At 48.0% G+C, this 576716-nt stretch overlaps 2 protein-coding genes across 3 annotated transcripts in view; both read left to right on the plus strand.

Moving 5' to 3' along the window:
* The window catches only part of LOC138580873 (uncharacterized), a 570368-nt gene extending 457569 nt beyond the window's left edge, over positions 1-112799 (plus strand). Inside the window, exons 9-10 of the mRNA XM_069651760.1 lie at positions 29818-29901; positions 108548-112799. Coding sequence (XP_069507861.1) covers positions 29818-29901; positions 108548-108663 — 200 coding nt within the window. The 3' untranslated portion in view covers positions 108664-112799. The remainder of the gene's footprint in view (positions 1-29817; positions 29902-108547) is intronic.
* A 43829-nt stretch (positions 112800-156628) lies between these two features.
* LOC138580874 (dnaJ homolog subfamily A member 4-like) lies at positions 156629-481652 on the plus strand. 2 transcript variants are annotated; one of them, XM_069651762.1, is made up of 8 exons: positions 156629-156849; positions 289494-289633; positions 330144-330324; positions 402306-402410; positions 433341-433568; positions 451657-451887; positions 480891-480991; positions 481256-481652. In XM_069651762.1, the coding sequence occupies exons 2-8, from the start codon at positions 289502-289504 to the stop codon at positions 481466-481468; spliced, it is 1191 nt and encodes a 396-aa protein (XP_069507863.1). In that variant the 5' UTR covers positions 156629-156849; positions 289494-289501; the 3' UTR covers positions 481469-481652. The 2 variants fall into 2 exon arrangements, with proteins under 2 accessions (XP_069507863.1, XP_069507864.1); XM_069651763.1 differs by lacking the exons at positions 156629-156849; positions 289494-289633 and adding an exon at positions 327151-327342.
* The last annotated feature ends 95064 nt before the right edge of the window (positions 481653-576716 follow it).

Raw genomic sequence — 576716 nt, forward strand, 5'->3', positions numbered from 1 at the left:
CTATGAAGTGGAACCCTACTTGACTCCCTGGTTCATCTTGTGACCTGGCATTCATGAATGGAGTGGGGCTGTCATGAGCCTCGCATACCCTTCCTTGCCCACTTGTCTCTGAATCTGCAGGTCCCCTAGAGGCCACCATTATTGTCCCCTTACTCCGCGCGTCGTTAGGGTGGTTCCTATGTGTCCGGGCGCCATGTGCATGATTCTCACCTTGCGTGTGCTTGGGGGACTCATCGCTTCTCTGGTGACTTTCCCATCCTGAACATGTATTTCCACTGAACCTTTTCAGTAGCCTTGCGCCTCGTGTGTAAGTGACCTTTCTCTGGTCTCGCCACTTTTTGTGAATTCTATCACTTGCTGTAATATGTTGTGTCCTTCGAGTTCTCTGTGCTATTCTAGAAAGGTGACGGCTCTGCCTTGATGACCTCCTCTTTCCGGTAGTTCTTCCACTATGTACTCTGCTTGCAGGTATGTAGCGTTGGCGTCTTTCTTCATAGGTAACCTTGAGAAGAAGTCTGCAGGTGGTTCTGCCATCCTGGTATGTGTTCTGAAATAAAATGGTATTATTGCATCTGTGATGCAAGTCTTGCCAATCTGGGGGTTTGGTTTCCAGTGGTTCCTCGCCCCCAATATTTTCACTAATGGTATTTTATTGTCAGCCCAGAGCGGGCATTTTCTTCCCCACACAGATGTTATAAAATGATTGACAGCCTACTCGCATGCTAGCATTTCTCTTTTGATACTTTGATAATGCAGCTCCATCTCTGTTACTTGCTTTGCTGGAAATGTAGCTTCTACATTCATTCTTTCGCTGTTTTCCCAGTTGCTCCTGTCCCGTAGGTGCTGCCTTCAATGCAGTTGTGGAGTCGTGATTTGTGTTGAAAGGCTTCAAACGTGGTGCATTGGCCATTTCCCTTCTGATTTTGTTGAAGGCCTCTTTTCACTGGTCTGCCCTCTCATATAGTGCACTTTTTCCAAAAAGCTTTTAGACATTGGCCCTCATTACGACCCTGGCGGAAAGTAACTGACATGACCGCCATAGCGTAAATAGCGTTTCCGCCATTGCACGATGGAGCAAAGTGCGGCCAATTCCGACCCATCGGGCACGAGCACCACGCCATGGCGGAAGTGCAAAGTCCGCGATGGCGGAAATGACCCCAAAACGGCCCATTCCGCCGTCGTACGGCGCCCTAGGTGCAATTCCGCCACCCATCTTAGCAGTCACCGTAATGAGCGGTCAGCGCAAATTACGGTCACCGTAAATATACGGAAACGGAAGTAAAAACATGGGGCCGGAACGGGAAACAGCACGCCGTACACCTATAAAATCAGAATCCCAACACAACCATAAAAAACCGACCCTGAGACACATCCCAACCCGTTAGCCACCCCATAATAAAAAAGAAAAATGGGAAAAGTTGCTAAAAAAGCGTGGATCGCAAGCGGCAGGTCCACTTCTCCCATGAGGAACTCACCGTGCTCACAGAGACCCTCCAGGAGAACGCTGCCGTCGTCTTCTCGACGCAAATGACCAGGACGGCACTTGCGAACAAGAAGGACATATGGGCCCTGGTGGCACAGCGGGTAAGTGCGGTGGGGACCGCACTCCGCAACCCACAGCAATGCAGGAAGCGATGGGACGACTTGCGGATACGCGTCCGGAGCATACTTTCAGCCAACCGCAACATTGCCACAGCTACCGGGGAAGGATCTGATTCACCCATCAAGTTGACCCCCTGGGAAGAAATCTGTGCCTCCACCATTGGAATGGAGAGCATACAGGGAGTCGGAGGGATGGAGAAAGGAGTGCAGACATCCGAAGAATCAGGTAGGTGGGCCAAATTAAACAACGCTAAATCCACAAAGTCCAATCATGTGAAGCACCATGTGTCCCCATAGTGCAATAGAAACACATGTCCAGGAGAACGTCCACATACATTGCCATGATAGCGCCCTGTAAAAGTCAGATTAAATACATAAATAAGTAAAAATCCTAAAAACACCCTCTGCATGTGCAGCATGCACACCCTAACTGCAGGCTGCAAAATAACTGCACCCTCAATCCACACGAAAATGAGACCTCCCCCAAGGGCCTCACCCAAATCACCCTCAGGTACCACCCCAATGCATGTGATACATTGCCATTCCAATTACAACAGACCCATAAATAACGCTTGCCCTCCTTTACTCCACCACAGGGTCCGAATCAAACGACGAGCTACAGGACACCCCTACCAGCACACCTGCAAAGAGGGCCAAGACCAACGGCCAAAGACCCTCCACCTCAGCTGCACGGATCAAGACACCTCAGCAGCACGAATCGAGTGGCAGCACACTGGAGGGGACATCAACAGGCACCCCAGCAGCCAGCATGTCCACAACAGCAGCACCACAGGTCCCCCCAATGGATGCCACAGAAGGCACTGCTTCTGGTGGCAGCAGCACCATAGGTGACACTGCTTTCATGCCAGCATGCTCCGACACAGAAAACGGTGCTGTAGATGTAGGATCCATCCATGACCTGTCCCAATCCCCCTGTATGTTCCATCCCGTACACCATGAGGACACCACGCAGGGGCACCCACAAGACGACGACTGGCCAACCCCCACAAGGCCTGTGGCAAGGCAACATGAGGTGATCAGCCCCTCTGTGACACCACCGGAAATGGGCATGGCCCAGCAGAGGCAACAGTCCCTCGAGCAGATGATAGTGCAACAGCAGCAACTGGCCACGCTCCTCAAGGAGCATGCTGATGAATGTGGGGGTTCTAAGGCAGCCATTGAAACATCTACTGAGACACTTAGGGCAGAAATGGAGCGAAGTACAGAGACACTAAAGGCACAAATTGAGGGAAGCACCGAGAGCCTGAGGGGACAAATGGAGAGAAGCACCAAGAGCCTGAGGGGACAAATGGAGAGAAGCACCGAGAGCCTGAGGGGGGAACTGCATGCGATGTCCAAAGATGTATGTGTTGAACTTGCCGATGTGCGCCGTGTGCTCACTGAGCTCTCACAAACCCTTAGGGACATGCATGGACGTGAGCAGGCAGAGACATCATCCGTTGCAAGTTCCGTCCAGGGCAGCCCCCAACGCAGATCTGGGAGGAACTTGCGCTCCACAGGCAGGGGTGCCCCTGATACCCGGAGAGGGGGCTTGCAATAGCGTCTGACCAATGACAATGAGCATCTCTGGACACTGGTGTTCTGGGGGGAGGTAGGAGGGTGGAGGGGGTGTGTAGGGTTCTTCCGGGTGGCGGGTCGATTGGGTGTGTAATACCATTTCACATTTGCAATACATATATACACATTAATCCAATGAGATGTGTGGACATTGATCTTTGTGTACGAGGCCTTTCTTGGCGTACAGGCCACATTGTGCATGTTCCCGACACACACAGTGCCACAAGTCCCGTGTCCATGTAACAGCCACCAGGCGTGAGTACTAGAAGCATGCATCTATGATATTCTGACGAATCTCACGGGCCTCCTGTGCCTCGCGGACTCCTTGAGGTGCTGCCACATCCCCACCCTCATCATGACCATCTTCAGGTGCTTGCAGTTCTGCGTCAGGGGGCATGGCCACATTTCTACGTACGCACATGTTGTGTAGCATGACACATGCCATGACCATCTTTGCAACCTTCTCATGGCGGTACAGGAGTGCCCCGCCAGACCTGCTGAGGCAGCGGAAACGAGCCTTCAGTAGGCCGAATGCCTGTTCTATGACTACACGGGTACATGAGTGGGCATGGTTGTAGTCCTCCTCATGCTGGTTCTGTGGGTTCCGGATTGGTGTAAGGAGCCATCTCTTCAGTGGATACCCGGCATCACCTGTATGTGGACAAAGAAGGATGTTTGTGGAATAACATTGCTACGTACGCATCCCCCCCCTTCCTGCCACGTCATTGACGCATCACCTACCCCACATTCACATGCATTAAATGAGACTCACTGAGTAGCCAGGATCGGTGCCCTGCGTGTCGCTCCATGTAGCGTGGTACTGTAGAGTTCCTCAAGACCATAGAGTCATGGGTTGATCCTGGAAATCGGGCACAACAATGTGTAAAGATCCTGTTGGAGTCACACACCATTTGTACATTGATAGAATGATATTGTTTCCGGTTGCGGTACTGGACCTCCATGGCATGTGGGACAACCAATTCCACATGGGTGCAGTCGATGGCACCAATGCAACCCGGTATGCCGCCAAGTGCATGGAATCCCACTTTTGCGTTTGTGAGCTCCTGCTCCGAGCGTGGTAAACAGATGTAGTCGTCTGCGTGCTTCAGGAGGGCATCAAGCACTTGGAATAGTGTCCGTGACAATAGTGGCTGTGAAATGCCATGCAACTGTCCGACTGTGTGCTGGTAGGTGCCTGTGGCCAGGAAGTGGAGTACAGACACCACCTTCAGTAGGGGTGGGATGGCGGTTGGGCTATCTATCATGCTGACAAGGTCAGCGTGTGTCATGTCAACAATGGCGGTTATGGTGTCCCGGTCCAAACGGTAGAGGGTGTGGATCTGCTCAGCAGTGAGGTTGAACGGATTGGCACGGAGGCGTGGGATTGCGGGCTGCCTGCGTGGTGGTAGGGGCTGTGCTGGTGGGCCTTGCTGCCCCTGCCTTGCCCTCCTCCTCCTCCTCCTCCTGCGTCCCCTCTGTGCGGCCGGTTGTTGCAGTCGTTGGTGTTCGTCTTCTTCTTGAAGTTGGAGTACTTGCAGTGCTATCAGGTCCCCCAGGCCCAACATCGCTAGTCCTGTCGGTAGCATTTGGGAGTGGGTGTGGTTGTGGGAGGGGTTTGGGTATGCAATTTATGTGTTTTCAGGCTGTATAGCCTCCACCTGTGGTGATTCATTTCACCTGTGCCAGCTGCAATTACTTTTGGGCGAGCACGTCCCGCACACAACGCTGCTATTTGACGCATGGCATCTTGCAATTACAATCATGTATGTGATCCCGATGGCAGTGAAATATTGGTTAATATGTTGATTCTGCTATGGTCCCATTGTTTCACATACTATTTTTGCAGTCGCGGACAAACTTGTGAAGGGTCAGTGGAATGTAGTACTCGATCAACGGTGGACCCTCATGCAGCACTGTACCGACGTTCACCGACGGGCGGGGAGTCCCATTAGTGATTGAAGCCAGTTGCCATTTCCACACACAGCCACACTACATAGATGTATTTGTGAATCCAAGCGTTCACAGATGCATTTTCGACGTGATGTTGCAAATGAGGAATTCGAAGGACAGCGCTTTTGCTTTTCAACTAGCGGCGAGGAGACGCCCACAGGTCTGACTGGAAATGTAACGTTCTATTGTTGAATGTCCTTGGGACAGGGCCCATGACGAGAATGCAATGATTGATGTGAATTGAATGGGATGCGCAATAGCGTAGTGGACGATGAGGCAGGACGTCCCCAAATACATGTTACTTCACTACACTAGTGAACCGGGCAGGAGCACAGTGGATTTTGCAGACTGCATTACGCACAGACTCAATGGAAATTTCAAATGTAATGTGAGTAAATATTCAGGCGTTTCTATTCCGGGATGAGGGAATGATGAATGTATGCATGGACAGATGATTTCATTGAGAGTTTGTCATGTGCATGGCTTTTTGATATCTATCCCCTTCCCCTGCGCTATGTGATGCAAAGCTGCCATAGTGGGTCCATCATCTGTCTGCCCTTGTTGAACCCTCCCTGTCTCGACGCGCCTTCAAACACTTGTGTCTGTGCACGTTACTAATCACATCTAATGGATTCTGTTTTGACAGACGCATGCACACATACACTCGTTAGTAATAGTGTATTGAGCTCGATTTATGTTGTTATGATTCGCAAGTGATTTTTGGGTGACATTAATCCTTTTGAGTGTGCTAGCATGCATATGGTTGTATATTTAGTGTGTTGAATGAACTGAGTAATTCATATGAAGTTCGGATGCCCATGCTATTATTTTTTTCTTTTGGGTGACAGGTATCTTTTGGGTGACAGGTATCTCCTCCCCTTTTGCCGCTGCCATCTGTACGCCACTCCTGCAGATGGGTTTTACACTCGACACCTGCAGCTTCGAGTTAATCAGTGGAGCACCATTACGATCTTATGGGACGATCGCCAATGGGCCACATGCCCTTACGCAGTACTAGTGGCTAGGAGCAACATATGTACCTTTCAGCTGGACTAGTGCCTACTTCATGGGACTGCCCTGCGGTTCTAGGCGCTTCCGTGTTGCCTTTTTGGTCGTAAATGTAGGCCCTGTGTACCATGAAGGAACAGGGCGTCACACAAGTAGAAGCTGGTCATTCATTGCGGATGCAACCCACAGTGATGGAAATCATTTTGGAGTTAGTTTGCGAATAGCTGTATGGGCTTGGTGATTTGGATGTGCATTAAAATTATGTTCAGATATTGACCGTGTGGCCTTATTCTTTACTAGTGATGTTGCATATTCCGATTTGTGGCGCGATGTATTGTGAGATGATCTGCATTGGGTTCCGGCTTCTGAGTGGAGTTGTGTGGTACTGTACTGGCCGCGTTTGCCTACGAGGAGTTGTGCAATGTGGGCAGGGAGTGGAGTACAGGCACTCAGTAGGGCCATGTACGGTTGGTTCGCGATGCCGTAATTCTCACCATGGCGGAAAGGTACTTTCCGCCATGCTTGATGGCGTTGAGTACATGTCCGCTAGGGTCAGAATTCGCGTACCGTTGCGCCATGGCGGAAATTACGGTTTTGCAAGGCGCGCGTGCGCGTGCTTGGTGCAGTTAGCGTTGGCGTTCACTACGGTGTCGCTAATGGCATCGTACTTTACGGTGACGGGTCATGATCGCAACGAGCGGTATTCGATGGCGGTATTTCATTTCCGCCTTCGTTTTTGGAATTCCGCCAGGGTCGTAATGAGGGCCATTGTGTTTTGGTTAGAGAAAACAATCACATCTTGGCATGATCTCCCGCCATGCCAATGAGCGAGTTCAGTTGTTCTTTATTCACAGGTTCAGATGCCCCTTCCATGTCCTGCACTGGGCTCTCTTTGGGCTCAATTCCATTTGCACTCCGTAATGCATCTGTACTGTTGTATAGCTCTGTAAAGCACTCTGACATGCATCTATACTGTTGTTTACCTCTGTAGAGCACTCTGTTATACATCTGTACTGTTGTATACCTCTGTAAAGCGCTCTGTTAAGTATCTGTACTGCTGTATACCTCTGTAGAGCACTCCGTTATGCATCTGTGCTGTTGTATACCTCTGTAAAGCGCTCCATAATACATCTGTACTGTTATATATCTCTGTACAGTGCTCCGTAATGCCTCTGTACTGTTGTATACCTCTGTAAAGTGCTCTGTTAGGTATCAGTACTGTTTTATACCTCTGTAAAGTGCTCCGTAATGCATCTGTACTGTTGTATACCTTTGTAAAGTGCTCCGTTAATTATCTGTACTGCTTTATACCTGTGTAGAGCGCTCCGTTATGCATCTGTACTGTTTTATACCTCTGTAAAGCATCTGCACTGTTGTATACCTCTGTAAAGTGCTCCGTAGTGCATCTGTACTTTTGTATACCTCTGTAAAGCACTTCGTAATGTATCTGTACTCTTGTATACCTCTGTAAAGCGCTCCATAATACATCCGTACTGTTATATATCTCTGTAGAGCGCTCCGTAATGCCGCTGTACTGTTGTATACCTCTGTAAAGTGCTCTGTTAATTATCTGTACTGCTTTATACCTCTGTAGAGCGCTCCATTATGCATCTGTGCTGTTGTATACCTCGGTAGAGCGCTCTGTTATGCATTTGTACTGTTTTATACCTCTGTAAAGCATCTGCACTGTTGTATACCTCTGTAAAGTGCTCCGTAGTGCATCTGTACTTTTGTATACCTCTGTAAAGCGCTCCGTAATGCCTCTGTACTGTTGTATACCTCTGTAAAGTGCTCTGTTGCTTCTCAAAGCCACGTCCGTGCTCAATAAATACCATAATAATAATAATCATTTGCTGAAATGAAATATCCTAGGACCCTCGCTAGTTCAAAAAGGTCCTGTGTGAACTCACCTTTCCTGTTCTTTGAATGAAATCCCGTTTAATCTCATCAGTAATTTGTCCAAAACCGCATTACGTTCTTCATTAGATGTTCCATGTATCAGAATGTCGCCTTGAAAGTATTTGACCTTCTTGGTTCCTTGCAAAGTTTGAGTCATTATTCCCTGTGGCAGCTGAGCACAGTCCTTGTGGCATGCTGTTATATTGATTGATATGTGCCAAAGGGCATGGTCAAGGCTCTTGGTTTGTCCGATCGAGGGTGCAACTTCACCTGTGGAATTTGATGATATTATCTAGCTTTCAAAATACTTTGGCGTCTCGAAGTCAGAGCATCACCCCGATTTAGAGCTCTGAGCTCTACGCGCATCCTTAATTTGATCGATCACCCTCCACTCAGCACGGGTATCTGGCTTTGCCATTCAAAAGCCTCTGCGGCCTGGATAAGTGCTCTGTCAGGGGCTGGAACCCCTCACTAGCTTCCGTAGGAACTGGCCCGACTCTGCCTGACTGTTATCGCTCCTTTTATTTGATTTCGGGCATGAATCTTGCAATAGGATTTGCTCCTTTGTGTCGTCTTCTGTTTCCTTGACTTCCCACTCAGTATCCTCACTGGCATTCGATCTTCTTCCTTTTCGAATCACTGTTTCTGTCGCCTTCTACTGGTATGTATTTCCCTGTTGTAGTCTTCCATGATTTACATTTGGCACATCTTTTCCCCACGGTGGGCCATTCCTTGCTGTTTGCCACGTGGTTTTGCACGCAACATCTAAAGCATTCTGCCCTTTGCTAGAGCTCCCCTAGACAGGTCCCTCCTTCTCTGTCTTGCTCTTCTGCCCCCTTGCACATTGCAACTCTTCCTGCAGGTTTCCCTTTTACTTTGTTTACCCTAGTCGTCTCTCTTTCACTTATCTGCTTCGGCTCGCTCGGTATTGTGTATTGTACTCGCTTATATGTGCTGTCACTAGTATTGCTTCTAGAATGGGATTCCTGCAAGGTAGCATTTATTCTTTCATTTACACACTCTGGCATCCCACACATAATGGTTCTCTTAGCACTATAACCAAGGCTCCTCATCAGTGGTCAAAGCATACGAACAGAAGTAGTGGAACTATGTTCCCTGTTGGCCTGCCGCCGCTGCCCACAAATCCCATCACCACGGCCCCTCCCACGCGCAATGCAAACCCCCAAACAAATGCACCTACTGTTTAAGGCAATGTTCGGGGGAAAGTGAACTTCTTCCTACATGTTTATTTTAAAACAAAATCTTTCTGGAACGGTTTCCTTTGTAAATAAAAGTATAGGAAGGGTACAACCTAATGAAAAAAAGTAGAGGAGCACCGCTCCCGACCGCTCCGCCCACTTCGACCACTGCTTCTCGGAACCATCAGTTCTGCTCTAATTCTCTTAATATGGTGGAAAAAACATCTATGGTTCATGGGGCCCTTGTTTTCACTGATCGTAGCGTAATCTTCCATAGTCGTAAACACCTGGAGAGCCGCAGGTTGCCGATCCCTATGGCATAGGGGCTATCTAAAATGCACCATCATTTTCTTTCACAACTGGCAGTGTTTGAAATGATCCTTGTCCTTCTATCCCTGAGCTATTCAACAGCACTGCTGCGTTTATTTTCTCACTAGACTCTTGTAGTCCAGAGGCCTCCATGTATACATTCAAATGTTCCAGCCACTGCTGCTACAGTATATTGCGGGTACCTGGATTTGAGAGGAATGTCGGGGGTGCTGTCACTTGCTGTGCCTTTTTGTTTATTTTATCTTCTTTCCTTTATAAGAGTTGTACTTTCTCTCTTTGATGTTACTTTGTCTAAGACTGTGACATGACGTAGTTGGAGATGCCTTCCTCTGTTGCCACAATGTAGCAGAATCTTGCATTCAATAAATGAATTCACAACAGCCTGTAATCTATATATTTAAAATGCTTAGGTATGTTTCTGTACTCAGATGCAATTTGTCAGTGTTAGGTTGCCCTCTGCTGTCCAAATGTCAAACTGCACCTCTGTGTGCCCTTCCACTTCAAGAAGAGCTGTCATTTTAACAAGCAGAATGGGCACGGTTCCACGCAGTCACTTTCCACCATCGTAAACATTCAGAATACTTTTCAAGTTACTTCACTTCACATAGGGCACGGTGGTTCCATTGTCAATGAACAGTTAATTGCCAGCTCAATGTTTCAGTCTCTAAAGAGTGAAATGCTGCAGGACGAATGCCTCCTCACGAGGTAAAACTAAAAGTAGATGCTTTAGTTATGCTACAAGGCTATCTTATGCCATCACGACGACTCTGCAATGGCCGCTCTGCAATGGAACAAGGTTGACAATTGCACATCTGCAAAGACACATCATAGAGGCCCATGTAATTGATGGATTGAAATAAGATATGGATCTTATACCGCGCATACCTCTCATTCCATATGATACAATTATGTCTTTCAATTTCAAAAGAAGCCAGTTTCCTAAACCTTTAGCCTTTTCAGTGACCATTTATAAGTCACAGGGACAGACGTTTGAGAGAATCTGCCTATGACTTCCAAAACCTGTATTCAGTCATGGGCAACTATATGTTGCTCTCTCAATAGGTCAATCATTCTGCTCATTACATGGTGTATCTGAGAAGAACACTATTATTAATTGTGTTTACAATGAAATATATAAGTAAATTAATAAATAAAAGTACGATGATATTTACTTAATAACCTTTAAGATATGCTTGAACGGCATACGTTACGCCAGGTACAGCTAGTGTATGTGGTTTTATTTCTTGTTCCACAGGCAATAGTTCTATATTATAAAAGGGATGTAGGACATCCATGCTGCTTCCTTAAGTTTCTCCTCTCCGGAATCCAGGCGTATCGCACCTCTCCCTTTCAGGCCCTGCACACAACTTGTACGTGCAACGCATGACGTCACTACAAATGTCAAACTGGCTTCACGTATGGTCACCAGGCTCACCTTATCAAGCCCAGGTTTTTGTTTTTGTTCATCCAAAAGCACTTTGCTTGTTTTCCAGCCTCGCCCTTGAGAGCCGAACTGACAGAAAACAGCTACGAATCGCAGAATTCAAAGTGGTGTGGCTGAAAATTCAGGACTGCCGACATCTTTTCCAGGTGGCAGGTGGCAAGTCAGCTACGAAAGTACAGTCAAAGCTGCTATTGTAGAGGAGTGCCTGCTGCAGACATCTGGAACCTGGAGAACTCTTATTCCAACCCTTGAGGGCGTACACAAAGTTGTATAAATCCAAGTTGGATCAAATGAGCCCCGCGTCTGTTAGGCAGTAGTGCCTCTGGATGCCAGCAGTGCAATAATAACATCACTGTGATATTGTTAGCATTACCAATGTAATAGTACTCAGTATATCGACCCCAGAAGTAGGAATGCTTGAATAGACCCGTCCAGGATTCTGACCTGTCCCCTGCGGGCAGGACACAGGTGTCTCTGCTGCTGTATTCCACGCTCTTGAACCACCCTCGAACATTAGGAAGGAGCATTGGGCTGCACACGTACTGACTGTTTTTGTCATTTTCTTATTACATCCAATAAAAACAGATTTTCAGCAGACCCTCATTCAGAGAATCATCATGCTGAACATTTTTACAAAATATCACACCAATGCAGGACATGGCAACATGCATATTTGTTTGTTAATCATCTATGAGAGGTGTTTGTCCCTGATTGACAATATCGCATATATATATATATATATATATATATATATATATATATGCCATTATTATGGTTGTGCTCAGTAAACTCTAGTAGTTGTTTATTCTCATGGCCAATTCAAAATCCAGACGTGGACCCCTTGCTCACTATTCTTAGAGAGGCACAGCTCCACCCTACTGATGAGGTCCAACCAGACCGAAACAAGTGTCTGGGGTTGCTGTTGGTTCTCTTGTTCAGAGGAGAATTGCCTAGCATTTCAGTGCTGGACTGCTCCAGGGCAGGACAAAAACTGATATGTTTGGGATATTTCTTCTCTGTGAAAGATAGTGAGCTAAAGACTCTGGGTAAGTCTCTCATAACCAGGACTAATGTCTGGCAGAGGGACTCCCAGGACCCCCTTGTTATTTGCAATTCAAAAGCCAGACACCCATTTTCTGAGCTCGACGACATCGGCAACCAGTCTAGATGGTGAGATATGAAATGTCCTCTCTTGCTTTTCTGGAGTCTCTGCTGAGTTTTCACTGTATTTGGATGATTCGGGTTTAGCTGGACTTTTAAGTGATTCGGGCAACAGCGTCAGGTGAAATTTATAAAAATGTATGCTGATGAGGTTGGGTTGAAGAGGTCAGACGTTTTCCTGCTAGCACATGTTCAAAGCAAACAAACGAGCAAGTTAATGGAAGAGGTCAGCTGTTTAAAAGCGCTCTTCTTTTTTTGCAAAGGGTCTATTATTTATTTATTTAATCGTTTTTTTTATAAGGCACATAATACTGTACCTGAGTTCGGTTTCTAAGCGCATATCTGGGCTTTGAACCTCTGTTGCTCTGCATGGTCTTGCTTCTAAATGACTAATGGATTGCACACCTGGCTGCTTCTTTAATACATAAGTCAAAATTAACTCCTTCTTTGTGACAACCTTATCAATAATTCATGTGAAGAAGTCAATAAGTTTTCAGTTTTTATTGCAAATCAACATACAACACAAGGCAATTGGTGCTCCAAGTCTAAGGATGGACCCTGTACCATGCCCTGAACCTTGAAAGGGTATCCCACTTCTCTAATCCAGTCTCCCTATCCAAAAAGACTTGTTACAAGATGTGTTCCCTACTGCCAAAGTACCTCTACTGTGTCTGCTGACCCTTTTCTTGGGAGGCCTGGGTGCCATGGCCTTAACTCTCCAGTTCCCTCACTGGCTTCCTAGGTGACCAAAACTGGTATAGCCCGATGAGCTTGTCAAAACCTTCCTCTTGTGACAGCCTTTCACTCTTTCCTGACACTGCTCTACTCCACCGCTGCCTCTCGCTCTGCCTCTCACTACACTTCCATACCCTCCTTGAACCTCCTGGTCTTGTTGCTCCTCTCACTTCTCCTGTTTCTATTCTCAGCCACCGGCCTGATCTTATTCCTCCTCCCACTCCACGTCCCACTCCTCATTCCCCCTACTGGTCCTATTACCTGTCTTCACTATATTTCTAACTCTGCCTCGCACTCTCCTAACTCCACTCCCTCCTAACTCCCTTTCTCTCATGTTCTTTCTCTCTCTCGATCACCTGCATCATACAGCAAAATTGGTACCACTCTCTCAATCACAACACTTTACCATAATTCTGTCCAAACACACCAAAACCTCCCAACAAGTCTTCCTCCACCAGCTGCGCCCTCTTCTCTGGTCTCTTGGTCCTCCTTTGTTTCCTCCAACCTAACGTAAATATCATTCACTGCAAACTGACTCTCCTGGGTTTATAGAGCCCTTCCCTTGCTCTCTAAAAGTTCCTTGAGCCTCCATTAGGTACTTGGGCCAGCTGATTCCCTGAGTCAATCTCTATCTTGTCTGTTCCTAGCTCCTCCCGAGTCCTCCTTTTGTGGGCAGGAGTTTATCCTGAGATACTTCATAAGTGCCTTCAGCCCCACCCTCTTTCCCGCCTCCATTTCCTTCCAGCATTCAATGCAGACTCGGGCATTGTTTGTCCTCGGTTTGTCTCCTTTATTCGGTAAGTCGCTGTCCATGGGAATCTTGGGGAATGTTCCCTGGTCTCCCCCAATGCTGCGTCACTTCCTGATGGCACTGCTGCTCCTTTGCTGCGCTGTAGTGAATTTGGGGACCCTCTGGCAGGTATTGGTTCACCCATTCGGCTCAAGGAAGGGCGAGGAAAGTCAATTTTCCTCAATGCAACCACTTGTTTCCCTCTAGTCTAGGTCAGGTTTTTTGCTGTAGATGCCATGTGCACTGTGGTACTTGTGGTCCTTGTTTGTTGGTTTCTGGAAGGTGCTGTCTCCCGAGAGACATTAGTCTTTGCAGAGGTATGAGAAGTGTGGTGCATGCTGGTAGCTGTAGTCTTTCATGTCAGTGTACCATGCTGTTCGAATCGCATGCTGCCAGGGAATCACCTGACGGATTAGAAAGAGAGACCTGGCCAGGACAGAGATGGGTGGGCATCGGGACAGGGACAATGATAACCTGTGCTTCTTCTCGTTCCCACTCGTTCTCACTATTCGCTCCAAAACATTGGAATTCTCTGTTTTTGTGTCTGCAATCTCTCTTCTCTCTGCCGCTTTTTAAATCCCGGCTTAAGGACCACCTTCTTTCTGCTTAACTTTGCCTTTTTGTTTTGTTTTTCATTTACCTCAAAGATTGTAGCTTGTTTCAGTCCCTTGTACAGTGCTTAGATGTTAGGCGCTGTATAAATCAAAATAAATTGCAAAATACCAAGGTGAATACATGCTTCCGAGGAAACGGGGACTGCGGTCCCCATGAACTCTCTCACACCGCCTCTGAGGTAGGTCTGGCTCTGACATTGCTCTAGTGGGCTACCTACCCCACGTCGAATCGGTCTTTGGGCCCCCGACATGGCCATACGCATGACCTTGGAGCAAAAAACGGAGTGTATCCACTCAGTTGGCCAGGCGCTCACACAAGTGCTCCTGTAGAAAACTGCAATATCTGCATTGTTGTTTTCAAGTGATTGATAAATCATGAGATCAGTGCATGAATGCTTTTCATAAAATGCCCAAATACTTATTCATTCATTCAGAAGGATGTAACTCACACCATTACACTTACAGATAGACAGAGCCACCTGTTAAGGTACTTTCTAGCATTCATTCCCTCCTGATTATCACTATCACATATACAATTTACCTTACCACTGATATCATTTCTTATTTCTGTTTTTCTATTATTCTATGTGTCTGTTTTGCTCCAATTGCCCATATTGCGGTATGCATATTGTTTTACATTGCATCACGCATGTTATCATCCTCGTTTACGCATAATTCATGTACTGGCTGCTAGCTCAGCCCTAAAGATGGAATCACATTGACATGTATTGGCTCATGAGCTTACATGGCTGAAAATGCCTTTTGCCTCCTCAAATAATGAATAAATAAGTATTTGGGCATTTTATGAAAAGCATTCATGCACTGATCTCATGATTTATCAATCACTTGAAAACTAACAATGCAGATATTGCAGCCTTCTACAGGAGCACTTGTGTGAGCGCCTGGCCAACTGAGTGGATACTCTCCATTTTTTGCTCCTCCGTGACTTGATCCCTGTTTCACCAGATCTTATACACCAGGCAGCTCCTTGAAGCAAACACTACTATACCTTGGCGCATTTTCTGAACTAATCAAATCTAGTATCTACAATTGGTTTTGCCCACCTTCCATTCGCATACGCATGACCTTGTCACAGTTTGCAGCTGACAAGAAATTGTCCTCTTAAAAATTACACTTAGTGCAAAACACACACAAATAATGTAAATGAATGCGCAGAGGGTGCATTTTTTATTTCTATTACATGTGCATGTCACTTTCAATACAAAGCTGGCCTTCACATGTCCAGGGGGCTGTGCTACAGCGCAAATGATTAACTGACCAGCCCCCTTGCATACATCAGTTTTTGGAGCATGTATGGTGCTCCATGCACCCATAGACCTCTTGCTCTAGATATATTATATGTTCTTCCAGGTACATAGGTCATACCACTGCAATCCTATCTAACTAAATGGTATTCGAGTAAGGAATGTCAGAGTCTGCATCATGGGTGCCTGACATGTGAGTCACTCTGCATTTCTTAAGTCATTGACCTTCAACCAAGCACTCTCCCTATTGTTGAAAAATAACATCTGTGCCCTCATGGAAGTCAATTCAGGAAGATGAATCTTCCTGCAAACCTAAGGCATGAGTGACTCTTCCCCAACCCTAAAGGCTTTTCAGGGCTCCAAGTTTGTTACAAATTCCCTATCTTGTCATATTATATACCTCAATAATACACACTGTGTCAAACTCTGAATGTTAAAAAGAAGACAGCGGCATGCCTGATATGTGATTGCCTCTTCTGTTCTGACATGCAATTATGCAATCACATATTTCAACTTTACTAATTTGTTCACCTTCAGAATGATGAACGGCTGTGTTCTTTGTACCCAGATTCAAATCCAGGATCTGCATCTTACAGATAGATCCCTCCACTATCTGCATTCATATAATGTGCTGTCCTGCTTGGATAACATTCATAGATGCATAGGACTCAATTGCCTCTTGTTAACCCCCACCAGCCTCACTCAATCCAACCTTTCTCTCTCTTCCTGAAGCCTTTTAAGTTATTTTGCATGCGTGTTTTTCGTACGAATCAGCCCAAACCTGCCCGAACGCCTCCTGAACTTGCCTGTAGATGAATGTCTATTTAAGGAGGTTCGAGCAGATTTGTGATGAATAGAAAATACACAGGAACCCACCGACCTGCTCACATCTCATTCAGAGATTCACGGTGCCATGTGGATGCAGGTCAGAAATGTAGGTTCAGAGTGTTGAAGTGTTGCCTCATGTGCAATGTGAGGTTGAAGGCAATGTGTGAGCGTGTTTGTGTGGTGTGAGCCTGTATGAGGAGTGTGAGGATGTAAGCAGAGTGTGTGGGTGCATGCACAGCGTGTAGATGTATGTGCAGTGGTTTGTGTGTCTATGTGTTTTCAAAATGTAAGGGTGCATGCCAATTGTGTGGGTTTATGGACTTTGTGTAGATGTGTCTGTGCAGAGTGTGTATGTGTGTGCGTGCATTTAGGTGGTGTTCAGAGACATGTCCAGCATGAGGGCACATGTTAGTGAGATGTTGCATGTGTGTTGTGCTAGGGTGAGTGTATGTGCAGTGCATGGTGTCTATACACTTTGGAGATGCTCCACTGGATTCTTTCCCTGATCCCTGTCCAAAGCCTTCCTGGGATATCAGTGACTGAATTACTATCAGTACTTTCTTCACATGACATCAGGCCAGCGTCGTCTTCAGGACAGATTTCGATTCTATCAACGGTGTTCACTGCCCAGATTTGGTCCAAGTCATGATGGCCCATTACTTTATCAAGAACGTTATGGGGTTGGCATACTTTGTCTAAGCCCTGTTAATGCCACTCATGGACATTGATCAACAGACAATATTAAGCCTTGTGTATGGTTTGAAGGCGCTGTATTCTTCTCATTAACAATCGCTGTACAGAAACATACAAATAGTTCAGTAACTTGAAAAGAACTCCCACCAAATGTCCCCTCTCCTAAGGCCATATGGTCATGTTAGGCTTGTCCTGATTTGCCTTTTCCAAAAGAGCCTCAAACACGCTGTTTTAAAATGATTAATAGAACCCCCTCAAAAGAATATGTCATCCCTGGAATGGTGAGGAGGGTTTCTACGTCCCTACTTTATGGCAATCTAGCAAACATGGGACATTCTTTCTCGCTCCCTAGAGCGCCTTCTGACAGTTAGTTCCCAAGTTCTAGTTCAAGGTTTTCACTCTCAAGGTTCTCTGTATGGGATTCACAAGATTTCAGGGCTCCTCCCCATCACACTCTCCAAGAGTTCCAAGCTGTTTTTATGGTTAATGGTGGGATATCACCACCTCAACCGCTTTGCAGTTTCTGTATACATTGCTGTGTCTCTGTTACAAGTTGCAGATACCTGTGGATTAACTCTTGCACTTCATGACAGAACCAACTGGGCTTCCTTGTCCAGTTTCCACAGAGATTCTAAAGAGGCCCTTATCCCTCCATGTCTAGAGTCCTGCTCTCTAGCCTCTGCAGCACTTCTCTAGTCCTCCTCTGGCCCTAATCCATGACCCACCACCTACTGATGTCCTCCACCCGTCACCTCCAGTATTCCTCCCACAGGTATTGCATGTATGTGTCACAGGAAGACATATGGCAGTGGATATGGTCAAGGAAATGTGCACAAGATGACACAGTAATCCGTATCAAACAACATGCACTCAGGAACCAAGAAACCTGCACGCTAACCCCAGGATGTGGAACACAATACAACTACACAAAAAGGGATGTGGGGAAAGTACTTGGAAGCTCCTTATGATTTCAAAGAAAGTCAGCAAGATCCTCACCCACAATTGCTGTTACATGTGCTGTCGGAGCTAAGCCGCATACAGGACAAGCAATGACAGGATCTGTGAACTAACACCAGTGATGGTATTGTATAAGGTAACTTAAAGGCAATACTCACAAGGACGAGAAACACCACCTGGAATGTCAGCGAAGCCCAAGAAACTCAGCTGATCAAACAGGCACCCAGAAAGGCTATAACAACAAAGGGAGGATAACTTAATACATAAGACCCCTGAAAAGGGACAAGTAGGAATAGTGCATTCAGAATAGTGAGGAAAACATAGGTATTCACACAGGAGCTGGACACAACACCACACCTAACAACCAATAGGGAACAACTGGAGAAGTGCAAGGGAAAACCTGGAGCAGATTCCAAGAGAAAGTAAAGGAACTGGAGCAGGGAAAACGAAATTACCAGGGCAGCCACCCCTCCCCCAACCCAGGGATGGAAAAGAAAAGAGTACACAATAGTAAATATATCAGTGAGGGGTGTCTAAAGGATCAAGGTTACACTACAAAACAGGGCAAACTCAAAGGAATAAAGAGGACAGACAAACTGGGCTGTACTTGAAAAATCAGGCGGAGTGGACGAAGAGTGGCAGTCTTGCAGGAGAGTCTGTTGCCCAGTTCTACTCTTTTCAGCGTGGGGGAGGACCCTCACATATAAACCCTTTCTATCCGCGGAGCGGACGCGGAGTGGACGAAGAGTGGCAGTCTTGCAGGAGAGTCTGTTGCCCAGTTCTACTCTTTTCAGCGTGGGGGAGGACCCTCACATATAAACCCTTTCTATCCGCGGAGCGGACGCGGAGTGGACGAAGAGTGGCAGTCTTGCAGGAGAGTCTGTTGCCCAGTTCTACTCTTTTCAGCGTGGGGGAGGACCCTCACATATAAACCCTTTCTATCCGCGGAGCGGACGCGGAGTGGACGAAGAGTGGCAGTCTTGCAGGAGAGTCTGTTGCCCAGTTCTACTCTTTTCAGCGTGGGGGAGGACCCTCACATATAAACCCTTTCTATCCGCGGAGCGGACGCGGAGTGGACGAAGAGTGGCAGTCTTGCAGGAGAGTCTGTTGCCCAGTTCTACTCTTTTCAGCGTGGGGGAGGACCCTCACATATAAACCCTTTCTATCCGCGGAGCGGACGCGGAGTGGACGAAGAGTGGCAGTCTTGCAGGAGAGTCTGTTGCCCAGTTCTACTCTTTTCAGCGTGGGGGAGGACCCTCACATATAAACCCTTTCTATCCGCGGAGCGGACGCGGAGTGGACGAAGAGTGGCAGTCTTGCAGTCATGTCAGCCAGGGCTGCAAGGGCAAACAGAGAAATGCGGGAAACTGCCATGAACCCAGAGCAAAATGAGCCTCTAAGAGAGCCTCCAAGAGAGGAAGAAATGGAAGAAGAGGGCAGACGCCTGAGGAGCGCCAAACTAAACCAGAAACAGCTGAGTCATAAACAACAACAACAAACACCAACATTTATGGATTCCCCAGAGACATTACCTCAAATGGGCTCCCCAAAACCGACGCCCCAGCAAGCGCCAGCGAACACCATAAAGGTATATCCAACCAAAAGCAAAGTCTTCCGGCCTCCAGTCTCAGAAGATCCCAAAGCAGCCCAGCATGACCCCCAGGAACGATCAGCCTTAACTGGAGGAGCAACTGATGACAAATGGGCAAAGAGCCTGGAAATCAAGACAGCTGAGGCCATGGCTGGCCGGAAAGACACCCGGCCGCCACTCCTAGCCGCCGCGGTTGAGCGGGACCCCGCGGAAGCGGCCCTCGAAGGAGGACCGCGGTCCGCGTGGGACGGCGGGGAGGGGCGGACGGGGCAGGAAGACACGGCCAAGGCGGACAGAGCCGCCGGGAGAGCGAGCCTCGGAGTGGGAACTAGGCCTGCCGGTCTGGCGCAGCACCCAATACCTCCCTCCCCCGGAGCCCAGCTGAGCGCTCCTCGCCCCACGGCGGGAGCCCTCGGAGGAGGGCTGCCAGACGTGGAAGCTGCTGAAGGAGGGGGGGGAAAAGAGACAGATGGCACGACGGCCCCAGGAGAGGCAGAACCGGAGGAGGTGGCGGGCACCCCACCCGAAGAGAACGGGCAGGGGAAGCCCGACGGAGAGCTGCACATCAACGGAGTACCGTCGACGTGTTCACTGGCGGAAAGGAAAGTGAAAGTGGTGGCTCTCATTCACAAAGAGGCGGAGGAAAGTGCAGAGACCAGTTGGGTCCCAGAAAAAATCAATGTACAAGGGCCATCAAACCCCAATAAAAAGAAAAGACAGAGAACAAGTTCCCTGCCTCTCAAGAAACTCAAGAACCGTATAACAACGAAAAACAAGTTTAGCAGCAGAACGAAAAAAGGGCCCCAGAAGCCCGAACAGCAACAAAAAACACCTGACCAATTGTTGATCAATACAAACGAAAACGACCCACCGCGAGGAGAAGGAGGGGTACTTAAAAACTCAATAAAAGATTATTTCTACGCAAACAGCAGACATAAAGCAACAAAAGAGTACCCGCAGAGGGAACTTACAGATCTTGAAATACTCGAAGCTTTAAACGACTGCCTGCCGGTAGCAAAACTACGCAGAGTTGAGCAATACGTTAGCGACAACCGGCCGCACAGTAAAAGACGGCCCTCAGGAGAAAGCAACAAGCCACAAGGGCAGTGGATTGACAAAGTGGGGCCTGAGGGGGAACCACCGTGCCCGACACTAGCCCAAAAGATTTCCACGAACTCACCAAGAGGCCAGCAAAATTTGAAACCGACAAAAGTCACAGAGAAGGGGGAATTGAAGAGAAACTCGGGCAAAGACCTAGAAATGGGGACTGTCACGTCTGAGTACATAGAAAACCCCCACACCATCCAAGAGGAGAGCCTCATTACAGTTGACCCAAATGACCCAATGGACTTAACAACAGAAATAAAGGAAGGCTCCTGCAACTTCAATCAGGCAACACCCTCACTGCCCGAGGGTATCACCTTGAACGTTGATAACTCCACAGGAACATACAGAGATAAAGTAAATAAGACACCAAATAAAATGCTGGGTCCAGAAAACCTCAACCAAGCGGGGCTCTGCAAAGTCCAAAACGAAAACACGACAAAAGGTAGGCCACCCATAGCAGACCCAGACGAATCTAATCAAGAAAACCTTACGAGACCCCATATCAACCAAAACTTGAATATGGGGGGAAATGACATTCGAAGTCCCCACATCGACAAAAACCGAAAAGGAAGAGCCTCACTAGAAACAACAAGGCCAAGTCGAGGCAGCTGGTCAAATCAGACAACAATCTTAACTGAATCCCCCTTAAGAAGAACTCCGTTACAGCACTCGACCAGCCCGACGGATTCCTCAAATAAAAAAAAAATGGACTTACTGTCAATTATGTCATCAGTGAACATTGCACTGGCACCATTTATGAAACTTTACGAAACTATCGCTGACTCCTTGAAAGACCACACAAGCATCCAAGCGATGATCCACAGTAAAGTTATCTTCTTGGAAGCTTACGTTATGGCCTTGGAAGCCAGAAAATCAAGCACAGCTACAATAAACGACGAGGGTTCGCCTCCACGACAAAAAGAGCAGTACGAAGACAAAGAACAAAGGCCGGTGAACAAAACGAGGGGGACTCAAACCACAGCTACTATAGGCCATACAACAAATAATCCACCAACAAAGGGAGTAAACAAAGAGGTGAATCTAAAACAAACTGAGACCCAACCAACAAAGAGACCACCATCTAGACAACCCCCAACTGGAAACCAAACTGCAGAAGGTATTTTTCAACTTTTCACACGACCAGTAAAACACAAGGAAAAACCACAAATGAAGGACAAAGAAATAGAGCCGAGGCAAACAAAAAATCCTGAAATTTCAGAAAAAAGAATCACCAGTTTATCACCGCCAATAACTGAAACGCCAAAAAAAAGAACCTTTACCCTATCCCCATCAACAATTGAACGCATCGAAGATGAAGAATTGATGAATCTGAGCCAACATCTGGCAGAGAATTCGCCCATGAGTCCAGTTGCACATTGCTCCAGTGAAGCACCAACATCACAATCACACAAAGGAAAGGAAAATACAGAATTCATAAGAAGTAACGAAGAAGCGACTAGAGGAAAAGCAGCAAAAAATTATAGGGAAAACGTGAAGAATGCAATAAACAAGGGCGCCAGTCCGATTGACGCAGAAAGACAGACAACGCCAAAAAGGATGCAGAAAGAAACAAAAAAAGAAAACGGAAGGTCGAAATCGAGACCCAGAGACAATCTGACCTCAGGAAACTGGAAAAAAGAACAAAGATACAACTCCTCAAGACAGAAAGGGGGTGAACGCGGTAAATCAAGAAGGAGATCGGCAGGTAGACGGAACGATCACAAACACATAAGAAAGCCGTCTAGAAACATAACACCGGGTAGACCGCGTTCCCAATCCACGAACGCCCATAACAAACCCAATACTGAAAAACGACTCAGCTCGTCACGAGACAAAGGAGAAACGATCTTTCGGTACAGATCCAGAACACAGAAATACAACCTAAAACCGAAAAAAGTGGACAAAGCTAAATGGCGTATAAAGATCACACAAGTGAAAGAAAACAGAGACGAAATAATCTTGAACCGAAACTCAGTGTTAACACTGTTTAAATACATTCGAAAGCTGAATAAAATAAAATCAGAAGATCTGCTTGTAGTAGAGCCAAGCCACGAAAATACAAAAGCAAAAACGGTACTCTATGTAACATCAACAACGTTGAAAAACCTGATCCTCGACTGTAGTGAAGAGCTGGACGAAATGGGCTACGAAGTTAAAGTGCAATCAAACAAAAGTGAAGAAGACAATAAAAGGGAGGCTGAAAACACAAGGCGTACTAATCCCAGTAAAAAGGAAGCAGACAGACACCCAATAAGTGCCTTAGGAAGAATGGGTCGCAATAAGTCGTCTGAAAAAAACAAGGACAGAGCAAGAGTCCGGGGAGCTGAAGAGAAACTGAGGGAAAAGCGACAAGCCTCGAAAGAAAACAAAAATCACGAAAGTCTTATAAAAACCAAAGACACAAAAAAACTTAATAAGGCCAAGGAAATTTCAGAAATAACAGCCAAACTCCCAACAGAAAAACCTCCCCAAAAAAGATGTGAACCCACGAAAGACATATGGTCCTGGTTGCCCAAAATTCTGAGGGGAAAAAAGCAAACATAGCAACCAGCGAGAGACGAGCACAGTCTACATGACAGACGTCGCGCGACCCCCTCAAAGTGCGAACTAAAAATGTGCTCGTGGAACACGAGAGGACATACCCACTTATTGTCTCCAAAAGACATGGACCTGGGATTATACGATCTTCTATGCCTCCAAGAAACCTGGCTGACTGAACCCCCTGCAATAGGGGGGTTCGAAGTCATCCTTGCACCAGCCAAACAAGGAAGTCGAGGAAGACCTTCGTCGGGATTACTGATCGCAACCAAAAAAGACTCAGGGATCAAACTAGAAGAAACATTGATCAGCAACCAAATGATCCTGATGGTTAAGGCGGCATGGAGACGGTGGAGCACCGTTAAAAACGCCTACGAGAAAGTCACCTTAATCGTAGTAAATACCTACTGGAACCCCGCAAGTATAGAGCCTACCGCCTACATAGAAAAAATGGAGGACGCGATAGATGAGGCACTATCGGAACATCTGGTAACATACTTCCTCATATGCGGTGACCTGAACGCTACGTGTATGAGCTCGGAAGAAAGAGTGGCGCACCTAGGCCACAACTCAACAGGCAAACAACGCGGCAACCTATGGGTCAAATTGATGAATTCAAGAAACCTTCACAATTTGCACGAAGCATTCCCAGACCCAAATCGCCCGCCATCATGGGAAATGAAGGAACTGGCAGGTACAATAGACTACATCTACGTCACTGAACCATTACTGGCAATAACGAAAGATTTTGAAATTACAAGAGTCACAGCCAGCGACCACAACCCCCTGTCAACAACCTGGATGTCAATAAGGCCACAGAACGAGTATGTTGAGCACCAAGTCATAGCCAACACGAAGGGAAATCGTCTATACCTTACAACTGAGGCCATCAAGGAAATAGAAAAAGGATTCAGCTCAATGCTAAATCACTTGGGCAAAAATACTACAGATTATACGCCATTCCTGACGAAGTTTAAGAAGACTCGTAAAACAAAAACAAACAGTGAAAATCCCCCAAGACATGTGTACGACCTAACACTGGTGGAGAAACGTCGGGCACTGCGAAAAATACAGCGCAAAGCAAAATCTTCAGGATCTCCAGGGGCTGTGAGAGCGGCAGAAGCGGAAACCAAACTATACAAAGCATGGGTTAAAGGCCACAGACTGTCTCTCTACCAACAAGATGCTGAAATCATTCTAAAAGCGATAAGTGGCAAGAACACAAAAGAATTCTGGAAAATCTTGAGAGCGGCTAACGAAACCCAAGAAAATACAATCATAAACGAGATTGGGGAAACTACTTGGACAAAACACTTCACTACTATGTACCAGGCACCAAGTTCCAACTTAAAATTACAGGTCGGAATGTCTACGGAGCCATGGATAATCATTGACGACCCACATGAAATCCAAATGAAAATCAGAGGCTTAAAAAACTCTCACGCCCCAGGACCCGACGGGATCACAAACTCCGATCTAAAAACACTTGAAAATGAGTGGCCAAGCCTGCTAAGCAAAATCTTTGGCAGAAGTTGCAACTTAAAAACGATACCACCCTCATGGAAACAAGCAACAATCGTTCCAATATTCAAGAAAGGAGACAAAAAAGACCCGAAAAATTACAGACCGATTGCGCTCCTGGACGTCATCGGCAAAGTGTTTGGTTCAATGCTTCTCGATCGCTTCAAGATCTGGATGGAGGAATCACCCTGTAACGACCCACTCCAAACAGGATTCAAAAGAAACCTGGGCACGACAGCCAACATCCTAATACTAAACGTGCTGAAAAACAGAGTACTGGAAGGAGGAACGAGAATTTTTGTGGCATTCATCGATCTGACACAAGCATTCGATCGGATAGACAGGGCCCGCCTATGGTCCAAACTGGAGACCTGGGAATGTCCACCGTCTATATTAAACCCGATCAAAGCACTATACACCGACACCTCAATACGCATCCGACTTGACCAAAACGGCCTGCTATCAGCACCCATCCCAACAGCGAGAGGAGTGAAGCAGGGGTGCCCGCTGGCCCCGGCCCTGTTTTTGGCATTCATTGGAGACATCCAAAACGAGGACCCAACAATTAGAGCATTTCCCCCAAAAATATGCAAAACCCCGATAACACGTTTGCTTTATGCAGACGACCTGGTCCTAATGGATCATACACCGATTGGTCTGCAGCGTCAACTGACAAAGCTCCAAGGGTATATGCAAGAAAACAAACTGGAAATAAACGTAAAGAAAACAAAATTCTTAGTACTGGAAAAAGCGACCAGGAAAACAGAAAAATTGAAACTAACTTTGGAAGGATCACTGATCGAGCGAGTGTTTAACTTCAAATACCTAGGAGTAACCCTAGACTCCTCTTCGCAAGACAAAGCCATGCAATCGGTCCTGATGTCCAAAGCCAACAAATTGGCAGCCCAAGCCAGGGCCATAGACAAAAAGTTTGGAAGATTCTCACTTATCCCTGTGCTAGAATACTACAAGAAAAAGGTGATGCCGACACTAACATATGGGGGAGATGCTATGATGAACTTACCACGATCCATTTGGACAAAAATTGAGGCAAAGTTCTGGCGAAAAGTCCTCAGTCTCCCAAACTCGACCCCAATAGCCTCAATTCGACGAGAGCTCAGTTTACCCTCTCTCAGAAGTTCAGTCTCACAATCGTCTCTAAGACTGTTCAGGAAATGCCGGATGGCTGAACCACCATCAATATACTTTCTCATCAACCTCGAAATAGAAAGGAATACAAGCAAAACCCTCAAAAAATGGAAAGAAGAAAACTTCAGCTTGCTAGAACAGGTCAATGCAGACGAAGAACAACTAATAAAGTACCCAAAGAGAACCTTCACCAAAATCAAAGAACTCGACTGGATAAGCACCCTGGAGACAGCAGGAAAAAACAAACTAACCTTACACCTGCCGTCAACCACGAAAAAACTCAATGAACTCCAGGAATATATAAAGAAGTTCCCATCCAGGAAAGGGAGAGACATGCTGATGAGAGCCCGTCTAAATGTCTTGCAGACAAACGAGATCCTGACAATTAGAGGCCAGTCGGAGAACAATAATTGTCGATTTTGTGAGACACAAGAAAAGGAAACAATCCGCCACTTGCTCCTAAAATGTGCCTCAAACCAACATATAAGAAGAAGATACTTAAAAGCAACCTTCTCAGATTTCATCATAGAGGACGAAGAAACATGTTGGTCTCGTTTGATTGGAGGCGACAAAACATCATGGCAAATAGCATCCTACAAAATCTTGGAAGCCATAAACTGGCCGATAAAGGCACATTTTTAGAGAGCTGTTCTCATTTTATCATCTTCTTTCCTTTTTATCTTCGCCACGCTTACAGACACAGACAGAAACCTCAAACTTTGTAAAAATCTTTTGATTAAATACAAATAAAAAAAAAAAAAAAAAAAAAAAAAAAAAAAATCAGGCACTAGGAAGTGCTGACTGCAAAATAGAGGAAGGCATAACGGGAATCCAGGAAGCTGAAAATACTAATAAGCACACTAAATTAGAAATCCACGGATCCAGGAACAAGAAATAAAAGACTAGGAACTAGACACTAAGAATAAGAACAAGGGACTGGTCACAAACAGGAACAATGATCAGTGCTGGAATGAAGCAAAGAGGGGCTTTTAAAGCTGCCTAACGAGTACACGCCGTAGGGTGCTGTTTGCTAGCACCTACCAGCCACAGGTGCTGCTTATCCTCCATCCAATCGTGTCTTGCAAGAGTGGAGATAAAGCAGTTGGCCAGACATTCCTAGTCTTTTGATTAAAGCAGCATACTGGCTGCCAAAAACCTGGAATGGATCCAGATAGGAAGTGAAAAGGGAAATATGGATGTAAAGCTCCCAAACCACCACAGAACTGTCTAGTAAGGTTTGGAAGGAAATTCCAGTAGGCAATGAACCCCAAATCAGGCCCCCAAGTGGGAGGAAGGTAAGCAAAGGGAGTGAATCTTGACAATATGTTAGGATGTAATCTGAGCAGCAGCTGTACCTCAGAATTAAGCAGCCACTATGCATTCTTCAAATTCCTGTCTGTGTAACTCTGTGCATGTGCACAGTTGTACATGGACCACAGCAGAGGTGTATCAGTAGTGAGCCCAATGGTAGCTGTTGTCAGTGCCTTGGAGTGGTTTATGATAGTTTCTGCGTAGGTCAGGCCTGCATTTTGTTGAGCCTGAGTTGCAGATGGGATGTCCTGCGTGAAGTTAGGGGTATCCTGGCAAGGCCCTCAAAAGGAACAATAACAATGTTGTCTATCATGTGACGTTCCCCTGCCCAGTGGTGGGAGGCTAAGTAAGGATCACAAGGTGATCCTCTGCATACCAACCCCGGGGCCATCATCCTCTAGCTCGGGGAGGACGCCCCTCTGATCCCCCCACTAGATGTGCTAAGGAAAAAAATAGTGCCCTTTTTCACCGCACCAAATAGGTAATGGGCAGCTCACAGAAAATAAGAATAAGTGAAATGTAAGCAGATGCACCATTGGCACTCTGACCTCAGTAGGGCTTTCCAATTGGAGCCGCCTTCATTGTTGTTGTGCTACTGTGTGTATAAAAAACAGAGGCTATGCTAGGCAATCCTGGTTGCGGTGCACTGTGGATTGGGTGTTGTCCAACTTGTGCTCAATCATTTTATATAAGTAAAAGATGACAATTATTAGACAGTCCATTTGGAGACAGAGGGCCTCAGTACAAGTGAGGCGGTAATGGGTTAACGGCGCTGGTAAAGGTGCCGGTGTTGTTAAGCCCGTACGGCCTCATTACGAGGTCCCCTTGCAGGACCCGCTCTGGACGTCTGGTCAGACCAGATGTCCTTTGCGGGTCCCGCAAGGGGACCAGCATGCTAACAACGGGCCCGTCATTAATGGGCCCGTTGTTAGCATGCTCCCCATTCCCATTGAGCCCTATCGGGCTCGAATGGGAACGGGGATGGTCTGGGTCCGGGTTCCCTGAATGGGGAAATACTGGGCCCTCCAAACTCGGAATGGCCCGGTATTTCCCCATTCAGGGACCACAGACCCGGACCCGAGTTTGGAGGCGGACATGGCTACCTCCGAACTCTTAATGAGGCCCAGAGTCAGTGTTTTCACATTTGTATTTGTACATCATTTGTTGTGCTTCGATCAAGACCCTTTTCAAGCACGAGTAGGCTCACTCTTGGTCAACAGCTATAGGCGTGATACAGATTAGTCATTTTGGAGTGTTTTCTCGATCCTAGTGTTGATGTCAGACCGTGCTGGACTCTGGTAACAAAAGAGGAACTCCTCGAAACCCTGTAGTACACTACTAGAATGATAAAATCCAGGATTATGGATATTCCTACACGTGAATCAGAGCACCAAGGACATAATACAACACAATTGTGTTACTCATTTGAGGCAGGTGTACACACCATCTGGACTGAATTAACCCGAATATGAGCAAACAGTGCAACATTGTGTTAAATCAAAAAAGGGAATGCAGACTATACACAGGGGAGCGGCATTGGTAAAACCACATTCAAAATCAAGTGCACACTTTCCATCATATCAAAATAGATTAAATGAAAATCTGGAATCTGAGCCGCCTGAGAGCATAAGTGCCTGTCAAATGTAAAGCATCAATCAAATCAGTCTGTGAAACATGTAGGAGGATCAAGGGCACTTTATTATAGGCGGGAACAAGGGCACTTTATTATAGGGGGATCAAGGACACTTTATTATAGGGGAAAAAGGGCACTTTATTATAGGGGAAAAAGGGCACTTTATTATAGGGGGATCAAGTGCACTTTATTATAGGGGGAAAAAGGGCCCTTTATTATAGGGGGATCAAGGGCACTTTATTATAGGGGGGAACAAGGGCACTTTATTATAGGGAGATCAAGGGCACTTTATTATAGGGGGATCAAGGACACTTTATTATAGGGGGATCAAGTGCACTTTATTATAGGGGGAAAAAGGGCACTTTATTATAGGGGGATCAAGGGCACTTTATTATAGGGGGGAAAGGGCACTTTATTATAGGGGGCTCAAGGACACTTTATTATAGGGGGAAAAGGGCACTTTATTATAGGGGGATCAAGGGCACTTTATTATAGGGGGAAAAATGGCACTTTATTATAGGGGATCAAGGGCACTTTATTATAGGGGGAACAAGGGCACTTTGTTATAGGGGGGAACAAGGGCACTTTATTAAAATTCTCTTCAATACAATGCCTCTATTTACTATTAAGAGGAAAAGGACTCATTAATAAAGGCGCCAGGAATATTTTTTGTAAAGTGATTATGTCAGGCAATTATCATTTGTCAAGCAACTTTTTGAACAATATATTTGTTCCTATTATAATGTTTAATGAAATTGTTATTATTAAAGACTGCTGCTTCACATTTTTGCCAAAACATTCTCAATAAAAGTCCACTTAGATATAAAGCAACACGATCTATTCTGTTTAATTACTTTATGCTACTAGAGACAGGTGTTCCTTCACAGTTGCTTGACTGAATGTTTATTTTACAGGTTATTCTGACAGAGCAGAACTGGAGTCAATACAAGATCACCCAGTGATGCAGAAGTTCAGATCCTCCCCGCTGTGCTCCCCAGGTGAGTAGTGGTGGGTTGGCGTCCCACCTGAGCAGCTGTAGTGTGGTGAGCCAGGCGAGTGGCTGCAGCATGCGGTGACTGCATTAAGGACCTCTCATCTCAAGGTCCTCGCATTCGGTGGAGCAGTGCCTATTTATTTATTTATTTTATTTATTTATAACGCGCTGGGACAGTTGCCCATGGGCATAGCAGCACGGACAGACGAACACCAAATAACAAAAGCAATTATTGAAGCCCTAACAGCAACTATCCAATATGATGAGTGCTAAAACTCCAGTCCTTGCACCAGTAGACGTCCCCTTTCCATGTAGTCGCATCTCCTTGTCTCAGCTCTCAGTCCTCATTGTATAATCGGTCATGTTGGTGCTTGCCTAACTTTATTGAGTGACCTATACAATTCGTGAACCCCCTGTTAAAGGAAGGACGGCCTTCATTCTGCTGGTTCCTGAGATAAGGGGATGGTCCTGTCCGTGTTGCTTCAAGTATCGCAGCGATTGGTATTTTGTTTGCCCATTGATTGGTTGGGCTGGAAGGATGGCTCGGCCACTAAGGAGCTCTCTGCAGAGATCTGGGACCAGCCTGCAGTGCACAGGTTTGGTTCTCGATAAGGTCCACTCAGCTCTTCATCCTTCTTAGGTAAATTGAGTGCCATTAGATCTGGAATTGAAAAGACATTCCAACATGCCCCATTACTTTGGGAGATGGTAGCGCAGTCCTGTTTTTCTTTGGATTCTGGGACTTGCAGTCCTGGATACTCTCATTTTAAATAAGGACTACAATTCCCAGAAAGCCGGCGCACCCAAGACTGGATTACCATCTGCCACATTCAATGGGAAATGTTGACATGTCCCAAGCACACCTGTTATTGCAGGAATCCCGCGTGAAGCCCAATCTGAAAGTGTTCTACTACTATTATTGCACTTATTCTCCTGGGAAATTTGGCATTCCTCCAAAAGCTACATTTTGTAAATTTCCCAGACGTCATTCTGATTAGTAATGAAAGATGTACATCCTTTTCAAGCAATCAAACAAGGTCTCTAACATGTGTTAGCAGCAATGTTCTGGCACTAGCCCATCAACGCTGGTAAAAAGGGATGGGTTTGTGCAGGTTGCGGGCCTTTCTGCCTAATTTGGCAATCCTTCTGTGCATGCTGATTGCCTGCAATGTACTGGAGAATGCAAAGCGGCACCTGCCGTATTCCATGACCGGCATACCTTGGCATAAGAGGCTGTTCTGAGCCATTTGTGTACCTCTCACCGCCTCCTGCACCCCAGAATCCTAACGATCCTAGGAAAATCGTGGGGCCACCAGGAAGTTTAGGAACACAAGAAAGGGTTGGCAAGAACCACGTATGGTCCAGCGCTGGGCCTTAAATGTCGTGACCAGTTAGGTTGTGTGTCAGAAGCGAGCAAATGAAAAGTCTTTTCGCTATAGTTTAGAATTGTGAGTGTGCTTTATTGGCATATAATTGCACACAGGGGGCACTCTGTATGCGATTGGGCACGCTATGTGCTAACAGATCAGGGCAATTATATGCCAATAAAGCAGCCTTCAACATTCTAAACTGAAGTGACAAGACTTTACATTTAGGAGAGGTGAGCGTGCACAACCTAATTTAATATGTATTTGGGTTTGTAACACAATGTTTAATAATGCTGCATGGGGTGCAAACCCTCTAATAAGGTGCCTCCGTGAAATGGCACCCTGAATTGAAGAACAAACAAGGCCTTGGCCGTGAAGCCGGCGGCGTGGGATGCACTCCCAACTACTCTTAACTATTCGAGAAAGTACTGAGGCGTAATAATGAGGTTTGAAGAATGGATGGAAAATGCCTTTATTTTCTGAAGTATTCATTCATATGTTTGCATTTAGCCATCGCTCTCCTGCAGATGCATCAACACAAGATGCTAAGCATTGGCCTGTGCATTTCGGATGATCATGTCCTTCCTCAGGGCCACTTCATTCTGGTCTATATCAATATATATTCAAGTGTCCCACATTCCAGAACATGTCAATTAGATAATAACATAGGAAGTAAACACATAAAACCATTCAATTATACCCAAGGCGGTAAAAATACCATGTCCACATGTCCATCATAAAGTGACCATTACAAAAAGTATTCGCAGTTCATAATTACCGCAAAATTCCGGAATTCATAATTCGGAAAAACTTTTCATTTACTCGCTTCTGACACACAACCTAACTGGTCGCGACATATAAGGTCCGGCGCCAGAAAATACGTGGTTTCTTACCAACCCGCAGAACCGGCAGCCGGACACACACACACACACGATATATGCCATGATCAGGGCAGTGATCTATCTTTCCTAATGCTCTCATCCTCACCCCAAGTTGAGGAACACCTCTGCACTGACACAATGCATGGTCCACAGCTTCTTCATTCTGTAGACCCACTGCATCATTCTTCTACTCTTCGGTGGGAACCACCAGCCAGTGTAGGAATACATTCTGGCAAGCATGTTTGACATACAAGGCAACAGATGATCACTTTGGACCATGGCCCACGCAAGTCACCTTTAGCGTTGAGAAGTGTGTGATCATGCGCCAAGCCGTCATATAGCTGGGGTAGCGGGAGCTAGCGATTGCAAATGCACTTCAGCCCTTGATGACGTGGGTGTGTCATTGAGAAGAGGGGTGGGGAGGTAAGGGCATGGCAGGGAATCTAAGCACTGTAGTAAACAAATCTCAGTGTGGACCACGCTTTGCCATTAGTTGGCTACTGGACACAAGTGAGCACCAGTTTTTGTGAAGTTTCAGATTTTCTACTCTTTGACAGATTTCCATCTGCTAGAATGCCCCTCCCCCCTGTTTTTTTTCAAAAATGTCAGGAGCTCAATTGAAATGATTCGGCATGAAAGACACTGGGGTGTGTAACTGCATCACTAACATGCGTTTATAAGATGGCTACCTATACTTGCCGATGTGCACTATTCATTTGGCATACCAGCAGCGGTGAGGCAAACAGGTACCAACCAGGGACGGTGCCAACAGTGAGAACATGAAGGCTTTAAGCAACATTCATGTAACCATCCTTTAAAACGCCTACTGCCTCTGGCATGAGATGCTTACAATATGCATGTGCCCATTAACAACCCTGGCGTGGTAGCACCGTAGCTGCTATGCAGGTAGAGTATATTTTACTCGTAAGCCCCAAACTGTGCTTAGAGAAATGGGGGTTATCTCCCCAATTCTCAAGGGGCGGCTGCATGAGTGCAGGTTAGATGCGCTCATTCAGATGCCCTTTTCACCCCACTCATGCATTTGTGAAAATAAGGGGGTGTTTCTGCACATTTAAACATTCACTGTGAATTCACAAATGGGATGCGCTTTTAAATGCGCAGAAATAAGGGTGTTCCGCCTGCGCCTGTTCAGAACCGGAGTTGAGGGAGGTGAACATCATGGCAGGACCATTTCCGACCCTGTCATGATTTGTTTTTGGAGTGTGACGGCCGCAGGTTAAACGGCGGCCGTCACACTAGCACTTCCACCCCCCAAACAGGGATGGAAATGCTTTTTAAAGTTAATGTTAATGGTATTTGTCAGCGCACCGTCACCAACGGAATTGGTCCCCAGGTGCTCAGGCGGATCTGTAAACAAGAAGGTCGGGGGTGGGGGGGGGGTTAGTCGGGTGGAGAGGAAGGAGACAAATCTTTAATCATTTCACAACTCTGTGCCATGCACTCACGTGGTTGCGGGGAGCCTGTCATACATTTTCTAATGCATGCAACGGTGCTGGACAGCGCATCTTTGCACCACTGTCCAGCCCCTCCCGACGAGCATTTCAGTAGGGGCTGGACAGTAGTGCAAAGATGCACTGTCCAGCTAAGGTGACCTGGGCATTTCAGAAAGTAGCACAAATATAACGACGCATTCTCTGCGCTCCTGTCTGAGAATCTGGCCGACTGTCTTGCTTGGCATGCCGGCTCGCAGAATGGCAGCCTCAAATTGGACTTAAAATGCTTTCCTGCTAGGGATTCTTCTGTATATTGTATAAAAACAAATGTATGGGCAATTTCACATTTACCTTTTTAAAAATGAATAAATGTGTAATTAAAAAGCTAAAGCTGTTTTTCAAGTTCAGTTCTTTTAAAAGCCTACATGCATTCTATATCCATGCCTAGTGGCACCTCTCACTTTCATTAAAGTAGATGGTGTAAAGGAAGCACGAGCATGACATTATTGCATATGGTCTAAAAAGGTTACAATTTACCTAATCAGCAATGTGGCTGTGTTTAAAAATAATATCTATGACCTTTACCGTCCATCTTATTTATTTCCTTCCCCTCCAACAAGTATATTTTCATAGGGAGAATTAATGGGTGTGTACAGAGAATCTAGTAAATGATTTGTCATTGTGTGTTGTCGAGGGCTTCGTTACCAATCAGTTTGCCTTTAGTAAAATCTAATACAATGGTTGTAAAACGTACTACGGCCCAGGTTAATTCTTTTTGGCTTTTTCAAACCCGGATTCCTATTAATTGGAGGCTGGATTAATCAAAGATAAAATAATACTTCTCAGAATCATCAGGTCATGGCCGCCTCAGATCGACAACGTTGCCTGTACACTGAACCAATGGAACATGGGCAGTCTGCACTTTTATGCCACATATGGTGGACAGGCTGTTATTCCGGCCCTTAATGTTTATGAAGCTAAAGTGCGGGTGTTTCACTTTATGCTGCTGGACTGGTGGCTGTTAGTGCCCTTGACCAGATTGCACTTACTGAGAGAAAGTTTCTTAAATCTATTTTGGCAATTTCTCCAGAGGAATTATTATATTACAAGACTAATCCTACCCCAATCTTAACTTCCTTTTGCATCAGCACGTTTATGGGTTTCAATATGGAGTACTGAACATAAGATTTTAAATAAGTTGCTTTTAATGGATGTCCTGAGTTTAGAGAGAGCTCAGACAATTCCTTGGCTGCTCTATGTATAAAGTAATAAAATCTTACTGAGGGGCCTTTCTTGTTAGGGTTCCCCTACAGATGGACCTCAGCGCCCTTTTGTATAGCTGTTAGTTAACCTTTCACGGTCGCATGGGATTGTGACAACGGAGTTCTGGCTCCTCTACTCCGTTTTGACTTCAACACAAAAAATCTTTTGGTTACTTTGAATTTCTCTCATGCGCCCCTGTTGTCCAAGAAGGAGAAAACAAATGACCCTCATTCTCTTTGTTTTTTTAAAAGATTGGTATCTTTTATTTGAACATTTTGTTGTGCTCTTTACAATGCCCTTTGTGATAACATGTGTTTCAACGAATACATTGTCTTTTTCAAGTCAGGGCTAATCATTCAACATTTGCAAAATAATAAATTACATTTTCAAAGATGAACCCAATTTTGTTATTGATTGTATAAATAATTTCATATGAAATTCATATATTCATTTCATTAAGCATTCATTGGGTTGGCCATTAAGGGAGGGTAAAGGGTAGGACTGTGAGGGATAATTCAAAAAACACAAACATAAAGAAAAGAGGAAAAATGACAAAAACAATGTTAATATTTACTATCACATTGATCATTAAGTGTTGATTTGTTTTCACCTTCTTGGACAACAGGGGCGGATGAGAGAAATTCAAAGTAACCAAAAGATTTTCTATGTATAAAGTCCTTCGACAAATATTGGCCTGTCCCATCTGTTTTTAGAACCGCATTTAATCTCGAATAGCTCTAAGCATGTGTTGGGTAAGACCACGGGGCCTCATTACAAGTTTGCCGGTCCGGAAACAACGATGCCGGTAAGCTTTCCGGCACCGTTGTTTCCGGACCAGCAAACTAGGAGTCTGCTGGTGGGTTCCGTTTTGCCGGCCAGGTCAGACCCTGGTGGGCAGAACGGCACCTGCCAGCACCGGCACTGATGCACACAGCGCCGGTGTGTCCGTCCTCCCCAATTCGCATTGAGCCCTATGGGACTCGAATGAGAATGGGAAGTAACAATTGCCTCCACCTGACTTACCGGACCACCAGGGCTGTAATGCCCCGATTATTCCAGCAAGTCAGGCAGCAGTAATTCATCACGAGTCTGGCGTCAGCCTGCTGGTTTTACCGGCACAACTACCGCCAGACTCATATTGAGGCCCATGTCTATATTTATAAAAGTGAACATTTGTGGATTTTTGACTTGGTGAAGCGTTGTTCCTTATACAAATCCACACCGTTTCACCAATCTGCACCAAATGTTCCATAGTTACCTGTTATAACCCTCCGGACATTACTGGCTTCATGGCGTTTGGACACACCACCCATTTCCCCCGGATTCCAGCAAAACTCTAAATTTGTTTGTGGGTTTGTGGCTTGATGAACCGTTGTTCCTCATACTAGTCGACACTGTTTCACCAATCTTTACCTGTTAGGACCCTCCTGACATTACTGGCTACATAACATTTGGGCACCCCACCCCTTTCACTGGATTTCAGCACCATCACCCATGAGCCGGTTGCCTGAAATCGGCAAAACATCAATGTGGTCATAGAAGGGCCGGTCATCAACCCAAGAATGCACGGTTTCTGGGGCATTTGCACCGCAATGCACCGCAACAAACTGCACCACGCCAGGGTGAGGCAACAGGCGGGTGGAGAACACAGAAGGTCCCAGTATGCAGCAGCACACCAACTCTCGCCTCCCCCCTACGTCTGCTCCGTGGTATGTCAGCCAGCCACATGCCCATTCTCAGTGCAGTTTACTTCAGAGTGTAAGGCACATCAAGCGATAAGCGAATCGGAACAGCTACAGAATCATTGATTTTCAGCAATTGATTAGAGTGTTGTCATGTCTGTACAAAGAACATGTTCGGAGAACGATACTTTTTGCCAGTCCTCAATGAAACATCAGATTTTTGCAGATTCAAAGGATCAAAAATCAAACTTAAAGCTTATCTAAATCTTGAGTTAAATTTGATAACTATCTGTCACTCGCATTTAATAGTTATTCCAGGGAATGAATAAGCAAACTCAGCTTTCACCAGCTTCCGCTTGCCCACCAATGCACAGGCTTGGAATAAGCTATAAACAAATGTTTGCACATGCAACAATACATCTATGCAGTCTAATATGCACATGTTATGCTTGTGGTGCAAATGCTTTCTGATAACCTATTTAATATTGTTGAATTTAAGAGATTGTCATGCTGCTTATTTTAATATTATTACAATACAAGATATCCGTGCGTGTATTGCGTTGGAAAGTTTTATTTAATGAATATGATGTATATTAGGAAATTGAACTAGTCCTTGGTATAGTATTATGTGTATAATATTTACACTATAATGTCAATGTGCACATATTATATATATGCCGGTATTCAATGTGATACTGTTTTTATTCATGTGTTCCGTAGGTTTTATGAATTATACATTCAACAGAAACAAATAAACCCTCAATACCCTAAAAAATATGGATATTGCTCAATGCAGAGAATTGAAGTCACAGCCAATGTCGAATTTGTTCTGTTAGGTTTTGTCTTACACAGCGGCTGACCAGAGTCAAGAGACACATGCGGAATTAACCCCCTAGTTCTCAGAACTGCAAAGCAACTGTCTCAACTGCACTCAGGAAGCCCTCTGTGTCTCCAAGTGAGAATGTAACACCTCTACCCCCTGTGGAGGACTGGTTTACTTCGAATGGCTGAGCCATATACACTTAACAGGAAGCTTGCTAGCAGATGAGGGTGAGCAAAAGTTAGTAAAATACAGAGGAGACTCTTATCTACAGGAGATGAGAACTAGGGGTGGCTGCAGAGGAGAAATTTGCACAGAAAGCAGTATCCAGCCTTTTTCAATTAACTCTTTGCACCCGTAAAGACCTGCTCGCTAATCTTGACTCTGATTCTCCTGTTGCTTTCATTCTCCTTGATCTCTCCTCGGCCTTTGACACAGTCAACCATTCTATCCTTATAAAATGGCTCCAAGATATCCTCGGCATCATGGACAGGGTACTGGTTTGGCTGGCCTCCTTCTTAACTAATCGTCCTTCCCAGGTGCACCTGGGCCCGTTCTCCTCCTCCACCTCTCTCTCTACCTGTAATGTACCCCAGGACTCTATACTTTCACCTTGGCTGTTCAACATTGCCTTGCCCCTCTTGCCCACCTGATCGCCTCCTTCTCTTCTCACTTCCAGTGTTATGCTGTTACACACAACTCTCCTCCAAGCTCCCGACTAAAACCACCTCTTCCTCCCCTCTCATCCTGATTGCCTTTCTGCTATTCAAATATGGAGTGCTTCCAACTGTCTCTGTCTTTATGCCAGTAAGACCGAGATTCATCTTATTGGGACACCTGCAGCCAGTTTCCTGCCAGCTCTCTGGCCACCCTCCTTGTGCCCTCCCCCTTCTCCTTCTACTGAGGCCAAAAATCTTGGGGTCATTTTCGACTCCTCTCTTTCCTTCAACTCTCACACCTTGGACCTTGCCAAGAAGGCCCACTTTCAGCTTCACCCAGAAGCTCAATATGTCCAGAGCTCTGGTACTCTCCAGGCCGGACTACTGCAACAGCCTCTTCCTCAGTATGCCCCTCTCCTCCTTTCATCCCCTTCAACTAATCCAGAATAGGGTTGCAAGAACTATCCTTGGTCTCAAGCCCAGGGTCCGTATCTCTCCAGCCATAAAAGCTCTCCATTGGCTCCCGATGGCTATGAGGGTCAAATTCAAGACGCTCTGTATCATCCTCAAGGCTTTCTGGGGCCTTAGACCACACTATCTCCAACTTTCTCTCACTAAATACTCTCCTGCTAGAACTCTTTGTTCTTATAGCTCCAACTCTCTGTTGATCAAACGTTTCTCCAAGCAGAGAGTTGGGGGCAGATATCTCTCCTCAGCTGGTGCCACCCTTTGGAACAACGTTCCTCCCCCTCTCCAACTTGAACCTGACCACCTCAAGTTCCGGAAACATCTAACAACTTGTCTTTTCTCTTACCTCTTTCCCTCTCTCCCTCCCCTGCTAACCTCCCCAGTGCAGCTGAGACTGGCGGCCTGGTCCCTCATGAGTCTTATAGGTTACCAGGCCCTCTGCTCAGTTGACACCAGCACCCCCCCTGCCTTGCCCTCTGGGCCCCCCATTTGACTACCAGGCAACAGGCATCCCCACTCCTGGGACACCTCTCCCTGGAACTTAACCAGTGGCCTCCTCCTCTGGAACCCTATGGCACATCCCCTCATGGGCTCCTACTACCACTTGCCCAGCCCTGATCCCCACCCCTCCCGTCTCTCCTGCACTTCCCGCCACTGCATTTCCACATTCTGAATGTCACAAGGCCTGTAGGACTGTTTATTGTTTATTTATCGTTATTGCTACTGTTTATTTAGTCCCCTGATCCCTTCCCTTTTTGCCTTGTGGTGCCTGGAAACACAACTTGTTGTATAGGCGCCTTACAAATACCCAATAAATAAGTAACATCAATGAATACATTGCTTCCTCTACCTCACATGACTTCCTGCTGACTCAGGCCTCTAGCTATGACAGCAAAACAGGAGAAGACATGTTATTAAAAGATACTAATGATAAGCTTGTGGCAGAGGACATGAAATGGCACATATAGCCTGCTAGGATTCCACTAGGTTTGGCATTCCTAGCCATCTCTCTGGGGAAACAGCTGACAGTTCAGATGACCTTGGTTAGGGCTGAAGGTGGGTTTCCAGTAGAGATTCAATGACGCTTTCTTCAGTGGCCTCTTAGCGACTGAGCAATCACCTGCTGGAAAACCAAATGCTTGATTGCAGCTAGCAAACGGGTAACCAGGTCAATCCACATCTTAACTTTAGGAGCCACGTGCCCTACAAATGATTTTGAAAAATGTCCCTGACTTAGCAAGAGCAAAAGGGAGCCCCAATTCTGGATGGAAGCACGTCTTCAAACCCCCAGCCTCTAAAATCTAAGGGCATTAGGCCAGACATTTACTGCTGTTAGACTTTTGAACATTTCATCAAGAAAAATGGCGGCCTGTTTTGAGAGAGCAAGCTGCCTAAATCTGCAGATGGATGCATGTGTGAGGCATCTGCTGCTTGACCAGAACGGCTGCCTTCTGAGCTTCTAGTCTCCTACCAGATCAAAATGGCGGCACCAGATCTTCTGCTTCTGCTGCAAAGAGAAGCACCACAAAGGCTGCTTGATGCATGTGGTCCTGCTTAACAGACGATAGTAGAGAACCTGTGGGCTAAGCGTCCTTTGCCAGGCACTCTAAATTTATGTGACACCAGGCCTCACCATGACCCTATAGGCGAGCTAAGGTTCTGTTTCTTACTGTACCCAAAGGCTTTTGAAAGAACGTCAGAGTAACTATTTTCAGTTTTAGTTTCCTTTTTTTCATTCATTTGGCTATGTTGGCTTCCCATCCTGCAGTACAATCCACAGTTTGCCTGGCTACCTAGTGCATCTTTTCAGCCTGCATGTATGTGAGTCTACGTTTTTGTGAGGACTGCTATTTTTATAAAGCTTTTCTTGAACATTACTTTTATTTTTGGTAATTCTTGCCATAATCCACATCTCTGAATATGTAGCCCGGCTCAGCCCAATGCCAACAATCTCGAGGTGCAGGAGGTATACAATATGGTGTTAACCCCCCGTTACCAAGGGCTGGAACAGGGAGTAATGGCCCAACAGCCCAATTTATGGTCAGTTTGTACAGTGCAGTGGGTCCCATAGAGGTAGAGCCTCGGCATCCTTAGGGCCCACACAACAGAGAAACATTCTTTGTCCACCGCAGACCAGCCAAGCTCTCCGTCCTTAAACTGGTGACTGATGAATCCAATCAGGTGTTCCATGCCTTTCTCATCTATCTGTGATAGTACAGCACCTATACCAGTGTCAGAGGCATCTGTCTGCATAATAAAAGCGTGTTTGTAGTCAGGGGCCTTGAGGACAGGGACCTGGCACAGGGAGTCTTTTAAGCCATTGAAGGCCTTCTTACACCCCTCCGACCACAAGTCCTTCTTAGGCTTCTCTGGAGTAGTGAGAGCAGTCAGACGGGCAGCTATGGTGCCACAGTCTGCCATGAAGTTTTGGTAGTACCCTGAGAATCCTAAGAAGGCTCTCACTCGGGGTTGTGTAGTGGGGGTAGGGCATTTCCTGTTCTGCTTGTATTTTACTGGGTAGAGTCTGAATCCTCCCTCCACCACTTTGTGGCCAAGGTAGACCACTGATCCTTGATCAATCTGGCACTTGCTGGCCTTTATGGTTAAATGGCCTTCTGAAAAACCTCCAACACAATTCTGAAGTTCTCTACATGTTCCTCCCAGGTGGCACTGAAGACTGCTATATCATCCAGATATGCTAAGCAGACATCATCCATCTCATTTAGAACATGATTCACAAGCCTCTGAAAAGTGGCAGCTGCAATCTTCAACCCAAATGGCATTACCCTGAACTGGTAAAGGCCTTCTGGAGTTGAGAATGCTGTCTTTTCCTTGGCATGCTCTGCTAAGGCTCTTTGGCAATAGCCAGCAGTGAGATCAAATGTGTTGAGGTTCTTGGAGGCACAGAAGGTATCCACCGCCTCATCAGTTCTAGGTAGGGGTGAGCATCTGTCCTGGTGACAGCATTCAGAGTCCTATAATCCACACAGAACCTAAGTTCAAAGGTACCACCCTTTTCTCACTAAGGCCACAGGGCTGGACTAGGGACTACTGGCAGGCTCAATCACTCCAAGATCCAACATCTTGTTAACCTCAGCCTTGATGTAGGACTTAACCTTGTCTGACATTCTGTATGCCCTTCTTTTGGGAGGTACACTATCCCCAGTGTCAATCTTGTGTTTTCACCAAGGTGTCAAACCTGGAGTCAGTGAAAACAAGGAGGAGAACTACTTCCCCTTGTTGGTCAGAAGCACAACGATGTCATGTTTGATGTCATGGTTGTTAGTCTTAGCAGGGCACAGTGGTGGCGTGAGTTATGGTTGCTTAGGTTACCATAGCTGGCGAATTTCTGTTTTTTTTTGTTTTACTTGTAACCATAATATGGATAGGTTGTTATTCGTGCAAAGTAAGTGTGATGTTCCTTTCAAGTATTTATTGCACTGAATTTGATAGGTTTTTCTTAAGGCAACTGAAACATATCATCCCTTTAACAACCTTTTTTTTCAGTGAATGTCATTGCTTTTTAGTAGTGCAACTTACCCATAACGTCCCTTTAGCAATGTTTTTGTGAGTGAATTGCATATGTTTTTACTAGTGCAACTTAATCATAACGTCCCTTTAACAACGTTTTTTGTCAGTGAATTTCATAGGTTTTTACTAGTGCAACTCAATAATAATGTTCCTTCAGCAATGTTTTTTTTCCAGTGAATTGCATAGGTTTTTAGCAGGATACCCTTATTTTTGGAAAATGTACTGTACAACATACTGAACCTGTGGGCACCATGTTAATGCACACAGCAGTCTTGGAGTATACGTCTGATCACCGACATCTGGTGGCATCCAACCTGCTCAGAAAGGGAGGGGCTCTCTTACATAGTGGTACCATTCTGCAAACACAAGGAACATATGCAACCAGCAGCACGTACATCAATTGCAATGTAAAATAGAGTAGGTCTGCAAACTGTGTACTTATGAAGCAAACAGCATAAAGGCATAGGGCATACATCATAACGGAATGCAGCAACTACAGAAGTGATGTCTCCCTTCAACAATCTTACCTCATTGCTACTGTGCATGGGGACAAAGAACGAATGGCCAGAGTAAGGATGGGAAAGTACTAAGACCAGAATATCACTGCAATGTAGCAAGCACAATACAGTTTGTCTATAATTGCGCAGGTGGTGCAGTATACAATAGTACAGAAGCATAAGGGGTTTTGTGTGTACGTAGCAATGGCAAGTGAGCCCGTCAAGTGGCTCAGAGAGTAGAGCGCTCGCTTTGACATCTGTGCAGAGCTTGCTAACTCAGGTTCGAATCCCGGCAGGGCCAAACTCGGCCTTTCATCCTTTCCGAGGTCGATAAATGAGCACCACACACCGTGGGTAACAATAAGCAGCGCTCAAATACCTGAGGGTTCGTAGCGCTATATAAATGCGAAATTATTATTATTATTATTATTATTATGAATCACCTTACAGTAGCTGGAAGAAAAATTCCCTCATGATGCAATGGCTTACGATACTATCCCCATTGGTACTCACAGTAGTGTGGAATGTAAATTATGTAATATAATTGCTTCATGTACACCTAACACATTTTGTATTCTGTACGAGAACATATTAGAAAGGAAAGCAAGGCAGCACTTGCGGCACCCCTTCCACAACAGCTTACGGGCATAGGAAAGGAAAGCAACTCTGTAAATATCAAAATGGACAGTCTGGAAGCCGAGATGGAAGAATTGGTGAACAATTGTGCCGCCTTAAAAGATTGCGTACAAGGGCATATTATGGACACAATAAAACAGCACTGCCAGACTTGCACGTGTACCCCTTCCCCATGTCACAGCCCGCCATCCCTTCAAAATCTGTGTAATGGCAGACGTGACAATGATACCTCAATCCCTTCCTCCCCTCACGACCAACTTGTGCAAATCCCCAATTCCCCACAATAAGTATCTACTTGTGCTACCCCTTCCTATTGGTGTGTATCAATGTGTTCAAGTAAATGTTGATATTTAAATTGTTGCACACTGTACATGTGGTATTGTTTTTTTTTAAATGGTGTTATGGCTGAGCAGCGCACAGTCCTCGTAGGAGTGAGTGCAATCAAGCAAAAGGTAGGTGTCCTACGGACACTGCACCTGCACGGCCTATCCGCATTGACAATGGAGGCATCCGAATGACGCCAGCATGACCCGCATTTCCGCATGTTGTGCACCATCTATAATTACGGGTGGGAGCGGACGTTTGTTCGTTGTGCAAGTACACGCATGTGTATCTGTTCCTCTGTGTCCTGGTAACACCGCCACTGTGCGGCATATGCGAACAAACTTTACTTAGTTCAATCCACCCACACACATCCTACAGGTAGCTATACAGATAAACATCCCACCTGCTAGAACCTATAAACACCCAGCGTCTCACAAAATGGCCGGCACACGTGTGTTGCACTATTGCTCAGTAGCGAAGTGGCAACGGTGTGCATAGGACGCCTATGCACATGCGTACACTGTATTCCGCCCAAAATGCGTCCTGGGGACAGCTGTCCCAAGGGAGAACAGTGGCGACGTCACCATGCGACTGCACCCACGGTGCGCGTGGCCCTTATTTCGGCGACACGATCCGGACCCTCGGACATCAGAAAAGTACAGTGTTGTGCAATGTACGTAGTGTTTTTCAGAAAGTACATGCTTACAAACACAGCACAATGTGCCATTGCGCATGTATATATGCAATGTAGGCCTGTTTTCCGGGTGCAAATTCTCCACAGCAGCCCTACAAAAGGCCACACCCCAGAGCTGCTCTGCAATCTGTTTGTGCCTTTTCAGAACACAGTGGCAGGCCACATTGGATTGCCCTGTAAGTGAGGTTGCACCGAATCTGCTGTGCTACATTGCCTTTGCAAGTAATGGCAACCATGTCAGCCCGGCTCAGTACGCACAGTAATGGAGAAGAGCATTAACGGCCCTTCCTGTGACCCACACCCTCAGTTGCGATAGTCCCTACTGTCCCATTCCCATGGGTAGCATGCTGAAAACGGTAGTATGTGGCACATGCGTTTCCTGATGTACGGCGAGGGCCGTACCCCAATAAAGTACAAATAGTCCTTCTTCCCTTTCCACTTTCTTCTTTCCAGCAAGCCGTCATTAGGTACTGGTAAAATGCTCTACATGCATCCACCAATCACATTGAAGAGCTCTCCATGTAACAGTATCAGTTCTGTACAATAGTCTTCTGTGTACACACCACATCCAGAAACGTTATTGCACAATACCTCAGCCTCCACAGTCCCATTTCCATGGCCATCCTCAAAATCGCGCATGTGGATTTTGTGCTGCGTGCGGGCGTGGGGGAATAAATTGCAACCAGGGTAGGGGAGTTTGTTTTTAGTGGCGGCTCTGAAAAGAGCCTTTATTTTTATTTTTTTAAGATGCTTCTAGAGAAACACCTTTTTCGGTTTTTATTTGATTTTGTGTGTTCTTGTGCTCACATTGTTACAGTAAACTCTTCAACGCATCCGGTAGATGGGCAAACAAAACAGCATTACCAATGGGCGACAATGAAATGCCATTTGCATGGAAAAACTCTGCATTTCCACGACTAATTAGGTAATTTTTGCAGAAAAACATCCCATCAGCGGACAAAAAAATCACACATGCTCCTGTTAATGAGACACCTTCCAACATCTGGCTCGGAACAACATACATTAGCATTATCCCATACTCTTCTTGGTGTTATGGATGAGAAAAGCACCTGGGCAGTGGTAAAAAGCCTCTTCACTACATTCAGCAACCTCTTCAGTCAACGGAACAAACTTAAACAAGCCACGTAACCCAAATGCATGCCCCGGTAGTGCACAACATCAACAAGAGCCGAAGTGGCCAGGCCTCTGCAGAGTGCATGCATATCGGCGAAACTGCAGTCATAGACAGTGCTCCACAATGTGTCCACTCCTTCCAAACCGAAATTGCCATCAAAGTGCATTTCCAGGGCATACTTGTGCAAATCTATCACAGAGGCATCACCCAAAGTCACCACAATGCGTTTCTCCATGTCAGCCAGCCTCACTACGCAGAGTAATGTAAAACAGTATGACCACCCTTCCTGTGAACCACACCCTCATTACCTGATTGGCTAATACCCACAGTCCCATTTCCATTAGCCAGCATGGTGAGAAGGGCAGAATGTGGCATGTGCGCTTCCCAAAGTACCGCGAGGGCCACGCCCCAGTAAATCAGAAGCAGTCCTTCTTCCTTCTCCCCTATTTTTTGTCCACCAATACCTCATTGGGTATGGGTAAATAGCCACACACGCATCCACCAATGCCATCCAAGACGTTTGCATCTAACACTGTCAGTTCTGCACAACACTTCATATGTACCGTTACAAATTCAGCCTGCAAGTGTCCCTCCATTGCAAGACGCGTCCAGTAGAAAGTTCAGTAAAAGATTGCATGATTTGTGCATCCACATTCATCCACATGAGCACCAATCACCACAAAATGGAGGTATGAATACTTTTTCTGCAGTATGTTTACAACTCTGTTATAAGTGCCTCTGTGCATGTTATCTGACACTGAGCGTGCATTACATTCTTAAAAAGCATACTGTTTTTTCTCCCATTCCCTACCATCTAGTGGCACTTCAATGGTATGTGCTTGCAACATTTTCATTTACCCATGTCATACACTGTTATATCGAAACAGGAACTCTCTTCTTTCCTTCCGACAATGCTACGAATTGTTTTGCCCACTAACCCATCTCCTGCATAAATGGTAAAAATATGACACCTAAACCAGCACTGAATGTATCTTACCAACCTAAAGCAAGTTCCCAAAAGGTCACTATCTGCACAGCTGTGGTTCTCTCTAGGCTCGACTATTGCAACAGCCTCTTTTTAAATCTGCCCGCTTCTACTCTCTGACTTCTGCAATTCATCCTGAAGAGGACTGCACAACTTGTCCGTGGCCTCAAGCCCACTCTACATCATATCTCTCCTGGACTTAAATGTCTGCAATAGCTCCCAGTGGCTGCGAGGAATAAGATGAACACCATCTGCATTATGCAAAAGGCCTTCTGGGCCCTGGGACCTCAATACCCTCAACTCTAACTTCCTATATATCTCCCTGCTCGAGCTCTTCCCTCATCCACCTCCAACTCCCTCAGGGTCAGTTCCTTCTGCAAGCAACCAGTTGGTGGGAGATCTCTTCTTTTGGATGGGGCCTCTCTCTGCAACAGCCTCCCTGCTACTTGAGGAGAACCATCACCGGTTCCGGAAGCACCTCAAAGCCTTTCTCTTTGCGTCTGCTTTTTCTCCTCCTCTCCCCGGCTGACTTCCTGGCTGAAACTGATTCTGCACTGGTTACCTGGCCACTCTCTGATGTTGGGCCCAGGCCACCTCCCCCCGCCAGTCGCACCCCTGCACTGCCTTTCTGGCAAACCCTGCACTTGGGTATTGTTTTCTCTATCCCTAACAGTTCCACCACCACCTGATGTCTGCACTTATCCTGCACTTGGCACAATTGTGCCATATTTTTACTTATTGTCATTTGTTCTTCTTCCCATGTACTGCACTTTCCTCTCCCCCTAACCATGCAGTTGGGCGACCTGAGTGACAGCTGGCCTAGTAGGTTTGTTGTCTCTGTTCCCCCTCCCTTGCCTCATTGCGCCCTGCAAAACGTGTGTATACGCGCATTATAAATGCAATATCATACAATTTCACATCATGATATGATATCATACACACATTGCATTCATTACAACAGGATGCCTGCCACTTACCTTGTACACTTCACAGGTTTTATTTTTCCGAAGTACCCCACTTACTACAAACTTAACGCACGAAAGCAGCACTGAATGCATATTACCAACTTCGAACAAGTACATACAGTGCATGCATACAAACAGGATGCCTTATCTTGCACACTTCCACCATAAGCTTCTGCACTTCTTTGTACAAAGAGACCTTCTGGCACAGTTTTTGCGTACACACCACAACCACAAACCTTATTGAGCACCGCCTTACCTCCACTATCTCATTCGCATGGCTCCCATCCTGAAAATGGCCGAATGTGGGACGTATAATCCTGAAATGACTGCAGAATCCGCAGACTTTTCGTGCTAGGAAGGGGGGGGGGGTGAAACAGAGTAGGGGATTGGGTCTTTAGTGGTCCATCTGAAAAGTATTTTTCATTTTCTGGGTTTTTTTCTTGTTTTTTTAACGTGCTTGCAAACAACCTTTTTCGTTTTTTCTCTTTCTATGAGTTTCTGTTTGCTTCTCCTCCTTCAATTTTTAACGATTTATGGTCAGCGCTTCTTGCACAGTGTAAAAGGAAATAGTATTTCCAATGGCGTTCAAAGAAATGCCTGGAAGCAGTGTATATTTTGCAACCTCATGCTCTCATAGTGTGTGGAGAACATCCCATTAGTGCACATAAATGCAGATCGGTTTCTGTTTATAAGACACCTTCCGAGCTCTGGCTGGGGACAAATTACACTGGCATAGTCCCATACTCCTCTTGGTGGAATGGTTGAGAAAACGGCCTCCGCACTGGGAATAAATCTGCATCACTGCATTCATCAACTTCTTCAGGTGACGGAGCAAATGTCCACACGACATGTAACCCAAATGTAGACCTCCATAATGCACCACGACAACTTCAACAGTAACGGTAGATGCCACATATCTGCAAAGGCGAACCATCCCGTCAAAACTGCACGCATAGAGACTGGCCCACAAAGTGTCCACTCCTTCCAACCCGAAATTAGCAGCTACGCCTCTTTGCATGGCAAACCTGTGCAGATCTTGTACAAAGGTATGACCCACAATGAGCACTGCGTCTCTCCATCTCTACCAACCACATTAAACAGAGAGTATTGGGAAAAAGTAGTACCGCCCCTTCCTGTGAACCACACCTTTGACACCTGATTCCACAATCCTCACTGTTCCATTCGCATGCCCACCATGCTCATAATGACAAGATATGGCATGTGCGCTTTCCCAGCTACAGCAAGGGCTACAACCTAGTAAAGCTGGGACAGTCATTCTCCCCTCTCCACTGTTCTTCTTCCAGCACTCCCTCATTGATTAATGTGAAATATTCCGCATGCATGCAGCAATCAAAGCCAAGAACGCTGCATCCAAAAGTATAATTTCTCTACAGCACTCCATATTTACTGTTGAACACTGCAAGTACACGTCGCGTGTGCTTCCAAATCATCTTTAGTAGAAAGTTCTGGGAAATAATCCACGATTTCAGCATCCAAAATTATCCAGAGCGGCACCCATCACACCACACTGTAGGATGTGCTACCAAACACCACACCCATGGAATGAACAATGTATGCAATGCTGACGAACCACACACAAAAGGCAACAATTTCAAACCTAATTGCTACCACGGCACATAGTTGGCAGTGCAGGGTCTCCATCCATGCATCGAATGGACTACCGGCATACCACATGCAACACACCGGAGTACACGCTATTTTACAATGTGCATGTCATGTGCAATGCACTCCCCTTCTGCAATTGAGCTCCCACCAGTCACCACGGAAAGAGGTCTCTGTACCAGCTATCGTGCCGTAACGAAGCCTGCCTGCATTCAGCACACATGGTAGTTGCTTGTGCAGAGACCCACGAATTGGCGCTGTACACACAGATACTTCCGGAACATCAACGTCTTCGTCCACCTATTGAAATATATCATATGAACCACTTTTCTCTCCCCCACCCTCTCGATCCCTTCTTCCAACCACCACATGGGGTAATGAATGTTTTGCAATGCACTCTGATTTTGAAAATCAGCTCCCACCAGTCACCACGGTAAGAGGTCGCAACAACAGCTATCGTGCCATAACGAAGGCTGCCTGCAATCACCACACATGGGGGGTCATTACGAGGTTGGAGGTAAGTACCGGCCATTACCGGCATGGAGCAAATACTGTGTCCGTGCTGGTAATAGACCGCTAAAAGCGGCCTATTACAACTTGGCGGGCACAAGCTTTGCGCCATGCCGGTAACGACCTAACCGCCATACCGGTAAAGGTCGAAAAATCGCCCTTACCGGCATTGCGCAAAGCGTAGATGGTTCCACCACCATTAGCGGTCACCGCTAATGAGTGAAACCGGAACTAGCGTCATCGCACAGGAACGGGAAAGAGCACGGCGGCCATCTTTAAAAACACAATCCATTGCCATCCTCCATAACCAGGACCCCAATCCCGACCACACTCTTTCACACCTGTACTATAACCTGCAGCATCTAAGAATACCAACATCTCTCAAAAAAAGCGCAGACCGCCTGCGCACGGAGTGCTTCTCAAAGGAGGAGCTAAACATGCTCGCCGAGACGCTGCAGGAACATGCAGAGGTGGTTATCTCTACCAACATGTCCCGACCCGCATTGCTGCGCAAGAAGGCCATATGGGCGGAGGTGGCGCAGAAGGTGTGTGCCGTTGGCACCACCCCGCGCACACCAAAAGACGTCCGGAAGCGATGGGACGACCTGCGCTTACGTGTGCGCAACATCCTCGCGGTCAACCGGAAACAGGGGATGGCTACCGGTGGTGGTGCGGACTCCCCCATCAAGTTGCAACCATGGGAGGAAATCTGCGCAAACTCTATAGGGATGGAGTCCATAGAAGGAGTGGGGGACATGGAGTGAGGAGCCCCGTCTTCGGCAGATGCAGGTAGGTGTCACAAAACAAACACTCTAAAGTACTAAACGATGATGTCCCCCTGAACTGACAGTGCAATGATGGAAGGCAGGGTCCACCAGACACATTTTTGCAAGACTGCCTACAGGCAGTGCACAGCACCAACTCGTCTACATGCATGATGCACCCATATATGTCTCTTCCCAGACGCATCCCTTCTTTACCCACCCTAAAGCCAAGCAACCCGTATGTCAATACCCCGATGGCAATCTCCTGCCATTCCATAGAGAAACAGCAAACCCAATGCATGCCTGATGCATGTTGACCCATCACTAATGCCCTCCCTCTCTTGCTCCCCCACAGGCACGCAATCAGACACTGATGAGCAGGACACCAGGGAGGATGCCGCAACGCCCCACAAGAAGGCCAGGGCATGGAGGGACCAGAATGCCCCTCCACATCAAGGGGAAGAGGGCAAGCTGCAGTTTTGCGCAAGTCAAGACAACCCCAGTACCTCCACCACCGATTTCCATTACTGCCAACACCACAGCACCCACACCAGCCACCAACACCCAGGAGCCAGTGGCTGACGGCACTGTTTCGGGTTCCAGCAGTATTGTTGGGGAGACAGCTGCCACAGAAGCCGTGTCCGACGATGAGGCTGAAAGTCTCACACAAGGCACAACTGCCGCTACTGCACCACTGCATTCGCCACAACTCTCAACAACCAGCATTGACAACATCAACAGGCAAGAGCTGTCTTCTGGGGAGTCATGGGCCGCCTGTTTCAGCCCCTCACAAAGCCTGCCTGAGGAACCAACGGGGGAGTTGAGGGGGGAGGGGGGAGTGGGTGTGTGGGGGAGTTGAGGGGGAGGGTGGAGAGGGTGTGTGGGGTGGAGGGCTTGTGCACTTTGTTATGTTTATTTAATACACCTATTGGAAAATCATAATTCACATGTGTGGACATTGCTTATTGTGTATGTGTGCTTTATTGGTGAACAGTCTACAGTGTACGTGTCCCTGACACACCCAGTGCCTTGGGTGCCACCTCCATGTCACACCCTCCATCCATGTGTGTTAGAAACATTGGTTAATCAGAGTCAGGCGCATGTCACGTCCCTCCTATGCATCGCTGCCTCCCTGAAGTGCAGCCCCATCTCCACCCTCCTCATCCTCATCATCAGGTTCTGGCAGTTCAGCGTCAAGGGGCAGAGGCATATTACGTCTGATGCACATATTGTGTAGCATGACACATGCCATGAAGATCTTGCCCACCTTCTCATGGCGGTACAGGAGTGCCCCACCAGACCTGCTGAGGCAGCGAAACCGTGCCTTCAAGAGGCCAAATGTCTGCTCAATCAACACACGGGTACATGTATGCGCACGATTGTATTCCTCCTCGTGCCTGTTCTGCGGGTTCCGGACTGGGGTAAGGAGCCACCTCTTCAAGGGATAGCCTGCATCACCTGCATGTGGGCAACAATGTATATGTGTAAGTCATCACATCATATGGGACCTGTATCAATGACACCATAGCATGCATTTATTTCCTGTTTGCTACCACAAATCCATGCATGAATAGAGATACACGATGTGGCTGCTATGTGTGTATTCCTCCTATGGACAGGTGTGCGTGCCATCGTCTAGTGGGACGCAGGGGGGTCCTATTCCTTGTGAGTGATCATGCACTGTGTCAGTCCATGCTGGTGCTGGTTGTTCCCATGATCTGGCTGATGTGCAGTCATTTCTATGCTTACCTCCTGTCACTGTTGATGGCAGCCTCATGATGTTCTCACTATGCACGACAAATGGTGACATGCAGTTTTGGTGGACCTCTGTGTTAGTGTAGTGGTGTTTTAATGTATTTGGCCCTCATGTGACTCCTTTGAACGCAGTAATGGAGGACTGTCCTTTCTGTTGATGGTATTTGGTCCTGTGCATTGGCCATACTAATTGCATGTAGCTGCATTGTGTTGCAGGTGATACGGTCTGATTATGTACAGTACACATGTTGATGGCTATGGGATGGTTGTAACACTGCATCATTTTCATGGCAGGGCAGCTTACGTCCTGCATTTTGGGGTCAGGTGTCAGGTCCACTCTGGCCTGCTTTGGGTTATGAGCATGGTCCATTCTCTCAGGCAGGTGAAGTATGCATCTCCCCCCCCCATCTCAGCCAGGTGAAGTATGCATCTCCCCCCCTCCTTCTCAGCCAGGTGAAGTATGCATTTACCCCCCCCGCCATCTCAGGCAGGTGAAGAATGCATCTCTCCCCCCATCTCAGCCAGGTGAAGCATGCATCTCTCCCCCCATCTCAGCCAGGTGAAGTATGCATCTCCCCCCCATCTCAGCCAGGTGAAGTATGCATCTCCGCCAGGTGAAGTATGCATCTCCCCCCCCCCATCTCAGCCAGATGAAGTATGCATTTCTACCCCAATTATCTACCCACATCACATTTCCATGAGCCTAACATGCAACTCACCGAGGAGCCAGGATCTCTGCCCTGCATGTCGCTTCATGTAGCGTTGTATCGTGGAGTTCTGCATGACCATTGAATCATGGGTTGATCCGGGGAATCTGGCACAACAATGTATGATGATCTTGTTTGAGTCACATACCATTTGCACGTTGATGGAGTGGTACAACTTACGGTTGCGGTACACTACCTCCATGGCATGTGGGACCACCAATTCCACATGGGTGCAGTCGATGGCGCCAATGCAACCAGGGATGCCGGCCAGTGAATGGAAACCAACTTTGGTGTTGGAGATCTCCTGGGCTGTCCGTGGTAGGTAAATGTGGTCGCCTGTGTGCTTCAGGAGGGCATCAAGCACTTGGTTCAGCATACGTGACAATAATGGTTGTGATATGCCATGCATGTGCCCCATGTGTGCTGGTAGGTGCCTGTGGCCAGGAAGTGGAGCACATACACTACCTTCAGTAGGGGTGGGATGGCGGTGCGTATTTCTATCAGGCTGACAATGTCGTCATGTATCATGTCCACAATGGTGGGGATGGTGTCCTGGTCCAGATGGTACAGGTTGTGGATCTGCTCAGGGGTTAGGTTGAATGGACTGGCTCTGATGCGAGGGATTGGGGGCTGCCTGCGTGGTACCATTGGCTGCACTGGTGGGGCATGCTGGGCCTGCCTCACCCTCCTTCTCCTTCTGCGTCTCCTCTGTGCTGCCTGTTGTTGTTGTTGTTGTTGTTGTTGTTGTTGTTGCAGCAGTTCCACAGCAATCATGTTCTCCAGACCCAGCATTGCTAGTAGTATTGGAATCATTTTGGTGTGTGACTGGGTGTGGGAAGGGGTGGGGTGTGCTCCTTTTGTGCTGGCCCAGTCTATATTGCCTACACCGGCGCTGATTGTGTGCACCTGTGGCAGTTGGGAACACTGTACCTGGCCGTTTATGGGTGGTCCGCGATGCTGGTATTTGCTCCATGTCTGTAAGGTACTTTTCGGGCTTCAGTAGGCCGTTATTTGCATGTCCGCCTGACTTGTGATGTTCCCCTGTTTACGCCATGCCGGTATTGCCGGCATGAAGGGTGGCGTGCCCGCGCCCCTGCCACTATTAGTGGCACCATTAATTACGGTGCCGCTAATAGCGGGTTGGCGTGTCATAATCGTGCGGAGCGGTAAGCGATGCCGGTAATCCATTACCGGCATCTTTTTCCCCTTACCTCCAACCTCGTAATGACCCCCATGGTAGTCGGCTGTGCAGGGACCAGTGAATTGCTGCAGTACGCACAGATACTGCAGGCATACCACCGTCTTCATCCACCTAATAATCACACATCTCAGATGAACCACTTCTCTCCCCACCACCCTTTCCATCCCTTCTTCCCACCACCACATGCCATACATTGTGTTTGTCAGTCCCTTTCGGCACCGCACTGTCCTCCGATACACCATGGCGGCGTGTTTCCCAAAAACATTGACGCACAGAACGCTTCCCTCCACCCAACCATCAGCCGCATCCAATGTTCGCCGACATCATGGCAAACTGCAAGCCAATGGGACTTTAGTCCACGGAGCAAAAAGAGAAATGGGTCCGTGGAGCGGAGTCAGATATCAAACATTTTTTGTGACATACATTTCAGTTCTTTGCACTGGTCGGACTTCCACCAAACACACAAAAGCACGCTTTCAGAACCAAGCCCCCGCTCCTGCCACAAATTTGGTTAAAATCCGTCCCCCTATAACTTTGCCCCCAACGCACACACACACACACACACACACGAAACCTCACCCAACATACTTCTTTGGCAAAGTTTGGTGAAGATTCGTCCACGGGGAGCAAAGTTATAATCCTCTGAAAAAGTAGGCTTCCTATGGGTTTAGCAACTTAACCATAACTACACGGCCGCTACCATGGGCCGTATATATATATATATATATATATGCACACAAGCAGTCGCACCCCCATACAGCTTCTATCAATCATTCAGTAATTCAGAGATGCTGTTTGGAAGCATGAGTGCTTGTGTGCTTGTGTTCATGCATAAATGAATTTGTCTATTTTATTTATTTATTTATTTCATTTTTAAAGTGCTCAGACAGCCTGTGGGTATGGAGACACTGCTACAAACCAGTTACCTGCAGACAAACTGAAGAGCAATAGACAGTGTTATGTGTGAATGAAGTGTTCTGGAGAGTGCCATGTGTGTGATTGAGAGAGGCTGCATGGGTGCATGACTACTTGCGTGTATGTGTCTATATGAAAGTGTGTATCTGAGTGAGTGAAATGTTCGGCTGGGCGCTGTGTGAATGAATCATTCACATGGTGCCCATCAGAGAACTTACTCAAGAAGATGCATATATTCATATTTACACGCACACAAGCCTCACACGCCCCACACAGCTTCTCTAAAATGTCCAATGATGTAAAGCAGCTTTATAGGGGCAAGACTGCTTGCGTCATTGTGTATAGCTTCCTGAGAGAAGTAATCTGCAAAGTGCCGTGTGAATAATTGAGAGAGGCTGTTTGGGTGCCTGACTGCTTGTGTGCATGTATCTATAAATGTTTGCACCTGCGTGAATGAAGGCTTCTGGTGAGCGCTGTGTGTGTGATGGAGAGAGGCTGTATGGATATGTGACTGCGCACTTGCACATGTGTAATTGAGTGTGTGTGTGTGTGTGTGGGTTCAGGTTTGAAGGGGGCACATGACAATACCAAGGCAAGAAACATGTTCTTGCTGACTGTGCGGAAGAACATGATTTCTTGCCATGGTATTGACCTGCATGAATGCCCACTCAGAGCCAATACACACATATATCCATACACACATTCACATGCACACACGCAGTCACGCACCCGTACATCTTTGTCAATCATTCGCGCAACACCCCCCAGAACGCTTTACTCACGCGGATACAGGCACTCACCTATCTGCGCGAGTGAAGTGTTCCGGTGGATTCCATGTGAATTTTTGAGAGAGGCGGTACGGGTGTGTGAAGGCGTGTGTGCGTGTGCATGTGAATGTCTGAGAGAGGCGGTACGGGTGTGTGAAGGCGTGTGTGCGTGTGCATGTGAATGCCTGAGAGAGGCGGTACGGGTGTGTGAAGGCGTGTGTGCGTGTGCATGTGAATGTCTGAGAGAGGCGGTACGGGTGTGTGAAGGCGTGTGTGCGTGTGCATGTGAATGTCTGAGAGAGGCGGTACGGGTGTGTGAAGGCGTGTGTGCGTGTGCATGTGAATGTCTGAGGGAGGCGGTACGGGTGTGTGAAGGCGTGTGTGCGTGTGCATGTGAATGTCTGAGCGAGCGGCATTGGTGCTGTGCAACACCATGGTAAGAAAACATGCTCTTGATGTTTCTTATTGTGGCATGGTATATTTTACACAACATCTATGATAAAGTAAGCTTGAGGAGTGCTATTACGTGTCTAGACCTGCATATTTCAGTGCAGCCGGCCTAGATAATCTTTCCTACTGTGGCATGGCACTTTTGAATGGGCATCACTGATAAAGCAAGCATTGTAAATGTTGTTACATGAATAAACTGGCTTACATTGTTGAAGCCAATTTGGAATTTTTATTTTTTTATTTCAGGATGGCATTTATAATGGCAAGCCAACAGGAATGTGTTGGTACAAGGGGATTCTGGCATTATGCACGAAGCAAACGTGTGTGCTCTTATATGCGCACACTGGCAGCGTGCAAGGAATTGCATTGGCACAGCCATCGTGAAACTGTTTATTATACTGACATATATTGTGGGGGACGGCATCATGAAAATGCATTGGGAAATGCTCCCATGCACTGCTGGTGACTTGCATCTATGGGATTTTCCCATGACCGACCCTACACAGCTGATTGCAAGCTGTCTATCTTTTTTTTACCCAGTTTTTCACCGAGTGTGCTGTATAATGCACGATTTTAACCCCTTATTAAAAAAAAAAATCTCGACCCTTTTCATTGATTAGGACTCCTTCACGGCGCTTGGTCGCTCACGCATATTCGTGGGAAATTTTTACGCCCCTTAAATCAAAGAATTCACTAGTGACGTTGCTGTAAAGAGAGTTTCGTCTTCAGACCATGAATGGTGCGTAGATTCATCGAAGACAGCATTCAAAAGTGCAAACTGTAGACATCGCAATGGGGGCACATTGATGTTCCTGCCTCAGTTGCCAAAGAATGAAGGAGACAGGTGCCTCCTTTGTCCCACATCTCCTCTACTCTCACAGCACTGCCTAAAGGACTGACTGTCCTTAGGAATGAATGACGGCAGCAGGCAGGTAAAGCCAAGCACATCCCGGGACGGCCACAGATCCTGTCAGCACAAAGTGATTCGCCAGTCTCTCATTTCCATAGCAACCAAAGCCGCTGAGCAAATTGATCTCTTAGGAATTATCCCAATTACACAAGTGCACCACGTGGCACAGCCATCTTCCCGCCCAATACAAATGCATGCCCATAAAATGGGTGTCATAGAAGAAACAAGCTCAGGGGCGAACGCCTTCATTTGAATCTCGATGATGCTGCACCATTGCCAACCCCTCGAGCGCTTATGTTGTTGCCCCTCAAGTCCTGCTCTCAAGCTAGTACTAATGCTGCCCAATTTAAGCAGACCATTGGCCTAATTTACAAAGCATTGTTCAATGGGATTGCATCATTGTAAAACGCTTTTGTAAATGAGTCGCCATATGAGTGCCTGATCGTCTGGCTCCTGAGGTGCGTCTGGGATTGTACTTTCTACTTATTTGTAACTGAGGATTCGCAAGTCACTGTTTTAAGCTCTTGAACGCCTGGGGCACATCCAGAGTCTAGTATGCGTGGCACTTAAATCATGCCTGTTCAATTAAACATCTTAGAAGTATTGTATGCGTTATTATTTTGAAACCAATAAAGAAACACTGGTTCTGGTTTTTTGCCTCCGCATATCCAGTCTTAAAGTTTCAGCAGCACTACAAATTTCATTTTTAGTCCAGGGTCAGCAGGCTGGCTGTCCACCTGTGTTCAGTGGCGTCACTAGAAATCAGCATTGTAGGGGAGCAAACCGGGAGGTGGGTGGGGGGCATGGGAGTGGAACGCACATCAAATAAGGGTCAACAGGCCAAACTGGTTTAAGTATAACCTATATTTTACCAAGCTGGTTAAAAAACGTGACATTAAGCATGTTTAGAGTAGGTGTAAGACAAGAAAAATGTTGCATCAAGTTAATATACATCTTAAAATGTCAACTCATGTTCCACAGTTGCAAAAATGCCCTATGCACTCAGCAAGAGACTGCATTCTTTTAACTCATGCTGACATCACTCCCCCCACAGCTTCAAATAATGTGTAGTTAGAGTTGATATTTAGCAGAAGAGACATCACTCACACCTCAGTCTCAAATAATAGTCAAGGACATTCTCTTTAATAGATGAAATATCACCTAAAGCCGCAGAATTCAGGCGAGAAAAGAAGCCAGCTGCTCCCTTGGTTATTTGGTTCTCTAGCAATGATTGCAGGAATCTCACTTTGCCCACATAGGGGCAACCTTTTCAAAAAAACGGAAAAGGGATTAACCTTTTCAGTTTCTGGCTGTACAACCCGGTGGTGGCTGGTGAATCTTTGTAATTGGAGGGGTGTAAATATTTCCTCCACTTGTGGTAGCGTGGCTGAGCATAGCGAGGGAGCCTGACCCAATCAAGAGGGGTCTGGGGGAGGGCTGAATCCCTCCCGAGAACATTTTGAAAATATTGCCGTAAAATAGGGCATTTATAGCACACATAAAAAAAATGGGTAAAAAGCCGAACAGTTTGCAATTGGTTTTGTAAGATAACTCATGAAAAGAAGCCAATGGATGCAAGTCACCGACAGTGCACAGAAGCATTTCCCCAATTCATTTTCATGATGCCTTTGTTCACAATATATGCCAGTATAACAATATTTTCATGCTGGCTGTACCCATACATTTCCATGCTGGCTGCACCAATGCATGCAAGTTTTCCTATATAAGAACATACTCATATTTACTTTGCACATAATGCCAGTAATAATACTCATCATCTTATGCGTTCTTTTGGTTGCAAATCCATAATAGGAACAAACAAAACACAATAATAAAACACAAACAATATATGATAAAAACATATCCATACAATAATAAAATCATGTTATAATGGATTTACAACAGTTTATTTTGTTTATAAAAAAAAGTCAAATGCCCCAAATGGTTCTATGTGTAATTAGTCCTGCAATAGTCTTCATTCAAATTAAATTAAATGCATATATACATTTATTTGCTTTGCTGCCTATAAAACTATATTAAAATCGATCAAAATACTTCATTAACCACTGGTAATACTGCTGTGTTTTTGAGGCCCTGTGGCATGTTTTTGTCTTTTTCCAGAAATTCTGTATTTAGTGAAAAGCCATAAAAATACCATAAAATACATAAACACTACAAATATGTTTCAGCAACCAGCAAACATTAAAAATAAGATTAAGATAGTCAGTATACAAACAAAAATTGGTACTAAGACAAGTGCATTTTCCTGACCTTAGTAGATTGCTTGAGAAGAGCTAACAATGCCCAAGCAATAGAGTGTGAATATGCCTTCAATAAAAGAAATACAGCAGACGGTGACACGGAATAAAGAAAATATGCCTAAGAACAGGTATAAGCGTCTGCCTTTGAATTGTGCTATAAACTGGGCAAAAAAAGATCAAATGAAACAGATCTTCCCTCGGCTTTAAATTGCCCATTTGACAGTTCTGTTCCTGAGCAGCACGTGTCCAATAGAAACTGTGTTTCCCTTTGACAACGGAGGGAGCCCTCAGTGTTTACACACGACTGGCTCCCCAGATCCTACATAATAGGCGAGAGTGCCGGTGGGTCAGCACCTCCTCGTCCATTATGGACGAGCCACCACTGGTACATCTTCCATGAATCTATGCACAGGGTCAGTGTGACTGGAGATTAAATACTGTTGACCTTGAAGCCATGTAAATGAACTGCACTGTTGGTAATTCAGCGATTCTGAGGACATTAAGGGGTCCATAGACAGTAGATGGCTACCAGGATAGCTCAGGAGGTTGAATGACTGTTGCTGAGATGTTATATATTTAAAACTGGCTGTAAATCTTATGACTTTTTGCAATTCCTTATAAAAAAAACAAGTGCTAGAAAAAAAGCTCAGCCAGGGGATGGGTTGGGCAGGTTGCTTGCTTATATTCAGGACGGCGGTATGGGGAATTTCTGCCTCCAAAATAAAAATCAAAAGTTGACACCCACGAACACAGAATATAGTTTCCTAATAAGTGCTGACAACACAATAGAAGCATTTATTTGTGCTTAAGCAATTAGACAGCCATGTAACATCTTTAGAAATATATCCTGTGATAACACACAAAGGAAGGGGCAAAAAAATCAAAGTATATATGTGTGGCAGGTCAACCAGGAAAAACACATTTTAAAGAAAACTAGTGAATGCAAGTTTAAGAAGCATACTTCAAAAGCATTTGTATTTATTTATGATTAAGCAATTTGCCAACCATATAACATCTTTAGAAATATATCCTGTGATAACGCACAATGAAAGGGGCACAATTAGAAAAGGATATTTATGGGGTGGTCTGACAAAAAAATCAAACACATTTTAAAGACAACTAGTGGATGTAAGTTTAAGAAGCAGGTTTCATTTTGGAAATGTCTTTTTTGTTTCTTTCTGTGAAAGTGTAATCTGCACATTTGGAAAACAATCGTATCTTCAGCAGGTAGGAAATCTGCTTTTAACAATGATGGCCCCCACCCCAGTGATATTCATGGCCCATTGATTCCTGTGGTGTCCCTTTCATGCCAGAAGAAAAAAGACAGGCTAAGCAGAGAGCCAGTAAACACACTCAAATGACGGCTGGTTGAAGGAGCTCATTTAAGACTCCTGGAAAGAGATCTTTGCCAGAGGGGTGCAGGCCACCAATAAGTGGGTGTGGGGAGGGGGTCAAGGCACAAATAGGGTGGGGGGAAATTGCCCAGATTTGCCCCCCTCTAGGGACGCCTATGCCTGTGTCTAACCGTGCATGATGTAAGGAAGGAATGATATCAAACAGTAAGACCGTCACAAGTGATCACAGTTCAAGGGTGTTTATTGAACTTCAATTGGTTGAAAAATGCCTATCTAATCCTAAATCTAAAGATGGGAGAAGGCTACAACCACCAAATACTAATAACGCAGTCCTAGTCGAGTCTCTGCCAAAATAAAAGGGCCTATACTAATAAACCCTTTGCCCATCCTTACTTCTAAATACATATAGTGTGGGAAACAATGGTATGCAAAAGAAAAGTGTTCAAGAAATGATATGTCAGGATATTGAAGCCATTGGCTTCCCTTCAACACGTTTTCAGCACGGGACAAAGCAGCATACTCATGCTTAGCACAGCCTGTGGCTTCTCTAGCAGGAGGATGCAGTTCAAAACTTCAAAATCATGGCCTTCTGTGCCAAACTCTCTTTGCCATTCAAAGTCTCTTATTTCAGAGGGCCTGATGCAACACGACAAACAACAAAGTTCTTTTAATCTTAGGATTTCACATGTACACATTCTCAGGTGATTTTCTGTTCACCCCGGGTCCCCCTCTGCCGGGCTCAGACCCACTTTAACACAAAACCTACTGGGGTGATTTTTGCTTCACCCCGGGTCCCACTCTGCCGGGCTCAGACCCACTCTAACAAAAAGCTTTCAATTGATCTCCCTCTGCCGGGCTCAGACCAACTTGATCTACTTTGCCAAGCTTACTTTACTTCATAAACCAAAGACTTTCGACTGTGAGCAGAATTTTGCTCAACCCGTCACAGGACCACTTCGATTCACAATTCTTTACAACTTGTTAACTTTCACTTCTGTCACTTCTCATCTGGATGACTTATAGAGACCTTTGATTGAGCACACAGCTGGTGCAGGACCACTCTGTCAAAGGTATCATATCTTGGTTTCAAAGTTCAATCACTCATCAGCAGTTCAACTTTGTGTCTTTTTATCAAACACATTTTAACAATGTTCATTGCAGCACTCACCATACAATGTTGCTGCTTGCAACCTTGGCTTCAACACAGACCACTCTTGTATCAGTCTCCCCAACTCACCGGCTGTGTTGATTTCACTGATGTTGCTCTGTTCTTGGAGCCAAGGATCGTACCACAGCGGCTGGTTCTTCTCCCTGCCTTGATTATTGATGCGGGGGGACCCCAGGTATCACGCTTTCTAATCTTCAGGTTTCTTGAAAGTAATGGTTCCTTGTCAGAAGGGTCAAGGGAACTTCCCTCCTTGCAATCGCCTCCTGTTTTTGCCGTCTTTTATTTCTGGTTGAGCTGCTGTCTTGAAACTGCTGTTTCCTTTTGTGATTTGTCTCACTGAGAGTGTGCTCTCGTGCTCCACCTGTTATCCATTTGGGGACGCTTAATGGAAGTCAGGTGTGTGTGATGGTCATTAATTGCGTGACCTTGCCTGACCATTGTATTGGGACACGTCAGGTATAAGGCTCGGGTGTTAGTCCGTTTTCTCTCATAGCAGGCTGTCCGTGTAAAAAGGGGGGGGGTAGAGTTCCTAAATATCCTACCTGGTAGGCTGGGATAAAGGTGTTATAGGGAAGCGGATACAGCGTCTCACCATCCGGTGTCCCACTTGCACTCCCCGAAGACCCCTCCCCCAGGTGAACCTCCCGCACTGCTCCACCCCCAGGAACTGGATTCAAAAGCGATGGCTGTGTCCTGGCCACCTGGATGACAGATCCCTAGGGACTAGTGGGTGAGAGACTTTCTGGTTTCTCACAACGGTAAAGACAGTGGACAGGGGGTGGGTGATTGTGCTGCAGCCTCGGATTAAAGACAGGGAGGATCAGGACTTGCAAGGGCCAGGCCAATACTGCGAGTACTGGAAGTGGTGCACTCATTCTGACAAGTCAGAGAAGGAGACGGAGAGTGTTACAGGTGTGTGTGGGTGGGTGTGTGTGATATGATATGATAGTTTATTTGTATAGCGCCTATAAGAAAAAGAGGTAGAGCATGGGAGTTGTGTATATGTGCATGCATTCCATCAGACAGTCAGAAAAAGACACACAGAGAGAATGTGGGAGGTGTGTGTCTGTGTGCGTGCATTCCCCTAGACAGTCAGAGAAAAAGATAGAGTGCAGGAGTTGTGTGTATGTGTGCGCATTTCATCAAACAGCCAGAAAAAGACACAGGGCCTCATTACGAGGTGGGCGGAATGGGATTAACTGCACCGGTAATGGTGCCGGCGTCGGTAATCCCATTCCGCCCTATTACGAGGTTCCCTCATGGGACACGCTATGGACGTCTGGTTTTACCAGACGTCCAGAGTGGGTCCCCCGAGGGGACCAGGGAGCTAACAACTGGTCCGTTATTAACGGGTCCGTTGTTAGCTCCCTCCCCATTCCCATTGAGCCCTATGGGGGCTCGAATGGGAATGGGGAAGGACCGGGTCCGGCTTCCCTGAAGGCGAAAATACCGGGCCCTCCAAAGTCGGAATGGCCCGGTATTTCCCCATTCAGGGAACCGGACACAATTTTGGAGGCAGCCATGCCCTGTACTTAGCAACCTTTGGGAATGAAGACTCTAGCCAATCCCATCAAACCATCTCAGCAGTTATGTAACAAACTAGTATGTTTTTTCTCAACAAAATCCGTAACATCCGAAAAAACATGTCCCAACCCTATAGCCATCCACCCAAGGATTTCTCAATACACCCACAGCCTGACGCCATTCACTCCTGTTAAATAGGAATCATTTTACAATGTATTCTACAAGTGCAAGCCAACTGACTGGCTAAAGACTCATGTCTACCTAAAATAACAAACTTTCTTAGTCACCTTATTGAGGAGGATCTCTACAAATTAGTTAATGTGTCATTCCTCGTGTGATGGGGTCACTTGCATGCAAACAGGGTGCACTCCTCCCTCTTCTAAAAAAGCATCACTTGACCCAAAAGACCCAGGAAATGACTGCTCTATCACATTGCCCCCTTTCCCAAGCAGATCACTCAAGAAAGCTGCAATTGCTCAATTACAGCCGTTGATTGACGATAACAACCTTCCTCATTGCCACAAAGCTGGCTTTTGCCCTCACAGGGGAACCACATCTGCTTTCTTCCTGTAACAGATGGCATCGGGAGGTTATCTGACTCTATGGGTACCAGAACCATGACCCTTTTTGTCATTTCAGCCACTTTTCACATAGTTGACCATACATTTCTATTGGGTGATCTCCACCATTTCAGTATTTGGAACCTACCACTAGCATGGATAAAATCCTTCCTGATTGATTGCACGTAACCAGAAGCCCTTGCCCCATTTCAATCAAAAGAATGTATGGACCCCAACTTGTGGAGTAACACAGGGATCCATACTAGCATCACTTTTCCCTGACATTTTTGTCCAAACCATTGACTGACCTCATCAGTTCATACAACCTCTGCTTCTACACATACACAGATGACAATTAAATACATTAAAAAGATTAAAAGGTGACTTTTAACAGTTTATTGAGAAACCACCCTCAACACAGGGAGTCCCTTCCCTCCCCACGCAAGTGGTTATTCAACAAACTGTTTAACAGATTCTTTTTTAGCACTATCTCAGACATATATCATGCCCCTTGGATCTCTCTCCCCTGAGCTAACACTGAGCCAAGAACCAGGTGGGTGTACAGGAAATATATTGGTATTAATTTATATTAACAGTAATAGAAATTGGGACAAAAATATCAAAAACACCACTTTATCCGTGGCACGACACAATCAACTTCACACAACACAAATAAATCACAAAAGTGAGTTAAAACGAACACAGATACAATTCTTCCCTTTCTGTGAATCTCACTTCACAAAATAATTTGTGACGAATCCAGGAGGCTGGCGCTTGTGAAATTCATGGAGGCACCACCTCCATTGAAGTTTGCGTCACATTCTTCGCCCCACTTTCTACGCGTTCTAGTTGACAACCCCAACATGGCCACCACTGGGAGGTTCTTATTCTTCCTCCTCCCGGCGGCCGGCGCGTTGCAACCCGTTGCACTTCTCCTTTGGGACTGTCACGCTTGTATTATTTCCCCTTAGTGGTGCTCTGCTTTTCTGCTGCCCAGCTTTGTTTCTCTCCCTGCTCCCAGGGGCTTCCCTCCTAGCCTTTGATCCTCTGCGGCCGTCTCCTCTATGCCAGTGGCTCTCTCTCTCTCTCTTGGTGTCTCTTTGTCCTCTTTAGCCTCCCTCTGTATCTCTCTTTCCATCTGTGGCTCTCCCTCCGCCGCTTCCTCTCTCTCGCCCGCTTTCTGTTCTCCTCCGCTGCTTCCACCTGCCGGTGCTCCCCTGTCAGGATCTCTGGTACCTGTTCTCCCGGGACTCTCTCTCTCTCGTTCCTCTTTGGAATGGTTCTTTTGGCGTTTCCTCTCACCTCTCCATCATTGGCACATCCGCTCTCACAGCCAGCCCTCCTGATCTGCTTCTTGGCCTCCCATTGCTGCTTACCAGACCTGGATTCAGCTACTTCGTCTCGCCCTACCCTTTCAAGAACCTTATCCACGGTGGACTCACCATTGCAGCTTGGATCATGATCAATAAGGGTTTTTTTTGTGCCTAGAGGCTTTTTCCCCTGATTTATGGCTATCATGGAAGCGGGGTCACTGGCCTGCTGAAATCTCGCGCCAGCAGTGGCTTCCTTCCATGGTAGGCCTTATTTACACCAAAAAAAAGACTTCCGAGCCAAGGGAAGGAAGAAGGTTCCATTTCCAGAGACCATCACTTCAGGTGAGGAGGAAGAGGGGGACTTTGAGACCGAATCTGACCACTCAGAGGTAGACCAAATTGACATAATTACACTGATAAATAATATAATTTCACCCCAAACTTTTGGTTTAAAATAAACAGAGGGTGATGGATCGCTTTGTTTTTCAGACCCCCCTCCTTGCTTTGGTCTATGTTGGGAAGTCAGAAAGAAAAATTTGAATGTTTTGGGGAATTTTGGATTTCAGACCCCCCTTACTGAAAGGCCTGTGTTGGGGAAGCTGCATAAAAAAGGTTGGACTGATTTAAGAACAAAGACACCCCTCTTCCTTATAGAAGTCGGGGGCAGTTGGACACCAAGGATTACCCAATTAAATTATAGGCTATAGTTTTCAGCGCACACTGGGAAGTGAGCTTTGTAAATTTCAAATTTTAACAAAATTCACCTGTAGTGTTCCACCAAATGGGGAATGAATTAAATGTATATGTTTGCTTAAATAGGCTAAGGATCTACACAGTTTTGCCCCCCACCCACCCACTGTAAAGGGAAAGGATTCAGGGCAGGCAGACATCCCCGCCTTTTGGTTTTCCAGAGCTTAGTTCTACTTACATAGCAAGCCTCTGTTTAAGGTTCAGGAAAACCAGCTGCATCTCAGGACACTCTGGAAAGATAGGGCAGGGATATAGTCACTCCACTCTCAAAGATGGCCTCCCGCTCTCCACCACAAGACCCACTCAGCATTGAGGCCTTCCTAGAAATGGACAGCTCCAGCCAGATGCACTCTCACCCATCTCCTCTGGTGTCTCCTTACAGCTGTCAGATGGTAATTTTCAATAGCCTTCTTGTCTTTCTCCTTTTTCTGTCTTTCACATTTGTGTGTGTGTGTTAAGCCGACCACTAAATCCGTACGATGTAGTATGGCCATGTGGCACATTTCTGTCGTGTCCATAAAAAGCACAACAGTTATGAAGATGTAAGTTATTAAGCATATCCCTAATTTCATTTTTCACCTTTTTACCAACTCTTACATTTGGAACCAGTTCAGACCGCCCAGAAACCTAGTCTAACTGGCCATTATAGTTCCCAGAGTCACAGGTAGATGCATTTTATATCCCCCAAATCCCCCCCAAAATGAAATCAATCCACAGTATGATTGCTGTGAAAAAGGCCTAATGGACAATAGTCCCTTTAAATTAATTGTGAATGTTCATGATAAGCAAATGGGAGATTCGCTTCATCCAGCACAGCCATCTGTCTCCCTGGGCCAGCCTGTGACCAAAGGTTTTTTTTATGAGTCTCTTTGAAGCTGGTAGTTTGCTCTTTGAAGTGGGTGCCTCCATTTTCACACATGTTAGTCATGCTCCAGCCAAGCGTGAATTTCCTTGAAGCCCCTGCTTCCAGATCCAGCAAGTCTGGAGGACACTGGGCTTTCAACGCCTTCAGCAGCAAATATTATTGAGGGGGATTATTAGATGGGAGATGTGACATCCAGGCTGGAAGTGGGAGTTTTTCTTTGTGAAGTTTTGACCACAACCAGAAACAGGTTTCCCATGAGGAGAAAGTGGCTCTTCAAATGTCTTTGGAGTTTTGTAGGTGAAAAATAATATACATTGCTTTTGTCAACCCACACATCATGTTTTGTTGTCCTGACATTTTTCTGAGAGCAGTGATATTTTTTTCCACTTTGTCTTTTTAAAGCTGTTTTTATGTGCAGATATGTGCAGGCCGTTTTTGCTTTCAATGTTTACAAATACTGTTTTCTATGTCACAGTGATCTTTGATTCCTCCTTATTTTGTAAATTACACTTCTGCTTGTCCGTCGGTAATGACAGGAAGGCCCCTTTCCACATGGCTCTTTAACTTTACTTGAAAAACAAAAGCAAAAGCCAGGCCATTTTTGTTTCAGTGTTTAAATGCCTGCCATTCCTGTGAAAGGGACTTCTGTTTGGGGCCTTTAAATGCACCCCACATGCCCCCCTATTCTTCCATGACTCTTTTTTGGGGAAGAGCAGGGCAAAGTGGGGTTTCCTTAGGTGTAATTTTCCTTCATCAGGGAGTGGCCACTCCAGCCTCCCCTTCCATTTTTGGGTTGGAGGGTGTGGCAAGACACCCCCTTTCCTCCTTCCTTACCAGTTCCCTGGGGTTCTCACCGGACTCCGCTCTCACCTCCAGGCTGGAAGTTTAAGGAGGTTAGTTCTCTAATAAAATATAGAAAAAGAGTTTCAGTACTTTTTACTCACATTTTTCCCCGAGAAGATTTACATAGAATTTACAACATACCATTATAACATGACATTTCTGTTTCACAAAACACATTTTTATTTTTATTTTCTTTCATTTGTACAATAACACCAAATAAATCACTCCCAGATATATATATATATATATATATTTAAGGAAAGAAAAATCCTAAAAGAGCTGCAAGAACTTGACCATGAGATCATAAAAGCTTCAGACAAAGGTAGCAAACATAGTAATCCTTAATAGAGAAGACTATGTAAAGGAAGCACAATGATAACTTAGTGACAATTACTGCTACGAAAAGCTTAAAGAAAACCCATAGGAATCCATAAAAAAGAAGGATGAGTGCTTTCTGCACAAATGGAAGGAATTGAACATTCTTGATGAGGACGACTCAAAATACCTATTCAACAAAACACCTATCGTCCCCACAATATACTTCCTACCGAAGATCCACAAAAATCCTACCTGTCCCCCCTGGAAGACCTATTGTAACTATAAACGGTGCATCCCTGGAAAGCATGTCAAAGTATGTTGATCAAACACTACTGCCTCTAGTATTCACGTTACCTTCCTATCTACGTGATACGAAAGACTTTCTCAGTAAAATTGAAGGAATCACCTGGGAAAGAGACTTCATGTTTGCAATATTGAAAGTAGTATCGCTCCACACCTCCATCCAACATAACGACAGAAAAAAAGCATGCAAATACTTTCTTGACAGTAGGTCGTAAAATTATTTGAGTCATGGACAAATGATTATGGAGATGATAGACTTATGCTTAACTAACAACGTCTTTCTCTTTGACAACATTTACTATAACCAACTGCGCGGAACAGCGATGGGAACACGTTTTGCACCACTTATGCAAATTTGACAATGGGTTGGTGGGAAAAATTCATTGTCTGCACTGACACCAATACCAAGTATACTAATCAAGTAGTCCTCTGGTTACGGTTTATTGACGACCTATTCATCCTATGGAATGGAAACGAAAAGGACTGGCTTGACTTTGTAACTATATTGAATGTCAACAATTTGAATCTCAAATTTACAGAGACTCACAGCCATGAATCCCTAATTTTCTTAGATGTACTGGTGAAAACTGATCAAAAAGAAATCAGTACTGAACTTCATCGTAAACCAACAAGTTCAGACATGCCTTTATTTGCGAGTAGCAATCACCCGACCCCCATCACCCGACCCCATTAAAATGGAGTATACCATATGGAGAGTTCGTCAGGATTCGACGCAATTGCAGCAAACTAGATTGTTTTGATAGAGAGTGCAAGATCACTGCTCGGAACTTTGCCAAACGAAGATACTGCAAGGCAATCATCGAAAGAGCATACACTAAAACACAAAATCTAGATCGAACAGTACTACTTTCTAACAATCGAATACCTGAAAAGACATTGGAATTTAAGATTGATACTCACATATGGCTCACATGCAAAAACAATAAGGAAAATACTACATAAGCATTGGCATGTCTTAAAAACTGATGAAGCCTTATTTCCATTCATGGGGGAACGGGTCAACATAACCTATAGAAAGGCTATCTCCATCAAAGATACATTAGTCAACAGCTTCATGTCCCCGAAAACAGAAACTCAAGCTGCACCCACATGGTTGGACACAAAGAACGTTGGCTTTTTGAAATGCACTAAGTGCAAAGCTTGTCAATTTGCTCTGAATAAAACGAGTTACATACATCCAATATTAGGCTACAATGTTGAGGTGAAAACCAAAATAACATGCAATACTGAATTTGTTGTGTATGTACTAATTTGCTCATGCAATCTTTGGTATGTGGGAAGTACCATCGGCAAGTTGAAATTGAGAATTTTACAACATATGCGCGCCATAGAAAATGTAAATGCTTCCTACCCCATGGAAGTACACCTCAGAGACCAACATCAGAGAAAATTAGACAGCTTTAGATTCTTCGGAATGCACCACATCAAACTCAATCCACGTGGAGGGAACCGTGAGCTGGAATTACGTCAGATGGAGACACGATTTATTTTAGACTTCTAAGAAACCAGGAGGACATAACGTAGATGAAGAATTGTATACATTCCTTAGGACATGAATTTCCTCATCCCTTTGTCTTGACAATTCTCTGTAGTTAGTAACATAAGTATAGATTTTGCTGATTTTGATAGTTGAGTTTGTTTTAACAATGTGTATAATATATGTTTGTTGACTTTTTATGTAATAGTGAGAACTGCACAGCTTTTTTAGCCCTGATTTTATTCTCCTCCTCCTTTTATACACTCTCGTTTATACTTCCCAAATCCTGGTTTTATACTGTATATTGAATACTGACTGTTCGTATTTATGTATGTTTAAAGCACTAAGCACTTTATTAATCTTTTATTTCGCTGCAACAGAGGATAACTAAATCATAAAAGATATCATTTATAAAAACTAATTGATAATATGTAAGGAACAATGTTCAAGATATTAACAAAGCACTTTGCACTATGCACTTTAGGAGCTTTTTTGAAGGTGAATTGTTTGAGAGTTATGTTTACAGCACTAAGCACTTTATAATCTTTAACCTGAAAATGATCAAAGGAGTAGAACATTATGCCTCCCCACCTGTATATATTTGACAATTAGGATAATATTACCTGTTAATTGGTGGCAGTGTAATATTGTTTTAAGTGGCAAGTACTCACTGGCTAATCCAGGCTCTTATTGGGAACAGCGTGCACGTGCATAGTAATGCTGGTTTTATTTCATGCATTCAGCATTAGAGTGGTAACAAACCCAAATTGCCATTAAAATAAAACCTGCTATTATGCACAACACTCAAAGTGGCAGCTACAAATGTACCTAGAGTGGAAATAAACATATTCCAATATGGCCGCAGGTATTTGACAATAGAGTGTCCACAAGGACGTAGAAGAGGAGAAAGAAAAAAGGGAAAAAATGTGTCGGGTAGAACCATAGAGTCTAAGCCCTTCTGCATTTAAAAGCATTGTGCAATGTACTCATGTTTTATATGTGAACAAGCAACGGGAGCATTGCGAAACGCATCGTAGGTTGCAATGCCTTCAATAAAGCTGGATATGGCACAAGAACATTGGCAGATGGTGGATTGATGTATTTTGGAGATTTTTGCTGGCGTCCTGACCGCTTTGAGTGCCGTCCCCGTGTGGAAAAGTGTATTTACTTTTCCCTTCTTTTCAAAATGTATATATATATATCTTTCCATCCGATTTTTCATCCTTCCTTTTCATTCTTCAAATGGTTCCTCTGCTCGATTTTCATTTGGCTTCTCAATCAGTCGCAAAGCGTGTCCGGGATGACAGCTTTTCAACTGATTAATGTGGACCCATTTTTTTTCTATCAGTTCTCCTTTTGGGATACGGATCTTGTAAGCACAGGTGATATTTTATCTACAATTTCAAAGGCACTACTCCAAGAAGGGAATAATTTCCGCTCCTTGGCCTGATTCCTTTGAAAATTGTACAGGTAAACCGTGTCACCTATTTCCTACTCCTTCTTGGTGGTCTTTAGATCATAGTAGGTCTTCATTCCCTCAGCAGACTTTTCTTAATTGTGCTGAGCATAAGCAAAAGCATGCTGTAGGTGCTTCCTTAAATGTTCAATGTACTCATGAGTAGTGGATGCATTTATCAGGGCCTGCTCCTGAGTCCTATAGAGCAGATGCTGTGGTAACACAATGTTTTGTCCAGTCATGAACTCAAATGGAGACATCTTTGTTGCAGAAGATGGTGTAGACCTAATAGCCATCAGGACAAGTGGCAATCAGTTGTCCCAACTGGGTCCCGAGTCTGCCACAAACTTCTTTAAGATACTCACAATTGTTTTGTTGTTTCTCTGCACCCGAAAGCTTGAGACCGGGCGGTAGGCAATGTGGAGTTTTCTTTTCACCCCTAGAATCTCCCACATCTTTGCCATCACCTCACTGGTACAATGGCTTCCTCAGTCTGACTCGATCCTTTGCAGGAGGCCAAAACGAGAGAAGATGTAGTTGATCATTAGGGCAGCAACTGTCTCTGCTTTACAATTCAGGGCTGGTAGACATTCTTCCCACTTTGTGAACAAGCATGTCACAGTCAACATGTACTTGTTTCCTCTAGAGGAGCGAATCACTGGCCCGATGAAATCGACCTGCAAATCTGACCAAGGCAGTGTCATTCTATTTTTTTGAAGGGGAGCTCAGTGTGTGAGTGAACTGGGTTGGAATTGACCACACACAAGACACCCCTTTAGGTAAGTGTTTAGGTCCTGGCCCATGTGTTGCCAGTAGGCAAACTCGCACAAGATTTCCAATGTCATATGAAACCCTATAACCGGCAGTGGCCGCGTCATGGGCATGGTTCAACATCAGGCTTCGGAATGAGGTAGGTAGCACCCACTGGTCACAGCTGGATAGGGCTCTTCTTACCAACAACCCATCTTGAATCTGGAACATCTTGGAATACTTCATCAACACCCAGAGATCCTCTTTACCAGCATAATCCGACTATGTTAGAGGAAAGCTTACAGGGTCTTCAATGTATCAATAACATTTCCCAATGATCGGGTCCTCTTTCTGTGCAGTGATAAAATCAGCATCTGGGGTATCTTTACTCCACTGGGCTGTTGACAGTTCGCTGTCAGCCTGAGTTTGTGATCTGGTGACAGCTGTAACTTGGATTTCATCCAGCAGGGATTCCATTTCTATGAAATCTCCCTGAAGAGCTCTGGTTTTAGCCAGCTGGTCCACCAGGTCATTCCCAGTCTTATCTGGCCCCTCTATCTTGGAATGACCTCTTATCTTCTTCCAATAGATGGTTCTCTCATTGGAAGTCACCAGATCATCGATTGGCTGGATACATTTGGCATGCTTTAGGGGTTTGTTGTTGGCACCAAGCATGCCTCGATTTTTCCAGTAAATCAGGTGCTCCACAAACCCATTCCTGACATAAGCAGAGTCAGTGATTATGGCCAGTTCAAGGAGTTGGTGGTGCACTGCAGTGAGGATGGCTTGATAAACAGCCATCAACTCTTCAACCTGACGACTTTGGGGTCCTATTTTATAACCAGCAGAGGGATCCGGGGTATCATTCACCCAGGCATTACCATTACCATTGCCAGCCACCAGTTATTTTTCCCCGTTGCTATCAACATGGTAGGTGCACCCATCCACATAAACTGTGGGTATCCCCTGAAATGTATATTCTTCAAGGACCTTGTGTGGGGTAGTTAAGTACACCTCCATGTTGTTGTTGGCCATTAGACTTTCGTCCTCAAGACAGTTTTCTTGAGCACAATCATGCAAGTCTGCCAACCCTTGCGCCAGGGGACTCTTCTTGTTTTGGCCATATCTGACCTCCACTGGAAAGCCTTGCATGGACAGAATCCAGGAAGTAAATCTGGAATTACTAACATTCCCCACCCAGATTCTGTCACATTGTAGATACTGCAAGGGTTGGTGAGGAGTCTCAACAATAATGTGCTCACCCTGTATGAATGAGCAGTCATTTTTTAGTGCCCACACTGTTGCCAGTGATTGAATTTTTCCTCCACAGAGGACAAAGTCTTGGTCGCGTACGAGATGAGTTTGTTGACCTTGTCATGTTTTTGGTACAATACCGCTGTTAGGCAAGTATCTAAGAACCCCGTCTCCAAGAAGAACTTTATGGGGTAAGCCAAACAAGGAGCCTGGGAAAGGCTTCTTTTCAATTGTTTAACTGCCTCAGATTGTTCTGGACCCCACTCACACTTGACTCTGGCCTTTAATAAATGGACCAAGGGACGAGTGACCTCTGCGTAGTCTTCAATTAACTTTTGACTATAATTAGTAAGTCCAAGAAGGCTTCTTAATTCTCGCAGAGTGGTAGGGTCTTTTAATTTTAATAAGGCTTCCACCTTCTTCGCCTTGGGATTAAGACCCTCAGGTGTGATCTTGTGCCCTAAGACATTCACTCTGGTCTTACAAGTCTCTGCCTTCTGAAAGGACAGATTTGCTCCGGGCTTCTGAAACTGGGTAAGAACATAGCAGATTTCTGCTATGTGTTCCTCCACAGTTGACCTCTTGATCAAAACATCATCCACACAGGCCAGGTTTCCTCTTTCGCCCAAATAGGGCATGGCCTTATATAGGAAAATGTTGAACTCATTGCCAGATATGTATCCAAAGGGGGTTCGGGTCCACGTGTACTGCTGCCACTGGAAGGTAAAGGCAAGCTTGTACTGATCTTCCCTACTCACAGGTACTGTCCAGTAACCATTGGCCAGGTCAATGGCAGTGTACACCTTTGACCCTTGGATCTGGGCCAGTCCCTAATCGATGTAGGGAAAAGGCCATCTTGACTCGTGGACCCATTTATTCAACTCCCTCATGTCTGCACTTAGTCTCCATTGGCTGTTTGATTTGAGGATCCCCAGTACCGGGTTGTTGAAGGTACTGTGGATCGGACAAATTATCCCACAGGATTCTCAATTCTTAATAATCTCTGTGAGTGACTCCATGGATGCGAGAGGTAACCGGTATTGTTTCACAAATACAAGAGCCATCTCAGGGTCCGTGGGAATGGTGGTTGAATGAATGGATGTGCGTCCACAGTCATATGAGTCCACTGAAAAGATATCTTGGAATTCCAGGAAGACCTGTTTTAGCTTTTGTCTTTGCTCCTCGGTCTCACAGGCAACAGGCAGATTGATCCTTTCCTCAACCATCTGCTTGAAACCTGGAAAGACCTCAGGCTTGGCAATTTCAGCAGTGTCCTCCAGTGGGTGGAGAGATCTCTTTTGATGGTTTTGACCTGGACAGGGGATTCAAGGTAGTGGTCCTTGACTCTGAACACTACCTCCTCCCTCCTAATGTCATAGGTCACCTCTTCCACACCGCAGGGGAAGGAAGAGTACACCAGGAAATTCCCCCCATGCCTGCTAAACATCTTTCTGGAGGAATACCGTCGCTGATGTCGAAACACTCGTTTGGGATTGGTCCCATGATTACATTACCTATATCAATAGAATAATGTTGGCCATCAACCGCCATTCCAATAAAGGTGTCTGCACACAACGTGATACTTCGAGGGTCACTGTTATCCACCAATATTCAAATGGTGTTGTGTTCTAGGTCTACTAGAGGTGTCAGATTTAAATATAAACCTTGTTGTTGCAGATGGGAATTTTGATTTATATATGCGTCCTGATGTTTGAGGATCTGTCCTCGCTTAATTTTAAGGGGAAGAGTAAATTGTCGCACCTGTCCTAGGATGGTAACCTCTTCTCGGACTTGAACTTCAACCGCATAAGGCAGCAATTGAGCTGACCAGAATGCTTTTTCAATGGTGTCAAAGCCTGTGGGGTTACTCCCCAGTCAGGACCAGGCTTTATTATTAATTATATCCAAATTGATTTCAAATCGGTTGAAAATGTAATTTCCCAGCTAAAAGGCGGAAGGGACATCTCTCACAACCCAACAATTATGGTCTATACTTTTGGTGCCAATGGAAATCTTTAGCATACACCTGCTAAGCAGGAGATGTTTGGAATTTGGGGTTTCCAGACCTACTTCCCATTTGTCAATCAATTTAAATTTGGGAATTGTCTGATCTTTTGGGAGTTATCTGAATAATTCTTTGCTGATGAAGCTCCTTCCATTATTCAGGCATACTCTGGTTCCCCCCTCATTTAACTGAATGGGGAAAAACAACTGGTCGCCCTTTTTCTGAATGTCGGTCAGACTTTGAGCAGATTCTTCCTTGTCTGGTTTTCACGGGACTCAGGGTTTCTTCTGATTGTGGATTGGTGTAAAATGTTAGGGTGTTCCCTTCCAGTGTGGATTGCCACTTAAAACTGAGAGAAAGGTTGATTCGAGGGGATTGGGTCCTCCGACGTATTCCATATCTATGACAGGTAATCACCACAGCTGTGCTGCTTTGGAAACTTTTTTCGGCGTCTGCTTCCTGCGTCGATGACGTCGATGCGCCGTCGTCGAGGACCTCCTCCGACGTCCGACGTCATCCGATGTGATAAGTAGGACGCACGACGCCCGTAGCCTCAGTTCCGTTTTTTCCGCGAACGTGTTACTTCGTGAATCTCGGTTATGCCTCGACTCTTTGGAGTTCTATTCTTCTCGGTTCTTCAAACCTGTTCGTTTTTGTGAGAAAATCCTTCGTAAGAAGATGTCTTCTACTTCGTCTTCGACCCCGTGTCCGGGCTTCAAGAACTGCGGGGAGTGTGGGTCCAAGATGTCGGTGACGGACTCGCACGACGCCTGCCTCTGGTGCCTCGGGGAGGCCCACGACACGGATGACTGTATCGACTGCCAGCCGCTCACGTCCAAAGCCTTACGGGAATGTAAGAAGAAGTTGTCGGTAGGTCGGGTGTCCAAGCCACGGAAGTCGAAGTCTGCGGGGCTTTCGATGGATGGTTCGAGAGGTGACTCTCTGCGTCGTCGTCGGAAGTCTTGTGGGTCTCCTTCTAGGAGTCGGTCTCGCCACTCCTCGGCCTCTTCGAGGCATTCTCGGAAGCGCCGACAGCGGTCATCTTCCAGGTCCTCTTCTGAGGATTCTGCCCGGCACGTCGCTTACCCCACCAGCCATGCGACGCCGGAGGAATGGGCTTCCTTCGGGAAGAAAATGCTGGCGATTCTCGAGTCGCAGGGTACTAAGCCGTCCGCGCGCTCGAGTGGGGTCGGCCGTGAGAGGTCGAGAGACACCGCTCGCAAGAGTGGTCGGCACAAGTCACGGGAGAGGTCCCGTTCGGACAAGGGTCCTCGACGCGTTCGAGACCTTGTGCACCTGTGATGTCTTCGAGGAAGACATCGACGCCTGAGGTGTCGAGGGCATCGACAGGCTTTCTCGAGGCTCCAGCTCCGAGGAAGTCGTCGAAGGACACGCTCGGATGCTCCGGCTTCGAGGACTGTGTCGACGCCGTCGATGCTGGCGGCGCTGCATCTGACGTCAACGCCGATTTACTCGACGTCGACACCGATCCTCTCGGCGCCGATGCCTGTTCTCTCGATGCCGGCGCCGATTCACTCGACGCCCTCGACGCCTTTCGAGGCCGGGGTGTCGGAGGTACCCCGTGGCATGGGGGAACCCCCTAGAAAGGCTCTGGTTAAGAGCAAGCACTCTCGGGTACCTTCTTTTCACCACCTGGAATATATTTCGGAGGTGGATGAGGATTCTGATGGCCTGGTTCCTAGTCAGGTTCCAGATGAGATGGTCTCAGGCCATAGCCAATTTGATGATTTGAGGCAGTCACTGCATGATGCCAGTGGACTGGACACCTCCGGAGGTGGAGTTTTGTAGGCCTGAGCCTGGCTCTCATGCCGATTCCTCGTACCGGCGCCTTATGGCTAGGGTCTCTGAGTACTTGGGATGGTCTGCTCCCCCAGGGGAGTTTGTGCAGGATGATCTCACGGACATCCTTGATGTTGGTCCCCCAACTGACCCGGTACTGCCGTTTCACATGGCTCTACAGAGAAGGGTGGCGGCGGCTTGGACTGCTCCAGAGAGTCTCCCGGCGGTGTGCAGGTTCTTGTCGCAAAAATACCGTCCAGCCAGTAGCAACCCCTGCTACTTGACCAGGCACCCCACTCCGGAGAGTTTGGTGCAGGCGGCCACGGCCCCGGCAAAGCAGGCGTCGTACCCTACCATCCCTCTTGATAGGGACGACAAACGTTTTGATGGCTGGGCGAAGAAAGTGTTTTCTTCGGGTGGTATGGCGCTTCAGGCAGCCAACTCCATATGTGCCTTGTTTCGTTTCACACACACTCTGTGGAACTGTGTTGCGCTAGTGGCTGAACATATTCCCGAAGGGGACGAACGGGATGGTTTCCTTGCTATGGTCCAGGATGATAAGGATGCCATGTGTGAGTCCGTTCAGTCGGGTTTGGACATGGCTGAATGCGTCAGCAGGTCCATGGTGGCGAGCACCGTGATACGCAGGTTTGCGTGGTTGCGGAAGTCGGGGTTTGCTCCTGATGTGCAGTCCCGCCTCCTCAACATGCCCTTTGACGGTGAACACCTTTTTGGCAGCAAGGCTGACGAGATCCTTGAGAGGTTGCAGACCTCCAAAGCTAAGCTACAGCGAAGTAGTTGGGCGCTGCAGTTCGCCAACCTCCGCCTTTTCGTCCTAGGGGACAGCAATGGAGGGGTGGTTCCTTTCGCTATTACTCGTCCTTCAGTAAAGCGAGAGGAGCTAGCAGTCAAAGAGGCCAATGCAGGGGTACCAGAGGTGGACGACAGGGTACCTGTGGTGCCAAGGCTGCTCGGGCAGTTGCCTCTTTGCCCTCAGGTAACGCCGCAGCCGCTACCACTCAGTCATGAGGCCATGTCCCATGGTTCGCCGGTTGGGGGAAGGCTGGCGCAGCATCTTGTAGAGTGGCGTGCCATTACTTCAGATGTGTGGGTTCTGGAGTTCATAACCCGCTGCTACTGTCTTCCCTTTCGGCAGAGGCCTCACGACAATCCACCAGGGAACCTCTCTTTGAAGAGTCCGGATCCGCTCCTTGCGCAGGAAATTCAAGCCCTGCTGGAGAAAGGCGCCATAGAACTGGTGCCTGTAGCGAAGAGGAACAAGGGATGGTATTCCCCTTATTTTTTGATTTCGAATAAAGACGGGGAATTGAAACCCATCTTGGACTTGCGCGGTTTGAACAAACTCCTCAGGAAGGACACGTTCAAGATGGTTACTCTCTCTCAAGTCCTCCAGGCCTTTCAGCTTCAGGACTGGTTGGTGTCTCTCGACCTCAAGGATGCTTACTTCCATGTGCCGATCCATCCCAAGCACAAGAAGTACCTGAGGTTCGCGGTTGGTGACTTGCACTTTCAGTTTCGGGTCCTGCTGTCCGGATTGACCTCCGCCCCGAGGGTTTTCACCAAGCTCATGGTGGTGGTGGCAGCGCATCTCAGGAAAGGGGGGATTCACGTCTACCCCTACCTGGACGATTGGTTGATCAGGAGGAGCTCGCCCGAGCAAGTCCTGGATCATCTGTCCGTCACCTGCCACTCCCTTCACAGGCTGGGCTTCTCCCTCAATTTAAAGAAGTCCCATTTGACACCAACACAGCGGCTCCAGTACATCGGAGCAGTGCTCGACACTTCCCTGGGGCAGTGTTTTCCTCCCCAGGTGAGGGCTCTTCACATTCAGCAGATGGTGCACAAGTTTCAGCATGCCCAGACGCTCCCAGCGTTCGAGTTCTTGAGGTTGCTCGGCCTCATGGCATCCTGCATTCTTCTGGTGCCAGAGGCTCGCCTGCGGATGAGATCTTTGCAGTGGGCACTCAAGATGCAATGGTCGCAGTCCTCAGGCAGGATGTCGGACCCGGTTCAGGTGCCGCCCTCGGCCGCCCAGGACCTTCTGTGGTGGGCCGTCAAAGGCAACTTGATGAAGGGGGCTCTGTTTTGGCTTCCCTGGCTGGAGGTGACGATCGTGACGGATGCATCCCTCACGGGATGGGGAGCTCATGCCAACGAGCTGACAGTCAGTGGTCGTTGGTCTCCGTCGGAGTCCAGACTCCATATCAATCTGTTGGAGCTGAGGGCCGTCAGGCTAGCCCTGAAGGCTTTTCTGCCGACTGTGCGAGGAAAGAATGTCCTGATCCTGACGGACAACACAGTGGCTATGCACTACCTCAACAAAAAAGGGGGGGCAGGGTCACTTCCTCTGTGCAGGGAGGCGATGCAGCTCGAGTTCTGGGCCATCCAGCAGGAAGTTTCGATCTCGGCAGTTCATCTGGCCGGAGACGAAAACGTGACGGCGGACGCTCTGAGCAGGCAGAGCACAATCTCTCACGAGTGGGAGTTGGCTCAGGAGATTCTCCTGGAGATCTTCGCCCTTTGGGGGAGCCCTCAAGAGGATCTCTTCACCTCCAGTGTCAACCGGAAGTGCGAGAGGTTCTGCTCGTGGGAATTTCCTCCAAAAGGAGCCTTAGGAGACGCGTTTGTTGTGGATTGGTCATTCCCACTGCTGTACGCATTTCCTCCAGTCCCCGTCATCCCGCAAGTGCTGCGGAGGTTACGGAAGTTCGGTTCCCAGATGATCCTCATTGCTCCGGCGTGGGCTCGGAGGACATGGTACCCGGACCTTCTCGACTGGTCCATCTGTCCTCCACGTCGTCTTCCCTACCGAGACGATCTGCTCTCACAGGAGGGGGGTCAGGTTCTCCATCCAGAGGTCAGATCCATCAACCTTCACGTTTGGCTTCTGAAAGGTTGAGGTATAAGGATTGGGACCTCCCTGAAGACGTGTTGGAGGTGTTGCTCTCGGCCCGACGGCCAGCAACAAAGTCTCTGTACCGTTGCCGTTGGTGTAAGTTCTGCGACTGGTGCAGAGTTCAGAATGTGGATCCTTTTGCATGTGACATTCCCATGATTCTGTCCTTTTTTACTTTCTTTGGCCCACAGGGGCGTGCAAGTGGGTACCATTAAAGGTTACCTGGCGGCGCTGTCCATCTTTAAACGCTCGTCTGAAGAGTGTTCCTACTTTAAAATCCCTTTAATTTCACAGTTTCTGAAAGGGCTCACTAATGTGTTCCCTCCGGCACCTTTCCTGGTGCCCGGTTGGGATTTAAACCTTGTTCTTAAGTTTCTTATGGTTGCTCCGTTTGAGCCTTTACATTCTTGCCCTTTGAGGCTGTTAACTCTGAAAACTGTGTTTTTAGTTGCAGTTACTTCCGCTCGCAGAGTGAGTGAGTTACAGGCACTTTCAGTTAAGCCACCCTTCACTGTTTTCCATAAGGACAGGGTTGTCCCGCCTCCTCAACATGCCCTTTGACGGTGAACACCTTTTTGGCAGCAAGGCTGACGAGATCCTTGAGAGGTTGCAGACCTCCAAAGCTAAGCTACAGCGAAGTCGTTGGGCGCTGCAGTTCGCCAACCTCCGCCTTTTCGTCCTAGGGGACAGCAATGGAGGGGTGGTTCCTTTCGCTATTACTCGTCCTTCAGTAAAGTGAGAGGAGCTAGCAGTCAAAGAAGCCAATGCAGGGGTACCAGAGGTGGACGACAGGGTACCCGTGGTGCCAAGGCTGCTCGGGCAGTTGCCTCTTTGCCCTCAGGTAACGCCGCAGCCGCTACCACTCAGTCATGAGGCCATGTCCCATGGTTCGCCGGTTGGGGGAAGGCTGGCGCAGCATCTTGTAGAGTGGCGTGCCATTACTTCAGATGTGTGGGTTCTGGAGATCATAACCCGCGGCTACTGTCTTCCCTTTCGGCAGAGGCCTCACGACAATCCACCAGGGAACCTCTCTTTGAAGAGTCCGGATCCGCTCCTTGCGCAGGAAATTCAAGCCCTGCTGGAGAAAGGCGCCATAGAACTGGTGCCTGTAGCGGAGAGGAACAAGGGATGGTATTCCCCTTATTTTTTGATTTCGAATAAAGACGGGGAATTGAAACCCATCTTGGACTTGCGCGGTTTGAACAAACTCCTCAGGAAGGACAAGTTCAAGATGGTTACTCTCTCTCAAGTCCTCCAGGCCTTTCAGCTTCAGGACTGGTTGGTGTCTCTCGACCTCAAGGATGCTTACTTCCATGTGCCGATCCATCCGAAGCACAAGAAGTACCTGAGGTTCGCGGTTGGCGACTCGCACTTTCAGTTTCGGGTCCTGCTGTTCGGATTGACCTCCGCCCCGAGGGTTTTCATCAAGCTCATGGTGGTGGTGGCAGCGCATCTCAGGAAAGGGGGGATTCACGTCTACCCCTACCTGGACGATTGGTTGATCAGGAGGAGCTCGCCCGAGCAAGTCCTGGATCATCTGTCCGTCACCTGCCACTCCCTTCACAGGCTGGGCTTCTCCCTCAATTTAAAGAAGTCCCATTTGACACCAAAACAGCGGCTCCAGTACATCGGAGCAGTGCTCGACACTTCCCTGGGGCAGTGTTTTCCTCCCCAGGTGAGGGCTCTTCACATTCAGCAGATGGTGCACAAGTTTCAGCATGCCCAGACGCTCCCAGCGTTCGAGTTCTTGAGGTTGCTCGGCCTCATGGCATCCTGCATTCTTCTGGTGCCAGAGGCTCGTCTGCGGATGAGATCTTTGCAGTGGGCACTCAAGATGCAATGGTCGCAGTCCTCAGGCAGGATGTCGGACCCAGTTCAGGTGCCGCCCTCGGCCGCCCAGGACCTTCTGTGGTGGGCCGTCAAAGGCAACTTGATGAAGGGGGCTCCGTTTTGGCTTCCCTGGCTGGAGGTGACGATCGTGACGGATGCATCCCTCACGGGATGGGGAGCTCATGCCAACGAGCTGACAGTCAGCGGTCGTTGGTCTCCGTCGGAGTCCAGACTCCATATCAATCTGTTGGAGCTGAGGGCCGTCAGGCTAGCCCTGCAGGCTTTTCTGCCGACTGTGCGAGGAAAGAATGTCCTGATCCTGACGGACAACACAGTGGCCATGCAGTACCTCAACAAAAAGGGGGGGGCAGGGTCACTTCCTCTGTGCAGGGAGGCGATGCAGCTCGAGTTCTGGGCCATCCAGCAGGAAGTTTCGATCTCGGCAGTTCATCTGGCCGGAGACGAAAACGTGACGGCGGACGCTCTGAGCAGGCAGAGCACGATCTCTCACGAGTGGGAGTTGGCTCAGGAGATTCTCCTGGAGATCTTCGCCCTTTGGGGGAGCCCTCAAGTGGATCTCTTCACCTCCAGTGTCAACTGGAAGTGCGAGAGGTTCTGCTCGTGGGAATTTCCTCCAAAAGGAGCCTTAGGAGACGCGTTCGTGGTGGATTGGTCATTCCCACTGCTGTACGCATTTCCTCCAGTCCCCGTCATCCCGCAAGTGCTGCGGAGGTTACGGAAGTTCGGTTCCCAGATGATCCTCATTGCTCCGGCGTGGGCTCGGAGGACATGGTACCCGGACCTTCTCGACTTGTCCATCTGTCCTCCACGTCGTCTTCCCTACCGAGACGATCTGCTCTCACAGGAGGGGGGTCAGGTTCTCCATCCAGAGGTCAGATCCCTCAACCTTCACGTTTGGCTTCTGAAAGGTTGAGGTATAAGGATTGGGACCTCCCTGAAGACGTGTTGGAGGTGTTGCTCTCGGCCCGACGGCCAGCAACAAAGTCTCTGTACCGTTGCCGTTGGTGTAAGTTCTGCGACTGGTGCAGAGTTCAGAATGTGGATCCTTTTGCATGTGACATTCCCATGATTCTGTCCTTTTTACTTTCTTTGGCCCACAGGGGCGTGCAAGTGGGTACTATTAAAGGTTACCTGGCGGCGCTGTCCATCTTTAAACGCTCGTCTGAAGAGTGTTCCTACTTTAAAATCCCTTTAATTTCACAGTTTCTGAAAGGGCTCACTAATGTGTTCCCTCCGTCACCTTTCCTGGTGCCCGGTTGGGATTTAAACCTTGTTCTTAAGTTTCTTATGGTTGCTCCGTTTGAGCCTTTACATTCTTGCCCTTTGAGGCTGTTAACTCTGAAAACTGTGTTTTTAGTTGCAGTTACTTCCGCTCGCAGAGTGAGTGAGTTACAGGCACTTTCAGTTAAGCCACCCTTCACTGTTTTCCATAAGGACAGCGTTGTCCTTAGAGCCCGTCCTTCTTTTCTTCCGAAGGTAGAGACGGAATTTCATTTGGCCCAGAACGTTGTTCTTCCGGCATTCTATCCTCCTCCGCATCCTGGTAAGGAAGAGGAGAGGCTCCATAGGCTTGATCCTAGGAGAGCTTTAAGCTTTTATGTTTCACGCATGTCCCGGCTCAGAGTGGACGATCAACTCTTTATTGGTTACGCTGGAAAGCGTTTGGGACAAGCTATGAAGAAACAGACTTTGTCTCGATGGATTATTTTGGCCATCTCGGAGTGTTACCGATTGGCGGGTAAGGACCCACCGGCTGGCTTGCGGGCCCATTCTACCAGGGGTATGGCTGCATCTACTGCCCTGCAGAGGGGTGTTCCTTTTCGCAACATCTGTGATGCAGCCACCTGGGCTTCAGTACATACATTTGTACGTCACTATTCCCTCGATTCCATCCGAGGACAGGATCTGGCCTTTGGCAAGGCGGTCCTGTGCTCTGCGATTTGATTGGTAATTCTAAATTTTGATTCTAAATTCTTTCCCTCCTCCTTGCTCTGGTACTGCTTTGGGAGTCTGTCATAGATATGGAATACGTCGGAGGACCCAATCCCCTCGAAGAACAAGTTACTTTCTTACCTGGTAACGTTCTTTCGATGGGATGGTCCGACTACGTATTCCATATCGCTCCATCCCTACCTTCCCCACTGCAGAATTTCTTTTGCGATTGCAGCTTACGTTCCGCAAGGCTTTGTGTCTGACTGGGCAGTAGACTAATGTCACACGTACTGGGGGAAAAAACTACAACTGAGGCTACGGGCGTAGTGCGTCCTACTTATCACATCGGATGACGTTGGATGTCGGAGGAGGTCCTCGACGACAGTGCATCGACGTCATCTACGCAGGACGCAGATGCCGAAAAAAGTTTCCGAAGCAGCACAGCTGTGGTGATTACCTGTCATAGATATGGAATACGTCGTCGGACCATCCCATCGAAAGAACGTTACCAGGTAAGAAAGTAACTTGTTCTTTTCAAGTATGAAGAAGGGTGCCCATCACCAGTTGGTTCTCCTGTTGTGTATGTACTACTTTGCTCATGCAATCTTTGATGTCTGGGACTTGGTTATTTTTTAAATGGAACTCTACATTCTCAGAGCATTGATCAATTACGTGACAAGTACCATTCAGACTTACATAATTGGTACTAATTTTTTATTTGATGGGGCGGACCTTGTTTACACAGTCGATCTGGAGTCACAGCGATCACCGGATGTTTCAACTGATGCCGTCCAATTTTATGTCCAGATCTACAGTCCCTTCGATGGAAATATCATTCCCGTCTAAATTTTGTGAAGTTGTCCAGGAAGTGCTGTGAGTGGAATTTGGTGGCCCTCCCCCCGTCCTGAGTTTAGTTGGTCAAAGACCCTTTTTGACAGGAGGGTGGCTTGAAATCCAGTTTCCAGCAGAGCTGATAATTCACACTGACCTTGCACCTTAACTGGTGCATAACATCTGCCTTCTTTCTCCTCCAATGTGCAAAGAAAGTGGGAGTTATTTGACAGCCCGGTGGTCATTTTCTTAATATTGAACTCCGACACAGTGTGATCTTGGGCAGTTTTCTGCATCAGAGTTCGGGAATCTGTAAACACAAACTTTGCAAGTCGCAATGGGAGGTGTTGGGGAACCCTCCTTTTCCCCATCTCCTTGGCTGTCCTCCGTTACCTGGCAACAGTTCTCAGAACCTCTGTTTCACTTCTGTTTGGCTCACCTGTTTGGGGTTGAATAGTTTCTAGAACCATTTTACTTTGTGAGGTCTACCCCCATTTTTGAAAGAGGTCTGCTTACCTGAATATTCCAGGGATTTTTCTCTTTCAAATGGGATAATGCAGATTTCCTCCACAAAGTGGGTTCTTCTTTGGCCTCTCCTACTTACCCTTTGCTCTTTGGGTTCTAACATGCTGGGGGTAGAAGAGACTCTTTCAGGCAGAGAGGTTTTTAGGGGTTCTGTTTGAGTGAGAAAGGAAGCTTCCTCAAGGTCTTGGCATCTCTCCTCCACCCAGGCCCCCTCCTTCGGAACCATTATTTGTCGAAGGTTTCCTGCTGTAGTTTCCCCGCTGGAGCATCAGACCTAGGTGTTGGGGAATGCTGGGAAGCAGGGTTAGGTTGAGAGTTGGACTGAGCCCTCAGCATTCGCCTCAGTTCATTGGTCAGTTGCTGAACCTGTATCTTCAGCTGCAAGACCTTGTCTGGGTGATAGAAGTTCTCAAGGCATACCTCTGCTGCTCCTGAAAGGGGTAACTGTCCCTTCTCCCAGAGTAGTTTGGGTACTGGAAATTCCCCCCATAATTTTCCATCCTGAATCTCCCTTCTCCTGGGTTCAGGGATCTGTTGTCCTGGAACCAGGGAGAGAGAGGAGGATTGTTTTTGAAGTTCTGGTTTGGGAGATATCGGGGAAAAACAGACAGATTGGGAGGTGGAGTGATACTTTGTTTTGAGGGAGGTTTCCCAGGCAGTATTTACCTGGTTAGTTCCCCCCCCTTGGGCCGGGGAGAGTATAAATACCCCAGGATTGGTTTAGTACCCTTGTATCTAGGACCTATATAGGTGGCAGGGTCAGAGGGATCATTGTTCTGGGCACCCGCCTGACTACTATTCGATTGGGCCGGGTTGGGGTTCCCTTCTGCTTTCCATTTTGCTTGTTGAAAGGAGGGTTAGTTTTAGGGCCCCCCCATCTCCAGTTCCAAAGGAGGGGTAGTTTTTATCTCTGCCACCTTCGGAGCAGCAGGAATGTTAGATGGTTTGGGGATTTTGGGGGTATTTCTATTCTCAGCAGGCTTTTGTACCTCATAAATCCTGGTGGCCTGTTCAATCACCCAATCCAGGGTCCTATGCTTGTGAAAGTCACGTACCAACTGAGTCAAATGTGCACTTTAGCTCCTGCACAAACTCCCTCGGCGCCTGATCTTCCTCACACTGCAAGTTATATGCAGCCTTACGGGCCTCTTGAGGGTTCCTATGTGTGGAAAAATGTTTCAACACGGCTGCCTTATAAGTGGACCATTTATGATGATCCTGGTCCTCCAGTCCTGCAAAGAAGCTGCAGTACTCAGGTGAGAACGTCCATTTAGCAAATGCTATACAATTCACATCATTCCTGATCTGGAATGATGCCATCATCTGCTCATAAAGTTCCAGGTGCTCCCATACCGAATCCTTGGCATTCTTGTGGTATGGGGTCAGGAAGCTCTTTATGGCATTGATTTGTCTTATTGGGTCTTTCACAAAACCCTTGCTCTGCTTTTCTGTCTTTGCAACTGAGTCCATTCACCTTCTGACTCAGAACTGCTACCGGTACTCCCTTCCCTGTCTTCTAGGCGCTCCCTATTTATGAGACTGGGAATATCTCCCAGTACCACGGAGTCTGGACTCCTCCCCCCTGGACCAAAGTGAATACTCAGGGTCACTCACCCTGGAGTTCCTTTCAGTCCCAGGATAGAACCCAGTTCCCTCATCCATGCTACCAGGGAGTCTGGGGAATTTCTCCATTCCCCTGAATATACAGAGGTTTTTAGAATGCCCTGCCTAGGCTGAGGGTCTGGCTTTTCTCCTTCAGCAAAGTGGGCAAGGTTGTCTCTTTGTAGTTGCATCTTCAGCCAATCCAACTCCCTCACTTTCTCCACATAAGAGTTTTCATGGTCTGAAGTACTTACGGTATTATTCCTTACTTCCCAGGACACACTGGTCTGGCCACTTTCCCCTTTGTGTGGTAGAGATGAATACTCATCAATATCAGACAGGGACTAGCCTTCCTGATCAGTTGGACTAGACCTGGGTAAGTCGAACTGCCTCATGTCGCCCTGTTCTGGATAGGTGGCATGCATGAGGTCAGTTCCCATTTGTGCATGAGAGGATATAAATGACTGGCATGGGGCCCCTGTTGGGTGGTGCACCACACCTTGATCAGTGGGCCTTGTCCCATATCCTGATTGGTCAGGGTGCCTCAGTCCTTTTTATAATTTCCAATTTCCTTGGTGAGGCTCTCACACCTGTGTCTCTATTTCTTTGCTGTTGGTAGTCAGAGAGCTTGCTTTTTAATTCTGACACTAAGGCCTGATTAATCTCATGCACCCTGCTCTGAGCTACCAACCGATCCTTTGTTTTCTGCACCTCCTGCTGAAGTGATTAATTCTCTCTCTGTGAGCCTTGTAAGCTGCGTTTATATTGAATGTTTTTTCCTTCAGAAGACTAATCTCTTTCTCTTGTTCATCCCTACATTTTGCTGCCTCTAATAGTTCAGCTTCTATTTGCCTCACTTGCTCTACAAGCTCATTCCTTTCTTCTCTAATTCTGGTCAGTTCCTGAGACCCTGACTGTTCCTTTTCTACCTCCATTTCCAACTGATTTATCCTCTGTAACAGGACGCTGTTATCCTAATTCAAGAGGACTTTTTCCTGAATCATCTGAGTCCTCTGTTGTTTCAGAGAGAGTACTTACCTCCTAATGTATCTGATGAAAGTCATTTTGGGAATCAACACCTTTGATAATTAATTGACTATTTTCAGTTTTCAATTGTTTTATTTCTGATTGGAATGTGAAATAATCCTCCAAAAAGACTCTATTAAGAGCAGACTGGTCATTTAGATTGTCTTGCAGTGTGCTCAGATTTTCTACACACTCTTTTTGTGCATTTTTCAGTGGAAAAAACGGGGTTACACACTCTGTGCTCTCTTGCTGCAGTGTTTCTAACTCAGCTTTGAGTTACAGAACAAGATCCTGGGCCTGTGGCAGGTCTCCAGCCTGATTCATCCTACTAGCCTCACTATTTTACCAACGCTTTTCTACTAAAAGCAAATGAAAATATAACTGAGCAGTTAGCGGAGCCATTTATATTTGTTCATCATGAGCAGTTGTGGTCATATAAAAGGCCTCAAGTGCTTTGTGCAATATTCCAGCTTCAAGCCAAATATAATTCCTTACTGAGGTAACCTCCCACACAATGCTGGTTTGCCAGTTTCCTGCATCATCCTCAACCCATTCTCCATTGAGAAATAATTTAGTTAGGAGATGCTCCCTGGCTTTCCCAATTTGTACACTATTCCTTTTCACAATTGGATTTTTGCACTTTAATAAAACATTCTTTATGCAGGGGCAAACTCACCCTATTCCTGCTAGATTCCCTCACTCAAATACATTCTTGCACACTCTAAACGTTCTACATATGCACCTCCCTGGAACTCAGGATTCAAGTCCTAGCAGCACTTTAACAAAACAAAGATTACTTTCCCTCCACCTTAATGCAATTGCATCAAAATGAATAGACTGTCACAATGTACTTATCATGGGTCAGGAATAAGAGCTAAATCCAGGTGACGAGTCCCCACTATGTAATGGTTTATTGAGAAGCCACCCTGCAGAGAGGGAGTCCCTTCTTTCCCCACTCAAGTGGTTATTCAACAAACTGTTTAACAGATTTTTTTTTTAGCTCTATCTCAGACACATATCATGCCCCTTTTATCCCTCTCCCCTGAGCTAACACTGAGCCAAGAACCAGGCCGGTGTATGGGAAATATATTGGTATTTATTTAAATTAACATTAATAGAAACTAGAACGAAAATATCGAAAACAACACTTTATCCATGGCACACACATTCAACTTCACTCAGCACTAATAAATCAAATAAGTGAGTTAATAAGAATAAAGACGCAATTCTTCCCTTTCTGCAAATCTCACTTTTAAAAATAATTATCCGATCAATAAGATTATTTCACCCCAAACATTTGGCTTAAAATTAACACAGGGTGATTTATCACTTTGTTTTTCAGACCCCCTCTTGCTTTGGTCTATGTTGGAAAGTCAGACAGAAAGATGTGAATGCTTTGGGGAATTTTGGATTTCAAACCACCCCTTACTGAAAGGCCTGTGTTGGGGAAGCTGGATATAAAAAGGTTAGAATGAGACTGATTTAACAAAAAAGACACCCCTCTTCCTTATAGAAGTCAGGGTCAGCTGGGCAACAAGAATTACACAATTAAATTATAGGCTATAATTTTCAGCGCACACTGAGAAGTCAGCTTTGTTAATTTTGAATTTTAACAAAATTCACCCATAGTGTTCTACCAAATGGGGAATTAATTACATTTATATTTTTGGTTAAATAGGCTAAGGATCTAAACAGTGTTGCCCCCCCGTCCCGCACCCACTATAAAAGGAAATTATTCAGGGCAGGCAGACACCCCCCACCTTTTGATTTTCCAGAGCTTTGTTCTACTTACATAGCAAGCCTCTGTTTAAGGTTCAGGAAAGCCAGCTGCATCTCAGGACACTTCCTCCTGCTCTCCACCAATCAGCTTTGAGGCCTTCCTAGAAATAGACAGCTCCACCTAAATGCACTCTCAGCAATCTCCTCTGGTGTCTCCTTACAGCTGTCAGATGTTCTGTTTCAGCAGCCTTCCTGTCCTTCTCGTTTTTCTGTCACCTGGTTTTTTGTGTGTGTCTGTTGTCCTAGTGCAGTCGCCCTTATACAATTTTACAATCTTGGGGAAGTACGCTGCAATAATCCCTGTCACTAGGATTGGACAGTTACTCCTTTCTCTCCTCCCAGCCCCGCCTCCAAGTCAGGATTGGTTTAGGGAGTTGGAGCAACGTATGGCAATAGCTACTTGTAATCGCCCCTTTATTCTTCTTTCAACTTTTTGGCAAAAACTAGTTATATATCACAACTTCATACTTTTACTAGCAACTGTCATACCAAACATATTTTCTGTTTTAGCTGATCATGGAGAATTAGATAAGCCGACCACCAAATCCGTATGATGTAGCATGGTCACGTGGCACATTTCTGTCATTTCTATAAAAAGCACAACAGTTATGAAGATGTAAGTTATTAAGCATATCCCTAATTTCATTTTCCACTTTTTCACCGAACTCTTACATTTGGAACATGTTCAGACCAGCCAGAAACCTAGTCTAACTGGCCATTACAGTTCCCAGAGTCACAGGTAGATGCATTTTATATCCCCAAAATCGCCTGGAAATTACATAAAAAATTGTACAAAAATGAAATCAATCCACAGTATGGTTGCTGTGAAAAAGGCCTAAATGAGAATAGTCCCTTTACATTTATTGTGAATGTTCATGTTCAGCAAATGGGAGATTGGCTTCATCCAGCCCAGCCATCTGTCTCCCTGGGGCAGCCCGTGACCAGAGTTTTTTTTATGAGTCTCTTTGAAGTTGGTAGTTTGCTCTTTGAAGTGGGTGCCCCCATTTTCACACATATTAGTCGTGCTCCAGACAAGGGTGAATTTCCTTGAAGCCCATGCTTTCAGAGCCAGCAAGTATGGAGGACACTGGGCTTTCAACACCTTCATCAGCAAATTGTATTGTGGGTGGGGGGGTTACTATATGGGAGATTTGACATCCAGGCTGGAAGTGTGAATTTTTCTTTGTGAAGTTTTGACCACAACCAGAAACAGGTTTTCCATGAACACAAAGTGGCTGTTCAGGTGTCACTGGAGTTTTGTAGGTGAAACATAATATACATTGCTTTGTCAACCCACAAATCATGTTTTGTTTTCCTGAACTTTTTCTGAGAGCAGTGATATTTTTTTCCACTTTGGCTTTTTAAAGCCGTTTTTATTTGCACACACATGTGCAGGACGTTTTTGCTTTGAATGTTTAAAAATCCTGTTTTCTATGTCACAGGGATCTTTGATTCCTCCTTCTTTTGTAAATTTAACAGTGGCTTGTCCATCAGTAATGACAGGTAGGCCCTTTTCCACATGGCTCGTTAACTTTACTTGAAAAACAAAAGCAAACGCCAGGCCGTTTTTTGTTTCAGTGTTTAAATGCCTGCCATTTCTGTGAAAGGGACTTCTGTTTGGGGCCTTTAAATACACCACACAGACTTTACATAGTGGCTAACAAACCTCCTCCACTGTATAACAAAGGTCACTGAATGGATAAATGCAGACAGGCTCATACTTAACCCTATCAAAACCAAGAACGTTATATTCAACTCTGGCCCGTCACCCTATAACCCAAATATGTGGCCTTAAACTCTAGACGCCGTCCCCGTCCCTGTACCAAAGGTTAGAAACCTGGGAATCGTCATCAATTGAACACTCTCATTTGATATTCAAATCAACTTGCTGATCAAACATTTCTTCATCCTAAGGTCACTATGTTGCATCATAGATTTCTTCAGAGTTTACAACAAAATATAAATTGTCAGTATACTTCTCGACTACAGCCACAGAATCTAGGTCATTCTTTCCAAAGTCCAAATCCGTATCCTTCAGTTCATCCAAAAAGCAGCAACCCACCTCATTTGCAGACTACAACATCCGAATCACATCTCGCCAAAAAAGAAACCTCCACTTACTTCTTATTCTCCAGGGTTCCAAGCTTTAAGAAACATCCATTAGGCATTCCATGTATATGGTCCTAGTTTGATCCACAAAAAAAAAAAATCAAAGACACACACCAAACATAACACTAAAATCAGCTAAGACTATTAGAGGGGGTGGGGGGACTACTGGTTTCGCTACACAAGGAAAGGTGGTCAGGCATTCTCAATTCAGACCAGCAATCACTGGAACTCCATTCTTGCACACATCTGACTTGGCCGATCACCTACCCTTTTGAAATGTTTTTAAAAGCTACTTTTTCCATCCACTGTCTACAGGCATTTTTCCAGCATCCCAAAAACACTAAAACAGGCTGCATTCCCTAAACACCACTTGTTTTAGCACTCTCCCTTTACATGTCAGATAGCAAGTACCACCTGTGGTATTCAAGAAGCCCAAACCCCAACACTAACGTATAGGCAGGCCTACTCCCAACCCCTGCTTACCTACGTGGATGGCGGAGGAGGCAAGGCGGGGTTCCCAGGAAGAATTAGGTGCATTCAGCAGTCCACCACTGCACCAACTGAGAAGACCACTGAGGAGAAGACGTAGCAGCCAGGATCAGTGACACCAGCACCAGGGAGATCGTGGCCATGGGGAGAAAAACCGTCACCAAAATAACACCCTCCACAAGGGAAGAGGCTGTCACAGAGGCTCCGTGAGTCAACACAACGTCCGAGAGCAGAACGGAGCTCCAGCAGACACCATCTGCTGGAGCCTGCATATAGCAGCAACCTATACACCACCAGGGATGATAATGATAAAGGAAGGCCTCTGTGGCATCAGTAATCCACAACATCGCCAGGGATGAATATTAATAAAAAGCCTCCATGCAGGCCATGGAGATTGTGGCCCCACTAAACCACCGGGATTATCATTGTGGAAAAAGGCCAACAGATAGGACAGACAAGTAGGGAACAGCAGTTCCCTGTGGACCCTTGAACAATTCATGTTAGAAACGCAGTGATATCACATGGAGAAGGGAGTGTGGCTTACAAGCCCTTATAAGCCCTCCCTTGGCCCTTGCCCTGTCACAGCCCCTGGAGTCAGGGCAAGTTGACCAATCTTGGGAGGGGGTGGGATATTTAAGGTGTAGTGAGGGAACAGTCTAGTGTGGGTTAGGTGGGGGAGGACAGGAGGTAGAGGAGGATATCTGAGAGACCAGAGAAGGAGAGCATAGAAGTAGTGTGGAGGGTTTTGGAGAGAGGGGTTTTGTGGGATGTTTCTGTGTGAGGGTAAAGAGGGAGTATAGTACGCGTAGATCAGGAGTAGAGGACAAAGTAGTTCTGGTATTGGGAGTAGCAGAGTAGCGGTAAGAGGGAGAGCTAGGCATAGTAGTAAGAATTAGTGAGAGTAACGGCTGTAAAGAGTAGATTAGAGTGAGAAAAGAGATAGTAAAGTAGAAGTAGAGTAGTAGTAGCAAAGGCAGAGTAGTGGTAGCGAGGAGTTATAATGGTAGTAGAGAGGCAGTAGTAAGAAGTGGTAGAGAAGTAAGAGTAGTCGTAAGGGCAATGAGGTAGCAATGGAGAGGTAGTAGTAGCAAGGAGACAGAGTAGTAGAAAGGAGGGAGGATAAAACTAATAGTGGAGAGAGTAGCAGGGTGGTAGTTGGATGTAGTTGCGAGAGAAGGAGTCGATCAGATAAGTTTGTTTGTTTGTTTGTTTATTGAATTTATAAGGCGCAACAGACCCGGGAGTAGCAGGGCGCAGCAAGGATATGCAACGCTTACATATGTTACATAATCTACAGGCAATATACGAATAGTCACAAAACACAAGAAATAATAAAATATACAGTATACAAAACAAGTTGCATAAAGAGGCAGAGTTATTCACATCTTAGTACGTAAGGATGTACAAGATTTACAATCTATCCGCAAATCGTACTAACGTACCAAAGTTTCAAAGGAGACTAATTCTCAGTCAGATTAAGGTGGGTGATGAGGTTCTTTCTGAAGAAGGAGTAGGGGAGGTCAGCCCTTAACTGGTGTGGCAGGGAGTTCCAAAGTTTAGCGGCCTTCACAGGGAAACTGTTGCCGCCAATCTTAGAGGTTTTAAATCTGGCTACTACCAAGCAATTAGTGTTGATGGTTCTAGACGGTCTGCTGGAAGTTCTTCTAGCTATTCTGTCAATTAGGTAGCTCAGTGTGACATTGTGTACTGCTTTATGTGTCAGGGAGGCGATTTTAGTTGTATTTTGTTGTGGGTAGATAACCATTTGTGATGGCGTCTGATTGCGGAGACGTGCACTCTTTTGTTAATGCCTAGTGCAGCTCTAATGGCATTATTTTGTAATATTTGGAGTTTTTGGATAATGGTTTTGTTAGCACTACTATAGAGGGTGTTGCAGTAGTCTAGTATTGATAGAATTAATGCTCTAGTCAATATAAGGCAGCTGTAATTAGAAAGGAAGGGCCTACCTGCTCTAATCAGCTTACATGTATAGGCTGTGGTAGAGGTGAGTATAGTCCTCTTCAATTATCGAGAGCCAATTTCCACAGTGGTGCACGAGTATACAATACAGGTAGGTAGTGACATAGAACTTGTGCAGGGTGTGACCCAGGACTGTAGTAGGTCCGGGGGTATTCAACAAAATAGTGTACACAACACTATCCATCAACACATATATACAAAGGTTGTGCCACAAAACATCGACACAGAGGTGTTTCGGCCAAACAGGGCTGGGGAAGGGCCTGTGGTGGTGGTGGCCTTCATCAGGATGATCACTGGTAGTGGTGCTGTCCGTATAGGTAATCGTCTGCAGTGGTGCAGCGGGGACGCTGTGCTTGGAGTCCTGTTATGGGTACTTGACTCTGGGAACCATGTCTGCAGTGAGCATGGAATCCAGAGACACAAGGAGTGCAGATGCCATTTTTTGCATTTGCTCCTAGAGGCCTAAGGCTGTATTTATTGGCCAAGGAGACCCGAACCTTACGAGTCTTCCCATGCTCACTGCAGACATGGTTCCTAGAGTCAAGTACCCATAACAGGACTCCAAGCACAGCGTCCCCGCTGCACCACTGCAGACGATTACCTATACGGACAGCACCACTACCAGTGATCATCCTGATGAAGGCCACCACCACCAAGGGGCCTTACCCAGCCCTGTTTGGCCGAAACACCTCTGTGTCGATGTTTTGTGGCACACCCTTTGTATATATGTGTTGATGGATAGTGTTGTGTACACTATTTTGTTGAATACCCCCGGACCTACTACAGTCCTGGGTCACACCCTGCACAAGTTCTATGTCACTACCTACCTGTATTGTATACTCGTGCACCACTGTGGAAATTGTCTCTCGATAATTGAAGAGGACTATACTCACCTGTATTTCCCTTAAGAAAAAACTTCTGTCCATACTTTCGTGCTTATCGAAAGTCCTGTAAATGTTTAATTCGATGTATCTGTGCAAAATCGTTTTTAAGGCAAAATAAAATAGCTTCAAAACAAGACAGCTGTCTACGGATCTCCCATCCTGATTTCTAGCATTTTACATACAGGTACCCTCCTGGGCATATCAGGACTCCGCCAGGCGCCCTTTATTGAATCTCGGCTGTGGTAGAGGCCAGAGAATTTAGTTGTTTAGTAAAGGACATAGTTTCATCAAGGTAGAAACCAAGTGTTTTTACCTCCTTGGAGACACTAGTGTTGTTGCCGTCAATGTTGAAGGAGGCATATTCATGGCTTAGTTTGGAAATGTTGGCGGGGAGTCAAGGATTATCAACTCTGTCTTGTAGTCATTCAGGCATAGGCCGTGAGTGGCCATCCATGCCTGAATGATGAGATAGATTCAATTCACCAACGCCAGGTCCTTACCATGATTCCCAGTAAAATCAAAGGGTGGAAGTAGGAAAGCGATTGTAAGATCAAAGGAACATAAGTGTGGTGGGAGGAGAACATCTTTGGGACCCAGTGTAGGAGACGGTCAAGTGTGATTGTGTGTGGTGGACGAGTCAGTGGAACTTGGCAGAAAGGGCAACATCACTAACCTCCTTAGTGTACTAAGCAGGCATCGGAGGGGGAAAGTTAGAAGGCACCTAGGGAGATAGGAAGCCATCGGCGGGAGATAGGTAGCCATCGGCTCAGAGAACACACCATTAGTCTCAGCCAGAAACAGGCAGTCAGGTCTGTCTGATAGAACTAACATCCATTATGGTCACCTGGGTCACGGAGGACGGAAAGACCAGGGAATACTGGAGAGAGAGAAGGATGGCCCTAGCACCTAAACTCCAAGTCCCAGAAAGCCCTAGAATCACCAGTGAATCCCTCAGCCAAACTAGTTGTGTTATAGGTTCAATAAGCACCCTTGGACTGACAGATGTAGATGGAGTGGGTAAATGTGGAGGACACCCATCACAAAGGGAATACTGACGGATTGCAAGGTGCAAAATCCAACAATTCCTACCTCAACACTAGCAGTGAGGATAAACATTGTTAAATGTCCAAAGAAATGATTAAAATATATTTCCTGTACATCAATGAAGCACAAGAGTTTCCCTTCAATATAGGGGATAAACAGATTTCATGATGGGTGTTGAAGCGGGCATTCCTGATCTCATCACTTTCCTGCTGTGGTGAGTTGACACAACAAGCCATTTTTGAACGTGAGGGGGCGTGCCGCAAAGGACTGTGTTGGTCCAGCTGCTACACAATATGCCTTGCAGAAAGTTTTTATATTGTGTTATAGACAGGGGCTGGACATTTGAAATAGGATTTGTGATCTCCTCTGTTGGCCAAAACTTGGAACCGTTTGTGTTTTAGCTTCGGGTTAGCCAGGAGGGTAAGGACTTGTTAAGATTAGGTTTTGGATCTTTCTATTCGCTATCGCCTTTTGACATTGTATAGTAAAAAAGTGTTTCCCTGGATGCAGAAGGACGTTTAAGACTAGGTTACAAACTTTATCATTGGAGAAGCACCACTGGAGGTGTTGGACACTCAAAGAATACCCCACGTTGGGCCTCATACCGACTTTGCCAGTAATTCAGTGGTAACTCCACTGGCCCTTGGTCCCATGGGCGGTGTAATTGCCCATTTGTGGAATCTTATTTTGGCAGATTTTGCGCCGGTGGAATTACTGTGTGGTAAATCCACCTATTCTTGGCGGCAAAGTGGAGGATTTACCTTCAGCAACAAGCGGGAGGGGAATCTGCAACTTTTCCTCCAACAATCGGTGGAGTTACCGTGCAGTAATTCCACAGATAGTAAACTTAATTTCATTGTGTTGTTTATTTGTATAGCGCCTATACACAGGCAAGTGTTTCAAAGCGCTCAAGGTGGGTGGGAACATGGGGAAAAAATAACAGTCGCTCAGATCCCTTGAAATTCTGAAACGATAATAGTGTGCACGGGAGAGTAAGTGCGTAAAACATACAATTAACAGTATGGAATCCAGCAAAAAGGCCTGATGGCGATTCTACAGTTTTAACAGTGCAATTAAGGGGTGGAGACAAGGCAGAACAGACAGTTGATCTTCTGCATGGTGCATACGGATAAAGCAAGTGCACAGAGGGTCACAGGGGGGAGGATCAAGTGCACCCAGGCGGTTGAGACTGGGGTAAGTGCAGAGAGAGCCACGCTCTTGGGTTAATTTCTCAGTGCATTGAGTGTGGGTGTGGTGTAGGGCCCTGAGGCAAGTGCGAGAGAGCATTGGTGGGGATGCCGGGGCCCAGTGAAACTCTGAGGTACACCAGGCAGCCAGTCAGCATTCTTTAAGGAAGAGGAGGGAGAGAGGGATAGAAAAGAGAACTAAGTTAGCAGGGTAGAGGGAGAGAGAAGGAAGAGGAGAAGAGGAAGGTCATGAGGAGTTTCCGGAATTTAGGGAGATCTGACTCAAGATGGAGGGCGGTCGGGAGGCTATACCAGAAGGAGGCACCTTCTGAGGATAAGGATCTCCCTCCAAATCTCTGCTTGGAGAACCGGCTCACTCGCAGAAGGTTGGAGGAAGATGAGCGCAGGGCTTGTGAGGGACAGTATTTAGGTAGGCAGTGTTGCAGGTAGGTAGGTCCCAGGTCCCGGAAAGCCTTGTGAACAATGCAAAGGGTCTTGACTATGATCCTTGCAGCCACGGGAGGCATTGAAGGGATTTCAGCCCTGGAGAGGTGGAGACCCTGGGCTTGAGGCCAAGGATAAGTCTTGCGGTTCTGTTCTGGATGAGTTACAGAGGGCGCAGGGTAGAAGAACGGAGGTTGAGGAAGAGGCTGTTTGCAGTAGTCCAGCCTGGAGAGAGCCAGGGCTCTGGAGACAGTGAGCCTCTGGGGGAAAGTGAGAATAGGTAGAGTACCTCTGAGGAGGTCTAGCTGATAGACTTTTTAGAGACGTCTGGAATGTGAGCGGAGAAGGAGAGAGTGGAGTCAAAGAATACCTGAGGTTTCTTGCTTTGCAGGTAGGTGCGGGCCAAGGGAAACAGGCCAGAGTGAAAGTGGTAAAGCGGGAACCAATGTGAACGATCTCAGTCTTAGTGGTGTTGAGGCAGAGGTCGTTTGCAGCACACCATGAGTGAATAGCAGACAGACAGTCAGATATGAGCGAGAAGAAGGATGCTGCTGAGGGTAGCCTGAAGGATAGTTGCGTGTCATCCACGTAGCACTGGAAGTTAGAGGTGAAAGTGACAATCACCCATGCCAGGGCCTCCATATAGATGTTGAAGAACCAGGGGGATAGGTTAGATCCCTGGGGAATGCCACAGGTTGAGAGAGTAATAGTCGATGGGAAAGGCTCTGAGTTCCACCTGGGAGGGGCGGTCAGAGAGGAAGGAGGTTAACCACACCAGAGACGGACCTGTGATTCCCAGGCTGTCATGGAGATGTGTGATCAAGATGTTGTGGTTAACTGTGTCGAAGGCAGAGGAGAGGTCATGGAGAATGAGGATGGATGGTGAGTTAGTGTTAAGATTTGAAAGCAGGTCTTCACGGGAATTCAGAAGAGCAGTTTCCGTGCCTCTGGATGCTCTAAAGCCAGATTGATTGTCATAGAAGCAACCAATAGATTCAGTGTGGAGGGTCAGCTGAGAGGTAGACAGTTTCTCCAGTAGTTTGCCCAGGAAAGGAGTGATGGACATAGGGCAGTAGTTTGTCGGAATGAGGGTTTCTTGAGCAGAGGGTGCACAAGGGAGTGCTTCATTGCAGTTGGGAAAGCTCCAGTGGAAAAGGAGAGATTGCAGAGATCAGCCAAGGCTAGGGCAAGGGAGTTGATATTGTCTTTAATGGTTTCATCCAAAACGTATAATTTGGCGGTGCAGGAAAAACAGTGGTAATTCTGTTACAACAAAAAGAGTGGCAGTAAAGGAATTACCGCCACTTGTAATGAGGCCCTTTGTTTTGTTCCATACCTGACACTTTTTTTCATTAGGAACGTCATAAACATTTTTAGAGCTTGCCACAACTCCTGTAGTCATTTGGTCCAACACCTTACCTAACTTAAAACAGAATAAACGTATTGTTGAAACAAACTTAAGTTGTGTCATGTGTATCATATCTGGATCTGCCCACACTGTGTAAAGCAGAAAAACTGCATTGAGACTTGTGCTTTACCTTTTTTACAATGGTGGTATGACTCACTGCTGTTCTTTATCGATTTCTGCCCTCAAAATGGGGCTGAAAATGGATAGAATAAAACATTAAAAAATATTGCAAGTGTATTTTGCGAAGTGCGCCCAGCATGATTTCAGAAAATCTCCTGGTACTTTGGTATTCCTATAATCAGTTTGATTTTTCGGATTACCGCTGCACTAATTGTAATGACAGCTACCGCTGTAGAGGATATGTCTTAAAAATCCAAACAAGCTGTAATGGGGCCCCAACTCTTTGACCCAAACCTCTTTGGTGTCTCCTCAGATTCAAGATATCTTAGGGTAAACAATGCCCTTACACATTTTAAATGCATGAAATTAAATAAATACACGAAAAACAAGAGAAGTTTCCCAAAAACATCACAGTATGTGCTAAATAAGCTCACATTTACCAAACCTTATTAGTACATTTTAATTTTAATTTTACTACCGGGGGGGGGGAATATGCCTAGTTTGGCCAAGCACTACGACTTTTTAAGTTCTTTGCACTCCTCAAACTAGTACTACTAACATAAGTATGAGTGGTAAGCACGGATTGCAGCTGCGCTACAACATGACTTCACTCTGCCCTTGGGTTCTCACGCCGCTTCATCATAAAAATAACCTGCATATATCATATGATGGGCAACCTTTACAATGAAATAGGTTTTGTTGTGCTGAAAACATTTACAGAGTTTGAACATATATGTTCTTCTAAAAAATTGGAATGGGTTAAATCATTTTACACATGATCCCTTATTTCGATGAACCAAAGCTGAGCCAACAGCGTTTTCAGGAGCTTGTTGCCCTGATGCTTCTTAGGGGCCTGTTTTAAATAAAAATCATCAGTCACCTAGCCCACGAAAACTCTTCAGGTACACGCAAGGGCTCTGTCGCCATATCCTTAAAAGAACGATTAATGTATACTATTAAGAGAAAGAGCCCTGAGGATCGCGTTGCCATAAGCGTGATACATGTGTCAGCTCAGCCTTGGTCGCCCTAATTAAGAATAAATGTGTGAATGTATTCAATACATCAAACTATACTTTCAGAACAGAGGTGTGTGATTCTGTAAATGTATTCAACACAGGTGTGATAATGGAGATGAGAGTTGCACCAGGTCTAGCCACGCCCCCAGTTGTTCCCAATCATGAACGAAAATACAAGCTGGGAAATGTACAGTAAAGCTCCAATGGTCTTGCAGCCCCCATGAAGAGAAGAATAGGTTGTGCGATACAAGTAAGGCAAGTAGTAGTTGCATTCACAGTAGTAGGTACAGGTTGCAGAATACCCAGACAGGGTCACACAAGTAGCATAGAGATGGGCAAGCAGGGAGAGGTTGCAGCATACACGAGCAGGAAATAATGAACAGCGGCCTGCAAAAGACACGAAGAACACTAACATGGCGAATGAGGAAACCAGGCCTCAATTCTGAAATACTGCATACTGACATAAAATTACTTTAAACAAAAATCCAGGGCTCCAAGTGCAGTGTGCCAAGAAGAATTCTGCTTTGATGCTGAAACCGCACCAGATAAAGTTTCCCAGGACACATAGCTTGCAATTATTACAGTTAATTAGATCAGTTGGTAGCAGTTAGAAATAGATATATCCTTGAATGCCGGGTGCAATTGATCCCATAATGAATTAATATACGGTGCCCCAAGTGGCCGCCAAAGGAAATCACCGGCACTTTAGAATAGCAGAAAATCTAATTAATAAATGAAATGGAGCTCTGTACAGTGGTCATCTATCACTTGGCCGAAATAATGGTCATTTATTCCAGGCCCAGTTAGATCGTGCATCTGCCACTTCCTTAGTACATCCAGACACAGAAATGACATGCCAAGGCAATGAATAGACTAGCAGATAAGGTCTCAGGCCTGTGAACGAGAATGGAGTAACTTCTTTAAACTGGGTCATAGCAGTTCACCCACCTCTCTCCTTCCCCACCACATACCTTGGCAAGGCAAAAAAGTGCCATAGGCTGGATGAGCAAATAGCCGACCAAACAAATGCTGTTCCTTGTATCGACTAGTGTAGTAGAGTGCCAACCAATAGATTGTTATATTAAAATGTATAATTTGTAGAAGGATGAACCAAGGACTTATTAGTTCTAAAATAACAAATAGTAAAAGTTTTACCTATAGATAACGAGGGAATTGGGTCCTCCGACGTATTCCATATCTATGACAGATAATGTCCACAGCTGTGCTGCTTTGGAAAATCTTCAGCGTCTGCGTCCTGCGTCGATGACGTTGATGCGCCGTCCCCGAGGACCTCCTCCGACAGCCGACGTCACCCGATGTGATAAGTAGGACGCACGACGCCCATAGCCTCAGTTCTGTTTTTTCCGCGAACTTGTTTGCTTCGTGAATCTCGGTACACCTTGACTCTTTGGAGTTTGCTGTTTTCAATTCTCGGTTCGTTGAACCTGTTCGGTTTTTTGTGAAGACCTGTTCGTGGCGATGTCTACTTCGTCTTCAACCCCGCGTCCGGGCTTCAAGAAATGCGGGGACTGTGGGTCCAAGATGTCGGTCACGGACTCGCACGATGCCTGCCTCTGATGCCTCGTGGAGGCCCACGATATGGACGACTGTGTCGACTGCCAGTCGCTCACAGCAAAGGCCTTGCGGGACCGCAAGAAGAAGCTGTCGGTAGGTCGGGTGTCTAAGCCCCAGAAGTCGAGGTCTGCGGGGCTTTCGACGGATGACTCGAGGGGCGACTCTATGCGTCATTGTCAGAAGTCCATTGGGTCTCCTTCCAGGAGTCGGTCTCACCACTCCTCCGCCTCTTTGTGGCATTCCCGGAAGCGCCGGCATCAGTCGCCTTCCCCGTCCTCTTCCGAGGACTCCGGCCATCGGCGGGTTGCTTCTCCCTCCATGCAAGCGACACCGGAGGAATGGGCTTCCTTCGGGAAGCAGATGCTAGCGATTCTTGAATCGCAGGGCACCGGTCCATCCGCACCTCCGAGTGGGGTCAGTCGGCACCGGTCGAGAGACATCGCTCGTACACCTTTGGGCTCGGGTGGTTGGCACGGCTCGCGGGAGAGGTCCTGCTCGGACAAGGGTAGCTGTTCTCGCCATGCCCGTTCCAGGTCCCGGTCCTCGATGCGCTAGAGACCATGTGATCCTGTGCCGTCTTCGAAGAAGACGTTGACGCCTGTGGCGCCGAGGTCGTCGACGATTTATCTCGATGCTCCACCTCCGAGGGGGTCGTCGATGCCGTCGGCGCCTAGGTTGTCGAGAGACACGCTCCGAGCTCCGGCTTCGAGGCCTGTGTCGACGCCGTCAATGCTGGCGCCGCTGCAGCTGGCGTCGATGCCGATTCGCTCGACGTCGACGCCTTTTCTGTCGATGCCAGCGCCGACTCGTTTGGCGCCCTCGACGCCTTTCGAGGCGGTGGTGTTGGAGGGGCCCCGTGGCATGGGGTTAGCCCCTAGAAAGGCTCTGGCTAAGGTCAGGCACTGCTTTGGCCCCCAGAGGTCTTCCTCTCCCCGCCTGGAGTACATTTCAGAGGGTGATGAAGGCTCTGATGACGGCTTGGTTCTGGTTCCGGTTCCAGATGAGCTTATCTCGGGCCATAGCCAGTTTGATGACCTGAGGCAGTAACTGCATGATGCCAGTGGACTGGACACCTCTCCGGAGGTGGAGTTTTGTAGGCCGGAGCCTGGCACTCATGCTGATTCTTCATATCGGCGCCTTATGTCTCAGGTCACCGAGTACTTGGGTTGGTCAGCTCCCCCAGGGGAGTTCATTCAGGATGATCTCACAGTCATCCTTGATCTTGGTCCGCCCACTGACCCAGTTTTGCCGTTTCATATGGCTCTGCAGCGAAGGGTGGCGGCGGCTTGGACTGCTCTGGGGAGTCTCCCGGCAGTGGGCAAGTCTTTGTCGCGAAAATACCGCCCAGCCAGTAGCGACCCCTGCTACTTCTCCAGGCACCCCACTCCGGAGAGTTTGGTGGTGCAGGCGGCTACAGCCCCGGCAAAGCAGGCGTTGTATCCTACCATCTGTCCGGATAGGGACGACAAACGTTTTGACAGGGTTGCCCTTAGAGTTCGTGCTTCTTTTCTTCTGAAGGTGGTTTCGGAATTTCATTTGAGCCAGAAGGTTGTTCTTCTGGCGTTCTATCCTCCTCCACATCCTGGTAAGAAAGAGGAGAGGCTCCATAGGCTTGATCCTAGGAGAGCGTTGAGTTTTTATATTTCGCGCATGTCCCGGGTCAGAGTGGAAGATCAACTTTTCATTGGTTACGCTGGAAAGCGTTTGGGACAAGCTGTGACGAAACAGACTTTGTCTCGTTGGATTATTTTAGCTATCTCCGAGTGTTACCGCTTGGCGGGAAAGGACCCTCCGGCTGGCTTGCGGGCCCATTCTACCAGTGGAGTGGCTGCGTCTACTGCCCTGCAGAGGGGTGTTCCTATTCGTCACATCTGTGATGCAGCCACCTGGGCTTCAGTACATACTTTTGTACGTCACTACTCCCTCGATTCCATCAGAGGGCAGGATCTGGCCTTTGGCAAGGCAGTCCTATATTCCGCAATTTGATTGGGCATGCTAAATTTGTGTTCTAAATTCTTTTCCCACCTCCTTGCTTGGTACTGCTTTGGGAGTCTGTCATAGATATGGAATACGTCGGAGGACCCAATCCCCTTGAAGAACAAATTACTTTCTTACCTGGTAACGTTCTTTCGATGGGACGGTCCGACGACGTATTCCAAATCGCTCCCTCCCTACCTTCCCCGCTGCAGAATTTCTTTTGTGATTGCAGCTTGCGTGCCGCAAGGCCTTGTGTGTCTGACTGGCAGAATACTGGTGGCACAAGTTCTGGGAAAAAACTATAACTGAGGCTATGGGCGTCGTGCGTCCTACTTATCACATCGGGTGACGTCGGAGGAGGTCCTCGGGGACGGCTCATCGACGTCATCGATGCAGGGCGCAGACGCCGAAGATTTTCCGAAGCAGCACAGCTGTGGACATTACCTGTCATAGATATGGATTACGTCGTCGGACCATCCCATCGAAAGAACGTTACCAGGTAAGAAATTAACTTGTTCTTCTATATTCCACTAACCAATCAAGTGAGGAATCAGACGTTTTTTATGATTACTAACTATGACATCAGCTATGATATTCTCTGCGTTTAAAACCTTGTTGCTCCTAACACCATTTTGAGATTGTCCTTTGTACGTTATCCCAGCGGCCGTTTGTATCTGAATTAAGCTGGGTTTTTGAATGCCCTTGGAGTAACTCTGTTATTGAGTTTATTCTCTTATTGGTGTTTTTCGGTCTAGCTATCTTACTCTAAAGATTGCCCACCATATAAAATATATCACCAACTTAAATCGTATTATATGAAGGACAGTGTGATATATATTGCCTTAATAATCCCCTCATTACCTCACATTTCTTCCCATATGTATTGCTTTCTTCTTTACTCCAGATTTAAAATGTTCCTCACTCAGTTTGGGTTGGTGGTCTGACTATGACTATCACAAGTATTTCTTTGCTTTTACTCTCACAGCATTTGTATCCTCTTTTTTTCCTACCTTTTTTCCTATTTTTTTAAAGAGACGTGTTTTATCCATGCAGCAAATGGAATTTCGTTAATATTAAATGTGTGACATGCATGAAATAATATACATTAATTGACTTCACTTAATGCAATACCGTTGGAGCTTAAAACCATTTTGCTTCTCATCGCAGTGCTTCGACCATCTCTCGGTATAAGTGCATGGTCATTGCGCTCTGTGGCTCCGGAACTGCCAGGCTAACTCTAGCCGTATGGACCTGCACATGATCACACCATTTTGTTTTGTGGTAAATTCCAGAAAACAACAGTTCCATGTTACAAATAAACTGAACAATGTAGACCAGCTTGGGTTTGATGTAATTTGATGGTTAACCGAGGGAAAGTCTTTTGTGTGGGTGTGGGTGAGGAAGTAGTGTCACAGATGGCCTCAAAAATACATCAACGCTCAAATATGGTTCAATGGATTTTATTATGGATTTAATGAGGGTCCCTTTCTCTCAACTTCCATAGACCTTAAAGGGTCTCCCTAAACCCCAGTGCAGAATTGCCTAGCCCCCAATTTGGTCAATTGTGATTGGTAACACCTACTATCTAGTGGCTGGCTATTGGTGAAGGCCTAAAGGCAACCCTCTTTATCAGACTTACTCCCTCTGGGGTTCTTTAAGTGGATGCTAACCTTGGGATCCCACAAGAATAAGGTTAACAGGAGTATGTGCCTTACAACTACCCTGGTTTCAATCAACCTTTTCATCTCACACCCTTGCACTCAACCTGAAATTATTTCCTTCCTTTCCCTTCCTTCTACTCTCCTCCCTCTTCTTCCTCTGAATATTTTCTTTCTATCCCTCTCTTTCTCTCTCGTTCTTTCCGATATCATTCCACCTCATGTCTACTCCTACACTCACTCTCCATTCTACTACTCCCCACCTCCCCACTCCACTCTGCACTACCCTCCACTATTGTCCCCTTTCCCTCTCCAGTGCTCTTCACTTTTCTCCTCAACACCTCTCCATTTCCACTTCTCTCCACTCCCACTACTCTCCACTCTACACTCCACCCCTCCTTCTCACAGTCACTCTCCTTTTACTCAATCAGGCTCACTCCTCTACACTCCCACTTTGTCTCACTCACTAATTTTACTTACAATACATGCATTCTCACACGTCGGATGATTCGCAGGGTATTGTCACTGCTTCTATGGGAAAAACCCCTTCCCATAGAGCCAGAGAGGTGAGGGCCCTAACCGAAATCACCCCTGGGGGTGGTACTCAGCGGGCGGATCTCATGGGTAGGGAAACCCTTAATGAGACCAGTGACGATGGCTCTGCGAGAATGCGGTATTCATGTAACCCTTTGTAGTCTGTACTTGAAGGCTCTGTCTTCTCTGGACCCTCATACCTCTATTTATTATAGTAGAGAAGAGGGTCTCATTAAAAATACTGAAACGAGGAAGACTGAGATTTACCCAAGCTTAATACAACATACCACTGAGGCGAAGAAAATGGAACAAGGAGGCAAAAGCCCACTGGGGAAACAACACACGCAGTACAGCTTTCAAGAGGCAGCCCCAATCAAAAAAAGAGAGAAGGACTGAATGAAGCGTCAAGCAAGCCCTGGAGGAGCATGGAACAAGACGCCCGTTCCGTGGTAGGAGGCACAAAGTCTGTAAACCAGGACACAGGACAAGTCACTTTCCAAGTGGTCCAAGGCGAGGCAGACCTGGCTGGTAGCAGAGAGAAAAGAAGCCTGACTGGGGAAAGCAGACCGAGAACAGGGACACGAGCAGCCAGACACGTGGGAGACAGTCTAGAGATGCAGGGCTGCGAAAGACAGAACGCAGAGTGCAGCAGCAACACAGAAGCTCTGCTCCAACTCCAGAATAGACCGGAGACCGCCCAACACTTTCCAAAGGTGGGGTCAGACAGGTTATTGGGGCACTGAGGAAGCTGAAGAAATTGAAAAGCCTCGAAAATATATCGCAAAGAGCAAAAGGGAGTGACAGAGGAATTATACAATTTGATACAAACTTTGTAAATCAGAAAAATCAATCTCAAAGAGAAAAAGGGGATAAAAGAGGAATTTTACAACTTGATACGAACTTTGTAAATCACATAAACACATCGCGAACAGCAAAAGGGAATAACACAAAATTATACAAGTTCATACGAATGTTGGAAATAAACCTATGTGGGAGAGTACACGGCAGGAGACTATACCAGGTCTGTCCAAGTGGACAATAAGTGAAGCAGGGACAGGGATCCCGCAGAAGCAGACGAACAGGGTCTGGGACCCATATGAAAGGGGGAAGCCCCACCAGTAAACAACAGGGTCCAGGACCCAAATGGAAATGGGCAGGGCCCATTGGTAAAGTATAAAAGAGTCAAAGACCCACATCAGCGCGAAGATACCTATAACCAGTGGGCTGGAGGCCAGAGGAAGTCGGGGAAACTCTGAGTAGGTATAAAAGTTAAAAGGAGGCAAAGTGATATCATCAAGTCTGGCAGGCCAGTGAACCAGACTTGATACGAGACTGGAGAGCTATATTTTTTTTCACAGATGGAGGAATAGTATTCCTCCATATGAGTTCATTGTTTATGAGTTGAAGCAAGAACCAAGGAAGAGGTTCTCTCCAGGACATTTGAACTATATATTAATTCGCAAGCACTATGCCTTGGAGTCTACATCCAGAATTAGAGGGACCTCCTTCTTGATTCATGAGACATCCAGTTTTCCTTATTAAGGTGTAAGGGACGGATATTGGTTTAGACACAGGATGACGGGCACTTTACATTATGGACATCCTGACCGGGCCCTTAGTATTTTGTTGCGGTAGGCCAACCCCTCATAGTAAGGCAAGGTAGGCTTTTCTTTTACTTTTGTGGTTATACATAAAAGTCTACACCAACCACAATGCCACCTCTGTGTCAGACTCGTACTTCTGCACCCTTAAACACCCAAAACAAAAACCACTTTCTCTCAACAACCACCAATACCTTCCCTTGCACAGGCTTTCTGTAAGTCTTCCACACTCCGCTCCACTGCCCGTCCTCTGCTTGGTTGCTCAGTCCACCATTTCCTCCCTTAACCCCACCTGAACAACCTACACTCACTTTCTCCACCGTCCCCTTTTTTTTATAATACCTCCTTCTTGCTGTTGCCCTTTCTTCCCCCTCCATTGGCTGCTGCTCTGACCTGCCCCAGTGAGCCAACCACTGACAGCCTTTTCCCTATGAGTCGGGTTGTGCAACAAAAATTGCATAAAATCTCTTTCTAGTCCGCCCCCTTTTCCAGTACTGATTTGCAGGGACTCCATGCTGTCGGCATGGCACCAGGCTTGCCAGTCACAGCATCCCTGCCAAACCACGACAAAGTGTTATTGCCTCTGATGTGGTTTAAGTGGGACATTTAATTTTCTTTTCTCATTCCTCCCTGGTGTAGTTCGGTGCATGTTTGGTTCACTGCTGAGACTCCTGGTAGCTGGAGTTCTTGTAGCGGCTCGCTCTCTCATGGACTGTATCGCTTCAGGCTTGCTGTGAGGGGTATGAAATAAAGCAGAGAGAACACTGACCAGCATATTGTAGGGCAAGCGTGGGATGATAAAAGGTGGCACTTTCTTCTTGGATACAGGCACATGTGGAGGGAAGTAGGGGTTAGGGACTTCCCAACCCCCCCCCCCCACCACTCTGGGACAGGACTGGCTCTGGCAAACACACTGGTCAGCATTGCGCCACAGGTTTAGAGTGGTCCCTATCCCCCCTAGATACAGTGAGGTTCCTGACCCTGTCACGGTAGGTAGACAAGCAATATGGTCCTACGCTAAGAGGCCCAGTTTGGCGAGAGCCACTGACTCGTATTGTCCATACCTACAGCACCATGATTCCCCCAGACATGTCTTTGATGAAGTGATACCTCAACCAATGTTCTGTGTTTACCCATGTGAGAATCATGACTCCACTGTTCTATTTTTTCTGCAGGGACACTTCCTAATGGAGCGGCTCTGGCACTGACATCTCAACAACAACCCGTCCTCTGGTTGCTGGCATTGGGACTCCTGCCATGGCTTCAACTGGTGGCAACATCTGCTTTCTGAAGACGAGCACATTTTGAATATAATTGTTAGGTTTATTCTCATTGTGCTATATGTTTTCATGCCTGTAGTTTACGTCAATGTTGTTTCCCTGCTATTTTGTATAGATAAGTGTATTTAATTTAGAGTTCAGGGCAAAATCATTGTTTTTAGAACCATTTTATTTTACAATGGCCTTAAAAAAACAAATTTGCAAATGCAGATCAAATGCGTTTCACAGAGAAAATTCGAAGGACCTGATTCATGGAATGTATTGCGTTGTAAATAGAAATCATCTGTGCATTACTTTTCTGTACTTTGCATGGACTTCGCGCATGCTCGGCGCGGCTGTGCGGTCGGCCGAGTGCCTTGTGCGAGAATCCATGCAGGGGGTGGGCGTGGCCTGCGCAAGGACCGGACTAGGGGCGGAACATGCAATGAGAAAGAACAAGGGAAAAAGTGGGTGTTACGAGGGACGGGCTGCAGGCAGTCCATAGCATACCCACAAATGCGCACGGCAAAGCGTATTCATGGATGTGATCCTGCAACATCTCGCCTGCAAAATGCCCATGCATAGCCCCCGATCTTTCCGCCACACAAAGGCAGGAGTACCTACACTTGCGCATTGGATTTGCAGGGCGGAGGTGAGTTTGCATGTTGGATTTAGGGGTGCATGCATGCAGGCATGTTCTGATCGAACTCAGGGGTGCACATACGCAGCGTAGCAGGGTGCAGTGGCGTTTTATAGGGATTTGCACACAGTTTGAACAAAACATGACATGAGTTAAGGGAACCGGTACGCATGTTCTCGGGGTACCGGTTGCAATTACAGGGGACCCCGTGCAGTGTCACCAAGGTGCAGGCTTGGTTGTGGGGGATCCCACACAGTTTTCATGGGGTGCATGTGTTCGGGACCAGGGAGGACGCAAAGGTAGGTGAATGTGACTGTTTTGATTTTGCGTGGGGGTATGTCTGGGGCGTTCCTGCCGCGACTTGCGGAAAGGCCTACTTTGCGGGAACCACTTCATGAATATGCGCAGCGCAAAGCAAAGATTCTGCAGGCAGGCTCACGCAGAGGCATTCTCGGCGCACAGCCTTTGCAGGATCTCTGCGCACTTTTCCATGAATCGGTCCTTAAATGTCTAGATTCTAGTGAGCAAAATGCTGTAGCAATTGATTCCACACAAAAAAGTAAGTACTGTTGCCAATGCCATACCTGCTAATGTTTAAAGTTGCCAAGCGGCACGATTTGTTGATGAGAGAGTGCTTACATGCAAGTGGATAGGGGGGCACGTGTCTGATGGAGGCTAGCTTAATTTCACCGCTGATTGGCTGCCTACACCACAAAACACAGTTTGTATGCAAATCGTATGACAAAGAATATTCGTAGATTTAAAATTAATTTGAAATATGGTCAAATGAATGATGAGCTCAGTCCACGAACGTACATTGCTTTGACACTTTGTGAAACATACGTGGCGTAAAGCAAAACAAGGAGCGCTGAACAGTGTGACGAAGCCTGTTGAGAAGTGGCATCAGAGGGACCCTTGGGGCAGGGGGAGGCACCCGTTCTTTTAAGCCAACCCAGCAGGAATTGCCGAATTCTGTTCTTTTGCCTGCCACAGGAAGCAGACCAGAGATTGGATAATGGCTGTTGTCAGGTGTAAAGCACGTTTGCATTTTATTCCCGTGAGAAGATGCACACAGAGGGAAGTGGCGTATGCGGGCGGGTGGCCCACAGACCTGGAGCTCCATGTTAAACCACATGTGCACAAGAAGGGGCAGTCATTCAGGCCACTTACACCAGGGAACCCTAAGAGAGATGAGCATACCCGTGAGATGGCAGGAACCATGTTGAAATCAGGCAGCCGCCATAACAGGGCTGCCTGGTTACAAGACTGCAACTGAATGCTACAGGCCAAACCCAAGGTCAGAGCAAGAGACATACATACAGGTGTCACCAATCAGTTCCTCGGCACTGCAATCCCACAAGTGACCAGACTGTAAAAAGGGGCAGCCTTTGGGAACGTATGGGATTTTGGATGTGAGTTGGCATTGTGATAGGGGAGCAGGAGCTCGAGCAAGTAAGAGGAAGTTGACAAGAGAAGGTGCAGGAAGAAGTTGGAAGGGGCAAGACCGGGAAGATTAGGAAGCAGGCAAGTAGAGGAGGACAACAATGTTGGAGGAAGTAGGAAGGGAATAGGCGTAACCGTAAAAACATTGCCTTTGGCAGGGGCATATATAATGACCATGACAAATGGCAAGAAAATGACTATCGGTGTCCAGCCAGCGACTACTCCCAGGAGGATTAGGCTTGCCAAGAGACTTTGTTTGCTTGAGGATCACAGGAATTTAGACCGAGAGAACTTATATAGGTATGTATTTTAAAGGTTTTAGGAGACTAGACCTGAGAACACCAAGAGACTTTGTTTGTTTGAGGGCCTCAGGGACCAAGGCCCAAAGAACTCTGAACGATTCCCTAATTTGTAGGTGAAACCCATCTTGATGACAAACTGCTGTGGAACCTTTGTGGACCCAGACCTGACCTCCATAGGGACCGACACTCTGACTCTGCACTGTTCCACTCTCCAGGTGCCCTTACTCTGTATTACAGAGCAAGCATCCATCTTGATTTCATCTTTACTGCAACCATGAGCCCTAGTCACAGTAAGGCTTGTTATTTTACACTGATATTCTGTCTCTCACCATCTACTGATCCACCATCACACAACAGTTGACTCCCATTTTTGGTGTACAAGGTACATTTCCACTTTTACAAGTGGACTTGGATGGTGTTTTACTATTACCAAAATGGGTGTACTTTATCTGGCGTATTAAATGCCTTTGCCATTAAATGGTTCGGCACACATGTTATCTCACTCATCCAATGTTTAAAGTATTAAAGACATAAGTCAAGTATATGACAACAAAATAGACTGTTTTGTTTTTGTTTTGCTTAAGTCACCCCGAGTGGGATGGGTTTGCCGAGCCGTGGGTCCCGAGCCTGCTGGGCCTAGAGACCCAAGGTACTCCTCACTGATGACGACCAACAAGGCCGAAACATATCTGGGGATGCTTGTGGTCTTGTGCAGAAGGGATGTGACCTAGCAATTCGGGCTGGACTGCCCCTTTGGGGGTGGGACAAAGCGTGATTTGGTTATGGTCTTTCCCCTTCTGTAATGGCTTGGCAGGCTGAAAAACAATGGTCTGGAGGGTTGCCCAGAACAATGCCCGTGGTTATGATTCATCCAAAACCTTCCAGAAATCACCTTTTTGTTTTAACAAAATAAACAAGCCATGGTGAATTGATGCTTTTCCCTTGGAACGCTTCACTGATAAGTGTCGCCTGTGTTCCTCAATTTGACCCGCATCATGCAGGTGTCACTGTCAGCTTTCAATTGGTTTCATTTCACTTAAACCGGGTGGGCCAGATTCCCAAAACTGTTGTTGGCGCAAGTGATGAGATGCGCTAACCCATCTCGTCACTTTCGCCCCAAAAAATGGCTGCCCTATTCACAAAGGGCATCTGAATCAGCACTTCTTTGACGCGCACATTCAGATGCCCTATTTTCCCCATTTGTGCTGAAAAGGGGGTGTTTCTGAGCATTTTAAAGCACATCATGTATTCTCAAATCGGATGCACTTTAAAATGCGCAGAAATGGTGAACATCCCTCTGCGCCTTTTAAAACAGGCAGGGGGTGGGGGCCAAATCATGGCCGTGTAATGATTTGTTTTTAAACTGCAGCTGTCAAACCAGCATTTCTATCCCATAATGCTTTTTTGTCATTTCACTGAGATGGGCCCTTTAACAGCTCTGTGAAATGCGCTCCCAGCAACCGCGTGGATACTGCAAGCCTGTTACACATTAGTGTTGTGAATGTATGCAAAGGTGCTGTACAGCACATCTTTCTGGCACTGTCCAGCCCCTCCTGAAATGCGCTGGGCAGCTTTGAGAATATGGTGGCCTGTGCATTTCTAAAAATAGCGCAAATGAAAGTGGTGCCTTCTCTGCTTTTTGGGAATCTGCCCTAGTGACATTCTCATCTCTGGACTGAGCTGCAGCAAGGGCACTCACTGTGTAAATGATGGATTCATGTCTTTCACATGTAATGCTTTCAAACTGTGTATTTTGGATAATTAAAGCTGCTCTAAAATTTCAGGCAGTTTTGTTTCAAATCTGTAAGTTGTCAACAGAAATATTGTTGACATCATTATAAATGCATTTATCTTAGCCTGTTATCAAATTCCATAATGTGCCCAAATTATGTATGAATACCCTAAAGAGTGGTCTGTTTTTTGTCATAAGGCATTTATATACATAGTAACTTGGCGGGAAAAGAGTGGGCTCTACATCCTGTGCCCTCCCCACCATCAAGGCGCAGGTGGGGGTGGTTGTAGGCATTCAAAGGGTTACATGCACTTACACTTGAGGATGCTATTGATAGCACTCAGTGGCCTAAAAAGGCATCATTCAAAAAACTATGAATGCATCAATTCTATTTTGCAAGGCAAAGATTACGGAGTTAAAGAAAGCAGCACACATTTGTGCTTCAGATAAATTGGGATTAAAGATTTTACTGCCAATCTCCTCTATGGTGAGAAATTGCCACATGGTGTGATGCTGGAAATGCATCGGAGGGACAGGGCCGCCGCATTCTTGTCCTTTACTACCTTTTATCGTGTGTCCTGACGTGTTTTCCATGCAGGAGTTCATGTGGGACTCCTGGCGGTGCAGCTCTCTCTTTTGGTTTTGGTGAACAGACCCGTGGGATACCCTTATGGCACCCATGGGTGTGGGTACAACCCTGTGCCCCTAGTGTATGATTTTGGGCACCTGTGTGTGGCACACAGAGCAGGGTACGGGCTGGTGGCAGCTCCGTGCTGAATTGACTGGTGCCCTGAGCATCCTCCATTTTGGGATGCCCAGGCCCTGTCATTGGAATCGGTAGAATCCTGATGGAAACAAGATGGCCCCCATGGCCTCTTGCCTTCCATCGCCTGTTACCTTGATCTTCCCGAAGTCCCGGGAAGCCCTGACTCTGTCCCTTCCCCCTGACTGGCTGTTGGGTGGAAGTTGCATATATGGTTGTGTGGGGAAGTGCTGACCAGACTGGCTGGAGCCTTGCCAACGACCATCTGTTGTGGGTACGCCTGTGGGTGGGACCTGGGTGAATGGAGTGTGTGCCGAATACGCATTCTGTGTTGTGGGTGTCTAGTATCTGGTGTTTGACACAATGACTGAGACAGCCCTGTCCGAAACTGGTATGAATGCAGTGTGGAGTGTTGAATGGCTGGGTACTTGTCCCAATACACATAACTTGTTGTGAGTGTCTGGAGAGAAGTGAATGGCCTGAATGCACCATGTGCCTGATTGGCTGCCTGCCTGCATGAATGCCCTTCACCGTGATTGGATGCTTGAGTATGACCCAGCGGAATGAATGGGAGATCGACAGTATATCTGGGGACCTCTCACTGCTAGGAATCGTGTTCAGAAGCTGAAGTCCACTACGACGAGTAACTGGAGTGAAACGAAAGCTTGACCTTGAAGCCCTGCTGGAAGAGAAGAATTGCTGTTGCTCTCCTTCATGAGCTGAAAGCTGCTGTGTCTCCAAGGACTGACCCAGAGAGGACCTGATAAGGCACCGTCTTCCGGAGCTACGAGGGACCGTCGTGCACCAGCTGATCTTTGCTAAAGCTCCCTGGTAGACAGACCTTCGACCGGCTGCCAACCCGAGACGGGGACTGCCGCGGAATCCCAAGGAGAAGTGCCCGGACTGTTGTCCATCACTGTCGACGCCTGCCGTCACCGACTGGAGCCGCCGTGCTTCCGTTTGCCTAAGAACTTTCAGATCCAAGGACGCTCTCATCTGCTTCGCCGCCGCTTTATCCCGCTGAAGAAGGCCTGACCATCGACGCACCGAGGAGCATCCGCTGGTGGGTTTCCCGCCACCCGAAGACCACAGAGACACTGATGACTTGGCGCCCTTACTGAGCCACAGTTCTTCAAACTCTTTGCGGTCCAGAACTATCGACACCGAGGTGCCCCCCAAGCCTCTTCCTTGCAGGACGTTTACGTTTCCCCGTCAATGAGCACCGCTAGGAAAGAAGCTGCCACTTCACCGTCGTAGCTCACCATGTTATCCGTCGGACGTTCGACAACCCGTGACTCCTGCCTTAAAGGGAGGACACTCAAGAAGGGCCGTAGATCCCCGCCGAGTAACTCTACAGCGCCATGTACTTTGGGGTTGCAGAACTATTGGGAAGTCTCTTGTGAACAATATATGGACTGGGCTTGTGATATATCTTTATTCTACAGGTTGCCCAGGTGGGGGGATCCCCACACAGAACTATGTCTCGGTAGCAGGGCCAGTATTCTGCCAATTGTTCTCACCAACTGCTTTCCTCTTACCTCTATTGTTGGTTTCCATTACAAACTGATTTGTGTGCCATTTAACCGTACCGTTGATGCACTTTAAAGAGATCTAATAGTAATTGTGGTACCACGTAGAACTGTATATTTGCCATTACAGATAACTGAGTAAAAAGTGAGTTATCGTGATATTGTACCTAACTTTGAATATTAATTATATAAATACTGTGTTTGAACTAATACAGTGTGCGGACATTCCTTTTTGGGTGCTTAGGGACAGCACTGTACTTAAGAACCAGCCTGCATCACCTCCTGAGAAGCTAGGCCTTGATTGCTCAACCACGTACCAATAATAGAGAATCTTGGCTGGGGTCCTCTCTGCCTCTCCTCTACCATATAGAGAGCAGAAGTACAGACACCCCCCCTCCGGTCTTCACACATGGGTAAAAACTCTACAGCATAAACCCTGGAAGTGGAATCTAAGGCAAAAAGTAAAATGAGATAGGAGCATTATAATGGGCCACCACAATAGTAGAACGAGCATATGAGCAAAAAAAACATGAAGAAATATCAAAACGTAAATATACAAACCCAAAAATGATCAAAATGTAAATTCTAAGCATGCTTTTTTATGTTACTAGTCACAATTAACTAATTTCACCTTCTCGACAAATACATGCAGGAGACATATGTGTCAATCAAAACATACCTGTTAGATCAAATACACCCAGCCAAGAAAAATATTCTAATTTGTTTTAATGGTATGATATTAAAAATAGTGGGTTTACACCACAGGACAATGAAGTTAACACATGTGCGTGCTTGATGTTCATACAGGCTATTTGTACAACCGCAATGGACTGGGTGGCAGTATACACTGACATATTGCCAGACTTGGTCACAGAACCCAGAATATGTGAGAGCCAAATTAGAGCTGACATAAAAGATTACAAACAAGAATGAACATAAGGCAATCGCAGTTAAAATGAAGGGCACTGAAAATGCTCTCTTTTCACTGCTGGATTTTATAACCCCTGCATTTTGTAACAGAGAAAAGTCCTTTGGTGTATCATCTACAATATTCTTCCTAAGCATGTATGTCATATATACATGCATTTCCTATAGCAAAACCCTACCAATCCCCAATGTAATCCCTGTGACCTTTGCTATAGCAGTCACCAGCTTACCTGTAGAGTAATAGCCCTCATTGTATCCATTATGTTCATTGTAACCCTTAAGGTACCATAGTTATGTACTTTCTACTGTACATCAGCAAAGGGCTTATCGAATTGGATGGATGTACAGCACCAATACAATCAGCATATACTCGCTATCATTACATAAATCCATAGTGTCCTTGCCGTGGTTGATTTCCATGAGGTTTGTGAGAATGCTAGCAAAGGCACAGAACTAGGCCAGCCTCCTGTGCACAGGTAATCAAGGAAGTTTAACAGCTTGGATCTGAATCAACTTTTTTAGCAAAGTCACATCAAGTCCAAGATCACACGAGGAATGGGAGCACAAGCAATGTAAAGTAGTAATTGCAGTCTCAGAACCAGGATTTAAGAACCTTCAGGAAAAACTGTGGTGGACAGGCGAGTTCCAATAAGATTGAAATGAAATGATAAAATGAAATGATTGAAGCAAGATATGCCATGCACCTTGAGCCTCATTTTGAAATCTCCTGGGGGGGGCATAAAACAGGCATGAAAGGTATATGCATTGTTTAAAATGTCATACTTCCCATCAAGTGGCATTTCTCTCTGTCTCTTCCGCCATGCTGTTGTTGACCATGCGAAAGTCTGTTATGAGGGTCCATATCCTCCTTTATTTAGCTTTTACAGCAGTGGGTGTTGTGTATAAAACCTCAAGGGACCACAAAACCTAGGCTCCTTCCACTTCCGTACGACGTTATGGATGAAAATTGTATCCCCTGGATAAAGGAGCTGTGCTGGAGGAAAGTCCTCCTTTCTGTGGGAGCTTATCTCTTCTTCAATGTTGGTCAGCAGACATGTTGAACGCTGAACCTGGCGGGAGATGTATTTCATGACATTGGTCATTTCAGTCAAGTACATTTTCATTTCTGCTCTGAAAACCTCTGCTCTTGTATTAGCATCTGAAATTGAATGTGCAGGAGGGACTGGTGCATGCATCGTCCCACTAGTTACAATCATGCAGAGTCAAGTCGTAATCCGCAACGAGTGAGGTGTGAAGAACAAAAAGCGCTAATGGGAGGCAATGAAGCCAATTTTGGCACAATGAGGATGTTAGCTTTGCTACATGTTCTTTAAGCAAGCGGTTTAGTCTCTCAACAATTCCGTTTGCCTGCGGCTGCTACACTGTGCATAGCCTGTGTTTTATTCCCAGGAGGTTCGTTAATTCCTTAAAATGTTTTTGGCAAAATTCTGCACACTGTCCGAACTTATCTCATCACATACCCCCCACTTTTGGAACACCTCCCTTACTAGGAACTTTGGGGCTGACTTTGCGCCATTTTTTGCCTAGGGCCCGTCTCAAGCCAGCATGGGAATGGACAGATGACAATGATCATGTACTTGAAAGAGGCACATCTCTTTTGCATAGCAACTTAGTCAATATGCAAGTGTCGGAAGAGCCCTTTCTGTGGTGGTAATGTTCCCTTTACTGTCCATAAAGTATGACCAGACAAAAAATGTTGACAGACAATGCAATTTTCCATAAATTCTGGCACTCACTCCTGTAAATTTGACTCATACAACCCTTCATTTATTTCTGTTGCTAAAATCTTTTTGGATATGTGGGTGGGAAAATGTAGTTGCTCTAGTGCTACTCAGAACAGTTTTCTGGGCATTACAGGCTTCCCCGTGCTATTCTGACCTCTTTGTTCCCTAAAGATATTGGGTCCTGCTCATCTGTATGGGTATCTGTAAAGGCATTTTTTGATTATCGCCACCTCCACTGGGAGTTTCAATGCTTCAATTAATTGCCCGAGCAGTTATGCATGTTTACTGGGGAAAAGTCACTTTTACTGAACCCCCTTCTCTCCCACTGCGCCAATCCTGAACGTATTGTAGATGTTACATAGTGTCAAGAACCGAGGCTTCCTCCCCCAACTCCTCACCTGATTCTTCTGGGAAGGATTCTTTAGGGTTGGCCTCTGGCTTCTTCTGATCCCTTCTCCTGGAGGGAGTTTTGTCCTTTGGAGTTCGGACCTTCTTATCGTGTAGGTAGGGTCTGGCCCCTCCGGAGGCCTCCTTGGCAGAGATGTAACCCTGACCTCGGGGATCCCCAGAGGGCCAGTCCTAATTTCCAGGGAAAAAGCACAAATGCAGAAAAAACCCTGTTTCTGAATGGGCTCAGATGGGGGACAGTCGATTCCTCTCAATCGACAACAAAGGCATTGTTTGCTCCACAACAAAAAGGAATGCTGGTTGAATAGATGTCTGATTCCACAATTGTCCAGACTGTAGGGAGTATAAATGGAAGAGAACACCAGATGTTCTCCAAATAGAATGCTGAGGTGAGTAAAGATTATAAGGAGAAAAGGCAACACCACGTGATAAGTGACAGAAGATGGAAATAAATGGGATTAGGACGAAAAGAATATCCTGAGCAGGTTGTGAAAGGCGGACTGAAAGGAAATAGAAATGTATACGGATATAATCCAATAATGCAAGTGAAAAAGGTTCCCAGGGTGTAGTCTGAGCAACAGGGACCCAACAAGAGAAAGGCAAAGGCAGCGCCGGTGGAAGTATGGAATACCGGCGCCGAAATAATAAAGGAAAGGCAGAGTAGCGAATGGAACGGGAGCTAAGAAAGACAAAATAAGGGCAAAGGCACAGAACCAGGTGGCGCCGAGACACCGTGAGTAGAAGGAAAAAGAAGATAAGGCGGAGAGCAAAACGGAACAAACAGACAAAAGAGGCACGGGCAGGAAGGAGGAGGGAGACTAAGGTAGGATTCAAGGTGGTCAGTAAGTTAACTGTAGGCACGGAAGGATCCACAGAAGAAACTCCACCACACAAACCGAGCGTTGACTAACAGATACAACGCATCGGCTTGTGGGAGGAGCCAGCCTCTTAAAGGTACGGCGGCCATCTTGGGTGAGGACTGGAGCGCGCGCTGATCATAGCCTCCAGCGCTTCCACAATCTCCAGTTCCTGACAGTATACCCCTTCTTTCTCAGGGCACCCCCAGGTTTGCCCGGATGAAGTCGATGGAACTTCTGCACCAGACGTGGGGCATGTATATGGCTCACAGGTTCCCATGTCCTCTCTTCTACTGGATAGTTCTTCCAATGAACCAAGTAGTATAACCGCCCTTTGCGGTAACGGTAATCCACCAAATGAGACACTTCATATTCTTTGGGTGTCGGGGTCACTTGGGCACGTGAGTGGTTAACACGTCTCTTGAAGGGATCCTCCTTATATTCTTTGAGAAGGGATACGTGAAAGACCGGATGCACCTTCCTAAGATAGTCTGGTAGCTGGAGCTTATATGCAACCGGATTGATTTGTTGCAAAATGGAAAAAGGTCCAAGAAAGCGAGAGGAGAACTTCCCCCTATGAACCCATCTAGGTAGAAACCTGGTGGATAACCAGAACAATTGTCCGACCTTCCAGCTGGGATGGGCGCGACAACCCTTGTCAGCCCACCTCTTCTGCGCTAGTTGGCTCGCTTGTTGTGCTTCCTTAGCGAGCTTGTGCACCTTCTGTAGGTCTTGTAAAATCGAATCTAGAGCCGGGATCTTGGTAGAAGGAGGACTGAGCCAGGGTAGGTGTTGAGGATGGTATCCGTACGTACAATAGAAAGGGCTCATCTGGATCAAGGTATGAAGGGAATTGTTGTAAGCGAATTCCGCTTGTGGGAGTAAGCGATACCACTCTTCCTGTTGTGGACTGCAGAAACACCTAAGATATTGTTCTAAGGTGGCATTAAGTCTTTCCGTTTGGCCGTTGCTCTGTGGATGATATCCTGAGGAAAGAGCCTTGTGAATCCCGAGAGCTTGGCAAAGGGAGGACCAAATCTTCGAGGTGAATTGGGGTCCCCTGTCAGAAACAATGGTCTTAGGTAAACCATGAAGACGAACAATGTCCTGGAGAAAAGTTGCGGCCATCTCAGAGGCTGAAGGGATTTGCTTGAAGGCAAAGAAATGCGCTAGCTTGCTAAAGGAGTCAATGGTCACCATGATTGTGGTCATACCATATGACGGAGGGAGATCCACGATAAAATCTGTGGATATATGTTCCCAAGGGCGGTCTGATAGGGAGTGTTGTTGCAACAACCCCAGCGGCCTTCCTGTTCGGTTCTTGTTGGAAGCGCATACCGAACAAGCAGACACGTACTGGTCTACATCTCTTCTTAAGGTAGGCCACCAGAATCCTCTCTGGATAAGATCAAAGGTCTTCCTAATACCGGAATGTCCGGATAGGGGTGTGTCATGACTCCAAGAAAGTATCAGCCTTTGCAACTCCTTAGTAGGAATGTAGAGAGCTCCTTCATGATAGAACAATCCATCCTTATCCTGGTTAACAGATAACGGAAGTTCGGAACACCTCTGATACTGTGGGATTAGGTCTTGAAGGAACAAAACTGTAGAAGCTAGGACTGTGAGACGCGGAAAAACCAGTTTGTGTTCCTTATAGGAACTAGATGACTCTCCTAGGCTTCTGGACAAGGCGTCCGCCTTCCCGTTTTCTGCGCCAGGTATGTAAGTAATCATAAAGTCGTATTGTAAGAAAGAATACGCCCATCTGGCGTGTCTGGCGTTAGAACATTCCAACTGTTGCAAAACCCGAAGGTTACGGTGGTCTGTTCTAATGGTGAATTGATGTGTGGCTCCCTGTAGGAGATGTCTCCATTCTTGGAAGGCCAATTTTATGGCCAACAGCTCCTTTTCGATTACAGAGTAGTTGCACTCACTACTAGTCAGTGTCTTGGAGTAGTAAGCCACCGGATGTTCATAGCCGTCTTCAGTCCTTTGGAGTAAGACTGCCCCTACAGCCCCTGCAGAAGCATTCATTTCCAGAATGAATGGCTTGGCCTGATCCGGTTGGACTAGGATGGGTGCTGTAGAAAAACATTCCTTTAGGAAACTGAAAGCTTTTTGGGGTTCATCTCCGAATATGAAACTCACGCCCTTCTTCAATAAGGAGGTCAGAGGGAGTACCTTTTTGGAGAAGTTGGGAATAAACCTCCTGTAAAAGTTAGCCAATCCTAGAAAACCTTGCAGTTCCTTGACATTGGTAGGTTCCTTCCAATCCCTAATGGCCTTTACCTTATTAGCATCCATCTCAATACCATCCTTGGACAGTATGAAACCAAAGTAGGACACAGTTGTGGATTCATATGAACACTTCTCTGGCTTTACTAGTAAATGATGGGACTGCAGACGCTGTAGAACTAGTCTGACCAATGATCGGTGCTCAGATAAAGACTTGGATAAGATTAGGATGTCGTCCAGGTACACTACTACCGACAAAAACAACATGTCGGCGAATACCTTGTCCATGTACCTCTGGAAGATGGCTGGTGCGTTTACGAGACCGAAGGGCATCACACAGTATTCAAAGAGTCCGAAGGGGGTGTGGAACGCTGTCTTCCACTCGTCACCTTGCCTGATTTTCAAGAGGTGATAGGCACCTCTTAGGTCAAGCTTAGTAAAGTACACCGCCCCCTGTACTGCCTCCAAGATATCCCGGATAAGGGGCATGGGATATCTATCACGGATGGTAATCTTGTTTAGACCCCTGTAGTCGATACAAGGGCGAAGCTCTGTCGAGTCCTTCTTTGGAATGAAGAATAAAGAAGCCCCACAGGCGGACTTGGACTCTTGGATTAAGCCATTCTGTAAATTAGCGTTGAGGTACTCTCTTAAAGCCTTCCTCTCTGGTAGCGACAAGGGGTACATTCTTCCAAAGGGTACTACCACCTCCAGGATTAAGTCAATAAGTCCATAAACACCTCTGAGAAGTCTTGATAATGTACGGGAACTGAGGCCACAGTGACAGGTTCCTGAACCCCACGCCGGCTGTGTTCTAGGGTGTTAGGAGACGCAGACAGGTTCATACAGTGGGACTCACAGAAGGTCGAATTGAAAAAGACCCTGTTGGCATTCCAATCAATGTGAGGGTTGTGTCTCCTTAACCAAGGAATCCATATAACCAACAGAAAATGAGCAGCACAGATCTGGTCAAACACCAAAAACTCTTCATGTTGGCCTAGCCTCATCCTTAATGGAATGGTCTCCAGCGTTATGGGTCCGGACGACAGGGGCCTACCATCGACCCCTTCTACTGGAACGGGGAGGCCTTGGGTATAGTGGAGATTAGATGCTCTGTCGCCCACTTAGAGTCAATGAAATTTCCAGCAGCTCCGCAATCTAGCATGGCGAACACCTCTGTGGGGGAATCCTCGGTCAACCACAGGTTGACCCGAAACACCATTAGGCTATTATCTTCCGGGGTGCTCACTGCTCTTGTGTAGTAGCAAGGGTGCTTGTTACTTCCCCCGAAACCTCCCTTGCTACGGATCGGGGGTGGAAGTTTCCCTGTCGTCGAGGTGGGACTTCAGGACAGTCTCTCAATAAATGTTTCGAGGAGCCGCAGTACATACATAATCCTGCCTCTCTCCTTCTTCTTCTTTCTTCTTGCGTCAAGGGACCGCGAGCCGCCCCAATCTGCATAGGTTCATCCGGACCAGGGTTAGCTCGAGGTGGAGGAGCAGGGGATGGTTGACTGGACTGTTGCGGGAAGCCTCTGGTTCTTCTTTCGGACCTTCTTTCTTGGAGACGGAACTCGATCCGAAGTGATAAAGTCACCAATTCCTGAAAGGACGCCGGACGAGCCACTCTGGCTAGCTCGTCCTTGATTTCTTCACGAAGACCCCGTCTGTAGATTGTTTGCTGAGCGGAATCAGGCCAATCTGCCTTGGCTGCCAGCCTCTGGAAATGGGAGAGATAGGTCTGTATGTCCGTGTTTCCCTGTTGGACATCAAGTATTGCTTCCAGAGAAGAATAGAATACTTCTGGTCTATCAAATCTTTCACCAAAAACTTCTGTAAAACGATCATAGTGGCTCAAAATGGGATTGTCTCTGGTAACCAAGGGTGTGGCCCATGCGAGGGCGTTTCCGATGAAATTGGCTATGATGAACCCCACCTTAGATCTGGCAGTCTCATAGGCGTGAGGTCGGAAGGTGAAATACACCCTGCAGGCATCCAGAAATTCCTTCAGACCTCCCGGGTGACCATCATATTTGCCAAAGGAAAGGGGCATAGTAGGCAGGTCTCCACGATCATCCCGATGTAACACTACCTGCTGTCGGAGGGCTACGTTCTCTGTCCGTAAAGCCTGCACCTCCAAAGTAAGGTTCTGTAAAGCAGCTACCAACTCCTGATACTGCTCTAGTGAGGCCATGATGGTTATTGGGCTTTGTATGCTGTCAAGAACCGAGGCTTCCTCCCCCAACTCCTCACCTGATTCTTCTGAGAAGGATTCTTTACGGTTGGCCTCTGGCTTCTTCTGATCCCTTCTCCTGGAGGGAGTTTTGTCCTTTGGAGTTCGGACCTTCTTATCGTGTAGGTAGGGTCTGGCCCCTCCAGAGGCCACCTTGGCAGAGATGTAACCCTGACCTCGGGGATCCCCAGAGGGCCAGTCCTAATTTCCAGGGAAAAAGCACGAATGCAGAAAAAACCCTGTTTCTGAATGGGCTCAGATGGGGGACAGTCGATTCCTCTCAATCGACAACGAAGGTGTTGTTTGCTCCACAACAAAAAGGAATGCTGGTTGAATAGATGTCTGATTCCACAATTGTCCAGACTGTAGGGAGTATAAATGGAAGAGAACACCAGAAGTTCTCCAAATAGAATGCTGAGATGAGTAAAGGATTATAAGGAGAAAAGGCAACACCACGTGATAAGTGACAGAAGATGGAAATAAATGGGATTAGGACGAAAAGAATATCCTGAGCAGGTTGTGAAAGGCGGACTGAAAGGAAATAGAAATGTATACGGATATAGTCCAATAATGCAAGTGAAAAAGGTTCCCAGGGTGTAGTCTGAGCAACAGGGACCCAACAAGAGAAAGGCAAAGGCAGCGCCGGTGGAAGTATGGAATACCGGTGCCGAAATAATATAGGAAAGGCAGAGTAGCGAATGGAACGGGAGCTAAGAAAGACAAAATAAGGGCAAAGGCACAGAACCAGGTGGCACCGAGACACCGTGAGTAGAAGGAAAAAGAAGATAAGGCGGAGAGCAAAACGGAACAAACAGACAAAAGAGGCACGGCAGGAAGGAGGAGGGAGACTAAGGTAGGATTCAAGGTGGTCAGTAAGTTAACTGTAGGCACGGAAGTATCCACAGAAGAAACTCCACCACACAAACCGAGCGTTGACTAACAGATACAACACATCGGCTTGTGGGAGGAGCCAGCCTCTTAAAAGTACGGCGGCCATCTTGGGTGAGGACTGGAGCGCGCGCTGATCATAGCCTCCAGCGCTTCCACAATCTCCAGTTCCTGACACATAGGCCGAATCGGAAAATATGTTAACTGCATGCCTTCCATCATGTTTACTGCACTGATCATTGCTACTAACTCTGCTGCTGTGCTGAATAATGCGCTGGTAATCGCTGCTGGGGCGCTATTACATACTGCCCGTTCCTGTCGCAAACTATTGAAGCTCCAGTACGTCTCCTTCCAATGACGGGGTCTACACTTGACGACCCGTCAATATAAACCATGTCTGCTCCTTCTATTTCTTCCTCTTTGATCTTTATGTTCCCTTCCATTCTGTCCATAAGTGCTGCATGGTCATGCACATTCTTCTGCTGGTGTTTTGATTTTCGAGTCACATGCAGGGGCCTCGGATTTCTGCACCCTCTTACCCCGACCAAAAGCAAAACATTGGACTCAGGGAGGCAATAAAACACACATAGACTGCTGGTTAGAAAGATAAAATAAATGGCTCGTTATAGGCCCTTTATTCACACCCAATAAACATACATATAACTAACGCATAGAACATATAAAGAATTAGATATAAACTGGAATAAAGAACATCACCGTAGCAGTGGTTGTAGAAGACACCTTCATCTCAGCCTCCTCAACACTGCTTAATCCCAAAAGCAGGTAGGCAGAGAGATCAGTCGTTCTAACGGGGGCTGGAGCGGAGCGTCCTCCCTCCCAGCGAGACTTTATCACCCGGAGTCCAGTTCTATCTCCCCTCTCTGAGGAATAACTCAGCTCTTTATTGGGATAAATCCCTGCCCCTTGATGGTTGCATCTGGCCTCGGCCAAAGAGCAGACAGCAAGCAATTGGGAGCATAGACTGGAAACATCCAGATAGAAGTGGAAAAGCCCAGCTTCTCTCTCTCATCTCCTTTCCCAGCAGCACTTATCGCTGCACCTGCAGAGCCCCACTCCCTGCTCGGCTCGTCCTTCAGTGGACGAGACAACAAGCATTCCTTCCCGCTAGCTCATCTGGGATCATCCTAACCTTTCAACCATTTGCAGAATTTACGTTTACTTACTGGGCCCACGAAAACATAGGCTTTCATTGTGGTGATGGAAGTGAATGTCCAAAATGGCTGCGCACCAGCACCATGTTGTTTAGGTCAATTTTTGCACATGCACTACAGCTGGTTTGGCAATGAATGCTGCCGGATTTACCACTTGACACCTCACTACCTCGATGGCTGTGTTTGTCAGTATCACCTTATACCCCGATGCCCTTTGTTTCGTCAGTGTGCTTTTTAATTTCCAAGACGGCAAATAATGAGTGCTCCATGTACAGTACTATGGGGCACCCCATGGTGATTGTCGCTGCATTCTCTACCGTAAACGTTGTAGCTGCGAGCACTTGTTCACAGGAGAACTATACTTGCATCACTGGGTCAAAGATCCCACTGTAGCAAGCCAATGGCTTGTTTCCCAGGGGCTTCTTTTGCGTAATGACCGCCGTCATCAATGAGCCATTGGAGTGGAAGAGCAAGTAAGATTTTTCTTTATAGTTAGGGGTGGCCAACACTGGCGCATGGGCTAATGCATCTTTTAATTCTGTGAAACTTTCTTCCATTTCTAATGTCCATTTTAACTCTTTCTTCTCCTTCTGTGCTTCCTTAAGAGCCTGCAGTAAGGGTTTTGTGTATGCTTAGTAGTCAAAATCCCACACCCTGTAGTCATTGCATAACCCCAAAAACATTTGCATATCCTTCACTGTGCATGGGCATGCTGTTAAGTGAATTGCCTCTACCCTCTCTTGTGTTAACCTGAGCCCTCCAATGGATATTATTTGTCCCAGGTACACAACCTCGTCCTGGCAGTATTGTAGTTTTGCCTTGTCCACCTTGTACTCCTTCTCTGCTAGTAGTGTTAAGATATCTACCAAATCATCCCTACACTCTTCCTCAGTCTCACTGCCTATCAGCAAATCGTCAACATACTGGATCACTGTGCTTGTCATTTGTAAATTGCTCCAGTCCATTTGAAACACTAGGTGACTCACAGTACCCCTGGGGGAGTCTTGTGTGTTCGAATCTGGTTCCCTGATACCTAAACACTGTCAGGTATCTTGAGTCAGGGTGCAATGGAATGGAGAAGAAGGCATTCTTCAAGTAGATGACCGTGAAGTACTTTGTCTTAGCTGGGATGTTGCACAGTATTGTAGCGGGGTTCGGTACCACAGGAAATTCTTCCTCAACTACATTGTTTAGAAGGCGTAAATTATGTACAAATCTCCATGAGCCACCCCCTTTGAATTTTCTATTGGGTATATAGCTGTGTTGCATGGAGAGGAGGATGCCTTTCTGATGCCCTACTGCCATAGTGCGTGTAGGGTTGAGTATATTCCATCATCCGCTTCTCTGTACAATGGGTATTGTTTTTCTGCAGGTAACAGTTCCCCTTCCTTCAATTTTATCCTCACTCCCCCCACTCCTTTCAGTACCTCTACATCATGGGACCCTTTGGTCCATCATTTCTCTGGGACCCTTTTGAGATCATCTGTGTGTTTGCTCCCTCTTCGCATCAGTTGTGTCAGTATTGGCACCAGCTTTTCGACTACCTTTATTGGGCAGGGTATATGCAGCTCGAATACCATCTCTCCCTCTTCCTCCTCATTGGAGAACAGTAGTTCATCCATTACTCCTGTTACAGTAATTTTTGGGGCAATGCATAGCACTGAGTGACATTCCATGTTATCATAGTCTGTCCCACATAGGATCACTATCTGTGCTTATCACTATCTCCTCTAGCTGCAGTATGAGTGTGATTCCTTTTATGTCATCCTTCTGGCACTATGGCCTGAACAGGAATTCTAATGCCAGTCAGAACACCTTCCCTCGTATTCCCGGGACCCATCCCAGTAGTATCTCAACCCTGTATAAAAACATGCTCGGGTACATGGGTTGGCCTCGTAGTGTGCTCTGAGCGTGTACCGCTAGAAGGAGCGTGGCTACTGGTGTTTAGTAAATGCCTGGTGTTGTGCACACTATCCCTTTCTCCTGAATTAAATTATTGTCACGGAATTCCCCCTTTCTCACCTGAGAGCAATCCTTGCAGGATTTCTTGGGCGGTGTCTTCTTATGCACGGACGTGGTCTTGTATAAGCCCGCGCGAGCCTCTTCTGGCTCCAGCGTGCGTTCAGAGTTCCGGGATTCAGATACTCCGTGGATCCAGGAAACGAAGAAGGTGCATAAGTACGGCACATGGGTCCAGGAAGCAAGGAAGAAGGAAGAGGGGTAAGGGAATAGTATTAGAAGGTCCAGGAACCAGGATAACAGTTCAGCGAACTACAGAGCACACGTCTAGTCGCTACTTGCAATAGCATTGAGACGTGCGGGGTGCGGTCTATTTGTAGATTACGCTACGTCCGACGTGAAGACCGAGGAAGGCGTTTCACGTTAGACGGCCATGTTGGAAGTACCAAGGAGTGCAAGCCCCGTTGTGATAAGGACCATGAAGTCCAAAAGGGGTGCGTTCTGTGGGTCATGACAGCATGCATCCTCCGAAAACCTATTCCACCAGGTTTGCCTGGGTGTATGAGATGGTATCTTCTGAGCAATCGAGGGGTATTCAGATTAGAAATTGGTTCCCAGGTTCTTTCACTGGGAGGATATCCTTTCCATTCAACCAAGTATTGAAGCTGACCCCTTTTATACCTGGAGTCACATATTCGGGACACTTCATATTCCAGTTGGTCGTGCACCACCACAGGAGTGGGTCTGCAGGATTTCCGGGAAGATCGGATGTAGGGTTTTAATAAAGAAGTGTGAAAAACGGGTGAAGTTGCTTCCAGGAGTCTGGTAGCTTGAGTCGGTATGAGACTGGATTTATGATTTCCTTGATGGAAAATGGACCATAGTACCGGGGGGGCCAATTTGTTTGGCCGTAAATGTCGGGGTGGTAGTTTCGAGGACAACCAGACTTGATCACCAACTGCATAAGAAGGCCCTGGTCTTCTTTTGGTATCCGCATATCGCTTAATATGTATTCTGGCCTTCTCCAAGTGTTCTTTGGCTTCCTTGTGTATGTTGATGAGTGTTTCAATCCAGGAGTCGACGGTAGGTACTGGTGTGGGATGTGGAAGAACAGAGGGTAAAACTGATGGATGGAATCCTTGACTGCAATAAAAGGGGCTGGCCTTAACTGCTGAGTGATCGGAATTGTTGTAGGCGAATTCAGCCATGGGTATTAGGAGCGACCAGTCATCCTGCACCTTGGTGGTGAAACAACAAAGGTATTGTTCCAGGGTCTGGTTTACACGTTCCGTAGCTCCGTTGGTTTGTGGATGATAACCTGATGAGAGAGCGTGTTGGATTCCTAGAATGCGACAGAGATGTTCCCAGAATTGTGAGACGTATTGGGGTCCTCGGTCTGATATAATCTTGGAAGGCCGTCCATGAAGGTGGAAAATGTGTTCCAGGAAGATTCCAGCTAGTTCTGATGAGGATGGTAGTTTATACAGGGGTGTAAAATGAGCCATATAAGTGAACAAGTCAATGGTGACCATGATAGTTGTGTATCCCCTGGAAGGTGGCAATTCCACAATGAAGTCTGTAGCGATGAATTCCCATGGCCTTGTTGGTAGTGTAGGTTGCAGTAGGAGACCCGCCGGTCTCTTGTTATCATGTTTGTTTTGACTACAGATAGAACAGGCTTGTTTGTACAGTTGTACGTCAGTCTTCATTCTAGGCCACCAAAATTGTCTTTGTATAAGACAGAGGGTGTTGGTGATGCCACGATGTCCGGAGTGAAGGGTATCGTGGCAGAGGTTTATTATCCTTTGTTGTAATTTCTGTGTGGGGATGACTAGAGCATTATCCTTGAACAAATATCCGTCCTTGGTTCTCAGATTCCATTGATTCTTCCTTGAAATATCCTTCCAGAGCTCAGAGGATTGGGTTTGCATCCAAACTTCTTCCAGAAGACTGACTGCTTGAGCTAAAAAAATCGTGTGGGGAAACATCTTAGGATAGGCCCGATCTTCAATAGTTTCGTAGTCAGGACGTCGAGATAAGGCATCAGCAATTATGTTTTGTGATCCAGGGACATGACTGATGTGGAACTGGTACTGGGCAAAGAAGAAGGCCCAACGGGCCTGACGACTGTTCCTACACTCCCAGGATTGTAGAACTTGAAGATTTCAATGGTCCGTGCGGACCTGGACTGGATGTCTAGCTTCGAGGAGTAGATGTCGCCATTCTGTGAAGGCTTGGCGGATGGCTAACAGTTCCTTTTCGAAGATGGAATAATGTGTCTCACTGGGAGTCAGAGTTCGTGAAAGGTAAGCAATGGGGTGTTCCAATTAGTCCTCAAATTCTTGCTTCAACACTGCTCCTATTGCGTAGTTAGAGGCATCCGTCTCCACTAGGAATGGCCGATTAATGTCGGGTTGGGCCAGGATGGGGGCTTGAGTAAACTCTGTCTTTATACGTTGGAATGCCTTGTCTTGAGGTGCACACCAAAGAAAGGGAGTGTCTTTCTTCAATAGAGCAATGATTGGTTGAACAATCTCAGAAAAGGTGGCTATGAACTTCCGGTAGAAATTGGCAAGCCCCAGGAAGGATTGAACTTGTTTCACGGAAGTGGGAGCCGGCCAAAATAGTATGGCCTTTTCCTTCGAATGATCCATACAAATTCCTTCTGGGCTAAGGACAAATCCTAGGTAATGAACAGAAGTAACAGTAGTATTGAGTAGTATCTCAACCCTGTATAAAAACATGCTCGGGTACATGGGTTGGCCTCGTAGTGTGCTCTGAGCGTGTACCGCTAGAAGGAGCGTGGCTACTGGTGTTTAGTAAATGCCTGGTGTTGTGCACACTATCCCTTTCTCCTGAATTAAATTATTGTCACGGAATTCCCCCTTTCTCACCTGAGAGCAATCCTTGCAGGATTTCTTGGGCGGTGTCTTCTTATGCACGGACGTGGTCTTGTATAAGCCCGCGCGAGCCTCTTCTGGCTCCAGCGTGCGTTCAGAGTTCCGGGATTCAGATACTCCGTGGATCCAGGAAACGAAGAAGGTGCGCAAGTACGGCACATGGGTCCAGGAAGCAAGGAAGAAGGAAGAGGGGTAAGGGAATAGTATTAGAAGGTCCAGGAACCAGGATAACAGTTCAGCGAACTACAGAGCACACGTCTAGTCGCTACTTGCAATAGCATTGAGACGTGCGGGGTGCGGTCTATTTGTAGATTACGCTACGTCCGACGTGAAGACCGAGGAAGGCGTTTCACGTTAGACGGCCATGTTGGAAGTACCAAGGAGTGCAAGCCCCGTTGTGATAAGGACCATGAAGTCCAAAAGGGGTGCGTTCTGTGGGTCATGACAGCATGCATCCTCCGAAAACCTATTCCACCAGGTTTGCCTGGGTGTATGAGATGGTATCTTCTGAGCAATCGAGGGGTATTCAGATTAGAAATTGGTTCCCAGGTTCTTTCACTGGGAGGATATCCTTTCCATTCAACCAAGTATTGAAGCTGACCCCTTTTATACCTGGAGTCACATATTCGGGACACTTCATATTCCAGTTGGTCGTGCACCACCACAGGAGTGGGTCTGCAGGATTTCCGGGAAGATCGGATGTAGGGTTTTAATAAAGAAGTGTGAAAAACGGGTGAAGTTGCTTCCAGGAGTCTGGTAGCTTGAGTCGGTATGAGACTGGATTTATGATTTCCTTGATGGAAAATGGACCATAGTACCGGGGGGGCCAATTTGTTTGGCCGTAAATGTCGGGGTGGTAGTTTCGAGGACAACCAGACTTGATCACCAACTGCATAAGAAGGCCCTGGTCTTCTTTTGGTATCCGCATATCGCTTAATATGTATTCTGGCCTTCTCCAAGTGTTCTTTGGCTTCCTTGTGTATGTTGATGAGTGTTTCAATCCAGGAGTCGACGGTAGGTACTGGTGTGGGATGTGGAAGAACAGAGGGTAAAACTGATGGATGGAATCCTTGACTGCAATAAAAGGGGCTGGCCTTAACTGCTGAGTGATCGGAATTGTTGTAGGCGAATTCAGCCATGGGTATTAGGAGCGACCAGTCATCCTGCACCTTGGTGGTGAAACAACAAAGGTATTGTTCCAGGGTCTGGTTTACACGTTCCGTAGCTCCGTTGGTTTGTGGATGATAACCTGATGAGAGAGCGTGTTGGATTCCTAGAATGCGACAGAGATGTTCCCAGAATTGTGAGACGTATTGGGGTCCTCGGTCTGATATAATCTTGGAAGGCCGTCCATGAAGGTGGAAAATGTGTTCCAGGAAGATTCCAGCTAGTTCTGATGAGGATGGTAGTTTATACAGGGGTGTAAAATGAGCCATATAAGTGAACAAGTCAATGGTGACCATGATAGTTGTGTATCCCCTGGAAGGTGGCAATTCCACAATGAAGTCTGTAGCGATGAATTCCCATGGCCTTGTTGGTAGTGTAGGTTGCAGTAGGAGACCCGCCGGTCTCTTGTTATCATGTTTGTTTTGACTACAGATAGAACAGGCTTGTTTGTACAGTTGTACGTCAGTCTTCATTCTAGGCCACCAAAATTGTCTTTGTATAAGACAGAGGGTGTTGGTGATGCCACGATGTCCGGAGTGAAGGGTATCGTGGCAGAGGTTTATTATCCTTTGTTGTAATTTCTGTGTGGGGATGACTAGAGCATTATCCTTGAACAAATATCCGTCCTTGGTTCTCAGATTCCATTGATTCTTCCTTGAAATATCCTTCCAGAGCTCAGAGGATTGGGTTTGCATCCAAACTTCTTCCAGAAGACTGACTGCTTGAGCTAAAAAAATCGTGTGGGGAAACATCTTAGGATAGGCCCGATCTTCAATAGTTTCGTAGTCAGGACGTCGAGATAAGGCATCAGCAATTATGTTTTGTGATCCAGGGACATGACTGATGTGGAACTGGTACTGGGCAAAGAAGAAGGCCCAACGGGCCTGACGACTGTTCCTACACTCCCAGGATTGTAGAACTTGAAGATTTCAATGGTCCGTGCGGACCTGGACTGGATGTCTAGCTTCGAGGAGTAGATGTCGCCATTCTGTGAAGGCTTGGCGGATGGCTAACAGTTCCTTTTCGAAGATGGAATAATGTGTCTCACTGGGAGTCAGAGTTCGTGAAAGGTAAGCAATGGGGTGTTCCAATTAGTCCTCAAATTCTTGCTTCAACACTGCTCCTATTGCGTAGTTAGAGGCATCCGTCTCCACTAGGAATGGCCGATTAATGTCGGGTTGGGCCAGGATGGGGGCTTGAGTAAACTCTGTCTTTATACGTTGGAATGCCTTGTCTTGAGGTGCACACCAAAGAAAGGGAGTGTCTTTCTTCAATAGAGCAATGATTGGTTGAACAATCTCAGAAAAGGTGGCTATGAACTTCCGGTAGAAATTGGCAAGCCCCAGGAAGGATTGAACTTGTTTCACGGAAGTGGGAGCCGGCCAAAATAGTATGGCCTTTACCTTCGAATGATCCATACAAATTCCTTCTGGGCTAAGGACAAATCCTAGGTAATGAACAGAAGTAACGTGAAACAGGCATTTCTCGGGTTTGGCTAGGAGTCTGTGTTCACGTAGTCATTGTAAGACTGCCTTTACATGCTCTTCATGCTTTAGAAGGTCCTTGGAGTAGATCAAGATATTGTCCAGGTAGACAATGACGAAGAGGAACAGCATGTCAGAGAACACCCTATCCATGAAACGTTGAAAGACTGCGGGGGCATTAGCAAGTCCAAAGGGCATGACCAGATATTCAAAGTGTCCAAAGGGTGTTTAAAAGGCTGTTTTCCATTCGTCTCCTTCCCTGATACGAATCAGATGATAGGCACCCCTGAGATCCAGTTTCGTGAAGATTACAGCTCCTCTCACCGCTTCCAGGATATCCGAGATCAAGGGTAAGGGGTAACGGTCCTTGATGGTGCATTGATTTAATCCACGATAATCGAGGCAAGGTCTAAGTTCCTTGGTGTCCTTCTTGGGAACAAAGAACAACGAGGCTCCAGCTGGGGATTTTGATGGTCTTATGGTGCCATTTTCAAGGTTGGTATCCAAGTATTCTCGGAGGGCCTTTTTTTCAGGTTCGAATAGGATGAACATCCTCCCAAAGGGAATCACTTCTGGAGGCTCTGTGTCTATGGCGCAGTCTTCAGGTCTGTGAGCGGGTAGAGCCTGAACTATGGTAGTTGAAAACACATCAGCATAACCCTGATAGGCCTTTGGGACCTGTATGATATTGGAATCCCTGAGTAGTACTTGCTGATCTATTGATGGTTCTTTGGAAGGTGTCAAGGAGGAATCCAGGAATAGACAGTGAGACATACAAAACTCAGAGCCGAGAAACAAGGATCCTGCTGCCCAGTTGATATAAGGATTATGTTTCTGTAACCAGGGCATACCCAGTACCATGGGGTAATGAGCCGACTTAATGATGTCAAATCTGATCACCTCTTGGTGATGGTTTATTGAAAGCTGGATCTCTTTAGTCTGCAGGCTTAGGTCCTGAACTGGGGGGTCTTCCATCGATCGCTTCCACCGGTTGCATGGTACTTTGTGCCTCGTATGGAATGTGGTGACTAAAAACCCAATCTTGATCAATGAATACTCCCATAGCTCCGCAGTCTACCAGGGCCAAAATGCAGTAGGTCTTATTCTTGGATGGCGATAGGAAGGCCTGTAGAATCACTAGGCTGTTTTGTCCAGGAGAGTTCAAGGATGGAATAGACGTGTAGCAAACATCTCTCTCCCGAAGCCTTGCTCCATCTAGGATCGGGAGCTAGCGTTTCCCGAACACCGAGGAGGGGCTAGAGGACATTCTCTAACCAGGTATTTATCCAAGGCACAATACATGCATAACCCCGCATGAATCCTTCTCATCCTCTCTTGCGGGGATATGGGTCCATGGAAGGCTGCTATCTGCATAGGTTCTGGTTCAGTAACTGACCCTGGGCTTGTGTCAGTTTTGAAGGTAATCTCAAAGGACACCTTTGGGGGGGTTACTTTGGATTTTTTCTTCTCTGCCTTCTTTTCCTGGATAGAAAAATCTATTTGCATGGCAAGGTCCATAAGAGCCTGGAATGAGCTTGGGCGAGCCACTCTGGCCAACTCATCTTTCATCTCCTCATTCAGTCCTCTTCTGAAAAGAGTAAAACTTGCTTCAGGAGACCAGTCGGCTTCCTTGGCCAATTGCTTGAATCGATCCCTGCTGAAAGTCTAGCAGGCGTTCCTGGGCACTATAGACCTGCTCTGGGTGGTCAAACATGGTTTTAAGGGCCTGTATGAAACCGTCATAGTCATCCAGGAGGGCATCTCCAGAATTGACTAAGGGCGTAGCCCAGGTTAGAGCATTTCCGGAAAGGTGTGAAATTATGAAGCCCACCTTAGCCCTCGGAGTTGAAAAGTAGTAGGGCTTAAAAGTAAAGTGAACCAAACAAGAATCAAGGAATCCACGAAGGGTTTTTGCCGACCCATCGTATATGTCAACAATGCCACCCAGCAATACACTTTCCTTTGTGGCAGAATCACGGGATAGAATTAATTGTTTGAGAGCGGCATTTTCCGCTTTTAAATTCTGTACCTCGGTTGTTAGTTCTTGCATGCCACGCATGGGATCCTGAACGGCCACTTCCATGTCGACTTCGGTCGTTTGGCTTCTCAAACTGTCACGGAATTCCCCCTTTCTCACCTGAGAGCGATCCTTGCAGCATTTCTTGGGTGGTGTCTTCTTACGCACGAACCTGGTCTTGTATAAGCCCGCGCTAGCCTCTTCTGGCTCCAGCGTGCGTTCAGAGTTCTGGGATTGAGATACTCCGGGGATCCAGGAAACGAAGAAGGTGCGCAAGTACGGCACACGGGTCCAGGAAGCAAGGAAGAAGGAAGAGGGGTAAGGGAATAGTATTAGAAGGTCCAGGAACCAGGATAACAGTTCAACGAACTACGGAGCAAACGTCTAGTCGCTACTTGCAATAGCATTGAGACGCGCGGGGCCGCAGATGCACGGTCTATTTGTAGATTACGCTACATCCGACGTGAAGACCGAGGAAGGCTTTTCTCGTTAGACGCCCATGTTGGAAGTACCAAGGATTGCAAGCCCCGTTGTGATAAGGAACATGAAGTCCAAAAGGGGCGCGTTCTGTGGGTCATGACAATTATGGCATTCAACTTGCTGAGCAAGTCCCTCCACAGTATATTGAAAGGAGTGCCATTGGAATACAGTAGTGGGGCTATGATGTGCTGCTTCCCTACTGTTAGTGGCAAATCTTTTGTTACTGGAACCGTCCCACCGCCCCATAGAAGCACTGCGTATCCGTCACCTTGTTTGACAGCGGGAATCCCCTTCCCTGTATGCAGGATTTGGTTGCTCCTGTATCTATGAGAAATGAGATTTCGCTTGGTCCTATTTCTACTGCTAGCTCAGGTTCCTCTTCGGGCCGTCAGTTGCTACTAAGACTGTACACACTCGTAATTTCTGTGGGCCCCCTATTGTTGTGGGCTGTCCTGTGGAAAAGGAAAAGGATTTCCCCAGAGAACACTGACCCCGGTGTAGTGGGGCACCACATTCTGTCCTAACAACATTGTATTTCCAGCAGCTACTGTTGGTGTTTGCATCACAGTTGGGGATGCTATTCCACCATCCGTTGGCCATCCGTGCACTTGTGGCAGTCCCTGCTCTAGGGGTGTCTGTCCCTGTATCAGCTGGGCTGGCAGAGGCTGCATCTGCTGCCACTGTGGCTGTGATGTGGCAAACCCTTGTTGATGTATTATTTTACTGCCTGTGCCTGAGCTTGCTGCACAAAAGGACAGGTGTCTGTGAGGTGCCCCATGTTCTGGCATATGAAGCATGGCCAAAGACCCAATATCCTGCCCCTCTATATCCTCCTCCTCTTCCTCATTGCTGGAACACTCTCCCCATTGGAAAAGAAAGCCATGCATGTAACTCCCCTGCTGGTGGGATCCCTACTGCAGCATATACTGCGGCTTCAGATAACCCCTTTACTGTGGAATGTTCCCCACGGGAAACCCTCCCTGTTGGGCGGGTGCCACTACTGCAGCCTCGAGAACAAGCATTGCCCCTTCCATTGTATACTTTTCCAGTTTCTTTTGTACCAGTTTGTTTTCAGGTTTTGCAGCATTTTCGGCCACCTGCCTCTCGCTCTCCTGTTTTCGTTTACAGTAGTGTACTATTGTTGCCTGTATCTCTACCCGCCCTTTCGGTTCTATTTCTGCAATCTTGTCTAATGATGCCTGGACATCTGTCATCAGCCCCTTGACCAATATGTGGTAGAACAAGGGTATGCACTTGTTCCAGTACCTTCGTGTTTCCTGTGTCTAGAGATCCTGCACCTGTTTTATATAGTTTGCGGGGTCATCATCCTTGTTCATTTTATGAGCCATCACTATCCACAGGTTGTAGCTATCGGGATACATGCTTCTCAGAATCTCTCATACGTGGGCTTGACAGTTATTTAAAAGAGCACCATCATGGGCATTAATGCTTAATTTAACTCCCTTATGCCCCTCCTGCTTCCATATTGTGTCCCCTTGTTCTCCTATTATGGTCGCAAATAAACTTTTCATGTCCCCTATGGCCAGTGTCACCCCTGCCGTCTTTTTCCCTAGCGCCTGTATCCATTTGCTGGCCCCTGCCACAAGTGATGCCAGGCTGCATATTATATTGTCCCGGTACATTCTCTGCCATGGTACGTAATGTGCGTATCTTCTCCCTTTCTGTAGCAGAAGCATTTGCCTCTTCCTGGGTCCTATTCCCCCTACCCTTTAGTGGCCTGGGTCATACCCATTTTTATCTTTCCCTTTCTACTGTGGAGGAAAGTTGACCAGTTCCTTCCGCCATAGTCGCTGTCCTGTTATCTTCTTTGTTTCCTCCCCTTCCTCCTGTATTTATCAGGTGTCCACTGATCCCCTTCTCCATCACTCCACTCTCCCCCAACTGCTCCCTCATCTGAGGCAGCACTAGCTTCTTCGCCTCCTTCTATCCCCTACTCTTCCCCTTCTTCCTCATCATCGTCCAGTCTGAATTTTATCCTCCCTGATAGCATTTCCCTTTCCCACCTTATTTTTTCTCTGCACTTCTTCTTCTATCACCATCTCCACTTCCTTGAATAATGCATTTTGTACTCCGTGGAAGGAGCAGGAGCTCCCCACCTACACTGCAGGAGCAGTGCTACAGCCAGGAATATGCCCTCTGCACGAGGCTGATGCAAGGTAAGCCGGATGGCTTATTTCCCCGAAACTTGCAAAATTTAGATTCATTTTTCTGCTGACACCGGGATCTCTCTAAGTTTAACTGCCGCTTTACCAGTAGCAACGGCAACCCTATATCAGAGCGCCTGCATCCAGGAATGTCCACATAACCAGTAATCCACCATTTGTCACCATGAGGCTTGCACCTTTAAAGATGGCCGTCCGCAGAACTGGATGACCGTCAGCAGCATCCTTCCTGCTTCCACCATACCAGCGTGGCTCCCGATTGGCTGCTGGCCCGTTATCTTTGCCCAATTCAAACCGGCAGGCGAGAGCCGTCCCTCCCCCACGAAGGCACTACCCACAAAGGCTTTCCCTGTCCGAGCCTGTCAGAGCGAAAGAACCTGGAGCCACAGAACGCTGCCCGCACCCTGCCTGAAGTAAGCGCCTGCTCACCGAGCCCCCACACTCCCTGACTTTGCCGAGGTAACAACTCTGACGTACACTTCAAGCGTGTGAAGTAGAGCTTCATGACTTTTTACTCTGCACACCCTATCCCCGCCAATTGGTTTCACACATATACTGCATTGTTTGTAATCATGTATCGTGTAATCAATGTTTGTAATCATCTATAAACCTAGCACACCTCAGTCCACACTGAATGAGCACATCTGCCTGCACACCGCGGCCCATTATTCTCTGTCAGCCTAACTCTCTAGCCACTAATACAAATGCCTTAACCCCTGACCACACCAGTCTATCCTATGGCATGCACAATTGAACATAGTTGATTTCACCACCTATTTGAAAACCACATAGCTTACTACTATTCCAGCTGTTTGCCACTGTTTAGCATACGTTATCTTTGCTGTCTATGATCACTGCTAAAAGTGTTTGATATTGCTTATACTGTCTCCAATCGTAAGTCTAAAATGTTCTGGCCCTGCACATACTAGCCACTTTGCCTCTGTCAAGCACATTACGCCATAGCCAACCTGATCTCTTACCTCTGCTATATCTTTCAGAACAGCCTAGCTGTCGTTGAACCAATGCGTTCTAAACTAACCATATTGCAAACTTCACTTTTCTCGGTATGCGCACTGGCCAGTCCTGCACATTGAACTGTATGCCGCCCACTGTTGATAGCTGCTGCCCACTTTTGAAACGTATGTGACCCATTTAGTAATGCTCACATATGGCCACCTATTTATCAATTGTTGCCCTTATTGAATGCATGCCGCCCACTGCTGAAATGTATATTGCTAGCCATCGTCTAACAGCTATCACCCATTTCAAATGTATGCTGCCCTCACTTAACCACCTAGTGCTTACCTCGTGCTAAGCCCCAGTCGAGTTGAACAGTTGAACACAGTCCTAGTTACTAACCACCTCAGTCCACTCAGTAGCACCCACGCGAACCATGCCCCCCACACTCACACTCCCACTCTCCCACATGTACCACCCGCACCCTTCCTACCAGCACTACATATAGCCACTCGGACACTAGAATATACTCCTGCACCCCAAATTCCCAAGCAGACTCACAGCAACACGTCACTCAAGACTCACTACAGCTCACAAGTTAAATCTCATCCCATGGAGCTTCACATGAGAAATCAAAGGCTAGGCTCCAGATCTGCCCATTGCTCAACCACCTCCAAAATAAACCCAGTAAAACAACCCCACAACCCGCCATTAACGACAGCTGCCCCTATGCCCAGCACCTCCAAAACGTGCACTCTTACTAGCATCCCCACAAACAAATAAGGTAACTCTATTCCAATGTGCACTTATCAATGCACGCTCCCTACCAGCACATGTCACAGAGATCCATGACCTCCTCACCGATTTAGATCTAGACATCCTAGCATTCATTGAGACTTGGCTACACGATGCTTCTGGTCCGGCCATCTGCCAAACCCTACCATCAGGATACGTCATCATGCGCCAAGACAGAACCTCCAGCAAAGGTGGAGGGATAGCAGTAAACCTCAGGGAATCTATTAATGGCAGGCAACTAAAAACCACTGAGTCAGACAACTTGGTCCTGCTTTCAGTAAAAATATCACCCTTGCCAAAGGACACCATAACACTCCACGTTGTTTACCGTCCTCCAGGCCCAACCGACAATTTCCAACACAAAATCACCCGTATCTTAGGAGACAACCTAAAAGTGAACACAAGAGCTATTCTCTTAGGTGACCTTAACTTGGGCTTCCAAGACCCCAAAGACAAGAAAGGCAAAGCCCTCGCCAAAGCTCTCCTAGACTTAGGCTTTACCCAACTAATCAACGACCGACCCACACCAAAGGTCGTATACTAGATTGGATCGCGGACCACAACTGTGCCGTTGACCTCAGCTCCAACACCCCACGGCCATGGACTGACCACCACTTACTACACTTCTTCTTACCCTCTAAGCCAATATTAAACCCAAACCCACCCACACCAGCCACACCAGCAACCTTGGCCAAACACGAGAAGTCACTCACTGCAGAAAGAATCCTCCCCCTCATTGAAACCTCTGCGCTCATCCTACCCTACATCCAGTGATCCCACGGAACTAGTCAAAATCTATAACACCACTCTCAAAAAGATACTAGACACCATCGCTCCACTGGAAAAGAAAAAACCCAAGTACATTCTTCATGCAAACTCATGCTTCACTCAAGGACTCCTTGCCCAAACCGCCAAAAGAGCAGCACTAACCTCTTGGCATAATAACCCTTCCACTACTACAAGAGACTCCTACCGCATAGCCGCCAGACTTTACAAGCATGCCATCTCCAAAGCCAAAGCAGCCACGTACAACTCTAGAATTGAGAAAGCAAATTCCCAATCTAAAGAGCTATTTGCCATCTATAACGAGCTGACCATCCCCCCTACCTCCACACAACCTACTGAGAAAAATGAAACCTGGTGTAACAATATTCAACACGCCATGCTAAACAAAATCAAAACACTCCAGACCAAAATTAAGACCCAATTTGACAATCTACCCAAAGCTATTCCACCCACCCATAAGCCCTTTCCCACCCCATCAGCTACAGACCGTCAACAGGGCACTAACAAACCCACACCCTTTACATTCAGGGAAGTAACCATCCCAGAAGTCCTACTAATCATGAAACGCACCAAACCGTCGCTATGTAAAGGGGACACATGCCCAGCCAACTTAGTCAAAGACTGTGCCACAGCCTTGGCCCCATTTGTCACCACCTTTATCAACGCCTCCTTCAACAATAGTACCGTCCCACTCGCCCTCAAGGAAGCTTAGGTTTGCCCACTACTAAAGAACCCTATCCTTGACCCTGACTCCCCCACCAACTACCGTCCAATTACCACAGTGCCCTTCCTGTTGAAAATCCTGGATAAGGCTGCTTACTTACAGATTCAGTCTTACCTGGAAACCCACAATATCCTAGGAAAAAGACAATCCGGTTTTCGCCCTCGTCATGACACAGAATCAGCCCTCCTGGACCTCAAGAATTAATTACTCAAAGCCATGGACAAAGGCAAATCCTCACTCCTCCTACTCTTGGATCTCTCTGTGGCCTTTGACTTGGTTGACCACAAGATCCTGTGCAAACATCTCATTGACACCCACTTCTCCCAAGAAACCACCGCCTGGATAACCTCCTTCTTGGAAGGCCGAGCGATGAGGGTTTTCTATGATCACGCCTCAGCCACTCCATCCCCCATTGAGTGTGGAGTGCCACAAGGATCCTGTACCTCCCCCAATCTATACAATCTCTTCACCCTCCTACTGTTCAGCGACCTAGAAGAATTCGGCATAGCCTTCACCAACTATGCCAACGACACACAAATTCTTCTGCCCCTTATGGGGAACTATGAACAATACCTCAACACACTCCAGAAGACATATGCACGCATCCAGGCATGGATGGCAGCCAATGGTCTCTGCCTAAACGGGGGAAAAAACGAAATCCTACTGATAGGCCCCAAATTGTCCCTAAAAAAACTGGACGACAAGTGCAGTTCCTTCAATATTGAGAATACGGTTATCACAGCTTCCACTGCAGTGAAAACCCTTTTGGTATACCTTGACGCCACCTTATCAATTGACAGGCAAGTCAGCGCCATCTCATCTTTAGCTGCACTCACAACAAACAAAAATCATAAACGCAGTAAAACCTCACCTATCACCAACCAATTGCCTGAACATCGCCAGAGCCATTATTGGTGCAAAACTTGACTACTGCAACATCTTGCTCCTAGGCACCTCCGCTGAAAACATTAACAAACTGCAAACCGCACAAAACAGCACCCTCAGAGCTGCCCTCAGGATCCCTAGGAGAGAACACATTTCACAGGCGAGAAAAGATGCCCACTGGCTCCCTATCAAAGAACGCATAACATTCAAAGCCCTCACGATCACTCACAAATGCATGGCCCAGACAGCCCCTGCCTACCTGACTGAAAGAATACACCTTGCTCCAGGCAACAGACCAAGACGGGACCAATACTCCCACCTACTATCAGTTTCAGTATTCAATAGAGCCAAAGCGGGCGGCACGAGTTTTGACACACTAGCCCCTAAAGCCTGGAACGCACTCCCGCCCAGCCTACGCCACGAAGAATCCCTCACAGCTTTCAGAAAGGTGCTAAAAACTAATCTATTTAACGAACCACTCCTACAATGCCTGACCTTTACCACTGCCTCTGTAAAGATTTTTCCCAAATCTGTATGACTGCTATGTAAATTTACCTGTAGTAAGTTCAATATGCTGTAACAGCGCCACAATTCCGGGCCGCTGGGCGCTTTATAAATTCAAATCAATAAATAAATAAAATCCACCTGCTGTTGTGTATTCTTTTCAATGTCTGTATTTCCTCCCCCCCTTTTGGGTATCTCCTCCTTCCGTATGTCTCTGTCCTTCTTTTCTTCTATTGTCTCTTTGTCCTCTCCTGCATTTTCCCACTGTGGGTTTGTATACCTCGCCGCAGGCCGCAATGTCGGATAGACAACGTAGGGCGGGGGAAGAAAGCTTGGACCACTCCCTTCCTCTGTCACCTCTCCCTCTTTCTTCACTTGTTCACCTTCTGTTTCTTTGTACAATTTCCAGAGCCCCAATATATTTTGCCTACTTTTCAACTTGGAGCCCTTGTATTTTGAGTACATGTTTTCTATTATTTTACTATCGAAAGTTCTTTCTCCAGGCATGCATGGGGGGCACTGTCCTGCAGTCTCCTGGGCCCACTGAGAATTGTACTTTAATATTTTATCGCTATACTGAGGTAATTTTCTGCACATGTGATCGAGGGAGCTATCTAGATATGACATTATCTCCCACCCTTTGGTTTCCCTTCCTTTGTGTCCCAACTACCCTAGGCACCATTCCCACTTCTCTTTGTATCCCCTTTCCCCTGCAACACCCACAATCACTCCAGATCACACACCTCCCCCTTCGTTCACTCAGGCCTTCTCCGCAGGCACACCCATGCACTCTCACTCGTCACACCGTCTTCTCAGACCCGTCCACCACCACATGTTAGTAGCCAATGGCCCTCACTACGGGATCACCTTCTCCCTATGTTAGTAAAGACAAGCATTGAGTCACCTCTACTTCTTTCGCTTGCTTACTGCTAAAATGACAAGTGCACTATTATACACAAGATACCTCTTGGTATTGATCTATCCACCATGAGTCAACACCAAGTGACAGTATGAGCAACACTACCTACCACACACATGTCCCTTTCTACATCCCCGAAACAAAAATAAAATGATGCACGTCTTCCCCAAATGACGCAACTATACAATCGCCGGTGCTACGCGCAACTCCAGTCTCATGGAGTCTGCCTCTTACTACATACCCATCCTGCTCAAACGCAGATGTGCCCACTCCCCGGGCTCACTCCCTAGAGGGTGGCACGTGCTAAAATCTAATACTACTATGGCCGATCGTCATCCCACCTAGAAGATGTGTCCCATACACCATAAAGCCGGTCAAGTGGCACAGCGAGTAGAGCGCCCGCTTTGACACCCGTGCAGAGGTTGTTAACGCAGGTTCGAATCCCGGCGGGGCCAAACTCAGCCTTTCATCCTTCCGAGGTCGATAAATGAGCACCACACACCGTGGGTAATAATAAGCAGCGCTCAGATACCTGAGGGTTTGTAGCGCTATTTAAAAGCCTAATTAATTATTATAAAAGTCTGTCCCACCCCTGCCATGGGCATACAATCATGATGCAGCGCTTTCTTGCAGGGTTACACTCACGTCCTATAGATCCTCAAGTCCACTCAGCACCAAGCCTCCCGTATGGGCTCACCTCTCTCCCTGAACACGTGCAACGCTTGGGACCAGGCAGACCTTTGTGAACTCTGCGTCTTCAGGGCCTCTGCGGGTGATGAGCGTGAATCTGGTCTGCAGTTGCCGGGCCCGCGCCCCCAGGGAGGCCGGTCAGAATACTTTCAGTTGACTGAGAGAACTGAGAATCTCGCTGGGGCATCCAAAAATGTATCAGGGCCCTCCAAAAGTTGCTAATAAATCGTTTATTCAAACAAAAAAAGAGAGATAAAGGGGTATACATCACCAGCATACCCTCAAAATAAAGGGATCGGCCCTTAACAATTTGAAACACAAAGCTAGTGATTATAGTTGCTACCTTCTCTGGGTGAATCCTATTCCAGTACCATATTAACTTATGGTGATGGGGAAAACCACTACTTAGACACACGTTTATAAAAAAATACACATATTTTATTATTCAAATACACACAAATGTTAAGAACACCGTCCGGTGTGCTATTGAAGTGCTTCTTTAGTCTCCTGCAATTAAAGTCAAGAAGACACGTTCACAGTGATATATGCATGAACTTAACCCCTTCAATTGGTAAATCAGTTAGTTCAATTGTTTAGCCGTTAAAGTGTACTGTGTTGTGTTGATTTTCACACTGGGCCATACCTCACTTAGTACATCTCACTCAATCTCATTCCATTCACTCTATTCTTCATTCATTGTCACAATCTCATTCCACAACCACAACTAGTGCCCGACATGTTTCTTTCCGATTTAAGTGTCTTGTAACCAATACTCGGAAATTCTTCAGGGGCTTGTGTGAGGGGTTAGTAAGACATGCATAACATATCCGTGAACGTAACAACCTAAAACCAAAAGTTATCTACTAAAAGCATTTCCTTTACAAAAATTCTTGTTGGAGTTCTAGTTGTGTTTTCTCTCCAAGGGTTTGTAGTGCCCTTTCTGTCAGTCTACCCGGAAGAGAATCTCCACCCTTTTATATGATGTTTATCCACTGCCTTAAAGGTCTTAATACTGTGTGAGGATAAACGGAAAGGGAAGTGGCCATCTCACTTCTGTGGGGCGTACAATCTCAGTTGGCCAATTAGGCGGGTTCCAATTCCGAAATCTTCAACTGGTCATCAAGTTTCAATTACTTTTCGCTTGTGTTCCTGTTTCCTTCTTGTCCAACCGGGTTAGGCCCCTGTGTCATTTATCAGCCTTGCCTCCATACGTATTGCATCCATTGCTTTTCCTTTCCAGGCCGAATGGTTAATTTCACCGCTGTGTAATTCCAGTCATGTTAGTTGTTTTGGGGATTCCCATCTGTACCCCTGGAACCTTTCCCGCTGTTCCTGATCGTTTAGCAGGAGTGCTTTCTCGTTGGTATTGCGTAAGGGTTCTGCGTTCGTTCCGCGTTCGTCCGTGGCTTGTTCGTCCGCGTCCTATCCAACGTGAATCACTTCTGGGGTAGCTTCCTAATAAATAGTTACCACAAAGGAGCACACACACGGGCAAGAAGTAACACTGTTTATTACAGCTGGGCGAGAACAAATCAAACAGAACAGTGGGACACAACTGGTTGATGAGAGCTGATAAACTGCCACATAGCGAAAATCATTTTTATACCGCTAATACAATGTTCATGGTGTTGGAAACAGCTGCACTTCAAACTTCGCTGTTCCCACAGAGCTTATTGGTTAAAATACGTCAGACCCCGGTAGCTAGACATCCATTAATCAAACATGATTGGAGCAAACATATCCCTCCTCTGCCAGCTCATCTCCTCCTCATGTGGTGCCACATTGCTTCCCACTCCTCCTGCAAACAGTTTGCAATTAATAAGAAAATATGTGTGCTGACCTCCGGTTTCATTAAAATAGATCTATTGAAATGATTTGCTGCAAGATCCAAATAATATGTTACAGACAAATAATTAAAAGATTGGAAGCTGTTCGAGCAGTTATACAATGATTTCTCTTGAAAATATGCTTGGAATTTTTCATTAACTATAACTTTGGAGTTCTTGTTATCCTATAAAGTGGCTTCCTCAAAACTATCCAAAAGTAGTCATACTCTTTCAGTGACTATGGGGGTCATTCCAACCCTGGCGGTAGGCGGTTAACGGCACCGGTAAGGAAGCTGGTGCCGTTAACCCCCTACCGCCGTATTAAGAGGTCCCTTAGCGGGTCCCACCAGGGACCACACACCCGTTAAGGGACCATGGAGCTAATAACGGGCCCGCAATTTGCGGGCCTGTTATTAGCTCCTTCCCCATTCGCATTGAGCCATATGGGGGGCTCATATGGGAATGGGGAATGGTTTTCGAAATGGGGATTTACCGGGTCCGCATAGGTCGGAATGTCCCGGTAAATCCCCATTCCGACGGACCCGGGCCCGAGTTTGGAGGCAGCCATGGTGCTAATAGCACCATGGGTACCTCCAAACTGGGAATGACCCCCTATGTCTGACATACCTGAAAAAAGGGTGCCTTCTCATGGCATGTTTTATTTTCGAACGTTGCAGTAATTGCCAGCGGCACCTGGGAAAACACTTGTAAAAAAAGTCCTAAATAGCCCTACACATTATTATTCCAGTCTTGTCCTGGGCCTGCCATCTTTCCTGATACCTACCATGGTGCTATGGCTTCTCTCATTAAGCATCAATAATAGACTTATCTCCTAACTGTGAGAGCATTTCTACCGGAATGATAGCCATTGGCTCCTGTTACGATTTATCAAAAAACGTTCTTGTCTATTGGAATTTTAATTGGAAGATGGAAAAGGGGACAGCAAGAAAGATGGAATGAATGAAAGAGGGAAGGAAATGTGGATGGAAAGAAAGAGAGGTCAAGAGTGAGGCAAGGAATCAAGAAAGGATGGAAAGATACAATGATGGAAAGCATGAAAGATTATAAGGCAGAAAGAAGAGAACCAAAGAAAGATGTAATGAAGAAACTTAGGGAAAAGGGAATTCAATGATTATGGAAAGAAAAATGGAAAAAAGCAAGACAGTACATAGATAGAAGACATGGAAGAATGGAGAAGAAAAAATGAAGCAGGATTAAAAGATTGAAAGGAAGGAGGAACAAGGAAGGAAGGAAGAACATTTAGAGATGGAATCAGAAAGAGAAATAAAGAAAAACGACAAAGAGAAAGATAGATGCATTGAAGGCACGAAGGATAAGAATATTAGAAAAGAATGAACATAGTCATGTACAAGAAATAAGGAAAGTACAATAGAAAAAGGTAGGGGTGAAAAAGAATGGATAGAAAAGAGCAAAGACAGGTTGAAATAGAGTCAATATACTAGGGGTTGACAACAGGAAGCGAGGTAAATATGATACTCTTTGCAATATCTTTGACAAACTGATGCAATTTCATGCCTTTCAAGGACATGGCCCGCCGCCACCTCGTACATTTTTCAGGAACTCCCACCTCTCTGTCTTTACAATCTACAAGTTGATATCTACCCCACTTGATGAGTCTACCTTTCTCTCTTAGAAGGTGAATTAGGAAACGGATCTGGGAGCCTCAATCTCTCAGCCATCTTGGAAAAGAATATGTGCTGGTCAGCTGGGCCAGTTTGACTTAACCCCAGTGCAGGGAATGGGCCAGTACAAAACAGAGCGCCCTCTGGAAAAACATTTCTTGCCAGAGCTCCCCACAGACCCAGGTGCCAGCATATCCTGCGCCTCAAAGAGCAGGCGTGGAGCGCTGCCTAGTTTTCTGAAAGCAGTCTGCTCGTTGAGAAGCACATGTTGCTCACATTGCACTCACGAACAACCACTTCTGCAACGGGTTTTCTGAAGAGACTGGACTGCAGGCAGAAATTGCCAAAACATCACACACAGTGTGCAGCTGGCCCACCCAGTGTATATGTCATAAAATGTACAGACCTCTCTTTATTATGGAGAATATTGTGACCAATCAAAACAGAAGAGTCCATTGGTCGCTTAAAAGGGGTTCGTACTAATCACTATAAGACATGTTTGACATTTAAAATTGTGGACATTACGATGTTCCCATAATGCTCTTTCCTTTTATGAAAATCGATCAGATTGGGTTCTATGAAGAGATACCGTGTTGTGCAACACACACACCCTCCTTCCTACAGCCGCGCCCCTACAAAGAGGTGACAGATACCCCAGCAATTCCTTTACATTTCCAGCACTGCTTATCCCTATAGTTTACTGAGAAGGGAATTACTTTCCCTAAACATAGGTCCCACTTCAAGATGTTTGAAGACGCTCTGATTGAAACCTTTACTTACTGGACTTGTCATGGAGAGGATGAACCCATGTGTCACATGCTTTGGCATTGTGCTAAACTCTTCTCCTTCTTGGGCAATGTGTTTGACAAAGCAAACATTGGTGATATCTTCCTAAGTCCCCAGGGAGCCGCTATTCATCCTACTTTGCCTTTTACACAATCCAGCTCCTCTCTATCCTACTCCTTGAATCAGTGGTTCTACAGAGCAATCTCTATTTCAAATAAGAAATTACTGTGTCACTGGAAGGGCACCGCTAGGCAGTTGGTGGAGAATTGTCTTCCGGACATTTTGTCCTACCAGTGGACAGTGACTGGTGATTTTTTTTTAATTAGGGGGGTGTAAATGTTTTCTGTGAATAGGCAGGACTGACTCAGCGTCACCAAGAAGCACAAACCAAACAAGGATCCAGTCTGGGTCCCGCACAATAAAAGATTTTTAAAATAAAGGATTAAAATGGTGCATTTTACAGCACACGTTTTGTGAAAAAATTGGGCAAAAATCCACAGTTTGCTATCGGTTATGTAGGGTAACACATGAAAAATCGAATAGGTCCAAGTCATCAAATGTATACAGGAACTTTTTTCTAATGCTTTTTCATGATGCTTTTGCCCATAATATATGCCTGTATTAAAACATTTTCATTCTGGCTCTGCCCATAAATGCCCATACAGGCTGCACCAATGTATGGCAGTGTTACGATAGAAGAACATGCTTCTGTTATCTGAACTAGCATAAAATGAAATACAACAGTACAAAAACACGTACATACTGGTTGCACCAACGCAGGCCACGATGGCTATGTGAGAACACTCATATTTTGGGTGTACCCTTGATGCCAGTAAAAAGGCCATGCCGCAGTAAGTAAATATGTTCATACGGCTGTCTGCTACATAAATGTAACCTTCACAACCAGAGGACCACTCCCTGGCCTGCACGCAAGTGCACACATTCATACAGCATTAGTATCCATTCACCCATGCACCCAAACAGCATTCATACACCCTATTTCAACCATGCACCTATACAACATAAACTCTTTCATTCACACACACCCAAACAACATACGTTCGCTCATTCGCACCCACTTACAGACACAAACCCTACCATGCACGCATACACACATGCACACATTTTCTTTCCTTACCTCCAGCCCTGGTTCAGACTCTGCCTCTGACTCAATGACGCAGGCTCCCACGCTAGCCCTGCAACTTCTGCACACCATGCAATAGGAACCAGGAAGCTCTCTCTGTGCATGCACGGATGAGCTGGAGTACTCCCAGCTCAGCATCCTTGTCCCTATGAATGTGCGGAGAGGAGCCAGAGCACCCCACCATATATGTTCAACCTGCAGTTCCCCAGCCTGCATCCCCAGTGGGACATACAAAGCCCGAGAAGCAAAATGCTCACACCCTTGCATGCTGTAGGCCCAGGAGGCATGCATACTGGGGTGCTGAAAACTGTCAAATGGGAAACAAAGTCTCCCTTTGACAGTTAACGGTTTAAGTTTGACAGTTAAAGCTAGCCCAGGAACGTTGTGCTTTGAGCTAGCTATGCAGAGGTTCTCCTGAATGAGTGTAATGGTGGTGGTCCACCTGTCTTGTTACTGTTATTGTTGCTGTGCTGCTGGTAACATTATTGTATACTAGGTGTTATGTTCCCCTTCCTAGCCTATCATCCACACGGCACTTAAACCGGAATGATGTGGTGTAAGTGAATGGAGACTATTCCCACGCTAGGAAAATCGTGCCCCTGCCACTGTCTTATTTTTGTTTAGTTGTTTGCTATGCTCTGCATGTTTTACTGTACATTCCGCTTGTGTGGTGTTTACACGATATAGAAACACAAAATAAAACGGTACTTCCTGGGGAATTTAGGCTAAGCCCTAGAATGTCACAGTTCTAGCTGCTGCAGCAGAGGTTTGGTGGTGAATATAATGCATAGCTCCACCAGGCTTTTCCGCCTTATGCAGAACAATGGAGAAGCAATCTTCCAAGGTTAAAACAAGGACAACATGCAAATATAGAGGGCCATTTATTCTGAGAGATTAGAATGTTTAGAAACACTGACTGGGCAGAATAGCCCAGTGAGCTAACCTATTGCTGCAGAGACCTTTGACATGGGTTTGATATCTGGAAGGGCTTAATTTTCCGAGATCAATACATTGGGAAATGGACATTACTGTTCAACAAAATGGCAAAACTAGTGTTAACAAATGCCACACGAAAACAGTTACTTAACACCAGGTCGTACAGTGGTTCCTGAAAGCCATGTATCTTGAAGTATGATACGCTTGGTAATGGCAGCTCAAATAGGCTCAAGCAACGTTCACACGTCAGTGGGAAACTGAAGGAGGCTGAAGTCTGATGGTGTTCTTCTTTTGAATAGAAGCTGCTCCAAATATCCCCGGCTGTGGGACCAGCCATCCTACATTCTCGGTTTCAAGCAAGAGCCTGTGTGTCTCATCCATAAATGCCAACACTTTGCAGCAGCTTTGGGGGAGAAGCAATCGGGTGAGTTGAATTTAAAAAAGTAAAAAATAGCAACATTTTTGCTAACAAAATCAGGACTCTCCAGCCTAAATTGGGAGGGCAGTCATGGATGTGGATACGGCCTGAATAGACAACTGGCAACGCATATATACGCACAAGGGCTGAAGGCATGGTCAAAAGTACAGAAAGGAGGCTAGAGACTGCTGCCAGCAGCATCAGAGCTCTGAGAGGGAGCAGGGAAGGTAAACAGAGCTGGACCAGCGAGCACATTCACCCCACCAACACCAACACATTTTCCAACCGCTTAACAAACGTTTAAAAAAAGTATTCCTCAGTCCCAGCTCAGCAGTCTCACTTGTATGAATTTAAAAGTACACAGAGCTCCCAAGTAAGAAGGTCACCTAGTCCCGTGTTTTCCCTTTTGACTCTGGGCTTGTTTTTATTTCCCATTTGAAATTTAAAAAAACACAAGTCCTAGAATTCCATGCAAAACAAAGCCCCCCACTCTGAACCACCATCCATCCGATCCCTCTTTCTCCACTCAACCCTACCCCTTCTCTCTTTACCCCCACCATGCACCGTACCCCTTCTATTTGGCTCCACCTACCTTACACCCTTTATTCCCCCACAACTTACCCCGCTCTATTCCTCCATCTAAATTACCCCTCTCTCCAGCCCTTTTCATCCTGGCTCTCCCACTTGTGATGGTGTCCCCCGTGCCTCGGGCCGCCCCGTATTAGCATCCGCACGCATGCACACCCAGACAACAGTGAACACATGTCCGTTCATTCCAAGGTCCCAGCGGCATCTCCCGCACGGAACGTCTTTATTTCAAATGCACAGGCGTGGCCATAACGAGGCTCGCGCATGCGCACACCCAGTTAAAGACGTAACATCCCTTTTTTTCTTTAAACAAAATAGTGCAATAACTCGCAACTTGAACAGGCTCAAATAACAAACATTAACTTTTCTTAACAGCAGTTTATTGGCCTCGGGCAGTCACCTGTTCAGTCTCCTGAGTCCAGGACGTAGTCCTTGAGCCGAACCGGTAAGTTGCGTCCTTGTCGTGCAGGGTACCGCCGCTCCACTCTCGGACATGGTGGCGGGGTCCCGACTGCCCATGGCGGATCCACGGACGGGTCCTCTTCAGGGAGCTCAGCACCGTTCTCGTGTCGTGAGGACCCCACCGGCTCAGCATCTCCGGGCCGGATGTTGATCTTCTTGAAAAATGGTTGGTTGCGGGTGATAGTTCCTCTTTCGCTCACCGTGGTAGCCATGGACCCCTTGACATGAGTGACAGCCCACGGTTGTGGCTCATAAGGCAAAGACAACTTTCCTTCGGGCCTGCGTTTCCATACTAGCACTGAGTCTCCCACCACTATCTCCTTGTCTTGCAGCCTTCTCCTTCCGCTCTCCTTCTCATTGTGGGCCTCAAGCTCTTTTCTCACTCTGTCATTGTCTATAACCCCCGGCTCACGCCCTTCCTCTTCCAGGAGGAGCCCTCTCGGACATCGCCCAAACAGAGCCTCTCCTGCGGCCACTCTGGTGGACTGGTGAGGGGTCACCCTGTACTCTCTGAGAAACTCAAAAGGATTCCTCTTCAGTGCCCCTCCACTGTTTGCTACAATGAGAAACACCTTGTTTAGCATTCTCATGAGCCTTTCGGCCTCTCCATTCGCCCGGGGCCAGAGTGGCGACACCTGCTGCTGTATACCCCTTTCTCTCAGATACTGCCCAAATTGGTTTCCAGTAAATGCTGGTCCATTGTCCGTGCAGAGAACTTCCGGGAGGCCATGCGTGGCAAACATTTTTTCTAATGCCAGGATAGTATGGTCACTGGCCGTTGAATCCACGAGCTCCACTTCCGGATATCTCGACCACTGGTCCACTACCACTAAGAAGTACATGCCCCTTCCGGTCGATCCAAAGTCAGCATGGACCGTACCCCATGGCTTCTCACTCCGCTCCATGGAGTTGATCGGTGGCGCTCTTTCCAGGGGGCTTGCTGCTTGGCACGGCAAACATCCTTTCACGTACACCTCAACAAGGCCCTCCAGATCTGGAAACCATACTTTTGGCCGCAGTCTCGCCTTCGTCTTTGCCACACCCTGGTGTCCAGAGTGGGCCAGCTCCAGGATTCGAGCCCTCAGGGACCGTGGAACGACAATTTTCCTCCCTCTTAGCAGCATCTCTCAGAGATGGAGAGTTCATCACAAATTTTCCATAATGCCTGGAGGTCCCTCTGGGCTCTGTCTTCCCTCCTTGTGTTGTTCTGTAGGATATCTCTCCATTCCCCACTCCTAATCGCAGCTTGGATGCTTGAATACCTCGTCGTTTGCAGACTCCTGTGCCACAAAATTTCTGTCCTGCGCCACCGGCATGGCACACTCCACAATGTTGTGGATGAATTCTTGGCACTCCACCACTTCCCCATGTCCATCTTCCCTTTCCTTGTTGGGGTGGCAGGACAGGTAGTCTGTCGGATTGTTCGTCCCCGGGCGGTATACCAATTTGACCCAATATTCGATAAGGGCGAGCATCCACCGCTCTATCCGGGGAGGTGGCTTTGAAGATGCGCCCGCTAGGATGGGCAGAAGTAGCTTGTGATCTGTTATAACAGTCACGGGTTTCCCAAGAATGTACAACCTAAAGTGTCTGCAGCCCCACAGTATAGCTAGGGCCTCCCTCTCAATCTGAGAGTAGCGTCTCTCTGTCTCCGTGAGGGCTTTACTCGAATATGCAATGGGTAGCATTTCACCTCTCGCATCCGCTTGCATTAGGACTGCCCCCAGGCCCACCGGGCTTGCATCCACCACAATCTCGGATTCGGCCATGGGGTCAAAGTATGCAACCGTGTCCTGGTCGGACAGCGCCCTCTTGATCGCAAGAAATGCCTCTTGTTCTCTTTTGTCCCACATCCAGACAGCGTTGTTCTTTGTCAGGGCCCGGAGGGGTTCAGAGAGGGATGCCAGCCCCTTGATGAATCGGCTGCAATAATTAACCATCCCCAGAAAACTGCAGACTTCTGTCGGCGACTGGGGGGCGACAGCTTCGCGGATATCCCTGACTTTTTCCGGATCTGGGGACACCTCGTTCTCGTGAAACACGAAACCAAAGAACCCAATATGGTCCTTGAAGAATTCGCATTTCTGACGATGTAAAGTGAGGCCAAGGTCTTTCAGTCTTTGCAGGGTTGCCTCTAAACGTTTCATGTGCTCGGCATGCGATGTGGCGAAGACTAAAATATCGTCACTCATATTTATCACTCCCTTGAGGCCTGCCAGAGTGCCCCTGATGGCATTTTGAAAGACCTCCGTGGCGGAGGATATCCCGAAGCTAAGGCGCTTGAATTGGTACAGACCTTTGTGTGTGGTAAAGGTGGTAATGTACCTCGAGTCTGCGTGCAGCTCCAGTTGGTGGTATCCTGCCCTCAGATCCAGCTTGGAGAATATCCTGGCTCCCTGCAGTTCGCCGATAATGTCATCTAGTGTGGGCGTTAGGTGGCATTCACGCTTAATGGCTGCATTGGGCAACCGCATGTCCATGCAGATGCGTACCTTGCCTGGTTGTTTGCGCTTCGGCGCCACAACTATCGGCGAGACCCATGGGGTCGGCCCCTCCACCCTTTTGATGATGTCCATGCTGATAAGTGCTTCGAGCTCATCTTCGACCTGGGAAAGAAGGTGGAACGGAATACGTCGGTGCTTCAGCGCTGTCGGGTGAATGGTTTTGTCTATATGCAGTCGCACTGGCTCTGCTTTCAGTCTGCCAATCCCTTGGAAGGTATCCGCAAATCTCTCCAAAAGTGAAGTAATGTCCCCTTGGTAGACCGCAAGTGCAAAATGAACAAGGTCCAACGCTTCCGAGGCCGCACAACTCAACAGGGACCGTGGGCTGACATCTGTGACAAAAAACCTTGCTTTAATCGCCTTGTCTTCTCGGGATACGGGAGCCACAAACACCCCTTTTATGGGCAAGGGAGTGTCACCCCCGAACGTGAACATTTTGTCCCTTGACTTGTCCAGTGGAGGAGGACCTGGGATGTCCTAATAATGTTCAGTGGCCAGCGCACACACCGAGGCCCCAGTGTCAATTAGCACCTGTGTAGGAACCCCTTGAATGTCCACAACGCATGTCGGTTGTCTGTGTTTCTTGGTCCCTGTCGGCAAATTCGAGATGAAGATGACTTCTTCATCCTCCTCCTCTGCGATGTTGAGCCTCTGGGTCAAATATCCACTGCAGCGATATTGCGTTGTCTCCTAAACCCACCGCTTAGCCGGGCGGGCCCTCTCTGCGTGACAACTGGGGCATCAGCTCTATACATCCTGGCATGGTGCCCTGGTGTGTTGCATCTCCCGCAGACCCTTGACTTAGCTGGACAGCCTTCTGAATGCGGCAAGTCATACCCACAATATTGACAAATATGATATGATATGATATGATAAGGCATTTGTAACGCGCCTATACACAAGTGTTTCAAGGCGCGACGAGGCGGGGGGAACAAGGGGAGACAGACAACGATCTTACTAGGCCAGGTGTCATTCAGATCGCCCAAGTGCAAGGGTAGAGGGGAAGGGAAAAGTGCATGGGGGAAAGGGAGAGGGGAAAGTGCAGTACAGGGTTATTAGCATACAGCATACAGGATAGATAACAAGGGCCAGCTGGTGGCAAGTGCGAGGTAAGTGCAGACAAGTGCTGTATTAGCAACAGCAATATTTTTCACTGAAAAATCAGGATTCTCCTGCCTAAATCGGGAGGGTTGGCATGTATGCATCTCCCGCACGGACCGTCTTTATTTCAAACGCGCATGTGTGACCATAACGAGGCTCGCGCATGCACACACCCAGTTAAAGACGTAACACCACTCTCTATTTCCTACCCACTCACTCTGACCCATTCTCGCTCATATTTCCTCTTGCTCATCACCAATGGCACCCTCAATCAATGGCTTCCTCCCTTGCTCCATTCTCCTTCTCAATCTGCACAATTTATGGCATCCTCCTTTAAAACTTTGCACTCTCCTCCTTGTACACAGGTGTCCATAAATGCAAAATGCAAAGAACATCAGTTAATGGCAATTCTATTGGCATTGCCAATGCCTGTTTCATTAGAGATTGTGGATAATTGGAGGTTTGTATTTCACCAATACTGAGTACAGGGAAGGAAAAACAAAGTGGTAACGGTTCCTGTGCCGATTGCAACTGAAAAGTAAGCGCTGAGTCGTGGAAAGGGATCCGTAGATAGCTGTTTTTGTTTGTCCATAGCTCTCAACTCTCACGCTTTTGGCGGGTGTCACCCGCCTTGTAAACAGCTGACTCACCCGCCAATCCTCCAGCACGCCCATTCATTTCAATGGGCGACTCACCCGCCAAAACTAAAATCGGGTGTTTTCACCCGCCTTCGCGACCCAAATGGTTGAGAGCTATGGTTTGTCTGACTGGGAGCACCCAATTCTTCTTGGGAAATGTAGGCTTTTTTTAAGGTTATCTGAGTTTGGTATATTTACGTCTCGTGGAAAGTAAAAATAATTAAAGCGGAATATGTGTACACAGCTCACCATATTTCTAATGCATGTATATTTAAATCTCACATTTTTTATTTTTAAAAATTGCACAGAAACGCAACGTTGTCTGAGGCAAGCATATGCCTCTGGGTCAGGAAGCAATCATTTGGCTCTCGAGCTTATTTACTGTCACTGCCAGTATAGGCATATAATAATTATTTTACATGAGCAATACTTCCGTGACACTTGAATATGGCTATTCAGTTCTTACGTGTACATGTTCATCGGCCATGTTGGAACAGTCGATGGTCTCATTGTCTCATTTCTATTTCTCCTCCCAGTTGCCTTAGCGACCATGCCGTTCAGCTGTCATTTAGCTAGAGATTTCTGGAAGGAACCAGCGGCGCGAGAGAATTTTCTGGGCACCGACGTCACACAAGTCCAGAACCTTCTTCCGCCCGGCTCCGTATATAGTAGTTCCCTGCAGTAGGGTTTGGGAGTTCATCTTGGGAGGAAAGGACGGTCGATAACCTCGAAAGGGCACAGAGGGTTGCTAGAGGCCGGCACGCACAGCCAAACGAGTGGCTCCGTTTGTGATTTAAGTCTTGATTTAGGGAAGCGTGCGGGGACGCCTTGTACCTCCAATTTAAGAAGGTAGGAGCTTATCTCCGGCGGTGGTTAGAAAGAGCAAAGGTGGCTTCTTTAGGTGGCGAGGTTCACGCAAACCTGTATACATCGCTTTGTTAAAACGGTATTTGACGTATTTTGATCGCAAGAGTTTCAGACGACGGCACTCATTTTGAAGATTGTAATAATGGCAATTCGTTTAGTGCCTTTCTCCTGCGGTAATAATTAATGGCCGTGTCTAAATTTCGATATACAGAACGTTATTAACACCGGTGTATTTGATATTTGCTGTGCACTCGTGTAATAATAATAATAGCAAACCGCTGCTCGTGCTGAATTGCATGCAGTTTCATTTGGGCGTTTGTCTCGAAGAGTATCTGATTTCAGAAGATATACAGCCGTGCCTCCGCGTGCTCCTTATAGACTCAATAGGGGAATTTGTACGAAACTTTAATTCAAGGTGTAAAGTAAAAGTCAATAAAAACACCATCTGGCATATCCTGATTACATGTAAAGTTTTAAAGCTGGGTATAGACACTGGTGTTATAAGGCAGAGAGTTGTTAACCTGGAGAACATTTTTCGTAAGGGCTGCGCACCTTCAGATCACGTTTGATATAAATGGGGGTTCATGTGAGGCTGGGTCGTTGCTTGGGGTGCAGGTGAGTCGAGAGTATAGGAACCACTTTACACAGCCTTCATGACTTCCGAGCTTAGACTCAAAGTGCTCTAATGTGGGTTTTTGTTTTCAAGGACATCAGTATGAATGATACTGACCAGTAAGGGAAGCCTATTCTGTAACACGGTACTAACCTTTGCGTGGTGTTACTGACCACAATTTAATGAATTGGGTTAAAATTAGCCAGCTCTGTGCATGACAAGCTTTGAAGTCCAATGTTGCACGCTTTATATTTGAAGAGAACTGCAGAGTACATACAACGTTCCCTTTTTATTAAAGTGCATTCATTATCCCAATTAACTTGTTCGACTATTTAGCTCCTACGTTGTGGCACAATACATATGAATGTAATGTCCATCAAACTACGTGGGTTTTTATTTTATTCATTTGTGTGAAATTAATGCTCAAACGCTCTAAGTGGGTATTTTGGCGATTGATTTGCCTTGCAAACAGTCCTTCAATGCTATTTGTGTCCACTGTTATGTACCGGTGCTCTGGAGGCCCCGCACGTGGGGCTGGCACCGGTCCAGGAGGCCGCGCGGCCCGGGGCGCGGCATCGGCAGGAGCGCAGATAAAAGACACCCACACGCTGTGCTGGGTTTGCCCGGAACTGCCTCCCACTGTCGGGGGTGGGGTTTTTATTAAGCGGCCCTACGTCACCGCGCTGCGGGACGTAGGGCGGATATAACATTCCTCCTTTATTTCAAATAAACTTAACATTAACACAATCAACATACTCAACTTCAAATGCCTGACACAGTTCTCTTTTCACACTGTACCAGCTCCCCCTTGTGTGGGATGCTTGGCGACGGTGTCTGCTCAGCATACATAGTCATTCAGCCTCGCGGGCGGCCTCGTGTTGGCTCTCAGACTGTACCGCTTCACCTGGGGGCTGTCCCCGCTCGGCTCGTGAATCTGCTCACCTTCACTGCAGGCGTCCCCACTGCCGGCCAGGCTCTCTGGTTGCCAGCTGCGGTCCCATGCGGCTTCTTCCTCTGGGTCTTGCGCCAGCTCTTCGCTGTCTTGTTGTAAGTTGTCGTCTTGAGGGCCCTCGCAGTCCGTCCAGAGAGTGCAGGGCACGGGCTTGAACCAGGAGGCATTCCTTGTCACTTTCCGACGCCCCCGGGTCATTGTTATCATGGTCCTGCGCCGGTTGCTGACAGTCCATGGCAGTTTCTTGTACCTGGTGTCTAGCTTGCACTTCGTGGGGTTTCATAACATGATGACTTGGTCACCCACCCGATGGTCGGACGGCCTTGCTCTTCGTTTCATTGGCACGTGTTCTCCTCATCTCCATGCGGGCATTGTCGACGTCATCGGGGGTCCTGCTTGGGTGATGGGGAATCGACGATTTGATGATGGTTCCAAACATGAGGTCAGCAGGTGGTATGCCCGTGGTGCTGTGTGGGGTGACCCGATAGTTCCGCAGGAAGCGGTATAGATCGACCTTCCACGGGCTGGCGTTTGCCCTTGACACTCGGAGCACCTTATTGATGGTCCTCATAAACCGCTGGACGTCCCCATTGGCTTGTGGCCACCTCGGCATGATGTGGTGGTATTTGATGCCCAGTTCCTGTAAATATTGCTTGAACTCTTCCCCTGTGAACGGGGGTCCATTGTCACTCTTAATGGTTGTGGGCAGACCATGAGTGGCAAACATCTTTTCTATCACCGGGATGACCACTTCCGCGGCGGTGGACTCCAGTATCTCGACCTCTGGATAGCGTGAGTGATCGTCAATTGCCACCAGTAGATGTAGACCCTCTCTGATTTTGCAAAAATCAATACTGATCGCTTCCCATCTAGCCCGGCCGCGCTCGGCCGACAGAATCGGTTCTGAATCTGGGGGCCCACCCGCTATTTGGCAGGGTAAACAGGTGTTCACTAAGCCTTCGACCCGATCATCGATGTGCGGGAACCACACACTGTGTCTGACCCGGGCCTTTGTTCTTGCGAGACCCTGGTGTCCCTCATGCGCTAGGGCTACTATCCTGTCTTGCAAATTTGGGGGTATGATGATACGATCACCCCTCAGCAGGAGCCCTCCTTCGGTGATTGAGAGGTCTTGTCGAACCGTGAACATGCCGGCCAGGAACTCCCTAGCCCCCTCGGTTCTGTTGCGGGTATGCGTCATGAATTCCTTCCAGTTGCCTGACATGATGGCATCTTTTACCAGGTCGCAACAGGGGTAATTTAGGGTTTCTGTTGCAATGTCCTCAATGTTTACCGCTTTGGGCCTCATGGTGCGAACCACTTGACAAATGTGTTCCTCCGTTTCTTCGGCGATCAGAACTTCCTGCTGAGTGGCTGGACGTGGGTGTCTCGAAAGGAAGTCCGCCGGGTTGCCACTGCCCCGCTGGTAGACGAGTTCGTAATCATATTGCTGGAGGTGTAGCAGTCACTTGGTGATTCTGGCTGGTCGGTGCGCCGATGACCCGGTGAAAATTGGTAGTAGGGGCTTGTGGTCAGTGATTGCCGTGAACTTGCGCCCATACAGGTACATGTGGAAGTGTTGACACCCCCATAGTACGGCAATGGCCTCCTTCTCTATGTGGGAGTACCTTTGTTCCGTAGCTGTGAGTGCCCTGGATGCATATGCGATCGGTCTTTTTTCGCCCTCCTTCGTGACTTGCATCAGGATTGCTCCAAGTCCTACTGGGCTGGCATCCACAAATAGTTCTGTCGGTAGGTCCGTGTCATAGTAGGCCATCTTGGTATCAGTCGACAGGGAGTCTTTAATGCTCTCGAAAGCTTCCTGGCATTCCTGCCCCCAGACCCACTTGGTGCTGACCTTTGTAAGTTCCCGTAGCGGTTCAGAAAGGGTTGCTAGGTTTCGAATGAATCTGCCACAGTAGGTGGCCATTCCCAGAAAACTGCGTACTTCGGTGGGGGTCGCTGGGGGACTAGCAGCTTGGATGTCCGCCACTTTTTGGGGATCAGGTGAGATGCCGGTGCGGTCAAACTTGTACCAGAAGGTGGTTATTTCCGATTTTAGGAACTCGCACTTCTCTCGATGGATTGTGAGTCCGGCTTCTTCCAACCTGCCCAGGAGTGTCTTCAGTCTCGTGATGTGTTCCTTGGTGTCAGGTGCATGTATTAGGATATCATCGCTCATGTTCAATACCCCTGGTATGCCTCTGATGACCTCCTGTATGGTCTGTTGGAAGACTTCCGTGGCCGAGGAGATGCCGAAACTCAGGCGCTTGTACTTCCTCAGACCTAGGTGGGTTGAGAAAGTGGTAATGTAGCACGACTCTCTGTGGAGCTTAAGTTGGTGGTACCCCGCTTTTAAGTCTACCTTCGAGAACACACATGACCCAGTGAGGTCGGTGATGATTTCATCGATTGTTGGTGTTATGTGTCGTTCCCTTTTTATGGACGCATTGGGCAAGCGCATGTCAATACAGATCCGGACTTTTCCGGGCTGTTTGGGCTTCCTGGTGACCACCATCGGGGAGACCCACGGCGTTGGTCCCGTGACTTCTTCAATGATTCCGGCAGCTTCCAGTGACTTTAACTCTTTCTCTACCTGTTCCCTCACGTGGAACGGTGTCCTCCGGTGTCTCACCGCACGTGGTTGCACTGATTGATCAATGTGTAGTTTGATAGTCTTTCCCTTGAGACAGCCTATCCCCTTCTGTAGCTTGGGGTGTTGCCTGAGAAAGTTCTCGACTTCGGCTGCGTAGTCATTGTGGCAGATGAATTTGACCACGCCCAAGTCTTCAGCCGCATCTCCGCTCAGTAGGCTTTCGATCCCCGCCTTCACAACATATATCTTTGACCACACCTTCTGTTCGCCATGTTCAAGAGTGGTGCGGAACCTCCCGATGACTGGCAGGGGTCTCCAGCTGCCGTAGGCAAATAGACGAGTGTCTGTAGATGTGAGCTCAGGTGGTGGTGTAAGAGTTTGGAAGACACTGGTTGGCATGACGTTTACCGAGGCTCCCGTGTCAATGGTCATCTGTACGTACTGGCCTTGGATGGAGACCGTGCATTTTCGTCGTCTGGCGGTTCTTTTCGGCGGTACTGGCCCCTGATTCAGTGCGGATACCAGGTATACCTTTCGGCCCTTTCCTTCGCTCTCCATGCCTGCCGTTTGCCGTAGGGCTGAGAGACATCCCCTTCCTCTTCCGTCGAGGAGTTGACTACTGCGACCCTCCTTGCGCTGGCTTGCTTTTTTTTTCTGGGACCCCTTTTCCTGAGTGCCTTGTGGGGGCTGCAGTGGTGTGTTCGCTGATCTGCACACTTTCGCGTAGTGATCCTTCCTGCCGCACGCTCCGCACGTGGTGCCTTGCGCCGGGCAGTTTCGCCTTCTGTGTCTTTGACCACCACACCACCCACATTCCGTGGGTCCTGGTACTCGAGGTTGCCACCTGTTCTGGGTGTGGTTGCTGCCGCTTTCACCTCTCGTAAATGGTCTGTCGGAGATCTGGGCGACCATCGCTGTTGAGAGGGACGGCTGCAGTTTCTGTAGTGTCGCTTCCATGTTGGCGGCCCTGGAGTGGGCAAGCTCCCTCTGTCGACCCAGTTCCAGGATGCGTTGTAGAGGGATGCCTTTCTCACTGAGTACGAGACGCCTCAGCTTCTCCGAATGTATGCCATTTTTGATTTGTCGTCTGATCTCCCTCTCCGTGTTCGTGAACTCGCACGACATGGCCAGTTTCCTCAGCCTCGTGTGGTAGGCGTCTAGAGTCTCATCAGTGGCCTGGATAGTCGTGCAAAAAATGAAAGTCTCATAGTCTGGATTTAGTTGCGGGCGGAAATGTGCCGTTAAGGCGTCCTTCGCACTCAGGTACGCGCCTTGGCCATCATCAACATTCAGGGAGTTGAAGATGCGTAGCACCTCGTCGCCCACACTGAGGAGCAGATGAGCTTTCATCTTTCTGGATGGCGTGATGTCCTTGCATTCCATGGCCATCTCGAACTTTTGTAGCCATAACTGCCATCTGGGTCCACTGGACGATGGGTCGGTGAATGGGTCGAAGGGTTGAACCAACGTCGACGAACTGCCCAGCGTGCGGGGTGGTGGCGACGCCATCGATAGGTTTGCCGCGATCCTGGACGGCGTGGAAGGTCCAAGAGTTGATGACCCAGCCGCCATGGTGTCACCTACCCTCGGTTTGTTGATTATGCCGTCGTGCTGGCCTGATGTTGTCCTGCCTCATGGGTTCGTCCGCACATTGCATTGAGGAGTGTTCTTTCGCGGTGAATGTGCCCACTGGCACTTGTGCGCCGACCGATGGGCGCCTTGTAGCATGTGCGCCATGCAGGAGGAAAAGCAAACGAAGAGAGAAAAAAAGAAATTCTCGACCCCTTTTGGATAGGGAATGACCGAGAGAGAAAAGAAATTTTTTTTTTTTTTGGGGTGGGGGTCACGTGGTCTCGGTGGCCCCCCACCGGGTGTCCAAAAATTTGTGCAGGACGTCCGCGTGTGAGGTGATGTAGAGCGCGTGGTTGCTCGCTCACTTCCTCGTCGCCATTGTAATGTACCGGTGCTCTGGAGGCCCCGCACGTGGGGCTGGCACCGGTCCAGGAGGCCGCGTGGCCTGGGGCGCGGCATCGGCAGGAGCGCAGATAAGACACCCACACGCTGTGCTGGGTTTGCCCGGAACTGCCTCCCCCTGTCGGGGGCGGGGCTTTTATTAAGCGGCGCTGCGGGACGTAGGCCGGATATAACATCCACTACTTTTTGTAGAATCTGCAAACTTAACAGCACCTTCTTTGCGTCCTCTCCCAACATTCTTTGGAAACCTGTCAAATGCAGCCAAAAGTAAAACAAAACAATGTTTGCTGCCGGAATGACCTTTTTTTAAATTTCCGTGTGGTGCTTTATGCACCAGTGTGGTGAATATTACTGTATCACGGCTACTGCAGTTTGCGTGGTATTGATCACGCAATGAACAGAAAAGATAGATGGCAAAACGTGAACTGCTACCATTTTTTGTTTATTGAGAATTTGTTGGGTGCCTATACAACAAAATGGTGTTTGGAGGCGCCACAAGGCAAGGGGGAAGGAGCAAGGGGAGAAAATAATGGCATAAAAGTACAGTACCATACAGTCGTGATTCTACTAGACCTTTGTGACATTTGGACGGCCAGAGACGAGAAGTGCAGGGTATAGGGGAGGGAGCAATGTAAGGCAAACGCTGGTGAGCAATGCACTTAAAATGGTAGGCGCTTAATGGTTTGATGACTGACTGGAGTGGATCATAGTCTTTGATTTGTCTTAGTACAGCTACACAATGTGACATTTCCTTTGGTTCTCATTACATTGCATATAGGTTCTTGTCTGATTTTCAGGATGGGGACAATAAAGCAACAGCCAACATGGTAGAGGTACTGCTGTTAAAGTTGGTTTGTCAGGTTTCATTTGTTTACTTTGCAGGTCATTCCATGAAATGCAGCATTATTTTAGCTCTTGAAATCCAAACGTATTCACTCCAGGTCCCTCTTCTTTCGGTACCTACTCTTCTAGCACCAGGCTGGATGTTAGGAACATTTCTAAACATGTTACATTTTCTGCCCTTCCCTAATGAATGGGCACTGAATGGAATTTTGGGGGCTCTGGACCCCTAAAGGTGTGGGCTCTATTCTGTGAGTCTTAACTAAATGGGTGCATTTGAAACCTTTTTTCAGTCGCTATTGTGAGGTTTTATTTGCAACAGCAAAATGTTTTCATTTTGTAAACTTGGACTAACATTAATGGCATATGGTAGCTAATTTTATTTTATTAATCACCACAATAATCAATGTTAAAAGGTTGGCATTTAGTGGGTGCCCCAGATCAAGTGTCATGCCAAGACCAAATTCATTAAGTTCTGTGCTTTTATTAGGTTTATGTACATGGTTGGCTTAACAGAAAACCAAAAGAGGATGGCATTAGTCCAGTGTCTCTTCAGCATCAGTGGTTACGGCCTCAGGCTTATGTTGCAAAATGTCCAGTCCCTAGTTTTTCCCAGACAGATTTTAGTTCTAGAGCAATGGTCTTCAAACTTTGCCTGCAACCCCCCCACCTGCCCCCCCCCCCTGAGCAAAGTTTGGGCAGGCCGGGCCCCCCCAAAAATGCTGAATGGACAGTATGTACAAATAGCTGAACTATTGCGTGCCGTCACTGCACCCTACTCCCAGTATAGTCCTGGGCTCCCCCACCTGCTCCCATCACATTCGCTGGGCTCCCTCATCCCACTCCTACCCAGTCCCTGGGCTCTCCCCACCCTGCTCCCACCACAGTCCCTAGGCTCCCCCCACCTGTTCCCAACAGTCCCAGGGCCAGTGGGAGCTGATGAATTGTTTAGTGGAGGGGCATAAATATTTCCCACAAAAATACCAAAGGCAACCGAGCGCAGTGAGGGAGCTTGAACCATGGGTTAAAATGTATTTTAGAGCATACTTGAAAAAGATATGGGTAAAAAGCCAAACAGTTTGCAATTGGCACAGGGAGGCCAACGGGGGAAAGCACAGTATTTTTGACTGGCCATCTAGGATAGATATCCAGTTAAAAAAAAAACAGCCCTGTCCCCTGGGCTCCACAGCGCCGAAGGAGAGTTGAATTTGGCAGGTGGGCAGGGTAATTGTGCAACAAAGGCATTTCTAAAATGCGTTGGTTGTACAACCCTAGTTTCCCCTCTACCCCCTACTCGCCAAAATCAGCTCAACAGACCAAAAAAAAAACACACACACACACACACCCCCACCCCCCCACCCACTCTTGTCATTCACACAAGCACCCATCACCACTCCTAACACAGGCATACATACATATATTTAAATAAAAAAATAAATTAACAAAAACGTACCTTCTGCAGGGGCCTGCGTGTGGGTGCTGAAATGCTCCAGGTTGCTCTGTCCGTATGTGCGAGGAGGCACAGGCGCTTCCCCTCACACATACACACATGCAGTGCCCCAGCCAGCATTTACAATGAGCTATGCAAGGCTGGCAAAGCAAAACACCCCCAGCCTTGCATGGCTCATTGAGCTTGTGCGGATGGGGAACTGAACTGTCAAACGGTGTTTCCCTTTGGGAGTTCAGACAGTTCAGGAGCATTCCCTCACCTGGAAAAAGCAGCTGAGGGAGTGTTAGTGTTTCACTGGGCTGGTTCCTCGGCTCCTCCATAATGGGTGAGGGGGCCGCTGGGTAGACGTCCCCTTGCCTATTATGGATGAGCTGCCAGGCCTGGACTGGCCTATAGGGTAATGGGGCAATGCCAGTACCGACAATGCAAAATGCTAGTGTAGGCAAGTGAAAATGGGCCTCTTTTCTGGCCATGTGGGCTAGAGTTTGAGGAGTTACTTCACTATGGAGCTAGTACTTTTGACCACTGTTGCTGAATACATTTCCTTTAAATATGACAATTTGCTTACATTTTAACAAACCCCCCCCCCCCCCCCACACCACTACTACTCAAACAGTCTGTGACTAATGGAATGAATATCCATTTGCAATTGCTGGACACTTTTTCATTGGTGCCCGAGATAGTTTTATGGTCCAGTCCGACCATGTGAGCTGCCCTTGCCCATATCCTCCAATTCATGCTGGGCTCTCCCCCCTGGGACGCAGCTGTGCCCCCCTTGGGGGACGTGCCCCACAGTTTGAAGACCTCTGTTCTAGAGGGTTTATCACTCATCCTCTGTGGGCTGAAGTGTGACCCGAACCCTTTCTGCTCCAACTGCCTACATGCAAGCTTTCCCCAAGTCCTGTACCCCACAACTAACGAAGACTGATTTCCACCACTGCTGTCCAGCCATCCTCGAAGATGGCATAGGGGTCAACTGGGAGAGACAGAAGGGTCACTCCCTATTGCTTCTAGAGAACGTCTTATTCCCTCCTGGTCCCCCTCTGAGGTAACACTAATTTCAGCGCTAACAATGCACTGCACATTACTTGACGCCTCTTTTAAAGTCTATTTGCATGTATACAGCCACATTCTTTCCTGAAGAGATTGATGTCTAACATATATAAGGCTTTACCTTTTTAATTAGACCAGCACTATCTTTTTCAAGAGTCTCAAACTCAAAACGGCGAGGTGCACAGGATTTTCATCAACTATACATCTCAAGCTCCATTGATCCTCTTATTTAGGATACATTGCTCATTCATCTCTGCACCCTATTTTAATGCTCTATATGTTTTTGTGACTGACCTTTCCACTTGAAGAAAAAAGTTGAATCATGCAGCAGGCAAACAAATCTTGAGCCCTGTTGAAGCAACAGTCCGGACTTGAGCAAAAGAATACAAATACATCATTTAGAATGTAAGCAAAAGAGTTCAAATCCATGATTTAGAATGTGTATGTATATAGAAGTATAGTGTGTCCTCTCCTTTGATACCTCCCTCATGGCCCCCCACGCATTCATCTTTACATGCCCTGATCTCCCGTTCAACTGGTTTGGCAAACACAGCCACAATGAGTTTCTTTCAAAGAAATCTGGTGAAAGCTTCCACGTTAGAAGGACCCGCTTGAGACAACACCATCTCTTACCAGCCATCACCTGGTTTAGATATGTAAACCAGCATCCGCATTTTCTCAAGAACTCAAACCCGCATTCCTACTAACACAACCATATCACCTCTTCCCTCATTACATGTGTTTTTACCATACTATAGTGGCTTGTCTACCTTCATATCTCCTTTCTTAACCCCCCCCCCCTTCACTATCAACAGGCTAAGCTCTTGGACACCTGGGTAGGGTCCCGCTACGCCAAACTTAAGGACAAGGTTTAGGTGCCCTAAGAGGGATATGATATGGCATTTCTAACTCTCCTGTACGCAAGTATTTCTAGATGCGACAAGACAAGGGGGAAACAAAGGGAGGACAAAATAACAATCTTACTAGGCTTTGTGTCATTCAGATTGCGCAAATGCGGGGAAGGAGGAAGTGCAGTAACTCAAGTGCAGCCAGCGGGTGGCTCATAAGTGCAGAGAGAAGGGACTGGAGGGTTGCAGATACAGACCCTTAAGTGCTGGGGAGCCCTGAGGCAGTGCGAGGGCAACCGGACATGCAGGAGGCTGGTCCAGAGTTCAAAGGAGGACCAGTGCATGGAGAAGTTTGGTGCATCAGCAGGGGAGAGAAAGCGGAAGCGAAAAGGAAGGTCTTGAGTTGCTTCTGGAATCAGAGGTGGCTATGTTCAAGTTTGAGAGGGGCAGGGAGGCTGTTGTAGAAGGAGGCCCCAGCCGAGGAGACAGATCTGCCCCCGACTCTAATGTGTGGAGAAGCTTCTGATCCTTGGAGAGTTGGAGGTGGATGAGCAGAGAGCTCTAGAAGGAAGATGTTTTGAAGAGAAAGTGAGATAGAGCGGTCCCAGGCCCCAGAAAGCTTTGTGGACGATGCAGAGGGTCTTAAACTTGATTCTTGCGGCCACAGGGAGCCAGTAAAGAGATTTCAGAGCAAGAGAGATATGATCCCTGGGCTTGATGCCAAGGACTAGTCCCTCAGTCCTGTTCTGGATGAGTTGTAAAGGTCAGAGTAGAGGCAGGAAGCTTTAGAAAGGGGCTGTTGAGCAATAGTCCATCTTAGAGCGCATCAGAGCTCTGGAGACAGTGAGCTCTGGTGGAAAGTGAGACAAGGAAGAATACCTGTGAGGAGGTGCATCTGCTAGTTTGACTTCTTAGAGATGTCAGAGATGTGAGGAGAGAAGTGAGGGTGGAGTCGAAGATGACACCAAGGTTCTTAGCCTCATAGGAAGGAGCAGGAAGAGGGCCCAGAGTGGGCAGCCCGAGAGAGGGAGAGGAAAGGAGGGAGTGCGTGTCCCAATGAGGAGGATCTCAGTCTTAGTGGCATTAAGGCAGAGATCATTGGCGGTAGGGATGTAACGGTATACCGTTAAAGATACCGTGAACCACTTAATTGAACAACAATAACTGTCACATTGTTTATACCGTTAAGTGTGCTTTTCAATCTGATTTCGAAAGGCTGCAGTAAGCAAGTGCTGCGCAGTCTTGGTCTTGCATTGTTGGATGTGCCATCTTGCAAGCAGTATCAGTTGGAGCAGTTTTTTATGCCATTCCATAAACCACACGTGCCTGACACAAAATCAGTATGTTAGCAATAGGAAGAATAAATACAGTGCCAAGAGGGAAAAGGGTTTACTTTGGGTTGGCAGCTGTGGGGTTTAAATATTTATAATGGATAATGTTTGCTAAACATATGACAATGGGGGATTTCCGTGGTTCTATCATTGAATTTACATATAATTCACACTGCGAAGTTCACTCATCTGTGGGTATTCCCTGCTGCCATACCAAAGGGTAAGATGTCCGTGATTACTGAACACCTTTTGGCCCTCAAGTAAACTAAAGGCTGTATCGTATAGAGTGTGTGTGTGCGCGCACAAGCGTATACTACCATCAGCCTCCATTGATCTGTGGCATGCAGGTTATAAAGATGGCAACATGTTCATCTTCACCATTAGCCAGTGGGGGAGCTAAAAGCCTAAATGACCACTTAAGAAAAGCTATTCAGTTTGCTTTGCCAGCGCAGCAGGCCTCCCCTCCTCCTCCTCCTCCTCTCCACATGTGTTTGTGTTTGGTGGAAGCAAGGGGTGGCATTTCAGTGGAAAGTAGGTTGAAAAGCCCAATTCTGGCCCTGGGTGCCTGGTTTTGTTTGCGATGATAAATCTGACAATTTATGACCTTTTTAGAAAATATTTGTTAAGATTGGTTAACGCCACCTGCTATACCGCGATAACCATGATATACCATCATTTGGCAAGAAGGTTATCGTACCATCATAAAACTAATACCGTGACACCCCTAATTGGCGGTACCATTCCTGAATTGCGGCCAGACAGTCTGGTATGAGAGACGTAGAGGTGGCTGTGCGTAGCCTGAAAGAGGGTGGTGAAGGGTGCAGTATAAATGCTGGATAACATGTGTGGTGATACCTCTGCCTACTAGACCTTGCCCACTGAAGCCATCCAGTTTTCTCTTCCAAATTCTCTCCAGCCAACTGTTTCTCTGCTGTCCAGTTTCCAGCCTTCACCAAACTCCAGCCTCTTGCTCCTGCAAGCTACAGTCGGCATCAAGGGGCTTGTTTTTATATATTGTGGCCCCCTCCCCATACTGATTCTGATTTGTATGGAATGTCTGCACCTAGGAGAGGGGACTGAGTTGCGGGCTGGGTTGGCTTTTTTGAATGCATCTAGGATTCATTTTGGATTGGATCAAACCTATATTTGGACTATTGGCCATACATGAGTTTTGAGAAATTCCTCTGCCCCCCCTACCTTGGGATGAGCGCTTCTGTTTAACCATGTGAAGCTGGGTGGGCGGGAAAAGCTTTTTAAATGTAACTATTCTTTGGAGTGGATTTCTCTGCAAAACGTCTTGCAACTGTTTGCTCTCATACAATTTCCCCCATAAGGGCAGCCGCGGGATTGCAACACAGTAGCTCCAAGGGTCCGTGACTCCTTGTATCTCGTTGAAGTGGTGGTATAAATGACTTGGTGCATACCACTCGCCCGCCGCACAACCAGTGTTAACAATGTTGCCCTAAATACCAACAATGTCTGGTGACGGGAAGTGGGGTTTCCTTTCTCTATGCTGGAAGTCTGGAAAGGGATGAAGACTTTTGTGGTTGGGGAGGAGCTGCCTTCTCATTACTCTGCACGGTTTCCCCAGTTGGTTGGCAAGGTGCTGAGCTTTTAGGATTGAGCTGTTTATGCATTGGGGAAGAACTGGCACCTGCAAAGGGACGAACGCTCTGCGTGAGTGACTGCGCTTCCCTCCCCCAACGGCCCATGTTCGGTGGCACCCAGCCCCTGAACTGCTCTCAAAGCAATTTGCAGAGCCAAGCATTTGATTTTGTCATAAGTCTAGAACAATAACCTGGAAGATTGATTTTTGATTTGGGATCTGGTAATTAAAATGGTATACAAATGTTTTGTGTGTACATGTGAATGCCTAGTTTCTTTTAGATTCCCCACTCCTGCCACCAGCCAATGTAAGTGGATATTTGGCGTATAGAACTTGAAGACCTGTTTGTTTTTCAACTCTTATTTATGCTTCCCAGTCTTCTTTCGGACAGTGCCAAATTACTACCTAAATCGCCAATCACAAAACATGCATACAATATCTGAAATTATGCTACAGAGTGCTTATTTGCTAGCAAGTTGCACTACCAACGTGCTGTTGACCATAACTATCGACAAGGCTTCTGTCGGGTTTAACACATATATAAACGCTTGAAGCATTTATTCGAAAACAGTTGTCTGTTACCTAAGCTTTCATTTTTTCAGTTGTCTTTACAGCTGTGCATTTTTTCAAGGTGGGACAGCAGATCTGTCCCGCTTGAGCCGGGTACAATTATTGGCAGAGCCTATATTTTTGGCTCTTGTATCCAGACATTTTGTTACATGACCGCTTGTTGCCTTCTTTTGAGGTTCTGGCCTGAGTTGGGAAGGTTGGAGATATTGGGGTAAGTTAGGATTGGTGTGCATTCGTGGGGTGATATAGGCTCGGTAGTGGGGGTCTTGCAGGGGTGAGCAAAATTTTGAGGTAGGCAGGGTAGCTTTGATGAGTTAGGATGGTGGGCTTGCTGGAAAAGCTGGGGTTCGTGGGTGATAATTGGGTGTGGCAGGGTGCCATCAAGAGTGCATACATCTATTAATATTGAACCCACACATTGAACTATTGGCGATTGAATTTTATATATACAGGTGTGGCTATCCCACTAGGGGGTATTTGACATACCCAGTGGCCCAGACCTAAACGTATGTCTTATGCTTTCAGCTACACTACTGCACGACATGACACTAATCGTCTTTTCTGAATGCTATTAGGACATTGGCTAGACTGGTTATAATGCAGCTCTGAGCTCTGGGTGACTTTTCCCAGCCCCTAATGAGTATTAATAAGTTGGGACAGTTTTCAATCGAAACCACTAAAACTGCCTAATTGAAGACGCATTTATAAGGTGGATGCCTGGATTTCATATCCTTACGTTCCACAGACCTTCTGGTAAAGCTGTCCAAAGGAACATTTCTCTATTGAGTATTCTTAAAAAGTAATAGACTGAGCAATGATTTTTCAAACCTACTTTTCCATAGGAAAGTTTGTCTAAGCTGTGTGTAATGCTTTAAAATATGTAATTGCACCAGACCCATCATTTAGTTTAGTGGGCTTATTCTCCTAAGGCATTGCCTTACTGGCACTAATAAGCATAGCCTAGTCCGAGCTTGCACAACACAATGCAGGGCCGCATAGAGTGCAAGGGGTTCTCCCGTATAGACCTTAAGTAAAACACTACAATCCAAACCCAAATAAGAGCCCTGAACTGTCTTTGCTCCATGAATCGAACCATTCAAGTATGTGTCCATTAACATTACCAGTTCACAAATAACGCAATGTAAAGTAATCTTCTGTTTAAATATTACATAGAAGTGCTAGGGCAGTAAAACCTGTTGCCGTAATTGACTTATCTGTGGGGTAAATAGCCTTATAGGTTCCAGCATAACTTTAAACCGTGTGATTTCACCTATTTGTACAGTACATACATTAAGTAATGTTTTGGGATATGTAGCACAAGGACCGATTTGCCACATTAAAAAAGAGGAAAGAGGTGGATATTCGATTCAACTGCATGAACAAGTTCACCCATTTGAGTATTTTCGGCTTGCTTGATTAAATGCTAGTCTTTCTACACTTCTCATTGCTGTAAGTTTCCAAAACTTTGAAAAACTGCTTCGTAGTCGAGTGTTCTGTTGTTTTCTGTGTTTCAGTGGGTCTGTGGGGCGTATGCTGTGTAATCGACCACCTTTATTCAACTTTGTTTCCCACATATTGCTGCGCCCAATTGTAACGTAATACTGGGCCCTTGTTAGCCAACGTTTATTGTATTGGAGCCTCAATCCAGGGGGAAGTCCACTAAGTGCACTAATTGTATACATTAATTCTTCTGAATCTCAAACTTGATCTTTTGTTGGTTGCAGCGGTGGTGGTGACAACTATACGCCTGTGAACCAGCGGGCAAACATTGAATACGTAGCAACTAATTATTCAAGGTGTCCGTGTTGGCTTGCACGGTAGCAGTGCTCTTCCCCTCTTTAGTGCAAAATCTTTAAACTGTCACTGCAAATTGCTAACTACTGCATGCGCCGCCAAGTTTGGCACGCAAGTATCATCTACTATCAAATTACGGTAGTAGAATTGCATAGCAAGCATACAAAAAGTATGGAACTGAACAGCTCGCAAGACTACAGTTGTGAAAAGCAGATCTGTTATCCTCAACTCATCTGCAATCTGGTAACAAAAAAACAAAGCAAACAAAAATCACATTGCAGATAAATTGGTTGACAATGTACTCTTATCAGGACTGAAAGGAACTCTGCCAAATACACCCACACTCATTCTCAGGCAATTGAAGCTTCAACCAGAGAGGCTCGATGCGCTGGGGTGCAAGCGTTTAGCAGCTGCATTCGATGCTCAGGGGTCATTGACTGGGGGCCTGGACCGGGTTGCTGAGTTGTACCATAATGACCCCAGAGTGACTACCATCATTACATCTGTGATGGTGCATGCAGTTGAGGCCTCTAACTTTAGGGAATGTTTTGAGGTGCCAGCTCTTCTGTATCTTGCTCATTGATTACGGCTCATATGGACCTTGAAGACTCAGATTATTTTGAATTAATTTTAAGATTATGCAGAGACATGGGAGACCATACTGAAATTTGAAGGAGTGGGGGGCGGTGCATACAAAAACCATTGTACCGATTGTGGCCCCCAAAAACACTACAAATAACTGGCAGCAGTTGAGATTTACCACAAAGACCAGGTATTAAAAATGTAATGAATCTCAAGCGTTCTTCTTTACACCACAGAGAATATACAAAACGGGCGGGACTCTATTTTACCGAATGCAGAGTCTCTGTATCTGGCCTCGATTTCTGCTCTACATTTGGTGCTTGAGTCTCTAATTCGGTTCTGACAACTTAAAGGGTAATTGTGCACGACAACTCGCTCCAAATAACAGGAATTGACAAAAGAAATCCAAAAACTGAACCGCACAGACAGCAAACAAAACAAGCATTGGCAATGCCAACAAACTGGGCATCTAACAAAAGTGCCTGCGAAATGCCTTTATACACATGGTCAATCAATGGGTGGGCAAATAACCAAACACCTAGAAGCTTTGTGTCGTCTCTAACATACTTGTACTTGCACAATCCGAAGAGGTGCACCAAGACGGAATTGCCCGCCACTTCAAGTAATCAGTTCTGGGCTCTGTTTGCTGCTGAGCTTACAAGAAAAACCTAGGTTTCTGCTCTGGACTACAAAAAAGAAAAAACAAATCCTGAAATGTGATTGTCCTAATTCTGGTCAATCACGGATGGATGAAATCCTGATTCCACCTCAATGGGATTCAAACGTGTGACCTAGAGATTGCATCCTGTGCTCAGTCAATAGCATTCGCTCAACAAGCGACAAAGCCGATAGTGAAGGCTGTGTGCAAAGGCCAGCCTCCCTCTCTGCAGCTCTCCGCTGCTTTAAGATCGAGACAGAGAACCTAACTTTGGCGATTCGCAACATACCCAGCCCGCAAGGTAAGCCCATCAGACCACCATGCACCAATGGTGCTTATGTCTTTGTCAGTAATGGGCTCCTAAGTTTATACTGCCCATGACATTCACCCCCTTCCTACCCGCTTATCCGGCATTCAACGCATCGCTTTGTTACTGCCTCACTCGCACCAGACTGGCAATAGCTATCACTCAGGCACTGCCAATACTGCCAAGATGGTTGGCGCCCTGATCCCACGCTACTCGAGTAAGCTGCAGCAAGGTGCTGACAGCCCCCCCCCTGTTAACACTAGCACCCTCACCACGTGCTCTTCTCTACAATTCCAACACATACACCTGCTGGACCCAAACCACCCTGCCTTACCGCTTGCAACATGCTCATCAGCTGCCCTGAAGGCTCAGCACCTAGATGCACTTTGAACCCCCCCCCACACCTCCCGAGTCGCCAACCTTACCATCAACCATAATCATTTCCCTAGCTACGCTGGCTCACATCCTACTTCACAACCTTGCTTTACTTCAAAACACACCACCATCAGCCACCTCACCCACTTGCGTACATCCTGCATACCCCCTGACTGCGCAAGCCTCTGTAGACTCCTCAGTTACAGCTGCCTTCAGAAAAGCCTTTTTACACCTCAGAACCTCAGTAGCCTGCTCGCAATGCCTCCCCGCCACCACCATAACCCGCAAGGCTCAACTCAGAGCTAGAAGAATGACACTAAACCCACACCTCACTACCCTCAAAATCCAAACATCTGTCCAGCTGCCCTAGCAAACAACCTGCCCCACCAATCAACCGAGAGCCAAACTAACCCTGCCTGCGTGGCAGAGACTGTAAGCTTCACTTTACATACATTCTCCTTACCCAGCCCACATGGCCCTCATTACCTAAGGAAAATGCCTCCCACGCATCACAGGGTAAGACTCACTACGAATCTAACGCCATCCATGCTCAGGAATACACACACCACCCAGATAAACAAAGCCACAAACATACACATAGCTGCCCACAAGGCTCAACTACTCCATGCAGCCCACATTAATGCCAGATCACTTCCCGCGCATGCATTAGACATGAATAACCTTATCGCATCCCAGGAATTAGACCTAGCCATCTCAGAAACCCGGATCCACTCTGCCTCAGGGCCTGCACTCTCACTAGCTCTACTAGAGGGATTCACCATACTTGGACAGGACAGAACGTAATCCAGAGGCGGAGGCGTTGCTCTCATCCAAAAAGACTCCCTCAAACTCCCCCAACCCCCAGTGGTAAATAATTGTGAATTGCTTTTGCTCAAACTCCTAGCCGCCCCATCGGATGCATCACCATCCACATTATATACAGACCACTCGGCCCACCTATCCCCTTCAAAGAAGACCTATATTCTATTGGAATCAATCTCAAACCTAATTCTACAATCATACTCCCAGGTGACTTCGACCTAGACTGTCTTGATACCCACGATTCAACTGCAGCCACACTGGCAAAGAATCTATCAGACCTCTGTTGCATGCACAGTCTGCGTACCCACCCACATCAAAGGGAGATCTGTGGACTGGATATCAGACCTCACTGGGCAAATCTCCATCATGGCCAACACTCCCTGCCCCTGCTCAGACCACCATGTCATATGCTTCTCTCTCCCACTAATAAAACACTCAATTCCCAATAGCTAGAACCTAGAAACATCATCAAAGACTCCATTGTGCCCCTGCTTACCCCGTTTACCTCAGAGCACACTGACTCTACCGACCCAGAACTCCTGGCCAACCTCTACATCACCACCTTCACTGATGCATTAAATACAGTTGCCCCTCTCCTCCCGAGAAAAGCCAAACCTAGAAGTCACATCAACTGCTGGTTCTCCTCAGACCTATCGGCCATACGTGCTGGAACAGAGATCAGCAGAAAGTGACTGGAAAAAAAACCTTCCCCTACCACCAAATCCACCTTCACTAGACTAGCTAATGATTACAAGCAAGCTATCATAGAGGCCAAAGCTTCAGCCTACGTTTCAAGGATTTAAAACGGCAAGTCCAACTCGCAGGAGCTCTTCAAAATACTTAAGGAACTTGAGACCCTCTATGCTCCACCTAGCACCCTTGTTAAGGATCAAACTTGGTGCAGCAATATCCAGGATGGGATACACACCAAAATGATGTCTCCAACTTAAAATTGCCAAGAAACAAGCAGCTACCCCCACCCCCCCCAAAGCTGCCCTCTCCTAGAAGATCACATCACTCCTTTCCCACATTCAATTTCAGAAATGTCACAGATGAGGAATCTGCCAAGATTCTCAAAACCCTCAAGGTGCAAAGGGGATGCCTGCCCAGCCAAGATCATCAAAGAATGCACAGATACTATTGTCCCTTTCCTAACAAGATTCATCAATGCATCCTTTGCCTCAAACCTAGTCCCAAATGGCTTATAAAATCTTGGGTACTCCCACTGCCAAAGAAACCCTCCCTCAATCCTCTATTCCCGAACAACTATTGCCTGATTACCACTGTACCATTTCTCCTCAAGATCCTTGATAGGGCAGCATACATACAAAATGCACGCTTACCTGGAAGACCATCATCCTAGGAATACGCCTGTCAGGCTTCCGCCCTGGACACGGCACACAGTCGGCCCTCCTTGACCTAAAAATACAACTTCACGCACTCAAAGAAGAAGGGACACCAGCCCTCATTCTTCTCCTAGACTTATCAGCAGCCTTTGATCTGGTTGACCATGACACGCTCTGCCACCACCTCGCCTCCTCCGCCAACTTCCCACCAAAAGCCACATCCTGGATCAACTTCCTAACCAACAGATCCATGAGTCTTCTCTGATATGGACAGCGCAGCCCCATACAGTGCGGGGTCCCCCAAGGGTCCTGTGTCTCCCCCTCCTTATACAACATCTTCACTGAGCCCTTGTTTGACCTGCTTGGACTCCTTTGGTGTCTCGTACACTATGTGGATGACGCTCAAATCCCCCCCCCCAATCCGGACCCTACACAATCGACTCCCTGACCATCAACAAAATGTACTCTACGATTCAAACTTGGATGGTAATCAACCACCTATGCTTGAATGACGAGAAGACAGATTCTGCTGGTAGTTTCACCCTCCTTGCTCGAAAAACTTAACAGGGATTTCAACGCCTGCCTCATAGATGGCCTCTATAGATGGCCTATGGATACCAATATCCATGTCTGTGAAAACACTATAGGAGTTCACCTCAATGCTACCCTGTCCTTCACTAAGCAAGTGAATGCCTCCTCTGACTAGACTATTGTAATGTCCTTCTCGCTGGAACTTCATAGCACAACTTGAACAAACTCCAGGTCATCCAAAACAATGCCGTCCGAGCAGCCCTGAACCTATCGAAGAGCCCATATCTCAGACACCAGGAAAAAAGTCCACTGGCTACCTGTTCAGGAAAGCATAATTTTCAAAACCCTTTCCATCGCACACAAATACCTTTCTGACCTGGCTCCACCTTACTTATGCCAGAAGATTTAAAGATCCACCAGACCAGTAAGAGCAGGTTATGCTAACCAACTAAAAATGCCCAAGACAAAAAAGGTCTAGACAAGCAGGCTCCAGCTTCCCGTCTGTGGCAGCTAAACATGGAACTCCCTACCACCTGAGCAGGGGCATCCTACTGGCCTTTCTGAAAGGCCCTCCAAACATGGATATTTGCCTAATATAGACCTCCCTACACCCAACCGGGATCACCAATCACATAATTTCACCTCAAGTGTAACCGGTTGCAACAGCACCCTGATGCCCCTGGGCTTGGGCACTTTCTAAATGTAAAAAATAAACAAACCCAGCCTTCTATCCTAGCTAGTAAAGCTAACATGTTTTTCTCGCCTCTAACCTGCCTCTGTCCCTCACTTCCTCTGCCTCCACTCTAGCACTTCACCCATCATGGTCGCATCTTAAGTGCAGCTGGCCGTACTTCCTACCTGCACTTAAAAATATGCAGTGTTGGTTGTCCTTTATCTATGTCCACTTATCGGGGTGCAGCCTTGGAGCAGCAGCAAAGGTACAGAAATAGTGTGGGGCCATTCCTTCTTCTTGTTAGGGTGACTCCTGAAGCCAGCGATTTCCATCTAGTGAGATAATGATCTGCAAAATAAGCACCATCCACCTCCACTAGATCTCATCCCACTTCCCCGTCTCCCAAACAAACTGAAGCAGGAACCTACACTGTTCATCCACCACCCCTCGTTTCCAACTGAACTGATCAGATAACCCCTGTACAACCACCCCAATGCCTCTCATCCTGACTCTTTCCTGTCCAAGTGGGTTCAACATGTGCCTAAAACACTTGCAAGCTTCCAGATGTGTCAGTGATGCCTGCTGACTGGAACAAAAGCATCCCTGAGATTGAGTGTTCTCTTACCAAAGAGAAAACAAGATGCATGTAGCACCTGTGTCCCTTCCAGGAAAGCACTACACCAGAGACCAATGCTGCACAAGCAAGCTAATAAGATCGTGGGGGTGGGGGAGCATTGGGAGATGCACATATTTGTTAGTGCAGGCAACTGGCAGAAAGCCTGACTTCATCACAGAATGGCCAAGTAACCACCTTTGGTTGACCTGGAAATAACTTCCGGGAGCTGAGCCCACACACATAAGGGCATTCAGTTCTGCTGTCCCGTGGAGGGTATTGGAGGAGCGTTCAAGTCTCCTGTGCCTTCACGTGAAGACACAAAGAGTTCAACCTCATGTCTTTATCAGGTTTTCAGTCACTTTATCAGGTGACTGAAGGTTTTCAGTCACCTGGGGGGGACAAGCCTTGCTCACCGGGTTGCGTGGGGAAGATTAATATTTAAGCTCTATGTTTCAATCAAGGAGGTGGCTGCACAAATTCAAGCGTAACTTGCAAACGTGTCCCAGGGGCTGCCCTGGTTTCAATACTCGCCAGCCACACCTTGCATCTCTGTTATGTGGTTTTTGCGCTTCAGAACAGGTGAAAGACCGACCTAGCCTACAGACTCGCTTGCTGAGAAAAGCAGAGCCACCCAGCAAGGTCAAAATTGCTCTAAACCAACAAATGCTTGCTTACCATTTCTCAAGCAGGTGGAATGTTTAAATGACCGTTACCAAACGGTGCTACAAGCAGTTAATTTATTCTGAATGCATGGATATTGATTTTATCCACTAGGCCCATAATGTTTACTAACAGATAGCATTGCCACAAAGTTTTTGTTTTTGTGTCTTTATGATTTGACTGAAAAACTCTGCATAGAAATATTAATATTTGTTAGTATTTGACCTCATTTAATATACTTGTATTCTTCCATTCCAAATCGGTAAAACCAAGTTACTGTCATACTCTTTTTGGTTCACGTAAGTATTTATTTGTCATTTTAGTTTACAATGTGATTTGTGTCCAAAATCCCACCAAAACAAACGAGGACGGTGCTCAAAATCTGTGAGCACTGTCCTTAGAGTGTTTTGCTCGCACTCTGGTTTTTCTAGCTTCCCGCTGTCGGCAACGCGGCGCATGCCTCCAGCGCGAAGCTAGAAATCCTGAATGCAAACAAAATCCAACTAACACACACAGTGCTCACGTTGGAGAGGATCTAAGGCTAAAGACCCTGAGATCCTCTCTGATGTGTGCACTGTGGGATTTCGGGTCTTATTGCAAGTTTCTTATTTGAACAGTTTACAGTTGGTTTAAAAGCGGCGGGAAGGAAAACAACGGAAAGGGAATGTATCGAAGGACAAAAATAGAGGTGCGGTGAGCCAGACAATTTGTGTGTGAAGCCAAGCACAAGTCTGATTGTGGGACCATGCTGGGCAAGCATCTGCATGACCCTTCTCAGCTAATGGGGGCTAACATTGAGCCAGTTGGGGATCGAGCACTAAATAACATGTATAAAAACATTGTTGATTTTGAATTGTAGGACATTGATGCACATCAAAATAGATTTTCAAAAGGCTGAGCAACAGCTGTAGCTATATTACAAATTTAAATAAAAAAAAACAAGGCAATGAAACGCAGACAAGACAAATAATTGCTGCTGTCAAGTAGTGTAAATTACATTAGCAATTAAAAAAAAATATACTCTGAGTCAATGTTTCATTTTATTTGGAAGATGCATGGTATCTTTCCTATTGAAAGATGGACGCTTGTTTCCAGAGCTTCCTTGGAGACAGTCATCCAAGATGGCTGCCTCCATGTAAGAGCTCATAGATTCGACATGGGCAGGGAATGGGAGGGATTCAATAACCTCTCAACTGTGTATCCCTCCTCAAATGTCATCTCCATTCGAAAAGCATTACAGACCCTCATCCAAAGCCTGCATTTGAAGCTCTTCTACTAAAGCTGTTATTTTAATGGCAATAGTTTTGGCTTAAATCTCTGCTATATCTGATACTCTTGATATCCTTGCCCCTGTCATGAGAGTCCGCCTGAGCCCAAAGCCAAATGTAACTCCTGGTATGACTCGGATCTCGTCACCCTTAAACGCAAGTGCAGGGTGGCAGAGAGGAAATGGCGTGCCTCATGTTCATCCTCTGACAAACTGGCCTGCCGCTTGCTCCAAAGGCAATACCGTCTCTCCGTTCTCACCAAGAAGAGAGCCCTTATCCAAGCCCGCATCTCTGTGGCATCTAACAACTCGGCCGAACTCTTTAAAATCATCTGCAAGGAGCTTGCCAACCCTGCTGCTGTCTCTACCTCTCCTGTCCCCTCCCAGCCCCTCTGCACTGCACTGGCCTCTCACTTTATCTCTAAAACTCAGGACATCCTGTCCTCACTCTCCTCCTATCACCTCCCTCCCTTCCCGCCTCTTCCTCTGGCCCTTCTGCAGCCACCCCTCCTCCTTCCTTCTCTGCCTTTCCCCTTTTTTCTGCTGACGAGGTTTCCAGACAAGTCCGATCTATGAAAGTCTCGTCTAAACAGGTTCACCCCTGTTCCTCCAAAACTATCAAGGACCACATCGACTCCCTGGCTCCGGCCCTGGCTGACTTTTGCAACCACTCCTTCGCCTCTGGAGTCTTCCCATCCCCCCTTAAGCACTCCCTTGTGCACCCTCTTCTTAAGAAACCCTCTTCCGACCCCTCCTGCCCGGCTAACTATCGCCCAATCTCCATCACTCCCTTCCTGGGCAAGCTCCTGGAGAAACTGGCCATCTCCCAGCTTAACCTCCATGCTGAATCTGTTGGAAGTCTTCATGACCATCAATCTGGCTTCAGAGATGCCAGAAGCATGGAAACTGCTCTCCTGAACATCCGTGAGGACCTGCTCTTGAATCTCGACTCCAACACTCCGTGTGTTCTCATCCTGCTCGATCTCTCCTCTGCCTTTGACACTGTCAACCATGCCATCCTGCTCAACCGTCTCCGTGATAATCTGGGTATCACTGGTCAGGCTCTGGCGTGGCTGACCTCTTTCCTCTCCAATCGACCCTCCCAGGTCCAACTGGGGTCCTTCCTCTCCGACATCTTTTTCTCAACCTGTGGTGTCCCCCAGGGATCTAATCTTTCCCCCTGGCTGTTCAACCAGTATCTGGCACTCCTTGCCCACCGCATCGCCGCTCTCTGCAACAACTTTCAGTGCTATGTGGACGATACCCAGCTCATTTTCAGGCTACCCTCGGCCTCCTCCTCTCCTTCCCTCATCTCTGACTGTCTGTCTGCTATCCAGGAATGGTGTGCCGCCAATGACCTCTGCCTTAATGCCAGTAAGACTGAGATTCTACTCATCGGCACACCCACCCCCTCCTTCCCTGCAGCTCTCTGGCCGGCCTCTCTTGGCCCTCTTCCTGTTCCTACCTGCAAGGCAAAAAACCTCGGGGTTATCTTCGACTCCACACTCTCCTTCTCTCCGCATATATCTGACGTCTCTAAGAAGTCACACTACCAGCTGCACCTCCTCAGAGGTATTCTTCCCTTCCTCTCCTTCCCCCAGAAGCTCACTGTCTCCCGAGCCCTGGTTCTCTCGAAGCTGGACTACTGTAACAGCCTCTATCTTAATCTGCCTGCCTCCACTATCCGCCCTCTGCAACTCATCCAGAACAGAACTGCGAGACTTGTCCTTGGCCTCAAGCCCAGGGACCGTATCTCTCCAGGACTGAAATCTCTACAATGGCTCCCAGTGGCTGCGAGGATAAAGTTCAAAACCCTCTGCATTGTCCACAAGGCCTTCTGGGGCCTGGGGCCTAAATACCTTCAACTCTCTCTTCCTAAATATCTTCCTTCCCGATCCCTTCGCTCATCTGTCTCCAACTCCCTCAGGGTCAGCCGCTTCTCGAAGCAACGTGCTGGGGGTCGATCTCTCTCCGCGGCAGGGGCCTCCCTCTGGAACAGCCTTCCTGCCTCCCTGAAACTTGAGGAGAACCATCTCCGGTTCAGGAAGCACCTCAAAACCTTCCTCTTTGCTTCTGCTTTCTCTCTCCCTCTCCCCTGCTAATTCTTCGCTGAAACTGCACTGAATCTGCAACTGGGCCACTCTCCCCGACCCTGGGCCCAGCCACTCTCCACTTGCACTGCCTCCCTGGCATCCCCTGCACTGCGGGACTGTCTCTGTATCCCTCCAGCCCCCCTTCCCAGCACTTACCTGCACTTACCTTGCACTTGCCACCAGCTGGCCCTCCTTATTTATTTATTTATTATTTATTTTATTCTACTTACCTTGTACTGCACTTCCCCCTCCCCCCTTGCAATTTCCTCCTCCCCCCCTTGCACTTCTTCCCTTCCCCCTACCCCTGCACTTGCGCGATCTGAATGACACCTGGCCTAGTAGGATCGTTGTCTGTCTTCCCCCTGTTCCCCCCTCCCTGCCTCGTCGCGCCTTGAAACACTTGTGTATAGGCGTGTTACAAATGCCATATCATATCATTAAAGGTAGCAGTTTTGGTGCCACCTAATAGCCCTACTAAAAAAGAAGAGGGGCAAGTGCAGTCAGATCGAAGTCATCGATTTATGATGGCCTGACCATAGTGACAGGCACAGATTTATGTTTGGACCAAGAAGTGGTGTGTTTGACACCCAGCATCCCTTCTCCTCTTATTGACTGCCACCTGGGGAGCAGTCTGATGTTGACATCGTACAATGCTCCAAGGTGTTTTAACCGTATTGGATAATACTTCCTCTTTGATCTCTTTGGAGATCATGCAGAATCCAAAAAACTGAAAGAGAAACGGCAACAACAAAAAAGACCAAGAACATGGTGCACAAAACCTAAATGGAAGGAAATATTCCCCAAGTACTTGATCGTTGCCGATGGTGGAGGAATCCAATAATGTAACTAGGATGTATACGAATTGTTCGTTTGACAATTGCTCGAATTACAATTGACCTTTTCACAATTGACCGAATTTTGAAGGTCAATTATAACATATATGTGGGGGGAAACCCCCCACAACCCCCCACCTAACGCCAAGCCCCCCAAAACCCCTATATAAATATATATTACCAAACAGATATATATATATATACGGTCAATTGTTCATTCGAACAATTGTAAACGAACAAATTGGGTAATACCTGTAACTACACAGGAAACCCAGGGCTCCTCCTTATCTATGTTGACTGACCAACTATTACAAGTAGACCACCCAGTAGTCCTTGTAATGGGGGGAAATAAAGCAAACCAACAAAAAATACTACTTTGCCAACACCATCCTGTCGGGGGTACTGAAATCCGCAATTCCCTGGTCGCTGTCAAATCCACGACCGTTTGTCAGAAAACGTTCTGTGACAACAATAAGTGCACAAGTCGCTGTTGCAGATCAAAACGTCCATGTCTTACTGAATGACCATTGACGTTGAAAGATACTGGTCCTCCTACAAACCTAAAAATATCAACTGAGAATACAAAATCAATCAAACAGATCAGTGACGGAATCAATTGGATGGGTAACCTGAACCCAAATCGACGGTGTTCTGGTCCTGAACAGGAGTAAAATCCTGGAACAGTTTCAAATGATCCCAGCTTTGTGGTTGCTATGTTCTAGTGACATAGACTCTGTGGAGTTTTCTGAAACACAGCCATCACTAGGATGTGTACAGGTGCATTATAAATGACATGTGTTTCTAGGTGTGACGAGACCAGCGAAGGAAGAAAGAGGGATGACAAGACAAACTATCTTGGTGGGCCTTGGGTCACTCAGATCATGCGACAATTTAAAAGTGCAGGGGGAATGGAAGACTGGGAGTGCCAGGGAAGGGGGAAAGTGCAATCAGGGCTGCATTGCTCTGAGTAAGTGCAGTGTCTCTGGGTAACTGCAAGGAGGCAGTAGACTGTGTCCAGTAACAGCCCTTAAGTGTGCTGTAGGCCCGGAGGTTGTGCATGGGAGACTGGTCATGGAGGAACCTGGTACCCAGTAGACTTTGAGGGAAGTCGGGCAACCGGTCCGCACAGGAGAACAGGGAGGCCAGCAGGGTGGGGAGAGGGAAAGTAGAGGGGCAGCAAGGCCATTCCAGAGGGAGGCCCTTGCAGAGGAGAGAGATCTACCCCATTCCTTGCCTGGAGAAGCATCTTGACCATCAGATCCCTGGTCCCAGAAAGCCTTGTGGATGATGCAGAGGGTCTTGAAGTTGATCGTTGCAGCCACCAGGAGCCAGTGTAGAGATTTCAGGGTTGGGAGGGATACGGTCCCTGGGCTTGAGGCCACAGGCAAGTCTCGCTGTGACTGGGGTTGGGGACAGAATTAGGACCACCCCCATTACACCCCCATTACAGAACTCATTAGGGGAAGAAAGAAATATGAAGGCCTATTACAAATCAAATGCAGCGGCTGTCTGAAGCAGCCCAGCCCAGCCTGGGCAAACTCCACCTCCTCCGGGCTCTCTGAAGAAGCCCAGCCTGGGCACTGGCAAAATCCACCTCCGACAACTTCCAATTGCATTCATTGAAGTGCACTGTACACACAGTACAAGTACAAAACAAAAACATCAATTGAATCGGTTTACCGTTACAAACAAGGTAACGGTTATTTAAGCAAAATGAAACTGACCACAGTGTTTATACCGGTATACAATTACAACCCTAGAAGGTAGGTGGCAGTCCTGGGGTAGGCTTAGCCTGAGGGACAGAGTTTCAAGTAAAAGCAGAAAATGGTCAATCCAAGAGAGAGGAGTGGTGAGGGGGTTGGAGAGGGGGATGTCTGAAGAGATGAAAACATCCTGGGTGTGACCGGCAGAGTGTGTTGGATCAGAGGGTAGAATGGGAAACGTTTGCAGAAGGGCCCAGAGGAGGGATTAGAAGCATCCAGGTGGATGTTGAGGTCTCTGAGAAGAAGTTGAGAGGTAGAAGAAACAGAATAGCGGTCGGCCCACTCTGAGAGGAAGATGTGCAACCTGGCCAGGTGGCTGGTAGATGGTGGCCCAGACAGAGAGGCAGGAGAGGGAGCCTGCAGACCAGGCTTTCAAAGGAGGAGTAGGCCTACGTAGGAATGACAGAAGCAGGGACCCACTCCGGAAAGATCAGGGCTACTTCACCTCTGGGCCAGTTGTTTCGGGGTACGGAGAGGATCTTGTAGGCATCAGGGATGTGTGTGTCAAAACATGTGTCAGCTGGCGGTGATCCATGGCTCGGGGAGAGAGCGGATATCCAGGTCAAGTTCTTCGAGGAGGTGACCGATGTCAGAGAAGTGTTTGAAGCAGAGCAAGTTAAGAGTAGCGCCGTGGACCAGGTTGCTACATTTGAAATACTTCAAGGGTGGGCTACACCCAGGAGGTGGAGGGGCCTGAGGGTGGGGGTTGGGGAGAGGTGGAAGCAGGAGGAGGCATATGAGCCAGAAAGGAGGAGGAAGGTACCAGAGGTGTGGCAGAAGGAGGGGACAGAGGTGCCTGAGAGGTGCTAGGGGGGGAGTAGCAGGAGAAGGAAGGAATTTGATAAGAAGCGGGAGACTTTTATTCAAAAGGAGGAGATTTGACTGATGGCCTTGGATCAAGACTGTGCTATTCAAATGGACATTAATGATGATCTTGGAGGAGTGGAAGGAGGCCAAGAGGGCTTCCCACCATTAATGGAGGTGGAAGAGCCAAGACCATATGAGGGGTCACATAGGTCCGGAGAAGGAACGGCAGAGTATGTTGGTGTGAGTCTGTCTGGAGGAAGTGCTGATGTAGTAGGTATCGGCGATAGGGAGGCCTGGGTTGGAGACCAAGATGTCACTCTTGAACATCTTCCTTCCAGACTTTGACAGGAACTGGTGAAATGGTCTTATTTTGTTGAAAGCTTCAATTTTCTTTCTTTTCCTGGAGAAGTGGTTGAAAGATCATGAAAGCTTGCAAATAAATGGTCATGAGATAAATACACACACACTTATGCAAAGACTATGCTTCTTATACATGTATCGAACATTATTGTATACACTGGAAAACCAATGATAATTCCACGCTTTAAAAAAAAAAGAAAAGTCCCTTTTATTCCATCCAGGCCACTAAATTGGTTTTTGAAGAGCGAGCCACCTTAAGCGCTCTGGGTTTTGACATATATGAAGTTAACAATATAGAAGAAAATGACGTTTATATCAGCACCCAATAAGAGGATAATGTTAACGATCAAAACCAACTGCAAGACACAACTGTGTTTGCAGCTTCTCAGAGTGTTAAATCAACAATGGCCCCCTAACATTGAATCGGGTCAGGTCGGGATTGGTCATTGCTAGACGCTGCCCTTAAGATGTTCGAGCTAAAGACCAGCCCAACAACATCTTTAACCGCCGTACTCTACCCACAAATATTCCAGCAATTTATTAGGAGAGCAGTTTAGACAAGGCCATTAATCAAACTAACTTCCTTCATGACAAACATGTTCTACTTTTCCAAGAAACCATGGCTGTGCCTCATTTTGAACTAGACGGGTTTCATGCTTTCACCAAACAAGCTACTAGAGGCCTGAAGGGTCATCCATCAAGAGACCTTGCTATCGCTATTGACCTCGGTCTAAAGGCCAAATACAAGAAAACATTTACTAACCTTGATGGTCTATTTGGTTATTAACCTTTATTGTAACCCTCAGATTTCTAGAAATTCATTGCAAGAAGGGTTGCCAACTTAATTACCAAGAGGCTGGACTTGGGCTATCCTCCAAACAACGTCATAGCCAGAAATTTTGACACCAGCTGTGCGGAGGGGCCAGAGTAAACAACACATAAGTGACTTATATGGGCCCTGCAGCAGGTATCCGCACACATGGTCAACCAAGGGAACGCTTCATGCAAAATTGGAGTTTACAGTTGGCCTTACCCTGGAAAACTGAGGAAGGGATGGTGACTACATGGAGCAGAGGCACTTTGGCCTCTGGATCGATCATTTACATGTCCAACCATCTATATTCACAATTTGGATCCCTTGTTATTCTTAGGTTAGGATACAGTGATCACGTGTCCATCAAGGTACACACCACCTCGCTTTTCCTGGCTCCACTTTCCGTGGACAGGGGTGGGCTAACTGATGTGGAACATTACGACCTATTGGGAGTATTTAACAATTCAGACCAAAGCAATGAGTTTAATGGACCAACAAGGAGGCAATAGCCTGAGTCTCTTTTAAAAATGATAGATTTAACAGCACATTTTTACAGCACTTAAAATTCCTAATAGACCGGGGCAAGCTAGGACGTTTAAAGTTACCCTTGCATATTCATGATACCCGAATTGCTGAGGCTAAAAAACATAAGCAAAGATACTTAAAGGAACTGCAGAAAGCTCATCTGAAGATGGAACTCTATAGATCGAGTTATTCAAGGATATTAGGACATGGTGAAGAATTTAAAGATTCAACTCCACATTAAGGACAACCAAATCTTTTTGGAGACGCTAAAGCATTCAAACACTTCACAATTTTGTGCAATGGTGGGGACCAATTCAGGTTTAGCCAAATCTAATCTCTTGTACATTATCAAAAAGCACTTGGCTAAACTCTTGCGCAATCAAATTTACTTTTCCTGAAAGGGTGGTCGGAGAAGAGTCTCATTGGACAGGACCCGATCTGCTTTGGGCCATTTCGAATGCCAAGGCAGCCTGGCTTCTGGGACCCAATGGCCTTGCACCTGTCTTGCAGAAAAGTAATCCAGGCTTGGGTCTGTCCATTGGGGCAATTGTTTTCATCTATCTTTTCTACTCTCCTTTTTCCTCCTTCCTGGTATGAATCAATCATAATTCCTTAAAACTGATCCGAGCAACTATAGGCCAATAGCGCTCCTAGATGCAGTCATATATTCTCTTTGCTTCTTCGTGACCTTTACCACGCGCTGACGCATCTGGGAGTGCTTAATCGTTTTCAGGTGGCTTTAGAACGGGCATCGGAATGCCCCTAAATGACAGTTATGGGACATCTTTTGAAAAAGAGGGGTACTGGTACTATCTACATGGCCTTGCTCGATATGAGCAGTGCATTTACATATAATCCTATTATGGAACACATTACTAGACTGGTCAGTTCCCCTTAAACTGGTTAAACTAATAGCTAATTTACATAGAAATGCGACAATCTGGGTCAGGTTGACGAAGAGGGTAGTGTGTCCTGACCAGTACAGACCTTTGTGGGCCTCAGATGGGGCTTTTTCCTGGCCCCTACCCTTTTTAATCTCTATATTTGCGATCTGGAAAAATTGTGGTCAGAGGCTACAACATTCCCTGTTAACCTAGGCCATGTAAAGTAAAATTCCTTGACCTTTGCCAATTTTTTTTTTTTATGTATTTTTTTAAATTTTTATATATATATATATATATATATATATATATATTCAAAACCCCTCTGGGCCTCCCGAGAAAAAGAAATACATGTTTCCATTATTCTGTTGAGAACAATCTCCTCATTAATGGGAGAAGTACAAGGTCGTTGTGTGTTTTTTTTTTGGTTTTTTTTTAAACCAAACTTAGTGATGCTTTTGGAAGGTGGGGGGAATCCCTTTAGAGGGGGCATGATGGCTTCACCATCTAGGCTATAACATAATGAATACCTGTCTTTTGGCAGTTTATAAGACCAATTTCAAGAGAGAAATCTAGACCGTCGAGTCTAAGCTCTGTAAATGTTCCCTTCTCCCCTTAAAAATGATCTAGCGAAGTGGAGCCTTCTATTCTTTATGGTTTGTACATGACCACTCTTGACCTGGGTCTATATTTAAAGATCATTCAGGGTTCAGTTTGGAAGGTCCCTTGGATTGTCAAAATCTATTCCTAACTATCGTTTGACATGAGCTGGGTCTGATTTCACATTAGGCAAGGACTCGATGGAGGCAACTGTTGAATTATTCGAAAATAATGTGTCCCCCCTCCAATTCCTTATGAGGACTGAGGTTCGGGGTGGGGGTGAGGCGCAATGGTTGGTCAACCAGGCCTTGCGGTCGTTAAATGTGTTCAGGGATCAAAGCAAGCAAATGCTGGACACAATAAAATCGACGTAAGAGGAACTGACTCTTGAGACCAGCCATACCAACTTTTTATGATGGATTGGTGTCACAACGGACGGCCTGTCTCGCTTCAAGTCCTATGGTGAATATGCGAAATTCCATAGAAAAAGGAAGCTGCTTTTTACTTGTTTCCCTGTAGTCAAATTCGTACTATGTATCCGATTTTGACTTCATCAACTTCCCAAAGTAGAGCGGGTACGCTGTTGAAATTCTGATTAAGGTCCCATGTTACACTGCAGACTGTGCAGACATCAGTCTACTGCAGAGACTTTGAGGCACTCGACTCTAGATTGTAAAAAAACGAATGGACATCAGATCTTAATATTTCAAAACTGTACCACCCTGACAGTCTAATGGTTTGGGAGAGTCTTTTTGAGTTTGGCTCATGTGGGGCGATAGTATATCGCTAATAGTGGGTCTTTGTTTTTTGTTGTTGTTGACATTTATGAGAATTGATGAACTTCCATAGGCTGGTTCCTTTTCTGTTTCTTTTCTTTTGCTTCTGCACTTAATGCTTGAATCATGATTTTATCTTACTGAATTTGTAACTTTAAAAAAAATGTCTTGTTATACTCATTCTTGATTTTGTATTTATCACTGGATTGTGAAAGGTTTCGTTTTTAACCAGGAAACAATAACAAAAATCTACGGAAAATGCAGGAGTCAAAATGTTCTCTGCACATATGTTCGTGGTCACAGAGTGTAAATTATCCCTTTCCAGTGGCTATTGCAAATTTTGCAGCATAGATCAAGGCACCATGGGCATGAGAGCGGCCCTCTTGGATAAGTTATAAGCCCACAAGTGTCAGACATGGGAAATGGTTAATGATGGCAAAAAGCTTTTGCCAATTGTTTTAGGAGATTAAGCATCAGGTAAGTCCATCTGTGACCGATTGAAAACCCATGTTGGATTGAAAAACCATGTTGGATTGCATGGGTCAAACAAAACTTGTACATTCTTGATCAAATATAACCAATTTATCAGCATTTTAGAATATCTTTGGTTAATGTCTTTACGATAAGCTGAGAAAGAACGGCCTTGCAATTCTATCGCTATGCATAACAGGACTGACACGCTGTAATCTAAAAATGAAAGGTTTTCCATAGGTCACAAAGTACAAAAATTCACATGTAGTGGAGTCCATTACACCCAATAGAGGTCTTCTGCATTGCAGCTTGTCCTTCACTATAATGACTAATAAAGAGAAACGCATTTTTATAATTCTGTCCTTATTTAGTTGGGTATTGTTTCATCAATTCTGTCCAGTTAAATCCAGCCATTAATCTAAACCCAATGACATAAACATACAGAAAATTATTACAAACTAATTATTGAAATTAATGTTATTTTATGAAAATGGGTAGCAGCAAAAGGAAATTGTATTGAAAATCTATTTTTCATACAATATCTTCAAAAAGACTCAACACCTACTACCAGTTTGTCATTCCACTTACAATACATACATGCATATTCCTATCAGCAATGCATGCCCTTGCTTGCAAACCGTTCTCAAAATGCCTTGTGTTCCATGATGTAGGAACTATACATTTAATGTGGGTGTGTGATGTGGTTGCTGGTGTGGGCTTGTGTGGATTGGAAGTCACTGTGTTCGGTGGAGGCTGCTGGATAAGGTTGGGTGGGGGTAGTTTTGGGGGGGGGTAGTAGAGTTGATGGGTGTTTGGTAGTTGCAGTGAGTTGGTCTTGTTGGTCTCCCTAGAACCCTGTGGTAGTGCACCCCCAGACATACCTTTCTTCTCCTTACCTATCCCTTGGCCTCTTCCCACTCTCATGTCTCCACATCCCCATCCTTCACCAGGCCTGTCAAATTCTTAAAATGTTCACTAGCTCTACAAGTTTAGTTACTTTACCTACTCTCCCCCCGTCCCCCAAAAAGCCCTTGCCCTTCCATAAAACTAAAAAAGTACTTGTTTTATTGTGTGCATTTCACCATTAATAAACGGTATATTTGGTGCAATGCTGTGCACAGTAAAACACTTATTTGCTATGAACTTCAAAAAGCGTGTAAGGTAGGCCCGAAACAAGCAAAGGAGCAAACATGAGTACACAAATTGCAGTAAAACACATTTTATTACATGCTATCTCGGCCGGGTAAAACGACCCGCTTCATTCAATGCATCATCATTAAATGGTGGTATATAGGCTGAGTAATGAGGAAAGAGTTGCCATTTTTGGATACATATGAAAAAAAATTGCAATCTTATCAGTTGATGCTAATAGTCACTTACAGCAAACCATACCTTGTTTAGCCCTATTGGCTCAAACCTTCCCCAGTACCACCCCCTCTAATACCCCTCTTCCTCGTTCGCCTCAGGTTCACTTGGTTACTTTTGGACCCCTCCCATTGGTCAACACACCCTCAAGTGTTACTTTGCCCCTCAGATTTAACCAGTCTCCCTGTGAGGTGTAGACAGTGTGGCAACACAATAAATACTTTTCCATGAGACCGGAATGTTTGGCACTCCCTGATGGTTCTCACCGTTGTCGGTGTACACCCTTGATCGCTTATATTGTGACTTCTGTTTGTAAACATGTTTCATATTGAAAGTTCTCTTACCATAGCAACAAGCAACCTTATAAAAAAAACGCACTACTGGGACACCACTCGGAGCTCATAAATTCAAGGAAAATATCCTCATGTTTCTGCAGTACCAATTGAGTGGCCATTCCTTGATTGGGGGCAGTAGAGTCACACCCTAGTCGGCCTCCCCTGGCTCCATCTTCTGGAATGCTGGCTATGAGTTTGAAACCTTGATTGCTAGATCAGCCGTTGCTCGATGCCTGAGACCCTACCTCGCCCTGCACCCTCAACCAATCACTGCACAGCATTTCACACGACCTCCAAGGACTCTGGCCCAAGGACGCTTGCCCTGTCTGCATCAGCTAAAACGAACAAGGCTGAAGCCTCTGAGAACTGTACTTTCTGTGGCCTAGTCGTCTACAATGTTCAACATGCCCTGTTCCATCTTAGCAAGAAGCTCATTCTGTAAGCAGTCTACATTCTTTTCAACTACCAGGGGTGCCTCTTGACCTGCAAAATCTGTTTATTTCTAATCAGCTACAACTTTGCTGAAAATCTGTCCCATGATCCGACCTGGCTTACCTCTATGTATGGCACATACTGCATGTCCCTGCCCTATATTTCTTAAAAGCATTGTTCTAAAAAAGGCATGTGCACCTGACAAAGGTAGCAGAGTAGCCACACACAAAGACAGAATTGCTGACCCTATAGATGGCCCACTCTCCTCACTATAGGAACTTCCTCAACCGGTACTTTCTTTCACGATTGAGGCATCGGATGTGCAGACCAAGAAGCATTTTGTTTTCAGTGAATAACAATACAGGTTAACTACATCCATGAAGGCAGGCCCATCTTGGAATTTTGGGGCTAGGGTCACAGACTCCTTTGACCCCCGAACCTCAAAATTGAGCCATCTAGAATATCTGGTCTTAGGTGCGGGTGGAGGAGGGGAGGTTGGCAACAACTGGAATGTGGTGTGATTACCTGTGTATAAAATAGCTGTTCCTGGAAAATGGCCATCTATTAACTGTACGCAACCCAAAACTGTTCCCTTAGCCAATATTGTTTTAACAGGCCTTCAGTTCAAGGTCATGCATAGTGCTTATAGATCAAGTGGTTAATACATTGTTTATTGTACCATAAAACTGCAAGTAAACCATTAACTCACAGTAGACTGTTTAGAAAGAACACTGGCAGGCCGAAGTTTGATGTTACAGCTTGATTCTCAAAGAGATGTTACAAGGATATGTTATATTCAGGGAGGGGCTGTGAGTGGGTGGGATTAGCATGGCCAGGGGCAGTCAATGGGTGGGCAAATAACACCCATAAGCTGTGCATCCTTCCTCACATCCCATCTACTTTCTTGCTGTATTCCAATGTAATAGTTTCAGCTTTTACGGCACCCAATAGCCAAAACTAAAAATATAAACCATGTGGAGGGTGATGCAGGGCACAGATCAGTAGCCGTATGAAAAGGTACAAATACTGTAGCATTGACAAAGGACTCTTATTAGCAGAATGGAAAAGTGCTCAAGCAGGCAAACCGATTGTAAGCAATGGGAAAAGTACACCTACCATTGCATAGAAGAGATGGATATTGTAATGATGCAGAAGTAAGACTCTGACACAGTGGGGTCATTGTGGTTGCTATAAACCTTTATTCAAAGTGACAAAAGAAGACAGCCCTACCTTGCCCTAGCTCTAAAAGGGGTTTCCCAGCCTCAACCGATATTACTAACGTCACAGTAGGGATGTTAAAAGCAAGAGTCCACAGACCTGTGTCGGAATCCTAGCTCTGTCCCTCACACTCCAAGTAAATAAAAAAGCAGATATTAGTCCAGAGGAATTACTTCCTTCCCCTGGGCAAAAAGAAAGTTCTTGATTTACAAGTTTTCTCATGTGTTGGGGAGAATGTCTTCCTTCCTTGGGCTTATAACGCAGTCCAGCAATTGGTGGGGGAATTTCTCCCTTGCGTAACAGTTCCCTTGTCTTTGTGGTTCCAGACCCTTGTTGGTAAAGTTGGTTTCCTTCTACCAGGCACTGCGATGAAGAAGAGTTGCTTGGATGCTCCTCCATGCTGTGTGGGTCCCAGACCCTGATTGGCTGTCGTGGTTTCTTCTACCAGGTACTGCGACAAAGAGGAGTTTGGATGCTTCTCCAAATTTGTTTGGGTGCTTGACCCTGGCTGACAGACCTGGTTTCCTTTCCTATCCAGTCTTAGTCCCAAAGACTTGGTGTACGCCTGCCAAGTACTGTCTCCATATATATTGGCTCACGCAGTTCTCTTTACAGTCTCTTGATCTCACATGCAGACTGCCAAGTACTGCATTGATAGGTCTTATTCTCAGTTCTCTTCACCTTTTCCTGTTATTTGACAGCTGTGGGCACGCTTCCCTCCAAGTACTTTTGCAAAAAAATTGGGTATTCTTATTACTTGATATGATCTTTTCTTGTAAGGGTCCCAGACCCTATTCCCCTTGTTACGGTATGATGATACTGTTTCTCTTATTGTCCTGTAGGGGTTATCCCTTTTCCCCCCACTTTCCATACACTGTTGCTGCAGCGGCTTTGCAGCTTCTGACCCTGTTAGGCGCTTTTCTTCCAGCTGGATCGCGTGGACCTGCAGTGCTGTGCTGCTGGTGCTTTCCCCAGCCAGCCTCTCAGTTCTCTTCAGCGTGTCCGGTGGACACCGTCACTTCAGCTTCTCCATCCCTGGGTCTGCTCCTGCTGCCTTCCTCGCTGAGCACGGTTCCTCTCCGAAGCATCTGACATTCAGGCGAATCAGTCCTCAATTTTCATGTCTGTATCCAGTGAGATCTGTAATTGAAGACTAGGCTGTTCATATGAGTGAACCCTGCGGTTCTGCACCTCCTCCTCGCACAGTTCTTAACTTAGATCACCATGATAGCCACCGCAATTTTTCCTCATCTCAGCCCTTCCTACCTCTGGAAATACATGGGATAGGACAGTATCGGTGGAGAGAGTGGGGGTGATGGAGAGGTGTAGATGTTAGGTGGATACCGCGTTCTCCCACAATAGTCGTCACTGGTCCCATAGGTGGCTTCATCGGGTATCAGCCTCACCTTCCTGGCCCAATGGGAAGGGGCTCCTCCCACTGGAACGCTAACAACCTCCGGGGATTTAGAAGCTTCCAAAAAGAGGCTGCATGCTAACATGGACTGAGATTAGAAGAGGGCCATGGTTTCAAGCTGTATTGACGTTGGTCGGTGAAGAAACAAATTACTTTGTGGTTTGCAATATATCAAGGCCACTATTTTAAAGGGACCTAAATCACTTTTAGGAGTTGGTCCCTTGATATTTTTTTAAACATGTTGGTTATGAGGTGAAGCTGAGATTTGAGCCAATCTGCACTTGACACATTGTTAACATAGAGCAAGGTACGCTTATATGTAAATGTTAGACTTTCATGAACTAAAATACCGTTTTGTAGAACTGACTTGGACAATATTTAAAAACAAAACTTTATAGAAGCATGTTCGGCAATAGGAGAATGATTCCAGCTTCATGCTCTCTATCATCAAGTAAACGATACAAGTACCAGAATATCAGTTGGTGTAAGCTTAAAAGATCAGTTTTTTTTTTTTTTATTGCATTTTAAAGCTGTAAATACACCCAATACCCAGACATTTATTTATGATGTGCCGATGTACGTTATTGCAAAAAAAAAGCTAGCAATTTCATGTGCTAAATGGGCATACCTGAAAATATTCTTACCAGATGTTGGTGACATTTGGTCAGCTATATTCTTTATATGACCCCTTGTCTAAAATGGTCTATATAAAAGGAAGGCTCTGACAATGGCACAAGTATGCGAGAAGGCAAGTCTTGTCATGGAAGGCAGCAGAGCACTATACAATGAGATAAGATGACTTGTTTAGGATCACGGTGTCATCCGCTGGTAAAGTCAGGATATTCTTGAATTTGATTATGACCTTTCACGACTAACACTTTATGCTCTTCACTGGGGTGGCTTCTAGCTTTTTGAACTCTCATTTGGAGGAATGAAGCTCTAGGCTTTCATGTTTTATAGCTGCAATGAGGTCAGTGGGGAGGGAGCGAGTGAGGGTAGGGGAGTACAAAAAGTGAGCGGAGGGTGGGGGAAAGATGGCAGGTGAACCGGACTTCAGGCAGCTTGGAACGTGGGCTGAGGTCGCAAGTTTCATCCCACGCTCCTTGATTCCTGATTTGCCGGCTCCCGTGCCAAGGGTGCTAATGAGGTACATTGTCTTGTAGAGCAGCAGGTGTTACTATCACAAAGGTGTATATACATGCAAGTTTATCAACCTAGGACATTGAAAAGACTGAGTCTACCTTGCTGGAATGTGAAAAACAGAAAATGCACTTTATTTCGTTGCCACTCATTTCAGAAATTCGCTGATCAACCTTATTCTCAAAGGTGACTTGCGTATTTCTGGGGTGGCTGAACAGTAGAGCAAAATGCACTGCCTAGTCCCCGTTAATACATTACTAATGTGTTAAAGGCTCCCAGCACCAACATGGGTGCTTGCAGTGTCGGAGTGACGTGCTCTCCTGCCCTCCTGTCACTATGCAAAGTGATTTTTTTTATTTATTTTTTTTTTAAAGAAACACTTTTAGCCTTCTATTAAGGACAGAAATGCAAGTGTGAGAGTAGCTGTTAACACTGCTGCTCTCCTGCCTCCAGGGAAAATGCATGAATGTTTACTTTGGAACCTTTGTGCATCAGCCTTCCCCTGCGCCCAGTCCAACGGGCACAGTGTAAGAGCATTCATTCTTGCAAATCACATTTGTGGATTCGGGATGTTCATTGAAATGCACAAAAATGTCCCTTATTTGTGCAAATGGAGTGAAAATGTACACATTCAGGTGCAACTTGTGAGATGCGTTTGTGCATTTCATCACTGCTTGATGACCCCAACGACCAGGGTCACCTCTACTACTGCTGCTTGACCCTCTCTGCAGCATCGATGTCGTGGACCACAAGATCCTCTGTCAAGCCCTTGTCTTCTCAGCCTACTTCTCCCAGAACGCCTCCAAGTGGGTCTCCTCTTTCCTGGCTGACAGATCCTTCCAAGTCTTCACTGGGGATGCCATTGCCAATCCCACGCCTACATCCTGTGGAGTACCCCAAGGCTCCTGTGTCTCACCTACACTCTACAATGTCATACACTAATTACGCCGACAAATTCTCATCCCCCTCACTGGCGGCCATCAATAAGGCACTCTCAGAATGATCTACGAAACCATCCAATCATGTGGAATCTCAGGAAAAAATATCCTCCAAATCTACCACCCACCTGGCACACTTCTTCTCCCACCCCAAATTGCAAATAGATTTCACCCTATTCCTTCTCCCCTCCTGTCTTTTCACTCTCCTCTCTAGCTCACGTCTACCTATCATTTGCTCTCCCAGCGCACCCTGCCCTCCAATAGAGCCCTTTGCACCCCCAATTGTTAAGGAAGTTGCCTCTGTTCTTCTTATACCTCGCCTCTGTTCTTCTTATTCTACCTCTCTCAACTGGTATCTTCCCAGGCTGTTAAAAAAGCCAATTAAATACATACATACACACACACACCTTTCCTAAAGAAACAAAGTGCTGAACGCAATATCCCCCTCATTCTACAGATTGGTCTCTCCTTTGCTACCATTCTAAAATACTTGTGGCGATCTTCAAGTGCTTGTCAATTATCTTGAAGTGCACTCACAGATCCTCGTCTGGTTTTAGATTCAAGCACTCCACTTGCCGCTCTCATTCATTCATTCACCAATTCTCAACTCTTCTCTGTGCTCTTTTTGCCAGACCTTTCAGCTGCCTTTAACACTGGGATTCATCCGCCTTTATTCAAGCTCTTCCCCCTGTTTGGCTTCAAGGGCACTACTTTACTGAGTGTCAAGTTTGTGTTTTTTAAAATTTTTATTTCTATAGTGCTAACGCAAGACAGTCTATGGTACAATAGGATGAGCAATGAGACAATAAAACCAAAACGTCAATTGGAAAGAAGATAAGCTTTGGTAGTTTTGAAGAGAGACAATGATGAGATTGAGTGCAGAGAAAGGGGAAGAGCATTCCACTGCTTCAGTGCAAGAAAAGAAAACGGGATAGGCACAAGGAGGGTGTGGAACAGTTAAAAGAAAAAGGGATTGAGAAGAGGGAACCTGTCGGGGGAATAGGAGATAGCTGAAGAGGAGCAAGGTCATTCATGCGTTTAAGGACTATACAGCGGAAATTAAAAGGAAGACGAGATTAAAAGGAAAACCATAGAAAAGCTTGTAGAGCAGAAGAATAGTCACGAGAGACAGCAAGCATAGGATTCACACAGAAGAATGATATAAGTGGAGCAAGATGAGCAGTGGGAATACCAAAAAAAGGAGTGGAACAGTAGAAGAGGCGGGAGAAGACAAGGGAAGAGATTACAATCTTGGAAGAGGGAAAGCAGAGTAACCGATGGGGCCTATTGGATGTTATACAGTTGGTGGTGGCATGAACGTGAAATTGTAGAGATGGGTTAAGGGAGAAAGTGAGGAATCCAAGAAAAAGCCCTAGATTGTGTGAAGTGGGGGGGAAATGGACAAAGAGGTCGGAGTAAACAAAATGGAGTTAGGTAAAAATGGGTGAGGAATAGTATTGGCAGGAAATAGAAGGAACCTCTGTTTTAGAGGGGTTGAAGTGGAGATGGCGAGAAGACCTCCATTCTTGTTTTGCGAGAAGATAGGCAGATAGACTAATGAGTAGACTTGGTGAAGGAGGAGAACGATTTGCCAACATATAGATGGTAGGAGAACCCAAAGGAAGACCTAAGAGAACCAAGAGAAGAGGTGTAGAGGGAAAAGAGAATGGGGCAAAGGACAGAGCCTTGGGGGACCACGTGAGTTAAAGGCATTAGAGCACCCAGCCCAGGAACTGTGAGAATGGTGCGACCAGAAAGATAAGAGTGTAACGTTAAGGATCGATCTTGAAAACCAAGGCCGGTTAGAGATAAGAGAAGAATAGAATTATCGACCAGAGAATAAACAGACAGAATTGTATAAGAAAGAGGATGCTCTGGAGAGGAAGCGCGGGTGAGTTTTTGCCAGAGCAGAAGAAACATCCAAATCCGAGTAGACCGAAGGAGGACATTACCACGGGGGATGAAACAACATGAGATGGTTAAGAGGGAGGAATAGATGCATGAAAATGTTTTTTTTTTTTACATTTTTTTTTATATAAAGGGGAGTAATAAGCAAGGTTGGAAGCAGAGAATGAAGATAACGAGTCAGAAGAAAAATATGGTTTACTGACAGGGATGTGTAGGAAGTGAGGGGGCGAAAAGCAAAGTGTTGCCTGGCAGAAAGAAGCATGGAATCATAGATGGAGTGCAGAGATGAGAAGAGTGCCCCAGACTTGTGCCAAAGCTGCTCGGCCTGACGCAGAGTGCAGCGCATGGAACAGAGGCTCAGTGAAATCCAGGGTTGAGGGCTTGTAAGAAGACGCAAACGTAGCAAATCAAGTGAGACTGAAGTAGTGAAAAGAGAACCAGATTCTGATGTGAGAGCAGAAAAAGTAGAGCGAGAAGGTACAATAGAGGGTGGTAGCAAAGGAGAACAAAGATGTCGAAGATCATGATGGAAAAAGATGGGAGAGGAACGAGGGAGAGTGGATGGAGGAGGAAAATTAAATCTGTCTGAGAGAAGGGAATGATCGATGAATAAAGAAAACCAGAAACCAAAGCAGAGATTGGAATTGGAATAGTAGAAAAAAATAAGATCCAGAGAAGAACCAGATTTGTGGGAATGCAATAGGGAGTAGAAATCAAAAATTGAGAGACGACTCTATCCAGTCTGTGTGAAAAGCAGTCACCTAGAAGAAGGATCGCGACAGGGGAAGGCAAAACAGTACAAAGGGCAAGGTCATGGGATCAGGTAGACGATGGATAACCATGAAAATAGACAGCGAGGGACCAGTGAAGGACGAGAAGTGGTATGAGATAGTAGGCGGGTTAGCAGAAGAAGACCTAGGCGCAGGGAACACAGAGGAAAGGATGCAAACACCACCAGACTGCCCGGGGGTGTGAGAGGAAAAAAGTGTGATAAGAAGAAAGTACAGCAGATAAAACGTGTAAGAAGGGGATGAGCATGTGTTGGTAATGCAGAGACCGTAATTGAAGCCAAATAGAATCTCTTGGCCTGCTCCTTCTCCATATCATGGGGTACTAGCACGTCCTCCCCAACACCCCTCTCAGTGGACGTTCCTCAAGGATCCGCCTGAAGCCCACTTCGCCCCGTTCACTACTACAGTTCTCTTTTTAGTTTGATACTCCGATCATCATCTCCTTTTCTTACACCCCTGTAATCTTAACAACACAGATCCAGCTGCCTAACCACCATCTTCGACTGGATGGATTTGTGTTGCCTCATACTGAAGTCCTCGCTCTCCCTGTTAAATATGTTTTGTAATCTTTCCTGATCTGTGTTCAACTCTACCACTTCGTCACCCAATATACGTAACTCAAATCTAGCCATGCTTTTACGTAAAAACAACTTTTCCTAGGACTACCTCCGCTCTGCCATTGCGTTGCCTACTTGATAGTCCATGTTCTCAAATAACTAGACTACAATAAATTGATTTTGAAATTCTCACATCTGGTCTGGCATCTTAATTAGTGACGGTTTTCTTGTCACTTATCCCAACATGTTAATAATGCCTCATGTGCTTGAACATTATTGAAGGGGTATTTTTATTTCTTTTGCTGTGTGGTCTCAGTGAATGTTCATTCTGATTAACCATGGTGGTATGTAACCATAAACACAACTAGATTGGCCAGCACTGTATAATGGGTGACAAACTATTCTTTACCTAACTCGGCGAACAGGATTTGGGATACTTGCAGATCTAGTTGGCCTGTCCATACTTGATAGTTTGCTATTCTTTTTAGAGACCGGAATCTAAAAAGAAACTGAGATTTAGGTGTTTTTAAAAATGTGCATAGTCATTCTCTATCGCTCTTGCTGGTCATGTCCAAGCCTCCCACCGCCCCCCAATGAGCTTACCTTTACAAAAAAAAAAGGCTTCATCCGTACGGTTGCATGTCCTCCTGTGGCTCTGCACTGCCTTGGTAGTCTAGGAAAAAAAATATGGCACAACCACTGTCAAAGGGGTCGAAATTGGAATTTAAGGAGCTGAAACTGGAAGTAATTCTTGGATGCTTTTTTCTTTTTCTTCTGACTAGGAGCTACTCATTGTGATATTTAAGTCCAGTATCAAGACTCTAGTGCCTGAAAGATGGATGAACTTAACTGTTGCATGCACGGCTTGAACCACTCTTCACATTGCTGTGCTGTACTGTTTTATACGCTATTGCTCACGGTTTCCAGTAGAAGCCCCGGTCTCTGGTCATTGTGTACATGTCTTCACTTTTGACATTTTCTATAGATTGCGTTCTCTTTTTTTATTTCTTCATTTCATTTTTTTCTGACAATGCTGCGCTGCTTCCTCTCATTTTAGTCTGTACCCATCTTTTCCACTTCATCATAACTCTGCTTCTACATCGTTTAGTTCATTAATCTGAGTCTTTTTACTACTGCATTTTTATTTTCATTTTTTTAATGAAATAAAGTGTTGATTTTGGTGATGTAGCCACCAATATCGTCAACCGCATTGCTACAGAGAAGTGTAAAGCTGTGCAGAAAGCTGACAGTGGGATGCATGACAACTGGAAATATGTGGCATGATGTGCCACACACTAAAAGTTGTTTCTTGTTCCATTGCGCCAATTTAATACAATAGTGGCTTTTTTATGTTCTCCCATCAGGAGTACTGTACTGTGATGCGTGTCTGTGCCACTTTCAAAGCTGGGGCCGTGTAGTGATCTTTCTTTCTGTAGCCAGTGGGAGTTGGGCCACGTGTCAGGTTCCCTCTCTTGATATTGTTATCTGTTCTTGTTTCTACGATAAAATGTCCGCCAGGTAGGTGTACGTTGTCAGTAAGCTCTGAGATTACTGTAAACTAACTGGTTTATCCCCATTAAATCGTGTCATCCAGTTTGCCCTCGGCTTGTTTCTTGTAATGCGAATACCCTTGATTCTTTTGCCCTACACTGTCATTCCAAAATGACATTATGCCATTTAGTGGGAGCAACCCATAGCCACCAGCCAGTCCTTTTACTCGCGCTAAAGGCGCGTGCTATGTGCATGGTCCCTGTCTGTATTAGGGCGATCCATTTGAGGTAAGTGTTTTATCGGCTCAGACACCAAGGCAATAGCGGGCACGTGTTCACAAGCAGTGTAGCTAAACTCTACGAAATGCACATCAGTTTTCAGTTAACGCATGGCCCACTTCACACCCCAATTCGCCCGTCCCCCATCCCTGTACAGCTGCATTTAGGAATGCTCCCGTAATGGTTGGCTTTATACTTGTACTGTAAAAGAAGGCCCAGCTGCACAGGCCCATTCTATCAATAAAATGCCAGCTGGTGGCTTAATTGCCTGATAAGGAATGACCAGAGGGAAACCATACAGATAACCATTGCACCCCCCCCCCACACCTTCTGCCCCCACTATATAAGGTTGCTGATGCTCGATGCTTTAAATGGGCCAGTCCTACCCGGCCCTCAGTACCTGCGCTTCTTCTTTTTGAGCATTTAAGTGGCTGCACTTCTCAACACTTGAAAGAGAGTACTGTGGCGAGGTGAAAATGAAAGCTTTTCATGTTACTTTATCGCAACTTGAAGGATTAAGCTTCTGCAGCCATTGCTGGGAAAAGCAGCGCCCTCTCCCTTCTCTATCCGCCACTGCAGTGCCCATAATGTCTCCTTCAGGGCCCAGCCCGCAGAACAAAAGGAGAGACAAACTTGCAGCTACTGTGCTCTCTGCACACTGGATGATGACCACGGTTTTGCTGAGTGGGCTTCACCTTTTACTTGACAGAGAAGGGATTGATTTGAAAAGCAAGTTGTTTCTTTTATCCACAGTGCCTATTATTATATGTAAATGTTTTAAGTAATTAAGAGTTGTGCTGGAACGTTTGTTTACCTACCTAATTTCTTATTAGGCAATGAAAGCGAGCAATAGTAAAACTCCCCTTCGAAGGGATTGTGTCCTCCGACGTATTCCTTATCTTTGATAATTCGTCTCCAGCTTGCTGGCCTCGGAAACCTTTTTTCTGTAGAGGGCGCTGCGTGTCGACGTCCGGCGAGTCGATGTCCCTTGATAGCCACCGTATCGGCATCGACGTCACCATGCCCATTAATAGCCACGCGCGGCGTCCGTTGCTCAGTTCCGTTTTTCCGCGCTTCGTGGGGCCTCGGAATATCGTTGCTCAGTTCAGTCAGATAAAACCTCTTATATTTACTCGATAAAACCAACTCGTTCTCGATGGCTTCTTCATCCGAACCGACAACTCCGCGGTCCGGGTCCAAAAATGACGAGACTGCGGAAAGAAAATGTCGATAACGGATCCTCACATGATCTACTTGTGGTGCTTGGGAGTTGAGCACCATTGTTCGGAGTGTGAGGACTGCATGTCCATGACGGCGAAAGCCTTGAAGGAGCGCAAGGGGAAGCTCGAGAGAGGTAAGTCAGTCAAAACCTCCTCGAAAGTTTCTTCGGTCGAGGCATTCGTCTCCTCGCCGTCTAAAGCATTCCCATTCTAGGTCTCGAAGTAGCTCCCACCACTCGTCGAGATCTGGACACTCAAAGAAGAGACATCGAAGATCCCCTTCCTCGTCATCTTCTGTTTCCCCAGAAAGGGTCTCCTGCCCCACAAAACACAGCTCTCAGGCTGAGTGGGAGGAATTCAGGAAGAAAATGCTAAGCATCTTCGAGAAAGCGGCCTCGACCCCCTCGAAGACAGCTGAGGGTGATACCCCAGGTGAAATACCAAAAAAATCGAAACGCCGCGAGTCGTTGCACCCAAGAGTCCACCCGAGAGCGCCACAGGCCATCGGGTAAGAAGGCACCATCTTCGCCGTCGTCGAAGATCCCTTCGCATGGATCGGCGCCATCGACGCCGTTGTCGAAGGGTTCTTCGACTCATCGGTCGATCGAATCGACGCCATCGTCGACGCCGACATCGACGCTGATAAAAGAGAAAACCACGGCTACTTCACAGCCAACGGTTATACCAAGAGCCTCCGTCACGACGCAGAGAACATCGTCGAGATCCTCGAGTAGGATCCTGATCCTCTTGAGTTCTTCGAGGCCTCTTCCAGTTTTCTCGGCGCCTTCGAAGCCTGTCACATCGGCGTCGTCGACATCGATGTTTTCTCACCCAATAATGACGAGTTTGGCTCCTTCTGCCTTAGAAATGGGTTTTACACCATTTCCGAGGTCAGAGTACCCCGGATTATCTTCAATCTATGAAGAGGGGGAGGATTCTGACCAGGAAAGACCCTTCGGGTTGCAGAGGACCACACTACCTGTTTCAGAGGATTTTACCTCTGAGGAAAGAAGGTTAAAAGACCTACAGGAATCGTTACATGAGGCAAGTGGGCTGGACACTTCCCCAGAAGTGGAATTTGTCAAACCAGACCCAGGGGAACATGCCGAAACACCCTATAGAACCCTGATGGCAAGGATTATTGAATTGTTGGGTTGGTCTGCACCTTCACCTGTTTTTCAACAGGATGACCTTACAGATATACTAGTGTCATGCCTCAAGGAATCTGGTGGCTTTGGAAGAAGTGGAAGCTGCGCCCGCCATTGCGGGTTCCATCACGTTTTGGGAAGCGCGCTGTGCAGGTCTAGCTGTCGTGGCGACGTTCCCGACACAGGTATTTATTCCTTTCACTTCTGGGGTCGGGTGCGTTGCAACGTACAGTGTTTCGTCCTGTTTTCCAGCGCTGCTGTTTTTCGAGTAGTTTTTCCTTTTACGCCCGTTGCCCTTCCTTTCCTCTTTTGCCCCTTTTTTCCTTCCCCTGTTTTCCTTACCTCTTGCCGGGGTTCTCCTGTGTACTTTGCTCTTCCTCCCTGGTCTGTTCCGTTCCCGTCTCTCATCCTCCCCCCCCCGTCTTGTGTGTTATACTTACTCTGTTGATTTCTCCCTTTCAGTGTTGTGCTTACCTCTCTTGGTCCTCTTCTTTAGCCCTCCTCTGTTCCTATCCTGCTTGATATTTCCGTGTACTGACCGCTGCCTGCCTTGTTGGATTGCCTCGCCTAGCCCTCATCTGTTTATCCTGTATCGGAACCACTTCTTGTTGATATCCCGGTGTACCGACCACTGCCTGACTTGCGGATTGCCTCTCCTAGCCCTCTTCTGACTATCCGTGCTGGAACTATTCCACTTACCTGGTCTCATACCCGATTCTCGTTGGAATCTATTTCCGGACGGAGTCCTCCATTTCCTCTCCCTCTGCTGCTGATTCCGGAGTGTGTTTATAGCTACATCACTGCGCTTGAAGATTCTACTCTTCTGGGGTTTTTTGTGCCACTGGCTTTTTCCCCATTGACCAGCGAGGAGGGTTGCCACAGATCACCCAAAGGGTGTCACTGTGGCGTCCTACCTTGGTCGTCCCTATCTTCAAAAAAAGGGGGTGAAGACTCGAACAAAGGACAACCCAAAGCTGACTCAACTCCAGAGACTTCGAGGTGAGGAGGAAGGGGAGGAAAGGGAGTCTGGGGCATCTCAGGAGGAAGAGGAGATTACAGACCTTCCTGACAACTAGACAAAGGTCCGCAGGAGGATCCTGTGGTTCCCTTCCATGCAGCCTTGCAAAGGAAGATTTCATCAAATTGGGAAACTCCTGAGGTTATCCATGCAGTCAATAAAAGCTCGTCAGCCAAGTATAGGGTAGCTGCGGCTGACCCTGAATACTTATCAAAACACCCGACTCCAGAGAGCCTGGTGGTTCAAGTGGCAACTTCATCAAGCAAAAGATCTGCTTACCCTACTGTCCCACAGGATAGAGATGACAAAAGGTACGATTCCATGGCAAAAAAATCTTTTCTGCTTGTAGTATGGCGCTGAAGTCCCTCAACGCCACCTGTACGCTCGCCAGGTTCAGTCACACACTGTGGGAGTGTACTTCATCAGCCGGCTGACTGCATACCGGAAGGAGAGGAAAAGGAAGCCTTCCTTAACATCATTAAAGATGGCAAAGATGCCATGTGGGAATCACTTCAAACTGGCATCGATTCCGCTAACAGTATCAGCAGGGCCATGGCGGCAAGTACGACAATCCGCAGGCATGCGTAGTTGCGAAGTCTGGCTTTGCTCCAGATGTACAGGCCAGACATTTGTATATGCCCTTTGACGGCTCTTCTTTATTCGGTAAAAAGTCTGATGACAGTCTGGAAAAGTTGCAAACATCTAAAGCAGCAGAAAAATCTTTAGGAGCTGCAATCCGCCAAACTCCCTTTCGCCCCTCAGGAACCTCTGGGAGAGGAAAGTCATTTCGCTATTATTCCGCATTCGGGAAAGGCAGAGGACAGCCGGCTCAAAGAGGCCAAAGGAGATCCACCCGAGGTAGATGGGTCAAATGTACTAAAGCCGCAGCAGCAGCAGGTGCCTCTTCACCCTCGGCATCTGCATAAACTGCCCCCAAAACCACTCTGAGGTCTTTCCACACAAAACACCTCTAGGGGGCAGGTTAACTCACCATCTGACGGAATGGCAGGCTATTACGTCAGAGGCTTGGGCATCGATTGATTGATTGATTTATTTATAGAGCGCTTTACACCAAGGCGCTGTACATTGGAACAACAAAATACAAGATAACAAGAACCAGTAACAGTGGGAGCAAAAATTTACATCATGAGTCATTCAATAAAACAGTGGAAAGGGCAATTAACGGAAGGGGTGGGGAAAGGGGAGTGGGACTTGATGTGGGGGGGTGACGGATTGGAGGGAAAATGTAAGGGAGAGAGAGCAGGAGAAGGGGGAAGAGGAATCGGGGAAGGGGGAGAAGAGGAGAGAGCAGAGGGGGAGTTTTCAAGACAGTTGCCCAGGGTTACTGCCTACCTTTTCTACACATCCCTCAGTCATCCACCGGGGCACAGCTCTCTAAAAGTTTCAGATCTGCTCCTCTTGCAGGAAATTGTAGACGTGCTAGAGAAAGGTGCCATAGAACCGGTACCTGTAGCGGAGAGGAACAAGGGCTGGTACTCCCCCCTACTTTCTCATACCAAAGAAGGAAGGAGGACTGAGACCCATCTTGGATTTACGAGAATTGAACAAGAGCCTCAGGAAGAACAAGTTCAAGATGGTAACTCTCTCTCAGATCCTTCAGGCCCTCCAGCTCCAGGACGTGCTGGTATCTCTGGACCTTCAGTATGCTTATTTCCATGTGCTAATCCATCTCAAACACAGGAGATACCTGAGGTTCGCAATTGGCGGCTCTCATTATCAATTTCGAGTTCTGCCATTTGGGCTGACCTCCGCCCGAGGGTCTTCACCAAGCTAATGTCGGTAGTGGCTGTGAGTCTAAGGAGAGAAGGGATCCACGTCTACCCCTACCTGGACGATTGGCTGAACAGAGCTGTATCTTCGGAACAAGCTCAGATCCAGCTAGAGTATGTCTGCCACTTCCTTCACAAACTGGGCTTCTCCCTCAATTTAAAGAAGTCACAGATGATACCATCACAGAGACTCCAGTTCATTGGAGCGGTCCTGGACACTTCCCTCGGAAAAGCCTCGCCACCAGAGGTGAGGGCTCAAGATATTCTGCAGATGGTCACCAAGTTTCAAAATGCCCAACGTCTCCCAGCCTTCGACTTTTTGAGGTTGCTAGGCCTCATGCATCTTCCTTGTGCCAGAGGCTCGCCTGAGAATGAGATCTCTTCAGTGGGCACTGAGAACTCAGTGGTTGCAATTCTCAGGGAGAATGACAGATCTCCTCCGGATTCCGGACAAGGCAGCCCATGACCTTCAATGGTGGGCCTATCCAGAGAACATCTTGAAAGGAGAACTGTTTTGGCAACCATGGCCGGAGAGAACAGTAGTCACAGACGCCTCACTCACGGGGTGGGGAGCCCATGCCAACGACATGACCATCAGCTGTCGGTCTCCATCGGAGTCCAGACTACACATCAACCTATTAGAGCTGAGAGCGATCAGACTAGCGCTGAAAGCTTTCCTGCCATCAGTACAGGGGAGAAATGTCCTGATAATGACGGACAACACGGTGGCCATGCACTACCTCAACAAAAGAGGAGGCGTAGGGTCACCTGCAGAGAGACAATGCAGCTCTGGTTTTGGCCAATTCAAGAAGGAATCTCTATCGGTAGTCCACCTAGCCGGAGAGAAGAACTTGACAGCGGATGCTTTGAGCAGGCATAGCACAGTCTCCCACGAGTGGGAGCTAGCTCAGGAAGTCCTTCAAGAGATCTTCATCCTTTGGGGAACCCCTCAGGTGGATCTGTTCACCACCAGCACCAACAGGAAGTGCGATCTGTTCTGTTCAAGGGAATTTCCCCCGAGAGGAGCTCTAGGGGACGCGTTCGTAGTGGACTGGGAGTTCCCACTCCTTTACGCGTTTCCACCAGTCCCTGTTATTCCTCAAATGATCGGGAGGTTGAGAAGATTCCTTAAAACCATGATCCTAATTGCCCCAGAATGGGCCAGGAGAACGTGGTACCTGGACCTTCTAGATATGTCCATCTGTCCTCCAATCCGTCTTCCACTCAAAGAGAATCTTCTCTCCCAGAAGGGAGGTCAGGTCCTCCATCCAGTCATCAGAACCCTCAACCTTCACGCTTGGCTTCTGAAAAGGTGAGGTACAATGATTGGGACCTCCCTGATGACGTCATGGAGGTGTTGCTTTCGGTCAGAAGGCCAGCAACAAAGTCTTTATACCGCTGCCGTTGGAACAAATTTTACAGCTGGTGTAGAGAAGAGAATATCAACCCTTTTACATGTGGTACACCAACGGTGTTATCGTTTCTACTCTACTTGGCAAAATCAGGCCTTCAAGTTGGCACTCTAAAAGGCTATCTCGCAGCGCTTTCAATCTTCAAGCGCACTGCGGAGGAACCATCATATTTCAAACTACCCCATGTAATACAATTTCTCCAGCATGGGGTCTGGCATGGATTCACATGCTCATGAATATTCCCCGTCATCAGGCTGGGAATCCTCGGTAAAGAAAAAATCAGTATCGGTTTTGTTTCTGATGTGTCTTTCTTAGTAGTAACCAATCACTGATCTCTGGGTCATACTGCCCCCAGCCAATGACTGCCCTCTCCCTAAGCCCCGCCTCCGGCAGCCATCCTCAGATTTTTACCGCACGCTCAAGTGTTGGGAGTCCTCGTGTTTAGCTCTCGAGTTTTTTACTGCGTTTTCACGCTTTTTCAGGAGATTTTCTCATTTTTTAGGTTTAATCGAGCCTCAAGCTCCACCGTTTCTACTTCCGATAACGGGGACCCGTTTCAGAATTCTTTTACGCCCCTCAAGGGTGAAGTTTCCGTCGAGTTTACACTTCATGGAGGATTCCGGAAGATCTGTGGCCTACCTCAACGGACATGGCCCAGAACAAAGGAAGCTCGACGCCCGGATCCAAGCTGTTCAGGAACTGCCCTGGATGCGGATTATATAACGTTTTCAAGGAGGACGAGCATTTGCGATGTCTCTACTGCCTCCATGGGGACAAGACGCACGTGGAGAAGGACTGTGCGTTCTGCAAGAACCTTTCGGAACGGACCAAACAAGATCGTCGTTCCCGCCTCGCCTCCTGGCTGGAGAAGGGCACAGCAAGTGAGAAGGCGAAGAAGAAGGTTGAGCGGGCTTCTAAGTCCTTTGAGGGCGCCCCGGCGACGGGGGCCCAACAGAAGGCCAAGCACCGCGAGTCCGCGGGCTCCGGGAGCGCCGAAAGGTCAGGCTCTTCGGTTGCCAAGCAAGGCGCTACTTCCCCGGCACGTTCGACCACGAGCCAGCGCTCTGGTTCGGGGAAGAGGAAGTCCTAGAACCCGGGTAGGCCGCTGGAGCGGACCCGGTCGATCTCGAAGGCCTCTACCGGAGTGGTCTCTGCGACCCTGGCGGAGCCGGCTGGGACTACGCCAATGGAAACGGCCTCTGGGCCCAGAGTATCTCTGCCGCCGCGGAGGGAATCCTCTTTCCAGCCCACCGCTAAGACCCCCGTGAAGCCCCCGGCTGAAAAAGAGGGGGGGGGCCGGTGGCCACCACAGACTCGGAATCAGCCTCTGAGGAGGAACTGGTGGAGACCGAGAGGGGCCTCAACGAAAGGTCCATAGGCCTCAACGAGAGGTTCATAAACCTCAACGAGAGGTTCGAGAAGGTTCGATCCCAGGGGACGGTCCCTGCTGATGTGATCGAAGATAGCGACGAGGAGGACGAACAGGGCCCAGTGGAACGGCCTTCCCGTCCGTCGCAGCCATTGCCTGAGCCCCAGGATAGCTCGGCGGCCATTTTGTTGGCAATCCAATCCTTATGTACCGAGATAAGGACGAGATTACCATGGACCCCGACGGAGGATCCAGAACCAGGCCCGTCAGGAAACCCTCCGAACAAGCGGAGGAGAGTCCACCCCTCTCTGCCCTTTGTGCCCGCGAGGCCGGTGGACCCCTCATCCCCCTCGCCGGGAGAGGATACGGCGACGGATACAGCGACGGGGACGGACGACGACGGCGGCGATGACACAGCAGACATCCCGTCGCCACCCCTTCCCCCCCGCGGGCGTCCCCAGCCAACGAGGTTGGCTCTTTCCACGCCATGATAACCAGGGCATCCGAGATCTTCCAGCTCTGCCCTGAAGAACAGAAAAAGGAGGGGTTTCTGTACTAACGACGAGAGGCTAAGAGGAAGACGGTCCTCGCGGTGCCTTTACTCGACGACATCTGGGACGAGATTCTTGCCGTCCTCAAGAACCCTGCCACAACAACCGCCAAGAGGGACAGGTACGAGAAGAAGTACCGAGTCCCCGATGCCGCCCCCTTGTGCCTCAGGGCCCAGCCCACGCCGGACTCGGTCGTTTCGGCAGCGGCTAAGAAGAAGGCAGCGGGCGCGGCGTCTTCAACTTCGACTTCCCCGCCAGACAGCGAGGGCAAGAAGTTGGACTCTATGGGACGCCGGGTCATCTCGTCGGCGACAACGATTAAGGCGGCCAATGCCTTAGCGATCGTGGCCCGCTACGACAGGGAGCTCTGGTTCAAGATAGCTCCCCTGCTAGATTTCCTGCCTGAAGACAAAAGGGCAGAGGCCCTAGAAATTCTGTAGGAGGGCGAGGTGGCGTTGCATCACGCCATTACGGTGGCAACGGACATTGGCGATACCTGATTTCGCCAACTGGGCAACAGAGTTTGCCTCCGACGACGAGGATGGCTCAAGGTGACAGACTTTCGCCAGGACATCCAGACCAGAGTGTTGGACATGCCGTTCGACGGCAACAACCTCTTTGGTAAGGCGGTGGATGAGTCTCTACAGACCATCAAGACCGACTTAGAGACGGCCCGGGCCCTTGGAGTGCTTCAGCAGCGACGGCCCTTTCGGAGCTCTGGAGGCAGACAGGGTGCCTCCAAAGGATCCAGCGGTGGCTCCTCCTCCTACCGCCATGCGGCCCGCTCCTCTTCCCAGGAGGCCTACAGAGGTCGCGGCAAGCAAGGGGGTTCCCGCCATCGTCGCCAAGGAGGCCAAGGCGGCAAGGCAGCGTCCAAGCAAGACTGACCCGGCCGGGTGGTCGGGCCCCCACCGAAGCACCCCAGTGGGAGGCCGACTGACGAAGTTCGTCAGGGTGTGGGAGTCCATCTCCACCGATTGTTGGATACCCTGGCCAACGGGCACTCACTAGAATTCCTAAAGAAGTGCCCTCGCATTCCTCCCGTGGCCAGGAAGAAGAATCACGTCCCTCAACTGCTGTTGGAGGTAAAGGCGATGCTCAAGAAAGGTGCCATCGAGCTTGTCCCCAGGAGGCTGCGGGGCTCCGGAATGTACTCAAGGTACTTCCTCGTCAGGAAGAAGACAGGCGGTTGGCGCCCCATCCTAGACCTGCGTCGGTTAAAATAATACATCAAGGCGCAGAAATTCAGGATGGTCACCCTGCAGCACGTACTGGGACAGCTGGAGGAAGGCGACTTCCTATCGTCGCTGGACCTGGAGGATGCCTACTTCCACATCCCCATTCTAGAAAGGCACAGGAAGTTCCTCAGGTTCGTGGTTCAAGGACGCCACTACCAATTCAGAGCCCTACCATTCGGATTAAAGTCGGCATCCAGGGTTTTCACCAAGTGCCTGGCACCAGTGGCGGCGCGGCTGCGCCTGCAGGGGATCCACGTCTACCCCTACCTGGACGACTGGCTAATCCGGGCAAGGTCAAGGGAACTCGCCGTCGATCATACGGCGAGGACCGTCCGGTTGCTCACGGAGCTGGGGTTCTCCATCAACTACCCCAAATCCCACCTGGTTCCGTCACAAGTAGCACTGTTTTTGGGGGTGAAGCTCGATACAGTGGAGCAATTGGCCTCCCCTTCAGAGGAGAGGACCAAAACCATCCTGGGCAAGGTATGGTGATTGTTAGCCACGGACGTGGCCAGGGTGAGGTCCATCAAGTCCCTTCTCGGGATGATGTCCTCATGCATCTACCTTGTACCCCTTTGCAGACTTCGGATGCCTCCACTACAGGAGTTCCTCGACGCCCGCTGGGTTCAGGCGGGGGCTGCTTCGAGGAGAGGATCCCCCTCGACGAGGAGTTCCGTTGGGCGATCCTATGGTGGGGCACCCAGGCTCACCTCACGACGGGCACGGACTTTCAAACCCCGGCGTTTCAGGAGACGGTGACTACGGATGCCTCCCTGGAGGGTTGGGGGGCCCACACTGGAGATCTCCACGCAAGAGGCCTTTGGCTCCCGGAGGAGAGGTCTCTTCACATCAACATCTTGGAGCTCCGTGCAGTGTTCTGGGCGCTCAAGTCGTTCCTTCCGTCCCTCAAGGACTAGGTGGTGAGGATCTTCACCGACAACACCACCACGATGTTCTACATACGGAAGCAGGGAGCCACCAGATCCCCAGCCCTATCCAAGGAGGCCCAGGATCTGTGGCACTGGGCCGTCGCCCAGGGGATGTTTCTGGTTCCCTTCCACCTGGCAGGAATAAAAAACACCATCGCCGCCTCACTCAGAAGGGAGCTGCGCTCGTGCCACGAGTGAGAACTGCGCCTGGATCAAGTGGATCGACTCTTCCAACGATGGGGCAAACCCCAGATCGACCTGGACGAACTCCAAGTGCCAGAGGTTCACCAGCAGGTTCCCACAGCCGAGGAGCATGGGCGATGCTTTCTCGTTCCCATGGGACGGCCTGTTTCTATATGCGTTCCCTCCATTGCCCTTGCTGCTCCACCTCATCAGCCAGCTCAAGATGTCCAGGTGCAGGATGATCCTCGTCGCACCGGCGTGGCTGAGGCAGATCTGGTTCCCGGACCTTCTGGACTTGTCAACGTCCCCGCCAGTCAGGCTGCCGGCGGACGCGGATCTTCTCTCCAGAGAAGGGTGCACCATTCTACACCACGACCCACAGTCGCTGAACTTGCAGGCCTGGCTCCTGCAGCACTAGAGTTTGGAGGGTACGATATCCCGGCTGATTGCAGAGAGGTTCTTGCAAAGGCCAGGGCGTCCTCAACTCTCAAGTGTTACGGTCATAAATGGAAGAGGTTCTCTGTCTGGTGCCGTGCACAGAAGATTAACCCTCTGCGGATTACGGCCCCTCAAGTGCTGCCGTACTTACTGTCGCTGGCCAAAGCTGGACTGGCTCACGCCGCCATAAAAATACATCTAGCTGCCATCTCCCGATATACCAGGACTACGGGACGGGCGTCCTTGTGGTCTCATCGGCTGGTAAAGGAATTTATGAAGGGACTATTCCGTTCATTCCCGCCGGTGAAGGCTCCTTCCCCGGCGTGGGAAGTTAATGCGGTGCTGACCAGGCTCATGGGAGCCCCATTCGAGCCTATGCACTCGGCGCCCTTGAAGTTCCTGTCATGGAAGACAGCGTTCCTCGTGGCCATCACCTCTGCACGATGAGTGGGAGAGATTCGGGCCCTATCTTGCAAGCCTCCATACTTGACTTTTCATGACACAAGGGTAGTGCTTAGGACGCACCCCTCCTTCATGCCCAAGGTGCCGTCGGACTTCCACCTCAACGAGCCCTTGGTGTTACCAGTTTTCTTCCCGTCGCCTTCGACGCCGGCTGAGAGGACTTTGCACTCGCTGGATGTAGCCAGAGCGCTGAAGTTCTACGTGGACCGCACGAAGAGTTTTCGGAAGACATCACAGCTATTCGTGAACTTTGGGTCTGTGAATCAAGGGAAGGCTCTCTCGAAGACTTCCATTTCCAGATGGCTCTCCGGCTGCATCATGCATTGTCACCGGTTGGCAAACCGACCGCTGCCCGGCCGTCCGAGAGCCCATTCGACCAGAGCGATCGCTGCTACCACGGCGTTCCTGTCTGGTGTACCCCTGCTGGACATCTGCAGGGCTGCTACGTGGAGGTCGACGCACACCTTCAGAAGATTCTACTGCGTCGATCGGGACTCCAGGGAGGAGTCCAGGGTCGGCCAAGCAGTGCCGCGCAACCTGTTCGCTTAAGGTGAGCATGGTGAGGAGGTAAGAGATGCTTAATGTTGAGTTGTTGCATTGCTTAATGTTGAGCCTGTTGCCACCTCCCGTGGTTGTGCATGTGTATATGGCTATGTATTCTTTTATTCATGAGCATGTGAATCCATGCCAGACCCCATGCTGGAGAAGGAACAAGTTACTTACCTGTAACTTGTTCTCCAGCATGGGTCTGGCATGGATTCACATGCGAACCCTCCCACCTACCCCTCTGCGGCTCTTCACTTGGTCATACTGCCACTTGGCGTGCTACCAAATCTGAGGATGGCTGCCGGAGGCGGGGCTTAGGGAGAGGGCAGTCATTGGCTGGGGGCAGTATGACCCAGAGATCAGTGATTGGTTACTACTAAGAAAGACAGATCAGAAATGAAACTGATACTGATTTTTTTTCTTTACCCAGGATGCCCAGCCTGACGACGGGGAATATTCATGAGCATGTGAATCCATGCCAGACCCATGCTGGAGAACAACAGTTACAGGTAAGTAACTTGTTCCTTCTCTAGGGATTAACTAATGTTTATCCTCCAAGACCATTCCAAGTTCCCTTATGGGACTTAAATTTAGTCTTAAATTTCCTAATGGGTACTCCATTCGAACCACTCCACTCTTGTTCGCTGAGATTTCTCACTCTTAAAACTGTCCTATTGGTAGCACTAACATCTGCTAGGAGGGTGAGCGAATTACAAGCTCTTTCTTGTAACCCCCACCCCCCATACAATGTTCCATAAGGACAAAGTTGTCCTACAGGTGAAGCCTAATTTCCTCCCAAAGGTGGTTTCTGAATTTCACATCACTCAGAAAATTACCTTACCTTCGTTCTACCCTCCTCCCCATCCGGGGAAAGAGGAAGAAAGGCTACATAGGCTGGACCCAAGGCGAGCTCTAAGCTTTTACATCAGCAGACTGCCTAGGATTAGGCAGGCAGACCAACTGTTTGTAGGATACTCTGGTCACAAGTTGGGACTACCCATAACAAAACAGACCATTTCCAGGTGGATTATTTTGGCCATTCTGGAATGTTACAAACTGACAGGGAAAGAGCCACCCCAAAATCTTAGGGTTCATTCAACCAGGGGTATCACAGCCTCTTCGGCCCTCCAAAGAAGGGGTACCGGTCCCAGACATATGTGCGGCTGCCACATTGTCGTCCGCACATACATTCACAAGATTTTACAACCTGGATTCCTCCACTAGTCAAGAGACCAGATTTGGCAAAGCCGTATTACATTCGGTTAATTCCTAAAAGGGATGCATGACATTATTACTCCCACCTCCAATTACATGCCACTGCTATGGGAGTCTATCAAAGATAAGGAATACGTCGGAGGACACAATCCCTTCGAAGAACAAGTTACTTCTTACCTTGTAACGTTCTTTCGATGGTATGTTCCTCCGACATATTCCTTATCGCCCCTCCCATCCATCCCCGCAGTAATACTTCCCTTGTGGTTACAGCTTTCGCTCCTTCAAAGTCAATAACCAATTCAGGCATGACTTATCTTATGCTACAAAACGGAAATGAGCAACGGACGCTGCGCGTGGCTATTTATGGGCATGGTGACCTCGACGCTGATACGGTGGCTGTCGAGGGACATCGACTCGGCGGACGTCGTAGCGCAGCGCCCTCTACAGAGAAAACATTTCCGAGGCCAGCAAGCTGGAGACGAATTAGGAATACGTCGGAGGAACATCCCATCGAAAGAACGTTACAAGGTAAGAAGTAACTTGTTCTTCTCAAGCTTAGTTTACTGCTATGATATATGTTAGTTTGATGCATAAAAAGTCACATTTTATATGGCTATTCAAACTTTCGTAACCATAAAAACAATCTGGAACTTTGTGTAAAAGGATCCCAGATACACTGCTTTACCAAGTGTGTGATTCTCTGCACATCATTTAATCTCACTGAGCATTGCCTGCAAACCGGGTGAGCCTAAAAGAGACCCTTGGCAAAGGTGCCGCGCTGAAACGGCTAGTTCCCGAAAGTTCTGCGTTGGAATGTCCGGCTTCGTAGCCGGGTGAGTGACTACACTTTCCATTTAAAGCACTGCTGATGTTCGAAATTTAAGGCTACAATATGCCTGGCGTAACCTTTAATAGTAGCTTGCGGTTCAGGTTTTTCGGAGATTGAAGGGTTCCCTTTGTGTACCTGGAGTATTAGCCCTGTGACTTCTACCCATTCATCCAATTGTGCAGCGCATCAAATGAAGGATGTGGGAGGAACAAAGGAGATGGAACTCTGTCTCCAACATGCATACACTGAATGACTACAAGGGCGTGCAGTTATCACGTAGGCCATTCTTTGTGAGCTCTGCTATTTCATCTGTGGGGGTTAATATTTATTTTTGAGCTTTTTAATGAACGGAGCAGGCACAAGGGGCCATGAAAACGCTGCACAGAAAGCAATCCATATAAGTGCATGCTATGATATGCCATCATTTGTAGTATAACATAATGTAGTAAAATACAACCATATATTATAAATATCATATTAGCGCCTGGGGAGAGGTGACCGCCAATCAGGTGGCCAGAAATGCAGGCTTTACTAAATGGTAAATCCCTTGTTCCATGCAGGCCACTGGCGCCTCTTACTCCGCGCTCTCTACCCACAAACCCCCACCCACTTCCACTCTCTACACCCAACCACCTTACCCACCCTCTCTATCCCAGACACTCGACAAACCCCCACCCACTCTACCACTTGTATTCCCCCCACTCCCCTCCCTCTCTCCATGCCTAGTAAAACTTATTATGGAAATAGTATTTCATCCCTTACCGCAAGGTTAGGGGCTCATCAGAGCTCAGTCAGCGAGTTCCATAATCTTGGTTCCATGTTGAAGCCTACTATCTAATTGTGGCAAATCCTTGCTCCGGCTAACACCACCTACTTCCCTTTTTCCTTACCAGCATTGTAGAGCAGTGGTATTCACACTTTTGTATGGAAATATAGTCGTCCAGTTCCCCCCTGAGTGAAAATAGTGTTTCTCCAGCATTGGATCTTTCATGGATGCACATGCTGTGAATATTTTCCGTCGTCAGGCTGGGAAAACCTCGGCAACTTAAACGTAGCCTTTTCCTGTGGAAAACATCGACACTGAGTGTCCTATCAATGTCTTTTTGGGTGTTTTAGGCTGCACCAATAGGATGTCTAGTATAAATGGCTCCGCCCCTGCGGCTTCCCTTTTAGATTTCAACCATCTCCAAACTGTTGGGAATCACCTTGTGTTTTCTCTCGAGAAAATTGCCTTTGCTGGTTTGTAGTTTTCCAGGCCCGTCATGTCATCAGAGGGCCCGAAGAAATCGTTGTTGCGGCTGTGCGAGACCTGTGGCCTCAAGAACATCTACAAAAGGGTTGGGCATGTGGACTGTCTTTATTGCCTGTATCCCATCATTCAGCTGACAACTGTGAGAGTTGTCAAGGCTTCTCCCAGAAGACACTGAAGGACCGCAATTGTCAGTTGATTTGCTGGCTAATCAAGGGTACTTAACTGGAGTCAGAGGTTGGTTCGGCCCACAGGGGCAGGGTCTCTACTATGGCAGAGAAGGTGGTGCCGCTCCCAAGGACGTGGTCGGTGAAACACCCCTCTAAGAAGAAGCGCAGGGCCGGCGTCGGAGGTGGGGAAAGGCGGGGAGTCGTCTGGCACCACGTCGGTACATCAGAGTAGAGGGTCGGGCGGTCCCTCTCAGGACAAGGCTCCCAGGATTGAAAGGTCGAAGGCAGTGTGTTACAGGCCGGAGAAGTCATTGCACAAGCCCTCGGCGGATGATCAGGAGAAGTTGGGTATCAAGCGTCCTCCTCAACGAAGTGCTAGTCGTTGAGGGACCGGCACCTTCCTCTTCAGACCGTGAGTCTTCCAAACATCGATTCGACTCAACGTTCAAGTGGTCCGCTTCGCTGGAGAAGGCCAGGCCATTGGCGCCCTTGGTTCTGTTGCTGAGGGGCTTGTCTACGGAAGGCCCTCCTTCGACGGTGGTAATACTGCCCTCTATTCCTTTGTTGACCAAGGTGATGACGGCTCCGTCATCGACCGGGCTGGATTCCTCGTTGACAACCGCAACAGCATGTGCACCGTTGACTTCGGAGGTGCCGTGGCAGTTGGGGTCTGGCCTTGGGTCATTCCTCCCGTTGGAGATTCTGCAACAAGACCCCACGACGTACCCATTGGATTCTAGTCCCGAAGAGGAAAGTCATCAGTTGGATCTTCAGCCGGCCGGACCGTCCACGTCGGCAGGCCAGGGTGCTGTCCCGCCTCAGTAGCCATTGGTCAATCCGCATTCATTGCTCTCCATGCAGGTGCTTACCATGCTACAGTCGCTGTTGGGGCAGTTGGATGCACATCTCCCAGTCCCTCAGAGCCCGGTGGGTCCCGTGGAGAAGGAGGTGCGGGTTGTGCTGTGACAGGATGAGGGTGTGGGTGCCCCTCGCCCAGGCCTCCCGCGGAAGTCGCCTACGGTTCGGCCGCTGGTGCAGTCTCAGGTCGGTGTCACCCTTCCCCAAAGAAGGGGCGGGGGGTGCGGTGGGGGCTGGTGTATTGTGATCCTGATAGTGTTCCACGTGACCCTCTGTCGACGTCGGCCAGGTGGGCAGATACCTGGGATACTGATCCAGAAGTGGATCCCCCGAGCAGCACGGCTCAGCCCTCTCTGCCGGATGATGTTGGTGCTTATCATGCAAGGATGGCAAAGGCTTGTCAAGAGTTTGGCCTTACCACGGAAGAGGAGCGAAGGGCTGTTTTCTAATTCGATCACATGGGGAAGAGGCGGAAAGCGGTATTCTGTCCCCATTTTGGACCACGTGTGGCAGGAGGGCCAGCGCATGATGCGCCATCCGTTCTCGGAGCTTCCGGTCAAGGGCCGCTTGGAGAAGTTTAAAGCGCCAGAGTCTTCCCCCACTCCCCCAAATGCCTCACGTCGCAGCCCACTCCGGAGTCTGGTGTCAGCTAGTCGTAAGGTGCGTAGTCGGCACAAGTGTGTGATGCCCCCGGACAATGAGGCCGGAAGCAGGATGTGTTCGTCAAGAAAGTGCTTACGTTGGGGTTACAATGGTCAAGGCGGCCAACTCTTTGGCTATTATGGCTCAATATGACAGGGAGATGTGTCACCGGTTGGCTCCACTCTTGGATCATCTGCCTGAGCAACAAAGGAAGGAGGCCATGCTGCTGGTTTGAGAGGGGGAGGAAGCCTCCAACCACAGCATTAACATTGTGGTGGATCTGGCAGAGTCGGGGTTCAAACAGATCAACAATGGTGTGGGTTTCCGTCGGCAGGCATGGCTGCGCTGTACCGTTTTCCAGCCTGAGGTGCAATACAAAGTGGTAGACATGGCCTGTGAAGGGGGAGCTGCTATTTGGCGTAAAAATTAACGAGGCGTTGAAAGGGATAAAGGAAGACTCTGATACAGCGAGATCACTGGGAATGCTGCAGAGTCGTTGCTTTTTTTCACTCCTTTCGAGGGGCCTCGGGGAATGCCAGATTTGCGGGCTCCCGCGACAGGGGCTACGGTCGGCCAAGTTATTCCTCCCAGGGGTTATGTTCTTTCCAGTCCGCACAGAGGACCAAGGAATTTCAAGCGCAGCAGAAGAGGGGTCTGGCAGCCACCGCTGCTAGAGGCCGACAGTCCCAGCCTCAGCAATGACTGCCATATTGGCAGTTAACTAGGGGGCAAGGTGACGCATGTTAGGCAGAATCAAACGCAGTCCCCTTTTGGGAACACTACACACAATTAAGACTACAAGTTTCAGTACAATTTACCTTTGGTACAAGCCTGTACTACACAGTAATGTGGTAGCAGTGGCTGAGCAGCCAGACTTATCTCAAGAGTAAAGTGAGCAGTACAACAGGTTACACAAAGGACTAGCAAATACAGTGTTTCAAACAAACACTTACTCCAGGGTTTCTTGGAAAAAGAGTGTACGTTTATTTACAGTCATTTAGAAAACATTCTACTAGTAAGAGCAGCTCAATATCACAGTATAATATACCACACTACACAACCAATCCGTTTCTGAGCAAGTTCAGCTCCCCTGAAGTGGGAGCAAAAAGGGCACTTCAGTTACATTAGAAAGGGGTAAAAAGATCAACAGCGCAAATACTTTTATAGGCAGGGCAAAGGGTTTCAGTTCACTAAAACCAGCAATTCAATTCAATAGGCCTGGGCCAAAGTCAATGGTTCAGAGTCTTGTATAGGATAGCACAGTTCTACTAGTAAACGGTTAAGTCTTTGCCATGGATCTTAGAAGAATTTGGTCAGATGAAAAGTTAGATGTTGGTTTAGGGAAGGACAAGCCTTCAAAGTCGGGAAAGTTTCACAAACTTTCACCGGGGCCGAACAGAGTTCTGCACCACACTTGCACAGTACTTGTAAGTGGAGAAAAGCTGTAGCTGAGGCAGTTGTTCCTGCAGATCTCGCTGTTCCTGAGCTTCAGTCGTGTGGACCAGGAGGATGTCGGGAGGTTCCTGCACTGCCCAGGGAAGAGGTCACAAGCTTGGCAAAACGTCGGTTTAAGGTGTGAGTTCCTTAAAGACCACAAACGTGTATCCTTCCCACTGGCTATCCGGTTTTCAACCGCGCTGTGGAGAAAATTCGACCAATATGGGGGACGATGTCCAGGCGGCTTACGAGTTGGTTGTTCCCACCAAACTCAAGGGAAGAAGTTAACCTTGAAGGGCTACTTTGTCGATGGAGCTTCAGGCAATTCGGACCTGCAGCAGGGCTTCTCCGGTGCACCAGGAGTTGCAGTAGTCGTCTTCCTTCAGCTCGTCTTGGGTTCTTTCGTTCCAGTGGTCGACTCTGCTTTCCAAGTCCCAGAGACCTGCTTTTAAACTGTTTTCCCCAATTCATTACAGCCTGGCTGTCACTCGCACAGCAGGGTGGCTGTCCTTGCCGGACAGCCAGCCGGCCAATCACGCCAGAGTGCATTTAGGTCTCCTAGGAGACTAAGCAAAGGGAGATTCGGGCACCTGCCTCACATCCTGTCCACCCCAGACACTCAAGCGCCAGAGGAGGGCTTCAGCACTGAAGCCCGCCAAAGGTGAATGAACAAAGCGACCAAACCTTGTTTGGCGCGCAGAGACAAACACAAGAAGGACCTTTCCAAAAAGGAATGGCGAAAAAAAGTTGACCGATGTCTGTTTTTACAGATAGGTATTGGGCGCCAGTTTGGAAAACATGGCTGACCCGATTTTTAGCTACCAGTGTTCGCAGTCGGGAAAAATTATGATAGTTTGTTTAAAACCACTGCCACCAGCCATTTCAAGTGGGAAAGGGCAACATCGGACTGTTACATGAGTGTTTAGACTCAGGGGATGCTAGGCATCCCCTCCAGCACTCTATAGGAAGATGGTGTGTGCTGGGTTTGCACATTTTAAGAGACTAGTTGTCAATTTAACTGTACATGCTCTGGGAGAGAGTAGTCGGTCCCAGAGAAGGTATTTAAACCTTGGAGTCTGAAAGACACCCCTGTGTCACTGCACTGAGGGCGCTGTTTGACACACAGAAAAAGATGATGCCTATGGAGTTGTTGTAAAACTCCATATCCAAAGAACACAAAAGTAAAACGCACATCAAAATACATGGAAGAGTGGGAAAAAAGGCTCACACTCTTCCCAGGTAAAAATCAAATCCTAGAAATCCAGCAAAGTTGCTGGGGGTCTCAAAAGGTAAGGAGAAATTGGCACATTCTTGAGAATTCTCCCTAACAACGCACCATGTCGACGAGTGGTGTTTAATTACGACTGACAGATGGGTGCTGGATGCAGTACGTTATGGCCACTCAGAGTTTCGGCGCTTGCAACTACCTATTCCACCATTGAAGGTGTTGCAGCCACATCTGTCCATCTTCCAGCAGGAGGTGCGTCTGATGTTGGAAAAAGGGGCGATAGAACCGGTACCGGTATCGGAACATGGACAGGGGATGTACTTCTGGTATTTTGTAATCAGAAATCCAAATTGAAAGTGGCGCCCTATTCTGAACCTTCGGCCGTTGAACAAGAATCTGTAACGCCTGAAGTTCAAGATGTTGACATTGCAGGACGTCAGCCGCTCGGTCCAGCCAGGAGAATTCTTGGCGTTGTTGGACCTCGGGCGCCTACTTCCACATCCCAATTCTTACCAAACATCGTAAGTTCCTAGGGTTCATGGTCTGCGACGATCATTACCAGTTCGGCCTCAAGTCGGCTCCCAGGATGTTCACTAAGTGCCTGGCTCTAGGGGCTGCCTTCCTCTGCAGGGAGGGGCATCATGTTTATCCGTACCTGGACGACTGGTTGGTCAGGGGAGTGTCTCCTAAAAGGACGTCCAAGTCTCTCCAGGGATCATTGCTCCTCTTACAGCGGCTGGGCTTTGCGGTCAACTTCACAAAATCTTGTCTGACGCCATCCAGGGGTTCCATGTCTTAAAATCACAGCAAAAATGGCTGTGAGTACAAAATATCGCGGCAAAAATGCTGTGGTTTTTTGCGCCACAATCATGTCAAGGATGCGGGGGACACCACCGGACGATTGCGGGGGTGTCCCCCGCTCCTCTTAAATGGTATAATGGGGTACACCTTTACCGGGTCAAACCACAGCATTTTTGCTGCAAATGTATTTATTTATTTTTTTGTAATATTTATTTTTTAATTTATTCTTTTTTTTTTTTACTGGCGACATTTTTGCCGCAATTTTATTACCTGATACCCTTGGTTTTCCCAGGGGCCCAGTTTCACACGCAGCTCAATCTGGTGAAGCCGGCGGTCGACAGGATACAGAAACTGATCTCCCGGGCGGCCTCGTGGGGGCCAAGGACGTCAGTCATGGTCCAAGGTTACATGTCTCTTCTCGGGTCCATGGCATCCTGCACCCCTCTCATCCCAAATTGTCGTTTGTTTATGAGGCCAGTGCAGGAGTTTCTCACCTCCCAGGTGGTCGCATAGCCTCGCTTCCTACTCCGACAAGGTGGTCATCTCCCGGGCTTTGGCAGACGCCCTGCAGTGGTGGACTCGCTCTGACAACATTGTGAGGGGCAAGGCCCTGGTACAGCCGGATTTTCGGTACACAATTGACGGAAGCGTCCCAGGTGGGTTGGGGGGCGCCCCTCGACCAGTTTCAGGTTCAGGTCTTATGGACTCTAGGAGGCATCATTACACATCAAAGTTCTGTAATTGAAGGCAGTGCACTGGGCTCTGAAGTCTTTTCTACCTCTCGTTCAGGGTACGGTGGTCTGCAGTCTGACAGACACCACCAAAATGTTTTACCTGCACAAGAAGGGGGGGCACGCACGCACCACTCCTGTCCCTGGAGGCTCAGGCGGTCTGGCATTGGGCCATTGTTCACAGGGTTCACATCACTGCGTACCATTTGCCAGGAGTGCAGAATGTTCAGGCGGATGCTCTCAGCAGGAATGCAGGTCAGTTACACAAATGGAAACTGAAGGATGCCCAGGTGGCGAGAATTTTCAGGAAATGGGGAGGTTGGGGGGGGTCCCCTTCTGGACTTGTTTGCCAGCCTGGAAAACAAGCAGTGCCTGCTCTTTGCCAGCAGGGTGGCTCATCCAGACTCCAGGGGGACGTGTTCTCATTCCCGTGGACGGGCCTGTTCGTGTACGCGTTTCCTCTAATCCGGAGAACAATCCAGATCCAGTGCAGAGTGATCTTAGTGGCCCCATTTTGGCCCTGGCAGATTTGGTTCTTGGATCTGCTTCACCTTGCGGTGGACGACCATCTAGGGTCGGCGCCGAATCTGCTATCGCAGGACGACAGAAAGGTGTGGCATCACGACCCGGCATCCCTCAGTCTTGCGGCGTGGCTCCTGACCACTCCGAATCTAGACATCCCGCAGGATTGCTGTCGGATCTTGGCTGCGGCAAGGGCGTCATTTACCAATGTGTTGTACTGTCGGAGGTGGACTAGGTTCTGTGCCTGGTGCGCGGAGCAAACAGACTTGCGGCCATTGGAGGTGTCCCCTGCTCGGCTTCTACCGTATCTTCTGCTACTGGGGAAAGGGGGAGGGGTGGGGGGCAGCTGTCTTTGCCTTCAATCAAGGTCCATCTGACTGCCATCTCCAGGTTCACGAGACGGTGCAACTCAGTGACTGGTTGGTCAAACACTTCCTCAAGGGCCTTTTCAGGACCTTTCCCCCGGAGAAGAGGTTTGCTCCGCTATAGAGTCTCAATGTGGTACTCTCGGCTCTCATGAAGCTTCTGTTTGAACCCATGACGGCGACGATGCAGTTCCTCACGTGGACGGTCTCTTTTCTGGTGGCTATTACATTGGCCAGGAGGGCCTCTGAGCTTCAGGCTCTGGTCATCCACCCGCCGTATCTGAGGTTCATGAGGGACAAGGTTCTCCTGTCTACTAATACGCACTTTATCCCTAAATTGCCGTCAGTTTCACAAGAACTCTACTATTGCCTTGTCCACTTTTTCGTTACGGCTACCACTCCTGCGGAGAAAGCGTAGCATTCCTTTGACGTTAAGAGGGCGTTGAAGTAAGTCTTCAGGAAGTCGAACTATTTGTGGCATTTGGCCCCTCCAACAGGAGGCAGTTGATTCCGAAGCAAGGACTTTCCCGTTGGGTCTCCTCCATGATTTCCTTTTGCTATGGGAAGGCTGGCAAGCCTTTGGGGCCACTCCGAAGGCCCATTCTACAAGATCCACAGCATTGTCAGTGGCGCTGTGGGCGGGCAAAGCGCTTGGTGACATTTGCCAAGCTGCATCTTGAGTGGTGCCGCATACCTTGACCAGATGTGGAAGATGTGCAGGTGGGACGTGCGGTCCTGCAACGCCTGTTCCAATAAGGTAAGCCCCGCTGCTTTCAAGGGTTTGATTTGTTCTACTGATGTTGGTTTCTCATGCCTATTGGTAGAATGTTTACATTCTGTTGGGGGCATGGGGTTTTTGGTTGCCTGTCATGCAACACCAAGTTGTTATACTGCTATGTAATCTATTCACAGCATGCGAATCCATGAAAGATCCAATGCTGGAGAAGGGAGTAGTTTCTTACCTGTAACTCGCTTTCTCCAGCGTTGGTATATTCACATGCTCCCGCCGACCAACCCTGCAGGCAACTTTTGATTCGGGTTTTCCTCTATTTTGGGAGGTTAAAATCTGAAGGGAAGCCGCAGGGGCAGGGCTATTTATACTAGATGTCCTATTGGTGCAGCCTAAAGCACCCGAAAAGACGTTGCTGGGACACTCGGCGTCAAAGTTTTCCATATGAAAGTGCTATGTTAAAGCTACCAAGGTTTTCCCAGCCTGACGATGGGAAATATTCACAGCATGTGAATCCATGAAAGATACCCCTGAAAGAGACCGACGCTGGAGAAATGGAGTTCCAGGTAAGAAACTACTCCCTGCTGGGCCTCCCAGGTGCCAGATCTGCTCCTATTTTCTAGTAAAACCAGTCACCATACTTTATTTGAAAGGCCCCCCAGTGCTAAAGAGACACAAGCCTCTAAACAATCCAAAGCAGATCAAATTGAATCCGCGATTCAAATGTTGATGTGATCAAATGTTCTTGCTCCCTCTGCTGGTTGTGCATGAGTTTGGATTGTTGATTTGGTCTCCGCATGTGTTTTAGTATGGCGATGCCACAACCCTGGTGCTTCAAAGCTTGTGCCTGTTCTACAAACTTGGGTACCAAGGTGAGTGTAGAGCTGTTTGGTCTTTGGAGCTTTTGTCCTTTTGACACATAATCCTGTGTTTGTCAAGCCAGAAGCTTAGTGATCTGACAGATTCTTGACAGTTCGTTTTTAAAGAATGAATTGGCTTTTAGGCAGTAACTCCTTTTATGACCCTTGACATAAATAACTTGTCTCCAGCATACTGGTGAAAGTTGATGCCACACTGATCTGTACCCCCCAGCAATTCCCTAAAACGACTTTTAAAAAAAGGCTTACAGTTTGCAACGTGCATGCCGAAAAGAGCATTACTTTTTCATACCGTAAAGGAGGAATGGCCACAGCGAAGGATGTAAGCTTAGGGAATCTGCCCTAAAAGTAGGCTTGCACTGCATCTGCCACTTAACTGTACCAGTGGTTTTTAATGGTAACACTACTGAACATAGAGGAGCTTGACCTTAAAATCTGTGGTAGAAACAACTTTCTCAGTTTGATAACCTCAAGATATGAGTCTCTACCCCTTCAGGTTTGTGTACTTTCACTTTGGGGTACTTATTTTAGCTATTCTGTCCCCCTCGCACTACTCTACCATGACCTCTGTGTTTCCTAATGCCTGTTTGCCCAATTTTTTTCCCCTCATCCTACTTGTCTGTCTCAGAGCAGACCAACTGTAGGCTTCCCCACATGCAGAAACATTATGCACATTGTTAGGCTGTCAGGTAGTCTGCACTGGCAGACTTGGGATGCATGGTTAATCTTACAGTTGTGTGCTGGCATAACAACAAGCATTTGCAAAGCCAACAGTTATGGCTTTTGTGTAAGTATAGAAAGGGGTTTGCCAGGCACTGCCACTTACCCCTACCCACCTCCCTGATCTCACCACTAGGAAAATGCACACCTTGTGCCAGGACCCATATTAGGCGATTTCCCCATCCACCACCACAAAGACAGCCTTTGAGCTCTACAAGCCTCAGAGCAAATATCTTCCTGTCCTATGCCACCATTCCCTGCCAGCCACACACCTATCTCTCTTTGGAACCCTCCGTCTCAGCCATCCTTCTACAGATACTGGCAGTACTCCTGGCAAGCCCAACACAGAACACAGTACTACAACAAAGGCACCCTCCTTATGTGCTGTACCCCATATCTAGGACTCCTGTCGCCTACCCCCACTTATATCCCCCACCCCAGACCACCAGCTTCGCCCCATGCTACAGGGAGCCCTCATTAACGCTAGGTCTCTTTCAGCACAAAATCAATGACTTGAACACCAACGCTTAACTTGGACGTATTGGCCATCACTGAATCCTAGCTCCACGAAGCCTCAGGCCCGTCCTCTCTCTAGCCCTGCCAGACGGTTTCACGATTCTGAGGTGCGATGGACCAGACCCCTGAGGTGGCGGCGTTGCCCTCATTCATAAGGACCTCCTTCAGATAAGACCATGAACTAAACTTGCCACTGCCCCCCATAGACTCCATCACTATACATATTCTCTACCTCCAACCAGGCCCCATAGCTGCCTTCGAGGAAGACCTCATTCACACTGGAGGCAACAAAATTAAGCCCACTGAGTTCTACTACTAGGAGACTTCAACCTAGCCCTTCACAACCCTGTAGACACAGCAGGCACCACAGTAGTGAATGCCCTCTCAGACCTTGAATTCAAACATTGTGTTGCCGTACCTACCCATAGCAAGGGCCGAATCTTGACTGAAGAGCGGATCTGAACAGCCAAATCATAGTCCCCTCTAACACCCCCTGTCCCAGGACGGACCATAATATCCTCGGCTTCTCCCTTCCGGTGTTCAAACAACTGCCACCCTCCTTACCCTCTCTTCACCTACAATGGCCCGTAGCTCCCGGAAAATCTAAAGAGTCGATTTTTTTCCCCCCCTTTTCTGACCCACAAAGCCTAGCAGACATTTATGCTAACACCGTGACCACAGCCGTTAACTTAATGGCACTCCTTTTCCCTAGGAAATCCAAACCTACATGCCACCTCAACCCTTCGTTCACTGCTGACCTCCAAGTCCTGCACTCTAAGAAGAGACAGGCGGAGGCCATTTGGGGGAAAAAGACCCTTCGGATCTCCTAAAAAGGGCTTTCAATAAGATCGCTAAGGAATATAAACAAGCCACCTCGGCAGCCAAAGCGGAAGTCTATAACTCTAGAAGGCCAGTTCCAACTCAAAAGAGCTACTCAGAATTCTCAGAGATAGAGACCCTCGTAACGGCATCTAACGCCATCAACAAGGATGAAACCTGGTGCACCAATATTCAGAATGCCATGCATGCTAAAATATGCATGCTACAGCAAAAAATTGCAAACAATTATTAAACAGCCCCCCCATCCCGCCTCCCATAGCTAAAACACTCTCCACACCATTGTTGCATTTTAGAGAAACCTCGGAATTGGAAACAGCGAATATCCTCGGACACCTTAAACCATCTAAATGAAAAGGAGATATCTGCCCAGCAACCATCATCAAAGACTGCTCTTATGCCCTTTTCCCTTTCATCACTAAATTCATGAACTCCTCGTTGTCAGCAAATTTGGTCCTGGCTAGCCCAAAAGAATCCTGGGGCCCCCCCTTGTTGAAAAAAGTCACTCGACCTAGCAATGCCAAACCATGACCGTCCGATCACAACAGTACCCTTCCTGCTCAAAATCCTGGACACAGCTGCCGATAACCAGATCCACCAATTTCTGGAATCGCATCACATTTTAGCGATTCGTCAATCAGGTTTCCGCCCAGGCCACAGCACAGAATCGGCGCTATTAGACCTAAAAATCCAACTGGATTCCTTCAGAGATGAGGGCAAACCAGTCATCATCCTTGCGAGGCTGAAAATGCATCGGAGGGACAGGGCCTCCGAATCCTTGTCCTTTATTGCTTTAGCATGTATGTTCTGTCTTGTTTTCCCTGCAGGAGTTCATGTGGGACTCCTGGTGGTGCGGCTCTTCCTCTTTGGTTTGGTGATCAGACCCTTGGATACCCTTATGGCACCCATTGGTGGGAGTACGACCCTGTACTCCTAGTGTATGTTTTTGGGCACCTGTGTGTGGCTCACAGAGCAGGGTACGGGCTGGTGGCAGCTCCATGCTGAATTGACAGGTGTCCTGAGCATCATCCATTTTGGGATGCCCAGGCCCTGCCATTGGAATCAGTGGATTCCTGATGAGACAAGATGGCCCCCGTGGCCTCTTGCTTTCCATCGCCTGTTACCTTGTTTTCCCGGAAGTCCTAGGAAGCCCTGACTCTGTCCCTTCCCCCGACTGGCTGTTGGGTGGTAGTTCCATATATGGTATTGTGGGGAGGTCCAGGCCAGACTGGCTGGCGCCTTCCCAGTGACTGTATGTTGGTTCGCCCGTGGGGTGGGACCTGGGTGAATGAAGTGTGTGACAAATACGCATTTCATGTTATGGGTGTCTAGTATCTGGTGTGTGACACAATGACTGAGAGAGCCCTGCCCGAAACTGGTATGCATGTAGTGTGGAGTGCTGAATGGCTGGTTGCTTGTCCGAATCCACATTCCCTGTTGTGAATGTATGGATGGAGAAGAATGGCCTGAATGCCCTTCTGAATGATTGGTTGCTTGAGTGTGACCCATCAGAGTGAATGGGAGATCAACAGTATATCTGGGGACCTCTCACTGTTGAAAATCGTTCCGAAGATGAGGTCGAAACTTGATGCTTAACCTTGAGGCCCACTTGAAGAAGAATTGCTGCTGCTGTCCTTGGCTAATCTGAAAGCTGCGTGATCGTCAAGAAACGGATCCAAGAGAGGACCTGGCTAGGAGACTTCTTCCTAAGCTACGAGGGACCATCGTGCACCAGCTGATCTTTGCCAAAGCTCCCTGGAAGTCATACCCTCAAAAGGCTGCCGACCGCAGAAGGGGACCGCCGCGGAATCACGAAGTGAAGCACCTGGACATCCAAGTCAATCGTCGTTGACCAGGGTTCGCAGGTTTGCTATAACCGCTTGAAGCCCGTCGAAGTGTATTCCCAGAAGCGGGGACAACTTGACATTGTGCTGCTCAACGACCGGAGCCGCAACGCTCAACTGCCTGATCCAAGGAGTCCCCTTGTTCATCCTCGTTGACCACTTTGTCCGGCTGGAGAAAGTCAGGGTGGTCGACGACCGAGGAGAAACCGCCGGTGGGTTTCCCGCTACCCGAAGACCTCAAAGACGCCAACGAAGATCCGGAAGCCAGCCATGGTCACGTCCTTATTGCAGATGACCCGACTCCTTTGCTGGGCTAAAGTTCTTCATTGACTCTTTGCGGCAACAAACTATCGTAGTCGAGGTGCACCGCATGCCTCCTCTTCGCAGGACGTTCACAAGCATTCGTCAACGAGCACTGCGAAGATCGAAGCTGCTCCCTCCACAACAGCGTTCACCTTTTCTTCACCGAGGAATCTCGACGAACCGTGGCTCCTGCCTTAAAGGGAGTTCACTCAAGTAGGGCCCATCGACGACTCATCGAAGAACACTACAAAACCAGGTACATTGTGGCGTAGAACCTTTAGAAGGAATCGAGACTATATTAAGCATAACTGGACTGTGCTTGTCACATACGCTTTATTTACAGGTTGCCCAGGTGGGGGGTGGGGGGGATCCTCACACAGAACAGTCTCATGGCAGTGGGCTAGACTGTTCTGCCATTGCTTGATTTAACTAGCTTTCTTTCTGTGGACAATCATTGATTCATCTTGCAATCTGATTCATATGTCATTTGAACTGTTAGCAGTTGATGCATTTCAAAGGAATCGATAGTTAGAGTGGTATCACGTAGACCTGTATATATTTCCCATTATAGTATTGCCAGAGTACAAAGTGTGTTATTGTGATCGTGTATATAACGTGAACCTTATTTATATAAAGAGTCGTGTTTTCACTAAAATAGTGTGTGGACATTACTTTGTGGGTGCTTGGGGACTACACTGTACTTAAGAACCTGCCTGCATCACCTACTGAGAGCTAAGACTTGATTTCTCGTCCACGTTTTACCACATAGAGAATCTTGGCTGGGGTCCTCTGTGCTTCTCCTCTGCCATATAGAGAGCAGGAGTACAGTTACCCTCCTCCAGTCTGAACACTCCTACGACTGGATCTCTCAGCTGCTTTCGACCTAGTAGACAACAAGACCTTATGTCACCACCTCACCTTGCAAATTTCTCCCACAAAGCCCCCTCCTGGGTCGCCTCTTTCCTAGAAGGCTGTTGCATGAGAGTTTTCTCAGACACTGCGAATGCCCTGCCTATCCCCATCCCGGGTTGGGTCTGCCAGGCTCCTGTGTCTCCCCTTCCCTATACAACCTATTCACTAAACCCCTATCCGACCTCTTGGACAACATCAGTATATCTTATACTAACTATGCCGATGATATCCTAATCTCCTTGTCGAGCTCCTACGAGGAAGACTCACTCATGCTAAACAAAATGTACGCTACAATCCAGACTTGGATGGCTACGAACCTTCTATGTCTAAATGACGACAAGACTGAGACCTGTTGGTAGCCCCCCCCCCGCCCCATGCTACAGAAACTCAGCCCGCAATATGCCTCCTTCACAATTAATGGAATCCAGATCCCTGTCTAAAAGACAGTCAAAACACTGGGTGTCCACCTGGATGCCTCACTTTCACTCACCAAACAAGTTAGTGCGGTGGCATCCTCGGCAGCATACACTGCTAAGTTCATCAACTCAGCAAGATAATTCCTGTCGCCAGCGAGGTGCCTGACTATAGAGCAATCACAGGTGCGAGATTTGATTATTGCAATGTCCTCTTTGCTCGAACATCTAAACGGAACATCAACAAATTACAGACAATCCAAAACCGTGCCCTACAAGCAGTCTTAAACATTCCTAAAAGACCACATTTAAGCTGCCATAAAAAAGGCCCACTGGCTCCCTATTCGGGAAAGGATTTTTTTAAACGTCGGCAATCAGACACCTGTCTGAGCAACACAGCCCTGCAGTACTTTGCCCAGCAAATTGAAAGATCAAAGTCAAACAGACCGGTAAAGTCCTACCATGCTCATCGTCTGACCCTTTCAAAGTGAAAATAGCTAAAGGAGGGGGTGGGACTAGTTTCCCTCTGGTAGCGGTGAACCATTGGAACGCCTCTTACTGCTTCTTCGGGAAAGGCCTTGAAAACCTGGCTATTTGCCTAGCTGGTCCTCCCACTGGACTTTCTGTGAACTATTACTCTTTGCCTTAATATCTAGCATTGCCTTGTTCTATGTATGTCCATGGCGGGATTACTATCTGCCTGTTAAGCTTATTTTCCAATGCAACTGGTTTGCATCTGTGCCCTGATGCCTAGTGCAACCTGGTCAGATGATAGCATTGCCTTGCAAAGGCATATTTAATGCCTATTCAAGAGCCCAAACCGTTAGCTTTTTTCCAATGCTGCATTTTGACAGGAATTCAGTGCAAGGAAACCACGGTGAGAATACACGTTAAAGCACCCAAAGGTAGCTTAATACAGCCCAAAATATGTCTATTTCCAAAGCAGTTAATGTTGGATAGTAATTTGTTTCACCACGTGGCTTTGGCAGCCAAAAATAGCTCCTGGTAGCTGGTGGTGTCAAACTAGCCAGGATCTTCTTGCTCCTATACTGGAGCAACATGGCTCCCAGCAATTTCAAACCCTGCAATGGCTACACAAAGATGTGCTTCTGGCCCCACAGACATCTTGGAGAATCACTACTGGCAGTGGGCCATCATCCTTGCCAAGCTGGCATGTGTTGCTTAAATATACATCCACAAGTGAACTTTTGGCTCACTATACCTACCTGCTGCTTTCCCAGGCCCAGACACATTGAAGGATGTAGAAGTTAGTCCTTGGGGGTGTATGTGTGAGAGTTGCATAGCATACCTGGGGTGCCTCTGCACCACACACAGTTGCAGTAGAAAGGGTGCATCTGATGACTATCACCTTTAAAAAAAAAAAATAATAATAATATTTTTTTAACTCTTTATTTACAAGTTTTACAATTGTCAAACAAAGAAAACAACTCAAACAATTAAAATGAACTCAAACAATGAATATGATCAATTGTGCAACACTCGGATCAAAATTCCCCCCAGCATTAATCAAGTAACATACCACGGCAAAGAAAATAACATAATGCAATCCTTTTCAAAATATGTCTACCCTAATCCTAAACCCAACAACACATGAGACAACAAACCAAGAAATAGCACACACATACACAAGCGTGCACACTCATACATACATGCAAACACTCACACCACCCAGAATTCTCACCATCAGTTTGTCTCCTGCAACGCAATATAACTCGTACGTACCATACACATTATTAAAGAGCTTCCAGAGTTCTAAATAAACCTTTCTCCTTATTCCGCCTAGGAAACAAGTTTCTCAAAGTCTCACAACATCTGCAAATCACACAACCAATTTTCTATCTGAGGTTTTTCCTTGTTTGCCATAACTTCAGGATCTTCTTTGCCATTACTGCCAGTACCTTAATCCATTAACCATATCGTTTAGCAATCCACATCTTCCCCTGCCAGACAGCAGACAAATTTGAAGAGGCATTCTAGGAGGTTTATAGTTAATATTGTGTCCACTCTGTCCAACACATTTCCCCAAAAGTCCTTATATCTAGAGCAATTCCACAACATATGTATGAAGGTGCCACTCTCCTTCCCACACCCCCAGCATTTATAACTATACAACAAATCCAAACCATGCATATACACGAGTCAAGTATAGGTGACCCAAAATCTTCTGATACATGAGTCTCAAATTCAAATCCAGTTTACTCCTGAAACCTTCCCTTTGCACTTGCCCCATTCCTTATCTGAACGTTCACATCCCAAATCCCCCTCCCATGCCCTTTGTAATTTTTCATAATCTTCAACAATTAAAGGATCCATAGGCATTCAGATTAAGGTATGTGGATACCATGTGTGGTGATGATGCAATTCTAGCACACCCATTTGGCTCATTCCCCATTGGGAAATACAACATGCACAGTCTCTCCAATAGAAGGGATTCTAGATCCCTAAATCTATCAATCTCCCTGTTCCCTAGACCAAACATACACTGAAGCTCTGCAAAAGATATCATTTGCTCAATCCGCAATACACTACTTATCTCCAGAACCCCTTTCGAGATCCAACTATACCAGTATAGTGTTTATTTACAATTTGAAGACCAGAATTATGTCAAAGACGAGCTTAATTGTGCAAACAAAAGTTCCTATCTGATATTCGGCATTTTCCCCATAGAATAGATGTTGTTCAATTCAAATTGCGACAATCTATCCCTTTCAATAGTCAACCAAATTGGCTCATGTGTATTTCCAGGCACCATGTAGTGAGCTACTTTCTTCAGTATGAATCCTCCATGATATTTAACAAGATGTAGGTAGCCAAAACAACATTCATGAATACTACGTAGAAGAATAAATCTAGGAATTCTCTGGTTTCTTCCTCTCACCCCACAAGATGTTCTGAAGTATGTGATCTATCCTCTTCAACGTTTTCGAGAATCGTAAAGATAATGACTGGATGACGTAAAGTACCTTTGGCAGTAAAGACATTTTAATAGTGTTGACTTTAGCCCAGATACCCTGAGGTAAGCGTTCCCAATAACTCACATCACTCATCATAAATCTCTGATTAAATACTTTACATGTGTGTCTGTCCATTTACAGTTCTTCTCTGCAAAATCCCCTCTTATAAAAGTCACTGAAAGTGGAAAAACCTGTTTTGTCCCATTAACTTTGTGACCCGAAAGTCTGCCACTTTCCCAAATGCATTCTTCAAGGCCACACTTCCCTCTTCTGGATTAGAGATGAAAATTACCATATCATCTGCATAAGATAACACTTTGACCTCTTTATCCCCAAACCTAAGACCTCAGATTCTTTGTTGCTGTTGAATATAAGCCGCCAGTGGCTCTAAAGTCATATAAAAGGGTGACAAAGGGCAACTCTGCGTCGTGTAAAAGTGAATGAATCAGATAGTACATTATTCACCCACATTTTTGCCGTTGCTGCATTATGTAAACAACTGACCGCCTTTAGAACCAAACACCAAAACCCATCTTCTGCATAGTATATTTCAGAAATGTGCACTTAACTCTTATCAAACGCCTTCTTGGCATCCATTAATACTGAAGACTGGGAGGTCCAAGTGTGGCACTTGTGACCCTCACCGGACTCGCAGCCCTAAGACAGAGAAAGGACCGATGCACATCATTCTTAGGCCCTTCATCACCATCATTGATGTATCACAGATGAGAAACGTAATCTCTCAGACAACCATTCAAACTATACCCAACTGACGATATGGAGGAGGTCGAGCTGTCATCAATCGAACAGGTCGACTGACTATAATTTGAGAAATTAATGACATCCCTGACCTCCCAGTGTAGGTGCACGTAGACATGAAGTACATAGGCATCCATGCACGAAGGTACGTGAACATACATTAGATTATTGCAGGTAGACATGAAAGAAATGCTTATGACCATACGCAGACAGATGAAAGAATATATATATATATATATATATATATTACATGGCCACGGTAGTGGCCATGTAGTTATGGTTAAGTTGCTGTTTCCATAGGAAGAGCACTTTTTGGGTGGCTTATAACTTCGCTCTCCCTGGACGGATCCTCACCAAACTTTGCAAAAAAAGTAGTTGGGTCACTCTGAATGTTTTTGCAAAGTTTGGTGAGGATTCGTCCAGGGGGGGAAAAGTTATAGGGGGGGTCCCAAAACTTTTTTTTTCCCATAGACTGAATGGGAAAAAACTTTGCGCACGGCTACAGCCCGAACCGCTGGACGGATTTACACCAAATTTGCGGCAGGAGCGGCGGCCTGGTCCCAAAAGCGTGCTTTTGTAAATTTGGTGTAAATCTGTCCAGTAGTTTTTTTAAAAATGACCAAAATGTAAGGCAAAAAAATTAGTGATATCTGCGTTCGCTTCGCGGACGGACTTCCCTGTTCGCTCCGCGGACAGCACCCCGATTGGCCCATGGGCTTGCGTCATGTCCGCGGACATGCGACGTGTTCGCTGATTGGACGGAGAGGGGCGTGGTGCGCGTCAGATTTTCTGTGGCGCCCGCCATCTTGTATTCGCAGTCGACCGCGTACAGCGCAGTGAAACGTGGATAAAAAATTGTATTTAGTGCCGTGTGTTGCTGTGTAAGAGTGTTTGGGGAGGGTGGGGGAGTATGAGATAGGTTCAATGTTTTGTTTTTTTATGTGGTAGACCTTTTTGTTGCGTTCGATTTGTCCGCGGAGAACACGGCTGTTCTGACATTTTGTAAATAAACTAAATGGTGGGGTGTTTAGAGGACAGAGTATGTGTCATTTTTGTTCGCAAGGAAGGTAAAAATGAGCTACGAACACTCGCGGTGTACTTAATTGTTGGTAAATACACAAACTGGGGGTGTCCTCAGGACGCTGTCCGTATTGTAATCTGTCTAGTTGAATGTGTTCTAAGAACACTCGCAGTGTCCCGAAATGGTTGCAATTACACAAAATGGGGGTGTTCTGAGAACGTTGTTTGTATTGTTCGTTGTCAGGGTGAAAGTGTTTTAAGAGCACTCCTTTTGTTCGCTAATAGTACAATTTCCTAGGGGCGTCAACCGACTTTTTGTCCACTAAAGAAATGATAAATCCGGCTGGTGTGCGCCGACATTATGTGATAATCCTATGACTGGTGCTATTGACCTGGCTGACTTGCTTTTGCGACACTAAATCATATCTCCCGCCCCTAAGCCTGATATTATCAAAGCATTCATATTCCCTGCCTCTCTCCGTGACGTTACAGGGTGCATAATCAAACGCGCCCAGTCGTCTCCAGTACTACGCGACTTTACACAGAACCCGGAAGACAACACACATTATGTCACAACACAGCGCGCCACAATTCGGAATATGAAACTGTGATTTAAAAGCAAAGAGCAAGATTGTAAATGTTGTAAAGTACATTTATTTGACATCAAATGTTTAGAGAATATTCAGCAATTTGCATTTGTCTTTGTTGTCGATCCGCAAAAGTTCATGTTGAGACACGCGATGTTCCTTTGCGGTACAGAGAGTGTTAGATCAGCTTACAACTCAGTGCGCCACAATTCGGAATATGAAACTGTGGTTTAAAAGTAAACAGCAGGATTGTACATTTGGTAAAGTACATTTATTTCACATGAAATGTTTAGTGAATATTCAGCGATTTGCTATTGTCTCTGCTGTCGATCAGGAAAAGTTTATTTGGAGCCACGCGTTGTTCCTTTGCGGTAGATAGGCTGTTGGTTTATGATAAAAGCAGTAAATGGTCGCTCTGATAATCGGAAGGTTGCTCCAACGACGAGCCATTAGACCACTCTATTGGTTGGTATGTTGTTTGTAGCCGCTAGTACTGCGTAAGGGCATATTGGTCCTTGGCGATTGTCCCATAAAATGATGAGGGTCATGAAGTTGCATATTTGGACTTGCACCTGGCAGTTGAAGACCCCATCCGCTGGAGTCTGTAAATCGTGACATAGACAAAATGGGGCCACGTACCTGTTTTAAAAAACATAAATTAGTCTCACCAGCCGATCTTCATTAAAAAATCATCATTTTATTTATTAGGGCGTGAAACTATTTGCTATCGAAGATAGTGCAACAGAGTATGTTAATAATAAAATAATAATATTTTCCCATTCATATAGCGCTAAGAACCGTGAGGTATGTAAGCGGTGCTTATTATTAACCACGGTGTGTGGTGCACATTTATCGACCACGGAAGGATGAAAGGCTGAGTTTCGCCTTGCCGGGATTCAAACTTGCGTTAGCAAGCTGTGCACGGATGTCAAAGCGAGCGCTGTACTCGCTGTGCCACTTGACAGGCTACAGTGAAGTGGCACAGCGAGTAGAGCGCTTGACCGCCTATAGACTGGTTAAATTATTTCTATTAACCCACCCTGTGTCGTCTGCCTTTTTCAGAGCCCTCTAAACGACAGGGGATCAATTCGGCAGTGATAGTGCGCGGTAGAAAACATTATGCCACTTTCAACGAACAAGTTCAACTTCAGCGGTCTTTAATGCTACGCTATTGTAATTATATTTGGTACAAAGTAATCTAAAGGGTTACTTACAGTACAATTGCAATTTCCATTGTCTACGAGTGGTGCAGTCCCAAAATACGACTCCGCGTGTGCCAACGATCTTTCGCATAGTGATATAATATATAAAAGTGGTTTCGTTTCAGAAATTTCATCTTTATCTTCTCTTACGTTTTAGCAACACTCCTTCAAGAGAAGTCTTTCATCACAATCTCTGTCTGTCAAGGTCAAAACACAATACAACCTTATAGTCTGCTTCGTGAGCCTCTCTGGGGCCTGAGAAAAAAATGGAAGCAGCTGACCTTCACTGTGAACGAGCATAAATTCTTACTTTGCAACATTCTGTGTAAAGCCATCTGTAGAAGTTGGTTTTTGCACGCCATGTTTGTATATTGTTTGCGTGATATTAAAAAAAGTTTGTTTAAAGGACGTTATGGTTCTAAGTACAGCCGAAAGACCCCTGAAAATAGCAAGTTATGGTAAGCTATGAAAAATAACTCGCGCCACCACCATGATATGATATGATATGATATGGCATTTGTAACACGCCTATACACAAGTGTTTCAAGGCGCGACGAGGCAGGGAGGGGGAACAGGGGGAGGACAGACAACGATCCTACTAGGCCAGGTGTCATTCAGACCGCGCAAGTGCAGGGGTAGGGGGAAGGGAAAAGTGCAGTACAAGGTAAGTAGAATAGAAATAAATAGATAAATAAATAAATAGGGCCAGCTGGTGGCAAGTGCAAGGTAAGTGCAGACAAGTGCTGGGAAGGGGGTCTGTAGGGATACAGAGACAGTCCCGCAGTGCAGGGGTTGCCAGGGAGGCAGTGCAAGTGGAGAGTGGCTGGGCCCAGGACCGAGGTCGGTGAGAGTGGCCAAGTTTCAGATTCAGTGCAGAATTTAGTGAAGAATTTAGCAGGGGAGAGGGAGAGAGAAAGCAGAAGCAAAGAGGAAGGTTTTGAGGTGCTTCCGGAACCAGAGATGGTTCTCCTCAAGTTTCAGGGAGGCAGGAAGGCTGTTCCAGAGGGAGGCTCCTGCCGCGGAGAGAGATCTACCCCCAGCTTGTTGCTTCGAGAAGCGGCTGACCCTGAGGGAGTTGGAGACGGATGAGCGAAGGGCTCGGGAAGGAAGATATTTAGGAAGAGAGAGTTGCAGGTATTTAGGCCCCAGGCCCCAGAAGGCCTTGTGGACAATGCAGAGGGTTTTGAACTTAATCCTCGCAGCCACTGGGAGCCAGTGTAGAGATTTCAGTCCTTGAGAGATACGGTCCCTGGGCTTGAGGCCAAGGACAAGTCTCGCAGTTCTGTTCTGGATGAGTTGCAGAGGGCGGAGAGTGGAGGCAGGCAGATTAAGATAGAGACTGTTACAGTAGTCCAGCTTCGAGAGAACCAGGGCTCGGGAGACAGTGAGCTTCTGGGGGAAGGAGAGGAAGGGAAGAATACCTCTAAGGAGGTGCAGCTGGTAGTGTGACTTCTTAGAGACGCCAGATATATGAGGAGAGAAGGAGAGTGTGGAGTCAAAGATGACCCCGAGGTTTTTTGCCTTGCAGGTAGGAGCAGGAAGAGGCCCAAGAGAGGCTGGCCAGAGAGCTGCAGGGAAGGAGGGAGTGGGTGTGCCGATGAGTAGAATCTCAGTCTTACTAGCATTAAGGCGGAGGTCGTTGGCAGCACACCATTCCTGGATAGCAGACAGACAGTCAGAAATGAGGGCAGGAGAAGAGGAGGCCGAGGGTAGCCTGAAAATGAGCTGGGTATCGTCCGCATAGCACTGAAAGTTGGGGCAGAGGGCGGTGATGCGGTGGGCAAGAAGTGCCAGATACTGGTTGAAAAGCCAGGGAGAGAGATTAGATCCCTGGGGAACACCACAGGTGGAGAAAAAGATGTCAGAGAGGAAGGACCATGCACTGCTAAGACTAACACCCAGGACATCAAAGATGACATCGCAAATGTCATTGATGAAATCACTGATGACATCACATGTGTATGTACTTTTCATGGAATTTGTGTACTAGGGATTTTTATTATAATGTTCGGAAAAAGTGTGAAGGATATTGCAATAAATATCATACCGTTATTAGTGCTTTGAACGATGCATTGATATAAATAGCATGGTATTATGGGATTCTATGTAGTATACTGAGCTACTAATGGAGAAAGATAGCATTGTGTGCAGAGTACAAGATAAAAGTATAATATTTGTAATGTTAATATGTTGAATAATGAAATAATTGTCCTGAAATGTTCGAAAATTCACAAAATGGGGGTGTTCTGAGGATGTTATTAGTATTGTGTGATTGCTTAGCTGTATGCAATGAGGGAATGGCACAGAGAGTAAAGTGGACGCCGTCCGCGGACACCGCGGCTGTTCGTGGACAGGGCGTGGTACATCCGGGTTTTTCCAGGAAATCCAACATGGAAAGAAGACTGTACGGATCAGCCAATCAGATGTCGAGGTTGTGGATTTGTGTTGAAAGAGACTGTGTGTGGTGAAGATGGCAGAAGTGGAGAAAGTCAGGGTGTTGGTGCTCGGAGATATGTTTGTGCATGGTTTACAGCAGTACGCTGAATGCAGGCATGTTGCAAAGAACTTTGATGTGAAAGGAGTGGAGGTGGTGTGGAGCACTGTGCCTGATTGCAATGTACAGGGAATTGTACAAGTTTGTGCGGATATGGCCACGATGAACAGTCCGCATGTGGTAGTTTTGCACTATGGTGCTTTCCATTTGGGCAACGTCAGTGCCCCTACTTTGTTGGCTGATTTGGAACGCTTGGTTCAAGCCGTAATGAAGATCCTTCCAAATGCGAAAGTCATTTTTTCTGGATTACTACCTAGGGCAATATGGGACAATAGTTCAGTTTTTTGTCCTCAGCAAAACATTGCTAGGTGTGTCATCAACTGAGGCATGTGTGCCTTCATGTTTAGAGCTGGTATGTTCTTCTGTAACAATGAGAATATTGATGCCAGTAATGCTGCTAATTTTAAAGAAGATGGCATTTCTTTATCTTTTACCGGAAATGCCTTTCTATTTTGGAATGTAAGGGTTGCTTTGGAGAAGGTTATGTGGAGATTTTAGGAGTAAAGTAAGAAAAAAAAAACAAGAAAAAAAATATAAAATAACAGGTGTCTGTCAAGCATCTGTAAAAAAAAAAAAAAAAAAAAAAAAAACGGCTCTTTTCAGAGCCAACTTCAAAGGGGAAATGGGGCACACTATTTAAATTTACATTCACCAGCTCAGATTTTCGATGTGTCCGCGGACATGGCGGTAGTCCGCGGACATGAAAATCACTATGAGGGGGTTAGTATGTTCTATGTTCTATGTTACATGTCAGGGATATTATGGTTAAGTTGTGCTACTAAAAACCTATGAAATTCAGTGAAAAAACTTTGTTAAAGGGACGTTATGGTTCAAAGTAAAACCGAAAAACCCCTGAAATTCGGCAGTTATGGTAAAATAAGCAACCATAACTCGCGCCACCGTGCACTGCTAACACTAACACCCAGGACATCAAAGATGACATCACAAATGTCATTGATGACATCACTGATGACATCACATGTGCATTTACTTTTCATGAAAACTCTGTAGGAGGGATTCTTATAATGTTGACCAAGAAGTGTCAAGGATCATTTGAATGCATATCATGAGCTAATTAGTCCATTAAGCAATGCATTGATATAAATAGCATTCTATTATGAAGTTCTATCCAGTATACTAAGCAACTCATGCAGAAACTTAGGCAGTGGGTGCAGTATACATGATGAAGGTGCAATATTCATAATCTTGCCATGTAGAATAATGAAATGATAACTGCTTTCTTATTAGAGTTTTGCGTACTGTGAAACATGTAATAAGTAGCTAATAAAACCCACTTAATACATAATTACATTATTACAGACAAAACACAAAGAGAAAACAACATATACAAATATGAGTATATACAGGGACAGAGAAGTAAGCAAAAAAGCAGAAGTAGTAGCAGAAATAGTTCATAACCTAACTGATTATCTTTATGCAGAGAAATGATTGCTCTGTTTCAAAGCTGCTACTTACTGTATGTATGTGTATCAAATGATGTCAGTGAACCCTAAGTAAAGGAGTGTGAGTACAAAGTATACAAATATGAGCATATACAGGGAAGGTATAGTAATGAAAATAAAACTATGAGAAAGTGCTCATAACTCTAATGATTATCTTCATGCACAGAAAGGATTGCTCTCTTTCAAGCCTGTGTCTTCCGCTATATTTATGTTTCATATGATATGACTTGACCCTAACTCTACAAATATAGTACCTTTTCAATTTTTACTTCCTGACTGTTACTGAAGAAAGCTATGTGGCTTAGATATGTCAGTAAAGGAAAAAAAGGGAGAGCCAGCCATGTGATGTCATCAGTGATGTCATCAATGACATTTGTGATGTCATCTTTGATGTCCTGGGTGTTAGTGTTAGCAGTGCACGGTGGCGCGAGTTATGGTTGCTTATCTTACCATAACTGCCGAATTTCAGGGGTTTTTTGGTTTTACTTTGAACCATAACGTCCCTTTAACAAAGTTTTTTCACTGAATTTCATAGGTTTTTAGTAGCGCAACTTAACCATAACGTCCCTTTAACAAAGTTTTTTCACTGAATATATATATATATTCAGTGAAAAAAAACTTTGTTAAAGGGACGTTATGGTTCCAAGTAAAACCGAAAAACCCCTGAAGCTAAGCAACCATAACTCGCACCACCACCGTGCACTGCTAAGACTAAACACCCAGGACATGCACCCAAGACTCTAGGCCCTGGCCACAACCACTGCAGCATAACACACCCATAGAAACAAAACAAACACCTACCAAATAACCACAACCCAAAAACATAATACATCCACCTCAAAACTATGCACTTCATTTAACATTCTAAAAAATAATTACAACCATTGTACAATCTCTTCAATACATACCCTCTTCACCCAATGCTCTTCTAACAACCCAAAACCAACATCATACTAAACTAAAATAGCCAGTAGTGCGCCCAGTGTATAGTATGTCCGTGGACAACCACAAACACATCACAGCCTTCTCCCACCTAAACAAATACAGCATTTGACCCATCTTACTCCCCTACCCTCTCCAAGCACTCAAACACACCAACACATTCCCCAAAATTGGATTTATGCTCACTTCCAGCGCATGTCCGCACATCCAAAATGGCGGGCGCATCGAAATAATTTGACGCACATCACGCCTCATCCAAGCCAATCGGAGAACACGACACGTGTCCGCGGACATGACGTAAGCCGATTATCCAATCGGAGTCCTGTCCGCGGAGCGAACCGGTAAGTGTGTCCGGAGCGGACATAGATATCACTAATTTTTTTGCCTTATGTTTTGGTCGTTTAAATAACTACTGAACGGATTTACACCAAATTAACAAAAACACGCTTTCGGGACCAGGCCGCCGCTCCTGCTGCAAATTTGGTGAAAATCCGTCCAGCGGTTGGGCAGTAGGCGCGACAGAAATGTTTTCCCATTTTATGTTTTATGGGAAAAAAAGACATTTTGGGACCACCCTTATAACTTTGCCCCCCCCCCTTGACCAAACCTCACCAAACTTTGCAAAAAAAATTCAGAGTGGGCCATATACTTTTTTTGCAAAGTTGGTAAGGATTCGTCCAGGGGGAGAGCAGTTATAAACCGCTCAAAACGTGCTCTTCCTTAGACAGCCTGATTCTGCAGAAGGCAGGCAGACAGAGCTTGTAGCACAGATACAGTGCACACCCTAGCCAAGGGTGAGCAGAGACAGAAAGATTCCAGTTACCAAGACAAAGCGGCACATGCAAGGAATTCAGTCTAACATCCACATAACTGTAAGCAGAAGAGCTCCATTTTGTGGTCAAGAGCAGCACAATGCCTATTCACTCAAGGTAGATGGAGTGAAGCTGTTCCCATCGAAAGATACAATTGTGTGAAAAGTAATAACTGAATGTACTCTCTCAGGCTTAGGTGATCAGAGATGGCAACATGATGGAACACACAGCATCTCCATGCTCGATCGCATCGCCTTGGAAAGTTCCACCCAATCTGGTAGCTGCCCAAGGTCCCGAGGCTGGGAAGACATCCTTGGTTACCTTTAACATTAAGACCTATTTTATTTCTCTGACCAATAGCGTCTCTACTTTCCTGCAACTTTGTATTTGTTGTATGTAGAGGTGGTCCGAGCAGGAGCCACAAGATATGGCGCTGCAATAATCAAACAAACCCCTTTATATCGTATATTTAGTTTCCCTAAACGGACCCATTCGCATTCCTGATAGGTTTTGGCGGATGTAACCTGTTTTGTGATGTCACCCATGGTTAAAACGGGGTGACAGACGTTTGGAGGACAAGAGCTCTGGAAACATTATACTGTTCTAGTGTGATCCCTGTCATTTTTGTTGGCTAATAAAGACAGTAAATGTTGCCCTATGGTTGAGTCTTCCGTTCTTGCATCAGAGAATATTGTTGAGGGCCCAAGTATCCTCTTGCTGGTTGCTAAGACCTTTCAGCATTAAGCCCCCCTCGTCCTGCTGCATGTCTGAAGGGCTGTGCAGTGACCCGCAAGGACCAACGCTCAAGACCAGGTGTGGAAAAAGTGAAGAGGTCGACAGGAGCCGCCTTGGTGGAAATTCCTGCCCAGTTCCCGTAGGACGCCAACCAGATCAGACGGCAAAGTGGCAGATTGTGGTTTGATGAAGCCCCTTGGACACTGACTCTCCCACAAAGAGTAAGTATAGACTGAACTATATTGGAAATATGGGGGAAGGGGAAAGTTCTGTTAGTGTTGGGATTCTATGTTTTTGTGTAAAGGTTACTCAGTCTTTATGCAGTCAGTTTAGGCCGTCAACTTGAATTACAGATGAAAAAGATAAAAAAAAAATTATAAAAAGGTTACATATATTCGAGGCGTCAGAAGAAAAATATTTTAAAAAGACAAAACACAATACCCGTGAGTTAGGCAGTTTAGCTTGGTTCATGGATGATAATGTATGGTTACCTGTGTATACGTATTAACAGGAGAAGCTAGGTCATATCACGGAAGGTGGTTTCCTAATTTATCTCTTGGAGATGTATTCCTATATGCGGCGGTATAGAACACGGAACACGTGATTTTGAGAATAACTTCTTAGGCAGGAAGACGGCTGTGTGTTACATCATGTTTTGTCATTGTTTTTTTGTGATTGAAGCTGACTATATGAATTTATTTTCCCTCTAGGCGATTGGTGACATCACCCGTGAGTTTGTTGAATAGGACTTGAGGTGTGCAGAAGGTGGTGGATTTAATCTGTCGAACTGTTGCTTGAAACAAAGTGTTATGCTGTTTGCGTGGCGCTCGAGAAGCAGATGAGTGGAATTGTGATTTGGGCCTTAAGGAGGAAAAACGCAGCATGGGCAGTGCACGACGCACGCTCTTGTTGATGATGGTGAGCCGAAAAGGCTGGTGGAGAGATTCTTTAGACTGTCATGGTTAGGCAAAATGTGATTAACAGGTGGTGTTAATTAAGTGAATTGTACATCAACAAGGTAAATTGGATGTGTCGAAATCCCTAATTTGAGGTCAGGTATTGACAAGTACTAAATAACGTGACAAAATGAGTGATACATGCATTCAGCATTTGTGCAAGTCCCTCCCGCGATATCAAGGCAAAATACGCAAGTATAGTGCGGAATGGACTTGCGGTACTGATGGCAAATTGGCAAAGTCGTGGACCAAAGACGGGAGCTTTTCAATTGTGTGCAGCAACATATGACCACGTATTTACATGCAGTTTATAAGGGGAAGAAATTACGTAACCGGTTGGCTATATTAGAACTATGGAAAATTTTTCAGGCAAAGGAAAGGGACTCGATCTAAAAGCAATAGATGCTGAGTTAAGGTGAATTAGGTGAAACACCTTTGGCTCCTTCTCCTCAAGCTGCAGACATAGATCCGATAGCAGAAAGTTGGGGATTTTGCCCCTTAAAGGAATGGAGGGCAGCAGCAGGATACACCTACTTTTGCACCTCCAGCGTGTAGCAGCGAAGGCCTACTTAGTGGTGCAAAGCACGCACAGGATAACTGTGGCGAATGTAAGGAGCGCAGCAAACTGCAAGCAAAACTGAAGGAAAATGACTTGTGAAAGACCGGACATAGCGAAGGCCATGAGGCGATCATGCTGACAAATGAATGGGTAGTTGGACAGATATGGCTTAAACTGGACGGGAAAGCCACAAGCGAGATGGGATATACAGGAGAGGAAGCTCCAAACCGTAACGATACAGAGGAGGAAGCTAAGGAATGGGCAGAAATGTAGGATAAGTTGAGAAGAAAACAAGAGGGGGTAAGAGAAGAAAAAGCAGAGAGTTGGAGGGAACATTGAAGAGGAAGACTGAAGAAGAGCAGGAGAGACGATTACAAATAAAGAGGGACAAAAGGGAGGTTGGAAGTCAAGTGTCTCGTCAAAGAGCGCTGACGCAGTGAAGAGGAGCATAGGAGACGTGAGCAGGAAAGAGACGAAAGTAGGGAGAGACGTTTTAAGAAAACTCTGGATTAAGACAGACTTGTCAAGTCTGAATGGCGATGAAGGGGAAGGAATACGAGGAAGACTAGGGGAACTTTACAGGATCAGGAGAGACAGTTTGGCTGCCCCACAGACGAGTAGGGGTTACAATAGGGCCCTCAATTGGGGTGGGGATGCGGTTTTACAGATGGAGCTGAGGGAAAATAACGGGAGAAACCGATGTTGAGGAGCCTTGGATTCGAGGACGAGAGAGATGAGGACAGTGACAATAATATTGGGACCATGGAGTCCCAGATGAAGACCAACGGGAAAGTGATGACAAGAGGGAGATGCTTCACCACTGCTCTATGGAAACCAGCCCTGATGGAGACGCAGTGTGGGGAGAAGATATCGGAAGATAAGGGGGAGAATCCGAGAGACGACTGGAGCGTCCTAGGGACCTGTCACACAGTGCAGATGAAATGACTCTGCATGTGCAGAGGCTCAGCCCTGCCAGGGCGAAAACTGACAAAGGAATGAGACTGGCAGTTTCCATTATTAGAAAAAGATGGCGGAAGACCCCAGTATATACCATGGCAACAGATGGATAAGGATCATTTAGGATGCAAGCTACCTTTTGTTGACTGCAAGGGCTGGGAAATGGATTTACAAACTCGAGACTGACAGCAGGGACGAGACTGGCAGTAGGCGACAAGAGTCTACTTTCAGCTATTCTCAGGGAGTGAGATGTTTGGAAAAGAGCAGGTTACCCAGGACGGACAGTACAAGGCACGGCACACGTGGAGCAACATTAAATAACTGCTGAGCAGCCGTATGGCAAACTCTAAGAGTACAGTATCCAGACATAAGCATGATTATGGGTGTAAAGACCGGTAGGGGGTGTCTGTACTTCCGCTCTCTATATGGTAGAGGAGAGGCACAGAGGACCCCAGCCAAGATTCTCTATTATTGGTAACGTAGTCGAGCAATCAAGGCCTAGCTTCTCAGGAGGTGATGCAGTCTGTTTCTTAAGTACAGTGTAATCCCGAACCCCCACAAAGGAATGTCCACACACTGTATTACTGAAAACAGTCTTTATATAATTAATATTCAAAGGTATGTACACGATCACAATAACGCACTTTGTACTTGGAAGTCAATAATGATAACTATATACACGTCTAGAGTGGTACCACTAATGTTATCAAATCTCATTAAAGTGCATCAACTGTACGTTTAAAATGTCACCCAGATCGATAACGAGTAAACCATCAATAGAGATAGGAAGGAACGCAAGATGGTTGAAACAGTAGGCAGAATACTGGCCCCATACCCCAGACACAGTTCTGTGTGGAGATCACCCCCACCTGGGCAACCTGTAAAATAAGATATATCGTACAAGCCCAGTCCATAGGTTCAATAGTCTCACTTCTTCCTCTTAAGGTTTTACCCCCCCATGTACCTGGTGGAGTAGAGTTCTCCTACGATGCACCGACCGATCCTTCTTGAGTGCCTCCCTTTCAGACGGGAGCCACGGATCGTCGAGAGGTGTCGGGGAACTTGGCGTTCGGTGTCGGGGAATCGACGGCCCTTCTTGAGTGCCCTCCCTTTAAGGCAGGAGTCACGGGTCGTCGAACGTCCGACGGGGAACATGGTAAACTATGGCAGGGAAGTGGCCGCTTCGTTCCTAGCGGTGCTTGTCGACGACAGAGCGTTGGCGTCCTGCAAGGAAGAGGCATGCGGGGCACCTCGATGACAATAGTTCTGGACCGCAAAGAGATGATGAAGAACTGTGGCCCAGCAAGGGGGTCGAGTCGTCGGCGTCTCTGCGGTCTGTAGGTGGCGGGAAACCCACCGGTGGATACTCCTCGGCGCGTCGACGGTCGGGCCTTCTCCAGCGGGAGACAAGCGGGTGACGATGCAGACGAGAGCGTCCGATGATCAGTGAAAGTTCTTAGGCAAACGGGAGCACGGCGGCTCCGGTCGGCGACGGCGGTCGTCGTCAGTGGCGGACAACAGTCCGGGTGCGTCTCCTTGGAGTTCCGCAGCAGTCCCCGTATCGGGTCGGCAGCCTGTTGTAGGTCTGTCTACCAGGGAGCGTTGGCAAAGATCAGCTGTGCACGATGGTCCCTCGTAGCTCGGGAAGAGGGCGCCTTACCAGGTCCTCTCTGGGTCAGTCCTTGGAGGCACAACAGCTTTCAGATTGTGAAGGAGAGCAACAGCAATTCTTCTCGTCCAGCAGGGCTTCAAGGTCAAGCGTCAGTTAATCCAGTTACTCGTTGTAGTGGACTTCAGCTTCTGAACACGAATCCTAGCAGTGAGAGGTCCCCAGATATACTGTTGATCTCCCATTCATTCCGCTGGGTCACACTCAAGCATCCAATCATGACTACGGGCATTCATGCAGGCAGGCAGCCAATCAGGCACACGAGGTATTCAGGCCATTCACTTCTCTCCAGACACTCACAACAAGTTATGTGTATTGGGACAAGTACCGAGCCATTCAACACTCCAAGCTGCATTCATACCGGTTTCGGGCAGGGTTGTCTCAGTCATTGTGTCAACCACCAGATACTAGACACCCACAACACAGAATGCATATTTCTCCAGCATGGGGTCTGGCATGGATTCACATGCTCATGAATATTCCCCGTCGTCAGGCCGGGAATCCTCGGTATAGAAAATAATCAGTATCAGTTTCATTTCTGTCTTTCTTAGTAGTAACCAATCACTGGTGTCTGGGTCATACTGCCCCCTGCCAATGACTGCCCTCTCCCTAAGCCCCGCCTCCGGCAGCCATCCTCAGATTTTTACCGCATGTTCAAGTGTTGGGAGTCCTCGTGCTGTAGCTCTCGAGCTTTTGCTGCGTTTTTGCGCTTTTTCAGGAGATTTTTCTCATTTTTCGGTTAAATAGAGCCTCAAGCTCCACTGTTTCTACATCCGATCAACGGGGATCTGTTTCAGAGTTTTCTACGCCCCTCAAGGGTGAAGATTTTGTCGAGTTACGCTTTTGGAGGATTCCAGACGTTCCGAGGCCTACCCCGGACATGGCCCAGGACAAAGGAAGCTCGACGCCCGGGAAGCTGTTCAGGACCTGCCCTGGATGCCAGCTTCAGAATGTTTTCAAGGAGGACGAGCATTCGTTATGCCTCTACTGTCTCCATGAGGACAAGACGCACAAGAAGGACTGTGCATTTTGTGGGAACATGTCGGAGCGGACCATGAAGGATCGCCACCTCCGTCTCGCCAACTGGCTGGAAGGGAAGAGCCCGTCAGGCGAGAAGAAGAAAAAGAAGTCCGAGCGGTCTTCTAAGTCCTGTGAGGGCGCCCCGGCGACGGGGGCCCAACAAAAGGCTAAGCACCGCAAGTCCGCGGGCACCGGGAGCGCCGAACGGTCGGGCTCCTTGGCTGCCAGGCAGGGCGCATCCTCCCCGGCGCCATCAACCACGAGCCAATGCTCTGGCTCGGGTAAGAGGAAGTCCGAGAACCTGGCGAAGCTTCTGGAGAGGCCCCGGTCGATCTCGAAGATTCCGGCAGAGGGGGAGCGAGGCTCGGACCCTCCCCCCAAGGTGAAGGCCCCAGGCGTCCAGAAGGTGACGATGGCCTTAATTCACCCTGCTAAGACCTTGATTGAGGATGTCGCCGCGGCCCTGGCTCAGCCTGTGGAGGCTACACCAGTGGAGGCGCCCTCAGGACCCAGAGTCTCCCTGCCACCGCGGAGGGAGTCGTCTTTCAGGCCCATTGAGAAGACCCCCACGAAGTCCTCGTTGGAAAAGGTGGGGGGAGGGGCTGGTGGCCATCATGGATACGGGCACAACCTCTGAAGAAGAGCTCATCAAAGTCGTGGAAGAGGCCCAGCCCATCGGGAGGGATCCCGACAAGGGAGACGACGAGAGCGACGGTGTCGCCGACAAGGCTCCTAAAGAGCCCTCGCGCCCGTCGTTTCCGGCGCCGCAGGACACCTCGGCAGCCATTTTGTCAGCGATTCAGTCCTTATGCTCGGAGATAAGGACAAGGTTGCCCCTTCCCCCGACGGAGGTACCTGAGCCAGACTCGACGGGGGAACCGGAGCCAGGACCTTCGGAGAGTCCACCGCATAAGAGGAGGAGGACGCATCCTATGCCACCTCTCCCACCTCTGCGGCCTCCTCTCCCTTCCCCCCGGTCTGCTACCCACAGGTATGATACAGGCACGGACACGGCTACGACAGGTACAGATGACGACGGAGGCGACGACGGGACGTGTCCCCCGTCGCCCCCTGCTCGGGCGTCCCCGCCCGACGAGATTGGATCCTTTCATGCCATGATTTCCAGGGCATCCAAGCTTTTTCAGTTCTGCCCAGAAGAAAAGAAGAAAGAAGGGTTCCTTTACCAAAGGCGCGAGGCTAAAAGGAAGACGGTCCTCGCCGTACCGCTTCTTGATGACATCTGGGATGAGGGGCTCGCCCTCCTCAAGAACCCTGCCACGGCGCCGGCAAAGAGGGACCGGTACGAGAAGTAGTACCGGGTCCCCGACGCTGCCCCTTGTGCCTTCGGGCACAACCTACCCCGGATTCGGTCGTCGCGGCGGCAAAGAAGAAAGCTGGGGGGGCATCGGCCTCGACGTCAACCTCCCCGCTGGACGGCGAGGGCAGGAAGTTGGACACGATGGGACGACGGATCATCTCATACGCAGCGACGACTATTAAGGCGGCCATCGCCCTGGCTATCGTAGCCCGCTACGACAGGGAGTTGTGGTTCAAAATCGCCCCTCTGTTAGACTTCCTTCCGGATGCCAAAAGGGCTGAGGCCCTTGAAATCCTACAGGAGGGGGAGATTGCTTCGGACGACACCATCACGGTGGCAACGGACATCGCCGACACCGGTTTCCGTCAGTTGGGCAACAGCGTTTACTTGAGACGACGAGGATGGCTCAAGGCCACGGATTTCCGCCAGGACGTACAAACCAAGGTTTTGGACATGCCCTTCAACGGGAACAACCTGTTTGGGAAGGCGGTTGATGAGTCCCTTCAGGCCATCAAGACAGACACAGAGACTGCCCGGGCACTGGGAGTGCTGCAACAACGACGGCCGTCCTTTCGGAGCTCCGGAGGCAGACAAGGTGCCTCCAAGGGATCCGGCAGTGGCTCCTCCACTTACCGCCAAGCGGCAAGATCTTCGTCTCAGGAGGCCTACAGGGGACGCGGCAAGTCAGGTGGTGCCCGTCGTCGTCGACAAGGAGGTCAAGGAGGCAAGGCGGCTTCCAAACAAGATTGAACCGACCGTGGGGTCGAGGCCCCGCCGAAGCACCCCGGTGGGAGGCCGGCTGGCGAGATTCGTCAGCGTGTGGGAGTCCATCTCCACCTACCGTTGGGTGCTGGACGCCCTGGCCCAAGGGCACGCCCTCGAGTTTCAGAAGAAGTGCCCTCGCGTTCCACCCGTGGCCAGGAAGGAAAATCACGTCCCTCAACTACTGTTGGAAGTAAGGGTGATGCTAAAGAAGGGTGCCATCGAGCTTGTCCCAAAGAGGCTTCGGGGCTCCGGAGTTTACTCAAGGTGCTTCCTCGTAAAAAAGAAGACAGGAGGATGGCGCCCCATCCTGGACCTACGACGACTGAACAAGTACATCAAGGCACAGAATTTCCGTATGGTCACCCTCCAGCATGTGCTGGGACAGCTGGAGGAGGGCGATTTCCTGTCGTCGTTGGACTTGGAGGATGCCTACTTCCACATCCCCATTCTGAAAAGACACCGAAAGTTCCTCAGGTTCGTGGTCCAAGGGCGGCACTACCAGTTCAAGGCCCTCCCGTTGGGATTGAAGTCGGCACCCAGGGTGTTCACCAAGTGCCTCGCACCAGTGGCGGCGCGGCTGCGCCTACAGGGGATCCACGTCTACCCCTACCTGGACGACTGGCTCATCCGGGCAAGGACAAGGGAGCTCGCCGTGGAGCACACTGCAAATACCGTCCAGCTGCTCACGGACCTGGGATTCTCCATCAACTTTCCAAAATCCCACCTGGTTCCGTCGCAAGTCGCCCTGTTTCTGGGAACCAAGCTCGACACAGTGGCGCGGCTGGCCTCGCCGTCGGAGGAAAGGACCAGGACCATTCTGGGCAAGGTGCAGCGTCTGCTGGCCACGGACATGGCCAGGGTAAGATCTATCAAGTACCTCCTCGGGATGATGTCCTCCTGCATTTATCTGGTGCGCCTTTGCAGGCTTCGGATGAGACCCTTAAAGGAGTTCCTCGACGCCCGCTGGATCCAGTCGACGGGCAGCTTCGAGGACAGGATCCCTCTCAACGAGACGTTCCGTCAGGCGATCCGGTGGTGGGGTACCCGCTCCCATCTGTCGGCGGGCACAGACTTTCAGCCCCCTGCTCACCAGCTGACGGTGACGACGGACGCCTTCCCGGAAGGTTGGGGAGCACACTCCGGAGATCTTCACGCGAGAGGCCTTTGGCTCCCGGAGGAGAAGTCTCTCCTCATCAACATCTTGGAGCTCCGTGCGGTGTTCTGGGCCCTCAGGTCTTTTCTTCCGTCCCTCAAGGGCAAGGTGGTGAGGATCTTCACCGACAACACCACCACGATGTTCTACATCCGGAAGCAGGGCGGAACCAGGTCCCCGGCCCTATCCAAGAAAGCCCAAGATCTGTGGCATTGGGCCGTCACCCAACGGATGTTTCTGGTGCCTCTTCATCTGGCAGGAATAAAAAACACGATCGCCGACTCACTCAGCAGGGAGCTGTGCTCGTGCCACGAGTGGGAACTACACCAGGATCAAGTGGATCGACTCTTCTGGCGATGGGGCGAACCCCAAATCGATCTCTTCGCGACAGCGACGAATTCCAAATGCAGGCCTGGCTCCTGCAGCACTAGAGTTTGGAGGGTACGACATCCCGGCCGACTGCAGAGAGGTTCTTGCAAAGGCCAGGGCGTCCTCAACTCTCAAGTGCTACGGACATAAATGGAAGAGGTTCTCTGTCTGGTGCCGTGCACAGAAGATGAACCCTCTGCGGATTACGGCCCCTCAAGTACTGCCGTACCTACTGTCGCTGGCCGAAGCTGGACTGGCTCACGCCTCCATCAAAATACATCTGGCTGCAATCTCCCGATATACCAGGACGACGGGACGGGCGTCCTTGTGGTCTCATCGCCTGGTGAAAGAATTCATGAAGGGACTATTCCGATCATTCCCGCCGGTTAAGGCTCCTGCCCCGGCGTGGGAGCTTAATGTGGTGCTGACCAAGCTCATAGGGGCCCCATTCGAGCCTATGCATTCGGCGCCTTTTGAAGTTCCTGTCATGGAAGACGGCTTTCCTCGTGGCCATCACCTTCGTACGACGAGTGGGAGAGATCCAGGCCCTATCTTGCAAGCCTCCATACTTGACTTTTCATGACACAAGGCTGGTGCTGAGGACACACCCATCCTTAATGCCCAAGGTGCCGTCGGACTTCCACCTCAACGAGCCCTTGGTGTTGCCAGTTTTCTTCCCGTCGCCTTCGTCACCGGCCGAGAGGACTTTGCACTCGCTGGATGTAGCTAGAGCGCTGAAGTTCTACGTGGACCGCACGAAGGGTTTTCGGAAGAAGTCACAGCTGTTTGTGAACTTTGGGACTGTGAATCAAGGGAAGGCTCTCTCGAAGACTTCCATTTCCAGATGGCTCTCCGGCTGCATCATGCACTGTCACCGGTTGGCAAACCGACAGCTGCCCGGCCGTCCGAGAGCCCATTCGACCAGAGCGATCGCTGCTACCACGGCGTTCCTGCCTGGTGTGCCCCTGCTGGACATCTGCAGGGCTGCGACGTGGAGGTCGACGCACACCTTCACAAGATTCTACTGCGTCGATCGGGACTCCAGGGAGGAGTCCAGGGTCAGCCAAGCAGTGCTGCGCAACCTGTTCGCCTAAGGTGAGCCTGGTGAGGAGGTAAGAGTTGCTTAATGTTGAGTGTTTGTATTGCTTAATGTTGAGCCTGTTGCCACCTCCCGTGGTTGTGCATGTGTGTACCGCTATGTATTCTCTTATTCATGAGCATGTGAATCCATGCCAGACCCCAGTCTGGAGAAGGAACAAGTTACTTACCTGTAACTGTTGTTCTCCAGCATGGGTCTGGCATGGATTCACATGCGAACCCTCCCGCCTACCACTCTGCGGCTCTTCACTTGGTCATACTGCCACTTTACGTGCTACCAAATCTGAGGATGGCTGCCGGAGGCGGGGTTTAGGGAGAGGGCAGTCATTGGCTGGGGGCAGTATGACCCAGAGACTAGTGATTGGTTACTACTAAGAAAGACAGATCAGAAACGAAACTGATACTGATTTATTTTCTATACCGAGGATTCCCGGCCTGACGGGGAATATTCATGAGCATGTGAATCCATGCCAGACCCATGCTGGAGAACAACAGTTAAGGTAAGTAACTTGTTCCTCGTCACACACTCTATTCACCCAGGTCCCACCCACAGGAGGTACCCACAACATACATCACCGGGAAGGCTCCAGCTAGTCTGGCCGGGCCTTCACAACAACACCATATATGGCATTTCCATCCAACAGCCAGTCAGGGGGAAGGGACAGAGTTAGGGCTTCCCAGGACTTTGGGAAAACAAGGTAATGGGTAATAGAAAGCAAGAGGCCACCAGGGCCATCTTGTTTTCCATCAGGAATCAACTGATCCCAATGGCAGGGCCGGGGTATCCCAAAATCGAGGATACTCTGCGCACCTGTCAAATTCAGCATGGAGCTGCCACCAGCCCATACCCTGCTCTGTGGGCCACCCACAGGTGCCCAAAAACATACACTAGGGGCACAGGGTTGTACCCCCCACCCATGGGTGCCATAAGGGTATCCCACGGGTCCGTTCACCAAACCAAAAGAAAGAGAGCTGCACCGCCAGGAGTCCCACATGAACTCCTGCGCGGAAAACACAACAGAACACACGATAAAAAGCAGTAAAGGACAAGGATACGGAGGCCCTGTCCCTCCGATGCATTTCCAGCATCACAATGGGACCATGCGAGAAGATGAAGACCCACTTCAATTTATTCAAGAGGGTTGACCTCTCAAGGTGAGAGAGCCATGGGATAAAACAGTGGGGTTATTTTACCACATATGTCAAGGGCTGCCAGAACAGGTACAGACACAGTGGAAGAAGTAAATGGGGATGGAGGCTAAGCCATGGTCAGAAATCCGACTCCCTATAGTGCAGTATTCTCAGTTAATGCAAGAGAATGCGAGAAAGAAGAGCAAGGAGAGAAGGCAGGGAGAAGCAAAGTTAGTGCAGAAAAACATTATCCAAGTATACGATGCTGACAAGTAGAGCGGGAGTAGTCACCCAGAATATACAAAATCGACCACATGCATTAGGGAGCTGTTTTGTAGGAAGGGGTGACACGAATCACTAGCCACGGGACAGTGCGCCCTGGGGAAGAAGGTTTGGACATCCGATGCAGTCAGGACACAGATGGATTTAATGGAGGGCAGTCAAGAACGATTGGGCATGGGGTTCCAATACAATCCTGGCTATGTGGAAGGATAGGTTGTATAGCTTGAATGTGCAGAGGGGGAATGCAACAGAATGGCACTATGCCGCTTCAAGAGACATATCAGTCAGAGCAAACTGACTATTATGCCCATGATGACATGCAAATCAGCATTTGCACCACAATCGGTGCACACACAAAACATGCAAGTGCAGCCAGATCCTCCCACGACGCATGCACTGCAAGCACAGGAACGCACAGAGCCATCTTAACCAGCAAAGCAAGCCCCGATACAGCAGAACATTGTAGCAACGACACACACAGACTCCCGTGTGAAAACAGGGAGGGATAACTGTAGTGGGGGTGGGGGGCAATCCATTTACAGGGACGGTAATGTTATTTACTCCTACGTCCTGTCCCCTTTCCGCCATACTTATGGGACATCTCTCCGTCCTGTGGGACAGGACCGGAGCACTTTGTAAAAAACATCCCAAAAAATGTTTTAAAAAATGTGTCCTTCCTCTCTTTCTGCGCGGGGCCCGGCATGCGGCCGTAACCCCGCCCACATTGGCTCTGCCCCGCGCATCGCCCATCAGTCCTTTTCTCCGCTCGTTCGGGACTGGACGCACTTGCATCCTCAGAAGATTTTCTTCCCTTTTTCCTCTCCGGCTCTCGCTAGCGATCGTGTACTACTAGTCTGTCTATGTCGTTCAAACTAGACTTTACAGATTGTTGATCGTGTCACCGTCGTTTCGCGAGGGCGGATCCCCATCCTCTTTGTTTAGAGTACTTGGGTCCGGATCACCGTTGGGACTCCTGTTTTTACTGCGACTCCCTTTCGGTCCGGGCACTTCAACATCGGTTGGAGCGGTGGAAGGAGGTGTTTTCCGACGAACTCCTCCTTCACATTTTCAGGCGTTCATCGACGAGAAGAAAAAACGCCCGGTAAGTTCTTTACTTTTCAGAGCACCCCGGCCGGGGGATACCTTTCCGGGTTCCTCTCGGGCCGGGAGGGGCATTGATCGCCCTGTCACCGGGGTTCGCCCTGAGGTGCCCGTTGAGCTTAATAATTGTACCAGAGTTTTCTCTGAGGGTCTCCGTAAGGGGCCTGTGGATACCGGAGCACGCTCCGAGGCCCCTCCTGTGGGGGCTGTTTGTGGACCCAGTTCTTCTGAGTCGTGGAGTAGCGGAGCTAGCTCTCAGGCCTCTCTATCGGCTTCCCTCAAAAATAAGACCGGGGTGCGCCCTGAGGCCTTGGGTGGGCTTGCTGTCACCGAACGGATGTTCGAGGCCCGCGCAGATAGGGCTTTTACCGGACCCAGGTCCGAGGTCCCTCGTCCTGAGGCTAAAGCTACCAACAGTTCCGAGAGGCCTGGCAAGGCCTTGTCGGTGAAAGTTGTTTCTCACCGTTCCCGCTCTTGCGGCGACACCAGACCTGTTGAGTGGGCAAAGAAGCAAAGTTCTTCTTTTACCGGCAGTGCCAAGGTCCTTCCTTCGAAGGCTAATTTGGTGGTTGGTATGTCACAACAACATTCCAGGCTTCACAGTACCGACTCTGCCGAGGTCCCTTTTGTTAAAGCTAAAGTTAAGACCCCTGATCCATCGATGGGGGGGCCCCCTGCCTCACTTCCTCACGTGCCGCAGTTCCCCTCAGAGGGCTTTTTAGGGAGATATGTCCGCAGGAGGGCGTGCTTTCTGGGGCGTTCACCCTGTCTCCCTTACAGCATACCGGCCTGTTCTTGCAGAAGGACGTTCTGGCCGAGGTCCGCAGAGTTTGAGAAAAGCCACACTCTGGACTTTTTGTCAATAAGAAAATTGACGGGAGATACAGGCTGCATTCTTCGGAAGAGGTGGCCCTGTCGTCTTGTCCGCCCCCCTCCTCCACAGTAGTGGCTGCGGCCACTTTGCAGTCCGGGCCTGCAGCATCCTCTTCCACGACGGCTACTCAGGTTTCTCGACTCCCTCGGGAGGAAAATCTTCGCCAACTCGGCCTTGCAGCTCAGGCAGGCCAACTCTGAATTGATATTAGCGGGAGCTAACATGCGTATGTGGAAAGGTCTGTCGGAGTTTGAGGAGTTTATCCCGGTCGAGAAGATGGAAGATTTTAAAGGAGGCCTATCCGACATCAGGGTCTTGGCCCAGGATCTCCTGGAGGCTGCGGCTCATCACGTAGACACCTCGTCTCTGGGCCTTATGCTGGGGGTTGATACCTCACGGCAGGTGTGGCTGCATGCAATTAAATTCTCAAAAGAAGTGCAGGACAAGGTGTTGGACCTTCCGTTCGATGGGAAGGAGCTCTTTCATTCTACAACAGATGTAGAGCTCACCAAGACGAAGGATAGCACTCAGACAGCTAAGTCCTTGTCTGTCTTGGTTAAGGCTCCTTTCAAAACCCAGAGACCGTTGTCACAAAGTCGACCTTCCTCTGGCTTTAGGGGCTTCCTCGACCGAAAATCTCAGAGTGGATACCCCTGCGGGAAATAACCGCTGTAGGCAACAACGGACGTGGTTTTTCTCCCGCTCCTCAGCCTCCTCCTCAGGTTCAGGTGGCACCGCCACTGATAAACCTACTCAATCAGGGTTTTCTGCGCTCGCACGAGACCCCGGTGGGAGGACGCATTGCGTCTCATTGGGAGGCGTGGCAGACCATCACAGAAGACAGATGGGTCTTGTCAATCGTTCGGGCGGGCTTCTGCTATCCTCTACCCCTTACCCCACCCCTCAACCCTCCTTTTCAGCTGTCGGGCTCGACCTCCCTCAAGGCAGAGGTTCAGAAACTTCTGCACCTCAGAACTGTGGAACCGGTTCCCCTTGGGGAGCGAGGGGAGGGCTTCTACTCCCGGCTGTGTACGGTGCCCAAACCCAACCAGGCTGGCCTGTGCACCATCCTAGACCTTTCCCAGTTCAATCTATTCCTACCCCAAGAGAAATTCAAGATGATCACGCCCAGCCAGATACGCTCCTCCTTGCAGATGGGCGATTGGCTCAGCGTGGTGGATCTTCAGGATGCGTACATTCATATCCTGATTTGGAACCCACACAGGAGATATCTCCATTTCTCTTTGGGAGAGGATTCGAGTGCTTCCTTTTGGCCACAGCTTGGCGCCGCGTGTCTTCACAAAGATGATGTCGGTGATTGCGGACCATCTTCGTCTCCAGGGTATTCATGTGTATCCCTATTTGGACGACTGGCTCTTACGCAGCCCTTGTCCGCTGGCAGCAGCGGGCAATCTCCAGTCTCTCCTTCAGCTCCTGTTCCATCTTGGGCTGTCGGTGAACTGACGGAAATCTTCCATGACGGTCTCTCAGGACCAGATTTTTCCTGGGTTTCCGCTGGAACACGATCGACTGCAGAGTGTACCTGACCGGGGACAGAATGGCGGATCTGTTAGCCACGTGTCAGATGTTTGCGCTGTCGGAGAGCCTGTCGGCCTGGTGGTCCAAGAGGCTTCTGAGCCTCATGGCCCCGTGTGTGCTGGCTCTTCCTCTTGCTCGTCTCAAGATGAGATGGACCCAGATGGCTCTTCGGAGTTCCTGGCGTCAGGCGGTGGACCCGGATTCCAAGCTGATAATGATTCCGGATTCCATGAGAGTGAACCTGGAATGGTGGTAATCTCTCGGCAACCTGCCGGTGGGTGCCGGTTTTCAGGACCTGGCTCCTATGGTGACTATCACGACGGACTCCTCCCTCCTGGGGTGGGGTGCAACGTTGGATCTTCTACAAGTATCGGACCTCTGGTCGCCCCAGGACAAGCTCCTGCACATAAATCATTTGGAGCTTCTGGTGATTTTATTTTATTTAATTATTTTCTTGCGCTCAATGCGTTCAGACCGGTCATTGCCAACAAGGTGGTCAGCATACGCATGGAGAATGTGGTGTCAATGTATTACATCGACAAGCAAGGGGGAACGAAGTCTCCTCCCCCCCTCGTGGAACTGTCCATCCAGATTTGGGAGTGGGCCGTGCTTCATGGCGTATGGCTGCTTGCACTACACATTCCGGGCCAACTGAATGTCACAACGGATGCCCTCAGCCGGCGGACAGCGGTCAGCTACGACTGGGAGTTGAAGGCAGAGGTCCTCTCATGGATCTGCTCGCGTTGGGGCACACCGGAGGTGGATCTCTTCGCTACGGCGGTGAACAGGAAGCTTCCTCAGTATGCTTCCAGAGGGGGGCTGGGAGCCTCCTCTCTGGGGGATGCTCTCGAGATTCCATGGCACAACATGAGAGCTTATGCCTTCCCGCCGCTGCCTCAAGTCCATCGAGCAATTTGGAAGCTGAGCAACTCGGTGAACTGCTACCTTCTACTCATAACCCCCTGGTGGCTGTGCCATAAGCCTTTTGAACCCATGGCCACGGTGGACCTCAAGTACCTATCATGGAAAGTGTCCTTTCTGGTCGCCGTTACCTCAGCAAGGTGAGTGAGTGAGCTCCAGGCCATGTCAGTGGAGCATCCCTTCTTGGTTTTTCACAAGGACAGGGTGGTCCTACGGACATACCCTGCCTTTCTACCGAAGGTGGTAACTGAATTCCATCTGAATCAGTCGATCTCCCTGCCGGTCTTTTTTCCAAACCCTACCTCAGAGGCGGAAAGAGTTCTGCACTGTCTTGATGTCAGAAGGGCTCTTAAGTTCTACCTTGCAGGTCTTCCGAGCTTAGTAGTTCTTCTCAGCTTTTTGTGACTTTCGGTAACCCTCAGGGTAAGCAGGCGTCTAAGGTGACTATTTCTCGATGGATCGTCGCCTGCATTACGGAGTCTTTCACCATCCAAGGGCTGAAACCTCCTAAGGGTATTCATACACACCTGGGGCGGGGCAAGGCAGCTGCGGTTGCTTTTCTGAAGTATGTTCCCTGGGAGTCCATCGCTAGGGCAGCTACTTGGGCCTCCTCATCTGCTTTTTCTAAGCATTATTGTCTTGACATGAGCTCGAGAGCTGATGCTCAGTTTGGTCAGGCTGTGCTGAAGAACCTTTTTCAATAAGGGGTATTTCCATCCACCCATGGTTCCAGTTAGGAGTGCTTTGGTATCTCCCAGATGTATGGAGGAAAGGGGACGGGACGTAGGAGTATAACCAAGTTACTCACCGTAGTGACCACCTTACTCCTAGTCCATAGTCCCCTTTCCTCCATGCGCCCGCCCGCCGTCCCCTCTAATAAGGTTCCTCTGTTATTGCTAATAGGTCTCTGACCTGGCGATAGAAAAGGACTGATGGGCGATGCGCGGGTCGGAGCCAAGGTGGCTGGGGTTACGGCCGCGTGACGGGCCCCGCTCAGAAAGAGAGGAAGGACAAATGAGTGAAAACATTTTTTGGGATGCTTTTTATAAAGTGCTCCGGTCCCGTCCCACAGGATGGGGAGATGTCCCATAAGTATGGAGGAAAGGGGACTATGGACTAGGAGTAAGGTGGTCACTACGGTGAGTAACCTGGTTAATATCCGCAGTAGGACAGCTCACAGGCAGAGGTACAAAGACTTAAACATAGTGCAGACGTGATCTTTGACCACGTAAAATCATATTAAACGATTTGGCCCAACTTAGCTTTTAAAGCTATCCCAAATCATAATCTGAGCCCACATTCTCCCTAATGAAAACCTCTATGCATGTCTGAAAACCCTCTACCACTTCTAGATCTTGCAAAATACCCGCTCTAAGACACCACATAACAAAAGCAGACCCCTCTCCACCTATGCATGAATGCAAATACACCAAGGAATAATCTGAAATTTCACGCTTCCTAATGTCCATACAAAGAACCCAGTTAATAATATTTTGTCAGATACCAATGTATAATCTAGCCTAAAAAATGAATCCTGCACCGGAGAGTAACGAGTGTATTCCTTCGCAGAAAGATGCATAACCCTCCATATATCCACCAAATCGAACCTCTTGAACAAAAGATTGCATTCTTTACTCGCACCTAACTTTGTGAACCTACACAAGGCTGAACGGTCCATTTTGTGATCAATGACACAGTTAAAATCTACTCCTAAAATTAATGTCTCCGCATGCATATTGCGTAATAATCAAATGATTTAATCAAAAAACGATTTCCCTGGTGAGCACGGACCATAAATATCTCCTTGCCACTATCTGCAAAAATCATCCGTCCCTCACCATCCATTGCCACTCTTTCAATCTTGATATTCATAGCCTTTTTAAACAAAATACTATCCCCTCTCAAAAAATAACAATTAGATAGCTCACGAGAATATCTTGAACTAGACAGGTAACTTTTTGACGCTAGTAAGTGTTACCTGTAAACAAAAATAACAAATCCGCCTTTGCCTTCCATATCCTCGCCAACGCTTTCTCCTTTTCCGTGGGCAATTCAGACCTTTGACATTCCAAGTTATAAACGCACAACTCTCCCATTTCACATCCATTTCACACTAGCCCTACAAGCACTTGACCAGTGATAGTTACTCAAGAAAAACATTCTTCGAACAAACGGAATAGAAAGAGACTTTTGGAATGTTACAAGCCACAATCCTGGGTCATAACAAATACATCACACAGACTATTCCACATACAAGCAAGACAAGAGAACAAAACAAACACATTATAAAAAAAAAAAAGAAATATCAACAATATAGTCCGGCTAGATCCAGACTGAATATAAGCAATAAACACAATACACACCCCATTTCGAACCATAACCCATTCCCTCCACTGTCCCCCCCCCCTGTGACCATAAGAAAAATATTAAAACCAAATACGCTCCTCTATGCATACAATTCTAACCCATACCCCCTTAATCAATTAGAGCAATAACCAACCTACCCCTGGAAGTATTAACACAATAGTTGACACAAAAAATATCTACACTATGTTTACATGAACAACATATTTGCAAATTGTCTGGAAAACGTCATAACAAAACTCCAAACCCGCGTATTTTCATTCTTTATATAAATGGCTTGTTCAACCTATGCCAATAACAACCATTTAAATAGCGGATCCACCCATGTATTCCTATTGTGGGTCATATAAATTGATGCTCTTACCCCTCCTCATTCTACATCACTAATATGAACACTTGCATAGCATATCCCCATTGGAGAAATATCCACCCCAGGCATATTTCTTAACAATATCCCTCATTCGTGTACTAATCTTTCGTCCCACCCCATCACTCTTCATGCACATTTTCAATTAGCAGATTATAGCCATTGCTCTTGTATACAGAACAACTTAACTAGACATCCACTCAATCACATATATGTGCACATGAAGAAACTCCCAAAAGTGTGCACATCTTAGTACAACCAAGCTCATCCTACATTTTACAATATTATTTATGATGTATTAACCAGTGCCTATCTTGAGCAACTCCAAGTACAGCCAGTCATAGTGCCACGTACTTATGACACTAATTTTAATGAGCCAAACTAGCTATCCTAAAACTAGATGGATGTTTCAGTAAAAAATGTGTCCAAAATTTAAAAAGAGGAAAAGGAACAAAAACGAAAGTTCCAAGTGAATTTTCCTTCAATTGGAACTCCGACATGCAAATAAATAATAAAGAAGAATCATAGTCCTATATTTCCCACTCTCATTCCTTCTCAGTCCCCACAGTGGCTCCTGGGCATTGTGTAGCGAAAAAGGCTCATCAGCGGACTCTCCAGAGTTACTGACGAGAACCTCAAAGTCAAAAGCGTATAATAGCTTCACGTGGATCCTCCGAAAATGAAATGCATTACAGTTGCATGAAATTGGGCCCCCCCGCAGGAAGCCATATACATTTCTTACCAAGCCTGCGCATAGCGCAATGTCCACCAACAGCGCTCGCGTGGGCACTCATGAATAACAATTCTTCAGAGCCTTGATAACATTGAAACTTGTGTTCTCCATCTACGCTGGTCTTTCTCTTCCTATTTTCTTTCTGTTCATAACATCATTGCGCCCTGCAGTGTAGCGTTTCAAAGCTGCAGGGTAAATTTTTCCAAAACTGTTCCGCCGTGCTCACGTCCAAAAATTGAAGAAAATAAAATAAGCAAGAAACTGTTTTAACGATTAAAGAAGCCCACAATCAATGGTATGGTAAAAAACATACAAAATGTACTGCCTAACCTGCTAATAAAATAGAATTACACCATGAAGTCATTTTAAGTCACAGTAGACTTGTGTCGCAAAAGAAAGTATTCATCTCTTTTTCTTTCCAGCTTTTATACTCCTGTGTGGCAGCTGATTCTTCCATAGGTTCCTGATCCAGATCAGACAAAAATGCCTCTGCACCTTGATGGTCTGCGTAAGATTGGACCTGGCCATCTAGCACCACCATAAAAATAGCATGATACACCATGTAATATTTCAGGTTCTTGCTCCTTGCTTTCTCCTTAGCCACATTTAAATGTTTTTCTTCGAAGGGATTGTGTCCTCCGACGTATTCCTTTTTTTTTTTTTTTCATATTTTTATTTTATTCAAACCAAACAACAATACAACAAAACATAAATAAACACATTGAACAACATAAACACTGCAATCCCCATCCCTCCCCCCTATGAGCCTTTATGTTCTTCACATTCAGTATCCGCTTCGTGTGGCAGGGTATCGCCGTCCTCCGATTCAACAGGAGCCGAGACTGCTCCAAACATTTCAGCTATCAATAATTTCCATGCCATGAAGGAGCCCATTTCTTCATTCCCCCCCCGCGTTACTAGCCTCTTGCCACACCACTGTTTCAGCCTCTGCCCATTTTTGTAGGTCCTTCCACCAGACCTCCACCCGTGGCTTATGACACTCCTTCCATCCCATGGCGATCCTTCGTTTCGCAAGCACATATGCCAAATCTCTCAGTTTCCCAACATGTTTGAGTTTTCGCGCTCTGGGATACCCCCCCAGCAAGCAGGCCCAGGCTGAGTCTACTTTAAGCGTGACCCCCTTTCCTGCTAGTTTCTGTGCCACTTCACCCCAGTAGCATGCAATTACTGGGCACGCCCAGAACATGTGTATCATGTCGGCATTCTCCTCGTCACACTTAGGGCACGCCTGGCGCCCAATATTCCGGAACTTTGATATTCTCAGAGGGGTCATGTACGCCCTATGCGTTATATATAACTGTATCTGTTTGAACCTGGCATTTCTCGACACCTTCTTATGATATCCCAAAGCACGTTCCCACATCCCATCTTCCATCGGGGCTCCCATCTCCGTTTCCCATTCTAATCTCAAATGCACCAGGTCCTTCCCGACCTTAGTCATCAACATCTCATACAATCTAGAGACCTCATGCCCACCCTCCGATGTATCATATATTACCCCAACCGTAGCATCCGGTTCATCCACCAAAATAGTTTCAGGCCACCTACTCCGAATCTCCTGCACTACCCTATGACAAGTGACATATTGGCCTCTATGCAATCCCGCCACCTCCTCCAGTTCCTCAAACTCCATAATAGTCCCGTCTTGCCAAATGTCTCCCAAAGTGACTAGTCCCACTGACTCCCAGTATGTCCTGATAATTACCCTCAGCTGCCTGTCTCCCTTCGCCAGTGCGACCAGTGGTATCTGCGGAACACACGGCAAAGGGTCCCCCATCATCCGACAGGCTCGGCACCACATGTTCCGCCCCAAAGCCAGCATTCAAGGGCGCTCCCTCATGTCTGCGCTGGCCACCCAGATCATTTCCCGCAAGTAAAAAGGGGTGCAGTCCCTCCCGAACAACCTGTGTTCAGGGGTCTCTTCATCGGAGAGCCACTTAGCCACATATTGCAGTTGCGCCGCCACATAGTAGGCTTCAAAATTAGGCAGTTTAATACCGCCTTTTTCGTAAAAGTTCTGCAGCTTCCATAATGCAACTCTGTTCCGGGTACCGTGCCACAAAAATTCCCTGCACATACTGTGCAGCTTTACAAAAAACTTCTTAGGTATCATGTATGGGATATTGTTGAAGTAATGCAAAAGCCTAGGTAATACCACCATTTTAAGCATAGCACCTCGGCCCATCATCGCTAAGGGCAATCTCTCCCAGAACCTCATGCGTTTCCCGATCTTCCCAATGGCTATTTCAGTATTGCACCTATGTTCTTCCTCCGTCGTGTGATACACGTCAATTCCTAGGTAGCGGAAAGAGCTCGTCGCCCACGGAATCTGCAACACCGGCAACCTCTCCACAGGAGTCCCCACATAGCTACCCAGGGGAAATAGAACAGATTTCTGGGGGTTCACCGCTATACCGGACAGCCTGGCATATCTCCCCATCACCTCCAAAACATACCGCAGATTTTCTTCCGGGTATCTCAGATATAGTAACAAGTCATCTGCATACAAGGATATAAGGTGACACTCCCCTCCCACCTCGATACCGATCGGGTCATATTGCTGCCTGAGGTAGATTGCTAAGGGTTCCAGGGCCAGTATGTACAGCATCGGGGACCAGGGGCACCCCTGCCTAGTGCCTCTGCCCAGCTGCCCTCTTTCCGACACCACTGCACCCGTGCGGACCCTGGCTAGCGGTGCACTGTATAACATCTCAGCCCACCTAATATAGCCTGGCCCCACTCCATACCCTCCTAGGGCCGCCAACAACCACGGCCACTTAACAGAGTCGAACGCTTTAACCGCGTCCAATGCCACAATCGCCATTTCGCCGTCATCACTGCGCCCCCATTCGACCACCTGGTGGAGTCGTCTATGGTTGTGAGTGATGTTCCTGCTCGGGACATAGCCCGTTTGGTCAGGGTGAATTAACTTGCCGATTACTCTCCGCATTCTGTTGGCCAGGACAGCTGTCAGTATCTTGCTGTCCTGATTCAGCATCAACAAGGGCCTGTAGGAGCCGCAACTGTGTCCCGGTTTATTGGGCTTGGGGAGCGGTATTATGATCGCCTCCCTGAGTGACTCTGGCAACCGTCCCACCTCGAACGCTTCATTAAGCATTTCTAGCATGGGTGGGAGCACCTCCTCTCCATACACTTCATAAAATTCACTAGGGAACCCGTCTGCACCTGGAGCCTTGCTGGTGGGTAACTGCCTTACAATCTCTTTCAATTCCTCCAGAGTGATCGGAGCATCCAGCTCCTCCCTCTCCTCGTCACTGACCTTAGGCAGGCCTATATCTTCCAGTACCTCGTCTATCTCCTCCTGGCTGCTCCCCTCATCATCTTCATATAATGCCTTATAGTATTCCGCAAGTGCCCTATTTACACCTTCCTGGGTGTCCACCTCCTCGCCCTCTTCATTGGTTACAATTCGAATCGGGGATCTCGGGGTTTCGCTCTTGTACAACCACGCTAAGAGTCGGCCCGTTTTATCTCCTCCCGCAGGCTGTCTCTCTATATACTTTTTATAATTTAAGTTACAGAGCCTTTCCCAGTATTCTGCGCACTTCTGTTGTAATTTGAAGACTACCTCCGTATCAGCCCCTCCACCTTCCAACTCTCTTTCCAGCTCAATCTCAGCTCTATGCAGATCAGCTAGAACTCCACCCATCAGTCCCTTTGACTTCGCAATGGCGATCCCCCGCATTACAACCTTAAAAGCCTCCCATAAAGTACCAGCCGACTTTACACTACCAGTATTCACCTCGAAGTAAGCAATAATCTCCTCCCTTATGTCTTCTCTGAAGACTGGGTCCCTGAGCGTCTCCGCCCTGAGGCACCATGTTGGTATGCGCGCCCTTGGGAGGCAATACTGCCACCTCAGGACCAGGGGCGAGTGATCAGAGAGAACTCTTGCTCTGTAGTCTATATGGTCACACTCCGCAACTACGTCCAAAGTGGCGAAGAAGTAATCAAGCCTCGTATGTAGTTGATGCGGAGCCGAATAGTGCGAGTATTGCCTCTCGTCAGGGTGTTTCGCTCTCCACACATCTACCAAGCCAAAGTCCGCTAGCAGCGTCTGCAATACTTTAGCCGCTGGGCTGGGCTTGGCCGTCTTATCATCCGACCTGTCCACCCTAGGATTCAATACACAATTAAAATCCCCACCCCAAATCACCGCACCCCCCACACACGCACTAAGCTTGGTACACAGCGTCCTAAAGTATGTCGCCGTGTTTTGGTTGGGGGCGTATGTATTTACAATGCATACTTCTTTGTTCTCTATCAGCCCCCTCACTATGACCAACCTCCCGTCCGCCTCCACAACCTCCTCAGTCAACTTAAATGGGACATGTGGCGCCACCCAAACAAGTACTCCTCTTGCATAAGCAGAGTACGTTGAACCCACCGCTGTCCCTTTCCATTTCCTCCCCACCAACTCCATTTTCTCTCGCGTCAGATGCGTCTCCTGTAGCAAGGCAACGTCTATCTTCTGTCGCTTCAGATACCGCATGACCTTGTTTCGCTTCAAATAACTGTTGAGCCCTCTAACATTCCACGTTAATATCCTAAGGTCCCCCATGGTTCATCAATAGCTCCCCTTCCCCCTTCGAAGCAGCCCTCCCCCCCACACCAAACAGACACCTGATTTTAGTTCCTCCCCCCAGGCTCATATTTAAACTTACACACCCCAAAACCCCAACCCAACCAACTGCCCAGCTCCATCCCTGGATCTCAGGCATCCCCGCGTTTGGTTCTCCCTTGGAAGCCCAATTAGAGAACCCGACAGGGTGTCACCTCACTAACAGTGACTAAACTGAACTCTAAATGGGGGTAAAAAGATCGGCCCCTGGAGGCTCCTTCCTCTCGCAACAGTATCCGTGCTCACGGATCATGTTTCCTACCAACTAACGCGTACATGTTCTTCAACTGCTTCAATGACTATAATCAAGTCCCACAGTCTGCAGCCCAACCAGGCCCGCAGCTTTACTTATCTCGTCCTACTCCGTCTGCTTTCTGGATATCTGGCTCTTGAGGGCAGTTTTGCACGTCCAGCCACTCCATAGCATCCTCTGGGGTGTCGAAGAACAGCATCTTGCTCTTATAAAAAAACCTTTAGCTTGGCCGGGTAGAGCAGCATTTATTTGTACCCAACTTCCCGCAATCTCCTCTTGACCGATCCAAAGTTCATACGACTTCGCTGTACCTGCAGGGTATAATCAGGGTAGGCAGTTATGTTCGCCGCTCCTCGTTGTATTGTTCCCCCCTTGCGGAAGTGTTCAAGGATTCTTTCCCGGTCCTGGTAATTGAGGATCTTGGCGATCACCGGCCTGGGCAGATTTCCCGGTGGCAGCTTTCTCGTTAAGGCCCTGTGGGCTCTTTCCACCGCAAAACCCTGCGACAGGGTGCCCCCAGTGATCTCCTGCAGCAGCATATTTTCCACGAACTCCGTAGGGTTGTGACCCTCGGCTCCCTCCGGCAGGCCCACAATACGAATGTTGTTCCTCCGGGCGCGTCCTTCCGCCTCCTCCGCCCTACTCTCCAAGTTGCCCACACGTTGCACCAGGGCATGGAGCTCACGCTTCTGTGCGGCGCAGTCTGCCGCAGTAGGGCCCATTTCTTTCTCCAGAGTCTCCGTGCGCTCCGCCAGAGTCCTCACGTCCTGCCTGAGAAGGTTCACGTCTTCCTGCACCGCCCCGACCTGGAGTTCCATTGCCGTCTTCAATTCCGTCACAGCCAGCTGGAGCTTGGTCTCCCAGGCCACCTTCAGATTCGCGATCGCCGCGAGGACCTCCTGATTCGCGCCCCCCATGGCCATTTCCCTTGCTTGGGGTTTGTCTTTACTTCTGGCTCTGTCCGGGCCAGTCGGTGTCTTGGCGTATTCGTCAAGCGTGGGCTGTTTACCCTTCGCTCTCAGGGGCTTATTAGACATTTCTCCCGTCAAAAGCAGCCTCCTGTCGCGCTTGGATCTGCAGCAGGGCGTCCCAGCGCACTTTTTTGCTTTCCCTTCGCTACCGTTGCATTCCTGTCACAAGGCTCCTTTGTTCGCTGGCCCCTCCGGCCATTCTATCTTCTTCCTCTGACTCTCATAGCCCAATAATAGGCGGAACTGCGCTTCTCCTCCCTTTGAAAAGTTCTGAGGGCGCTCCCAGCACTCTCAGAAGTGCCCATGTGTGTTTTCAGCAACCTCTAGGATCTTTATCTGTGCTTTTTTCCCTTCGCCTACCGACAGTTCCGCAATCCAATACTGTACGGCAGGCTCTCACCTCCTGTTAAGCCCGGCCTTCACCTCATTAATCCTCAGCTGTACGCTTATTGAAAGCCGGCGCTTGGGCTACAAAAGGTCAGGGGCCTCGCTCCGTGTCCAGACGCACACTACATTTGTAGCCTTCTAGTCAGACATCCACGTTATTGTACGGGCTCCATGCCCCAGCTGTCCACTGGCCGCACTGCTGCTCCCGCGGCCGATCTTCCCTAACACGAGTTACAATGTATCTCTGGCCAGGCCCGGCTCCCTTTCAGTTACGCTCTGTTCTCCGCAGCGGTGAATCGGGCAGGCTGCATACCCTCGGATCCCGACGCTCCTGCACCAGGCCGCTTCGGCGACTCCCGGGCCTCGGGGCCGCGTCGCACGGAGCCGCCCCACTGCAGAGGCTGCACACCTCGCGGGCCTAGGGCTGGGTGCCGGGTGCCCTTAATGTTTATAGCACACCCGATCCATGCTCCTCCAATGCCGCGCACCTCCGTTGCAATCGCCAGGCGCCCAGGCCAGCCTCTCCTTTGTTCCTTGATTATGCGGCGGCGGCCATCTTCTTCTTCGTTACGCTCTCACCTCCAGATTTTCACTTAGCTTCTGGCAGCGCTCTCACAGTACGGGTCCGTGCTAAATTGTATCCACACGTGCACCCGAGCTTCGTGTACACGATCCTCTTTGTCACAGCCTAATTGCATCAGTCCTTGCACGGTTTTCAGTCGGATAATGTGCGGATCTGCAGGAGCCCCCATATGGACACGTCTTTTCACATGGCTTCCTGGCCACGCCCCCCTCCGACGTATTCCTTATCTTAGATATCTCCTTCCAGCTCTGCTGGCCTCGGAAATTGTTTTCTCTAGAGGGCTCTGCGCGTCGACGTCCTCCAAGTCGATGTCTCTCGACAGCCACCGTATCTACGCCGACATCATCCTGCCTATAAAGGCTGCGCGCAGCGTCCGTTGCTCAGTTCCGTTTTTCCGCGCTTACTCAGTGCCTCGGAATACCGTTGCTCAGTTTTGTCAGGTTAGTCCTATTTACCTCGAGTTATTCGATACCGTACTCGATGGCTTCTTCGTCGGAACCGACAACTCCTCAATCCGGCTTAAAAAAATGCCGAGATTGTGGGAAAAAGATGTCGCTGACTGACCCTCACAGAGTTTGTCTGTGTTGTTTGGGAGCTGAACACCATTGTTCGGAGTGCGAGGACTGTATGTCCATGACAGCTAAGGCCCTGAAGGAGCGTAGGGGGAAGCTGGAGAAAGGTAAGACTTTTAAAGCTTCTTCCTCGACGAAGTCGAGACATTCGTCTCCTCGTCACCATTCGCGCTCCAGGTCTCAGAGTGGGTCCCATCACTCCTCGAGATCGAAGCACTCGAAGAGGAGACGTCGAAGATCCCCTTCTCTGTCTTCCTCTTCCCCTGTTTCTCCAAAGAGAATCCCTTGCCCCACGAAACATAGTTCCCGGGCTGAATGGGAGGAATTCCGCAAAAATATGATGAGCGTCTTCGAGAAAGCGGCCTCGACCCCCTCGAAGACTGCCGAGAGCGATGCTCTGGTCGAAAGACCCGAAGGTCAAAAACGCTGTGAGTCGCAGTACCCGGCGAAGGAAACCTCTCGAGCGCGTCTCGAACCCTCGAGTAGGACTATGACCTCAAAACCTTCATCGAAGGTTCCGTCGACGCCGTCGACGAAGGTTCCGTCGACGCCGAGGTCGGTGTCTTCGACGCCGTTGTCGAAGGGACCTTCGACATACGGGTCTGTCGACTCGACGCCAGCTTCGACACCGGCGTCGACGCCAAGAAAAGTCACGGTTACGACACACCCAGTGACTATCCCCAGGTCCTCGATGTCGATGGCGTCGAGATTGTTGAGCAGAATCCCAATTCTGTCAAAGTCATCGAGGCCTCCGCCTTTGTTTTCGACGCCACGCTCAAAGCCTTCGACGTCGGTGTCCTCGACGTTTTGGAGGCCGATTATGACAAGCTCGGCACCCTCTGCCTTGGAAATGGGGTTTACACCCTTTGAGTTCAGAACAATTGAGAACTATGTCCTCAATTATGGAAGAGGGTGAATTGTCTGAACAGGAAGACACTTTTGAGTTGCAGGGACCTGTAACCCCAATTAGAGAGGAATTTTCCTCTGAAGAACGCAGATTAAAGGATCTTCATGATTCCTTACATGAGGCAAGTGGGTTAAACACTTCCCCAGAGGTAGAGTTTGCTAGGCCAGACCCGGGGGAGCATGCTGAAACCCCTTATAGAGCCTTAATGGCCAGGATCACAGAGTTTATGGGGTGGTCTGCACCTTCACAATCTTTCCAACAAGATGACCTCACGGATATTCTTGACAAAGGCCCACAGGAGGATCCTGTGGTGCCTTTTCATAAAGCTCTTCAGAGGAAGATTATGACGAACTGGGAAACCCCAGATGTCGTCCCTGCAGTAAATAAAAAACTGTCTACAAAATACAGGGTATCTTCTACAGACCCGGAGTTTTTGTCAAAACACCCATCCCCAGAAAGTCTGGTGGTACAGGCAGCATCTTCTACTGATGCCAAGACGGCTTATCCTACCGTCCCGCAGGACAGGGACGATAAAAAATATGATGCTATGGCAAAGAAAGTTTTTTCGGCATGTAGCATGGCGTTAAAATCTGTTAATGCTACTTGCACCCTTGCTAGATTCAGCCATACACTTTGGGAGTGTGCTTCTACAGCGGCTGACTGCATCCCGGAGGGAGAAGAAAGGGAGGCGTTCCTGAATATCATACAGGACGGTAAAGACGCTATGTGCGAATCCCTCCAGACGGGCATTGATTCAGCTGACAGTATCAGCAGAGCAATGGCGGCAAGTACAACAACCAGGAGATTCGCTTGGTTGAGAAAGTCTGGTTTTGGCCCAGATGTGCAAGCCAGACTCTTGAACATGCCATTCGATGGCTCTTCTTTGTTTGGGAAAAAGGCGGATGACAGTTTAGAGAAACTGCAAACTTCAAAAGCAGCAGCAAAATCCCTAGGCGCTGCAATCCGTCAGACACCTTTTCGTCCCACAGGAACCTCTGCGAGGGGCAAGTCCTTTCGCTTCTACTCCGCATTCGGAAGAGGTAGAGGACGACAGGCTCAAAGGGGACAAAGAAGAACTACCCGAGGTGGACGGGGTAGATATTCAAAAGCCGCAGCAACAGCAGGTGCCTCTTTACCATCGGCATCTGCATCAGCCGCCCCAAAACCACTCTGAGGACTTCCCTCACAGGACACCTGTAGGAGGCAGGTTGACTCAACATCTGGCAGAATGGCAGGCTATCACGTCAGATGCTTGGGCATTGGAAACAGTTGCCCAAGGTTACTGCCTGCCTTTCCTACGCATACCTCAGAGTCATCCACCGGGGATCAGCTCTCAAAAAGCTCCAGATCCGCTCCTCTTGCAGGAAATTTTGGACCTGCTAGAGAAAGGTGCCATAGAACCGGTACCTGTAGCGGAGAGGAACAAGGGCTGGTACTCCCCTTACTTTCTCATTCCAAAGAAAGACGGAGGACTGAGACCCATCTTGGACTTGCGGGAATTGAACAAATTCCTCAGGAAAGACAAATTCAAGATGGTCACTCTTTCTCATTTCCTCCAGGCCCTTCAGTTCCAGGACTGGTTGGTATCTCTGGACCTTCAGGACGCTTATTTCCATGTGCCGATCCATCTCAAACACAGGAAATACCTCAGGTTCGCAATTGGCAACTCTCATTATCAATTTCGAGTGCTGCCATTTGGGCTGACCTCCGCCCCGAGGGTCTTCACCAAGCTGATGTCGGTAGTGGCTGCAAGTCTAAGGAGGGAAGGGATTCACGTCTACCCCTACCTGGACGATTGGTTGATCAGGGCTGTATCTTCGCAACAAGCTCAGATCCAGCTAAATCACGTGTGCCACTCCCTTCACAAACTGGGCTTCTCCCTCAATTTAAAGAAGTCACAAATGATACCATCGCAGAGACTCCAGTTCATAGGAGCGATCCTGGACACTTCCCTGGGAAAAGCCTCGCCACCAGAGGTGAGAGCTCAAGATATTCTACAGATGGTTACCAAGTTCCAAAATGCCCAAAGTCTCCCAGCCTTCGACTTTTTGAGGTTGCTAGGCCTCATGGCATCCTGCATTTTCCTAGTGCCAGAGGCTCGCCTGAGAATGAGATCCCTCCAGTGGGCACTGAGGACTCAGTGGTCACAATTCTCAGGAAGAATGACAGATCTTCTTCAGGTTCCCGACAGGGTGGCTCGAGACCTTCAGTGGTGGGCCTGTCAGGAGAACATTCTGAAAGGAGAACAGTTTTGGCAACCCTGGCCGGAGATGACGGTAGTCACGGATGCCTCACTCACGGGGTGGGGAGCCAGCGACTTGACCATCAGCGGTCGTTGGTCTCCATCGGAGTCCAGACTACATATCAACCTGTTAGAGCTGAGAGCCATCAGACTTGCGCTGAAGGCGTTCCTGCCAGCTGTACAAGGGAAAAATGTCCTGATAATGACGGACAACACGGTGGCCATGCATTACCTCAACAAAAGAGGAGGCGTAGGATCACTACCCCTGTGCAGAGAGGCGATGCAGCTCTGGTTTTGGGCAATCCAAGAAGGAATCTCTCTATCGGCAGTTCACCTAGCCGGAGAGAAGAACTTGACAGCGGACGCGCTGAGCAGGCAGAGTACAGTCTCCCACGAGTGGGAACTAGCTCAGGAAGTCCTTCAAGAGATCTTCGCCCTTTGGGGAACCCCTCAGGTGGATCTGTTCGCCACCAGCGTCAACAGGAAGCGCGATCTGTTCTGCTCAAGGGAATTTCCCCCGAGAGGAGCTCTGGGAGACGCGTTCATAGTGGACTGGGAGTTTCCGCTTCTGTACGCGTTCCCACCGGTCCCTGTCATTCCTCAAATGATCAGGAGGTTGAGAAGATTCCGGAGAACCATGATCCTAATTGCCCCGGATTTGGCCAGGAGAACGTGGTACCCGGACCTTCTAGACTTGTCCATCTGTCCTCCAATTCAACTTCCACTCAGAGAGAACCTACTCTCACAGAAGGGAGGTCAGGTTCTCCATCCAGACATCAAAACCCTCAACCTTCACGCTTGGCTTCTGAAAGGTTGAGGTACAAGGATTGGGACCTCCCTGATGATGTTATGGAGGTGTTGCTTTCGGCAAGGAGGCCAGCAACAAAGTCTTTATACCTCTGCCATTGGAACAGATTTTGCAGCTGGTGTAGAGAACAGAATATTGACCCCTTTTCATGTGGTACACCAATGGTTTTGTCCTTCCTACTATATTTGGCGAATTCAGGCCTTCAAGTTGGCACCATTAAGGGCTATCTCGCAGCGCTATCCATCTTTAAGCGCACTGCGGAAGAACCATCCTATTTCAAGTTACCCTTGGTAATACAGTTTCTAAAGGGGTTAACCAATGTTTATCCCCCAAGACCATTCCAAGTTCCCCTGTGGGATTTAAACTTAACTTTCCTGATGGGCTCACCTTTCGAACCACTCCATTCTTCTTCGTTAAGATTCCTTACCCTTAAAACTGTTTTATTAATAGCACTTACATCTGCTAGAAGGGTGAGCGAATTACAAGCTCTTTCTTGTAAACCCCCTCATACCATCTTTCACAAAGACAAAGTTGTCCTGCAAGTGAAGCCTAATTTCCTCCCAAAGGTGGTTTCTGAATTCCATATCACTCAGAAGATTACCCTACCATCTTTCTATCCTCCTCCTCATCCGGGGAAAGAGGAAGAGAGGTTACACAGGCTAGACCCTAGAAGGGCTTTAAGTTTTTACATCAGTAGACTAGCCAGGATAAGACAGGCAGACCAACTGTTTGTAGGTTACACAGGTCACAAGCTGGGGTTACCAATAACTAAGCAGACCATTTCCAGATGGATCATTCTAGCCATTCTGGAATGTTATAAACTGGCAGGGAAAGAGCCCCCTCAAAACCTTAGGGCTCATTCGACCAGAGGTATTGCAGCTTCATCAGCCCTCAAGAGGTGTGCCGGTTAAAGACATCTGTGCGGCCGCTACATGGTCGTCTATCCATACCTTTACACGATTTTACAACTTGGATTCCTCCTCCAGTCAAGAGACTAGGTTTGGAAGGGCTGTACTGCACTCTATTCATCAATAGAAGACAGCGCGAAGTCAGTACTCCCTCCTCTAATGATAGAATACTGCTATTGGAGCCTATCTAAGATAAGGAATACGTCGGAGGACACAATCCCTTCGAAGAACAAGTTACTTCTTACCTTGTAACGTTCTTTTGATGGGATGTTCCTCCGACGTATTCCTTATCGACCCTCCCATCCATCCCCGCAGTTCTACTTCCCTTGTTGTTGCAGCTTACGCTCCTTCAGGGTCATTAGTTTAGTCCAGAAAGAATTATTGTGGGCTACAAAACGGAACTGAGCAACGGACGCTGCGCGCGGCCTTTATAGGCAGGATGACGTCGGCGTCGATACGGCGGCTGTCGAGGGACATCGACTCGGAGGACGTCGACGCGCAGCGCCCTCTAGAGAGAACATTTTCCGAGGCCAGCAGAGCTGGAAGGAGATATCTAAGATAAGGAATACGTCGGAGGAACATCCCGTCGAAAGAACGTTACAAGGTAAGAAGTAACTTGTTCTTTTCTCTGGGACATCCCTGCTCAAGTCTCCAAAGGTCATTATTTTGTGACCTCCCCAAGCAACTTCACCCAATTCACTTGCTCTTTGAAATCAATTCTTTCACAGGGAATCTCAAAAAGGTTACAATTAATGTCTTGGTCTCTGTCCAAGTGCTGATTTTGGCCCCAAGGATCTGCGAGCTCTCCCATTTCCAAGGGCAATTTAGGGTCCAGATCACGTAATTTAATTAAGCTTTTCTCCAAAAAGTCCAGAGGGCAGCCTCTTTCAATATTTTCTGGAAACCCTGCAATGTGAATATTATTCCTCAAAGTTTTCCTGTTCAGAGACTTTAATAGATACCTTCTTTTTTTGAATTAGCAATTCTCTCATCTGTTCAGCCATCTTCTGTGTATCATCCACTGAGTTTAAATGACTCCACTGGGTTAACCTTGGTAGACGGTTCAACATATTTCTCCTCTGAGGCAAACAGTTGTGCTTTGATCTCTGCAATATCAGATGCCACCTTGGTCAGAAATGCAAGTAGTTTGTCCTTCCTTTCATTCTTTGCACTATCATCTCAACCTGTCATCCCTGTAGCTGCTGGTTCTAGAATCCTGAATATCAACTTCTAACTAGCTCTTAAAAATGGCATGCGCTGTCATCCCTGTAGCTGCTGGTTCTAGAATCCTGAATATCAACTTCTAACTAGCTGTTAAAAATGGCATGCGCTGTCATCCCTGTAGCTGCTGGTTCTAGAATCCCGAATATCAACTTCTAACTAGCTGTTAAAAATGGCATGCACATGCCTCTTTTGTGCTGTTTGAACATTCCAACTGTCTTCTGTGTGTCATCCTACTGCCCACAGTCTAGCATGCAGCCACTTCATCGTTTGGTGTTATTCCTCGGCCCTGATTTAAGGTCCCTCCATGTCTGCTTTCATGTGTTTTTATGTGGGTTATTCTGAAATTGCCAGCTGTTTCCACCAGCTGTGCAATATGACTCTCTCGTGTTAACATGTTCTGTTCTCGTGGACCGGTTTGTTTCAAGCAAGTTGATCAATAAAGTATCTCACTAGGTGACACAGAGCTTTGGCTCACTTGCTGTGACTTCCTCAAAGGGCCCTATCATGCAGCAGACCGTCCACTTGAGCGGCCCCATGCAAACCTGGACTATGACAGAGTGTAGTCACTCGCAGATTCTCCTGTATTGGATCTTTCATGGATTCACATGCTTTGAATATTCCTGTCTGGTGGGTAATCCGCATTTACCTTATTACATTTTCTTTATGAAATGTGTCCTCCACTTTAGTAGCCCAGATGTGTCCTTTTGGGTGCCTTCAGCCCCAACCAATGGGATGTTGAGTATCGGCCACCAACCAGGAAGCCCTCTTCAGATTCTAACCCCCGGAGAAGTTGGTTGTATATTAGTTGTTTTGATCCTCTGGGAGGAAGGTGGGTGCCTGTGAATCCATGAAAGATACCAATGCTGGAGAACAGGCATTGCAGGTAATCAACATAATCCTACTCACACAGTTGGTCAAGCATTTTGAATGTTGCATTTCTGCATGATTGAGTTTGTACGGCACATGACATGCACTTTCTGCTGCTGCATGACATCTGAAATGAGAATAGATCTTGAGCACCTCAGCAGGCATATCACAGGTAGGGGAGCAATCTCTGACAAAACATGTCCCTGCAATGTGTAGAACATGTGCAAAGCATAGCACATGCATTGTGCTCCTGTGCTCTACTGCAGCAATGACATTGGATCCATTGTCTGCAGCCAGAAAGACTGATGCGTGTTCCCTGGATTTGGCCACTACTCTACCACTTGTTCCACTTTATCCCAGATGTCTGCTCTTTTGTGGCTCTTATCATAACCTTGCATAAACAAGAGTCACTTGTTAGAAAGCATGCAGCTGCGTGGATGACTTTCCTTTCTCCCCACTAGGGGGGGAAGGTGACCAATGGCTCTGTTACAGCCACGTCCCTGGAGAAGCAGACTTTCCCTGCTTCATACAGTTTAGGTGCAACCATGCATTAAACCTAAATCCAGCTGGGAATTTGCTAGCAAGCATTATCAGTTGCCACCATTTCTCTGAAAACTTTTTCAACAAAGGCATATGGCAAAAGGTGTAATGCCAGCATTGTCGCCAATTTAGCATTGAGCAGCTATACTTGTGGAACTCCGAACCTGGATGGCCATGGGGATTATCAAGGCCATGCGTTGTCCATGAGTGGTTAAAAAGCCAAACACCCACAGCCTCTGCCTGTCCTCAAATCCCATCTGCCTTCTATCTGTCTTCCTATGGCAATAGGTTTGGCTTGTAGGTGGTGCGAGAGTACAACCTAATAATCAAAACTAATAAACTGGTATTTTGTTTCTAGACTCTGGTAGCTGTTGGTTTACTTCCCTGGCTGCAGGTACGTACAAATAGAAGGCTTATGTTGCAGCAAGCTTGTCACGAATGGCTGCTGAGTGCCCAAACACTGCCAACAGCAGTGGACCTGTGTAGGGAGGCAACAGATGTACGTAGGCATTTTATAATGCTCCGCTGCCACGCTCCAGCCAGCTTGTGCTAAGGATCAGCTGCCTCCAGTATTTTGGGGCCATCCCCATCAGTTGCCCTCGAATCTCTTCTCTAGGACCCCACTCCAGGACAGCAAGCCTGCACAAGTGGATCATGCAGCGTGGTCAAAGGCCCAAGTTGACAAGACTCCACAGCAGTCTTCCTTTCCAACCAGAAAGTCTCTTCACACTGTAAGGCAGCTGCCTAATAAGCGGGGAGATGACAGCATGGAGTGGAGACTAGTAGCCACCAGAAAGTGAGCACTCTGCACACCCTGCAGTGATCTGCAGCACAGCCAAGCCCAGGCTCATAGGGTGCAGACTGTCCTAAAGAGGACACCACTTCAATGGTACTGGCACAGCTTGCCAGTCTTGCTGTTTGAGAGCCACCAGGCCTTAGTATCTACAAAAATCTTCAGGGCACACAGCATTCTGCTAAAAACCTTCAGGGATCCAAGGATTCATTAACTGATTTGTTGGTCAATCCTGGAGCACAGTGATTAAGTGCCCCTATTATCCTCCACCCCTTCATGGTGTGTTTTGAATTGCTCTGGTATGAGAAAGCTAATCACCATTTTGCAGAAGAAGCAGGTGAGCCAAGGCAGTCATTAAAAGTAACCTTTATATTGCTGATATGTTGTACCATAACCTAGAATTGTGTTCCAGTGGACCAGATGCACACATTTGTTTTGTCTGAGTTATCCTCATGTCTTTCTCTTGAGGCAGTCATACTGCCTACTGCTCTATAATTAACTGATTATCATTTGTGATGAGCTGGCAGTGGAGATAAATCCCTGTCATCTAAGTTAGCCATTGTGAATGTTGTGATGAGTCTGTCATCACTACTTTCCCTGGGGTGGCCTCTCCTCATGTGGCCAGGGCAGGGCAGCTGCTGCCTGATCGTGACCCTGGGGGTGGCTATATGAGGGAGGATCACATAAGGGAAGGTAACCCTCAGGGAGGGAAACAGATATCGGATGAGACATGGTATCCCCCTTTTCCTTTTAGGGATGTCCCCTCCATTCCTCATGCCTCGATGGCCTCTTGTGATAACCCCCTTCAACAACCAGCAAGACTTGCGGATAGCATCTTTCAAAATGCTGTAATCAATAGAATGGCAAACTGATTTTCAAACCCATGTATATGAAACCTAAGAAAATACTTGGACGAAGAAGAGGAATAGAGTAATAAGGATCACTAGATCATAGAAGCCAATGACACGCTCTAGTTGTTGGAAAGAAGCCAGCAATGCCGGCACATTTAAAACCCTGACACTTGAGGGAAGGGAGAGAGAAGCTGACAAGAGCAGGCGGCTCCTGTTAGCTGGAGAGAAGACCTTGGAAGGGCTGTACTGTAGGGAAGTCCAGATGGAGAATGGGAAGCCCGAGAAGTGCTGCTCAAATGAAGAGGACTGCAGGATCCATTGTTCCCGGTATGCCGGAGAACCGACGGTTGGGCAACGTGAGGCCAGATACAGCGCAAGGCTGTCGGGACATCAACATGACAAGTAGCAAAGCATGAGCGAAGCGCTCCACCAGTCCAGCATGCAGCAGTAGCCGAGCAGCACGAAGGGTGCTGCAGCGACCCAAGCAAACCAGTGAGCACAATGGGAGAGGGTGGTACGCCAGGGAACTTAAAGGCAGATACTGCACAGCCTGGGAAGCCATAAAGGAGTTGATTGAGAGGGTGAGAAACCTTTCATGAGTGGAAAGTAAACCCCTGAACTAAAAGAGGGTTGCAGAACCAACACACTGGCTGAGTGAGTCTGGGACCCGCACCTAAAGTGAACTGCATTCTAAAGTGAATTGCACAAGAAAGTCCTGGCAGCGAGCATACCAGGCAAAGTCAAGTATGGGAAGAGAACTGCATATCGAGTTTCGATTTCTGTTGAATGTAGAAAGAAACCTGGGAGAAGAGTATACCAGGTGTGTTTGCGAGTCTGGGACCCGCACTAAAGTTGTGGTGTTTATGAAAGGAGATTACCAAGGAGGATCCATGCCTTTTATGATTTGAGTAATACTGAATGTCCTAAAAAGCCTGGGAAAGGGAGTAATTTCTCCTGGAGTGAATTGACACCAAGTTATCCTTATGGGCTACTTAGAAACTTTGTTTTGCTGTTAAGAAATCTGGGAAAGGGAGTCATTCCCTGGAACTGTGACCATGATCCACTTTGGTTGGAATTGTAGCTTTTTGTTGAACTTGAACAGTTTGTGATCAAAGACCTATCCTTCACTCCTTAGTTTCTAGAATGCGAGGGCTAGGATAGGATTTTGGATGCAGGACATTTTTGCTTTAGACATCGACACAGGACAGACCCTTAGTTTTGGATGAGGTAGTCAAATACCTTTTTCCCAACCCTTTTATTATTTAAATCAAAGTTTATAGCAACCACTATGAGTCCTCTGTGTCTGTCATATTCATGGTTCCTCACAATGCCCTATTTGAAAGTAGGGTTTATATTTTCTGTATTTCCTTTTTATTCTGCCAGTGTGTTTTCCAGTGCTTTCAAGAACGTTTGGAATCTACATATGTTGGTGTTCAGTTGAGGAATGAGTGGCTGTGGAGGGTAGGTCTGGGCGGTGGTAGAATTTGAAACCCTGCACATGCATGTTTGCTACAGCGTGTGCAGGGATTGCAGCAATAAAAGGCAAATGAGAAACCTGAGCTGTTGCCTTTCCTATAGATAAACTGACCTTTGAGCCTGACTGACCAATGTATTAAAAAAAAGAAAAATGCGTTATGGCACAAATGAATCAGGGTGTGCACTCTGCTGGCTCATTTCTATTGCTGCTGCTGCTGCCAAAAGCCTCTCCTGGTAACAACTGCAAAAATGCAAAGCACAAACAAGCATTAACAATGCCAACAGGATGTGCTTTTGAGAAGGCATGGGGACTGCACTTCATGGGCAAAGACACGGGTGTGGCTGGGGGGAGGGGAGCGAGGGGGCTATAGCCCTTGATCTTTTGGTTGTAGCCCTGGATAGAAGTTCAGGGGCTACAACCAAAAGACTAGCTAGTCCGTACATTAGCGTAGCCCCAGATCTTTTACAAACCTAGCCAACTCCTGGGCACATCCGTAGTGGTATTAACTGGCCGTTGATGCTAGCAGGTACAAAAGGGTGCACATACCCTGTCATCTACTGGTTGTGCCTGTCAAAGGCCTAACACATATACACAAATCAAAACTGTTGGCTTTGTCAATGCTTGTTTTTAACAGGACTTAAGTGAAGGACACATAGTGCTTATAAATCGAGTGGCTGAAGGCAACCTGGCTAACACATTTTTATTACGCCTATAGTGGGTTTACAACTCCAATTAAGTCATTAACTCTCAGAAGACGCTTTGAAAAAACGCTGACCGGCACTTCGAGTGCAAAGTTAGATGGCATGGCTTGATTAAAGTGAGTTCAAAGAGTTCCCATGAGGCAGTGTTTTAGACGGGGTGGGGCAGGAAGTGGGTAGCAATAGCCATAGGGATTAGTATGGCCATGGCATCCAATGGATGGTCAAATAACTAAACACCTACAAACTTTGTGTCCCTCCTCTATGCTATTTCTCCCTATCTATACTATAATGCAATAGTTTAGCTTTCTACGTGCTTCAGGCCACACCTAATTGCCTATACTAGAAATACAGCCAGGCAAGAAAATGGGTCTTCTTGGTTTCCATTGAAAAATAAACATTTGATGTGTGTTTTGTGTCTTGTTTTCAACCTATATCCTGAAATCCTATTCTCCAGCATGGGGTCTGGCATGGATTCACATGCTCATGAATATTCCCCGTCGTCAGGCTGGGAATCCTCGGTAAAGAAAAAACCAGTATCAGTTTCGTTTCTGATCTGTCTTTCGTAGTAATAACCAATCACTGGTCTCTGCGTCATACTGACCACAGCCAATGACTGCCCTCTACCTAAGCACCGCCTCTGGCAGCCATCTTCAGATTTTTACCGCACGTTCATGTGTTGGGATCCTCGTGCTATTTCTCTCGAGCGTTAGTGCTATTTTTTTCACGTTTTTTTCGTTCAAAAGAGCCTCAAGCTCCGCCGACTCTCCATCCGATCAACGGGGACCCGTTTCGGATTCGTCTGCGCCCCTCAAGGGTGAAGATTTCGTCGAGCTACGCTTTTGGAGGACTCCAGAAGTTTCTCAGGCCCGGTCATGGCCCAGGAGAAGGGAAGCTCGATGCCCGGAAAGCTGTTCAGGGTCTGCCCTGGATGCCAGCTGCAGAACGTCTTCAAGGAGGACGAACACTCTTTTTGTCTTTACTGCCTACATGAGGACAAGACGCACGTGGAGAAGGACTGTGCGTTTTGCGGCAACATGTCGGAGCGGACCATGAAGGACCGCCATCAACGTCTCGCCAACTGGCTAGAAGGGAAGAGCCCGTCCGGCGAGAAGAAGAGGAAGAAATCCGAGCGGTCTTCTAAGACCTTTGAGGACGCCACGGCGACGGGGGTCCAACATAAGGCCAAGCACCGCGCGTCCGCTGGCACCGGGAGCGCCGAACGGTCGGGCTCTACGGGTGCCAGGCAGGGCGCACCCTCCCCGGCACCATCAACCACGAGCCAACGCTCTGGGTCGGGTAAGAGGAAGGCCGAGCACCCGGCGAAGCTCCTGGAGAGGCCCCGGTCGAGCTCGAAGTCGGAGGGGGAGCGAGGCAGTGTCCCCCCCCCTCAAGGATAAGGCGGTGAGCGCACCTAAGGTGGTGAAGGCCTTAATCCATCCGGCCAAGCCCTCTATCGAAACTGTCGCGGCGGCCCTGGCTCAGCCTGTGGAGGCTACACCAATGGTGGCGACCTCGGGGCTCAGAGTCTCCCTGCCACCTCGGAGGGAGTCCTCTTTTGTGCTCATCGATAGGACCCCCGTGAAATCCCCCGTGGGGAAGAAAAAGGGGGGGCAGGGCGTCGTCGTAGATTCGGCCTCAACCTCGGAGGAGGAGCTGGTCGAGGTCTTAAGCCACAGCCTTGGCGTGGAAGAAGACCGGCCCGTCGGGATGGATCCCGACGCAGGGGACGACGACATCGTCGAGGGTACCGACGGGGCCCCTAATCGCCCGTCGGATTCCCCTCTGCCAGCGCCGCGAGACGACTCGGCGGCCATTTTGTTGGCTATACAGTCCTTATGCTCAGAGATAAGGACGAGACTACCGTTGCCGACGGAACCTCTCCCGTCGGGGGACCCAGAACCGGGACCTTCTGGTGTTCCCCCTACCAAGAAAAGAAGGATCCACCCTCCACCTCCTTTTCAGCCGTTGCGCCCCTTCCAGCCCTCCTCCCCGTCCACCCGAGGGGATGATACGGGGACTGACAGGGCAGCGACGGGTACAGACGACGAGGTATACGATGAGGATGTACCGTCGTCGCCTCCCACCAGGGCTTCTCCGCCCGACGAGATTGGATCGTTCCACTCAATGATCGCCAGGGCATCCGAGCTTTTCCAACTCTGCCCTGAGGAGAAGAAGAAGGAAGGTTTCCTTTATCAGCGGCGCGAGGCCAAGAGGAAGACGGTCCTCGCTGTGCCTCTATTGGACGACATTTGGGATGAGGGCCTCACCCTCCTCAAGAACCCTTCCACGACGCCAGCTAGAAGAGACCGGTACGAGAAAAAGTACCGGGTCCCGGACACGGCCCCCCTGTGCCTCCGGGCGCAGCCTACCCCGGACTCCGTCGTCTCCGCGGCAGCCAGGAAAAAAGCGGGGGGGGTGCGGCCTCCACATCGACTTCCCCACCGGACGGCGAGGGAAAGAAATTGGACGCTAAAGGGACGCAGAGTCATCTCGTCTGCAGCGACGACGATTAAAGCTGCCAACGCCTTGGCTATCGTGGCCCGATACGACAGGGAGCTCTGGTACAAACTGGCTCCCCTGCTGGACTTCTTGCCGGACGACAAGAGGGCAGAGGCCCTGGAGATCCTGCAGGAAGGTGAGGTGGCTTCGGACCACGCCATTACCGTTGCGACGGACATCGCCGACACTGGGTTCCGCCAGTTGGGCAACGGCGTTTGCCTTAGGCGGCGTGGATGGCTCAAGGCTACGGACTTCCGTCAAGACGTTCAGACCAGAGTCCTGGACATGCCCTTCGATGGGAACAACCTGTTTGGGAAAACAGTGGACGATTCCCTTCAGGCCATTAAAGCGGACACCGAGACGGCCCGGGCCCTTGGAGTTCTGCAACAACGACGGACGCCCTTTTGGAGCAGCGGAGGCAAGGGCGCCTCCAAAGGTTCCGGCGGCGGTTTCTCCTCCTACCGTCAAGCGGCCCGCTCGTCGTCTCAGGAGGCCTACAGAGGACGAGGCAAGTCTGGCGGACCCCGCCGTCGTCGCCAAGGGCAAGGCGCTAAAGCCTCGTCGAAGCAGGATTGAACCGGCCGGGGGGGTCGGGCCCCCACCGAAATACCCCAGTGGGAGGCCGGCTGGCGAGCTTCGTCAGCGTGTGGGAGTCCATCTCCACCGACCGTTGGGTGCTGGACGCCTTGGCCCGGGGCCACGCGCTCGAGTTTCAAAGAAAGTGTCCGCGCGTCCCCCCCGTGGCCAGGAAAGAACTTCACGTCCCTCAACTTCTCCTGGAGGTGAAGGCGATGCTCAAGAAGGGCGCCATCAAACTCGTCCCAAAGAGGCTTCGGGGCTCCGGAGTCTACTCGAGATACTTCCTCGTGAAGAAGAAGACGGGGGGATGGCGCCCCATCCTGGACCTGCGACGTCTGAACAAGTTCATCAAGGCGCAAAAGTTCCGGATGGTCACCCTCCAGCACGTCCTGGGTCAGCTGAAGGAAGGAGACTTCCTGTCGTCGTTGGATTTGGAGGATGCCTACTTCCATATTCCCATCTTGAAGGGGCACCGAAAATTCCTCAGGTTTGTGGTCCAAGGGCGTCATTACCAGTTCAAAGCCCTCCCCTTCGGTCTACGGTCGGCACCCAGGGTGTTCACCAAGTGCCTCGCACCGGTGGCGGCTCAGCTGCGCCGCGAAGGGATCCACGTCTACCCCTACCTGGACGACTGGCTCATCCGAGCCAAGACAAGGGAGCTCGCCGTGGTTCACACGGCAAGGACCGTCCAACTTCTCACGGACCTGGGATTCGCCGTGAACTACGCCAAATCCCACCTGGTACCCGCGCAAGACACTCTGTTTCTGGGAGCGAGGCTCAACACAGTGTCCCTTCTGGCCTCCCCGTCGGAGGAGAGGACCAGGACCATCCTGGGCAAGGTGCAGCAGATGTTGGTGGCCGACGCGGCCAAGGTGAGGTCCATCAAGTCCCTCTTCGGAATGATGTCTTCCTGCATCTACTTCATTCCCATGTGCAGGCTCCGGAGGCGCCCGTTGCAGGAGTTCCTGGACGCGCGCTGGATCCAAACGACGGGCAGCTTCGAGGAAAGGATCACACTCGACGAGAGTTTCCGACGAGCGATCCGGTGGTGGGGCACCCGCGCGCATCTGACGGCGGGCATGGACTTCCAGACCCCAGCCCACCAGGAGACAGTGACCACGGATGCCTCCCTGGAAGGGTGGGGAGCGCACACCGGAAATCTGCACGCAAGAGGCCTTTGGCTCCCGTTGGAGAAATCCTTACATGTCAACGTCCTGGAGCTCCGTGCAGTGTTTTGGGCTCTCAGGTCCTTCCTTCCGTCCCTCAAGGGCAAGGTGGTGAGGATCTTCACCGACAACACCACCATGTTTTACATCAGAAAACAGGGCGGAACCAGGTCCCCAGCACTGTCCAAGGAGGCGCAGGACCTGTGGCATTGGGCAGTCGCCCAAGGGATGTTTTTGGTGCCGTTTCATCTGGCAGGGATAAAAAACACCATCGCCGACTCACTCAGCAGGGAGCTGCGCTCGTGCCACGAGTGGGAACTACGGCAGGATCTAGTGGATCGCCTCTTCCGACGGTGGGGCACACCCCAGATCGACCTGTTCGCGACGGCGACGAACTCCAAGTGCCGGAGGTTCGCCAGCAGGTTTCCCCAGGTGAGGAGCATGGGCGATGCTTTCTCGTTCCCCTGGGAGGGCCTGTTCCTCTACGCGTTCCCTCCTTTGCCACTGCTAATCCGGCTCGTCAACCAGCTCAAGAGGTCACGGTGCAGGATTTTCCTCGTCGCACCTGCGTGGCCGAGGCAGATATGGTTCCCGGACCTTCTGGACTTGTCAGCGTCCCCGCCAATCAAGCTGCCGGTGGACGCGGATCTGCTCTCCAGGGAAGGAGGCGCCATCCTCCACCACGACCCGAAATCGCTGAACTTGCAGGCCTGGCTCCTGCAGCGCTAGAGTTTGGAGGATACGACATACCGGCCGACTGCAGAGAGGTTCTTGCAAAGGCCAGGGCGTCCTCGACTCTTAAATGCTACGGACACAAATGGAAGAGGTTCTCTGTCTGGTGCCATGCACAGAAGATTAACCCTCTACGGATTACGGCTCCCCAAGTACTGCCGTACCTGCTGACGCTGGCCAAAGCTGGACTGGCACACGCGTCCATCAAGAATCATCTTGCTGCGATCTCCCGATACACCAGAACCACGGGGCGGACGTCCTTGTGGTCTCATCGTCTGGTGAAAGAGTTCATGAAGGGACTGTTCAGATCGTTCCCGCCGGTGAAGGCTCCGGCCCCGGCGTGGGAGCTCAACGTGGTGCTGACCAAGCTCATGGGACCTCCGTTCGAGCCTCTGCACTCGGCCCCGTTGAAGTTTCTGTCGTGGAAAACAGCGTTTCTTGTGGCCATCACCTCCGCACGACGGGTGGGAGAGATCCAGGCCCTTTCCTGCAAGGCCCCGTACTTGACTTTTCACGACACGAGGGTAGTGCTCAGGACGCACCCCTCCTTCATGCCCAAGGTACCGTCGGACTTCCACCTCAACGAACCCTTGGTGTTGCCTGTATTCTTCCCGTCGCCTTCGTCGCCGGCTGAGAGAACTTTGCACTTGCTGGATGTGGCTAGAGCGCTGAAGTTCTACGTGGACCGCACGAAGTGTTTTCGGAAGACGTCACAACTCTTTGTGAACTTTGGACCTGTCAATCAGGGGAAGGCTCTCTCGAAGGCTTCCATTTCCAGATGGCTCTCCGGCTGTATCATGTACTGTCATCGGTTGGCAAACCGACCGCTGCCTGGCCGTCCGAGAGCCCATTCCACCAGAGCGATCGCAGCTACCACGGCGTTCCTTTCTGGTGTGCCCCTGCTGGACATATGCAGGGCTGCTACGTGGAGGTCGACGCACACCTTCACGAAGTTCTACTGCGTCGATCGGGATTACAGGGAGGAGTCCAGGGTCGGCCAAGCAGTGCTGCGCAACCTGTTCGCTTGAGGTGAGCCTGGTGAGGAGGTAAGATGCTTAATGTTGAGTTTGATGCAATGCTTAATGTTGAGCCTTTGCCACCTCCCGTGGTTGTGCATGTGTGTACTGCTATGTATTCTTTATTCATGAGGATGTGAATCCATGCCAGACCCCATGCTGGAGAAGGAACAAGTTACTTACCTGTAACTGTTGTTCTCCAGCATGGGTCTGGCATGGATTCACATGCGAACCCTCCCGCCTACCCCTCTGCGGCTCTTCACTTGGTCATACTGCCACTTCACGTGCTTCCAAATCTGAAGATGGCTGCCAGAGGCGGTGCTTAGGTAGAGGGCAGTCGTTGGCTGTGGTCAGTATGACGCAGAGACCAGTGATTGGTTATTACTACGAAAGACAGATCAGAAACGAAACTGATACTGGTTTTTTCTTTACCGAGGATTCCCAGCCTGACGACGGGGAATATTCATGAGCATGTGAATCCATGCCAGACCCATGCTGGAGAACAACAGTTACAGGTAAGTAACTTGTTCCTTATGTAATGAGGATTGGCCGTTGCTCCAGTCCCAGTAACCCGATCTTCTAAATATCCTGGCTAGTGTGCTGACGTTGTGTACCTGCTCAATGCATGGACCCGGGGCTCACTAAGTAGAAGCTTGCTGATTGTGCAGGTGTTGAGCACTTGTTATGTTGCTTTTTCTCCCAGAGAAGTCTAGGTCCTAGGCCCTGGGGCTATGGGAATGGGGTTACATTAGGCAGGATACAGGTGCCTTCCCCTGACCATTAATAATCCATGTGACAAAGTCTGGCAACCACAGTTGACCTGGAATGATCCTGTGTTAATAATTGGTAGGAGTTGCGCTTCTAATGTATGGAAACCTCACTGATAAAATGTGTATGTTTGTAGGTCCAAAAATGGTGAAAGAAACTGGATACTATGACATTCTGGGGGTCAAGCCTCAAGCTAATGCAGATGAAATCAAGAAGGCCTACAGGAAGCTGGCACTAAAATACCATCCTGATAAAAATCCAAATGAAGGAGAAAAGGTAAGCATGTGTTTATTTATTTTTTTCTTCCTCCAATGGCTGTGAGTAGTTTGGCTTATTTCTTCACTGTGTCTGTATCCGTTATTGCAATGGGTAGTCTTCAAGGGATAGCCCTTTATTTTGCCCATAATCCTTTGTTTCTTAAGAAGATGTAAGAAAAGCTTGTTAGAACCAATGCTATCTTGATATTCTCTTGGCTATAGGTAAGTGGAGTACCTACACTTTTACCCGATAAGACCAGTACAATACAAGGGAAATTGGGCATAACTGTCACAGATGTCTGTTTACGCCACCTACACTGACCTGGTGAAGATTCAGACCCATCATGAGCAACACCTTTCTAGAGGGGGCCTTGGCTGTGGTGCTGGCTGATATGAAGATGACCTGTATGATTACAATGTTTTCCTTTCATGGGAATTGCTTGCTACAAAAATATTTTTCTAAACAAATGTCTGTATTGCAGCCAAAAAAAGACACTAATCGGGAACTATATTTTTACACCATTAAAAATATTTTTTCTCCCAACTTTCCTAAATAGGGAGTAACATTTTCTTAATTCAAAAGTGACTGTCTATGCCCATTTGCTTGTTTTTCTGAGTGGTTTTTGAAATTGATATCAAGAGTTCTCATAATTCATGCCCTGCTTGCTCCAGCCGTGCTTCCCTCTGAAGTTCCCATGTAGCCTAACTCTCTGAATTGCCACCCCTCTTCTTTTGCTCTTTACTTCCTAATCTTTAAATGGCCTTTCACTGCATACATCTTTATTTAGCCATTAGAATTTAAGGTGAGATTGTTGGTTGGGGAAGAGTGGGTGTGATTAACATTGGGGAACACCTTCAGTTGGTCTTTAAATTTGATGCCATGTCAGCACCCTTTGTGGACTTCTGTCGTATTGATTCACTGTAGCAAAGCACACAAACCTTCATGTACTGCAATCTGCCATTAAATCATGAAAAGCTGTTTGCAGGGATCAGATATTCAAGCCAAGCGTGCTGTTGGAACAAGCATTCATGAAAAGTGTGATCCTTTCTACTCCACTGAGGCTCGAGTTTGGTATTTATATCCAAATTGAAATATAAGGACCACTTCAGCCCAGAGACCTACGAAAGGTTCTCCAGCACTTCCTTCTGTTTGGGAGTCCTGATCCTTGTCTGGCGGCAGCTCAAAATCTTCTTTCTGTTTAGTAAATGCTTCGCTACACTGAAAATACTTTTCCTCTAGAGTATTAGATTAAGGATAGGCTTCACGCTATGAAAATAAATCTATGGACCGCCCATTTTAGTCACCTTACACTGGTATCTCTGCAGGTTAATGATTTGGCATGTTATGCAGAGCACCTGCAGGTTTTCAGTCTACCAAGTCCCGCCACCCAGTTTTCTTCTAAATCCTAGTGCGTTCACATCTGCAATCCTTCTTTTTGTCTATTGTTCCTCCAGACAATGAGATATTGAGTGTGTTTGCTCTGAGACCTTAGGCCATGCTCGGATTCTAACTGGTGAGTTATTCTGTGGGGAGTCCTAGGCTTCTTTCAGAAGATTTTTCTTAAACATTGCACCCCTACAATTTTGCATTGGAGTTGAAATCCCGAGATATAGTTCGAGGGAGACAAAACCGAAGATTATTTTTCCGAAAATAACCCTCGGTCTTTTCTCCACTGAACATTTCTGCCTTGGCTCCCGCCCCCACAGACACACCCCCACCCCTACTTACCTTGCTGCCGACTCACTATGTCCGGCAATGCCTGTTCCCTTTCACTTCTGTGATCGGGAACCGCACCCTCACTCACAATATAGGGAGCAAGGGTCCGGGGGACGCCCCCGCCACTGAATGGGGATTTGGTTGAACTTTTCGGCTGTTCGGTATTTTCGAGTGGCTGAAATTCAGCCAAAATCTCCCATTCAGTCTTTTAAACTCTTTTTGGCTGATTCAAGAATTTCAACTCTTCAGATTGAGGAACATTAGGACAGATCGGATTTTCTACTTTAGAATGTTTTTCACTGTGGGAGGTGTTACTGCTCTTCCTTAACACCTCCAGTTTCTACACTGCCTCTTCCCGTATGGTAGAAAAGGAGTGGAGTCCAGCAAAGTATGTTTTCAGGGTTTGTCTCTTGTAGCCTCAATGTCAAAACCCTAGTTGTGGACACATGAGACTAATTTGCTGACTATAAGGGGATTTACCCTGTTGCTGAGGCAGCTATCCAAAGGTACTATCTTTGTAGAAGTTCACCCCAGCAATCTACCTTCCACATTTGGCCCAATCTCTGTGTGCGTCTCCGCTGGGTTGAGCTATCCTGTCATAGGTTTCAAGTAGTTCGGTAAGCCCTGCCCAACCTGTCCCTGGATTGGGAAACTCTTGCTCACTTTCTGCACTCTGTGAACCTGGCCCTTGCGCTCCGCTGTGTTCGGTGGGTTGGACCCCAGGCATTGTAAAGCTGGGACTTTCAGTAGTGGGCGTTCGCTGGCAGCTCGTCTAATAATTCAGCAGCTTTGCTATGGTTTTCTTTATTGCTGGGGTGCTTCTGGGAACGGTTCTGCAAGGAAAATGCAAGAGGCCTGGCCAAGACAGAGGCTGGAAAGGTATTGCTTTCGGGACAGTGGTAGCAATATTCTTGAATGTGCTGTAAAAGGTGTCCGCTCATTTGGTCGACTAAATGACTGGTAACCGCTGTAAAACACAGGGTAATCATGGACTGGGATCCCTCACACATCCCTCCTACCAGCTCTGGGGTAGGCAGGCACTGACAGTGCCCTGGTAGGCTGCCTAACCGCTCCCTTCTGACAAGATCTTGACTGTCACTTTCTGAAAAAGGAACACTCGGTCAGTGACAGGAGCTTGGGATGCGGTGAGTTGTGTTGCCCTTGTCCTCATGTTCGAGCAAATGCACTGGTATTGGAATACCTGGCTGTAGATTACAGATGGTTTTGGATGGAAAGCTTGTTGTTTCTTTCATACAGTTGTTTCCAGCTGGCCATAGCTTTAAAGCAGATGGTATCTAGAAACTGAAGGCTCATCTTGGAATAATACATTTTGAGTTTAATGTGATGGTAGCTATTGATTCATTGTATTGTTTAATGGAATCTTCACTTTCTGCTCTAATCCTCAAAATGTCATCAATTTATTGCAGGTATGTTAGAGGTTTCTGTGATTGCTGCAGAAAGTCTACCTTCAAGTTCACCACAAACGGACTTGCATATTGAGGGTGCGCTTTGTATGTCAATGACTGTTTCAGTGTTTTGTAGGAAGTGGTTTTCAATTAACACAGGTTGTGTGAGACTGCATCTAGTGAGCTTGATGATCGCCTTGGTTGAGGTGTCAATTTTTTATAGCAATCTCTGGCAAGAAGCTATTCAATCTTCTGGCAACTAGGATGTAACTTCACTCAAGGAGTTTGAGTCCTAAATGCCCCATCTTCAGTGGTGGAAATGGAAAAAATGTGGTGGGGGGGTCGCACAAGGGGGCGGAGTTTGGAGGAGGGGGCGGAAGGCAGGGGGAGGCAGGGTTTAGAGGGCCAGAGCTGGCAGTTGAACTCCGATCAAAGAAAATGGCCAAAAGAATAGTTTAAAACGGCGCAATTTCTTTCATGGTGCTTCTTTTCCAAACTCCACACTATTTATATCAAATCCACTTTAAACTACTTCCATTGCACTAGTGCACCCAAAATATGATATCATTACCACTTGAAAAAGGCTATTTCGTGCCATTACCGAGCCTGCATAGGGAAGATTAGATGCCCCCACCTTTGCAGGCCAAAGTCCTTCTCCAAATCACACAGGGTCACGAGGAGCTCTACACATTCAAATCTGGCCTCTAAAAAATGCAGCACATCAGATAATAAGTTATATATTATCTAATGTACTGCATTTTCTAGAGGCCAGATTTGAATGTGTGCTGGCTGCGTGTTTATTTGTATATAACCAATTAAGAACAAACACCAGAGAGACAAAGGAAACGGGTGTTAAATAAAAGTTAAAGCACCTGAGGCGAGAGTACAAAATAAGTCAAATGCTCTGTGCACAGTCCGCTTGCACCGTGGGACAGATTAGATTCTAAGCCCACCAGGTGGGGGCTCGGAGATCTAATCTGCCCTGTGCGAGTACTGTGCACGAAGAGTAATCTACGCTGTGTGCACAGAGCGCTTGCACAGGGCAGATTAGATCACTGAGCAGCCGAGCCCCCACCTTCGCGGGCTCTGCAATGTAATCTGTGTGATGTCCTGTTGTGTATACCTTGGGGGCGGAGCCAGAAGAGCACTCATGGGGCCAATGTGCTGCTCTGTACCCCCCCTCCCCACCCCACACTCCATACCGTAGCAGGCATTTTTTTTTAAACTATCCAGCGCAGAACGCTAATGACATGGGTTGTTTGGGGCTGACTCTGGCTGGATCCCGAGATCTGGGCTAAACACATCTGGTGCCGGATCCGTCGAGAACCGGCCCATCACCAGCGCTGCCTATCAATCGATTCCTCCAGAGAAAAGGTGTTATCATGCACAAAGCTTTTTGCGTCCATTACCAAAGATTTCCAAAAGGATTTAATATATCCGGATGTCACTTTGGTTAATCATGATGTATTAATTTCAGAGATAATCAGGTGGTTTAGATGCCCAGTTTCTCAAGCATTGAATCTTACATGGATTCACATGAATATTCCCCATTGTCAGGCTGGGAATCCTTGGTAGTAATAAAGCAGTTTTGCTTCAAAGCCTACAAACTGCTCATCACTTATATAGCTCATTGTTGTTACTTTGGGTTATACTGCCCCAACCAAGACGTTTGTCCTCCTTAGTTCCACTCTTGGTGGCCATCTTCAGGTTTTTACTGCACGTGTACATGTTGGGAGTCCTCATTTATTTGCTCCTCTAATTGTTTTCAATTTCTCAACTATATTGAGTATTTTTGATTGTTTCTTCAACTGCGTCATCTAAGTAACTACCAGTAGCAGGGATACGTGCCAGTGAAGGTCCGGACCATCCAGGGATCTTCTACAAGTGGAGAACTTCTTGGGGGAGTCCTTCTCCACGTGGAGATGGTGGATGCCAGCAAGCAGTCTCTTTAGGCCATGGTCCAGTGCGGGCTAAAGAACGTTTTTGTGGACGATCGCCACACAAAATGCATTAATTGTCTGCATCCGGACCACAAGGACTGTTGCTCCATCTGCCAGGTGTTCTTCTCTAAAACCAGGAATAACTGCCACCGACGGTTGGTCGCGTGGCTGGAGGAAGGTGAAATTGCCTCTATCTGCAGTCTTGAACCAGCAGACCTGTGCAAAAAAACTCCCTCTCCGAAGAGGTTGATCTCAAGAGGATTCTTCCCGGGAGAAGAAACCTAAGAGGGGTCATGCACATATGTCGTACAGCTAGACTACCCCTCCGTCGAGTACGACGGCGGCCAATGCTCAGTCTGCATTAGTGGTCTCGTCGACTATGTTGTCCACGACTAAGAGCTCATCCACGGTCTCCACCACAGCTGCACAGTCTATGCCAATGACCACAACTGTCCCTACTAAATCGTCATCTTTGACGACGAAACACCATTTGATGTTCGACACACCGTTGACGGGTCACTCATCCATGGATCACAAGAAGAGTTCTTCGTCATCAGCGATTCCATTGACGACCTGAAAGTCGGAGACTTCTACCTAATCATCGACTACAGCACCATCCACGACGATCCAATCGTCGATGACATCATCCACAGTCACGACAGAAGTCTCCAGAGTGGCACTGCCCCCCCTCCCCCCCCCCGGCCAGCATCAGCAACATTGTCGACAACGTCTCTGGCTCCAGGAGTAGGTTCTTTTCTGAAACCCATGAAGGATAAGCCTTTGTTCACGTTGGTGCCTGTGGCCGTCACAAACCACCTGTCCAAGTGCTGCAGAGTAGCATCTCCGAAGAGGAGCCTAAGGAAGTTCTATTTTCAAGCCAGGATGAGATGGAAGCAGTTGATCCTCATCGACCACGGCAACCATCAGGCCCCCTGGACCATCTGCTCCAGCCCCAGTACATCCTGCACCCAGGGACTTGTCGCAGGACATGTTATCAACTTTGCAGTCTCTGGTAACAGTTACAGCAACAGCTACCCCCTTCAGTTACCGAAGGTGCTCCTAGAGTGCCCCACACGACCCGCTGAGGCAGGGTTATCTCATCCTCCTGGGTGCAAGATTTCCTGCACCCAGGGGCTGCCCTTATTGCCACCAATACATGTCTGGATATGGACACATCCCAGGGTACCATACAACTGATGAGTATGATGACCTGGTTCCGGCAGATGGAGAGAACCCTGATGCTGATCTACCCTCCATGAGTTCACCGCCATATAATGCCATGTTCTATTAATGCATGATGTGAAGCTCTTCAACCTCATCCCTGAAGTACAGAAGGAGGGTTTCTCGTTTCAGAGGTGGGAGGCCTCCAGGAAATCGGTGGCAGCTATATCTCTGCTTAACAACACCTGGGAGGATGGTCTCTTGGTCGTGCAGAACCCATTTCCAGCTTCACAGAAAAGGGACCGATGGGAGCAAAAATACAGTTAATGAGAGCGCTTCCAAGTGTCTTTGAGTCCAGCCATCTCCTTACACTGTAGTTTCGGTTACAGCCAGGAAGAGGTCAGCTAACCCTTCATCTCAATCCTTGGTTCTATTGGACAAGGATGGAAAACGGCTGGATCCTTTCGGGAAGGGATTACCACAGCGACTAGCACCATCAAGGCTGCAAATTCGTTAACTATTTTTTTCCCAATATGATGGGGACCTGCGGCTTAAGATGGGACCCTGCCTAGGCTTCTTGCCGGACGACAAGGAGAGGAAGCTTTAGCTTTGTGTGGTCTGATGCTATCTCACCCTCGTGCAGCAATCACAGTTGCTCTGGCTGTTTTGGACAAGGGCTTACGCCAGGTGGGAAACTGGGCTGTCCTAGGGTGTCCAAAGTGGTTGAAGGCCACCATTTCCACCCATACATCCAATCTAAATCTACATCCGGTATACGGCTCGGGTGTTAGTCTGTTTTTCTCTCATAGCGGGCTGTCCGTGAGGAAGTGTGTTTGTGTAGCAAAGGGGGGAGGGTAGAGTTCCTATATATCCTACTTGGTATGATGGGCTTAAGGTTTTATATGGAAGGGGATACCGCGTCTCACCATACGGTGTCCCACTCCCCAAAGACCCCTCACCCAGGTGATCCTCCCGCACTGGTCCACCACCAGGAACTGGATCCAAAAGTGATGGCTGTGTCCTGGCCACCTCAATGACAGATCCCCGGGGAGTAGTGGGTGAGACACCTTCTGGATTCTCACTGTTCTCTCAGCCCGGGTGTGTCTGAATTGTACAGGTCATTGTACTTTTAGGGGCCCACGGCCATTTGCCTAGAGTTATGTTGGAAATGTTCATTTTCCAAGATAATCCACTGTTTCTCTTTTTCCATCAGGCGGTCCGCTAATACCCGAAATTGGGCCACACAATAATATTTGTATAGGTCCCACACTCCCTTTATCTTTCGGCATTACTAGAGTGCACTATGCTATGTGTTGCCTCTTGTTGAAACCTAGGAATGCCAAGAACGCCTTCCTTGCCTCAGCAAAAAAAAAGGGGGTAACACTATTTGCAGGGCCTCAAACAGGAAGAAACGCCTTGGTAAAAGGTTCATTTTAATGGTGGTTGGGTGTGCCGCCCAGGAAAGCAAAAGCTTGGACCAGGAACGGAAGATCTTTCTGGATTCTACCCCATAGTGGAGAGAAATTGGCCCTGTGCAGGTCATTGAGGTTTCTGGTAAGAACCACCCCCAAGTATTTAATCCCCTCTAGCCTTAACTGAATGCCATGATGTTGCAGGCATGCAGTCAGCTAGCAGAATGGGGGGTGGGGGCGGTCTCTCTACCAGTGGAAGGGCCATCGTTTTTGACAGGTTGATCTTAAAACCTGAGCGCTGGCCAAATGATTAGTGCGACAAGGGACGATATGGACTGTGTTGGATTCCCAATATACGCAGGGATGTCGTTCGCGCATAGGGCTAATTTATGTTCTGCGTTCAGTCTGAGTTTGTGCCCCTATGTCTTGCGTTGCTGTGCACATATCGTGGTCCGACCAGCTTATCACCCGGACTCCTGCAGCCACAATATTATGCTCTTGTGCCCCCTCTAAAGTGTTGGGGGGGGGGTAAAATGTAGATGCCTGTGTCAGTTGCTGTATGGTTCTCCAAGTGTCCATGAGAAAGTTATCGCGATGAACATGACTCAATTGGTCTTGTGTATCACCGGCGGCGTGGCCCCCACCCTCAGCGATGACCAGTCCAACGACTGATCAATAATTGAGTTAAGATCAACCCTGCATATCGGAGTGCCAGTCTTCCAGTTACTGATTGCTGCCAGGACCTCACTATAGAGATGGAATTTGTGTTGATTAGAAGAATATAGTGCAGAAAGAGTAACCGCCAAGTCATAACCTTCCCATTAAGTGCCAGTAATCAACCCTCTATCCCTTTTTTGACCTGGTGAACTTCAAGACCTAAGGATTTACGTATCAGAATTCACACCCCTGCCTTTTTTGTCATGTTAGATGACCACTAGGCCGCTCCCAGCTACCTGCACCTAAGGGTGTACGCCTCCCCCTTTTTAAGTTTGTTTCTTGCAAAAATGGGATCTCCACCCCCAATTGTTGGAATTCTTGGACCACCATTGATCTCTTCTGCGGGGAGTTCAGGCCCTTCACATTAAGGGAATCCGGCCTCCCTCCCTCCGGAGAGGGCTTTAGCCTTCTCTCCAGACCTACATCCCCCTAAAGGGATGCCTCCACTTACCAGAGTGTCGAAAAACATCATACCCGGTGCCACCCAGCCGTTCAAATCCCGTGCCCCTTCACTGCTTCTTAAAAACCTTCTCATCCCAGTTACCCCTCGTGGGCTTCTCTGCCCCCACAGCCCCCCCAAACCAGTTCAGTAGGGGATGGCCACCCTAGTTGAGTGGAGATACCCTGAAAACAAGGGCCATCACAAAGTGACCCCTAGCCCATATCAACAAACTCCAAATAAGACCACGAGCAACAGGTTCCGGTGATTTCTAAGAAAAATTCAACTTGTGAATTAACAAAAGGATATCTTGGTCCAGGACAGCCGACAGTAGGCCATTGACGCTGTTCCATAAAGAAGAACCTCAGACGATCTATACCATCGTATTAAGAAAAGCTCACAGATCCAGATTCCCTCTCAGAATTGCATTTATGAAATGTCCTGGGAACGGCCCCTATACAGACGTGGGTTCAGTGGGCCTCTAGACGTGTCTGAGGCCTGATCGTTGCCCCTAATCTTGGCGGTAGCTACGGTCCTCGGCCGACAGCTGGATAAGCAATCTATTGACTTCATCTTTGGAAACAATTCTGTAATCTTCACTTCTGTAGGAGAATGAAAGTGAAAAAGGAAACATCCAGCAGTAGTGGATATCCCACTCTAGAAGCCATTGCGTCAGGCGTCGGCAGTCCTTTTGCTTCTGGGTGGTCATCAGTGAGAGACACTGATAGATTTGAATATCTAAGCCCTCAAACAGAATTTCTCCCTTCTCCCTGGCACTCTGGACAATGTCCATTTTATGCTTGAAATAATGGCCCTTGGCGAGCATTGACCACGGACCATTTGGAAGGCTGCCAAACTGCACCCCCCCTTACCTCCCGATGAATCCTGTCAAAGGTGACCTCAGGGGCTGGTGGGTCCGTAAACAAGCTCCCAATAAGGGCCTTACCCTGATGTTCAAGGACCGCAGCTGTTTCCCCTTTCAGGCCCATCATACGAATGTTGGACCTATGCTGCGGTTCTCGAGGTCGTCCACCTTCAGGGTGAGGTCCAGCTCTCTGGTTAAGGTCCAACAAGCCGGCATCTACTCTTATTTCCATCAGGTTAGCGGATAGTTGGTTATTCTCAAGAAACTCTATTTTATCCTCAACTTTGTCCAACCGTCCTTTGAGCTCCGATATTGCCACTGTTATGCCCGACTTCACGGCTCTGATCTCCTCCAAGATCATTTTGATGTTTGCTTTGATAGAGGTTTCCTGATCTTCCCCCGTGGGAGAGGGTGTCTGTTCTAAAGTTGCGGAGGCCACCATGTCGAGAGGTCACTGGAAACTGCAGTTTTGAGGCAGTGTCCTGGTGGACATCTGCTGGTAAGCCTCCCTGAACTGTCAAGCTACCTCCTGCATCACTCTTTGCCACCAGGTGTTGCTGTTCAAAGAAGGCTGGAACTGGCCCGCCGCTCCTCAGAACAGGTTTACCAAAGTTAGGGCAGGCAGCCTCCCAATGTATTGCCCCCTGGGGTGACTGGAATACCAGCAGACCAAACTCCTGATGTAAATAATGGTCACCCCTCTGCATGATGCTGTCACGCGTCTTGGCAAATAACACACCTGGGGAAGGTGGCGCCTCAACAGGCGGCAAAGGGTGCCCCTCGCCTCTGTCCTCTCCTTTACTGCATTCTGATCACTCCAGGGATGTTATCCGACCGGCAGCCCCCGGATGGCACAAAGTCCAGGAGCTTTGCACCCACCCTGGCCATGGTCTGGGATTTCACAGTGTACCCGCTGTGCTGCTCACCTTCCCGGCATGCCCCTCAGCGGGCCGTTGAGCCACGATCTGCCCCTGCCGGGGAGATCAAAGTGGCGATATCCGCTGGCCCACCGGGCAGCCTATATCAGTAGTCCTCCAATGGATTCGGGGGCCCTCTGATGTGCTGGGCTATGGAGCAACACTCCTCTGTGGCGAGGAGCATTAGTTAGGTGCCATCTTGGCTTGAACGGCGGGCTTCGGCAGTAATACTCAAACTAACTTTGCTGGCTGGACTCAAAGAGAGCTATTATTCATCAGGCAGCATCCTAGCACCTTTATCCACCTTTCGCATTGCATCTGCAAAGTTATTGATAACTTTATCGCCCACTGTCTGCCATATCTCATTGTCGGGCCAGGAAGGCAACAGATCAGGCTGCCATGTTGCCTGCGCCCCCCTGGCGCTCTCCCATGGAAAATATTCTTAATGAAAATAGGCCCGCCAGCTAAGCCATACCCCTCTTAAACTCCATCAAAAAAGAGGGTTTCCCATCACGGTCTACCCTGTCCCTTACTAGGGTGGTTAACCCACGGGTAGAGAAGACCTTCAGAACCTCCCCTTCAGATCCCCTCTACATTAGGGACACGTTAAGCCTGACTCCCTAGTAGTTACCACTACACGGAAGAGAGGTGTTCACTCTTGACCTCTGAAACACCTCCAAAAATTGCACACCCTGGGAAAACTTATCACAACTTCTACTGCATACTTTACCATTATAGCAAAGAATACCATGTTGCTTGCCAACTATAGCAACAACCAGTGGCTATACCAGAGCCCACACAGTCCCATCTACTCCAAATAATCACTGAGGGGAAACTGGTTTCGCAGAATGTCTTAGACTCTGCAGACACCTCATGTGGGGTCATTGCAGAGGGGAGCCTCCTTAAGACGCATTCCTGGCTTAGAGAATCAGGATTTAAGCCAGAAACACAGGCAGCATGTATTAACATGCCCATCGAGGAGGGCCTCCTCTTTGGCAAAGCTGTTGATGACCAGTTGGAGATGGCAAAAAAGGAGCATGAAACAATTAAGACTCTTGACCAAATTTCCAGTAAGCCATTCGTCCCAAGGGGAGCGTTTAACACACTCTGAAACTTTTGGCTGCAAGGCTCAGGAAGACGAGTTCAAGCTGGAGCAAGCACATCTAGTGCTCCTTTCTATTCGCCACAAGTCCAAACGTCCTACCAAAGCCGAAAAGTAATGTATTTGGGGCTAACTGGATCAGTGACGTGCTTAGGTAATTCTTATGTGTCAGGGTTTTGGGAAGACGGGGTGCAAGAACTAGACTGGGCATGAGAACATCCAGGCGTAATTGTTTGCATGCAGTAGCAGGGTGTTGAGGACAAAAGATGCTTCCACTCTTCCTTAACCATTTCTTCCAGAGATCAGTAGGTATTGGCTCAAAAGATGTAGGATTGGGCTGTAACCCAGGGCAAGATGGTGCTTTGCTACAGTAACATTCTACAATGGAATTGAATTGAACACCTTTTCCAACTGCCTTTCAGATTTGTCAAGTGTGGACAATCTGGTTTTGAGTCAGCTCCATTGAGGCCTAACTTTTGAACAGAGTTCAGGACAAGATTTAAGAAGGAAACAGGAACAGCAGCTGCAGCAACAATGTACTGGTGGGAGCCCTGCAATTTTAGAGCAAAGCTCATTTCAAATGCAATATTTGTCTTTTGGTAAAGAGACTGCATAGTTCCCAAAAAATTGTCAGTTCCATTAAGTAATTTTAAAAAGTGAAACCGAATTGAGGAATGAGAAATTTAGCGATTTTTAACTAGAGTGCAGTGCTGTGGTAAAATCTTTTAAAGACTTTGAAACTGTTTATTTGGTATTGTTACTGCATCGTGAGAAAGCCACGCAAAGGAAAGAAAGTGTTGCAGGAAAGTTCAAATAAAACGTGAAGCTGGCGAACTTTCGGTAACTGAAACTAAAAGCAAAGAGCATTATCAAGAGATGCGTGCTCGCCACTAGGCGCACCTCTATCCTACGAGGCTCACATAGGAAACGTTACTAATAGACTTGTATTATAAAACACTTACTATCTAGTGAAGATAGCTGGATCCCGCAGAATAAACTAAACTCCACGTTTTGTAGTGTCAAAGTCTAAGGAGCTTGTCAGACTCTGGCAGCCATCTTGTTTGGCATTAGGGTAGTTGTAGTTTTTAGTTTCATTTCTTCAGTAGTTCTAAATGGAAAAAAGAAAAGATATTAAATAGACTTTGAAACGTTTTGGTTAAATAGTACAATCTTTGCGTAAAAGGCAGAGAAAGACTTTTCATTTAAAAGAAGAAATTGTGTTCTGAAAAGTAAGGAAGCCACACATTTTAATCCAAGGCATGCACAGAGGTTAAGACAACCTGAACAGGAAGTAGAGGAAGGTTCTGCTTTGCTAAGACAAGTGTAAATATTAAGAACATTTCAAGAAAGAAAATGGGACAGGAAGAGACGAGCAGAGAGTTCAATACTGTGCTAAGCATTTGCAGAGGATACACAGGTAATTTTGAAAGCAAAGAAAAGGGTGGTTTGGTGTAACAAAATGCATGTAATAACACGATTTAATTCTTGACAAGGAGCCCAGCAGAGAAGCAAGAAGAGCACTTGTATCTTGTTATTTTCTCCAGGTCCCCTTTCCCCCTAGGCTAACCTTGATTGAAAATAAACTCAGTAGGACTCAGAGCAGTCAGTGTGACTGTGGGGGTTCAGCAGCTCCCACAGAGGACAAAATGCAGCGTTATCAGTTTGAGCTTTTTTTTAATCAAATAATGAGTCTGAGAGCTGCAAACCCTTGTGAGCAGGGACTCAACCCCTGCCCCTTTGTTGGCAAGAAAACCAGGTATACCAGAGGTCAGGGAACTCTTCCAACTCCCACGGGCCCAACAACCCTTACCTCAGAATAAACAGCAAGTTAGAACTGTTTATTGCAAAAACCGACAGGGACCAGTGACCATACAGGACAATCTCAATTTTCCAGTACTTCTCAATTTCACAAGGCGCCTTTCACTGTTTAGATGCCACATGGTGTTATCACCTGGGCCCTCCTCAAAAAAACCTATCCCCGTTTCTAGTTGGCTGCTCGGAGTAGTATAACCTATGGATCACCTATAGGTGCCTTAGTCGATTGGCCCCCTCATGTCAGGTGGCTGGTCTACCCCTTCCCCCGTGAAACAATCACGTTGTTGCAGGGTTGCAGACTTACTATTGGACCTTGCCTTTTTTGCTGTGCACTCCCTGGGTTTCTGTCTCCTAATTGGTTGGAACTGGTCTACCCAGGCCCGGGACCCCATGCGTTCTCAGCCCTCAGTCACTTCACATCACCTTGAAGAGGTGCACAATGTGCCCCAAATGTATCTGGTAGTAGACCACCTTTGCCTAGAAGTGTGCTCCAAGTTGCAACATCTGTTTCACTTTTTGTCTGGGTTGCTAAGAATGGCTCGTTGGTTCGGCCACATGTGGTTGTGGACCACAAAATCGAGCTCTTTGGGTCTGCATTTATGAGTGTTTATTCTGTTTTCCTGCAGCTGGCCCCATGTCGTTTGGAGCTTGGAATGCACTTGGTTATCTCTGACCTTGGCTGTGACCTCGGTCTTCCCGCCTTGTGCTGCCTGAGCCTGCTTCCCTCGTCAGGTGTCCTGTAGCTGGAGGCCCTCTGTAATTTTCCTTAGATTTATAATGTGATTGCTACATACTTGTACTGTGCTATGTTACCTAAAGTTAGTTGTTTGTGGTCCTACCAGGCTGTTCCTGTAGTTCCATAGGGTTAATTGCCATACACATCTGCAAGCTTGCTAAGGATCTCTTGCTGCCTTGCGTTTTAGCGTTACTGCATATGGCTAATGAAAAATAAAATAATAAGCTTTGGCAGTACGTATATGTATCTGTCCTCTATCTACAGAACTGTGTAAGCATGTTCTTAGTGTATGCGAGTGAGTGTTTGTGTAAGCTGTGCATGGCTGCAAGTTTTCTTTGTGGCTAACGCAGCTACGTTGTGGCGTCACTAATGGCATCAGCACAGTGGCTGCTCAGCATTTAATCGATACAGTCCACTATGGTGTTTGGATCCATGATAACTGTCGAGTCACCTGTATCGGCGAGGACATGCACTGGATAAGGTTGGAATCGCTGTCTGAGTGAATACCTCTCTGCATACATGCCATCAGTGGTGCACTTGACGGTCGTCCTTAAAAAATGAGTGACTTCGGGCATCCTTAACTCTTCGGGCCGTCATGTTCATGGCGGTGAGGGGCATTCCCTCTCTTCATCCACATGCTAAAATTGAAGCCAACTTGTTCCTTTTGGATACTGCACTTATAACAATATTACAAAAACATTTATTTAATATTTGTTTCTCAGTACTCGGCCAACAAATATTATTGCTTGTTTTGAAGCCAATTTTATTATGTGCTCAATTTCAGCCGACATGTGTTTCGCCCTCTTAAAACAATTGAGAGATGTTCTTCACCTCCCCCTAATGTCCACTGAAGTGTATCTTGAACAGGAAATATTATACGTTGGTTTAAGTAGTTCGCTAATTGTTCCACCTCTTAAACAGATCAAATTTTCTTAACATATGTTCTCGAATGGGGGTCCGGTCAGTATTTGCCCTTGGTAGTGTGAGAAACCTGAAGGTGTCTCCCTGTCTAGTCCCCGGGGAACTATCATCCAGGGGGCCAGGATACGGCCATCACTTTTGTATCCAGTTCCTGGGGGTGGACCAGTGCAGGATCACCTGGATGGGGGTCCTTGGAGTGGGACACAGACGGGAGAGACGCGGTATCCCCCTTCTTTGAACACCTTTTCACCGTCCCGTCCAACAACATAGGTTATTCCAAAGCACTGCCCCCCCCTTTCCAACATAAACAATTTCGCACAACATGAAAGACAACAGACTAACACCAGAGCCGTTTACCTAACATACACAAAGGTCAGGCAATTGACCAGAATCACACACACCTGACAGCCGTTTCCCCTCCACACAGGGATAAAACGTGGAGCACGAGAGCACAGGTTAAGCAAGGCAGACCGCACAACGTGATAGCTAACTCACCCCGGCAATTCAAAAGGAGGAGAAGGGACGGCGTGAGTCGAGAGGATACCAAGGGGAGAAGTGACCTTGCCCTTATCGACAAGAGACCCGTGAAGCCTCAAATGTCACAATCACACTTGACTGGAAAGGAAGAGAGATCGACACTCTTCCCCCAAACCACGGAAGCCGAATTAATTCGACCCTCCCACCGTGGTTGGCACAGGCGCCTGATATAGAAAACAGGTCACCACGTGGCAGCCAATGGGGGGGAAGAGGGGTTAGGGAGAGGTTGTGGATAGGATGGGGGAATTTAGGAACACCAGAGAGAGGGTAAGGAACTCCTAAATTGGATGGGACGGGGGGAAGCACCGGGGAAGAACCCTACCCTGTCTAACATGTAAACCACACAAATATGATGCTGCCTAATCCATAAGTCGCACACCTTAATGCGTGTACTACACACTGCTGGTTCACCAGAAACACATAAAGCAAGCAATATGATGGAAACACACAAAAGGGAAAATTCCCATAATGATCAGACAGTTCACATGGCCCTTCGGGCAGCATAAGCAACATACAAACATAAATGATGCCCCCATTAGTTCACTGCACTAGTGAGGATTAACTTCATGCCCATGTTTCATCTAGAGTCCTGAATCCTTTGTCTGTGTAGTTTTGCCTGTATTTCTTAACACGGAACAACAAATACCATGGTTGCCAAAAAGTTACCACATATGAAGTTTAAACCATAATTCAGCAGGTAATGTAGGTTTTAACCCTGACACACTGTGCCCCCCTCATGGCATTCAAGGAGCGTGCTCCGTTACTTATCTTGAGTCTGGGAGCCCCTTGGGACTTCACAGACGAAGAATGACCAGCTGTAAATTCACTCGTGGCACCCTTCCATGCATATATAATCACGGCACTCCCACAAGTACTTATCTTTGGTTTGGGAGCCCCATGGGACTTCCCAAATGAAGAGCGTAATGCTGTGACTCTGTCTGCCAGCCTCGAGCCCCTCCTGCTCCTTCCGTGAACCGCTGCCGCGTAGCATTCAAACGTTCAAAGCCTGCATCGCTCCTCTCTGCACGCGGCACGCCTGCCTCCGACTGCTTTGCTGGACCAAAATAAGCCACACCTGCCCACTGCCGTTGCCTGCTAATAAGCTGTTTTTAATTCAAGACCGTTGGCAGCGCGTGCACATGCAAAACTACTAAAAGGTGCTGAGGATGCTGGGAACTGTAGTTTTCGGGTCCTTCCAAAGCTCCTTTTGTCTTAATAGGCATATTTTAGCACTCCACGTCTTTGCCAGCCCTTATTCCTGACATTAAGAGAAGGCCACATAAGAGAAGGTTCACATTCTTACGATTGTAAGAATGTGAACAAAAGCCAGCGTGTGTTGCCACAGATGTCAACGGTAGCCGGGTGCCTCCTCTGTTGACTGCCAACCCGGGGAGAGACGCATGGCCCAATGGCACCGGCCTTGACTCTACAGACAAGAAAGCAAAGCAATTCATCACAGCCAGTGAGTTGAGGGGGGAAAGCCGATAGAGAAGCCGAACTGTGTTGAATGAAAAGCAGCAAACTGCTGATTTGAACTGTAAAAGAACTATTGATGAAAGTGGGGGGAAACCAGCAACCGAAGTACAACACCATGTGGGTGCTCAAGTAAGAAACTCTGGGCGATTACCCAATGGTAGAGATTGCCATAACCAGAAAGCCTTAGAAAAAGACGAAAGGGGGTCCAAGTGTTCATACGGGGGTCTTGTCAAATCTTCCATACAGTCGAGTCTTTGATCGACAGATGAATGGGAACCCGACGAGGGATGCTCGGGAGGATAGCTTGGGGGCAACATGCTTGCCTTGGAAGCAAGACGACACGGAGTAACAGGTTCGATCCCATGGTCTGCGCTTAGAAACCTCTGGGTGTTAAGCGCGTTATAAATATCATATCATATGCTAACAAGAAGGGACGAAATCTGAAGTCCCATGAACGTTGTGTTGACAGGAGTGAGCCCGGCATCCAGATGTCCACAGTGAAATTTGTAAAAGGGCATGGCGACTTGTGAATGCAAGAAAAATCCATTGTGAACCCGATGGAGGGAGGCTGACGATTGAAAAGGGGTCTGAACCTGAAGGAGGGAGACCCGGGGGTGGAAGGTCACCCCCAAAGTTTGTTCAGAAAGGAACTGTTTAAATGATTTGTCGAGAGCTTTGTGTTTGAGGTTTGTGCCCGGGAAAGGGGGACTCAAGGTGAAGCTGTCACCCAAAGCCATACATGAAACAGAACTTCATATTTGTCTGTTGAAATTATCAGGCCCTCGAAGGCAAGAGACTTTTTTTATTGCAAAGAGATTTAACCATCAAAGAACCTGATAGCTGGAACGGAACTGTTGGCTCGTGCTGGGAAAGCTCGATTGTGCATTGCTCAGGAGATCCATCTTGTCCCGTGCTTAAAACGTCGGGAAGAGAGGCCCCTAGCAATCACATCCTGACTTATTATTTATGAACATTGTTTTCTTTATTGAAACCCCTATCCCACACTCTTTCTATAATTCGTTGTAAGGAATTGGCAATAGTAATTTAATATATGCCCTTTTTTACTTTAACAGGAGGCCACAAGGACTACCCTATTTTTCATTTCATGTTCGACGCTTGCTCCATCTGATTTAGGTTTAGATTAGGCATTTTTCCAATCTGCATATTGTTTAAATAAACACCCTTGAATCGTGATAACTTGTCTGTCTTTTATTGTTGCCACCATGAGTTCCTTACACCAGTCATAGGAATATCACGTTTTTGTAATGGTGTGATAAGCGCAGTACCCGAATGAGCAGGTTGGTTTCAAGTCCTACCAATACCAACAGTGGGGTTTTTGCAGTGGAAAAGGATGAGGCAGATATGCAGCCTCTAGAGCAGTGGTCTTCAAACTTTTTTGGCCTGGGCCCCCCCTCTGAGCAAAATTTGGGCAGGCCGGGCCCCCCAAAGTGCCAGATGGACGGTATTAGAAATGGCTATGAACTTTTGCGTGCCGTCACCGCACCCTATTCCCAGTACAGACCCTGGGCTCTCCCCCACCATGCTCCCACCACTATCCCAGTGTTCCCGCCCATCCTGCTCCCACCAGTCCCATAACACAAGCATACGCGCATCCATACACATACTTAAATAAAAATTAAATCACCATAAACGTACCTTCTGCAGGGGCCTCCGCGTGGTTGCTAAAATGTCCTGCTCCAGGAGCACCCCCTCGCACATACATACAGTGCCCCAGTCAGCATTTCCAATGAGCTATGCAAGGCTGGCTAAGCAAAACGCCCCCAGCGTTGCATGGCTCAGTGAGCATGTTCGGCTGGGGAACTGAACTATCAAAGGCAAAGAGTGTTTCCCTTTGACAGTTCAGCCAGCCCAGGAGCACTCCCTCAGCTGGAAAAAGCAGCTGAGGGAGCGCTCAGTATTTCACTGGGCTGGCTCCTCGGCCCCTCCATAATGGGTGAGGGGGCCAGTGGGTGGACGCCCCCTCACCCATTATGGAGGAGCCGCCAGGGCAATAGGGCGATGACCGTACCAAAAATGCAAAATTCTAGTGTAGGCCAGTCAAAATGGGCCACTTTTCTGGTCAATGTGGGCCCGGTTGGAGGAGTTACTTCTCTATGCAGCTAGTAGTTTTGACCATTGTTGCTGAATAAATATTCTTTAAATATCACAATTTGTTTACATTTGAACAAAAAACACCCCCTTGGGTACTATTCTGTGACTATTGGGTACAGTCTGTGACTAAAGTATTGAATATCCATTTGCAACTGCTGGCCACTTTTTCATTGGTGCCTAAGGCCGTTTTATGGGCCAGTCTGACCATGTGAGCTGACCCTGCCCATTTCCTCCAACCCAAAAAAAAGTATATATTTTTTTTAATTGTTTTTTACATTTCATGCTGGGCTCTCGGCCCCCTACCCCCCTGGGATGCTGCCGCGCCCCCCTGTGGGGGCACGCCCCACAGTTTGAAGATGTCTGCTCTAGAGGCACAGCGTCCTCTGCCGCCAAATGACGTGCCGATTCACATTCCCTCCCACTCGTCCCCATTGCCAGTTCGCATAACACTCTTCGCCCAGCAATGGGAGGGAATAACATCAGATCGATGGGACTTAGATACAGTGGCCAAAGGATACTCGGTGGAGTTCCTCCCAACACCTCGCCACTATCCGCCTCTTGTAGGAAGCATGTCCTCCGCATATCAGCATCCTGAAGTAGGAGATTCAGATCCTGTTACAAAAAGGAGACATCGAGCTGGTGCCCTTCACAGAACAAAATCAAGTCATCTATTCAATGTACTTCTTTGTTCCAAAGAAAGATCTAACAATGCGCCCGGTGCTGGACCTGTACCCTCGAAACGCGTATGTCAAACCACAAAAGTCCAGGATGAACGTTGCAGGAGGTCATCCCACTATTAAAAATGGGGGATTACATGGCAGCATTGGACATGAAAGATGCATACTTTCATATTTCAATGTTGCCAGCACACAATAAATACCTTTGATTCAAATTGGGAAACAAGCACTACCAATTAAATCTGGTACCATTCGGCATTGCATTGGCCCTTAGGGTATTCACAAAGGCCCTAGCAGTGGTGGGTGCCTACTTGCGCAGGCAGTCCATTTCAGTGTACCCTTATATAGACGACTGGCTAATTTCCGGGGACTCTCCCCACTCAGCAAACAATCTGCTTTTCCAATTGGGCTTCTCCATAAACCAAAAGTCCAGTCTAGTGCCCAGCCAAGTAAAGCAATTTCTAGGGGTACTGATCAAAACAGACATCGGGCTAATTTAGCCCTCTGAGGAATGGGTCCAAAGCATGCTGTTACAAACACCTCAGTACGTAGCTGGTTGTCGGGTAACAGTAGGAAAGTCAATGTGCCTACTGGGAATGATGGGTTCCCTCATCTACCTAGTGCCTCATGCCAGGCTGCGCATGCATTCTATGCAAGGGTGGCTAGCGAAACGGTGACAAGGGGATTGTGGGACGATCTAGTGGTGGTTTCGCAACCTCTGGTTAATTTGCTACGGCGGTGGAACAGAGACAATCTGCTAAAGGGCCAAGCTTTCCACACACCAGCGATCAAAGCCACTCTCACAACAGACGCATCCATGACTTAGTGGGGCGCTCCCTTCCTTCACCATACCGCTCACGGCCGGTGGACACAGGCCCTGACCAAAAAACACATCCACCTTCTGGAAAAGGCACTTCAATCTTTCAAACCTCGGCTAGCTCACAAAAGTCCTAGTCCTCAAGAACAGCACTATGGCCATGCTTTATATTAACAAACCAGGGCTGTCCCACTAACCTAGAACATCTGGCGGTGGCCACATGTTCTAGTTGCTCAACATGTTCCAGAGGAACTCCATTCTCTGGCAGATGTACTAAGCAGGAATACAATGCTACCCTCCGAACATAAATGGCAATTAAACACAAACGTGCTACACAATGTCTTCTCAAACTGGGGGTTCCCAGAAACTCTTTTTTTGCGACCCAAGAAAATGAGCAATGCCAAGATTATGCTTCCAGGTTTCTGATTAACTGGTCAGGGAAATGTGCGTATTTTGCCATCCACTCCAGACACACCTTTGCAACAAAATAGCCCACAAGCTGCACCAGGAACAAGTAACACTGAACCCGATGGCTCCGATGTGGGCCTGCCAGACCTGGTTCTCACACCTACAAATGTCATTGTCCTCTCGTGAAACTACCCTGCACAAACCACCTGTTGACCCAGGATCAGTGAGCAACATTGCACCCATGCCCACAAAAGCTGAATTTAGCAGCTTGGCTCCTGAGGTCATAGAATTTGGCCACCTTAACCTAGACCAGAGGTGCATGGAAATACTCCGAGGCATGCAAGCCTAACACATGGCGCTGCTATTTTAACACATGGAAATGCTTTGTGTTGTGGTGCAAAACACTGACTCGCAATCCAACTGACTGTTCACCGAACCAACATAGTCCACTATCTCCTCTACCTACTTGATTCAGGATTAGTCTTACACCCAGTCAAGGTACACTTAGCTGCTCTCTCCGCTTACACCACGTCTCTCAGTAAAATGTTGTGGTGGAAGGTGCCCATAGTTGAGGCTTTTATGTAGGGTGTCAAGCTTTACCCTCCAATCTCTAACCCTACTCCTGGCTGGGACCTCAATGTCGTACTCGCAAGGCTCACGGGGGGGGGGGGGGGGGCCTCCCAGCCTATGCACAAGGCCAGCCCTAAACCTCTTACATACAAGACAGCTTTCCTTTTATAGCCGCTACCTCGATCGGAAGGGCCAGTGAACTACAAGCTCTATCGGTACAAGATCCCTTTGTAGTTATACACAAAGACAAGGTGGTACTGCCCACACATCCTAGATAGTTCATGCCAAAGTTCCATGTATATCAAACTATAGAACTGCCTGCATTTTTCCAAAATCCAACAAACACAGTGGAAAGAAGCCTTCATACACTGTGTACGCAGAGCTTTCATGTTCTACTTTCAAAAGACAGTCGATCAGAAAAATAAATCGCTTCTTTGTCTCTGTAGCTGCTGGAAGAGAGGGATCCTATCTCTAAAGCAGCAATTTCTAGATGATTGTCAACTGCATCCAACTCTGTTGCTGATTGCTTTTTAAGCCCAGAGCACACTCGACTCAAAGCATCAGGGGCAACTCTAGCCTTCATAGTAAATGTGCCCCTTGATGCCATTTGCAAGGCTGCTACTTGGAGCTCAGTACACACTTTCAGCCAACATTACTGTCTTAGCCTGGGGGGGGGGCTGACTCCCCTCCCCCCACCCACCCCAAAATACCTTTTAAGAAATTTGAACATTTTCATGTTGAAATGCCAGGCTTTAAAATTCCAGCGATGAAATGACATGGAACCGAGCGATCATGGGTACAGGGTACGTCACACTAGGGATAGTATTACAGTCACGCCCTGTTGACGTCCCTTTTCGAACTTCGAAAACTTAATGTGCAGTAATTGGCGACTTCCACTAGATAGTGGCCTATGCAAAGCATGTGAATCTAAGCCAATACAAGCATCAGAAATACAATTACGGTGAGTAATGTATCTACTCCCTCGGAGAAAACAGACATCCATTCTGTGAAACGAGTGAGGGTCAAAATAGACCCAACCAAAGTAAAATGGCCCCAGCAGTCCCCGAAAACCTTGATCGAACTGGGGCTCACATTACCGCAGTCAGTCCCAACAACAATTTTCATTTTGATTTGTTTTACTTTCCATGCACAGGATTCGAACCTGCGCACTGCCAGTGACTAGCCAGTGTCACGTTGCACTGTGCTGTTACTTGGGTGGTAGATTTTGTGTATTTTATTCATAGACTGCTTGACACCTGAAGCCCATAGTGGGCTTTGTGTCGAGCAGTTTATTGCATAAAACAAAAATTGTGCGCCACAGTGTGCTGCAGCAGTTTGTCAGTGGCAGGGCTTGGGTGGGAATTGCTAGCATGGGACAAACTTTTTTTGTTTGTCCCGTGCTGGAGATTCGAACCGGAGCCCTGCTGATGAAGTGTCACAATGCACTGTGCTATTTCGTAGGGGCTGGATTTCATTGGTTTCATTCAATTGACTGCTTGACGCAGCCTATTGAATGAAACAAAATGATTTGAGCACAGATTAAAACAGCATGGCGCAATTCGACACCGACTTAGGGCTCTGGTGAGTCCACAGCACAAGACAATAAAGTAAAAAACAGCTTTTCTTTTTTATTGTCCTGTGATGGGAGCACTTCAGAACATGCCCATAATTTAGGCCACACCCCCTCGTTGCAGCGCCCCTCGATTTCTCACCCCACTTAAAGCACTGGCTTTTACACAAACCACTGCTACCAGCCTAGCCGTATAAACTGTGCGGTTGGGGGCGGAACCCTCTCTGGGACATTAGGGAGGGTACCCCTGCCTTTAACAGTCTTACACATTCTTAAAGCAGAACACCAAAAACGGAGCCTCTCTGTCAGACTCTAGATTAAGCCTGGATGAGGGGGGTGGAGGGGAAATGCAATCCAAAACACAGAAAAGGTAAAACGTAGAGGCTACCACGTCAGGTAAAAAGTGGGCTTTTCATTTAAATTTTTTCGAAAGCATACATCAGGAGGATGTTTGCCAATCAAAGATAATGTGCTTAAGGAAAACCCTAAAGGGAACCTGCAGAAGCGGCATTTAAGGTATGAGATCTCCAAGGATAAAGTGATGTAGGCTAGTATATGGGATCTGAAATAAGTTTTACCCTGCAGCGAAGGAGATGAAATGTATGGCAGGTTACCATTTGGCATGGGAGTATGCACAGGGTCCAGGGAGGGCCTTGGCATGGATGGTGACGGCGAAGGATGGAATTTGTAGAATGGTGGACTGGTTGGAACAGGAGGACCTAGTTGAGGTATGCTGTGTTCTTCAGTAAAGTTTGTATGCCGTGCCAATTTGGGCAGATGCAGGCTTGTATTTAGACCGGTGGAGAAGCTGGATGAACCAATCCACTCCATTTAAATTGATGTCAATATGATGATGAATGTGAAGGGTCCTGCAGGAGCTCTCCTAAGTAACCTTGAAATAGTGCACCAACTCGGGGGTCCCTGTATTCTTAATCAAAGGTGACCAGTCTAAGCTTTCCACCTAACGGCATTCATCTGAGGTGATCCAGAATTGGCCAATACAAATACTGAGACCGGAGATTAAATATTGAGGTATAAGGGGATGGAGCAGTCGAGAATGAGTTTCAAATCCATAGTGAAGGTGCTTCAAACACTAAAAGTGAAGAGGTGGCTAAAAATGCCAGTGGCAATGGCAGGTCGGCTATCTCTGGCTAAAATGCTCCTTTATACTGGGAACCACTACTCTCTGGAGCGGGGAATAGCCAAGTAACAGTTTACGGAAGAGGGAATCTAGAGGACCCCATTTATTTTATATATAAAGGTATCAAAAATATTTATATAAATGATACAAAGTCATGAAACGCAACAGATCATAAATTAATATAAAGAGCGACAATTCAATAAAGGTAAAATCACAATTGTAACAAAGCACAAGGGACTAAGTGCCAACTCCTTCAAACCCATCAGACAAACTATCTTATCTTACTACACTCATCCATATGCAATTCAACATTCATATTTGTGCAACACATTAAATAGAAATACATAATCAAAACATTTCATCTCAACAATGATAAAAGAGAATATTCCACACTTTGTGTATTTCTTCTTTTCTTTGTTTCTCTTTCTGTCTTGGAATTAGTCTAAGTTGTTATCCAATATAGTTCAAACACAATTTCTAAGACTCTAACAGGACCGACCGGTTTAGACGTGTAGGTGTGGTTTCACTACGTCTTTAGGATTTTCGCCCGATGCTGTCAGTAGCACGTCTGTAACTGCCTTAAAATCCAGGAGTCTTGAGTCACATTACTGACTCCCTCATTCATGCTATGCTTGCCCTCGAAGACTATGACGGTAACAAGACCAGGCAATTAACGAAATAAAAGACCAGGTCTGTGGCTTTGTGCATTTTATAGCACACACTCTGCTGTGGTCTCTTGAAGGCCACCTGTAGCAGAATAATCCTTATGTGAATGTGTTGCCTATGCATGCCAAAATACCTTCAGCTATCCATCCGCGAATACCTCCCCTCTCGAGCTCTTCGCTCCTCTACCTCTAACTTCCTCAGGGTCAGTCATTTTCAAAGAAACGAGCTGGAGGTTGATCTCTCTTCAGCTGGGGCCTCCCTCTGGAACAGCCTCCCTGTCACTCTAAAACTTGAGGAGAACCATCTCTGGTTCCGGAAGGACCTCAAGACCTTCCTCTTTTCTCCAGCATTGGATCTTTCATGGATTCACATGCTTAGAATATTCCCTGTCGTCAGGCTGGGAATCCCAGCCTGACGACGGGGAATATTCTAAGCATGTGAATCCATGAAAGATACCAATGCTGGAGAAATGGAGTTACAGGTAAGAAACTATTCCCTTCTTCTGCCTTTGCTCCCCCTCTCCCCTGCTGATCTGTTCTCTCTTGGCACGGTGCACCTGGCCACCCTCTGTCCTCCGGGCCCAGGCACCTGCTCACCCTGCCACCCTCCCGCACTGCCTCCGGGCCACCCCTTGCACTGGGGTCTGTATCTGTACCCATACAGCCCCCCCTTTTTCTTCCTGCACTTATCAGACCTACCCTGTCTGCTGCCTTAAACCTAGCACTTGCAAATTGTCGGCTGCACTACCACTGTTTGTTGCCTTTATTGTTAATTTATTATTTATCTGTTTCTCCTCTGCTTCGCACTTTACACTTCTCCCCCTTCCATGCACTTTTCCCCTCCCCCCTCCCATGCACTTGTGTGTTCTCAATGTCACTGGGCCTAGTAAGATCGCTGTTTTGTTCTCCCCTGTTGCTCTCCCTTGCCTTGTCACGCTCTGAAACACTTGTGTACGAGCACGATAGAAATAAAATGCACGATAGAAATAAAATATCAATATCAATGCCTCGTGGGTGGCTCCATTGGCTAAGAAGAAGCTAGTGCCCAGCTCTGCAGAAACAGCAGCTACACATCAAAATTGTTGCTCTTTAGATTAATGCATGATCTTTTGCGTTTGATGACTTTGTATCAATTTAAATAAATATTTTTATATCATTTTATATATAAAAAATGATGTCCTCTAGATTCCCTCTTCAGTAAACTGTAAAATGCTCCTTTAACCAAAACTGTGTTGCCTGCTCCAAAACATAACCCAGGGGTATGTTTTTAAAAAAGCAGCACAATAATCAAACTGGTATGGGGCAGACACATGTTGAAAATAAGTACTAGTAAGTAGATCTGAAGGGCTTACAACGATTTCTAAATATTGTAGCTACAATATGCAACTGGTCGAGTTGAACCAGATCTGCTTCATCGTCAACTCAGTGTGCCAACTCACCGCGGTCATTTTTGCTGCATTTTCGATGCATTTTTATGCAGCGCAAGCTCACCCCAACTCTTAAATTAAAGAAAAATATCCTAACGCCGCAGCTCCTCTTCCTCCCCGCCACCCCACATACACCCACCCTCACAATGCGGCAAACGGCTGCAGTGTTTTGGCTAGTTGCGCTTCTTAGGAAACCTTTCTTCCTAAAGCTAATCACGTCGATCCTTTCACCCACAGAGATAATTCGGCAGAACAAAAACAAGCACTGGCAATGCCAACAGTTTGGGCTTTTGAGTAGACATGGGGAAAGTAATTTGCCAACCACTGCCACAGTGGTACTGACTGGACATTAATGGTAGCAGTTGCAAAATGGTGAGTAGTTGGACATATAATAGCAGTGTCTGGCAAATGACTAATACTATATATAAGCCAAAACTGTTGGCTTTACCAAATGTTTTTTTTTAACAGTACTCCTGTGAATGACACGCATAATGCTTCTACATCGAGTCGCTGAAGGCAGACGGGGGCAATGTATATCAGCTGTCACTGAATCCTTACAGGCAGCATGGCCCTCCAACACAGTAATGAAAGTGTGAAATCCCAATTTCATTGCTCTGTCGCTGGAAGGCGAATGGACAGCGGCATCAGTTCTGCTCACAGTTCTCATTACATGGACTTTATGAGAAGAGAAACAGAAAGAAGAAAGAATCCCGCGTGCAGTGATATGTAAAATGTTAAACTTGTGCCAAAAGTGGCGTTTTAATTTTTCTTCTAAATAGTTTTAAATGTTTTTTAATAACTAACTTTTTTAGCTAGTAATGAAATGTCTAAACAGTCCTGTGCAACTTTTCACGAAGTAAAAGCTTTAAAAAAAAGCTTTTTGTTTACTAAAAATAATAAAACGACAAGCGCCGAAAGAATGCACTTTGTGCCCGAAGTCACTGGAATGTTTCCCAGCCATCAGTCATCCACGTGAATGGTCCACGGTAAAGTGCTTCTGCTGCGCATCAAGGTCGGCTGAGCTCTAAGGACAGGTCACACACCAGGATATACTGATGTGTGTGAATTTTGAGTAATAATGAATGAATGGAGGTATGCAACCATGCGTATGTGAACGGATGATTGGATGCATGCATTTCATGCATGGGGGAATTGGTGAACATGAACGGACATGCTTTTTTAAGGATTTGTTCGACACAGTTTTCCAGCATGGGGACTGGCATGGATTCACATGCTCATGAATATTCCCTGTCAGGCTGGGAATACTCAGTAAAGAAAAAAGTCAGTTTCAGTTTCGTTTCTGAACTGTCTTTCTACTAATAACCAATCACTGGTCTCTGGGTCATACTGCCCCCAGCCAATGACTGCCCTCTACCTACGCCCCTCCTCTGGCAGTCATTTTTAGATTTTTACCGCACGTTTAAGTGTTGGGAGTAGCTCTTGAGCTTTTACTGTGTATTGCATTTTTTTTCCTGAGAGTTTACTCTTATTTTTCGGTCACTTCAAGCCTCAAGCTCCACCGATTCATCTTCCAATTAACATGGACCTGTTTCAGAATTTTCTATGCCCCTCAAGGGCACATTTTCATCGAATTTCACTTCTTGAAGGATTCTGGGAGATCTTTGAGGCTTACCCCACGTGGACACGGCCGAAGACAAAGGAGACTCGACACCCGTTGGATCCAAGCTATTTAGGATCTGCCCAGGATGTGGACTACAGAACGTCCTCAAGGAGGATGAGCACACCCAGTGCCTCTACTGCCTGCACTCCAACAAGTTGCACGTGGAGGAGGACTGTGCGTTCTGCAAGGTCATGTCTGCCCGTACCATGTAGGACCGTTGCAAACGACTCGCTGCCTGAGTGGAGGCAAAGAGCCCGGCGGCAGTTGAGGCCCGGCAGCGTACTTCGCCCACGAAGAAGTCCCAGTGGTCTTCTAAGACCTTTTGAGGCCGCTCTGGCGACGGTGGCCCAACATAAGGCAAAGAACCGTCAGTCCGCGGGCACAGGGAGCGCCGTTGGTATGGGCTCCTCGGCTGTCAGGCTGGGCACAGCATCGCTGACGCCGTCAACCACGACCCAACGCTCCGGCTCGACGAAAAGGAAGTCGGATAACCCAGGTAAGCTTGGGGAGAGGCCCCAGTTGACCCCGACGGAGAACTCCAAGGGGGAGCGAGGCGGTGACCCCCCCCACGGTGAAGGCCTCTGACGCGCCGAAGGTCATGAAGGCTCAGATTCACCTGGCTAAAGCTTCGATTGAGGGAGTGGCAGCGTCTCTGGCGAATCCCGCAGTTGCGGCCCCGGTGGAGACAACCTCCAAGTCTAGAGTTTCCCTGTCATCCCGAAGGGAATCATCTTTCCAGGCCATCGAAAAGACCCCGGTGAAGCCCCAGGCTGAGAAGAAGGGGGGACGCGATAGTCCTAGCGCATTCACATATCGCCTCCGCGGGCGAGCTGTCAGTCCTTGACAAGAAGTTCGTCTAGGTCAGGGCCTACGGGAAGGACCCCGATGAGGCGGACGTGGAGAGCGACGGTGGAGCCGGCGAATAACGGCAGGTCAACGAGGAACCGGAGGACACCACGTTGCTGCCATCGCAACCGATGCCACCACCGACTGACAGGTTGGAGGACATCTTGTTAGCACTGCACACCCTGTGCACAGAGATGAGGACAAGGATGCCCTGGACCCCGGTGGACGATTCAGCGGCACCTGGATTGTCGGGAAGTCCTCCAGCCAAGCGGAGGAGAGTCCATCCGCCCCCACACTTCCATCGTTCACCTCCATCCCCTCCGCTGAGGGATGAGACAGCGGGGACGGACGACGGCGGTGACGATGGAGCAGATTTCCCGTCGCCCCCACCCCGGGCTTCTCCTCCCGATGAAATGGGCTTGTTTCACGCCATGATCGCCAAGGCCTGCAGAGCTTTTTCAGCTATGAGCAGAAGGAGGGATGCCTTTATCAGCAACGGGAGGCCAAGAGGGAGACCATACTCTCAGTCCTGCTGTTGGACGACATCTGGGACGAAGGACTGTCCCTTCTGGAGAACCCATCCACAGCCCCTGCGAAGAGAGACCGGTACGAGAAGAAGTACCAGGTCCCAGACTCTGCTCCTATGTGCCTCCGGGCGTGGCTGGCTTCACCGTCGGAGGGAGGATAAAATCCATCCTGAGCAAGGTACAACGGCTGTTGACCATGAAAGTTGCCAGGGTGAGGTCCATCAAGTCCCTGCTCGGCATGATGTCGTCATGCATCTACCTCGTTCGGCTGTGCAGGTTGCGGATGCAGCCGCTGCAGGAGTTCCTCGATGCCCATTGGATTCAAATGGCGGGAAGCTCCGATGACAAGATCGTTCAAGTCTTTCCGTCGAGCGATCGGTGGTGGGGCACCCGCGCGCATCTCGCAGCGGGCATGAACTTCCAGACCCCAGCGCATCAGGAAACTGTGACGGCTGACACCTCCCTGGAGAGATGGGGCGTGCACACCAGAGATCTCCACGTAAGAGACCTTTGGCTGCCAGAGGAGAGGTCACTGCACATCAACGTCCTGGAGCTCCGGGCCGTGTTCTGGGCCATCAGGTCCTTCTTCTTTACAGGTGGTACGGGTCTTCACCGACCGCACCACCACAATGTTCTACATTTGGAAGTAGGAAGCAGGGGGCACCAGCTCCCCGGCTCTCTCCAAGGAAGCGCAGGATCTGTGGCACTCGGCCGTCACCCAAGGGATGTTCCTGGTACCCTTTCACCTGGCAGGAGTGAAGAACACTGTCGCTGACTCACCCAGCAGGGAGCTGTGCTCTTGCCACAAGTGGGAGCTTTGGCAAGATCAACTAGATCTCCTATTCCGATGATGGGGCAATCCCCAGAGTGATCTGTTCGCGACGAACACCAAGTGTTGGAGGTTCACCAGCAGGTTTCCCCAGCCGGGGAGCATGGGGTTGCATTCTCCTTCCCCTGGGATGGCCTGTTCCTCTATGCGTTCCCACTGTTGCAGTTGCTTCTGCGACTCATCAGTCAACTCGGCGGTCCCGGTGCAGGATGATCCTTGTCGTACCAGCGTGGTCGAGGCAGATATGGTACGCGGACCTTCTGGACATGTCAGCATCCCCTCCAGTCAAGCTTCTGACGGACGTGGATATTCTCGCATGGGAAGGAGGCGCGATCCTACATCACAACCCAGGATCGCTGAACCTGCAGGCCTGGCTCCTGCAGCACTAGAGTTCAGAGGCTACGATATCCTGGCGGACTGCAAGAAGGTACTTGCCAAGGCCAGGGCTTCCTCTACTCTTAAGTGCTATGGACATAAATGGAAGAGGTTCTCTGTCTGGTGCCATGCACAGAAGATCAACCCTCTATGGATTACTGCCCCTCAAGTGCTGCCGTACTTGCTGTCGCTGGTCAAGGCGGGGCTGGCGCATGCCTCCATCAAGATTCATCTGGCCGCTATCTCCCGCTATACCAGTACTCCGAGGCGGTCGTCGCTGTGGTCTCACCACCTGGTGAAGGAGTTAATGAAAGGACTGTTCCGTTCGTTCCAGCCGGTGAAGGCTCCGGCCCCAGCGTGGGAGCTCAATGTGGTGCTGACCAGGCTCATAGGTCCGCCATTCGAGCCTTTGCATTCGGCGCCTCTGAAATTCCAATTGTGGAACATCACCTCCGCACGAGTGGGAGAGATCCAGGCCCTCTCCTGTAAGCCTCGTACCTGACATTCCATGAGACTAGGGTAGTGCTGAGGACACACCCCACCTTCATGCCCAAGGTGTCATCGGACTTCCATCTCAACGAGCCTTTGGTGTTACCGGTTTTCTTCCCATCGCCGGCTGAGAGGACTTTGCAGTCGCTGGATGTGGCTAGAGCGTTGAAGTTCTACGTGGATCACACAGAGATTTCGGAAGACATCACAGCTGTTTGTGAACTTTGGCCCTGTGAACCAAGGGAAGGCCCCCTCTGAGGCTTCCATTTCCAGATGGCTCTCCGGCTGTATCACGCACTGTCACCAGTTGGCAAACCGACTGTTGCCTGGCCGTCCGAGAGCTCATTCAACCAGAGCAATCGTTGCTAGTACGGCATTCCTGTTTGGTGTGCCCCTGCTGGACATCTGAAGGGCTGCTAAGTGGAGGTCGACGCACATTTTCACGAAATTCTATTGTGTCGACCGGAATTCCACGGAGTCCAAAGTCGGCCAAGCAGTGCTGCGCAAAGTGTTCGCTTGAAGGCGAGCCTGGTGAGGAGGTAAGATGCTTAATGTTGACCCTTGCCACCACCCGTGGTTGTGCATGTGTGTACTGCTTTGTACTCTTGTGTTCATGAGCATGTGAATCCATGTCAGACCCCATGCTGGAGAAGGAACAAGTTACTTACCTGCAACTGTTGTTCTCCAGCATGGGTCTGGCATTGATTCACATGCGAACCCTCCCTCCAACCCCTCTATGGCTCTTCTCTTGTTCCTACTGCCACTTTGTGTGTTATCAAATCTGAAGATGGCTGCCAGAGGAGGGGCTTAGGTAGAGGGCAGTCATTGGCTGGGGGCAGTATGACCCAGAGACCAGTGATTGGTTATTAGTAGAAAGACAGTTCAGAAACTAAACCAACTGATTTATTTTTTTTCTTTACCGAGGATTCCCAGCCTGACTGGAAATATTCATGAGCATGTGAATCCATGCTGGAGAACAACAGTTACAGGTAAGTAACTTGTTCCTTTTAACGCAGAGGTAGCATGGGGGGGGGGGGGGCATAGAAAGTGCTAATATTTTTCATGGGTTCAGGGACGTTTTGTTGATGGGGGTGAGGTGGTCGTGGCTGGGTGGTGTAGATGCCTCGGATGATATGCACAGAGGCTTTGTTGAAATTAGTTTGCAGGCATTTACTCCCTCTGAAAACTGGAGAGACTTCGGCAGCACATCCTCACAACCACCTGGGTGTGCTGTGTGGCAGGAGCTGGAAGAAGGGGGAGCAGAGGACTGGAGACAGCCCCAGCAGGCCATGGGAGAGGCAAAATGTCTAGAGAGAAATCATTTTCATGCACTCAGCGCTGAGAAACATAACTATGTTTATGAAGAACAGGGACGATGCACTTCATTTTCTAGAGATACAGAATGAGTCTGCATAAGCCTGCTTCTCAGGAAACGGAGTCCAGTGGCTAAACTAATGAAGCCGGCGTCGGCAATGAGAACAAATTGTGACATTGTAGGAAAAATCTCTTTAGCTGAATTTGTTGCTGTAAAGTTATCGCTCCTCTTTGTGCTACGTCAACTCTGTATCAAACGCAAATACAAAAAATAACCTTCATACCCAATGTTCATGCTGGAAAAAATGGCTTTCCTGGGTAAACCAACCCAGACTGGAGGACAACTCGCATCACTCAGTGCACAGCCAATCAGGTGCTCCTTACATCAAAAACACTCACCCAATCCCCCACAAAACACTAGATGTACATTTACAGAGCCATTTGAAACCAAAACACTATTACACTACCTACTACTGAATGTGTAACATGACTTGAATGCTGCAATAAATATATTTTAAAGCATCAATCAAGTCAAATAACTTTTAAGTAACATTAACAGATGTGGCCACCATTGTGGAAGTAAAAATGGCTGACAAATTCACCACACAGTAGACATTCAGTCAAAGAGTGCAGAAAGAGATGTGGTTGGATTGAAAATGGGAGGAAAATCATATAGATTTCACTTAGCGATAGGCGTTAAATGGGTGGGACACATAGCCAAACTACATAAATGTATCCTCATATGTCACATCATTGAAAAGCATTACAAACCTACATTTTAAAGCCCCTATTTCAAGCTCTAATGTTAAAGCTATTATTTTCTTGACAATAGTTTCGGCTTTAAAGGTAGCCCATTAAGCACCACCTAATAGCCAAAACTAAAAAGATATTCATGATTACCAGGCATCCACTTTGCTAGACCCTTGCATTTCCACGCGTTTCTATGCATGCCCTAATAATCATCAGATGGTGGGAAGTGGATGTAGTAAGCACGAGCATTAATGCCACCAATGCTCTTTCTTATAAAGATGAGCAGCATGGTGGATACATAAACTCCAGAGCTACACCACATGCCTCAATGAGATGATACCTACATACACCTGAACCATTATGTTGCAGGTTTCTGCTATACAGGTGCATCATTACTAATATTAATTTTCCATCCGTCAATTCTTCTGTACCCCAGGGGACAACAGACACCCTATTACTATATCCCTCGGGTGCCTTAAGAACAACTTGTATACACTGGATATGAGCATGGATGGGTATACAACAAAACATACCTGCACCTCTCATTTAGCCAGAATGCCTTGTTGGTGCTACCCCATTACCACAGTACAGGGTCTGGTAGTCTGAATATGTACCTTGGTGATCCCCTCTTCCATGTTGTCACTATAGGACTTTTGCTTTTTTGTTTGGAATTTAAACTGTACCATAATGGTAAGAACTGTTCAGTGACGCCTGCACTGGGTCAGGCCACTGCACCACTGAGGTTTATTTTTTTTCTGCCCTTGTACCAGGCACAGCCTGTTCATTCGTTGGTTTTCTTGTGTGTACTTTTGGATCAAGCAGCATTTGTTGCACACTGTATGTTTTAAATAATTTGGGTAATGATACCACGTGCGAGCTACAGTCTGACATTATTGTATCGCACTCACTACATCGGTGCCTTTAATACGTTACTTTATCACAATGGGCCAGGCCCGAGGTTTACATACACACACCTACCATAGGCAAATAATCCTCTTTTTCTGGATCCTTAAACATCGTTTTTCCACTCTGCAAGATGGCGGTGAGCATTACATAACTTGAGCAGTCCATGTGCACACTGCGAGTACGAGTCGCAGCCATGGCAACGTTTCTTGTTTCCTAACTAAATGTTATATAACAAAAGGCCTCATCAGACTGTGGTTGCTATTCCAGCAGGGAACCTTGCTGATGCTGCGGCAAAGGTAAGCCGCACAGCACTAAACGGGGCACCCACACCCCCCTTGCCATCGTACAGCCTCTCTGTTTAGTTTACCCATACATCGGTTGTTTTTTGTTGCAGCGAGCGCCGCTCACCCCCCGCTGCATGCCAACAATTCTTTGCTTTGCAGACGAGACACAGCGCCCATTAATTTGGCGCTCTCACAATCCCCGGGGGAACGCCTGGCTGTGTCATTGCTTTTCACACCATCCATTGTGGATACATTTCCCTTTACTCCTACGCCCGTGCCCTTTCCTCCATACTTATGTGACATTCCTCCGTCCTATGGGACGGGACCGGAGCACTTTTTAAAAAGCATCACATTTTTCAAAAATGTGTCCTTCCTCTCTTTTTACGCGGGGTACCGCACACGACCGTAACCCCGCCCTTCTTAGCTCTGCCAAGCGCATCGCCCATCAGTCCTTTTCTCCGCTCGCTCGGGACTGGACGCACTTGTATCTTCAGAAGATTTTTTCCCTTCCAGTTCCTACTCTCTTGCTCTGGTTTGGCGGTCGCGTGGTAGTCCGTCTATGCCGTTTCAGCTATACTTTCCAAATTGTTCTTCTTGTCAGCGACGCTTCGCTAGGGCGGATCCCCATCCTCTGTGCTTAGGGTTTGGGTCTGGACCACCGGTGGGCTCCTGCTTTTATTGCGACTCCCTTTTGGTCCAGGCGCTTCAACGTCGTTTGGAGCGGTGGGAGGTGTTTCAACGTACTCTCCCGGTGCATTTTCAAACTTTCATCAACGAAAAAAAGAAATGCCCGGTGAGTTCTTTATTTTTTAGGGCTCCTCCAGCCCGGAAAACTTAGAAAAAAAAACGCAGCTAGTGCTTATTTTTTTAAAAAAATAAATAGCACTTACCGAGATTCAGCTGCAGCTTTCCTGCTCTGGTCTCCGGTCCCCGTCCTCCGCGTACAGCACTAATGAAGGGAAAGCCACCCAGCGGTAGCTTTTGTTTACTACAGCTGGCTGGCTTTTCCTTCATTAGTGCCGCAAAAGCAAAAGCCAGCACAGGAGGGCATCCATTTCACAAAATGGATGCGCCCATGTGCTTGCTTTTGCGAATTTTGAGCTTGAATAGCTCAAAATTTTACATAGGAAGTTTTAAAAAAAAGAATGCTCGTATTTTTTTTTTTATGTTGCCTATCTATTTTTTAAATACATTTTTTTACTAGACCATGCCTTTAAGAACAATATTACGTAGCTTAGCAGCTGACAACCTACCAATTCTATTGAGACCAATACGGTTCACACATCAAGTCGCCCAGACAAGTGCCTTGAGAATGACCTCTTGGTCGAAACACTTGTCGGCTGAGCACACCATGATTAAATCAAGACTTTAAGAAGACTTGCATTGAACATTGCAATTTATTTCAATCATAGTATCATTTGTGACTATTTAAGAAGGCATTGTGCGAATCCCCTATAGCCAACCTAATCCTTTGCTACCACCTATATATGGCCCCATACAATTTTGTCTTCCAGAGACCAGTATGCAACTAACCTGTCTAGAAGCAGGGGCTCCAATCCAGGATTCTCCCAGCCGGAAGATTCAAGGTTTTTTCACCCCCTTTTACCTAACTTCACCATACTGGTCTCTATCTCTTCTTCCACAAGGAGGTACATTTTTGCTTTGTATTTCACCTTGCAGACCACTTTATCACATGTTGTCCATCCCCACTCAAGTGACGCTATGAGATTTGATCACCTGCGTACAATAAGTTGAAAATGGTTTTCAGGCTTCCCAGGTCACTCCTAATATTGGTTCTCCCATACAATTCTTTTAGAACCTTTATGTATATTTTTTCTGTTACATCAGCAATCATATTCTATAGTAATTACACTGTTTTGGTATTCCCATTCTAGGGGTCCAACAGTCCAATGGTCCAGAAGAAGGCGTAGTCAATCATAAATTGCCGAAACGTCCTGGGGAAGGACAGAAACCCAGCTACTCAACCCTTTCCCCTTCATGTACTGATAATTAGTGACGTCGACCAAAAAGTGGTCGGTCCGGTGGTCTTCACACTTAGCATGAATCCAAATTTTGACACTGACACACAATTCCTCCTATATTAAGGAATATAAGGAGTACAGAGCCATACAAACAAGTAGAAGTAGCTGATACAACTCAAAGTATGGACCCATAGATAGATACATGGACCAGGTGATACACTAAAGATTACTAATGTTTACATGTGATGCTTTGTGCACCGATTGAAAAAGCTTGTAAGTGAATGCCTATCTGTCTAATCATTTAGTGTGTATTTTGCATAGTTCAGGAGTGTTTCCTGTTCGTATTGGTTTTAGGATTTTATATAGGAACGACATTTTTTTCTGTTTCCGCCAACATTTTTTTTTTAATGTTTATCACTACACATATAAACAAAAATGAGAAAAGTATGTCCCTCCCATCTGAAAAAATATGATAAAATATGGAATAAAGAAAATGTCAAAGGTGGGCAAATAAAACCCCCCCTTAACATGTGTTTCTATAAAAGCTGAAGCGATTATGCTTTCTTGGTTGATGAGTTGATAATTGAGACATTCACTGCGAACCTTGAAGGAATGCACAGAATGTGCAAAATAAATGTCTCTATTAGGACACCCCTCTTTTAAATACTAATTGATTGCAAACTATATGGATACACTGTCTGTGCCCACTGCTCTAAACCCCACCTGCCAGATTTCCAAGAGGTAAACAAGGAAGGTAGGAAGTAAGATACGGTTGACTGTCTCCTTGTATTTGTGTGAAAACAAACGAATCTTTTAAAAATGAACAGCATGAAAAACGTATCGTAACACTAAACACACCACCTCGGAAATATCTCTAGCAAACCACCACAAAGGGAGAAGAAAAGCTAATTTCAATAGTTGATTAAAAGGCTTTTGAGAGGGACATAGCTCGACATGTTGTCCAATTGTTATAGCTGTAGTGAAATACTAAAAATAGAGGACGGACAAACTTGGAACAATACAGACGTTTGGTCCCCCCTTCACTGGGCTCCTGCTTGATGCGATGCGTGGTTGCCATGGCGCCACTGAGACGCGCAGTGAATTCAACACCAGAAACGAAATATATTTTTCAAACGCATCCTCCTCCCCCACCAACTGCTGGAGAGAATGGAGGCCAAAAAAGCTGCGCCGTCTAAAATGAAGCAATCTCTACGAGCAACGGGCCGAACTTCTCCAAGAGCAGACTCCAGGAAAACGGTTTTTCACGTTTGATTTTCATTGTAGGCCGAAGACGGTAGTGAGTAGGAAAAGAAAACCGAGCAATATTAGGTCACCCTCATTTTTCGTACGCAGTAAGGTGGATTTGAAAATAAAGTATGTAATCTAATTGGTGATGAAAAACCAAGGAGAATAGTATTTCTAACATATGACTTGCGCACATTATGCACAACGGGGTCAGCATGCAGTCGTCTTGCTAGCAGCCTCGCTAAAATATATCACTCATGATATGCTAAACTTGTTTTGAATACACACCTTTTTGTTAGCACTCTAAATGCACGTGTGCTTACCAAAGGCTGGAGGGAACCTACTGAACGCATCTTGCCCTCACTGATTCCAAGGTTCAGATGGGAAGAAGCCGGGCCAGCTGTATAAAAAATGCGGCTTCTAGGGATGGATATTAGAGGTGTAGTGATTCATTTGTCTACATAGGCAAATAGTTTACAATTTGAAAGCATTGAATCCCGTTTTTCTTTTCATCTTGAATAACCAAGTCTATAGTCTAAAACTGAAGCTATGTAATCAAAGAACACAGTTCCCTGTACGAGCATTTTGCATGCGAATCTACATCAAATGTTGCTTTGGCAAAATGTACCCCCCCCCCCCAGCTAATTAACTTATATTCTTGGGGATTCTACAGGTTGGATAACTGTTCTGGTGTACACTCTTTTCAGTTCCACTACTTTTCAAGATTTAGGTGCAGCACCTGTGAGAGCCTTCTAGTGGACTTGCGGGAGGCTCTCATTCACAAACGGGAATTATACAAGCCCCGACAGGGCCATAAAGTATGCAGACACCAGGGGGTCAGTTACACGTCTTTATTCAATCTTGACAAGTGGCCAACTGCCAAACTGTCTGACCCGTGACCGCTTGGTTCCCGCCCCCTTCCCTAGCCCAACATTTCTTTTCATAACATTTGGCCCAAACTGAGGGCCAGCCATATAACGATGTAGGAAGGTCACAAGAGTCTGCTCCAGGAGTCACGTTACGACGTGACAGCACCAGGCTCAGAACCTGTGAAAACCTTATGTTCGAGGAGCAGCTATGTTATGGTGTACATATATAAACATTGCTGTGGGTCGTTGTTTCCAGATAAAAACCCTACTAATGCTTATTTTGGGGGGTGTTGGAAGGTTGGGAAGGAGTGATTCTGTTGCATTTGTTTAAAAAGACCTTCCGCTACCACTTCTTAGTACCACTGTGAAGGGCAAGGGTAGCTGTTTAGGTGTGCGTTTATGTAAGATTATGTAGGAACCTCGCCCTTGACAAGCGTGCAAGAATTCTTGCCTCCAACAGTTGTTGGTTCCTCAGTGAAGTGGCCAGTGGAGTCAGATGCAATTTTCTTGTGAGGTGAGATATTAGACTTTCCCCTCAACAGAATTAAAGGCTCCATGCAGATTAAATATATTTGGGGTCTGGCTAGGGAAGGTCTTGCTGTGTCCAGGTCGAATAATCTATTTTATATCCTAATAAACAAATCTGCCTCCAAGCCTGCAGCCATGATTCCTGATCTCTGCAGCATGTAGTCCCACAAGGCCTTTGTGTGGCATGAGGTTTCACTGAGGTCCCCAGACAACACCTCTCATGCTTCCTGCCCTAGTTCTTTTTAGCCATTTCTTAGGGTTGGAGGACCAACTGTAACAGGCGTTGTTTACATTGAACTTCACCACGGAAACAGCCTACCACCTTTTTCTTTCCATACTATTATGGGTACAAGTCCCCATCCTATGTAGGGGCTGAAGGTAGATCGTTTACCTAGTTTAGGAGGGACTAATGTAACAGTTTTTAGAACATGGCACACTCCAGCCAGGGACTTCTTCCACTGACAATGAATGTGGCGCAGTAACATAATGCCGTTCTGGAGATCTATTGCCACACTTCTAGGCAATCAGATGAAATGCACGAGGAGGGCTGTGTTTCAATGGAATGCATAACTTTGGAGTGTTTAAATGGAGAAAATGAACAAATTGCAATGCCATCTTGACTGCTGGGTGCAGCTTTTATTCTTCATATGGCTGAACAGCAAATGTAGCCGTTCTGAATGCAGGTCACTTTTCTTATGATTTAAATAAAATAAGGCAAATGCAGCCATTCTTTGGGTAGCCGTGTTTGAAGCTCACTGCACATGTGCCAAGCAGACAAAAGCACAGACGTCGTTGTGGCCTTGTTTAAATGCAGTTTTTGGTTGAAGGGTTTTCTGCTTTGGACTTGTAAATGTACCCCACACTAATATGGTCTTTGCTGTTCTAAACTTTAACTTCCTCATAAGGCGAGTTGTATTCTGCAGTGAAAACACTCATTGCCGAATAATATATTGTAGAATGAGTGGGTGATGTTAATTAATCAGCTGCATAATTATAAATCAAAGGCAACTCCATAAAGGGTTGCCTGGTGGTTGGGAAGGGCTGACGGGTGTGGGCGGGCACACATGCACATTATTTGGTTAGCCTTTAAATTTAAATATGCCGGAGATGGTGTTTCTAATTTTGAGAATTACTTTGTTAAGGATAGGTATGGTGTTTGAACAGGAAGGGTTTTCTTGTTTTTTAGTCTTCTGTTGACTAAAATCAGTGGTTTTCTGAAGTCGTACACCCCTATATATTTGTTACACCATTGTAATGTGCTGATTTGCTCAGCGGTGTAACTTAACAAGGCCTTATGAAAGGAGGAGCCAAGGAAGCCACTACATTTTCGGTTCTGATTCAGGATACAAATTTAGTGATTTGTGGATGGCATACAACTTCTCAACCACTCACACTACTGTTCATCTGTCTCCAAAGTTTAAGCTTATATCGCAGGCCTACGAAGTCCTGTCTGACCCGAAGAAGCGAGACCTCTATGACCAGGGCGGGGAGCAGGCTATTAAAGAAGGAGGCATTGGTGGAGGCGGCTTCTCCGCACCGATGGATATCTTCGATATGTTCTTTGGTGGTGGAAGTCGGATGCATAGAGAAAAACGAGGTATGTCGTTTCAGACTAACCAATAGGTACAAGTGGCTAATCAGTGAGGACCTATTTGGTTCAAGTTCAAAAGTACCTTTGTGTGGATAAAATATGTATATCTATAAAAAACAATACATCCATATTTGGTGTTTTTATTTTGTGCTGCATACCGGAAAATCCAGTTTCAGAGTGCTTGCTAATAAGTGTTGGGCACATTTGTGATGCTCAGTTTGCAACCTTGGCAGGATTAAGGCCTGATAATGGGACAGGCGAACATGTAACTCTTGTGGCAGCTCCTCATCTGAGATGAGTGCTACATGTACAACTGTTCGCTCCTACCCAGACCCCCTCCTCCCAGGTAACAACTGAATAGCCAGTGACTGCGGTTTTATGGTCTAACCTGCTAATTGCACGAACTGCCCAAAACAGTGGTATGGATTAGGTATTGGTTTGAATTTAGGTTTGCCAATATTTAATAGTTTGATTTTCTTTATTACTCAGCCAGGGAGTTCTTGTATCCTTTTGATTTTTATAATTTACATATGTGGGATCAGAATATGTGTATATGGGAACTAAAGCACTCGTTGGTGTTTGACATCAGCTGTAGAGCAGGAACAAACTATGGGGAACTGGAAGCTAATATTTGACATGTGCAAATTTAACTTCGAAGGGATTGTGTCCTCCGACGTATTCCTCATCTTAGATATCTCCTTCCAGCTCTGCTGGCCTCGGAAAATTTTTCTCTAGAGGGCGCTGCGCGTCGACATCCTCCGAGTCGATGTCCCTCGACAGCCGCCGTATCGACGTCGACGTCATCCTGCCTATAAAGGCCGCGCGCAGCGTCCGTTGTTCAGTTCCGTTTTTCCGCGCTTACTCAGTGCCTCGGTATACCGTTGCTCAGTTTTGTCAGGTTAAACCTATTTACCTCGAGTTATTCGATCCGTACTCGATGGCTTCTTCGTCGGAACCGACAACTCCTCGATCCGGCTTCAAAAAATGCCGAGATTGTGGGAAAAAGATGTCGCTGACTGACCCTCACAGAGTTTGTCTGTGGTGTTTGGGAGCTGAACACCATTGTTCGGAGTGCGAGGACTGTATGTCCATGACAGCTAAGGCCCTGAAGGAGCGTAGGGGGAAGCTGGAGAAAGCTTCTTCTTCGTCGACGAAGTCGAGACATTCGTCTCCTCGTCACCATTCGCGCTCCAGGTCTCGGAGTGGGTCCCATCACTCCTCGAGATCGAAGCACTCGAAGAGGAGACGTCGAAGATCCCCTTCTCCGTCTTGCTCTTCCTCTGTTTCGCCAAAGAGAATCCCTTGCCCCACGAAACATAGTTCCCGGGCTGAATGGGAGGAATTCCGCAAAAATATGATGAGCGTCTTCGAGAAAGCAGCCTCGACCCCCTCGAAGACTGCCGAGAGCGATGCTCTGGTCGAAAGACCCGAAGGTCAAAAACACTGCGAGTCGCAGTACCCGGCGAAGGAAACCTCTCGAGCGCGTCTCGAACCCTCGAGTAGGACTATGACCTCCAAACCTTCCTCGAAGGTTCAGTCGACGCCGAGGTCGGTGTCTTCGACGCCGTTGTCGAAGGGACCTTCGACACACGGGTCTGTCGACTCGACGCCAGCTTCGACACCGGCGTCGACGCCAAGAAAAGTCACGGTTACGACACACCCAGTGACTATCCCCAGGTCCTCGATGACGATGGCTTCGAGATTGTCGAGCAGAATCCCAATTCTGTCGAGGTCATCGAGGCCTCTGCCTTTGTTTTCGACGCCACGCTCGAAGCCTTCGACGTCGGCGTCGACGACATCAACGTTTTCGAGGCCGATTATGACAGGTTCGGCACCCTCTGCCTTGGAAATGGGGTTTACACCCTTTATGAGTTCAGAACAATTGAGAACTATGTCCTCAATTATGGAAGAGGGTGAATTGTCTGAACAGGAAGACACATTTGAGTTGCAGGGACCTGCAACCCCAATTAGAGAGGAATTTTCCTCTGAAGAACGCAGGTTAAAGGATCTTCATGATTCCTTACATGAGGCAAGTGGGTTAGACACTTCCCCTGAGGTGGAGTTTGCTAGGCCAGACCCGGGGGAGCATGCTGAAACCCCCTATAGAGCCTTAATGGCCAGGATCACAGAGTTTATGGGGTGGTCTGCACCTTCACAATCTTTCCAACAAGATGACCTAACGGATATTCTTGACAAAGACCCACAGGAGGATCCTGTGGTGCCTTTTCATAAAGCTCTTCAGAGGAAGATTATGACGAACTGGGAAACCCCAGATGTCGTCCCGGCAGTAAATAAAAAAACTGTCTACAAAATACAGGGTATCCTCTACAGACCCAGAGTTTTTGTCAAAACACCCATCCCCAGAAAGTCTGGTGGTACAGGCAGCATCTTCTAGCGATGTCAAGACTGCTTATTCTACCGTCCCACAGGACAGGGGCGATAAAAAAATATGATGCTATGGCAAAGAAAGTTTTTTTCGGCATGTAGCATGGCGTTAAAATCTGTTAATGCTACTTGCACCCTTGCTAGATTCAGCATACACTTTGGGAGTGTGCTTCTACAGCGGCTGACTGCATCCCGGAGGGAGAAGAAAGGGAGGCGTTCCTGAATATCATTCAGGACGGTAAAGACGCTATGTGCGAATCCCTCCAGACGGGCATTGATTCGGCTGACAGTATCAGCAGAGCAATGGCGGCAAGTACAACAACCAGGAGATTCGCTTGGTTGAGAAAGTCTGGTTTTGCCCCAGATGTGCAAGCCAGGCTCTTGAACATGCCATTCGATGGCTCTTCTTTGTTCGGGAAAAAGGCGAATGACAGTTTAGAGAAACTGCAAACTTCAAAAGCAGCAGCAAAATCCCTAGGCGCTGCAATCCGTCAGACACGTTTTCGTCCCACAGGAACCTCTGCGAGGGGCAAGTCCTTTCACTTCTACTCCGCATTCGGAAGAGGTAGAGGATGACCGGCTCAAAGGGGACAAAGACGAACTACCCGAGGTGGACGGGGTAGATATTCAAAAGCCGCAGCAACAGCAGGTGCCTCTTTACCATCGGCATCTGCATCAGCCGCCCCAAAACCACTCTGAGGACTTCCCTCACAGGACACCTGTAGGAGGCAGGTTGACTCAACATCTGGCGGTATGGCAGGCTATCACGTCAGATGCTTGGGCATTGGAAACAGTTGCCCAAGGTTACTGCCTGCCTTTCCTACGCATACCTCAGAGTCATCCACCGGGGATCAGCTCTCAGAAAGCTCCAGATCCGCTCCTCTTGCAGGAAATTTTGGACCTGCTAGAGAAAGGTGCCATAGAACCGGTACCTGTAGCGGAGAGGAACAAGGGCTGGTACTCCCCTTACTTTCTCATTCCAAAGAAAGACGGAGGACTTAGACCCATCTTGGACTTGCGAGAATTGAACAAATTCCTCAGGAAAGACAAATTCAAGATGGTCACTCTTTCTCAGATCCTCCAGGCCCTTCAGTTCCAGGACTGGTTGGTATCTCTGGACCTTCAGGACGCTTATTTCCATGTGCCTATCCATCTCAAACACAGGAAATACCTGAGGTTCGCAATTGGCAACTCTCACTATCAATTTCGAGTGCTGCTATTTGGGCTGACCTCCGCCCCGAGGGTCTTCACCAAGTTATGGTCGGTAGTGGCGGCAAGTCTAAGGAGGGAAGGGATTCACGTCTACCCCTACCTGGACGATTGGTTGATCAGGGCTGTTTCTTCGGAACAAGCTCAGATCCAGCTAAATCACTTGTGCCACTCCCTTCACAAACTGGGCTTCTCCCTCAATTTAAAGAGGTCACAAATGATACCATCGCAGAGACTCCAGTTCATAGGAGTGATCCTGGACACTTCCCTGGGAAAAGCCTCGCCACCAGAGGTGAGGGCTCAAGATATTCTACAGATGGTTACCAAGTTCCAAGATGCCCAACGTCTCCCAGCCTTCGACTTTTTGAGGTTGTTAGGCCTCATGGCATCCTGCATTTTCCTGCATTTTCCTAGTGCCAGAGGCTCGCCTGAGAATGAGATCCCTCCAGTGGGCACTGAGGACTCAGTGGTCATAATTCTTAGGGAGAATGACAGATCTTCTTCAGGTTCCCGACAGGGTGGCTCGAGACCTTCAGTGGTGGGCCTGTCAGGAGAACATTCTGAAAGGAGAACATTTTTGGCAACCCTGGCCCTAGATAACAGTAGTCACGGATGCCTCACTCACGGGGTGGGGAGCCCACGCCAACGACTTGACCATCAGCGGTCGTTGGTCTCCATCGGAGTCCAGACTACATATCAACCTGTTAGAGCTGAGAGACATCAGACTTGCGCTGAAGGCGTTCCTGCCAGCTGTACAAGGGAAAAACGTCCTGATAATGACAGACAACACGGTGGCCATGCATTACCTCAACAAAAGAGGAGGCGTAGGATCACTACCCCTGTGCAGAGAGGCGATGCAGCTCTGGTTTTGGGCAATCCAAGAAGGAATCTCTCTATCGGCTGTTCACCTAGCCGGAGAGAAGAACTTGACAGCGGACGCTCTGAGCAGGCAGAGCACAGTCTCCCACGAGTGGGAGCTAGCTCTGGAAGTCCTTCAAGAGATCTTCGCCCTTTGGGGAACCCCTCAGGTGGATCTGTTCGCCACCAGCCTCAACAGGAAATGCGATCTGTTCTGCTCAAGGGAATTTCCCCCGAGAGGAGCTCTGGGAGACGCGTTCATAGTGGACTGGGAGTTTCCGCTTCTGTACGCGTTCCCACCGGTCCCTGTCATTCCTCAAATGATCAGGAGGTTGAGAAGATTCCGGAGGACCATGATCCTAATTGCCCTGGATTGGGCCAGGAGAACGTGGTACCCGGACCTTCTAGACTTGTCCATCTGCCCTCCAATTCGACTTCCACTCAGAGAGAATCTACTCTCAGAGAAGGAAGGTCAGGTTCTCCATCCAGGCATCAAAACCCTCAACCTTCACGCTTGGCTTCTGAAAGGCTGAGGTACAGGGATTGGGACCTCCCTGATGATGTTATGGAGGTGTTGCTTTCGGCAAGGAGGCCAGCAACAAAGTCTTTATACCGCTGCCGTTGGAACAGATTTTGCAGCTGGTGTAGAGAACAGAATACCGACCCTTTTTCATGTGGTACACCAATGGTTTTGTCCTTCCTACTATACTTGGCGAATTCAGGCCTTCAAGTTGGCACCATTAAGGGCTATCTCGCAGCGCTATCCATCTTTAAGCGCACTGCGGAAGAACCATCCTATTTCAAGTTACCCTTGGTAATACAGTTTCTAAAGGGGTTAACCAATATTTATCCCCCAAGAACATTCCAAGTTCCCCTATGGGATTTAAACTTAGTCCTAACTTTCCTGATGGGCACACCTTTCGAACCACTCCATTCTTGTTCGTTAAGATTCCTTACCCTTAAAACTGTTTTTTATTAATAGCACTTACATCTGCTAGAAGGGTGAGCGAATTTCAAGCTCTTTCTTGTAAACCCCCTCACACAATCTTTCACAAAGACAAAGTTGTCCTGCAAGTGAAGCCTAATTTCCTCCCAAAGGTGGTTTCTGAATTCCATATCACTCAGAAGATTACCCTACCATCTTTCTATCCTCCTCCTCATCCGGGGAAAGAGGAAGAGAGGTTACACAGGCTAGACCCTAGAAGGGCTTTAAGTTTTTACATCAGTAGACTAGCCAGGAGAAGACAGGCAGACAAGCTGTTTGTAGGTTACACGGGTCACAAGCTGGGGTTACCAATAACTAAGCAGACCATTTCCAGATGGATCATTCTAGCCATTCTGGAATGTTATAAACTGACAGGGAAAGAGCCCCCTCAAAACCTTAGGGCTCATTCGACCGGAGGTATTGCAGCTTCATCGGCCCTCAAAAGAGGTGTGCCGGTTAAAGACATCTGCGCGGCCGCTACATGGGCGTCTGTCCATATCTTTACACGATTTTACAACTTGGATTCCTCCTCCAGTCAAGAGACTAGGTTTGGAAGGGCTGTACTGCATTCTATTCATCAATAGAAGACAGCGTGAAGTCAGTACTCCCTCCTCCAATAATAGAATACTGCTGTGGAAGCCTATCTAAGATGAGGAATACGTCGGAGGACACAATCCCTTCGAAGAACAAGTTACTTCTTACCTTGTAACGTTCTTTCTACGGGCTGTTCCTCCGACATATTCCTCATCGACCCTCCCATCCATCCCCGCATTTCTGCTTCAATTGCTGTTGCAGCTTACGCTCCTTCAGGGTGATTATTCTTGTCCAGAAAGAATTATTGTGGGCTACAAAACGGAACTGAGCAACGACGCTGCACGCGGCCTTTATAGGCAGGATGACGTCGACGTCGATACGGCGGCTGTTGAGGGACATCGACTCGGAGGACGTCGACGCGCAGCGCCCTCTAGAGAAAAATTTTCCGAGGCCAGCAGAGCTGGAAGGAGATATCTAAGATGAGGAATACGTCGGAGGAACATCCCGTCGAAAGAACGTTACAAGGTAAGAAGTAACTTGTTCTTCTACGTGGGAAGTAAACTGTAACCTTTTGTCCGTTACACATGGAACTTTGTCATGTTTTTAATGTTTTCTGAGACCTGTTCAGAAACTCGGTTAATACCAGTTAGCATTGTGTTTATGGCTGTAGTTGAAATAGCTTCTAGCAATTTCAATGACTGCATATGATCTGACCCTCTAATCTGCAGTCAATTCATGGATGGACCTTTAGCTTTGCCACAAAGTTTTTCACTTACTGTATCCGAGTCCGCCATAATTTAACAAACCATCTTTTCTGCAAAACTGGGCTTTTAATAGTCTTGGCTGATGGTTAGCCAAACCTAATTTATTCGAGAAAAAGAACTCTGGCATGCCTAAAATGATAGCAGACAGTGCACTGGATTTCATTGGTTTTTCAGTGTCTCCTCCATAAAAGTGTGTATGGCAAGGCAGAACAAGGGAGCCACCCATTTTCATTCTTTGGTGGCTGGCAAACTGCCTTTGCCGAGTGATTCAGCTATCTGTTAGCATGAAGGGCTCGCATTCAGCAAGACTACGTTCCACCAGTGAAGAGGCAGGAGCGGCCCCGTGCTGCTCCTTTGGACCCTCCTGTTTGTGGATCTGACCATTCTAAAATGCCTTTAGTGCCTTTCACCCGGGTTATGGATAGACTAACATTGAAACGTTTAATCACCTTACCGCACCCCATGGACCTAGCCTTAGTCACCTGGATGACTTGCCTGTTTTGGGGTTCATTCTCTGCCGAGATGGCCAGACTGGCACAGGGAATAATCAGTCAAAACAACGTATCCCAGAATGCCACTGAGGAGAATTAAAGTAGGGGCTTCATAGCACAATGGGGAACTGCCAATGCAATAGGATCTCAAAACAGAACGCTGGTACTATGATGGGTACTAGGATAGGACAGTCAGGGAAGGACTGGGGCTCATGAGAGGCTGCAGTGGTCGAAGTGGGCGGGAGCGGTGCTCCTCCTTCTTTTTAATTAAGTTTTACTGTTCCTATACTTTAATTTTAAAAAAGAAACTGTTCCGGAATGGTTTTGTTTTAAAATAAAAGTGTAGGGCGAAGTTGAAACTTGCACTTTCAGTACACTGCGCAGGACGTTTCCTTAAAGATCAGGCACATGTGTTTTGGGGTTTGTATTGTGCATGGGAGGGGGCGTGGTGATGGGGTTTGTGGGGACCAGAGGCAGGCCTGTAGGGAACATAGTTCCACTACTTCTTTTCGTACACTTCGATCACTGAGAGGCTGGAAGTGCCACCTCCGCACTGTTCAACTTGCCTGCATTCTGTCCATCCAATCAGCCTATTGGACCTGAGCTGCAGAGTGAAAACTGCAGAGGCTAAAGTGAGGGCTGGATTTATAAAAAGATACCCTTTACTATTTTGTAATTTTTAATGTTTTCCCTTCACCTTCTTCTGCCCCTCTACTTTAGCCCTGTTATTTTAAGACTGCAGAGTTCTCTCAACTTTGCACAGCCGGTGATCCTTTGTTGATTAATTAACTTGCTGATAAACTGATCAACTAGAAAGGATGTTGGTTCTTAAAAAAAGGAAACCGAAAACACACAAAAAAAGGAAACCGAAAACACGGCCAGAACCTCTTTTGTGACATGTCTCTATTTTAAGAAGAGCTCACAATATGCTTAAAAAAAATAAATCGGGATACATTGGCTTTGTTTTGCAGTGGACACTTTATATTCATCTAAAATGCTCAAAAACATTTACTCAAAACACGTTACTACCTTTTGTCAAAAGGCACTAAATAGTGTGCAGTGTTATCTGGGCCACAGCCCTCTGCAGCGCACCGCTCCGAATTGCAGGAAGCAATGTATTGTCACTGCCTCTTAACCCTCCCCCCTAAAACGTTTGCATTTGTAGCAGCATTCTATAAACTAGCATGAACTACAGTAGGCGTCACGATCAAAATAGAGAGAACGCCCAGTGCGTTAATGCCACAGCGTTGTTTCTGCTTCCTCTCTTCCACTTGCCAATGTGATTTAATACGTGGATGTGGAAATATGGATAACGACCCTGGGCACTTTGCGTTGCAATCTAAATATCCACTGAGAACAAGAGATCACTTTTTATGTTACACTTCCGTTTCTAAGCGCTTAAAACTAGCCAATGTATTGGTGCGGAATGTATCCACCTCAGAAGGATATAAGGCTGCGTTTACCTAGCTGCAGACCGGACTTCTGACCTGCAAGGTGACCACATGATTTGGTAGTGATTAAACTTGCTGAGCCATCTTCCTGACTTGCATCTCAATCGAAACATATGAAGGAAGGCATGTGATAAAGTGACAGTGGCACGCTACATCCACAATCATTAGACCCAAAACTGTTGGCTTTGCCTCCTTTCATACTAGGAGTTGGGTACTAATACCTGTGCATTAGTATTGATGTTTGTGTGTAATCACTTTCGTCATGCACTGGCCTTTATTCCCAAATTGGGGGCAGGGAGGAGTGAATTGTGTGGCTTCAGATTAAACATTGTGTACCTTCGCTACATGCCAACTAGAGTTTTGCACGATTTTCCCCAAAAGCTATTGACGAATGCCACGGGACACCTGCTGACTTAGACACATGTTTTGGACATTTCCTCTGGTTAGCTCCTTTTGCTCAGTAGTGGTGTCCACACTGTGAGAGATCACTTGGGTGCAGGTGCGTTATAAATGCTACATCATATCATATCACTGACATCCCACTAAACCCTAGTCCTAATCAAGTATTTGCTGTGAGACATTGGTAAGGTATCTATAATTGCATGTCGATTCTTCAATTTGGCATATCTCATGGATAAAAAATGTATCCTGAAATACTTGAAATCTAGTAAATGCATTAGGAAAGCCGAATGGCTTCTAGCCCTCACCTTTACTAATGATCGGGAGGAAAACGTCAGTTATGGTTAAGTTGCTTAACTCCTAAAAAGAACACTTTTTGGATGGTTTATAACGTTGCCCCTCCCACCCTCCCGGACGAATCCTCACCAAACTTTGCAAAAATCAGTATATGGCACCTTTTGGAATGATTTTGTGAGAAGTTTGGTGTGGTTTCATCGTGGGGGGTCAAAGTTATAGGGGGTCCCAACATTTTTGAAATCCGAATAAACCCAATGTGGAAAAGAAAATGTGCTCGCACCTACTGCCCAAATCGCTGGACAGATTTTCACCAAACTTGCTTGAGGAGCGGCAGTTTGCTCCCGAAAGCGTGCTTTTGTAAATTTTGCGCAAATCCATCCAATAGTATTTTTTAAAAATGGCCAAAAATGATCAATAAAAAAATTGATTTCTGGGTCATTTCCTGATTCATAGTCCGCGGACACCTCTGTACCAATCGGAGGGCGGTTCGGTGTCCGCGGACATGAAAGACGCACGCTGAGGTTGTTCGAAAACGTGAGCTGCGTCACAGATTTTTTTGAAACTGTGTCCATGTTGGATCCTCGGACAGCCGCCGTAGTCTGCCCGTAGTCGGCGGACAGCGCAGTGAGGAAAGTCTGGAGAACACATATGGGGTTATTTGGTGGCCGAAAGAAGGCCTGAAAAGGGCAGGTGAGTGGAATGTTGACATGGGGCTGTTTTATAGGTGAAAAAAGGTGTGCAGGTTCCACTGAGTCTGGTAAATGTTGCTGTCCGCGCACAGCACAGTGATAAAAGTCTGGAAAACATTCTCCAGGATTGGATCTTTCATAGATTCACATGCTGTGAATATTTCCCGTTGCCAGGCTGGGAATCCTCGGTAACATAGAGCAGTTTATACTTAAACTGAAAACTTTCAGTCACTTTTGTGGTCCGTTAGTCGTTTTGGGTCATAGTATCCACAGCCAATAGGAACAACTCCTTGGCTCCTGCCCTGTAGGCATCTTCATATTTCTTTACCGCACGTTAGTGTAAGGAGTCCTCATAAATCATCCAACATTTCTACGTATAAAACATACATTTCCACATCTTTCTTACAATAATATATATTTTCGACGTCCACTCACGACCGTCGTTGGCGGCGATGGAACAAGCTCCATAGACCATTCCTGCTGCCGGTAATCTTCAACAACGTTCGTCTGTGCAGCTGGGCCTACCTCATGGCGGCTGAATCCATGAGGAAGAGCATGTGCCCGCTGTGGAGTGAAGAATGTCTACATGGAGGATCACCACAACAACTGTCTCTACTGCCTTCATCCACACCATGTTATCAAGGACTGCGAAATCGGCCAGTCGTTTTCAAACACACTGAGAGATCGTCATCTTGTCGCGTGGCTTGGGGATGCCGGCGGGCCTCTGACTCTGCTTCAGTACGGAGGTCTGCCTTGTTACAGCAGGGCAGGACAGCCCAGTGAACCACCTCTGCTGAGAGGTCCAGGTTGCACTAGTTCCAGGCCACCAGCAAAAGGCGACACAAGGATGAACCAAGATCCTCGCACAAGGACCGGTCTTCACCAAAGGTCAGTGCCCAAGAGGAGTTGACAGGGAAGAAAGGCCAAAGCCTTTTCCGTCGGCCCAAGGATGCAGCATCATCAAAGTCCATGTCCAAATCTGGTTGCCACTCTTCACCTTAAGCGTCAAAAGCTGGCCCATCGTCGATCGGTGGCAAGTGCATCATCATCGGCAACCAAGCCTTCCTTCCAGGTAATCTACCCAAAGCAGTCTATGCCATCCACCGGCATCACGTCGACAAAGCTGCCATCGTCCACGACTACAACTGCTACGTCTACAAAACCTACGTCTACAAAACCATCGACAACCACGACTACTGCATCATCAAAAACCTTGTTGACCGCATCTACGTCCACAGCTCCTACTCCCTCATCGACCGGAAAGTGCACCTTCTCATTGGGTGGTTACTACTGCCATTGTGACGAATGTCTCCGACACCGATAACCGCACAGTGTCTGCTTTAACAGCTTGTCCACAGGTTTCATAACCTAACATTGGGGTGGCCGTGTTACCGGGAGGTACTACTGTATCAGATCCCAGTCCTTCCCATTCGGATGCTGTGGAGGAGCCAGAAGAGGAGACCATGTCACCGCCTCAGTAGCCACCACGCGCTACATCGCCACCCAGAAGGCAATCAAATTCACTGCTGGGTGAGGCAAGTCTGATCAAATTGCAACTTTTACCTCCTCAGCATTCATTCCAGGCACAGCACAGTTTGCCTATAATGCAGCCGGCTCCAGTACTGATCCACAAAGAAATATGTCACTGAACATTTTATGTACATTGACCACACTGGTGGCAACCTTAGAACGGCTGCCTGCACCAGCCCAGTTCCAATACCTCATAGATGTCCTTTGGCCCTCCAAGGAGGTGGATAACATCCCCTGCCCCCCCGACCCCCTGAAGGAAGCAAAGGCTGTTGGTCACTGGGACTGACACTGATCCTGACCGGTTGGACGACATGGTTGACACGCAGTCGTCCCACGCAATTGAGTTTGACGATTTCATCACAGGTGATGGGGAACCAGATGACATTCTGCTCATGGACTGACCCCCGGATGAGGTGGGGGCCTTTCACACGCTCATATCCAGAGCGGTCAAGATGTTCGGCTTTGCCCCAGAGGAGCAGCGAAAAGAGTGCTGCATCAGTGAAGGGAGCAGCACAGGAAATCTGTAATGTCCATCCCGCTGTTGGAAGACGTCTCGGAAGATGGACTAGTCACCTTGGCACATCCTGCTACTGCCTGGCTAAAATGGACCAGTTTTTGATAAAGTACCAGGCCCGGAGAGCACTGCCGCCTGCCTCCACATCCGACCCACGCCAGACTCTGTTGTCTCCTCAGCGGCCAGGAAAAGGTCAGCTAACCCATCGTCCTCCTGCTCTGTCCCTCCGGACAAGGAAGGCAAACGCCTTGGCGCCTTCGCAAGAAGTTTATTTCCAATGCAGCCATGACTTTCAAGGCAGCAAATGCAATGGGCCATACCAACACACTATGACCATGAACTATGGTACAAAATGGGTCCCATGCTAGAGTTTCTTCCTCAAGACAAGAAACATGAGGCCATTGACATCTTCCATGAGGGTGAATTGGCATCCGGCCATACCATCACGGTCTCGGTGGTCATCACAGATACTGGGTTTGGCTAGCTAGGGAATGGAGCTGTTCTACGCAGACAGGGTTGGCTAAAGGCCACATACATTAGACCTGATGTCCAGAGTCATTGATTTGCCCTTTTCTGACAGATCTGCCCTTTTTGGAAAAAAGGTGGATGAGGCCCTGCAGTACCATCAAAACGGACACTGAATGATAACTAACTGCTCTACATACTAGTCCTCCTCTTACAAGACCCAATACTCATAAGGGGACCAATACAGAAAGAAGTCCCAGTCCTACAGGGCCTCACACCGTCGCCATGGCTCCCCTCAATCAAGGGGCCAGTCCGGCAAACGGACATGACCAGCCCAGTGCCAGGTCCTCGCGCTTCAGCACCCCTGTGGGAGGACGACTGTCCAGGTTCAAACGAAGAATGGGCAAAAATCGCAACTGTCAAATGGATGCTATCCCTACTCCAGCAGGGCCACTCTCTGGAGTTCGTAGACTATCCACCAGACAATTCACCCGCACACAAACCAGAACAGCTGCAACAACTTTTGTTGCAGGAAGTGAATGCTCTACAACTAAAGGGCACAGTGGAGAAGGTTCCAAAGGAAAAAAAGGGCACAGGCGTCTACTCCCGCTACTACCTGGTAAGGAAAAAATCGCTGCACAGCAAGTCATGGGGATGGAGGCCCATACTCTAAGGGTGCTCAATGAGTTCCTCAAGGCACAGACATTTCCACATGCTCACACTGCAACGGGTGTTTTCCCCACTGCAACACACATTTCTTGGCGTCACTCGACCTTATGCCTACTTTCACATCCCTATTCTCTGCTCACACCGGCGCTACCTACGTTTCGTGGTGGCAGGAGTGCACTATCAATTCAAGACCCTTCCATTTGGCCTCCGGTCTGCTCCGTGGGGGTTTACCAAATGCTTGGCACCAGTGGTGGAGCACCTGGGGTGGAGGGGCTTTCACGTCTACCCATATCTAGACGACTGGTTGGTGAGATCCCCAGTCCTATCCGCTGGCAGAGGCCAACACTGCAACCACCATTCAGTGTCTACAATGGCTGGATTTCTCCATCGCGCCTGGTTCCATCGCAGCAGGCACTCTATCTCGGAGCAAGACTCGACACCCACACCTGCACCGCCATATGGTGGCTCTTCTGGATAAAGATGTGCTATCTCAGTGGCCCAAGTGACACCAGTCCGCAACTACAAATCCCTGCTAGGGATGCTGTTGTCATGCATCCCGTTGATCATCTGCAGGCTACACATGAGTCCAGCAGGCTACACATGAGGCCACTACAGGAATTCCTGGATGCCCGTTGGATCCAGGCCTCGGGGCCCTGGGATGACCGCATTGCCCTAACGCCGGCTTTCAGGCAGAGTCTTCGCTGGTGGTCAGCGAGAGAACATCTGGTGCAGGGTGCACCCTTCAGGTTGCTGGACCATCAGGCCACCGTCACAATGGACGCTTCACTGGAGGGCTGAGGCGCCTACTATCAGGACGAATACACCAGGGGCCTTCATTGGCCTTTGGGCAGAGGAAGAAACGAGCCAGCACATCAACCTGTTGAAGCTACGGGTGATCTTTTGGGCCCTGAAGTCCTTTCTCCCCCTCCTGACAGGGATGGTGGTTCTGATTTACACCGACAACACATCAATGTTTTAGGTCTGCCAGCAGGGAGGGACGAGGTCCACACAGCTTTCCAGGGGTGCTCAAGTTGTGGTACTGGGCTCTACAGCATGGCATGTTTCTCATCCCTACCGGGGATTCAGAACACTCTGGCAGACTCCGTCAGCCTGGAGTTAAGCTCTTGTCACTAGTGGGAGCTGCACGACCATCCGCTTCACCTGTTTCGGATGTGGGGCACTCTAGAAATTGACCTTTTTGCAACCTATGACAACAGTCGCAGCGAGACCTTTGTCAGGCGCTTTGCCCCCATGCGGAGTGCCTGTGTAACATCTTTGTATTTCTATGGGTGGAGATATTTCTGTATGCAGGCCCCCCCACCCCCGATTCCTCGAGTCCTGCACGCCTTCAGACTGTACTGTGTAAACTGACCTTAGTAGCCCCTGCATGGCCGAGACAGTTTTGGTACTTCAACCTCCTTGCCCTCTCGTCAGTGGCACTGATCAAGCTGCGTATGCACTAATTGCTCCTGTCCAGGAACCAGGGTGCAGTGCTGCACCACAACCCAGCCTCTCTCAATCTGACGACCTGGCTCCTGTGTTCTTAGAATTCAGGATTCTGACCCTTCTGCAAGATTCCCTGGAGGTCCTAGCCAGAGCAAGAGCTCTGTCCACCTTGAAGTGCTACAAAAGTAAGTGGAAATGTTTTCAACAGTGGTGCAGGAACCATCGACTGGGACCTCGAACCATTCGTCTGGAAGACCTGTTACCTTATATGTTGGTGCTAGCCCAGTCTGGCTTGACAGATTCTTCCATTAAGGTTCACCTGGCAGTGATCTACAGGTACAACCGCTCTGCAGGGTTGCAAACCCTGTGGTCCCCTCGGCTGGTGAAGGAGTTCCTGCGTGGGCTGTTTCGATCTTTTCCACCTGTCCGTCGCCCTGCTCCAGCATGGAAGCTAAATGTGCTACTTGCAAGGCTCATGAGGCCACCCTTCGAGCCTATGCACCAACCAACCATTATACCCCCTTCATGGAAAACCGCATTCTTGGTAGCCATCACATCTTCCAGGCGAGTGGGTGATATCCAGGTGTTTTCATCCAAGCCGCCCTCCTTGATGCTTCTCCAGGACAAGGCTATTCTGCGTACTAACCCAACCTTTATGCCAAAGGTGCCATCCTCTTTCCATCTTAATCAGCAGGTGGTTTTGCCAGTATTTTTTTGGCACACCAACATCTCCGGCGGAGCGATCCCTGCACACAGTAGATGTTGTGCACGCTCTCAAGTACTATGTGGCACGTAGTAAGTCTTTGCGTACAACAGATCAGCTGTTTCTTTCATTTGGACCTTCCGGGCATGGGAAGGCTCTCCAAGTTTTCCATTTCAAGATGGATTGCAGCCTGCATCCTCTTTGCCATCAATAGGCGGGCAGGCCGCTGCCCGACAGGCCCTGGGCGCACTCCATCAGAGAAGTGGCTGCAACTACTGCTTGTCTCTGGAATCTTGCTGCCTGACATCCGCTGTGCAGCCACTTGGAGACTGGTGCAATTCACAAGGTTCTACCATGTTGACAGATTCCATAGAAGTGTCTAGAGTCGGCCAATCAGTTCTGCAGAACCTTTTTGCGTGAGGTTGGTAGGTCTCCAGTGATAACTTCGGCTGGCAGCTTGACTCCGCACATGTGTATTGGTATAATTCCGCTTTGAAATCTATTCACAGCATGTGTATATATGAATGATCCAATGATGGAGAAGGAATAAGTAACTTACCTTTAACTTCGGTTCTCCAGCATTGGTATCTTTCATAGATTCACATGCGACCCTACCCCGCATGGTTCGTCTTTTGGCACTTACTGACACTCCTGTGCACTTGTGAAAATCTGAAGATGGCCCACAGGGGAGGAGCTAAGGGAGGTGTTCCTATTGGCTGTGGGCAGCATGACACAAAATGACAGTAGTGGAGCACAAAAGTGACACAAGTTTTCAGTCAAAGTGTAAACTGCTGTTACGGAGGATTCGCAGCCTAACGCCGGGGAATATTCACAGCATGTGAATCTATGAAGGATACCAATGCTGGAGAACAGGAGTTACAGGTAGGTAACTCATTCCTTGTGTTATTTGGTGGCTGAAAGAGTACCCGAAAAGGGCGGGGGAGTGGAATAAAGTTAATATGGAGCTCTATTTATAGGTTAAAAAAAAGGTGCAACGGTGAAGTTGAGTCTGTGGTCGATTTTTATTGTCGGCTGACAACATTTGGATTGCAGGGGGTTCTGGGTAAGTCTTGTTGTTTGAAGGTGTATTGTACGTACTTCTTATATGGTTTAATTATATTGTGGCGGTTGTGGCCAGATTCTGGGGGGCATGTCCGCATGCCCCCCAGAATATGGCCACTGGCCACACACACTATAGTAATGTGTATAGTAGTTATAGGTACTGTAGAGGGCGTATACAGCATTTGTAATTTTGTGGAATGATGTATATGGTCAGTATGATTGTACAATTGAGGATAGTGCTTATGAAATATGTATTTGTTTCTTTGAAGATAACAAATAGGATAATACTACTTATGGTTACTTAGTTGCATATGGTGAAAAAGCGGAAATGTCTGGTTCTTTTTCTGTGAAGAAAAAACAGCATAATGTGTTAAGCAAGATAGTTTAAAACCCTTTAATTGCATACAATTTTACATATAGATTTACTTTTTTGACCCATATAAATAGTACATTCCATGTACTGTTTGGTGCCACATTAGTGTGTGCTACACTGTTGTTGTATTGACATGAACAAATCATTGGGTCATTGGAAAATAAAATCCATAGTGCATTAAACTACTGGAATTACATAGTCTTTGGTATGTACATAGTTTTAAAAAATGTACATGTTACAGAATAGAATAGTGTTGTGTGTGTGGTAGCGTGGATATATTATGTGAGTGTAAGTGTGATAGTATAAGTAAAGTAGTAGATACCCATTGGCGTATTCTAACTGTCTTGGATTTTAAAAGTACTATTATAGTATTTTAGATCTAGTTGGATACCAGTTGGTGTATTCTAACTGTTTATTGTACTATACTTTAGTAAGTAAATTTTGGGTGAAATAATATGAAGTAGGCCTTTATTAGATTTGGTGGGAACGTTGGCGTATGAAGTATTGCAGTAACAAGAACTGTGATGGCATTTTTGAAGTGTATTGCAATGAATGGTATTTTTTAAGTAGTTGGATACCTTTTGGCATTTTCTAACAGTGCATTGTGCTATACTTTAGTGACTAAATTTGGTTTGAAGGAATATTAAGTAGGCATTTGTTAGATTTGCTGGTAACTTATGTTTTGGAGTAACTGAAGTGTCATTACATTCAAACAAACCACTTCTATTTTTGACATATGCAGTATAGTAGCCTGAAGTGGTTGTGGCACCAGTGTGGTAGATTATGCCCACTCTTGGGAAGCTTTACTTGCCAAGAAATACTTGGCCGTGTGTGAAGCTAGTAAGCCGTTGGTTGTTTTTGGCGCCATCTCCATTGTACCATTTTAGAAGCGTAATTATCACATATTGGCCATCTGAGTTTATTTGTATGCTGGAACCATTGAACGAATTAGAAAAAGGGCACAATAAACTATGATTTGAATTCTACAGAAGCTGGTGAAGTGGAATGGATTCACAATTTAGTATGGATACAATCACAAATCGTTCATTAGGGATTGTGCTCTTGTGAAACATGGTTGCAAAGAGTGCATGTATGTTTCTACATGTATGTAATTCTGGAAGATTTTATTAATAGGGATTCTTTTTGGTTTCTAGTACCTGTAAGTACATTAGGAATTCTTGTGGATCTTCCTGTGTTTTTATGGTGAATTCTACCATTCCTGTACAGTAGTCCAATTTTGCCTTATACCTGAGACACTGTGTGCTGTCAGGATTATTTGTGGCATTTCTATGAAGGACGAGCATTTGCAAACACAACTGGTCTGAGCCGTGTAAGTAAATGTTGTGAACAATTGGCGGCAATTGAAAGAGAGATTGATTGCTACATTTGTAAAGCAATTTACTGAAGTTGTGTTGCTGAATTTAAATGAACCAGAGAGTTGTACCTCTGTATCCTTTGATGGGCCTGCAGTTGTTGTTTGAGAAGTGAAATGTCTCTTTGTCTTCTGATGGACGTGCAGCTGTTTTTGGACTAGTCAGTTTTCTGGTTGTATTCTTTGATGGAGCAGCAGTTGTTCTTTGTTTCTTTAACTGTATTGCTGGGAGATCTGCTATAGGTTCTGTGTGCATTAGTTTTCTTTTTAAAGGGTTGCTTTTTTTGAGGCATAGGGTACAGATCTAGATGGGGTGTACAGTGCATGTAGCCCTTTGTATTCTAGGATGCAAGGAATGTCAGCGTTGACTTTGTTTGCATCAAAGTTAACTAGGAATAGACCATTGAGTGTACGCAGACGTAAAAGTGCTATGTAACCCATACCTTCTTTAAAGACTCTGCTGCCAATGTCTTTCAATCCATGATCTAGGGTTAGGACCTTATGATTTCTGAATAGTGACCGCATATGCAAGAAAATTCTTCTCTGCATGTACATGTCTTTGAAAAGAAGGAAACATGCTATTGTGCCGCCTATTCTGCAAGTTTGTAAAGGTGGCTGTCAACAACTGTACCAATTGCTCCATTGTCTAAACCTTGTTCTACATCAAGGTTACTTTTTAGAATTACTCTGCAGTTCAGACAGAGGTGATACTTTTTCTAATCCAGCTGTGTTGGAGATACATTTTCTAAGCTATCTAGTCGTGCTGTTGCTTGTTGACACCTTGGGATTGTCATACCGTGTACTTCTAGTTTGTCTGTGGAGCTGATATGCACTATTGGTTGCATTTCTTTTTTCAACATTGTATAGTTGAATTGACTACAGCTTGAAAGGGTTGGCATTAAGGACATGCATTTTATATTTTGTTGAGTTCATTGTTCCATGACCTCAGGAGCAGATGTGTTTTGCCCATATAGCTCATGGATTAGTTTAGTATTTAAGAAGGATTTTGCATCTTTAGGAAGCAGACCAGTTCTAATGCTTAAAATGTTAGCATAGGTGAGATCTGCAGGATGACGCATTTTTTGAGTTAGTTCTCTGCAGCGAAAATGTTGCCTGAGATTTACATTTCCAATGCTGTCAAGTGTTATGGCATTGCTTGTGTCCTAATGTTTTGAAACTGGTTTGACCTTTTATTGGTATTAGCTGTAGGAGGTCTCTGGAAACAGTAATGTGTTTTCCTCGAACAGTTCTTCGTAGTCCGTTTTTAGGACTTCTTACATTCTGAGATGAATTCAATCCAACATGAGTTTGGAAACCATGCTTACTTCATCTATCAGGAGCACTTTCATTTGTTTCATATTTTTGCGTACTTCAGTAGCAGCTTCTGCTGATAATTTGTAGCATTCAAATTTGTTGTGGTGTTTTCACTGGGAGGAGCAGTGGTCAGTGTAAAGTTATGGCTCCTATGTTTTAGGCAGCTAAACCGGTGGGGGCTGTTACAACAGATGAAAGGCTGTTTATGTCTTGTAGAAATGTGCTGATTATTTTAATTAAGAATGTTTTACCAGAACTAGTTTCACTACGTACATGCAGGAGCAGAGGTTTATCATTTTTACAGCTACAAGTTTTAGTTTCATGTTTAAAACCATGTTCAATTTCTTCAGTGACTTCTAGATAAATGGTGAGTGGTTCATCATTTAGCTGTGATTTGAGCACTGACCAAGTCTTCTTCAGATTGCATTGTCCACAAGGCTTTCGGGGGCCTGGGACTGCTCTATTTACAACTTTCTCTTCCTAAAACATCTTCCTTCTCGAGATCTCCGCTCATCCACCTCCAACCTGCTGAGGGTCAAACGCTTCCCCAAGCAGAGAGTTGTAGGCAGATCTTTCTCCTCGGCTGGGACCTCCATCAGGAACAGCTTCCCTGCCTCTCCCAAACTTGAGCAGAACCACCTCCGGTTCCGGAAGCAACTCAAGGCCTTCCTTTTTTGCTTCCGCTTTCTCTCTTCCTCTCCCCTGCTGATGCACCAGACTGCTCCACTCACTGGGCACTTAATCACCCTCTGAACTGCAGCCCAGGCTCCTGCACGTCCACTGCCTATGGGCTCCCTAGCACTTAAGGGTCTATCTATCTACAACCCTACAGTCCCTTCTCTCTGCACTTATGAGCCACCCACTGGCTGCACTTGTGAGTTAACTGCACTTCCCCCTTCCCCCTCCGCCACTTCTCCCCTTCCCTCTTCCCTGCACCTGCACAATCTGAATGACACAAGGCCTAGTAAGATCATTATTATGTCTTACCTTTTGTTTCCCCCTCCTTTTCTTGTCGCGCCTAGAAACGCTTAGGTGCGTTATAAATGCCACATCATATTGTTGCATGGTATTTTCTACCTCCGTCACTGTTATTTCTGCTTCATTTAGAATGAGTGGTTCTCCAAATGGTTCTTGGCTTCCTGTAAGGGAAGGTTAACTGCCCTCAGGAGTGTTTTTATCTAGTAGAGCTTCAATGTCTTCCTTTTGTTGGTTTTCATTGTGCAACATTTGTTTGTATTGTTTGAAATTGACATTTGTTATACTGCTTTCATTGGCTTTGAATGCAGCTTCAAATGAGTCATTTAATAATTCTTCTTTTCTCCAAGGTAAAAAAAGTTGTATTGGGCCATGACATTTTCTCTGTGTTGCGGATATTTAAATGATAGCTTTATATGATTAACTAGGCTGGGTTTGGTGAGTTTTACTAGGCTTCCTTCACAAGTTGAGACTGAATATCTGCCAGTCGTCTCCTCTGGTATGCCATTGTTTTTGCAGAAGTAGTTTTGTGCTATGTTGTACAGGCACTTTTTTCCAAAGCAGTACTTCTGTTTGGGTAGTATGTGTCAATTAAATTGTTTTTAAAAATTCCTGCCTTTTCGGCTCATTTGTGGCTATTGTTTCTTTTGCTTGGTAGGATTTTAGTACCCTTTTTCAGGATGAAGCTGGACCAAGGTTTAGCCAGAAAATGTGTTCAGATTTGCCATATCAGGCTGTACCTGTTAATCGGTCTGCAGCTTTGTAGCATGTGCGTTCTCTATGGGAGAGCATTTTTATACCGAAGCTGTCCAATTTCTGTGATAGTGTTTTGTCAGATGATATGTCTTTCCAGTGGTCTTTAGCTTGGTTTTCTCAGCTTTGGTGAGATAGGCTGTGACGTATCTTGCAACTGCAGTGGAATTGTCTGCAATGTATTGTATGTCTAGATTTGCATTCCACAAGAGGGCAATGATTGCATTGTAATCATTGATTTGTCCCTGTTAAAATTGTATGTGTTTTTACACTGTGTCTAACAGAAGACATCAAGCTATTTACTTGTCCTTTTGCGCAAACTGGTGTAGGGAGGCCAAAGCAACATTTGGTATAGTGTTTACCTTTTTGTTTTAATATCTTCATCAGCAGTATTTGCCACACTTATGTTTTTTATAGTGTAAGGTTTGTGTACAAAGGTCACTATGTGTGGTTTCTGAAGGGAAGTCGCAGGTACAGTATTTTTCGATAAATGTACAACAGGGGCATCGCTGTCATGGCCAAATTTGGGAGCATCTTCATGTTTGGTGCTCCTCTGGATTGATATTTTCTCCAAAAGAATTGTTGCAGAAGTGTAGTTTTATTGCAGATGAAGTGGAGCATGGCAATGAAGCAATGGTGAAAGTACCTTGATGCATTGACGGGGTCAAAAGAACAGAGTTCTCCTGGTGTTTTTATATCTATCCCCCCTTTATTTTGGTTTGTAGCACGTAGGAAGTCGTGCAAGTGCAGAATATGCATCGAATGACAACTTAAAGTAACAAACCATGTTGGTGGGCCTAGGTTCCTTAGCATACAACGTACATCAGCGTGACAATCCGAGCCAGTATTCTTTTGTACGACGCATGTCTGCCAAGAGATTTACGATCCTCGACTGCAAAACTTCATCTTTGTCTTTTATCTTTGAAGTAGTTTGGGAGCGGACATGTTTAAAATAAAACGAGAGCCTGTTTTTAATGTGTTTGCAACTCCATAAAATAGATTTGCTAGTTCACTTTCGAGCAGGAAGTGGAAAATGTATACTGCATTTTGTCTGAATCTGGGTCTTCAGAATACATTTGTGAATAGCGATATTCTGATGCAGTAATTTGTGTAGACCTTTCATCAGATCTTTCTCCTTTTCCTGTAGGAAAGAGTATAGTTAAAGAATGTGCTTATACACTTTTCTCCCATATGCTCATTGGGGATCCTTTAGCTTGGCGCTTTTGATATGTTTCTAATGCATGTTCTATAATGTCTATGGTGTCTTTGAAGTGCAGTGGGTGAATTGTATACTGGTCAAAAATGTTGTCTGCAGTAACAGGATCTAGACGTTGAAATTTACCAGTTTGTGGTGAATCTTGAATTATTTGGGTGGTTTCTCTTAGGTTTTCCTTTGTTTATATCTTGGTAGTATGCAGTGTTTTTTCTTTGAGATATTGTACGGCTTGTCTAACTTTAAGTCGACTAGTTGTTGCCAAATGTTTTGGTCTTTTGTTGGTACACCATTAACGAGTACAAAGATTGATCTTTTTGTCATTGTACTCCTAGAGTTTCTACATTTTCTTTAAGATCTTGCCACAAATGCCTTTCAATAGCTCGGATGGAGGCAATGTGGCTGCGTTCGGTTGAAGAGTGATTTAATGGGTTTAAGCTTGAAATGGGTTTACTTTTTGGATTATAATGCTCTCATACAAATTCAGTTGTTGGAGAGCCTTTGGAAGTGGAAATATTTTTTAGGTTATTAGTGATAGCACATGATGGCATTTGGTTATTGTCAAGCTTTGTATTAGTGTGTGCAAACTATTGAGGGGTCAGTTATTTTGTATTTATTTTCTGTTAGATATAAAGCTAATTGGACCCATTGGGATTCCTCATTGTCCTCTATTTTGTAGCCCAAATATACTATTTATGTGCTCTTATGACAAGTTCTGCAACAGTCACATACTTGGTCTTGTATTTCAACAGATGTGTTTTGAAACTTAGCCATTTCTTTTTTGTATGTTTGTTAGGAGGTTGGTGTTTGAGGTTTTCGCTAATGTTTTCTGAAGTGACTGTATTTTCCTAGTCCACTTAACTTGCACATTTTTTACTTTGGATGTGCTCTATGTGCTCAAATGAGTTATTTGGCTGTTTACCTGTAGGAGAATGTTATTTCAATTTTGGAGCGCTAAAGCAGGACTTTTTTCATAGTACAGTCTATGCACAATATTGTGAACAGCTGAAGGGTGTATTGCTAACATTTTGATGTGGTGGAAGGTTCTTTTGCAAGCAGTTCTGAAATGCAGGCTAATGAATGTCCTCGCAGTTCAGTGTGTCTCGGCACAGAACAGGAGTCTATGGTTTTTGTCTTTTAGTTTCACATAGTGATTGAGTTATTGTCATAAAGATTTGAAGGATTGTTGGCGTACCTTACACATTGAGCTGCATGTCCTTTTGGACGCTGGACGGTTTGTTTGGGCGAATATTTGTTGGGGGGGTGTTTTTTCTATAAGGGTATCTTTTGCCATAATGGTATCTCCTGGACCGACCCTCCGTGGTCCAACTTGGGTCCTTTCTCTCCACCGCCCCTCTCACCACATGTGGTGTTCTGCAGGACTGTAACCTCTCACCCTGGCTCTTCAATGTCTAATTAGCCCCATTGGCCCACCTTATCTCTTCCTAACTTTGTGTTATGCGCATGACACTCAGCTCTGCATCAGGCTCCCCTCAGCCTCCTCTCCTCTCTAGCTCATTCCTGACTGTTTATCCACGATTTAGCATTGGTGCGCATTCAATGTTCTCCAGCATGGGGTCTGGCATGGATTCACATGCTCATGAATATTCCCCGTCGTCAGGCTGGGAATCCTCGGTAAAGAAAAAACCAGTATCAGTTTCGTTTCTGATCTGTCTTTCGTAGTAATAACCAATCACTGGTCTCTGCGTCATACTGACCACAGCCAACGACCGCCCTCTACCCAAGCACCGCCTCTGGCAGCCATCCTCAGATTTTTACCGCACGTTCATGTGTTGGGATCCTCGTGCTATTGCTCTCGAGCGTTAGTGCTATTTTTTTCTCAAAAACTTCGTTTTTTCGGTCAAAAGAGCCTCAAGCTCCACCGACTCTCCATCCGATCAACGGGGACCCGTTTCGGATTCGTCTGGGCCCCTCAAGGGTGAAGATTTCGTCGAGCTACGCTTTTGGAGGACTCCAGAAGTTTCTCAGGCCCGGCCATGGCCCAGGAGAAGGGAAGCTCGACGCCCGGAAAGCTGTTCAGGGTCTGCCCTGGATGCCAGCTGCAGAACGTCTTCAAGGAGGACGAACACTCTTTTTGTCTTTACTGCCTACATGAGGACAAGACGCACGTGGAGAAGAACTGTGCGTTTTGCGGCAACATGTCGGAGCGGACCATGAAGGACCGCCATCAACGTCTCGCCAACTGGCTAGAAGGGAAGAGCCCGTCCGGCGAGAAGAAGAGTAAGAAATCCGAGCGGTCTTCTAAGACCTTTGAGGACGCCCCGGCGACGGGGGTCCAACATAAGGCCAAGAACCGTGAGTCCGCTGGCACCGGGAGCGCCGAACGGTCGGGCTCTACGGGCGCCAGGCAGGGCGCACCCTCCCCGGCACCATCAACCACGAGCCAACGCTCTGGGTCGGGTAAGAGGAAGGCCGAGCACCCGGCGAAGCTCCTGGAGAGGCCTTGGTCGAGCTCGAAGGCGGAAGGGGAGCGAGGCAGTGTTCCCCCCCCCCCTCAAGGATAAGGCGGTGAGCGCACCTAAGGTGGTGAAGGCCTTAATCCATCCGGCCAAGCCCTCTATCGAAACTGTTGCGGCGGCCCTGGCTCAGCCTGTGGAGGCTACACCAGTGGTGGCGACCTCGGGGCTCAGAGTCTCCCTGCCACCTCGGAGGGAGTCCTCTTTTGTGCTCATCGATAGGACCCCCGTGAAATCCCCCGTGGGGAAGAAAAAGGGGGGGCAGGGCGTCGTCGTAGATTCGGCCTCAACCTCGGAGGAGGAGCTGGTCGAGGTCTTAAGCCACGGCCTCGGCGTGGAAGAAGACCGGCCCGTCGGGATGGATCCCGACGCAGGTGACGACGACATCGTCGAGGGTACCGACGGGGCCCCTGATCGCCCGTCGGATTCCCCTCTGCCAGCGCCGCGAGACAACTCGGCGGCCATTTTGTTGGCTATACAGTCCTTATGCTCTGAGATAAGGACGAGACTACCGTTGCCGACGGAACCTCTCCCGTCGGGGGACCCAGAACCGGGACCTTCTGGTGTTCCCCCTACCAAGAAAAGAAGGATCCACCCTCCACCTCCTTTTCAGCCGTCGCGCCCCTTCCAGCCCTCCTCCCCGTCCACCCGAGGGGATGATACAGGGACTGACACGGCAGCGACGGGTACGGACGACGAGGTATACGACGAGGATGTACCGTCGTCGCCTCCCACCAGGGCTTCTCCGCCCGACGAGATTGGATCGTTCCACTCAATGATCGCCAGGGCATCCGAGCTTTTCCAACTCTGCCCTGAGGAGAAGAAGAAGAAGGAAGGTTTCCTTTATCAGCGGCGCGAGGCCAAGAGGAAGACGGTCCTCGCGGTGCCTCTATTGGACGACATTTGGGATGAGGGCCTCACCCTCCTCAAGAACCCGTCCACGACGCCAGCTAGAAGAGACCGGTACGAGAAAAAGTACCGGGTCCCGGACACGGCCCCCCTGTGCCTCCGGGCGCAGCCTACTCCGGACTCCGTCGTCTCCGCGGCGGCCAGGAAAAAAGCGGGGGGGGGGGGTGCGGCCTCCACATCGACTTCCCCACCGGACGGCGAGGGAAAGAAATTGGACGCTATGGGACGCAGTCATCTCGTCTGCAGCAACGACGATTAAAGCTGCCAACGCCTTGGCTATCGTGGCCCGATACGACAGGGAGCTCTGGTACAAACTGGCTCCCCTGCTGGACTTCTTGCCGGACGACAAGAGGGCAGAGGCCCTGGAGATCCTGCAGGAAGGTGAGGTGGCTTCGGACCACGCCATTACCGTTGCGACGGACATCGCCGACACTGGGTTCCGCCAGTTGGGCAACGGCGTTTGCCTTAGGCGGCGTGGATGGCTCAAGGCTACGGACTTCCGTCAAGACGTTCAGACCAGAGTCCTGGACATGCCCTTCGATGGGAACAACCTGTTTGGGAAGACGGTGGACGATTCCCTTCAGGCCATTAAAGCGGACACCGAGACGGCCCGGGCCCTTGGAGTTCTGCAACAACGACGGACGCCCTTTCGGAGCAGCGGAGGCAAGGGCGCCTCCAAAGGTTCCGGCGGCGGTTTCTCCTCCTTCCGTCAAGCGGCCCGCTCGTCATCTCAGGAGGCCTACAGAGGACGAGGCAAGCCTGGCGGACCCCGCCGTCGTCGCCAAGGACAAGGCGCTAAAGCCTCGTCGAAGCAGGATTGAACCGGCCGGGGGGTCGGGCCCCCACCGAAGCACCCCGGTGGGAGGCCGGCTGGCGAGCTTCGTCAGCATGTGGGAGTCCATCTCCACCGACCGTTGGGTGCTGGACGCCTTGGCCCGGGGCCACGCGCTCGAGTTTCAAAGAAAGTGTCCGCGCGTCCCCCCCGTGGCCAGGAAAGAACTTCACGTCCCTCAACTTCTCCTGGAGGTGAAGGCGATGCTCACGAAGGGCGCCATCGAACTCGTCCCAAAGAGGCTTCGGGGCTCCGGAGTCTACTCGAGATACTTCCTCGTGAAGAAGAAGATGGGGGGATGGCGCCCCATCCTGGACCTGCGATGTCTGAACAAGTTCATCAAGACGCAAAAGTTCCGGATGGTCACCCTCCAGCACGTTCTGGGTCAGCTGGAGGAAGGAGACTTCCTGTCGTCGTTGGATTTGGAGGATGCCTACTTCCATATTCCCATTTTGAAGGGGCACCGGAAATTCCTCAGGTTTGTGGTCCAAGGGCGGCATTACCAGTTCAAAGCCCTCCCCTTCGGTCTACGGTCGGCACCCAGGGTGTTCACCAAGTGCCTCGCACCGGTGGCGGCTCAGCTGCGCCGCGAAGGGATCCACGTCTACCCCTACCTGGACGACTGGCTCATCCGAGCCAAGACAAGGGAGCTCGCCGTGGTTCACACGGCAAGGACCGTCCAACTTCTCACGGACCTGGGATTCTCCGTGAACTACGCCAAATCCCACCTGGTACCCGCGCAAGACACTCTGTTTCTGGGAGCGAGGCTCAACACAGTGTCCCTTCTGGCCTCCCCCTCGGAGGAGAGGACCAGGACCATCCTGGGCAAGGTGCAGCGGATGTTGGTGGCCGACGCGGCCAAGGTGAGGTCCATCAAGTCCCTCCTCGGAATGATGTCTTCCTGCATCTACCTCATTCCCATGTGCAGGCTCCGGATGCGCCCGTTGCAGGAGTTCCTGGACGCGCGCTGGATCCAAACGACGGGCAGCTTCGAGGAAAGGATCACACTCGACGAGAGTTTCCGACGAGCGATCCGGTGGTGGGGCACCCGCGCGCATCTGACGGCGGGCATGGACTTCCAGACCCCAGCCCACCAGGAGACAGTGACCACGGATGCCTCCCTGGAAGGGTGGGGAGCGCACACCGAAAATCTGCATGCAAGGGGCCTTTGGCTCCCGACGGAGAAATCCTTACATATCAACGTCCTGGAGCTCCGTGCAGTGTTTTGGGCCCTCAGGTCCTTCCTTCCGTCCTTCAAGGGCAAGGTGGTGAGGATCTTCACCGACAACACCACCACCATGTTTTACATCAGAAAACAGGGCGGAACCAGGTCCCCAGCACTGTCCAAGGAGGCGCAGGACCTGTGGCATTGGGCAGTCTCCCAAGGGATGTTTCTGGTGCCGTTTCATCTGGCAGGGATAAAAAACACCATCGCCGACTCACTCAGCAGGGAGCTGCGCTCGTGCCACGAGTGGGAACTACGGCAGGATCTAGTGGATCGCCTCTTCCGACGGTGGGGCACACCCCAGATCGACCTGTTCGCGACGGCGACGAACTCCAAGTGCCGGAGGTTCGCCAGCAGGTTTCCCCAGGCGAGGAGCATGGGCGATGCTTTCTCATTCCCCTGGGAGGGCCTGTTCCTCTACGCGTTCCCTCCTTTGCCACTGCTAATCCGGCTCGTCAACCAGCTCAAGAGGTCACGGTGCAGGATGATCCTCGTCGCACCTGCGTGGCCGAGGCAGATATGGTTCCCGGACCTTCTAGACTTGTCAGCCATCCTCCACCACGACCCGAAATCGCTGAAATTGCAGGCCTGGCTCCTGCAGCGCTAGAGTTTGGAGGATACGACATACCGGCCGACTGCAGAGAGGTTCTTGCAAAGGCCAGGGCGTCCTCGACTCTTAAATGCTACGGACACAAATGGAAGAGGTTCTCTGTCTGGTGCCACGCACAGAAGATTAACCCTCTACGGATTACGGCTCCCCAAGTTCTGCCGTACCTGCTGACGCTGGCCAAAGCTGGACTGGCACACGCGTCCATCAAGATTCATCTTGCTGCGATCTCCCGATACACCAGAACCACGGGACGGACGTCCTTGTGGTCTCATCGTCTGGTGAAAGAGTTCATGAAGGGACTGTTCAGATCGTTCCCGCCGGTGAAGGCTCCGGCCCCGGCGTGGGAGCTCAACGTGGTGCTGACCAAGCTCATGGGACCTCCGTTCGAGCCTCTGCACTCGGCCCCGTTGAAGTTTCTGTCGTGGAAAACAGCGTTTCTTGTGGCCATCACCTCCGCACGACGGGTGGGAGAGATCCAGGCCCTTTCCTGCAAGGCCCCGTACTTGACTTTTCACGACACGAGGATAGTGCTCAGGACGCACCCCTCCTTCATGCCCAAGGTACCGTCGGACTTCCATCTCAACGAACCCTTGGTGTTGCCTGTATTCTTCCCGTCGCCTTCGTCGCCGGCTGAGAGGACTTTGCACTCGCTGGATGTGGCTAGAGCGCTGAAGTTCTACGTGGACCGCACAAAGTGTTTTCGGAAGACGTCACAACTCTTTGTGAACTTTGGACCTGTCAATCAGGGGAAGGCTCTCTCGAAGGCTTCCATTTCCAGATGGCTCTCCGGCTGTATCATGTACTGTCATCGGTTGGCAAACCGACCGCTGCCTGGCCGTCCGAGAGCCCATTCCACCAGAGCGATCGCAGCTACCACGGCGTTCCTTTCTGGTGTGCCCCTGCTGGACATATGCAGGGCTGCTATGTGGAGGTCGACGCACACCTTCACGAAGTTCTACTGCGTCGATCGGGATTCCAGGGAGGAGTCCAGGGTCGGCCAAGCAGTGCTGCGCAACCTGTTCGCCTGAGGTGAGCCTGGTGAGGAGGTAAGATGCTTAATGTTGAGTTTGATGCAATGCTTAATGTTGAGCCTTTGCCACCTCCCGTGGTTGTGCATGTGTGTACTGCTATGTATTCTTTATTCATGAGCATGTGAATCCATGCCAGACCCCATGCTGGAGAAGGAACAAGTTACTTACCTGTAACTGTTGTTCTCCAGCATGGGTCTGGCATGGATTCACATGCGAACCCTCCCGCCTACCCCTCTGCGGCTCTTCACTTGGTCATACTGCCACTTCACATGCTTCCAAATCTGAGGATGGCTGCCAGAGGCGGTGCTTGGGTAGAGGGCGGTCGTTGGCTGTGGTCAGTATGACGCAGAGACCAGTGATTGGTTATTACTACGAAAGACAGATCAGAAACGAAACTGATACTGGTTTTTTCTTTACCGAGGATTCCCAGCCTGACAACGGGGAATATTCATGAGCATGTGAATCCATGCCAGACCCATGCTGGAGAACAACAGTTACAGGTAAGTAACTTGTTCCATCTCTGCCTTAATGCCAGTAAGACTGAGATCCCTCTCATTGGGACTCCTGCTTACCCACTCTCACTCTGGCGCCCTGCTTGGGCCCTCTTTCTTCGTCTTCCTGTAAGGCAAAAAACCTTGGTATCATCTTCGACTCCACTCTCTCCTCACATTACAGACCTTGCCAAGAAGGCCCACTACCAGCTGCACCAGAAGGTAGTCTTCCTTTTCTCACTTTCCCCCAGAAACTCGCTGTTTCCACAGCCCTGGTTCTCTCTAGGCTGGACCATTGCAACAGCCTCTTTCTCAATCTGCCTTCTTCTACTCTATGCCCTCTGCAATTAATCCAAAACAGGACTGTGAGACGTGTCCTTGGCTTCAAGCCCAGGGACTGTATCTCTCCAGCTCTGAAATCTGTCCACTGGCACCTGGTGGCTGCAAGGATCAAGTTCAAGACCCTATGCATCGTCCACAAGGCCTTCTGGGACCAGGGCCCACACTACATCCAACTCTCTTCCTAAACACCTTCCTTTTCGGGCATTTTGCTCAGGCACCTCCAGCTTTGAGGGTCAGACGCTTCTCCAGGCAGAGAGTGGGGGGTAGATCCCTCTCCTCTGCAGGTGCCTCCCTCTGAAATGGTTTCCCTGCCCCTCTCAAACTTGAGCTGGACCTCCTGAAGTTCCGGAAACAGCTCAAGACATTCCTTTTTGCCTCGGATTTCTCTCTCTCCCCTGCTGACCTACCTGTCTGCTGCACTGACTGGTGGCCGGGCTGGTCAGAGTGTCGCTGGGTACCAGGTTCCTCCATGACCAGTCGCCCCTGCACTGCCTCCGGCCTTCTGCACGCTTAGGGACTGCAACTGTAACCCAACAGTCCCCTGCCTCCCTGCACGAGCCGTGCTGCCCTGATTGCACTTCCCCTTTTCCCTCTCCCTCGCAATTCCCCCATCTCCCACCCACCTTTTTCCCTCTCCGTTGCAGGTCCCCCCATCCTACCTCCCCTGCCCTACCGCACTTGCACGATCTGAATGACACAAGCCTAGTTGTTTTTGTCCTCCCCCTGTTTTCCCCTCCCTTGTCTTGTTGCACCTAGAAACACTTGTGTACAGGCGCTTTATAAATGGCTTATCATATCCTACCATTTCATACCCTCTGCCATTACGGTCTATGGCAATTTTGTTTTTTTGTTCTTGTTTATAAGCCTCTTAATTGAAATATGGTTATGTGCTGCTTGTGTGGATCCATTCACCGTCAAAGAAATTTGAAAAGGTATCTATATTCACATTGCACATGTTTAGAAGTACTTTTTGTAATTTATTCATTAATTTAGTGGTTTAATTCTGTTTAAAATCAATATGAATAACTTTTTCCTTAGTAGAAACGTGGTGTCAATTGGAGCTTCTAGGATTCGTCCTCTGCAGTAGTTTTTAAGGGTAGATTGTGGATTTTAAGCAGCCTTTCTACGATTATAACTCTACGGTGGAAATTCTTTTGTAAAATTAATATTTTGGAATACTTTACTGTGGCTAGGTTAACATTGGTAGATATAGTGTTGGGTTCATTAGTAGGTCTGCTTTTGTTTTACATCCTTTTTTTTACTATTAGATTTTCCCAGAGGTGCCTTAACTTTTTTTAGTGGTGGCTGGTTTAGTTTTGTTTATTGAGGTTACTAGCTGTTTTGTTAATGTTTTCTATGCATTGTTATAGAGGTGGATGACTTCATGGCTTTCTTATATTCGTATCTGCTCTATTTTTTTCTTTGTTTTCACAGAGTTGGTTTGTAGTAGACATTCTGTTGTATCTCTTCGAGGGGGGCATTTTGGGTTTCAAAGTTGTGGAATGTATACGTTTGAGCTGTGTGATTGTGTAGTGGGATGATGGGTGTGGTTGGGAAGGTTGTAAGAATAAGAGTAGTCCAAGTTTTGTAAGGGGAGAAGTGGAGTTACAAGTCAGAGAATGCAAAGAAAAAAACCAAGACTTGATAAGTATCTAGAGTGGAATGGGTCATGTTGGCAAGTATGCGTGAACTGCCAACATCTTGAACTTCCACACACCAAGTCCCACTTAAAAATGTTTTACAAATCTTTTCCATCCAGTTTTCCTTTCTTTGAGAAACCAGTTAGACACAGTGCTGCTATAAATGCACATATGAATTTTTTACTTTCCAAAATGCTCCTAAAAAGAAACATTTTTAAACGCACAGCATTGTTACTGCCACTTGATGTGAGCAGGTGCTGAATGCTGCAATACATGACATTTAATACAGTGGTTAATAAAGAGAATATGCTTATTGAGAAGCTTATTATGAGGTAAGTAGCAGCAACCCTGTACATATATTTATAAAGGTGTTGACCAAAATTATTTTTCAAAATATAACCATACCTGTACTATGCCCTTGTTAGGTGTAGATATTGTTGAATCTGCAAACAGAAATCTTGGAGAGTTTCACAGTAGCTTTTGACGCAGGTGGCTGTGAGGAACAGGAAATATGTTGTAACGCTCACCTGTAACTCTGCGGGTACGCCCTTGAAGATCTTCCCTGACTTCAGAGAATTACAATTTCTGTAAAAAGAATAACAAGGAACAACCCTCCTTAATTAGAATTCCCTTAGTAATCTAATACTTCTAAAAACAGGAAGAGAATAAGTTTAACCAACACCTTAAGAAGCTCACCTTAAGTTCTTTTTTTGTGAGCTCTCCATCCTGCATTCACACAGGGGCGCATGCCCTGAAGAGAAGTGTCGTGTCGATGCCAAAGTTTAATTCTTATTGAAAAAATGACGAGGGGCAAACGAAATGGCAATGAAATAAGGCACCCTTAATATCAAATGACTGAAGTGAATATTAAGCTGTGAGGAAAATAACTTCAATTAAGGGTTTCCTAAAATGAGGAAGCAACTGAAGGCAGAAGTGACCCTTTGAATCAGTCAAGAGGGATTATAAATGGTGAATTAGAAAACCAAACCACTCTAATAGTACTCCGCAATACACTAAAACATAATTCAAGGAAAACTAAATCGGGTACCAGCAGTGTATATAAATATGAGGTGTGACATGAAAACCAACTCAGCAAATGAGCTTAAAACACAAGAGTGCTGAGCGCTATCTCTCACAGCTGAGGCAATGGGGAAAAATGCACTGTAACACGAAACCCACCACAGCTAATGAACATAACACAGGAGTGCGGAGCACTATAAAAGCGCACAACATAGGCAATGGAAGAGGCACAGTAATTGAATGAAAAAATAGTTTGTAGTTAATAATGCTCTCTTACAGAAGTTTCGCTAAACAATCTTGTAATACACAGGAATAACCCGAAACGGTACTTGCGTGAGAGAAGGCAGAATTCTTACGAACCTCTGAAGAAAGGGAAAACAGGAGACTAAAACTTTGAAGTGGAAACGTGGTTACAGGGACAAAACTAACAGGCAAATAACGGACTATGGAAGTAGTACAAAAATACAGAGGCAAGAAAGGGAAAACTATGAAAAATGGGCAGACTGTGGATTCTGACAGGAATTCTTTGGAGACTGCGGTGAGCGTCCGTACTGCAGGGCAGTCAGCAACGCAAAGCGCGAGTCTCCTCAGGAAACGGCTAATTGTAGCAGAGGTAGCTTAAAGGCTAGACCTGCAAGATTAGTTCCTTGTTGGCGCCACCAGACGGCCATTAGGAAACACAAATTTCCAATGTTTTTCTATGAGGATCTAATGGAAACTAGACCCCCTCCCACTAACAGAGTGAGATTTAACCCTTAAGGAACCATAGGTTACTCTGAGAACTGGCTGGGGATCATGATATATGTACTTTGAGGGAACTCTCACTCAAAGTGTTGAACTTGGCTGACAGGGTTACATGTAGAGTTTTTGGATGTGATGGGGTGTGTGTGACTGTTTGAAAGCGGCCGATAAGGGAGTGTAAGAAATCTAAAAGAATAGCGTTGCCCTGTGCTATGGTGTCCGCGGATACCACCATAGTACGTGGACACCGGACGTGCCATCCGAGTCCTTTAAGGATGCCTGGCATGGAAAGGGAACTGCAGTAACCGGGGCTGTCCGAGGACATTGGGGGATCACCCAATTGTGTTTCCTGGTTGTGGTGTACAGGAACACAGGGTTTCAAGAGTTATCTTTGTTGTGTGCAGTGAAGATGGCTATGGCTTTGAGGAAGCAGAGTGTCTGGATGGTTGGTGATTCTGGGATCCATTTGTTGAAGGTGTATTGTGAGCGGTCTAGATTACCTGTGAATCTTGGATTTGAAGAATTGTTTCCTGGTATGGAGTTCGAGAAATGAAGTGGGTGGACTTGCTCCCGTTTTGTGAAGTATGGTTAGTTTGAAGCATCCAGACATAATTGTAGTTCACTATGGAGGCAACAGTTTTGGCTATGTCACCGGAATTTCGTTAGTTTGCAATGAAGGATTCATTTACAAAGTTAATGGAACTGTTTCCAGGTTCGAGTAGCTCAAAGACAAAAGTGGAAATGTTCTAATTTATTTTGTCCACAAAACTGAGAAAGCAAGGCGTAATGTGAACAAAGCTGTGTGTCTTTTTGCAGGATTTTGGAATTGGCATCTTTTCATAATGAAAATATCAAGTTTGATATTGTGAATGTTTTTTTAGAAGGAGTGCATTTGACTGACATTGGAGATCAGATTTTTCTTTTGAATATCCATAATTCACCGATACAACTTTTGTGAACTCGTGATACATTTTTTATTTTTTTTGCAGTTGAATTGAATAAGAAACACAACAGAAAACAATTAGAAGCAGTTTTGTGAGTCAGAAAAAATAAAGTCCAATGGAACATTTCTTCAGTATATAAAATCCCCATCATTTTTTAAAAAAGGTTATTTTAGGAGCCACCATTTTTTTTTTATTTATAAAAAACAAGTTACAGGACATTCATACTGTCCGCGGACTATGCAGACTGCAAAAGGTACTGTGATTTTTATTTTTAGTTCTATTTAACTGTGAAGGGGGCTCCTAAAGTAACCTTTTTTGTAGTATTTTTGATTTAGTATTTTTTTTTCTTCAGGGGAGTAAAGGAGCACCAACCACAGATGCAGAGGGGCAGGTGGACAGGGGAAGATGTTGGGCAGGCCTTAAATTTAAGGTAGGTCGCAATGATTCTCATGCTCCTTGACCGCGGCATCAAAAGCACTCAAACTGTTCTCCCCCCTGCAGATTGGTGTGTGCGCAGTACAGAGTTCTCCAGCATGGGGTCGGGCATGGATTCACATGCTCATGAATATTCCCCGTCGTCAGGCTGGGAATCCTCTGTAAAGAAAAAATCAGTATCAGTTTCGTTTCTGATCTGTCTTTCTTAGTAGTAACCAATCACTGGTCTCTGGGTCATACTGCTCCCAGCCAATGACTGTCCTCTCCCTAAGCCCCACCCCTGGCAGCGATCCTCAGATTCGGTAGCACGTAAAGTGGCAGTATGACCAAGTAAAGAGCTGCAGAGGGGTAGGAGGGAGGGTTTGCATGTGAATCCATGCCAGACCCATGCTGGAGAACAACAGTTACAGGTAAGTAACTTGTTCCTTCTCCAGCATGAGGTCTGGCATGGATTCACATGCTCATGAATATAAGAATAAATAGCAGTATACGCATGCACAACCACGGGAGGTGGCAAGGCTCAACATTAAGCATTACCTAAACTCAACATTAAGCAACACTTACCTCCTAACAAGGCCCACCTCAGGCGGACAGGTTGTGCAGCAATGCTTGGCCGACCCTGGACTCCTCCTTGGAATCCCGGTCGACGCAGTAGAATTTCGTGAAGGTGTGCGTCGACCTCCACGTAGCAGCCCTGCAGATGTCCAGCAGGGGCACACCAGACAAGAACGTCGTAGTAGCAGCAGTTGCTCTGGTCGAATGGGCTCTCGGACGGCCGGGCAATGGTCGGTTTGCCAACCTATGGCGGTGCATGATGCAGTCGGAGAGCCATCTGGAAATGGAAGCCTTTGAGAGGTCCTTCCCTTGATTCACAGGTCCAAAGTTCGCAAAAAGCTGTGATGTCTTCCGAAAACTCTTCGTGCGGTCCACGTAGAACTTCAGCGCTCTAGCTAGATCCAGCGAGTGCAAAGTCCTCTCGGCTGGCGACGAAGGCGACGGGAAGAAAACTGGCAACACCAAGGGCTCATTGAGGTGGAAGTCTGATGGCCCCTTGGGCAGGAAGGAGGGGTGTGTCCTCAGCACCACCCTCGTCTCGTGGAAAGTCAACTATGGAGGCTTGCAGGATAGGGCCTGAATCTCTCCCACTTGTCGTGCGGAGGTGATGGCCACAAGGAACGCTGTTTTCCACAACAAAAATTTCAATGGTGCCGAATGGAGAGGCTGGAATAGCGGCCCCATGAGCCTGGTCAGCACCACGTTGAGCTCCCACGCAGGGGCCGGAGCCTTCACCGGCGGGAACGATCGGAACAGTCCCTTCATAAATTGAGACCACGGGGATGACCGTCCCGTAGATCTGGTGTAACGTGAAATTGCTGCAAGATGGATCTTGATGGAAGCGTGAGCTAGCCCCACCTTGGCCAGCGACAGCAGGTACGGCAGCACTTGAGGGGCCGTAATTCGCAGAGGGTCAATCTTCTGTGCACAGCACCAGACAGAGAACTTCTTCCACTTGTGTCCGTAGCACTTTAGAGTTGAGGACACCCTGGCCTTTACAAGCACCTCCTTGCAGTCCGCCAGGATATTGTATCCTCCAAACTCTAGTGCTGTAGGATCCAGGCCTGCAAGTTCAGAGATGCTGTTGGTACTCTTGTTCAGACGAGAATTGCCTAGCATTTCGGTGCTGGACTGCCCCAGGGCAGGACAAAGACTGATATGTTTGGGATATTTCTTCTCTGTGAAAGATAGTGAGCTAAAGACTCTGGGTAAGTCTCCCGTAACCAGGACTAATGTATGGCAGAGGGACTCCCAGGACCCCCCTTGTTAAACTGAATGCCTGGGAGCATGGGTGGCTGCCTGCATGAATGCCCTTCTGCGTGATTGGTTGACAGAGCCTGGCTCAGCCTGAGTGAATGGGAAACAAATGTGCATAACTAGGGTCCCTGCTCTCAACAATTTTTTCTTAAGCTGAAGTCGAAACCGAAGCTGATCCCTGGAGTGCAGCTGTAGGAGGACGATCACGGCTGCTACTCTTCTTAGAAATCCAAAAGCTGCTGTGCCATTCCAAGGACTGATCAAGAGAGGACCTGCAACGGAGACCTTTCCCTGAGCTACGAAGGACCATCGTGCAACCTGCTGCTCATCATCAGAAGTACACTAGAAGCCAGTCTTGTGTGCCTGTCATCTGGAAAAGGCGTCTTTGTGAATCCAGAAGAGGAGTGCCTGGACATCTCGAATCAAAGAAGTCCAGTGGTGTCACCCAGGGTCTGGAAAAGTGTTTGTGAACGTTGGAAGCCTGTTGCAGTCTACTGCCCAGAAGAGGAGGCACCCTGGCATAGTGCTGCTTGACATCCGGAGCTGCAAAAGTTCCAACTGCTGAAGAATACTTCTAAGGGACATCCTTGCCATCATCACTGACCACTTTTTCCCACCGGAAAAGCTCCAGAGTCGCTGTGTTCCGAGGAAGGTCTGCCGGTGGGTTACCTGCCACCAGAATCGAACAAATGTCCAGACATAGTGTGGGTCCGTGGTCCAGACCAGTGGTGGAGCCCAGGTTTCCAGAAGTCACCCAGAGGTCCATGCTGCAAATGCAACACCAAAGAACCGAAAGTTGGAAGACCACAAAATTCTGAAACCCAAAACCAAAAGTGACCTCTGCACCCCGAAGGTCCCCAGGGGCTTACTCTCATCTGCCAAGCTTTTCGGGAGCCCACATCAACTTTTATCTTCCCAGGACCTCTACAGTCAGAGAAATCATCGACCAACGAGGAGCACTGCAAAAAGCAAAATTGCTGCACTTCCGAAAGACTTTGGTTACATTTTTCTTCTTGGAGTCATCCTAGTGGTTCCTTCTTCCGAGGGATGGGGTCCATCCTCGAAGGGAATAGTCTAATGAAACCGAGAAACTCTGCTGCTTCACCTGCCAAGGCACCTGCCAGGCCTCTTCTAGCCTCAGAAGTTGTCTAGGGGTCCCAGATTCATCTTGGATCCTGTTCTCATGTGGCCTCTCAAGTACATTGGGCTGGTAGAACCTTTAAAAAGAAAGTAGAGGGTTATTGACCATTTTTGGACAGGGCTGTTACACCTCACTTAAGAATTCACATGCATATTTGAAACTGTCCGCAGTTGGTGCATTTGTTAATGAATGGAAGTATTGTGTGGTACCACATAGAATGTATATATTTGGCATTCTTTGAATCATCTAACATTGTGTGGGCACACCTTTGTGGCAGCTTGGGGGTCTCACTGTACTTAAGAACCAACCTGTGTCACTGCCTGAGTGCTTACGCCTTGGTTGCTCGTCCAAGCTACCATATAGAGAACCTTGGCTGGGGCGCTCTGTGCCTTTGACCCAACAACATATAGAGGGCAGCAGTACAGATATCCCTCCAGTCTTTACCACGCCCATACAACATATTCCAGAACCAAGGGGTAACACTACATCCATGCCCTCAGACACTGAATTTAGCAGCTTGGCTCCTGAAGTCATACAGTTTGATCATTCAAACCTAGACCAAAGATGTTTGGACATTCTAAAGGAAGCATGCAAACCTAACCAAGGACACTGCTGTTTCAACAAATGAAAACGTGTTGTCTTGTGTGTAAAGCACTTAACATCAACCCAATTGACTGTTCACCTTCACAAATAGTACACTATTTACTATTTCTCCAGCATTGGATCTTTCATAGATTCAGATGCTTGAATGGAATATTCCCCGTCGTCAGACTGGGAATCCTCGGTGATAAATTAAATAATAATATATTTAAAATATATACTGCCACCTAGCAGTGCATGTACATAGCCCATTATAGCCTATGAGCCACTTCATTGTGTAATCCCTTCACCTCACTTTGGTCCTTTATGGCCCCAGCCAATGAGGTGGCAGGGCTTAAGCTCCGCCCCGGCAGCCATCTTCAGATTTTTCACCGCAGTCTATCAGACACAGGGAATCCTCAAGCTCTCTGAGCTTTTTCAAATTCTTTCTACTTTTGTGTGGTATATATTTGTAAAATATATTCCATCTTGTTCCCCTTCTTAGGGGCTTTCTTTCCAATTAACCTTGGTGGTAAAACTTGTTGTTTTCCTTTCAAAATCGTCAACTGAACTTCTCTTCAGGAATGGAGGCACCTCAGGCTGTCAGGAAGCCTTCCCTGTTCAGGGACTGCACGAGGTGCAAGAAGAAATTGGTTTACTACAAGGACCCCCACGAGCATTGCATTTATTGTCTGTACCCACATGACATTAAAAAATGTGAGATTTGTAAAACTTTTTCCACCAAGACTCTTCATGACAGGCATAGAAGACTCCTTTCATACCTGGAATCCAGGGATCAATCTTCGGACGAAGAGTCTGTCAGAACAGCTCCTGTCCAATCCAGCATTCCATCTGAGAGGCAAACTTCAAAGAGAAGGGCCTCTTCAGTGTAAAGGAGTTCCTCTCCCAAATCCAAAAAGAGGAAGCTGGAATTGATACCCTTTCTGCCTCCAGTTGACCTTTCAAGCCAGAAAGTCAGCAAAATCTGCCTCCAGAGGTAAGGAGGAGTTTGCAAAAAACGGGGGGGGGGGGCAGTCGTCGGCTGGTAAACCGCCCACGAATGAAGGGAAAGGTAAAGGCCCGTCATCGGCCATACTGTCGACGAAACCATCATCGACGATGACGACGCTTAAGACATCGTCGACAGTTAGATCATCGTCATCGGACATGTCGACCGCGAAGCAATCGTCGACGAGCAAGAAACACCACTCCCTCGTCGTCTGGAAAATCTCAGTCGTCGACGGGAAAATCTCAGTCGACAGCGAAGCCCTAGTCGACGGGACAATCTCAGTCGTCGACGGGAAAATCTCGGTCGGCGGCGAAGCCCTCGTCGACGGGAAAATCTCAGTCGTCGACGAGGATAACATCATCCATAACGCCTTCAGAGGCACCGCAAATTTCGGCAGTTACAGAGGAATTACTGCCTATCACTCTTGAAGCTCCTGTCATTACAAGCAATATCATTGAGAAGAATACTGTAACTGAACCTCTGGTACAGCAATTTTCACCTTTGGGGCACATGGCAGAACTTCCGGATATAATTCTTCAGGAAGAATTCTCCGATGCGGAAGTGGTGGAAGAGTCCATCTGTCCCTTACCGAAACAATACAGCCCTCCTTGGCACCCGTCCACGGGAGAATCCGAATATCCTCATGACCCGGTGCTCATGTTATCCGTGCAGAGGATTGTAGAAGAATTTTACAAACGGCAAAGGGAGAAGCAAATTCCGATTAATCCCATTCCTAGAGAGTCATCCCCGATTCCAGGCACATCGGGTTGCTCTCCCTACAGGAGTAGACCGCAAAAACGGATGAGATCACCTGCTCGAAGACCGAGGAGCAGCACCCACAGTGCTTCACCTACAAGAGTCCCGTCACCACAGTCATCGCACAGACTGCGATCTCCGGACGTAGATCCCACCATGGTACCGTCCACCATCTCGGTATCAGACTGGCAGGAGGATCCTTTTGGTGAATTTTCGGAACCACAAGAAGGAGAAATTACTCAGGAGCCAGACGATTGGGATGACTACGTCGTCGAGAAGCCCAGGAGGAGAGACTCGCCGGGCAAGGCCTCACCACCGGATGATCTCGTCTCTTTCCACACCATAATAGGTAAAGCCGCAGAACTGTTTAAAATTCAGGTTTCTTCGGAGGAAAGGCAATCAGTGCTCTACGAGCACAGGGACAAACGAAGGAGGACAGTGACCACAATTCCCCTCCTCGATACCATCTGGGATTCCGGATCCAAGATCCTATCTACGCCCTTATCGACTCCGGCGTTGGTGTCCAGGCCAGAAAAGAAATATAAAGCTCCGGATTCGGCACCGCTTTGTTTAAGGGGTCATACGAAACCGGACTCAGTTATTACAGTGGCGGCCAGAAAGAAACTTGCCAACCCCTCCTCACCGTTGTCGGCCCCACCGGATAAGGACGGACGTAAATTGGAAGCCATGGGCAGGAAAGTATCATCTTCTGCATCACTTACAATCAGAGCGGGTAATGCACTGGCCATGCCCGCAAGATTCGATCGCGAGCTTTGGCTCCGCATGTCTAACTTGGCGAAACAATTACCACCGGAGCTCCAGGAGGAGGCAAAATCCATAATCGCGGATGGTGAAGCAACATCGGATCACATGATCGACGCAGCAGTTGATGTGGCCGAATCAGGCTTCAGACAGATGGCGCACGGCACAGTGCTCAGAAGGCAGGCCTGGATGAAGGCTACTAACTTTAGACCTGAAGTTCAGGCGCAGATACTAGACATGCCATTTGACGGCCAAGATCTCTTTGGGAAAAAGATAGACGACCATTTGAAGGCAATCAAGACAGACACTGACACAGCCAGAGCCATCAGTTCTTTAAAGGACAAAAGTAAGGACCATCGGTCTTTTCGCCTTTTAGAGGTTCATCTTCCAAGTTCAGGGGATACAGTCGTTCCTCCTATAGTCAAAAAGCACAAGGCGGCACGTACCAAGCCAATAAATATCAGTCATCCAACAGATACGCCCATAGAGGCAGACGTGGCTCCGCCCAAGGGAAGTCGCAAGGCAAGCAGAACTGACGACCAATCTCCCCCCCCTTCGCCACGCCCCGGTGGGGGGAAGGGTGAGCCAGTTGTTCCAGCGCTGGCGGTCAATTACATCGGACAAATGGGTGTTACAGGTGATCCGAAAGGGTCACACCTTGGAATTTCTGGACCAACCTCCTTCCCTGCCTCCAACTCCCCGCAGAGTGCATATGCTAAGACATGTCATGTCCGAAGTGCAAAAACTGCTCCAGAAGGCAGCAGTAGAACCAGTACCCTATTCTCAGAGGGGAAAAGGTTTCTACTCCCGATTTTTCCTCGTCAGAAAGAAAAACGGTCAATGGAGGCCCATCTTGGACCTGAGGGCTCTCAACAAGTTCATCAAGCGCATAACTTTCAAGATGGTAGCTCTACAAGGGGTGCTACCTTGGTTAAACAAGCATGACTTCTTGGCCACTTTAGACTTGGAGGATGCATACTTCCACATTCCGATCCATCCAGCACACAGGCAGTTCCTCAGGTTCACAGTGGGAGGGCTCCACTTTCAGTTTCAAGTACTTCCGTTCGGTCTAAAATCGGCACCTGGTACCTGGCACCGGTAGCGGCAAGTCTCAGGAGAGCAGGAACGGACGTTTTTCCATACCTGGACGATTGGCTGATAAAGGCAAGTTCAGCTGCAAAGGCTCGTTCGGCAGTGTTGAGGACGGTCAACCTCCTAAAAGAGTTAGGTTTCTCCATCAACCAGACGAAGTCCTGCCTCGTTCCCAACAAGGTAGCTCTCTTCCTAGGAGCCGAGCTCGACTCCAGCATTCCCAGAGTGAGACCATCCACAGAGAGAATAGCAGCGATTCTACGCTCAACTTCAAACTTCCTACAGAAAGAGACAACATCTGTACGCTCTTACAAATCCCTATTGGGCATGATGTCATCATGCATATTCCTCATACCGAACTGCAGGCTTCGCATGAGGCCGATTCAGGAAGCTCTGGACCACCAATGGAAACAAGCTTTCGGATGCTGGGAAGACATTGTCCAGATTCCATCGACGTTGCACAAGGCCCTTCGATGGTGGAACGCTCCGAGGAATCTTCTACAGGGAATGCCGTTTCAAGCACCGACATCAACCCTCCTGCTGCGGACAGACGCTTCCTTATCAGGCTGGGGCGCTCATCTTGCGGACCATCAAACCAAGGGATCTTGGTCGGCACAAGAGTCCCAGCTCCACATCAACGTGTTGGAGCTCAGGGCCGTAAGGTTGGCGCTGAAAGCCTTCCTACCGGTTATAGCTGGTCAAGTTCTTACGGTCCAGACAGACAACACGACCTCCATGCACTATACAAACAAGCAGGGAGGCACGAGGTCTCAGATTCTGTCGCAAGAATCCCAACAGCTATGGGCATGGGCCTTGCGCTACGGGATACAGATCAGGGCAGAGCACCTTCCAGGAGTAGACAATGTCCTAGCGGACAGATTAAGCAGAGAATACACAGCGTCACACGAGTGGGAGTTGGACGACAGAGAAACCCGACGGATATTTGCCTTATGGGGCAATCCGCAGATCGACCTTTTCGCCACCAGGAACAACAAAAAATGCAAGAGATTTGCGTCAAGATACCCCGAGCACCAATCGCTGGGAGACGCGTTCTCAGTGGATTGGTCGGGGAAGCTCCTCTACGCCTTCCCACCCATTCCCCTCATGTCGAGGGTACTTCGCAGGGTGAAAGAACAGGATTGTTCCTTGATTCTTATTGCACCCGATTGGGCACGGCAAGTCTGGTACCCGACGCTGAGACATCTATCCTGCAAAACCCCGATTCGTCTCAAATCACATCAATATCTACTGACACAACAGAACCGCAAGGTCCTCCACCACGACCCGAGGAGCCTGTCCCTCAAAGCATGGTTCCTGAGCAGCGTAAACTGATGCACCTAAAGTTACCATCAGAATGCTGGGATATCATCAGGGCCGCTAGAGCCCCGTCCACGCAACTCACCTACACCAGAAAATGGACCAGGTTTTCCAAATGGTGCGAGACCTCTGCGATCGATCCCCTCACGGCCTCGGTTGATCAAATTCTGCCTTACTTGTTGCACCTGGCTAAATCAGGGCTCTCACTGTCCTCTATCAAGGTCCATCTGTCAGCCATAGCGGCCTACACAGTAACCGCGGAGACGCAAGCCTTACTCTCCTTACCAGCGATCAAGATCTTCCTGAAAGGGCTAATGCGTACTTATCCGCCTACACCTACACCAGTTCCGGACTGGAGCCTCAACACCGTCTTAACAGCCCTCATGCAACCTCCCTTCGAGCCCATACATAGATGTGATATGAAATTCTTGTCCTGGAAGACATCCTTCCTGGTAGCCATCACATCGGCCAGAAGGATCAGTGAGTTGCAAGCTTTGTCTTCGGAACCTCCATTTACCTTGTTCCAGAAGGACCGCGTCATCTTAAGGCCTCACCCGAAGTTCCTCCCCAAGGTACTTTCGGAGATGTCGTTCACTGAGCGCATTGTTTTACCAACCTTCTTCCAGAATCACGCTTCGGAAGCGGAAAGGACATTACACTCTCTAGACGTTTCTAGGGTGTTGAAGTTTTACTTGTAAAGAACCAAGGAGTTCCGCTCCTCAAACCGGCTATTCATTTCCTTCTCTGGCCGTACCAAGGGCCAACATATATCCAAACAAAGCCTGGCACGCTGGGTATCGTCCTGCATCACCCACTGTCATCAGTTGAAAGGCGACCCTTTAACTAGACCGCCGTCTGCGCACTCCACCAGAGGAAGGGCGGCGTCAACAGCATTCCACGCAAGGGTGGCCTTGAAAGACATATGCAGAGCTGCCACGTGGAGCACTCTGCATACTTTCGCGAAACACTACTGCCTGACTGAAGATACCAACAAAGAAACTGCAGTTGGACAGGCAGTGCTCCGCCATCTCTTTGTGTAAGGTAGGACCAGCCTCTTTTCCCACCTTTCCCGAAGTATGTAACCGTTGTGTTGCTGCATGGTAAAGGTTTGATCAGAAATATGTTTTTCTGTAATTATGCATATCTGTTTATAATGGTGGCATGTTTTAACTGCTTGGTATTCTATTCAAGCATCTGAATCTATGAAAGATCCAATGTAACTGTATTTCTCCAGCATTGGTATCTTTCATAGATTCACATGCGCCCGCCCGCCTCCCCTGAGAGGCTGCTCCTATGCTCGGCATCCATCATACTGTAATCTCTACGGTTCAAAATCTGAAGATGGCTGCCGGGGGCGGAGCTTAAGCCCTGCCACCTCATTGGCTGGGGCCATAAAGGACCAAAGTGAGGTGAAGGGATTACACAATGAAGTGGCTCATAGGCTATAATGGGCTATGTACATGCACTGCTAGGTGGCAGTATATATATATATATATATATATATATATATATATATATATATATATATATATATATATATATATATATATTTCTGAGGCTTGTGGAATCTGCTTAGATCACATGCTGTGCATAGGCCGACATCTAGTGGAAGCTGCGGAGTATTAGTTTGTTTTTCGAAAGTCGAAAATGGGCGTCGACACAGGGCGTGCCAGTAATACTATCCCTAGTGTGACGTCCACTGTACCCATGATCCCTCACGCGTCTAGGATCCCCAGATTGTTTTTTTCCGCCATTCTGGTCGGAAGCACTTCATCGGAGTTCCCTAGCTTTGCCATATTTTCACTTAAAATAATTCTAATTTGCCCCGTTTTGTCAACCTTCGTCGATCAACATCTCGACGCCGAACCGGGGAGGAGATCAACGTCGAATACCGACGGATTGGGCCTTGAGGCTTCCGCCTCGGCTCGGGCCTGGGCCGCTGGCCTCGGCCCTACAAGTAGGGAGAGTGGGGGGTGGTACACTTCCACACTCGGCTATATAGATATATATATATATATAGACACCTTATTACCTACACACACTTGCCCGCTGCCCACAGGCGCGTATGGAGGGTACGCCCTTTCAGTTTTGCCCCAAGTGTAATAAAAAATACCCTTGGGTAGATAAGCACGCTACGTGCAATCTTTGCCTACCCAGAGACCACCCCGAGGCAGGTTGCAGGGCCTGTAGTAGGTTTAAGCCCAAAACTCTCAAGGACCGCTCCACCAAGCGTTGGGCCCACCACGCCAAGCTAGCAGCTATGGAGGCGGAGGGTACCTTCAGCGACGGCAGCGACGCCGAACTTTCGGACGGCGAGGGCACCAAGGCGTCGAAAGACAGCCGAACGCACGTCCCCGGCCTCGGAAGGTCGTCCGTCCCGGCGACTATGGGGAAGTCCCCCGGCGACAAAAGCGTTACACATACACACGCTAAACACAAAAAATCCACCCGAGATGCGACGTCGTCGAAACCTCGGAAAGAGGCACAGAAGGAGCGGTCCGAAAGGACGTCCTCTGGGCGGTCCCGGTCGAGGTCGCCGCACGACGTCAGGCAAGCCTCCACACTTGCACATAGTGCCTCGACCATTAACATCACGGAAGATCAATCGTCCGGAGACGAACACGACTTCCATCCCCAGCCTGCACCCCAAGAAAAGGGTACATCACTTGGGAGTAAAGAGGGCCCAGTTTCGAAGGCTACTTCGAAAGACAGGGATTCCACCTCCGATCCTCGACGCCAGGCGTCGAAAGATAAGGGAAAGGGTAAACACACTTCCACCCACGGGGAAGGGGGTAAACAGCAAAGGAAACAACCCACAACAAAAGAACTGACTTCCCCGTCCAAGTCTTCTCAGGGCCAGTCCATAGAAAGTCCCAGCAAGGTCACCCCAAGCTCCAAACTCTGGTCATGCGAGGACATTGACAGAGTAATGTCAAGGATGTCTTCCTTGGCGAATTTCTTCGAAAGACACCCTGAACAACTCCTAGCTTTAAACCCTCAGGAAGATTCTCCCTCAGGGTCAAGGGACCCTATCCCTCCAAATAAAAGACCCCGGGTCGAGACACCATTAAGGCCTTTAGACCCCATCGAGGTCCAGCCCTATTCTTACCTCTTCCCTACAGACCAAGGAAACTCTTCCCTTATAGAGGGTCAGGAAATTGACATGCCAGAAGATCTCGCAGGATCAGATTATTACGGGGAAGACGAAGACGAGGATGAGCCAGAAAAAAGCCCAGATATTTTCCGAATGGACTCACCAGTCGAAAGGGAAGCCCCAGTGTCTGATTCCCCAATAGATAATCAGCCCCTCCTGAATGAACTGCTCTTTCGGGCAGCTAACCACTTCCACATAGACACACAAGGTGTCCAGGAAGAAAGGGACTTTGCGGAAGAACTAATAGGGGAAAGGAAGCCAATAGCCCAGACCATTCCCATCCTGAAATCTATTCAACGCAGAATAGCACCATCCCTTGTCAACCCAAACCTGACAAGACCTGTGAACCCGAGGGTGGAGAAGCTGTTTAAAGCAGCCCAGTCGGACCCCCTATATATTAGAGGTCAACTTAAGCCAGACTCTCTAGTAGTAACCAACACCCGCAAAAGAGCTGGTACACCATTATCTTCCTCTGAGGCTCCCCCCGACAAAGAAAGTAAAAAACTTTATGGTTTTGGCAGAAAAGTAGCTTCCACGGCAGCCTACCAAGCCAGAATCGCGAATTCCACCACACTGTTGGCTAGCTACAACTGTCATCAGTGGGAAGAAGTGGCAGCACTAATAGATTCTGCTCCCGAACCCCTTAAGAGCCAGCTAGCTCGCATTTGTGCAGAAGGAAGAAACGTCTCAGGCTGCACTTTAAAAGCAACTCTGGACGCCGCAGACAATGCGGGTAGACTTATAGCAGAGGGGACTGTCATCAAAAGACATGCTTGGTTGAGGCAGTCGGGATTCAAAGCAGAAACACAAGCTGCACTCTTAGACAAACCAGTGGAAAGTGATCTCCTGTTTGGGAAGGCAGTCGAGGACGCTCTAAAAAACGCTAAGGAAGAATTCGACACCCTCAAATCCCTTGGCCAGTTAACTACCAAACCACCTAACCAAAGAGGGAACGGCAATTTTTGTCGCCCCCGCGGCCAAAATTCCAATAGAGGAAATAGCTACTCCCACACCCAGGGTACACAGTGGAACACCAACTCACAACAGTCTACCCAGGGGTATGGTAGGGCTAGTAGAAGAGGACGTGGTAGAGGCAGAGGCAGCCCCAGTAGAGGAGGAGGCACGCCTCCACCAAAGCAGTGACGCTCAGTTCAGGGTCCCTTCCCATGCAACCCCAGTAGGGGGACGAATATCCAGCTTCACCCAGGCATGGGAAGGGATAACATCCGACAGATGGGTGCTGTCAACGGTATCCAATGGGTACTGTATAGAACTACTGCAACGTCCCCTAAACCATCCTCCAAGACAAAAAGTCCACTCTTTACAACATCAGAAGATCCTCCTCGAGGAGATCGCCATTCTGCTAGAAAAGGACGCGATAGAACTCGTCCCGGGACACCAGGTAAACAAGGGTATCTATTCAACTTACTTCCTTGTTCCAAAGAAAGATTTAACAATGCGCCCAGTTTTGGACTTACGGCCTGCCAACAAGTATGTCAAGCCCCAAAAATTCCGTATGACCACGCTACAAGAGGTAATCCCACTCCTAAAAAAGGGGGATTACATGGCAACCTTGGATATGAAAGATGCCTATTTTCATATTTCCATGCTCCCGGCGCACAGAAAATACTTGCGCTTCAAGGTGGACAGTCGCCACTACCAATTCAAGGTACTGCCCTTCGGGATAGCTTCAGCACCAAGGGTATTCACCAAGGTACTGGCGGTGGCAGCTGCACACCTACGCAGGGAGGCAATCCCAGTGTACCCTTATCTGGACGACTGGCTCATAACGGGGGAGACCCCAGGAATCTGCAGGTCAAACATTCAGAGGACTATCGACCTCCTCTACGAATTAGGCTTCTCCATCAACGAGAAAAAGTCAAGTCTGGTGCCAAGCACCTCAAAACAGTTTCTAGGAGCTATCCTAGATACTCAGAAAGGATTGACCTTCCCTTCGGAAGAAAGAATTCGGAATATACTTCTGCAAATTCCGCATTATCAGTCAGGTCAACAGATAACAGTACGCAAAGCTATGCGGTTATTGGGCATTATGGCGTCATGCATTTACCTGGTCCAACACGGGCGTCTGCGCATGCGTCCCATGCAGGAATGGTTAGCGAAACAGTGGTCTCAGGCAAGTGGTCAGTGGGACGATCTAGTGGTCGTTTCGCCAACACTCGTACAGAACCTACACTGGTGGACAAGAGAGAATCTCGCAAAGGGGAAACCCTTTTACAGTGGTGACTACAGATGCATGCCTGACGGGGTGGGGAGCTCACCATCTCCACCACACAGCTCAGGGTCTCTGGTCTCACTCAGTAGCCAAGAACCACATCAATCTGCTAGAGCTTCTGGCAGTATTCCGAGCGCTGCAGGCGTTCGAGCCCCATCTACTGAACTTGTCGGTGCAGATCAGGACGGACAGCCCGACAGCCATGTTCTATCTGAACAAACAAGGAGGGACTCGTTCGCCAAATCTGTCCAAGCTTGCCCAGAAAATATGGATATGGGCACTCAGACGGAACATCTTCCTGTCATCGCAACATGTTCCAGGGGAGCTCAATTCCCTAGCGGATGCTCTAAGCAGAGACTCCCTCCCAGAAGAACACGAATGGGTCCTTCACAGAGACGTAGTAGAAGATCTCTTCTCTCAGTGGGGTTTCCCCACTATAGACCTATTCGCCACAAGCGAAAACAAACAATGCCCAGGATTTGCATCCAGGTTCCCCCAACCGGACTCCCAGGGGAATGCCCTGTGGATGAACTGGTCAGGGATGTTTGCGTACGCTTTTCCACCAACTCCTCTCATCAGGAAGGTGGTGTACAAGATGAACAAGGAATCGATGACGCTCATCCTAGTTGCTCCCATGTGGGCGAGACAACCATGGTTTCCACACCTACGCAGGATGGCGGTGTGCGAGCCCATCAGACTCCCAGCCTGGTACAACCTTCTGTCCCAGCAACAAGGTCAAACAGTGCATCAGGAACCCAACTCTATGAACCTAGCAGCATGGCTCCTGAAGTCATAGAGTTTGGACATCTCAAATTACCACAGAGGTGTATGGACATTCTAAAAGAGTCCAGGAAACCAAATACAAGGCACTGTTACTTTGACAAGTGGAAAAGATTCGTTATCTGGTGCCAGAATAAACAAATCAACCCAGTTGATTGCACTCCTTCCAACGTTGTAACATACATGCTCCACCTGCTGGATGCAGGGTTGGTTTTTAACTCTCTGAAAGTACACCTGGCAGCCCTCTCGGCTTACACCACATCCCATAACAAGGTCTCGTGGTGGAAAGTACCAGTGGTTAAAGCCTTCATGGAAGGAGTAAAGAGACTTCACCCTCCTATTTCGAACCCACCGCCAGGATGGGACCTCAACGTGGTGCTATCTAAGCTCATGGGCCCCCCCTTCGAACCCATGCATAAAAGTAGTCTCAAACACCTGACTTATAAAACGGCCTTCTTAGTAGCCATTACCTCCATAAGAAGGGTCAGTGAAATTCAGGCTCTGTCAGTGCAAGATCCTTTCTTTACTATCCACAAGGACAAACTGGTTTTACGCACACACCCTAGGTTCTCACCAAAATTCATATCCAAGTTCCACGTAAACCAGTCCATCGAGCTTCCGGCTTTCTTCCAAAACCCACAAAGCTCGGCTGAGGTGAAACTACACACCCTAGATGTGCGTAGGGCGGTCCTATACTATGTAAATAAAACCAGACCGCTAAGGAAAACAGATCAACTGTTTGTCTCCGTAGCTACAGGCAGAGAGGGGGATCGCGTCTCTAAGGGCGCTATCTCGAAGTGGATTATCAACTGTATAAAGCTGTGTTACTCTCTTTCTGAAAAGACTCTGCCTTTTACGCCAAGGGCCCACTCTACTAGAGGCATGGGGGCCACTCTGGCTTTCATTGCAAATGTTCCCCTCGACACCATTTGCAAAGCAGCTACTTGGAGCTCTATTCACACTTTTACTCAGCATTACTGCATTGACACTCATTCCAAGACAGATACACAAGTGGGACAAGCGGTTCTAAGACACCTGTTTGCTCATGACCCTTCTCACATCCCACCTCCTTCTTCTGGTACTGCTCGCTAATCTATGCACAGCATGTGATCTAAGCAGATTCCACAAGCCTCAGAAGGGATACATTACTCACCGTAATCGTATTTCTGATGCTTGTATCTGCTTAGATTCACATGCGACCCACCCTTCCTCCCCTCCGAGAGAAGGCGCATGGTTGCTTGTAGTCTTACCTTTGTCTATCTGCTTGGACTATCTGTACTCGCGCTACTCCTCATGCTACCTCATGTCAGGAAAAACACAATCTGGGGATCCTAGACGCGTGAGGGATCATGGGTACAGTGGACGTCACACTAGGGATAGTATTACTGGCACGCCCTGTGTCGACGCCCATTTTCGACTTTCGAAAAACAAACTAATACTCCGCAGCTTCCACTAGATGTCGGCCTATGCACAGCATGTGAATCTAAGCAGATACAAGCATCAGAAATACGATTACGGTGAGTAATGTATCATATATATATATATATATATATATATATAAAAATTATTATTATTTAATTTATCACCGAGGATTCCCAGTCTGACGACGGGGAATATTCCATTCAAGCATCTGAATCTATGAAAGATACCAATGCTGGAGAAATACAGTTTACAGGTAAGTAACTAAGACATCTTTTAGATTCCGCCTTAGTCTTTTAATTTGAATTTCTTACGAGTTCACATAGCTGCACTCTCGGCCTACACCACGTCACAAAGCAAAGTTTTCTGGTGGAAAGTGCCTCCAATTAAAGCATTCATGGAGTTTTCAGGAGTTAGACCCACCAATTTCTGATCCAACTCAAGGGGGGGGGGGCTTAGGGCCAATGCACAAAGCTGATCTTAAAAATCTAATGTATAAAACTGACAATTTCATCAATAAGGAGAGTGGACTACAAGCCCTTTCAGTGCAAGATCCTTTTGTTCTTATTCACAAAGAGAGACAAAGACTCCGCGCACATCAGCATTTCTCCTAAATTAATCTAAAAGCTCCATGAAACCAATCCATAAATGCAGCAGAAAAAAGCCTACACACCTTAGATGTCAGAAGGGCTGACCTGTATTACCTACATAAACAACTCAGAAAAACAGTTTTTCTTTGTGTCTATATCCGCAGGGAGAGCAGGGGATCCTGTCTCTGAATCGGTTGGCTCTAAATGGATTGTCAGATGCATCCAACTTTATTCTTTTGCAAAGAGAACTTTACCTTTCAAACCCAGAGCACACTCAACTTGGGATATGGGGGGCTACTCTAGCTTTCATTGCAAATGTGCCCTTGGATGCCACTTTGAAAGCTGCCACATGGAGTCCATTTATACCTTCACAACACTACTGTTTCTAAGCGCATATCCGAGATCCGAACCTCTGTTGCTCTGCGTGGTCTTGCTTCCAAGACCAGCGCGTTGCCCCTGTGCTATTGTCATGGTCATGAAGTCAGTGGCACAGGCATGCAGGGGTCGCATGCACAGGAGACCTGGGTGGACACTGTCCTGGCGCCTTTGGCGCCAGGTTCATGAATAAAAGTAAACATAACACCAAAAAGCTTTTGTTATGGACATAGCACTTCAGATGCATTAACCTTGAACATTCCATCCATTATGCAGGATGCATTAATCTTGAACATTCCATCCATTAAGCAGCCCCAACTGTATTCTTGGGTGTGGTTGCCAATGGATTGCCTTTGCATGTTCTCACTCTCTAGGAGTGGCAGGGTGTGGCTGGTAAATCGGCCCTAATGGGCATGCCCACGATCTCAGCTATATAAGCTGCCCCGATCCTCAAGACAGGCGCTTCCCATTATTCTGCGCTTCTAAGCAGTGTAACGCTCACCGTCGCCTGAGGTCAGACTTACCTTTTGAAGATCCTGCTTCCTGCCAACATACTTACCCACTGGGGAAAGCTGTTCTTACCTGTACATCTCTTCGGCGTACCAAGTATTCATTTTTACACTTTCCGGAACGCCGAAATCTTCATCTTGGCACCGCAGCACGACACACTCCATCTTCAACAGCAGCGCCTGCAAGGAAAAACGGAAGACAAGGTTAGACATCGAAAAAACAGTCAGTTTAAGGTTGTGCTTCGCCATACTGCGCGCTTTTCCTTAAACCCTCACTGAACTGCTGTCGTAAAATGCGGTTGCATCCATCTTTCATCCGACGCGTCTCGTGTCTCACAGCTGCATTGAGGCCGCATTTCCATCTAAGGGAAGAAAACAGAAGAGAGACATTATTGCGGTCATAAATGGGAGCAACATATAAAGACCTTAAACGGAACAAACGGGCGCGTCGAATGGGATCAGTGAAGGAACTAGATCCCATTCGACGCGCCCCTGCCAGAAGTAGCAGGACAGAGAGCTTATCTTCCATAAGTCATAGGTAAGCTTTATGGGCCGGCATATGCTCACAGAAAGCGTACTTTGGGGTGAAGGGTTCGAGAGGTACAACAATCACAGATTGGCGCACTCACACACTCTTATCTCCACGCACGAGCAGTATCACTACGTACCACCCCTCACAGCTTTTCTACTGAGGGAGAGGCCTGAAGGCGGGTGATTAAAGTTCAGGGAGGGCTGCAACAGTGCTCTAACTAACGCCTCCGCAGAGACCAGGTGAGAGTAACAGCTATCCACTGTTCACTTAGATAAAACTTAAAGAGGTGACATGCAAATGGTTCAAGCAGTGTTAAAATATCTTTTTGCCGCTCTACCTTTCGAACAACCCACCACATTCTCCAAGTGCTGCTTGCTAATCTATGCAAAGCATGTGATTCTACGCATATTCACAAGCTTCAGAAGGCATACATTACTTAACGTAATCCATATTTCTGATGCTTGTATCTGCTTAGATTCACATGCACCCAACTTTCCTCACTGTTTGGAGTTGAAGGCTTTGGAGCAAGTCATAGATATTTCACATATCAGAACTATCTATGCTTCATGCATACACTTCATACTCCCTCATGTCAGAAACAAATAATCTGAGGGACCTCGACACGTGAGGGATCATGGATGCAGTTGACATCACAATAGGGATAATATTACAAACCCGGCCAGTCGACGTCCCTTTTCGAACTTTGAAAACATGTGCAATACTCTGCACCTACCACTAGATGTCGGCCTATGCAAATCATGTGAACCTAAGCAGATGCAAACATCAGAAATACGATTATGATAAGTAATGCATGCCATATATTTTATATATTATTCCTAATGCGATCTATTTGATCAATTATTGTATTTGTTATGCATGTATTAAGTCCGGCATTTTAATAATCCTTGTTTATTAATCCACAAACCTGATGTAAGGCTCCTTCTGTAATACGCTGCAAGTACTGACTTGTCATGCTTTCAGACTCGCCCAATCACGACCGGATGATATGCAGGCAGCGGAGAGAAACATGGACCCCTCCCGCGATCACCTCTGCTCGATCGTTAGTGGGACGCTACACTCTGAGGCATCCCTGGCGCAGATTTGCGCGCCTGCAGTGGGGATTGCCTTGGAGACTGCAAGCGCGGAGGAGATCACCACTCCATACTGCGGTCCTCCGCTCGACGCGGATCATCACGAAGAAGGGGTCATGTGACATGGCTTTCAGGAAACAGGCACCAAATGAACCACTGGATCATGTGACCAAGTGAAAGATCACGTGACCAGGAAAATGGATCATGTGACCAGGTGAAAGATCATGTGACCAGGAAATCGTCCCAGATTGGCCAACGAATCAGGAAGACTGCAATAAAAGGGGCTTGGCCTTTGCACACATTGCTTCTCAGCTGATCTCTCGGCGTTTAGCGATTTCCTGTGTTTTGAACTTCATGCTTATCGAATTTCTTGGATTTTGGACTTCGTTTTTCTTCTGGATTGCCCTCAAATTTTGGCGCTTGGATTTCTTCTGACCTGTATAACTGGATTATCTGAACCTTGAACTGCTTTCTTGGATTGATTATGGATTGACCTTTGGATTTGGCGCTTGATAAACCTTCAGCTAACTTTTGTTTGAACTCTTGGAACTTTGTCAAGAACTGTGCACCTAAAATCAAACCCTCTCCTCTCCCTTCAGATCTTGTGGTCCCGTTATCCCCTCTGCACTACTCATCTGACCCTTGGGGGAAAACTCACTTAGGTTTATGTCACTCATCATTCACCCCCAGGGTAGGTCTTTCTTATTATTTGTTTATGCTTGTTGTGAATACCGTGTAGCCATTAGCTAACCTGGTATTTTCTTTGCAGCCACCCGGGACCTGGAGTTTCCTGTTTTCCCCCACCTGTGGCTCCAATAACCGGTCAGCGAGTACTTTGCCCCTCTCTGATTGGTGCTTGGGGACGGAGGTATACTAATCCACGTGGCCCTCAGGATTTGACATGACTATTGTCACTACCATTATTTAAATGCATTGTATTTTCCTTGTCAACTTAAAGAAAAAAAAAACTTTTAAAAAAGTTCAAAAGAAAGTTCTAGACTTTTTTGCTCTTTTGGACCTATTTTCTTCCACTGTGAACAGGAAATTGGAGTTCTGCTCCAGGACATTTTCTCAGTAGGTAGCTCTGGTGGGCGCATTTGTTGTTCAATGATTGTGTTCCAGATGGAGATTGGGGCAGTTGTGGTCCGTGTTGATTTTGACCGCTCAGACTGGGCTTGGGAGACTTGGTTTCTGGAGCTTCTAGACATGTCAATTTTCCTTGAAGAGTTGGGGGTACGTTCCTATATCTGAGCCTAAGCAGCCAGAAGTTGTGTGCTTGGCTCTCTGAGACTGAGCTAAGGAGTGGGCCTTGTCAGACAACATTATGTATGTTTGTTCTGCTCAAAGGCATGCAACCAAGTCGATCTACATATTTAGGTGGCACACGTTTTCAGCTTGGTGTTAAGTGGGGTATGGGTGCTTTCACATGTCCAACTTTCATCTGTTCTAGATTCCCTGCTTTCGTTGGCCTGGGTGAGTGTGCAGTTTGGGACTGTGGCTGGGCACCTGGCCACCATTTCGGTCTCCAACAGAATGCCTGCAAAGAACTTATTAAACGCTGTTGCAGTGGTTGTGTAATCTGTTTCCTTCGTGCCACTTTGTTCATGCTTCAGATTTGAATTTTTTTTTACCTTTCTTATGGTGGCTCTGTTTGAGCTGCTACATTAACATTCTTTATCTTTTTAACCTTAGGGTGATTTTCCCTGGTAGCCATCACTTCCTCATAACTGCTATGGGCCTGGCTTGCTCTGCTAAACCCCCTTTTTGATGTTTTCAAACGAGGACGCTACTTTGCGAGTTAAGCCGTCCTTCCAAAGTCGTGTCAAGACTTTAATCTCTTGGACAATATCTATCTTCAGGTTTTTTTGCCTGCTGCCACATCTTTCAAAGACTGAGGTGAGGTTCTATCAGCTGGACCATGTTCAGGCTCACAACTATCTCTCCTAGATGCTGGACATGAGGAAAGATGTCAATGTCTTTGTTGGTTACTCTGGTGCCCATGTGGGCAAGGCTGTCACAAAGCGAACCTTTTCCTTATCGATCATCTGCATCTCTGAATGCTACGATTTGGATTGGAAGGAGGTGCCTGATTGTCTATGCTCTTTCCACTAAGGTCCTGGTTACCACCTTTACCCTGCAGATGGTAGTCCCCGGTTTGGACACGTCTCAAGCAGCTCTTTGGATTTGTTGCACTTGTTTGCAGAACTTTACTGTCTTGATTCCTTAGCCTGGCAGGATGCTTGCTTTGGGTGAGTGGTTCTCCTGAATTTTCTTCTTGCTGCCCTCCCTCGCTCCCTCCTGAGTTACATATTGCTATGGGAGTTGTGACGAATCCCAGGATGTCGTCCCTGCTTCCCCAGGGGAGCCCCTTCAATGAGTTCAGGGATTTGAGGCGCTACCCAATAGTATCCCTGGGGGTGGCACTCAGTGGATGGCTCTCATTGGAGGGGAAGCCCCCTATGGGACCAGTGATGGCTATTGTGGGGGGAACGCAGTATCTACCCAACACTTACACCTCTCCTTCACCCCCACTCTCTCCATCCCTACCTTACTATCTCATGTACTTCTTTAAGATTACAGAAGTAGAAAGGACTGAGACAATGACAAATAGAGGTGACTGTCATGAAGATCCAAGCCAAGAAACCTAAGAGCGAGGAAGAGGAGGAGGAACAGGAGGAGGAGGAAGAGGAGGCAGGGATCACTCGGATGAATTATATGAACGGTCTGGTCTTTAACTACAGACCTCACTGGATACCAACATGAAAACTGACGGACTCTCCCAAATGCCAGATGCTCCGGAGAGAAACCGGTGCTCACCGAGGGCAGCAGAAGGGGCAGGCATGGAGATGCTGAAGTGGTAATCTCCACCGGACACACTGAGCTCACCGAGAGGCTGGCTAAGAAAAGCACCAGCAGCGCAGCACTGCCGAACTACGCAGTCCGGCTCGAAGAAAGACACCGAACAGGGCCAGAAGCCGCAGAGCCGCTGCTGCAAGCCGAGAAGAGCCCCAGAGTGCTGGCGAACAGAGAACGGCACAGGGAGGCCTGCGACCAACCGCAAGGGGTGCAGCCAAGACACTAAAAGTAAAAGTATTTGGGTGGCTGAGCCTATGGTTGGGGGTTCCCGGGCGGTAGAGGAAAACCTGAAACCAACAGTGTATAGAAAGTGGATGCCCCTACGGGGCACTACATTATCACCATACCGTAATAAGGGAAATGGGGTCTAGGACCCTTGCAAGAAAAGATAATCTCAAGAATACCTCATCTTCTTTGTGACAGTGCTTGGAGAGAATGCTACCCAGTACTGTCCAGTAAGAGAGGAGAAGGTGAAGAGAACTGCGAGAGTAAGACCTACAAAGGCAATACTTGGCAGGCAAGTAAACCAAGTTTGTGTTTGGGACTAGAGACCTGATAGAAAAGGGAACCAGGTCTGTCAGCGGGCGGATCACCTGGGTGGAGGGTTCTTAGGGAGAGGGAAGGAAATATCCTCAGGTGAGATGCAGTATGATCCCTTTTCACTCCATGATGAAATCCTAGTCCCAGAAGCTTTTGTGGGATATTGTTATCCCATTCCCGTTGATCAAAATAACATCAGGAGAAAAGATAAATATCGAAATCCTAGAAAGAGGGGCATGACCTTGCGAGAGACACAGTATACCTCTTTCCCTAATAATGACCAAGCCACCCCATCCCCCGACTTTACTGGTCCATTACGAAACACCTCCCCTGAATTATGCACACATGACTACAAAAAATACTGAGACAAGGAAGAGGCAACAGAGAGCAGTGAATACTAGTTGCTTTCACCACTTCGGTACTGGGACGAAGAGGCCTGCACCGAGCAGTAGAGGTCTGGCATGTCCCTTTAATGATGGTCAGGCAGGGCTAATTGTGAACTCGCACCTGCTGCCTATTACAGGGCTGCAGGTGTATAAAAAGACCCACCAAATGAGTCTAAGGGAGGGAATAGTGACAGGAGCAGTGGTCGTTAATTTGCAGCAATACAGAGGCCAAGAAGAACAGCGAGGTGCTGTCTGTGTGCATCACGCTTATGGTTAATGGAAGAGCGACCCGGGAGCTGGGGCTCTGTGTAACCAAAGGAAGCGTGTAAGGGGAGCCGTGCTGCAAGGCTAACCCTTTTTCTATTGCTCAGGGTGCTCGTTCTCCTGGGGCCAGAAGCTGACCCAGGAGTGCCTGGGGAGCAGGAGGTGGAGCACAGAAGCAAAGACGAGAAGGCTGGAAAGTCTGCACTCTAGACACTTGCATAAAAACAACCAGTGAGTTTGTAGGCAAACAGAAACCCGGTATGTGACTATTTGATGTTGCACTTAAGGATACTTTGTTACAGAATGGTTGCGTGATGTTGTCTGAAGTCTCTGATTTAGAATCTTTATGAACCAGCAAATACATGAAAGCCGAATTAATACTTTGTTACCGAGTGGTTGTGTGCAAATTGAATGAGGACCAAAAAAGTTATTTACCTTTTTAAAACGTTTACACGTGGTGCCGAACGGCAGAGAATATTTAAATCCTAAATAGCTTTCTCCATATAATTAAATACACTGTATAATTCCTGAAGTGAATGAAATGTTACATTGCGAGCAACTTCAACTGTTATTTCTACAGAACAATTGAATATAACTACAAAGAGGCCAACAAATAAGGAACCATACAGTGAGTGCAGAGGCCAGCAAACGTAATGTGTATTATTTCTCCAAGTGAAGGGAACTTTAAAAAGGTGAACTGAATTGATCTACCAATTTCAACCAAAACCTTTTGTGATGCAAAGACCACTTATATACAGAAGGCCCCAGTGTGGCACAGAACATTAAAGAAATTGGGAAACACCCTTGTATGAATACACCACTGAAAATGGTGTCTTGAGGAAGAGATCCCTGAGGTTGGAATTGTTTTTGGAAATTGGGGAAGGGAACTCGGAGTATTGGTCAAACTTATATTACTTTGGAACTCAAGGCAATTTTAAGACTTTTTGTGGGAACTGCTTTATGCTTGGGGAAAGCAGCTGAAGGAAAGCTGCAAGTTGAACACATCTCTAAACTTTATACTGAACACTATTTTGTTGGTAACTGTCATCCCTACATATTGTATAAGATTAGGTGTGAGGGCAAGTATAGGTTTTGGAAACGCAGATTCTTCAGGTGAACTTTGATATAGAAATCCCACAGTATAGGGCAAGATGGGCTTTTCCCATCATGACATTTAAGTTATTAAAAGTGTTTGTTGAGAACTTTGAATCTCTTGTCTGTCGTACTCCAGGATGCCCTCACAACATCCAAACTCCTCTTATTCCCATCTCCTGATACAAGGAAACCAGAGCAGCCAACCAGAGTCAGGGAACCACTGCAGCTTGGAGGAGCATCCAAGCCTCTTCTTCGTCACAGTGCCTGGTAGAAGGAAACCAGTTCTGCCAACCATGGTCTGGGACCCCCAAAGACAGAAGAAGCCTGGGAAGGGCTGGTTAAGGAAGGGAGCCATTTCCCTACCAATTGCTGAACTGCGTTATAAGCCTAAGGAAGGCTGGGGAAAGTTAGACGTTCCTCCCAATACCTAAACTTGTAAACCAATAACTGCCCTTTTGCCCAGGGGAAGGGAGTCATTCCTCTGGACTTAGAAAATCTCCTTTTTATTTAGTTTAACATAGAATGTGAGGGACAGATCGGACTGTGGACTCTTGCTTTCGACATCCTGACATTAGTAATATTGGTTTAGGTAGGGTTTTCTTTTCATTTTTCACTTTGAATAAAAGTATATGGCAACCACGATGACCCCTCTGTGTCCGTCTTAATTCTGCAGCCTTGCAGAGTCTAAAGTGGTAAATCTGAGAGTAAGGAATCCATTAGGACAAATTACTTATCATTACTAATGTACTTTCCGATAGTAATCCCTGTTTACTCATTGCCCTACCTGCCTGCCCCCTCTGTGAATTGCCTGTACACCATATCTGTTCCGCTGTCAGGTAGCTGCTACATGCCAGGGAAAGGGTAGAACAGAGGTCATGGTGTCAAAGCGACTCCATATATGGTGGCCCAGATAGCACGTCCAGTGTCTAGGTGCGCAGTGACAACAGGAGGAGCCAACGTGCAGACGAGCTGCCGTCACTCCGCAGGATAGGAATGTTTTGGAGGACGTCTATTGCTGGAATACAATATCTAGCATGAGGAATCGGTGGGAGGAACATCCATCAGAAGAGAATTCTAGAAGGTAAGACATTGGTTCTTCTGGTGAAATTGTTCTCTTACCTCCTCCTGCTGAATCTTGACTCTGCTGCCCTGGTACCCTGGACCCTTTGATCTTTCTCTCCAGGGGTACCTGTTCTCCTCCCACTTAGTTGTATCTCTGATTCTAGTGTTTCTCTTTACCGCGCATGGATTTCACCAGCTTCCCCTCGTAGTCTATCTTCTAGCTGGTAGTTGGCCAATCTCGCCACTCTTATGATCTTCATTCCTCCAACCACAACTCTTCTCCTGACTGCAACTCCCATTTTCCTTGTAAGCTTCTTTCTCCGCTCCAACCTTTATTGACTTCCTCTAACCTCCTATCTTTACCTTTCTCCTATGATCTGCATCCTTCACTCTCCAACAAGGATATACGTAAACATTTTGCATGCAGAAATTACACCATCTTTTTTTTCTTTTTCATTTATAATTTGGGGGATTGAGCACCCACTCCCATCTACCCCGCACCTTGACTATTCCCCTTACCGTGTTCTTTTGCTCTCTTCTCAATATTCCTCTCCACCAAACTCCTAATTCTAGTCGCTGCTCCTAAGTCTGGTTTCTCCTCCCTTTTGGTGGTCCTCAAGGTTTCTGAGGACACCTGTGCAGTGAAGGTTGTGCTGTTTGTTTTTTGATTTGGCCAGTTGATGTCATGGGGCTTGTCTGAGGTTACATGAAGGCCTGCTGCTATTTTGGAATCCGGAAGGGTCATGGACCGGTACTGAATCTCCTTCCCTTCTTCCACTTGGAGCTTCTGCTGGCCTGGCCTGTTCTTAATATCTGTCCATGTGCTGGCCCAATATGTTAATCTGGGTTATAGAAATCCTTTAAACCTGTGAAGCAATTTAAACTTAATTTTTCTACACAATTTGCAAGTTTGTACTCCCTGTGGCATGGGTAGAATGGGGCTCGTTTCCTTGCTTGCACAATTCACTTCCTCATTGGTTGAGTGAAACGTTGTAACCCTGGAGCTTCTTTGTGCTGCAGTAAAGTCACAATGTGAAAGGGATCCTTCGGCAAGCGTGCTGACGAGAAGAAAGTATTTGCTCAATTTCAGGAACTTTGAAATGTTGTAACAGGCTTACTTTCCTGCTCTAAATGTTTGTTCTGGCCAGGGAGCTTGAATGGATTGGGAAGGAGATCTACGTTATGGACACTCCTGCCCCTTCCTGTTGTGGTTACTGATATTTACGAGTGATGAGAGCATGAGGGCCACTTGACTAGAACCTTTATTTTAGTGCTAATTGGTATTAGTGTGGATATCCATGCCCATGCGACCATCCCTTTGGTTGTCTGCCTACCAGTTTGTTTGGAGTGACCCGTGACCATTCCTATCTCCTTGATCATCCTGCAAGTCGACATGAGTGGTGGGTTGGTGAATGTCCCTGTGACTATCACATTGGTGTTGCTGTGTCTCAGTATGAGCAGTGGTGGTGTGAAAGCGCTTGTTACTATGCCATAAGAGGCCATGGTCATAAGCTCCTGTCACTACCCCCTGGATATCATCATGGTTATCAGTAGGGTTGGAAAGATGCATATAATCCTGTGACTGTCTCCTACATTACTGTTAGTACGCAATTGCGGTAGTTAGGGAATTTGTGGTCTCGCCCTGCTGCCCCCCTTAACTCCCAGTATAACTCCTCTGTGGTCCAGCATTAATTTTCCCGGGATGGCCCCTTTAACCACCTCACTGTCACTCCCAAAGGTGAGGCAGGGGTCTCGGCACCACCTCTTGCTCGTAATTCCTATATCAGTCTTTCCGAGACCAAGAATTTGAGGGGAAACTTGTGATACTGGGTTCTAGTGTAATGACCCTACTAGGACATGCTTCCCCACTCCTTGCTGGTCCCCAATAATAAATTGATGTTTTCTGTAGTTGGGCTCTAAATGGTTTGGTTTTCTAGGATGGGGACTGGATTTGCCTCTTCAGTCTCTTGTTGCAAAGGCTCTAGGCCGTCCCAAGTACAGGAGTGACTAGAACTTTACACTTCATTTGATATTCATGGTTCTGTGCCTTCTGCAATGTCTGGAACGTCTGTCCGAATTATAACATCATAGCTCTCAACTCACCCGCCAAAGCATCTACACACCCGCCCACCCGCCAGCTCATCTGTTTCACCCGCCTTGGCAAAGGTGGGAGCTACGATTCATATTTTTGCCGGGACCCGATTTCGAGATCCCAAAATCGGGTCCAGGCGCGACTCTTCCTGCGCGAATGAAGGCGTGAAAAGCAAGTGTCATGCTTTTCACGCCCCCATTTCCTCCCCCTTCCCCTCCCTGGCGCTCTCCTCCAATGAAAGGATTGTGCCTGGGAGCATTCCTCCCCACCCCCCTCCCGTAAAAGGTCAGCGACATAGAAGTAGGACTGCCGTTTCATGTTGTTATGGCAGTCCTACTTTTATGTTTATGGCCTTTCTGGGTTTTCACCCGCCTTGGTATCAAAAAAGGTTGAGAGGTATGTAACATGTTATGCTGGGCTAGGAAGTACTGCTACATGTATGGTGTGGTCTCTGTCCAGAGTGTGAAAGATAACACAGGCCTTTTGGGTGAATGTCCTATTACCCATGAATGCAGAGAGGCACCAACTTGCCGGGGTTAATTTCTTCTGGTTACACAAGGTCCGCCATGATTGCAGAATGCCAACTACCTGAATCGGGGGGAGGGGGGACAACATTCCTTTGCCCATGATCTTCTCTATGTAATGGGCCTGCCCAGTAGTTTCTCAGACCAGCATCCCAGGATTGTTTCCAAATACCATGTTGGTTCGTCCTCCTGTGTTTCCATGGTGCCGCAGTAACTACTGGGTTCTGGGTGTGGTATGCTCTGTCCAAATGTCCCAGCTTTCTGCAGGTGTGTAGCATTGTACTTTTGGTCGCTCTGGTAGGCTGGATCCTGGTTTCATCCATTTCATCATCTTGACCTGCCCTACCTTTATTTGCAATCATGTGTCCCCCCACCAGAGTGCTCTCTCCCATTGTTTATCTTCTAGTCCATCAACCTCCCCGCCCCCTCTTCAATTGTGCTTGCCCTCCGAGATCTTACTTCAATGCTAAACAAATTCACAAATTCCTTCTTTGCTCTTTGCAAGTTCTTGTACTTCCTTTAAGGGTATTTTAAGTGGATGTATACAAATTGACTTTCTGACAATTGATTGCGGGAGATTCGATCAAATTTAATAGGTGAATTGGGACATTTGCAGACATATACCGGGGAACCCCCCTCACAAGCCCACACCCAATTCAAAAGCCCCCGTTCATACTTCCCAATTACTACCCCTGCTTATCGGCAGTTCTGGCCCCTCCAGTCGCACATGGTCTTACCTCTTTCACTGATGGGTCCTATTTCTCTGATTTCGAAGTTCCTGCTACCACACACTCACCTCTTACATTGCCCAATTCTTACCTTGCATTCAGGTTCCTAATACTTCTGTTTCCTATTGTCCGGACTCTTCTCCTAATGTGTGGCTGTTACCACCCTCTCTATATTGCACTGCTCTCATTCCTTGTGCAGGTAGGTACTTGATCTTCCTTTCCCTCTACAGTTTCAATTTGCCTCTCTTCTGCTGTTGCAGCCCTTTTTCTTCTTGTATTTTTTTTGTTTCTCTTTCCCTGATTGGGTTTCTATTAAGTCCATGGTTGGTTACTATATCACCCTAAGAGTCAATTGGCTCAGGCCTTTTTGTCACATCTTGGGGTAATTGGCGGATTTGGGGCCAATGGAAGCTGCGTCCGCCATTGCAGGTTCCATCACATTCTGTACAACGTAGGGTGCCGGTCTAGTCTTTGGTTGCAGCACGTCCGACGCCGGTTGTTTTCTTTCGGCACTTCCGGCATTCAGATGTGTTGCAACGTCCTGTGTTCCAATTCGTCTGCTGTTGCTTGCGCTCCCCTTGCTTTTCGTAGCTACTTCCCTTGCCTCCTTTTACTCCCTTTCAGTCTGTTTCTCTGCCGCTTCTTTTTCTGCCTTTCTGTGCTGCTTCCTTCCCCTTCTGTTCTCGTTCCCCTCTCGTCTCTCCTCCCGTTGTCCGCCCGTCTTCAGTGGTTTCCCTTTTGCTCCTACTCTCGCCTTCCTGGCCTCTTTCCTTTCAGTCTCATTCCTTCCCGTTCTGTTTACATTCTGACTTCCCGGTTGCCTAACCTGCCTGCCTTTGGATTGCCCTGCTCTTGCCCTGTGTCGAGTTATTCGCATCTAGGTTACTAGACCTTTGCCTGTCCCCGGACTGCCTCTTGTATTCGTCCAGAACTGCACTTACCCGCTCTCTCCGGGTCTTCCTCTGCAACTTACCGTCCCGAGGAATTCTCACGTGGATTTCGTCCCTCTCTGTATCCTGTTCACTCCTCTCGGAACTTCTGCAAGATTACTGGATCCCATTAATTACATACTCTGTGTGGACTTCCTTGGGGTTTTTTGTGCCACCGGCTTTTTCGCCACGTTCAGGCGGCCGTGGAGGAAGGCCACAGTTTACCTGTAAGGGGACACTGTGGCGTCTTTCCACGGTCGCCCATACCTACATTAAAAAAAAGGAGAAGACCAGACCCAAAGGAAGAAAGAAGCCTGCACTCCAGTGGAAAGACAGAGGTAGGTGGAAGGGGAGGTGAGAGAGACAGAATCTTCTGTGGATGAAGAAGATATAACTGACCTTTCTGACACTTTTACAGTTTGAGATATTTGCATAAGGCTTTATGGGCCTCCAGCATTTTTCACCCAGACATTAGCAGTTGCACATTTTATATGGCTTCCCAGGAGAATAAGGCAGAAAGTTGTGAAAGGGTAGTTATTACTTGTATTGCTCATTTTTGAAGGCAGGGCGCAACAGGAGCATACTCTTTATTTCATTTTTTTTTGTTTTCTAGAGGAATGCTTCTTCCCTCTTTTATATGTTTTATGACTGACCTTGGTGGTGTAATTTAAGTTTTATGGAAATTATTTGTATTCTGGATATGCCTTTTTATGACTAACTTTATGTACGATGTTCAGAATAAAGGTGTTTACTTCCGACCACTGATGAAGTAGAAGAGGTTGAAGGCACCATGATGAGTGTTAAATGTTTCCTTGAAAGGCTCATTGTTTATGTCCAGGGAGTTAAATAAGGATGAGGAGAAAACCACAGTTTCTGGACATCACCTATAACTCGGGAAGCAGGATCTCCCTTTTGTGAACAACAAGCTAGAATGTAGGCAGTTCTAACTTCCACATGAGTCTAACGGAACATGTTGGCACTTGTAGTTGACCTGTTTATAGATGTTTCCCAATGCTTCATTGGGCACATTCTCAAGAGTTAATACCAGATGGGTATGTTTCTTTGGCAGCAGTTGACTTGGGTATTCGAATGTAGTGTGTGGTAAACTTTTCTAACCATGCTCTGTGGCTACAAGCAGGGGCTAAATGTCTCACAGCTCCTGACCATTTCTAATCCTATTAGTCAGACCAAAGAGGAATCCTGCTTCAGCGGATGTAGTGAATGAAGCTAAGATAACATGCCCTTCCACTCCCTCATTGCCCTTGGAAACAAAGGTTTTTGCCTCCTGCATCCTTATCAGGAATTAAGGAGAAGGTGCAGACCTTCTAATGAAATGGAATACCTCCAACAGTGTCTTCCAATTTCTGCCACGTTAACTTCTTAAATGGATGAGGTCTAGGGCGTGTCTTAACATTTTAGGTTTGAGACCTATTGGTAATGCTAATACTCCTACGCCCTGTCCCCTTTCCTCCATACTTTTGGAACATTCATCCTTCACGACGGGACTGGAGCACTTTGAAGCATCAAAACATTTTTTGTCCTTTTATTTTGATGCCAGGCCAACGCATGTGACCGTAACACCGCCCTGCTGAGCTCCACCCCGTGCATCGCTCTTCAGTCTTTTTGCATTGTGGGAAATTATTTATTTTTTCCCACTTGTCCTTCATCTTCCTGCTCCGGTTCCACGGTCATCTTCTCCTTGGTCTATGCCGGAGCATCATGGATTTGTGTCCTATTCTTCGTGTGAACGTTGTTTCGCGAGGGCGGATCCCCATTCTCTGTCTGGAGTGCTTGGGCCCAGAACTTCGGTGGGACCTTTGCCTCTACGGCGACTCTCTCCATCCGGGCACTCCAGCGTAGGCTCGTCAGGTTGGAGGAGGTGATCCAACGGCTTCCTCCTCCACATTTGCAACAGTTCATCAGCGAAAAAAGGAAGCGTCCGGTAAGTTCTTTCCTTTTTTGGGGTGCCCTGTCCAGGGGACTCCTTCTCAGGGTCTTCTGGTTCCGGGACCGGTCCAAGTGGCTCTTGTACCAGCGTTCTTCCTGAGGTGTCCCGAAAAGGATCTAACCTGGATTCCAGAGTTTTCTCCGAAGCCCCGTGTCAAGGGGCTAAAAAGATTGGATTTTCCTGCGAGGTTCCCCATCTGAGTGCTAAGGGCAAGCCAAACGTTTCTGGGGCTCCATCAACCGGGGTTAATCCGGAGGTTTCCCAGTCTGGGACTAAACGTACCAAGCCTAGTATCAAGGTTTCCTGTAAAGTGACTAAAAGTACTGGGTCTAATCCTGAGGATCCGCAAACGGGGGCTATAATCAAACCCAGCAGGATAGAGGGGCCCTGTTTAGGGCTCTGGCTACCAGGTGTGATCCTAAGCTTTCCCACAAACAATCTTTTGGTCGTACCGGTCCTGCTGAGAGGGCAAACGAGGGTAAGGGCCCTAAGTCTTCAAGCACCAGCCCTTCCAAGGTTCCCTCACTGAGGACTAATTCTTCTGCAGAAACTAAATGGGCTGAAAAGCTCTCCAGGTCTGTTTAGTAACAGCTGTGCCGAGGTTCCCTGTCAGAGGGCTAAAACTGATCTCAATGCCCTTACAGTCCCTGTGGTGACAATGGCCTCAAAAAAACCTGTGACTCAGATCACTTCAGGCAGTGACAAAATGGCGGTTCAACCTACGTGGTGTGAAGCGGCCATTTTGACAAGCTCTTCCAAACCAACATTCTCAACGGCTGGTATAGAGGAGCCTATTTTTGGGGCTCAGCAGCCTTTTCCATGAAACCTGGATAATAGAAACCCTTTTCGCCCGCCAATGGACTGGCATGCAAGGTTTCCACTGCTACACACGGTCTCGCTGCCTCCTACGTTCGCTCCCTTAGTTTATGTGGATCCAGCTGGTGGAGGGCCATCTTGGAAACCAGCCTCAATACAGTCTTTAGGGTATGCCCTTCCAGAGCAGCCTCTACCCACTCCTCTGCCTAGACCTTCCTCTGAGGACACGTTATTTGGCAAATTCCAGGCCCTCATGCACTCAGACCTGATGAAGGCTTACTTTTAAGGATCTGTTCAACAAAATATATCCTAAGCCTCTTGAGCCACAGCCTGCTCTGCCTACTCCTCAGCAGAATTTGGTAGTGCCTCCTCCGCTTCCAGTGGGCCCCCTCCTACACTGCCACCACTGCCTCTACTTTGACCAGTGCTTGCGACGCCAGTTGTGCAAATGAATATGCACAAGGTGTTCCGAGGTACCACATGCCATGAATTTTTTTTCTGTTCTTGCCACAACTGTTCCTGCCACAACTGATGAGGAGCACGCACACCAGGATGGTAAGGACCCGCCCCACTCCGTCAGAGCTTTCATGACCGGGTCTTGGATATGATGGCGTTGCTGGAAATTCCAATACCCGAGCCTCCGATGCCACAAGGAGTACTCTCAGGAGCGTTAACTCTTACTGCACAGGAGCGCACAGGTCTTTTTCTTCAAAATGATGTGCTACCTGAAGCCTGTAATGTCTGGGAGAAACCTTATTCCGAGCAACATATAAATAGAAAAATAGACGTGTGCTACAAGCTCCGCTCATCAGATGACATACCTGTGGCTGCATGTCCTCTCCCTTAATCAACTGTAGTGGCAGCAGCTATGCTCCAGGCTACGCCGACTTCAACACCCTCCACGGCTGCCTCTCGGGTCCTTTCCAAGGAGGACAAAATTCTTGATGGCATCGGGGAAAAACGTTTTTTCCAAATGCAGGTCTTCAGCTGCATCAAATACTGAAGTCAGTCTTGCAGCGGCGAACCTCAACCTCTGGAAATAGCTTTTCAGAATTTCAGGAATGTATCCCACATGACAGGCTGGAAGATTTTAAAAAAGGCATATCTGATGCCAGAGTTCTGGTTCAGGACCTGCTGAAGGCCGCAGGCCATCATGTAGATACGTCTGCTCAGGGCCTTATGGTTGGAATAGACGATGTAAGCAGCAAAGGCAAAGTCGCTGGTTTGTCTCTCGGGCATCAGCCTCCTCCTCTGCAAGAGGAGGCCTCACCCCGATAAATCATTCAAATTATTTTTTCCATCAGTCGCACAAGACTTTGTTGGGAGCGCGTATATCGTCTCATCTGGAGGCGTGGCAGACCATCACAGAAGACCGATGGGTTTTGTCTGTCGCCCGAGCGGGCTTCCGCTTGCCCATCACCCTCCTCTTCAGCAGACTGGGTCTCCCTCCCTCAGAGCCGAGGTACAGAAACTTCTGAACCTCAAAGCGGTGGAACCTGTTCCTGTGCAGGAGCAAGGGGAGGGCTATTACACCGTCTGTTTACAGTGCCCACACTCAACCAAACTGGCCTGTGCACTATCCTCGACTTCTCCAACGTCAACCTTTTTCTTCCCCAAGAGAAATTCAAGATGATCAAGCCCAGCCAGACCAGATACAGTCCTCTCTCAAGAAGGGTGATTGGCTCAGTTTGGTAGCTCTCCAGGACACTTGTATGCACATCCTGATGTGTCCCACATCAGAAATACTGTCAGTTTTCTGTGGGAACAGAACATTTCCAATATCGAGTGCTGCCGTTTCGTCTCAACTTGGCACCGCGTGTCTTCACAAAGATGATGGCGGTCATCGAAGCATTCCTCAGACTGCAGGGAGTTAATGTCTATCCATATTTGGACAGTTGGCTTCTACGGAGTCCTTTTCCCCCAGACTGCAGCAGCAAATCTTCAGTCACTCCTCCAGCTCATGTTCCAACTTGGGCTATTGGTGAAGCAGCGGAAATCTATGACGGTTGCTCAAAACCTGATATTTCTAGGTTTCCGTTGGGATACTGTTATTGGCGGAGGTGGCCTAACAGAGTACAAAATTGCAGATTTATTACTGAACTCCTCACACAGGACAGCCTGGTGGTTCCAGAGACTTCTTGGCCTGATGGGTTCATGTGTTCTAGCTCTGCCTCATGCAAGACTGAAAATGACGCGCAAACAGCTAGCGCTGCGTAGCTGCTGGTCCCAAGTTTTGGACCCAGACTCCAAAATGAAACCAATCCCATCTTCCATGACGTCTGATCTTCAATGATAGTTAACCTCTCAGTGAGAACCTCCTTACAGGAACCCTTACCACAGGTCATTTATAACAGACTCCTCCCTCCTAGGGTGGGGAGCAACGTTGGGTCATCTTGAGGTCTACGATCTGTGGACACCCCAAGACAGGATGGCTACTATCAACTACCTAGAAATTATGGCGTTCTTCTTGGCATTGAAAGCTTTCCAGCCTTCTATCATTAAGGTGGTGCAAATTTGCATAGACTATTCTGTAGCTGTGTTCTACATCAAGAAACCGGGGACAGCAGTGCCCTCCTCTGGTGGGTCTAGCTATCCAGATTTGGAATTGGGCAGTTCAACACAATGTCTGGCTTCTGGCTGTACACATTCCGAACAGATCACTGTTGCAGCAGATTCCCTGAGCTGCTAGTCTGTGGCGAATTACGAGTGGGAAATGAACAACAATGTTCTTACCAAGCTTTTCCAGCAATGGGGTTCTCCAACAGTGGACCTCTTTGTGACTGCAACCAACCAGAAACTACCACTCTATGCTTCCTGGGAAGGTCTTGGAGCATCTCCCATGGGGAATGCGCTCGAGATTGCGTGGTACAACATGAAAGCTTATGACTTTCCTCCTCTGCTGTTGATTCATCGTTCGCTCTGGAAGCTCATGAGTGCCTCAAACTGCACACTCCTGTTCATAGCTCCTTGGTGGCCAGCCAGGTTCTGGTTCTCAGTTTCAGCACCTATCGATATACGGCCCAATCAAGTTATCACAGATCCACAGTCTCCTATACCAGAGCAATCGCCAGGTGTGGCACCACTTCCACAATCTTTCAACTTGGGGGCCTGGTGCCTGAGTTCAGAGCCTTAGCGGAATGTAACCTTTCAGAGAATATGCGCATAATCCAGGTGGCACATACGCCCTCTACAAGAGTCCAGTACAAAAGTAAATGATTTTGCTTTTGTCATGGGTGTCTTGCTAAACAGCTTGATCCTTGACATGCTTCTGTTGACTGTGTCTTGTCTTTTGTATCGGACCTTGCAGCCTCTGGCATCTCAGAAGCTTATATAATTCAAGACGTTCAGCCCCCAAAGGGCGTTCATTCACATTTGGTCTGTGACAAAGTGGCTGCTGTTGCCTTCCAGAAATGTCCCTTGGAAGTCCATAGCCAAGGCTGCTAGGTGGGCTTCTCCCTCTACTTTTTGTAGGCACTATTGTCTTGACCTGAGCTGCTGTGCTTATGCCCAGTTTGGCCAGGCATTTCTATCCTCTCCTTTTCTTTGGTAGTGCTTGGGAATCTCCCAAAAGTATGGTGGAAGGGGGATGGGACGTTGGAGTATAACAAAGTTACTCACCTTAGTGACTACCTTACTCCTATTCCATAGTCCACTTTCCTCCATACGCCCGCCCGCCGTCCCCTCTAAAAGTTTCCTTTATTTTGGTAATGGTACTTTTGGCAATAGAAAAGAACTGAAGGGTTATGTGTGGGGCGGAAGCTCAGGAAGGCGGGGTTACGGTCCCGTGCGGTGGCCCTGTGTAAAAATAAAAGGATAAGCAATCATTTGATGGTTCAAAGTGCACCGGTCCCGCCCCGGAGGACGGAATGGCCCAAAAGTATGGAGGAAAGGGGGACTATGGACTAGGAGTAAGGTAGTCGCTATGGTGAGTAACTTTGTTATTCACAACTGCTACAGTACTTCCATCCTCTCTTTTCCTGGGGTGCTTTGAAATCTTGTATTATTATGAAGGAAAGGAGACTGGGTTTCACAAGTAAATTAATCACTGTAGTGACTTATGTACTGCTAGCCCACAGTTCCTTTTGCGCCGTAGTCCGGCCCACTGTAATTAAAGGTGTTGGGTCCAGGATCAGGACATGTCACTTGGGCAGGGCCACACATGTACCCTGCACCGTTCATTTAATGCAGATATGCATGATGCGCCGGTCCTGTCCCCGAAAGATGGAATGTCCCATTCATATGGAGGTGTGGGGACAATTTGGCTAGAAGTGCAATAGTCACTATGGGGAGAAACCTTCTGGTACACGAATACTAAGTACATTGAAAATGAGGCCTCTGTAACAGTGTGCTGGAGTTGCACTTACAGGTGTAATATTTCTGGGTGTGTCCTAGTTGTAATAACCAAGGGGGTTGTTGTTTATATATTTGAACATGTATTTCTCTTGCAGGCAAGGATGTTGTTCATCAGTTATCTGTATCACTGGGAGATCTGTATAATGGAGTTACTCGGAAGTTGGCACTTCAGAAGAATGTGATCTGCGAAAAATGTGAAGGTAAAGTGGGGTCTGAAATATAATGGAATCCTTTGCGTATTAATGTTTTTTCAATGATTTAAACCTCTTCCTAGCTACAATCATTAGGTCCCTTCAGTATAGCAGTGTTGCTACACCACTTGTGGGTGCTGGATCTGTATCTCTGCCAACAATTTTAATTTGTTCTCCAAACTGCTATTTCATAGCGAGTGGCAATGAAGATTACCCAGGTTTACAGTGCAGGGAGTCTTGATTCTATTAAAGACCGAGAGGCGAGCATTGTGCTTAACTCTTTAATGCTTACTCCTTAGCAGTCTTTCAAAATGCCCACATTTCTTTTATTTTGTATTTCTTTTTTTTTCTTTCTACAACAGTAACTTAAGTTGTGCCCTGATGCCTCCAGGCCTGATGGTGCGTGTTACAAGTAAAACAAATACAAAAAATACAAAATTAAGCAAACCTTTCAACATCAGGGACTACAAATTCCCAGAAGTCCACTGCATTCTAGTAGTTGTGTCTGCTTCAAAATCAACCAATCCAGACTCAGCAAGTCTCCCTTATGTCAGTTTGTCTGGGTCCCTTCCTCTTTCGTTTGTTGATCTGTTCGCTACATCCACTGAACATGAACACCAAGAACCTCGAATTGCACAGCATGACACCTCACTCTTCGAGGCAACCAGGAGACCATAACCCACAGACTAACTTGGATATCCTCTGAAACACACCAACTCTGAGCACCAATGTAGCCATTCTTATGCTTATCACCTGCAAACAAAAGGAAACAGACATACAGTAAGGGCCGGCTTGGATACGCCAAAGACATCTCTTCTATAATCCCATCAAGCATAAACACATTGTTCCAACATCCCCACGCCCTGCGTATCATCTGTGTTGAGATAATGCTCATCTCAGTTTCTTTCACAGAATCCAGTCTCACTGCGCTGTATGCCTGGGTAATCTTCATTAATGTCAAGACCGGAGGCGACCATTGTTTGTTCAAAGCTACTTAGCATTATTGTAGCCACGGAAGAAACTTGTTTAAAATAGAAAGTCTTAATGGTTGCTTTCATTGATGAACGCTGATTTCAAAAATCCTGCAAAGAAACCCTGGCTGAGAAAGCTTTAGAGGCCACGGCTCCCCTCACTGAATGGGCCCCAAAAATCCCCAAATCAATGCCTGGCAGTTGTGTAACTTCTCCAACCAACCTGGCTACGGTAACGGATGCTACCGTGTGAAGCAGCTTTCTCCTAGCTATCAACAGCTGATGCATTCCCACCAGCCTGACACACTCTGTAGCCTTCTCATAAGTTTTAATACACTGTGCCACACACAATTTCGGTTTGTTTAGGAAGTAAGGGTATGACATCACAGATGACCCGCTCTTCGTCTGTTTTGCAATATTAAATGCTACCACCACAGGATAAAATATCTTCCTGTTAATTTCCAAAGCCCTGACGTTGGACATGCTCCTTCAGGACACCAAACAAAGCAACATTGCCAACTTGTACAACAATCTGTGTACTGACAAACACTTGTTCCCCAGCCATAGCTTGAACAGCTGAAACCCTGCCTCAACGTCCCAGGGGAACGAAAATATTGTAGCGAGCGGCTTGCAGAGCTTGATACCCCAAAGTAACCGGACTACAGCTGGATGGACGCCAACAGCTAAGCAGTCTACTTTCTCGTGCCCTGCCGAAATGGCCAACCTCTATGTACCTGCGGTCCGCAAAGCTCATCCGCCCGCCAGAAATTTGAGAACCTGCACTAAAGGAGCAGAAACGGGATGACCACTCGGCTGACCGAGATAGTCCTCACATTTGTTCCTTGCAGCGCCATAGCTCCTAAGCATGGAGGAGAGCCCACGAGTCTCTGATGCACTCTCGACTTCCAAAAGCCCCGGGAAATCACTTAATTGCCTGTAACTCTGCAAGCTAGAAGTTGCAGGGACCCTGCTAGCCCTAGCGAGTGTTCTTGGGCACCAGACTTCACCAACAGATGCAGCTGAAAGGGAATCATCCTTGGAAAATCCTAAGAAAATTCCATGAGAACTGGGAACCATGCCTGGGATTTCCACAACGGCACCACCATCACTATTACTACTTATGCACTCTCCTTGCCGACCTTCACTAACGTCTGAGCTAGCATGATAAATGGGGGGGGGGAGGCGTAATGTATCACCCATCCAGCTGTGCAGGAAAGCGTCAGCAAAACCCCCCGCCTCCTCCCCCAACTCCCCGCGCCGGGTCCATCCTCCAACTGCAATACATGGGCGTCTGAGCATTCAACCTGAAGGCAAAAAGATTGATGTCCAGAAGCCCCCATACTTCTGCAACCACAAAAACACTGTGCTGTTTACTTCCAATCGCTGTCATCTTCCAGGTAAGGGGAGTTCCAATCCGCTGCCACATTCTGCTTTCCTGGAAGATACTCTGCGGCTACCGCCATCCTGTTCTCCAGACAGTCCTGTCAAGTCTTTCGCAAGCTCCACCAATAACTTCAAATGCGTGCCGCCTAGGCGGTTTATTTACCAAACCGCTGAGATGTTGTCCATCTTGCGTAGAATGCAGCAATTCGCCCTATCCTCAATCCTCACAGCAAATGAACCTGCTAACCGCTCCAAACAGTTTATGTGGAGGTTTAGCTCCTTTCGGACCATTTTCCCCTTGTCTCCAGCAGTTGGCACCTTGCGCCACAACCGGATCTTCTTGCGTCTGACTCTATCACCAACTCTGGAACATCTCCAAAGTTCTGTAACCACCATCTTGACTCCATCTTCCTGTCCTCGTCCAAAGTCACCAACTGATGATGCACCGGCCTTGAAGGTGTCTGATTTTTTTAGTCTCTGTAATGCAGTGGCCCTGAGAATGTAGCTTGAATCAATGAAGTTTACCGCCCCATTACGCTAGCTAGACTCCGAAGCGAAATATGCATCTTCTTGAGAGGCCCTCGCAATTCCTTCTTGATCGCTCTCATTCATTGTAGCCTTCCTGGTGTCGTTCACAAACTCCAGAAACTCCACCCGTTGACTCTGCATTAGCTCCGACTTCTCTTGATTGATAAGTAAAGCTAGTGATGTCAGTAACGCACTTACCTATTGCACTTAGTCTATCAGTGCTACTTTTATCCTGCGTAAGAATAATGCGATTGGGATTGTCAGATATGCGTCATTCAAGTCCAGCCTTGCTAGCCAGTCTGCCTTCATGAGTACTTTTCACTCTGTGCAATTACCGCCTGCGGCACTCTGCTGTCTTTAACTGCTCCGGTCTCTGCGCCCTCTCTAATTCCTCCCTCTACTGGGGAAGGTGGTGTCCTGCTGCCTTGATATCCAGTACTGCGCCCTGGGTCCTAGAGGCCTTCAGGTGGAACGCAGCCTCTATATTAACCGGTCCCGGCAAAAACTCACCCAGGGAAAATCTTTCTTATGAATGACTGGGCCTTCTCCAATGCAGAGTACGTCCCCACAAATTTAGTCATTTCTTTAGCAAAGGCTTCTCCGAAAAGCATGCCTTGCACTGCCTCCCCTCCTTCATATATGGCGATCGCCTAACTTGCTATCAATTTTTAGCAGCAAACTTTGAGAAGAGTGCACCGTTGATGTTAGAGGAGGCAGACCGCCCTCTGAGCCCAGCTAGCTATGGTGTGGGCATCCACTGGCTCCCCGGTATCCTTTGACCTCTCTGCTAGGTCTAAATCTTTGCTATCCGTCCTACCAGGTCCAACAACTTGTCCTGACGGCCTTTCCATGCAAGGTTGACACCTTTCCTGACATCCTTGGTCATCTTGGTTATGAATGTAACTGTCTTGGACTCCAGCTCGGGTGAATCCATAACCTTACTAGGAAGATCTGGCCTTGGACACGGCGGTCTCATTGTAAACCGTACCTCCCTTTTCCAGTAGTTTCCTAATACGCTTGGCCTTGTATTCCACCACCTTAGGCAAAGGCAACCAGTTTGTGGACATGGGGTGCTGAATGGCTTCCGGCGCAAACATGTTCTGAATACTGTCAGGCTCTTCTAGTTTGATGCCTGCTGTGCTTGGCCCTGTATGCTCATTCGCACCCTTGCTGGTACAGTCAAAACCACTATAATCATCTTAATTGATATCCACATCATTCTTATCCACATTATCCTCAAATACTGTATAAACTCTGAGATAAACTTTTATTTTTTTCGCCCCTGGAGCAGGGGGAGTAAGAGTGCCGTTTTACTCAGAGGTGATCTTTAATTTGGTTAAGGCATTGGAAATCTCACATGGCTTATTCTTTACCCCTACATCTTGACCTGGGGGAGTGGAAGAGGGGTGTGGGGCTCTTCTGGGTCTTCTTGCTCCCCTGAATATCAACCCCATTCTTGATGTGTCTGGCAGTTGTCCCTTCTCCAGGGCTGTGTGCTCTTTCTCTTCCCTGAGCCCCCTGTCTCTAGCTGTAGTCGGCTGCTCCATTACCTGCAGGCGGTCCTGCAATGGCTTGACTCCCTGCGTCCCTGCTATAGTAAGGAAGTCTCCCAACACTTTCTCTAAGCTTATCTATAGGTCTTTATCAATTTGAGGCATATCCTGCTCCAAACTGTCCTCACTTCACACTGGGGCGGTGCTTTCTGTCTCCGATCAGACCATTTTGTTGTCTTTCATTGTGCCTGGACCCGAACAAAAGCAGGTTGCAAGGACTTGTGATATGGGACTCCTGCTTAATCTTGAGCTACGTGTGCGCTTTAGTAACGCTGCAGTGCTACTGTTCCTCTTGTGTTGACTGAAAGTGTGTTCGCTTCCGTGCCGGCAATATTCGTAATTAGCGTTTTGCCTTGGTCTCGCAAGCACGATTGCGCTAAGCGCAGGTTTCTCCTATAAAGAAAGGACGTGCCTGATGTCTGCGTCAGTGTGTTCTCGTTGAGCACGAGATTGCCCCCTTTAAACCAGTAATGTCCCTGACCTCTGCCTCAGCACGCTCGCGTTGCACGAGAGGGATCCCAGACGGGAAAGATAAACAAAACTAAATTGAAAGGGGGAAGCACGAACCGGTCATCTACTTATGGGTATTTGTAGTCTCGGATGTTGAAAGTTTTCTCAAGTTACTGATTTTAAATTTTTTTTGATTAATTCAATAATAAATAGTGAGAAATGTTGGCGTTTTGAAAGGCTTTTAAGGAGGAAGCATTAAAGAGTTTAAGCATAATGCTTGCCTCCGGGCCTGACATAGAATTGTAATTTTAGGGTAGGGGTCTGAAACCTTTGGCTCTCCAGATATTAAGACTACAACTGCCATCAGTCCTAGTCATTGGTGAAGGTTCATCAGAGTGGTAGTCAAACATTTGGAGAACCACAGGTTTCAGAACCCTGCTTTAGGGGTTAAAGGCACAAGAATGCTCACTAACTACTGGTAATTCTCCAGTTAGCGCAGTTGTTGTGCGGAAGAGCATTGTGGCAGTACCTTCCTGCTGGAGCCTTGACATATTCATTCTGATCAGAGAGTGAGAAGCGCAGTAGTCAGTTAGCGCAGAGGCGCACCCCATTTTATCATCACTTAAAAGGAGTTTTTGTTCCCTGAATTGTCAGGATTGGCGAGTGCTGCTGGTTTTCCATTCGAACCGCCACTCGAACAGCAATAGATATCGCACATTTTTATACTATCGAACATTGTCCCCCCCCCCCCGTTCATTTCCTTTTATTAAAACTCACAATAATAGACTCCGGTTCGCATCTACCACTTGGTGGTAGTTGCGACACACGGTTATCTCGATAAATCCTTGTAATCGTAAATCAACCAAATTGAGTACTGAGCTTAAATTGTTACATTTTGAGCAGTGTTTCATCAATGAAATTGGAATTTGGAACGAAGAGGCAATGTGAGCGGGTCGACCTCTGGTGAGACAATCTAGTATTGTAGCCTTAGGTAGAGCATGTAGCTCGCGGTATCCATGAGGAATGCCCACTACCTACATTTGAAGACTTCATAACTGTCAAGGGCGCATTTGGCAATATTTGTAATCATGGTTCAGTTGACTGTGGAAAAATGGGCGCGATCATCAACCTATTGCCATCTAGTACCAATGGTTTCTTAGTTATCTACTGAAATGGCTTCATGTAAAGAATGACTTGGTGAATCCGGAACCTTTAATACTTCACCTGGCGAGGGTCATGCAGTGGATGCAATTGTGGCCAATGAAGGTCTACACGCCTCATTTGCAAATTCTACATTCAATTTCTAAACCTTTGCAAGTTCTTCCCCTCTCTTCCCTGCCTGTGTTACCGGTGGGCATTGCATGCCAAACGGATCCATATGATGTGACTCTTACTCTATACATGGAGACGACTCCTAAATCAAGGGTCACTTTTGAAGATGACTCCTTTTTGGAATTTTGTGACTCTTTAGATGTCATGCATGGTAGACATATTACCTCTGGACCTGGAACACCGTCTTCACACAGAACGGGTTATGCTCATAGAACTGCTAAGCTTTTCTATTCTAAATGGAGGTTGTTTGATATCTTGCCTGGAAAATGACGTTTGCATTATTCACGTCGTTGAATTCACGTGATTTAAGGTAGTCACATCTGTTACTGCATTAAGTTCATAAGCAGCGTGGAGACGTCGCTCGCTGCTTCTGATTGAACCAACATGGCGTTTGGTAGTTGAAACCTTGATCTGCGTCCTCGCATCTCTTCAGTTACATCTTTGGCTTACTCCTGCGTGTTCCTTCCACACGCGAACTCCTGGAGCTGTATTCAAGAAGTTAGGGCAGCTTTTCCTGTTCATGTGTATCTTTCTACACGCTACCTTCGGCAGCCGTCCATTAGAAGACCAGCGGACGGTTTTTCCTTCACACGCGAGTTCTGGCAGCCTTGTCTGCATGTACTTCAGTTGCGTGTATAAACACACGCGGATGTCTGATATCTTCACGTGCTGCTTTCCTGGCTGCGTGTAAGTGTGTCGTGTGTAAAACCTCACGCGGTTTCCTGAACTCTTAAAGTGCGGCTGTCCTGGCTGCGTGTACTTTGGTGCTTGTAAAAACACACGCTTGTTCTTGAACTCTTAACGTGCGGCTTTACTGGCTGCGTGGAAATTGGTCGCATGTAAAACTGCATGCGGTTTTCTGAACTCTTAAACGTGCAATTCCACACGCAAGTTGTGCTTCGCTTTGGATTTAATCCATGGCACCTGTTATGAGATAACAGGTGGACTTCAATTAATCATTTCTGTTCTATGTGGGAAAGGAAGTATTGCCAACAACTGTTTATTTGAAAGGTGATTGTGCACAGTACTTTGGACGCTATCCTGTGGTGCACCAACCCAGTATGTAGCGTGAGCCTCGTGCCATTTGGGATAAGTTTCCCTTACTAACCTTCCCTCCTTTTTGTCGTTGTTCAATTCTTGGATTTCTTTAGAGACTGGTAGGTGGAGCCTCCAGTTCTAAGTCTACATGTAAGTGTTGTACTAGCCGCTATAACTGTGCTATTAGTGAGAGTTTAAGTTGGGACACTTTCTCATTATACTTTATTATAACCTAGGCTGACTTCCAATGATGTTCCCATGCCCTTTCCAGTGATCCCTCTCTCTGCCTGTTTTGTTAGTCAGAGAGTTGTATCATTTGGAAGGTCTATTTTTGACTTCACTACTGTCAAGTCGTGTGATTCATCAAGGATCCGGAAGAGCCCTACCAATTGTATCCTTTATGGTTACCTGTATCCTTTTTCATAAGATACTTGGGTGATTTATGACATTAGACAAGGTTGATATGCTAGATGCTAAACAGGACACTAATGTCACCAATGACATCAGGTGTGGTAATTCTGAGTGGCCCTTGGTTTTACCATATCAGTGAGGCTTCGTGATAACATCAGATTGGAAACTATGAAGCGCACAGCTCGTATCTGCTAAAATTACTGCATTGCACAAATTATGTGGAGCATGCCCTTTTAAATGAATGAATACTATAATCACCATGGAATCATGCTAGCGAGGAGCACGGCAAGCAGAAAAAGGCTCCAGAAAATGCTGAGTGTATCGTTGACATTTCTACTGTTGCTGCTTCCGCAGCTAACTATAGTAATCTGACAGCTACTGCACATTCAATCAATGAACAACAGACAACAGTTTTGGATCAACTTAACCGATAAAAACCAGATTGCAGACAAGCCAGATTCTCAAACTGTCCACCTCGTTGTAAAAAAACCCAAAAAGGACAGAAGTTAAAGCGAATGAGTGGGAAAAATTCTATGAAATGCCTCAGATCCCTTAACGGAGATAACCATGAATACTCCTACGTCCCGTCCCCTTTCCTCCATACTTGTGGGACATCTCTCCGTCCTGTGGGACGGGACTGGAGCACTTTGTAAAAAGCATCCACATTTTTCCCAAAATGTGTCCCTCCTCTCTTTCCTGCGCGGGGCCCAGCACACGGCCGTAACCCCACCCACCATGGCTCCGCCCCGTGCATCGCCCATCAGTCCTTTTCTCCGCACGATCGGGCCGGACGCACTTGCATCCTCAGAAGATTTTCTTTCCTGTTTTCCTCTCTGGCTCTCGCTAGCGTTCGTTTACTAGTCTCTCTATGTCCTTTAAATTAGATTTTCCAGACTGTTCATCGTGTCACCGTCGCTTCGCGAGGGCGGATCCCCATCCTCTTTGTTTAGAGTGTTTGGGTCCGGATCACCGTTGGGACTCCTGTTTTTACTCTGACTCCCTTTCGGTCTGGGCACTTCAACGTCGGTTGGAGCGGTGGGAGGAGGTGTTCCGACAAACTCCTCCTTCTCATTTTCAGGCGTTCATCGACGAGAAGAAGAAACACCCGGTAAGTTCTTTACTTTTCAGAGCACCCCGACCGGGGGATAACTTCCCAGGTTCCTGTCGGGCCGGGAGGGGCGTTGATCGCTCTGTTACCGGTGGTTCGCCCTGAGGTGCCTGTCGGGCCTAATAATTCTACCAGAGTTTTCTACGAGGGTCTCCGTAAGGGGCCTGAGTACACCGGAGTACGCTCCGAGGCCCCTCCTGTGGGGGCTGTTTGTAGGCCCAGTTCTACTGAGTCGTAGGGTACCGGAGCTTGCTCTGAGGCCTCTCTTTTGGCTTCCCTCAAAAACAAAACCGGGGTGCGCCCCGAGGCCTTGGCTGGGCTTGTGGTTACCGAACGGATGTTCGAGGCCCGTGCCGATAAGGCTCTTACCGGGCCTAGGTCCAAGGTCCCTCGTACAGAGGCTAAGGCTACCAACAGTTCTGAGGGGCCGGGCAAGGCCCTGTTGGGGAAAGCAGTTGCGCACCGTTCCCGCTCTTGTGGTGACACCAGATCTGTTGAGGGGGCAAAGAAGCAAGGTTCTTCTTTTACCGGCATTGCCGAGGCCCTTCCTTCGAAGGCTCAGTTGGCGGTTGGTATGTCGCAGAAACATTCCAGGCCTCATAGTACCGGCTCTGCCAAAGTTCCTTACGTTAAGGCTAAAATTAAGACCAATGACCCATCGACGGGGACCCCTGCCTCACTTCCTCACGTGCCGCAGTTCCCCTCAGATGAGGACAAAATGGCGGCCGTTCCCGCCACGAACACGGCGGCCATTTTAGGTACTACCCCTACAACTACGCCATCGGCCCCTGGTGTAGGGTTCGGTCCTTTGGGTGAACCTAAGGTCCCTTGAGCGCATCCTTACCGGCCGGTTTATGATTGGAACGCCCGGATGCCTCTTCCGCACAATGTTTTGTTGCCCACGCGGGTGGCTCCTTTGATTTATGTGGCTACGTCAGTGGAGGGGCAGGTGTGGCACCCTTCTCCGTTACGTCCCTGGATTTGTCCACCTCATGAGAGGCCTCCTCAGGTTCCGAAACAATCTCCTGAGGACGCCTTTTTCGGTAAATTTCAAGTGCTTATGCGCACCGACCCCATAAGGGAATATTTCAAAGGGCTTTTCAAGGAGATATGTCCACCTGCGCCTCCGGCTCCACCTGTTCCTCCGGTGGTTCCGCCGGCACCTCCCTTGCCCGTGGTGCCTCCCCCTGCTCTTCCGCCTTTGCCACCATTGTCCCCAGTGGACAAGGCAGTGCCTGACACGGCTCAGCAGGATCCTGACCTGTCGGATGACCCTCAAGGCGACCAGGACAACGAGGACCTTCCCCGCTCTATCAGAGCCTTTCATGACCGGGTACTGGACATGAGTTTCTTAGATGGTCTGGTGCCCGAGGAACCCGCTCCGCAGGAGGGCGTGCTTTCTGGGGCGTTCACCTTGTCTCCCTTGGAGCATACCGGCCTGTTCCTGCAGAAGGACCTTCTGGCCGAGGTCCGAAGAGTTTGGGAAAAGCCACACTCAGGACTTTTTGTCAATAAAAAGATTGACGCGAGGTACAGGCTGCATTCTTCGGAAGTCTTGTCGTCTTGTCAGCCTCCCTCCTCCACAGTGGTGGCTGCGGCTACGTTGCAATCCAGACCTGCAGCATCCTCTTCCGCGACGGCTACTCAGGTCTTGGGGAAAGGAGGACAAGCTCCAGGACTCCCTAGGCAGGAAAATCTTTGCCGATTCGGTCTTGCAGCTCAGGCAGGCCAATGCAGATTTGATTTTGGCAGGAGCTAACATGCGGATGTGGAAAGGTCTGTCGGAGTTTGAGGAGCACATTCCGGTCGAGAAGTTGGAAGACTTCAGAGGTGGCCTTTCCAATGCCAGGGTCTTGGCCCAGGATCTCCTGGAGGCTGCGGCTCATCACGTAGACACCTCAGCTCGGGGCCTGATGCTTGGGGTTGATGCCTCACGGCAAGCGTGGCTGCAGGCCACTAAGTTTTCGAAGGAAGTTCAAGACAAGGTACTGGACCTTCCATTCGATGGTAAGGAGCTTTTTCACTCTTCTACTGATGTAGAGCTCACCAAAACCATGGATAATACTCAGACGGCTAAATCATTGTCTGTTCTGGTTAAAGCTCCTTTCAAATCCCAGACACCGTTGTCGCAAAGTCGACCTTCCTCTGGTTTTAGGGGCTTCCTCGACCGCAAATCTCAGAGTGGATACTCCTGCGGGGAATAACCGCTGTAGACAACAGCGTACGCAGTTTTTCTCCCACTCCTCAGCCTCCTCATCAGGTTCAGGTGGCATCACCACCGATAAGCCTGCCAAATGAGGGTTTTCCGTGCTCGCACGAGACCCCGGTGGGAGGATGCATTGCGTCTCATTGGGAGGCGTGGCAGACCATCACAGAAGACAGATGGGTCTTGTCAGTCGCTCGAGCGGGCTTCCGCTTACCTTGACCCCCCCATACCCCACCCCTCAACCCTCTTTTTCTGCTGTCGGGCTCACCCACCCTAAAGGCCGAGGATCAGAAACTTCTGGACCTCAGAGCTGTGGAACCCGTTCCCCTTGGGGAGCGAGGGGAGGGTTGTTTACGGTGCCCAAACCCAACCAGGCTGGGCTGCGCACCATCCTAGACCTTTCCCAGTTCAATCTTTTCCTACCCCAAGAGAAATTCAAGATGATCACGGCCGGCCCGATTTGCTCCTCTTTGCAGATGGGAGATTGGCTCAGCGTGGTGGATCTTCAGGATGCGTACATGCATATCCTGATTTGGAATCCACACAGGAGATACCTCCGCTTCTCTTTGGGAGAGGAGAACTTCCAGTTTCGGGTGCTTCCTTTTGGCCTCAGCTCGGCGCCACGTGTCTTCACGAAGATGATGTCGGTGATTGCGGCCTATCTTCGTCTCCAGGATATCCATGTGTATCCTTATTTGGACGACTGGCTCTTACGTTGGCAGTAGCGGGCAACCTCCAGTCTCTCCTTCAGCTCCTGTTCCATCTTGGGCTGTCTGTGAACTGGCGGAAATCCTCCACGTTGGTCTCACAGGACCTGATCTTCCTGGGTTTTCGTTGGAACACGATCGACTGCTGAGTGTATCTGACCGGGGACAGAATGGCGGATCTGTTGGCCACGTGTCAAATGTTTGCGCAGTCGGAGAGCATGTCGGCCTGGTGGTTCCAGAGGCTTCTGGGCCTCATGGCCTCGTGTGTACTGGTTCTTCCTCTTGCTCGTCTCAAAATGAGACGGACCCAGATGGCTCTTCGGAGTTCCTGGCGTCAGGCTATGGACCCGGATTCCAAGCGGATAATGATTCCGGATTCCATGAGAGTGGACCTGGAATGGTGGTCATCTCTCAGCAACCTGTCGGTGGGCGCGAGGTTTCAGGACCCAGCCCCCATGGTGACGATCATGACAGACTCCTCCCTTTTGGGGTGTGGTGCGACGTTAGATCTTCTTCAGGTCTCGGACCTCTGGTCACCTCAGGACAAGCTCCTGCACATAAATCATTTGGAGCTTCTGGCGATCTTTCTGGCGCTCAAGGCGTTCAGACCGCTCATTGTCAACAAGGTGGTCCACATAAGAACGGGCAATGTGGTATCAATGTATTACATAAACAAGCAAGGGGGAACAAAGTCTCCCCCTCTCGTGGACCTGTCCATCCAGATTTGGGAGTGGGCAGTGCTTCATGGGGTCTGGCTGCTTGCAGTGCACGTTGCGGGCCAGCTGAACAGCTGAATGTCACAGCGGATGCCCTCAGCCGGCGGACAGTGGTCACTAGTGGGAGTTGAATGCGGAGGTCCTCTCATGGATTTTCTCGCGTTGGGGCACACCGTAGGTGGACCTCTTTGCCACAGCGGTAAACAAGAAGCTTCCTCAGTACGCCTCCAGAGGGGGGCTGGGAGCCTCCTCTCTGGGGGATGCTCTCGCCATTCCATGGCACGACATGAGAGCTTGCGCCTTCCCACCTCTGCCTCTAGTTCATCGAGCAATTTGGAAGTTGAAGAACTCTGTGAACTGTTCTCTTCTACTGATAGCCCCGTGGTGGCCGGCCAGGTTTTGGTTCTCAGAACTTGCAACACCTGTCGGTGTATCCGCTGATCAGGTTACCAGTAACTCCCGATCTTCTTCACCAAGGGGAACAGATGTGGCACCCCTCCCCACAATCACTCAGCTTGGCGGCATGGTGCCTGAGTTCAAGTCTTTAGAGCATTTGAGGTTGTCTGCGGATAACATGCGCATTATCCAGGCAGCCAGGAAACTTCGATTAGATCTCAATACAAGAGTAAATGGCTCAGGTTCTGTCATTGGCGTTTGGAGAAAGAGTTGGATCCGACGCTGGCAACGATTGACACGGTGCTGTCCTTCGTATCCTCCCTAGCAGAGTCAGGGGTTCATGTTCTGTCTTGCAGGACTTATCTCTCAGCGGTTTCCGCTTACCTTTCTACAGACCTGTGTTCTTATTCTCTAACTAACCCGGTGGTGAAGAGACATTTTGCTGGCTTGACACGCCTCTACCCTCCGGTTCGTAGTCCACACCCCCCTTGGGATCTAAATGTAGTCCTGACGGCGCTGTGCCATAAATCCTTTGAGCCAATGGCTACGGTTGACCTCAAGTACGTGTCCTGGAAAGTGTCCTTTCTGGTCGCCGTTACCTCAGCGAGGAGAGTGAATGAGCTCCAGGCATTGTCGGTGGAGCATCCTTTCTTGGTCTTTCACAAGGACAAGGTAGCCCTTCGGACAAACCCGGCTTTCCTACCGAAGGTAGTTACCGAATTCCATCTGAATCAGTCGATCTCCCTTCCGGTCTTTTTTCCGAACCCTGCCTCAGAGGCTGAAAGGGTTCTACACTGTCTTGACGTCCGAAGAGCTCTTAAATTCTATTTGGACAGGACTTCCGAGCTTCAGAGTTCTTCTCAACTTTTTGTGACCTTCGGTAACCCTCAGGGCAGGCCGGCGTGTAAGGCATCTATTTCCAGATGGATTGCCGCCTGCATCACAGAGTCTTTCACCGTCCAAAAGCTGAAACCTCCTAAAGGTATCCATGCACACCTGGTGTGGGGCAAGGCAGCCGCGGTTGCTTTTCAGAAATAGTTCCCTGGGAGTCCATCGCTAAGGCAGCTACTTGGGCCTCCCCATCTGCTTTCTGTAAGCATTACTGCCTCGATATGAGCTCTAGAGCTGACGCTCAGTTTGGTCAGGCTGTGCTAAAGAACCTGTTTCAGTAAGGTGTATTTCCATCCACCCATAGTTCCTGTAAGAATGGGAATCTCCCACAAGTATGGAGGAAAGGGGACGGGACGTAGGAGTATTACCAGGTTACTCACCGTAGTGACAACCTTACTCCTAGTCCATAGTCCCCTTTCCTCCATACGCCCGCCCGCCTCCCCTCTAATAATGTTCCTCTGTTATTGCTAATGGGTCTTTGATCCTGCGATAGAAAAGGACTGATGAGCGATGCGCGGGGCGGAGCCAAGGTGGGCGGGGTTATGGCCGCGTGCCGGGCCCCGTGCAGGAAAGAGAGGAGGGACACATTTTTGGAAAAACTTGGATGCTTTTTACAAAGTGCTCCGGTCCCGTCCCACAGGACGGAGAGATGTCCCACAAGTGTGGAGGAAAGGGGACTATGGACTAAGAGTAAGGTGGTCACTACGGTGAGTAACCTGGTAAATCTTTGCGATACCTGGGGAGAATGATTCGGCTATTACCAACAAGCCCATTGAGAATGCGACCAAAAGAGCTAAAACCAACAGAAGAACAAAAAAAGCAACTGAACTTTTTGAGCTTTTGAACACTGTCTATTGTTCCCTTTTTAAAGAAAATGCAGCAAATGGCAACCCCGCTAGAGGGTGTGGAAGACTGGTTATTATCAACATTGACAGTCGACCTAATGAATCTTACCACACACAGTATTGAGGATGCTGCAGAAATAGAACTGTTTGAACAACTGGCATTTCGAATAGTCCGAATAGTCGAATAGTCCTCGAGATCCCAAGTTAAATGGCTGGGATGCAAGACCTGATTACAGGATGAAGAAACCATCTACATATCTGAAGTGTATATCCTGTAACTGGCAGTCTAGGTATTTGCCAGCAAGAATTGATGCTGCAACATGGATGCTGGGCATTAAAAGTATTTTTAACAATCCAGACTGTAAAATACTAAACCATTCTACGATACTATTTGATCTAGTACCTGCTCGAAGGTTGATGGAGTCACACGACTTGGAACAAATAAGAGTTTACGAGTGAATCAAGTTCACTCATAACGAAGTTGGACTCTGTAATTTTACATTTGAAATCAAGACTGATTTAGAACTTAATTCTCACTCAAACCGATGTTCTATTGTCAATGTGGATTGGTGTCTTTCCTTCGTCAGTCACCAATCAAATGAGACATATTGAGCAGGTAGGGCACGTGCGAAAGGTGCAGTGTGCCAATCTTGTAGATTTAAAAACAATGAAATGTACTTGGAAAATTATGGTAAAAGGATTGTTTCAATTGCCCCTTCATTTAATGCAGAGGACGGTTCAAATTTGAAAATAAGAGACTGGTTTGGTTGCCTGGGGTACTGACCAAGGAATGTGAAATCAGTTCAGTGCGACCAATGGGTCATCTTTGATCTTGCTGAATTGACTATGTTGTCATGGAACACTTACAGCTACAACAGCTTCATTGACACAAATAATTTAGATTTTAGTATTGGTCATTATCCAATACTAGCTGAGGTACCCAGCGTTGCCCTTGTCCTGACCAAATGGTGTCTCATGTGCCCTGGAGGATGTTGCTCTTGTCCTCTTGTCGGCAAGTCTTGCTTCAGTTTGCTTTGGTGTCTCATGTGCCGTGGAGGATGTTGCGCTTGTCCTCATGTCAGCAAAGCTTACTTCCGTCTGCTTTGGAATCTAATTTGCCCTGGAGAAAGTTGCTCTTGTCCTCATGTCAGCAAATCTTGCTTCAGTTTGCTCTGGTATCTCATTTGCCCTTGAGAAAGTTGCTCTTGTCGTCTGGTCGGCAACTCATGCTGCTGTTTGTTGTTGTGTTTCAGAAGCTCTTGATATTCGCTTTGCATTAAATGGAACTTTTCCAAGTGATGTTTGTTATTTTTGTGTGGCATGTCAGTCACTCAATGGCTTCAGCACATGTAAGAAAATGTCCAAGAAAGATTCATTGTGCTCTCCTCTTGTGAATGAACTTAAGTAAACTGTAACCCTGCCATTTCCCATATTTAGAGTGGCGCGATTTGTGTTTTTATTTTTTTTTGCAAATTGCTTTTGTATTTAAGATTGTTGTATCCAAACAGACTATGATCTTGCACCAGACAAAAGAGGAATCCATGCAAAATGTGATAGACGTGGGTTCAATGTGTGGATTTGTAAAGCCGGACAAACATCCACACATACATACATTCCGCTTTATATATAAAGATTTCTTTTACAAGAAGTCTGGCACACTGACTAGTTTATAATGGATGGGTATTCAACAGTCTTAAATGCTGTCAAAGGGCAGAAGGGCTATCCAGCCGTGGGTCTCTTAATTGGATTCTACAAGTACTGGGTTGATGTTAAGGAATGGCTCACTCAGTGTGAGGCGGTTGTGGCAGCAAGTGCATCATGGAACTGTATACTAGTATTGCTTGTAAATGTTAACAGGAGCCTGCTTAGGATTATGCAATCACAGTTATCTATGTAAATTACAGAATTATTCAATTAAAGGTCTGACTGCATTAGTCCAAAATAGATAATAGGGGGAGATCTTAACTTCCACTGGATGGAGTATTGCAGTTCGATGAACCAAAAAGGTGCCAGCAAAAGAGGGTTAACTTGGAATGATATGGTGGCCAAGTGGAATTTACAGAGCTAACAGCAATTAGGCGGGGGGCATTCACAGCTCTTATACTTCTCTAGCATAAGGTCTTGCAGGGATTCACATGCTCATGAAAATACCCTGTCGTCAGGCAGGGAATCTTTGGTAAAAAGAAAGCAGTTTCACTTTAAAACTGAAAACTGCTTGTCTCCTCTTACAACCACTGTACTGGGTCCTACTGCCTCTAGCCAATCGCACTCATCCTCCTAAGCAACACCCCTGGTGACCATCTTCAGATTTTTACTGCCTGTTTCAGTGTTTGGAGTCCTCTTGCTTTTCTCAAGAATTAGTTTGCTAGTTTTCGATATGTTTTCTTCAACCTTTCCCTCGTCAACCACGACGCATTGACTACTGGCAGTGGGGATCCGCTGTCGGCGAAGTTCGGGTTCCATCGCTGGATCTTCTCTCCACGAGTTTCGGCATGCCTATGGTTGGGTTTACTTCTCACCTCTGCGATGTTTGAAGCGGGCAAGACAAGTCTCTTCATGGCCTGTAAAAACCTGTGCCCTGAAGAGGTGCCGATCCTCAACATAAACGTTCAAGTGTTTATATGGTCTACCCTCGTACCACGATGAAGACGGATGTGAGATCTGCCATGGTTTCGTTTCGTTTAAAGACCAAGAGATCGCTATCGCAGGTTGGTGGCATGGCTCAAGGAGGAGGACGACTCTGGCGCAGCTTCCGGGTACAGTGATGCCTCGTCGAGGACCGGCAGGTCCCATGAGCATGCTCCCGCTGAGAAAAAAGCGGTTGAGGTCTTTTGAGGATGCTCCTTCCAAGGGGATCCAAAAGAAGGCGAAACGTCACGCATCTGATAACACGAAGGTCGCTGCTGTTGCGGGATCTGGTTCGGGAAGGGCTTGTTTCCAGTCGCCAGCACAATCGACGGTAAGCCGACCAGCTGGTGGGTTGCCTTCTGCAAGAAAATCACTTACCCATATGTCCACTTCAAAGGATAAGTCTTCACAGGAGAGACCTGCGGGGGAGGTCCTTCGTCGGCTCCCTCGTCTTCGTCAGCTTTGGTCCCAAATACCCCATCAACCATGCCCTCGTCTGTCAGGGCCACAGCCTCGTTGACTACCACTTTGTCGACCAAGACCTCCACCTCGTTGACGGCTCCTTCATCAATGACCACGACTCCGTCGACTAATGACACTTTGGAAACCACATCTTCGACATCTACCGTTACTTAGTCAACGAGAAATTCAGCAGTGACCATCATTTCCACAGTCACGACAACGCAAAGGGTGTCTTTGCCTCCATGACTTTTGTCGGCTGTACCGACTATTTGCAAATTGCGATAATCCCCTCCTTCCTGAAGGAGTTTGGTAGAGTAAAGGAGTTGCTGCCCCATCCGATTTTTCTGCTGGCACCCACAAGAGTATCTCCGCCGGCACCAGTGGGGTCTCTAAGGGATTCTCCCCACATCTACAGTAGCTTGGAGGCTGAGCATCTGCCTGCAGGGTTTTACCCAGACCATGAGGGGGGCGAAGAGCCTATGTCAAAGGAAGCTTCTCCATACCTTCCTTTTGCTCCTCCAAGATGTTTCAGCCCTGATCCATTCTCGTTTCCACCCAGGCCAGCCGCTGGACATTCTCACCGCATTGCACACTTAAAGGAGGAGATTTAGCAAAAGCTCCATACTGCCCAGGCTGCTGGCCTCCTGCCAGGAGTCTTCCCCCTCCCCCCCAAACCAAGTCCTCCCAGAACACAGCGCAAGCCAAGTCCTCCTTTGCCGAAGCCCCCGCCCCCTAGGGCCTTGACACCAGTGGAGGAGGAACCATGTGCAGAAACTGGCACGGCCACCGATACCATGGCAACTCATACAGACTGTTTGATGATTATGACCCTGCTCGACGAGCCCGCCAGGGCTTCGCCACCGGATGCCATTTGGCTCCTTCCACGCCATGATCTCACGGGCATCCAAACGTTTTGGCATGGTGCTGGAGGAGAAGGAGGGATTTCTCTTTCAACACCTTCAGTCCTCGAGAAAGACAGTCATGTCAGTCCCATAGTTGGACGACTTCTGGGCGGAAGGATTGGCATTAGGACAGTTTTCTAAAGTCCAACTAAGGGCTTAGCAAAACCATTCTACTGAGACAATATAAGACTCCACTCTTAATATAAGGCTGTACCACCTGAGTATATGGTAGCATAGACAGTGCAGCCAGGCTTATTTTAGGAGGGAGAGAGGACTGTAGGAAAGTATACCGAACCTTTAGTAAACCGATGATTCAATAGAAACATTGACAAACAGAAATATTATTAAAAAATGAATTTTTATTATAAATACAAATAGGCCAATTTAAGTCTTGGGGTAAGTACTGGTCAGAGTCATAAACACAATGCTAGAAGGTACACAGACCAAAGCATAAACCTTCTTTAGAATTTTTAACAGTAATTCTAGGGAAGTCGAACCTCATTATACACATTTGGTATAGGCCACATCTATTCATGGGGAGTGTAAACCATGTTACTTTACAGTAAGTCAAGGGTAGTAGACTGTCAGTTATGCAGTGACGCTCAACAAAGTAATCACACAGTAAACCAACCTGCAAATATACTTTTCTGAATAGTGGAACACTCATTCAAGGAGCAGTAGAAACCTATAACTATTATTCAAGATAACGCACAGTTATACTAGGTTAGTAAGACCTTTTGGTGTAATATATATAATTATAGTTGCTTTGCAGATCAGTGGAACACACACCAAGGTCAGCCTGACGTATTTTAGGATGGCACAAAGCTAACTCAAGGATAGTAAAACCCATATACTTTCTTAAAGGAGCTACCAGCAACTTAAAGGTGAGTATAACCTAAGGCAGACATTTTGTAGACCGGCTAATAGGCTAATAGCAAGTCATGGGAACCAAGACCCAATTGAGGCACTCATACATTTATATCCTAACAGGAATAGTAAAGTGAAGCCAGCAGAACAGCATTATTTTTGGGGAAGAGGAACAAGCACTTCACAGGTGAGTAAAGATTGTGTGTGTGTGTTTGTGTGCATATATAATTACTTTCTAGAATGGCACAACACACATTCAAGGTAAGTAAAAACCTTTGTAATGGTCCACTGAGTTACAGTTACCAAGCAACTCTTTCACAAGTAAGTACTTAGCACTTGTTATACTTTTCCAGACAGAATCCTTTACTTATCCATTCCTATTCTATTGCATGAGTTCACTCAGGAGCAGAAGAGGGACCCTAGTGGTCTAGGAGCCAGCTGTAGGCATGATGAGATAGGCTTCTATTGCAGACAAAAGTTAGAGTTCCTTTGGAGACTGTTCAACAAGTAAGTAGTTCACTTTAAAGTTAGTTAGGGTCAGAGACTTCAGAGAAGTCACCCCCGGGAGGATTCCAGCAGGGGCCTGGGTGCACTGGATGAGAGGGCTCCCAATCACAAAAACACCCCAAAGCTTTACAGAAATCGCACAGGCTTAAGGTAAGTAAATACCCCAACCAACACACTACCTTAGCACGGAAGAAGAGTTCGAGCAAGAAGACTTCGGGATCTGCAGCCAAAAAAAACAGGTTGCTAAATTCCTTTATCACGAAGACAGAAGGTAGGACCCTGGAAGGGCTTTTGCAGCAGGGATCAATGGGGAAGGCTCCTGGCAAGAGTTTTTTTCACGGCTGGATGTGGCTCTGATTTTGGCGCCCTTTTCAGGAACCAGAGGAAAAAGGCTGAAATCGTTGTTTGGATTTGCGTCTCTAATCTTGTCCAGCACTCTGATGAGGGGACTTCAAGGACTGGAATCACGCCTCTGGAGGTCCAGCAGGATGCCCACAAAGTTTCAGCAAGATTCCGAATTTGGAAGACTGTGCAACGCCCGATGGCTCGAGGTCCCAGGGTATTGTATTGCATCCCCGCAATGTCACATCACGACGTGGGATGGCTCAAGATGCAGGTTTTCTGGAGTCTAGTGGATCTCACCAGCCTCTGGATCAGGGTCATCGTTTTTGGAGTCCCCAGGTCGATTGGAAGGAGGGCTACAGCAGGCTCCGGTTACACAGCAGACTCTGTCACTGGAAATCCCCTGAGCCGTGTTTTCTTAATCTTCCTCTTCAGGTTCAGCTCCAGTGGTCGACTAACTATTCAGCTTCCAGGATCGGTCTTTTATGCAGAAACCTAGCCAATCAAACATAATTGCAACATTCAAACTAGGGGTGGGGTGATTAGCAGTCTTTTCAGGACAGCCAGCCTCCCAGTTTGAACTGAATTCTCGCTGGCGGGCTGGAAGACAAAGGGCTCCAGAGTTTTGGTCTCAACCCTCGCATCATGCCTACAGTCTGGAGCCTGGGCAGGCTTGACTGAGGTTTCTTGCTGAACATAAAATTGACACAAAGGATTTTCCCACCCTGTAGGTCAGGGGAAGGAAAAAGAAAGGACAAGGAACACTAAAATGGTGAAAATGAAGACGCAGGCCATTTTGGTAAAATAAGCACCAATGGGTGCTTTCAACCGTGGAAGCAGAAGTACAGGGTCCCAGACTCTGCTCCCAGGTGCCTGAAGTCGCAGCGCTCTCCGGGCTCAGTGGTGTCAGCTGCCTCCTAGGAAGTGCTCGTCCAATCCTTTGTCCTCTTCCATAGTGCCCCCGGACCAGGAGAGCAAGAAGCTTGATGCAGTGGGCAAACGCATCATCTACACCGCAGATTCCACTATCTAGGCTGCCAATTCTCTCGCGATTCTTTCGCATTACGACAGGGAGCTTTGGTACAAGCTTGGTCGAATATTGGATTTTACTGGCAGACCAGGCAGAGGCCATGGCGCTGTTCCAGTAAGGTGAGGTGGCGTCCAATCACGGTGGTGCTGGACGTAGCAGACTCTGGGTTATGCCATATGGTCAATCGAGTGTCACTTCGATGCCAGGGTTGACTGAAGGCTACAAACTTCTGGGCGAACGTTGAGTCCAAGGTCGTGAACATGCCTTTTGATGGGGACAACCTATTTGGGAAGGCGTTAATGAGATGCTCTAAGCTATCAAGACTTAACGCAGATGGCGTGCTCTCTGTTGACCCTGCAGCAAAGATGGTTGTTGTGTTTTAGTTCCCCATGAGGAAGGGTCTCTAAGTCCTCCATATGGGGGATGCGCCCACATATCGCGCAAGAAGCTCCCTTTCAAACCACACCATACCAGGCCAGTCACCATGAATGCCTCTCTGGATGGGGTGGCGGCCCACCCAGGCACAGATGCACGCCAGAGGCCTCTGGCTCCCTGGAGGAAGAGAACTTCAACATAAACGTCCTGGAGTTCCGGGCAGTCGTCTTGGCCCTCAAATCGTACCAACCTCAGCTGTTGGGGAAGGTGGTGCGGATCTTCACGGACAACACCACCATGTTCTACATCTGGAAGCAGGACGGGACGTGCTCTCCCTGTAAGCCCAGTCCCTATGGAACTGGGCCATTCTTCTGAGCCCTCAAATCGTTCCAGCCTCATCTGCAGGGGAAGGTGGTGCAGATCTTCACGGACACCACCATGTTCTACATCCAGAAGCAGGCTGGCAAGCGCTCCCCTGTGCTCTCCCTGGAAGCCCAGTTTCTGTGGCACTGAGCCATTCTTCAGGGCATGTTCCACATCCCCTTTCTCCTGGCAGGCACCAAGAACACCATTGCAGACTCGTTCAACAGGGAGCTGCGGTCATGCCACGAATGGGAGCTTCGGTAGGCACAAGTATCCCTTGTCTTCCGCAACTGGGGTCCACCCCAGAGCCACCTGTTGGCAACGGTGGCCAACTCGAGGTGCCAGAGGTATCCACAGCCAAAGAGCCTGGTAGGTGCCTTTTCGTTCCCGTGGGGCGGGCTCTCCCTGTACGCCTTCCCGTCAGACTTTGCATGGTCACAGCAGATCTGGTACCCAGACCTGCTCTCCTCTGTCAGTGGCTCCATCCATTTGGCTACCTCCACTTCCCGATCTTCTCTCCAGAGAAAGCGGAACAACTCTGCACCACGACCCAGTATCGCTGAACCTCCCGGCCTGGCTCCTGCAGCCCTAGAGTTTGGGCATTATTCTGTGCTGCGTGTGTGCATCGAAGATCCTGGCCAAAGCCAGAGCTTCCTCTACGCTGTCTTGTTATGACCACAAATGGAAAGACTTCTGTGTGGTGCAGGACTCTCGAACCTTTTGTTTTTGGTCCTTTTGATTCGACCCTATTTGATTCGAACCTTTAACCATTTCGTTTCAATATCATTCTCCCAGCCACTAGACTGCCGACGGTGTTTTGCATTAGGTGTAATCCTCATTGCTCCTTGCCTCTTCCTCTTCTTAGTTTATGTTCCTTTTATTTGCTATCTGATATTGAGCAATACTGTCAGTAAAATAAGTTTTTGACGGGTGTGATGGCACTATGCCACTTGTGCATGGGTAATGGTCCAGTTGTTGAAGGTTGTGATGGCATTATGCCGTTTGTGCATGGGGAATGGAGGGAATCTTTTAGGGATCTAAAAGGGAAAGGGGAATACTGTGTATCACCCGATGTCATGTCATCCCCCCCAAAGGTTACCTCCTTCCATGTAGTTCTCCCTCAAATAGCTGCCCCTCCAGGGTCGCAATCAGGTAGCGGCTGCCTCCTGGCCATATGAGAGGCTATCTCAGAAAGGAGTGATAACACTCTGTAGGATGAGACATCTACATTCCTACCTCAACGATTTCCATGTACAGGGGGTGGAAGGTACTATAAAGGGGGATGGGTAGACATCCCTGAACAAGACAGCACATCTACACTTGCTAGGATTCTCAATTTCTGAGTTAATTTCTCTCGGTCCGTGTAAAATATAATGATATGATATGATATGATGGGTTATTTATAACGTGCTTAATAACCAGAGGTTTCTAAGCACGGACCCGGGGATCGAAACTGTGTTGCTCCGTGTCATTTTGCTTCCAAAGCGTGCATGTTGCTTCTGAGCTATCCTCCTGAGACAGTGAGTACATCCACCACTTGTCTCACCAGTGGAAGAGTGTATAATTGCAGGCTCTGCATGCCACATATCCAAGAATACTTGGACTGCAGGTGTGAACAGAAGAAAGGAAGGAGTGCTGGTGTGGGGAGGTATAGCTTTTTCTGAGCTATAACATTCCTTTGCCATGTTATTTGGTGGATGCAGGAAGCCAATCTGATGTGTGTAGCCCTGCTCCAGACTAGACCTCATTCTCACCTCAAGGTGGTGGGACGCCTTACTAGACCTCTGGGTGCATGTACACCTTAGACCCAGGGACCTAGGTCAACAACTGTAAGCCACTGCTATCTTGAATACACAATGCTGGGTCCTTAACTCCTTGATGCCATTGGTCCAGGGCAAGGTGGTTTGCATTTTCAGACCACACTGAGATGGGTATCCGGATCCACCCAGTCATCCGAGGCTGGTACAGTGCCACACATCTAACTTTTTCAAAATCAATTTTATGACCAATTATGCTTTAAATGTCTTCTAGATATGTCCTAGTGCACCTTTTTTATACAGTTGCAAACTCAGTTAACGGTCCCATAGTTACATTTGTATGCACTGATGTATTTACAATCAGGCCAACTAGGCCCAGGCCTAGGGTGGCAGATTGCCAATAAACTGGCTTCTTATAGCTGTTTATTTACAAAATACCGTCCTTTTTTAAATGTTTTATTTTTTATTTCTCAGTCTAGCTGAATACTAAATTCCCTTTCTGACAATCCAAGGATTAGCTGTTCAAACTTTGATATATGCTTGATATTCGCAAAAGCTTTGTTAGTGTGATCCAGTATGCATAGCATGCATAGCAACCTGCATGTAGCATGTATGAGGGGTGAATATTGTGAGGGAGCATGGAACATTATTCAGAGGTGGCAAAATCACCCATCAATCTGGTACATGCAGGATCTTCTCTGTTTTAAAGCCCAGGGCCCCACGTGAATGCTTTCATTGGCTGAACCACTCTCAAATGCATTTCCTCCTGCTCATCCTGATCTCAACATTTCGAGTAGTGTCCTATAAGCTTTTGTTCTCCAGCATGGGGTCTGGCATGGATTCACATGCTCATGAATATTCCCCGTCGTCAGGCTGGGAATCCTTGGTAAAGAAAAAACCAGTATCAGTTTCGTTTCTGATCTGTCTTTCGTAGTAATAACCAATCACTGGTCTCTGCGTCATACTGACCACAGCCAATGACTGCCCGCTACCTAAGCACCGCCTCCGGCAGCCATCTTCAGATTTTTACCGCACGTTCATGTGTTGGGATCCTCGTGCTATTGCTCTCGAGCGTTAGTGCTATTTTTTTCACGTTTTTTCTCAAAACTTCGTTTTTTCCGGTCAAAAGAGCCTCAAGCTCCACCGACTCTCCATCCGATCAACGGGGACCCGTGTCGGATTCGTCTGCGCCCCTCAAGGGTGAAGATTTCGTCGAGCTACGTTTTGGAGGACTCCAGAAGCTTCTCAGGCCCGGACATGGCCCAGGAGAAGGGAAGCTCGACGCCCGGAAAGCTGTTCAGGGTCTGTCCTGGATGCCAGCTGCAGAACGTCTTTAAGGAGGACGAACACTCCTTTTGTCTCTACTGCTTACACGAGGACAAGACGCACGTGGAGAAGGACTGTGCGTTTTGCGGCAATATGTCAGAGCGGACCATGAAGGACCGCCACCAACGCCTCGCCAACTGGCTGGAAGGGAAGAGCCCGTCAGGCGAGAAGAAGAGGAAGAAATCCGAGCGGTCTTCTAAGACCTTTGAGGACGCCCCGGCGACGGGGGTCCAACACAAGGCCAAGCACCGCGAGTCCGCTGGCACCGGGAGCGCCGAACGGTCGGGCTCTACGGGCGCCAGGCAGGGCGCACCCTCCCCGGCACCTTCAGCCACGAGCCAACGCTCTGGGTCGGCTAAGAGGAAGGGCGAGCACCCGGCGAAGCTCCTGGAGAGGCCCCGGTCGAGCTCGAAGGCCCCATCGGAGGGGGAGCGAGGCAGTGTCCCCCCCCTCAAGGATAAGGCGGTGAGCGCACCTAAGGTGGTGAAGGCCTTAATCCATCCGGCCAAGCCCTCTATCGATACTGTCGCGGCGGCCCTGGCTCAGCCTGTGGAGGCTACACCAGTGGTGGCGACCTCGGGGCTCAGAGTCTCCCTGCCACCTCGGAGGGAGTCCTCTTTTGTGCCCATCGATAGGACCCCCGTGAAATCCCCGGCGGGGAAGAAAAAGGGGGGGCAGGGCGTCGTCGTAGATTCGGCTTCAGAGGAAGAGCTGATCGAGGTCTTAAGCCACGGCCTTGGCGTGGATGAAGACCGGCCCGTCGGGATGGATCCCGACGCAGGTGACGACGACATTGTCGAGGGTGCCGACGGGGCCCCTGATCGCCCGTCGGATCCCCCTCTGCCAGCGCCGCAAGACAACTCGGCGGCCATTTTGTTGGCTATACAGTCCTTATGCTCAGAGATAAGGACGAGACTACCGTTGCCGACGGAGGAACCTCTCCCGTCGTGGGATCCTGAACCGGGACCTTCTGGTGTTCCCCCGCCCAAGAAAAGAAGGATTCACCCTCCACCTCCTTTTCAGCCGTCGCGACCCGTCCAGCCCTCCTCCCCGTCCACCCGAGGGGATGATACGGGGACTGACACGGCAGCGACGGGTACGGACGACGAGGTATACGACGAGGATCTCCCGTCATCACCTCCCATCAGGGCTTCTCCGCCCGACGAGATTGGATCGTTCCACTCCATGATCGCCAGGGCATCCGAGCTTTTCCAACTCTGCCCTGAGGAGAAGAAAAAGGAAGGATTCCTTTATCAACGGCGCGAGGCCAAGAGGAAGACGGTCCTCGCGGTGCCTTTACTGGACGATATTTGGGATGAGGGCCTCGCCCTCCTCAAGAACCCTTCCACGACGCCAGCTAGAAGAGACCGGTACGAGAAGAAGTACCGGGTCCCGGACGCGGCCCCCCTGTGTCTCCGGGCGCAGCCTACCCTGGACTCCGTCGTCTCCGCGGCGGCCAGGAAGAAAGCGGGGGGGTGCGGCCTCCACATCGACTTCCCCACCGGATGGCGAGGGAAAGAAATTGGACGCTATGGGACGCAGGGTCATCTCGTCTGCAGCAACGACGATTAAAGCGGCCAGCGCCTTGGCTATCGTGGCCCGCTACGACAGGGAGCTATGGTACAAACTGGCTCCCCTGCTGGACTTCCTACCGGACGACAAGAGGGCGGATGCCCTGGAGATCCTACAGGAAGGTGAGGTGGCGTCGGACCACGCCATCACTATTGCCACGGACATCGCCGACACTGGGTTTCGCCAGTTGGGCAACGGCGTGTGCCTTAGGCGGCGTGGATGGCTCAAGGCTACGGACTTCCGTCAAGACGTACAGACCAGAGTCCTGGACATGCCGTTCGATGGGAACAACCTGTTTGGGAAAACAGTGGACGATTCCCTTCAGGCCATTAAAGCGGACACTGAGACGGCCCGGGCCCTTGGGGTTCTACAGCAACGACGGACGCCCTTTCGGAGCAGCGGAGGCAAGGGCGCCTCCAAAGGTTCCGGCGGCGGTTTCTCTACCTACCGTCAAGCGGCCCGCTCGTCGTCTCAGGAGGCCTACAGAGGACAAGGCAAGTCTGGCGGACCCCGCCGTCATCGCCAAGGAGGTCAAGGCGGCAAAGCCTCGTCGAAACAGGATTGAACCGGCCGTGGGGTCGGGCCCCCACCGAAGCACCCCGGTGGGAGGCCGGCTGGCGAGCTTCGTCAGCGTGTGGGAGTCCATCTCCACCGACCGTTGGGTGCTGGACGCCTTAGCCCGGGGCCACGCGCTCGAGTTTCAAAGAAGGTGCCCGCGCGTCCCCCCCGTGGCCAGGAAAGAGCTTCACGTCCCTCAGCTTCTCCTGGAGGTAAAGGCGTTGCTCAGGAAGGGCGCCATCGAACTCGTCCCAAAGAGGCTTCGGGGCTCCGGAGTTTACTCGAGATACTTCCTCGTGAAGAAGAAGACAGGAGGATGGCGCCCCATCCTAGACCTGCGACGTCTGAAAAAGTTCATCAAGGCGCAGAAGTTCCGGATGGTCACCCTCCAGCACGTCCTGGGTCAGCTGGAGGAAGGAGACTTCCTGTCGTCGTTGGATTTGGAGGATGCCTACTTCCATATTCCCATCCTAAAGGGGCACCGAAAATTCCTCAGGTTTGTGGTCCAAGGGCGTCACTACCAGTTCAAAGCCCTCCCCTTCGGACTACGGTTGGCACCCAGGGTATTTACCAAGTGCCTTGCACCGGTGGCGGTGCAGCTGCGCCGCGAGGGGAATCCACGTCTACCCCTACCTGGACGACTGGCTCATCCGAGCCAAGACGAGGGAGCTCGCCGTGGAGCACACGGCAAGGACCGTCCAACTTCTCACAGACCTGGGATTCTCCGTGAACTACGCCAAGTCCCACCTGGTACCCGCGCAAAACGCACTGTTTCTGGGAGCGAAGCTCGACACAGTGTCCCTTCTGGCCTCCCCGTCGGAGGAAAGGACCAGGTCCATCCTGGGCAAGGTACAGCGGATGTTGGTTTCCGACGCGGCCAAGGTGAGGTCCATCAAGTCCCTCCTCGGAATGATGTCTTCTTGCATCTACCTCATTCCCATGTGCAGGCTCCGGATGCGCCCGTTGCAGGAGTTCCTGGACGCGCGCTGGATCCAAACGACGGGCGGCTTCGAGGAGAGGATCACACTCGACGAGAGTTTCCGCCGAGCGGTCCGGTGGTGGGGCACCCGCGCGCATCTGACGGCGGGCATGGACTTCCAGACCCCAGACCACCAGGAGACAGTGACCACGGATGCCTCCCTGGAAGGGTGGGGAGCGCACACCGAAAATCTGCACGCGAGAGGCCTTTGGCTCCCGACGGAGAAGTCCCTCCATATCAACGTCCTGGAGCTCCGTGCAGTGTTCTGGGCCCTCAGGTCCTTCCTTCCGTCCCTCAAGGGCAAGGTGGTGAGGATCTTCACCGACAACACCACCACCATGTTTTACATCAGGAAACAGGGCGGAACCAGGTCCCCAGCACTGTCCAAGGAGGCGCAGGACCTGTGGCATTGGGCTGTCGCCCAAAGGATGTTTCTGGTGCCGTTTCATCTGGCAGGGATAAAAAACACCATCGCCGACTCACTCAGCAGGGAGCTGCGCTCGTGCCACGAGTGGGAACTACGGCAGGATCTAGTGGATCGCCTCTTCCGACGGTGGGGCACACCCCAGATCGACCTGTTCGCGACGGCGACGAACTCCAAATGCCGGAGGTTCGCCAGCAGGTTTCCCCAGGCGAGGAGCATGGGCGATGCTTTCTCGTTCCCCTGGGAGGGCCTGTTCCTCTACGCGTTCCCTCCTTTGCCACTGCTAATCCGGCTCGTCAACCAGCTCAAGAGGTCACGGTGCAGGATGATCCTCGTCGCACCTGCGTGGCCGAGGCAGATATGGTTCCCGGACCTTCTGGACTTATCAGCGTCCCCGCCAATCAAGCTGCCGGTGGACGCGGATCTACTCTCCAGGGAAGGAGGCGCCATCCTCCACCACGACCCGAAATCGCTGAGCTTGCAGGCCTGGCTCCTGCAGCGCTAGAGTTTGGAGGATACGACATACCGGCCGACTGCAGAGAGGTTCTTGCAAAGGCCAGGGCGTCCTCGACTCTTAAATGCTACGGACACAAATGGAAGAGGTTCTCTGTCTAGTGCCACGCACAGAAGATTAACCCTCTACGGATTACGGCTCCCCAGGTACTGCCGTACCTGCTGACGCTGGCCAAAGCTGGACTGGCACACGCGTCCATCAAGATTCATCTTGCTGCGATCTCCCGATACACCAGAACCACGGGCCGGACGTCCTTGTGGTCTCATCATCTGGTGAAAGAGTTCATGAAGGGACTGTTCAGATCGTTCCCGCCGGTGAAGGCTCCGGCCCCGGCGTGGGAGCTCAACGTGGTGCTGACCAAGCTCATGGGACCTCCGTTCGAGCCTCTGCACTCGGCCCCGTTGAAGTTTCTGTCGTGGAAAACAGTGTTTCTTGTGGCCATCACCTCCGCACGACGGGTGGGAGAGATCCAGGCCCTTTCCTGCAAGGCCCCGTACTTGACTTTTCACGACACGAGGGTAGTGCTCAGGTCACACCCCTCCTTCATGCCCAAGGTACCGTCGGACTTCCATCTCAACGAACCCTTGGTGTTGCCTGTGTTCTTCCCGTCGCCGGCTGAGAGGACTTTGCACTCGCTGGATGTGGCTAGAGCGCTGAAGTTCTACGTGGACCGCACAAAGTGTTTTCGGAAGACGTCACAACTCTTTGTGAATTTTGGACCTGTCAATCAGGGGAAGGCTCTCTCGAAGGCTTCCATTTCCAGATGGCTCTCCGGCTGTATCATGTACTGTCATCGGTTGGCAAACCGACCGCTGCCTGGCCGTCCGAGAGCCCATTCCACCAGAGCGATCGCAGCCACCACGGCGTTCCTTTCTGGTGTGCCCCTGCTGGACATATGCAGGGCTGCTACGTGGAGGTCGACGCACACCTTCACGAAATTCTACTGCGTCGATCGGGATTCCAGGGAGGAGTCCAGGGTCGGCCAAGCAGTGCTGCGCAACCTGTTCGCCTGAGGTGAGCCTGGTGAGGAGGTAAGATGCTTAATGTTGGGTTTGATGTAAAGCTTAATGTTGAGCCTTTGCCACCTCCCGTGGTTGTGCATGTGTGTACTGCTATGTATTCTTTATTCATGAGCATGTGAATCCATGCCAGACCCCATGCTGGAGAAGGAACAAGTTACTTACCTGTAACTGTTGTTCTCCAGCATGGGTCTGGCATGGATTCACATGCGAACCCTCCCGCCTACCCCTCTGCGGCTCTTCACTTGGTCATACTGCCACTTCACGTGCTTCCAAATCTGAAGATGGCTGCCGGAGGCGGTGCTTAGGTAGCGGGCATTCATTGGCTGTGGTCAGTATGACGCAGAGACCAGTGATTGGTTATTACTACGAAAGACAGATCAGAAACAAAACTGATACTGGTTTTTTCTTTACCGAGGATTCCCAGCCTGACGACGGGGAATATTCATGAGCATGTGAATCCATGCCAGACCCATGCTGGAGAACAACAGTTACAGGTAAGTAACTTGTTCCTTTTTTTTTAAACATTGCATCATTTTAGATTAAATAAACTAGCAACTGGTTTGACCTGAAAGTTGAATTTTCAGATTGTGAGGTTACCCCATTGGGCAAATAATTCTTCAGGTAAGTTTTTTTTTCATTAGGGTCTAATAATTGTAGTATGCTCTAATTGTACCATGCGAGAAGGTGATGAGAAAATGGCTTGAAATGGTACAGCAGTGATTTTAATCTTTATTTTGGAGTGGCATCTGGATTGACTACTGTCTGTTTCTCCGCAGGGCGTGGAGGGAAAAAGGGAGCAGTGGAAAAGTGCAGCACTTGCAAAGGTCGAGGCATTCAGGTTCATATCCAGCAGCTGGGACCAGGCATGGTGCAGCAAATTCAGACCATGTGTTCAGAATGCCAAGGGCAAGGGGAGCGGATTAATCCAAAGGACAAGTGTAAAGTTTGCAATGGCAAGAAGGTTAACCGGGAAAAGAAGATTCTTGAAGTGCACATAGACAAAGGTAGTGCATGGTTGCTCTATGCAAAATGTGACTTTTCTTTGGGTGACTTTTCTTTCTGTGAGCTTGGATGATGTGCTTGAGTGTACTCCTAGAATTGGATTGTCAAATATTCTGGACTAACAGCTGCATCTATGGGGAAGGATAGCGTGTTTTATCAATGGCTATGCTCTGAAGTTCGTGGCATACCCACATTTGAAACGGGCTGGAGGTTTGGCTTCAGGAGACAAAGCATGTGCTAAGACAGTTAAATATGTCAGTCTTAAGAAACCTTACAAGAAGACAAACGTCCACAAAGATACAAGGAGACAGTATAAGCGCTAGTTTCATTTGGAACAATCTCCTCTCATCTTTCAAGAAAACCTTGCTCATGGCTACAAAAATACCATATTAACGGAGCAGTGCCACTGCTCACTTCCTTTGTCCCATCAACCCACCTCTGCACCAGTGGCACATTGAGTTTGCAACGCTCAGTTCCAATTGGTCATTCGAGGGCTCTCGCCAGTGTAAAACATAAAGGTTAAAAAAAAAGCTATTTGCATACAGGGGGGTGGGGGGAACTGCCAACATTGACACTCATGTAGTGTTGAGTCCCCTGCATAGAGTTGCCAACTTCTACAAAACGTCGAGTTCAAAAGTAGCGTGAAACAAGCCAAAAACCGCATTAGCAATCATGCCTGTGGTATACACCTGCCTTTAGTAAGTGCTAAATGCAGGCGAATTACATGGGACTCCATTTCATGCCAGCATGAAAATCTCGTGTAGACGTGAAAGCCTGTGCCCCTTTCTTTAAGCCTGAGGAGGAGTACCCAGTGGAGATGTTAATTCAGGTTCACGTTTTCTCGTCAATTGGCTGTACAATGCCCATGCAAATTGTCATGGCCACTAACCACTGTTTGATATGGTACAAACATTGAAAGCCTCACAGACGCTGAGAGGTTTTTCTTAATATTTCATTTGTCCCTATGGCTGTCCCTTTCTTTAATCTCTAAAAGGACACCTACCTAACCCACGCTGCAGGGGGCTCTAAACCAGATTCGTTTATATAGTTTGACCGCTACTCTCTGGGTTCACGTTTATACTGGAGGTAAGCACCCAAAGGCTGGATGCCTCAGGAACTTCATAGACTGCCCTTTCACTCTCCAGTGGTAAGTAATCTAAAGGGGTATTTGAATTGCAACGTTCAGACACGCTGCCTGACTGTCTAATTTCCACCATGCCAACACATTCCTCTCCTTCTATTTCCTATGTTCTGCTCCCACTACTTTCCTCCTCCACACACCTACTTTGTCTTCCTCTTTTGTCCTTCTGTCGCTCGCTGTTTCTACGCCACGACACTTTGATATTCTATGTTCTGTTTGATACAACTAAGCCCTCCTTCACACGACTGCACCCTACACATTCGCTGGCAACGCAGTACGGCTTGTACTCGCCAACCAATACCTCACCTGCTCCAGAAATCACCAGCGCACAATGATTCGCCTTCCTTCCTCCTGTTGGTCTCATGGTCTGCCACCATCTCCTCTGACCCCACAAGAACAACCCACAACTTCCTTGGCTCTCTTAACGTCCACACTGTGCTCTGGTTGGTTGCCTGGCCCTGTTTTCTCCACCTGAGAGGTGTTCAACTCAGAAAATCCTTAAATACTGCTAGGGCCTGCTCTGTTTTCCCAGTGCAGAGCCGGGGTCGGTAAATACAGTGTCCCAGTTCGTGCTAGAGGGACCTTGGTTTGGGCTCCTGTAAGATGAATACATTCTGGTTGTGGGTCTGTAACCCCTGGCTTGGTCACTGGGGATCGAGGGCGGCTGCCGCTGCTTGAAAGGGATTCCTGCATGCTAGGTATAATTGTGTGGCCTGTTTCACAACTGGTTCAGTTGGTTGGCGTTTGAAGGCAAAGTGGTCCCGTGCACTAACTGGTAAAGTTAGTTTGAACTTGAGATACAGCCTGCGTCCTGGCACATGATTTATCTGGGAACCAAAACTCCAATGTTCCCAAGGGGTAAAATATTGGATGATTTGACTAACCTTGTTGTTTACTGGCACTGGCGGTGGTTGTCCACCCCTAGTTATGCACAACAGGTGTAGCCGTTAGGACGTTAGTTCCTGGATTTTTCTACGCCCCTCAAGGGTGAAGATTTTGTCGAGTTATGCTTCTTGGAGGATTCCAGAAGCTTCTGCGGCCTACCCGAACATGGCCCAAGAGAAAGGAAGCTCGATGCCCAGAAAGCTGTTCAGGGTCTGCCCTGATGCCAGCTACAGAATGTGTTCAACGAGGACGAGCATTCGAAATGTCTCTACTGCCTTCATGAGGACAAAACGCACGTGGAGAAGGACTGTGCGTTTTGCAAGAACATGTCGGAACGGACCATCAGCTACTGACACCTTTGTGTCTCCAACTGGCTGGAAGGAAGGAGTCCGTCAGGTGAGAAGAAGAAGCGATGGGGGCCCAAAAGAAGGCAAAGCACCGCGGGCACCGGGAGCGGTGAACGGTCAGGCTCTTCGGCTGCCAGGCAGGGCGTGCCTTCCCCGCCACCATCAACCACGAGCCAACGCTCTGATTCGGGGAAGAGGAAATCCGAGAACCCGGGTAAGCCTCTGGAGAGGCCCCGGTCGATCTTGAAGGATTCGGCCGAGGGGGAGCGAGGCGGTGACCCTCCCCCCCCCCCAAGGTGAAGGCCTCAAGCGCTCCTAAGGCGGTAAAGGCCTTGATTCACCCGGGCAAGGCCTCTATCAAGGGAGTCGTGGCGGCCCTGTCGCAGCCTGTGGAGGCTACACCAGTGGAGGCGACCTCGGGGCCCAGAGTCTCCCTGCCTCCGCGGAGGGAAGCCTCTTTCAGACCCATCGAATAGATCTCCGTGAAGACCCCGGCGGAAAAAGAGGGGGGGGGGCGGTGGCCATTGTGGACACGGACACAACATCCGAGGACGAGGTTGGCTCAAGGCGACGGATTTCCACCAGGATGTGCAAGCCAAGGTGCTGGACATGCCGTTCGACAGGAACAACCTGTTCGGAAAAATGGTAGATGAGTCCCTCCAAGCCATCAAGGCGGACACAGAGACTGCTAGGGTCCTAGGCGTTCTCCGGCAACGGAGGCCGTCCTTTCGGAGCGCCGGAGGCAAGCAGGGTGCCTCCAAGGGATTCGGCGGTGGCTCCTCTATGTACCGCCAAGCGGCCTGCTCCTCGTTGCAGGAAGAGAAGTCTTAGAGGGCCTCGACGAGGGCGTCGAGGAGGCCCGTTCCCACGGGAGGGATCCCGACGAGGGTGACGATGAGAGTGACGGCGGCACTGGCGAGGGTCCTAGTTAGCCGTCGCTTCCGGAGCCGCAGGATAACTCGGCGGCCATTTTTTGCCAATACAATCCTTATGTTCAGCGATAAGGATGAGATTGCCCTTACCACCGACAGAGGACCCGGTACCAGGTCCGACGGAGGAACCAGAGCCGGTCCCGGCGGAAGCCCCCCAAACAAGAGAAGACGGATCCACCCAGCCCCGCCTTCTCAACCCTCGTGGCCTGCTCGGCCTTTACCCACGTCCCTCGTCCCTGGGGATGACACTGGAACAGACACGGCGACGACGGGTACCGACGACGACAGCGGTGATGACGGGACGGAGCTCCCACCACCAGCCCGGGCCTCCCCGTCCGATGAGATCGGATCTTTCCATGCAATGATCGCCAGGTCATCCGAGCTTTTTCAGCTCTGCCCCGAAGAGAAGAATGAAGGTTTCCTTTACCAACGGCGCAAGGCCAGGAGGAAGTCAGTCCTCGCCGTGCCTCTGCTGAATGACATCTGGGACGAGGGTCTCTCCCTTCTCAAGAACCCGTCTACGATGCCTGCCAAGAAGGATCGGTATGAGAAGAAGTACCGGGTCCCCGATGCGGCCCCTTTGTGCCTTAGGGCACAACCTACCCCGGACTCGGTCGTCTCAGCGGCGGCCAAGAATAAAGCGGGGGGGGGTGTTGGTCTCAACGTCAACTTCCCCGCCAGACGGCGAAGGGAAGAAGCTGGACGCAATGGGACGACGAGTTATCTCGTCAGCGGCAACAACGATTAAGGCGGCCAACGCCCTCGCGATCGTGGCCCGCTACGACAGGGAGTTATGGTACAAGATCGCCCCCCTTTTGGACTTCCTACCGGATGACAAGAGGGCCGAGGCCCTGGAGATCTTGCAAGAAGGCAAAGTGGCGTCGGACCACGCCATTACGGTGGCAACGGACATTGCCGACACCGGTTTCCGCCAGCTAGGCAACGGCGTTTGCCTTAGACGCAAGGTGTCCGGCCAAACAAGATTGAACCGACAGCGGGGTCGGGTGCCCACCTAAGCACCCCGGTGGGAGGCTGGCTGGCGAACTTCATCAGCGTGTGGGATTCCATCTCCACCGACCGTTGGGTGCTGGACGCCCTGGCCCAGGGGCACGCCCTCGAATTTCTAAAAAAGTGCCCCCGCATTCCACTCGTGGTCAGGAAGCAAAATCACGTCCCTAAACTACTCTTGGAGGTGAGGGTGTTGCTCAGAAAAGGTGCCATCAAGCTCGTCCCAAAGAGGCTCCGGGGCTCTTGAGTATACTCAAGGTACTTCCTAGTAAAAAAGTAGACAGGAGGATGGCGCCCCATCCTGGACCTGCAACGGCTGAACAAATACATCCAGGCACAGAAATTCCAGATGGTCACCCTCCACCACGTGGTGGGACAACTGGAGGAGGGCGATTTCCTGTCGTCGTTGGATTTGGAGGATGCGTACTTCAACATCCCCATTCTGAAAGGTCACCGAAAGTTCCTCAGGTTCGTGGTCCAAGGACGGCACTACCAGTTCAAGGCCCTCCCGTTCGGATTGAAGTCGGCACCCAGGGTGTTCACCAAGTGCCTCGCACCGGTGGCGGCGCAGCTGCGCCTGCAGGAGATCCACGTCTACCCCTAACTGAACGACTGGCTCATCCGAGCTGGGACAAGGAAGCTCGCCGTGGATCATACAGCAAAGACCGTCCAGCTGCTCTCGGACCTGGGATTCTCCATCAACTTTCCCAAATCCCACCTGGTCCCGTCGCAAGTCGCACTGTTTCTGGGAGCAAAGCTCGACACAGTGGCACGCCTGGCCTCACCGTCGGAAGAAAGGAAGAAGGCCATCCTGGGCAAGGTGCAGCGCCTGCTGGCCACGGACTTGGCCAGGGTGAGGTCCATCAAGTCCCACCTCGGGATGATGTCCTCCTGCATAGATCTCGTGCGCCTGTGCAGGCTTTGGATGCTCCCTCTGCAAGAGTTCCTCGACTCCCGCTGGATCCAAGCGATGGGCAGCTTCGAGGACGGGATTCCGCTCGACGAGACTTTCCAACGAGCGATCTGGTGGTGGGGCACCCGCGCTCATCTGATGGCGGGCACAGACTTTCAGACCCCATCCCACCAGATAACGGTGACAACGGATGCCTCCCTGGAAGGGTGGGGAGCACACACCGGAGATCTTCATGCAAGAGGCCTTTGGCTCCCGGAGGAGAAGAAGCTCCACATCAACATCCTGGAGCGCCGTGCAGTGTTCTGGGCCCTTAGGTCCTTTCTCCTGTCCCTCAAGGGCAAGGTGGTGAGAATTTTCACCGACAACACCACCACGATGTTCTACATCCGGAAGCAGGGAGGAACCAGATCCCCAGCCCTCTCCAAGGAAGCCCAGGATCTGTGGCATTGGGCCGTCACCCAAGGGATGTTTCTGGTGCCCTTTCATCTGGCAGGGATAAAAAATACCATCACCGACTCACTCAGCAGGGAGCTGCGCTTGTGGCAACTACCCGAGATCGACCTGTTCGCGACGGCGACGAACTCCAAATGCCAGAGGTTCGCCAGCAGGTTTCCCGAGCCGAGGAGCATGGGCGATGCTTTCTCGTTCCCCTGGGAAGGCCTGTTCCTTTATGCGTTCCCTCCGTTGCCGCTCCGACTCGTCAACCAGCTCAAGAGGTCCCGGTGCAGGATGATCCTGGTCGCACTGGCGTGGCCAAGGCAGATCTGGTTCCCGGACCTTCTGGACTTGTCACCGTCCCCACCAGTCAAGCTGCCGACGGACGCGGATCTTCTCTCCAGAGAAGGAGGTGCCATACTTCATCACGACCCGGAGTTGCTGAACTTGCAGGCCTGGCTCCTGCAGCGCTAGAGTTTGGAGGGTACCATATCCCGGCTGACTGCAGAGAGGTCCTTGCAAAAGCCAGGGCGTCCTCAACTCTCAAGTGCTACGGACATAAGTGGAAGAGGTTCTCTGTCTGGTGCCGTGCACAGAAGATTAACCCTCTACGGATTACGGCCCCTCAAGTGCTGCCGTATCTACTGTCGCTAGCCAAGGCTGGACTGGCTCACGCCACCATCAAGATACATCTGGCTGTGATCTCCCGATACACCAGAACCACAGGACGGGCGTCCTTGTGGTCCCATCGCCTGGTGAAGGAATTTATGAAGGGACTGTTCCAATTGTTCCCGCCCGTGAAGGCCCCCGCCCCGGCGTGGGAACTCAACGTGGTGCTGACCAGGCTCAGGGGGGGCCATTTGAGTCCCTGCATTCAGCGCCGCTGAAAATCCTGTCATGGAAGACTGCGTTTCTTGTGGCCATCACCTCCGCACGGCGAGTGGAAGAGATCCAGGCCCTATCCTGCAAGCCTCTGTTAGGCAGAAACCTCTGCAGTTCCCTTAGGGAACACTGCAAAAGATTTAAGACTACAGGTGTTGGCAGTAAACCCACTTGGTAGCAGTCTGTACCACCTAGATTTACCTGGTAGCTGTGGCTGAGCAGTCAGACTTCCCTCAAGAAGAGTTAGGCAGTATGCAAAGTATACACAATAGGCACCGAGATACAATAATACCAGCAAACACTGACCAGAGCTTTGGTATCAAAGTATATAATTATTTATTTAAAAACACACGGTTTGAAACACTCCAGCACTCTTGTTGTTAAATATTCTAAACACAGTTACTATTGTAATATATACACCCCTTTTCCCTTACAAGATAACTCGCAGTAAAACACCACTTATTTTCATACAGAGGTGAGCGCTTAACTAGATGGCACTCCAATAAGTTTGTGAGAAAGCGAGGGAGAAAGACAGACTATGGAAAGGTACACCACTCTAAGATTCAGGAACACTGTTAGCAAGGCAGAAGAGCAAAAGGTCACTGGTGAGCCAAAGGCCAAAGGCTGGGCCCACTCTTAGAGAGAGCAGAGCACAAATGCGCCCAAGATCACACAGTTACACTAGGCTTTGAAAGTCTTGCAGAGGGTTCAAAAAGAGTTTAGAGAGGCTTAGGAAAGTTTAGCCAGGGTGTCCCAGGCTAACCCAGGTTCGAAAGCCGGGGACTAATCTACCCCGTACAGTCGGTAGCAAGGGAAGCCAGGCGGGACATGGTACCTTAAGTGGGAAGGATCCTCCAGCGGTGGCAGTTGTTCCTGGTAGTGGGTGCAAGTTGCGTTGTCGTCCAGGGGAAGAGAAGATCTCGACTTGGAGGAAAGATGAAGGTCGTTGCACTACCAGGGAAGAAACCAGTCGCAGAGTTTTCCGGTTAAAGGTGGTACCTTTTGTTTCGCGGTCGTGGTAAAACGTGGTATCCCGGTTGCCGGGGTGCTTGGCACAGTCAAGGCGGCCACGAGGTACGTCGGTAAGGCAAAAAGACGGTGAAACTGGTTATCCCCACCAGTCAAAGGAAGAAGACTCTCCGGCGGGAGATCTCCTCTGTCGTTGGGAAAAGTGGTGAGACGGTCCAGCAGGGTTCCACTGGTGGTGGTGTCGTGACAGGTCGGCTCAGCTTCTCCCTCGATGGATTCTTAGCTCCTGTGGCGACTTCTGAAGTTCCAGTTCCCAAAGCTCCGCTTTTATGCAGAAAACCCCCATTCACTCAGCCTAGCTGTCACTCAAACATGCTAAGTGGTGAGCCGGCCGGCTAATCAGGACGGAGTGCGACATGAGTTGCCTAGGCAACTCAGTCCAGGGTGCCTAAATCCCCCACCCCTCCTAAGTACCCCAGACAGAGTGGCACCACTTTGGAGGGCTTCTGTGGAGAAGCCTGCCAAAAAGTGGAACAAAGGGCTCGACTTGGGTTTGTATTCACAGAAGAGAACACAAACGCCATTTTAGAATCAAGTTTTGGCAAAAAATACCAACCGGAGAATTAATATTAATTAAATAAACCGGCGGTATGTTCGAGGCTACCGTAAATAATTAAATAGAGATAGTAGCCTAAAACAATGGGAAATCCCATAGGAAAATATTCGCGGTTGAATATAAAAAGTAGAATCCACTGCCACCAGCCAAAACTCGATCAGGGGGGACGGAGACGTGCCCCCTCGACTAACAGACCCTGGGGCAATCAAATTGCCCCAGCCAGTACTTCCACAATATGATGGTTTGTACTGGTTCTGTTCAGAATTTAAGACTAGTAAAGTCAATGGTGACTTTACCTGCCCTGGGAGACAGTAGTCAGTCCGAGGGTATGGAGTCTGTACTGGGGGGTCACTATGACACCCCTGTGTCACTGCACTGAGGGTGCTGTGTAACACATCACAAAACACATGAAGCCTTATGGAGTAAAAGACCCCATAGCCCATTAAACACTAGATTCAAAGAAACACACTCAAATCATGCCCAAGAGTGAGGGTAAAAGAGTCTCACTCTTGGCAGGAGAAAAAAATAAACCCCAAAAATCCAGCAAAGCTGCTGGGGCACTCACTAGGTTAGGAAATTCAGACTAAACAGAGAATTCTCCCTAACAGCCTCCATACTTAACTTTTCACGACACAAGGGTGGTGCTGAGGACGCACCCCTCGTTTATGGCCAAGGTACCGTCGGACTTCCACCTCAACGAGCCCTTGGTGTTACCTGTTTTCTTCCCGTCGCCTTCGTCTCTGGCCGAGAGGACTTTGCACTCGCTGGATGTGGCTAGAGCGCTGGAGTTCTACTTGGACCGAACAAAGAGTTTTCCGGAAGACATCACAGCTGTTTGTGAACTTTGGATCTGTGAACCAAGGGAAGGCTCTCTCGAAGGTTTCCATTTCCAGATGGCTCTCCGGCTGCATCATGCATTGTCATCGGTTGGCAAACCGACCGTTGCCCGGTCGCCCGAGAGCCCACTCGACCAGAGCGATCGCTGCTACCACGGCGTTCTTGTCTGGTGTGCCCCTGCTGGATATCTGCAGGGCTGCTACGTGGAGGTCGACGCACACCTTCACGAGATTCTACTGCGTCGACCGGGATTCCAGGGAGGAGTCCAGAGTCGGCCAGGCATTGCTGCGCAACCTGTTCGCTTAAGGTGAGCCTGGTGAGGAGGTAAGAGATGCTTAATGTTGAGTTTTATGTAATGCTTAATGTTGAGCCTTGCCACCTCCCGTGGTTGTGCATGTGTACTGCTATGTATTCTTCTATTCATGAGCATTTGAATCCATGCCAGACCCCATGCTGGAGAAGGAACAAGTTACTTACCTGTAACTCTTGTTCTCCAGCATGGGTCTGGCATGGATTCACATGCGAACCCTCCCTCCTGCCCCTCTACGGCTCTTCACTTGGTCATACTGCCACTTTGCGTGCTACCAAATCTGAAGATGGCTGCCAGAGGCGGGGCTTAGGGAGAGGGCAGTCATTGGCTGGGGGGCAGTATGACCCAGAGATCAGTGATTAGTTACTACTGAGAAAGACCGATCAGAAACGAAACTGATACTGATTTTTTTCTTTACCGAGGATTCCCAGCCTGACAACGGGGAATATTCATGAGCATGTGAATCCATGCCAGACCCATGCTGGAGAACAACAGTTACAGGTAAGTTACTTGTTCCTTATTTATTTAGTTGGTATTTACAATGCACCTATACATGATGTGCAAAATAAATATGTTCCTATTCAGGCCCGCAATGTTCCAAGACACGATCTGCACCACTGACTCCCATGGGCCATCCAATCCCTCTCCCTGGGCTGCCAAGTTCGGCCTATGGTGCAGACTGTCACATTGCAGTCCCTCCATAGCCATGGTCTACATCTTGCGGCATTCCTGCCGTGGTTCCCCGGTTTAACGTTGACCTAAGTGTAAAGCTTCTCATGGTTGTATTATCTGCTGCGATGGGGCCATTATGGGTCGGAGTAGAATTACAATTTGATTGAGTAGATCCCGGAGCTGCACAGCTAAGGGGCCTGAATCTGCCTGAGATTGTACTGCCCAATGTTGCTGTTACCGATGGAGCAGAGCATAGCACTTCCCAGCGATATAATACCTTCTGAAGATGGACCCTGCTCACCAATCATCCCCAATCCATCAGGTTGTTTTGGGACGCTAAAAGTAATGGATATCTCTACCCAAGAAGGGTCTAGAGATCTCTGCTCTATTGTTAATAGGCCTTCCGTTGAGCGCTTCTCTCTGCGTTCTACCGGGATGTAATCTCTCTTCTGATTGAGGGGACAAGGATGTCAAGAGCAGTTGATTAGATCTCTCCTTATGACCGAAAGACATCTCCTTTTGGATCTAAGCCAATGGATGGTTTTATTTGTCACTGATTCTAGCGTTTGCGGGCCTTTCTGGGGCACTCTCGGGATAAACCAGGTAAACTAAGGGCCTGGTTCATGGAACGTTTTCCTTTTGGATTGCGCCATTATAAAACACTTCCATGAATCAGGCCCTACGTTTGTAGGCTTGGAAGATGAAGCTGCGGATGTCCCCAGTAGGAGAAGGTGCTAGGTGTTGGTCAGATTCAGGTGCACCACCCCCCACGGGAGCAGGGGTACTGCCTGAGGACAATCGTCTTAACATGGCATCCAGGTCCCCTAGCAGTGACGTAATGACCATGTGCCACGAGAACAGTAGCAGGGCTCGTGAATATAGGTTGAATCTGAAAAGCGACAATATGGCACATAGTGGAGTATTTTTTTATTATTTTTTGCTCTTTATTTTTTTACGAAACAGGTAGTGATTGCATTAGGACATATTGCTTTTGCCAGCATTGTGGCACATAACATTGCCATGGAGGGAGTGCAGCATATCCCATTTTGTGTAGCACATTGCCCCACGATTGAGCATGACGAACAGCATGACACTATATTTCTCGCCCCTATGTGTGCACAAGATTGCAAAAAACACCTGGTTCATGATACCACATTCCCGCATACATCATACTCGATAGAGAGATCACAGAACATTGGGTGTCGCACCTACCTGCAGTCCAGTGCATGACATCAACTTTTTCCGAGTGGCATTGCAGCTGGAAAAAAAGCTGCACAGAACGTACACACCCATACAACTCGCCATGTTTTATTTTTGCACAGCTTACCATGTTTTTATTTTTCCACACATGAGGGCATGTGCAACTTTTATTTTTTTTTATGTTTAGAACACATAGGATAAAATATGACACGGCGTAGTTAGGCCTTGTGTTTTTAAGGATGTTAGCTGCTATGTGCAATAACTCAAGCAGGGGCACTAAGCTGTTTGTGTAGTGTATTGGGCCATAGTTGTTAGCTGGAAGCACTTGATTGAATTTGGTCTCGCCCTGCAAACAGGCTAAAAGTCCAAGCGTAGGTGGGGAAGGGTGTGCGGTAGTTGCCAGCTCTTTAGTGCAAGGGAAGCGTTTCTCATGTGATGAATGCCTGGAGCCAGGCAACAAGTACTGCCACATCAGATTGGGATGAAATACGGAATGTTTGTGAAGGTTGTAGCAAGCATTCTCAGGCAGCCACAATAAGAAATCTACAGGATAATATGGGTAAATGAGCAGAAATGATGGTCCAGGAACCGTGACCAGCAGTGGACCAGTCATGTTTTATCTAGAGTGCTAGAAGGCAGTGTACCAGGGCTGGCAACATGTTACCAGATGGGGTGGCTATGTGCTGAGCAGACAGTGGGTACAGGGAATTAATACAGGAGGTGTCATGTAGCTTTGTTGCCTGTTGGTTCAGTTTGGTGGAACGCTGCAGCCTCAATTGTCTAGGGTACTATGGCCCAATCGAAAAGAAGAACTATTTTCCTGAGATGGGATTTGTCTATTTTTTTGGGCTGATCCAGGGGGGTGTAACTATGTGGGGTGCGGCTTCTATGACTAAATGGAAACTGCCAGCAGTTCTTTAACAATGTAAAGAGATGTTTAGGTGGCTGGTGACGACCAGCCACTCACCTTGCTAGAATAACATTTTTGTTAAACTTTAATTAACATATGCTAACGTTCCCATTGTGGCTATGGGCACGCAAGGGGCGGGTTGAAGTTGGCTTGTCTTGTTCATCTTTCCACCCGCGATGTACCAATACATTTTGGTGCTCTTCTTTTTCAGTTTTTGTTGATTGCTTTTTAACCCTGATTTCTGGATCTGAGTTGGGCGGACCCTTAGGTCTACAGTGTAATACTGGCATTACTACAATGTCTAACCGGAGGGTTATTGGTCACAAATTCATCTAGAACTCTACCAACTGTATTACAATGTCATGGACAACCCTAGGGGTAGTCCCAGTGTTTTTACAGTTCCCAGGTTATTTGCCAGTAGTACTCCTGGTGTTTTGCGATACGCAGATTGTTTGCCTATGGTAACCTTGCCCTGTAGTGCCTCCCTCCAGGGCATTACAAATGATGCCTACTACAGCCTTGAGCTCACCAAGCTCCTTGTGAATGGCTGCATTGTCACTAGTAAGATGGTGTATTGCTAACCTCAGCTCCTTACAGGTTTTGCAAAAGTGATGTGCTATCTCCTCTACACCAGACTCCAACACAGCGCCCTCCCTGTTTTCAACCCCTAACATATCGGTTATTAACAGTGGGTAGAATCTCCCCTCTATGTTTTGAAGATGACTGGCTATTTCGTTGAGCATCACGTTAGCTTTGTCCAGTTTTTTTGTAGACTGTGTTGACCGCCTTTTTGATTGTTTTAGTACTATGGGGTTTGCGAGTTGGGGGTAGGCTTTTTTTAGTCATTTCGCCCCTCACCCCCTCTACAGACCACCAATAAATGGGCAAAATTAAAACTGGCAAAAGCACACCAACTAGCCTTAACAGTATATATTCACACAGCTTCCAAAAAAGCACAAGAATACACATAGACCTAAAACCTAGGAAATAAAAAATCGCATACATATTGTCATTTGGATAAAAAAACTAGGAGGGAGTGCTGTGCGGTGGGACAGCATGCAATACATAAAGTGCAATTGTTTGCTTAAAATCAGTTAACGGAAACTGGATCAACTCTAGATCAATTCCGGGCATGTCCAACAAAAATCCAGAGTCTGACTCCCTGCCCTGGAGCGATCCATAATAAGCAAAGTAAGGCTTTAACAGAAATTGAGCAGCAAAAGTCTAGAAATTACAGAGCCACTTTATCGGGGCACTTTAAACTGCCCTGTGCATGCTGACAAAACCAGTGTCCAGTAACCAGAGGCACCCCCTTTAACAGCCTGAGGCAAAAGGCAAAGCAATAAAAGTGAGGCACTATGCTTAAGGAGGGGCTGTGCTTAACAAAAGGACGAAGTGCACCAGTACCTCCAGGTGCAGCTTGCAACAGTGCCTTGACTCTGCTTTTCCCAGCCAGTTCACACGTAGGCTCAGCCTCCACTTCGCAGCCACAACCTCCAGCTGCCCCAACGGCAGTGCCGCTGCGAGCGTCCAGTGCAGCAGAATGATGGAGCAACCCCATGAAGCTAAAGGGCACGGGCCCTTGAGCTCGGGGAGCTGCCCGCATGGGCTCAGAGGAGGGAAGGGCGCATAGAAAGGTGGCCATAAGGAGCGGCTCCCCCACCCCCTCCAAACCCCCTTTTCTCTCGCTTGCTACATGCATCACAAAGGTGTGCCTGATGGGGAAGGGACCGAGACATCAAAAGGTGCTAAATGGCAGGGATCGCCAGCACCAGTAGCAACTAGGATCCCTTCCCCCACACCCCTTTTCAAGGGGGAGAGAACAATAAAACAAAAGGTGAGGGAAAAGGCTGGAAGCCACGCACATTGGTGCCTAGTGGCTTTCAGCACTGGCTGGTCTTTGGGTGGCCAGGAGCCATGTACATGACATAGCCCCAGGACATATTTTACCTATAAAGACAGGACTGCTGGAGCAGCCCTACAGAATTAACACTCTGGCCTGAGCCTACCTGTACTCTGCTTTTGCTAACTCAGCTTCTCGTGGTTTGTGCTGGATTTACTTTTGAAGTGGTTTACACCCCATCCGGGGTGGGAGCACTAGAGAGAGAGAACATTTTAGCATTTTAATTCCATAAAGTATCTTCGCTGCAAGTAGAGCAAGGGTCTTTTGGGGGAACCCGAGTGGCCGTGGACCCACTCGGATATGGCAGCATGGGTCTGGAAGGAATCTGCCAACAGCAACAGGAGGGCTCACCAGACAATGTACAGGTCCCAAACACACGTACCTGGGAGCCCATGCTGGGTAGCACACTGAGTAAAGAAGGGCAATTTCCAGTTCCTGGGCCAAGTGCCCAAAAGTACAGAACTATCATAACACTGCACACCTATTTGTTGGGAAATGCGCATAATACTCATTTTGTTTTTAGTATTATGTTTAATAAAAAGCCACAGCCTTTTTATTGCCAACACAAAACCAGTTTCTGCGTATTGTTTTATGTATATACTGTATGATTTGTATGACCCATAAGGATAGCGGTTCCATAGCTTATGGCTTTGCACTAGATAATGTAAGGAGACCGAGCCAAGTAACGCTACCTTCCACTCAGGTAGCAGACTACCTCAGGCTCCAATAAGCTCCCAAATGTAGCTGCCCCAGAGCTGTGTCTTGCTTTTTGCTCTGCTGACGCCATCTGATCACTGTGGCATCATGATTGTAAATTGAGGTCTCTTCGCACTTTTCGCTGATAAACATGACTGCACAGAATTCTCCAGAAGCAACAATCCGCAGCGGTCACTCATGAGTAAGGGTGCAACTTGGAGCCACTGTGGAGTGCATAATAAGCAGCATTCTCCAGCATGGGGTCTGGCATGGATTCACATGCTCATGAATATTCCCCGTGGTCAGGCTGGGAATCCTCGGTACAGAAAAAAATCAGTATCAGTTTCGTTTCTGATCTGTCTTTCCTAGTAGTAGCCAATCACTGATCTCTGGGTCATACTGCCCACAGCCAATGACTGCCCTCTCCCTAAACCCCGCCTCCGGCAGCCATCCTCATATTTTTACCGCGCATTCAAGTGTTGGGCATCCTCGTGCTGTAGCTCTCAAGCTCCACCGTCTTTACATCCGATCAACGGGGACCCGTTTCGGAAGTTTCTACGCCCCTCAAGGGTGAAGATTTCGTCGAACGACGCTTTTGGAGGATTCCAGAAGTTTCTGAGGCCTACCCCAGACATGGCCCAGGAGAAAGGGAGCTCTTCGCCCGGGAAGCTGTTCAGGGCCTGCTCTGGATGCCAGCTGCAGAACGTGTTCAAGGAAGTCGAGCATTCCTTATGTTTCTACTGTCTTCACAAGGACAAAACGCAAGTGGAGGAAGACTGTGCGTTTTGCGGGAACATGTCGTAGCGGACCATGAGGGACCGCCATCTTCGTCTCGACAACTGGCTGGAGGGAAAGAGCCCGTCAGGTGAGAAGAAAAAGAAGAAATCCGAGCGGTCTAAGTCCTGTGAGGGCGCCCCGACGACGGGGGCCCAACAGAAGGCTAAGCACCGCGAGTCCGCGGGCACCGCGAATGCCGAACGGTCGGGCTCCTCGGCTGCCAGGCAGCATCCTCCCCGGCGCCATCGACCACGAGCCAACGCTCTGGCTCTGGTAAGAGGAAATCCGAGAACCTGGCCAAGCTTCTGGGGAGGCCCCGGTCGATCCCGAAGATTTCGGCTGAGGGGGAGCAAGGCGGGGAGCCCTCCCCCAAGGTGAAGGCTACAAGCACGCAGTCGGTGACTAAGACCTTGATTCACCCAGCCAAGGCCTCTATCGAGGAGGTCGCGGCAACCCTGGCGCAACCTGCAGAGGTTACACCTGTGATAGCGGCCCTGGGGCCCAGAGTCGCCCTGCCACCTCGGAGGGAGGCATCTTTCAAGCCCATCGAAAGAACCCCCACGAAGCCCCCGGCGGAGAAAGGGGGGGGCAGTGGCCGTCGTGGATTCAGACACAACCTCCGAGGAGTAACTTGTCGAAGTCCCTGAGAGCCACGACGCAGGCATGGAGGAGGACCAGCCCGTCGAGAGGCATCCCGATGAGGGGGACGATGGAAGCGACGGCGGTGCTGACGGGACCCCAGACCAACCGTCGTGCCTGTCGCAGCCAGTGCCGCAGGACAACTCGGCGGCCATTTTGATGGCAATTCAATCCTTATGCTCTGAAACTTTGTGGTCAGTGGCTGAAGAGTTTAGTATTCTGACCTACTGGCTCCGGTGCCTCCTCTCCATAGCCCTTTTTTGGCAGGCAGACCTTCTATGACCGCAGCAGTGGCATGGTTCTATATCCTTTTCTTCATTTTCTGAACTTCTTAGCTTGGCTCCTGAGGAGGACTTTCCCAGGGCAACATGAGGGTGATTAGTGTCTAGAAAGTTATCCACCAGATCATAATACGCTAGTAAATTGACCTCATTATGCTAATGCAGGGTTTGAAATTGCCAGGAGCTGGGTGCTATTTAGCTCCTGCTACCAGCTTCGAAGCATAGTAAGTTTGATGCTAGCTACTACTATTTACTCCCATGACCATCTGGTGCCATACAAACATACCTACCGGACATGAGCTGTATTGGGGATTGTGGGATTGTGTTTAAAGGAGCATTGGAACACCTGTATAAGATATTTAAAGCACAACAGATCAAACATAATGTACAAAAGGTTATAGTGTGCAACTGTTGTGGAAGTTAATTTGCATCACACTATGTACTATCTCCTGCTACCTGGTACCCAGGAGCTGCCATTAGCTCCTCATCACATCCTTATTTCCATGACTGAGTATCAGTTAATTCCACTGAAAGCTGGTTTCACGGAATGTCTCGCCTTCATTACTGAACTGGATTTCTGGTATCAAATTGGATTCCTGCAAACGTACTGTTCCTTGCACTTTCTGCATTATGTTTTAGACTTCTGCTTCAGAACTTTTGGAGTTTGGTCATGCCCTTAATTCTTTTTATTTTTTTTTATTTTTTTAAGCCAATGACCCCTTCTGTACTTGGTACAAAATAGTATTTCTATTACTCTTCAAATTATGCTCTGGAAATGTTTAGGATTAACGAGGATACCCTGTGAGACTAAATGAGCTAATCATTTTAGTAACTAAATTCTTTGAACTTTTGCTGCGTAAGGCATAGGTCCTGTCTTCTAACATTTTGACTGCTGCATTTCTTTAAATCTTCCCTTTTGTGAGTGAAAAAGTTGAAACTCCCTCTACCGCAGTTTGACTGGGTAAAAGGCATAGCATGGAATTGGGAAGAGCTTCAAATATGAGCTTAAGCTCTAATTTGGAAGTAAGAGGGCACCCGCTCCTATTGAATCCTACAGCAGGATATCACATGTGTACAGTAGTTACATTGGTGATTTGTCCAAAGAAGCAGGTGGTACCTAAGCGCACGCCTTCATCAAGTCTCTATGATGCACATCCGGGGCAATTGCTACACCTGCAGGAGAGTCTGGACTGTGGCCCCATTCTAAACATTGCTTGAGTTTTGGCATGGTTCTCAATAGGACTATATTTTTTGAGGTAATGTAACCACCCCAGCGAACTGGTGTTTTCTTCATTACTGATGCATCCTTCCACCCTGGATGTTCTAAACCATCGAAACTGCAATTTTGTGTACTGCTGAGATGCAGGCTTCTACAGTGCTTTCATATATTTATAGCACGGAGGCAAGCCCTTCCCATTTGAACCCTTCAGCACCTCACCCCCACCAACCGCAATGTTGGTTGTAGGCAAAATCTGCTTCAAAAGGTTGAAGTTGTCTTTTTCAAAGTATTTTCAGAAAATCTGTCAGCTTGGATTGTCCTGAAGATTAATACGATGCCAATCTTGAAGACATAATGTCATTGGTAGGTTTATTTCTTTGCGTTTAACTCTGGGGTTAAAATCACTATAACTGAAATCATAGTCTGTATTTATGATGCCTTCCTGGCAACAGTCCACACTCTTTAAAATGTTTTACTGCAATCTTAATGGGCTTTTGTTTATTTGTATTGTGCTGTAGGTATGAAAGATGGGCAGCGAATTACCTTCCATGGTGAAGGGGATCAGGAGCCGGGTCTGGAATCTGGAGATGTTATCATAGTGTTGGATCAACAAGATCATGCTGTCTTTCGTCGGCAGGAAGACAACCTGATAATGAAATTGGATATTGAACTGGTTGAAGCACTGTGTGGATTCAAAAGAACAATTCAGACACTGGATAACCGTGTTCTTATAATCACATCACATCCAGGTATGTTGTGTGAGCTTTTTGGTATCTCTGTGACTGCTCTCAGTTAATCTACTTGATTTAAATAAGACCAAAATCTATGAGTAGATTGGTGAGAAAGAGAGAGTGTAGAAAGCAATGAAATCCACACACACCCCATAAAAGCAAATAAACTGAGAGGATAGCTTTCCGAATCCAACTACTACTTGCAGCCATTATTAATCAACTTTGGGTTATTTCCTTGGCATGCTCACATTTGAAAATCTACATTTGTACATGGAAGCTTCATTTGGGCATTTGTAATCCTAGAGTTGCGTAGCCATCAGGCACATAATGCAGTCCCGAATCAAGCTTCCGAGTTGCCGCCCTGATCTATACAAGCTTCGTGTACTTTCTGGTTTTCCTTAGCCCAATTAGGGTAGCTCTTCTCCAGAGAGGTGTGGGGCGACCGATGCATTATAACAGGCTATGTGTTTAAACAATATGGTTAATGGTTATTTTGTATTATTACGGGTAAGTAGGACTTGTACATAGTTGCTATTACGATCTTTTTAAATATCATAGTCTCTGATATATGAATGGTCAGTACTTTTGCCCAAGAGCTTTAGCTCACCTAGGCTGAGCCTGCAGTTGCAACCGGTTTACTTCAAGTAGGTCTCAGAACTTGTGCCCCCTACTGCAATTGTTTCTTATGGGGAAATAGTTTGCCACTAATTAGTTGTACAAGATACGGTTCCTAGTACTGTGGATGTCTCAATGTTAAGCAATGTCAGTGTTGGAGTATATGAACCATGTCTTCACAAAGTTCTCTTTCTGAAAACTTCCGCCTGTTTCTTGCTCATCAGAGGCCTCTGGTTACTGCTTTGGCTTCTTGGCATACTGGTTGCAGCTGAGTGGTGTTTAAGTCCCAAGATGCTGCAGTAAGGTGTTGGGCTAAGGAAAGAAGACTGAAGAAAGGGAAGAGTGTGATCTAAAGGAAGCAGTGGCTATGATGGATGTCCAGTGGCTGAAACAGGAAAGCCAAAGTACCATCCAACACGTAGATAATCCTATGTCTGGTCCCTTTTCCCTATACTATGTGGAAGTCTTCCCCCACCCTTCTTCCGCCCACAACCGCACCCATTGGGAATGGGAGCGGAGCCATTTCCATCGCAAGAGTACTATACCCTATACATTTCACAGGCATGTTTGGACAATGCTCTGCCCTGGCAGACCCACCCTCTGGTGCCTCCCATCAGTCCCTTTTTCTACATGAACCGGAAAAGTTGCATTACCCAACCACTCCTTCTTTATTTATCTTTTATTTATTTTTTTAACATTATTTCCCTGAACATGTTGCATTCTCCATTAACTTCACCTGGCCTTTGCCACACAGGCCCACCTTGGCTAGGTCTGTGTCTGCCAGGTTTTTGCCATCTGACATACATGCCCTCTCCATGGAGTGCCTCGAAGGTCCGATCACCAATCGGACACGTGTGATGTACTTAGTATCAGAGTGCTCAGTGCTAGAGGGAGGTTTTTTTTCTGGATCCCTTTCAGAAAATTTAAAGGGTTTTGCATCACTTTAGCAATATTTCGATATTAAAGATCAATGAACATCTAGACGGAAGACCTTCTCGACTGCCGAAACAGACGATCGTTTCGGTGGCGGCCTTCGGCCTATTGGCTTTGACCAAGCAGTAGGGAGAGTGGGGGGGACTGATTACTTTTTTTTTACAAAGAATGCATACCCCCAATTCTCAGACTTACTGCTTCAGTTCTGCCCTTTGAATTTTCACGCACCATTAAATTCTGTTCAAATTGCTACAAAATGCATCAGTGGAAGGAGTATAGCCACTGCCTTCCTTGTGATCACCGGGAGACTTGTTGCGCTTCCTGCAAACCTTTTACTCCTAAGACCTTAAAGGAGCATCGAACAAAGCAGTGGGTGGCACATGCTATGATGGCCAAGTCTGAAATGGCTGTCGGTCTCTGAGTCTGATCAATAAGGACCGGGCAGTGGAGGCTCAGGATTGGAGCCCGAAGACACCACAAGGAACCATCAGGCTCCTTTGTGTCAGTCCCCAGCCCTAAAAGGCAGTCGCAGCACGCTGCTATGCAGAAGAGCCTCTAGCGACAAAAAAACACACGCCCAAATGCATAGCCCAAGGCCGCTCTTTGACTGAACCGTCAAAAGAAGGCTGCATGCCGGTGGAAGGCGCTTAGCGACCTAATGACTTAATGCAAAAAAAGCCTGCTGCAGTTCCGCAACCGTGTTTATTGCAAGGCAATAAAGAATTATCAGCAGCTATAGGCGTGCATACAACACACTCGACGGATGGTTCAGTCATGTTTCGACGGAGAAACGGCACAAAATCAAATGGCTTTAAACCTCGCACTACTGCTGCCCATGAAGAGGTACAACACTATGAAGAGGCCCATTTCTACCAGAATGATCCAAAATGTCACAATCCTACACACCTGAGACTTTGCAGCACCTGATGGTGGACCTACATCTGCAATACAGAGCAGTGATGGGAAAAGTCACTGAATATCTGGGCTTGGGAAAGCCAGTGGCTATATTAGAAAACGATTATCTAAGTGACTTCCTCGATAGTGGATCCCCAAGAGAGCCAGTATTGCCATTCCACACCGCCTTAAGGAGTAGGGTTTCAGGAAACTGGCTAAAACTTGACACTACACCGGCAGTCAACAAGAACTTGAAAAAAATACATAGCTTCCTCTATTAACTCTGAGTTTTTGACTAGACCCCCCACTCCAGGGAGTTTGGTGGTATAGGCAGCAACGTCAACTTCAAATGCGCCGACCTATCCAACTATTGCCCCCGGATAGCGACGACAAAAGGGTTGACACCCTCTGTAAAAGGGTATTTAGTGCAGGCAGCATAGCCCCCAAATCCATAAACGCAACTTGTGCCCTAGCTAAGTACACTCACACCTTGTGAGATCTTATTGCTTTCTCGTTGCACCATATCCCTGAGGGCGAAGAGGGGAAAGGTTTTCTAAACCCGGTGCAGGAAGGCGAAGATGCCATGTGCCAGTCTCTCCAATGTGGCCTGAATTCAGAAGATTCTGTGAGCACAGCTATGATGGCGAGCACTTTCGCCAAGAGATTTGCATGGCTCAGGAAGTCCGGGTTTGCACCTGACATTCTGTCACGTTTGTTAGACACCCTATTCTATGGCTCCCAGCTTTTCGGCGCAAAGCTGAGAATGTCTAGAAAACTTGCAGGCATCTAAGGCTGCAGCAATGTCGCTGGGGCCGACAATTCATCAGCCTATTCAATCCCAGGGGTCTTCCCATGGATGGAGAGATCCGCCCTTCCATTTTTTACTCCTCTATTACCAGAGGAAAGGGACAATTTGCGCAGAGAGGTCAAAGAAGACCGACCTGTGGTTCCAAAGGACAAGGAGGAAAAGCTTCTCTTTCAGCCTCCACTTCTTTGCCTCGGCAAGAACTCCAAACCCCCTCTGAGTCAATTGTTCACAGAACTGTGGTGGGAGGCAGGCTAATTCAGCATCTGGAGCATCCTCCGATGATGGGCACTGCTGACAGTGGCCCATGGCTACTATCTCCCCTTTTTAACAAGGCCTCCAGATTGTCCTCGTAAATAAAAATCCTTGAGGGATCCGTATCCACTCCTCTTACAGGAGATCTTTACCCTGTTGGAGAAAGGTTCGATCAAGTCGGTACCTGCAGCGGTATCAGGGTTGGTACTCTCCTTGTTTTCTGATCCCCAAGAAGGACGAAGGACTGTGATCCAGCTTGGATTTGAGATGCTTCAACAAGTTCCTCAGGAAGGACAAGTTCAAGATGTAACTCTTTTGCTGATCCTTCAGGCCCTTCGACTCCAGGATTGGTTGGTGTCCTTGGACCTTCAGGATGCTTACTTTCATGTGCCAATTAATCACAAACACCTGAGGTTCACGATTGACTGTTCTCATTATTAGTTTGAAGTTCTGCCATTCGGGCTCACTACTGCCCCAAGGGCTTTCAACAAGCTTATGGCGGTGGTGGCAGCAAGTCTAAGGAGTAAAGGGATTCACATCTACCCTTACCTGGACAGCTGGCTGATCAGGGCTTGTTCTCCCGAGCTAGCTCAGGATCATACCAGTCATACTTGCCACTTACTCCACGGGCTGGGCTTCTCTCTGAATTTCTAGAAGTCCCACTTGACACCATCACAGAGGCTTCAGTTTATTGGAGCGGTCCTGAACTTGTCCTCGGGGGTGGGGGGGGAGCCTTGCATCCAGAGTTGAGAGCTCAACATCTTTCACAGATGTTACAAAAGTTTCACAGTGCCCACTATCTTCTGTCCTTCGACTTCTTAAGGTTGCTCGCCTGATGGCATCCTGCATTTTCCTGATGCCAGAAGCCAATCTTGGGCATGAGGTCCTTTCAGTGGACTCTCTTCTTCATAATATTTATTCAGATTTCTCCATTAACATAGAATACATTAAATCCCAATAAATTACATAATACAACTAAACCATAAAATATAACTCAATCCAATTAAAACTGCGTCCTTTAAAGTATTTAAAATCACCAGCAGACCTTCCCTTAAATTAAACTACCCCACCCACCCCACCGAACCCCCCCCCCCCTAACATTTATTATACAAAACCTCTTTTCCAAAGACTGGCCTAGGTAATTGATCAAATCGTAAAGAAATTGGGAATTATTACAGTTACAAAATGAAAACATCCTCTCCCTTTTGTAAAATGGGCATAGCAAAATAAAGTGCGCCAGATCTTCATCCACAGTGGCATTTTGTTGAAGCCTTTAGCCAGGTAGTTCTTTTCAGAAGTGGTAACGGGTTTAGCCTAGCGTTAAGTAGGAATCCTCATCCCTCTGGGAAAGATAAATCTAATATTGACCCCGGGTCCCACAGGCTCCCCTTATACTGTGCATAAGCTGTGAGGGAATGTAGAGCATGCATCCCACCCCCCCCCCACCCACAGCCAATTTCCTCTGGACCAAAAGAGAATGGATGTGAGAACAGAATAACTGTAACATCAATAGCAGCCTCTGTACGTTCCTTTTACCCTTTCCCTTCCTCAGAACATGCTGGGTGCCCCCTTCCCATTTAGACAGTTCTCTTCGTACAGTCTATCATTGGATCTTTCCAATGCTTCCAAAGTGGCTCGATCTGATGTGTCCCCTGTAGTAGTGGAGAAGCATTTGGCCTTTGATGGAGCATTTGCTCGGGCAGGACGCCTACTTCATGCTTATCCTTTTGTCCCGTTGTCTCCCAAGTGGTGCACTTCTACTTCTCCTTGTACTAGGGGAGCTCACAGGTGAGGGATCAGAGGGTTTCAAATGATGGTTAGGCCAATTGGTGTCATTATCCCTATTGTTCCCTTGCGAGTTCCCTGTCTTACAGTGCAAAGTTGTCAGCAGCTGAAAATTAAATTGTGACTCACATTGGTGCAATATGGAAATGGTGGAGTCTGTAGAGACAGGTGAAGCTGCTGATATCAATATAGGTATCGAAACAAGATGGGCCTCGCAAGTACCTTTGCAGATTTCCAAAGTCACCATGCTCCTATCCTGTCGCAAACCTACAGAAAGGCCAAGCGGATAACCCTTAGCTAACAGCCGATCCTCCAAGCAGCTACCACCCTCAGTTTGAACCTTGCTTAGTGAACTCTCAGATCCCAGTGGTCTCAGTTCTCCGGCAGAATGACAGACCTTCAGGTCCCAAACAAGGTCACTCACGATCTCATGTGGTGGGCCTGTCGAGTGAACGTGAGGAAAGGAGAACATTTAAAAAAAAAAAAAAAAAAATTTCAACCGTATTCAGAGATTACAATTGTCAGATGCATCCCTCAGAGGGTGGGGAGCTCATATGAAGGACCTTTCAGTCAGCAGGCATTGGCTTTGGTCTGGGCCCAGACATCACATCAACCTGTTAGAGCAAAGAGCAATCGGACTAGCGCCAATGGCTTTTCTGCCCTCTGTGCGGGGGAATAATGTCCTGATAATTAAGAACTATACAGTGGCCACGTACTACCTCAACAAACAGAGGGGTGTAGGGTCACTGCCTCTGCGCCAAGAAGCAATGCAGCTCTGGTTTTGGGCACTAAGAAAAGGAATCTCTCTGCTGGCAGTTCATCTAGCTGGAGAAGAAAACCATGCACGCAGATGCTCAGCGCAGGCGCAGACCACTATCGCCCACGAGTGTGAGTTGGCTCAGGAAGTCCTTCTGGAGATCTTTGCCCTTTGAGGAACCCCTCAGGTGTATCTGTTTGCATCCAGCGTCAACAGGAAGTGCGACCTATTCTGCTGAAGGGAATGTTCCCAGAGAGGAGCTCTAGGGGACACATTTGTATACTGTGAATGTCCACTTCGGTATGCATTTCCACCAGTCCCTGTCATTCCTCATGACCTCAGGAGGTTGAGAAAGTTCGGAAAGGTCATGATACTGATTGCTCTGGATTGGGCCAGGAGAACATGTTATCCGGACCTTCTAGAGATGTTTGTCTGCCCTCCAATTAACCTTTCTCAAAGAGAGGTCTTGCTCTTGCAAGAGGGGGGGATCTCCTTCATCCAGAAAGCAGTACTCTCTTCATGCCTGGTTTCTGAAAGGGTAAGCTACAAAGATTGGGACCTTCCGGAAGACGTAATGGAGGTGTTGCTTTCATCCAGAAGGCCTTCAACAAGATCTCTGTACTGCTGCCGTTGGAACACATTTTGCAGCTGGTGCAGAGAAAATAATTTTGATCCTTTTAGATGTAACACTACTGCAGAATTTAGGGCTTCAGGTCTCCACAGTAAAAAGTTACTTAGCAGTGCTTTCTATTTTTAAGCGTTCACCTTTTCAGGGTTATTTCAAGGTCCCTATTGTAATTCAATTCTTGAAAGGGTTAACAAACATCTTTTCTGCTGGTTCCTTTTGATTTGAAAGGGTCTGGGACCTGAACTTGTAGCTGTCATGGGGGCACCTTTTGAACCCTTGCTTTCGTGTCCTCTCAGAATGCTAACGCTAAAGACTATCTTTTTGACGGCAATAATTTCAGTCCACAGTCAGTGAACCTCTGGCTCTTTCTGCTAAACTACCTTTTTGAGGGTAAAAGTGGTATATTAATTCCACTTAACACTGAACATTTGTGTTACCTGCCTTCTGTCCAACGCATCATCCTTCTAAGGAGGAAGAGTGATTACATCGCTTTGACCCTAAAAGGGCCCTAAGATTTTACATTTCCAAGGTTAGTCAAGATGGCCAGCTTTTCGTGGGCTACTCGGGTCATAAATTGGGGCTAGCTGTCACCAAGCAAACATGTCACGCTGGATAATACTATCCATTTCAGAATGCTACTTATTAGCTGGCAAATAATTGCCCAAAGGTTTAAGGGTGCATTCCACCCGAGGAGTGGCTGCTTCTTCGGCTCTTCAAAGAGGGGTGTCCAGACAAGACCTCTGTAGTGAAGCAACTTGTTCCTCTTTACATACCTTCAGCAAATATGACTGTCTGGACTCTGTCAGGTTGGAGGCCAGATTTGGAAAGGCTGTACCTCACAGCATTAATAATAATTCTCTATGCCCACCTCCTTATACTTACCGTTTTGGGAGTGTATCAAAGATGAGGAATACATGGAAGGACCAAAGCCATTCGAAGAACAAATTACTTACCCCTGGTAATGCTCTTTCGACTGGATGTTCCTCCCACCCGTGTGTTCCTCATCGTCCTCCTTCCCCTCTTACTTTCCGAGAATTTCTGTGATTTTACACTGTCCTCTCAACGTCTGGGTCATTCCTTAAGACGGCTGAGCATTGGAAGGGGAAAAAACAAAATGAGGCAATGGTCCCCGCGCAAGCTACTTATACCAGCGTCAATGTCACAGCGGAAGTCACAACGGCGGGCTTCGAGGGACCCGACTCGACGACCATGGCGCCCGATACTATGGTAAATATTATTCCATAACTGCCAGCAGACTTGTAGATCAAAGATAGGAATACATGGTAGGAACATCCAGTCGAAAGAACATTACTAGGGTTAAGTCATTTGCTCTCCTCTTCCGAACCCTCCCGTTACAATCGTCCTTGGGATCTTTCCTTTAATCTTGCACGCAGAAGAACACGCTAAAGGATACTTGGTCTCACCACTATCTCGCTCTTCCCGGCTCTCTTTTGCACAAACAGCGACTCTGTGCCTGGCATACCTTTGCCTCAGCTGTACCCGCTGTGCTGCTAATTCGTTGACTCACGCTGTGACGACGAACCTCTGTGCATTAAGCAAATCCATTGCTGACAGTCATAATTCACAAACTCTTGGTAATCTCTTCTGACTCATTTGGTTCCACATCGGAGTTTCTTCATTAACCAAAGTGACTACACTATCATAACTTGTAAACTTTGAAAGCTTTTAAAACCGTTCTCTCCCACTAGTTTCACTAACATGTCCCACAAAGGTTACATGTTTTCTCCAAGATTGTCTTCACAAATTTGGCCCCAAAAGAAGCCAACACCAAGCTAGGACAGTCTTGCTTCAAGTGTAAGGATTAAAGGCAGTTGGGAACGCTCATCAGAGTTCCATCACTCTTCACTAGAGAAATAAACACCAATCATTGTTGAAGTCCTCCACCATCTTGGAAAGGGTTCATAGTCTTGTTTTTTCTAAGGCGGTAGTGGTTAAGGAAAAGAGAAATGTATTGCAGAGCACCCCAATCTAAAGCATTTTCACACTCCTCACCCCCACTCTGTGCACCACAGACCTGCTGGACCTGGCAATGGGGGAAGATAATTGCATGCAAGTGGAGCAAAAAGAGAAAAAGGGCGGAAGCACAGGGAGGGCGAGGAGCCACGAGGGGGCAGAGTAGGGATTACAAGAAGGTGTGTAGAGGGAGAGCATTTGGCAAGGATGTAGAGCACCTCTGTTTTGGTAGAATTTAACATCAGAACACAAAACCATCCAATATCTAATAGCAGAGAGCCAGTTGGAAATTTAGATGGAGATCAGAGGAGAGTTCAAGAAAAGAGACTATTTGGGTGTTTTCCACGAAGAGTTGGTGCGAGAAAGGAGATTAGTGCCCCAAGAGAAGAGGTGTATAGTGTAAAGAGGAGCGGACCCAAGACAGATACTTGTGGAACACTAACAGTTGGAGTGAGTTCAGAGTTAGTGTTGATCCAGGAGACCGAGAATTGCTGAGTTGCCAGGTAGGGTCCAATCCAGGCAAGGGCTTGATCGCAAATCCCAAGAAGGAGTATTCAGAAGATGAGTGATCAACGATGTCAAAGGCAGCAGGCGGGTGAAAGAATTAGGATAGAGGATGGATTGGAGTGCTTGGCAGAGACTATGAAGTTGGACACATTACCGAGAGAAGTTTCCATGGAGTGACTTGAGCGGAGTTCTCGAAGGTTGTGGATGTCTAACAAATTGGTTAGACGGTTGAACACAGCCATTTCAAGCACTTTGGAGTAGTGCCAAAGGGGAGAGACAGGGCAAAAGTTAGCTTTAGGTTCGGGTCAGCCCTTTGCTTTTTTATGAGAAGTATGCCTGTGGCTCTTTTGGAAATAGAGGGAAAAGCAAGCAGAGTCGAAGGACAGGTTGAAGAGTTTAGTGAGGTGAGATGTCACAAAGGGTCAATGGACTTAACTAGCTAAGGAGCAAGAGGGTGTGATGGGGCACAAGAGGGTTTAGCCTACATCGGTATTGATCGGACTTCAGTATTAGGGTGACTAAAGTGGGAGATGGAGACAGAGGTTATTGGTAGAGTAGGTAAAGAGTAAAATGTAGGAAGAGGATGTGAGGAAGGTCAGGATAGACTTGTTTGCAGCAAAGTATTCAGCTAGGTTATTATCTGTGAGAGCAGTGTTTATAGTCGTAGACTTGGGAGGAGTGAGTTTAGCGTGCCCTGTAGCTGGTAACATTATTTTCCTCCCTTTCAAGAGAGGACTTGAGAGAGTTCAGGGCAGAGAGGTAGCGTTGCAGGTGCCTCATCCGAGTGAGTCCGCCTGATTTTGCGAAGTAGCCGGCGCATGGCTGTGCAGTGTGAATGGGGTGACTCATGGCTGAGGATGCTGAGACTTGTGCATGAAAATAAGCAGTGGGAAATGAGAGGCAAATGAATAGTATAGTATGGATTGAAAGTTGGAGAAAGCAGGCAGTGTTCGTGGAAGAGGCAAGAGAATTAGATTTTTAGTGGAAAGCGAATCAAGGAGTTTCCCAAGATCATCAAAGAGGGCGAAAGATGGAGATGTGAACTGAGTAAGGTGGAGCAATAGTGGAGATGGTGAATTGAGAGGTAGGATGTGGCATTGTAGATTTGTGAGGCATTGCAGCAAGAAGACAGTAGGTGTACGCTGCCTCCACCTCTGCCAGTCAGTCAAAGAGAGTGAGTGAAGGATAGTTTGGAGTTGTGTGGGACTTCCATATTGGCAGAGGCAGATGGAGAAATCGATGGTTCAGTGATAGCAAGAAGGTCTAGGGTAGGAGAGCTGGAGTAAAAGTAGTCCGTGATAAAGGAAGTGTTTCAGAGGAAGAGAGGTGAGATGGATAGGTGTTAGAGGAGGTATGGTTAGCTTGTCGGCTTTGTTTGTTGGAAAGAGGTGGAAGAGAGATGGAGTAGTGGGGAGTTTGCGTTTTATAATGGGGATAGGAAAGGGGGAAGTTGTAGCGTGATTGGAGAAAGCGTAGGAAGAGGTGAGTGGGTGCTGGGCAGATGAGCATTGGAGTGACAGCACAGTAATTGTGAATATTGGAGTACTCCGATGTGCAACAAGGAGAAAGGCAAAGGCTCATATGCAGAGAGGCGGGTCAATGGCTGGACTTCACCCTTTACAGTTCCGCCCTTAACTGGGACGGCCCTGGCTGGACGCCCCTAGGGAGTTCTGGTGGGATGACACTCTCTCGTCACCTGATTACCTAGTTAATCAATGGTTGGTCTCTCTGCTATTGTCCCTGGTGTTGCTGGGAACTGGTCTTTTTTCTACTTTTTCATTTTTCCTGATTGTTGTTCCCAGGGGAGCCTCTTGTGGCCTTCAGCTGTACATAGGGCTGATCCTGATATGTCCTGCATCTCAGCCAGTAGTAACGTGTCTGAGAACCCAAGGCAACACCCTAAGGAGGAGAGCGAGGTGACAGAAATGCAGTATAAAAATGTAATGTTCAGACTATGGCTTTCACCCCTGCTGTGGGGGAGGGCATGGCCTTTAACAGCCCCCAGCCCGAACCTAGGTAGGACTGAGCGAAGTGAGGTCCTCAGTGAGGGCTGGGGGCTGGTAAAGGCCATGTCCTCTCCCCACACCGGGGGTAGTGTGAATGGTTTTTTATTTATTTTTCCACTCAGAAGATTTGCGCCTCCCAGGGAAGGGCATTGGGTGGCTGGAACAGCGGGCTGAGAAGGTATATTAATTATGTATAAGTTGGGGAGATAGCTGAGCGAATTGTGCGCTCGCTGCGATCTGAGCGTGATCTGCAGGTCGCAGGTTCGAATCCCGGCATGGCCAACTCAGCCTTTCATCCTTCCAAGGTCAATAAATGAGTACCAATTTCGGTTGGGTAATATTGTATGTAAATATGTGCTCTGTAAAGCGCTTTGGATTAAAGCGCTATATAGATAACACATCATTATTATATACTCGCCCGTTGTTCCAGCCACCTGATTGGCTAATGGCACTTCCCTGGGTGCAAATAAAGATTTGTCCATACAGTTTGACGTGGCAGTGAAGCAAGATAGAGCACCACTTGCAGGAAAAGGTGCAGAGAGAGCTAAAGATGGAGATGTGGAGGTAGCTGAAGGCGGCAGACGCAGTGGAGGGTAGTGAAGAGATGGCTAAGGGGTGCATGTGGTGCACAAGGAGCTGAGGTAGGAGGAGAGTAAGCATGATAGCATGAGACTATCAAGGAAGAGTCGGATTAGAGGAACCATACTAGGAAGAGAAAAGGCTTGATGGCATCTGTCAAGGACCAAGAGAGCACAGAAGTGGCAAAGGGTGCTTAAGCAAAGAAAATACAGAAGTTTGTCGGAGGGGAATACCAAGGAAGCAGGTGGGGAGGGATACGGGGGGGGACAAAAAAGTTAAAACGAGGGAACAAATCAGAAAGGAAGGAAAAAAAACAAGGAGTGAAAATGGAAAGTGTGGACACTTTTAGAAGTCGTCAGATTACTAGTTGTCTGCAGGATCGGACTGGCATGTAGGGTAATAGGCCCATGGCTGAACCAAAAACACAAAATGCTGGTGTGGGCCAGTTTTTTGGGTCAGTGTGCTACTTTTGTTGGCCAATTTAGGCCAGTTTGATTAATTAAATCACTCAGCGGCTAGTAGTTGTGACCTGCGTTGCTCATTTAAAATGCACAAATTGCATCACGCTTTATCAAAAAACTCCCTCTTGGATACTATTTAAACAGCGTCACTAAAGGAATAAATAGCCATATGCGACTGTGGGCTACTTTTTCATTGGTGCCCGAGACAATGTTATGGCCCAGTCCGACCCTGGTTGTCTGAGGTGTAACGAGCTTAAGTAACAACAGCCAGGTTAGCCGGCATAAAGCATGCGGGTTAATGTGGCGACCTGGACCCAAGCCCAGACATGAAGGCGTTGGTTGGAGAAGAGGAAAGTGAGTGAGCCTGCATTACAGATCCAATCCCTGGTGATGGGGAAGAACCACAGCTCCAGTTGATACATTATTACACGTCCTCAGCGGCAGTGAAAATAAAAGTTAATTTACCTTCTTGGTTCTTCTAGAAGTCTCAAATCTCTTGAGCATGGGCAAACCTAAACACCTGGCCAAACACGCAGTGTTCCTCCTAGCCTACAATCCATCTGGGAGATTTTGCAGACCTTGTTACATTAAAGCCTGAAGGCCTCCAAGTATGTGTTGTGTATGCGCCATCAGAAATCGGGACGCTGTTTAATCCAACCAACGTGTGCCCAGGAGATTGAGTGATGGCCTAGAGAGAGATACTGGCGATAAGGAATGTGGTTAGTTTTCTTCTTTACTGAGCCAGAGAAGGACTAACTGATCAATTGTTCAACTTTGGCTTGTCCTCCATCTCTATCAGGCAGTAACAAGACTGTTAAAACCTGGGCACCCTATTGCCGCAGTAGAAAAGCACCGGGGGTCCCTCACAGCTGGCCGACTCCTTAAAAGCCAACACTTGGCAGGACCCAGAGGAGGGAACCTGGGAAAGACTTTGTATCAACCCCACTGAGCCCCCGTATACCTACCATGTATAAGGTTGTTAGGTTGCATCCTTAAGGTTGACTAATTACCTTTATTTCTAAATCCAAGCCTTGGGAAAGACTTACCGTATGAAGACCCTTTTTGTTGTGAAATCAACACATTTGGAATCTGTCTCCACCGCTCCCCTTCTAAAAGTCATGCTAGGAGACTACAGTTTGCTAGGAGACTACAGTTGGGCTAAGGCTCAGGATTACATTTCAGAAAACATTAAAATGAAGGAGCTCTCAGAGCCACAAATTTGACTGCTTCACATCCCAGATGACCTGATAGATTGCAAAAAAACAGACAGCCATGTAGTGATGCATTGACAAAGAAAAAAATCCTTCCTCATGGATGCAGTAGGGACTTTCACCATTACATATTTCTGGTCACCACCATCTCTGCTATGAAAGGGTTCCACGCTCATTCATTTTAATGCTTTCTGAAAGATCGGTCTCTATTTCTATGCATATTCTTATAGTGATATCTGTGATTGTGTCCACCTCACCTTGCATTGTTAAGCATGGGCATGTTTTGATTCTTAAGCCTAAAATTCATGACCATAAGATAGACGGACACCCCTCTGATAATGCGCAAGCTGTTTTGGATCTGTATCGATTTCGGCCAAGGCTGTTTTAGTAATTGTGCTGTCTGCAGTCCTACACACATGCAAGCTGCATGACTTAGTTGAACAACATGGGTTAGATTTGTTTGTATTTCTCTCGCTAGTTATTTATTAATGGTCCTATGGAATGAGGGTGAGGTTTTGCAGTCATTTAGAAGTCCAGTTTGAAGGTCTCGCATTTGATATCACTATGATGCGATGAGGTTTCTCAATGTGGGCATTTGATTCTGTGGCTCTCTCCTACTACTTCCATTAAGGTTATACTCTGTTATAGACCACCAGACCCAGCCAAAACGGTTCTGGCCAATCTTGACCCCTTCCTTTCAACCACAGGAATTAAACATCCCCAATTGGCTTGTATCAAAATTTTCAATATTTGGCAGGAAGATCCTACATTCTCCAGCATGGGGTCTGGCATGGATTCACATGCTCATGAATATTCCCCGTCGTCAGGCTGGGAATCCTCGGTAAAGAAAAAACCAGTATCAGTTTCGTTTCTGATCTGTCTTTCGTAGTAATAACCAATCACTGGTCTCTGCGTCATACTGACCACAGCCAATGACTGCCCTCTACCTAAGCACCGCCTCTGGCAGCCATCTTCAGATTTTTACTGCACGTTCATGTGTTGGGATCCTCGTGCTATTGCTCTCGAGCGTTAGTGCTATTTTTCGCGCTTTTTCACAAAAAACTTCGATTCTTTCGGTCAAAAGAGCCTCAAGCTCCACCGATCCTACATCCGATCATCGGGGACCCGTGTCGGATTCATCTGTGCCCCTCAAGGGTGAAGATTTCGTCGAGCTACACTTCGGAGGACTCCAGAAGCTTCTCAGGCCCGGTCTCGGAGATGGCCCAGGAGAAGGGAAGCTCGACGCCCGGAAAGCTGTTCAGGGTCTGCCCTGGATGCCAGCTGCAGAACGTCTTTAAGGAGGACGAACACTCTTTCTGTCAGGATTAGTCAGGCGAGTACAAAGGCAGCGAATATGGCAAGGGAAATGTGCACCCAGGAACTACGACTCAGGTATGCTAGAACCCAGGAGTGCAAAATAGAGTGTGACATCAAAACCAATATATGAAAAGGGATGTGGGGTAAGCACCTGACCGCGAGGAAAGTCGGCAAGCGCCTTACCCCCAATTGCTGTTACAGGTACTGACAGCGCTAAACCCACGTGGAGGGCAAGCAATGACAGGATCTGTGTACTAACACTCTTGATGGTATTACATAAGGGGACTTAAGAACTGTACTCACGAGGACGAGATAAACCTCTTGAATGTCAGCTAGCCCACGAATCCTGTTGAAGAAACTGGGACCCCGAAAGGCTAGAACAGCAATGGAAGGAAAACTAAATACCTAAGTGGGAATAGTGTTTACAAAATAGTGAGGAAAACATAAGCATTCACACAGGAGCTAGCTACTACCGCACACCACACCTAATAATCAAAGGGAAAATAAATGCAGAAGTGCAGTGGAAAACATGGAATGGATCCTCTAGAAAGTAAGGATCAGGAGCAGGGAAAAACGAAATAACCTATGCAAACTTCTCCCTACCCCTCCAAGGAAAAGACAGGAAACTAAACTAAGAGGAAGGCTAAGGCAAATGGGTAACAGCAGCAAAGGACAGAGTCAAAGAAATATAGAACACAGACAAACTGGGCTGCATCTAAAAGGGGAAAGCACTGAGAAATGCTGCCTGCAAACAGAGGAAGACAAAAAGGGAAATCAAGGGAGCAGAAATCAATTAGCGCATGAATCTGAAATTCAGGGCGGAGGAAACAAGAAAACAGGAACAAGGAAGTAGGTACAAAGGCAAGGAACCAGGAACCAGGGACTAGTCAAAAACAGGAACACTGCAATCGATGACCAGCGCTGGACTGAAGTAAGACTGAGGCTTTTAAAGCTGCTTAACGAGCACACGCCTCGGGTGTGCTGATTGCTGCACCTGCCGCCACAGCTGTTACCTATCCTCCACCCAACCTTGTGTTGCAAGGGTGGAGGTGGAGCAGTGGGCCAGGCATTCTGGGAAGCATAGTCATTTGGTTAAAGAAGCATGCTGGCTGCCAAAAACCTGGAATGGATCCGGAAGGGAAGTAGCTGGGAAAATAGGGATTTAGCGCTCCCAAATCATCACAGCACTGTAGCATAAGGTTCGGAGGAAAGGTCCAGTAGGGAATAAACCCCAAATCATGCCCCCAAGTGGTGGGAACGGGAGCGAAGGGAGCGAGTCGTGACAGTATACCCCCTCCTACGGCCGGCTTCGGGTGCCCGCCACCCGCACGAGACATCTTCTTTCCATGATGGGAGTGCTTTTTCTTTGGAGGTGGCACTGATGGAAATGGTGGCCTGTGGGCAAAGGCAGATGGACTTCCATGATAGGAGTGCTTTGTCTTTGGAGGTGGTGCTGATGGAAACGGTGGCTTCTGGTAAGGAAGAGACTCATGGTTCGAAGAAAGGCATGAAGGACTTGCAGGACCAGAAGCAGAGTTGGAAGGTCCAGGAAGCTCAGTCACTGGGAGTGGACCCTTATAAGTCTTTGAGGAGGGAGGCAGGCTGGTGCAACATGCCTTAGGCAATGGGAGAAGCTCTGTTAGCCTTTCTGCCGAGAGTGGACATGCGGGAGGTGTGGAAAATGCTGGCTTCAGGAAAGGTTTATGCTCAGCCATTAGAGAAGGTGATGGCTGAGGTAGAGGTTCAGATTTCCTTCTGTCTTCCATCTGGGAAAAGGCTTTTGGTTGAAAGTGACTTAGGTTTGACTGCACATGTTCTACGCCTTGGAGACCTGAAAGTCCAATGGGTTGTACAAGGCTAGTACTCCTGGTGACAGTCGTGTAGCCACTTTGTTTCACGTGGGATACCACAGCAGGGATGTTTGGCATCCTGATAGGAGTGATAGACGCAGTACTTGGTATTTCAGGCAGACTCGCAGAAGGAGCAATAACAGACACATCTTGAACTGCAGCAGTCATTCCCTTCCTTTGGCTACTAGCACCCGACTGGTGCTTCTTGGCGGAATTCTGTTGCACAAGTCCTGTAGGTAATACGCCGGTCTGCACCACCCCTTGTGCACACCCAAGTGAGTGGTTCTGACTCACCACTTGGTCCAGCTTGATGACTCTGAAGCGGGAGCTGGCAAAAGTCTCAAACTCTGATGCTGCATCTTTAGGAGGCTCTGATGCTAAAGTGAAGCAGTTGGGAGAATCGTCTTGTGGAAAAGGCAGGCATTCTGATGCTCCTCCTGAAGCAAAAGAAAGGCAGGCTAGACGTTCATCGACTGTAAATGGTTGGGATTCAGGAGGAATCGCTGGAGCAGAAGAAAATACAGCAGAATCTGATGGTGTAGACAGGTATACCTCTGATATTGGCAGCGAGGCTATGCAGGATACAGGCGTCTCATGAACTGAAGGCAAATACTCAGTATACTCCGGGACTGAAGACATGCTCTTGTGATGGATTTCCGGAGGCTCTAAAGCTGAAGGATGATCTGCAGGATGAGTCACTGTAGCTGAAGACAGGCAGGTCAGGGGAAACCTTGAGGCTGAAGGCATGCAAGCTGGAGCAATCTCGGTTGCTGGATACAAGCATGTCCAGGTCTTTGGGACTGGCTCTTGAGTAAATGGCAGACATGGCAGCGGTTCATTGGTTGAAGACAGGTGTGCCAAAGATGACTGCAGGGCTGTGGATTGAATCATAGAAGAGTCAATGGTTGTAGGAGGACAGACAGAAGTCTCAGAAGTTGACAGACCCATCGGTGGCTCAGGAATGAAGGGCACCTTTAGGGCAGTAGACTCCTTGGCACCAGTAACCAAAGACTGAGCTGTACCCTTGCAGTCCCTTTCTTTAGTGGGTGACACAGAGTCTTTTTCTTTGTAGAAGTCAAAATCAATCAGTGGAATCACCATAGTAAAGTCTCTGTTAATCAGGATTTCGTCTATTGTCCATTCCTCTGTTTTAGCTTCTGAAAGAGGTAGATTAACAATCAACAGTTCAGGAACCGCCTGACGGTTCTTTGGTTCAGTATACTGTGGAATGAGTCCATCAGAACATGAAATCTGTACTGTCTCTGACTGTTCGTATTGATCAGAAGTGGCAGAAGGAAGAGTGAACCCAGAGGTAACATTGTTTTCCACATCAGCTTTAACATCTACTTCAGTCTCAGCAGCTGTATCAAGAGCAGGGCCTAAGCCTACGGTAGTGACTGAATCTGTGTATGCCACCATTGTGGATTGTGTTTGGAAATCAGAAGTTTGTATGTGTGCTAGCTCAGAATTATGACAAACTGCTACACAGGGTATTTTTGGTAAAGGAGTGGCTTGTAACTCTTCAGCTAACTGCAATCCCTGATAAACAGCAGAACAATGGTTAGAACCTGTGCCTAGATTAAGCGCTGTGCTAGTCGTAAGACCTTCACTCCCAATAGATCTAACATATCGACAAATATCATGGTTTACCAACGTCTCTGCACTCAGGGGCTGAACAGTGTTCACTTCCTCCACATCAACAGATAAAGTCTGAGGTGTATTCAATAAAGAGTGTAAGGTTTCATTTTCCTCTTGTGCAGAAATGAGTTCTTGTCTTAACTCCTCAAGTTTAGCTCTTAGCATGCCCTGCATTAACTGTAAATCACTATCAGTAGACACAGGGGGAAGCATAGTGGCATCAGGGCTGGATCCTGCACTAGCAATCTGGATGTGCATCGATTGTACATTGTCCTCTACTGCTTGCAGGTTCTGTGATTTATAGTTTATCTTTCCAACTTGGTCTGTGTTTCCCTTAAACAAACTATTGACATTAGACCTCTTGGCATTAGGGACTACAGTATGTACCTGTGCAACGGAGTATGCGTTAGACTGAGGGTAGAAAACAGAAGTTATGTAAGAAACCCCTCCATTCTTTATGTTGGTATCATGAAACTGTTCTATCTGAGGTGAAGCACAACTGGAATCATGGGGTTCAACAACAGAGGTACTCTCGTATAATAAGTCTAACAGTGTGTTGTTTTCTGCGGCTAAGGCTTGTGCTGACATAGAATCGGGATCAAAACCAAAGATAGAACTAGGATCAGGCCATGTAGGATGTGCCATCCTATGGGAAAAATATTTTGCACGTAAATGCCCATTTGTGACAAGGAGTTCATTGGAGTCAGGACTAGTGATTTGATTGTCACAGGTAAATGTAGGGGAAGCTTTCTGTACAAACTTGTTAGAGGCCTTGCTGCCTTTCTTTCTTAAACTTGCCATATTCAATGGGAATTTTGGGCTGGTCATACTGTCAGGATTAGTCAGGCGAGTACAAAGGCAGCGAATATGGCAAGGGAAATGTGCACCCAGGAACTACGACTCAGGTATGCTAGAACCCAGGAGTGCAAAATAGAGTGTGACATCAAAACCAATATATGAAAAGGGATGTGGGGTAAGCACCTGACCGCGAGGAAAGTCGGCAAGCGCCTTACCCCCAATTGCTGTTACAGGTACTGACAGCGCTAAACCCACGTGGAGGGCAAGCAATGACAGGATCTGTGTACTAACACTCTTGATGGTATTACATAAGGGGACTTAAGAACTGTACTCACGAGGACGAGATAAACCTCTTGAATGTCAGCTAGCCCACGAATCCTGTTGAAGAAACTGGGACCCCGAAAGGCTAGAACAGCAATGGAAGGAAAACTAAATACCTAAGTGGGAATAGTGTTTACAAAATAGTGAGGAAAACATAAGCATTCACACAGGAGCTAGCTACTACCGCACACCACACCTAATAATCAAAGGGAAAATAAATGCAGAAGTGCAGTGGAAAACATGGAATGGATCCTCTAGAAAGTAAGGATCAGGAGCAGGGAAAAACGAAATAACCTATGCAAACTTCTCCCTACCCCTCCAAGGAAAAGACAGGAAACTAAACTAAGAGGAAGGCTAAGGCAAATGGGTAACAGCAGCAAAGGACAGAGTCAAAGAAATATAGAACACAGACAAACTGGGCTGCATCTAAAAGGGGAAAGCACTGAGAAATGCTGCCTGCAAACAGAGGAAGACAAAAAGGGAAATCAAGGGAGCAGAAATCAATTAGCGCATGAATCTGAAATTCAGGGCGGAGGAAACAAGAAAACAGGAACAAGGAAGTAGGTACAAAGGCAAGGAACCAGGAACCAGGGACTAGTCAAAAACAGGAACACTGCAATCGATGACCAGCGCTGGACTGAAGTAAGACTGAGGCTTTTAAAGCTGCTTAACGAGCACACGCCTCGGGTGTGCTGATTGCTGCACCTGCCGCCACAGCTGTTACCTATCCTCCACCCAACCTTGTGTTGCAAGGGTGGAGGTGGAGCAGTGGGCCAGGCATTCTGGGAAGCATAGTCATTTGGTTAAAGAAGCATGCTGGCTGCCAAAAACCTGGAATGGATCCGGAAGGGAAGTAGCTGGGAAAATAGGGATTTAGCGCTCCCAAATCATCACAGCACTGTAGCATAAGGTTCGGAGGAAAGGTCCAGTAGGGAATAAACCCCAAATCATGCCCCCAAGTGGTGGGAACGGGAGCGAAGGGAGCGAGTCGTGACACTTTCTGCCTTTACTGCCTTCATGAGGACAAGACGCACGTGGAGAAGGACTGTGCGTTTTGCGGCAACATGTCGGAACGGACCATGAAGGACCGCCATCAACGTCTCGCCAACTGGCTGGAGGGTAAGAGCCCGTCTGGCGAGAAGAAGAAGAAATCCGAGCGGTCTTCTAAGACCTTTGAGGGCGCCCCGGCGACGGGGGCCCAACATAAGGCCAAGCACTGCGAGTCCGCTGGCACCGGGAGCGCCGAACGGTCGGGCTCTACGGGCGCCAGGCAGGGCGCACCCTCCCCGGCACCATCAACCACGAGCCAACGCTCTGGGTCGGGTAAGAGGAAGGCCGAGCACCCGGCGAAGCTCCTGGAGAGGCCCCGGTCGAGCTCTAAGGCAGAGGAGGAGCGTGGCAGTGCCCCCTCCCTCAAGGATAAGGCGGTGAGCGCACCTAAGGTGGTGAAGGCCTTGATCCATCCGACCAAGCCCTCTATCGAAACGGTCGCGGCGGCCCTGGCTCAGCCTGTGGTGGCTGCACCAGTGGTGGCGACCTCAGGGCCCAGAATCTCCCTGCCTCCTCGGAGGGAGTCTTCTTTTGTGCCCATCGATAGGACCCCCGTGAAACCCTCCGTGGGGAAGAAGAAGGGGGGGCAGGGCGTCGTCGTAGATTCGGCCTCAACCTCAGAAGAGGAGCTGATCGAGGTCTTAAGCCACGGCCTAGGCGTGGAAGAAGGCCAGCCCGTCGGAATGGACCCCGACGCAGGTGACGACGACGACATCGTCGAGGATACCGACGGGGCCCCTGCTCGCCCGTCGGATTCCCCTCTGCCAGCGCCGCAAGACAACTCGGCGGCCATTTTGTTGGCCATACAGTCCTTATGCTCCGAGATAAGGACGAGGCTACCGTTACCGACGGAGGAACCTCTCCCATCGGGGGACCCAGAACCGGGACCTTCTGGTGTTCCCCCTACCAAGAAAAGAAGGATCCACCCTCCGCCTCTGTTTCAGCTGTCGCGCCCCTTCCAGCCCTCCTCCCCGTCCACCCGAGGGGATGATACGGGGACTGACACGGCAGCGACGGGTACGGACGACGAGGCATACGACGAGGATTTTCCGTCGTCGCCTCCCACCAGGGCTTCTCCGCCCGACGAGATCGGATCTTTCCACTCCATGATCTCCAGGGCTTCCGAGCTTTTCCAACTCTGCCCTGAGGAGAAGAAAAAGGAAGGCTTCCTTTATCAGCGGCGCGAGGCCAAGAGGAAGACGGTCCTCGCAGTGCCTCTGTTGGACGACATTTGGGATGAGGGCCTTTCCCTCCTCAAGAACCCTTCCACGACGCCACCTAGAAGAGACCGGTACGAGAAAAAGTACCGGGTCCCGGACACGGCCCCCCTATGCCTCCGGGCGCAGCCTACCCCGGATTCCGTCGTCTCCGCGGCAGCCAGGAAGAAAGCGGGGGGGGTGCGGCCTCCACATCGACTTCCCCGCCGGACGGCGAGGGAAAGAAATTGGATGCTATGGGACGTAGAGTCATCTCGTCGGCAGCGACGACGATTAAAGCGGCCAACGCCTTGGCTATCGTGGCCCGCTACGACAGGGAGCTCTGGTACAAGATAGCTCCCCTGCTGGATTTTCTGCCGGACGACAAGAGGGCGGAGGCCCTGGAGATCCTGCAGGAAGGTGAGGTGGCCTCGGACCACGCCATCACCGTGGCGACGGACATCGCCGACACTGGGTTCCGCCAGCTGGGCAACGGCGTTTGCCTTCGACGTCGTGGATGGCTCAAAGCTACGGACTTCCGGCAGGACGTCCAGACCAGAGTCCTGGACATGCCCTTCGACGGGAACAACCTGTTTGGGAAGACAGTGGACGACTCCCTTCAGGCCATCAAGGCGGATACTGAGACGGCCCGGGCCCTTGGAGTCCTGCAGCAACGGCGGACGCCCTTTCGGAGCGGCGGAGGCAAGGGCGCCTCCAAAGGTTCCGGCGGCGGTTTCGCTTCCTACCGTCAAGCGGCCCGCTCGTCGTCGCAAGAGGCCTACAGAGGACGAGGCAAGTCTAGCGGACCCCGCCGTCGTCGCCAAGGAGGTCAAGGTGGCAAGGCCGCGTCCAAGCAGGATTGAACCGGCCGTGGGGTCGGGCCCCCACCGAAGCACCCCGGTGGGAGGCCGGCTGGCGGGCTTCGTCAGCGTGTGGGAGTCCATCTCCACCGACCGTTGGGTGCTGGACGCCCTGGCCCGGGGCCACGCGCTCGAGTTTCAAAGAAGGTGCCCGCGCGTCCCCCCCGATGGCCAGGAAAGAACTTCACGTCCCTCAACTTCTCCTGGAGGTAAAGGCGATGCTCAGAAAGGGCGCCATCGAACTCGTCCCAAAGAGGCTTCGGGGCTCCGGAGTCTACTCGAGATACTTCCTCGTGAAGAAGAAGACGGGAGGATGGCCCCCCATCCTAGACCTGCGACGTCTGAACAAGTTCATCAAGGCGCAGAAGTTCCGGATGGTCACCCTCCAGCACGTCCTGGGTCAGCTGGAGGAAGGAGACTTCCTATCGTCGCTGGATTTGGAGGATGCCTACTTCCACATTCCCATCCTAAAGGGGCACCGAAAATTCCTCAGATTCGTGGTCCAAGGGCGTCATTACCAATTCAAAGCCCTTCCCTTCGGACTACGGTCGGCACCCAGGGTATCCACCAAGTGCCTCGCACCGGTGGCGGCGCAGCTGCGCCGCGAGGGGATTCACGTCTACCCTTACCTGGACGACTGGCTCATCCGCGCCAAGACGAGGGAGCTCGCCGTGGTCCACACGGCAAGGACCGTCCAACTCCTCACGGACCTGGGATTCTCCGGTAACTACGCCAAATCCCACCTGGTGCCCGCGCAAGTCGCACTGTTTCTGGGAGCGAGGCTCGACACAGTGTCCCTTCTGGCCTCCCCGTCGGAGGAGAGGACCAGGACCATCTTGGGCAAGGTGCAACGGATGTTGGTGGCCGACGCGGCCAAAGTGAGGTCCATCAAGTCCCTCCTCGGGATGATGTCTTCCTGCATCTACCTCATTCCCATGTGCAGGCTCCGGATGCGCCCGTTGCAAGAATTCCTGGATGCGCGCTGGATCCAGACGACGGGCAGCTTCGAGGAAAGGATCAAGCTCGACGAGAGTTTCCGACGAGCGATACGGTGGTGGGGCACCCGCGCGCATCTGACGGCGGGCATGGACTTCCAGACCCCAGCCCACCAGGAGACTGTGACCACGGATGCCTCCCTGGAAGGGTGGGGAGCGCACACCGAAAATCTGCACGCAAGGGGACTCTGGCTCCCGACGGAGAAGTCCCTGCATATCAACGTCCTGGAGCTCCGTGCAGTGTTTTGGGCCCTCAGGTCCTTCCTTCCGTCCCTCAAGGGCAAGGTGGTGAGGATCTTCACCGACAACACCACCACCATGTTTTACATCAGGAAACAGGGCGGAACCAGGTCCCCAGCGCTGTCCAAGGAGGCGCAGGACCTGTGGCATTGGGCCGTCGCCCAAGGGATTTTTCTGGTGCCGTTTCATCTGGCAGGGACAAAAAACACCATCGCCGACTCACTCAGCAGGGAGCTGCGCTCGTGCCACGAGTGGGAACTACGGCAGGATCTGGTGGATCGCCTCTTCCGACGGTGGGGCACACCCCAGATCGACCTGTTCGCGACGGCGACGAACACCAAGTGCCGGAGGTTCGCCAGCAGGTTTCCCCAGACGAGGAGCATGGGCGATGCTTTCTCGTTCCCCTGGGAGGGCCTGTTCCTCTACGCGTTCCCTCCCTTGCCTCTGCTAATCCGGCTCGTCAACCAGCTCAAGAGGTCACGGTGCAGGATGATCCTCGTCGCACCTGCGTGGCCGAGGCAGATATGGTTCCCGGACCTTCTGGACTTATCAGCGTCCCCGCCAATCAAGCTGCCGGCGGACGCGGATCTACTCTCCAGGGAAGGAGGCGCCATCCTCCACCACGACCCGAAGTCGCTGAACTTGCAGGCCTGACTCCTGCAGCGCTAGAGTTTGGAGGATACGACATACCGGCCGATTGCAGAGAGGTTCTTGCAAAGGCCAGGGCGTCCTCGACTCTTAAATGCTACGGACACAAATGAAAGAGGTTCTCTGTCTGGTGCCACGCACAGAAGATTAACCCTCTACGGATTACGGCTCCCCAAGTACTGCCGTACCTGCTGACGCTGGCCAAAGCTGGTCTGGCACACGCGTCCATCAAGATTCATCTTGCTGCGATCTCCCGATACACCAGAACCACGGGGCGGGCGTCCTTGTGGTCTCATCGTCTGGTGAAAGAGTTCATGAAGGGACTGTTCAGATCGTTCCCGCCGGTGAAGGCTCCGGCCCCGGCGTGGGAGCTCAACGTGGTGCTGACCAAGCTCATGGGACCTCCGTTCGAGCCTCTGCACTCGGCCCCGTTGAAGTTTCTATCGTGGAAAACAGCTTTTCTTGTGGCCATCACCTCCGCACGACGAGTGGGAGAGATCCAGGCCCTTTCCTGCAAGGCCCCGTACTTGATTTTCCACGACACGAGGGTAGTGCTCAGGACGCACCCCTCCTTCATGCCCAAGGTACCGTCGGACTTCCATCTCAACGAACCGTTGGTGTTACCTGTGTTCTTCCCGTCGCCTTCGTCGCCGGCTGAGAGGACTTTGCACTCGCTGGATGTAGCTAGAGCGCTGAAGTTCTACGTGGACCGCACGAAGGGTTTTCGGAAGACGTCACAACTCTTTGTGAACTTTGGACCTGTCAATCAGGGGAAGGCTCTCTCGAAGGCTTCCATCTCCAGATGGCTCTCCGGCTGTATCATGTGCTGTCACCGGTTGGCAAACCGACCGCTGCCTGGCCGTCCGAGAGCCCATTCCACCAGAGCGATCGCAGCTACCACGGCGTTCCTATCTGGTGTGCCCCTGCTGGACATATGCAGGGCTGCTACGTGGAGGTCGACGCACACCTTCACGAAATTCTACTGCGTCGACCGGGATTCCAGGGAGGAGTCCAGGGTCGGCCAAGCAGTGCTGCGCAACCTGTTCGCCTGAGGTGAGCCTGGTGAGGAGGTAAGATGCTTAATGTTGAGTTGATGTGATGCTTAATGTTGAGCCTTTGCCACCTCCCGTGGTTGTGCATGTGTGTACTGCTATGTATTCTTTATTCATGAGCATGTGAATCCATGCCAGACCCCATGCTGGAGAAGGAACAAGTTACTTACCTGTAACTGTTGTTCTCCAGCATGGGTCTGGCATGGATTCACATGCGAACCCTCCCGCCTACCCCTCTGCGGCTCTTCACTTGGTCATACTGCCACTTCACGTGCTTCCAAATATGAAGATGGCTGCCAGAGGCGGTGCTTAGGTAGAGGGCAGTCATTGGCTGTGGTCAGTATGACGCAGAGACCAGTGATTGGTTATTACTACGAAAGACAGATCAGAAACGAAACTGATACTGGTTTTTTCTTTACCGAGGATTCCCAGCCTGACGACGGGGAATATTCATGAGCATGTGAATCCATGCCAGACCCATGCTGGAGAACAACAGTTACAGGTAAGTAACTTGTTCCTTATCTGATTTAGCCGAGCTGTGCGAGACGGTGAAAAATCACGACATGCAACTCCTTACCCTGTGCCCTCCAATCAGCATGGCCACTGTATTGACCTTATCTTTGTGCAAGGCTCAGGAACTATTATGTCTGATACCCCGGCCGTCTCTTGGTCAGACCATTTTATTAGATTTCTTTCTTTTAAACGGGTCAAGGGACTACCGACCGTCAAACGGGGACTCTTATTAGATACTGTAGGAAGAAAGCTATTCAGGCAATCCCAGGCCCTCAACTAGTTGATGCTCTGGTGTCCATCAATACCCCATTGGACTGTACTGAGTTGTTCAAACGTGGGTCTAAGGTGTTGAATTCCTTCTGCAAAGACTATACTCCACACCAACTCACAGCACCGAAAAAACACTCTCACCCTCTGTTTTTTTTCCTTTGTCAGCCTTATTGAAAAAATATATTGGCAAATAGAAAGCATATGGAGAAAATGCAGCAACCCCTCCGTTATCAATGTTAAACCGTCATAAAAAGCTATACAATCGCAATTTTTGAGACTAAATGGAAATGTTTGCATAATGAAACTCAAACATTGTGCAACAATCCCAGATAACTTCCCCTGTTGCCAATTTCCTCCATCCTGGCTGGATCTCAGCGGCCATCACCCCATCGGCAACCCAAGCCAATGCTTTTAACGACTTTCATGAACAAAATTGTAAATGGTCAGACTTTGGCACAGTCAGAGCCTAATATGCTCACCATGACCTCTACCCCCATGGTGCCCCACAATTCAATTTTGATCTAGTTTCCCAGGAGAATATCACTGCCTTGATAAAGGAGTTAAATCCCACCAATGATGCGCTTTTTGTTCTTCCCGCCTGCGCAGCACAATCTCATGCCGAAGGCTGGGTGGATTCTATGACTACTTTAATCAACCACTTGCTAGCACAAGGCCTAGTCCCCCTCCCCCGAACTCCCAACCCCCAGCTTAAACTCTCTACAGTGTCACTTTTGTTGTTTAAAAAAGCCCATGCAGGAACATGTTGAAAAAATGATCACTGCTGGAACCACCAGTCAATCAGGCTTTCGTCCAATGCATGGAACTGAGACTGCATTGATGGCAGTCTGAACGATTTACTAACATTGTCTGATAATGGAGAATTAATCCTAGCGGTGAGCTGGATCTCTCAGTGGATCATAGTATCCTATTGTCGCGTCTGAAGTCAGTAGCGGGGTGTATCAGATCATGCTTTGCAATGGTTTAATTCTTTTTTGCCCGACTGTTTTCAACACGTGGAACTAGGTGTGCATCATTCTGATACATTACAACAGCACCGCAGTGTCCCCCATTCCCCCCTCGCTCCCGCCCCTTCTGTATAATCTCTATATTCAACCTTTTCATGAATATCTTTAGGAAATAATGACTTTCATTTCTACGCTGATGACACTCAGATTGCGTAGTTTGATGCACTGAGGAAGTGGGACAGTGGGTGTCCCATAATGGACCAGCTAAGCCCAAACTCAACAGTGGTGAGTCTGTTTGGACCTGAACATCTCTTAGCAGAGCAATCTAAGTGCCCCCCACTACCCTGCTTGCTCGGTTCTATACTCGTCTATGCCCCCTAAATAAAGAATCTGGGCTATATTTGGCAATCAGTGTTTCATTCTCTTCTCCTCTTGCGCCTGCTCTTCCTTTTATCCCTTAAAGACCATTCTACGGTGGCGGGTCAACTAATCAATTCCTGGCTTGATTTTTGGCAATAGCATGTTAGCAGGCATTCCTAATGGAGAATTCACTAGGCTTCAGATGCCTTAGTATGCTGCAGTGCGAATGTTTTTAACTTCCTTAAATAGGTTGTGATTTCACCACCAGCGCCAAACTCTCCTTTACCTGCTAAGCAGAGGATCGAAATCCTCTGCCTGGTTTTGAAGTTCTTAGACAATCTTGCACCAACATACCTCGCAGATAAACTGACAAGTTAAGAAATCACTCTGGCCCTCATATAAACTGCTTCTGGTGATTCCATCCTCCAGATGGGTTTCCAAGAGGGACCAGCGTTTTGCGCTCCATGGCCCCAGACTGTGGAATTCTCTGCCCTGGGAGCTCCGGAGTGTTCCATTGTTCTTACAATGCTGTTTACCTCTAAAAACCCACCTGTTAAAAAAACGGACCGTTTAAGGGCTGCCTTCTTAGATTGCAGTTATGTTAATGTTGTTGTATACAGCCCTGCAGATAATGGCTATCGGCCACATTTACTCCCTGAACATGGGCAAATACTCCCCGATAATAAAAATAGGTAGTAAAAATACTCCCAACAAAAAATAAGAAACGGGCACATGGGAACTTGTGCCCCTATTTTCATCCACGTAGCTCCATGGATGTGTTTCGACCAGTTGTGTACATAGTTGCACAGAAAGGAACTACAATTACTACTGTCTGCTACACAGAGGTAAACATGCCTCTTTTAATGTGTATGAAAAACAAGGTATGATATGATTGTGTATAGGCGCTATATAAATGCCCCTCGTTATAACCCTTTAAGTGTCAATGGGCCTCATTAAGAGTTTGGTGGTATCTTGCCAGTAAATCCGGCGGGATACCGCCAAACGGTAATGGTCTGGTGGAATTACTGGCAGGTTACAAGTGGCGAGAAGGGTTGTTAATCCCCATTCCATGGGAGGGATTGTCGGTATTACCGGCACCAGTGATACTGGTGCCAGTTATGCCAGCTGTTTTTTGGCAGTGGGTTACCTGACTTAATTCCAGCTCTTGGCTGTAGGTAAATCAGATCACACCACTGGCAAATGTGTAGTTTGCCGGTCTGGAAGAATACATTGCTAGCATGTTAATTTTGGACAGCCAAACTTGTAATGAGGCCCAATGGGTTGACATCAGGGCTGAAAGACAAAGCATGTGGTTAAGATGTTATTCATTGTTGAAGAATAATTGGGTACAAGTTATGAATTTGCTTGTTAGCGAGCATTGTTTCTTGTGCAATGGTGGAGCTGTCAAAATTAGAATTCTATCCTCGTGTGAGAATGATCTTGAGTGTGGCGTTTACTCTTTAAGATTTGTTTATTTTAGTGGGTGGAGATGGAGGTGGTACTTGTATATCAGACACATTGTCTTTTTCCCCCCACAGGAGAAGTGGTGAAACACGGAAGTCTTAAGAGTGTATTTAATGAAGGTATGCCCATCTACAGGGATCCTTTCCAAAAGGGAAATTTGATCATACAGTTCATGGTAAGTAAATTGTGTGCTTGCTCAGCCTTGCATGTTGGACTGCACCTTGCAGACGTTTGGGCTTCCCCTACCAAGAATTGCGATTGCTTACCACGATTGACGAGAAGAATGTTGACTGGGTTGAAACTATGCTGGGCACTTGATGTATGTAATGTTAGGTTGTCGATGTGACTTTATTACACTGTTGTGACTACGCCTGGTGCTTGTAAACCTAAATAATGAACATCAAGCAATGTTAATGGCTTCCGTTTCTACTGACAACAGGTTAATTTTCCCAACAAGTTCTGGCTTCCCGCTTCCAAACTGCCGCTCCTGGAATCTCTCCTCCCTCCAAGAGAAGAGATGTCGATGATGACGGACGACATGGAAGAGGTGGAACTGACGGAATACACTCCCAACGACAGGCGCTATGGCAACAGCAGTGAAGCCTACGAGGAAGACGGGCCTAGAGGAGGGGTGCAATGCCAGACCTCCTAGTGCGCAGAGGACCCGAAGCTCTGCGTCAACTTATGTTTTTTTAAAAAAATCAATTTGAATTATTTGTATATATGAGAATGTATGTTAAACTCTCCTTTCAGTTTCAAACGAGAGATGCTATTTAAAGTGATAGTAGAAACTATATACTTTTTTGCTTCAGCAAATAAACTACTTTATGAAGGTGGCAAGGTTTTCAGATGTTTGTTTTTATGTTCGTATTCCGTTCTTGTCATCATGCAGTGGCTCTTACCATTGATCAAAATGTAATGCAAAGTTTTCTACACAAAAAAGACAGAAAAATGTCTTGCACACATCTCCATTCGAACTATGCTCAGCACGGCAAGTAATGTGAAAAATGTCGCTTTGTCTGTGCTTGCTTTCTAATCATCAAGCAAAGTGTCCTGCTCTCAGATGAGGCATGAATACAGACCTAATATTTGAAGCTGCAATATTTTGACATTACATTTTGCTATGCAAAGAAAACTGACCCTCGACTTAGACACCAACTAACTATCCTGGTGATGGCAAGCCCCTCCCCGCCCCCAATATTTTTAAGTACTACAGCCCACCACCCAGAGAAAATAGCACATGGAGTAAACTTGGATAGGGAAGACAGTGGCATTGGATGACGCCTAACCTCTCAAGGCGCTAAACTTAGTCTCCAGGTTATTATTGTGCTAGCGCACTTGCTCTGGTGTGTCCGGGGGCTAACTCCTTTAGATTGAGGAGTAGGGTGCAATTTTTTTGTTTGTTTTCACTGTCGTCCTGTTCTACATACTTCCCACCCTGTTGGGGAAATGCGTTTCCATCGTCGAAACCCTGAAGGATTTCTACAAAATGTGCTGTCATTTTTTATTTTTTTTTATTTTATTTTTTTATTGTTGCATGATTAGTTTACATAAAACCTTATACAACATAAAGTACATTCCAAAATGTGCTGTCATTTGTAAAGCTATTAGAATGGGCTATGTGGTCTATGTGCCCCTGTGCCCCTGTAGAGCACCAAACCGCTGCCTATAGAGTTCCTAATTTTGTGTTGCAGTCCCCTTCCTTTTGTGTTCTTTTTTTATTTGTTTTACTACTACTGCAGTTTCTTCTCAAGTTGGTTGTCGACATTTTCTTTGTATGCTATTCCAGCAATTCTGCCTTCCCTGCTGCAGGTTGAAGAGTTGTATTTGGTGTGGCTGACACTTTTCTGAGGCTGACCTTCTCTGAATCAGTGTCTTAAACTTCAGTTTATTGCTTTTTGCCGTGTTTGCTGCCGAAGTGAGGAAAAGGTTCCAGCTCCTGCCCTAAATTGGACCTGTACTGAAGTCCAATGTTGCAATTGTAAAACTTAGCAGGCTATGAGACTTCGATTAGCGCTCTTGGGTGTCGGGCATGTTGAAGTCTGTGGCTGCCTTTCAGTGTTTACTTGACTTTCCCCTACTCTGCGCTGGCATCTTTTGACTCCCCCTTTTAAGGGGCGCGACCCCAGATATAGAAGCCAGTTCGTACCTTTGGAAAGGAACACTTTAAGATTCTTGGAGCAGAATTACAAAATAGGCATTGGGTTTCTTGGAGTCGTTTGCCTATGTGTGGTTAATGAGTATTCTCAAACTTTGCGTTTCTTGTCATAGCTGGGGTCATCTCTGTGAGCTTGGTGTTTACATGATTTTTATTGCATGCTTTGATGGTCCAAACAAATCTGTCATCACTGCGCCGCCCGTAATTCCGCTGATGAAAATGTTGACAACCATTACGGCGTGGTGCAGTGATCAGACCACTGTGGCCTCCATCCACCTACCCCACTCCCACGCCCCCCAGTCACTTACCTTAATGGAGGCACACTTCCATGTATACCGCCGACTTCCCTCAATCCCTGCAGCGTCAGTTGCCACCCACTTAAGTGGGTCGACGCTGCCGCTGGAGGGTGCTTTTTTTTCTTTATTTTTTTTACTCTTTCGTGTCTCCCGCTACCATGTAATGGATGGGGGGACACCCCCGAACCCCCCAATACCCCATCTAACGGGAACGGGGGACGAACCCGCAACCCTCGCTTCCATTAGTCTGAGTAATATGGGTTGGGATATGGTATAAGCGACATTTTGGATTCTCAGTATTTGTATGATTCCGTTCTAACAAAAACAAATGTGTTTCCTACTGTTCTGGTTACTTATCCATACCTAAAGTGGCATGCTTCTTTAGGGCTTATTTTATTTGGTTGTGAAAAGACCAACCTCGTTCATGGACTTAATATCACAATTTTGGTTGCTGTTAACTAATAATGACACAGTAAAAAAAAATATACAGAAGAAAACCTAAATTGTATCTGTATTCATTGATATCAATTTAAAGAACTGGTTTCTTACTACGTTGTGAGCATCTGTAAAATAAAATGGATATGATGGTCTGAAGTTCATATAGGCAAAATTAATAATGGTATTGTTGAGCAATTGGTACATTTATTAACCAATATGAGTGTGGTCCGCCAAATTTAAATCAATACTTGTTGATAACATTATGTAGTCTTCCTTTCTATATGTCTAACTCTTATCAGTCAGATACATGATTTTGATTGTAGAGTTGTGACTCTACATAAACAAAATGATGTATGCTGGTAGATTTATTTGGATCCATTCATTTGTATAAGCCTTACCTGGTTTTGTGATTTCACTAAGCTAATGCTTCACAGCTAGAAGTGGCTTGTGTTTGTTGTATTATGTAAATGCAGCCGTAATTCATTTTATTTCTCAAACGATATAAAGGTTTGGATAATGAACTAAGAATATATGTTTATTTTGCTGCCATCTTGGAATAGTAGAAGCTTGTTCTTAGTAGTCAAAGACACATTGATACCACTGGTATTGAATATAATGAACTATTAATCATATCAAGGACAAAGTTATTTAACAGGTTCAAGTTTCACTCTAGTCAATTACTGAGTAATTTCAAATAGCTTGTTTCGAAGGGATTGTCCCCTGCGACGTATTCCTTATCTTTGATAATACGTTTCCAGCTTGCTGGCCTCGGAAATATTTTCTGTATAGGGCGCTGCGCGTCGATGTCCGCCGAGTCGATGTCCCTCGAGGGCCACCGTATCGGCGCCAACGTCACCATGCCCATAAATAGCCACGCGCTGCGTCCGTTGCTCAGTTCCGTTTTTCCGCGCTTTGTGGGGCCTCGGAACGTCGTTGCTCAGTTCAGTCAGGATAACCCTATATCTACTCGAATAAATACCTACTCGTTCTCAATGGCATCTTCATCGGAATCGACGAGGCCGCGATCCGGCTTCAAGAAATGTCGAGACTACGGTAAAAAAATGTCAATAACGGATCCACACAGGATCTGTTTGTGGTGCTTGGGAGCCGAGCACCATTGTTCGGAGTGTGAGGACTGCATGTCCATGACTGCGAAAGCCTTGAAGGAGCGCAAGGGGAAGCTCGAGAGAGGTAAGTCAGTCAAAACCTCCTCGAAGGTTTCTTCGGCTGAGTCGTGGCATTTGTCTCCTCGCCATCAAAAACATTCCCATTCTAGATCTCGAAGTAGCTCCCACCATTCGTCGAGGTCAAGACACTCAAAAAAGAGACGTCGAAGATCCCCTTCCTCGTTGTCTTCTGTTTCCCCAGAAAGGGTCTCCTGTCCCACAAAACACAGCTCTCAGGCTGAGTGGGAGGAATTCAGAAATAAAATGTTAAGCAGCCTCGACCCCCTCGAAGACAGCTGAGGGTGATACCCCGGGTGAAAAACCCAGAAAATCAAAACGCTGTGAGTCGCAGCACCCGGCGAAACATTCCACCCGAGAGCGCCACGAGCCATCGGGTAAGAAGGCACCATCTTCGCCGTCGTCGAAGATTCCTTCGACGCATGGATCGGCGCCATCGACGCCGTTGTCGAAGGGTTCCTCGACGCATCGGTCGATCGACTCGACGTCGACGCCGACATAGACGCCGATGAAAGAGAAGACCAAGGCTACTCCACAGCCAACGGTGATTCCAAGGGCCTCCGGCACGACGCCGAGACCGTCATCGATGTCCTCGAGTAGGATCCCGATCCTCTCGAGTTCTTTGAGACCCCTTCCAGTTTTTTTGAGGCCGTTTTCAGCGCCTTTGAAGCCTGTCACATCGTCGTCGACAACATTGACGTTTTCTCGCCCAATAATGACGAGTTTGGCTCCTTCTGCCTTAGAGATGGGTTTTACACCATTTCAGAGGTCCGAGTACCCTGGACTATCTTTATGAAGAGGGGGAATATTCTGACCAGGAAACATTTGGGTTACAGAGGACCACACTGCCTATTTCAGAGGATTTCACCTCTGAGGAAAGAAGGCTGAAGGACCTACAGGAGTCCATACATGAGGCAAGTGGGCTGGACACTTCCCCAGAAGTGGAATTTGTTAAGCCAGACCCAGGGGAACATGCCGAAACACCCTATAGAACCCTTATGGCAAGAATTATTGAATTTATGGGTTGGTCTGCACCTTCGCCTGTTTTTCAACAGGATGACCTAACAGACATATTAGACAAAGGTCCACAGGAGGACCCTGTGGTCCCCTTCCATGCAGCCTTACAAAGGAAAATTGCATCTAATTGGGAAACTCCTGAAGTTATCCCTGCGGTCAATAAAAGATTGTCAGCCAAGTATAGGGTAGCGGCTGCTGACCCTGAATACTTATCAAAACACCCGACTCCAGAGAGCCTGGTGGTTCAAGCGGCAACTCTATCTAGCAGTAGGACCGCTTACCCTACTGTCCCACAGGATAGAGATGACAAGAGGTACGATTCTATGGCGAAGAAAGCCTTCTCTGCTTGTAGTATGGTGTTGAAGTTCATCAATGCCACCTGTGCGCTCTCCAGGTTCAGTCACACACTGTGGGAGTGTGCTTCATCAGCGGCTGACTGCATACCCGAAGGAGAGGAAAAGGGAGCCTTCCTTAACATTATTAAAGATGGCAAAGATGCCATGTGCGAATCACTTCAAACTGGCATCGATTCCGCTGACAGTATCAGCAGGGCCATGGCGGCAAGTACAACAATCCGCAGGCATGCGTGGTTGCGAAGTCTGGCTTTGCTCCAGATGTGCAGGCCAGACTTTTGAATATGCCCTTTGACGGCTCTTCACTATTTGGAAAAAAGGCTGATGACAGTCTGGAAAAGTTGCAGACTTCTAAAGCAGCAGCAAAATCTTTAGGAGCTGCTATCCGCCAAACTCCTTTTCGCCCCTCAGGAACCTCTGGGAGAGGAAAGTCCTTTCGCTATTATTCCACATTCGGGAAAGGCAGAGGACAGCTGGCTCAAAGAGGCCAAAGGAGATCCACCCGAAGTGGACGGGTCAAAGGTACTAAGGCCGCAGCAGCAGCACGTGCCTCTTTACCTTCGGCATCTGCATCAGCCGCCCCCAAACCCCTCGGAGGCCTTTCCACACAATACACCTGTAGGGGGCAGGTAAACTCACCATCTGACGGAATGGCAGGCTATAACGTCAGATGCTTGGGCATTGGAGACAGTTGCCCAGGGTTACTGCCTACCCTTTCTACACATCCCTCGGAGTCATCCACTGGGGAACAGCTCTCTAAAAGTTCCAGATCCGCTCCTCTTGCAGAAAATTATAGACCTGCTAGAGAAAGGTGCCATAGAACCGGTACCTGTAGCGGACAGGAACAAGGGCTGGTACTCCCCCCTACTTTCTCATACCAAAGAAGGACAGAGGACTGAGACCCATCCTGGACTTACGAGAATTGAACAAGTTCCTCAGGAAAGACAAGTTCAAGATGGTAGCTCTCTCTCAGATCATTCAGGCCTTCAGCTCCAGGACTGGCTGGTATCTCTGGACCGTCAGGGTGCTTATTTCCATGTGCCAATCCATCTCAAACACAGGAAATACCTGAGGTTTGCAATTGGCGACTCTCATTATCAATTTCGAGTTCTGCCATTTGGGCTGACCTCCGCCCCGAGGGTCTTCACCAAGCTGATGTCGGTAGTGGCGGCGACTCTAAGGAGGGAAGGGATCCACGTTTACCCCTACCTGGACGATTGGCTGATCAGGGCTATATCTTCGGAACAAGCCCAGGCCCAGCTAGATTATGTCCGCCACTTCCTTCACAAACTGGGCTTCTCCCTCAATTTAAAGAAGTCACAGATGATACCATCACAGAGACTCCAGTTCATTGGAGCGGTCCTGGACACTTCTCTGGGAAAAGCCTCGCCACCAGAGGTGAGGGCTCATGATATTCTACAGATGGTCACCAAGTTTCAAAATGCCCAACGTCTCCCAGCCTTCGACTTTTTGAGGTTGCTAGGCCTCATAGCATCCTGCATCTTCCTTGTGCCAGAGGCTCGCCTGAGAATGAGATCTCTTCAGTGGGCACTGAGAAGTCAGTGGTCGCAATTCTCAGGGAGAATGACAGATCTCCTCTGGATTCCGGACAAGGTAGCCCACGACCTTCAATGGTGGGCCTATCCAGAGAACATCTTGAAAGGAGAACTGTTTTGGCAACCATGGCCGGAGATAACACTAGTCACAGACGCCTCACTCACGGGGTGGGGAGCCCATGCCAACGACTTGACCATCAGTGGTCGTTGGTCTCCATTGGAGTCCAGACTACACATCAACCTATTGGAGCTGAGAGCGATCAGACTAGCGCTGAAAGCTTTCCTGCCATCAGTACAGGGGAGAAATGTCCTGATAATGACGGGCAATACGGTGGCCATGCACTACCTCAACAAAAGAGGAGGCGTAGGATCACTGCCACTGTGCAGAGAGGTGATGCAGCTCTGGTTTTATGCAATTCAAGAAGGAATCTCTCTATCGAAAGTCCACCTAGCCGGAGAGAAGAACTTGACAGCAGACGCTCTGAGCAGGCAGAGCACAGTCTCCCACGAGTGGGAGATAGCTCAGGAAGTCCTTCAAGAGATCTTCGCCCTTTGGGGAACCCCTCAGGTGGATCTGTTCGCCACAAGCACCAACAGGAAGTGCTATCTGTTCTGTTCAAGGGAATTTCCCCCGAGAGGAGCTCTAGTAGACGCATTCGTAGTGAACTGGGAGTTTCCACTCCTTTAAGCGTTCCCACCAGTCCGTTATTCCTCAAATGATCAGGAAGTTGAGAAGATTCCGGATAACCATGATCCTAATTGCCCCGGAATGGGCCAGGAGAACGTGGTACCCGGACCTTCTAGATATGTCCATCTGTCCTCCAGTCCGTCTTCCACTCAAAGAGAATCTTCTCTCGCAGAAGGGAGGTCCGGTTCTCCATCCAGACACCATAACCCTCAACCTTCACGCTTGGCTTCTGAAAGGGTGAGGTACAAGGATTGGTATCTCCCTGATGACGTCATGGAGGTGTTGCTTTCGGCCAGAAGTCCAGCAACAAAGTCTTTATACCGCTGCCGTTGGAACAAATTTTGCAGCTGGTGTAGGGAAGAGAAAATCAACCCTTTTTCATGTGGTACACCAACAGTGTTATCGTTTCTACTCTACTTGGCAAACTCAGGCCTTCAAGTTGGCACTGTAAAAGGTTATCTCGCAGCACTTTCTATCTTCAAGCGCACTGCGGAGGAACCATCGCATTTCAAACTTCCTCTAGTGATACAATTTCTCAAGGGATTAACTAATGTTTATCCTCCAAAACCATTCCAGGTTCCCTTATGGGACTTAAATTTAGTCTTAAACTTCCTAATGGGCACTCCATTCGAACCACTTCACTCTTGTTCGCTGAGATTTCTCACGCTTAAAACTGTCCTATTGATAGCACTAACATCTGCTAGGAGGGTGAGCGAGCTACAAGCTCTCTCCTGAAAACCCCCACATACAATTTTCACAAGGACAAAGTTGTCCTACAGGTGAAGTCTAATTTCCTCCCAAAGGTGGTTTCTGAATTTCATATTACTCAGAAAATAGCCTTACCTTCGTTCTACCCTCCTCCCCATCCGGGGAAAGAGGAAGAAAGGCTACATAGGCTGGACCCAAGGCGAGCTCTCAGCTTTTACATCAGCAGAATGGCTAGGATCAGGCAAGCAGACCAACTGTTTGTAGGATACTCAGTCACAAGTTGGGAATACCCATAACAAAACAAACCATCTCCAGGTGGCTTATTTTGGCCATTCTGGAATGTTACAAACTGGCAGGGAAAGAGCCACCCCAAAATCTCAGGGCTCATTCAACCAAGGGTATTGCAGCGTCTTCGGCTCTCCAAAGAGGGGTACCAGTCCGAGACATATGTGCGGCTGCCACCTGGTCGTCCGCACATACATTCACAAAATTTTACAATCTGGATTCCTCCACTAGTCAAGAGACCAGATTTGGCAAGGCCATATTACATTTGGTCCATCCCTAAAGGGATACATAACATTCTCACTCCCACCTCCAATTACATGCCACTGCTATGGGAGTCTATCAAAGTTAAGGAATACGTCGGAGGACATAATCCCTTTGAAGAACAAGTTACTTCTTACCTTGTAACGTTCTTTCGACGGGATGTTCCTCTGACGTATTCCTTATCGCCCCTCCCATCCATCCCCGCAGTGATACTTCCCTTGTGGTTGCAGCTTATGCTCTTTCAAGGTCAATAACCAATTCAGGCATGACTTTTCTTATGCTACAAAACGGAACTGAGCAACGGACGCAGCGCGTGGCTATTTATGGGCATGGTGACGTCGGCGCCGATACGGTGGCCGTCGAGGGACATCGAATCGGCGGACGTCGACACGCAGTGCCCTCTACAGAAAAAATTTCCAAGGCCAGCAAGCTGGAAACGATAATAATAAAAGATAAGGAATACGTCGGAGGAACATCCCGTCGAAAGAACGTTACAAGGTAAGAAGTAACTTGTTCTTCTAACAGGACCTAAACTGTTAAGTGTGCATGGTTTGCTCTATGTATAAATCAATTTTATTTTATACTTAATATTATTTTAGTATTTATATTGGCATTTTTAAATGAAACCATTTCCTCCCTCCCCCCCACCCCCCATACCCTCCTCTCATCCCCAGGCAGGGTTGTGTTACCATATATTATATATTCCACATCGCAAGCCATCAATACAACATTATAAAATGTACATAATATTCAATATTCTTTTTTTATTTTTTTATTGTTATAGCTTGCAACAGCAAGCCTTTCACAAATAGCAACAATTTACACAATTGGAAAAACAATTAGAACACAATCACATTCAAAGCATATCTAAAGTTCATCCAATTTCTTTAAAACAACACATCAAATCAAAGGGACCCCATTTATCCACATCAACCTGATCCAAAACATTTCAGATATACTTAAGACCCCTTAGATAGCGGCATCTAGCCCCCTCAAAGCCACACATTGTGATACTATGTGTTTTAGGGTCTCTACGGTTTTCTCCTGGCAGAATCTACAGTCGGCACTCATTACTAATTCATCCCACTTGATCCTCCTCTCTAGAGTAGAGCATATATTTATACGAAAATGCATATATTTACTGTGAATTTTAGGACATGCAAACAACGACGCATACATTTGTGTTTCTGTATTTTTACCTCCAAAAATGAGCATATTCCGCATAGAGTGAGTAAGTAGGAAGCAAGTCAGACGTTTCGGCCCAATCCGCGACAAACCGGTTCCTATTGAGCGCCGATCCGGTGCAAGATGCAACCCATGTTCTGCTTGAATTCTAATTGCAAATGCCGACTGGAGAGTCAATGTTTCCCCCAAACATTGCTAAATGGAATTGGGAGGCGGTTTTAAAAATGTTGCATATTCCGCCAGCTTTTTCCAAACTGCCCTGGCTGCTAGGGACGTAAACTTGGTGCCTCACCACTGAATTTGGCACCAAGTTATTTAACCAATATTCAATAATTCAATATTAAGTTGTGATGGCACCACTGCCATACATAGTCCTCTTTTAGAAAAGCCAGAACAGTTGCCCAGTCACTTTCCCCTTGCAGTTTATAAGTCATCCATTCCATAGCCATAAACGCCCAAAATTTAAACAGCCAGTCCTGTATCGTGGGTGATCGCCTCTGTTTCCTGCAATACGCTATCACCATCCATGCTGCAATTACCCTTCACATGAAAGCTTTGCTAAGTGCCGTTGTGGGCAAGCAAATCCCTGGATCTAACAATCCACATAGCCATTCCCTAGGTGTCAGGGTTTACCATTGTCTTTATCTGGGCAGTGACGTCTTCCCAGAATTAACCCAAGTTCGGGCATTCCGACCAAGTATGCCTCCAATCCCCTTTCATACCACATGCCCTCCAGCACTCTTCTATGGATGCAGGAAACCTGTTATGCAATCTCTCTGGGGTATAATGCCACTGAACCATTATTTTATACCAATCTTCCCTAACCTGGATCAACCTTGTCAGTTTGGGGATATTCGCCCATAAATGTTCCCAGTGCTGCTTTGGGAGGTCCATCCCAATGTATTTTCCAACCTGTGCATATAGCCCCAAATCTGTCCCAACTCCCCTTCCATCAAAATCGCATATAGTTAAGACACCCTTTGTTTGTTACCTGAATGTGTGGTTATACATTTTTCAAACGCCGTAAGGTCTCTCTCCACCACTGCTTTCCCCCCCTAAGCTAGCTAGCCAATGACTCACTTGATAATACTCCAATCTGTCCTGCTCAGACAGACCCACAAGCTGTTTACATTCTTCAAATGTACAAATATCATTTCCTTGCAACATATGTCACAACTTTGTACGCCCCACTTTCCGTCATTGCCTAAACGCTCCCTGTATCATCCCTGGTTGAAACTGAAGATTCCCAAAGAGTGGGGTAAATGGAGACGGGCGGATGGACAGAGATCCTTTTTCTAATAATCAGTCCCATACATCACAAACCACTGCCAGAACCTGACTGATCCGCGTATTCTGGGGCCTATCCTGTCGATGCTGCCAAAAACCCTCTCCAATGGGCATCCCGCTACCGCCCTATCATCCTTACCCAGGGATTCGAGGTATCTCCTGTAAACCATTCCTGAAGCACCCCCAACTGTGCCGCTTCATAATATTTTATAAAATGCAGATGTCCTACCCCGTCCCCACCTCTCGGTGCCATACTTTTGGAGTTTTATTGCGCCATTTAAATCTCAAGGCTACTTTCTTCAATGCCACAAAGAACAAGCGTGGGACCAGTATCGGGAGAGCTTGGAAAGTGTAAAGTACTCTCGGAAGGGATACCATCTTAATGGTGGCCACCCTTCCTAGCCATGAAATACGGAGTGAGGTCCATCTCCCCAAATCCTCTTTCACCTGTTGGAGCACTCGTGGGTAATTATTATCAAACATTTGCCATACCACCTTGGTTACATTTACTCCAAAGTATCTAATGCAGTTCTCCGCAACCGCACACAGAGAATAGGAAGGTAAAGTTCCTCCTGCTCTGGATTAAGACCCAAATCTAAGAATTCTGACCTTGAGGCCCGCCACTTGTTCTGTCAATTCGGCCACAAATGCTGGTATGGACAATTGCGGATGTGTCAGAGTTTTAAGCATATCATCCGCCAGGGCCACTATCTTATGCTCCTCCCCACCAAAAGATATGCCCTGTATCGCCGACCTCTGTCTAATTTTTACCCAAAATGGCTCCAGGTATAGTGCATATAGAAGGGGTGATAAGGGACATCCCTGCTTTGTTCCCCAACCTATTGCTGTGCTATGGGACATTTGCTTATTTATCAACAAACTGATCTTGGGAGCCTGGTAATTTGCCAGTACCATAGGTATACAGTTAGTTCCCATTCCCATTTGCTCCATAGCAGCAAAAAAAAGAGCCACTCCACCCGATCAAATGCCTTCTCGCCATCCAACGACACAAGCCCTGATGGAATCCCATGCGCGGGCACTGCATTCCTATCGGTCACTGACCGAGGGGCGTGGTGAGACAATGAAATGGAGCCCAGATCTATTTCCTTTACCTCGCCCATTAACCTAGCTGTTACCCCACAATCAATTCTAGACTGGGATTGATGTACATCAAAAAACACGTATAGCCCCTTTCATCTCCCCTCTTAGTCCACCAAACATCTCAAAATGTCATCGCCTTCAGTGTCCGTGTTGATAGCACTGTGATCACTTCCCCGCACCCACCTTCCATCTATAGTAGGGTCCCATGCCAAATTAAAATCGCCTGTGAGTATAATTTCCCCTACTGCAAAATCCTCCAGCTTCGCTACCATCTCCCGCAAAAACCCAACTTGCCCTGTGTTAGGTGTATATATCGTTACCAGAGTGATTTGTCTAAGTTCCATTTGCTCTAATATAAATAGATACCTCCCCTCAGCATCCACCAGAGACTGCACAATCGTAGCCCTTAATGAGTCTCTGAGCCCTATCAAAACCCCAGATGTCTTTCCCATCACATTGGACTTGTCGCAGACCTGTAAGCCTTCTTACTATGTGTCTCCTGCAGCATAATAACATCTGCACGGTCCTTTCTCATTGGGGCTTCCCCTTTTTATGCTTTACTGGGGAGTTTAACCCCTTCACATTATATGACACAAACTTGAATGCCTATTTAAAATTGAATGCCTGTTTAAAATTGATCTGCTTATTCCATGCTTACATCTATCACCTAACTCCAATACTGACCATTTTCCAGCAACCTCTGTCCCTCTTCACCCCCTCCAATGCCCACAACTTCCCCAATCAACTTCCCCCCTCTCCCCCAAGAAGCCATCTCAGGACTAAGCCAAAGAACCTATGATACCCTCTGAGACCATCCCCAAAGCTTTGGCCTAAGAAGATAACCTGAGGTCACCTCCACTGGGAAGTATCCCAATACCTCCCCTTGGTCCGATAACATTACCCAATAGCCCTCCGCTCACAGCCCCATACTATTATCCATTCCTATACTCAATTTCCGCATATACTACTATGAGGCACCATCCATACCCCCATTTGCTCCTGCCCCTTGACCTCTCCCTAGAGGACCTTTTATCTTAAACCCCCCCCGTCACCCCTCCTTCCTGCACCGTAGACCAGTTCCATTGTCGCATCCCATGTTGGGAGGAGGGCCTCATTCGTCTCTCTCTCCATGCCCCACTTCATCCTCATATTCAGAGGTGCCAGCCCCTCCGCACATGTGATTCGTTGCTGTACACCCTCCAGGTTGAAGAGTAAGCCAAACGGAAATCTCCATTTATGAGATCTGTTTCGCAATTAAAGCCTGTGTCACTTGGCCCATGTCTCTACGCTGTTAGTGTCACTAAAGCCAGGTCCTGGAACTGCTGCACCTGTGTCCCATTCACTGAAATGTTCCCATCAATTCTTGCGGCTCGCAAAATGTTGTTTTTAACCATATGAGGTTAGGGCAACCAGTAGGTCGCTCGGTCTAGCTCCGGACTCCCTTCTCCTTGGTCCCACTCGGTGCACACGGTCCATACCGGTATCTTCCAGCTGTATGTCTGTCAATAAGTTCCCAAAACGTTGTTGGATCTTGATCTCTAAAACCGTATCTTGTATGGACTCACTTAAGCCCTTCACGCAAATGTTGGACCTGCGCAAACGGTTCTCCAATTCCTCAGTCTGCTATTCCAAATTATGTGTGACCCTGGCTAACTGATCCAAAAGCTCACTGTTCTGCCGTACCCCATCTGACATTTCTGCAAGGCCCTGTTCCATGACATCCACCCTTCGCCCAGCACTTTCATCTCCCCTTTATCTTCAGACAGGGAGTTCCTCCGTTCGTCCCATAGCGAAGTAAGCTGGTCCTGCAAGGTATTCGTAACTCTCCCTTCCATGGCGCTGAGGCCTTCCTTAAGATCATCCTTACTAAGAGCCATCTCCCCCATCTTGGGAAGCCACTTTTTCCTCCTCACAGTCCTTGTTTTAAACACTTGTTGTGCCCTCAACACGCTGCTGCCAAAAGCGATCCAATAGTCCTTGCACAATTTGAGTTTGCCTTCTTCCGGCCGAGGAGACTTTCTCTTTGGGTTTAGGCATCTGGGTGGTGCCCCCCAACAATATTATACCTTCTTGTGTAAGGGGGCAACCTCCCGTCCTATTCGTGGGCCCTTTCCGGACTTCCCGTTTTATGTGTATGTATAGTCTATATTGTAGTCTCGACAATCCTCTGTGCCCGAACGCCCGCGTTCACATCCCACGAAGATCCACCTAATTTGCACACCCTTGCACTTCCACAGAGGCCCACCCCATCCTGCAACCCTCACACACCAGGAAAGGTACACTTCACATCTCAGAGCGCTCCATGCCTTTCTTCCTTCACACTCCTTTTGTATATACCGGCGGTGCCACCTGGCCCTCAGCTCACCTCCCCTCAACCCCCCCGCCCCCGCCTCCAGCTATCATTCAAGTAACCGGCCCAGCAGGGAAAAGCCACAGTCAATTCCAATCTGGCAGCACTTATATGAATCCCTCGCGGGGCCGTGTGCCTTACCAGGAGTGTAATTTCTTAGTCCAACCAAGGAGCCCTGGATCACTGTTCCTTGCTGTAGCGCTGCATCATGCATTGGGGCCACCTCCTCATGCAAGGCCACACCCCAGGGCTGTACCACACCGGCTAACTGCTTCTCTTTGTCGGCATCCACGTGCGGCTGACTCCGGCCCCTGCAGCCCCTCAGATCCTTCCTCGCACCATAGGCAGGGGGAAGGGAGCAACTGCCTCTGTGGGACACCACCACAGTATCAGGTTCTGTGGGTATTTCAATCGTCCAGCCCGCCTCTGGAATCGCAAGGTCATTTTGGAATCTATACTTCATATTTTAATATGAAACCTTGATAGTGGTGGTTCCCAATGTGCTACAGTATTTTCGTGGGTTGTGCTAGTTTGTAAATCAAGGTGACAATGGACTGCTTTACCTACAAGCATTGCCACTATCTCTATGTAATATTGAGACCATTTGTTAACTTAACCTGTTGTATATAATTTGACATGTTCAGTTTAATAATCATTATTTCTTTTTTCGAAAGAGCTCAAGATAAGGTAAAATCATGTTAAAAGGAAGCACACAGATGACACTGAGAAATTGGTTGTAATATTTATGCCTTTAAATATAGGTGTTTTTCAGGTGATTCTTGCTCTGTTGCTTTTCCATTGAATAAAATATTTTAATCAGCTACTATAAAATACTATGGTACAGCAATTCCCACTAGCCACCTGTAAATAGCTGTGGGATCAACTGAGAACTTGAAGCAATATTCCATAGGCTTAGGGTTGACTAGAGCACCTTCATTCACACTAGAAACAAAACTGACAGTGGTTAATTACTGTCTAGGGGTTTTATAGTATCCCAACCAATTGTTTTTGTGTTCTTGAATGGCACTGTGGTTGCTCCCTTAAGTTCTTTTGATGATAAGGCATCCGATCTTGCATCACCCGATAATACCGAGCCATTTCCTTCCCATTCGCTTTTTTTGTATTCCTTCTCTTACCTTGGGTGGTCATAGTTGTCACTTTTAAGACTCTGAACCTAGGCCTAACCTTGGCTCTTAGTCTTGGTGTCTAAACTTTGCTCTTAGTCTGGGTGCTTTACACAAGCTAAGGAACACCCTATTGGCCAAGAGATTGATGGCTTCACACAAGCTAAGGAACACCCTTTTGGCCAAGAGATTGATGGCTTCTATGCCCTTTGCAAAACTCAGTCTCTGCTGATTTCTTTTGAGGGCCTGTCCTCCTGCTGACGGCTCACACACCTTCAACTCCATCTTTCTACACATCTCTCCTCTCCCTGTTCTCTGGTGTTCGCCTTTCACTGGTCTTTAGCACTTTGCTCGGCTTCCCCCTTTTTGGGTCTTCTTTGTCACCTTGCTTGCGCTTTCCTTTCTCTGCTCTCCGCTGTTGGTTATCAAACTCCTCCTCTCAAAAGTTTTTCCCCCTGCTTTTTTCTGTCTGTTTCAGTGGTGAAAGTGGAAAAAAGGAACTAGTGCTAATCTGGCTGCATCCAAAACGAAGGGAGTGGGATGGCCGGACAGATGGGGGTGGGTGGAGGAGTGCGGGTAGGAGGAGGGACCATGATCTCAAACCTTGGCTGAACAGTGAAGCAGGGATTTTAATTCACTCTGCAGATTGAACCACATACTTCCCAAACTTTACTCGGTACAAATGGTTTGGATTTCCAGGCCTCCAATAATAATGTCTCATAATAAAGCCACATGACATGTAAATCCTTATAGCAACATGTTAAGCCAACGAAATATCATTATGGCTTTAATTTTCACATCCTGAATGGCAAACTATAAGTCCCAGAATGCAAGATAATGTTAACCTGAGAAATCGAGTTGATCCCACTGTACTTTCACTGATTTAAGTTCTCCAGCATGGGGTCTGGCATGGATTCACATGCTCATGAATATTCCCCGTCGTCAGCCCAGGAATCCTCGGTATAGAAAAAAATCAGTATCAGTTTCGTTTCTGATCTGTCTTTCTTAGTAGTAACCAATCACTGGTCTCTGGGTCATACTGCCCCAGCCAATGACTGCCCTCTCCCTAAGCCCCGCCTCTGGCAGCCATCCTCAGATTTTTACTGCACGTTCAAGTGTTGGGAGTCCTCGTGCTGTAGCTCTCGAGCTTTTGCTGCGTTTTCGCGCTTTTTCAGGAGATTTTTCTCATTTTTCGGTTAAATAGAGCCTCAAGCTCCACCGTTTCTACATCCGATCAACGGGGATCCATTTCGGAGTTTTCTACACCCCTCAAGGGTGAAGATTTCGTCGAATTACGCTTTTGGACGATTCCAGAAGTTCCGAGTCCTACCCCGGACATGGCCCAGGAGAAAGGAAGCTCGACGCCCGGGAAGCTGTTCAGGACCTGCCCTGGATGCCAGCTTCAGAATGTTTTCAAGGAGGACGAGCATTCGTTATGCCTCCACTGTCTCCATGAGGACAAGACGCACACGGAGAAGGACTGTGCGTTTTGTGGGAACATGTCGGAGCGGACCATGAAGGATCGCCACCTCCGTCTCGCCAACTGGCTGGAAGGGAAGAGCCCGTCAGGCGAGAAGAAGAAAAAGAAGTCTGAGCGGTCTTCTAAATCCTGTGAGGGTGCCCCAGCGACGGGGGCCCAACAAAAGGCTAAGCACTGCGAGTCCGCGGGCACCGGGAGCACCGAACGGTCAGTCTCCTTGGCTGCTAGGCAGGGCGCATCCTCCCCGGCGCCATCAACCAGGAGCCAATGCTCTGGCTCGGGTAAGAGGAAGTCCGAGAACCCGGCGAAGCTTCTGGAGAGGCCCCGGTTGATCTCGAAGATTCCGACAGAGGGGGAGCGAGGCTCGGACCCCCCCCCCCCAAGGGAAGGCCCCTGGCGTCCAGAAGGTGACGATGGCCTTAATTCACCCTGCTAAGACCTCGATTGAGGATGTCGCCGCGGCCCTGGCTCAGCCTGTGGAGGCTACACCAGTGGAGGCGCCTTCAGGACCCAGAGTCTCCCTGCCACCGCGGAGAGAGTCGTCTTTCAGGCCCATTGAGAAGACCCCCATGAAGTCCTCGTTGGAAAAGGTGGGGAAGGGCTGGCGGCCATCGTGGATACGGACACGACCTCTGAGCTCATCGAAGTCTTGGAAGAGGCCCAGCCCATCGGGAGGGATCCCGACGAGGGCGATGACGAGAGCGACGGTGTCGCCGACAAGGCTCCTCAAGAACCCTCACGCCTGTTGTTTCCGGCACCGCAGGACACCTCGGCAGCCATTTTGTCAGCGATTCAGTCCTTATGCTCGGCGATAAGGACAAGGTTGCCCCTTCCCCCGATGGAGGTACCTGAGCCAGACCCAACGGGGGAACCGGAGCCAGGACCTTCGAGAGTCCACTGCATAAGAGGAGGAGGATGCATCCTACACCACCTCTCCCACCTCTGCGGCCTGCTCTGCCTTCCCCCCCCGGTCTACTACCCACAGGGATGATACAGGCACGGACACGGCTAGGACCGGTACAGATGACGATGGAGGCGACGACGGGACGTGTCCCCCGTCGCCCCCTGCTCGGGCGTCCCCGCCCAACGAGATTGGATCCTTTCATGCCATGATTTCCAGGGCATCCAAGCTTTTTCAGCTCTGCCCAGAAGAGAAGAAGAAAGAAGGGTTCCTTTACCAAAGGCGCGAGGCTAAGAGGAAGACGGTCCTCGCCGTACCGCTTCTTGATATCTGGGATGAGGGGCTCGCCCTCCTCAAGAACCCTGCCACGGTGCTAGCAAAGAGGGACCGGTACGAGAAGAAGTACCGGGTCCCCAACGCTGCCCCCTTGTGCCTTCGGGCACAACCTACCTCGGATTCGGTCGCCTCGGCGGCAGCAAAGAAGAAAGCTGGGGGGGATTGGACATCAACTTCCCCGCCGGACGGCGAGGGCAGGAAGTTGGACACGATGGGACGACGGATCATCTCATCCGCAGCGACGACTATCAAGGCGGCCAACGCCCTGGCTATCGTAGCCTGCTACGACAGGGAGTTGTGGTTCAAAATCGCCCCTCTGTTAGACTTCCTTCCGGACGACAAAAGGGCTGAGGCCCTTGAAATCCTACAGGAGGGGGAGATTGCTTTGGACCACGCCATCACGGTGGCAACGGACATCGCCGACACCGGTTTCCGTCAGTTGGGCAACGGCGTTTGCTTGAGACGACGAGGATGGCTCAAGGCCACAGATTTCCACCAGGACGTACAAACCAAGGTTTTGGACATGCCCTTCGACGGGAACAACCTGTTTGGGAAGGCGGTTGATGAGTCCCTTCAGGCCATCAAGACAGACACTGAGACTGCCCGGGACTGGGAGTGCTCCAACAACGACGGCCGTCCTTTCGGAGCTCCGGAGGCAGACAAGGTGCCTCCAAGGGATCCGGCAGTAGCTCCTCCACTTACCGCCAAGCGGCAATATCTTTGTCCCAGGAAGCCTACACGGGACGCGGCAAGTCAGGTGGTGCCCGTCGTCAACAAGGAAGTCAAGGAGGCAAGGCAGCCTCCAAACAAGATTGAACCGACCGTGGGGTCGGGCCCCTGCCGAAGCACCCCGGTCGGAGGCCGGCTGGCGAGGTTCGTCATCGTGTGGGAGTCCATCTCCACCGACCGTTGGTTGCTAGATGCCCTGGCCCAAGGGCACGCCCTCGAGTTTCAGAAGAAGTGCCCTCGCGTTCCACCCGTGGCCAGGAAGGAAAATCACGTCCCTCAACTACTGTTGGAAGTAAGGGCGATGCTCAAGAAGGGTGCCATCGAGCTCGTCCCAAAGAGGCTTCGGGGCTCCGGAGTTTACTCAAGGTACTTCCTCGTAAAAAAGAAGACGGGTGTCAGGAATAAGGGCAAGCATGTGTACACTGGGCTCAGAGGGCTAAAACACTGAAAAAGTCCAACAAAACTACAATTCCCAGCAGTACTTGGGAGGCTGGGTAGTTTACTGCCGTGCGCGCGTGGGGCCAGCTGATCATGATTGCTAACGGTTTATGAGCGGCCCACGCCGCGCGGCAGGTGTGGCTTATTTTGTTTGGAGGTCGAAGCTGCGTCGGTCGGAGCAGCATTCGGAGAAGTCAGGAGCCGCCCCCTATGAAATTGGCAGGAACACGGAGGCGGCGGGCGTGAGCACTTTGCAGCGGGGAGAGGAGTGATCTTCACGGCTGCTACGGGCAACAGCATTCAACGTCCGGGAAGGCTCAGGAGCTTCCCGGACACAAGATAAGTGCGGAAAGGGTTTATTGGTCATTGATGAAATGCACATGTGATTACGAGCATGCTCATAGAAGTACCCAGCGTATGCTTTGCGAAAACACAAGATGGTGGGCAGTACGCAGCGGTGTCGATAGAATTTGCATTGTACCCCCTATTTCCAACCCAGTAGAGGTTGCTACGGGGTCTTTATGGTGACAACGACCTACTGAGAGACTGTGCACATTTTTTCTGTTATGCTGCAAGGAAGCATTCGACAAATCTTTATGTTCTACACGTTTAATTACTTGTCGTGCTTGTTGTACTTGTTAGTTGCTATAAGTGTTGCATATACCAGCCCAGGGGGCCATGTGTCATGTCTTCATCTTGGGAGTATTCCCATCGTATGTTTCATCTGCTAATCATGCTTTGTTTGTTTCAAATCAATGACATACAGTGTGTGAGATACATGTATTAAGATGTTCTCAAGGTATGGGTTATCAGGTAACAGGCAGTAATACCACATATGAAATCAAGTAATCAGAGTATTGCAGAGTATGATGTTATAAGTATTACTAAGTGTAGGATTTTTCCCTGTACTTCCCCCAGTCCTATCCAAACTAGGTTTTCCTCTACCCTCTATCCGGTGTTCCTAAAACCCCTCACCCTGTCCACAACCTCTCCCTAACCCTCTTCCCCCCACTGGCTGCCACGTGGTGTCCTGTCTATATATATAAATCAGGTACCTGTGCCAACCACGGTGGGAGGGTCGACTTCATTCGGCTTCTGTGGTTCGGGGGAGAGTGTCGACCTCTCCTCCTATTATTGTGTATTGTGACATAATAAGCCACCCCCATATTGGGATACTCAAACCACCCAAGCCAAATGGAAGCGACTCCTCCGCCTTTGGCCGATGTGCTAAAGGCCCTACAAGATATGCAGTTAGAATTAGCTCAGACAAGACAAGAAGCTGATAATTTGAAGACTCAAGTCCAAAGTTTGGTTGCTCAGAGAACTCCTTTGGAGGGGGTAGGTGCAATGGGAGTTGCCTCTTCTAGTCAGAATTCCACGGTAATTGTCCACCCTCCCAGTAGTGTCCCCTTGGCAGCCCCCGAGCGTTTTTCGGGGGATCCCAGAAAGTACATGATGTTCCTTACATAGTGTAGATTACATTTCCTGTGTAAACCTACGGCCTTCGAGACTATTCAAGCTAGAACGGCTTTTGTCGTTTCCTATTTAACCGGGGATGCTGCAGCATGGGCAATGCCCTTGGTACAAAAGGATGATCCCCTATTATATAACTGGGATGGGTTTTTGACGGAATTTGGCCAGCTATTTGATCGCCGAAAGGTATCTCTAGCTCAGGATAAGGAATTGTTGGGATTAAAACAAGGAGTGCGGGACCTAGTAACGTATGTAACTCAGTTTAACAGGCTAGTCATAGAGACAGACTGGCCAACAGCCAAACAAACAGTATTGTTTTACCAAGGATTACGGGAGGAATTAAAAGATGCCATTGCACAAGTGGAGCCTCAACCGAGCACATGTACTGCTATGATAGATTTAGCGCTGAGGTTGGATCATGGCATGAATGAAAGGAAAAGAGACCGGAAGTAGCACCTTTTGTACGACTAGACAGAAGTAGAGGAGGAAGGGCAAGTGAAGCAGAACCAATGCAGATTGGAAGTGTCAGAGGTCCATTATCGGCGGCAGAAAAGGAACAACGTAGGTCCAATAAGTTGTGTTTGTATTGTGGGCAAGCAGGGCATTTTATACGAACATGTCCCAATACTCCTCAGAAGAGTGGTGAAAAGAGTTCAAAGGAGGCGGGAAAAGAATTGGGCCGGCCTTGAGGGGAACACAGGTGTCAGGCCCATTAGAAGTAAGATTCCCCAGGTGGATTGCAAACACGATGGGTGGGAAAACTTCCCATTTTTACATTCTTGTTACATTATGTTTTGCTTTGACGAAACAGGAGGTTAGGGCGATGGTGGACTCAGGGGCCACAGGTAACTTTGTAGACATATCACTGGCTACTCAGTTAGGGTTACCTGTAGTTGACAAGCAGCAGGTAGAAGGAGTCCAGTCGGTAGATGGATCAACATTAATATCAGGTCCCATACGACAACAGACTGAGGAATTGGAAATGATTTGTGAAGGAGGTCATCAAGAACTAATTACCTTTGACCTTATAGCAGCCCCGCAATTTGGTTTGATTCTGGGAATGCCATGGTTAAGATTACATAACCCGCAAATTGATTGGGTACTACGGACAGTAAGGTTTGATGAACAACGGTGTCAAGAACACATGCTACTTGAAACAGGCCCCACAGCATTGTTAATTGAGAAGGTAGTAGGGCCCCAAGTGGTGGGAGCAGTGGAAAAAGGAATTCCCTCACAGTACATGGAATTTGCAAAAGTGTTTGACAAAAGAGTGGCGGAGCAGTTGCCTCCTCATAGGACCTATGATTGTGTTATTGAACTAGAAGAAGGGGCGAAATTACCTTGTAGTAGAATATATGCCCTTACAGAGAAGGAAAATGAACACTTACGAGAGTATCTTGATGAAATGTTGGCTAAAGGATTTATTAGGCACTCTACTTCTCCAGTTTCTTCTCCATTATTTTTTGTCCCTAAAAAGGAAGGGACGCTACGCACATGCATAGACTATCGGGCATTAAACAAGGTGACCATCAAGAATCGATTCCCTTTACCTTTGATTTCGGTTCTATTGGACCAAGTAAAGAATGCAAAGATTTATACCAAATTGGATTTAAGGGGAGCCTATCATTTGATACGGGTAAAGGAGGGAGATGAGTGGAAGACGGCATTCAGAACAAAGTTTGGATTATTTGAGTATCTTGTCATGCCGTTTGGTTTGTGTAATGCCCCTGCTGCTTTTCAGTTTTTTATGCAAGAAGTATTGCATGAGTATATTGATCTCTTTGTAATTGTGTACATTGATGATATATTGATTTATTCAGATTCCCCAGAACAACATGTAAAACATGTAACAGCAGTGTTGAAAAGGTTACAAGAATATCAATTATGTGTGAAATCAGAGAAATGCGCATTTCATGTAAGTCAGGTGGAATTTCTGGGTTTTATATTGACAAACACCGGGATTGTGATGGACCCAAGGAAGGTGCAAGCAGTAGTGAATTGGCCTTCTCCACAATGTATAAAAGATATACAATCCTTCTTGGGGTTTGCTAATTTCTACAGACGTTTTATTGGCAATTTCTCCAAGATCGTTAGTCCGATTACACAACTACTAAAAAGGGCAGTGAGATTTACATGGAGTGTGGAGGCAGAGCAAGTATTTCAACAACTAAAAACAGCATTTACTACCGCTCCTATGTTAAGGCATCCTAAACTAGAGAGAGCCTTTCAGGTGGAAACTGATGCTAGTAATGTGGCAGTAGGAGCTATTCTATCACAGAAGGATGAAGAGGGAATTTTGCATCCTGTGGCTTTTTTTTCTAAGAAATTGTCAGGGTGTGAGCAAAACTATTCTATTACGGATAAAGAATTATTGGCCATTCGATTAGCATTTGTGGAATGGAGACATTATTTGATGGGTGCAAGACATCAGGTGGTGGTGGTAACAGACCACAAAAACTTGCAATACTTCACAACGGCACAATCGCTAAGCCCTAGGCAACTACGTTGGTCTCAATAATTTAATGAATTTGACTTTGTGGTTACATTCAGACCAGGTAGTAAGAATGGAAAAGCGGATGCTTTGTCTAGACAACAAAATGTGGATAATTCAGTAGGGGAAATTAAAACTGTTATTTCACCTGAAAGAATTGTCAGGGCTATTACACAGAAAATCATTGAGCAGGTCAAGAAGGCTTTACCAGTTAGACAACTGCAGGAATGGTGTAAAACACATCCCGCACGTACCCTACGAGAAGGCTTACCCTATCATCAGGGTAGACTGTACTTGCCCACCAAGGAATTACAGAAGCAAGCATTATACTGGTGCCATAATTCTCCATTGGCAGGGCATGCAGGGTTGAGAAAAATGCAAGAGATGCTAGGGAAATATTTCTGGTGGCCACAGTAAAACAAGACTCGGAGAAGTACTTAAGGTTGTGTGAGAATTGTGCACGTAACAAGGCAGAGCATGGGAAGAAGAGAGGGTTGTTACAGCCCTTACCAACCCCAAGTCAGCTATGGACTTCCATTTCGATGGATTTCATTACGGATTTACCTCCTGATAATGGTTATGATACCATTTGGGTAGTAGTGGACTTCATGTCTAAGCAGGCTCACTTTGTTCCATGTGCAGGAATACCAGGAGCAGGAAAGTTGGCAGAGTTATTCTTGCAACATGTGGTCAGATTGCATGGGTTACCAAAGTGTATAATATCGGATAGAGGTTCACAATTCACCTCCAGGTTTTGGCGTGCCTTTTGTCAGATGCTGGGAATCAACTGTGCGCTCTCTACCAGCTATCATCCTCAAACTGATGGGCAAACAGAGCGCGTTAATCAGACCCTAGAGCAATATTTAAGAGGGTACTTGGGAGATGGCAGAGATTCTTGGGTACAAGCGTTATGGTTGGCAGAATTCACATACAATAATACCTATCACACTTCCCTGGGAATGGCACCAAATGAATGTTTATATGGACAAGTGCAGAATATGCTACCCGAACATTTGCCAGAAGTGGGACAAATCCCCGCGTTACAAGAGCGAAAGCAGTTGCTTCTGGAGATCAGGCAAAAGGCACGGGCAAATTTAGAACAAGCCAAAAGACAATATAAAATTCAAGCTGACAGACATAGACAAGCAGGTCCTAAATATGCAGTGGGAGATAAGGTGTGGTTATCCACAAGAAATTTAGCCTTGATAGGCTCGCGAAAATTTCTGCCTCGTTTCATTGGGCCCTACGTGATAATTAAATGTGTGTCAGCCGCTGCAATGAAATTACGTTTGCCAAAAAATGTACCTATCCATCCGGTATTCCATGTCTCTTTACTTAAACCCGCAGCTCCGGGGATGACTGCTAAGAAACCACCAGCCATCATGAAAGAAGGTCAGATGGAGTATGAAGTGAAAAGTATTCTGGATGCAAAAATAAGGAATCAACGGTTATGGTACCTGATTAACTGGACAGGTTATGGGCTGGAGGACTGTTCCTGGGAGCTGGCGGAATCAGTACATGCTCCAAGGTTGGTTAAACAATTTCATCGACAACATCCGGGTAAACCAGGTCCTGGGAAGGGCCCTCGGAGAGGAGGTAATGTCAGGAATAAGGGCAAGCATGTGTACACTGGGCTCAGAGGGCTAAAACACTGAAAAAGTCCAACAAAACTACAATTCCCAGCAGTACTTGGGAGGCTGGGTAGTTTACTGCGGTGCGCGCGTGGGGCCAGCTGATCATGATTGCTAACGGTTTATGAGCGGCCCACGCCGCGCGGCAGGTGTGGCTTATTTTGTTTGGAGGTCGAAGCTGCGTCGGTCGGAGCAGCATTCAGAGAAGTCAGGAGCCGCCCGCTATGAAATTGGCAGGAACACAGAGGCGGCGGGCGTGAGCACTTTGCAGCGGGGAGAGGAGTGATCTTCACGGCTGCTACGGGCAACAGCATTCAACGTCCGGGAAGGCTCAGGAGCTTCCCGGACACAAGATAAGTGCGGAAAGGGTTTATTGGTCATTGATGAAATGCACATGTGATTACGAGCATGCTCATAGAAGTACCCAGCGTATGCTTTGCGAAAACACAAGATGGTGGGCAGTACGCAGTGGTGTCGATAGAATTTGCATGGTACCACCTATTTCCAACCCAGTAGGGGTTGCTACGGGGTCTTTATGGTGACAACGACCTACTGAGAGACTGTGCACATTTTTTCTGTTATGCTGCAAGGAAGCATTCGACAAATCTTTATGTTCTACACGTTTAATTACTTGTCGTGCTTGTTGTACTTGTTAGTTGCTATAAGTGTTGCATATACCAGCCCAGGGGGCCATGTGTCATGTCTTCATCTTGGGAGTATTCCCATCGTATGTTTCATCTGCTAATCATGCTTTGTTTGTTTCAAATCAATGACATACAGTGTGTGAGATATATGTATTAAGATGTTCTCAAGGTATGGGTTATCAGGTAACAGGCAGTAATACCACATATGAAATCAAGTAATCGGAGTATTGCAGAGTATGATGTTCTAAGTATTACTAAGTGTAGGATTTTTCCCTTTACTTCCCCCAGTCCTATCCAAACTAGGTTTTCCTCTACCCTCTATCCGGTGTTCCTAAAACCCCTCACCCTGTCCACAACCTCTCCCTAACCCTCTCCCCCCCCCACTGGCTGCCACGTGGTGTCCTGTCTATATATATAAATCAGGTACCTGTGCCAACCACGGTGGGAGGGTCGACTTCATTCGGCTTCTGTGGTTCGGGGGAGAGTGTCGACCTCTCCTCCTATTATTGTGTATTGTGACAACGGGAGGATGGGGCCCCATCCTGGTCCTACGACGACTGAACAAGTACATCGAGGCACAGTAGTTCTGTATGGTCACCCTCCAGCATGTGCTTGGAGGGCGATTTCCTGTCGTCGTTGGACTTGGAGGATGCGTACTTCCACATCCCCATTCTAAAAAGACACCGAAAGTTCCTCAGATTTGTGTCCAAGGGCGGCACTACCAGTTCAAGGCCCTCCCGTTCGGATTGAAGTCGGCACCCAGGGTGCTCACCAAGTGCCTCGCACCGGTGGCAGCGCGGCTGCGCCTACAGGGGATCCACGTCTACCCCTACCTGAACGACTGGCTCATCCGGGCAAGGACAAGGGAGCTCGCCGTGGAGCACACTGCGAAGACCGTCCAGCTGCTCACGGACCTGGGATTCTCCATCAACTTTCCAAAATCCCACCTGGTCCCGTCGCAAGTCGCCCTGTTTCTAGGAGCCAAGCTCGACACAGTGGCTTGGCTGGCCTCGCCATCGGAGGAAAGGACCAGGACCATATTTATTTATTTATTTCACATTTATAAAGCGCTCACACAGCCCGCAGGCATCGAGGCGCTGTTACAGGAATTGTCTTTTTTGTTTTTCTTAGTTGCGTAATTGTGTGTTTTTTTTTTTTTTTTTTTTTTACTTAGTTACGTATTTATAACGCGCTTAAACACCCAAAGGTTTCTAAGCGCGGACCCGGGGATCGAACCTGTTGTTGCTCCGTGTCGTCTTGCTTCCAAGACGCGCACGCTGCCGCTGAGCTATCCTCCCGGGACATACTGGGCAAGGTGCAGCATCTGCTGGCCACGGACATGGCCAGGGTAAGATCTATCAAGTCCCTCCTCGGGATGATGTCCTCCTGCATTTATCTGGTGCGCCTTTGCAGGCTTCGGAATAGACCTTTACAGGAGTTCCTCGACGCCCGCTGGATCCAGTCAACAGGTAGCTTCGAGGACAGGATCCCTCTCAATGAGACATTCAGTCAGGCGATCCGGTGGTGGGGTACCCGCTCCCATCTGTCATCCATCCAGCTCATTGTTATTCATGATATTGAAAACATTTGATTAGTGACATAAAGCAACTTTGTTTGCATGTCAAGATAATAGTCATCATGGATATAAACAAAACTTTGTGTTGCTCACTTTAACTAACAGATTTGCAAGGTAACTGGTGCTTTACGAGCTCCTTGAGTTGAAAATGTTCAATCATGAATTTGAAAGGTTGTGCTACTGATAAAAGAAATGTTTGCAACCTCAGTGCCTTAAAAAGAGAGAGAGAGAGAGAGAGAGGGAGAGAGAGAGAGACTCTCTCTCTCTCACTGCCTCTTGCTGGCTGTTCCTTATTTGATCCTTTCTGGAAAGACAATAGACTCTTGGAGTGAGTGATTGGTGACAGGTGTGCCAGAGGATGGGGCTTCCAATTGCTTGGTGGCTCCTGAACTGCAATTCTCTCATATGCATAATAGTGCGGTGGAACACGTTGCAGATATGTGCACTCATGTTACAGATGTGCACTAAAGTCGCACAATGACTGGCCACCTTTTTTGAAATAGACTTGACTCTGCACCTGTGCTCCTCATTGTGGTTAGACCTAAGTGGGGTGGTCGGGACAGTTTGGTGCAGCTGATACTTAAGATTCCCCCGCCCAACCCCCCTGTAGGTTCTCGGGTGCTCTGATCTCCATGGCCCTCTTCAAAGTCAGATTCCCGAACCGGTCTGACAACTCGCTTATTTGTCAACCTTCATGCTAACTGTGCCTTGCTTAAAGAATGTTCCAGGTCATTGATACTACGGGTGTACTGAAATTCGGTTTTGAGTAAGTATTCAGATGAATTCTCAATGAAAAGGAGATTTCAAATGGATTGTCCTCCCACGTATTCCTCATCTTATGATATAGCTTTCAGCTTCAGCTGGTTCGTAAATTTATTTTGACAGTGGGCGCTGTGCTCCGATGCGGTCGACTCAATGTCCCTTGAAGGCTTCCATCCCTGAGTCAATTTCATTGTTGCCATATATAGCACATGCAGCGCCCATTGGCTTCAGTTTTGTTTTTCCACAATAGCTAACTCTTCGTAGAATTACAACGCGCTTCCGTTTTTTTCTGTGAGAACTTCATTCGGTACAATGGCCTCACCTTCAGCATCTTCAACCGCAAAGACTGGTTTCAAAAGTGCTACAACTGCGGCACTGAGATGTCGCTCACTGACCCCCATCAGGTATCTCTGTGGTGCCTTTGTGTTCATCATAGGATAGCAGACTTTGAATCCTGTCAGTCGATCACCCGTAAGGCTCTGAAAGAGCGTAAAGGGAAAATAGAGGTAGTTAGGCCCACTACTGAATCCCCTTTGCTGACTTCATCGAAGAAACGATCAACCGAGTTGAGAGGTTACTCTCCTTAAAGGAAAAGGTTAAAAAAAAAAATGCTCACGCTCCAGGAGCGGGTCGCATAGTACCTCGTCATCTCTGAGGAAGCAGAAGAAAAGGCATTATAAATCGTTGAATTCGAGTTAATCTTATTCTCCCCCAAGAGGGGTATTCACTGTCCGACTAAATCCTCTACTCCAGCACAGTGGGAACATTTCAGGCAGGAAATGCTGAAAATCTTCACGAGAGAGGGAGGCTCTGACCCCCTCGAAGGAGAAGGTAAAAAGCCATGCTCCTGTGGAGCCAACTAAGGCAGACAAGGAAAGGCCAAAGGCTACATAGTGTGTGCCCTCAAGCCCAGGACGTAAGCTGGAAACCCCTCGAGGTCACGACACAACAAGAATTCGGTAGACTCTTTTGAGTCGAGGGTCAAGCGCTTTGAGGGCTTAGTCAGAGATGAGATCGCCATCAATGCCAAAGTCGTCAACTGCGTTAGTGTCGAGGTCATTGGTGCTCTCTCCTTTCGCCTCTTCTCCCATTAATGGTGGCACACGGTGGGAGGCCCTTCTGGCCTCCTTCCACTCCTATAAGGTCATCATTAATGTTTACTTAATTGGTACCGTCTTGGTCCAAGGCCCTCAAGCCAACCTTCTCCTCTTTAATAGACGCTTCCCGCGCCTCATCAATTTCCTTTCTTCTCCTGCTGTCCCCTCTCTTCCCTCCACGGCTTCCTCGCCTCCCCCTGCTGTCTCCTCCTTGGCTACCTTGCCCTCTCCTACTCCCCTTTCTGCCCCCCCCCCTCGGGCTTCCTCTAAACCTCCGCAGGGCGTATGTAATTGATTTCAATCCGGCACACACCCTAGTCAACGCCTAGCATGTAGTGCACAACTGAAATCCTTATTTATTTTTGTCTAAAAGTTCTTTATTCTGAACGATATACCACTCATCACACCCTTCTCCTGGAACCCCCCCAGTCACTCTGAACCAGGAATCAGGCTGGTTTGCAAAGGTAAATATTTATTTATGTATTTAGATTTCGAAGGGATTGTGTCCTCTGACGTATTCCTTACCTTTGATAATACGGTTCCAGCTTGCTGGCCTCGGAACTTTTTTCTGTAGAGGGCGCTGCGCGTCGATGTCCGCCGAGTCGATGTCCTTCGACGGCCACCGTATCGGCGCCGACATCACCATGCCCATAAATAGCCACGCGCTGCGTCCGTTGCTCAGTTCCGTTTTTACGCGCTTCGTGGGGCCTCGGAACATCGTTGCTCAGTTCAGTCAGGATAACTATCTATTTCTACTCGAACATACCTTATCGTTCTCGATGGCTTCTTCATCAGAACCGACGATGCCGCGATCCGGCTTCAAGAAATGTCGAGACTGCGGTAAAAAAATTTCAATAACAGATCCACACAGGATCTGGTGCTTGGGATCCGAGCACCATTGTTCTCAGTGTGAGGACTGCATGTCCATGACGGCGAAAGCCTTGAAGGAGCGCAAGGGGAAGCTCGAAAGAGGTAAGTCAGCCAAAACCTCCTCAAAAGTTTCGTCGGCTGATTCGAGGCATTCGTCTCCTCGCCGTTGAAAACATTCCCATTCTAGATCTCGAAGCAGCTCCCACCGTTCGTCGAGATCAAAACACTCAAAAAAGAGACGTCGAAGGTCCCATTCCTCGTCGTCTTCTGTGTCCCCAGAAAGGGTCTCCTGTTCCACTAAACACAGTTCTCAAGCTGAGTGGGAGGAATTCAGAAGGAAAATGTTAAGCGTCTTCGAGAACGCGGCCTCGACCCCCTCGAAGACAGCTGAGGGTGATACCCCGGGTGAAATAATCAAAACGCTGCGAGTCGCAGCACCCGGCGAAACAATCCACCCGAGAGCGCCACGAGCCATCGGGTAAGAAGGCACCGTCTTCGACACCGTCGTCGAAGATTCCTTCGGCGCACGGATCGGCGCCATCGATGCCGTTGTCGAAGGGTTCCTCGACGCATCGGTCGATCGACTCGACGCCATCGTCAACGCCGATGAGAGGACCAAGGCCACTCCACAGCCAACAGTGATTTCAAGGGCCTCCGGCACGACGCCGAGACCGTTGTCGATGCCCTCGAGTAGGATCCCGATCCTCTCGAATTCTTCGAGACCCCTTCCAGTTTTTTCGACGCCATTTTCGGCGCCTTCAAAGCCTGTTACATCGGCATCAACGGCATCGACGTTTTCTCGTCCAATAACGACGAGTTTGGCTCCTTCTGCCTTAGAGATGGGTTTTTACTCCATTTCAAAGGTCAGAGTAGCCTGGACTTTCTTCAATTTATGAAGAGGGGGAAGATTCTGACCAGGAAACATTCGGGTTACAGAGGACCACACTGCCTATTGCAGAGGATTTCACCTCTGAGGAAAGAAGGCTGAAGGACCTACAGGAGTCACTACATGAGGCAAGTGGGCTGGACACTTCCCCAGAAGTGGCATTTGTTAAGCCAGACCCAGGGGAACATGCCGAAACACCCTATAGAACCCTGATGGCAAGAATTATTGAGTTTATGGGTTGGTCTGCGCCTTCACCTGTTTTTCAACAGGACGACCTAACAGATATATTAGACAAAGGCCCACAGGAGGACCCGGTGGTCCCCTTCCATGCAGCCTTACAAAGGAAAATTGCATCAAATTGGGAAACTTCCGAAGCTATCTCTGCAGTCAATAAAAGATTGTCAACCAAGTATAGGGTAGCGGCTGCTGACCCTGAATACTTATCAAAACACCCGACTCCAGAGAGCCTGGTGGCTCAAGCGGCAATTCATCAAGCAGCAGATCTGCTTACCCTACTGTCCCACAGGATAGAGATGACAAAAGGTACGATCCCATGGCAAAAATGTCTTTTCTGCTTGTAGTATGGCACTGAAGTCCATCAACGCCACCTGTACGCTCGCCAGGTTCAGTGACACACTGTGGGAGTGTGCTTCATCAGCGGCTGACTGCATACCCCAAGGAGAGGAAAAGGAAGCCTTCCTTAACATTATTAAAGATGGCAAGGATGTCATGTGCGAATCACTTCAAACTGGCATTGATTCCGCTGACAGTATCAGCAGGGCCATGGCGACAAGTACAACAATCCGCGGGCATGCGTGGTTGCGAAAGTCGGGCTTTGCTCCAGATGTGCAGGCCAGACTTTTGAATATGCCCTTTGAAGGCTCTTCGTTATTCGGGAAAAAGGCTGATGACAGTCTGGAAAAGTTACAGACTTCTAAAGCAGCAGCAAAATCTTTAGGAGCTGCTATCCGCCAACCTTCTTTTCGCCCCTCAGGAACCTCTGGAAGAGGAAAGTCCTTTCGCTATTATTCCGCATTCAGGAAAGGCAGAGGACAGCCGGCTCAAAGAGGCCAAATGAGATCCACCCGAGGTGGACGGGTCAAAAGTACTAAGGCCGCAGCAGCAGCAGGTGCCTCTTTACCCTCGGCATCTGCATCAGCCGCCCCCAAACCAATCCGAGGCCTTTCCACACAATACACCTGTAGGAGGCAGGTTAACTCACCATCTGACGGAATGGCAGGCTATAACGTCAGATGCTTGGGCATTGGAAACAGTTGCCCAAGGTTACTGCCTACCCTTTCTACACATTCCTCAGAGTCATCCACCGGGTAACAGCTCTCTGAAAGTTTCAGATCTGCTCCTCTTGCAGGAAATTATAGACCTGCTAGAGAAAGGTGCCATAGAACCGGTACCTGTAGCGGAAAGGAACAAGGGCTGGTACTCCCCCTACTTTCTCATACCAAAGAAGGACGGAGGACTGAGACCCATCCTGGATTTACGAGAATTGAACAAGTTCCTCAGGAAGGACACGTTCAAGATGGTAACTCTCTCTCAGATCCTTCAGGCCCTCCAGCTCTAGGACTGGCTTGTATCTCTGGACCTTCAGGATGCTTATTTCCATGTGCCAATCCATCTCAAACACAGGAAATACCTGAGGTTCGCAATTGGCGACTCTCATTATCAATTTCGAGTTCTGCCATTTGGGCTGACCTCCGCCCCAAGTGTCTTCACCAAGCTGATGTCGGTAGTGGCGGTGAGTCTAAGGAGGGAAGGGATCCACGTCTACCCCTACCTGGACGACTAGCTGATCAGGGCCGTATCTTCGGAACAGGCCCAGGGCCAGCTAGATTATGTCTGCCACTTCCTTCACAGACTGGGCTTCTCCCTCAATTTAAAGAAGTCACAGATGATACCATCACAGAGACTCCAGTTCATTGGAGCGGTCCTGGACACTTCCCTGGGAAAAGCCTCGCCACCAGAGGTGAGGGCTCAAGATATTCTACAGATGGTCACCAAGTTTCAAAATGCCCAACGTCTCCCAGCCTTCGACTTTTTGAGGTTGCTAGGCCTCATGGCATCCTGCATCTTCCTTGTACCAGAGGCTCGCCTGAGAATGAGATCTCTTCAGTGGGCACTGAGAAGTCAGTGGTCGCAATTCTCAGGGAGAATGACAGATCTCCTCCGGATTCCGGACAAGGTAGCCCGCGACCTTCAATGGTGGGCCTATTCAGAGAACATCTTGAAAGGAGAACTGTTTTGGCAACCATGGCCGGATATAACAGTAGTCACAGACGCCTCACTCACGGGGTGGGGAGCCAACGACTGGACCATCAGCGGTCGTTGGTCTGCATCGGAGTCCAGACTACACATCAACCTATTAGAGCTGAGAGCAATCAGACTAGCGCTGAAAGCTTTCCTGCCATCAGTACAGAGGAGAAATGTCCTGATAATGACGGACAACACGGTGGCCATGCACTACCTCAACAAAAGAGGTGGCGTAGGATCACTGCCACTGTGCAGAAAGGCGATGCAGCTCTGGTTTTGGGCAATCCAAGAAGGAATCTCTCTATCGGCTGTCTACCTAGCCGGAGAGAAGAACTTGACAGCGGACACTCTGAGCAGGCAGAGCACAGTCTCCCACGAGTGGGAGCTAGCTCAGGAAGTCCTTCAAGAGATCTTCACCCTTTGGGGAACCCCTCAGGTGGATCTGTTCGCCACAAGCAACAACAAGAAGTGCGATCTGTTCTGTTCAAGGGAATTTCCCCCGAGAGGAGCTCTAGGAGATGCGTTCGTAGTGGACTGGGAGTTTCCACTCCTCTATGCGTTCCCTCCAGTCCCTGTTATTCCTCAAATGATCAGGAGGTTGAGAAGATTCCGGAAAACCATGATCCTAATTATCCCGGATTGGGTCAGGAGAATGTGGTACCCGGACCTTCTAGATATGTCCATCTGTCCTCTAATCCGTCTTCCACTCAAAGAGAATCTTCTCTCGCAGAAGGGAGGTCAGGTTCTCCATCCAGACACCAGAACCCTTAACCTTCACGCTTGGCTTCTGAAAGGTTGAGGTACAAGGATTGGGTTCTCCCTGATGACGTCATGGAGGTGTTGCTTTCGGCCAGAAGACCGGCAACAAAGTCTTCATACCGCTGCCGTTGGAACAAATTTTGCAGCTGGTGTAGGGAAGAGAATATCGACCCTTTTTCATGTGGTACACCAACGGTGTTATCGTTTCTACTCTACTTGGCAAACTCAGGCCTTCAAGTGGGCACTGTAAAAGGCTATCTTGCAGCGCTTTCTATCTTCAAGCGCACTGCGGAGGAACCATCGTATTTCAAAATTCCTCTAGTGGTACAATTTCTCAAGGGACTAACTAATGTTTACCCTCCAAAACCATTCCAGGTTCCCTTATTGGACTTAAATTTAGTCTTAAACCTCTTAATGGGCACTCCATTCGAACCACTTCACTCTTGTGCGCTGAGATTTCTCACGCTTAAAACTGTCCAATTGGTAGCACTAACATCTGCTAGGAGGGTGAGCGAGCTACAAGCTCTCTCCTGTAAACCCCCACATACAATCTTCCACAAGGACAAGGTTGTCCTACAGGTGAAGCCTAATTTCCTCCCAAAGGTGGTTTCTGAATTTCATATTACTCAGAAAATTACCTTGCCTTCGTTCTACCCTCCTCCCCATCCGGGGAAAGACGAGGAAAGGCTACATTGGCTGGACCCTAGGCGAGTTCTCAGCTTTTACATCAGCAGAATGGCTAGGATCAGGCAAGCAGACCAACTGTTTGTAGGGTACTCAGGTCACAAGTTGGGACTACCCATAACAAAACAAACCATATCCAGGTGGATTATTTTGGCCATCCTGGAATGTTATAGACTAGCAGGGAAAGAGCCACCCCAAAATCTCAGGGCTTATTCAACCAGGGGTATCGCAGCCTCTTCGGCTCTCCAAAGAGGGGTACCGGTCCGTAACATATGTGCGGCTGCCACATGGTCGTCCGCACATACATTCACAAAATTTTACAATCTGGATTCCTCCACTGCTCAAGAGACCAGATTTGGCAAGGCCGTATTACATTCGGTCCATCCCTAAAGGGATACATAACACTCTCACTCTCGCCTCCAATTACATGCCACTGCTATGGGAGTCTATCAATGATAAGGAATACGTTGGAGGACACAATCCCTTCGAAGAACAAATTACTTCTTACCTGGTAACGTTCTTTCGACGGGATGTTCCTCCGACGTATTCCTTATCGCCCCTCCCAACCATCCCCGTAGTGATAACTTCCCTTGTGGTTGCAGCTTACGCTCCTTCAAGGTCACTAACCAATTCAGGCATGACTTTTCTTATGCTACAAAACGGAACTGAGCAACGGACGCAGCGCGTGGCTATTTATGGGCATGGTGACGTCGGCGCCGATACTGTGGCCGTCGAAGGACATCGACTCGGCGGACGTCGACGCGCAGCGCCCTCTACAGAAAACATTTCCGAGGCCAGCAAGCTGGAAACGTATTATCAAAGATAAGGAATACGTTGGAGGAACATCCCGTCGAAAGAACGTTACCAGGTAAGAAGTAACTTGTTCTTTTATCACAATATGTTTTAATAGCTACACAACAATCACCAATGGGGTGATGTAACACTAGATAATCTCTTTAATACACAAGGAAAAGTAGTGAGCGAAACAATTCAGCACAGAAAATAATACTTTTATGTTGGTTCAGATCAGATAGCACTGTGGTTAGAGGTTCCCCCTGCACACCCCTCAATCACTTAAAGGTAATGTTAAGAGGTAGGAGGAGAGAACATGTTTCAGGAATGGCAGAATTCAAACAGAATATCAATCCCACTTTCCCCCAGCAAGCACAAGAGAGAAACAGAATTTACTGTCAAGCTGTCAGAATGGCTTTTAAAGTTATCTTAAAATGGACTAGGCAAAAACACCAAATATGATCAAAAATTGTTATAAATTGTTATGGGAGCCACTTTGGATAGTTGCACACAAACACAAGCAATGATTTAATCCCAAGAAAACATTTGAAAACTTAAAATTCAAGTCTGAAGCAATGAAAAGCTGTTGAACACATGTAGTAATTTCCCAAAAATAGATTTTGCGGCAAACTTTTCTCTGCGCGATAACCGGAGAATCGCATGGATTTGGAATGTGGTTTTAGGTGCGATGTATAGATATGAATGTTGGCTAAAAAAAATTGTTTCTAGCACAAAAACTGAGGGAGTTAGACGTTTTAGTAGAGGTCGTTTTTTCGCGATAGGCGCAGGAAGGGAAAACAGGAATGCACTTTTAAAATGACAAATGGGTTTCTTACACTAGAGGATGACTATGAACAAAAAGAATACCACACAGGAACACAGTCACTTGATTAGGGTGGCTGCCTGCTTAGGAAATTCGCCTTCTTCAGATGAGGAAAAGATCAGCGCAGGGATAGTTTTAACAATACTAGTTCTGAAGTAAGATAGGATGGGTTGGAGAGAGGTTTCAGACAATGCAAAGGTACTCCTAACAATACAGGTCCTGAATACGAGATAGGATGGGCCTATGATAGGGCTAAGACTATGCAAAGTACAGATGCTAGTGACACACTTATTCTTATTGCTACTCACTGGATATGTTTTTAAATGGAACCGTCAGTTATGGTCAGGGGATGGAATCTGGTTTAGGAAAGACGGCTGGGCACATAGGACGGGCTGCGTCAGCAAGGCGCTCTGGTCACAGCACGGCACCAAACTGGATTGGATCTGCCCTTCTTGGTTCTGAGGATATTTATTTTCAGGAGGCAAGCAGTAACAGCACAGCCCGGCTGTATTATGATGCTTCCCCTTAGGCTTGTGTGGTTCTGTTCTGGAATTTGAGGCCCATCTGAGAATGGTTCAGCTATGCAGTGGGCCTTTCACTTTGCCAAGTTTCTGGAGTCTGGAGCACGGAAGATGTAGAGTTCAGCAGCAGGGTGTTTCGCAAGCATCGGGATAGTGAGTGAATCTGTCTGTCCTTATGTGTGGTGAGCTGTCCCTATTTATGCTGTGGACTGACATCATAACCGGGGGGTGTGAGCCGGTTTAGCATAAGCTTGCCCCTTTGACAGGTGATTGGGTCAGAGTCTGCTCTTTGCCTTGATAGGAGGAGAGAAACAGAGAGTCATCTTTATGGTGTGATTTTTATGAGGCTGAGAATCCACCCCTAGCCCCTGGAACACAAAATCTATTTTTGGCAAAATACATATTTCCACATTTGCAACCTCTCCAAAAATCACATATACAGACTACATATTTTACCTAGCAGCTACTCCTCAAAACCCTGTGGCTGTGGGATGTGGTCCCTGCTTTTCACAGAATTTTGCCCTTTCCACTAGGAACACAATGTCCAATTTGTAAACAAATTTCCACAAGTGTTCGTGTTTAACATGGGAATACGTGTATACAGTTTCACAGTTCTAGCAGAAATACATTTTGTGTAAAATCATATTTCTTGCCATTTCTGTCCAGAACATGTCACACGGTTCTGGCGCCTCTCCACCCGTGTATCTAGAAATTACATTAACAATGCTGTTATTTTTATATTTTTCACAATTCTACATAGTAAGTTATCAGTCTTTTTAAAATGTGTTGTTTGTCCTTGTTAAGCAACAAATGGTGGTTTTGGCTCCACCTCTTTGGTCTCTCCCTGGAAGCCCAGGAGCCATCCCCCATGTTTGCTCCTTGCAGAGGCCATTTACGACGGTCCTCACACGTTGCATTTCCTGAGTTGCAGCTGGTCATTGTTCCTTGTGCTCGGTAGACCAGGTTCTTTCCTGCCCTGTAATTGACACTTCTCCGTGATTTCCTGCTGAGGGGAAAGACCTTCCTTCTGTGAGAAAACCTGCTATTCCAGTTTGGCAGCTTCAGCCAGGTTTACTTTAATTGTTAACTTTGTTGAATTTTCCTTAGCACAAACAAACTTGTATCAAATCACAGCGAGAATTCTCATTCAAGATTTTAAACCATCGGATCAAAACAATTACCATATGGGTTACTATCAGTAACAGGCCTCTTAGATTGCAAACATTTAATTTTCAGTTTATACATGTTAAAGTCTAATCAGGCAGGCCACTGACAGCGGTCTTCCCAGCAGCCCTCTGCTGCACAGAGATTTTTGACAGATCCGCAGACAGGCCACTTTTGCTGTGAAAATCTCTTTATGCTTTTGTCTTTTCAGGACCTTGTAAGTTCACACTGATTTCTTAAACTAAGTGAATTGTTGCACCAAGCAAGAATTTTGAATATTTAAAAGTGTTCTGGACCGGCATTCTGAAGTTTCAGCAACAAAGAAAGATGATTTCAAGCAAGATTTGGGGTTTTATTTAGCAAAGCACTGCTTTTTCCTTCTGCACTCCACTTTCAATTGTTTTGGGGCCCATTGACACATTCCGGTAGTGAGAGCTCTGTTCCACCACTGACAACATGCGTGGCAGATTGGGCAGCCATCTTTTTGTGCGTTGAAAAGAGTGATTTTCAGGGATTTTGGCACGCACAAGGGTTTTGCAGCTATTTTGCTGTTTCTGGCCCCATCATAGCAGAGCGATGCAGCATAGCAGAGTAAAAGCGGGTCAATACATCCCACAGAGCCCCCCCTCACGACTTGTGTTTGACCGCCCGTCTAGGGGAAGTCGGGAGATTGGGATGTTTTCTTTTGTTTCTTTGGTCAAGGTGGAGAAATTGTTAAGGTGGACGTCACATGGTCGTTGCGTACCTGTATTCCCTGAAGACGGCCGAACTGGAGAAGCCAGACTGTAGCTGCAGGAAGTCAAATGAAGAAAAGATGACGTAAGAAAGCAACCTCCACCCAGCCCTGATAGAACAGGTATGGATGGGGATCCGCTCCTGACGCCACGGAGACACTTCCCTGCGGATTATCGTGACGCCAGGACAGTGCAAGCACTGACAGGGAAGGTAGATGATTCAGGAATGTCCAGATCTGAAGACTGAAGATGGATACTCCAAGGTACGATGAAACTAGCCAGTGAACTCTGTCCAGAAGAAGTCGCAGAAGTATCCTGGAGCTCTGATGATAAACAGCTGAAGACAGGAGCTGGTACCCCGGCAGGAAGACACAGGCAGAGAATGGTGGGGGGAACCAAAACAGGAGGAACAGGGAACAGTAAGTACAATGAAGGCAGGATCCTCAGGTGAACTATTTCAGAAGGGAAACTGATGCCAGAAGGGGATGGCCAGGAGACAAGGAAAGGGAACCCAAGGGCGATGGCTCCAAGGGAGAGACTGGAACCTAGGGAAATAGGAGCCCCAAAGGAACTCAGGGGGCTGAGAGAAGACCAGAGGTCAGGGAATCCAAGGAGGGAAAGAAACGGGACTCTACAGGGACTCAGGACTGGAGACCAGGCAGGACGCCAAAAACAGGGAACCCAGACCAAGGCCACAAGCTTTAACAGGGAAAATCAGGGTGGAGAGTGCAGCGGCGAGTCAAGAACGAACCGCGTTGAGACGCGATTCGTTCCCGTACTCGAGCGCAATAAAAAGCCCTCGGCATGGAACCGAGGCTTGAAGCGCATGCCGCACCGCGCATGCGCCGACGTCCCCTGACAGTAGAACGAGGCTTGAAACGCAAGCCCAAGCTGCCAGGGTCTGGTTTCCCCGGCATGCATCCGCGTCTCTTAGGAACGAGCAAGGATGGGCGTCGGGGAACCAATCTGCCCGCCAGCCCGAATCTGGGGTAAAACCACCAGGATTGGAAGCGTTTACCCGAGGTAAGTATCCTAACACCATGACTCCCCTCAGAAAGACCTGGAGCACCCGGTTTCCAAGGATGACGAGAATAAAATTCTCGCACCAAGCGAGGAACATGCACATTACCCGCTGGTTCCCAGGTACGATCACAGGCCGGATAACCGTTCCAATCTACCAAGAACTGCAAACATCCCCGCCGGTAACGGGAGTCGCAAATCTCTTGGACCTCAAACTCAGGGGCCCCGTCTATAGTAATGGCAGCAGGCCGGGAGCAGGAACGACCATAGGGGTCATGAAGGTGGGGTTTCAACAGGGAAACGTGGAATACTGGATGGACGAGCCAAGACACGGGTAAAGCTAGCCTAAAGGCCACTGGGGACACCCGTTTGGTGATACGGAAAGGCCCTAAAAACCTGGGGGCAAGCTTGACAGGAAGATTCTGAGCCGGTAAGTTCTTGGAAGATAACCAAACCAAATCTCCCACCTGAAAAGGAGGTTCAAGACTCCGAAACTTATCGGCAGTCTTTTTCATACTCTCCCGTGTCTGAGCTACGGTACCAGCAGCCCGTTGGTGGAGTTCTTGGATCGTAGAAATCAAATGATCAGCTGAAGGAACCATGCTGGGATTCACAGGCGGAAGTGGAAATAACTTTGGATGAAGACCAGAAGAACAGAAAAAGGGACTCAGTCCAGTTGCAGAGTGAACAGAATTATTGTATGCTACTTCAGCCAATGTAAGATGCGAGACCCAGTCAGATTGAGAAGCATTAGTGAAGCAGCGTAAATATTGTTCCATGGTTTGATTCGTTCTCTTGGTTTGACCATTGGTTTGTGGGTGATAGCCAGAGCTGAGGGCCCGATGAACACCTAAATGCTGGCAAAGCTGACTCCAGAAGGATGAAACAAACTGAGACCCACAATCTGATATTATCTTTTCCGGAAGACCATGCAGACGAAAGACGTTACACAGGAAGGATTGTGCCATCTGGAGGGCTGTGGGTATCCTTTCAAAAGGAACAAAATGAGCCATCTTGGTGAAACAGTCTATTACCACCATAATACAGGTGTACCCATCAGAAGGTGGAAGGTCAACTACATGGTATGCCAAGGATATGGTGGTTCTTCAGTAGGTTGCAAAAAGCCGATGGGTTTCTTACGTGGATTCTTGACTTGAGCACAAACAAGACAGACTTCTTGGGTGTTACGAATACCACGGTGACCGCCAATCTTGGAATCATGGAAACTTTGCAAAATGATCCTGCGGAGATCTTCAGTGGGAAGATACAATCTGCTTCGATAAAATAGCAATCCATCCTTTTCTCTCATCTGAGGAAGTTTGATCAATACAGGTCTTGTGGGATCAGCTATGGTTTCCTGTGCCACTCTCTGTAGATAGGTTACGAGAGCAAAATGAAAATGCTTAGGGGCCAACAGAGGCTGGTCCCGTCCCTCCAGCTTGATGTCATCTTTCAGAGAGCGGGATAAATCATCTGCTTTCACATTTCTGGAACTGGGAATGTAGGTGATGTTGAAGTCGAAGTGTGAAAAGAAGAAGGCCCACCGAGCCTGTCTAGCAGTTCTGCACTGAAGAGAACACAAATATTCTCCAGCATTGGATCTTTCATGGATTCACATGCTTAGAATATTCCCCGTCGTCAGGCTGGGAATCCCCGGTACATTATATAGACCCTTTCCCGTAGGAAAACTTTTTCGACGCTTATGCGTCCTATCGACCTCGTTTTTGTATCATGCGTGCCCGCACCGTCAGGACGTCATGATATAAATACAGGACCTGCCCCCGCGCTCCCTCAGATTTCAACCGTCTTTCAAAGTAGTGGGATCCTCGTGATTACTGCTAGTGGAAACTAGGTTGTTTTTTCTGTTTCGATTCGGCGACGTTCATATTCTGGAGAATTATGTCTGGAAAAGTGTTATTTCGCCCTTGTGCGACATGTGGCCTCAAAAAAGTTTATGAAGGAGATGCCCACATGGATTGTATCTACTGTCTCCACCCGCACCACACGGCGGATACATGTGAGATATGCCAGGGTTTCTCCCAAAAAAACCTTAAGGACCGTAAAAGAAGGCTGGTCGACTGGCTTAATGACGGAGCGGGTGCCTACCCGGCTTCGGAAGTTGGCTCCACGGCCTCCAGGAGCAAGTCGGAACCTCCATCAAAAAAGGTACGGCCAGCAGAAAACCGCGCTGAGGACAAGCATAAGGGGAAGCATGCTGGGTCTTCCTCATCACATAAAAAGCCCTCCTCCTCCTCATCATCTAAGACGGAGAGGCAGGCGCTGTCAAAATCCTCCTCAGGGGACCGTCCCAGGTCTTCCGTGAGTCGAGACGCTTCAGCCGGGAAGTCGGCATCGAAATCGGCGACTAAGTCTAAGGGCTCGACGACGACTACTTGCTCGTCGACCTCGGTGTCATTGACGATGCCTATTACCGTCCAGGCAGCAGCGGTTGGGATTCCTTCGTCGACGGAGACTCAGTCTATGGCTTGGCTGCCAGAGGTCTATGATCCGATCCCCCCTGAGGTCTTACTGCAGCCAGACACGGCCTGCTCGGTGGAAGGAGAAGGTGGCACGGTTCTGCAGCCATCGGATTTAGGCTTACGGCCTTCCACGTCGGCGACGATGACGAGTGCGAGTGGGGGTATGGTACCTATATCATCGACGTTACTGACCCCTCAGACAGTTTTGTCTCTGGATGTGCTTAATACTCTTCAGAAGCTCCTGCAGCGGCTGGATACGCAGATCCCTCAACCTGGGACTTCATCGTCACCTTTTTCGGTACCTTCCGTCGACGAGCAAACTTGTGCGGCTCGATCGACGACTAAAAACCCATCGACTCCTCAGGCGGTAAAAGATCGTCCTCGAGCGCAGGAGGAGGGTGAGTTATCGGAGTCCGATTCTATACTGGGTGACTCAGGGTCAGACATCTCCCTGTCACCTTCGAGGGACCCAACATGGAATTCGGATGTAGCGGTAGAGTCTACGAGGAGCCAGTCACAGCCATCTCCTCCGGATGATGTGGGAGCCTTCCATGCAATGATGGGAAAAGCTTGTTCCGAGTTCGGCTTGATTCCTGAGGAGCAGAAGAAAGACTGTTTCCTTTTTGACCATATGGGTCAAAGGAGGAAATCGGTATTTGCCATCCCAATTCTGGACCACGTGTGGCAAGAAGGTCTCAAGACGATGCGCCATCCGTTCTCGGAGCCAGCTATAAAGGGGCGGATTGAGAAAAAGTTTAAAGCTCCGGAGTCCACTCCAAAATGTCTAACATCACAACCTCTGTCTGCCTCGGTGGTGTCGGCGGCAGTGGCTAGGAAGGCCAGGGTGCATCAAAAATGCTCAACTCCAACGGAAAGCGAGGCTAGGAGGCAAGACGCCTTTGGAAAAAAGGTGCTCTCGGTCGGTGCGACGACAGTAAGAGCAGCCAATTCCTTAGCGATCGTGTCACGATACGATAGAGAAATGTGGCACAAACTAGCCCCTATCCTAGAACACCTGCCAGATGAACACCGGAAAGCAGCCATGTTACTGTTGCGGGATGGCGAAGAGGCCTCGAACCACGCAATTAATATTGCAGTTGACCTAGCAGAGTCTGGCTTCAAACAAATCAACCATGGCGTAGTACTTCGTCGACAAGCATGGCTCAAATGTACTACGTTCCGTCCTGAAGTCCAGTACAAAGTCCTTGACATGCCATGTGAAGGGGAACACCTGTTTGGCGAAAAGGTTGATGAAGCGTTGAAGGGGATGAAGGAAGACACGGATACTGCTAGGTCCCTCGGCGCCCTCCAAACGGGTAGAAACTTTCGCTCTTTTCGCCCCTTTAGGGGTGCTTCTGGAAACTCCCGCTTTGGAGCCTCGAGGGACCATGGATTTAACAGGCCCTCGTACTCTTCACAAGGGTTCAGACGAGCGTCCCAGTCAGCACGTAGAAGCAGAGACTATCAAGCTTCCAGGCGGCGAGGCTCGGGTCCCTCGTCGACGAAGAACAAGCAAACCAGCAACCAATGACGGCCTTCGGAACGTCCTGGGGGGCAGAGTCTCATCACTTCGACCAATGGAAATGCATCACCAGAGATCGATGGGTTCTGGACACGATTCACATGGGTCATGCGCTACAATTCAAAGACAAGCCTCCACGTCTTCCGCCTGTATTTTCGACCCAGCCCCACCTCCGAATCCTACGACAAGGGGCGGCGCTTATGTTGCGAAAAGGAGCGGTAGAGAGAGTTCCTGTGGCACAGGAAGGACACGGAGTTTATTCCCGGTTCTTCGTTGTCAAGAAGCCAAATGGAAAATGGAGGCCCATTCTCGACCTGAGGGTTCTCAACAAATGGCTAAAGAGCCTAAAATTCAAAATGCTAAAGCTCCAGGAGGTTATCAGGTCGGTGCAACCGATGGATTATCTATCGTCACTAGACCTTCAAGACGCCTATTTTCACATCCCAATACGTCCACAACACAGGAGATATTTAAGGTTCGTCGTCGGGAGAAAGCATTTTCAGTTCAAGGTCCTCCCGTTCGGGCTCAAGTCCTCCCCCAGGACGTTCACCAAGTGCTTGGCCCCTATAGCGGCCCATTTAAGGAAGGATGGTCACCATGTCTATCCATATCTAGACGACTGGCTGGTCAGAGGTTCGTCCAGGGAACAAACACGAAACAGTCTAAGGGCCACAATGTCCCTCTTACAGGAACTGGGCTTCGCAATAAACTTCAACAAGTCCTCCGTAGAGCCTTCGAGGACCTTGGTCTTTCTAGGAGCGGAGTTTCATACACACACAAGCCTGGTGAGACCATCCAGCGAAAGAATTCAGAAACTCCAAGGCAAGGCGTCGGAATGGAGATGCGGTACCAAGGTGTCGGTGCGCAAATACATGTCCCTGCTAGGGACCATGTCGTCCTGCATTCCGTTGATAAGCAACTGCCGTCTGTTTATGAGGCCTTGCCAGGAATTTCTAGCGGACCGTTGGGCGCAGAGCCGAGGTCGCTGGTCCGACAGACTGGTCATCGACGAACAACTAGTACAAGCACTCTGCTGGTGGAGAGTGTCTACTCATCTAACGAAAGATATGCCTCTACTGGAACCGGAGTTCCAAAAGACGGTGGTGACGGATGCATCGCTGAGCGGATGGGGAGCTCATCTGGATACGTTACAGGTACAAGGCCAGTGGTCGTTGCAGGAGTCCTCCCTGCATATCAACCTGCTAGAACTGAGAGCAGTGCGATGGGCTCTAAAATCTTTTCTTCCTCAACTGAGGGACTCAGTGGTCCGTGTCATGACGGACAACACCACTACGATGTTCTACTTGAGGAAACAAGGAGGGGCACGTTCCAGGTCCCTATCGACGGAGGCACAGAAAATCTGGCATTGGGCCCTACAACACAACATGCAAATCTTGGCGTTCCACCTGCCAGGCGTGAGAAATGTGGAAGCCGATGCCCTCAGCAGAGAAATGAACGCAGTTCACGAATGGGTGCTGAACGGCCAACAACTACAGCAAGTATTCAAGAAATGGGGACATCCTTCCATAGATTTGTTCGCGACGAAGAACAACAGGAAATGCCATCAGTATGCAAGCAGATGGCCTCAGCAGGGCTCATTGGGGGATGCGTTCTCCTTCCCATGGTCGAACAAATTCCTGTACGCATTCCCTCCTTTTCCCCTTGTACGGCGGACGTTGCAATGGATCCTCAGGTACCCATGTCGGGTAATTCTGGTGGCCCCGTACTGGGCCAGGCAGGTGTGGTTTTCAGACCTACTACACTTGGCGGTGGCGGAACCGATGAGATTCCAGAAGACCCCCGACCTTCTGTCTCGACAGGAGGGTGTCGTTTGGCATCACGACCCGGACAGCCTCAAGTTGACGGCCTGGCTCCTGACTTCGCCGAATTCGGTTGGCTAACGATTCCGGAGGACTGTCGGCGTATCCTGCAAGCGGCAAGAGCGCCTTCCACAAACGCCTCATACACGTACAAATGGAGAAGTTTCTGTCAGTGGTGTGAGGATCAACCAGGTTTGGCCCCGCAATCGATTAAGCCGGAACAGCTCCTTCCATACTTGCTGTTCTTAGCTCAAAAGGGCCTATCGGTATCGTCAATAAAAGTACACCTGGCCGCCATTTCCAGGTTTACTCGTCGACGGCATTCGGCACCATTGTTCAGCGACTGCCTGATTAAGCACTTCCTTAAAGGCCTCTTTCGGATTTTTCCTCCAGAGAAGAAATTTCCGCCGGAGTGGAGCCTCAATCTGGTCTTAACGTCTCTTATGAAGCCTCCTTTTGAGCCAATGTCATCTGCGTCTCTAAAGTTTTTGTCGTGGAAATTGGCCTTCCTGGTGGCCATCACTTCAGCCCGACGTATTTCAGAAGTTCAGGCTCTAATGGTAGACCCACCATACTTACGATTTTTCAAGAACAAGGTAACCCTTGCTACTAACCCACAGTTCATACCGAAAGCTCCTTCGGTGTTCCATAAACACTCCTCTATTGTGTTGCCTATGTTTTTTCCGGAGCCATGCTCGGGAGCGGAGCGCATGTTACACACATTGGATGTAAAAAGGGCTCTCAAGTTTTATCTTCATCGTACGCAACCATTCAGAGAAACGAGACAACTGTTCGTGGCCTATGGTTTGGGTGCTAGAGGAAAAGCCATTTCAAAGCAAGGACTGTCAAGATGGGTGTCATCTGCCATTCCAGGGCAGGGAAGCCTCTTCTACGATGGCCAAGAGCTCATTCAACTAGAGCAGCGGCATCGTTGACGGCACTGTGGGCCGGAGTCCCTCTGGGGGACATCTGCATGGCGGCTACCTGGGCGGCTACACACACCTTTACCCGCCATTACTGCCTGTCGCAGCAACATGCCGAAGATACCCGGATGGGACAGGTGGTGCTCCGACACCTATTCCAATAAGGTAAGTCCCGACTGAGGGGTTGCATCCTGTGGAATTTGACTGTATGTGGTTCGTTTTCCTATGTTAACGATTACTAATGTATACATGATCATAGGGAACGGGCTTTGCGAAGAAAGTATATGGGTTTGCATGCACGCCTCCTCTCTTGGGGGTGAACTGCTATGTAATCTATTCTAAGCATGTGAATCCATGAAAGATCCAATGCTGGAGAAGGGAATAGTTTCTTACCTGTAACTCCATTTCTCCAGCATTGGTATCTTTCATGGATTCACATGCGCCCACCTGCCTCCCCTGAACATGCAAACCGGTTCCCCCACTACTTTGGGGGCCGAAATCTGAGGGAGCGCGGGGCGGGTCCTGTATTTATATCATGACGTCCTGACGGTGCGGGCACGCATGATACAAAAACGAGGTGGATAGGACGCATAAGCGTCGAAAAAGTTTTCCTACGGGAAAGGGTCTATATAATGTACCGGGGATTCCCAGCCTGACGACGGGGAATATTCTAAGCATGTGAATCCATGAAAGATACCAATGCTGGAGAAATGGAGTTACAGGTAAGAAACTATTCCCTTGTAAGTTACGATGATCTGTGCGTACCTCCACAGGAAAACGGCCCCCTAGGAGATGGTGTCGCCATTCTTCAAAAGCTGTCTTGATGGCTAAGAGCTCCTTCTCGATAATTGGATAGTTCCGTTCACTAGCAGAGAGTTTCCTAGAATAATAAGCCACGGGAAAGTCCATTTCCAAACTTGGATCATACTGCAACAAAACCGCTCCAACTGCGAAATCAGAAGAACCTGCTTCCACAATGTAGGGATTGTCATCCTGTGGGTGGTGAAGTAAGGGCGAAGTACTAAAAGCCTTCTTAAGTATTTCAAAGGATGCTTCAGCTTCTGGTCCCCAAACAAAAGGTTTCTTGGTACTAGTTAAACTGGACAAAGCTGCTGTTAACCGTGAAACAGATGGAATAAAGCGGCGATAAAAGTTAATGAAACCCAGGAAGCGTTGGAGAGACCGCAGATTACTGGGATGTTTCCACTCCAGAATGGCACGAATCTTAGCCGGATCCATATGTACACCTGAGGCGCTGATTACATAACCCAGAAATTCAATGTGTTCTTGGTGAAAAAGACATTTCTCTGCTTTGGTGTATAAATTAATTTGCTGCAAACGTCTGAGAACCTCCTTCACATGAACAATATGGTCTCCTAGATCCTTGGAGAACACCAGGATATCATCCAGATAAACCCAGACGGATATTCCAATGAGATCAGCAAAAATATGATCCATGAACCGTTGGAAGACGGAAGGGGCGTTGCACAAGCCAAATGGCATAACTCGATATTCGTAATGTCCTGTAGGAGTCTTGAATGCCGTCTTCCATTCATCTCCAGGCGTTATGCGCACCAAATGGTAGGCGCCTCGCAGGTCGAACTTGGTAAATATGCGGGCGTCATGTAAGGACTCCAAAATTGTCCATATTAAAGGGAGTGGATATCTGTCCTTCCTAGTTATATCATTTAATTGCCTATAATCAACACATGGACGTAGGGTCCCCTCCTTCTTCTTGACAAAAAATAAAGGGAAACCTGCAGGCGAGTTGGAAGGAGTAATATATCCTTTCTGAAGGAAATCCTCAAGATACTCCTCCTGAGTAGTTAGAGAATACACCTTGCCATGTGGTATCACTGAATCAGGGAGCAAATCGATTGAACAATCAAATGTTCTGTGAGGCGGCAACGGAATATCCTTTGGCTCGGAAAAGACCCCTCGGAACTCCGAATACTCATATGGTACTGTAGTTACTGCATAAAGACAGGGAGTAACACCTCCCTCTGTTTGGGTTGAGACAGACAGTGTCTTTGAAGAGGCTTCAGTAACACAACACTCCCGTAAACAACGATCGGAACAAAACATTACTTTCCGAGTAATCCAATTGATATTCAGATTATGGTGCAATAACCATGGTAATCCCAAAATGATAGGGTACAAAGGGGTCTTGATGACATCCAAAGATATCCCTTCCAGATGTCCTTCAATCTGTAACTTTAAAGCCCCAGTATGTTGATGGACAGGGCCAGAAGATAAGGGTGTTCCATCTATTACCTCTACCATGGACGCACAATTCTTTTCCAACAAAGGGATTCCATTCCTTAAGGCAAAATCGACGTTGATTGTAATTGCCAGAGGCGCCGCAATCCAACAACCCCAATACCTCAATGGCTTCCTTGCCTGGCCAAGATACCTTGATAGTTAAGGCCATAAGAACCGCTGGTTGCATTGGTTGCTGGACTGGTGTGGAATCTGGAAGGACTGTGGAAGAGGTTAGGCCCATCGTTGCCTTCCCAACACACGACAGGCCATTTAGTTTTCCGACCTTCGAAGTGGCCGCAGAGGGCAAGTACTAAGTTAATGGCCCGACGCCCCACAATACAAACACAGCCGAAGATCCCTTCTTCGTTTCCTCTCAGCATCGGATAAAGGACGCCTGATTGCTCCCAATTGCATGGGTTTGGAAACTGTTTCAGAAGGACCTGGAGTTCTGACTGGTGCGGGAAAAAACCTTGGAGTCGATCTTTCCTGTCGGCGTTTCTCACTCCGTCTCTCCACCAGTCTATGGTCGATACGCAATACTTGTTCTTGTAGGGATTGCAGGGACTCGGGTTCAGGGATGTGCAATAATTCGTCCTTGTACTCCTCCCTCAGTCCTCTTCGGAAAAGGGTCATTTGGGTAACTTCTGGCCATTGGGAGTCTGTGGCCAATTGACGGAAACAACTGATATATGTGATTATGTCGCTTGATCCCTGTCTCAAATCCATGAGCTGATTCTGGGCCATCGCAGCGAGATTCGGTGACTGGAATACTTCTAGGAAAGCCTTCTCGAATGCAGCAAAATCCTCCAGGATTGGACTCTTAGCCACCACGAACGGGGTAGCCCAAGCCAATGCATTACCAGTCAGATTCCCCAAAATGTATCCAATCTTGGCCTTGTCCTGGTTAAAGTGCATAGGGCGGCACAAGAAATGGATCCTGCAGTGATTACAAAACTCAGCTACCCTTAGAGGATCACCATCGAATTTCACTGGGCTGGTCTGAGCCATCGCAGTTTCCACAGCAGTACTTGACCCGGTTCCTTGTGCTACCATCTGACGTAGAGTGAGATTTTCTTGATGTAATGCCGTCATCTCAGTGCGCAACACCCTGATCTCGTCCTTTAATTCTTGCACATCCTCCATCTGGTTGGTAGGCGTCTTAATCTGTTAAGGTGGACGTTGCGTACCTGTATTTCCTGAAGACGGCCAAACTGGAGAAGCCAGACTGTAGCTGCAGGAAGTCAAATGAAGAAAAGATAACGTAAGGAAGCAACCTCCACCCAGCCCTGATAGAACAGGTATGGATGGGGATCCGCTCCTGACGCCACAGAGACACTTCCCTGCGGATTATCGTGACGCCAGGACAGTGCAAGCACTGACAGGGAAGGTAGATGATTCAGGAATGTCCAGATCTGAAGACTGAAGATGGATACTCCAAGGTACGATGAAACTAGCCAGTGAACTCTGTCCAGAAGAAGTTGCAGAAGTATCCTGGAGCTCTGATGATAAACAGCTGAAGATAGGAGCTGGTACCCCAGCAGGAAGACACAGGCAGAGAATGGTGGGGGGAACCAAAACAGGAGGAACAGGAAACAGTAAGTACAATGAAGGCAGGATCCTCAGGTGAACTGGTACAGAAGGGAAACTGATGCCAGAAGGGGATGGCCAGGAGACAAGGAAAGGGAACCCAAGGGAGATGGCTCCAAGAGAGAGACTGGAACCTAGGGAAATAGGAGCCCCAAAGGAACTCAGGGGGCTGAGAGAAGACCAGAGGTTAGGGAATCTAAGGAGGAAAAAAACGGGACTCCACAGGGACTCAGGACTGGAGACCAGGCAGGACGCCAAAAATAGGGAACCCAGACCAAGGCTACAAGCTTTAACAGGGAAAATCAGGGTGGAGAGCGCAGCAGCGAGTCAGGAACGAACCGCGTTAAGACGCGATTCGTTCCCGTACTCGAGCGCAATAAAAAGCCCTCGGCATGGAACCGAGGCTTGAAGCGCATGCCGCACCGCGCATGCGCCGACGTCCCCTGACAGCAGAACGAGGCTTGAAACGCAAGCCCAAGCTGCCAGGGTCTGGTTTCCCCAGCGTGCATCCGCGTCTCTTAGGAACGAGCAAGGACGGGCGTCGGGGAACCAATCCACCCGCCAGCCGGAATCTGGGGTAAAACCGCCAGGATCGGAAGCATTTACCCGAGGTAAGTATCCTAACAGAAATTCAGCTGCTTCTCTCATCAGTGCTGGATAGACACGCTTTCCTCGCCGGTTCTGGTTAGGAGTATGGAGCGATACTCCGGGCTCCCTGGGTGTTTCCTCCCGGTCCCCGAGTGGTCCTCCTTGGTGATTAGAAATTCTTGCTTCCAATGCTATGAGACAGAACAGAGCATGGTTATGGAAATTTCCCCACTACTACTCCCCAAGGGTGTAGTGAGGCAGATACATACATTGAATACAATTTACAATATTCCCTGCCTATTTGCTAATGGTTTTGGCAGGTGGATTCTTCTAGGGATCCAGAATTTCCCCCTCTGGCTTTCCGGTTGGCTCCTCTATTTGCTGCAAAGTATGCCTGGGGTGGCAACTCTTCAGCTGATTTATGTGGATCCACTTATCTTCCCCTTCTGCCAATCTGCCCTTGGGGATGCGGATTCTGTCGGCGACTGGTGAGATTCTGTCCACAATTTCAAAAGGACCCCGCCAACTTGGGAGGAATTTGCGCTCTTTGGCTTGGTTCCTTTGGAAATTGAACACGTAGACACGGTCTCCTACTCGATATTCTTTTCTAGTTGTCTTAAGATCATAGTGGGTCTCCATACTGTCTGCAGATCTTTCTAGATTCCGCTGAGCATAGGCAAAAGCATGTTGAAGGTGTTTTCTCAGATTCTCAACATACTCATGAGTTGTGGAGGCATTTATCAAGGTCTGCTCCTGAGTTCTGTAGAGCAGATGCTGGGGTAGCACCATCCTTCGTCCAGTCATCATCTCAAATGGAGACATTTTTGTTGCAGCAGAGGGGGTAGATCTGATGGCCATCAGGAGAAGGGGTAATTGTCCCAACTTGGCCCAGAATCTGCCACAAACTTTTTTAATATACTCACAATAGTTTTGTTGTATCTCTCAACTCCACGACTAGAGTATGCCGGTAGGCAATGTGTAGTTTCCTTTTGACCCCAAGTATCTCCCACATCTTTGTCATCACTTCACTAGTGAAGTGACTCCCTCGGTCTGACTCAATCCGTTGGGGTAGTCCAAAACGCAAGAAGATGTGATTGATCATCAGGGCAGCTGCTGTTTCTGCCTTGCAATTTGGGGCCGGGAGACATTCCACCCATTTAGTGAACAAGCATGTTACGGTCAACATGTACTTGTTCCCCCTCGAGGAGCGAATCACGGGCCCGATAAATCGACTTGTAAATCTGACCAAGGCAGTGTCATCCCCCTCTTTTGGAGGGGAGCACGGTGTGTGAGTGATGTTGGCTAAAATTGTGAACACACAAGACACCCCTTCAAGTATTGGTTGAGGTCCTGCCCCATGTGTGGCCAGTATGCAACCTCTCGCAAGATTTCTAGTGTCGTATGAAACCCCCTATGACCGGCTGTGGCCGCATCATGGGTGTGACTTAGCATCAGGCTTAGGAATGAGGTAGGGACCACCCACTGGTCATGGCCAGCTATGGATCTCCTCACCAACAAAGTGTCTTGGATTTGGAAAATATTTGGACATTTCATCAACACTCTGAGGACCTCTTTCCCAATGTAATCGGTATCCGTCAGGGGAAGTTCTCAGGGTCCTCAATGTGTTGATAAAATTTGTCAATTATTGGATCCCCCTTTTGACCCGTAATCAAATCAGCATCTGGGGTCTCATTACTCCATTGTGCATTTTAGAGTTCATTGTGAGCATTTGTCTGGGACCTAGTGATAGCAGTGACCTGGATTTCCCCCAACAGGGACTCTATCTCAAGTAGATCCCCTTGGATGGCTCCGGTTTTGGCCAGCTGATCAGCTAGATCATTTCCAGTTTTGTCTGGTCCCTCTACTTTAGAATGACCCTTGATCGTTTTCCAGTAGATTGTCATCCCATTCGAGGTGACCAGATCATCAATATTTTGTATTAATTTCCCATGTTTTAAAGGTTTATTATTAGCACCTAGCATGCCTCTGGTTTTCCAGTTAACCAGGTGCTCCACTAACCCGTTCCATACATAATCTGATTCAGTGATTATGACCAGTTCGTGGAGTTGGTATTGGACAGCAGTGAGGATGGCTTGATGCACAGCCATCAGCTCTGCCACTTGACTACTTTGGAGACCGATTTTGTACCCGGCAGAGGGTTCTGGGGTATCATTCACCCATGCATTCCCTACGCCGACCACAAGTTCCTTTAGGAGCACCCATCCACATAGACGGTGGGCATTCCCTCACACTGGTCTTCTTCATAGACTTTGTGTGGGGAATTAAGGTATTCCTCCACGTTGTCCTTGATTTTAAGACTTTAGTCCTCGAGACAGTTTTCTCTGGCACAATCCTGCAAGTCAGCCAGACTTTGCGTGAGGGGACTCTTCTTGTTTTGGCCATATCTGACTCCACAGGAAAGCTTTGCATTGGCAGAATACAGGTAGTAATTCGGGAATTACTCCCATTTTTGTCCCAGATTCTGTCACTCTGAAGATATTGCAAAGGTTGGTGTGGAGTCTCCACTATGATGCGTTCCCCAGGGATAAACGGGTAGTAATTCTTCAATGCCCACACCGTTGCCACAAGTGCCTTCTCACAATCGTTGAATTTTTCCTCCACAGAGGATAAAGGGCCTCATTCAGAGTATGGCGGTAAGGGATAGCGGCCACCGGGAACGAGACCGGTGGCGGTATTCCCTTACCACCATACTCCGAGTTCCCTCTGCGCCCTCGCCTTTAACGCCTGCTTTGAGCAGGTGTTAAAGTCGAGGGCGCAAAGGGGCCTCCAAGCCAATAACGGTGACCGTAATGAACGGTCACCGTTATTTGCATCTTCCCCATTCCCATTGAGCCCTATTGGGGCTCATTTGGGAATGGGGAAGAGCCTTGGTGAATGGGGAATTACCGCCCCGCCAACCTTGGAATGGGGCGGTGATTCTGCCATCCACCAAGGCGCTGCCGTTCCGGGTACGGCGTCAACCAAGGCGTTAATAGCGCCATTGGTTAGCACCGTACTCGGAATGAGGCCCAAAGTCTTACTCGCATAGGAGATTACTTTATTGACCTTGTCATGCTTTTGATATAATACTGCCGTCAAGCATGTATTTGAGAACCCCGTCACCAAGAAGAACTCCTTGTTTTTGACAGGGTAAACTAGGCAAGACGCTTGTGAGAGGCTTTTTTTGAGTTGTTTTACTGCCTCGGTTTGTTCTGGACCCCACTCCCACCTGCCCACCCCCCCTTCAAAAGATGGATCAGGGGTCTTGTGATCTCTGCGTAATCTTCAATGAACTTTCTGCTGTAATTAGTTAGTCCAAAGAGGCTCCTTAGTTCCCGCAGGGTTGTGGGGTCTTTTATTTTCTGGAGTGCTTCTACCTTCTTTTCCTGGGGACAGAGACCCTGAGGAGTTAACTCATGCCCCAAGAAATTGACACTGGTTCTGCACCACTGTGCCTTTTGGAAAGAGTTTTGCTACGGCAGCCCTCAACTGTGTCAGAACATAACGGATCTCCGCTATGTGTTCCTCCACAGTTGAGCTTTTGACTAGAACATCGTCTACATAGGCCAGGTTACCCCTTTCACCCAAGTTGGGCATGGCCTTATGTAGAAAGATGTTAAATTCATTGCCGGAGTTGATGTATCCGAAGGGAGTCCGGGTCCAAGTGTACTGCTGTCCGCCAAGGTAAAGGCCAGCTTGTATTGGTCCTCCCTACTGACTGGTACAGTCCAGTACCCATTGGTCAGGTCAATAGCAGTTAATACCTTTGACCCCTGGATCTGGGCCAGCCCTTGGTCAATGTAGGGAAGAGGCCATCGGGAAGTTTGGACCCGTTTGTTGAGCTCCCTCAGGTCAGCACATAGTCTCCACTGGCCGTTTGGTTTCAAAATCCCCAGCATCGGATTATTGAGGGTGCTGTGGACTGGACGAATTATCCCACGGGACTCAAGGTTCTTAATTATTTCAGTAAGGGACTCCATTGATGCGAGAGACCAGCGATATTGCTTCACAAACACTGGAGTCATGCCAGGGTCCATGGGAATAATTGTTGTGTGGATGTCTGTGCGACCACAGTCCTATGAGTCCACTGCAAAGAGAAAATCTTGAAAATCTAAGAAAACTTGTTTCAATGTTTGCTTTTGCTCCAGAGTCTCGCAGGCATCTGCTAGGTTGACTCTCTTCCACCATCTGCCTGAAGCCTGGAAAGACTTCTGGTTTGGCTATCTCAGCGGCCTCTTCCAGCTGGGTGAATTCCCTGGTCAGACTACTGACTTGGACTGATGGCTTCAGGTGGGGGAGGCAGTCCTTGTGGTCTTGAAAGATCACCTCATCCCTCCTGAAGTTACAGGTCACATCTTTCTTACCATAAGGGCAGGAAGAGTACACCAGTAAATTCCGCCCATGCCGGGTGAAGATCCTGTCTGGTGTTGTGTCATCGTCGCTATCGCTGTCAAAACAGTCCTTGGGGAATGGTCCTAACAGTTCATTACCTAAATCTATAGAAAAATGTCGGTCATCAACCGCCATTCTAATAATGGTGCCTGCGCCCAGAGTGATAGTCTTTAGGTCGCTCTTATCCACCACTATTGGAATGGTGTTGTGTTCTATGTTGACTAGTGGTGTTGTGTTTACCCCCAACCCTTGCTGTTGGAAATGAGCATTGAGATGAACATAGGCATCAGTATTTTTCAGTTTCTGTCCTCTTAATTTTTACTTCCAGTGAGTATTGTCGGGTCTCTTCTGGGATGGTGACTCCCTCTCCAACCTGAATTTCAACTGCATACGGCAGCAGTTGAGCTGACCGAAATGCTTTCTCTGGGTCATCAAAGTCCATTGGATTACCCGCTAATCGGGACCAAGCTTTGAAGTTTATTAGGTCCAAACTAATGGCAAAGCGATTGAGAATGTCACTGCCTAAATAAAATGCAGCTAGGGCATCTCGCACAACCCAACAATTATCGACTATGCTCTTGTTGCCTATTGACATTTTGAGCATACACCTGCTAGGCAGGAGATGTTTGGAATTGGGTGTTTCCAGGTCCATTTCCCATTTGTCTAACAGTTTAAATGTGGGAATGGCTGGATCTTTTGGGAGTTCGCGGAACATGGCCTTGCTGAAGAAGCTCTTACCGTTGTTCACACACACTCGGGTGAGAACAGAGTCCTCCCCTCATTTAACTGAATAGGGATGAACAACTGCTTTCCAATTTTGGAGGCAGTCACCAGAATGGGTTTGAACAAGGGGATTTTCCTGCTGGTCATTCTGGGGTTTGATGATGGGCAGTTTTAACTCGGTCCTCACATCAACCCAGTCTGGATTGGGATCCTTTGGGACCCATTTTTCTTAGGGAGGAGTTCCCCCATGTCTGAAGGAGAAGATCCTTTTCCCAGAATCCTCTGAGGACCCCTCTCCTTCAAACTGGAAGATTTGCACCTCCTCCACAAAATGGACCTTTTTAGGCTCTTTATTTCTCCTACCCACCCTCTGTTCCTTGGGTTGCAGACTTTCGGGGGCAGGAGATTTTGGTTCCGGATTTTCCAGGGGCTTTCCACAAGTGGGGAAGGAAGCTTCCTCTAAGGCTTTACACCCCCTCCCCCTGTGCCTCCTCCCTGGGAACCGGTGGGTTGTCGGGGTTCTTCCCCCATCATTGTTCTGGAGCACCAGACCCTGGATTTGAGGAGTTCTGAGCCGCCATGCTCATCTGAGGGTTCTGTTGAGCCCTCAGCATGCGACCCAGATCCTGTGCCATGTTCTGGACCTGGTGCTCCAGTTGTGACACCTGTTCTGGCTGGTACGGGGTCCTCTGGTCTACCCTGGGTTGATCCCGGGAAGGGTAACCATCCCTTCTCGCATAATACCCCTGGTTAGGATAGTTTGGGTACCCCTCCACCCTTGGCCTCCCCTCTCACGGATTGGGCTGTCTGGGCTCAGGAAAGTGAGGAAAGAAGGGTGGGTTGTTTTGGGGATTGAAGTTTGGCGGGTACCTGGGAAAGAAAGTTGGTCCGGCATTTGGGGGATTACTGCCCTCCTGGGGAAAGTGAGGAGGGAGATTTCCTGGGTTTCTAGCTGTCTGGTTGGACCCCTCATCCCCTTTGGGCTGGGGGACTCCACATATAGCCCAGGATTGGTCTGTTGCCCTTGTAGCGTGGGCTGATGTAGTCAGGGGAGTTAGGGGTCCCATTTGTGGGGTTACCTCCCTGACTCCCTGTTTGGGATTGGCCTGAGGGCCTTCTGGGTCTGGGTTTGATCGGATTCTGCGCGGAAAGGTTTTTAGGCCCCCCCACCTTCAGATCTAAAATGGGGGCAACCTTCACCTCCGCCACCTTAGCAGCAGCAGGGGTGTTGGTTGGTTTAGCGCTTTTGCTAATAATTTTACTTTCTAGTGGCTTCTGTACTTCACAGATGCGCGTTGCTTGTTCAATGACCCAGTCTAGTGATCTTTTCTCATGAAAGTCCCTCACTAGCTGGGTCATAATGTATTTAGGGAGAGCATGAAAGAAGGTGTTCACAAATTCCTTACTGTCAGTGTGCACCCTTCTAGTGGTCTGCGCAAAGGCACGTTTCAATTCTTGGACAAATTCTTGTGGGGCCTGGTCTTCCCCACATTGTAGGTTGTAGGCTGACTTGCGGGCCTCTTGAGGGTTCCTATGAATAGAAAAATGTTTCAGGATGCCTGCCCTATAGGTGGACCATCTGGAATGGTTCTGATCCTCCAGCCCCGCAAAGGAGCTGGAGTACTCAGGTGAAAATGTCCACTTTACATACTGAATACAGCTTTGGCTGTCCTTCAGGTGGAAAGTCTCCATCATCTGCTCAAATAATTCAAGGTGCTCCCAAACTGAATATTTGGCATTCTTGTGGTGGGGCGTGATGACGCTCCTAATAGCTTTTATTTGCTTCAGGGGATCCTTGAGTAAAGCTCTCTTAACTTTGTTAGCCTTTTTAGTTATGGTCACCCTGGTCCACTCATCCTCTGTCTCAGAGGCACTGCTACCAGAGGTGGCTTTCTGATTTTGTAGACTCTCCCGGATTCTGTGAGCTTGGGAATGGCTGGCAGAATCTGGGGGCCTAGTTTCTTGGGATCTGTGGCGCTCAGAAGAGTCTCTTCTAGCTCGTCCTTGCTACCAAGATTGGTTGAGTACCCCCCTCCTCACCCCCACTGTCCTAGTCTCATGGATTTCCCCACCAATTTTCACTGCCTAGTCTCTTTGTAAGTTATATTTCCGAGGATCCAGTTCTCTGATTCTCCCCTCACTGGAGTCTCCCTGATCAGAGAAGATGGTCCTAGTATTTGGGAACCTGTACATAGACGCCGGCCCATCCATTTCTGGGAGGTGCTGACCTATCAGTTCCATACGTCCCATTGGGTTGAAGTCTACCATCCCTGTGGCCCTTGGTTCATATGAGCCAGTGGACATGGGGGGTGGCAGAGTCCATGGAATTGAAGGGATTAAAGTCTCTGATGCCAGGGTTCCTGAGGTTATGCTCGGGGGTTTCCCTCTCTCATTTGACCTCATCTCTTTCAGCCCCTACTCCCTGATGACCCTTTTGTTCCTCTAAGGCCTTACTGGTCTCGGAGTTGTTCATGCATGGCTATCTGTCTATGGAGCCTGTCATTCTTCTCACAGATAGCCACATTGTCCCTCTGTGCTCCCTGCCTGCATTGGGAGTATTGGGCCAATTTTTGCTGCAGGAGACTCACCTCCTGAGTTTGGTCTTTACTGGCCTGACTTTTCTTTGCCAGAACATCTTCCACCCTCCTGGTATGCTCTAACAGCTTTTCATTGTCCATTTTGAGTTCATCCAGTCCCTGAAGGGCCAGGTGATTTTCTTCTAGCTCGGTTTTTAAATGGCTGACCTCTTGGCCTAAGGCATCCCTTTCCTGAGTTAGAGTGCCCCTCTGTGCAGCCAGGTCGTCCCTTTGTTTTCTAATGGCACATAATTTCTGGCGCTCCTCATCAAAATCTGTTTGAGTGTGGAGATCCTTCACTATTTATTATTTTCCTCCTTTAGTTCATCAATCTGCCTTTCTAGGGCAATTATCTGCCCTGTGCAGGCTCTATTATAATTTAATTGCTGTTCCAGCTTTGGTTGGCTCTGTTGTAGCAAATCCAACCTTTCTTGACAAACTTTTTGCAGTGTCAGTAATGTGGTGTCTTGCTCTACCTTCTCTTGTTGCAGGAGATCCAGATCTTACTTTACTTTTGTCTGGTACCTTCTGGTTTCTCTCTGATTCCTGGCTCTTTTGTAGCCTTTGCTCTGCAGAGTCCAGATCAGTTTGGGTCTAGGGATTGTACTTGCCTCTTTGCCAGTTGTAGGTTTTCGGCATATTTTTCCTGTATTACTCCAATGTGGAGGTACAGGTAAGCCGCTATTTTGGCAATTTTACTTTGCTCTTCTTTTACTTTTGGGGACATATATAATTCACTAAGTGCATGGTGTAATGGACCCTGGTCCTGCCATGTATCTAATTCTGTGGCAGTGACTTGTTTGATTTCCCGCAACCAGACTTTCTCATCCTGCTCTACCCATTCACCCCTGACAAACAATTTGTGCAGTAGGTGTTCCTTTGCAATATTAACTTCCACTGGGATCGCCATTCCGGAAATATTAATTTCCTTCTGATTTATCTCAGGGTTACGTTTACTTTTGCAAAACAGGCCCAACTCCTTTGAGTATTTCTTTTGAAGGGTGTTTTTACAGTGTAGTACAGTATGGTAGCCCAACAAGGTATATGTACCCTGTCAGTTAGCATGCTGTGTTAGACTGTCACAAGTGGTATGTCTAATTCAGGATCTCGTGACGAGCCCCCAAGCTGTAAGTGATTTCAATCCGGCACGCACCCAAGTCAACGCCTAGCATGTAGTGCACAACTCAAATCCATATTTATTTTTGTCTAAATATTCTTTATTCTGAACGATATGCCACTCATATCACCCCCTTCTCCTGGACGCCCCCCCACTGAACCAGGAATCGGGCTTTTTTGCAAAGGTAAATATTTATTTATATATTTAAATTTTGATCACAATATGTTTTAATAGGTACACAACAATCACCAATGGGGTGATAAAACACTGAATAATCTCTTTAATACACAAGGAGTAAGTAGTGAGTGAAACAATTCAGCACAGAAAATAATACTTTTTTGTTGGTTCAGATCAGATAGCACTGTTGTTAGAGGTTCCCCCTGCACACCCCTCAACCCCCAATAGGTAATGTAAAGAGGTAGGAGGAGAGAACAGGTTTCATGAATGGCAGAATTCAAATGGAACATCAATCCCACTTTCCCCCAGCAAGCACAAGAGAGAAACGGAATTTACTGTCAAGCTATCAGAATGGCTTTTAAAGTCATCTTAGAATGGACTAGGCAAAAACACCGAATATGATCAAAAATTGCTGAAATTGTTATAAATTCTTATGGCAGCCGCTTTGGATAGTTGCACACAAACACAAGCAATGATTTAATCCCAAGAAAACATTTGAAAACTTAAAATTCAAGTCGGAAGCAATTAAAAGCTGTTTTACACGTGTACAAATTTCCCAAAACAAAATTTTGCGGCAAACTTTTCACTGCGCGATATTCGCAATAACGGGCGAATCGCATGGATGTGGAATGCGGTTTTAGGTGCGATGGATAGATATAAATGTTAGCTACAAGCAGAAGTTGAAAATTGCGAAAGGCTGATGGGGCGATTGGCGCAAGAAGGGAAAACAGGAATGGACTTTTAAAATGACAAATGGGTTTCTTACACTAGAGGATGACTATGAACAAAATGAATACCACACAGGAACACAATCACTTGATCAGGGTGGCTGCCTGCTAAGGAAATTCGCCTTCTTCAGATGAGGAAAAGATCAGCCCTTGGATAGTTTTAACAATACTAGTTCTGAAGTAAGATAGGATGGGTTGGAGAGAGGTTTCAGACAATGCAAAGGTACTCCTAACAATACAGGCTCTGAATACGAGATATGATGGGTCTATGATCGGGCTAAGACTATGCAAAGTACAGATGCTAGTGACACAATTATTCCTATTGCTACTCACTGGATATGTTTTTAAATGGAACCGTCAGTTCTGGTCAGGGGATGGGATCTGGTTTAGGAAAAACGGCTGGGCACATCGGACGGGCTGGGTCAGCAAGGCACTCTGGTCACAGCACAGCACAGGACAGAACATGATCGGCAAGATGCTCTGGTCCCAGCACGGCACCCGAGTGGATCGGATCTGCCCTTCTTGGTTCTGAGGATATTTATTTTCAGCAGGCAAGCAGTAACCGCACACCCCGGCTGTATTATGATGCTTCCCCTTATGCTTGTGGGGTTCTGTTCTGGAATTTGTGGCCTATCTGAGAATGGTTCAGCTATGCAGTGGGCCTTTTGCTTTGCCAAGTTTCTGGAGTCTGGAGCAAGGAAGATGTAGAGTTCAGCAGCAGGGTGCTCCGCCAGCATTTGGATAGTGAGTGAATCGGTCTGTCCTTATGTGTGGTGAGCTGTCCCTATTTATGCTATGGACTCACATCATCACGGAGGGTATGGGCCGGTTTAGCCTAAGCTTGCCCCTTTGACAGGTGATTGGGTCAGAGTCTGCTCTCTGCCTTGATAGGAGGAAAGAAACAGAGAGTCATCTTTATGGTGTGATTTTATGAGGCTGAGAATCCACCCCTAGCCCCTGGAAAACAATCAATTTTGGCAAAATACATATTTTCACATGTGCAACCTCTCTAAAAATCACATATACAGATTACATATTTTACCTAGCAACTACTCCTCAAAACCCTGTGGCTGTGGGATCTTATCTCTGCTTTTCACAGAATTTTGCCCTTTTCACTAGGAACACAATTTCCAATTTTTAAGCAAATTTCCACACGTGCGTGTTTAACATGGGAATAAGTGTATACAGTTTCACAGTTCTAGCGGAAATACATAAAGCGTAAAATCATATTTCTTGCCATTTCTGTCCAGAACGTGTCACACAGTTCTGGCGCCTCTTCACCTGTGCAGCCAGAAATTACATTAACAATGCTGTTATTTTTATATTTTTCACAATTGTACATAGTAAATTAACATTCTTTTTAAAATGTGTTCTTTGTCCTTCTTAAGCAACAAATGGTTGTTTTGGCTCCACCCCTTTGGTCTCTCTCTGCAAGTCCAGGAGCCATACCCCATGTTTGCTCCTTGCAGAGGCCATTTACGGCTCACACTTCGCATTTCCTGAGTTGCAGCTGGTCATTGTTCCTTGTGTCTCTGTAGACAAGGTTCTTTCCTGCCCTGTAATTAACACTTCTCTGTGATTTCCTGCTTGGGGGGGGAAGGGGGGGCCTTCCTTCTGTGAGAAAACCTGCTATTCCAGTTTGGCAGCTTCAGCCAGGTTTACTTTGTTAACTCTGTTAAATTTTCCTTAGCACAAACCCACTTGTATCAAATCACAGCAAGAATTCTCATTCAAGATTTTAAACCATGGGATCAAAATAATTACCATATGGGTTACTATCAGTAACAGGCCTCTTAGATTGCAAACATTTGATTTTCAGTTTATACATGTTAAAGTTTAATCAGGCAGGCCACTGACAGCTGTCATCACAGCAGCCCTCTGCTGCACAGAGATTTTTGACAGATCCACAGACAGGCCACTTTTGCTCTGAAAATCTCTTTATGCCCTTGTCTTTTCAGGACCTTGTAAGTTCACACTGATATCTTAAACTAAGTGAATTGTAGCACCCAGCAAGAATTTTGAATATTTGAAAGTGTTCTGTACCAGCATTCTGAAGTTTCAGCAACAAAGAATAAGAAGATTTAAAGCAAGATTTGGGGTTTCACATAGCAAAGCACTGCTTTTTCCTTCTGCACTCCACTTTCAATTGTTTTGGGGCCCAGTGACACATTCCGGTAGTGATGGCTGTGTTCACACCACTGACAACATGAGTGACAGATTGGGCAGCCATCTTTTTGTGCGTTGAAAAGCGCGATTTTCGGGGATATTGGCGCGTGTTTCGCTGACTTTTTGCTGTTTCTGGCCCCATCATAGCAGAGCGATGCAGCATAGCAGAGCAAAAGTGTGTCAATACATCCCACCTCTGATTTGTACCCCTCCCTGGAAGTCTTTCAAGGATGGCAACCTTCTCCATTTTGCCACTCTTAACTCTCACTCAGCTGTCTTCTGACATCTGCCGCCTTCTGGAGGAACTTGACTTTTATGTCCTCGGTCTCACTGACAAACAAGATTACATTGACATGGGCTTAGAACACCTACACTCCCCTGGCTGTTATGAAGAACTTTCAGCCAACCCCTTGCCTCAACTTCGCAAAACAGTGAGTGAACTATTATTTAACTGGCACTCACACGGCTTATTAACAGACGTTGAAAAACAATTTCTACTTGTCAACGGTCCTGTCATGCCAACTGCATATTTTTTGCCTAAGATACACAAACAATTCATACATATACCTGAAGGGAGACCCATCCTGAGTGGCGGTGGGGGGACCATGGAGCCCATTTCAATCTATATCAATGAATGTCTAGCACATTTAGTTAATTCAATCCCCACCTTTCTGCGGGATACAATGCATATACTGCAAATTCTATCAGAAATGGCAGTCATTCCTGGGATGTAGCTGGTCACGCTCGATGTCAAAGCTTTGTATACTTCTATTAATCATGCAAAAGCAATTGCAGGTGTTGACTTTAATTACCGTAAACACACTGCATCCTATTTTGAACATATTTTAATTGTCAAAGAGATGTTGTCTTGTGCTCTAACTAATAATGTATTCTTGTTTAATAATTGCTACTACAAACAGAAAATCAGTGTAGCCATAGGGGCTAGCTATGCCCGGCACTTGCCAACATTTTCATGCATCAATTTGAGGAACAATTTGCATTTGCACATAACCCGTTTGTTGAATTTCTCCAGCATGGGGTCTGGCATGGATTCACATGCTCATGAATATTCCCCGTCGTCAGGCTGGGAATCCTCGGTAAAGAAAAAACCAGTATCAGTTTCGTTTCTGATCTGTCTTTCGTAGTAGTAACCAATCACTGGTCTCTGCGTCATACTGACCACAGCCAATGACTGCCCTCTACCTAAGCACCGCCTCTGGCAGCCATCTTCAGATTTTTACCGCACGTTCATGTGTTGGGATCCTCGTGCTATTGCTCTCGAGCGTTAGTGCTTCTTTTTCACGTTTTTTGCTCAAAAACTTCGTTTTTTCGGTCAAAAGAGCCTCAAGCTCCACCGACTCTCCATCCGATCAACGGGGACCCGTGTCGGATTCGTCTGCGCCCCTCAAGGGTGAAGATTTCGTCGAGCTACGCTTTGGAGGACTCCAGAAGCTTCTCAGGCCCGGACATGGCCCAGGAGAAGGGAAGCTCGACGCCCGGAAAGCTGTTCAGGGTCTGCCCTGGATGCCAGCTGCAGAACGTCTTTAAGGAGGACGAACACTCCTTTTGTCTCTACTGCTTACATGAGGACAAGACGCACGTGGAGAAGGACTGTGCGTTTTGCGGCAATATGTCGGAGCGGACCATGAAGGACCGCCATCAACGTCTCGCCAACTGGCTGGAAGGGAAGAGCCCGTCTGGCGAGAAGAAGAGGAAGAAATCCAAGCGGTCTTCTACGACCTTTGAGGACGCCCCGGCGACGGGGGTCCAACACAAGGCCAAGCACCGCGAGTCCGCTGGCACCGGGAGCGCCGAACGGTCGGGCTCTACGGGCGCCAGGCAGGGCGCACCCTCCCCGGCACCTTCAACTACGAGCCAACGCTCTGGGTCGGGTAAGAGGAAGGGCGAGCACCCGGCGAAGCTCCTGGAGAGGCCCCGGTCGAGCTCGAAGGCCCCATCGGAGGGGGAGCGAGGCAGTGTCCCCCCCCCTCAAGGATAAGGCGGTGAGCGCACCTAAGGTGGTGAAGGCCTTAATCCATCCGGCCAAGCCCTCTATCGATACTGTCGCGGCGACCCTGGCTCAGCCTGTGGAGGCTACACCAGTGGTGGCGACCTCAGGGCTCAGAGTCTCCCTGCCACCTCGGAGGGAGTCCTCTTTTGTGCCCATCAATAGGACCCCCATGAAATCCCCGGCGGGGAAGAAAAAGGGGGGCAGGGCGTCGTTGTAGATTCGGCTTCAACCTCAGAGGAAGAGCTGATCGAGGTCTTAAGCCACGGCCCTGGCGTGGAAGAAGACCGGCCCGTCGGGATGGATCCCGACGCGGGTGACGACGACATCGTCGAGGGTGCCGACGGGGCCCCTGATCGCCCGTCGGATTCCCCTCTGCCAGCGCCGCAAGACAACTCGGCGGCCATTTTGTTGGCTATACAGTCCTTATGCTCAGAGATAAGGACGAGACTACTGTTGCCGACGGAGGAACCTCTCCCGTCGGGGGATCCTGAACCGGGACCTTCTGGCGTTCCCCCGCCCAAGAAAAGAAGGATTCACCTTCCACCTCCTTTTCAGCCATCGCGCACCGTCCAGCCCTCCTCCCCGTCCACCCGGGGGGATGACACGGGGACTGACACGGCAGCGACGGGTACGGACGACGAGGTATACGACGAGGATCTACCGTCGTCACCTCCCACCAGGGCTTCTCCGCCCGACGAGATTGGTTCGTTCCACTCCATGATCGCCAGGGCATCCGAGCTTTTCCAACTCTGCCCTGAGGAGAAGAAAAAGGAAGGATTCCTTTATCAACGGCGCGAGGCCAAGAGGAAGACGGTCCTCGCGGTGCCTCTACTGGACGACATTTGGGATGAGGGCCTCGCCCTCCTCAAGAACCCTTCCACTACGCCAGCTAGAAGAGACCGGTACGAGAAGAAGTACCGGGTCCCGGACGCGGCCCCCCTGTGCCTCCGGGCGCAGCCTACCCCGGACTCCGTCGTCTCCGCGGCGGCCAGGAAGAAAGCGGGGGGGGTGCGGCCTCCACATCGACTTCCCCACCGGACGGCGAGGGAAAGAAATTGGACACTATGGGTCGCAGGGTCATCTCGTCTGCAGCGACGACGATTAAAGCGGCCAACGCCTTGGCTATCGTGGCCCGCTACGACAGGGAGCTATGGTACAAACTGGCTCCCCTACTGGACTTCCTACCGGACGACAAGAGGGCGCCGATGCCCTGGAGATCCTACAGGAAGGTGAGGTGGCGTCGGACCACGCCATCACTATTGCGACGGACATCGCCGACACTGGGTTTCGCCAGTTGGGCAACGGCATGTGCCTTAGGCGGCGTGGATGGCTCAAGGCTACGGACTTCCGTCAAGACGTACAGACCAGAGTCCTGGACATGCCGTTCGATGGGAACAACCTGTTTGGGAAAACGGTGGACGATTCCCTTCAGGCCATTAAAGCGGACACTGAGACGGCCCGGGCCCTTGGGGTTCTGCAGCAACGACGGACGCCCTTTCGGAGCAGCGGAGGCAAGGGCGCCTCCAAAGGTTCCGGCGGCGGTTTCTCCACCTACCGTCAAGCGGCCCGCTCGTCGTCTCAGGAGGCCTACAGAGGACGAGGCAAGTCTGGCGGACCCCGCCGTCGTCGCCAAGGAGGTCAAGGCGGCAAAGCCTCGTCGAAACAGGATTGAACCGACCGTGGGGTCGGGCTCCCACCGATGCACCCCCATGGGAGGCCGGTTGGCGAGCTTCGACAGCGTGTGGGAGTCCATCTCCACCGACCGTTGGGTGCTGGACGCTTTAGCCCGGGGCCACGCGCTCGAGTTTCAAAGAAGGTGCCCGCGCGTCCCCCCCCGTGGCCAGAAAAGAGCTTCATGTCCCTCAGCTTCTCTTGCAGGTAAGGGCGATGCTCAGGAAGGGCGCCATCGAACTCGTCCCAAAGAGGCTTCGGGGCTCCGGAGTTTACTCAAGATACTTCCTCGTGAAGAAGAAGACGGGAGGATGGCGCCCCATCCTAGACCTGCGACGTCTGAACAAATTCATCAAGGCGCAGAAGTTCCGGATGGTCACCCTCCAGCACGTCCTGGGTCAGCTGGAGGAAGGAGACTTCCTGTCGTCGTTGGATTTGGAGGAGGCCTACTTCCATATTCCCATCCTAAAGGGGCACCGAAAATTCCTCAGGTTTGTGGTCCAAGGGCGTCACTACCAGTTCAAAGCCCTCCCCTTCGGACTACGGTCGGCACCCAGGGTATTCACCAAGTGCCTTGCACCGGTGGCGGCGCAGCTGCGCCGCGAGGGGATCCACGTCTACCCCTACCTGGACGACTGGCTCATCCGGGCCAAGACGAGGGAGCTCGCCGTGGAGCACACGGCAAGGACCGTCCAACTTCTCACGGACCTGGGATTCTCCGTGAACTACGCCAAGTCCCACCTGGTACCCACGCAAAATGCACTGTTTCTGGGAGCGAAGCTCGACACAGTGTCCCTTCTGGCCTCCCCGTCGGAGGAAAGGACCAGGTCCATCCTGGGCAAGGTACAGCGGATGTTGGCTTCCGACGCGGCCAAGGTGAGGTCCATCAAGTCCCTCCTCGGAATGATGTCTTCTTGCATCTACCTCATTCCCATGTGCAGGCTCCGGATGCGCCCATTGCAGGAGTTCCTGGACGCGCGCTGGATCCAAACGACGGGCGGCTTCGTGGAGAGGATCACACTCGACGAGAGTTTCCGCCGCGCGGTCCGGTGGTGGGGCACCCGCGCGCATCTGACGGCGGGCATGGACTTCCAGACCCCAGACCATCAGGAGACAGTGACCACGGATGCCTCCCTGGAAGGGTGGGGAGCGCACACCGAAAATCTACACGCGAGAGGCCTTTGGCTCCCGACGGAGAAGTCCCTCCATATCAACGTCCTGGAGCTCCGTGCAGTGTTCTGGGCCCTCAGGTCCTTCCTTCCGTCCCTCAAGGGCAAGGTGGTGAGGATCTTCACCGACAACACCACCACCATGTTTTACATCAGGAAACAGGGCGGAACCAGGTCCCCAGCACTGTCCAAGGAGGCGCAGGACCTGTGGCATTGGGCCGTCGCCCAAAGGATGTTTCTGGTGCCGTTTCATCTGGCAGGGATAAAAAACACCATCGCCGACTCACTCAGCAGGGAGCTGCGCTTGTGCCACGAGTGGGAACTACGGCAGGATCTAGTGGATCGCCTCTTCCGACGGTGGGGCACACCCCAGATTGACCTGTTCGCGACGGCGACGAACTCCAAGTGCCGGAGGTTCGCCAGCAGGTTTCCCCAGGCGAGGAGCATGGGCGATGCTTTCTCGTTCCCCTGGGAGGGCCTGTTCCTCTACGCGTTCCCTCCTTTGCCACTGCTAATCCGGCTCGTCAAACAGCTAAAGAGGTCACGGTGCAGGATGATCCCCGTCGCACCTGCGTGGCCGAGGCAGATATGGTTCCCGGACCTTCTGGACTTGTCACCGTCCCCGCCAATCAAGCTGCCGGTGGACGCGGATCTACTCTCCAGGGAAGGAGGCGCCATCCTCCACCACGACCCGAAATCACTGAACTTGCAGGCCTGGCTCCTGCAGCGCTAGAGTTTGGAGGATACGACATAGCGGCCGACTGCAGAGAGGTTCTTGCAAAGGCCAGGGCGTCCTCGACTCTTAAATGCTACGTACACAAATGGAAGAGGTTCTCTGTCTGGTGCCACGCACAGAAGATTAACCCTCTACGGATTACGGCTCCCCAGGTACTGCCGTACCTGCTGACGCTGGCCAAAGCTGGACTGGCACACGCGTCCATCAAGATTAATCTTGCTGCGATCTCCCGATACACCAGAACCACGGGGCGGGCGTCCTTGTGGTCTCATCGTCTGGTGAAAGAGTTCATGAAGGGACTGTTCAGATCGTTCCCGCCGGTGAAGGCTCCGACCCCGGCGTGGGAGCTCAACGTGGTGCTGACCAAGCTCATGGGACCTCCGTTCGAGCCTCTGCACTCGGCCCCGTTGAAGTTTCTGTCGTGGAAAACAGCGTTTCTTGTGGCCATCACCTCCGCACGACGGGTGGGAGAGATCCAGGCCCTTTCCTGCAAGGCCCCGTACTTGACTTTTCACGACACAAGGGTAGTGCTCAGGACGCACCCCTCCTTCATGCCCAAAGTACCGTCGGACTTCCATCTCAACGAACCCTTGGTGTTGCCTGTGTTCTTCCCGTCGCCTTCGTCGCCGGCTGAGAGGACTTTGCACTCGCTGGATGTGGCTAGAGCACTGAAGTTCTACGTGGACCGCACGAAGTGTTTTCGGAAGACGTCACAACTCTTTGTGAACTTTGGACCTGTCAATCAGGGGAAGGCTCTCTCGAAGGCTTCCATTTCCAGATGGCTCTCTGGCTGTATCATGTACTGTCATCGGTTGGCAAACCGACCGCTGCCTGGCCGTCCGAGAGCCCATTCCACCAGAGCGATCGCAGCTACCATGGTGTTCCTTTCTGGTGTGCCCCTGCTGGACATATGTAGGGCTGCTATGTGGAGGTCGACGCACACCTTCACGAAATTCTACTCCGTCGATCGGGATTACAGGGAGTAGTCCAGGGTCGGCCAAGCAGTGCTGCGCAACCTGTTCGCCTGAGGTGAGCCTGGTGAGGAGGTAAGATGCTTAATGTTGAGTTTGATGTAATGCTTAATGTTGAGCCTTTGCCACCTCCCGTGGTTGTGCATGTGTGTACTGCTATGTATTCTTTATTCATGAGCATGTGAATCCATGCCAGACCCCATGCTGGAGAAGGAACAAGTTACTTACCTGTAACTGTTGTTCTCCAGCATGGGTCTGGCATGGATTCACATGCGAACCCTCCCGCCTACCCCTCTGCGGCTCTTCACTTGGTCATACTGCCACTTCACGTGCTTCCAAAATCTGAAGATGGCTGCCAGAGGCGGTGCTTAGGTAGAGGGCAGTCATTGGCTGTGGTCAGTATGACGCAGAGACCAGTGATTGGTTACTACTACGAAAGACAGATCAGAAACGAAACTGATACTGGTTTTTTCTTTACCGAGGATTCCCAGCCTGACGACGGGGAATATTCATGAGCATGTGAATCCATGCCAGACCCATGCTGGAGAACAACAGTTACAGGTAAGTAACTTGTTCCTTATCCATGTCTGGAAATGCTACATAGATGATGTGTTTTTGGTTTGGACAGGTACAGTAGATGGTCTGTTGGGCTTTGTAAACCACTTGAATAACAATGATTGGGGTATCTCATTTACACATGAATTCAGTGCCAGCAGTATCAACTTTTTAGATCTAACTATCACTTTGGTAGATAATTCAATTGTCACTAAAACATTTCGCAAGGCAACCTCAGTCAATGCAATCTTACAGGCCTCTAGTTGTCATAAAAAATCTGTTATTAAGAATATACCGAAACGTGAATTTATTCGAGCTCGTAGGAATTGTTCAAATGATATGGACTTTCTACAAGAATGTGCATTCCTGCGTGAGAAATTCCAAACAAGAGGTTATGACCGCAGTATAGTAACTCGAGCTCAACAAACTGCACATAACATGAAGAGGGTGGATCTACTCACCCCTAAAATTAGGCACAACTCTACTCATACGAATAAATTGAAATTTATTACAAGGAATAACAGATAGCTCAAAGCTGTACAAAATTGTTTGACGCCATTGGCATTTATTACAGCTAGACCATGAGATTTCACCATGGTTGGATGAAACTCCAAATTTTATTTACAGCAAAGCAAGCAACCTCAAAAACATCCTGTCACCTTCATTTATGTCTAACCGTCAACCTGCCACAAACTGGGCTCTCTCAGAAAGCTAACCACGGTTTCCACAAATGTGGAAGATGTTCAATGTGTTGTTATGAACTCGAGACTTCAAATATTGACTTTGGTAAACTTGGAATGTTCAAAGTGAATTCTTTCATTAATTGTAATACAAAATTCGGTGTCTTCTGCATTCTATGCCTATGTGGAAAACACTACATTGGTAGTACTATCAGACCTCTCAAAATGAGAATACCCGAACATCTATCTTCTATTTCAAACCAGGAGTCTAAATATCCACTTGCCATGCACTGGCAAAAATCCCATCAGCTTGATGACAAGTCACATATCAAATTTGTGGGCATGGCCAAAGTGTCCATACCACAACGTGGAGGGAACCTTACCCTCAAATTGAGACAATTGGAAGCACGGTTAATTTGTCAATATCGAACCGTATCCAATGGCCTCAACAGCGATCATGAACTATCTGTGTTTCTCTGAAGTCTGTGTGTATTCCCTACATCAGACTAGTATGGGGCTCCATACATACTTATAGATAAATGATGATGGGAACTGTCCGGTATTTACAATACTGATCACTTCTAAACAAACTGTGGCTTGACCACTGTTTAGTGTAATTTTCCTACTTCTATTGGGTTGCAAGTACGCAGCATTGAGAAGTGGGGGACATTGGGACCACTAATCATGGCCAATTATATCTTCCTTATTTGTTAATCAGGCTTATCACTGGCACTGGCCGGATTTATTAGGTCTCTCTCAGGTGACTTCTAACCAAATTTTTTGAATTTATAACAAGACTTCATTGCTAACGCTTCGTGTGAACCCTGCCGGGTACTAGTTAAATATAGGCCCCTTCCCCGAATTACACTTCGGCGGCATCCCAATGTACATGGAATTCGTCCCTTAATTTAACTTTAATGATATTACTGGTTTCTGAACTTTAACTTAGCCGCACACCCGTGCATGTAGAATAGGTCTTTGACCTACACCCAACATGGCCGCCACAAGCTCACGATGTAGCTCTAGTTGTTCACATGGCGATGGGCGCATTGTAAATACGAGCTCAGACATCACAGTCGAGGCTCCTTCTCATCAGTCGGGTGGAAACGCCGGTAAGTGCAGGTCTTTCGCGCCAACCCCTACGGACTATTCGCCCTGGGGCTATGCGCATGTGACCGTCTCGCTTTCGCGAGTGTCAATTAATTGACTAATCAGATATTTCCTCTCCTGTCTCCCCCTCTACCAGATGCCGCGTGCCTGCTCAATTCTTACTCCATTATATCGCAATGGGTCTGCTTGACAGCTACGTTTGGATACGCACATGCGTTTATATAGTTATGCTTTTACAATTTCTATACTATCCTCTCTCATGTGCTATTTAATTCTTCATACGCTAAGCGGCTAATGTAGTTCTCTTCCGCTTACAGCGGAGCCGCAATTGCAAATTTATTGGATATCTACCTACCATAAATAAAGGTAAGAATAGATGCAAGTTAATTTGGGTAAACCTGCCTTAGGCAAGCAATTTATTTTGACAAATTTATGAAAGCCAATTAATTAGGGCTTTTACAAACATCCAAATTGTCCACTGAATTACAAACACCTTGTGTCTCTGGTTCTTTGTTTTTTCCCATGCATTAGAACTAGTGCCAAGTCTTCTCAGGTAAAAATACTTTACTTTTAACTGTAATGCATTTAGACACAAGCGTGACGAGCTTTGTATTTACGGGGCCGTTCCCATCATTCATGCACATTTATCTCTTTCCTTCCTTTTTACACATGGCATTGATTCGACGGTTCGATTAACTTCAATGATCAATGGACTATATATCCTTTCATGTTTAATTTTATTGTGCCATGTTATATTATTATACTCTGCAATGTTAATCAATGTGTCATATCTTGTTGGGAAATTTTGTGACGTTTAATTTATATGCCACCCTAATGCCTACTGTATGGTCTTTGGTTCTGTCTCATGTCCAATTGTTGCTCATCCTAACACTTTGTCAAAAATGTACAAAGTATGTTCATAATTTTGCAGCCTTGGAAGAAGAGCTCTTGCTCGAAATACGTGTCGGCTGTTGTTTGAATTGCATTAAACTACGCCCAACTGAGCACTTTAATTTTTTGGTTGTGTGCGCAATTCTTGGGAGCAAAACAACCCTTATCACACTCACTGAGACATGGTTCACTGCCAGCTCTGTCACAAGCTTTGACACTCTCCTCCCTGGCGGCTACAAGAGCCTCTCTGTCCCCAGGTCCAACCGTTCCGGAGGGGGTGTAGCACTGATCTTCCCCAAGTGGATTTCTGCCTCTGCCATTACCACGCAGGCCTACTCCTCTTTCGAATGCCTCGTCTTCAGGCTCTCTCTCCTAGCCATTCCTTTATCGTGGTGACTATCTATCGGCCACCTGGTCAGATCTTCTCCTTCCTCTCTCTAAGTGGGCGGACCTCTCCTCCTCACTCCTGGTCTCGACCACCACCTTCTTGGAGACTTCAACATCCACCTGGATGCCTCCTGTCCTTCCTCTGGACTCTTTCGCAACCTCTGCGACTCTCACTCTCTATTCTCCCCTCTGGCCCGACTCACGCTGCAGGGCAGACTCTGGATGTTCTGATCTCCTCAGACCTTCTCCTTTCTGTCCCTCTCACCACTCCTCTCTCCTGGAGTGATCACTTTCTCCTCTCCTCCCAGCTCACCCTCTCTACCCTCCAGACCAGGCCAACCCCATTCCTGCCACCCACCTTCCCGGTTATCTGACCCATTAAGCATGTGTCAGTTGAGGCTTTCGCTGCCAATTTCTCACCGCCCTCCCCCCTTTGGCTGACTCTTTCCCTGACACAGCCCTTTTCATGCTCCACTCTGCTATTTCTGATACTCTTGATATTCTTGTCCCTGCCATGAGGATCCGCCTGAAGCCCAAAGCCAAATGCAACTCCTGGTATGGCTCAGACCTAGTCACCCTTAAACGCAAGTGCACGGTGGCAGCGAGGAAATGGTGTGCTTCTTGTACATCCTCTGACAAACTGGCCTGCCGCCTTCTCCAAAGGAAATACCGTCTCTCTGTCCTCACCAAGAACAGAGCTCACATCTAAGCCTGCGTCTCTGCGGCATCCAACAACTCGGCTGAACTCTTTAAAATCTGCAAGGAACTGGCCAATCCTGCTGCAGTCTCTACCTCTCAGTCCCTCCCCAGGCCTTCTGCACGGCACTTGGCTTCTCGTTTCATCTCTAAAACTCAGGACATCCTGTCCTCTCTCTCTCTTTATCCCGCTACTCCCTGCTCTTTCTCTGGCCCTTCTGCAGCCCCCTCTCCTCCCTCCATCTCTGCCTTTCCCCTGTTCTCCCCAGACAAGGTTTCTAAACAAGTCCGATCTATGAAAGTCTCTGCAAAACAGGTTCACCCCTGTTCCTCCAAAACAATCAAGGACCACATTGACTCCTGACTCCTGCCCTGGCCGACTTCTGCAACCACTCCTTCGCCACTGCAGTCTTCCTGTCCCCCCTGAAGCACTCCCTTGTGTACCCCCTTCTTAAAAAAACCCTCTGCTGACCCTTCCTGCCCGGCTTTCGCCCAATCTCTTTCTCTCCATTCCTGGGCCTACTCCTGGAAAAGCTGGCCATCTCCCAGCTCAACCTTTATTCTGAATCTGTTGGTTGTCTCCATGACCATCAGTCTGGCTGCCGAGCCGCCAAAACCACGGAAACTGCTCTCCTGAACATCCGTGAAGACCTGATCTTCAACCTTGACTCCAACACCCCCTTTGTCCTCACATGGTTAACCATGCCATCCTGCAGAACAGTTTCAGTGACAACCTGGGGATCACTGTTTAGGCCCTGGCGTGGCTGACTTCTTTCCTTTCTGACCGACCCACCCAGGTTCAACATGGGTCCTTCCTCTCCTCCATCTTTACCTCTACCTGCGGTGCTCCCCAGGGGTCTAACCTCTCTCCCTGGCTGTTCAATCAATAGCTGGCACCTCTTGCCCACTGCATTGCTGCGCTCTGCCCCAACTTCCAGTGCTATGCGGATGACACTCAGCTCATTTTCAGGCTACCCTAAGCCACCTCTTCTCCCTCTCTCATCTCTGAATGTCTGTATGTTATCGAGGAGTGGTGAGCCACCAATGGTCTGTGTCTTAATGCCACTAAGACCGAGATTCTCCTCATTGGGACACACCCGCTCCCTCCTTTCCTGTCACTCTCTGGCCGGCCTCTCTTGGCCCCCTTCCTGCTCCCACCTGTGAGGCTTAAAACTTGGGGTCATCTTTGACTCCACGCTCTCCTTCGCTCCTCACATCTCTGACATCTCTAAGAAGTCACACTACCAGCTGCACCTCTTCATAGGTATTCTTCCTTTTCCTCTACTTCCCCCAAAAGCTCACTGTCTCCAGAGCTCTGGTTCTCTCTAGGCTGGACTATTGCAGAAGCCTCTTTCTAAATCTGCCTGCTACTACTCTCCACCCTCTGCAAATCATCCAGAACAGGACTGTGAGACTTGTCCTTGGCCTCTAGCCCAGGGATCGTATCTCTCCAGGACTGTAATCTCTGCCCTGGTTCCCAGTGGCTGCAAGGATTAAGTTCAAAACCCTCTACATTGTCCACAAGGATTTCTGGGGCCTCAATACCTTCAACTCTCCCTTCCATAATATCTTCCTTCTCTACCTCTTTGCTCAGCCGCCTCCAACTCCCTCAGGGTCAGTTGCTTCTCCAAGCAACGAGTTGGTGGTAGATCTTTCTTCGGCTGGGGCCTCCCTCTTGAACCTCCCTGCCTCTCTGAAACTTGAGGAGAATCATCTCTGGTTCAGGAAGCAACTCCAAAACCTTTCTCTTTGATTCTGCTTTTTCTCCTCCTCTCCCCTGCTGACCTCCTGGCTGAAACTGACAGCTACCGTCCCAGAAAGCCTTATTGCAGAAGAATCCAAGCAAAAGGGTTTATATGAATATTTGCAATCAACTAGTTGGGTTGACACTTCACCTGCGATGGAATTTGGCAAGCTGGATCCGGCAGACCATGCTGATGCCTCTTATAGACATCTGATGACTGGAGTCATTGACTTTCTGAGCTGGAGCAGCCCTGCTCCACCGTTTCAGCAAGACACCCTAACAGATATCCTGGATAAAGGTCCTAAAAAGGATCCCATACTTTCCTTTCATGTAGCTTTCCAGAAAATGGTTATGGCAAATTGGGAGGTTCTTGAGTCAAGCCCAGCAGTGTACTAAAACCGCCCCAAAAAATAGACCATCTAATAGCGACCCTAGCTACCTGGCAAAACATCCAACACCTGAAAGCCTAGTAGGCAGCACTGTCAACCTCGAAACAGACTGCATACACTACCATCCCAACAGATGGGGATAAGTGGTTCGACACTTGGGCAAGAAAGGTATTTTCTGACGGAAGCCTGCCACTCAAATACGCAAATTCCAGTTGCACTTTAGCAAAATTTACATTCACCCTGTGGGACTGTGTATGGCGGAAGAGAGAGACGGCTCCCTGAGCATTGTAAGAGACGGCAAGGAGGCTATGTGTGAGTCTCTGCAATCAGGATTGGGCTCAGCTGATGGCATCAGCAGATCCATGGCGGCAGGCACGGTAAAACACATATTTGCCTGGTTGAGAAAGTTGGGTTTTGCACCGGACGTGCAGTCCAGTCTCCTCAACATGCCCTTTGATGGGACCCAGCTGTTTGGCAGCAAAGCTGACGAAAGCTAAGAGTAGTTGCAGACCTTGCCACAATCCTCTCATCCCAGTGTATCATCCTGGAGGGGTAAGTCCTTTTAGCTTCTACTCCTCAGTTGGAAGAGCGAGAGGATTGGCTAGTCAAAGGGGTCCGAGAAGATTCACTTGTGGTGGACGAAGGAGAGGTGCAAAGTCTGCCCAAGCAACAGCTACTTTACCTTCAGCCGCCTCAAAACCTCTCTGAGGCCTTATCCCACAAGACCCCGGTTGGAGGCAGACTCTCATTGCATCAGAAAGAATGGCGAGGCATTACTTCAAATGCATGGGCATTAGAAACAGTAGCCCAGGGTTACTGCCTTCTCTTTCTAAAGAGGCCTCAGGATCATTCATCAGAGAGACACTCATTCAAGGTTCCAGATCCGTTCCATGTGCAGGAAATGTTTAGGCTGCTCGAGAAAGGTACTATAGAACCAGTACCTGTGACGGAGAGGAACAAAAGGGTGGTACTCTCCCTACTTCCTGATCCCCAAGAAGGATGGAGGATTGAGACCCATTTTGGACTTGAGACGCTTGAACAAGTTCCGCAGGAACGACAAGTTCAAAATGGTCACATTTTCTCAGATTCTTCAGGCCCTCCAGCAACAGGATTGGATGGTGTCATTGGACCTTCAGGATGCTTACTTTCATGTACCGATCCATCACAAGCACAGAAAGTACCTGAGGTTCGCAGTTGGTGATACTCCTGATCAGTTTTTTGTTCTGCCATTTGGGCTGATCTATGCCCCAAGGGTGTTCACTAAGTTGATGACAGTGGTGGCAGCGAGTTTCAGGAGATGGGGGATTCACGTCTACCCCTACCTGGACGATTGGCTGATCAGGGCTTGTTCTGCCGAAGAGGTCCTGCAAAATCTCCGCATAACCTGCCACTCTTTGCATCGTCTGGGCTTCTCCCTCAATTACAAAAAGTCCCACATGATACCATCTCAAAGACCCCAATTCATATGAGCAGTCCTGGATGCATCCTTGGGAAAGGCTTGCAACCGGAGGTGAGGGCTCAACACATTCTGCAAACGGTCAACAAATTCCAGAGTGCCCAGCGTCTTCTGGCCTTCAAATATTTGAGGTTGCTTGTCCTCATAGCATCCTACATTTTCCTGGTGCCAGAGGCTTGCCTGATAATGAGATCTGTGAGCAACCTTCGGGTATTCTCACAGTAAAGCCTCAACAGGCCCTTATTCCGGTGTCCAGGACACAGCCATTGCTGTTGGATCCAGTTCCTGGGGGTGGACCAAGTGGGTAGTATCACCTGAGTAGGGGAACCCGGGGTTATGCTAGGGGGAATGCCCAAGGTGAGACGCTGTACTATACCGGAGAAAGGGACGAGGAGGAAGAGGTCTCTGAGGCTTTTATAGGCTGTAGTAAATTGACCTCCCTTCCGATAAACTTCCCTTTCGAAGAAATTGATCATCCCCGCTACTTCTGCAAAATCTATTATACACCCCGTTGTATTCAAAAAGCATAATTCCCAGAATCCATATTTCAATGGTCTCCATTTAAATTTTTCTCATATGCATATTTTCCCTATCATTCTCCTACACATCCCTCTAATTATTCTTTCCTTAAACACTGGTGTGCTATATTGACAAAACACTATGATTCCCAGACTCCCCTTGGTTCATTTTCAGATTCAGACCATTCCTGTTTACCCTGCAAACCCTACCAATACTGCCCTGTCCTTCTGATTATCATTTTCCGAGATCCCAATCCACTGGAACAGAGTACCACCATTCCCACCATCCCTTAAACTCTGTTCTTTATCCCGATCATTCCCGTCCATTGTACAACACTTTCGCATCACATAATAGACTACAGACTAATGTTGAACTTGTATACCTGATATGTCCCAACCCGAGGGTCAGGCAGAGTTAGGCAATTGATCATAATCACACACACCTGACGGCCCTTCCTTTCCCCCACAGGGATAAAAGGTGGAGCAGAAGAGTGCAGCACAAGAAAGGAGAACACGGCAGACAGCACGTTGAGGTGGCTAATACGCTGCAGTTCAGGATGACGGAAGAAGGATGACGGAAAGCGAGAGGGTGACGAGGAGGGTAGTGACCTTCCCCTTTTGTCCCAGGCCCGTGGAAGCTTTGTGGAGGAGAATCAAAGACTGTGAACAATAGCACAAGTCTCCTGCTGCAGATGTCAACGGGCCACTGGGCAAGCATATGCTGATGAGGAGGAGCAGAGGAGACTCCTGCTCCCGAGGTACCAGCCTTGACTGCAAAAGAAGCTAAAGCCAAGCGGTTCATCACAGCTGGTGTCATGATCCCATTTAGTGGAATAATCCTCATTCAGTCTTTCAGGCTACATTACATAAACCAGCAGGTCAAAGGTCGGGGTTAGCCTGGCACACATGACATTTACATCATTCTTAGCATACACTTCCATAGACTTTTGTGATGTTTTACAGTAAATTCCATACAGTTAACAGGGCCGCAGCAAGATCCATTCATAAATTGCAGCACATTCTATCCATATTGCAGAGGGAGTTATTTAAGCCCCGCCTCTGCTGGAATGCGAGCTTTGCATCTGATCCGCTAACAGCGGGTAACGCTACCAGCGTTTCTCCTCACAGAACCTATAAAAGGAGATAATAGAGACATTAGCTTTACAGCCATTTACAGAGTTTAATAGTTAATAGAAAAGACTTACCTGACCAAAGTTATCTCTCAAGCGATTATCTTCCATCAGAAGTTTCACTCACTGCTTCAGTATCTTCAATCAGCAGTCTCCTATTGTAGTCGCTGCACCTTCCGTTAGTAGTTTCACTCACCGCCACAGCATCTTCAGTCAGCATTTTCGTTCATAGTCTCAGCATCTTCAGTCAGAAGTTTCTCCCACAGCCACCGCATCTTCCGAAGGTATTTTTCCTCAGCTTTCCGAAAACCTACAGACAAAGAGGTATTTAATTAACAATAAAATTACTAAATAGTTAAAAGAAAAAGACGTTTAATAAGCATTACAAGTTTTCACCTCACAGTTGGTTCCGCGCTCATCCCTGAAGTCTGCAGTTACTCCGTATAGGTGAACTCACGTTTTAAAAATGTTTTCTCATTCTGGGTAACTCTGCAGCCCTTCTCGGCCATAAGCCCTTTTTCTAAATTCCGAGAACCTGCAAAAGAAAGAGGAAAAAGAGCAAGTTATTACAAAGAGATCTCTCCAACATAGGAATCTATTTAAGCTCTAAATTATTACAGTATTTTCACCAGCTACTTACCCCAGGACTCATTATTAAAAGTGAAGACATTTTTTTTACAAGAAGTTATAGAGTACAACAGCTACCCAAGTTAACATTGTTTCTTCACCTCAACCCGCCCCGAAAGAAAAGCAGGATGGAGAGCGCCACAAAAAATAAACCCAGGTGAGAAGGAAGGGATTAAAGGAGCACACATGTCTTGCAGTAGTATTTTAGTTAATAGATGTTATAGTGTTCTATTGTTGTTTTTCTTGTTTAGAATAGAAAGAGAATCCAAAAGGTGTCAAGTACCAGGTCCACAGGTTGAGAAGGCATTACGCTCCCGAGGAGTCCAGGTAAATGTTACAGAACACGAAGCCGGTACTTAAAATACTCCACCTGAGTGTAATGGCAAACACAGAAATAGACAATTTATCCCAGAATTTGGGAGAGTTAAGGGCAGAAATCCATGCAGCTAGGTCAGAAACCAATTCTCTCAGGAGAGAGTTGGTAGGTAACAGAGAACGCACTGATGAATTGGGTGGCCAGTTACTACAGTCCCAAGCAGGACAAGCACCACTTCCAGGTGGAGCTCCACAGGGTCAAGTTTACGCTTCCAGTCCTCCTCTACAGGTGGTTTTACCAGGGAACATTCCACTAGCAGCCCCAGAAAGGTTTACAGGGAAACCAAGGCATTTTGCAGTTTTTATGAACCAATGTAATTTGCACTTTCTGTGTAGACCAGGGGTCTTTCCTTCTGATCAGGCTAAGGTGGCATTTGTGTTATCATATCTGGGTGGACATGCTGCTGACTGGTCCATACCCTTAGTTAACCGAGATGACCCATTATTGAGAAACTACCCTGGTTTTCAGCAGGAGTTGGAGAAAATCTTTGCCCACCATGCTCAGGGACAGGCCTTGGATAATGAGCTGCTCTCTTTACGCCAAGGTAACCAAAAACTATTAGCTTACATAGCTTCCTTTAATTGACTAGTAACAGAGACTAATTGGCCTGAGGAGAAGAGAACAACACTCTTTTATCGAGGATTACGAGGGGAACTCAACAACATATTGGCGCAAGTAGTGAACCCTCCTACAGGTTGTGCCGAATTCATTGATCTAACTATACAATTGGATCATCGACTGCAGGACCGGCGCTCTGATCGGGCCAGATCAGAGACTAGATCAATCTATGTTAGTTCAAAAGACAGTGACTCGTCGAGTGACTGAAAGTCACTCTGAGCCAATGCAGATAGGTGTACGGGTCCCATTTCTAAAGAAGAAAGAAACAAAAGAAAACAGAATGTATGCCTCCATTGTGTTTCAGCTGGTCATCACTTGTGTAATTGTCCAGTGACGCCGCCGTGGAAAATAGGGGGAGCCGTAGACAAAGCAGACAATAATATAATAAAGAATGAACTGACGGAAAACTTCAATGGCTGACAAGTCTAGAGGTCGGTCTTGTCGAGCCAGAAGAAGGAAATTCAGATCTATCATTTTGTTGTTCCCGCTATCTTAAGTAGTGACCTTCAACCTTCCAAGATATATGCTCTTGAAGCATATGTGGACAGAGGTGCGATTGGGATCTACATGGATTACGAACTAGCAGGCAAGATGGGTATAGGTATGCACCCAAAGGCTGTGGTGGAAAATGTCACTGCAGTGGATGGTACTCAACTGATATCCGGACCAGTGACTAAGTGTACTGAAATTTGCACCTTGCTTTGCCAGGAGGGACATCGAGAAAAGAACTTGTTTAACCTAATTAGTGCTCCACAAATTAAAGTAATCTTAGGCATTCCATGGCTAGAGAAACATAATCCACAGATTGACTGGCGTGCCAGAACCTTAGTATTTGCAGAAGAATGCAAGAACTCCTGCTATGTTCAAGGCGGAACCTTTAGAAAAGCAGTTCAAGCGATTACAAGAGAGGAACCCACTTTAGGATTAGTAGGAACCCTTCCAGAGAGTATCGAGATTTTAAAGAAGTATTTGAAGAACAGGCCAACCTGTTGCCTCCAAATCGGCCATATGATTGTCAAATTGATTTAATCCCTGGTTCAAAAATCCCATGCAGTAGAATATATGCCTTAACCGAACAAGAAAATATTAATTTGAAGACATATTTCGATAACTATGTTGCCAATGGTTTTATTCGGCCCTCTAAGTCCCCCCATGGCGTCTCCTCTGTCTTCGTGCCCAAGAAGGAAGGGGACTTTCGTACTTGTATAGACTATCATGCCCTAAACCAGATCACAGTTAAGAACAAATACCCCCTTCCACTCATCCCAGTGTTAATGGACCAAGTTAAGGATGCCAAAGTTTTTACCAAACTGGACCTTTGAGGAGCTTACCACCTAGTGAGAATCAAAGAAGGGGATGAATGGAAAACGGCCTCCCGCTTATACGAGTACCAAGTTATGCCTTTCGGCTTATGCAACGCTCCAGCAGCTTTTCAGAACTTTATGAATGATGTCCTACGCAAATTGCTAGATGTCTGTGCTGTAGTGTACCTCAATGACATTCTAATTTACTCTCCGAATAACAAAAGAAAGAATCTGGGGAAATTTTTAATGGCCCCGAGATTTGTCCCAAAGGTTAGGCTTGCGACAGCTTCTAAACTAGAGAATCTCATTGCCTCTATGTTGTTACCCCTTTTGGAATGAAACACACCACTCTACAAACAATTATGACACTTAAAACAAATATACCATAGAATATAACAATCAATTGTAGTACTTTATTATATAAACATTTATTCACATAATTCATACAGTTTTAAACTAAGTGTAGAACACTTTTCTGTCATAAAACACATTTTTTTCTCTTTTTTCTTTTTTCCGATGTGCAATTTACTCTAACTCGGTCCAAGAGCACATAACCCATGTAAGGGCGGTACTTATGAAACTACGGCAGCACAAGTTATTTGTCAAACTGGAGAAATGCTCCTTTCATACGACCTCAGTGGAATTTCTGGGATTCATCCTGTCACCAATGGGAATTAAATGATAATCAAAAAGTTGAAGCCTTTTGAATTGGCCTTCCCCAACGTCAGTGAAAGGAGTCTGTTTCTTAGGATTTGTAAATTTTTAAAGACGCTTTGTTGCAGGATTTTCCCAACTAGTCCATCCAATAACTTAATTATTGCGAAAGCACAAGACATTACCCTGGAACAAAGAACCAGAAGAGGCTTTCCAAAACTTAAAAACATTTTTACCACTGCTCCCATTTTGAGACACCCACAACCTGCGCTACCATTCGTAGTAGAAACTGACGTGTCCAGTGCAGCAATGGGAGCTGTATTATCTCCGAAAGATACCGAAACCGGACAACTGCATCCAGTGGCTTTCTGGTCTAAGAAGTTCTCAACCACAGAACTAAATTACAGTATCACAGATAAGGAATTACTAGCAATAAAACACGCTTTCAAGGAATGGAGACACCATTTATTGGGGGCCCGGCATACCGTCAGTTTTCACAGACCACCGTAACCTGCAATATTTACGCAATGCAAAAGCTCAATCATCCCGACAACTCCGCTGGGCATTGTTTTTTGTGGAATACGATTTTGTTATAACTTACCGGCCAGGAGTAAGGAATGGTAAAGTGGATGCCTTGTCACGGATTGGAGAGAAAGAAGAGGTTCAAAGTACTTCAGATCCAGTAAACATAATTGTGAGTCACTGGATCCTCAGAAGAAGACCCAAAGTCACAGATTCAACTCAGCATGACCACTCAGAATTAGAGGCATGGAATTCAAAAGGACCAAAGTTTAGCATTCAACAAATTTACCTTATTTCCAGAGTTGTCTTTACTTACCAAATCAGGAGCTACAAAGGAAGGTCATGGCAGATTACCATGGAGCCCCACTAGAATGCCACCCTGGAATCGCTAAGACCACAGCCAAGATCAAAAGACATTTCTGGTGGCCAACATGGCGCAAGGATATCAAAGATTTCATCCAAACTTGTGGAATTTGTGCCCAAAACAAGAGCTCAAAGCAGAAACCAGCAGGACTTCTTCAACCATTACCTGTCCCTCCAGCGCCATGTCATACCATTCCTATGGACTTTATTACTGAGTTACCCCCTTGTTTCAGGCTATAACACAATCCTTGTAGTGGTGGACTTGTTCTCCAAAATGGCTCATTCCATTGCCCTCAAGGGGCTTCCCACGTCATCAGTTGTAGTAAAGGTGTTCCTAGAACAAATTGTGTGTCTTCATGGATTTCCATCTGCAGGGATCTCTGATAGAGGGAGTCAGTTTGTCTCTCAACTTTGGAGGAAATGTTGTGAGTTGGCTAAAGCTGAAGTATGTTTATCTACTAGCCACCACCCACAAACTGACAGTCAGACTGAGAGAACCAATCAAACTCTAGAACACTACCTTTGTCTTCTCCACCAGATTGTTCTTGGGTGGATGTCCTTTGGGTAGCAGAGTATGCTTATAATCACTCCGAACACACTTCCACAGGTTATACCCCTTTTTACATCCATAACGGTTCGCACCCTGAACCTCTACCTTCGATCCAACAGAATCCTTAGAAATGCCAGCAGTACGGAATCTTCATGAGAACATTACCCAGGTACAAAAAGAGGTCCAGAGACATTTGACTACAGCACAAAGGAAAGCCAAAAGAAATTTGCAGATAAACTTCGAAGAAAAACTCCAGAGTATAAAGTAGGAGACAAGGTATGGTTGTCTTCTAAACAAATTTCACTTAAGGGCCCACGTAAATTCCAGCCTGGATTTCTGGGCCCATTCTCTGTGGAAGCCATTTTTAACCCTATAACAGTATGATTGCACCTACCAGAAATTATACTACTTTTTTAGTTAATAGATGTTATAGTGTTTTATTGTTTCAAACAGAAAGAGAATCCAAAAAGTGTTGAGTACCAGGTCCACAGGTTGAGAAGGCATTATGCTCCCGAGGAGTCCAGGTTAGCGTTGCAGCTGGTGAGTCGATGGGAGAATCGGTAAGCACCGGGCTGTATTGAGTAGGAATTGCCAAGTGGCAACTTTTGAAACAGAGGGTCAAGATGACAACTGAAGGCTACAATTGAACTGTTAAAAGTGTGAAGGGGTGACCAGCTGGAGAGGGAACACGGCGACCTGTGGGTGCTAATTTGAGAGACTTTGGTTGATCCCCATATGAGAAACTACAAGTACCAGAAGGCCGTAGGAAGGCCCGTGAAATAGGTCAAAGTGGTCATACAAAGTGTCAAGCTAAATCCCCGCACTATCAAAAGACTTTAATCTACAAGCACTGTGAAAGAAAGTGAAGTGAAACCCATAGCAAAACTGAACATTGAAAAACCCAGGGAATTTACTCCCTTTTAAAGTCAAGAAGAGTCTAAGACTGGACGAGGGAGATCCGGTGTGAAGCTAAACTCAACACTGACAGTCGAGAGAGGTCCTAGCCCGAGCGAGGGAGATCCAAGAAGTTAATCTATCACCCAAAGTTAATAAATACTATTCAGAAAGAGATTAAGCTTCACACAAGTTGTTACGCTCACCTGATTCCCACGGGGGCGTCGATCTGGACTGGCCCACTGTTGCTTCCACCAGAGTAACACGTAGAGCCGAGATGACAGACTGGACAGACCCACTTAGCTTCGTTTGTTGGACTTGTACGAATATCTTTCTGCAATGGAGAAAGGGAATTAACCTCCGGTAATCTGAGCGTTAACCCGCCTTCCCACTCCCCTTGTCTGCCCACAGAACACTCCTGAAGTTCCCTCTTAATCTCACCTGAAGATTTGGAAAGATGAGCTCTCCATCCTGCGTCGAGCGGAGGGGCGCGTAGACGACCAGTTACTTCACTTGCGTGTAGGAATTGGTGAGTTCCAGTATTGACTCTAAGTCCAATTGTTCGTAAGAGTTCAAAAGTCTGATCTTCACTCTGCCAGATTCCTTGCAGGTTGTGGATTTAAACCACCAGAAGAGTTCCAAGTGGCAATTGGTAAGATCCTGGTAAGTCTATTGTGGTTCTCCCCTTTGGGGCCGGGGTACAGCGATGATGCAGAATTAACTGCGCCGACCCGAAATGAGGTGAGTACCCCCCTGTGGTAAATCAGGTAAGTCTTTGGGGTTGGTTTGTATTGTCCTTGCTCACCTATCTGTTCTTGTCTCCCCCAGGTGTTGAAGAATGGCCTGGAGATGCTGGATTTGCGATGGAGTAAAGGAATGCAGCCTCGGTTGGTGAGTTCAGCGCGGCTCTGCGAGGTGCGTGGCAATGCACCTGAGAAGGTCTCTCTCTTCCAGATCGACGATGTGCTGGATCAAGGATTCAGGTAAGGGTTTTGTTCTGACCTCTTCTCCTTCTGCTTTTCTTGTTTCAGGTGTTCCAGGGCTGAAGCGGGCGTGGCTGAAGACTGGAGCTGCTGAAGACACGGTGAGCGTTGCGCTGCAGCAAGCAGAATAATGCAAAGCACGTGTGGCTGTCCGGGTGTGGCTTAAATAGCCTTGGAAGAAGTCCCAGGTAAGTATTCTTCCACAGCCCCACCCGAGAGGAAAGGAGTCCCTGAGGTAAAGTAGACCCTTTAAGCCTCATTTGGTTTGTGGCTTCGTGCAGCATGGTCTGCAACAGGTAAGATTTCTTTAATGAGCCTGGTGCCCATGGCGCCAGGACTGACTTTATTCTTATGAGCCTGGCGCCATAGGCACCAGGACTGTAGCCAAAGAGCCCCTAACTGGGGTTTTTGGGCATGCTTCAAGTGGCATGATGCCTGCTTCCGGGGTTGCTGGGCCTGGTCTGGCTTTCCGGGGGCAGGCATCGTGCAGCACTCCCCCCTCAAGGCCCCTCCTAAAGCTGTTCTCCCTCTCGGCCTTGGTTTGTCTGGAAATTCTTGGTGGAACCTTTTCATTAATTGAGGTGCATGCACATGGTCACTAGGCTCCCAAGATCTTTCTTGTGGACCATACCCTTTCCAATCAATGAGATAGAAGAGTTTTGATCTCACCTTTTTAGAGTCCAAAATATTCTTGACTTCGAATTCGGGTTCCCCGTCTATGAGGAGAGGTTCAGGTGGGGTGGTTAGTCTAGTTCCTGGTTGCACAGGCTTCAAAAGAGACACGTGAAAAACAGGATGAACACGCATATGACCAGGCAGGTCCAACTTGACGGCCACTGGGTTAATAATAGCCTTAATAGAATAAGGTCCCAAGTACCTGGGGTTAAAAGTCAGTGTTCCCTTGAGTGGTAAGTAGTTGGTGGCTAACCATACTTGGTCCTCTACTTGGTATTGCGGTGCTTCACTCCTGTGTTGATCAGTATCCTTCTTGTATTTATCCTTAGCCTTTTGTAAATGTGCAGTCGCTTCTTTAAAGGCTTGTGTGATAACAGCGTCGAGATGGGCCACCACAGGCATCTCTAAATGCTGGGGAGAATCTAAGTCTGAGGTTCGAGGATGGTGACCATATATGGTAAAAAAAGGGCTTTGTTTAGTTCCTGAGTGTACAGAATTATTGTATGCACACTCAGCGATCCAAAGAATGTCTTTCCAATCCTCCTCAGATTGATGTAGCATACAACGTAGGTATTGCTCAAGAGTCTGGTTGGTTTTCTCAGTTTGACCGTCGGTCTGGGGATGGTGGCTGGTTGAAAGCCTAACATCAATTTGTGCCAGCTGGCAGCACTTCCTCCAAAAATGTGAAATAAATTGACTTCCCCGGTCTGAAATTAACACGGAAGGAAAACCATGTAGACGGACAACATTTTCAAGGAACTCCTTGGCCAGGATTGAAGCTGAAGGTATTCCTTTTAAAGGAATGAAATGGGCCATTTTAGAAAAAAGATCTACAATAACTAGAATGGTGTTATAACCTTTGCACAGGGGTAAATCCGTGATAAAGTCTAATGACAAGGTATGCCAAGGAGTAGGTGGTATGTCTAACGGTTGTAATAATCCAGCGGGTTTTTTCTTTTCCCCTTTATTTTGAGCGCAAATGCCACAAGACATGACAAACAAATTGCCATCTTTTCGCCAGGTGGGCCACCAAAACTGTTTCTTGATTTTGGCTTCAGTTTTAGCAATGCCAGGATGTCCTTCCATCAAGGTGTCGTGGTAATGAGAAATGACAAGTTTCTGTAGTTCCTCTAGTGGCAATAATAGCCGGCCGTGGTAATAAGGTAGATTGTTGGTGACAGAATACTCTGGGCTTTTCCTTGCCCAGCCCTGGAAGGCATCGGAATCAAAGAGTTGATGGACCTTTTCTTGAATGTCCTCCAGAGAGTGTATGGATGTCAGACCAAGGATCCTCTGTTCAGGAATTATGGGTATAGGTTATAAAGCTCTTTCTGTTTCTCCCATTCCTATTCGGGACAGGGCGTCAGATTTTCCATTTTTACAACCTGGTCAATAGGTTATTACAAAATCAAACTCGGCGAAGAACAATGCCCAACGGAGTTGGTGTGAAGATTGGGCCTTGGCTACCTTTAGGTATTGTAAGTTGCGGTGATCAGTGATGACCGTAATGGTATGCCTGGCGCCCAGCAGATAGTGCCGCCAAGCCTTGAAGGCGGACTTGATGGCCAACAGTTCCTTGTCGGTTATAGCATAATTTAATTCGGGAGCCGAAAACTTTCTTGACCAAAATGCCACTGGGTGCAGCTGGTTAGTTTCAGGATCCTTTTGAGAGAGCACTGCTCCCATAGCTGAACTGGATGCATCTGTTTCCACTATGTAGGAAACTCTGGGCGCGGGTGTCGTAATACAGGAGCGGACGTGAATTTCTTTTTTAACTCTTGGAAGGCGTTCTCGGCTTCTTCTGTCCATGTAAAGCGTTTATTCTTTCGCAATAGTGTTGTAATGGGATGTACAATGTGTGAGAAGTCCGGGATAAACCTACGGTAGAAATTGGCAAAGCCGAGCATGCTTTGCACTCCTTTGACTGAGCTTGGCGAAGGCCAATTAAGAATTGCGTCCACCTTCCGTGTATCCATCCGGATTCCTTTCGGGGTCAGAATAAATCCAAGAAACTCTACTTCCGTAGTGTGAAAGATGCACTTTTCCAGTTTAGCGTATAACTTATACTGGCGTAACTTTTCTAGGACTGCTCGGACGTGCTTTACATGATCGCATTCTGATAGGGAGTATACTAAGATATCGTCGATGTAAACGACTACACAAACATCGATGAGCTCTCGGAAGACATTGTTCATGAAAAACTGGAAGGCTGCTGGTGCGTTACACAGTCCGAAAGGCATCACCTGGTACTCAAATAATCCGTACTTGGTGTGAAAAGCAGTCTTCCATTCGTCACCCTCTTTGACGCGTACCAGATGATATGCCCCCCGAAGGTCTAGTTTTGTGTATATACAAGCATTCTTTACCTGGTCTAGTAGTTCAGGGATCAAAGACAATGGGTACCGATTCTTGATAGTTATCTGATTCAGCGCGCGGTAGTCAATGCATGTTCTAAGGTTGCCTTCCTTTTTTGGCACGAAGAACAAAGCAGAAGATGCAGGGGACTTGGACGGGCAGATGAAGCCATTAGCAAGATACTGGTCTAGGTACTGGCGCAAGTGGAGATTTTCAGGTTCCGTGAGGGCATCGATTCTGCTGCAAGGTGGTTGTGCTCCTGGTATGAGATCTATTTGACAATCATACGATCTGTGCGGCGGTAAGGTGTTTGCCTGCTCCTCTTGAAAGACATCCTGGAAGTCTTGGTATTCAGCAGGTAATTGTATGGCAGCTGGGATTATTGGGGCCAGTACTGAATTTAGAGTTCTCTTTGGGTATCAGGTGTTAGCACATACTGGGAAGGTTAGTCTCTTCTCTCGCTAATCAATACAGGGATTGTGTTTTTCCAACCAAGGGATTCCCAGTACCAGTTGAAACTGTGGAGCCTTGATTAAATCAAACACCATAACCTCTCGGTGTCCATCCTGACCCAGCAAAGTCATCTCTGCAGTGGAATGAGTTACGGGCCCAGAGGCAATTTCAGTTCCATCAACAGTGGTGACGACATCGGTAGTGGTCTTTTGGGTGAGAGGTAGATTCATCCTGGAAGCCAATCCGTAGTCCAAATAGTTTCCTATGCCTCCACTATCTAGGTACGCCTTTACCGCGTGCATGCGTGATGGCTGCACTGGATCTATAAGGACCATGGGTAAGGTGAAATGCGAGGTCAGAGTGTCCTTCTTTAAGCTTGGCAAGCTGACCTATACGCTTGCCGGGCGTGATCGTTTCCCGAGTCAGGTTTCAAGTGGTTTTCGTCTGCTGCTCCTATAGTTTTCTTGGGTGGTTTTACAGGGCAGTTCCGAAGGAAATGACCAGTAGCTCCGCAATATAAACATAATTGCTGTTGCCGTCTTCTTTCCCTTTCCTTCTGGGTTAAGGATCTTCTAACCCCCCCGATTTGCATGGGTTCTGAGGCATCTACCCCCTTCGAGGGTACGTAGGTTTAAACCAAGACCTTGTTTTCAAACTTGGTTCGATCAGCCTTTCTGGTTTGAAGTCTGTGATCTAACTGGACCACAAAATCTATATATTCAGCACAGTCTAAAGGCGGGTTCACGACTTGGGCTAAAACATCCTTGAGTTCTCCCCGAAGCCCTCGATGGAATAATGTAATTCGCTTGGCTTCAGGCCATTCGGTTTCCACAACTAATCTATTGAAAGTTGCAATGTAAGATAAAAGATCCTGATTACCTTGCCGTAAGGATAAAAGTTTGTTATCCAAAGCCTGTCCTTGGGAATGTCAGGCGAAAACAGTCTTTCCATGCTAGTTCGAAAACCTTGGAAATCTCGAAGAATCGGGTCATCCTGATTTACTAGCGGAATGGACCAGTCCGCTGCACTGCCGCTGAGATATGACAGTACAAAAGCTACCTTGGCTTGATCATTTGGGAAAGCTCCAGGTCTACATAAAAAGTGTAAGCGACATTGATTCATGAATATAGCAAACCTTTTAGGGTCTCCGGCAAAGCGTTCAGGCGGAGCCAAGGGAACGGCTCCAGGAAGGTTTATCTGCACAGGGTTACTCGGTGGCACCGGAGCTGGGCTGGCCCCGAGTCCAGGTAGAGGTGTTTGTCCAGCCTGGTTTTGTAATAGCTGTCTGGCCAATTCATCTGCTCGTTCTCTTGACACTATCAATTCCCTCCTGAGGGCATTGGTTTCCTGGCGGGCGGAATGCACTTCGGCCCTTAGTTCCCCTAATAATTGGGCCAACTGATCGGTTTCCGAGGTCTCCATGACGCCCAGGTGGGTATTTGTGGGTAGGCTTCGCGTTCTGTTACGCTCACCTGATTCCCACGGGGGCCTCGATCTGGACTGGCCCGTTGTTGCTTCCACCAGAGTAACACGTAGAGCCAAGATGACAGACTGGACAGACCCACTTAGCTTTGTTTGTTGGACTCGTACGAATATCTTTCTGCAATGGAGAAAGGGAATTAACTTCCCTAATCTGAGCGTTAACCCGCCTTCCCACTCCCCTTGTCTGCCCACAGAACACTCCTGAAGTTCCCTCTTAATCTCACCTGAAGATTTGGAAAGATGAGCTCTCCATCCTGCGTCGAGCGCAAGGGCGCGTAGACGACCAGTTACTTCACTGGCGTGGAGGAATTGGTGAGTTCCAGTATTGACTCTAAGTCCAATTGTTTGTAAGATTTCAAAAGTCTGATCTTCACTCTGCCAGATTCCTTGCAGGTTGCGGATTTAAACCACCAGAAGAGTTCCAAGTGGCAATTGGTAAGATCCTGGTAAGTCTATTGTGGTTCTCCCCTTTGGGGCCGGGGTACAGCGATGATGCAGAATTAACTGCGCCGACCCGAAATGAGGTGAGTACTCCCCTGTGGTAAATCAGGTAAGTCTTTGGGGTTGGTTTGTATTGCCCTTGCTCACCTATCTGTTCTTGTCTCCCCCAGGTGTTGAAGAATGGCCTGGAGATGCTGGATTTGCGATGGAGTAAAGGAATGCAGCCTCGGTTGGTGAGTTCAGCGCGACTCTGCGAGGTGTGTGGCAATGCACCTGAGAAGGCCTCTCTCTTCCAGATCGACGATGTGCTGGATCAAGGATTCAGGTAAGGGGTTTTTTCTGACCTCTTCTCCTTCTCCTTTTCTTGTTTCAGGTGTTCCAGGGCTGAAGCGGGCGTGGCTGAAGACTGGAGCTGCTGAAGACACGGTGAGCGTTACGCTGCAGCAAGCAGAATAACGCGAAGCACGTGTGGCTGTCCGGGTGTGGCTTAAATAGCCTTGGAAGAAGTCCCAGGTAAGTATTCTTCCACAGCTCCACCCGAGAGGAAAGGAGTCCCTGAGGTAAAGTAGTCCCTTTAAGCCTAATTTGGCTTGTGGCTTTGTGCAGCATGGTCTGCATCAGGTAGGTATTCAGCATGGTCTGCAACAGGTAAGATTTCTGTAATGAGCCTGGCGCCCATGGCGCCAGGACTGACTTTATTCTTATGAGCCTGGCGCCATAGGCGCCAGGACTGTTCCAAAGAGCCCCTAACTGGGGTTTTTGGGCATGCTTCAAGTGGCATGATGCCTGCTTCCGGGGTTGCTGGGCTTGGTCTGGCTTTCCGGGGGCAGGCATCGTGACACAAGTACTGATGGTCAAGAGGTGTCAGCCCAGAAGAGGGGGACCCAGAGGTGAAGCCATCACCCTATTTGGACTGTGGATTGCAATTAAGAAAGGTCAGTCCCGAAGAGGGGGACCTGGGGGTGAAACCATCACCCATATGGAACTTTGATAACAAACTTTAATTTGTTAAAGGAACATTTGTTTTTGATTATCTGAACACATCTGGCCCGAAGGCAGGAGGCTTTCTAGGGAAACGTGACTCGGCCATCGACGGTCCTGAGAGAAGTCATTGGAACTGTCATCTCGTGCTAGAGAAGTCCTAGACTGTACTGTGCCCGCAAACTCCCATCCTATCCTGGGTCTAAAACGTGGGGAAGGGAGACCAAAGCCACCTCATCCATACGAACTGCCTTTGGAATTGTCTCGTGCTGTAGAAGCTCGAGATCATACTGTGCTCCAAGCTCCAACCTTATCCCATGCTCAAACCTTGGGCAACAGAGTCTCAGGCACTCAACTCATGTCTTATCATTTGAGAACACTACTTTCTTTCTTGGAACTTAACCCCACACCCTTTGTATTTAGTGTAAGGAATTGGCAATAGGTTTTCTTAGTATAGGGCCTTTTATTTGACTTGGCGCCACTAGGACTGCCTTATTTTCATTTGATGGTCGACACCTGTCCCTGTCTGAGATTTAGGTTTAGATTAGGCGTTTTCCAACTCGCATACCACTTTCAATTTTCAAATAAACACCCTTGAACTGTGATAATTTGTGTCTGTCTTACTTGTTGTCACCATGAGTTTCTCATAGCCCTCAGGAAGCAGTGGTCTCAATTCTCGGGCCTGATGTCGGAGCTACTTCAGGTTCCAAACAGGGTCGCACAGGATCTTCTGTGGTGGGCCTGCAAGGACAATTTTCAGAAGGGAGAACCTTTTTGGCAACCATGGCCAGAGATTACAGTAGTTACGAATGCCTCAATGACGGTGTCGGGAGCTCAGACCAATGATCTGACAGTCAGCAGTTGTTTGTCTCCATCGGAGTCCTAACTCCATATCAACCTTTTTGGAGCTGAGGGCCCTCTGTACCGGGAAATAATGTCCTGATAATGATGCACAACACAGTGGCCATGTACTACCTCAACAGGAGAGGAGGTGTAGGGTCACTACCACTGTGCAGAGAGGTAATGCAGCTCTGGTTCTGGGCAATTCAAGAAGGAGTCTCCATATCGGCAGTTCACCTAGCCGGAGAGGAGAAACACGGTGGCAGATGCTCTGAGCAGGCAGAGCACAGTCTCTTATGAGTGGGAACTAGCTCAGGAAGTCCTCAAGAGATCTTTACCCTTTGGGGGACCCCTTGGGTTCACCTTTTTGTGACAAGTGTCAACCGGAAGTGCGAACTGTTCTGCTCTAGGGAATTTCCACCCAAGAGAAGCTCTAGGAGACGCGTTTGTAGTGAACTAGGAGTTTCCACTCCTGTATGTGTTTCCTCCAGCCCCTGTCATTCCTCACGTGATCAGGAGGTTAATGGGAAATCTATGATCACAATTGCTCTGTATTGGGCCAGAAAGACGTGATACCCGGTTCTTCTGGACATGTCCATCTGCCCTCCAATAGGTATTCCACGAAGAGAGAACCTTCTCTCGCAAGAGGAGGGCCAGGTTCTCCATTAAGAGGTCAAGACACTCAACATTCACGCATGGTTTCTGAGAGGTTGAGATACAAGTATTGGGACCTTCCGGATGATATAATGCTCCCGAAATCCTTATGCTGTTGCCGTTGGAACAAATTCTGCAGCTGGTATAGGGAAAAGAATGCAGACCCTTTTCAATGCAAACCACTGATGGTGTTTTCTTTATTTATTTTGTTGCATTTGGCTCACCTGGGGCTGCAGATTGGGACCATTAAAGGATACTTGGCAGCGCTTTCAATCTTTAAGCGCACTTCAGAAGCGGAATCATATTTCAAAATACCATTGATTATACCATTTCTTAAAAGGCTCACTAATGTGTCCTCCTCCTACACCTTTTCAAGTCCCAATTTAGGATCTTAATCTGGTATTACAATTTTTGATGTGTGCTCTTTGAGCCACTCCACTCGTGTACATTAAGACTGCTAAGATTGAAAACCATTTTGTTAACATCAGCCTTCAGGCTGAGTGAGTTGCAGGCCCTATCTAGTAAGCCTCCATTTACCAATTTTTTTACAAAGAGAAAGTTGTCCTTATGGTTTATCCAGGGGAAAGTAACTAGTTCATTCGGCTTTGGCAGAATACTTCATTAATTATTACTTAAAGCTGAATAGTTTCCCCGTCCAAAATACATTGAGTACTGCTTTGACTGAGCGCCTGAAACCATTTTCAGGCGTGTCATTTTTATCCTTTAAAAGGATCATTAAACAAATGCTGCTGTCACTTTTTTGATTGAGTACATTCAGAGCACAGGTGTGAAAGTGCAAACAAAGTCCCTGCCCATCATGTGCTGCACAGACTCATTAGACGATTTGCTGGCGAGGGGTGATGTGAAGAAAACTCAGTATTTTGAATGCATCTCAGGTCTTCCTTGTATTTTGGAGTTGAAAACCATTGAGCTGGAACATTAGTTTCTAAAGTGGCTATTAAAAAATTGCATTTTCCTTAGGCGCTTGCTGATTTGCTGATGACCTGAGTGAGAAAACTGAAAGTTACAGGTTGCACCAATTCTCAATACAAATAATATAATTAAGTGGATTAATCTAGATGTTGCAGACATCCCAGTAAGTCCCAAACCCGGAGTCTGCAGGCCAAAGCTATAAAGCAAATAAGATGGCTCAGTGAGAAGTGTGACTGCAGCAGAGATGTGCTTGTAACATCGTGATATGCACGTTAACAAAATGAGTCCCTTTGAATTGAGTAAATAATGTGACTATATATATCATGGAATCTGACAAAGCCCGTTTTGGGTGAAGCATGTTGTTCTGTCTTGTCATGTCCTCTATGTCCATAAACATGGAAAATAAAGAATGTAATTAACCACAGGTACGTCTGGAGAATTCCTTGCCTATTATCACATGTGGAGTGAGTGCCGCTGCCTGATCGCCGGGGAGAATTCCTTGGCTGTCTTTACAATAGATATACATAATAACCAAAATGCCCCCATCTATGGCAGTATAAATATTCCTCCCCACATTAGAGTGAACAAAATAGAGGGTTTTTTGTGTAATAATGGGAGATAATAGAAACATTGGACCAAGTGAAACAAGTAAAATAAACATGCACTTGGAAATTAAAGACCTGAAAATCGGCACTTTCCTTTCCCTATAGGGTCAGCTGAGAACCATGGAGGAATCAGAATTCCCTATATATTTTTGTCTGGTGTCTTTTATCATGCCCTAAAACACCATAAACACACCCTAGCCGAAAAAGAAAGAAAACTACTATCTCTTAATGGAAAGACATTTTTCAGATGCCTCATCCCCACTAGGAAGCATGGCTTTAGCATCCAAAACATTTGTATTCAGTAGCACTTCACCAGTCAACAGGGTGATAATTGATACAGTCACTCTT

Source organism: Ambystoma mexicanum, chromosome 3p, assembly GCF_040938575.1.
Source record: "Ambystoma mexicanum isolate Mex_15411 chromosome 3p, UKY_AmexF1_1, whole genome shotgun sequence".
Classification (NCBI taxonomy): Eukaryota; Metazoa; Chordata; class Amphibia; order Caudata; family Ambystomatidae; genus Ambystoma; species Ambystoma mexicanum.

What these genes read in the sequence shown, in the direction of transcription:
- LOC138580874 (XM_069651762.1), top strand. Translation starts at nt 289,502, where the DNA reads ATGGTGAAAGAAACTGGATACTATGACATTCTGGGGGTCAAGCCTCAA. An exon ending in ATCCAAATGAAGGAGAAAAG is followed by an intron (nt 289,634 to 330,143) that starts GTAAGCATGTGT and finishes CTGTCTCCAAAG; the next exon opens with TTTAAGCTTATATCGCAGGC. An exon ending in TGAAGTGCACATAGACAAAG is followed by an intron (nt 433,569 to 451,656) that starts GTAGTGCATGGT and finishes ATTGTGCTGTAG; the next exon opens with GTATGAAAGATGGGCAGCGA.